At 51.3% G+C, this 495817-nt stretch overlaps 4 protein-coding genes across 11 annotated transcripts; 3 read left to right on the top strand and 1 right to left on the bottom strand.

Moving 5' to 3' along the window:
* Window positions 1-25887: 25887 nt before the first annotated feature.
* On the top strand, window positions 25888-334971 carry CACNA1B (calcium voltage-gated channel subunit alpha1 B). Its single transcript, XM_054220395.1, has 49 exons — window positions 25888-26147; window positions 28364-28469; window positions 35114-35253; window positions 133393-133484; window positions 135547-135699; window positions 139911-140098; window positions 164145-164248; window positions 178683-178798; window positions 188428-188484; window positions 189221-189295; window positions 191265-191354; window positions 195192-195401; window positions 205446-205558; window positions 208959-209071; window positions 213090-213221; window positions 214143-214215; window positions 220133-220250; window positions 228130-228197; window positions 233628-233734; window positions 251363-252184; window positions 253409-253623; window positions 256217-256337; window positions 260530-260659; window positions 262629-262688; window positions 263219-263325; window positions 272260-272356; window positions 274364-274524; window positions 275680-275817; window positions 276726-276927; window positions 278500-278664; window positions 279824-279934; window positions 280130-280213; window positions 284837-284842; window positions 290287-290403; window positions 294213-294278; window positions 295536-295627; window positions 297425-297575; window positions 301525-301652; window positions 306380-306476; window positions 318948-319056; window positions 321017-321124; window positions 322559-322671; window positions 323603-323730; window positions 324835-324961; window positions 325563-325673; window positions 327473-327508; window positions 330674-330881; window positions 331046-331257; window positions 334260-334971. Exons 1-49 carry the CDS (start codon window positions 25888-25890, stop codon window positions 334794-334796), a joined length of 7074 nt encoding a protein of 2357 aa, XP_054076370.1. The 3' UTR covers window positions 334797-334971.
* Window positions 334972-343723: 8752 nt separating this feature from the next.
* Window positions 343724-447990, top strand: LOC128917557 (collagen alpha-1(I) chain-like). 6 transcript variants are annotated; one of them, XM_054220839.1, is made up of 69 exons: window positions 343724-343859; window positions 384636-384783; window positions 385558-385716; window positions 386265-386460; window positions 388234-388377; window positions 390120-390161; window positions 405471-405732; window positions 405837-406231; window positions 410924-410968; window positions 411849-411968; window positions 416276-416314; window positions 416442-416495; window positions 417281-417334; window positions 420552-420659; window positions 421491-421544; window positions 422919-422972; window positions 423105-423149; window positions 423404-423457; window positions 424231-424275; window positions 424867-424920; window positions 425007-425051; window positions 425826-425879; window positions 426341-426385; window positions 426633-426686; window positions 427476-427520; window positions 428383-428436; window positions 428901-429008; window positions 430734-430787; window positions 431103-431156; window positions 431364-431408; window positions 432038-432091; window positions 432408-432452; window positions 433179-433232; window positions 433943-433996; window positions 434212-434265; window positions 434506-434559; window positions 435177-435230; window positions 435418-435462; window positions 435754-435798; window positions 436169-436276; window positions 436562-436615; window positions 436901-436954; window positions 437173-437226; window positions 437532-437639; window positions 438049-438102; window positions 438391-438498; window positions 438805-438858; window positions 438984-439037; window positions 439257-439310; window positions 439716-439769; window positions 440505-440612; window positions 440815-440868; window positions 441033-441086; window positions 441335-441388; window positions 441862-441915; window positions 442111-442164; window positions 442466-442519; window positions 443227-443280; window positions 444411-444464; window positions 444546-444599; window positions 444762-444815; window positions 444937-444954; window positions 445127-445180; window positions 445375-445437; window positions 445752-445917; window positions 446236-446342; window positions 446613-446693; window positions 446980-447168; window positions 447585-447990. In XM_054220839.1, the coding sequence occupies exons 1-69, from the start codon at window positions 343766-343768 to the stop codon at window positions 447732-447734; spliced, it is 5415 nt and encodes a 1804-aa protein (XP_054076814.1). In that variant the 5' UTR covers window positions 343724-343765; the 3' UTR covers window positions 447735-447990. The 6 variants fall into 6 exon arrangements, with proteins under 6 accessions (XP_054076814.1, XP_054076816.1, XP_054076817.1 ...); XM_054220845.1 differs by lacking the exon at window positions 343724-343859 and adding an exon at window positions 355014-355061; XM_054220841.1 differs by lacking the exon at window positions 390120-390161.
* A 3561-nt stretch (window positions 447991-451551) lies between these two features.
* On the top strand, window positions 451552-457441 carry SLC31A2 (solute carrier family 31 member 2). Of its 3 annotated transcripts, XM_054220847.1 has the most exons (5): window positions 451574-451653; window positions 453969-454244; window positions 454578-454644; window positions 455369-455537; window positions 456369-457439. In XM_054220847.1, the coding sequence occupies exons 2-5, from the start codon at window positions 454104-454106 to the stop codon at window positions 456538-456540; spliced, it is 549 nt and encodes a 182-aa protein (XP_054076822.1). In that variant the 5' UTR covers window positions 451574-451653; window positions 453969-454103; the 3' UTR covers window positions 456541-457439. The 3 variants fall into 3 exon arrangements, with proteins under 3 accessions (XP_054076824.1, XP_054076822.1, XP_054076823.1); XM_054220849.1 differs by lacking the exon at window positions 453969-454244 and having other exon boundaries at window positions 451552-451653; window positions 456369-457435; XM_054220848.1 differs by lacking the exon at window positions 451574-451653 and having other exon boundaries at window positions 451670-454244; window positions 456372-457441.
* Window positions 457442-458277: 836 nt separating this feature from the next.
* Window positions 458278-493204, bottom strand: NIBAN2 (niban apoptosis regulator 2). Its single transcript, XM_054220846.1, has 14 exons — window positions 492982-493204; window positions 475262-475392; window positions 471769-471897; window positions 471545-471650; window positions 470395-470562; window positions 465240-465355; window positions 465050-465154; window positions 463589-463751; window positions 462969-463156; window positions 462612-462767; window positions 461944-462060; window positions 461364-461471; window positions 461130-461241; window positions 458278-459718 (listed from the first exon to the last, which is right to left on the bottom strand). The coding sequence occupies exons 1-14, from the start codon at window positions 493034-493036 to the stop codon at window positions 458688-458690; spliced, it is 2685 nt and encodes an 894-aa protein (XP_054076821.1). The 5' UTR covers window positions 493037-493204; the 3' UTR covers window positions 458278-458687.
* Window positions 493205-495817: the final 2613 nt, after the last annotated feature.

Below are 495817 nucleotides of genomic sequence, written 5' to 3'. Positions count from 1 at the left end.
CCCCTTTCCTGTAGGCCCCCTTCAGAAACTGGAAAGATACTGGCACACTTGCTGCCGTCCTCCTCCCTCTGGGCACTTTTGTTGCTGGTGGAGAAGGTGAGATCTCCCAAACCACCCACGTCTGGCAGCTTGAGGTCAATAAAACACCGTGTCTGTAGGTTGGTTGCGTTGGATGAGAAACGATGGGGTTTTGCCGCTGGAATTGTGAGGGGCGCAGTCAGGAACAGCCAGAGCTGTCGGGGAAAGCGAGCGGGGCCCTTGAAGAGACCCACGTGCCCTCTCACGTCGAGACCATTTAACTACGGGCTAATGCTAATTATAATAATACTTTCCAATATTGTATAATTAAGCATTATAATGAAAATAATATGCTTTAATTGAAGGTGAGAAGTGGAAAACCCCCAGAGAAATCTAATCTCTGAACATAACTTTCCTGGAACTGGTCCTTTTCCTGGGGCTGAGGGTGGGAAACACCCGCGGTTCCGGCAGTGTGGGGGGTCACGGGATGCTGGTCCTGGGTGCGGAGGGGATTTGCTCCCGGGGGAGATGGGCAGAGGTTGAACATCACCGGCTCGCACAGAGTCACAGGTAACCCCCAGCTTTTGCTTTTCTGTGCAAATAAATGAAAATTAAATCTACATATTTAATGCCTCACCACATTTCCACAGGTGAGGATGAGCCGCAGAAGGGCTGTCTGTTTGAACAGGAATTTTTCACTCTGAGGGTGGTGTGAGAGATGCAAAGAAACCGTCAATCCTTCATTTGCCTTTTCCTGGGGATTTTGGCACTCGGTGTGCGACGCTTTGGGACATCCCCATGGTTGCGCAGCCATCCCGGGGAGCGGGACCAGGGGCTGGATGCTGGATTTGGGTGCGGAGCTCAGGTGGGGCATCTTCTACACCCCACAGCATCCCACCCTCATCCACATGGCTGGGAGGAGGGTAATGGGGCAAAAAAGCTGATTTTACAGAGCTGGAGGAGATGCCACTCTCTTTCCATGCATGGGATATCCCTGCTCCCCTCCTTCTTCCCACTGGATCCCCCCCAGTGAATGTTGGGGACGCCCCAGGCCAAGGTGGGGGTGCACTGTGGGTCTGGACCGAGCTGTGTCCTGTGCCCAGCGCTGGCTCTGCGGGAGAGGGTGCGACGGCCCTTTTTGGGGTGCTGCACCGCGCTCACAGCTCGGGGCGCGGGGGGGGGGGGTTGTGCTAATGCACTGCAGCAGCGGGGCTGGGTGATTCGGGGTCCCTTGTCGGGGGGCCGGGCTGTGGCACTGAGCCAGGCTCCATCCTTCAACCCCTCCCGAGAGGCATCAGCCCCCTATAGCTATAAGGAAGCATCGCACAGGGGCCGATCGCCTGCTCTGGGGCCAGGGGGGTGACACGTGGATGGATCAAAACCAGCCGCACGGGGGGGGGGATGTCACAGCATTTCCCTGAGTCAACCCTCCGTCACTGAGAGGTCGTGGAGCTGCTGAGCTCGTCTCTCCAGGGGGTGCCGGGCAGGGGGGTGTGTGTTAGAAAGGCACCCGAAGGCGGTGGCCATCACCCTGCAGCTGAACTTGCCCAGCAAAGCCATAGAATGACCCTGAAATACCGGAGCTGACCCGGCTGCTGCTCTCTATAGACTCCATCTCTCCCTCCGTCCCGCAGCGCTGACCTCCCTCACCGAGGAAACGCCAGCGAGGGCGACGGTTATCCCACAGCCTGGGAGCGGCAGGTAAGAGTTATAAAAGGTCTATAAACGTACGATTTCACCCCATGTCTCATTTCTGAGCCTTTGCCAGGGCAGGAAGAAATATTAGTTTATCTCACTGATAGCACAGAATGCTCCTTCGTCTGCCGAAAGAGCTCCCTTATCACCCTTTTAATTTCCTTTCCAGTGTTACGGGGCAGGATGAAAAGCCACGGGCGCTGGCGCTGCCGGCAGGGAAGGGCCTTGATATCCCGGCTGTCGGCTACGGGAGCCTCGCGTCAGGCTGAGGGTCAGGTTTAAAGCCTGCAGACGGGATGGGGGCGATGAAGCAGGCGAGGAGAGAAGTGTTGATGCCGGCGGAAGGTCGGGATCAGCCCCCCCCCAACCCTTCCCCAGGCAACAGCACTAATGGAGTAAATGCCCAGAAAAAGAAAATATTACTTAACGCCGTCTGCGAGCGGAGGTGCCGTGCTGCCGTTTTAATTGGGAGGGGGAGGTTGACCAAGCTCAGCCTCACACCTGAGTTTTCCTGCTCGACTCAGCTTTTTAATTTCTGTTTAACAGCCGCGAGAGTCGTTACAGAGGCCTCGGCACCTCCCGGCTGCACTGAGCCTCTGCCGGGGCTGCCGTGTTGCTGGCGGTGCCGGGCGGGAGGCTCGGGGGGCCGAGGTCTTACTGGAGGGACCTGCATGCCCGGGGAGGTGTCAGCGCCCGTCAGTCCAGCTGGGGCCAGGAGAAGCTGCAGCCACCGAACGGCACGGCTCCGGCAGCAGCTCCGGCGTGGGATGTGGCTCATCCCGGCCAGCCCCGGCTGCCCAGGGCTCCATACCCAGCCTGGCGAGAGCCGCTTCCCCTGGAGCTCGGGCAGAGCCCAACCCTCGCGTCACCTCTGCTCTCACGGCAGCGCCAAAGGGACCTCAACAGCCCTTGCAACAAGGAAATGCCCCCGTGCCTGGAAATTTTGTATCTCATAGAATCGCCTAGGTTGGAAGGGACCTTTCAGATCATCGAGTCCAACCATCAACCCAACACTGCCAAAACCACCACTGAACCACGTCCCTCAGCACCACATCTGCCCAGCTTTTAAATACCTCCAGGATTCCCTGGGCAGCCGGTTCCAAAGCTTGCTAACCCTTTCAGTGAAGAAATTTTTCCTAATGTCCATCCCAAACCTCCCCTGGTGCAACTTGAAGGTCGTTTCCTCTTGTCCCATCGCCTGTTCCTTGGGAGCAGAGACTGACCCCCCCTGGCTACCCCCTCCTTTCAGGGGGTTGTAGAGAGCGAGAAGGTCTCCCCTCAGCCTCCTCTTCTCCAGGCTGAACACCCCCAGCTCCCTCAGCCGCTCCTCACCAGACTTGTGCTCTAAATTTTGTATTTATAATGAATAAATGCCCCCCTGCCAGCCCCTCTGGGGTGGGTGGGGAAGTGGAAGGAAGGAAACTCGGGCAACGAGAGAGTCCCGACCACGTTACGCCCTGATCAGCATGTGCAGAGGTGGCCAGAACAGCTGGGGTTTGTCAAGCAGCTCCTCACCATCCTTTCTCTTGGAGGCCTGAAGGGTTTACAGGTACCTAAGGTGAAGGTCCTGGTCCTTGTCCCCTCCTTAGACCTGCTGGGACCAGGGGGTTTATACCCAGGACTGCCAATGCTCTCATTAAAGCCATCACAGCCTCGTGTTTGGCTGGATTAAATTCGTCATTACAGCAAACCTCCCCAGCTGACCTGGTAGGAGCAAGGCATCGGCACAGTAAGCCAAGACGTTGTTTAAATACTTGGAGCTCTGCTATCTAACAAGAATGACAAGAGATTACATTAGGAAAAGGGCCGGCTATTTTAAGAGGGATCCATTTGCCAACTTCCCTGGCTGCAGAAGTCTTTAACGGTGCTGCAGGAATAGAAAGCATTGGACACACATGGATCCTACGCGCCCAGCGAACTGCTGAGGGGGGGTTTGCAAAAGGCATAAAAAGCCCAGGCAGAGCATTTTGTGCTGAGTTAATTTTATGGGGGTGGCTGGGGAGCAGGACAGGGACAGGCACCTGGGGGGACACCAGAGGAACCATAGCTGCATTTTGCATTTGGGATGCTCTTCCCTTCCCCAGGGAAAGGGGGAGAAGGGTAAGTGTTACCAGCTGACCCTCTTTAAAGGCAAAGTAATTCCCATCCCACCCTGCCGGGGATGCTTTAAAACATCAGTGCTGGGGAGCTGTGTGCTGGTGCTTGGGCTCTGCTGGGGTTGGTGGGGTGCTCTGTAGCTGAATAAGCAGGACTAGAGGTAAGATGAGGATTTGTGGTGTTGAGAAGGTAGAAAATCTCAAGATGTTTGGGCCAGAAGTTCTCTCTGCTTGGGTGTAGCTTACTGCATTGTGCTCATCCCTTGAGAGCCCAGGAAGGTGGGTGTCTGGAGGCCACTGTGTTGAGGGTGTGAAGCACCTGGTTATTGGTAGCTTCCCCATCCTCTGGAGGAGCCTCCATCTGTGTTTTCAGAGTGAGTTTGGTTTAAATAGTGATATATTTGTCTGTGACTTGTAATGAGCTTAAAAAAAAATAATCAGCAATCCTTGTTTGAAAAGCAGAGCAACACGCAAGAAATCATTGAGGGTTTCTTTTCCTTCTTTCAGAAAGTGTAGCAGCAATGAAAGAGCGGTGATGGGCAAATAATAAAAGCCTTCTGTGTGGCTCACTCATACCAGGTAAAGTACAAAGCCCCACTGATGCAGGGCTCAGGGTGGGCAGAAAATATTCCACCTGAGCAGCAGCAATTAGTGCACTTGGCTTTGTCTTTGTTGTGCTCTGTAAATATAATTCCAAACAGCAGATAAGCTTCACCCAGACATAATATGACGAATATCCTTTTCTTCTGCCTCTGCTGGGAGGAGAACTTCTCTCTAGTTGTGCAGCTGTTGGTGGAAAATAGCTGGAATATGTTGCTTGGGAATTTGTGAACAGCAAATGTGGTCTGCAACATTAGCAAAAATAACTGTATGAACGAGTAAAAAAGGATTGGGGAGAACATCCTCAACTATATCATGAACATTCCTTTGATGCAGACTTGAGTTGGAAGAAGTTGAGGAACTCTTGTGGCAAGAAAGTGTTTTGTTGAGGATGGTGCGTGTTTTCCCTCCTGCTCCAGCAGGGAGCTGCTTTTCTGCCTGTGGCGCAAATCTCCCGGAGCAGCCGCAGCTCCTCTGGGTCGAGTTCGGTACCCGAGGGGAAGCTGCAGCTGCGGAGCTTGGGGTGGAGAAAGAGCAGGAGCTGATGACTCGGGGGATGGATACGTGATGCTCAGCATCCGCACCCAGTGCGGGGACTGGAGTCGGGAAATGCCGAGCTGCTGGTTGTTAAATGGGAGGCAAAAATGGGTTCAGGTGGGTCTGTGTCGATGTGCTTTGTGCCTAAGCTATCCCTGCATTTCATTTGGGTGTAAGTCCCCTTCTTGAACTCAAATGTGGCTAAATTGCTCAGCTGTGAGACCCCAATGTGCCCTGCTCCGCCCCAGGATTGGTTGTGTTTGGTGGTGGATGAGCAATCGATCCCCTGCCTTGCCTCTTGCTCACCCTGTATCAAGCCTTTGTGTGTCTTGGGGAGGTGGCGCGTTTTAACTAGATCCTCCTACCCATCCCTCTATACATTCCTCTGTCATTCCTCTGCCTTCTCAGCAGCTGGAAGATATCCCTTTGCCTCAGTTTCCCCATCAGTAAAATGAGAACAGAACCTCCCAGTGGATTGGGTGGTCCTTTGTGCTCCGGACTTGCCTCCAGGTATTTGAAAACCTCACCCCAAGTCATTAACAGCTAATGAGGGTGCTGCTGTGCTGGGTCCTGTGTGTGCCTGTGGGAGGAAACCCTCCTGCTCTCATATGAAGACTGATAGAAAGCCAGGGATTTGGATCCGAACTCGTGAAGACATTGGGGGAGACAAAAAGAGTGTGGTATAATATTGTTTTTTAAGAGGACAAAGCTTCTTCTGGAAAACATACTCAATTGTTTCGGCAGATATATATTTTTAGGGTTTTTTTGGTGGTGAAAGTACTATTGCAAACTTCATTAGCGCACTGCGAAGAAGGGAAAAGAAAACCACATGACCTGGAAACTTTCCATCCTTGTCTCTCCGTGCAGTGTATCTGCTGGTAAAGGTGGTGGCAAACCCCCAGGCCGGGTGTGCTCTGGATTCAGTGCTCTGGCTGCCGAATGGATGTGGCTCTGGGATAATTAGCAGCCTCCCATGCTGCTGTGCTGGGCACCTCCCAGGACACAGAAACCTCCCAGTACGGCTCTCCAGCTCTCCCATAACAGGAGACCCAGGGTCTGCAACGACAGACAAACCATCTCCCCAAATACAGCCACCTCCTCTTTGGAGCATAACACTTTAAATGGTTTCTCTGCGCAGGGGTTCAGCTGTATGCAGACTCCTGCATCTCACTTCCTACGAGGGTTGTGTTTCTGTGTGTCTGGAAGGTGACGGTCCCTGTGCTGGGAGCTGCTTGCTGGCGTGGCAGCTCTGTTTCCTAGAAAAGCACTTGCCGGACCCTCTGCTGTTGCCTGAAGGCTGATCGTTGCCTCTGCGTTTGCCCTGACTGTGTGTGGAAACCTCCCCTGTGGGTGAAATCACACATTGGTTTTGGACGGTGCCCTGGACCTCGAGGTCTACTGGCCTGCGCAAAATCAGTTTTCCTCCAATTATTTGCAATGTCTCCATAATCCTTCATAAGCTACATGCAGGAAAAAAGAAGGGCTGCATGGCGCTGTTCAGTGAGGGTTTCCCTGCGCTTCCAGCATGGGATGGGAGATGCAGCTCCTGGTGCTGAGCCATCCTTGGACCCGTGCTGCACTGCCTGGCTGATCCCGGAGTCATCGCTGCCCCATGGACTCTGCAGTGCCCGGCTCCTGCTGATAGCGGGCAGAGGATGGGGACAGAAAAGGGGTCCCTGGGAGCTGCTGCCTCCCCAAGCTGCGGGGGCGGCCGTCAGCCAGACCTGAAATGTTACATTTCTCTAGAACAACAGTTTTGCTGCATATTGGATTCTGTTAAAGGAATTCAATTTAGAAAACATTATGCCAGGGAGAGGAGGAGAAGGGCAAAACATTATGGCTAAATAATTTCAATTAACTATTCCAGACCTTTCTTGCTAATGCAGTTGAAATAAGTGCTGCCTGGTCTACAGATCTGCAGAACCAAGAGCTTCTCGCAGCATCAGCGAATGTAGCTTCGCCGATGTCTATGATGACTCCTTCCAGCTGAGGGTGGGCCTAAGGACATGCTGTTTTGATGTTATTGAGCCTTAATTTTTGAAGGAAAACAGAGAAAGAAAAGTCTGGACAGTGAAATAGAGCCCAGATCCCTCTTATGCAGCCAGACCTTGCTGCCACTTAACTTGGCACGTAGTACAATTTTCAAGCTAATTCTTAAATCAGTGTAAACACCCAAGTTTGTCCTAGAGCTAGGCGAATTATCTAACTCAATTCTGCTTTGGAAAAACAAGCCAGATCCAAATGCGAAGCTTTACCAGAAGCCTTTGGCCATCAACCATGCTTTTGAAAGCCAGCAGGTATTCATGCTAGAGAAAGTTAAATTCACTGTTCAGGTGATTGACTGTTCTTCATTGACCTTTTAAGTAATTGCCCTTGGTATTAAGACACCAGGCAGTGTCAGGCTGCTTTCCTTACCCAGCTGCACTCCAGGCCAATTCCCAGATTTGGATGACAGAAATATTTACTCACAGTTGTGAGTGCTAGAAATTCCTGGGACTTCAGTTCAAAATCAAAGGGAGCTCAAAGGTATGGAGGTTGGGGAGTGCAGTAAAGCCCTGACAAACCTATCTGGGCTTCATCCTCACCTTATCTCTGCCAGCTCTAAATTCTGCAGGGAACGTCATCCCTGAGCTTCCCAGCCAACTCTCATTCCTTTAGTCCCCTTCTTTGACATCCTAAAAAAATGACAATGAAGAGTTGAAAACTGCTTCCCCCCCCCAAATGTTTTCATGCCTCCCTGATTCACTTGTCTAAATATGTCGTCCATCTAGTTGCTTTCCTTTCTGGTGTGAAGTCTTAATTTGGTTGTGAATTCTGTGGGGCAAAGACCATGTGGCTGTATAAGTTCGTGACCTGGGTGGTTACTGATCAAGTGACCTCAGAGGGTGCAGTATAAAATCTCAGACCTTTCAGTACTTTTCTTCTCTAGCATTGTGGAAAGCACTGGCTTTCTGCTTGCTCTCCTCCATCTGTTGTCTTCCTACTCTTCTCCATATTTTCATTCTCTAACCTGGTATTTGTCTCGCACCTCTCACGGGTGGGGCTTTCTCCTGTATCTGCTTGGGGGGGGGGGGGGAGGCGGGGGGAACAAAAAAAGCTTTGATTTTCCTCTTAGCAGGAAAAGCAGCTCCTGCACAGGGTGCCCTGACCTTGTGCTGCTCAGACCCTGCTGGGGCTCAGTGTTTAAGGACAAACTGTTGTTACTGTTTTACCAAAAAAAAAAAAAAATCAACATGTGGCACTAGATCTAGGGATTTTTTCTTTTCTGGCCCGTCTACCTCCTGTCACCTACCCCACGCTAGATGTGTGAGGCTACCTGGAAGATGGGTTTCTTTATGGGCTGTGCGGAGGTTTTTCTTCTTCTCTTTCAAAAGAAGCAGAACTCTTGATGATGGTTCGTGCATCTTCACTCTGCTGCAGAGACGCAGGCCTGGAAGCTGTCACGGAGGCCCTTTCGTGAGCATTTTAAAGCAAAAAATGAAACTGGTGCCTGAAGAGTAGATAGGACTAATGAAGCTGTTTTATCTTTTCCATTTGTATGTACACAGGGTAGGGGTAAGGGGAATCCTATGGTGTAGCAAACACATGTAGGGCAAAGCAGTTAATAGGATGAAAATGAAATCAATATCCAGGACTTAATTAAGAAGCTGGTTTTATTCACAACCTGGGAGAAAGGCCCCCACATCAGAAATGCCAAACACTTCCTGGATTGCAGTCTCGCGCAGGCTGTGTCCTGCAGGTCACTGACAACCCAGCAGCATTATTAAATGTTATTTTCAACTGTGTCTTCAGTAGATAACAAGAGAGGAACACAATGAGGGAAGAAACAAGGATGCTGTCAAATGCATCTGCATCTAAGTGTGGCCAGCAGGGTGAGGGAGGTGATTCTCCCCCTTTACTCCACTCTCGTGAGGCCCCACCAGGAGCACTGTGTCCAGCTCTGGAGTCCTCAGCATAAGAATGGACCTGTTGGAGCGGGTCCAGAGGAGGCCATAAAGATGCTGGGAGGGCTGGAGCCCCTCTGCTGTGAGGACAGGCTGAGAGAGCTGGGGGGGTTCAGCCTGGAGAAGAGAAGGCTTCAGGGAGACCTTAGAGCCCCTTCCAGTCCCTAAAGGGGCTCCAGGAAAGCTGGGGAGGGACTCTGGATCAGGGAGGGGAGCCATGGGATGAGGGGGAATGGTTTTAAAATCAAAGAGAGGAGATTTAGATGAGATCTCAGGCAGAAATTCTTGGCTGTGAGGGTGGTGAGCCCCTGGCCCAGGTTGCCCAGAGAAGCTGTGGCTGCCCCATCCCTGGAGGGGTTCAAGGCCAGGTTGGACGGGGCTTGGAGCAACCTGGGCTGGTGGGAGGTGTCCCTGCCCGGGGCAGGGAGTGGCACTGGATGGGCGTTAAGGTCCATTCCAACCCAAACCATTCTATGATTTTAATGGTCCTCCAGCTTTGGGAGCTGCTGCCCAGAGTTACACAGGTGTTTGGGGTTGGTCTGTGCAGCCCCCAAACCCTTCTGTGTGTGTTTCTGCAGGCTTCGTGCAGGAAGAAGATCCACTTCTGAGCGAGGAGAGGGTTTATAGGGCTCCAAGGTGAGACAAGGAGGGAACGCCAAGAGTGCATAACACTTCTTTTGGAAAGTATTGAGCTCTTTAGCTTTTATGCCACTTGCAAAGCAAAATGAGCCTGATGTGTTTACTTCTCAGTGAAGTGAAAAATGCATCCGTTCCCAAGAACTAATCCTTTATTAAACTGCCTGAAATAGGAACAGTAAAGACCTCAGTAAACAGAAATATTTGAAACGGTGAACCGGGTTGATCAGTTCTTGCGTGTTATCAAATGTTTTAGGACTAAAGCAAGTGACCGATTTCTGATTAAAATATTGAATTTTTGTCCCGGTTGTGTCTAAAACAAATGAGGTGCTTGGAAAGGTCAGAAAATGGATGGTTGAAGACCATGCCTGGCAGCGCAAGCACAGCGCTGGACCTCATGTTTGCAGGCTGACTTGGCAGAGGAGGCTGATGGAGCTGGGGCTGAACTGAAGAGAAGAGCAGAGCTGTACGGAACTACCCTGCAGGCCCGTTCCTCCATCCTGGCAGCAACACCCTCAAAGTGGGCAAAATAGTCATCCTCCTTTCAGATTTTCTCTTCCCAGATAGTGTAAATCGGTCGCAGCTGTCGCTGGCGGAGTGATTAACTTCACTTGCAAGAGAGAAGTAGGGAAATATTTATTAATCTAAACCAGTCATTTAACAAAGTCAGTAGTGAATGTGACAGTGTTTCATGAGATTTGATGGAAAGGTACACTTGGTTATTTACTGCATAGAGGCCAGGGTCAGACAAGCTCTCGGGGAGACCCTCCTGTTGAGTCAGAAAGGACCCCCTGGCTTTCTAAACTCCTTCTCAGAGAGGAGTCTGGCTGCGGCTGGATCCAATCCTAGTCCCAGACTTGGGTAACAGCTTACGTCTAAAGGATTATATATGCACGATTGATCCTTTATATCACTTAGCTAAGATTTCGAAGTTTAGCATGCTATTAGTCACTGAGAATCTGTTGCGGCAAGAAATCTCTCAGCCTCGAGGAGAAGAACCTTAAGGGAGCGTCCCCACTCAAGGGGAGATCCTGTCGTGCAGCCCGCTGCCGTGCAGGAGAGCTCAAAGGGCTCTTGGGCTGTCCACTGTTTATGGAGTAAGAGAATTGACCTATAGACATATTCATGTGGGAACAAAACATCTAGGTCCCCACTCCAGACAGGGTTTTGCCTGTGGGGCCAGCCATCTCCCCAAAGTCCAGGTGCAACTCATAACAACTCCTGCTGATGGCCATGGCTTGAGCAGGAGCCGGGGGGGGTGGGGAGGGGGAGGAAAGGGGAGAGCACACTGCCACAACAGTGAGGCTTGATGATTTAGATGTGATTCGTTTTGCTTGTAACTTTTCCCTCATTCGTGCCCTCTACTGCTGTTAGAACCTCAGCACAAAGCCAGTCTTTTATTAACACGCCGCCTGGCTCTCCTTGCTTTTGAGAGCTTTTTCTACAAGGTGTACTGGTTTTCCGTGTGTTTTTTAGATAGAAGTATCAACCTGTGTGGATATGGCTATGGCTACCTGCTCAAGTGATGTGGTCTACTCTTCCTCCCCAGAAATGGCTGGTGGGCCTGTCCCTGCTCTGTTCAGGATGGTGGTTCGATGGTGCTCATCTGGGTGGTTGTCCCCTCCACCCCGCTGCCCATGATAACTGTTTAGAGCAGATAGTGGTCCTGACAACTTTGTGAGCACAAGGATGTACCATTACTTTGTTCCCACTTAGCTCAGGCTACAAAAACAGCTGGTGATGCTTTTGGGGGTGCCTTGGAGCCACTGCCACAACCTTGCTGCCCATATAGGAGGTACCATCAACCTTGCTCAGCTCAAATACCCGATGAGCCAAGTCCTGCTCCCACAGCAGCTCCTGTTGCTCTTAACTCTGTCCTTATTGCTCAAAAATAAAAAGATCTCTGTCTACTCAACACCAAGCCCTTCTGGTCATTGGCTGACTTGTGGTCCTGGTGATGTCAGTCTTTAGACCTTGGGGGGGGTTGCTCTGTAGTAGCTTCAAGTGAATAATGCCATGGAAAGGCAGAGTGGAAATGGTTCTGGGAGCTGGGCTGACCACCCTGCTTGCCGGCATTAGTGCACGTTTCTATTCCACCCCAGTGCTGATCCCTCTAATTTTCACGTTCCAGGAGACAATGTCAAGCGGATACTGAATGCCCCATTCACTGGCAGAGAAACGTGTCCCTCCCCTGACTGCTTGCGAGCCGTAATTACTATATTTAACTTGTAGAGATGCCAGTATTTAAAAAGCTGGCTGTACATTTGTACTTTGCCAAGTAGTAACTTGAATAGCGAACGCCATCATTTGACAGGAACATGGGGACTTGCCGCTTCCTTGGGAGGGTGGGGGGACAGACCATCACACTGCTGTGCTCATGGAGGAGAACTGACCCAAGGAGAGGAGCACTCCTGGCTGCAACTGGTCTAAAGGTCCCAGACGACTGGTTAGTTAACTGGGGAAGCGTCTGATCTGATGATCATACAGGCTTCTTAGATGTTAAAGAGATCATCTAACAGCTGCTCGTGAAAGGCAGACTGCTCCTGCTGGATGGCCTTGCCTCTAGCCAGCCTGCCTTCCTCAGCTGGGCCCTGAGTCCCAGTTGTCCCTGAGTTTTGTGGGTTTCTTTCTCCGTGAAAGGTCCCAGCCTGCAGCAGACTGAGGCAGGGTAACTTCCAAGGAGAGCAAGACTGGGGTTTGGATGGTTTTTTTTCTTTGCTTCAGATCGATTCTCTGTTCTTTTAAGAACGTAAGCAATTTCTGTGATCCCAGAAAACCAAACAGTGGCACAGGAATGTTTTCTTGCTAGCAATAATGCAACCCTGGGTTTGAATCAAATTTTTTAAAATACATGTGAATCCCCTCTGGATTCCCACAGGTTTTCTTAATGACATTACTTTTTGTCTTGCAAAAAACTTTCCCTGCAGTCAGGGGGGAAAAAAGAGACTTGGATCTCTGCTTTAGTCTAAGTGGTGAGCTCCTGGGGAAGGAAGCACCCAGCAGCCCCGTTTGAGGGGCTGTTGTCACCTCGGGGTGCCGTGTTGGGTGTTTGGTAATGGGGCATCACCTTCTGGACTGCCCCAGCCTGGAAATAGCAGACATGTCTCCTGTGGAGGTTGGATGGGGCCCATCGCTGCATCTTTGATGTCACTGTCCCCTTTGGGAACTACGGTAACACCAGCAGACGTGTCCCACCAGGCTTTCAGCTCCTCTGGGAGAGGAAAACCACTTTGCAGTAATCCTGACTTCATCAGGAATCGGGTGCTTATTGGCGAGGTGCTTATGAGAATCCCACGGGGCTATAAACACTTTCTGAAATTTTGCTTTAAAATAATTTTTTAAAATGGAAATGCTTTAGAGCTGTTTATGGTGTGCTTGTTTTCCAGAAGCTGGCAGTAGGTTTAGTGCTTGTGCAGAGTTGCCAGGTACCTCCAGGGCCCCTCTTCTGAGCACTGGACACCACTTTCTGCCAAAACTCAGACAAGAAGATGGGCCTCCTGGTCCTAAATCTGCTTTGCTTTGCTTTATTTGTTATTTTTAACCCCAGTTCTTGCCAGTTCTTGTGATGTGAAAATGTTAGCTGCAGTTTCTTCCTCTAATGTCCCACTTTCTGGCATTGCTGGGGCTCTTCTGCAGCACAACCCACCGAAAACCTTGCTCAGATTTGCTACATTTTGGTGGTTTCCCTCATTTATGGTTCAGCCCGTGCAGTTCAGGCACACGCAGCTGTATACAGCAAGGGTTTGAAATACGAACTCTTCAGCCATCTGACTTCACTTGCGATAAATGCTTGGTAGTGGCATGTGCTCTGTTTGCTGATTAAAAATTATTTTCTCAGTAATAGAAGCTCTCAGTAGCTCCTCTAATGTGAGGAGGAATAATTAAGACGTCTTGGTAATGCAAATAAATAATGCCTTTGGAGAGTCCTGAGTGCATCATAAATCATCAGAGTTGTGTTCCTGAGATGCCACCTCCTTGTGTCCTGATGCTGGGTGATTACAGCAGGGTTTTAGCGTGTGGTGTACACCGATCACCCGCTGGTCCCTAATGCCACCTGTAATGTCACTGCCTGAAGAGTCTAGCGGTGCTATGGTGTCCCCGATGTCTGGCTGTGACCTGTTATTGTTTTATGTAACCCCTTTATGACCGGAATGAAGCATCTCGGGATTTTTGGCTGTCTCCTGCAAATAGCCCCACCATGGAGAAAAATGCTGCCATCCCTTCATCTGTACTGAGGTGGAAGCATGCACGACCTGGCCTGACAGAACCCAGTGCTATGCTATAAATGTGTACGTACATATTTATATTTATGTATGCTTATATATATATATATATATCCATGTATATAGAAATATTTGTGGTGGTGGTGTTAGAGCTTTGGGAGCACATACTGAGCTTCTGGGCACCTACCAGGTATAAGGGAAGAGGAAAGTGCCTAAGAAAGAGATTCCCAAAGGGCAACCGGGAGAAATATCATGGGGAAAGGTGTGACTTTTCCACTAACTACCCAAAGGGACACAGCTGTTGGATTCTGAACTGTTTCTATTGTGCTTATTTCTCAAGTCGAAGCTTGCACGCTCTCTGCTTGAGGTTGGTCTTCTCAGAAGACTTTCTGGCTCGGAGGAGGTGGTGGCGCCTCTGTTATGCAGTGTCCCAGTGATGGGAGCATCAGGAGCTTCAATTGGGGTGCAGCCCATTAGAAGGGAAGTGCCTGACCCATGATAAATGTGAGCATGTGGGTTATTCGCTTGGCATTGCAAGAGCTTTGGTAGTTTCAGGCATGACCAGAGGTGGGTGTTTAGAGATGAAGGAAAGTTTTCTGGTGGAAATTTGGAGCTTTAAAGACTTAAGGTGCCCCCAAGTCCAGGGAGCAGCTGGGCAGGGGGTTTGCAGGTTTTGGTGGAGATGGTCACCTCTGCAACAGCAAAGGGCCGAGTAAGTGGCTTTACACATATGCATTTCTGAAAGCTGCTCCACAAAGAGCTAGACTCTTTCCTTAAAAAATTTTAGAAATGACTAATTGTGCACATGACGTCCCAGTTACCTACAATAGGTTCCAGTGCTGGAAACCAGCACATGGACAAAAGTACTTCCTTCATCCCTGCGAGAGTGAGAAATAAGTTCCGGTCCGAACGAAATAGGCTCAGGCAGAATCCTCTGTGAAGCACATTTTTATTCACGTTCTTGCAAGAGCGGGTGACCTAGCAAGTAGGCACACTTCCAGTTCTTGAAACACACCTTTTTATTCCCTAATCCCAGCCGAATTTTTCCCTCCCCTGTTTCCCATTGGTTGGGTACTCCAGGGTTCACAGTCTGTCCGAGGCGCCTAAAATTCTTCCCGCGTGTCCTGCCTCTGTTTACTTCTCTTTATGCTACACCTAAAGGGATTATCTGACTAGTTTATTTCTTTCCTTTTTGGTAAAAGATTGCTCAATGTCATTAGCCCTGGTTAAATGTTTGACTGCCCTTCTAGACACTAGTCCAGTAGGAATCAGTTTGTCCTTTTGTCTGTGTGATAAGAGATGTTCTACAAGCCTTTGCTGGAGCCTCTTTCTCTTAGTCGTTCCCTTATCATGTCACCTCTGATGGAAACGGCTTTTCTCCTCTGCAAAAGCAATACCTGCCTTTCTCACACAAGTGACTGACTGGACCCATCATGGGGCAAAGTCGCTGCTCTCCTCTTTTGAGAGGAAACCTCTCTCGTGCAGAGCAGGGTGACTTTGCTTTGGGAGGCTCAGCTGTAAGCTTTTCTGAATGAACGCTAGCAGCTTCCCTTGGCTGAGACAGACTGGCTTGTTTAGTCTGGCCCGCTTGTGGAGTCTGGCATATGAGTATGGAAAGGAGCTGCAGGAGTGGCTCTGTGCTATGGGGTCATCCGTCTGTCATGCAGACCAACTTCTCACATTGCCCGACCCCAGGGAAGCGGGAGAAAGGTTTCCCAGGTTGCGGTGGGGTACCTGGACCCCTCTGCAGGGATGAGAGCCCTGGCGGGGGTCCAGCTTCCCTGAGACCGGCATCACGGGAGGAAGAGCTTGTGGTGGGCGGTGGGTGCTCTGCTCCTGCCTGCTCCCAGAGCTTGTGGGAATCAGCAAGGAGTGGCCGAGTATCTGTATAATTATCTGAAGCAGCCACTTGTGCCCGTGCTGAGGATGGAGAAGCTGTACAGCATGGCACTGGCGGCTGCTTAAAATCCAGTGCCAGCCCTGAGGCCGTGTCTTGTGCTCCCGATGGAGCCATAAGCAGAGCTCTCTGCAGAGATGCTCCAGATGCCTCGATGAGCCGATGTCCCTGGGTTGGGCAGATGGTTGTAAACTTCCCCCAGCAAATTTCCGTGCAAATCATTAGTCTTTCAAAGTGTTGTATAAACCACTAACCTGCTTAATTTGTCAGGCCACCCTCCTGAGTGCCAGGAGTTGATAAGCATGGGGAGAGCCAAAGGCAGAGGTGACGATACCGGACTGCAGAGGTGCAGGAAGCCCGTGGGTGTGGGTCGGTGGTACCCACAGCTCCGTCTGGGATGTGATGCCGGGTGAGAGGAGTTCCAGTTCTGTCCGTGCTGGAACAGAGGGCGCTGGAGCCCGAGAAAAATCCCGAGGCTGCAGCGAGCGGCTCCCGCATCCCTCGGCTCCCGCTGCCACCCACGCAAGGGCCAAGCGACCCGGCGGGAAGGGGAACCCAGGCGGTGCTGGCTTGGTCACTGCTGCCCCACGGCTGCGGGGCGACTTTGGCAGGATCAATCTGCTCGTTGAGGTTTGTGGTGGTGATGGGCAATGTTCCCCCTCGCAAAGGCTGGCTGTCACGGGTGATACCTGTCTCGGCAGCGCGGGGCCGGGCAGGGGAAGAAGCTGAGGCTGGAGGTGAATGGTTTTCCTCCCAGGCAGCTTCCCACCTTCTTCCCAGCAGCTCTGGGCAGCCTGAGGAGGCCAGACCCTGGCTGGGGTTTCTGTCCCTTGGCCACCAGCTCAGGTGCAGCGTGTGCTCCAGTCCCTCCGTGGGGGCTCTTGCCCCATAGGGTTTACAGCCTCCCTTCCTTGGCATCCTCAATTGGCTCGAGCAGCCGGTACTTCTTGTCAAAGGGAGAAGCACCTTAAAATGCTGGTGATCACCCGCTTTTGTATTCCGGATTGACAGCAGTTTGCACCCTCTTAAACCCCTCTGTGCTGTCTCTATTACCTGAAGAAAATCTTCAGATTGCTTATTTACCTCTTTAGTGCAGTCATCTTGGTCCAATGACTGGTTTTCCCCTGTTCTGTTGCCCTGGGGGTTGATTTTTCAGGCTTTACCACACTTCTGTTTGGCTGCACACTGTCATGTTCTCCTTCCCCCCCACTCCTTCATGGGGGCTCTGACCTCTTCATACTCCCCCATCTGCAGCAAGTGGAAGCGTAGCCCCTTGTGTGTGCCTTGGCTGCTGCTGCTCCTGGCAAGGACATGGGATCACAGAATGGTTCGGATTGGAAGGGACCTTAAAGATCATCTAGTTCCAACCACCCTGCCCTGGGCAGGGACACCTCCCACTAGAGCAGGCTGCTCAAAGCCCCGTCCAGCCTGGCCTTGAAATGGGTCTTTCCAGGTGTCCCCCGCTGCCATGGTCCACGGTCACCGTGCCTGGGACTGCAGTCATGGGAGATGGGGCTCGGAGGCTGTGCTGCCTGTAGGCCTGTGGCAAGGAGGAAGCTGTAGCCCTCTTAGCTCAGCGCTTCTCAAGCCAACGCTGTAGCAGCCCTCTCCTTCCCGTTTAGCAGGTCCCCGTGGGTTTTGCTTGGTCCCGTCTGTAGGTGTGACAGGTCTCCTGGGCAATGAGCTAATGTCTGGAGTGGTTTTTGCTGGCTCAACCTAAATGTTCTCCCACCGGTGAGGGAAAGCAACCCCCCCACTTCATTTCGTGTTTGTGCGATGGGGATAAGTGATATGCTTAAAGGATTAACTCCTCCTTTTCCTCAGCCTCTCTTCACTTTACCATGTAGGCCAACAGAGAGAGTGTGATAGAGATTGCTGTATCATGCGTGTGACCACAAGAGATTAATTAAACAGTAAGCCCTAATTACTGAGGCTAAGGCTGACCGACTTACTGTGCCTTGTAAAAAAGCTGAATACTTAATTTACACTAGAATGTGGACATAACTTTCACCATTAGCTGAATAAACAATGAGCACCCAAGCTAAACGGATTGGTTGCCTGATAGGTGTACCATTATAAATGGAGCTATCTCCTGGCGCAGGCTTTGGCTCCCCTCTGCCTTGGCTCAGGCTGGCAAACAGATACAAAAGAGCATTTTTTTTGTAAGGGGAACTGCTTTACAATTCACCAACCTGCCTTAAGCCTGGGGGATTCCCTGCCTCTCAATATTATTCAGCTTTCAGGCTGCTTATCAAAGTCGTCGTGATTTGCATTTCACTGCAGGTTGGAAGAAAAAAAAGGGGGAAGATATTGAAAGGCATAAAAGAAAACAAAACCCCAACTCCCAGGGCAAGGCAGTGGAAGTGGGGCATCTAGCTCCTATTTCTGCCTTTCAATATCTTCCTTAATGACAATAATAGATTCTGAGAAGTTAAAGTTAATCTGTAGCTCCAGAGCTTTTTATTGTGTTTCTCCCCTTCTGTGTGCATTAACCTTTCAGATCTTAGAAGGCTGTGGAGTGTGCGTTGCTTTTTTTTAATTCCTATTATTCTTGCTTGCTGCGTGGTTCTTGATCTGGTCCTGGAGAGAGTAACGGCACATCCACCCATTAACTGTAGCTCATTGAGCACCTCACCAGACCTTCAGCCTTTCTCTTAAATTTATGTATTAGGTGGGTTGGAGGTCCCGAGTGGGTTCGAAGCTTTGCTGAGGTGAGCACTCTGCCGGAGGAAAGAGCATCCCAGGACTATGGAGTTAATAACCGAAACAGGGAAAAGCTAAGCAAAGGATGTCTTGATGCCTCTTTCAGGATGGGGGAAATAGAGTGATTTAAAGGCCTTCGTTGTGCCCACGTACCAAAGATTAAGAGTGCTCATGGAAAAGCCTTGGTGGCCCCCACGGCTCCTGGCCCTTGGGTCAGCACTTTGCCAGCAGACAATAAGGCTTGCTGCGTGTTGGCCAAAATACCTCCTGCATCTGCAGGGCTTTGGGAAGGGGGAGAAGTTATCGCTGCACTGGCTTTGCCTCTGCCTGCGTATGTCATGTGTGGCTGAATATATAGCTGCAATCTAAGTCAGTCAAAATGAGTTAAATGCCCATTTCTTTAGACAGCTTCTGTCCACTTTTTTTGTATGCTTTGCCTCTTATTTTGTGTGCTGTTTGAGCTGAAGACCCTCTACAGGAAACTAAACCTTGTTTTCTCTCATCTGACCACACGTCACTAAAACCTATTACTTTTCCTGTGTTAAAAGGACTAAAACCATCTTGAAACTGGGAAGACTTGGGACATGCTGGTGAAAGGGCTCAAACATACTTTTAGGAATATTTCCCTGCAATAGTGTTCTGCAAGAGGAAGTGATGTGTGAGTGCCACTAACCTGGTTCTAGCTTTGTCAGGATTTCCTAAGTCTGTATCAAAGGTTGAAGGGGAGCGCTCATTTATTGCAGCTGCAGCACTTTAGATGCTGTCTTTACTCCATACCGCTTCTCTGCTCCATAGTGATGCCTTCTGGGAGACAAGCTTGCCCAGACAGCTGTTTCCAGCTGTTCCAGAGGAAAGGCTCTTTTTTTTGTAGTGCATGAAAATACTGTTTACCTGACCTCCCTCAGACCTACTGCATAAGCAAGTACCTAATTAATGATGTTGCATGCACAAGTGCCAAATTTTTGCAAATATTGAGTGCAGAAACACCCACTGAAGCTGCAGGTATCCAGAAATCAAACCATCATCTTCCCTTAGTTTTAGAATATGAACTGTCACAGCAACAGCCAGCCTACAACTGAGGAAGAAGAGGGCTTTGCAGTGTGTTATACTCACCGTGTAATGCTGTTTTTCAGTCCCCAAGTTCTTCAAAACCTTAGAGGACCTTGGAAATCTGGGCCCTTCTACACCTTGTCATTGGGCATCTCAACCCAGGACTTGGCTACTGTAAACAAGGACCCATTTCCCTGTATGTTCGTTTCTCTGTATTTTCTCTCTTTATGCCTCAGTAGCTTCTCTTGCCCATCACTGAGAAGATGACGAGCCCTTGCTCCTCAATCAATCTGCATTCAATAATAAAGCTGAAAATAATCCAGGCAAAGTGTGATTCCTTTTGCGGTGTGATTTGACATGCACCTGACGCGCTGGGAGCTTTGCATAATACACAGCAGACGTCTGCGGGGGACAAGTACAGACACTGCTGGCTTTACGGGGAAGGGAACCTGGGAGCGGGCTGTCTTCAACTTGCGTTAACCTTTGGGCAAGTGACTGATGAAATTTCCGAACTTTTCTGACTTTCCTTTGCTAACTCGTCTAGCTCCTGATCTGGACCAGAAGAGTCCTGGTGCTCTGTCAGTTCTTATGGTGCTTCTCACTCCTGGATTTTAAGAGTGATGCTCTCTCAGGGCTAAGCCTATACTTCACTTCAGTTTGTCTAAAGTCAGATTTGAAAAGGTGTTTTGACATCTAGATGTTGAGAAGCATCTAGGTAGAATTTTAGAAGAGCCTAAGCAGAGGATAGACCTGAATCTTAATGAGGGAATCTTAATGAGGATTAGATGTCTAATTGTTTTTGCACCACAGACAGAGATGTACTGGAAGACAGGGTAAGATTCACCAAATTCCCCTTTCTGATGATGAAGTCCTCAGTGGAATAGAGGTCCACAGCACTGGAAGAGAAGGCGTGAGCTTGTTGCGTTTCCTCCCTGGCTGGTCGGTTTTGGAGAGCGGTGGTGTAGGAATGATCTTGGAAATACCAAGGAGAGTAAAAGCGTGAAGCCTGATGTAAAAATAGCTAGCACTTTTTATCCATCATCTCATTGCCGTTCCCCCGCCATGAGCACTGGGGGCGTGCAGGCGGGTGGCTTTTCCACAGGGCAAACACTGCTATGGTGTTGCTGGGGCTTGGATACGGTACAGTAACGCTGTAAGTGGGACACTGGGTGCCAGGCAGAAGGTTTCTTGTCTGTCTTCAACAGACGGACAGCCTTGCTTCATTGTGTCCTGTGATTTTGTAGTTATCTACAGCTGTGCATTTTCTAGTGTGTTGTAATATTAGACTTTGGTCCTGCTTGTCGAAGTACCTTCTGAGCTGACTGCCTGGTTATTTAGCTATGTGGGACATGAAGCAAAGATGCCAGCAGCCTTAATTCAGCTAACTTCTTCCACCATCAAGGAATGGCTGCTGGGTTTCATGTCACGGGCCATCTACAAGGGAATGATGTTCAACAGAATGAGTGCAACCGCTCCTGGGCTTCGCTCAAGGTGGAGAGGTGATGTGGAGAAGATGCTGAGCTGGGACTCGTGGTGCCTGATTTCCCTTCCTGACCTGCTCTGTGGGTGTGAGCGCCGTGCCTCAGTTTCCCTTTCCTCCAGTTTGACTGTTTAGACTAAGCTCTTGTAAATGGTAAGCTTGATCTGCTCTCCCGGGCTGGGGCAGCTGTGTGGTGCTGTGAGTTTGGGATGGCGCTAGCTTGGAGGTTTGTGCACCCCTTCGTGCGGAGCCGGAATTGCTGTGTCAGGCAGATACAACCCAGGGGCTTTGCCGTCAATAGTCCCAGCCCAACCGATGAACTCTTGGGGGCAGGGTCTCTCTTACTCTGCATTTGCCCGGCAGCTAATGGTAATTGGCCCCAGCAGCTCTGGGTACTGTTCGTATTGCAGACGATACCACAACCATGACACGGAGCTGGATCTTTATGGGGCCTCTCTTTCCCTTTGTTCACTCTGCAATCCTTTTTTTCATGATAAAAGGATAACACAGCACCTCTCTCACTGCCCTCCCCTTGCTGTCTTTTGCGTAACGCCATTCTGCGTCGTCTGGCAGACCGGAGCCTCCGTCTTTAACAATTTTCTCTACCTGCATCGCAGCAGGGTTTTCCTCTCGCACAGCTGGTGCAAAATGCACACCTGCAGATGAGGAGGAGCAGAAATCACTGGCCAGGAACACCTCAGGGAGCTGCTGTTCTTGGCCTGGAGCTGTGGACCTTCCTGTGGGCTGGAAGGTGATGTGCAGTCTGTGGTGTTTGTTTATTTTTTTAAAGGATATATGCGCTCTGTTTGGCAATAGTCTGGGTTCAGAGCTTCAAAACGTCCGGGATTGAAATGGCTGTCTGTTCCTCAACCTTGCACATTTTGAGGGGCAAATAACAGCTCGCTGAGCCCCGAGGTCACCTGGACGCAAGGTGTGCCAGGAAACCTTGGCCTTCCCTCTGAGCCACTCAAAGTGTAGGCCAGGACCCCGGGGAGTCACAGCGTGGTGGGTGTCCCTGCCTCTCTTACAGGAAGAAATCTTTTACTTTCCTGCTGCTGTTTCTGCAAATGTCTCCCTCCTGACCTGCTTGGTGGGGAATGACAGCCCAAGGGGATGTTGGGGTCGTGGCCTTAATTTTTAACCACTGTCCCTTATATAGGACATGTGTGCTCATGTCTCTGGAGCAGAGCAAGCTGGAAGTCCATTTCCATGTGGTGCAACAAGAAACCCTCCCAGAGGTGGCTCCAGACTGTCCCAAGAGTCCCCGTGAGCTGTTTTGCCAGGGTGAATAAATTAGTGCTCCTCGTGCTTGTCATGATCCGAGTGTCCCGGCCATCTGACATGCAAAGACCTGCACAATTGTACTATTTTTGTACCCATTTTACCCACGGCAGGGGGGTTGGAACTAGGTGATCTTTAAGGTCCCTTCCAACTCGAACCATTCTATGATTCTATCATTTTCTCTGCCCCGTCTCAGCGGGGCAAGCTTCGCCTTTCCAGACGGAAGTGCTGCTCCGTTAAGCCCGGTCACCCGCCTCGGGCTCGGTGCTTGGGCTGGAAGGTGAAAGTCCGGGGAAATGCTGGGTGTCCTGGCAGAGCTGCAGGAGGAGGAGGAGGAAGGCTCCTTGCTGAAGGCAGGGACAGGCAGTGCTGGAGAGCAGCGTGATTCGCTCACCTCTTGTCTTTGGGGCTTACGAGGAGGAGTTAACTCATGACCGAATCCATTTTTAGAATTTGCCATGAAATGCTCTTTGCCCTCCTGTAGTGGTAGATTATAGATGTCTGACCTGTTTCAGTGCTCTGAATTTTTTTTTTTACTTTCTCTTAACTCCCCTGCTCTTTTCATAATCTTAAAAAGCCCAACTAAATCCTGATGCTTCCCCGCTCAAAGCTGAATAATCCTTGCAATTGCAATCTCTTTCTCGTGTTAAGGCTTTTGATGCTTAAGATCTGTGCGATCTTCCTTATGATTGGGGAAAAAAAACCACCCACAAACAAAAAAAGAAAAACCCTGAGCATGCAGATTGGGAAAAGGGCAAGCTGTGGTTTAATAGAACATCCCCACGACACGCTCACGTCCCTTTCTCGCTGTCACAAACACCCCCACCACCCCGGCTGCTGGCTTCACTGCAGTGCTGCGGTGGGGAGTCTGTTCCTGGGAGACAGGGCGGTTTGGTGGCTCTGGGAGGGGAGAAGGGGATGTGGGGGGGGTCAGAGTTTTACCTGATTCTCAATAGCATCTGATGCAAGAGACAGCAATTTCCTATCTTTCTTTTTTTTTTTTTTTTTTGACTTTTCAGAGCTGTTCCCCCCCATCTTGTTGTAAGCAGGGGAGGATGCAGACATGAAGATTTGTGGAAATCAATGCATTTCGCTTTTCCAGATGCTGATTTCCAGCAGAAGAGGTGGGGGGCTACTGAAAATGGCATTTCCCCTTCTAGTGGCTACTGGTCAAAAGAACCAGATTTTTCCACTGAAAAACATAAAACCCCAGAATGTATTAGATTTAGTGACCAGCAGCAGAGAAGTGAAAAAAAATTTAGATGACTAAATAAATCAGCTGGGGGGAATGTGCTGTTCAGATGAAAAGATAAATTCATTATAGAAAAATTGCAGTGAGGATGAAAATTAAAATGTTTTTAGGGGAAACTGTAAAGAGAAAAGAGCATTCTCCTGCCCTGTTCAGCCTGTGGGCTGTGAGCTCCCTGCACCCTCCTCCTCCCTCCAAAAAATAAAGAAACTGCTTCCCTAATGCCCCAGTTGTGTGGATCATCTCGGCAGTGGTGGGGGGAAGGCTCATAGGAGGAAACATTCTCATTTTTGTCTCTGCCCAGGGTCTGCCTGGGTGTAACAGGGATCCTGAGGCAGCGGGGGCTGGAGCAACCTGGTGGCAGCCGAAGTGTGAGATCTTTCCCAAAGACTTCAGCTTCCTTCTCCAAGCAAAGGTTTTTCCCAATTAAACCAGCATTTGATTTAATCTGCAAATTATCCAAGACTGGGGTTGGGGCAAAGTCCTCTTTTCTCTACCAGCTGCCCTCATGGCCTCCCAGCTTGTGCATGGGAGGGCAGCCTACAGGAATGGAGCTTCTCGCTGACCTTGTCCCCAAGGCTTGCGGAAACGGAGTGACTCTGGCGGGGTGCTTGGGTTGCTGTGTCTGACCCCCCAGGAGCAGGACGTGATGAACATTCCTCCCTTGCTCCTTCAGTTCGTGCTGCTGCTGGCTCACCTCGGCAGCCAGTGCTGCCTCCAAGGGTATCTTCTGGCTGTGCTGCAGTGTGAGAAAGCCCTTCGGATACCAAAGCCCTATATGTAAGAAGCTTGATTTTTCCAGAGAGTCACCCTTTGGATATCATCAGCCCTTGTTTGTGCCATTTGTGGATGTTGCCAGCCCTTTTGCCGTCTCCTGAAGCCAGCAGGTGTTGTTGCTACAGGCTTGCCTAGTTGGTGGGTTGGTTTTGAACTGAGACAGCTTGGATGACTAAGGCAAAAAGCACATTAGCAGCAGAGTCCAGGGTTTCCTTACTGTGGGGGAAGTGAAAATGTCCCCCTGTTGACAGCCCTGACTTCTCTGGATGGTGCCTTCTAAAAGTTAATAGTTTGAATCCCGGATTTAGCCTAAATGCAAAAGCGTATCCTCACCAGCCACTGCAGTGACTGTTGACGCGAGGCGCTCCAGGAGCAAGGAGGAGTTAGCTTTCTGACTTGTGGTGGATGGGAGCAACAGAGGGTGTTGGAATAAACAGGATTAAAGGATTTCGTCCATAAATACGGGATTAAAGGTATCCAGTGCTCTGCAGGAGTCATTCAAACCAAGGAGAAACAAAGCAAGTTGTCCAGAAGGGCGCAGCTCCCTGTTTCAAGCCAGCCTGTGCTCGCACAGCCCTGCACGGCCTTATCCCTGTGTGCTGATGAGGGGGGTTACATCCCACCCCCCCCCCCATCTGTCCCTGCCACGGCGGTGCCCACTGGCCCCATGGTCCCAGGGGCTGGATTTGAAATGAGCACCCCCATTGCTCCTCACCCCCAGGCCCCCTCCTTGCACCCCCATTACCTCCTGTCCATTGCCCCCAGCCTTCACGCTGCGCCCCCCCCCCGCCTTCCCCGGGGCTCCTGGTGGCGCAGCTGGGGCTGACCCAGCGCTGCCCCGGACCCCCCCTCCCCTCCTCTCCCCTCCTCTCCCCTCTCGCCACGGCTGCGGGCACCCATGGGTGCAGCAGCTGGGCAGCGCACATCTGGACAGCGCACATCTGGGCGGCGGCGCGCAGGCGCGGGGGCCTCCTCCCCTGTTCCCCCCGCAACGCTCCCCAGACGGCGGCACCCCCCGGCCGGGGTTTTGCGCGCCCGCGGAGCCCCGCGCGGGGGGGGGAGGGGCTCGGTCCCTCCTTCCCCGCGGCCCCGGGGAGTGGCCGCGTCTCCGCCGTATTTATGGGGGTGGGCGGCGGCGGCCGGGCCGGGCCGGCTCCATCCTCCCCTCCCTCCATCCCTGCCCGCCTCCCGGTGCCGGTGACTGGAGCGGGCGGAGCCGCGGCGGCCCATTGGCTCCGGGCATCACATGCGGCGGGGCCGGGCCGGAGCCGGGCTGGGCTGGGCACGGCGGAGTCTCCCGCGGCGGGCACGGCAGCAGCGCAGCCCCTTCCCAGCCCAGCGCCCCGCCGGTCACCGCGGAAGGGACCGCGCCCGCCGGCCACCCCTTACCCCGCAGCCCCGGCCATGAGGTCGGGCCGGACAGACGGCACCTGTGCGGGGAGGTGAGCGGAGCCCCGGAGCCTTCCTCCTACCCCCCGGGCAGCCACAGCGGCGGGGAAGAGGAGGGGGTGGAGGACGGGAAAGGCGCTTTTTTTTTTTTTTATTTTTATTTTTTTAAATATATCTCTATATTTTGCTGCGATCAATCCCGATCCCGCAATTGAAGCCCCCGGAGGGAGAAGTGCTGCGCGCTGTGATGCGTCTTCCTCTCGCCTCGGCTGCCAGTTTGGATTGTAGCGCCCGGCTCCGTGCACTGAGAGAATGGCTCGGTTTGGGGATGATCTGCCAACCCGCTATGGAGGTGGAGGGCCGGCCGGGGCTGGAAGAGGGAGCAGCCGGCAAGGTGGCCCCCAAGCCGGCCAAAGGATGTATAAGCAGTCGATGGCTCAGAGGGCCAGGACTATGGCTCTCTACAACCCCATCCCTGTCAAACAGAACTGCTTCACAGTCAACAGATCCCTCTTCATCTTCAGTGAAGATAATGTTATACGGAAATATGCCAAGAGAATAACAGAATGGCCATATCCTTTCGGGGAGGGTGTGTGGGCACGGTGGGGAAGGTGGGGAGGGGGAGAGGGAGACTGGGGGAAAGAGACGCCCCATGTCAGCTAAGGATGAGTGGCTGGTGCTAACGTAGAAGTGCGTGTGTGATCCAGTGTGTGCAATGGGTGTGTGTGACATGGAGCTGTGTGTCCGACATAATGTATGGCCGTGTAGCTGGGTATCATAGGAAATTGCTTCTGTGTGAACAGTGTAGTGTGCTTTCGACTATGCTGGGGTGCGTGTAAGACATACATGCATTTCAGTGTGTGTTTAGGTGTGACATATACATTTACATAGATTTACATTTCCTACAATTTAAGATAAATGCAAAGCATTCTGTGAGATTCATGCTAATGAATCCTGATTCTTATTTCCATCTTAGAGCCTTTCAACTCTTCTTTCTCACTCTGAATAGAAGGAACGTGGGATAAAAATGGTGACACCTTAGCATTAAAGCTGCAGTGATAGTAGAGATATTGATAGCCAGGGTACGTTGTGAATCCCATTAATACAATCATTGCAGCTAGGTTTTTAGTACATCACCTCCTAAACACATTAGAATCAATATGAATCTTGTCACTTTGATTAGGTGCATAGCCTAAGCTTAGTCTGTACTAAAAAAAATTTAAAAATAAAAAAGAAAAGCTTTGTGGCGGAGCGAGGCATTAAGTCAGGAGAAGGCTCATCTGCTGTGTTGTGAAAGGGGCAGATGCTTTCTGTCTCAGCACCAGCTCCCAGGCCAAGTGAGCTGCAGAGATCTTCCTCAGAAGGGGGCTTTGCTTGTAATGATGCACACAGTGGGGTTGTAAGCCATGAGAAAAGGGAAGCAGACTATTTGAGGTTACCAGGGAGTAGATACAGTGTGTGAGTGCGTGCGCGTGTTTGTGTGCAGGAGTGCATTACACTGGTGATCTCAAGGGAGCTGGTTGTTTTCTTTTCATTTGATATCACACACCTATTAGTCCTCAGCTAACAGCAGCAAGGCCTCCTTCCATCCTCCTAGCAACACTTTCCATTGCTATAGAGGCCAGCTCCCATTCAGGCTTCCCCAGTCTTCATTTCCTTGAGGGGGGCTAACAGGAAAAAAAATACACCAGTAGAGTGCATGTACTTCCCTTTCCCCCTGAATGCGCATGCATATTCATTTTTCTGTCCATATTATAAATTCACAGGGGTTGCTGTACTTCCTCATCCATTTCTCCTGCATTCAAGTCGGAATAAACAAGCTCCGAAGCTGGGCTGGCAGGCAGAGCATCGTGTTCCCTGCCAGGCCAGACGCAGTCTAGCCCTCGCCTGTCTCTGGGGCGACTCGTCTGCGTCGTTTCTCGGGAAGTGTGGAGCGGGGACCCACAGCGCTGCGGCTGCCGCGAAGCCGCCGGCCGCTCCCCACGGCGGGGCAGCACGCTGTCCCTGGTGCTGAACGGGAGCTGCCCGCGGTGCTGAACGGGAGCTGCCCGCGGTGCTGAACGGGAGCTGCCCGCGGTGCTGAACGGGAGCTGCCCGCGGTGCTGAGCGGAGCCGTCCGCGGTGCTGAGCGGAGCTCCCCGCGGTGCTGAGCGGAGCGCGGCTCCGCCCTGGGCTCGGCAGGGTTCGGGACTGGAGACGAGGGCGAAAGACAAGGGGGCACCTAGAATCGGGTTTGCCTCCTTTCCCGTGAGATCGCTTCCATCCTACATCCCGACAGGGCACTGATGGTTTGATTCTCACCAGGAGCGGGCATTGCGATCTAGCAGTAATTCATGTTTTGGACCTGCATAGACACTCTAAATTGAACTTTTCTAGCCCATCGCTTATTTACACTATGCGCTCAAGTTAAATGACAGGGAATTTCTGAAGAAGAATTCAGCAGATGGCATTCAGTTATTTTGGGGCAGTTTAGCTTATCAATCTTTTTAAAAATAATAATTATTAATAGCTTTTTGTTTCCTTTGGACCTTTTGCTTTCTTGTTCCCAAATTCCTTGAGCAGCTCAGATTCCATGTAAGTCACCAACTTTCTCAAAGAAGAGAACAAATTTCCTACTTTTCTTCCAAAGATACCCCAGGAAGAACTGAGGAAGTCAAGGAGACTAAATGTCTTCAGAAAAGATGAGAGATCATAGAATGCTCAACTAATGTAACCATTTAGGTAGAAATGGGATTTGGATGAGGTTCTCCTTGTGTTGTCTGTGTCTTCTTTAACTTCTGGTCCCCACTCCATTTGAATACATGATTTTAGCTACAATCATAGCCAATTGTATTGTGCTGGCTCTGGAACAACATTTGCCGGATGGAGACAAGACACCAATGTCAGAGAGATTGGTGAGTTGTATTAATTTATTTACATTTTTTTGGTTTTGGTCTAATACAAAAATCAGTCAGCCCCCCAGTCTTGTGAGTGCTTGTATATATTTTAAAGATCCACATGTAAACAAACAGGCATTGACCTGACAATCAGAAAAAATAACTCAGTGACAACAAGTATAACTCTGACCTCCCAATCCCATCTTCACAAGAATGCTTCATCACTCTAGCCAGCCCTGCCCAATTGCAGACCTTACAGTATGATCACAAGAGCAGGAAACTTAGGTTGTCTATAAACCAAGACATGAAGGGACTGCCAAATGCTCAGAATTATCTGCAGAATCAAATTAACTTCTGTGATATTTTCCCAGGAAGTGATAGAACAGAGTAACCTTTTAGGTTCGTATGTCTTTCAGCTCTCTTCCCGCTACAGCATATATCAAGGACCCTACAAAGCAAACTTTGGGTTTAGATGATTACGCTTCCCTTCCAAAAAAAGAAATGAACTGGCAGAGGAAAATAGTTTACCTGCAGGCTTTATGGTAATGAGCGCAATTACCTTATTTCAAAAGAAAATAAAAGAATAGCTTCAAAATCTTTCTTCCATTTATCATCACTAGAGGAAAAATGGGTAATATTTGTTTTGATTTTTCTCCTGCTGTTAATGATCTGGAACATCTTTCATGCCAAAATGCATTAACCCTGATGCATGTTCAAAGGATGAATAAATATAGATCCATATGTGTTTTACCTGTAGATATTAAATTATGCAAAAAAAAAATAATAAAATATTAGTCTTGCTGCCAGAAGCTAGAGCCTATGAAAGCGGGTCGCAAGTTGCAAGGTTGGTCCATACCAGTGGGCAACTCCCTCAAGCTCATTCTTCAGAAACAGGGAAAAAGTGTATAAAGTGACAGATCTAGAGACAGCCTCCGGGTCAGCTAGTTGATACTGTCTGTTTGGAAATGTATCCACTGATGCTGGCTGCCCACCTACATTGTGTTTGCTTAGTCTCTTTCTGTTTAAATTATTTGTGCTTAAGAAGAGATGAGGAAAAAATTAAGAACCTGCATGTGTGTTGATGTTTCTGCCATGAAACATGTCTTTGTATGTTTTGGGATGAGCTAGCAAGGCACGCCTGGGTTTGTGAGCAAAGCACAGATTTGGACCAAGCATAATGATTGAGCTGGGGAAATGTCCTCCATAGTTAGGAACATATGGACTAGTGTCAGGGAAAAGGTAGTTTTGTGGATGTTCTGGCTCAGTAACCCTTTGGTGATAGGTTATTTTAAGCAGCAGTAGGTATGGTTAGTATGTTGTTTCTATGTTCCTCTGTAACCCTAGATTTGTAAGGGGATCCTAGAGGCTTTTTATTGGTCATTTCCCCCATTGTATTAACTCCATTTTACAGCACCCAGTACCGCACACACACCTTCGGTTCCTGCCCAAGTCATTCCAAAGGGGGGCACTGGCATTACCACCGAGTAGTGTAAGATATTGGAATGAGTTAAATGCACAGTCTCCACCTTGTTGGCTCTGCTTTGGTGGTGAAGGAAGAATTAACCCCTGATATTTGTCCCAAACACCATTGTGCAGCGTTGTCTTCATTCCAGATTTCTGAAGCCATTTTAACCACAGCACATTTGTAACTCTGAAGTATAACGGGGTTTATCGTAGAATGACACTGAGAAACTTTACAAGTTGTGAAATATTTTCTATTTTCCACATATGCTGGAAAGATAAAGCATTGTGAATAAGAAAAATTGTCTTCTGATTTTCGAAGTGAAACCTCTTTAAAACGCTTCTGACGCTCCCACAAACTGTTAGTTGTTTCATTGAAAATGTTACAAATCCATGCTAAATCAGAGTGGGCGAACACTCCCATACATTTACAGGTTTGCTGAGCCAAATTATAAGTCCATGTAGAACAGCAGGTGCTTTATTGCTGTCTTTGGCAAGAATGGAATTGGCCTTTTTTGGTTAATGATTTATGGAAATACCTTTCCTTCTCCTGCGTTCGTTAAAATCTCCAAATTGGAGTGTGAGGGCTCATCACTGAAGAGTTAGTCAGATCTTAAGGATATGAGATGCACATCACAAGCCTTTTGTGACTGGGAGATGTAGGCAGAGTCGTTGAAGGAAAAGCAAAGCTGCCCAGATACTTTGCACCACAGATACAAAGAGAAAAATCTTAAGATTGCCTGTTTGTTAAAGCTGAGAAAAGGAGGAGTCCATACAAACATTTTCATGATTTTTGTCTTCTAATCAAAATTTTCTTCTACGTATCTCCCCAGAGACCCAAGATAGGAACCTGCAGTGCAATCTCACTTGGCTCTTTTCTGTGCTCATGTTACTTGCTGAGCTGGGTTAATTAAGCACATGGGAAGAGCAAGTGATGTCTCAGTATATGCAATATTTGAAGAATTGGAATGGCTGCGTTATGAGTAATCTTTGTCTGTCGATTTTCTGTATTTATTTTGTAGCACAGAAAAGCATTACGTGGCTCTAGGATGGAAATTTTGGTCAAAACCAGGACTCTGAAAAAACACCAGTCTGGTGGTCAAAGCATTTAGTGGTGAACTGGAGCATTGGCTTCAAGTCCTTGCTCTTCAGACAACTGAAATAAGCTCGTTCTTCCACTAGCAGCATAATGACTTATCCCCTAGGCTCTTGTCTGCTCTGAGCTGGGAATTTTGTATGCTTTGGATGCTGGAAGTGTTTACTTCACATCAGTAATTATCCATTGGAACAGAGATGCTACAAACTTGCTATTGTCCATCTCAGCTGAGTGCCTTAGCCAATAGGTTGTAGAGTCAGTCTCTCTCCATCCCAATAAATATTGCATTGTTCGTACACACTGGAGTGCTGCCAACTGAAAAGATGCTGAGGGAGTTGTACTGAGTGGCCCAGAGCCTGGTGGTGAGAGCTCCAAATGTGGGAATGTGAGCTTCACATCCGAGCCCCGAATGGCCTTGCAGGTGGATGCCTTGCTCACGATGCTCTTGGCTGTCCAGGCTGAGGCACACTCATGCTTTCCCTGTCTCCTTCCTAATTTCTCAGTTTTTCATGAGAAGCTTCAGTAGGCCATAGATTTGTCCCAGCCTGACGGAGATCAGAGCTTGCAGGACAGGAAACCTATTTTCTGCCCTGCTCTGGGGCATGCCCTGTTTGAAGACACCAGTGGGTTTATAGGATGTTCAGCTGCATGCCACTGGAGGGCTCTGAGTGTTTGGTTCCCCTGGGTGTTTTTGATGTGAGGACAGAATATAACTTTTCTCAGATATTCAGCATGACAGCTCTTGCACTTTACTAATGGATTTGATTCTTTATACTATCCACAGGCACTTTGTGCAGTCATATGTGAGCTGTTCATATTAACCTTTGCATGAACAAAGCCTTACCCACCCAAACCTATCAAGGCTTTCACAACCAGAGGCCAAGGAAAGACACTAGGACACGGACTAGGAATAGTAATGACTTTCCAGACTCAGAACTTGTTTCTGATCTGAAACATATTGATCAAATGTGTGTTTGGCCTAGTCTCAAGCTTTGCTGTGTCCACAGCAAACAACCTGCTGGCACAGCTCTGGCTGCTGCCCAAATTCTCCGCCTTCCTTCCAAGCACGCACACTGATACTCATTATCACCTGCTTTCCCACTCTTGAACCCAAGCAGCAACACAGCCTCCCATCTGAAGTGGGGTGCAGGATGTCCCGGCAGTAGGATTTCTGAGCCGACAGCAGTGCCGTTTCAGTGCTGCGCAGGGCGTGTCACCCATGTCCTTGCCCTCCAGCTCCTTCCATCACGCACAGTCACGCGAATCCTTTTTTTCAGCAGCAGGCACCACTACCTAATGGGGCATAAATTTTATTTTTCATCCTGTTGTTAGTGTCCTGATTCTTAGGCTAAATTAAGTTAAATTTAGACAGGCTTTAGGAAAGACCCTCTTTCTATCCCCTCTTATTTCCCCAGCTACTCATGGCCAATCCTACAGATGACAGTTTTGCTTTGTCATAAATACCTAAGCCCATCTGTGAGCCTTCCTGCTTCCCTAGAAGCTGACAAGAACTTCTTTGACCCACTTCCTAAGAGCTCCGTGTAGTCCTAGCTTTGGGAAGAGCATATTGTCAAACCCTTGGGTACCTGAAGCCTGGCTCTTTAAAGCAGGGAGCTGTAATCGCAAGGCACCTGACCTAGATTGAGCAAACGACTGGAAACAGAGTAGATATAAGGCTTCCAGGAAGTGAGGGAGCAATGAGGGGGGGGGGGGGGGGGGGTGTATGTGGGTAAAGGTTTTGGGGGTGGGGTTTTTTTTTTGGTGGTGTGTTGGAAGAGCTATTTTTAAAGGTATGCTAGTAGTCATAGGATGGAAATATAGGATAGGCTAGGAGGCCTTTGCTTGCAAAGATTTTATATACTTGTTGGACTAGAAGGCGTTGTGGGTTGAAGAGCAGGCAGACAAGGCTGTTAGAGTGCTCCTGTGTGCATAAGGGAAAGCAGAGCAGCAGTAACACAACTTCTCCTGAAATCGCATGTGATGTTTTCTGACCCTCTCTTCCTTCTTTCCTGTTTTCTGTACTGGGTTGGATGTACTGCACTGGGATGCCTTTAGCACTTGCTGTGGAGAAACTGCTGGAAGACTATTACTGTAGGATTCTGTTGAAGGTCATAAAAAGTCTGATGGCCTGGCCTTGTTCCTGTTTCTCTGCGGGTAAATAGCACTGCGATGGGTAGCTGGAGCTTCTCCGTCTGTCAGCGATAGCCTCGATCCTCTGAGCAGTGTCAGTGAGGTCCTGTGGAGGGGCAGAGGGCTTGGAAGTGCTGCCGTTTGTGGAAACAGATCCCTGTCTGGAGAAGAAGCCAGTTTGGGGTTGTTTTGTTTCTTTTTTTTCCCCACCCTCCCTTTCATTTCAGCCAAAGGCTACACTGGGACCTCAGCAGTCACCTGCTCTGTTTGGCTGTCTGGCCAGTCAGTACGTGCGTGTGATCTGCAGGTGATGGGTTGTCTTGCCTGGCCATATGGGAATGGGAGGTGGAGCTGCTGGGGCTGTGAGGTTAGGAAAGGTGGAGGGGAGCAGAGCTGACGCAGGGCGAAAGATGAAGTACGTGGAGGAGCTGGGGTCACTGAGGTCCGTAGGGATACGGCTCGTAGGATTGTAGGTAACAAAACTTTAATTCGGGCACGGGTGGAAAAGCCTGTCCAGAAGCAGCTATTTCCAATAGCTTGGAGGTATCTTCAGTGATTAGTGCTTTGTGGTTGACTTGCTGAGTTGGGTATGCATTGTAAGCCTCTTTGGGAGGTGTATGCTATCATATTGGCCTTCTAGGTGTGACAAACCTGGCTTTCTGTAACAGGCAATATGCCTAAAGCATGGGTCTGTGTGACAGTGCTGGGTCAGAGTCAAGCAAGAGTTATCAAGCTTATAAAATAAATTCTTGTATCAAAACTGCTTCTTTCTTGGTTCTGTGGCCACAAGACTTGACATTCATGTTCTTTCTGTAGAAGAGAACCAAAATCACCTTTTGTCATTAGTATAATTGCAAAATGTAAACAACTGTGCATCAAACAGTAGCTCAACTCTTTGGCTCCTTATAGTCAGAAATGCCAAAGCCACTGGAACAAAGATTTCTAATCTCTTAATTTGGAACTTTGCTTGCTTTTGGGTAGGGCTGCTTTGCTTCTATTGACTTCAGCTGAAATCAGGGATCTGAGGCACATTTGGAAATTGGTTACAGGTGCCAAAGTTAATTAACATGTTCTTGAAACTGCTGCCCCTTGCTTTCACCTCTTGCTTTGTTCCCATTTCTTGCCTGCATCTACCTTCCAAATGTGACTGCTTCCATTTGGTGTTTAATTTGTGTTGAAACTCTTACGGATAAGGTATAATACTGAGCGATCTGGTGCCATAGATGGAAAAAATGGTTTAGTGAAACTGTGGAGACTAAGCTTGATGTTTTTTTCTCTCTAGTGAGCTAGGACACGAAGCTGTGATCCCATGGTAAGCTCTAGTCTGTACCAGTGACCTGAGACAAACCTTACTGGTTCTGCTGTTAACAGGAGGGAATGGGGATTTCTCCCTGGATCAGATGAAAGGAAAGCAGTGAAAGGAAAACAAATGAGACTGCAGCTGTGGAAATTGAGAAAATGGAGGAGAAAGAGTGAAGGAAGAACTGATGGAATAAATGATAAATAAATAATTTCCTGCCAGTGTTTGCAAGCTCACTGTGCTGACTGTTACTCCCTAAGATATCCTCTTGTTTCAGTTTCCTGGATGAATTGCAAAGCACGTGGGTTTTTTTTTTTCAGTGTCAATAACTACAGAACTATGTGATCTCAAGTTTAAATATACCCTTAGAGCACAATTTCAGTAACAAAATTCCCTCTGGAATATTGAGTAAAGGTGGAAAGTGTGGGGTGAAATGATCAGAATGAAGTCAAATAGAATTTCCAACGTGAAAAAAACAAATTTACCTTTAGAGAGACAATAATGAAATTCTTCTCTGTGCTTAGTTCCAGTAAACTTAAACCTTTTGGCTTCAACTCTGGTCAGAGAGCTGAAGAGGGCATGACGTTGGTGCATGTAGTTGTTTATAGGACTCTTGCTATCAGCGCAGAAGCGTAGGTATCGCCTTGACACCTTTGATTTTTTATTCTTTTCCAGGATGACACTGAGCCGTACTTTATTGGAATATTTTGTTTTGAAGCTGGTATAAAAATCATCGCTCTGGGGTTTGTTTTTCATAAAGGCTCTTACCTCCGAAACGGTTGGAATGTGATGGATTTTGTCGTGGTCCTCACAGGGTAAGTGACCTCCTCTTGCCCTAGATTTAAGGGGGACTCTTGCTTTGATTTGTGTTGGTTTTTTAACTGGGGGTTGGGGTGGGAGTGATTTTAGTGAAGTAGTACTAAAAAACTGTATTTCTGACCTTACTGTCTTTAAATTATGGCTATTGTGCTGAATGAGTGACTTTCAAAGCGTTCTTTGAACCAACTAAGAGGAGGTTTGGAGGATATTTATTTGTATATACGGTGGCATGTGTCTTATCCAGACACTTACTGACATTTCTCAGACTTTGCAGGTTCTAATTGCCACTAGGTACTTGAACCTGATTTAAATCAGTCTTCTGACATTACAGGATGACTTTAAAAGTCAACATAGAGTGAGCTAACAAATCAAACGCATCCCATTTTCAAGCTACTACAAGTCTGAGGTCAGTGAAATTTCTGCAGGAATGAATTTGGTCTGCTTAGAAAATATCTTTTCCAAAAATAATTCAAAGAGGGTGCCTGTCTTCTAAAGGATGGAGCTGAAAATGTTACCTGTGTATTTTGTACCCTGGTTTGAAATGATATTGCTAATTTCTTTCTTGGAAATGCTTACAATATTTTTATGTTATGCATTGCAACAGTTACTATTACCTATTTATATAAATGTAGTGTAATGCTAGAGGATAATAAAAACACAAACATTAAGTAACACTTATGGTCTGCAAATTGTGCTTTAAAGCTCCAAAGGAAACGTTCCAAAGGTCTGTGTGAGGTCCTGATCTTGCAGCCTTCATCTTGGAAGGATTTCAGTTACTTTTTCCCCCAGAAGATTGCAGTCTGGCTCTTGTTATTAATATGCACTCATTTCACACACCTTCTCTGCGACTGTGTGTGATGAACATATATATTTTTTGGTCTGGTTAGTGGCGTAAAGCTGTTAGGAAAATGCTTGCATACATATACAAATGTATTCATTAGATACATTATCACTGTAATTCTATTTGCATTCAGCGTGGCGTGTGATATAGCAATTGAGAGGCCAAAGGGAATTCTTTATGCATTGAGAGGAAGAAAATAAATATGCAGGGCTTGATTCTCCTGCTGCTGGGGCTGGGTATTTAATCAATAGAAACTTCAGTGGAGCCACAAGGAGAATCAGATTTACATACTTGGAAGCATAGGGGGTACCAGGATGAAAAGAGAACTAGCACAGATGCTACAATTATTCACCCCGATGGTATGTTCTGATTCCTAGTTAACACTATGCCCTTTTGTGTGTTTAAAAAAAAAAAAATTAAAATAAAATCAAGGCCATGATTCTGGAAAGGACTTTGGCATGTGGCTTAATTTATCCTTCAGCAAAGCATTCAAGTACACGTTTGAATTCAGCTGACTCCACTGCTTCTGTACTTAAAGTTAAGGCTATATGTAAAAGCTTTCCTGAATTACAGCCATATTGTTATTTGTTTAGGCATGTTTTTGATTTGTTTTTTTTCATAAACACAGGCCAAGAATCAAAATAGATATTTTTTTTTTAAACTGCCTAGCTGTGATGGAGACATGCAAAGTTTTGCAACAGTAGCTGAAGCCTCGCGTGTGCGTGCCGTGCTTGTGGAATCGCAACCGACTGTGCGATGCTATAGGCGTGACACCGGCATCTTACTGGTGCCGGTTTTATTGTGAGCGCTGTTTGCAGCGCTGTTTGATCTCGGAGCATAATTGCGGAATATTGGCTTGATTAGACAGCTGTAATAAGGAACCCTGTTGCCATCTGCAAACACGCGTATTCTTTTGAAGTACAATCCTGTTAACGTCAAAGCTGCTGGTTTCCAATGGTGATACTAGCTGGGCTGTATTGAAATTGTCTTGTACATGGACTTCCCACCAGGCAGGCAATGCAGGGAAGGCAAAGTGTAAACTGCTCGACATTAAGTCCAAGAGTCATCTCCACTGAGGAAATCCGCAGACCTCTAATCCTGTCCTTCCAGGGCTGGATTTAGCAAGGCGCTTGAGCTCGTGCCAAATTTTGGTGTCTGTGGGGCGGGGGGGGTGGGGCGCGGAAGGGAGCTACTGAAAATAAAAGGGTTACTGGTGTGCTTGGTTAGATAAATGCTTTCCTGAATCCGGGGCTGTATTTCCAAACCCAGTAATGAGGTGGAGGCACATGTAGTAGAGAAATAACGCTGAAAGATCTGCAGCTTCACACAGGGGACTGAATTAGTGTTTTCTCTGTAGCCTGGTGTGTTTTGCTCTGAATTTCCTACATCCTTATTATGTTCTTAGCTCACTCCTGTGTTGCCATGGGTCTGTGCTAGAAAGCAGGAGCTCCTCTTCCTTGGGTTTCCCTCACTGGCCCAAAACCCTTTCATCTGGCCATTGCCTGCCCGAGCTGGGCTAAAGGGGAGATTCTGAGCAAGGCTGTTTATTGGAGACAAACAACATCTTGGCATTTCTGCGCTAAGATTTTAAAGGCAGGTTGCTGAGGAAGAACATTTACTGCTGACAAACCCGGTTGTTTCTCCAGGGAGGGGCTGTGAGGTGGCGACACGAGTGGGACCTTAATTTTCTTTTCTGTGGAAGGTAGTCTCAGATCCGCGTGTTTCAAAAAACGATCAAGGAGGTTCTGTAATTTATTAGAGAATAATAAAAAAGGACAGTGCTGAAGTCATACTTAATGTGTTCTTATAAATATAGATAGGTAGGGACACCAGTTTTTGAAATATCATTTTACTACTCTATCAAAAGCTTGCCTTTGCCATATGTGCAAGATTTCTACTTGAAAATGTTACTTCATGTTTCCCAGGCGGTGATCAGCGTTCAGTTCCTGAGCTCAGTTTCACATTGATCTTCAATATTATAGAGGGATTTTGATTTATCTTTTTTTTTCCTCTGTAAGCATGAAAGATCATGAAAACGCATTTCATGATACCTCATGCAGAGCTGTACACCTGCTAATCCTGTTGAGTGCAGTTTTATTAAGGTAAATGGTGAATGTCGGAAAATCTGATCTCATTTTCAGCTTTTAGCTAAAACCCATAAAAGCAAAGAGCAGCTTTGCTCTCGTTAGCTGTTTCCATAGGAAGAAGGCCAGCCAGTGTCTGGGTGTGTTTTGGAGGAGGCTGTGGGGGAAGGCTCTGCATTTATTGAACTTACCCTTATGTAAATATTACAATGATCAGGCGGTAACCCTTTCCACCTGTTTTTTTCCAACCTCCCTTTTGGCTACTCAGTGCCTGAACACCGGCATTATTGATAAATATGGTGGGTTTTTTTTATTTACCTGCAGTGATGGACATTTTGTTTGTCAAAGTAGAACTTGTTAATCAGAAAATAAATTAGGGCTGTGTTATATGTAGGCAGGATCAATATCCTATTGAGCTGAACTGGAGTCTAACAGATAGTGGCCCAAAAGGGCTTGGTTTGTTTTTCCAGAAAAAGCTCCCTTGGTTTCTTTCCACAGCAACGCTGTGGCGCCTTTTTCCCATTTACTTTCAAGGAAGCATGCTGATTTGCTGTTAATAAAGGCCTGGGAAAAGAATAGATTGCTTCTGGAAAGATTTTTGTTTCCTTTGTCATTTTTTTTAGTTATTTCTTGTAAACTCCTCCAGTTGTAGATGAGTATCGAGGAAAGCTGCCCTGCTGTGATATGCCTGTTGCTATTGTGGAGAGACACGTATATTTTATAGCTCCTGCTCATTTTATTTTCACATTTTTATGGGATTGCATTCGCTCCAGTGATGACATCACCCATTAGCAGCTCTAAATCACACAAAAATGTAATTTCTCAGCTGGCCTGGGACTATGTGATCTTAATGCACTTTTCCCAAGGTAGGAGCAAAGGGACTGTTTATTCTGTTGCTTCAACCTGTCTTGGAGTGGAAACCTCAGAAATCCACAGTTGTCTTGGGAACAGAGTCCTTCCTGCATCCAAACCCCTCCGATGGCTGTGGATGGAGGTAAGAGCCTGGATTCAGGGCCTTGAGGGTTCAGACCTGTTCCTGTTGGAGTTCACAGGAAGATTTCTCCTGGTGTCCTGGGCTTTGGATACAATAGCATCTAAACTCTAAACTACAAGCATCCTCTCTAGCTGGAGCTGGTGCAACGGGGTGGCTGCTAAGGGGAAGAATGCAGGACAAGGCATGGATAAAATGAATCTTATTTTCTTGATTCCCAAAATCCATGTTTTTGTCTCAAAAATCCCTAGACATCTGAGTCTGATGGGTTTTAAACTGTGTCATCCAAGAGGACTGTACTCCTTGGTTGTGTTTTTGAGCCTGTTTATACTTTTGCCTTCATTATATTCTGGGTAATGGGTCTCATGCTTTAATTACTACAAGAAAAAGTGCTGCTTATCCCTTTTTTTTTTCATCACTAGCTACCTGAGATTTCCATTGTTGCCTTCTAGATTTTATATAGTAAGATCTGGAGAATATGAATACCTTTTTCTGCATGCCTTATGGTTTTATGAGCCCCCAGCATTTCCCTGGTCTCCCTTGACCTGAGGGCTTGTCTGTGCACCGCTGAGCTGTGCTGTCGCTCTGGTCCTTTCTTAGTTCTACCATATCCCCTGGGAGGCAGTGCCCACAACCGCGTGCAGTGTTTGTCCAACACCCAGAGTTGCTGAAGGCTGGTATAAATAAATGGAGCACTTGAAAGGATCATGCTCCGTCTTTTATGAGCAGAGTTAATTTATTTATTTTTTTTTTTGGCTTTCAATCAGCCTGGGTTGAACACTCTCGAAGAGTCCTGGTAGCTTCTTGAGCCAGTTGGATCAGCTGCCTGGGTCTCTGGGTGGGACTGGCAGAGACAGCGTGTGCCAGGCCTGGAGCTGCCAAATGATGTGCACAAAGTCTCTGTGCTGTTACTGATGTCTCAGGCTGTCGGGAACAAATTACAAAAGCTAGAATTATTTTGATTGTCTGGATGACTGAGAAATGTGCTCCGAGCTCCTGGTGGTGCTAATAATCTTGAAGGTAACTCATTTAGTAGCATAATAAAGACCTGTTCATCCTTGATGTTAGCTTTGCTGGTTACCAGGATCATCTTAGTATGTGGGCAGTCTGAGATGCTATTCCTGGTGCAGTGTATGAGGAACAGCGGCAGCCTTGGTTGCAGCGATGACTGTCAAAGGGGGGAGGCATAAGAACCATCGAGCCTGGTCTGCGCAGCAGGCTATGGACCTCTGATGCATATTCAAGGTGGACGTACCTCCTAGAGAGCGTGGGGTGTAACGTGACCATGAAATATTTGAGAATTGAATGTCTACTTGAGGGCTGGGATCCTTAAAGCTAAAGCCGTCATATATACACAGATGCCTGTAGTCTGTAGCATTTTTTCCTCTGTATGCATGTTCCTGGGCATTCAAAAGCCCTTAGACTGGATGTCTGAATTTCAGGGTCTGATGTGGCTGGCTCTTGTGTACTCCCCAAAACACCTCAATCTTCCCACCCACAAATAACTATAGAATATCATAATTTGAAAACCAAAATTAAATAGAACTCCTTAGATGCTTCCAGCATCATTGCTGGAATGCTCAGTGCTTTGTTTATAAGCTTTAGATCCAGACACCTAGGGAATAAAGGGGCTAGGAGCAGGGAAATATGGATTTATCTCTGCTTTTCCGACATGGAACTCTTGGCAAAGCTGAGCAGTGACAGGAGTTGGGAAAATGGGTACTTTAAGAGGGACAAGCTTCATCTTGATGAGTTATCACTAGGAAAGCAAGTAAGCCTCTTTGCTTGGTTATACAGTATGGGTGGTGACGGACTAAGGCTGATTGCTATTAGCACTGTGCATGAGTCATGCTAAGAGCAAAGCCTCTATAGATTTTAATGGAGCTGATCCTTGTTTTCAATTTCTTTTATGCTCCAATGATGGATGGATACTTGCTGGATCAGAAAAGCTAAGGGTACCTTCTGAAATCAGATTAAAAAAAAAAAAAAAAAGGACAAGGCAAAGGGAATTTACATGTTTTCCTGAATGCAAGGTGTTAACGAGAGTTAACTGGCTGGAGTGTGGGGGCCGTAATGGAGGAAGGCAAGTAACCAAATTTGTTTTGTTGAGGCAGAGAAAAATGAGTGGTTAGTAATTGGAAAGGAAGAGAGTGTGTGAGGTCTCAGTTTGAACAGTCTAAAATAGTTTGAAATTCTTCTATTTTCTGTCCCTTGGCCCTCTGGATTCTTGGGGAGCTGAAGAAACAGTTTCCTTCAAAGGAGAAGGTGCTGGACAGGGAGGAAGGATTTCTGGGCTCTAAACCCATGTTGGAAAAAGTCCCTATTTCCTTTTATGAACAGTTACAGCCAGTTTTGCCCAGTGGGGCAGCGGGTTCCTTGAGACTGGAGCATCCTTTCCCTCTGGGCTTGTTTCACCTAGCAAAAGGGGTCCAGGCCATGCTGAGTCTGGTGGAGCGTTAATTAGGGCTTGTGTCTTTTTTTTGTTACTTATAGTGGCTTTTGTGCATTGATTTTTGGTGGGGGTGGGTAGAGGCAGGTTGAGTTAAGCAGGTGGGTGTGTAATTGTGTGGCTGGCTGCTAAATTAGAAGGAGACTTTCCTGAGCAGAGGAGGACTCAGGGCTGTGCTTAGAGGAAGGCTGCAGATGGTCACAGATCCTAAAGACCTGCAGGTGGGGACGGCCCTTCCCTGGCAGAAGTTATCCTTGAAGCATGGCTCTGCTCTGGTTGTGGCAAACCAAATGTTTCGGGTCAGAGTGCTTCTCAAGGGCAAATAGATAATGAGATTGACGTTTTTCTTTCATACTTTATTAGAAGCGACTGCAAGATATTGAATACCTGGTAGGTGGACCGATAAATGATGGTACCGCACAACAAGAAGCCGGAAAGTTGAGGCACAGACAGATAGCTTTTCTCCAGAGAGAGAGTAAACAAAAGCATTTCTTCAGATTTCCATCTTCTGCTGCTTTCCACGTTTCATGCCTGTTTGTGCTCCTTTGAAGCTTTTTGCTCACAAAGAGGGGAGTGTCAGACACCGTCTGAGGGCGCTGACATCTCCCTGGCCCGCGGGGCCTGAAGGTGGGCAGCTGTAAAGTAAAAGTGGCTATCCCAAGCGAAAGGGAGGTATGCTTGCTCATCACAGCCAGGGCTTTATCAATGCCAGGCAGGATCAGGAGTGCAGAGTCCAGAGTTTTTTAGCTTTTTATGGCTTTTGAAGGGAGGCTGGTGGTAGGAAAATATTACCTCTTGTGAGGGGGCCAGCTGTACGATGCAAAGGCAACTGGGGAGACTGTGGGTGGGAAGAGGACTCTGGACCTCATGATCTGCTCCTAATGTCTGATCCTGCCCTAGCAATCAAGTGGGGGGGGCATCTGCTTGACTGCTTGCTCCTCTCTGTAGGTGGGAAGCATTGCATACCTAGCTGCTGTTATAGCTGGGTATGAATACTAGGAGTTCAAAACCAAAACAGCAAGTAAAAATGCAGCTATGAAGTGTTCTAATGTTCATTTACTTAATGCTTCCTGGTTTAAAAACAACAAACAAAAACCACCCCCCCCGAACACCCAAGTCCTCTGTGCGGTGTTGAGTGCTGTCGCATGATTAGATGAGGAGGAGTGCACAGGATTTCTCAGGTTCCTGTTTCTCAAAATGCTGCTTTTGCTCCTGTGTCCCAGTTCCCAAGTGGCTGGCTTTTGATGACAAACTGCCTTCTCATCTGAGATGTTAAGAACCTGGCTGTGATTGTCGAAAAGAATGAGGATTTAGAAAATCAGCCTAGTTTTAATTGTAATCTAATCTCGAGTGCCAGGAGCAGCAGTGTCACTTTTGCACATGCATCCTTGGATCCAAAATTCACCCCCAAGGCTTCGGGTGCTAGGGAACCACTGCCTTCCTCAGGGCTTTCGGAAAACATCCAGGAAACTTAGTGGAGGTGGAAAATTCGTTTTCCGTGTTGTTCTTGGTGAATGACAAGGTGTGTGGGACTTTCTGGCCAGGGCAAGGCTTCAGTACTGGAAGGTGGAACCAGGAGCATGAGTGGTTCCAGGTCTCTGTATAGGTAACCCAAGCTCTAGGTCTCTTTGACACCAAAGCTAGGCTCTTTGCTAAACTTCAGCTATCTTGGATCTTCTCTGTGCCGAAGGAACTGACTGAATCGGGATGGAGGGAAGGGATCCTCTGAGAATGAGTTCACTAATACCAGTGGCTGCAGGATGAACGGGGCAGAATGTCCCCTGCATGAACTTCTGGTGGCATGGGAAGGCTGCTTTTGGGCTATGGGGAAGTCTGGCAGCTTAGCTTGAGAAAGAAGTCCCGCTTCCTACATGCAGCACATGTCAAACATGTAGTGTGCGCTAGAGGGTTTGGAAAGTTGCCTGATCCTCACAGAGGAGCATGGCCACTAAACAGTGCTCTTCAAATACGTATGAGAATTCTTTCCTTCCTGTCACGGTCAGATTTGCTAAATCAATGGTTGACACTAAATATAAGGCTTTGTGTCTCCTCCCTCCTCCATTTTCCTGTATGCTGGTGGACAGGAAAATCGCCTTTCATTGGTTTTTGATTAAGAAATGAACTTGTTTGTTCAATGATCTCAAGGTAGAATATTGAGGAAACAGGTCATTTTTTTTTCTGGTGGATATTCTTATCCTGGCAGTGCTGGAGAGGATGTCTTGGTTTCAAGAGCTGGCTACAGGGGAGTGTGTGTGTAGGTGGTTCTCGTGATCAGCTGTAGACTTTTAAAAGCATCCCTCTGGAGCAAGGAGTTCAGGCCACTCCTGAGTTAAACCCCAGGTTTTAGCCAATAATGGGTTTAGCTGTTGCCTCAGTTCAAGGCAGTTCATGTTGGGCTGTGTAAGGTTTAAGCGGGGAAAATATGAGAAGTAGAGATTGGAGTGGTGCTGTGCTTCACTGGGAATAGATTGTGCTTGGGGCTCTCAAATGAGAATAGGGCTGCTCCCAGCACGTCACACCTATGCCATAAATCTGTTTGCAGATGCTGTGCGGGTTGTTCCTTATGGATTTTTCTGGAGAGAGGCTAAAGTTGACTGTTTCCGCTCGCCTCATTAAGTTTGTAAAAATTCCCTGGAAGGGTCTGCAAAACAGGAAGCACCCGGTGTAGGACTAAGGGTTTAGGAGCACGTTGATGGTCCATGGGGTGACGTCGAGGTAAAGAAATGAAGGACAGAAATGAGCTGCTTGGAGAAGGCTAAGACTTTCAGCTACAGAATGTCCCTGTGCTGAAGAGCTCTCAAACTAAACTGATAATCAGAAATACTTAGTCGGATGTAACTTGGTTCTGGTTCAAAGAGGACTTTAAAGAACTTAAATTGCTTATTTTCTGTTTAAAAAAAAAAAAAGGAAGACCGAAAGATTGAACTGTCTTTTGGCTTAGTTCCCCATCTGGAACGTCCTGAACCAAAATCCTTGAATAAAGTTTGGGCATGGGAGTTTAGGAAGAAGGCTGTGAAAATGATTAAGGCGTTGGAGAAATGTCCCTTTACAGAGAAATGAAAAGGCTGAGAGAGTTAAAATTAAGAGGAAAGTCTCATAAGGGTGAGATAGATAGGGAAACATGATTTCCTCTCTTTTTTTCTTTATCTATTTTGGTAGGATTCAAAAAGCATCAGTAAAGAAATTGAAGTTTTAGAACTTCTTTAGTAATGGAAATGTAATTAACTCATGGAACTCATCACAAGAATTTGCTTCAGCTGAAATGGTCTGGTTTGGGTCTTGAGACCAAAGGAGCCTAGAGATCATCTACAGATTCACCAGAGAGGAAATGGATTTTTGAAGGAGGATGATTAGGCCCTTTTCCTGGTGCTCCCTGAAATAAGTTAGGTGGAAATGTGAACTGGCTGTTTCATAATTGTCCTTTTCTTTATCTTGTAATTTCTTCTGAATCATGCTGGAGACATGACTCCAGAGCGGCAATCCAGTCTGTTACATCATGACCTGTGAAATACAGCAGTATATGTCAAGGCTAAACTTTGTCTTTTTATACATGAAACAATATCAATAGGAGTAGTGGTATTCCATCACTTAGTGTCTGATTTAAAGATCAAACGTCGTCTTGCAAGCTGTGCTACAGCTTAGAGAGAAACTTCAATACTCCAGTGCTGTGCTAAGTGTGCCCTCAAAACCTGCGAGCCGAAGCTTCAGGGAAAGATCTGGGTTTGAAAATTGTCACTCATTTAAAGGGAATCCAAGGTGGTTTCTAATAATGTAGATGCCGCTTGGATAAAGGTCTTCTGCTTTTGTAGAGGAGTGAGGTCTGGCACCATGAGGCCAGGTGCTGCGGAAGTGCTGCTGCTTTCTTTCCATGGTGGAACATTGCCTTGACCTTGCTTTGGGAGCAGAAGGCTCTCCTCGGCTGTGGTCTCCAACCTTTGCAGGGTTTGGAACATGGAAGAAGATTCTGGCAGGCGACATTTTCTTGTCAGAGAGTGGCCCTGTCCTGAATGAGGCTTCAGTCAGACCTGAAAACATGTCCAGCTGCCTGGTAGTCAGGCATCAAATCTCTCCTGCTGAGTAGGAGTATTAACAAACTTCCCTCCCAGTGCCAAAGACAAATCTCTGCTGCTTTTCTGGCCTCCAGTGTTGGGTGAAGGGTGGTAGCCAAAAGCTGTGTAAAGCAGCAGTGAGCTATTTCTGCACTGTGAAGAAATGTGCAGTGTTGGCTGGTGCATTTGATGGTAGATGGGTAGCATCTCTCTTGATGGTCATCAGAAATAGGTCTGGGGAAAATACACAATGAAAGCCCCAAGTCTTGGCTTGATAATGACATGTACCATTGTATCCTGGCTATTGTGGCCATAGGACAAAGATTGAAGTCCAGCAAACTCCTTAAATGTCTCTTTAATCCCATTCTTTTCAAAAACTCATAACCATGTTCTCCAAGTAAGTGATGCTGTATCAATCCAAAAACATTTGTCTGATAACACCTATATCCTCATCATTGACCTATGCAGGTTATATCTATCCCGAGAAACATGTGCTGAAGCAAAATAATTTACCTTCCTTGTCTTCTGATGCCAAATCCCAGCTGTGTTTACCTGCTTCCTGGGCAGAAGCACTACAAATTCCTGAAGTTCTGTGATCAGACTTATCTCCAAGCCTGGACTGAGTGGGTGAATTCTGAGCTTGTCGCACAGTTTAAATTTCTTTTTCTATAGTAATGAATAAAATATTTAAGTTACTTACGTACAATGTAAGAGGATTTGGAAATACTAAACATGGCTACCAGTCGTGGAAAAGATAAGACCACTTCATGATTCACTAAGTCTATTATTAAAAGAACACTGAACTTTTTTTTCCCCTCCCAAGTTACAACATTAAAGCTAATTATAACAAGTATAAAATTATGGTAACCCCTGACTTTCACAAGAGGTGAAAAGGACAAAGGAAGCTCAGCATGATCCAATTTCCTTGTTTTAATTGGAAGGCATGAAAGAATGTGAGACTATAGCAGCAGACGATGCTGTGACTGAGACAGATCCAGGATAATACAGTTTCAGTTCCCTTGCCTGGCAGAGTGAGTGATGGAGTGGGATTTTGGATGTCCTGTTTTTCTCTTCTGCCCATGTTATTGACTAATAAAGGATTTTAGGCCATTGCTTTTCTCTTTTTTTTTTGGTCCACATTTCTACCTCTCTAGAAATCAAGATAATACCCGAATTTGTAATGTACTAGTGAAAAGAATGGTTGACAGTATTGAAAAGAAGTGAGGTTTAAAATGTCTCAAAAGAAGTAAAAATAAGTCTTTAAAAATGTTGAAATCAAGTGAGGAGAATTTGAATCAGAAGTAAAATAGATGGTAACAGCATAATCTTCTAGAAATGCAGATGCTCACTCACAGTGAGTGGGAGAATCTTACATGGAGCTCAGCGTTCGTGTACCACGGGGAATGTGTTAAAACGATGGCGTGCCACACAGGGGAAATTGCAAATGTGGGTGTCTGTCAGATTTTAACCTGAGGAAAGATTGGACCTTTGGGGGAGGTGACATGCTTTGAGTCAAAATGTCCAGAAGTATTGTCACTGATTTGCTAGAGAATAAAAAAAAAGGAGTGGCTCCTCTTCTGCCGGAGCAGAAGTGACTGCATAGAGGAAGAGGAATGTCATCCATGGCAAAGTCAGTCTTCAGGGTGACATCTTGGCTTTAAATTGCTTGGACCACGGGTAGATTTTGAAAAGATATGGCTCATGGTGCATAAAGGAAGTGAACAAAAGTGAGAAGTTGGAAGTTCTTGCCTGGTCCTCTTTCCATAGGAGAAGGACAGAGACTATAAAGGTTTACTGCAGCACAAGCCCTCACGGGAAAGCAGCACGGCTGAAACCATCGGCTATAACCACTTGCCAGGCTCAGCTGTTTGGGTTTCAAAGGCCTGATCTGAGAAATCAGGCAATGGCTGCTTGGCATGAAGGAGCCCAGAGACCAAAAGCAAGCAGGACGTGTATTTTATTCTTCTTCTTTTCAAAACCTGGAAGACCTCCAGCTCATCACATGATACTTCTGCTTCTGATCCCTCTGGGGCTGGCCTCTGGTCTTGCTTGTGTGGGAAGGATGAGAAAACCTTCCCTTGTATTTACAAACCTCTGCTCTCTAACAGTGGTGGGATCAATGCCATGTGGGGTGCAATATGGGGAATTAGCGTCCCTTTTCCCCAGGTCACTGGATACTTCCTTGCCCATTAGCAGGAATGGTGTAGCCCCCTGCATCTTTGGAAACCTTTGTTCCTAGGGAGGAAAGTTTAGGTGAGGCTCGATTTCAGTCTAATAGCCTGTTAAAATCTTCACATCGTTTCTTTGAGAATGCCATTAAAAATCAATTACATTAATGGGGCTCAGTTGGAGATGTTCTGAAATATGGATAGGATCAAGAAAAGTGACTTTGCAAAACGGCCCTTGGTGCTGCAGACATTTGCTCTGCTGGATCTTCCTGGTCATACGCATGGACCAAACCTGATATTTTATTTTTCAGCTCTGCAGAAGCCAACCTAGCTGTTCAAGAACAAGTGGTAAATGTCAAATACCATGGTGTAAACCCATTGCCAGTAGGGTTAGGAGAAGGTAATTCTCTTGTCTTATTATAGATGATGCGCCAACTATATAGTTGAGGTTCTTGCCTAAAATTATCCCAGCATCACTATCAGCTCTTGGACCTCCTTCAGGTCTTGATCATCCAACTCCAACTGTACAGCAGCTGTCTGGTACTCCTTACTGCTCATGTTGCAGTGCATCCAGGAGCTTACCATGTCATCATGTGGCAAATGGTCCATGTTATCTCTCTAGTCCCAAATAGAAGGCCTATCTGTTGGCTGGGAACCAGCTTGGGTGAATGGAGATCAGCTTTACTGCATGATGGCCAGCCCAGGCTGGGTCGCTTGGCCCCATCTGGGAAATAGCGGCACTGCCCAAGTGCCTAAAGGTGTTGAGAGGATGAAAGTGTTGGAACATCTTTAATAATCATATCCTCTAGTAAGGGAGGCTGCCAGATATGTAATGCTGTCCCCATCCTTCCTGCACTGAACAACTGCCTTCACCTCTAATTCCCAGTTTACAATTCATCATCCTCTCAAATCTCATTTTATGCACAACTGTGAGCTACTGTTTTTCACATGGAAAACATGTGAAACATAGGTTATGTGCCTATTCCTCCTCTTAAAAAGCCTGTCTTTTTTTACTGGCCAGGTGATCTTTTTGTTTAAAAACTGAAAACAACAACTCAGAGGTTTGTGAACAAGATCTTTCAGACATCAAAAGACGGTATCCAACCCAGCCTGCTGCTCCAGAGATAGGAGACGATTGAGAGAAACAACCTTCTGTCCACGGCTAGGTTATTAAAAGCACTGTAACGCAGTTTGTGAAAAAGGATCCCTATCCATGGAAAGACAGCGATAGAGCGAGGCTTGATGTCCTTGCAGGAGTGGCGCAGGCAGCGCGTATGCCGTGGGAAGGTGAACCACATGGGCACCTTGTTGTGAGGCTGATCAGGACCTTGTATAACGGAGCGACAGAGAGGACAACCTCAACTGCCTCTTCCATGGGGTGTGAGTTAACGGGTGCCCACCCTGTGCTCAGGGCTGTGCTGGTGGGGTCAGGGAGCCATTTGTTTCACCATGCAGCTTGTTTCTGGCAATGGTGGTATTGCTTTGGCCCTGCTGCTCGTGTAGGAAGCACAGTTGAAGCTGGGATTGCAGTGAACCTGGTGAGGAAAGCTCTTTACCTGGAACGTCACGGCACTAGGATGGATGGATTGAGGCAGGGCTGGGAAGGAGTCTGCAGTAGCCACAGTGACTTGGGGTGAAGAAAGCGCAGGAGGTGGACAGAACATCTTCACCAGGACAGAGACAAGGCCTTTGGGTACGTCCCTGCTGGGCATTTTCCATACTATTTTGAGACTCCTGACTCTTTTTGCAGGGATGTTTGTAGGAAGGGAGATCAGTGAAATCCAGATGCCTCATGCCAGCGTTTCCAAGTGGTGTGTGGGCAGCTCAGCTGCAGGCAAGTGGTCTGATAGTCCCATGGTGTTTGCAGCCAAGTGTTGGGCAGTGTGTGGGTGTCTGTGTGAGGTGCAGGGAAAGCCTACAAGTCTTGAGTACTGCGTCTCGTCCATAAGAGATTTCTAGCTGCTACTGAGTTCTTATCTTTACCAGGTACCATGGGTCGTACTTACATCTGCTTTCCTCTTTAGGAATAAGGGACTTGAGCAAAACCAAAACAACAAATGAAATCTTTAAAACACTGGCAGAAATGGGGTGAGGACGTGCACAGTTGCTCTGTGTGCCTTGATTGAAGGACTTACAAGGTGTAGCTAAAAAGAGCTGTCTGTTGCCTTAGCTAAAGCATTGACGTAGGGTGGCAGGTGGAAAAGTGCTGATCTGGTACCCTTCAACAGAGCTGCATCCTGTGCAAGGGCTTCAGTCGGTGTGTTATCACCCTTAATGTCTCAGGGATGAAATCTAAAACTGCATGTGAGCTCCTGGGGCTCTGTCCCCTCCCTCGGCACCGCTGCCTGCCACCTCGAGCAGCCTGCGGATCAGCCGGGGCTCGGCGTACTTAAGATGCCGCAGACCCTGGGAAGGTGACTTGGTGGAAACGACTAGCAAAATGCTCGGGCTTTGCTTTGCAGCTTGAGGCTGGCTAACTGCAGCGTGCCTTTCGAGAGACACGAAGGAGTGTTGTTGAAGCTGGGGCGTTAGGTAGCTGGCTCCTGCAGCGCGTGGAGCTGAGCTGCAGTCTGTGCCGGATGCAGATCCTCTTCCCTTATGCTTTGATTAAAGCAAACTCAGCAGTGCAAAACCCACCTCTTGCCACTTCCCACCTCATCCGGCCCCAAGGCTGGTTCGGGCGCGTGTGCGAGGAGGATCACTAAATCCATGAGCTTAATATGAGAGTAACCTTGTAGCAGAGAGATGGAAAGGGCGTTGCTGGAGACGAGCCCCGGCCAGCCTTACAGTGCAGGGTTCTTGGAAATAAGCTGTGTTTCAGGCAAATATCTGGGAGCCGGGGACTTTTTTTAGCCTGTCTCTTGCTGTTCATTTTCTCCCTGGCACTGGGGCCGCAATTCCAGGAACCCTGGATATACTTGAGAGAGCCTCTCAAACATGGATAAAAGTAATTAAACCTCTCAGCTTTCTCCTTTTTACACTCATTGTAGTTCTTCAAACGTAGATTTAAGATGGGGACAAAGTGTACAAGCAGAGATCTGACATCCTGTTCCAGCATCAAGCAGGGGAATGAAAGGATGAAGAGACTATTCAGAGGGTTCCAGCACCGCTCCTGAAGCAAGGAGACACGGTTGTTTGCCGCCAGGTGCGGCCTTTCTTACTGTTCCCCTCTTCCCCCCTCCATAATTAAGCAGTTAAATTTAGCTGTCTGATAGGTATGGAAATGTATGTGGCGCGACCACTTTAGTTGTGCAAATAACTGTTATTTTGGCTTGCTTGTAGCGCTGACAAATCAAGGAAATTGTTTCATGCTATGCACAAGCACTGAAAGAACCGAGTTTCAGATGAAAAGCAGATTAAAAAGGCAAGACAATTGGGTAAAATGAGGAGTAACATTTTTGTCTAATCTGGATTAAGAAAATTTTTTGAGCTCTTAATGGTCTCAATAACTTCCATTTTATTTGTGAAATGAAAATGTAACATCCTTCCAAGTAGAAAAGACCAAACTCTATAAAGGTTTCAATTTAACAATGTTGACATACAAAATGTTCTCCATGTTCCCTTCCTTCAAGGAAATGTTTTGGCAAACTTAGCATGAGTTTCTAAAGTGTTGTGGTTGACCTAAATCTATGGGGGGTGGGGTGAGGGGAGGAATTTCTCTTATGCTGCTGCAATACTCAGTTCCTGGGCAGATGGGTCCAGCAGACAGAGCATCCTTAAAGATTCAGCCTTTTGCTGAAATGTCTTCTGCGTTAATGAGTCTTCCTGATTGCTCCGTGCTTGCTGGCATGGAGCGATGGCCCAGCCCGCAGAAGCTGAACTTCAACCTGCTACAGTTAATTTTAGGGTTGCACACCAGTGTTGTGGTCCTTGGAATTGTTTTGATCTCCTGAGGGTCTCCATCTCCCAAGAAGCTGGGCTGCCCCAAGCCACCCTCCTGAGCCCATCTCTGATGGAAAGCCGTTGCTTGTGCTCATCAGCGGAGGGGCGCAAGATGCCCGCAATGGAGCGCATGCATTGGGTGAGCGTCAGCCTGGGCTCCCAGTGAGATGGTGCACGCCGGGCTGCTGGGGCACAGATGGTGTCCTCACTCTGTCGAATATTAACTTGCGTCTCTATGGCACACCTGCCCCTGGAGCCTTTTACAACCCGTGCATGCAGCATGCACATGACGAGTGGCATCGCAGCTCTGTTTGCTCTCGGTGCTTTGCTCTTGTGGGGTACAGGACAGTGGGGAGGAGGGTTTCTGGTCTGCGTTGTCCCAGCTGCAACTATGTCATGGCAGGAGAGGAGATGGCCTTCCTGGGAGCACAGAAGTGCTCGATGGGGATGCTCCTAGGAGCAAGGACATCCCACCAGGCACCTGGTCTACCTCCAGACTGACTTGTCCTGTCGCAAAGCAGACTCAATGCCCCAAAATAATTTTCTGCTCAGTGAGCAATTAGTCAGAAATGGGGAAATGTTGGAATGAACCCTGGCTGGCAGCGTGTCTGTACCGAGCTCATCTTTGATCGCCCCCATGCTTCTCCGCTGGGCTCCAGCTTTGTTTGAGGCTGCAGGAGGGACTGTGCTAATCTCATTTGCCATCTTTATTGTTCGCTGCACAGCCCTGGGCCTTATTTACAGCTCACCATTCAAACGTGGGCTGAAGATGGGAATCTTCATTTCCTTCTAGGCCTTTTTTTATGAACCTCACTGCTATAGTACGAGTGCTTCACACAAACATTAATTCACTTTCACAACACCCCTGTGAGACAGACTTTGATGTTTCTTATTTTACAGTGGAAAGGGAGGTATAGGAATATGAAAGACAAAAGTAACCATTAATTTTCACTTAATACTTTCAAAGCATGTTTTTGGGAACAGTGGTAGGCTCGTTTCTCCTGTACGTGCTAGTTCCCTGTTGAGTTTCAGGGCACCAGTCCAAAATGAAAGATTTTTAGGGCTTCTCTTAACATCACTGGAGTTTTCTTACGGTCCTCCTTGATTTAGGAAAGGGCTCTGCCACTTCATCGGTTCTGAAGAACGCTCAGACACCTAGAAAACTCCACCTTAAAAGTAGAAAACTAGAAACAATAAAAAGAGGTGGGAGTGTTTGGCTTTAAGTCTGTTGGTAACTTCATGTACTTCTCATCTCATGATGCGTAAACGCACACAGGAAGGAAAAAAATCACGTAGGTGACGGTGGTAAAGAACGTCTTAGTGGACGTTTTAGCTTAAAGATGACAGTTTATGCAACTTGTACTGAATGCTCATCTGAAACCTTCTACCACTCATCCCATCAGTTAGCCCTCTTTGCCATCTGTTAGTGAAAAGTGATTTTTTAAAGTTGTTGGTGATATAGCTGTAGTGTGAAGGAAAAAAACTTAGTGGTATTATTTCTTTACTTGGTATATATGTACTTTAGGAGAAAAATGTCCAAGAATAATTGAGATGAATCAGTTTTCTATATGTGGATTGTTTGAATATTTAACATCTGAGATCTTGTGAAGCAAAAGGGGCAAGGAACAAACGCTGTTTATTTTTAGGACTGGAAAGTGGATGAAGCTGCTGGCCTAGATCGTGTACTCCTTCCAGGAGGAGCAAGGGAGAAAACAATCAGAAGCAGAGTGTGTCTTTGTGTGGCGGGGAGCATTTCTCATATTTATTTTAGCTGACAAACCCAGTTTGTGTTCATGTTAAATTGTTTCATTGCGGGGGGGAGGAAGTAAGAAAGGATTCACGTGGAAACTTTGAATAAAATATCTTCCCTCTTTTTGATACTGGTTTCATTTCAGTTGTCCGAATTGAAAGTTGTGTGAACTACTTGTATTTACAAAAAACTCCGACAAACAAATAAAGTAAGGGAAGATCTTATCTCTCACCACCTCTTCCCCCATCCAAGCCTTCCTCAGGGGTTGTGAGCTGCCTGGTGAAAAGGCCCCCCCAGAGCCCCATTTGGCCCAGAGCAGTTGTAGGTGGGATCGTGCCCTGGGACTCAAAGGCCACTATGGGCCTTTTTGTTTCAAGGGGCCAAACCTGGGTACGTTGCATGGCATAACACAGGGGAGTTGCTTGGTGTACCCACCTGGGAGAGGGGATGGGGCGGGCTGGCATTGCCACATCCCTGCTGATGTTCCCTGCTGTCTGCAAACCTGCACCGAGAGATGCTGATCTTCATTGGTGTTATTGCAGTGTTTTGGGGCCCACAGCCCCGCCGGTGCCAGGTGTTGTACAGACCAGATGGTCTGATGAGACAACAGCTCTGCAAGGTCGATTGTAACCCTCAACTGGTTAAGCACATTAGTGGTTGTAGTTGCTGCCTTAAAAGTTTACCCTTTTGACCAATTGGCAACAAGAAAAGGGGGGGATTCATCTGGGAATCGAGTGGCTCAGAAAATGAACCCATCCTGCCATTGCCCTCTGCTCTGCGTTCTTTTGGGGAAACAAGGCTAAACTGTTCAAAGACTAAACGTGTCATACCTGTTTCCCTTGGTAGTGGCTGCTTCCTTGCTTTCCCAGCTGTCAAATGTAAATATCTTGGGAGTTTTATGGGCACTTTCCCTTCTCCTCCCCTCCCCTGTGCCATTCCTGGCACTTCGCGCTTGGTTACAGTGAAAGATGCAATTTCGCTACTGACCTGCTCACAGAAATTCAACTGTTTGTCAGATGGGTTATAAATAGTCTCCAAATTAAGCCATAGTTACAGGTCAGGAAGAAGTCTGTGCTTTCTCTGCAGTTCTTACTGGGAGATATTGCTGTTACTTTAAAATTAAAAATAAGAGCAAGATATACTGAAAAGATGGAAATAAGCGGGGAGAAAAATTGCCTTTCATCTGAGACTGGAAAAGTTCTACCCAAAAGAAGAATATTTCTGGAAATGACAACTCAATGGAAACGTAGTTCTCTAGTGCATTCACTGTTAAGTGAACATTATTTATATTGGAGGAAAGAAACACAATGTGGCATAAGTTATTTGGCTGCATGCTTTAAAAAAAAACAACAACCAAAAACCAAAAAGAAAATCCGTGAGCAGACATTCATAGTTTGCAAGTGGGGAGACTGGGATACAGATGAGATAAAGGATGAAGACTCCAGACTATTGCTCTTGTAATTTGCATTTTGTTGGTATGTATAACGTTAAATTGCGATTATATTTGTTTCCAGCAGAAGCGCTTAGCAAGCATAGGAAAAACTGTCGGAAACATTAAACATATATTCAAACTAGTTTTCTTGGAATGAAACAATTAGGAGTAAATAGCTGCTCTTTTCTTGCTGGGGTGGGATCGTGTTCTTCATGTTGTTTTAATAGCAAGTCTAATGCTGTTTTGGAGACCTTTTTTGGAGAGGCAACACATTCTTAGCCATGTGATCCTGCAAACTGCAGTTGTTTTATGCTAATGTTTGGATGCTTCTTGGTCCAAAGGGGGCGATGAAACCCCAGCTGACTTGGGCTGGTTTGTGTGATTGACAGGTGATTTCAATTCTGGTGCAAATCCAAGCAGAAGCTTTATTCTTCCTTCCCTTTACTTGCCCTTCTAAAGGCATTAAAACGGTTTGTGTCCTACAGTTGTGTGGTGGTGTTGTTCCTGCAGAGTGGGTTCTGCATATGCCTTGCTGGGACCTACAGGTCCAAGGATTTTGGTGTGTCAGGTTCTGCATGAAGATGAGAGAGTGATGGGAAGGTGAGGGAGCTCTCAGTGATCCTCCTCTTCCCCAGCTCAAAAATGTTCTTGTGTACACAAGAAGCTTTTCAACATGTTAAAACTAGATGTTAAGCTAGAGTGGGACAGGTTTAGGCTAGACATGGCTAGAAGTACTTTAAGGATGGTGAGACACTGGCCCAGGTTGCCCAGAGAGGGGTTGGAGGCCCCATCCCTGGAGACATTCAAGGCCAGGCTGGATGAGGCTCTGAGCAACCTGATCTAGTTGAAGGTGTCCCTGCTGACTGCAGGGGGGTTGGACTAGATGGCCTTTAGAGGTCCCTTCCAACCCAACACATTCTATGGTTCTATGTTCATCCTTACTGCAGTCTCTTGTGATGGTACGCTGGATGAGACCCCTTCCAACCTGCTGCATAGCTGATTTTTTGCAGGTGAGTTGCACACATCTTTGGAAAGGGCCTTTCCTTTTGTCAGTGGGAAAGGCAGAGGCTTTGCGTTCAGGATTTAGCGGTTTGCTGTAGGTGGTCGGTCCTTAACACTGTTATTGCTAGCTTCGGTGGGTGTCAATCAGTCCCAAAATCTTTTGACCGTGTTGCACTATGGAATTCCCAGCTTGGGACTGGCTTGGTTGGTGCAGTTGCTGTCAGAGGTCCCACTGGTTTCTCATGGGTCCGCAGACGGTTCAAGGGGGTGACGATAGAAGGCTGTCACATTTGTACAGCGCAAAGAGATGGGTCCTCCCGTCCCAGGGCTGGTTGTGCTCACCTTGTCCTTCCCCATTGTCGCAGACTGATGCGCAGAGATGGGGGCGCAGCTGTGCTGTTTGTACACCCCGTGGGCAGGAGGTGGGAAGACACAACATTGCTGGTGGGGACCTGCCAGCTGCTGCCTGCAGGGCAGCCAGCAAAGATGGTTGGGTCTGCAGGGCTCCCGTTACCCTGCCGAATTATCCCCTCAGCAATAGAGTCAGATTGACAGCTAAAATATTTTTTTTTTTCCTCTTTGTAATGACTTTTTTACTCAAAATTTATGGATCTCTTTATGCTCATAAAACATAGAAAGTATATTCTCTGTCCTAGTCCAGCATCACTTGCGTAAATTTGAATCCATCACTTTGAAATGATATCATTGCAAACGGGGTGCGGGATGAACAATGAAATATCTCGAACCCTAGGAACTTCAAACTAATGTCCTTTACCGCAGAGTAATTACTGTCCCATAAACTAATCCTTTGTACCTCTGAATAAAGCTTTCCAGGCCCTTATGCCACAAAGTCCTTCAAACTGTCCCTTTCAAGCTGGTCTGAACCAAAAATATACATAGACTTCAGGTCCTGATAATTTTTCAGCCCTTTTAATTGGTTTTGTAGAGCTGTTTGAGGCTGGGAGTGTGGCTGGAGCACTTCTCTGGATGACTTTGTCCTGGACGCCAGCATCATTTGCAATCACCCTGTTGCTTTTTAGGTCTTCCAGACAGCATGCCAATTTTGCAGCTCGTTCTTGACCCTTTTGGAGCAAATAACAAATTGTTGCAGTCATCTTTTGTTGCAGATATGTTCTACCCTGCTCTGGTGGCTGTGAATAGATGCTTCTAGGAAAATCTCATGATGGGATTTTTGCTGATGAAAGGAGAGGAAAAACTCCAACTCCAGGTATAGACTAACATATCTCATGTCCTTCTGTGTGTCAGGTTTGCTTCTGGTTCTCATTGCCCGCGGCATAATGAAGGCGAATCTGGCCCCAGTTATTTCGTGCACAGCTCAAAGAAACAACTGGTGTCACTGAGCGTCTGGAAATTTCAATCTGCTCTCTTCCAGGAAAGTCTTTTCTCCCACTTCACCAGTGCTTTATGATTGATCTTGCTGAATTCTAAAATTGCTCTCTTGGTTATAGATGAGGGACTGACTCTGGTGTCTGAAAGGAGCCTTAGCAACATGAATGTATCTCCACAATTTTTAGGATGATTACTCTGTCTTACAGGCTAACAATCAGATTTTCCCCTATTTCTTCTTTTGTGGTTTGCGCTGTTAGGTTTTCAATTTGTCAATTTTTATGTTATTGTTCTATCTATTCTGTAGAAATCTGAACCCTGGGATTGCTCTTTTTGCACCTTCTTATCATTTGAAACAAAGATCACAAGGACAAAGCCATGCAGACAAGTTCTCTCTGTCCCACCCCAGAGCCTCTAAGGATGTGAAAGGTCGGGCAATGGAGAGCCCTGAACCTGTTTGTGGCCTAATGAATCTGTTCCACAATTACCTCATTTTGTAATCACTAGTGGGTGCCAGAAGCTTCAGGAAAAATCAACCCCAACCTGAATGACCATCAGTCTGTGTCATTAAACAGAGACTGACCCAATCAACCAGAGCTATTTAAAAATTTAAATATAATCTCTTGGGTGTCTGTCTCTGCGTGAATCTCTAGAGGCTGCAGATCTGTCTTGGGTCTTCTAAGAGAACTTTTCAAAAAAGATTTAACTTCTCTCTCTCATACTTAGGATCACAAGCGAGATGGCCCTGATGATCTAAGTAAATGAATGTGCTGCTGTTGGGCCATTTCATCTTCATAAGGGCCATTTAGCACTCTTCTATTTTTTTTCCGCTGGTGCAAAGGAGCTCTTCAAAGTAAGGGTCAAGGAACTTGATGCAGACAATTGATGCCATCCTCCGAGCTGTCCTTGCCAGCCGCCCAGCTTTAAATATCTCAGATGACACTGTGAAAGACTCCCCGCAGGGCTGTGAGAAACCAGAATGAATGAGTATCCTTGGATTAAATGATGATTAAGTGGCTGACGAAACGGGATGAATGAGGTGCTGCAAGGCAAGAACTCCTCCATTATAACAGCTGACCTCGGGCCAAATTTCCTCTGCTTCCCCCCATCTGTAAAAATGGAATTCTATTGCATCATGAGCTAAGGTTGAAGTTAGTGCCTTACAAACCAGCTTGCTCTGGAGGGCAGAAATCACCTTTTTGTTCATAGCACCTACCTCAATATTTCTGCACTACTAATGGTCTTTAGTAGAAACTTTCATATAACGGGCTAAGAACCGAGGTGGGTTTTTCCCTAGACTGAAATCCTTTGTGTGAGCCATGTACCAGCTCAAAATGGCTCCACAAAGATGTCCCCTGAGCAGGTTTTCATGAGGCCTGATGGAGACGGTCATGCTTCCAGCTTCTGTGCATCTTTCGTCAAAGAGCTTGTAGCAGCTGGCAAGCAGACAATTATCGAATATCTCATGAAAGATGAGAGAGAAACATAACTATTACCCGTCTTCTAGGAGAGGAAATGAAGGAGGGAGGTAGTAGAATAGTAATAAAGCAACAGAGAACAAAAATGCAGTCGCCTTGATGTTTGATTTAGGCAGCTGCCTGCTTTTTTAAGACCAGGAAGGGGAGCTGGTACAGAGCACGCTAAATTCCTCCTCCTCTAGAGCTCGGTGTGAAGTTCATTGCAGATCTTCCTAGAGCAGATATAAAAGTGAGGCCCCAACCCAGCAAGGTCACTAAGCCCACATGGTGCTTCTAGCTGAACTGGTTTTTTTTTAGTCCTAGCATCCTGGCAATGACACATCTTAGCATCTGCCTCCGTAAGCCTTCCTTGCACCTTTAATTATGTGGTTTCTTCTTAGCTTCCTGGCCAGATCTTCGGAGCACCATTGTACATTGGGAAATAGCTCCCTGCCATCCACCCCAGCGGTTACATCCGTGTGCTATGGAAAGTGAGTGTTACAGGTTGTAAAACAGCCTGGGTTCATCAGCAAGCACGAACACGGGCTATGCAGAGAATGGATTGAGAGCAGCCCTGAGGAGAAGGACTTGGGGGTGTTGCTGGATAAGAAGCTCGACAGGAGCTGGCAACTTGCACTTGTGGCCCAGAAAGCCAACCGCAGCCTGGGCTGCATCTCCAGCAACGTGGCCAGCAGGGCGAGGGAGGGGATTCTGCCCCTCTGCCCCGCTCTGGGGAGACCCCCCTGCAGTGCTGCCTCCAGCTCTGGGGCCATCAACATACATGGGACCCCATGGGGACCCCAACAGGTCCATGTCCAAACGGACATGGGCCTGTTGGAGCGGGTCCAGAGGAGGCCCACAAAGACGATTAGAGGGCTGGAGGCCCTCTGCTGTGAGGACAGGCTGAGAGAGCTGGGGGGGTTCAGCCTGGAGAAGAGAAGGCTCCAGGGAAACCTTAAAGCCCCTTCCAGTCCCTAAAGGGGCTCCAGGAAAGCTGGGGAGGGACTCTGGATCAGGGAGGGAAACCATAGGACGAGGGGGAATGGTTTCAATCTGGAAGAGGGGAGATTTAGATTGGATATCAGGAAGAAATTCTTCACTGTGAGGGTGGTGAGGCACTGGAACAGGTTGCCCAGAGAAACTGTTGAGGGCACATCCCTGGAGGGGTTCAAGGCCAGGTTGGACGGGGCTTGGAGCAACCTGTTCTGGTGGGAGGTGTCCCTGCCCAGGGCAGGGGGTTGGAACCAGATGATCTTTAAGGTCCCTTCCAACTGTAACCATTCTATGATTCTATGAGTTTGCTAAGAGAGGTGCTGTACATGTTTAGGATCATGGTTGTAAAGTCCTTGGTGTCCTACCTGCACAGTTTGGTTTTACAGAAAACCAATTACTATTTGAATGATGAGAAAAACGACCCATTGCAGGCTGGATGAAGGATCCCTGGCTCTTATAAAAGCTCAGTGCTGTCACTGGGAGATACTTGTTATGTAAATCTGGAAATCTGACAGATGAAGTAAAGAAGTGGAAATTTGTTTTCTGATAGGAAAACTACTTTAATTCTTTACAGTCCTTGTGTATGTGAACAATAGTGTTATCTGGGGGTCTCAAGCACAGCAGGAAGCATCTCTGCTATTTCCTGAATAAGCTTGCTGGCCCTCTTCCAGCTTTTAAAAAGTCATGGGGAAGGCAAAAAAAGGCATACTTAGCATGGGTGTATGACATTGGCAAATACCAATGGTGGTCTTTGTATCAGTGTTGGAGATTTTATGTTTGCCTTCCTGGAAGTGACGGTTTCTTCCACAATCAGTTGATTCACTTATTCCTTCTGGATGATGCTATTTTCTTGAGCCTTGAATGCACTCCTCGTCAGGCGGAAATACCAGATGTGACTCTGGTCTTGTTCCCTGGGGCAAGTCATTGCCATCAACAGAATCTTGTCACCCACCTGGATGAGCGGAGCGTCACAGAGAGCCTTCTTTTCCTGTAGTCCAAGTTATTTTGGTTAGTTTGGGCCAAATATTTAATGATCCTTTTCCTCAGAGGAAGTCAGAGATCTCTCTGAGATTGCTCTAAATGAACTCTACAAGGTTCTTCACCCAGATTTCAGTCTGTGAGCAGTTTTCCTCACAGCCTAGGTGGTACTTTCTGCCTCTTTGCACAGACAAGATGTCTGACAAACCCTCAGAAAAATCTTAGTGAGTCGAAGGGGAAAATGTTGGCCTGAAGTAACACAAGGGCATGGCAACTTGGTGTGTGGGACAGGGGAAGGCAGATGGAGGTGCTCGGGGCTTGGTCTGAAGGGCTCAAGATGGTTGGGACCAACACGTTTTCCTCAATGCCGTGGAGGCTGGTGGAAAGCTCTGCAGTGTGGTTCATCCAGACAGGCTGGAAGGGATGGAAACTGGATATCAGAATTGCTTTTGATGTCAGATAGGTTATTCAGGTGGTCCTGGTGGCTGGAGGTGACACAACTGAAAAATAACAGGACGACTTCTTATGGGCAGCGTTACTGTCCTTTCACGTGTTCACAGTTCTGGATAAAAGTGGGTGGGAAAGGCTGTCTGCTGAGCTTTCTCAGCTAAATATCTTGTAAAAGCAGGGACTGCCAGGAGAAAGACGATACCGTCTTTGCCGTCTTCAGGAAAATGTGGTAGGAAAAGGGCTGGTTTTGCAAGCAATGATGTTTCATAGGATTGGATGCTTGGTGAGTTTGGCAAAAGGTTGTTATAAGGCTGTTGGCCACCGGGACCCTTAACTAGGAAAGGCAGCATGAAGTCTCTTAGCTGTGGTTTAACCATGCTTCAGGGGCTGGGGCACACAAGGTCTCCTTCATTTTCTCCTTCTCATTTTCTAAATTGTGGTTTTTGATGTGTTTGTAAGAGCTGTTTTAAATTTATTTCAGCACAAGCATCGTTCTCCCATTGTGCTGAACAAGGGGCTCTCCAGAAGGCCAAAGAGATGGATAAGAGCATGCATAGGGAAAGAAGCAATACCATAAGGGAGGAAGACATGAGATTTCTTTTTTAATTTGTTAATACATATGTTGAAAGATGGAAGTTTCAACCCAAAAATGGGGAAGGAAGAAAATTTAAATTCCTTCATTTTGGAATGGCCCCTAATTATATTGCTTTTATGTATCTGAAATTATACTCTTCGACTTTATGCTTTGAAATAGCACTGGTCTAAACTGTAAATAAAAATTAATTAAATGACTCATACATCATAAATCTATTACTTTCTGGTCAAACTAAATATTTGGTTGACCTAACATAGTTTCTCCTGGATACTTTTCCCTAGGAAGGCACATTGTCTTGCATACCTTTTTCTTAAGTTTTCATTTGGATCATCAAACTGAAAAGTTCCCTTATCTAACTCCAGGTAGCAATAATTATTTTTTTTTTCTGCTGTTTCTACACCAAGAAATCTATTTTTCCCCCCCAGGGAAGTGTCTGGAATCAGGATTTTCCATTGCTAGTCTCTTGTGAAATGCATTCTTCTTGAATCAGAAGCGACCTGCCTGCTGGCATGGGAAGTACTTAAACCTGCCAGGGAAACAGAACAAAGTAAATACAGGAGAATAAGGAAACTAAGATAATGTTTCTGACAGCACTGAGCCCTGAAAAGAGTATTCTATAGAAAGAAGGGGTCTAGCATGCAGTGCCAAAGAAGATGCTTTATTCTGTTTATCTGGACTGTTTTGATACCTCTGTTGAGGAAGCATGTTGATAGGAAGAATATTCTGTTACACAAAGCAGCATCCTGTCTCTGGTCTTCTGTAGTCTGTGATGCCAGAAGAAATACGCGGAAGAAAATCGATTCCTCAGTGTAGCATTTAGGCATTGCTGGTGGCGGGTCTTGGCTGTTAAATTCAGTTTAAAACATCTGAAGGGTCTACTGAAACAGTTCAGACCTCAGAAAGAAACAAAAAAGAAATGCTGAAAGGTTAAGAATCTCCTACCGGCATTTTCCTGGAAAACATGGAGCGTTACAGCTGCTGTTTTACAGCAAAGAGAAGGTTGAACAGTCTTCAAACACCGGCAATCAGAAAAGGCTGCAGTCAAGTAGAAGACGGACCCAGGCAAGAGTCAGGAAGATGCATCTCTAAGCAAAGTTCCCTGGAGATGAAAGCAGAGGTGCCTCTTGCTCCAGAGGCACCAAAGCCTTTTATTTTCTCTGTTTCCCTTGGGAAAATGTTTTAAAAAACCCTGCACTGATTATTTCAAGCCTGAGAGGTTTAGAAGAAGGGCAGTTTGTATCGTTAGACCTCCCTGTTCCTCCTAGGATAGATGAATTGCTGAAGAGGCGTTTGAAGATTTCATTCCATTTTGGTTTTCCCTCATTGTCTTCAGCCTCTGCATTGATGGGGAGGGCACGGAGGGGCCCCCAGTTTTCTCTGGATTTCAACGAAGCCATAAGAAAGCAGCCTGCTCTTCATTTTATTTTTCACGAAATGCTTTGAAGGTTTAATGCTTTTTGTGACAGGCTGCGTGCTCGTGAAATGGGGCTCTGGTGAGCAAGGAGAGGAATGAGCTTTGAGGCAAAAAACCACTCAATAACCACCCCCTCTCTCGAACCAAGGATTCACGTGTCCCCTCTGCCTCTCCCTGAGAGGGAAAAGGAGCTGAAGCTGAGTGAAAAATGATCACACAGTTTTCAAAACAAATTCCTGGATCGAGTGTGTCGCCTGCCAATCACCGCCCCGAACGCGCCGTATGCTTGTCTCCTTTTGTCTGGTCTTTTTTCAGATCCGAGCTGTGTGCGGTGACGGGATTGTCTTACAGCCTGTTTGTACACTTGTCTATAAAACGATTTGCCCGGGATGGCCCTGGTCCAGTTGTAGGCCAGTCCTGGAAGTCCTCAGGCAGGAGAGGAGGAGCTGGGCTGTCCGTCCTTTTCCAAATACTTCTCTACCTGGGGTTTCTTCTGCCCTCAAGTTTGTGGTCATATATATATATATATATATATATATTTTTACATAAATTTTTCTTTTGTTTTGAGCTGGGAGGTTTGATACATTCATACCCTTATTTCTCAGGATCTCTTATCCCCTGTTGCTCGTCCCACCGGTTTCACCTCTCAGCTCAGGGAAGACCGGGGTAGGTATTATCTGACTTAGGAGGAGGAACCTAAAATCTTGTTGAGAATTTTTTTCCAGTCTTTTTTTTCCCAGGGTTTAGTCAGCTGTATACCCCATTTGGGACCAAGCGCTTCTCTCATTTCACATTAGATCTTCCAAAGAGGAGCCATTTCTAGAGCTGTTAAGGTGGCAAAGTACGTTTTTATATATATATATACATGTATCTATATGTGTACATACAATACCACTCCCCCTGCCCATACAGATATCTTTGACCTGAAGCGCTTTCTTCCAGTGTTCCTATATTCAAAGCATCTGAAAAGAAGTGCTTTTAATTTAAGTGAATTTCTTGTTACAGCTTTCCAACAGAAGCGGGGCTCAGTCACAGATAATCTTAGCTTGCAATCATCGTGTCCAAAATATTTTAATTTAAAAAATTATTACGTACCATTTCATTTTATTAACCTATTTATCTACATTTGTAAAGAGCCCACAGATGATCCAGGGCTGCATTATACTAGGCCCTATACAAATATGAATTGGATCTGAAACCAATTAGAGGCTCAATTTCAACATGTAGGTTGGTCATTAATCTCTGGTTTGCCAGACAATATAGCTGGTTTCTCCAGCACAATAGCTACACGGCTATATTTTGGGAATGGGATTCAGAAGAAATTAAGCTTCCATGTAAGGCTGTAATTGTTGCATCTCCGCTAGCAGGAAACACTATCAGCATCTGGTTTAGCACTGCTGTATAATGTATTTGTTAATGGTCCAGAAAAGTGGGTTGTGAAGATGCAAGGGTCAACGTCTCATGTAATTAGTGAGATTAGCCAAGACTGAAGGATTTCAGGAGGCGGGGATCAAGCTAGCAGGATGGGCAGGATGATAGCAGGTGGAAGTCAATGCTGACAGCACCAAAAGACGGTTTACGCCACGGAAGGGATAATTTGAGCTGCTGGTACGATGTATGAACCGCACCCTAAACTAATGGTAGCTGTGGGGAGGAGGGGGTAAGGCAGATCTGGGTGACGTGTTGGAGATCGAGTGGAAAATCTGGCATGGCGATAGCGAAAATAGTGATAAACATATTAGGATTACAGCAGGATAAAAAAAGCGTGTCATAATATCAACGAAAGACCCTTTCCTGAGCTGCTCTCTGATCCTTGCATCTAATAAAGTGTATGGAGTAGAAATAGAAGTTGTCAAGATGACAAACAGTGGAACTAAAGCGATATTAATGAAAAGTCTAGGGTCATTTAATGTAAAGAGATGACTAAATGGGGACATGAGAGATGTAAAATATAAGAAATGACAGGCCAGTGAATCAGCGGCTCCTTTTCTTATGAAGCACAAGTAGAAATTGCATGTAACTATTGAAAATAGTAATAATAAAAAAACACATGCAAGGAACCATGATGTTTGTACTTTTTACGGAGGATACAAGCTGGGGAGCTTGGTCTCTAGATATTATCAAGGCTGAGGGCCTGTGTACGTGACATCTCAAGACAGTTCTTCATTGCCGGTGCTGTGTTATAGACTTGGTGTTGTGGTTGTGTTTCATGGCACCTGCAAGCCTGGAAGTGAGGGAAGGAGGCGAGTGAGAAACACTCTGGGGTTCCCTGTCTTTTCTCCAAAGCATTTGGTTCTGGGCTGCAGTCGAAGACGGATTCTCAGTGGTACCGCTTCTCTCCAGAAAAGGCCTTGTTGTGTACTAGATTTCTCCAGGCTGCGCGTGGATTTAAATTTGTGCTGTAGGTAGAAGGTTCAGGGGCTCCGTGATCTGCCAGATCATTCCCTTCCTCCTCGCTTGAAACGTGCAGAGGAAAAGGGCTCTGTCCCTGCTCTGTAGCCATGGTGGGTGCGTGCGTGGCAGAGGTGTGCAGGACCAGGCAGCGCGGCACAACGGCAGCATCTCGGGGGACGTTGTGTCGCAGAGGGGTGGTGGGCGGCTGGGGAGGAAGCCTGCCTGAGGCTAAATATAAAGCCCAGGGGGCGGGTGGGGGATCTCCCCACAGGCACACATCTGCTCTCGGGCTGGCGCTGCTCCAGGCATCCTTCTCGCCTACCCCACCTCGGTCCGAAGTGGTTGGTCTCTCTGGTTGCTGTCACGTTGAAATTAGCTGGGGAGAGACACCTCACCCATTTCCTCGCCTAGTTTCTATGGTGATATTCCACTCAACTGTTTTCAGCAGGTCTGAGTTTATTTCCCTGCAGATAAGGCAGCCTATGCTAATATACCGCAGCCTGGGCGCTATATCTTGGCAACAAGCCGAAGGTTCGTACCACTGAAATTAAATGGCCCGAGGTAGAACGTATTTCACGCTGGCTTTGGCAAAGGCTGGCATTGTCTCGTAAAATAATATTTTGATTGTTTATTGCCGCTGTTTGACACCCTAAGCTGGAAGGCTGGGAAGCACATGGAAATGTGCATTCTCATGTTCTTCTTCTGTGCTCCCTGGTGCAGAATGCTCAGGGACCTCCAGCTCTGGCTTGGTGAAGGCTGAAATACAGTGCAGGATGTAGGAGGAAAGATGTGTGAGAGAAGGGTGTTGGAAGCAGTGGGAAAAGGGCTGTTCTAGGGATGTTCAGGCTGGTTAGATCTGCATAGACTCCAGGTGAGTAATTCACACCCTTTCCCTCTGTGAAGGAGCTGCTGCAGTTCTCATCCCCACTCCACCTAGAAGGTCTTTGCGTTTTTCCTCCACCTGCATTTTTCTCCAACGTGTCCCAAATATTTTGGCAAGGGAAGGTAATGAATATCTCTCCATGCCCAAGGGGTACGATGGGGATCACTCTCTTGGGGCTGGTGTGGTCCCATCTTAGCTGTTTGCTGAACACTTTCCCTTATGTTGGCTGACAGGGCTGCAGCTCATCCATCCCTGTAGAAACTAGAAACTGTCAATCATTGAGGTCCCCGAGGACCCTGTCCTTCACTCGCACCCCAGAGAAGAAGGCTCGGTCCCACTGCTTGGTGCACCAAGTATTGCAGAGGGTTGTGCAGCAGCTTAGCTTTGGCTGTGGTGCTATTTGGGAACGGAGATGTTCTCTTTAGCCTTCTCCAAAGAAAATATGGTTCCAAACTTGCCTTTGCACCAGCTCTGTTGCTGTGACAGGACTAGACTCTCCCTTTCGCTGTGTGAAGTGGTTTGTTCCTGCCAGACAACACGACATGTTTACTGAGGCTCACCTGCCTGGGTCGCTCCGGCACGTTTGCTGCAGAAGGCAGGCAAATAGACTTGGGGAGAAAATGGAAACCCTCAACCCAGCAAGCCAGACTGTGGCCTTTGAAAGGACCTGAAAAGTACAGACAATTATTTGAATGATTTAATATAATTTCCTGCAGGTGGGTAACCTGGGGGGAAGAGGAAGGCTGGGAATATTGTAGCGGAGCTCATGGCAGAGTGATGCTGATGATCACGGTTTTGCCCTGAGCAGGAATACTCCTGCCCAGCAGGAAAAAGAGGACAGGCTGTCCCAAATGTTGTGGCTGTGCCCTGGGGCCCAGGGACATTGCAGTGCCTCGTGGAGCTGGCAGTGCAGCTGAGACCTTGTAAAGTGATAATATCTTGAGGGCCACCTTGTTTTGCCCTGGTGATCATGGGACTGTCAGCTGACGTCTTTCTCATTACCACTTCTTCACCTCCGTGCCCCCAGGCTAAAGCCTGCCTCAAAGGCTGCCATCTTGAGAAGTGTCTTGGAGTCTCGGTAATGCTGACTCTTCCCCACGGTTGCTGTGTGAGCAGGCAAGAAAGCAGGTCTGTTGTGGGCTCAGACGGCATCTGTGCCTTCGCAGGAAATGTGGTGGCACCATCAAGTCTCCTGCGATGTGACGCAGGTAGTTGGCTGCTTCCCTGATACACTTCACACCTCTCAGAAGTATGACTGATCTCACCAGTGGCATTTTAACATACCCACCACCAAAGCTCGGGGCTGACGTTTCCAGCAAATTCTCTTCCTTTTCAAAGGGCCGCGGTTTAGAGGAGACCTGTGAAAACAAATGAAGAATTCACTTCGGAAGGTGCAAATTTAAGCTCATCCCAGGCTCCCCCTGGAGATGCTGCCCACCTCCCACAGCTGAGGTGACTGAGAGTGGAGCAGCATCAAAGCATGGGCTCAGCTCCCACCACCTGTGATCAACCCTCAGCTCCTCGGCCAGCCTTGGCAGCCAGGGACCCTGTCTGTGGAAGGGAGGTGTTAATCCCGCCCCGGGGTTGGAAAAGGGATTTGGGGAAAATTACTGCTGTTTCTGATGGGCTCAGAGCCCACAGGCAATGAATGTCGTAGAAAAACCACAGCACACCTTACAGAAGCGCTTGGTCCCAGGCCGGCACCCTGAATGTCCTGGCTCCGTAGGGAGTACAGGCGTGGTCTCCTTCCTCTAGGTTTTTAAGAACAAAATGTTTTCTTGGGCCCAAATAGAGGATATTGATGTAGTGGGTAGGATTGGACAGTTCTGGAAACCTTCTATATTTACTCCAAGGCTCCAGGACACTTATGGATGCAGAGCACTGTCCAACTCCATGTTTTATAAGGAAAGTTTAGCACGGTTATAGTTATAGCCACGAGGCAACTACAGGCAACTGACCTGTGTTGCAGCTAATTGTGCTGCTTTGGTTTATTTTTGTCCATCTCAGACTAACAGCTTGTATGTCTGACAGAAGCTTGTTTTTTCTTTTCCCCTTCCAGTGAAGGATTATTAATAGATGAGGCATCAACAAAGAAAAGACCATTTGAGAAATAAGATGGGACACTTGCTCTACAGTGGAAAAAAACAACAGCACACACCCACATGAAACATTCTTTTCTTTTTAAAGAACATTGACAAGGAAGCCCTCTTTCCTTCGGGAGGCATTCATATTCCCCAGAGTTCATGATTCAGCCAGCATTTCTGCCCTCTTCAAATAGATTAAAATCCAAAGGACTTTTTTTTTCCCCTACCGTGCTTGAATGATTTTAACTTAGGTCAGATGCTGACTTGCAAAAGGCTGGGCTTGAGCATCATCTCCTTTTATCGCTCCTATCTGAGACTTCATGGTCTCTCTTCAGGCTTTAAATAAAATGGGACTGAACGTAATAAAATCAGGGCAAAATGTTATTACCTGAAGGGAGCAGGAAGAAATTGTTTTTCTCTTGTGAATACCAGTGTGGGTTGATGGTGCTTCTTTCTGACGAGCAGTTACGGGCTACCACTGGAAATGGACTTCATGGGCCAGAGCTCTTTGCTTGTGACATGCTGATGGCTTATTTCTTGGGGCTTGGAAAGTGGATTCTGAGAAGCAAAGGAACTTTATCTTCAGGCTTCAGGAGACTTTTGGATTCAGAGATGAAGTAGGACTTCACAGCAGAGTAATACAGAGGAGCTAAAAGTGTTTGCAGAGAAGGAACGTGCTGCCTCTGTTCAGGCACTGAGCCGTTCCCAGGGTGCCACCACCCATGGGATGCTGCTACCCTGGCCCCACTTTCTGTTTGGCCTCCCGTGAAACCCAAGTGAGATACTTGTCCTGAAAACTTGGCCTCTGTGGTGCCAAGACACATTTTCTCTCAGCTGACTCCAAATGCAGAAATGGTTTCAGAGAAGAATTTATTTTGTCAATGCAGAACCTGCCCCATTTCCCCGGGGATCCCGGTGAAAGATCTCCTTTGTTAGGTAAATGGGAGAGTATTGGGAGCACTGATGGAAAAAATGAAATATCCCTGAGTTTAGCAGGAGAGGTTTTATTTGGAAGCCTTGAGCCACCTTCAGCCTGGCTACCAGGTGGGCGGTAGCCTGGAGCTGATCTTTGCCAGGTGGCTCAAGCCCTAATTGTAATCCTGGGACCAGGTGAGTGAGGGGAAGGTTTAAAAAGGCAGAGGATGAGCAGCCTCTCCGCTGGTGCCAAAGGGAGAGGTCGCTGCTGGCTGAGGCTTGTGTGCAGAAGGCAGCTGAGCTGGGTGCTGGCATCACCTGTGGGGCTGAAGAGGTGCTTGCTCCTGAATTCCTCCTGTCTCTGAAAAAAGGGTAACAGCACATGTCTGGTCTAGGTCTTTGTCTGTTGTGTCTCTTGAGAATGCAGGTTTCTTGGGGCTCAGTATGTGTCTTACACAAGTAAAACTCGATGTTTGTATGAGGTACGGTGGGGCGTTGACCAAGATGAGTTTGCTAGGGCTGTTGTGGTGTTTTGTGATGTGTGGCTGGAAGGTGGCTGGTTTCTGAACCTCAGGCTGCTGTTCCCATGCTGTAGCATCGCTTCGATTGAAACTGCCTGTTATTTTCCCATAGTGACACAGATATGACCATTCATTTGACAGATAAAGCATAAGAAGCCCCTTTGGGAAGAGAACAAAGGCTCTGCCATTGTCCTTAATGGTGAGCCATGAAAGCTGCATGTTACGTGATGTAGGGCAGACAGCAGAAGTGCGAGGCCTGCCTGCCAAAGGTGGCTGAGTTTGAGACTTCACTGTTAAAGACCTTGTCTCCTGGGTTAAACTATGTATTTCCACATAGAACCAGAGTTTCACTTGAACCAGGCCTCAAGTCCTCCGTAATTTGGGAATGCATGTTGGAGAAGGGGGAGCGGTCTCAGATCCACGTCTGGGACTTCTTGATTTACACAATAGCTGCATGCGTAATTGCAACTTAGTCATCTAGGGTCATCCAGTCCTAGTTTTCCCAATTGTCCTGTTTGGTGCACGTGAAAAGGAAGTGGCCGTATGAGCAGCACATTGATATGTCCCAGGACCTTCTGGTGTGATGGGCTGTATTTCTTCTCTGTCCTGTTGGCTATAGATAATCGGTAGCTCAGGTACCATTAAAATTTAAAAAATCCTCTAAGAAAGGGATATAAAAAGCCTGCGTTATAGTTCTGGAACTGATATCTGAGTTTCACAGAAAACAAGAAACATAATGTCTCCGAGTTATATGTCTGAAATGCGGATATCTGCTGAGACTCCAACCGCCTTCCCAGAAGTACAGGCACCAAAACTAATAACCTGCTGGCTATATGAGGACCTGTACAAACAAGAAGGGCACGTAACGGTGGCTGTGGGATTCATAACTTTGCAAACTGTGTTTTTTCTTGAAGTAAAATCCTTAATCTTATTAACAGTTTTATTTACAAAGTACCTTCTTGGAGAGGCTTAAGGTGTTGCACAAGCTATAAAAATGCACTAATAAAGAAAATAGCCTAATAAAAAAAGTATAGAAATGAAAAAGAAGTACTAAAAAGGCACTATCCTGAAGATAGCAGCTGTTGCAAGTCATATATTGATGTCAAAATTGTCCCTTCTTCTGCTGTAAAGATTAATATTTTGCCACTGGGAGCTCAGATGCCACAATGACAGGACCAGGGTAAGGTTTTGAGTGGAGCAGGAGAGATGGAAAGAGTGAAGTCAAAGCAAAGGAAGCCTTGTCGTCTTTGTAAAGTGAGGGATGTCACCTGCTGTGTCAGCCTGGACCAGAACAGTGTCCTGTGCCCCTGAAGTGAATCGGTTCCCAGGGGGGCTCGGCGCAGTTATTCGTTATGTACCTGCCGTTCTCCCCTGGGCTGTCTGGGGCCAATGAAGTGAGCACAATAACTGGTCTTTAGCCTGAAGCATTAATGAACAGAGCACAGTGCTGTAACCCCCGTGCTTATGTGTGCACGCCAAAGCTCTGCCCAGAGAACGCAAAGGTGTCCTCTTGGTATTTGTCTTGAACCAGGGATCTTGTGGCTTTGCACTTACTTAGAGGTAGAAAATCTGTGCCGTCCACTCATGTGTTCCTAACCGTCCCCATCCTGCAAAGTTTCTGGTCCAAGGATTTCCAGAGCTGCGGTTCCTGAGCACTGGTGCTCTCCCGGGTTGTGATAAAGGCTGTCTTGTCCTTGGTGTGCGTTCAGTAACGTGCGATGGCAGGGATGTGTGGGGTCTGCAAGCTGTGCTGGGGGTGTAAAAGGTTAGAGACAGGGGAGATGTGCAAAAAGTGCCTTATCCGGTTCCCTCTGCTGAGCCCAGAGGCAGCCTCGACTATTGCACGACACTGGTGGCACAGCAAATTGTGCCTTTTGTAAAAAAAGTGGGTTTTTTAATTGGTGGCAATTGCTATGTGATTTCTCAGAAAGAGGAGCAAAACATACCCCCGCTTCCATCCCCACCTCCGTTTTCAGCCCCCAGTTTATTCTGCCTGGTCTATTTTTGACTTCCCAGAGTTACTGGGAGAACAGGATTAGCAACTGATCATTTATGCTGATTTTCTAAGTGCTGAAATGTCTTTCATTAGAACTGTCATTCAAGAAAAAATGTTAAATTGTGCGTTCAGTTTCATCGCGTGCTGCAACTACGGATGCAACTTATATCCACGTCTCCGCGATGGAGAAATGTGGATGCTGCTGGTTGGGATATTGCCTTGTCTTGAAAGGAAGAGAGGGGCCAGTAGAAGCAGCTGGAGGGGGTAGTCGGTCCAAGCTGTGCCTGATTACATCCCTCCATGGTCCCTGAAAGCTGTTGCCTGCTAGAATTAGTTGCATGGAGCGGGAGCTGTGTGTTGGAGCGGTGCTGTGCATGATCCCTGCTTTTGTGCAGCCACAGGTGAAGATGCTCTCAGGGCCTGAAGAAAGCAAGGGCTTGTTTATCAGCAGTGTTGACATGAAGAGTCTACTTTTACCTTGGTGGAGGCTGTGGAAAATACTTCCCAGTGTCTGATTTAGAGACATTTACGGTCTGAAGGTGGGGGTGTGCCTCTCTCCAGGATGGAGGTGGCGTGGAAACGTGCCAGCCCAGTAAAAGCTTTCAGCAGGGCTCCCCGGAGGCGATGCAGCAATGCTCTCCCGGTGCTGGGGATGGGAGGTTGAGAAGGGATCTGGCCTCCAGCTCATCCCGCTTGTTAACTCCTCCGTGCCAGGCCAGGCATCCCGATCCTTCTCCCTGGCACTTGGGGGTTTTTCTGGAGGTGTTTCCCACTGCTCGGCTCCGGAGCTGCACACAGCTTTGCTGACATCCCACCAGGCGCTCAGCCGGCTCACCCTGCCCTTCCAGGCTTCAACAAGGGCGCTGGGGTTGTACACGGCAAATAATTGGGCCTGGCCTGTGATCACCTACTTCATTCCCTTTGTAACCGCAGGCAGCATCTGCAGTGTTGAAAGGCTGCTGCAATTACCCACCTTGCCACCCATTGCTTCTCTCCGCAAGCTCCATTTTGATCCACGCTACTCCTGGCAACTTGTAGCATTACCTACCCGTGCTTTGATGTTCCGAGACTGAAGTATGTCGGCGGCACCATAAAAATTGCATGTAATTATCCTTGGTCTGGGTCTGTGGGAGCAAGGAAACATCAATATTGATGTGTGACAGCATTTATGTTTTATGTGCGAGCATATATCTCCTCTCCTTCATATTCAGCAGGAGTTTTTGATTGCTGCTTGTGTGCTGCGCCATTAGAGCTGCTCTCGTGCTGTTGCCTTTCCCCCTGGGGCTGGGGACTTGATGCTGCGGTGGCCTCTGGAGCTCATTCCGGCGGATGGAGCCCAGCCCTGGGGTCTGGCAGCGGCTGCGCAGCCGGGAGAGGGGTGACAGCTTCCCAAAGTGTCTCTGCACCGGGTTTCTTGTCTGTCTGTACTTCTGTACCACCGCTGACATCGATGAATAATTCAGGCTGAAAGATGGAAGAGGGAGGATGAGCGCTCTCGTGGCTGGGAGAAGGGAGGTGGTGGGAAGAGAGGAGCGGTCGCAATCCTGCAAAGGCCAAAGACCGGGCAAGGGAGGGAGTCAGGCAGCAGTGTGGGTGTTGGTGGGGACATATCCACCGGTGCAGAAACAAAGGAGAGGGCAGTATTATCTGCAGAGGGAACTCAGTGCCCTCTCCTCAGCCGGAGGATGCAGGGGAGATGCTATAGGGGAAGGGGCGGATGGTGCAGAGAGGGGCTGGTCGTGCTCCGCAGTGTTTGCGGACACTCCACCCCACATGGGAGAAAATCCTCAGCGACTCTGGTTCTCCCTGGCTTGCCCTTCAATCACAGCCAGGACCAGGCATTTCCCATCTCACTTTCCCTTCTGCACCCAACCGGCAGCTCCTGCTCTGTCCTTTCTTTCCAGTGTTGGTTGTGTTTGGACCACGTTGCTTGACAGGCAGCTGGACATCAGTGGGAATTTGCACCCTGAATGCCTTCAAATGTCTGTCCCCCAAGAGGAGCGTGCTGGGGAAACCCTCCCAGGGCAGGGTGGGATGGGGGACCACAGGGTAGTTTGTGCAGAAGAGGCAGCAGTGGGGCTAGTGGGCAAAATGCTGCAGCCCTGATGGACCACACGTGCTGGGATGGCCAGAGGAAGCACCCCTGGCCTGGGCTGTGCAGGGTGGGTTTCGAAAGGGACCTTCCTATGTCCAGTTGTGATTCGCTCTGAAGCAGAGCGAACAACAGGGAACTCCACCTGAACATAAGGGAAAACTTCTTTGGGTGTGACAGAGCCCTGGCACAGGCTGCCCAGAGAGGTGGTGGAGTCTCCATCTCTGGAGACATTCCAACCCTGCCTGGACGCGTTCCTGTGCCACCTGCTCTGGATGACCCTGCTCTGGCCGGGGGTTGGACTGGGTGATCTCCAGAGGTCCCTTCAACCCCGACCATTCTGTGATTCTGGGAGCCTGGAATAAGGCTGGATGAGCCATTTGAGAGGGTTAAATAATGAAGAGCCACACAACAGAGGGAATCTGTGGGGCAGTGGCATCTTCCCCTTTGGGACAGAGTATGTGTGTGTAGGGTAGGAAGCATCAGGGACAGTGGGATCTGCCTGTCTTCTCACAGTAGCATTCTTGTAGCACTGCAGCCTCAGTAATACCAAAGTAGGTGAACCTTCAAGGCTTCCAAACCTTTTGCAGCTTTAATGAACCTGGATCTTGGCTTGAGAGCAGCCCTGAGGAGAAGGACTTGGGGGTGCTGGTGGACAAGAAGCTCAACATGAGCAGGCAATGTGCACTTGCAGCCCAGAAAGCCAACTGTATCCTGGACTGCATCAAAAGAAGCATGGCCAGCAGGGTGAGGGAGGTGATTCTCCCACTCTGCTCTGCTCTGGTGAGACCCCACCTGGAGTACTGCATTCAGCTCTGGAGTCCTCACCACAAGAAGGACATGGACCTGTTGGAACAGGTCCAGCGGAGGGCCAAGAAGATGATCTGAGGGCTGGAGCACATCTGCTATGAGGACAGGCTGAAAGAGTTGGGGTTGTTCAGCCTGGAGAAGAGAAGGCTCCAAGGAGACCTTATAGCGGCCTTCCAGTACGTTAAAAGGGCCTACAGGAAGGATGGGGAGGGCCTCTGGATCAGGGAGTGTAATGATAGGACATGGGGCAACGGTTTCAAACTCAAAGAGGGTGGATTTAGATTGGATATCAGGAAGAAATTCTTTGCTGTGAGGGTGGTGAGCCCCTGGCCCAGGTTGCCCAGGGAGGTTGTGGCTGCCCCATCCCTGGAGGTGTTGAAGGCCAGGCTGGATGAGGCTTTGAGCAGCCTGGTCTGGTGGGAGGTGTCCCTGCCCAGGGCGGGGGGTTGGAACTAGATGATCTTTAAGGTCCCTTCCAACCCAAACCATTTTGTGGTCTTGAATCTTGTGTACCGGGGTCTTGTTGACATCCCTCCTGCACGCAGAAAACAATCTGGTGTTTCTGAATGGGGCAAGGCTGGTAGGAGAGAGTGGCAAATTGATGGTGCCACAGGACACGAGACATGGACAGACAGAGGCTCTGATGGCTGTGGAGTGGTCCTCTGGTGCGTGAGGCTCTGGACTGGCATTTCGTGATGCCTTAGGACAATGAAAGTATTTAAGCCATGCTGTGCATGGCTATATACCCGTGCAGAGGTCACGCTTACACCATGCTTCTGGCCCCCTGGGTGTCTATCCTGGTGATTAAAGATTTGCTGTAGTCTTCAGGGAGCTGTGCCCGTTCCGCACGGCCGTACCCGGGAAGAGCGTCTGGCCCGTTGAGCACGCTCCACGCACAGCATTTCACCGGCTTCTTCCTACTGCAGCTCATTATTCCTATTCTCAACTCTCAGAGGGGTGATTTCATGAGAAATGCCACCGCTTTGGTATTTGTAACTGTGAATGGTGTCTCCCAGGGGAAGCTGCCATTTTGCTAATACCGCATCAAAATGGATTTTCTTCCCAGATATGAAGTAAACCACAGAAACAGCAAAAAAACCCAAACAAACCAGAAAAAGACTCCCTCCTAGTCACTATGAAATTTATACTTCTCTGTACGTTGAGGAGGGAAATGACATTTCCTATGCTTTTTTTTTTTTTTTTTCTTTTTTTCCCTCCTGTGGTCACTTTTAAAATGTCCTTTGCTTGAGATGGCTGTATGAGTTTGGCCCTTTTAGTAAATACAGCGCAGTGTCTCTTTAGCTAAAGCGGATGTGGTCACGGTACATCATCAGGTTGTCAGTGTTGGCTCCTCTTTATTTTTAAAGTTTTCCTAATTACAATCGAGACACCCAGAAACGTTTTTTTTTCGCAGCTTGCTCCCCTTTGTTGAAATTAGTTGCTTTGATGACGACGAGCTGTTACGCTTCAAAGTGAGGTTGGGTTCTTGTAAGTAATGCTGTAAATTGGGTACCACAGGGGCTGCTCGCGTCGAGTGAGAGCTGAGGATAGAGATTCTACCCTTAAATTAAACAGTAGTTCAGCTTCCCTGGACAATGCTGACAGCTTTCCTGGAGTATGTTTGTTCGCCATGACGTTTCCAAGAAAAATCAAGTAATTCACAATTATTTTGAAAATGTAAGATTTTTGATGCTGGACTTCTGCGGGTTGAGTGTCCCCCGTTATCTTGTGGCAGGCGGATGGAGACTTAGGTAGCTGATCTCAAGAGCTTTTCTCTGCTGTCCCTGGTTTGGTGGGTTTATTCCTCTACTCATAAATCTAATCTGATTGCAAACAGACTGACACCGAATAAGTATTGTTTTTGTTTTTAAAAAAAGCCTTTCTTCCCTAAAGTGCATAGTTTTAAAGAAGATTATGCTTGATATTTGTCTGGGTTGTTTAAACCCCTGAAGAAATAACTTTTTGCTTTCAAAAAAAGAGACAGCTACCAACGGCTTTTATTTCCAACATATTGTAACCTACTTCTCCGCGCAGTTAAAAGCAGTCTCTGTTGCAAGGCTCTCGCTGAAACCATGACCTAGGGCCGAGATTAAACAACCGTTTTGCAGGTTTGTCCCTGTGTTGGCATATTTGATGTATTGCTGATCCAATTAAGTTTTCACACAGTGGTTGTATTATTACTGCAGGACTTCTTTGTTTATTAACCTTTTTAGTGAGAAATTCCTTCCATAACCCTCAACAGATTGGACATATGTTACTCTCGCACAATAGAGAAGGAGGAGGGTCAGAAGGAGGTGAAGGACCTGCGGTTCTGCTGGAGGAGAGAACCATGGCTCTACCAGGGCTCAGGTTAGGGGATTCAGCAGTCTGCAGGCTCACAGCGGCTGTTACAAAATTAAATATTCCGGATGGTAATATAAATATCTTTTATCCATCTCTCCTTCCGTTAAAGCTTTCCACATTAGGGGGTTTGCAGCCTTGAAACATCCATGTTTTCGTGGCAATATATTTTGCTCTCCATCTTGTCGCTGTTGGCATTTCAGCCCAATTATGTTTGTTCTCTATCACTGCAGACTAATAAGTCACTTAAGACCTGCGATGTTTCTGCTCCTTGACTGGCTTGTGTCTGATATGTTGGAGAAACTGCTACGGGAGGGCACCTTGTGTCCCAGGGACAAGCCGGTAGGTGTTGCCTGTGCGTGCACCACATCCCAGTTGAAGCAACAGGGGTTTGTATTCCCCTGGGCGGAATTGGAAGGGTTGCAAGACAAGGGCCGGAGGTGGGTGGTGTGTTTCTCATTGCAGGAACTGCGTGCTGGCTTACAGAGCCAGGAAATTGATTTTGACTTGCTGTTCTCTGTTCCGTGTCATTCATCAGGTATGTGTGCTTAATAACACATCTGATTTACTTCTCTCTGGAGCCTGTACCTAGAACCTCTGGCTGTTGATGCACAGACGCCCATGACTCAGGCTGCAGAGCCAGCAGCGATTCCGTGGAGGGGAAAATCTCCCAAGTGTCTGTGCCTTTTCCAGCTCCACGGGGGAAGAAATTTCCCCACGGCATCTGTGTGCGCTCACCGTCCCTTGCTGTATTACCAGGACTTTGGCTACGAGAGTTTGCAGAATCACTGTGTTTGTGTGTTCTTTTAATATCCATAATGGGTTTAGTTTCCTGCCACTGTTTTTCCCGTGCAAATTCTGGCAGAGGAAGAAGTAAACCTGTTGTAAGATACTAGTGAAGCAAGCCTTCCTCTGCAGGTGCCACAGAAACAGCAACAGGAAGGGACTTTGGGTAACGCGAGCTCCTCTTCATCGTAATTCACTGTGCACCAAGTAGCAATACCCCAATTTGTACCAAGATCTTTGTACCAAGTCCAAAGCACATGCTTGACTCCATCCCCAATCAGCGAAACACTAGTAACATACTTAAACCAGCGGGATTTATTCCTGTGGTTAAATGCATGCTTGCAGGCTTCCTTGGATTGGGGCCTGCACAAAGAGTAACAGGAAAAATGAAAGATGCAGATTGCTTTCCATAACTTTAAACAAAACCCAGACTTATTTCCTCTCGGTTTTGTCCGGTAGCCAAAGTTTTCCGGACCTTTTTCTTTGTTCTAGTGCATCTACCCTTGCAACAGCCCAGACTCTCTGCAGCTGATTTCCCAGCTTCGATGTTTACTGCCCTGCAACAACCCCTATAGGAATCCTTTAAGCAGCAGCCTGACTCTTGGCAAATTCTGAAGCGGGGGTGGAGGATATTTGACTCGCCAGGTGCTCTCTCTGACAAGGAACAAAAGTAAATAGCTTCTTTAGGCTTCACTCTAGTGTTTGTTCTGCTTTGACTGCTTTCTTTTTGAAATGGCACCTGTAGTGTCTATGGAATCCTTTGAGAGCAAACTGAGGTTGCTGAAAGAAGAAAAATGTTGGAAGGGACTGGAAAAGAACGAGTCTGGCTCCCAAACTCAACACGCAGTTCTGTTAGATCATTTAAAGAGAGTTATCTTTCCTCTAGTGACCCCTAAAAATATGGATTATTAGTTCCAACATACCAAGTACACTGTTCATCCGTTTGGGAAGCTGGGCAAGAGGGAAAATGCTTCAAACACCTTGGGCATTCTTGGCAATTCAACAGTCTTAACGGCAGACACGTAGCAGATCCCGTTTCCTTCCCTTTGGCTGTTCATCACCAGTAGCTTTCCTCTAACATCCCGATCCTACGGGCCGTGCCACAACACGGGCAGCTACAGGCGCACAGTGAACCCCACGAAGGTTTGGGGGGAGTTTTGTGCCTCTTAAGGACCTACAGTTCTCCCAGTGCTGCCCTATTTTTTTTTTTTTTTAATGCCTTAGATATTTTTAGATCTTGAGCGACAAATATAGTTAATGCATTCAGCACTGACGTCAAACCCAGAGCCAGTGGGTAGCTGGAATAGCTAACATTTTATTTAATCATCTTGGTAAGCAATTTTTTTCCCCCCTTCCTTTCTTAGAGAAAGAGGACCTAGAAAGGCAGTTTGAGCTGGGCCAGACTGTGAGTAAAGGGAAGGTTTGTTTTGGTCTCCAAGAGGAACCTCACTCTCTACTTTGTTGGCCTTCAGGCAATAATTTCAGTTGGAAAAGTGAGACTGAGATGCTGTCCTTTGGATCTGGCATCATCAAAACATTGTTCTTGATAGCTGCTTAGATATGTTTGTCCCTTTTTGTGCCTAGGCCGCAGAGGATGTGAATTACGGAGTAATTTCAGAGCTCTTGTGTTTTGCTCTGAAAGTCTCTAGTTTAGACCCAGATGTGTTGGTTGCTGGTCTTTTAGCCATACATCCCTGCCCGATGCAGCCAGTGCTGGATTAAGCCATAAGTTTTCCATGGGGCTGATGGAGCTGTGACTTCTCCCATGACGTGAAGCACATGGAGAGCTAGCGTGGGAACTGATCCAAGGTATATCTGAGCAAGAATTAGACAACATCCACAGGCACCAAAAGTAGCCGAGGCTGGCCCCAACCATGGTTATGCCACGGATCTCCTGATGTTGTGGTCCTCAGCATCCACCATGCTAAATGATTGAATGGTAAGAAAGTGTTTAAAAGGGCTTTTATTGCTTAGATTTTGGTATGAGATAAACACGTTTGAAATGTTGGTCAGAGGAAAGGGAAGGATGGGGATGGGCAGGGCCATGGGGCTGAGAGCCCAGAGCAGAGCGAGGCTTCACGGCGGCTGCATGTGTGGGCCTGCGCGCCCCAAGGAGATGGGTAACCTCTGGGGTGGCTTCTCCCCACTGCCCCAGGGCAATAACCACAGACCCACCTCTTATGTCCTTAATGAAGGTAAGACCCATGGAGGGAAGGGAAATTCCTGCCTCCGCAACCACTCCAGCAGGGCTGGGGATGGGAGAGGCCGGCCCTGTGCAGGAAGAGGGTTCAGCTCCTGGCACTCCCCAGAGGTGGTAACAGCAAAGAGGAGGGTTTTGGGGAAGGCAGGTCCTGCCTGCTGTCACCCCCAGGGCACAGGCAGTGCTGCCCGCTGAGGGGGCTTTGCTCTTGCCTCACGCTTCTGTGCATCGGTGTGTCCAGCCCTGACAAAAAGCACTAGGAGGGGAAACGTGGGTGCTGTCTCTCTGGGGGATAATGAATTTAATGGTGCTCAGACCCTGGGTCAGAGTCTGGTTATTATTACTATCCTGGTTTTTTTTACAGCTAATAGTGCCATGTTTGAGTCCAATGTCTGCATGACGTACAGCAGTGGTGAGAGAAAATCAAAACTCTCAGCTGCTAGGCAGCTCCAGCTCTGGTTCATTTTTCATATGTAAAGTATTTGATTTACTTGAGAGCTGGCCTCAGAGCTCGGCTCCGTGGGCTGACACTGAGGACTTGGTTGTTCCTGTGTTAAGCACCCAGGCTCTGTGGCTGACCTTTGCCTCCTTCTGGAACGTATGTTCTCCTAAAGAGATGTGGAAAAAATATTTTGGGGTATTGTTATTTTATCTGTATGCGAAAGTTCTGGCTGAAGTAGCATTGCTGATAAAAGAGGTTGAGTGACAGGAATTAAAGACCTCCAGTCATACAACTCCAGTGAGCGTACAAGCACTGGCCTGCTTAACGATGGGAAATTTTGTGTACATCTCTCTTTAATAAGTTTTGCCATGTTCGACATTCTCTTGGAAGGATGCTTTTGGAGGAGCAGCATACTTGGTTCAACTCTTCCGCGGGCTGGGTGGAAGCAGCAGCAACCTGTGTTTTGGCACTTGGCACCACGGTCGCCGTGGTCAAGTGCTTGCTTTCTCTTTTCAAACACATCCACCCAGGAAAGGGGAACATGAGCCTTCCTTTGTAGGCAGTTGGAGGATTGAGCAGCTGTGATTGCAGGGTGCAGCGTGCTCAGAAAGGGCCAAATCACAAGTTAAATCCCATCAGCACTCAACGGTAAGCTAAAGTAAGGTACGCAAGCATCTTAATACTGTGAGTTAAAACTTGGAGATAATGCAGAAGAGATATGTTTCTACAGGTAGCTTTAGAGCTGTTTAATTGTTCCCCTTAAAGCAGTCTGGGGACTTGCTAAAGCTATGGCTGTGCTGAGCGTATACGCCCATAAGTAAGGTTCTTATACGTCATGTAATACCATGACATAACCGTGTCTGCAGAGCACTGAGGTGATATCCATGGGACCCCTTTGCTCTTACCATCCAGCCAGATGGTGAGAAAAAACTCTCAGGTGGCTCCAGGCGTTGGTTTGGGCTTGGTTAGTCCTGGTCCCCTGTGGTCCCCTGCTTCCCTGGTCAGCCTTCGCTGTGGCCCTGCCACAGTCGTGCGCTGTGAGCCAGCTCGTTATTCTGCTTGGTGACCTGAGGTTGTTTTACCGTATGTGGCAGAGAAGCAGAGCTCTTCCGTACTTCTGGGGCACCCGCAGGCTAAACGCGGGGCTGAGGAGCATCCACGCGTCCTCCTGGGAGATGGACCATGTTTCCCCGCTCCCTCTGCTTTACTGCCGCAGGGCAAAGCTGCGACTTGCCGCGCACAGCCACCGCCACGGTGGAGTCCACAAGGCTCTCTTTATTATTTAAGGATGTTGGCAAAAGCGACTCCAGGGCCCCTTGGAAGCAGGTTCTGCCTGTCCCTGAGACTGTTTTCCCTTCTGTGAGCCTTCCAGCACGCCCTTCCCCTCCCTCTGCCAGCAGCTCCTGTTATTTCAGCTCTTCCTCTGGGCTCATTCTCCAGGTAACAATGTTCTTTCTCTGCAACAGTAAAACCAAACATTTTTCTTAACAGACAGGCCTCTGTGCTATTATGTGATTTTTTTTTTTTTTTTTTTTTGGCGTTGTAAATGAACGTTGCTGCAATCTGTATTAGAGAAGGTTTTTTGGGGGACTTGTGAGAATTAAAGGATTGGGATCTGAGCACTGTTATATAGGGTATGTTGATCCAGAGATGAGCCAGTCTTGTGATTTATGTGCAGCTCAGACAAGATTTGGACCCTGACTGGCATTGATTCAGCCACAGAGCAATGACTTTCTACCCTAAATTGATTCCTATGAAGGGTTCTGCTGGGATTCCTCTTTTCTCTTTGCCTTCTGAGCACGCCATGTAGGTGATCTCAGCTGAAGCCTGCCAAATATTTTAATTTTGCCCTACTCTAGCTGTTGCAAAGCTCAGCACGTTCCGTACTGAAGCCAAGGTCAGCATCTACCTGCACCAACTTTCTTCGGCTCACCTTAGATCTCAAACGCTTGAGGAAGTATTTTGAGTGTTGTGTTTTTGTCTGGGATCTTACAAACAGAGTTTATAGTGCTGCAAAGTCTCTCCAGGGTTGGGACGCCTGTAGGTGCCACTGTAGTATAAATGCAACTATTTCCCTCTTCTCTAGGAAAAGGAATTGGGCTTGTTCCTAGTTTTTCTGCTCTGCTGTGGGGCTGCATGGCCATAGCAGAACAGCCAGACTGATTCTGGTGGCTCAGACCTACGCAGCACGGCTTAACGTCTTCAGCAAAGTGCTCTACATGGTAATTAAGTTGCATATGCGGCTCTGTAAGCAAGCCATGAAGTCAATACCTCCAGTTCCTCTGCAGACACCCCCTGCCACGGTATTTATAGCATACCTGCTAGTGGGTGGTGTGACTCTTTTTTGTATTTCTTTTTTTTTTTTTTTTTTTTTTTTTTTTTTAATTTTCATTCATGAAGGATGAGGCTGCACCGCCCACTCAGGAGCGCTGCTGTCATCCTGTGCTGCTGCAAGCATCAAAGCTCAAATCCCCGCGCAGAGGTGCCCGCTCTCTGCTGGGAGCTGGTCAAGCTGATGAGATTTTCTGCAGGGCCCGGACAGAATCCCGCCGCCCCACGTCGCCTAGGGCCTCGTGGGACTGTGGCTCTCGTACGGGTGCAGAGACGCTTTTGGCTTTGTTAGTCAGCCCTGGCTGGCTTTCCTCTGCGCTTGACACCCTCTCCTCTCTCCCTCTGGAGCTTTCCTTCTCCCCTGGTGTTGTCAGATGAATCCCAGCCCCCTTAGTACAACCTGGCCTGGGCAGACTGAGATTTTTGTACCTTGAGTTGATTGTTCAAAGGCTTTTACTCCCCTTTCTCTTCTGAAAATAAAGTCTGCTTTACCAAGTTCCAAGTTTTACACCCAGAATCCCTTCTTAAGTTTTTTTTGACATTACTCCACCCCTTCAGCAGCTTCCCCAGCAGCTCCAGCACCCACCCCTGCTCGCCCGCGGTCTCCCTTGCTGGCGTGTTCATCGCCCCCTTCTCCTTGACAGCTTCTCTCCTGTTCCTGATGGACCCTGATGCCTGCCTTGGTGCTTCAGGCCTACGCCACCTTCTTGCTTTTTCTTCCATGCTATGGCCTTCCTGGGGAAAAAAAACCCACTTCCCTTTGCTTAAGAAAAATAGTCTGCGTAAGACCTAACTCCTCGCTTTGCTTGAGAGCCTTCCACCATCTTTCTGAACCACACATGGGAAGGGAGCTGGGATAGCTGCGGCTTTGGGGCTCTTTGCCGTGCAGCTCGGGTGCCTTTTGGGTCCGGTGAGCATGGAAAAGGGATGCAACAGAGAAACTGCATCACCCGAAGGGAGTGCAGCGCTGCGGCTTTCTCAGCGCAAGGTGCCAGACTTGGAGGCCAGCGTCTGCCCACGGGGCAGGGGCCCGCACGCCTCTCTACCGGCAGACCTCAGAGGACCCCATCCCGCTCGTGCCTGGCGTCCGCCCAGCTTTCTCCTGGCAGGTGGTGGGTCTGAGACACATGGATACCTGCCCGCCGGGACCTGGATCAAACCCACTCGCTTCACGCAAGCCACCAACCAGCCGTCAGATGGTGGTTCTGCATCCCTGCTGCTCTGGGCTGGACTCGGACCAGCAGCTTGCGGGCTGGGCAAATGCCTGCCCCTGAGCCACTGGGGACGTGCAGGTGGACACGTGCTGGGACTGCTGCACGCGGACCCGCACAGCACGGAAGCATCAAGGTGATATTTTTGGCCTTGCCCTTTCTTTAGGGATAGGGAATGTCAATACAATAAAACTCACTTAAATGCCTAATGTGAGACTAAACATCCTCGGAGGACAGAGTCATTCCGTAGGCTTTTTAGAGAGCTGCCGAGTGCACTGGAGGCCTCTGAGTGCAGTTCAGAAGAACAGATGAAATTTTTTGGAAGCATATGACCCCAATGAGCAGACTGCTTTGAAGGAGTAAACTTCTAGACGCGTATAGCAATAAGCCTTTAAATAAGGCAACCCAGGGATCAGTCTCTTTACTTTTGCTTGTGTGACTGCACATACCATTTCCCCCCCCTTCCCCCCCCACCCAGAATCTAATAAAAGAAAACATTTTGAAGAAATTAAGTCAATTTAAACAGTGTGTTGGAGAGAGAGCTCTTCCTACAGTTCCCCAGTCCGTCTCCATCTCTGCCAGGAGAAAGCTGAATGAAAATTATAGTGAGATGAAGTGAGACCCAGGCTGGTGTCCTGCTCAAGGTGGCTTCTAGGGCTGCTCCCCAAGTCGGGGTGCAGGTGGTACCTGTTTCTGAGCACTGTGACAGGGGATGGGGATTGCTCCGACTTGGTGACAAGCTGTCCTCCTCCTGGGCACCTTCTGTGGTCCTGTTCCCATTTCAGGACGAGCACTTTCTTTTGCGTGGGTGAATTTCTTTACCTGCATCCTCTGAGCACAAGGAATGAGAGTGGTAAAAGGACACAAGGGACCAAGGTAGAGCTGCAGCAAGAGGGTTGAAGGGAAACTGTGAATGAGCAATTCGAAAGCCAAGGTCCTTCTGGAAGATGTTTGGGTTTGGGCAAAGGATTTCAGGAATTGAGGACAAATTGCCCCAGACACGAAGGAGAGCTTCAGCCATAGCAAGTGGTTTTATGTGGACTTGTGGCACTCACCAGGTCAAGGCAGCTGCTTTCAACCTCTTTTAGTTCCTGCTCCCCAGACAGGAGATGCAGGCTCCTGAATTTCCAGTATACCAGACTTTCTTTTTCATCTCTTGTAGCCCCCTTTAGAAATAAATGAGACCTTTTTCCTGGGAGGTGTATGGACCGCGTGCTGCAGGCAAGGGGACAGTGCGTGGGAAGGGTGGGACACTGGTGGCAGCGCTGTGCTGGAAACACAAAGACCTTCAGACTTCAGTGATGTTCCCAACCTCCCTGTCTCTGGGACATCTGGAGGGAAAGGTCCGTGTGTCACGAAAGCAGATTGAGCAAGATTTGGCTCCTCCAGCGCTCTGCTGAGCCAGATGAGTGAGTCTGCTGATATATGGACAACGTGGGCTTTTTCTTTCCTTGTCCACATGTTTCTGCATCTCATCAACCAAACTCGAAGTGCTGCCAGCAGCTTTCTACAAGAGAACGTGGGTTTTCTGTCTGATTAGTGGCATCTTTCTGGGTCCCACTGACTGCAGCCAAAGAGGGTTTGTTCTCTTAAAATATTTTCAGGTTATGCCCAGCAGTTTAAACTCATAGTTTGTGCCTGTTCCTGTCACTTGAGGAGTCATTATACTGTAGTTGAAAGGAAAGGAAAATGTTACAGCGTCAGATGGGTAGCGCTTTGCACCGGGGCAGTGACGAATTGAGCTAGCCATGGGTTGTGTTTGATCTGGCACTCGCCGCCACGTGATCCTGGCTGGTTTTCAGCCTAGCACGTATTTGGTTTGCCATATTGTGCTGCAGTAAGTGACAGCTCGGAGCGAGACATGGACTGGTTCCCAGTCCAGACCCTGCCTGAGCCATGAGGTTCAGCTGGCTGGGTGCTGCAGCTCGGCCTGGTTGCAAGGGGAAGGTAGGGATGGAAAAGCAAACCTGTGCCAGCCCCGTTCCCCTCCTCCAGAGCTCAAGAGGGGCAGCCATCGTTAGGGGTTGCTCCTATGGCACTGCTGAGAGGGCAAGTGATTTTCCCTGGTCCAGAGGTGCAGAGGAGGAGGGAGGAGATGGGCAGGCGCAGGAGAGGTCCTGAGACAGGAGAGCCCTGAGCTGGCACCGCGGGCAGGGGGTGAAGCTGCTGCGCCCTGCGCTCGGAGGTCTGAATTGGATAATAGGACCCCAAATCTCTGCAGCGTGGGCATTGGTACTCAGCACCTGTCTGCCCACTGGTTGCAGCATCACCAGCTTTTACGGCTGCGCTCAAACTTTATGTACTTTTCCCTTCCCGTCGTTTGGTTTGGACATGAGGTTTTCTTTGGTTTTCTTTCCCTTTATACAAGTGTCTCGTCTCTCTCAGTGCTCTTGGCCGCAGGGTAGAGTTTAAAGCAGGACTGTACTGGCCTAAAATGTAGAAAAAGAATAATTTTGGAAGTCTTTTGGAAAACTCTCTGGCTTCCTCAGCCTGTCTCCAGCCTTGTGAGCGGGGCTGAGTGCTGAGATGTGAGCCCGTGGCAATGTCAGCGGGGTTACGAGCACAGACCCTGGCCGCGGAATTTCATTTCTAGTTTGATGTCTTAAACGTAAGCTGTGAATTTCTGCCTGGAAGTGGCAGGCTGTCCTCCTGTATCAATACCGTTCCAATCTGGCATTGCAAATCCCATGCTATAAAAACATGATTAGGAGAAAGACAATAAACAGAGCAGCCATCATTGATGCCACATAATGCATTGTGTCCTTACAATATAAATTTTTCCATTTCCTTTTCTAATTTCTAGTAATTGAGCTCAATGAGCCTGCTTGGAGCTGATTTCTCGATACAGTTTTCTTTCCATCTATTTCTGATTTCTGGCCTCACTCCAGCTGCTTGCTTGATGGGGCATTTTATTTAACTTCTTAATTTGCTGTTAGAGTTGTCAACACCACGGGGCCCCCTTGCTGCTTTGCTTTGCTTAAGTAGAGTGGATGTATTTCTTAGATTAGTTAACCACTTGGTCGCTGCTAATATAATAAACCTTGCAGGTGTTATTAGAAGACACCTGCTGTGTTGGTGGCAGGTGGGTTTGAGCAGGCAAAGGGGGATGTCCCAGGTACGCTCAGGTAAGGAACAAGCCACGGACGGGGAGGTGAATTTACCGGACTCCTCCTCACGTGCCCTTCGATTCTAGTGATGTCCTCGTACAACTCGCAGCTGCCCAGCAACAGTCTCAAAGGACCAGCTGCAGATGCGGCCGTTGTCTCTTTCCCCATCCACATACAGGTAATTGCATTTGAAAGGAATATTATGGGCTGGCGAGCTACCCGCTTTAAGCACAGATCGCTCCCATCGCGTGTCTGAAGGGGTCAAAAATCTCACCCTTTGCAAGTCCGTACAGTTTTGTTGAGTGCTGCAGAACAGGGTTGACCTACAGCTGCCTCGGTGCTGGCGCGCTGCCTTTGCCGTTATCTTTCATGCTGGTTTTTGTTGATGCAACAGAAAGCATTTCCATCTCCTCTTTATCCAAGTAACAGACGTGATCAAATCAGGGTCGTGATGAGGCAAACTGAAAACATGAGGCATAAAACAGAAGCACAAACGCTTTTCCTTCATGATTTCCTTCTTCCCCTCGGTGGCTCAGGGTTTTATGGCTTTATAGGAGAACTTTCCCCAGCATGTTTTCCGTGCGTTAGCCATTTGCATTTTGCAGGGCTTGGTTATGCAGGCGAAAAGTAGCTGTTTTGCAGGTGTCCTGATACATTTTCACTTTTCCAGAAGATCTTTTTGACACAGCGTGTTCTCCTAAGCACTGCCACACTATTGCTAGTTGAAATGTCCCAGCTGGTCTGTGTTTACTGCTGCCTGGATGTAAAAAATCGGTCCTAGAATGTGTGATCCCCTATGGGGCTGATTTGGTTTTTTTTTTTTTTTTTTTTTTAAGCTTTCATATCGGTCCTTTGGTCGTGTGGTTGGCTCTTGACACTGGGAGCATGCTGGTGCCTGGTGGCTGTATAAGACATCTTGTTCCATTGCTCACTGGGGAATCATCATTGAGAAAATAAAGCACATGTTTGTAGCCTGTTACTCAAACGCTGATCTGCTGCTTTGGCTGAATCATCACCCCCATGCACATAATCACTGTTTATTGTTTACCTTGCTTCTGAATTAATCAGCAAGTTGCTTTAGAGAGGAGAAAGGAAGAAGCAGTTGTTTAACCTTGCTTATGGCAAAATCTCTTTGGATTCCTCGTTACTGCAGAATCACTTCTGCATCTTGGGCAAAATGACGTCCTTTACATTTCATACATGGGGCTCGTAGTCTAGCACACAGTTGTGACTATTGCTGCACTGGAGAATGGCTAATTATGCTTGTTTTTTGTGTTACGCAGTGAGTAGGAATTAGAAAAAAAGAAGCGTGAGCTCATTGCGTTGTGTGATATACTAAGGAATGGGAAAGAATAACAATCCCTGCCATCCTTGTCTAGGTGTTGGGTGGAGAAAACAGATGACCAAGGGAGATGTGGTTGCACCGTGGGTCGAGTTTCGCAGGAGAATGTAAAGCTAATGATACAAGTTGCTGATACAAATTAGGCACTCTCTGCCAATGCCATCAATAGCACGGTTCCTTTTGCATCAAAGACAAAACCTGCAATTACTTTCTGTTTATTAGCCAAAAGAGGATTTTGTTGCTGTTGTATTTTTCCCTTGCACGCAGACATCTGCAGAAGATATACATCAGCCCACTTGTAGCTTGAATAGACGAGGATTTTGAGCTTGATGGTGATGGAAAAAAAACAACAATGGTTAATAGTTTCTAGCTTTAATTCTCTGCTGGGTGCTTGTATTGGCAAAGGCTGTCCACCCTTGGAGGCAAGTGGGTGGTGATTTGCATGGAAAGGAAGAGAGAAGATGAAGTTGGGATGCAAAGTAGAAAAAGAAATTGCTGTTAATTGGAGAAAAGCCTGGATTCGTCCCAGCTAACTTTACTTGAATGAGGTACCTGCATTAGAAGATTAGACATCAGAAAGAAACGTCTCCAATTCCACTATGTGGAACTGCCCCAGGGACATCCCTGCGCATTGGGGAGAGAGAAATAGGAGTGTGCGTGGGCGGCTGTGTGCTACTGGGTCATTCTGCTCTGATTTGTCTTTGTTCAAACCCCTTCCCCCAGTCCTTCAAGTGGGGCAGAGAAACTGGATGTGACACTAGAGGGAGACAGCTGGGTGAGATGGAGATCATGATACTAAATTAATTAATGGTTGAAAACAGCCTTGGCTCGTTGAGGTGGATTTTGCCGCTTGCAATCCAGCCAGTGAGTCTCCAGCCGTACGCAGGGAGTTGCAGACTTGGAGGGTTGGGGCTTCGACTACCATCCTTATGCTTCTCCAGCCTGGTTTCCGAAATCTGAGGAGATTGCAGTGTGAAGCTCTGTGGCAGCATGCCAGAGAGCACGTGAGACGAGTGCATAGTCACATTTTTTTATGCAGAGCACATAAACCAGTTTTTACAGCCTGAGGTAAAACTTTAATAGTTGTTTGATGGTAAATTTCCATGTCAGCTGCTCAGGAATTTGGTTTCAGGGCCGAGCCAGGAGAAGCATATTGCAGCAGGGGGATTCCTGGTTATGTGAGAGCCACAAATGTGACCCGGGAAGGCAGAGATCCAAGAGAAGAATGCAAAGTTTGAATGGTAACAGTTGCCTCATTCCAAGATGCAAATGAAACACCAAATGTTCAAGTTCAAGCTGGGGTGGCAGCTTCCCCCCTCTCCCCTCCCCCCCCCACTCTTGAAGGATCTGGCCACCCCCAGACTGGGTCTGATGTAGTTTCTTTCTTGAACATATTGAAGGCAGAATTCATCATCTTGGTAACTTTTTCCATATGGCTGTTATTCCTCCTGGAAATAGTTCTGTGTTTGGCTTCCTGTTCCCTGGTCCTCCTTTCCCATGTCTGATATTTCCTTTTTTTTTTTTTTTTGCCTTCTTGAGTGTGGTTGTGGGTCCTTTGCAATTCAATAACTTGAAAATGAGCTTGTGTGGAACCTGGGATGGAAGATTCTGATGGAGCAGTTAGGTATGCGCAGTGCTGCTGTCGTAGCACGCACGTCTCTAGCCCACTTGTTCTCTCAGATGTGCTCGCTCATCCACATGGTTACCAGCACCGGACTCAGTCATCCCAGCTTGCATGCACACACTCCTTCGTGTCCTTTGCCAAGTCCTCAGCTCCACCTCGGTGTCAAAAAGCAGGATCATTAAATCCCAATAATTTTCCTGCCTCTCTACAGTCTTTATATGAGCGTACCTTCATATGGATGCACATTGTCACAGCTCAGCTACTGAAAGGGAAAGAGGTTAGTGGGACTCTGCTTCTCCAAGAGCTAATAAAATCAAATCAGCAGTCTGCTTTGTGCTCCTTTATTAGAGCGGTGCTTCTGGCTTTGATTGCTGGGCCTAGGCAGGGAGTTTTGATTCAGAGTCCCGATTCTTTGCAGTGAATCCTGATTGGGGTCTTACAGGAGTAACTCAAGCAGCCAAAGGAGGGGAGGATGTGTTGACAATGGTGCTTTCACGGCCATCTCCATTCTGCGTGATTCTCGGTGACTAGCACCTGATGCTGAAGTAGACTTGATCTTTGCTGGAACATCCTTGAGGTGCTCTATTGCTGGTGAAAATTCTACATGAGAGCCAAGGACTTACTCTCCCAGAGAACTGCTCAGGGCCAAAAGCTTTGGGCTCTGTTCAGTCTGCAGGATTGCAAAATGACGTTTAGCAGCGTAAGTTGGTTGCCCATGGAAAGAGCTGATGCTAACTCTGGAGAGAAAGGAACAGAATATAGGCTGCCTTCCCACGCTCTGCTCTGCCCGACACCTGTATCTTAAATTATGTTCATCTCGAAGGGAAGAGGAAGAGGGCTTGCTAAGCAGACTGAGAATATCCATCTGAAAGCTCTGACGCTCATTTGATTTGCGCTGTCATGCTCATCAGCATCCACTTCTCCAGTAGTGCCAGGCAGTGGTAGCACCCTGTTGGTGCCAAATACTGACTTCATTGGGACGTCTGGCATATCACAGGTCAAGCTCTGAATGTCCAGATGGCAGCAAATTGCCCATTAGGTAAATAATTGGGTTTTCTGGAAGGGAACAGGACCTGTGGCTGGCTTGTGTTCCCAAGAGACACTGCTTAGTAACCTTAGATGTCGGTCCTGGAGTTGATGGCCTTTGGGGAACATAGAGTCCTTCTGGCTCTCCTGGATGTTGGATAAACATGGCACCCTCTGTGCATATGCAACCCGTTGCAGAAAAGGCACTAATGTATATTTTTTTTCTCTACTGGGCAACATTAGATGGGGCATGGAGACCAAGGAAAGCTTTGCTTTTGGAGTTGAAGCTCTTCTGAGCTCCTGGCTGGTGGAGCCCTGAGGTTCATAGGGGTTGTTATGGGTAGCAGGAACACGAGAGAATATAGTGTACGATGCTGAGCTCATTAGCACCACCTAGCAAATGGTAGTGAATAAAGTCCCTGAGAGCAGGCTGGAAGCAATTTAACGTAGTTTAAAGCCCCTGAAATGAGGAGGGAAGAACCACAAAGTGAGTTGTCTTGGCCAGAAGCCGGTTTATATGGTTGATCCCAGACAGGGGAGACTGAGAAACAGCCCAATTATTGGCACAGGCTTACTGGCAAATGCTCTCCTCCAAACCGCCCAGGCATGTGCTGCCAGCGGACGCGCTAGGACAGAGCTGGTGTGCAGAAACCACTTGTCTGGCCTGGAAAAACTGGGTTTGGTGGGTCTCTAGAGGGATCCTCTCTTTTATCATCTAAAAGGAATAAATGCATTTAGAGCTTTGGGGAAACTGTCATGTCCTCACCCAAAGTTCTCTAAAAGAACAAAGAATAAATGGTTTATTTGGTTTATTTTGGGTTTTTTCTTTTTTTTTTTTTTTTTTTTTTGCCTTGCGTTCTTGGCAGTCTGTCCCCGCTGTAACCATGAGATAACCAGACTCTCTCCCCGTAGCTGCGACCATAGTGCAGCCCATGTTTGTGCGTGGACATTTACTGCCTTCCCAGCTGAGATGGGAAACGCTTGGGAAGCCTAGAGAAGGGTAAGGGGATGGAGGGATGGAGGAAGCCTTTCCTGGGCTGTTCCAGCTGACATGTGCCCAGCTTTCCCGGATGGAAGGGGCAGGTACCTTCCCTTCTACCCAAGGTGTGTTTAATCCACGGGAGGATGACACTGGTGCAGTGGCAATCTGGATATTTCTTGTCAGAGCAACTCAGGGCGCTGCTGAGAAGGCACCTGCATTGCCAGTATCTTACAGACAATGTACTTGGCATTACCCTTGATATTCAGCATTGTTCTATTAATTTTTCATATTAAAAGCTATTGCCTTTGTGTAGGAAGGAGGAGGAGTAAGGACAGACACCGATACTGCTGCTTTGCCATGTCCCACCTCCCAAGAGAGGGTCATTTCTCTCCAGACATGGAGGAGGACAGCTTTGTTTCCTACAGAATAGCTGCTCATAGTACGCGGTAGCTACATGGCAAATATATGCAAGTGCTAAGTGAACAATGCTACATGCTTTTAAATTTTCCTTTACTGGAATGTCTTGCAGCCTTGCAAGAATCTCCCTGGAGGTTGGACGAGCGCTAGTGCTAATCCCCGTCTGTGCGGACGGGGAAATGGAGGCACGCACTGGCTAAGTGCCTCCAAGAGCCTGTGCGTGGAGCCCCTTGCTGTAAATCTCTGACCTGCTATCAGATTTCCTTCATTCCTCCTCTCCGCCCTGAAGTCAATAGTGAATTTTGCACTCTGGGAGATGGTAAATAACAGCTGGCTGTCACTTGGTGTCGTCCCCATGGGAGGACTGATGCCTTATTGTGTTGCTGTGATGCAGGCTGATACAAAAAGAAGCAATGAACTGTCAAATATTAAAATTTGACTCTTCTCTTGGTGTACAGATGTGTTTGCAGACTAGGGTCCTCGTTTTCTTTTCAGTCTTTACCTGGTATGTTAGAGTGTTCCCCAACTCTACTAGTACTCTTATTAGGAGCTTTTGTTTTGGGACACGTGCGGCTCTCACCCAGTTCTTGTTAGCCAGACAAAGGTAATATTTCAGGAACCTGCTAAGATCCCACGTTCCTCCATGAAGTGTCAGTCTCAGCCATCTGTACCCCTTCCCACACCCAGAGCTGATGCTCTTGCTTTTGTTTTCTTTGCATCTCCCACCCGAAGGCCGGAGCAAAAGCAGCCGGGCTCCAGCAGGTCTCCTGCAGTGGACCCACGCTTTTGTGCGTGAACGATTCCCAGGTGTCTCCTACAATGCCTACGTCAACCATTTCTTGGCCTTCAGCAAGGACTAAAAGCTAGTTTCACTGTCTCTAGTAACCATTGAAAGATTAGTTTAATGAAGAATAACGAAGAGTACGTGTTAATTGCTGGTTCCGTTGCAGCTGGGGTCAGTCCCTCGGTGTTTGGGTTATTTGTGTTTGATCCGGCCGTTCCCTTGGCTGCAGCATCTCTTTCTCCACTGCTGCATCAGACCGGCAGACGGCAGGGGCTCTCCCACGGAGCCGTCTGATGTTTCTCTCCTCTCTTCGTGTGCCCATAGTGAGCAGCAGCATTGCACATTTCCCCCTTTAATTAGGCTAATTATGTGTAGGAGGCATCAGGGCTGTTTGTTCAGGTGGAGGGTCTGGAAGCAGAGCCCAAAGGACCAGAGAAGGGATGTTTTGATGTTGCAGGATGCGATGCTGTGCCAGAGCGACCCACACCGGCATGGCATGACCCCTGTGTGACTACACCGGTGTGACACCCTCCAGGGACAACGGTCTGGGCATCACCAGCGGGGACCATCCTGCCCTGGCTGAGATGCCCCTGCTCCCAGCAAAGTGTCGGCATTTTTGGTTCAGGCAAAGGGTTGTGCTCACGTGCTGATGGTGGTTTTGGCTCTAGAGCTACGCTGGATATTGTGGCATGGTGTGGCATTGTGTGGGGAAGCGTTGTTCAGCCCCAGCAAGCATGGCTGGCCTCTTCCTTCTTGGCACCCCACGCCACAGGACGCACCGTGGTGATGTTGGAGAAATTTAGCTGGAGCCACGTCTAGGAGGTGAATGTTAAGGTGTCTCTGCAGGTGTTATGAGCCATGCTGGAGAAGGCTGACTCCTTGCAGATCCGTCCAGTAGCTGCTTGATGCAACTGCGAACCCTGCTCTGCTTGTGCTGAAGGTCAAGGTTAACAACAAGCTCCTGAGTGATGTGCCTTGATTGTTATGATTATTGCAGGATGAACTCTTGTGGTATTTGGATTTGGAGTATTAAGCAGTTTCTCAAAGGTTAATATTAAGCGAGGGTGATAAATAAGTAACGAGGCACACTGGTGGGGTGATGAGAGATGTCCGGGAAATGCCTGGGTCCCGGTGAATTATCCTGAGGAAGCATTATACCCTGTTGTGCTTAGCAAGCCCAGCCCTAACAACTGCTCTGTGCGTTAAGTGCCCCTGTCTCTGTGGGAGTTGACTCTGGCTGGTAATTTATCCCATTGAGATTTAGACATTTTTCTCCGGCGACTTTATTTCCTTGTGCTGGGCAAGGTGGCAGATGCTGCGGAAAGACAGACCATTCTCGTTTCTCTGCTCAGCACCAGCTTACTCTCATGGCCCTTCAGTTCGATCCCATCCCCATTTGCTCCCGTGGCAAGCTCCCGAGGGCAGGGCTGATGGATGCAAGGAAGGGCTTGGTGTTTATTGATGTATGCTGGACACAGTTTTGGGATTTGCTTATAAAAACACAGATTTTTTTTTTTTTTTTTTTTTCAGTCTTGAAGGCTTCCACTAGCATGAAATTTATAAGAGTTTGTTGTTAAATGTGTCCTCCTTGTACCGATTGACTGTGAATGGGGAGCAGGCTGGGTTCCTGAGGCTTATCCCTACCGCTACCTGTGACCCTGTCCTAAAAGACCAGGATTAAATTCCCATTGATGGCTCCCTTAGTTACCCTTATTGTTAATAGCTGAGGTAGGAGACACGCAAGGAGTTCTTTAAAAGGCTAAATTTGCTCTGGAAAGATAAGGAGAAGAAAGATGAGGATTAGGCAACTTGGCTGCATCATGGTGATTACTTGATGCCTACCTCACGTGCAATGTCGTGTCTTGTACCCAAAGTGTCTGTTTTGGTCCCAAACGGCCACACGCCACCTTGAAGGCCAAAATCCTGCTTGCAGCAGCCCCTGCTCTGCTCGCTGGCTGTCAGCCAGGAGGTGGTCCCATCCTGTCCCCGAGCAGCCCCGCAGTGAACCAGCCAGTGGGATTTAGGCCAGAGACCAGAATCTGTTGCCATTCCCTTCAATATAGAAGATTTCAAATAATCCCATTTTCTGCCTTCTTTTGCTTGCACTTCCGCATGCTTCCCAGCTGAGGGATTTAGGGAAAGCTGGGGCTCCCAGTTCCCTGCACTGTGTTGCTTTTCCGAGCCCGGTTTATGGCAGCAGAGAAGAGGGATGCTTTGTATTGTGCTTTGGTCTTTCTCGCCGTTGTCCCCACAGTGCAGCGTGGTGCCTGCAGTGGGGGATCGGCTCCGCCGCCCCCACGCCGGATGGGGGCTCCTGCCCTGCATGGGACATCTCCCTGTGCTGCTGGTGACCACCCACACGTGGCGCTGGTCCAGGGGACCAGCCTGGCTCTGGAGCACTTGCATAACATGCCGAGCATCTCAGTGGGCTCTGCTGAGCCGCAATAGGGCTAAAATGCTGCCTCTCATCTATAAATAGAGTGAGTAGGCCAGTTTGCCTTGAGACAAGAATCTTCCCTCCCCCGAGAGCATCCTAAACTTTTATGCCTGATGGAGCTGGAAGTGCTAAAGAAACTAATTCCTCCCTATTAATTGTCCCCCGGTCTCTCCTCTCCCTTTGTTTGGGGTTTTTAACCTCGCCTGTAGTTTGAGTGCTCCTGTCCCAGCCAATGCTGTCCAGGTGAGGATGAGGATGCTGTGTGGAGGGATGCCTTGATGGTGGATATTGGAGGATCTTCCACAGACGGTTTCCTAGGATAGGGAAAAATTTGAGGCTTCACTTGAAGAATGCTTTTCCAGAGGTAGCTGTGGGCAATTTCCTTCTGATAAAGGCAAACAAGGTGAAGGGCAGGCGATTGAAGGACTCAGACTGGTTTGGAGAACTGCTAGAAGCAATTCCAAAATGAATTCGAGCTGTATGTGCTGCCAGGTGCAAATCCCACAGGACCAGCACGGTGCTGCAAGGGAAAGCTGCGCTCCGCTCGTCCGTCTGTGATGTCCCTCACCGTCCTCGTCTCTTTGTGTATGAGGTTTGGCACATCTGGCCCCATCGAGCAGGGCTGAGCGATGGCACGGTCTCTGTCACAGCCTCTGCTCCCCACTGCCCGTCCCTCCTTGTCCCCAGCCCCGCTCAGCCGCCGTCCGCCCCCCCCCCTCGGCCACCCTGCCAGGCTGCCACCTTCTGTGTTATTTGTCATCTGAGGGTCACGCCAGCAGCCATAACCTCTCTGCATTGCCCATTGTTGAAACCAAAACTGAGATGAACCTTAAAAAAAGTTCCCGTAAATTCTCTTGATTTTGTGTTCCGAGTTCAATCCTTTTTTTTTTTTTTTCTTTTTTCTTTTTTACTGCCCTCTTAATCCGGCCCCTGAGAACTTGGTGGAAATTTGGAGTTATGCCCCCCCTTACCAGCTTGAAAATATTTCTCTATTAAAGGCTCCAAGTTGCTGGTGAAATACAGATTCATTTTCATTCATTCCTGCTGCAAGGGATAAACGAAGTATGCTGAGGAGCTAATTATTTTGGGATGTTTTAGAGCGTTTCTGCAGCCAGGTGTTCTGGTTCTTATTTCTTACTTGGCCCCAACTCTGCCTCCTGCCAGCTTCTCCCACCAGTGCTCCGCTCTCATGGACGAGGGGAAATGGTTTGGATTATGAAAGCGATGCTGGCAGGGTTTCCTGGGTAATGTGGAGTCGGTGGCTCAGGTAACATTTACTTAGTCCTTGCGTCCTCCACCTGGAGCAGCACGTCTGCCCTGGCCCTCCTCCGCCTTTCTGATAATCGTGGCTCTCTGGCTATGTCCTCAAATTTCCTTCGTCTTTAGCAAATGCATCTTTTTAGGAATTTCTAAATGGATTTTCAGGAGGAGGAGGAGGCCTTTGCAGAGGCAGTGCTGTCTGTAGCTCGGTCTATCCAGCAGATCGGGTCTTGCTGATCTCATACTGAAGAGAGAAATGACTCAGAATAAAGAATAAACCCCCTGTTTTCCCCAGGTGCCAAAAGACAAGGGGCTGATATAAAAAATATTGTGTGTGTGTAAGATTATATATATATACAAACACACATGAACATGTAAAATCTGAGAAACTTTAAACGTGCCTCTTGGACGTAGAAACAAATTTTGGAGTCTTGTTCCTCTCTTGTCTCTTTGTCACTTGTCTGTGGCCCTGCGAAGGTGAGGTTGGAGGCAGAGATTTCCCTCTCCCATGGCCGCGGGAGGACAGGGGTGAGTGTACTCCTCATCACAGCTCCAGGAGGACATTCTCTCCAGAGTCGGCTGCTGGACAAAAGGGAGGAAGGTCCAGGCAAAGGTGGTGGCAACCACTGCCCGTTCCTTCACGCATGGACATAGGATGCGTCGTGCATTCACCATTCCTGCCTTGGAGGTGGACATTGAGGAAGGCCCCTTTGGCGCCGTGTCTAAACCAGAAAAGCTTGTGTGGTCCCTGTTGGGGCACGAAACCCGGCTAGGAGTGGGCGGGTCATTGAAGGCTGGGACATGGTGGTGGGGCTGAACAGCCCCGGTGGGGATGGGGCAGGCCAGCTGTGGCTGTGCATGTCCAGCCCAGTCTCTCCTCCAGGTGCCTTATGAACGCTCCCAGTAGCACCATGAGTGAAGGTCGAGCTGAAACACCCATGGGCTCCTTTCAGAGAGACAGGTGCTGTGCAGGCAGCTGGGGACGTGCCGGGCATCTTCTAGGTGTGCTCAGGAGGCAGCGGGGTGTGATGGCTGCCATCCCCGACCCCACCTGGGGGGCGCTTGGGGAACAGTTTGGGTCAGTTGTAATTGTAAATAAAGCTCCAGTCAAGGAAAATGGTTGTTCCTATTTTTTTTTTTTTTCTTATAAAGTGCGTCAACAAGTGGTTCTGTATTTGTTTAACTTGTCGTGCCTCTTTCTTGCGTTCATCCTCATTTCTTGTCTGTCTGCTAACAGGGCCTGGTTGTCCTTTAGGAGTTATTGCTTTTATTTTGCAGCATGGCGGTTGGTGTCCTCCAGACAAAGTATTTTAGGGATTAGAGGGTACGTGTATTTATTTCGTGCTTCTTTCTCTCTGGCTTACTGACTTTAACACCTTTGAATCCCACTGAAACATGTTTCTTGCCCTGAGATTTGGAATTGATTCTGCTTCCTCCTCTTTTGGTGGCTTTCTTCACCAACTCATAAATTTTGCCAATAAATCCATGGGCGGCAGCTTTGTCGTTGTCAGCTGAAAACAGGTTTAAAAAAAAATCTCTGCGTAAGGAGCCAGATCATCCTTAGCTTTGATTCTGATATCCCAAGCCCTGAAATTATGTCTTTCTGGTGTGGGGAGGAAAAAAAAGAAGTGACAAGATTGGTTTGCTGCTAGTTTTGCTCTGTCATCCCAAGGTGGATCTGCAGCAGTTACCAGAAAAATCCTCCGGAGATTGAGATGAATCATTTACCAGTTCGGGCAGGCGCTGGTAGAAGCCTGCGTAGTCGGGGGATGCCGCGCAGCAGGGGCGTGCTGTCTTGAGTCTCCTCGATAATAAGAACCTGTGGCTTCCTTTTGTGCCACTCCACAGCCAGAGCCGCAGTTGCACGGCGCTCAGCGGACAAACGATCCGAATAAACAACTACCTGTATTTAGGCTGCACTAGCCGCATTCTTTCATTTCCTCTAAAAAACAGATTGAAATTTATGAGCCTGGTCCAAGTGCACGGTGGGACAATGGGCATCATTCGGGTTGAGTTTGTATGAAATCCACTCTAAAGAGCCTGGAAAACCACGGGAATTCAGGATATTCTGATGTAACTCATTTTCTGCTAAGTCTCTGCTGAAGACTGCAGTGGACCTTGGAGGGTTATTGTTCCTGCTATTAGTCGGGCCGGGCTCTGCTGTTCTTCTGGGGTGTGTGGTGTCTTTCCCCGTGGCCAGGAGAAAGCCAGGGGATGCTTTGCTTTGACTGCTCATCACCTGGGGTCCCCACAGCAGTGTGGGTCACCCGCCTCTGCTGGGTCTCTGAACCAGGGCCAGCCTGGTCACTGCAAGTCACTGAGATGGGTTTGAGATCACGGACCTGCAGGAGAAGACCTCGAGTTCATGCTAACCATGAGAGATGCCCTGGGCATTTGCCGGAGGGTTTTGCCATGGCAATATTGCTGTAAGAGAAGAATTAGGCAGCGCCTTGGGGGGAGCAGAGAGACCGAGGAACCTCAAATGGGACGGTTATCTGCAGCTCGAGCCCTAATTTAATGTGGTTGCTTTCCCTGCTTTCCAGCAGAACATCTGACCCCTTTGCAGCAGGGCGATTTCCTCCTCTCCCCTTGTTTCATCCCAGACGTTTCTGCTTTCTCTCATTTCATCACCTTCATCCCAGATAAAGCCTCCAAAGGTACTTGCTGTTTCCCGCTCCCGATCTCGGTGACCGATCTCGCTGACAGACCCACCTGGGTGGGAGTAGCTTTGGGTGGCAGCAGGACGTATTTTCTGCTGGGGTCTTGCTGCGGATGGAGAAGTAACAAGAGGAATGAGGGACTGTAACACGCACTTGGGAACAGCAGAGGGAGCTTGGAGATGGGTGCAGGATCCAGGCTGGGGGATTTTGATCTTTGTCTGGTTTGAAAGCTCCAGCTGGAGCCGGTGAGATCCCCCATTCCCGGACAGCTTCACCCAGGCTCTCCAGTTGTTATATGCTGCATTAGCCTTTATCTCCTTATTATTCTGGGAAGCCTTTGCACTTGATCTCCTTCAGTACCTCTCTGGTAAACCCTTGAGCACAAACTCAACTCCGAGCATGTGCTTAAGCGCTCAGGGGAGCAGGGCTCCTCTCCCAAGTCCCTCCTGGGGAGGAGAGTGAGCCCCGGGGGACACAAGTGGATGTGGCTGGGAGTGAATGAGGCACTCCGAGTGGGCAAAAATACAGGGAAAGGAGCCAGATGTCTCTGGGCTCCTTCTCCCAGGTGTCCAGTGGCTTTGTTACATGTCCCTGGGCAAGGGAATTAATGTCTCTCCGGATTGTCTACCCCTTTGGGAGACAGGAACAGACACCGATCTGCTGGCAGTGATGCCAAGCGCTGGTGAAACCCCAACCCTGTGCTCGGGTCGGCAGCTGGGGGACACGCGGGTATGACCCCGAGCCCTGGCAGCGCCCGCTTGCTCCTCTCCATCCAGCCCACGCTAACAGTAGATTATCCTGATTTATTTTTCATGATAAAAGTTTGTTGGTGGTTGGTGGAAACAGACCCTACACCAGAGTGTTTTGTGTGTCAGACAAGGGAAATGATGTATCAGAGGAATGGCTCGGTGCCATGCTGAGGCTGATAAAAAGCTTTCTTTTCAAAGAGCTACCCTATATTGTTCCCGGCTCCTGTGTTTTGGGAGTTCGTTTGTTGTTTTTCCCTTTGTTAATCACTACTGATAGTTCTCAGTCTAATGATTTTTGGTTGGGTGCTTTTTCACTTTAGGATAAAGGCTCAAAAATACCCCAACCCCTAATCAACCTGTAAAGCTGCTGGGATAAGCGAGGTCCAAAGGGCGACGGCGCTTATGTGTGTTAGTGCGTGCACAAGGGAAACACCAGTGCTGAGCAATCTGAATGGCAAAGCCCTCAAAAGCTGGCTGGGTTTATTGTATGGATAACATAGGTGCCGTCTGCTTCCCTGGAGCCGTGCTAAGTCGGGTCTTACTCACGCCGTCGCCCGCATTACTGTGGAATTCGCACTCAGCACTGGTGAACAAAGGCGGGAGCGGGTTTAGCGGGGTGGTGCTTACATTGCCCAGATTATAAACTGCTTATGGTGCTCGGCATGCGAGTCCCCGCGGTGGCGAGCCTCTGAGGAGTGGAGAGATCCATCCCCGGCTCTGCCCGGGGCACGGCTCCATGGGATTTACTGGCTGCAGAGCCTGGCTCTACGGCATGAGCTTATTGGGATGGTGGTGGATGTGTTTATTCTGTACGAAAGGGCGAGCTGCTGAGGCTGCATGCGTGCGGCGCGTTGCTTTGTGCGGTGTTGCAGACGTGGTTTTGCTGATCAGGGCGGGTTGGCATGAGAAATTACTGCCCTCAGCTGCAGGTTCCCATTCCCCTTTAGGAAGTAACATTAGGAAAAATCATAGGAAAATGCACCACGTCTTTAAGGGGGAATAGAGGGAGGTGAAATAAGGTCACCCCAACCCAGATCCAGAGTTTGCTCCTGGCTGGCTCCAGGCAAAGCAGGGCAGGATGGCTCCGTTCTGTCTCAACAGCAGTTTGAGCTGAGCTGCATTAAAAGCCGCGTCCCCGAGGTGGGATGATTGTCCTTAAGCAGAACTAGAGTTTCCTACCTTGTCCCAGTGGGATCCACAAGAACGTGCCTCTTCTGGGGTGAGGAGGTGGTGGCTCTGTGGCACCTGGTCGAGATACGGGTGCTCCTTGTCTCCTCTGCTCTTGAAGCCCCTGGCTCCATCCTTCTTATCGGTCATTCCACGGCCACTTTTAAAATATAGTGCTAGAAAAAATTCAGTGCAGACTTCACCACTCCCGTCTATCTCCGAAAGCCAGAGAGCAGGCGGGATGCAGGGCGAGCGGCGGGGTTTGGACCTGGTGGCGTGTCCTCTGCATTCAGCTTTTGAACCTGGAGCGTGGGTAATGAACAGGGTTATTGGAAGGGTAGCTTGGATCCCCCCTCTGTCTTAACACTACATGAAGAACAGGCGTATAACAAGATCAGGCTGGTGTTTTTTGAGTGCAGCTGAGACTGATTTCATGTGCTGAAGGCACCAGCATTCAAAATAAATGCTTTTAATGTCTGAAAAATGGAAATGAAACAAGTGCCTTCAGAGTACCGAGGGAACAAGGCAAAGGCGACGGTGAATGAAATAAACTGTGTGATGACAGGAGTGAGGGGGAAAAATGAAAAACAGGGAAAAGAACAGAGAAGACAGCGCAGGTGTGAGAAATAATCCCCAGCCTGATTCCACGACGGATTTGGTTCCTGGCTTGCCTTGAAACCAGTAGGAGTGAGATACATAAATAGTGTTGTGACTCCGGTCCTCGCTGCTACAGTCCATGGGGACAGGTCACACTCTGCATCCCCAGCTGGGTCTGCTGGAGATGGAAGGATTTTGCCAGTGGATTTCCAATTTTCTTGGAACAGGATCTACCCATGATTTGTAGCCAATAACTTTAAAAAACCCCAACAACTAACCAACCCAAAACCCCACAAAATGGCAGAACTCCCAAATGAGAAAGTGTCTCTGTAAAAGAAGATATCCTCAGGGTCCCCCGTTCTCACTGAGAGGTTCGACTGCGGTTGATATAATTTTAAGAATTACAACAAGAATTACAAATATTCTATAGCAACAGTTCATCCTATTTAACCCTCTTAGGCAAAAGGTACTTGTATCAGTTCCAAGTCAGGGCAGGACCTGGAGTTTCTGCCATGCAAAAGTATTTGAAATGTGAATCCTCCGGTACAACTAAAATAGTTTGTTGAGGAGTAGATCAAAATATTTTTATTTTGGTTTTAGAATTTATTTTTTTGGCGTGAATCTTAATAAAAAGAAAGTAGATGTGGTTTCAAAATAAGAACAAACATGTGCAACCCTGTGATAAGACAGATTGTGACTGTTTTCCTAAATTAAGTTTTTATGGGTTTGACCCATTCTAGCAGGAAATTTTGATATGATCAAATTGTAATTTTCTGTCAGAAAACTGTTCTTCCCGAAAATTTGCAGCCAGTTCTAACCAATATTTTACTTTCTTGTACCCTGGGCATCCTTGGAAATGGATGTCCTGGTGCAGCTCATTGTAATGTTTTTCCTACTCTTTGGGACATAATTTAACCGAATTGCACCTGGAGACAGAGGGAGCTTTATAACCCCCCTCCTGCCTCCCAGCCGCCTCCTCCGCAGCCTCCCAGCTCAGCAGAATTCTCCTCTCTTGCATGAAGCTGCGGGAGGAGCGGAGCTGCTGCTCTCCAGCCTTCCTCTTGTCCCTGCCACTGCTCCCAGCCTGGGCTCGAACCTTTTAATGGACCCCTCTTGGTACCCCGCAGAGCCCCTGGAGCAGCCTGGGGCCACGGTGCTGCGTGTGGTCGGTGGGTTTCCGGGCTGGGTGCTGCCGGTCCTGGTGTCGGCAGCACCTGGCAATGGGAGGAAAGGGGAGCCAAAGGCTTGCGGGGGGCCGGCAAGGCATTCTCCAGCATCTCTCTGCAAGGGGAAGCACTGAAGAGCCGGAGCTTTGCTAAAGAGGAGAGGATTCACGTGGGAGCCAGGCTTGGGTCTTTGCACGTGGAAGTAGTTGGAGGAGTCAGTGGGAACTTTTGTGCTCACTAAATTCCCTTCCTGTCTTTGATCCTTAATTCCAGTGAGGGTTTTTGGATGCTTGTCTGGCAGCGTGAACACTCTGGCCCAGATACAGGCATCTGGAGTCCAGCTCTGCCTCTGCCCCGTGGTGCTGGGAACCCAGCTGGGACGTCCCAGGAGGTGACACACAGGGAGAGGGGTTACGCTGGCTGCCTGCCTGCCTCCATCCCCGGCTGGCGGTGCTGGGAGAGGGACTGGTGCAAGCCCCAGGGCACGTAGGCAGGGACAGGGAGGCTGTGCATCTCTGCTAGCAGCAGACCTTAAAGCCATTTCAGTCCCCAGCTCCTTCTGCCAGGAACAAAGTCGCCTGCGCATGTCGGGACGTCGAGCGATGCAGGAGGTCTCAGAGGGATGGTGTGCGATAAGCCCCAGGTGATGGCTGGCACCGCGCGGTGCGGTGGGGCTGCCGGAGTTTGGGGGGGAGCATCTCTGTGGGGTGGTGATGGGGTGCAGGGTGACCTGGAAAGGGGATGAGGTTTGAGTAACTCTTATTTAACATCTATTGTTCTGCCTGAAATACAAAGCCTGAGCCTGGCGACCTCCCGAGCTAAAAGCAGGAATTCCCAGGGCTGGAGCTGAGCTGTGGGGGCTGTTTGAGGAGCGGGGGGAGGCAGGTGTTTTAGAGGTGTAGTGTCCTGTTAGACCAAATGATAGAGCTGCAAAAAAACATGATTTCTTTTTTTTTCTTTTAATATTTTTTATTTTGGCAATTATCTGATGGCGAATGAATTCCTGGAAGCTGGTCTGCTCTCCCTGAGGGCCTAACAGGACCCATTACCTCTCCCACCAGCCCTGCTGCTCCTACCTGTCGTCTGTCAGGAATTCAAGAGTTTTTCTGTAACGTGAAAAATACCAGAATTTGCCATTTTAAACTGTGGCCTTAACAGGCTGCTGGCCCCTGGCCCAGGCACCGGGGGGAGTTATCAAACACACCCCAGGGAGTTGGGGATGTACTGCAGAGAACTGAAGTGCCGACGGGCGCCAGTGGCCTTGCCCAGAGCAGCACCGTCTGTGCAGCGGGACATGCCGCTGGTCGTGTGACGGCACGGTCGTCACCTCGCACAGGCAGAGCCTCCAACAGGCGTGAAACCTCTGGGCTGTGGCTTTCACAGGGCACGTCAGTCCAAAGGCAGCACTCCCGACCTGCACATGCTCACCCAGCAGCAGCTAAGGTGGAAAGAGGCATCAGCGCTGTGCCGATGCTCATCTCATTGCCCTTTGACAAGTGATCCCAGTGCAGCTGGGCACCAGTGTGCAACTGGGCAGCTATCGGAGTGATACACTTGTATGTCGCAGTGAGCCTCTGCAGGGTGCACCTTCCAGCTACCTCCAGGGTTGACGCTGGTGGGAGGAATGATGGAGCAGAACGACCTTTCCCCATACTGGGACCAGCTGGGAGATTAGGAGTAGTTTCTGATTTGGGGCAACCAGCATGGACAGCTGAAGGTTTTGTGTCTTGGAGCAACAAAATAAGAACACCTTGTCCTGTTTTAAGACTCTTCTTGACCTGATCTGGCTTGGTGTTTAATTAAAACGGTATGTCTGGTAAACAGGAGTATAAGTGTCCGGCTGTAGGGGCGAAAGTGTAACCGCTCGCTTTGATCATCTCCCTGATGGTTTAAGGGTATTTATGTCAAGAGGAAGAGCTCCAGGTGAAGAGGCACAGCTTCTGCCCAAGAGGTTCTTGCAGCATCGTGCTCAGAGCTTTTGGATTCAGGAGAGCAAACTTAATATCTAAGTTCTGCTCGATTTTAGGACAGGAATCGAAAGCAGTGTTGCATTTTTAATGAGTACTCTGATCATCAGGCTGCCGGGCATTTTGAATCCCTTCTGGTGGCGCAGGTCTTCTGTTCCACAGAAACGACATAAGCAGCTGTTGAGGCAGGGAGTGGGGGGATCCCTCAGTGGGTGCTGGGGGCACCCACGCCGACGTTGGCCATCTGTCATCTTCTTCTTGCTCAGCATGGGTTCATCTGCATGAGGCAGCTTCAGGGGGAGGCATTGAGAACCACCCAGCCCTGCTCTCCTGTCCAAAGACCAAATTTTGACAGAAATGAGCCCAGATCTGCTCGGGACGGGACACATGGCCTCCCGTACCCTGAGCAAGCATGACAACCCTGAGATCTTGGGGCAAGGGGTAGCATTAGTTCTCCATCCTTCTCTGGTGTTGTTCTGAATTTCGTCCCCCTTTTCCCAATGCCACCTTTTCCCCAGTACCAAAATATCTCACCTGAGAGTCAGCAAACACAACCTGAACCTAATTGGGAGGTAATCAAGGAGGTATTCCTCTGCACAAAGGTGCTCCAAAAAACCATCCCCCAAATCTGCTGAAGACTTGTTTTATACACGTGTTCCCTATTTAAACATTAGCTGCTGGTGAACTGCAGCCACACAACAGGTGAGAGCAAGTGAGGAAGCTGGGATGAGGTGTGGCCAGTAACTCCTAAAACATCTCTGAGCTTTTGCAGCTCCCCTCAGAAGAGTGGACCCACCAGGACAGACTTGCTGCCTGTGTGGGGCAAGCCCTGGCTTTTGGGTGAGACAGAGAGGCACGTTGGCAGCTCTGGCTAAGGAGCACCTGGTGGAGCAGGGAGCGATTTTTGCAGACTTGTCCCATCACTTTGGCCATGAGGAAGCTCTACCACCTTAGGTAAGACCAGCTGCTAATCCAGATGGCAGCGAGGACACCTTCCTTGGGGTGTCTGTCACCTTGGGGCCCCTGCCACCGCAGTACAGCCCACCCGGCTGTGAAGGTCTGGGCACGGGCTGGCATGGGGTGGACTGAGTGGTCCAGGGGCTTTCAGGCATCCCTCTGAGCCTGGTGTCTAGAGCTTGGTCTAGTATTTTCCATTTCTGTTGGACAATTTGAGAAAAATAAGCTCCAGCATGTTTGGTGGACCCTAGGTACCTTTCTCATTGTTTTTTTTTGTTTTCACAAGATGTGAAAATAAGACGTGTTGCTCCATTTTACTGTTTATGTGTGTATATATATATGTATTTTAAAGCTCGTTTATGCTGACATATGGAGAACTACTGAAGTTAAAACACCATTTTGAACCACCTGATTTAGCAAACACCAAAAGGAAATGTTTGATTACTCCTTCAGCGCTTCAATTTTTCGTGGCTGAGGCTATTTACTGTATTCCGCCCCAATTAGCCAGCGCTTTTGGTTTCACTCCACGTGCATTTTCCTTTGATAAAGTATTTTCCAGAAGGAGTTTGCTCAGCTCTCTTCCATTCTGAGTGCTGAAAATGAGAACGAAAGCAATATTTCTCATCCTCGGAGGGTGTTGAATGGGAAACTCATGTCATTTAGGATGCGCACCAGGGCTTTTGTGAGGGAAACCGCGGGTGTGGATCGAAGCGGCTGCAACGTATTGTGTACAGATTTTTATTTTCCTCTAGTGATAGTTTGCAGACAAGTTAGGAATTTGCACGTGTGTGTGTGTGCCGGTAAACATATTTTTGTGTGTGCCCCAAATGGCTGTTTGTCTGAAGGAGACCTGTCTGGGGGTCTGGATGTCAGTAGCTGACTCTTAATTTTCCCTTGGGCGGCTGTAGAAGATGAGTTTCTCCTGTCGTTAATATTGAGGCTAAACCGTACCAAGTTAGCTTATGCGTATTTAAATTTTTATTAGGGTAATTACTGTAAGATAATTGAGAATCTTGCTCTGGTTTGACCTGTATCAATTAATTTGTTTTTCCCCCTCAGCCTAAGAGGATGGTGCTCTCCACCATCTGAGGTATAGCATTTAAAAATACATTTTCCGCTCCTCCTGATGCGCTGCTGTGATTTAGACGGAAGGAGAGGCCCTCCCTCTTTATGGATGGCTTTAATTGAAATCCACTTACCACACAAATGCTACAAATCTCCAAAGATGCTATCAGTTGATAGCCTCTGAGCCGATTTTATATATGTGGGTTTTTTTTTTTTTTTTTTTTTTGTTGGTGCAAGGTAGAAAACTGTGTGTTAAGCCATTACCTGTCTCTGGGACAGGCGGGTTTTGCCCTTGGCAGGGATGTCGCTGCGCTTCAGGCAGCCAGACCCGCTCTCCCGTCTGAACATTCAGCAGAAATATTCCTGTGTCGCCTTGATTAGCCGTGCTAAAAGGATTAATTTGCGCTTGTGGGTGCTCGCCCACGGCTGAGGCAGGTGTAGACAATTTTGGCATCTTCCTCGTTCCTCTCAGTGCCACCTCACCCATTGCAGTGGGTACCGACATGGGTCCCCATGGCATCGCCCAGCGTCGCCGGGGCGGTTTCTGGCAGCAGGGAGGGTGCTGGGGAGGGTGCTCGTGCTTCTGCCTCCCTAAGAGTGTCCAGGACGCGTCCCCCAGCCGTGCTGGGGGGTGTGCAGCAGCCCCTTCCCCTTGCGCTCCCTAATTCCCTTCCTCGGTCCCTGGGCTTTTTTGCGAGTTGGCCCCCGGCCCCGGATGCTGCACGTGAAGCCGGCTGCTGCTGAAACGTATTGGTTTGCTCAGGGGTAACGAATTACAGAGCGATTGCAGTAATGCTGTGCTGGCTCGCAAGCCCAGGAGCTGGAGTTCTTATTAGCCCTGTTATGTATGTGTGGGCTAAGCGCGTGTGTCTGCCGCTTGTTCTCCTCCACACCTCTTGAAGATGAAAAAGCTCTCTTCGATCACCGCGGCCGTGTGCCAACCTGCTGTTTGGGGAAGCGAGGGGAAACGTGTGATGTGCGGGGTTTGAGGGCATGTCTTGAAAGCTTTTATCCCACTGGGTTACGCGTTGCTTTTGCAAGAGGATTTGGAGGGGCGGAGTGTCGGGATGGGATCCCTGGGATGCTGGGCTGTGCCTGGGGATGATGCAGTTCTCTCATGGGTGCAGTGGGAAGGACAGCACGCCCTGGAGATTAGAAGGGAGAGAAGAGAGTTATATGTTCAAGGGTTTCTCCCAGACAAAGCAGGGGAATGGCATCTGTGGGGCAATCTTAGAAATGCTTGTGGTCTCCTAGAGGAGATGGCAATACCAGCCCACCTCACCTCAGATTGCTTCATGCTTCTTCCCAACTTCTGTCTGATGAATGGGCCTTGGGCATCACCTTTCCATGCTTAGAAGCCTTCTCGGTGGTGGCGAGGAGGGAGCCGCTGCTGGGGGGCAGGCTTGGGGGGGAGCAGCTCGGTGCCTGGTGGTGAGCAGGTCCCTGCCAAGCCCAGAGCCCTTTTGCTCTGTGTCGCTTGGAAGTGAAATATGAAGAGGCATCAGCTGCTTCTCATTAGATGTCGTTAATATCTAGAGCTGGAAGCTTTGGAGCAAAGGAAAACTGCTCAAACCTGGGTAATATAATTCATAAGGGGCATTGGTACTTAATGTCTGGAGAGGGGAGATCAGCACATGGCTCCTCATGGAAATCCATAGGCCGTGGAGGTAACCTCATTCGGTGGAAGACCCTCTGTGTTGCTCCTCTTTGCTGGGTAAAACAGCTAGCACTGCCCTTCTGCTCTGTAAATTATTGCTATTTCATACTACTATAGATGCATTTCAGACTTTGCCAATCCGTTGCCCGAGTCCAGGCGAGGTGGCCAGCTTGGTTTGCCAAGGAAGAGGAGCTGCTTTCCACGATGCTTCAACCCACCCATCCTGGGTGCTCCTCATCTCGATGAGTGGCCATCAGGGGACGTCTGTAGAGGGAGCCTAAAGAATTAGCTTGGATTTTGTGAGCTTTGAGGATCTTTTAAGGCTGGCTGAAATGAATCCTGTGTACAGGGAGTGACAGTCCCTGCCTGGAGGAGACCCGGTGCGGAGGGATGTGTTTGAGCTCGGGTTGGTTCTTGTGCCGGCGATGTGTTGTATTGGCTGCACAGCACCATCAGCCTGCTCTGCACCATCGCCTTGCCCCAGGGGCTCCTTCAGGCCTGAAAGGATGGAGCTTTGCAGCTCAGTAGCCCACATTCACCAGTTCAGCAGCTCCCCCGATGGTTTGTGTTGTCCCTCTGTCCCACTGCCACTGTTTCATGGAGCAAAATCCCGTCTGGCACCACAGGCTACAGGCAGGGACCTTTTCATGGTCTTACAGCCTTTGTATGTCTGGGGCTTTTAACATCTCTGGTAGCACAAATATTGTCATCTTTCTGGATCCATCCTAGAGGGCAAAGGAGATCCCTTGGGACCATGGTGGGTCATTGCAGAGCTGATCTCTCTGGTTCACCAGACTTGCTGGGGAGGGGGTGGCCTGTCCCTGGGATGCTGGCCTGGCCTGGCAAATGGCAATACATGTTGCCCAGGGATGGCACAGCTCTCCTACACAGCTGTCTTGTACTGCCTTCGGGATATTTGGAGGTTTATGCTCTATTTAGTTATTAATATTTTATTGTCACCAACTAGACTCTGGTTATAAGAGGCCAGTCTCACTGATAAATGGATGTTAGGGTCAGCTTATTTATCCCAACCTGAGAGCGTGTGATGTCAGAGTACTGCAGAAATTGCAGTTTATGATTTCAGAATTAGAAGACAGATTGGAGATACCTGATGCGGAGCAAGCTGGAAGTAGACAGGTGTGTGGAAAGGAAGGCTTATAGTTCCACGGGCAGCGCCTGTAGATGCTGAGTGTAGGCAGGCTGCTGATAACAGAATCACAGAACGGCGGGGGTTGGCAGGGATCTCTGGAGATCACCCAGTCCCACCCCCGGCCAGAGCAGGGTCACCCAGAGCAGGTGGCACAGGAACGCGTCCAGGCAGGGTTGGAATGTCTCCAGAGACGGAGACTCCACCACCTCTCTGGGCAGCCTGTGCCAGGGCTCTGCCACCCTCACAGCAAAGAAGTTCCTCCTCATGTTTAGGTGGAACTTCCCATGCTCAAGTTTGTGCCCGTTACCCCTTGTCCTGAACATCTCACAATCCTGCTGATGCGGCTGTGTGTTTTTTGTATGACTTTTAAGAGGGGTTGGGAGAAAATGCGGTACGTAGTGTTGGGCTGGAGATGTGCAATGCGTGTGTGCGCACAGTCTGAAGGCAGCGGGGAAGGTGTGGAAAAATTGAGTGCTGGTGGGTGGGAAGGGTGGGCTTATAAGCTGAGGGAATGAGGCAGCAGGTTGTCCCGTGTTGGAGGGGTAAAAGGCTTCACGTCAACCAAAAGAGAAATCCCTTGGGACAGGTCTCTTGGTCCATGTGCTGCCTGCAGCCTTTGCTCCCTGCGCTCGCGGTTCTCCTGCCGGACAGGAGTGTGAAACCAGCAGTTTGGAGCCCCAGCGCCCTTTCCTCCTCCAAGGCTCCCCAGGAGCAGCACAACCTTGCAGACGTGGCTGCTCTTCGGTGACTTTTGTTTTTTGGCAGACGGAGAAGAGAAGGACAGGGTAAAGCTCTAATTATAAAGCTGCCTTGCCAGACATTTCATGCTCCTAATTGCTGACACAGGCTAGTTTGGGATGTTTTTCTCCTTCCTTTCCTGTTTAAATAAATAAGTAAAAGCAGGTTAAAGGATGCTCATGTTTCAGAGCAAGCTGTGTGACAGATGAGAGGGGAGATTTCCACAAGTGCGTGGGCCTGAGCTTTTCACGGCTGCGCTGGAAACCACGGCGTGAGGGCGGTAGGGATTTATTGACGGGCAAGGGTGGCACCAGGCAGCTTGGATTTCGGAGGTGCAATTTGACTTCATCTTCCCAGCCCAGGGAGGAGATGAAAGCCTACGGACGAGTCAATTATCTGGGCTGCAGGCGAACGCGGGCTGAGCCGTGGAGGAGGATTTGCTGACCTTGCACCCTACCGAGAGGCTGGATATTGCGACGGAAGACGATCCGTCATTGAGGTGGGGAGCATGGAAAAGTGCTGCTGTGGCTCGACCTGGCTGGAGGGGAGCATCTCCCGGGGCCGGCGATGGGAGAGGAGAGCCTGTCCCAGGAGAGATGGTGCAGTGAGTGGCTGCCACCTGTTTGCTCTTCCAAATTTGCTTGTTGTGTGGTTGCGGTGGAGATGCTGACACTGGCTGTGCTGCAGGGAGACACCGACTCCCCTGTGGCTTTTGCCTGGGTATCGAGCTTGGGGGATACAGATTCTCAGAGAAGTAATTTAATATATGCATTTTTAACTTGATGAATTCTCATCAGCTCCATAGCCCTGGGCCTTTCAAGTGTTTGGCTCTGGCTCTGGTGCCAGTGCAGCGCTCGATGAGATTGTGCCTGCGAAATGGTGGTGCCAGGGTCAGGCAGCTGCAGGCGAGCCCGGGGGCTCTGCGGTGCCCAGACGAGAAGCAGATAAACAAGGCGGTTCTGCGATTCCCGTGCTACTGCCAGTGCCCCCCTGGAAACGATGAGTGGGACAGATCTCTCGGACAATAGAGAGGTATTTCTGTAAGGACATGGGGCTGTAAACCGCTGCATTTGAAGGCAGAGGGGAGCAGTGAGGGGCAGGTGGAAGGAACATCATGTGGGGGTGATGAACAGTGGGGTTGGTGATGAACAGAACGGTGGGGGTTGGCAGGGCCCTCTGGAGATCACCCAGTCCCACCCCCGGCCAGAGCAGGGTCACCCAGAGCAGGTGGCACAGGAACGCATCCAGGCGGGGTTGGAATGTCTCCAGAGATGGAGACTCCCCCACCTCTCTGGGCAGCCTGTGCCAGGGCTCTGCCACCCTCACAGCAAAGAAGTTCCTCCTCATGTTGAGGTGGAGCTTCCCATGCTCAAGTTTGTGCCCGTTGCCCCTTGTCCTGTCCCTGGGCACCACTGAGAAGAGCCTGGCCCCATCCTCCTGACACCCCCCCTTTCAGTATTTATAAGCGTTGATAAGATCCCCCCTCAGTCATCTTTTTTTCCAGACTGAAGAGACCCAAGTCCCTCAGCCTTTCTTCATCAGAGAGGTGTTCCAGTCCCCTCAGCATCTTGGTAGCCCTTTGCTGTCCCCTCTCCAGCAGTTCCCCATGTCCTTCTTGAACCTTCTTGAACTCCAACATCGCGTTGGATTGCACAGCTGATTTCATCTGCCTTTACTTCTTCCTCTCTGCTTCATCCAGACTCATCCAGCTGCACCCAGCAGCTACCTGGGGAGAGCTGTTTACAGGCTGAATGTTTTAAACCTAATAAAGCACTATCTCCAGCCAAATCCCCTCCCCCAGTGGTCCCATCTCTACGCGTAGCTGGTGGCAGGCTCCTTCCCAGGCAGATTCTAGAAGGAGCTGGCTGGCTTTTGGGAAGCGCATCCTGCAAAGCTGTGAAAGGCCGTTGCTGGAGCCCTGCGCTGTCAGGAGATGCTGCTGGAAGGGCAGGTGTGGGATGCGGCAGGCTCTGGCTTCCCGCTGCGTCCTCCCACGCTGCAATCATCCTCCGTCCCTCTGTCCCGCGCCGGGGATGCGGCTTCAAACCTGCCGCTTTCACACAATCGTTCATCAGGGAGCAGAAACTCCCCCAAATGTCCCCTCGCTGCCTCGGATGTCCTCCGGAGGATCATCGGGGGGGATGTTACAAGCAGTTTGGGATGGGTGCTGTGTCCTTGAAGGAGGGGGGGGATTGGTGCCGAGCACAGAAAAAGCTCTGATGCTGTGTGAGGACCCTGCGTGTGGCTGTGAAGATGCACGGACACAGCAGTTGAGATGCTGAGACATGTAATGGCACGAGGGAAAAATTAAACCCCGTGCAGCTGGGTGGGTCACGAGTGCTGTTGAGTGGGAAGAGACAGGGAAAGGTCATCTGCCCAGCAGAGCACTGGTGGAGGTTTAGACAATGTCCGTGCCGGTTCTTCTGTGGTATCTAGAGATGTTGGGTGCTGGATTGTTTTTTTCTGAGGGCTGGGACCAAAGTCCTGGGGTAGTTTAGTTCCATCTTAAAACGGAAAGCACTGGAAGTGAGGAGCAGTGGCCCGCAGACATCAAACTTTCAGTCCTAGCGAAGTTAGTGCAAATTTTGATGTTGAAGAAACTCAGCTGAAATGTGTTTTGATTTTGGCTTTTTACGATACCTTTCCGAATCATGAGAGCATTGTTTACCATTAAGGGACAAAACATCCTCTTCTGTAATGGCATGAGACAAACAGCGTGAGCTGCTGGGCTGGGTGGGAACTGATCCTTCCGGCAGCTTCTGCAAAGTGCTGTCCTACCTCTTAATTTGGGAAGATAGAAGAAACTCTATACTATAGAGGACATCATATGGTCAGTTTTGCATTGGTAAAAGACAGTAATTTTTCAAAATGTTCCCAAAAAGATTGTAATTAGTACAATTAAGTGTCTCGAATGATAATTTTATTCCACTCGGTAATAGTACAAAGCACAAAAAAAAAACCCCACTCCATGAAACAATGCACCCAGCACATGTAAGCTGACATCTCTGTGTTGTGATCTGTACGTTGTGTGCTTGTTTAACATTATATTTAGCTCATTCGATTCTGGATAACTTCTTGTCTGCTGGAGAAGAGCCCTCGTGTTGCTTCCGCGCTTAGAAACGTGAGTGAGGATGGCTCATGGGCCAAAAGCAGTTTTGGTCCAACTTCGCACAGAGACACCATTTGGGTGGAGTTGAATGTGAGTGAGGGCTGGGGGTAGCCGTGGTCTTGCACTGAAGTCCTCCTCCCACTCTGTGCCTCAGTTTCCATTTGTAACCTGCCTTCTACAGCCAGCAACAGGGCGAGCTGCTTTGGTGATGGTGGGATGGCAGTCTCCTCACTGCATTCATCAGTGGGCTCAAAAAGTGAGAACGTCTTGTCGTTTTAATGTCCCTTTAAGCCTTCCTGAGGGTTTAGAAACAGTCTGAAAGAGCAAGATCCATAGAATCACAGAACAGTTAGAGTTGGAAGGGACCTTAAAGCCCACCCGGTGCCACCCCCTGCCCTGGGCAGGGACACCTCCCACCAGCCCAGGTTGCTCCAAGCCCCGTCCAACCTGGCCTTGAACCCCTCCAGGGATGGGGCAGCCACAGCTTCTCTGGGCAACCTGGGCCAGGGGCTCACCACCCTCACAGCAAAGAATTTCTTCCTCGCATCTCATCTAAACCTCCCCTCTTTGAGTTTGAAGCTGTTCCCCCTCATCCTATCACTCCAGTTCCCGATCAAGACTCAAGAAGTCTCATTCCAGAGAGCAGGTGCCTTGAGGCAAATGTGTACTTGAGACCATAGTGCCGTGCTTTGGGGTGCTCCTGTCTACAGCTGGGAGCCTGAGGGTGTCCCTGGGACCAGCTCTGCATCAGGGCACGGGCCCTGTCAGCAGCCAGCAGCTCCGATGTGCTCCCGGCTCGGAGCTCCCCTGCTCCTTTCTCTTCTTCCCCAGCCTTCCCCGCTGTCTCTCACGCGCTGAACAGACAATTAGCTTTTACATTTTTGTGGTGGCTGGCCCCATCGCTGCAAACATTAGCTGGAAACTTCATTACAGAAAGAAAGCACAAAGTCAGATGGAAGAGGAGATAATTACCTTTCTAATATAATTATGGCTGGGCTGGTGAGCCTTTTATCTCAATCCGTGTACTTCTGGTGGTAATACAATAATGGGCAAGGATTAAAATTTACTAGGTTATAACTCGCCTATGGTAGCCAGAGCCGTTTTCTCCCCAAGGTGGGGAGGAGTTTGTTAGAGGAGATTTCAGGTTAAATGTTTTGGGAAGGGGATGATTTTGAAAAAGGAAGGATCTGGGGGCGGCGGGGGGCGGGGAGAAACCCTCCGAGCTGTTTAAGCAGCTTGGAAGGAGATGCACCATCCTGTGTGTCAGCCTGAGTTTGGAGATAGCCCCGTCCACGGCCATGGTGCCATGGTTTGATGTGAATCGGGCTCTGGATCTGGAGCACAGAGACGGTCCAGTCTGATCGATGTGTGCCGTAAGCAATTCCCTCGTCAAGGCTGTTGTGTGTCCCTGTCTGTCGGAGCTGGGCTTTGAGCCATCCCTTCTGCCACTGCCAGAGCTGCGGAGAGGGGAATGGCAGGTCCCCGCTGGGCTGGGGAGAGGAGCCTGGGCAGGAGGCGAGCCCCGCGTTGGAGCAGCAAAGCGGAATGATGGAATGTGTTGGGTTGGAAGGGACCTCCAAAGGTCATCTATTCCAACCGCCCTGCAGTAAGCAGGGATGTCTTTAACTAGATCAGAAGGCAGGGCTCCCTGTCCCCCTCCCCAGCCAAGTGACAGCACCCGCTTTAGTGTTTAGGAAATAGCCTGGGGTTACCGGTTTGGGTCTCAGCCTGTCTTTATGGGGCTGTGCCAGGCTCAGGCTTCACTGCGTCTTCATTTCCCAGCTGGTGGGACCAAGGGAATCTGTTTTCTGAGCCCTCTGACAGAAATGCTTTTCCATCACCATCCTCCTCAGGCTGTGGAAAGACAAACCTGTCTCCCTGGCACCTGGGCACTGTGCTCTCCTCCCCACCCTGCTGCCATCCTCTATGGGATGCCTGGCAGGGACTGGTGTCAGCCTCCTGCTTCCCACCCTCGGCTGATCCCACAGGAAGGGCTGATCCGTAGAAGACAGCTCCTCAGTCCTCTCCTGCCAGGAAAGCCCTGTCGCTGTTTCACTCCGAGCACCAGTGGCACTCTCGCTGGCCGTCCCTCCACCCTGCTCTCCCCGGTGGAGCGTGGGGAAGGGAAGAGTGGGTCTGGACAGCCGATCAAATTACAAAACACTGAAAAGGTCAGAGTGGTACAGTTTGCTGTTATCTTTCACAGAACACAAGAGGCATTAAAATTCTGCTGTCTCATTCATGTAACGAGGGAGAAAATTGTAACAAGAGAGGAAAATGAAAAGGGGGAAAAAACCCAAAACTTCCGTCCCTCGGTTGGGTCAGGGAAATGGAAATGGTGTAAGTTTAACTTCTGCACTTATCCAGCCCCTGGCAGTCACAGCTGTGTCTGTGCGTGCAGGTCCAGCCTCTCCTTTCTGTGTAGAGGAGTTAAAATCTTGCTTCAGGGATGGTCATCAGTGTAATGAATTCGGTGGCCTCAGCTTTCCCACTTTGAGTTCACCACCTTGGCCTTTGGTAGAGCTTGGTGCTCAGAATCGGGGAGGTGTTGGGGAGGGGGAGGTGAGTTTGACATGACTGAAGCTGGAATAACACGAGGTGAGGATGAGCTGCTGGCTCAGGCAGAGGTGCTGAGGGCTGGGACAGCAGTGGCCAGGCTACGCGTGCATCAGCGTCGCTTCCAAAAGGGGCGATGGGGCTGCATGAAGCGTGGTGGGACAGCATTGATGTTCGTTAACTGGGTGACCTGCTGCCATGAAACAATTGCAGTGGAAGGGGTGACCGAACCATGTTTGACTTGGGCTTTACAAGAGCTGCAGAAGATGTGATCAAACTTGTCTGTCTTTACACCCACATTCAAATAACAATGAAAAAGTTATCACCAGTAGCAAGAAGATCTACTCAAGCAGAGCTCTCCTTTCTAAAGCAAGATGCATAAATGGAAGGTGCCTTGTTCCTCAGAGCTGCCTGCTGATTTCATCCAAGCAGCTCCATTGCTGATTTTTGGGAACTTCCAGGCTAAAATTCTCCTTTCTTTTGAAGAAGAGCGGGGCCTAAGACAAATGCCAAATCCTGGCTCTACCCCAGCCTGTAAATTTTGTCATCTGTAAAACCCAGATGCAAACTTTATCACTCCAGCTCCATCCTGGGCTCTTGGCAAAGCTGTGCAATTGATGTTGCTTGGCATCCTCCAGCCTCCCTCTCTGCTTTTCTCCCCCTCCCACAACCCGACTTGTCCTCACTTGCTGGAAGCTTTGCTGGAGGTCTGTGTCCTGCATGGCCCCAAGACCTGTCCTCCAGAAGGAGGACGCATCTTACCAAGCTTGTTCCTGCTGAAGTGGTTCTTGCATCCCCCCAGCATTGCATTCACTACCCACCTCCTCCTTGACCCGATGGTGCAAACCCCACTTTGAAACTCTTTCTTAGCAACCCGTATTTGTGTTTGATTGAGTTTTCTTGCCATCGCGTTCATGCCATGTCAGGCTGCTGGGGAATAGGATAACAAAAGAAAAGGGTGGACATAAATCCATTGCTTCTCCATGAATTGCAAGGAAATGAAGGAGTTTCCTTGCCTCCTAAGAATGTGGTCTCCTGAAGATTGCTGTGACATGCAGGGCGCTCGTGTAAATATCAAAGTGCAATCGGTCACCTCAGCCATCAGCAGTTGAAGAAGTGAGTGGGTTTCCCTGAGAAACGGGGCTGGGAATGGTGGCTGTGCGCGAGCACTGGTGGCTTGTGGGGGGGACCTGGTACCCCCAGCTGCCCATGTGGCCCTGAAGGCAAAACGAATGTGGGGGAGATGCAGCCAAACAACTGCCTCCACCTCAAATGCTCAGGTCCCACACCGCATGCCGATGGGCAGGAGGCATCAAGTGACTCGGGCGAGAGCTGTCTCCCTCTGGGTTTGAAGGATGGCTGCCCAGAAATCCAGATTTTTTTCCCCAATGAGAAACAGTGGAGGAAAAAATCCTCATTCCAAAAGTTTGTGTTTCAAAAGGTAGAGTTTGCCCCGGGAGGCTTCAACCTGATTTTAGGTGAAAGCGCCTGCTTTCAGCCAGCTTTACAATATCATTGCAGTTAAAACCAACCAAATAAAAATAAAATCTGAAGTCATACTTGAAGTCAAAACGAAACTAAAATGTTTTGTTATTTCCCACTGGAAAACTGAAATAGATGTTTCCCTGAAAACAAACATTTTTTTGGTTGGAAAAAGGCAATCTTCAGCACAAAAGCCTTCTTTGCTGAGTGCTTTTTCTAAGAACTAGCAATACCTCCTGATTTGCTTGAGTTATTGCCATTAAGATGCCAACTATTTGCATTTTGCCGGGGCTGCTTTTATTGCAGGAGTTACACAATGCAGCGTTTTGCGCTTTCTTCTGCTGGTGCTCTTAATTGAAGTAGTGCTTAGAGCCCTGAGACGCGCTGGTAATGCCCAGGTGCCGGGTGCCGCAGAGCGGTTGGCAGCGCCTGGCCTGAGCTACGGACCAGCCCAATGAAGCTGGGAAAAGCAGAATGGGAGCAGGAAGAAAGCAGAGCAACTTGAAGACCCCAAAACAAGTTGGGGCACTGATGGAAGAAGGACTTTAGGTGGTTCTCACCACTGGTGTCTCCCCAGACCCTCGTGCCATGGGTGCGTTTCATCCCCAGCCCTCTGTCAGCATCCCGCTACCCCGCCTTGAGGTTTGATGTGGGAATTACCACAAGAAGTCCTTCCCTCTGTGCTGTGGAAGATGGGCTGGGTGATGGTGAGGATGGCAGGGAGGGGGACAAAGCAGGGGCCCAGCCCCCCCCCTCCAGTGCCACCCAGCAGCAGCCCATGCCTGGAGCTGGAGCTGCCACGTACACATCTGGAGCTGCCTCCTCCCGCCGTTTCCAGGGCTACCGGAGGAAGGAATCGCTCACGATAGCAAACCGGAGGGAAGGCGATGACTAAGCAAATGTCAGAAACGCTTACTCTGGAAACCACGCTGCACCTTCCCTGCTCGGAGCTTAACGCTGTCTAGACGATGGTCTGCTCTGTGCAAACTCTCAATTAATGTAATGCCCGTAGACTGGAAAAGTGCTCAGAGGTCCTTCCCTGCCGTGGCGCCGGTGGGTGCAGCCCCACAGCTGCTGTTGTGGGGCTTTTTTTTCTGCTTAGAGAGCAGCGAGTTGGGTGATTTGATGGGGTGGGGTGTCACGGCCAGGAGAGGAACTGAATGGGCAGAGATTAGAGCTGGGTACCACGAGCCCCCTGAGATTTAAACCCAGTCAAATGTTGAGGCATCTCCTTCCTAAAAATCACAGCTCAAGCAAGAAAGGTGCATTATAAAGAGAAAACAGCAGCACGGAGTGAAACAGTCACTTGTCTTGCTCACTCGATGATTAAACTCAAGTCGGATCGAAGTTGCTCTTGCTGCTCCTTGGTGAACCTGACTCATGCGTTTTGGACAACAGAAACTGCCAGCGTTCTGTTTTGGTTTTTTACTTATTTTATTTTATTTTTTTCTCTGCTTGTGCTTTTCTCCGTTGGCTGTAGAGGTAAGCCTGAGGTGATTTAGCTCCTAACGAAACACTTAACTCTCATGCCGAAAAGCTAGGAGGGATTTCTGGACCATTTCACAGCAATAGACTGCATCAACAGAAAGCATCAGATGCTGTTGGCCTACATCCCAAAGTCCTCGGCGCTGTGTTCTCCTGCGCTGCCTTGTCAGAAAGCTGCTGTGGACCACAGGATGCTTCTCACCTCTCCTGCAGCTGTCTAAGAAATTCCCCGCGGATCTCTCTCTCCTGCCCCATAGTTCAGGATGGTCTTCATATCACGGGGAAAACTTGCTGCCGCAAATCACGGGGCCAATGAACATCCAGTTGTCTCTGCTGGATGCTGCTGTCTGCTTGTATTTCGGATGGCTGCAGCGTGAGAACAAACTCACCCGCTTGGTCAACAGAGTGAAATGAAGCTCCGAAATCCACGACTGATGCAAGCGCAGCCTCCCCTGGAAAACCGCAACGTCCATCTCCGCTCCGCCAGCTTGTAACTGCCTGATGGGCCCAAAGGGACTGCTCTGGAAATTTGGAAAACACAAATATTTGCTGCTGTGCTGGGACCTGGTATGTCAGGTTTCAGCCCAGAGCATATATTTTTTAATGGCTGGATTATACAGCCCAGAAACATTGAGCTTATGATGAAAATGCTGCCAGACTTTTATCTGCAGCAATTCCAGCGTTCTTAACAGCCCAGTGGAGAGCGAAAGCCTCTGTTATCTGAACTGCCAATTAATTTAAGCACATTCCCCTGTCCTGTTATAAAGATGTCACTTCTCTGCACCGGTGGCATTGCTCTGAGGTCTCTGCTCAGTGGGACCTGGCTGCTCTGCCTGCTGGCGTTGCTGCCTCGTAGGCGTTTGTGTGCTCGTGTTGGTTTTGGGCAGGGGATTATCAGGCTGCGGTGGGTGAAAAGAGGTGGGCAAAGTGGGGAACGAGTGGGCTACTGCAGCGTGGGGTGGAGGAGGAGGAAAGCAGGATGGGCAAACCAGCGCTCAGAGAGAGCACGATCATTGTGTGGGCTTGTTTTGTATTGGCATTGATGGTGATCCATGCCGTCATTAAATGTTGCCTTCTGCGCACACAGAAGCTTTGCTGTGTTCTCGGAACATCTTAATTCCAGCCCAGTGTGTACCTGGCTGCAGCTAGTTAATTAGATTTCATAGGCAACAAGTCGTTGTTTCTCCAGTTCTTTTTATCCGAGGCCCTTGGTGGTTTTTGACCGTGTGGAGTAGCTGAGCACAACTGCTCTCTTGCAGACCCTTTTGGTCATGTCCTATGGAGAGTAGCTTCAGTCAAACATCTTCCTCTTACTGCACATCTGCCAGCCTGCTCCTGCGTGCTCCTGTACGCTGCAGCCTGGTCCCCATTTCCCCAGCTTTGCCAGTGAGGAGCCGGCTCCGTTTGGCTCAAGCAGGGCAAGACCGAGGTTTGAAAAGCAAACCAAAAACTTGTTTGAACCGTTGGATCGGTACGGGGTCCCTTTGAGTGGGGATGATCAGGTGAGTAACCCCCCCGGCAAATTTGGGTGATGGCACCTCGTGTGCTGTGGTTCTAGCAGCTGAGGGCAGCCAGAAGAGACTTTCTAATTAGGCGGTAAAGTTTTTGGGAAGCATCCTCTGGCATGGTCATCCTCAGCAGGGCTTGGGCACGGGCAAAGCACTGGCGTGGTGTAGTTGTGGAAAGGTATCGTGCCATGCTTGCACCGAGCTGGGCAGAAACAGGCCTTGGAGGCTGCTGCGCCGCAAAGAGCGTTCACCTGGGGCTGCTCGGAGCCTTGTCGCTGCACAGCTCGAGCTTTATCTATACAAGACACCGAAAAGAGAAGTTTTATCTGTCACGTTCATGAAATACTGTTCCCCAAGCACAAAGCAAAGGAGCTGATATGGCTAAATTATCCTTAAAAACAGAAGGGGGGAAGTTACGATTTCTGTTTTCAGTATGGAAGGAATAAATTCCGACTTTCTCGTGTCCGCAGCCCAGCTTGCAACAGGTTTAAAGCACGGTACAGATGGCTATGCAATTATTGCCAACATCTACTCATTATATTAGATAAGGCCCTGGGTTTATTTAGCAGAAGCAGATGGAGGGAATACACAATATTTTAGATGTCTTGGCAAACTGTGTTTTCCTTAGAACAACATTGCATGTTTGCTGTGATAGTTCTGGCCAAAAAAAAAAAAAATAATTGGAAGAAAGAGGGAGAATGATATCTTTTGGGAGTGACAATGAGCTATGCATTAAAGAAGAGATATTATATTGCAAGTCTTATGATATCTGCTGCCTTATATTAATCCTTGTGACAAGGGGAGAGTCAGCTTTTATTTGAAGTGTGTATTTTTTGTGGCACACAGACTAAAGCTTGAAAACACGACCCCAACTGCCTACGAAAGCTGAGGAATCACGAGACAAATAGAGTGCCCTAATATTACTATTTTTTTTCAAATGGTCTCATGACTTTTAACCCAGCCTTGTTGATTTGGGGGCTGCCTATTTATTTGCAGAGTGTGACCGCTGGCAATACTGCATCTCTGAGCAAGGGGCACCTGCTGGAGGGTGGAAAATGCTCGGGGCTTGGGTCCTTTGAGGCAGTAGATTTGGACAGGAGGTGTATGAGGAACTTCTGCACCTCTCTGCTTGCTCAGAGGATTCACAGGCAAGACCTCCCTCAGCGACCAGTGACCTTGGTGACAAAGGGTCCCATGACTATCTGTGACATGGGTGGGGACCAGTTCCCTGGCGAGCCTCCAAAGAGAAGAAACCCAGCTTTGTGCCTGCTTGTAGAGGTATCTGAGACCTTTCCAGCCTTTGCCCTTCTCCAAACTCTGGGCTACCAGAGAATTTCTTGTGGGGACACTTGCCAGAGACAGACAGGGTGCAATTTTCCTGTCTAGTTGAACTTAAGTCCAACAGCATCCAGCTTGATTCCAACTCCTGTCTGGGAAGACACAGGACGGCGGATGTAGGTGAGGGAGTCAGTACTGCCTCTAAGTGTGTAACGTGATGGTGTAGCATGGTAGTTACTTGGAGCCCGTGGCCCTGAGAAGCAGTCAGAGCCATCCAACGTGCACCTGGGGAACAACAACAAATCCAGTTTCTGCCTCCGTCTCTCTGGAGTTCAATATTGGCCCCCCTCCATGGCTTAGGTAGTCAGCTGAGAACTGAATGCTCAATGTATCACCTGCTTGCGATGGTCTTAAGCTGGAAGCCACGGGCATGGACCAAAACCAGGTCATTAAATTAGCTGGCCCTAGGCATGCAGATTGGAGGAGGCGGCGTTTCCTGGGCAGAAGACCTTCCCAGCTGATAGAGCAGGCGGAGGATTGAAGGTCTTCCCTTGCACAGAGGGACTGTGGCTGTTCCCTCTGCTCACGGTAAGGTAGCATCAAAGGAGTTTTGGGTGCTCGTACACACACTAACCACGTCTGATGCTTCTTTGGTTATACCACCTGGATGGTCTCCCTCCGCAGTATGCAAGTGGCAGCGTGACCTGAGTGCAGTCCTCGGACGTAGCGTGACTCCCCATGTGCTTGTGTTGGGAGGGTGAGCACAATGAGAGTGCAGGCAGGAGGAGAGGTGTAATGACATTGTGACAGCGGCAGAGACCTGTTGTTTGTCAATATTTTGCTATAGCGTGGGGGGAAAAAAAAAGAAGGAATGCTTGAAATGCTGGTAAAGCTCTTTAGCTAAGATGGCTCAGTTCAGTTCGTGTGATGTTTTTGGGTCTCTAATTGGTCTAGTGCACAAGTACATCCTGGTGTGGATGATGCTGATGATCCTTTCTTGCCAGTTCTCATCCATCTGGCCGTGCCAGTGAGGCTTAGCTGGCCGAGTGCTGGGGAGCGGACACAGAAAGCGCGCAAATGCAGCCGCAGGAATTAACTAACAGTCCACTCTCCACCTTCCCGTTTATATTACGTGAATGTTCTTGGCTATCATTTTGCGTGATGTGTGTATCTTTGCTCATTGTCTGCCTCATCCCTAGATTGTTCCAGCATTCAGTGAAGGTGGAGTGGATGGACCCAGAGGAAAGCCATCCATCCCTCCAAGCACTCTCTCTAGAAGCTAGTGCGTGGTTCAGCTGGTGGCTCAGTGGAAAAGAAAAGCCTGCAGTGCAGAAAGGCCCAGGAGACAGTAACCTAACAAGAGGTCTCCTTTCCATGTGCCCAGCAGTGACAGATATTAAACATTGGAATAGGCTGCCCAGGGAGGTGGTGGATTCACCATCCCTGGAGGTGTTTAAAGAAAGGGTAGGTGGGGCACTTAGGGACATGGTTTAGAAGTGGCTTTTGTCAGGGTAGGTTAAAGGTTGGACTTGATGATCTTAACGGTCCCTTCCAACCTCAGTGATTCTATGATTCTATATTTTTCCTTCTCCTTCACACCAGCCCCTCATTGGTGGCTGCTCCCCGTCCCTCTCCTCCAGCTCCAGCAGCACCGGTTCAGCGCCCTGGGAGGGAAGGCTGCGCTCTGCTTCGAACCCCTTTGTTTTGCTTTTTAAAACGATAGCGTAATTTGATAGCGATGCCGTTTCCTGCTCAACTTGTGAACAACTACTTCTGGGGACGGGCCAAATGCAGAGGGCGATGTGGTTCTGGTTGCAAATAACACAGATTTGGTCACCGCTCCCGGGGCAGCCTGGCAAGGAGGCTCTCGTTTGGTGGGTACTATAAGGAAGAAGGGTTGAGACGTGCTTTTAGTGACTCAGATGTCTTGCCTCCTGCAGTGCCCGTGTTGCCCTGCTAGCCCACCTGGCAGAGAAATACAGCCCCCATCCACCTACCAGCCGTCCTGAGCCCTTTGCCCGGTTTCGAACTGCCAGCTCGGAGAGAGCAGCGGAGTCAACCTCCTCCCGGCTTTCCAGCAGAGACAGGAAAAGTAGCATCTAGTTTGGGTGACATTTTTTCATGCACGCAGGATTTGGGGGTTTGTATTTTTCAGGAAAATGGCAGCTTTAAATCAAGTAACAGAATATTTGCAGGCTTGACGTGAATTGCTTTTGCGAGAAAGGAAAACGCGTTAAAAGTCAGAATACTTCATTTTAGGATTCGACAAATGAAGCAAACAATCCCAAATGAGATTTTGTTGCTCTCTCCTTTTCCCCCTTCCCTTACGAAGTGAAAATACTTGGAACATTTTGTTGACCCTGATGTTCCCCTCTCCAAGAATCTTGTTTGCTACTGGCCTAGATCCCTCCATAGCTTGCCCGTACCCCAGAGACCGTGGGGTGGGCTGTGTGACACCAGATGTCTCCAGGAAAGTGCTCTGGGCTCCCAGCTCCTGCTCCCCATATCCTCTGATGCCAGCAACAAAATTCTGGGATGTCACAAAATTCCTTTCCAAGGGCAGAAAGCAGCCGTCTCTCCTTTGTAATGTTAATGTAGCAAGACTCAAGGTATGACCTACTTGCCAGCCACAATGAAGTTCAGGATGGTTTTAACTCCTCTGCGCTTGGTTTTCCCAGCGCGAGCTCGCTAAAATGTTTTGGATGCGTGCATTTTCCTGCCAGCTGTCACGGCTTATTGCGAACGAGCCTCCTTTTTTCCTCTGTGGCTGGGTGTGTTCGTGTCTCTCCCGCTTAGGAGCAACAAGGACCTATTTGAGCTTCATAACCAATATCCTCCTTCATCCTGGGCAGAAGCCGAGCCCTCGGCACCCTGCGAAACCTCATTTGTTCCGTATGCGTGTTGCATGCCTCTCGGTTGCCGTGTGTCTCGCTGGGGCGGAGGAGTCTCTGCCTACAGATGTTCCTCTCCCTGTCTTCTCTCTGGAGCCTGGCTCGGGAATTGCAGTCAGAAAAGTAGGTTGCAGGTGGTTTGGGGGGAGGATTCTGCTCTCATTTTGCTTTGTCTCCTCCCAGGACTCCAGAGCGTTTCTGCCACGCGAAGAGGAGGTGAGAGTTTGCGTTCACGTCCGGGTGGCTCTCTGTATGCTGAAGGCTGGTGGAAAATTTAGCGCTGGCTACAAAAGGCTCAGAAACGCGCCTGTTTGGTGTGAGGCCAAGCAATGAATTTGCTCTCTGTGCCTCTGAAACACAGCAACCCCCTACTGTTGAATATTCTCATTTCCTCGCTGTATTTTGTGCTCTGTTCCCTTCATGTTATAGCTAAAGAGAGATTTATCCTTCACCACAGCGAGCTGGTTTTCATGAGTACGGTCAGTTTTGGGACCAGCGTGTTTATATGAGGAAGGGGGTCAACCTGAGTTGCTCTGAATAAGGTGGTGTCAAGGAAAGGATTGTGACCCGGTATATTGGGTTGTAGATGTGCTTTGAAGGGAAAAAGTAGGCTTAGATGCAATATGCAAGTATGTACTTGGATGTTTCGATTTGGTGTTGGTGAGCCAAAGGAGAGGCAGAGAGCTGGCAAGCTGGGCCCTTTCGCGTGGGCTGGACTGGACAGCTGGTGGGGAAGTCACCAGCGTGGAGCCATGGAGCCAACAGATGAACCCGGTAATGCCATAAATTAAACGGTGCAATTAGCACGCCAGATCTACTTATCGGCTCAGCCCTGGTGTCGACTGCGTGTCTTTGGTAGTCAAGATAAAGCTCACACAGCATGAAATCAAACTGAGTGAAACGGGGCGTCTTTCCAAGTGCTCCCTTGCATGTAAATTTGTGTCGTGGCTGGAGAAGGAGGGAGCAGCGGGACTGACAACCGCGTCGCTGCCGTCCAAGTGACAGCCAGGCTCGCTGCTCCGGACAAGCTGACTGCCCACATCTGAGGGGCTGGCTTATGGACACCCCTTGGCTGGTCGCCTCTGTTGACCTGCCCTCAAGTCCCGGGCAAGAGAATCAGCCAGACCATGCCACCAGCATATGACTGAGCAACGTTTTCAGCGTGCGCTCTGCTGTTAAGAAGGTGGAAAATACCCATTTTGATTTGCACTGCAGCTGAGGTGCCTTCTCACCCACTACTAGCATCACCATATCCTTTTGCAGCTTTTTTTAATGCGTACAACTGGTGTGATTTCTTGTTGTGAGTCTTGTCCATTGGCTTCATCTGCTGCCAAGACTTTGTAGCTGTTCCTGGTTGGTGCATACAAGGAAAAGGGGGCAAGTGATGCCGTGTTGCCACAAGCTACCAGAGACCATGGCTCCTCCTTCTCCATAGTGCTGTCTGTTTGCTGTTGATGCTCTGGTAGTCCTTGGAGGTCGGTGCCATGGGGACCTGATGTTCCTTGTTGCAACGCTTCCAATAAACTCCGTTTCTTGTTCCCCCTCTCTAATCCATCATAACTTGCCTTCCTCCACCTGCTGCCTGAGGGACTCCACCAGAGCTCACCTTGGACCTTGTATCCTCCTGCACCCAGGAGTGTGGGGCACAGCCCTCCTGGGCAGCAGCTTCCCTGGTAGGAACCTCTGTCTGGGCGGCCACCTCCACGCATGCCAGGCTCTCCTGGCTAGGTCCATGGTTCCTGGCCGCTGCGTGGGGTAGACGCTGGAGAAGATGACGTTTCCAAATAAAGACCATTAATTCAAAGGCTGGGAGGTGCGTGGCGAGGCTGGTGGCTGTCCTGCGCTGGTTGGTGCTCTGCTGGTGTTCCTGATCCTGGAAAGTCTCGCCAGCTCCAGCCAGAAGCGTGCTGTGTGCTGGTTTGGGGTTAAAATGCTTCAGTCATTCAGGAAAGCAGCAGGCAGAGCAGCCTCCTATGGCAAATCGTTTCAGAGGGGAAAAAAAAGAAAAAGGGAAATATATATTTTAGTAAATTTTTAATGTTCTGCATATGCTTTTGAAGGGAAAACACCAGTTAAAAAGCCCAACTGCTTAAGATTAATTTTATGGGCCTTTTTTGAGGGAAATGAATCTTTTCTGTAAGAACCTCTCGATTAATTTTATGGGCCTTTTTTTGCGGGAAATGAATCTTTTCCATAGAACCTCTTATTTCAAAATAATTATTTCTTTCCACTTAATTTTTACTGTAAAATTCCCAAGTGTTCCCACAGTGGCGTGCGACCGGGAGGACCTTGCAAGTTCTCCCCTGGGGTCCCCAGCTACCGCGAGCATGGTAACAGCGATCCTCATGGTGGTGACAACTTCTGTGGGGTTCAGGGACCCTCTGCACCACCCCCCCCGGGCAGCGGAGGAGGAGTCGGGAAGGAGTGGGTAAGCAAGGGACGCAGGTAGCGCGGAGGTGATGGTCAGCCCACGGACCACCTGTAGATGGGGGAAGCATCTTTAAACTAGTCAGCCAAAAATGATGAAGATATTTATTTATTTTTCCCATTGGTTTTCATTTCCTGGGGGTCACCGGGGCTTGTTAAATATCGGTAGCCTGTACTCAAAGTCGGGGTCTAGGAACGGGGGTGATTTATTAGAGTGTGCTCCTCCAGCTGTCAGAGATTTGGGGGTCAATGCTGCCAAGGTGCCTGCATTAGAGGGGGTTGGATTGGTGGGTAAGAAGCGGTGGTTTCTTTCTTTGCATCAAACAGCTGCTGTACTGCTGGCTAGTTTCATCTTTTTTTTTTTTTGAGGGAAGCTGTCTGGTGGATATTTAGCCTCTCCTAATCCCATTGGAGTGATTGACTTGGTTCTTAGGAATGGGAGCTTGGGATAAAGTCTCTGAAAAAATAGCTGCCTCCACTTACTTTCTAGGACTGGAGTTTGTAATAAATAGAAAGGTTGCATTAAAAGCGCCTACAATTTGTGTGATTCCTCCTCTAGCAGCACCTGCCCTGGCACCAGCGTTGTCCTGTAGCAAGATCCCCTTGGGAAGCGTTAAACGTTCTCGGTAATTAATCTTGCTGCTTTTGCTGTAGCTGTATGTTATCTGCACGCAAGAAGGCCACTGACCTGTTGGAAAGGGTCCAGCGGAGGCTCAGAGGGCTGGAGCCCTCTGCTGCGAGGACAGGCTGGGAGAGCTGGGGGGGTTCAGCCTGGAGAAGAGAAGGCTCCGGGGAGACCTTATAGCAGCCCCTTCCAGTCCCTGAAGGGGGCCTACAGGAAGGATGGAGAGGGACTCTGGATCAGGAGTTGTAATGACAGGATGAGGGGGAATGGCCTCAAACTGGAAGAGGGTGGATTTAGATTGGATATCAGGAAGAAATTCTTGGCTGTGAGGGCGGTGAGCCCCTGGCCCAGGTTGCCCAGAGAAGCTGTGGCTGCCCCATCCCTGGAGGGGTTCAAGGCCAGGTTGGACGGGGCTTGGAGCAACCTGGGCTGGTGGGAGGTGTCCCTGCCCGGGGCAGGGGGTGGCACTGGATGAACTTTAAGGTCCCTTCCAACCTAAACCATTCTTTGATTCTCTGTGTGATTCTGTGAAGCTGCTGGACCGTCAGCCGCTTCCAGTTCTCCCCTGTGTGTCCAGTGCCGCCTCCGGTGCGATGTACAGAGAGGGACAGCAGGAGGCTGGGAAGAAAACGCTCTCCATCCCCTGCAGATGTGTGCGCTGAAGAAGGAGCCTGGCCGGCTGCTCTCTGCTGTGCTGGACCCGTGCTGTGGTTGCTCCTGTAAGCAGAGATGCGTACGGAATCCTCCGTATCTGTGATCATCCTTTTGCTTGGGGTGTCTCCTGCCTTTCTGTTCCTCCTCCTCTTCCTGCTTTAGGGCAGATGCAAAGCAACTCGGTCGCCTGCTCCCTGAGAGATCTTTATTGGGAAAAGCTGAAATAAATCCACTAAAAGGCCATTAGAAGAGAGGACAAGGTGGGGATGATGCTGAGGAGCAGGGTTGGCTTTTCCCTGCTCCAATCCGCAGGAATTAGAGCTCTGGGGCAAAGCTTGGAGGAGTTTCAAGGCGTTTTCTTTGGTCAGGGCTTCAGTGAGGAGATTTGTTATCGGGTGGCTCTGAAAAGTGCAGCACTGTAGGACAGCCTGTGCCTTGCTGAACCAGCACACAGAAATCCCGAGCTCTGAGGTACTTTAAGAAACAGATTGCTAATTATTTATGTTAGCATAACACCCAGGAAAGGAGCTTTCCCTTCTTTCTTTGCTTTCCGTTATACTGAACGGAATAAGCCGCTTTTATAATTTACCCCAGGCTTTGCTTCTCAAGCGTTTATCGCAAATTTGGCCTCTGTCTCTGGGAGCGGGTGTCAGTCAGAGGTTTTTTGGTGGGGGTGGTGACACAGAAAGCGGCATTTACCTGAGTTATGGGGAAAAGCGAGGAAGTCGTGCGGCGGTGCCGAGCACTGCAGGGCTCAGGATGGGTGCCCAGACCCACAGCGGCAGAGGAGCAGGGAAGGTTTGGTGCTTCCGTGCGAGGAACTCCTCACGGAGGAACTTATTTTCTTCCGCTTCAACACCTGAAGCGCTATCAGAGACAACATTCTAAGCCTGTCAAATCCCAGCGGTTCTGCACGATCTGTTAAGACGCAACAAGGGCTGCAGATGAAGATGTTTATTCTTCTTTGTGAGGTTATCTCCTAAAATCTTCTCTTTTGCTATTTTTTAACGTCTCGCAGATGATTTCCTCTTCCGGCACCGGCTCGCCCGTCACCTCTGCTTTGTTCCCTGCTGTTTGCTGTGCAGCCGGGGACACTTCGGCAGGATTGTCGGGATGGGCTTGTCAGCCGGCTCCTTTCACCTCTCTATTTCTCTTATTTTTTAATGATAATTTCTGACTTGTTCTGGCCTAACTCACAGTGGCTTCTGGGAGCTTTCAGCTGGAGCTGGGGTAAAAAAGTAAAACAGAAAGGTGGCACATAGGAAAATGCCACAACGTTAATTATTGCCCCTCACTGGGGCATTTTTCCCTGCATTATCTGTGAGCAGTTTAGAGGTATGAGCTGCTGAGCAGCTGTGAATTTGTTTTAGTTTTGTAGGGAGAAAATGCACCATCCCTGCCCTGGCACAGCTCTTTGCTGGGCTCCAGCTTTCTCTTCCCTTTCTCTGGGCACCAGATTTCTGCCAGCCAGTCCTTCGGAGCAGCGAGACCCCACGTCCCAGGGCTCCTAGGATGGACACTGGTCCCGTAACGCTTCTAAAAGCCCCAGGACCTTCTTTCACCCGGTGCCGCAGTTTGGACAGCCTGCCCGGGGCCGCAGGTTGTGAGCACATGGCATGCGAAGGCTGCAGCAGCCCGTGCTCCCTGCTTTGGTAAGGAAACGCGTTGGATGCCCACCTGGGTTTTCTCACCAACTGCCTCATTTACCTGCAAGGCTCAAACGTGGGTTTCTTTTTAGACCTAGAGTTACCACCTCATGCCCACCGGTCTTCTGTTTCTTCCACTAAAAGTGGCTTTGCTTAGGATGCAGCTGTATATTTTTTTTTTTTTTTTTTTTTACTCTCTAGGTAAAACCTGGCTGAGGTTGTAGGGGTTTTCAAGAGCAGCTGATTCACGGGCAGGTGTAGCAGCGACAGCTCAGCCGTACGGGCATGGATGGTCCGCATGGATAGACTGGTGTTTGATAGGATCCACTCCAGCCATGGGAGGCGGCGGGCTGTCGGGTGCCCCGTGCAGGTTAGCTAGGGGATCACAGCACTGGGGAGGCGGGAATTAATGAAGGATTTAGGGGTTTTGACGGGGGCAAGATTGCCGTAGTTTGAGCAGACTGTTTTTAGCATCAAGCCTATTCAGAAGACAGGGCTGGAATAAAGACCTCCAGCCACTGGAACATTTACTGGCACTGTGGGACTAATTGATGGTGTCCCCCATTCACTCCTGTTTTCTCTTTGAATTTAGAAACAAAATGATGAGCGTGTGGAGCACGGCTCCTCTCAGCTTGTACCATGAACCAGGGCTCTGCCTGATGACAGCACAAATCCATCTTAGCTCGCTGGAGACTAATTGTGTCGTTAGTAGCAACATCCAAGGTGGATGTTTAAGATTATCTTTTGACTTGAAGTGTGTGCTCTCCCTAGACTGCAGAGTTTTATAAGTGAGCAATTAAGTTGGGAGGATGGAGGGAAGGGAGAAGAGGAACGAAATCATTGGCACGGGCGCAGAAGATTAAATTAGAAGTCTCTGCATGCAATGGTTCTTGGTTTAAATTGTCTCCTGTTGCTTATGCATCGATAGAGCTGATGTAATGTAAATTTTCTGGTCGTGAAAGCGCAGGAACAGGTGTCCTATAGAATAGATACTCTGCTCCTCGGGTCCTGGCTTGCTGCTGCCTCTCTTGCCATCCAACATCTCAGCATGCTTTTTTCCTGATCTCCAGCACCTCCTGCTGATGGAGTCTGGCCCTTTCCGCACAGCGATGCTGATCCTGCTCTTCCCTGGCCCGTGCTTGGCGGCTCTGCTAAGTCAGTCAGTAAGTCAAGGACAAGGTTTTTATCTGAGCGTGGCTGTGCTGTCAGTGCTCCCTACACGGCCACGTCCCGCGCTGCTGAGTTTGCCAGACGTCCCGCGTAATCCATGTTACGTAGAACTCTATGTCTCGTTTTGAAAAACTCTGCTTTTTCTTGGAATTTTTTTTTTTTTTTATGGTAGCTGGCCACTTTGCTGAATGCTCAGCAGCCTGTTAGCAGGTACGGAGAAAAAGGGCCCAGGTGAATCACGGGTGCGCACTGCGGGTGCTCTGCACCTCCTGGAGCATCTCTGTGCTCAGGCATGGGACACTCGCAGTGTCTGGGTGCTTAATCCCCAGGGCACCGCCTGGGGTTCACTGCCCAAGTCTGGCAGCTTCCTTCCAGCTCGGGCACCTCTGGAATTCCGCTTTTCAGGCAGGTTTGCAGGTCCCTCTTGGGGAAGGGTTGGTGAAATGCCGGGTTATGGTCACGGTTGGGTCCCCAAGGGCAGCGCTTTCAGCGGTTGTGGTTAATGAAGTGGTGGCACCTTGTACAAGTGGTACCAGGTGGCTGTGGACTTGCAGACCCCATTGGTGGGCCGGTTGCTCAGCCGCCACCACCTTGGTAGAACCGTTTGGGGACAAACCTGGCAAAAACTGATGGCAATTGCTTATCGTCACTTTAAATGGTGCAGTCGACGGGGAGCTGATGAGAGGGTTTTTGCTCAGAACTAACTGTGTGGTTGGCTTGTGGTAGGGGAGCCCTGTCTCAAATCAAGAATATTTTTGTGGAGGCATCATAGGAAGTGCTGCAGTAATTAATGGACGCCGTTTTGCCATGCTCTCTGCGGGGTAGCGTGCCTTGCAGGGCCTTCGCTTAAGGAGATTGCATCCTCGCGGCTGGTGGACGCTGTGACAATATTTCTTCCCTGGCTGTGCCCTAAAACAGCGAAGCCATTTCATTTTCTGTGCAGAGCACTTAGATTTTTAAGAATCATTCCGGTTTGGGGGCTGTATTTCTTATCAGAGTTACTGCCGCGTATCAGAGGAAATACTTGCACCCCGCTCTCTGGATATTCTCCTCAAATAAGATGCTCTGGACAAAAATTAATTCTGCACACGCGGAGTAAACTGTATAACTAGAAACTGCTTCAGATATTAGGGAACACCAGACATCAGGACTTGAGGGGCTTCTGAATTTATTGCAGAGAAAACCTCTGGCAGGTAATTTCTAGCCTAACTCATCTCCTAAAAATTAGCGTATGCTTTCCTATACATATAGGGTGCTGCTCTTTGCCGGCCAGAGCCGGTCCTGATCGCTTTGTTCAAATGCCCTCATAAGCAGCCAGATATCGCACCTTTTCTTATAGTCCAAGCAAGGCTCAGCAGCTCTGGAGGACTGTGTGAACTGATGATTTTCAGTGGACACCATTTGCAATGTGATCGCAGGTATAAAATTCAAAGCAGCTGGGACGTTTGCTGGTTTTATGCAACATTTACCCGTGCTTTGGAAAAAGGAATTTGCATTTAATCTCTTTTGTTTTTGTTTTTTTTTTCTTTCCCCCCCCCCACCCCTCTCTCCCCTTTTCCAATTAGGATTCTGGCAACTGCTGGGACTGATTTTGACCTGCGGACCCTGCGAGCCGTCCGGGTGTTACGACCCCTGAAGCTTGTGTCTGGAATCCCAAGTGAGTGTCGTGATAATGTCATCTTCACAGCTGAAGGTGCTCTATCGCTTTTGGGGAGTTACGTGCTGTCCCGAGCAGTGTTTTTTTTTTTTTTTCCTCTACTTCTTTGCAGTCTGTGGCTCTTGCCCTTACTAGGTTCTATTCTTTGTCATCCCGTTTTGTGTACAGTGCTCTGCTTTCAGCACTGCGCTCCCAAATTTGCAGGTGAGCAGCAGGGAATCGTCCTAGGACTCCTTTGCCTTTGGGGTTGAATTAATTCTCTGGGGTGTGAAGACCCGAAACTCTAATTTTGCAGCTTCCAGGCCTCCAGCCCTGAGCCTGGATCTTCTGACAGGTTTTACCAGCTGAGCGTCTTGCACTGGGGATTTTACCCCTTTAATAATGGGGCGGGGGGAGAAACAAGAAAGGGAAAGAGCAGATAGAACTTGGTCTTACCTACTCAATGGGCAACTTGATATATTTTACATGCTAGTGTGAAGGGTCTGAATGCTCCAGTGAGGAGCGGCCTTGTGCCTTGCTGGTGCCCTGAAAGCATCAAAGTCCCCACACCGTTCCTTACTGCCTTTTTATTTGTTGCAGTTCGCCAGCTCCTCTGCCTGCTAGCGGGGGATCTCTCTCAGGAGTGTATTTCATTTCTGAGTGTGGAATAGAGAGACTTTTTTTTTTTTTTTCCCCTCCAGCAAGAGCCCGGTGCAAGGGAACTGCTGCTCCGGGGGATGCTCTGCTCTTCCCTGCACGAGCCCCTCGGCAGCCAGGCAGATCCCGCTCCTCCGGGGTGGCATCAGCTCCCCCACCTCCCCGGCTGCTTCCGGACCGAAACGTTGGTGCTGCAGAAATCCAGCAAAGGTTTCTGCTTTGTAACAACATCAAAATTCCCTGCAATCGGCATCCTTTTGTGGGCAGGGCTTGAATCTGAATTCCCATGCAGGAGAGGCCCTTGGCTGGGCTTGGGAAAGGTGTCGTTTATTAACAGGATCTCTGAGAAGGAGATGCTGCTGGCTGTCTTGTCTTGGACTTCTTGCCTGTGCCAGGCAATGTGATGTGGTAGTGACAGTCTAAGTGTGTCAGAGAAGTAAGGTGGCCCCTCAGGGGTGTCCCCGTCCTGGTGCGGGAGCCAGGAGGACGCGGCTTTTTTTTTTTTTTTTGATGTGTCCTGAACCAGCACAATATTTTCCCACAGCCTGTTATTTGCTCTCGTGTTCTTAGCGATGCTGTGAAAGCTGTGTGCTGTGGTGGATTTTTGTTTTTTTTTTTTTCCTGTAGTGAATGTACAACCTTGAGGTGCATTCGTACACAGCATGGCATGTGCGTTTCTTCTACGCTCTCAGTATTTTTCCCGTCCGACAGATCTTCATGCCTTTATTTTTTCTGCATGCACTTGTATTGACCTCAGCAGTGCTGTACAAGGTGACAAGACAATGAAGATCCTTCATTCGCCATACCTTAGGGCAGGCCACCAAGGTGGCTTTCAGCTGCTGCTTATCGCTGAAGTTTTTTTTGTTATGTGCGTCCGTATGACGTTATCTGACACCTCCATCTCTCCAGCCTCTCTCGCCTTATCTCCCCTGGTTTTAATTGAAAACGAGTTTTAGTGCCAGTGAACAAAACTATGGATGGATAGCTCTGGAGACAGGGTTTTGTTTCTCCAGGGGCGGGATGTGATAGGCACGGCAGCATCCCGGCTGTTCCCCGTGTCATGGAGGGAGAGGCAACTCCGGGCTCCCTGGGATGGGGGGTACCACGGCAGTGCCCAGCTCTGCTGCTGCAGGGTCTGCCTTTGGGAAAAGTCTTTTTTTTGTATCTCTAAAGCTTAAGAGACCTTTGAATCTGTGATCTGAAGAAAAGGGGTTGGAAAAAGATAGCTCTCTTGATTGTCTCTCTCGCGTCTCGAGTGCATTATGGCTGGAGCAACTTTTTTATGGCACCCTGGGAAAAGCAGCTTTGCTTGGTGTTGCCAACCCTAAACTTCCCCGTAGGCAGCCCCTCTGTCCTACCTTGCCCCTACCCCCAAGCCCTGGTTTTCCTTCCCTCACTGATTACGTGTTTTTCCTTGTCCCCACAGGCTTGCAGGTTGTCCTCAAGTCCATCATGAAGGCGATGGTGCCCTTACTTCAGATTGGGCTGCTCCTCTTCTTCGCCATCGTGATGTTTGCCATCATCGGGCTGGAGTTTTACATGGGGAAGTTTCATAAAACCTGCTTCTCTAATGAGACGGGTGAGCTTCCAGCTTCGCTTCCCTCCCAGCGTATCCTCATGATGCTTCTAGTCCCCTCCGTCTCATCGGGATGCTTTCTGTCCTGCTCTTCTGTTGCTTTTCCTTTTCCCTGTCTACATTTATTGCATTTTCTCCCTCTTTACCCACCTACGTTAAGAGTTAACAAGACTTTTGTGTTCACCCTACACGCACAGGGACAGATTCTCCTCTCTGTTACACCACCACCGTGTCCGTGATGCTCTGGGTCTACACAAGAGTGAGAGGAAGGTGCTTGGGGATTCCTCTCATGGGACAATTTTTTCATAGTAGAAACGAGGAACCAAATTCCTGTTGTTCCAGATTGTTGAAGGGTGGATTGTTGTGGTGGTGTGGTTTTTTTTTTTTTTGTTGTTATTTTCCTGATTTATTGGTCTCTGTTTACATTTTTGTTGGGTTTAGTTCTATGAACAGCTGCTGAACGTTGAGTTTCCTTGCAAGGTTTCTGGGGCAAGTTGTCTGCGGATGAGAAAAGTTTGGTGTGAAATAGTAAGATTGGAAAGACTGGGAGTAACCGTAAAATAATAATAATTAAAAAAAAGGATAACAGATAGAAGGCGAGGAGCCCTTTGATGGAGAAATGATAAAAAAGTCCTTCAAACAGAGAAGGGGAAGGGACGTTGGGCACCGCAGGGTAGGTGATGTGTCTGCCTGTGAATGAGCGATAAACCGCAGAAGATGGAGGTGGGGAGGAGTGATGTCCAGAGACCCTCGGCCGGCACCACCTGCCACGTCAAAGCCAGCTGCTTGTCCACAGCTCAGAACTTGTTCCAATTTAAAAAAAAAAAAAAAAACCAAACCATTTTTTTCCACGTAATTTTTTAATATCCCTTTATAGCAGTGCTAATATGTGTTGGTTATCTGGGCTACCCACAGACGAAAATGTGGTTCTTGTCTCCAAAAGACTGCAATTTAAGGTACAATTTGACCATCTCTAAAACACAGTCGTGTATTTTCAGTGATTATCGCTAATAGATCTTAATATTGATTTATTTATATGCATTCAAATGGTAATAAAACAACATCCCTGCCAAATGTCTGGGCATCCTTCACAGCGCTTTCTAACAACAACACGGAAACAGTTGAATATATTCAGTTTACACAGAGCTTTGCAAAAGCAGGCTGAGATTATTTTGTTGCTTATGTTCCTGCGTAACCTTAGAAAAAACATAACACAAGTTGTAAAGGAGAGCCAGGTGGTGTGGCTTGTGAGCAAACCACGACGATTCCGGGAAGAAATGAATTTTTGGACTGGATTTGTAGGAGAGGGAAATGTTTTTTGCAGGGGGCCGCGTGTTCCTGCCGAGCAGAGCAGGTCCCAGCCCCTGCAGGGTCTCTGGGGCTGCTGCAGCAATTACGGAGGAATAATAACAATGGTGACAATGTAGGTGTGTAGGAAGCAGAAGCGTTCTCGGTGAGATGGCAGGGAGAAAGCAATTATGAGCAGGTTTGCATTTTCTAGGAGGGTTTTCAGGTCTGTTAAATTATACAGCCAAGGTGGGTGATTTTTTGCATCCTTCATCCGCAGGCAGCAGCTGCGTCCGAGCTCTGAGGCTCCGTCGTTAATGGTCCAACTTTAGCCAGTGGGATAAAAACAAGAGCGACTTTTTTTTTCTTTTTTCCCCTTCCCCCAGAAACTAGTTAACATAAAAGGGAAAATTAAAACCCAAAGGTGTTTGTGTTGTCTGCAGACAACTCTCTGACATCAGTGATGCCCGCGATCTCCCTCTGCCAGGCTTGGGGACAGAGAACAGATTTTTGTCATGCGTAATGTCGTGCCTAAGTGACCCTTGCTTGCTGGGTGGCTCCCAGCTAGGAATTGGGAGTGCAGCCCAATAACTGTTGTGCATGTCACGTATCTCCGCATCCCAGCACCTGGCATCTCGGTGGGAGGACGTGGAGTGGCCGGGCTCAGCTCTCCCCGAATCCGCTCGCCGGGCGGTGTGGGAAGGTGCCGGGATTTACAGGCACCGGCCCCTTGCTTTTCTCAAGGGCTGCCGAAGCTGGTTGTGGGATGAATTATGGGGATCGATTCCACCTGCTGGGCGGGAAATGGCGCAGTGGTGTTTCTGGAAAGGCGGAGAGCGGTGAGGTTTCCTGGCGCTGCGGTCCCTTGCGAGCGGAGCAGCAGAGCATCCCGCAAAGCCATCAGCCCAGCCTTTTAAACCCTAAGTGCTCATCAGCTCCAAAGAGGTGCATTAACCAGGCCAGGCTGATACCGCGGGCTCCAAAGGCTGGCTCGAGTGTGGAAATGTGAACCTCGTTAAAGAGATGCCTCTGTCAGAGGGCAGCAAATGGAAGGAGGCGTTGCTCGTGCTTGTTTCTGTTCCAAATCCCCAAAGTGAGCAAACTCCTGGGATTTTTCCTGGAATCAGGAGCCACAGGAGAAGTGCTGGCTGCAGCTTTAGTGCATCATGGAGGGAACTGAGTAGAGGTGTCAACGGCAAATGTTGTTACAGCCCTGCTAATCCAATAGCCCTGGGTAGGTCAGTAATAAACTGCAATGAAGAGGGAAGCTGGGGACCAAATTATGGCAGAAGGGTTGTTTAAGGCCTTTGCCACTCAGCCTGTTCTAAGCTAGTGGAAATGTTTCTCTATTTTAATGAAAAATGGGTAAAAATTAATGGCAGCCCATGTTCCAGTGGATGCCTGACTTGTTTTCCTCTCCCTGCATCCTCCTTGCTGTGCTGTTCTGCTGACACAGGACCATTTTTCAACAGCTGCCCCAGCCCAAGTGCCCTGAAGATGCTCCAGGAGAGGAGGGCATCACATTTGTTTCCCATTTCTCCTTGAGAAACTCCCCTTTTCTCTGTCTTTCCCCAGCCATGGGAGTAGGGGCGGGTTCTGGTCTCTTTTTAAAAAAGGAAAAACCAACCCAACCCTTCATAGTTGATGCGCATTGCGTTTTTAAGAGCATTACCTGGCAACAAAAGGTTGAACAGAGACAAAACTGGATGCTCTTTTAAGGCGCACTCACCGATGGTCTGCGAGAGCCAGATTTGGTATTTTCTTTTTTGCAGCCTTGTCTCACTAAGCCCTTGTGAAAGCCTGTGGTGACCCATATGGGAGCTGGAGAGAGATGCCCTGCGTTAAGATGATGAGTCAACAGGAAAACACGTCACACACACACACACACACATGTATATATATCCTGGAGCCACAGTGACAATCTTGTTTTCCTCCTGCAGGCTTTGCTCTGTGGAATGATTATTCCTAATTATTGTTAGTGCTGATGTTGTTTTCCCCTAGTGAATTTGATTTTGTGCAGTTTGCTGCTCCATTACCATAACGTGTCACTTTAATATTTCCCGAATTGCATCTCTGTGTAAATAGGAATATTACTTAGTATATTTATTTACTTTGAAAACCCAGCACTTTAGTTTTCCAAACTGCTGCTTGCAACATCACTGGGGGGCTGCAATGCTTCACACTTCACAGCTGACCCTGGAGGACACTGGCCACCCTTCTGGCCATCCCTTGTGATCCTTAAAGATGACAGACTCATCCGCCCTTGCCTTCTCTGGGTCTGAAATGAATCTCAGCAGAGAAAGCAGACAAGCTGACAGCTGGATGCTGTCCCTGCCACGTGTACCTGCGCTTCACAGCGTTGTCCTGGGGGGCCAGGAATACGAAGCTTACGGAGGGGCTGGAGCTCATAGTTCACCTCGCAGGCTGCTGTGGTGGTACTGCCTTGGGACAAAGCCAGGGGCTCCTCATGCAGCTGTGGTCTAACATCTGTACCTGCACGATTTTGGGGCTACCCGCAAGAAGCTCTTGCTTAAGCCACTTTTGCTTTAATGTTATAGTGCCAATATTTATCAACTAGCTAAAAGGTATGAGGGTGTATCGTTGGCTTACAGTGCTTGAAGTAGGCATCATCCCCACTGTGCTTCTGGTGGCATTTCTTGTGTATGACATGGCTGAACACTGGGGCAAACTATAAATTATGGGCACTTCGGGGATGGCTCTGCTCCATCCTGCCACTAAGCTGTCTCTTGTAACGTAGCAGTATATAAACGATTGCGTGGTCACAATGTCTTTTCCATGCCCATAGTGGCACCAGGAAGCCTGAAATGGACATTACATTGATGCAGTGGCGCAAGGAGGATGCAGCAGCACCAGCTGCTTGACTGGCTTCTGCTGGTAACTTTTCTCCCTGCTGTTCTTCTCTGCAGGTGATGAGGTGGGAGATTTTCCTTGCGGAGAGGAGCCTCCTGCCAGGCAGTGCGAGAGCGGGACCACCTGCAGGGAGTACTGGCAAGGGCCCAACTACGGCATCACCAACTTTGACAATATCCTCTTTGCTGTGCTCACCGTCTTCCAGTGCATCACCATGGAGGGATGGACAGACATCCTCTACAATGTGAGTCCGCTGGTGGGGCTGTAGGACTCCTGGGGTGCCGTTACACGTCATGTTAGGTTGGAAAAGGTGGTTCTGGAAAAAAAAGTAACTTAGTTTGTGCACTTCTCCCCTATTGATTATCACCTCACTCTGCTTTATAGGAGGTTCCTATTTTCTTGAGGGTTGTTCTGTGGGTCCTGTAAGAATCTTTGAACTACTATGGTGGCCTGTGGTGGTTTGAGGCTGCAGACTTGGTTGCCTGCAACACGCTGTCTTGTGTCAGTGGAGTGTTGCCACGTGTAAGAATTGGTGTGTGTCGCTCCAAGATGCTGGTGTGCTCTGCTGTAGCATGGGTGGGTGAGAAGGAGCATGTTCTCACGACGTCTCATAGAAAATCTGTTACCAAATTGCACACTATAGGGTAGCAAAATCAGTGACTTGTTAATATTTCGTACCTTGAGGTTTCATACCTCTTTTGACTTGTTCTAACCTTCATGATCAAATTTGTAAGCTATATCGATGAACAGCATCTGCTGGATGTTCGCACAGAGACCCAGCACTAGCTTTGGCAACTCGAATTCAGTTTTATGAAGCCTTATAAAGTCACCTTCACGCCTGGTGTGACTCTGGCTGCAGAGAAGATACACTGCACCAGGCTGAATTTCCTCGCCCTAGGGTCTGCGCTGGCTGTGCCTCCTGCCAGCCGGGACCACGACTGTCACAGCCCCTCAAGGTCAAAACCTCTTGGTCAGTTTTACTATTTCCAGTCTTACAAAGAGTAGGGCAGACTCACCCAATTAGCAACAACAGAACACTCCGCTGTCTTTCAGGCACTGTGATGCTCTTGTTTTGCGTCTGTAATTTATACCTACCCTTTTGAGGTGTCCTGCCTTGAGCGGCAACCACCTAACCCTTATCACAGGCTGGGAATAGAGCCCTTCGGCTGGTTTCCAGCATCTGTATCGTATTTCCTCGCAAAATGTGACGGCTGCTCTTCAGGAGCTGTAAGGGACCTGTGGATCTGTCACAGACCTGTTGTCCCCAGCTTTGTGGTTTGCTTGGGTCTTCACGCATTGCTGCAGTGGGTGTGAAGTGCTATGGTTTGGGTCTGGAGGATGGCCCGGCTGTTTCGTACTACCGTTTTCTATGGTAGTGAAGGACTCTATCAAGCACAGGGGCAGGAAGGAGAAAACCAATGTATGGCTACGCTGGCTGCTTCTTTCTGTGGACTGTAGAAGGAAGGAGAATCTGAGAGCCGTGCATAGGTGATCTGAGTTACCCCACACTGTCCTAGCCAGAAGTGCCAGAGTGGAAAAATAATTAAGTTAGGCATTAATAATGCCTCCAGACCATTTCACTGGCCAGTTGGACTACAAAGTATTCAGTCTGCTTCATTATAGGCTCTAGACCCACGCTGGGCTCTTTTGCTGAACTCTTGAGCAAAGGGCTGTGAGGGCTTCTGTAGCAACAGGAAAGTATTATTAATATTATCCACAGTAAATTGCAAGGTACAATTCTGCTGTGTTTGAAACCAATATATCTGATTTATTACCTTCTCCATTCATTGCTCCGTTCCTCCATTTCTACCCAGTCTCTGCCACTTAGAGCGATCTCTAGAAGGGCCCATTTCCCCACTGCATGCCCTCCCCTTGCCCTGAAACTGCAGCACACCACCCCTTTCTCCCATTCTCATTCAGCAATCCCGCTCCTTCCTTCTAGTGCCAACTGTTGTAAGAAAAGCCCATTAGCATCCTGGATGGAATTGATTAATCAATACGTGGTGTATTAGATCATCTTCTCCCAAACCGCCTTTTGTACCACTTGCAAAAAACAGAGCTTACTATCGGGGTATTGATTTTGGGGGTTGCTTTCAAAAACTATTATAGTATCATTTTAGATACCCATTAATCTAATTGGAAACAGATGCCTGGATGAGATGCAGTTGAGTATTTGTCGTTTAATGTCAAGCCTTGTCCGAGAGCCCAGCTTCGGCTTTAACGCTTGGTGGGTTCGTGTCTCTGACAGGTGTGAGGCCCCGTGGACGATCTGCTTGTTGGGTGGAGGGCGAGTGGCGCGTGTCATGCCATAGGACCACTCAGCAGATGGTGTTAGTGTCACTAGTGCCAGCAGCCACCTCTCCCCGTCTCCCTTGGGCCTGCCCTGCGTGCTGTGTCCCCCCCTCCTTGTGCGGCTCTGCTGGCTGAGGAGCTGGCTGTGCTTTTGCAGGTTAGCGGCTGAGAAAAGATGTGGGTGGAGAAGACCCACTCGGTGCAGCCCTTAACTTTTTCACAGCTTCAGTCATCTGCTGTTTGCTGGCCGCTTGGCGTTCCTCTTGGTTTCTTCTGTGCCTACTCTAAATTCATCAATTTTTAAAGCAAAACAAAAGCCCAAACCACGCGGCAGCAGTGCCTGAAAAGCCAGCATGGTGGGGGCTTGTGGATGCAGTTGTCAGAGTGCGCAGGGATAACAACGCAACCAGTCTGTCCATCCAGCACCAGTCAGTTCAGCAACTGCGCGTTAATGCTGCCTGAATCGGCTGGATCCCTACTGGACCCATACGGGGTTGATATGGGAAGAAGCTGGAAGACGTTACCTCTTGCATCAGAACTTGAATGGTGGGGTAAGTGGGCATGTGTCAGGGTCCTCCTCCTTGGTTTGTGGAGGATGGGAAGTAAGCCAGCATGTTTAGGCTCAGACAACGGGTGAGTGTCAGAGGTTATCACTTGCTCAGGGAGCTTTGATTCACAATTTGGGTTCTCCACTGATGACGAGAATGGTTTTGGCCAGGAAAACTTTGCTGCAATGGTGGGGCTACTTTCCCTGCCAGGCCCAGCCTCTGGTCTCCTCAAGGAAACCAGCATTCCCCTGGTGCAGGATATTCCTCAGAGCTGAGCTGAGAACCTACTTTCAATGTTTTGCTTACTTAAGATTTGCAGAAGGCTATGGGATCACAAGAGGCAAGACGCTGCCTATGTAAGCTGTGATTACACGTTAGTAAGAAAACAGGCTACTAGGACTTTTTCTTCCACGAACTAACTAGAAAGCGGGGAAGGCCACTGTTCCTCAGGCTTGGCAGAGCCCTTCCTTCCTTGGCAGAGGATGGGGCCAGGCTCTTTTCAGCGGTGTGCAGTGTCAGGTAACGGGCACAAACTTGAGCATAGGAAGTTCCACCTCAACATGAGGAGGAACTTCTTTACTGTGAGGGTGGCAGAGCCCTGGCACAGGCTGCCCAGAGAGGTGGGGGAGTCTCTGTCTCTGGAGACATTCCAACCCCGCCTGGACGCGTTCCTGTGCCACCTGCTCTGGGTGACCCTACTCTGGCCAGGGGTTGGACTGGGTGATCTCCAGAGGTCCCTGCCAACCCCACGATTCTGCGATTCACTCCTCCTTTTGTGTGCCACCGCCAGATGTTGGGTTTGGGGGGGCAGGTTTGTTGCCTTGCTCTGCAAACCCTCTCCCTTCCTGCTGTTAGAGCAGACACCCCACACACGGTCCATTCTTAGGGCTGAAATCCCTTTGATGCCAGACAGTCTAGGACCGAGACCCATTAGGGGGAAGTTGAGGTTAGGGACTGCTTCCTTAATGGGCCATTCATTTCTTTCTGGAAAATGGTGACTGATTGATTGCCCTGCATCAACAGGGCTTTGTTAGTGCTCCCTCCTGCTACTACATTTGTTGCAGGGTGTTCAGAAGAGCTAGGTTTTTAAGTTTGCCGTGGTGATGGCTGGGGTCAGTCGCAGAGTGAGACCTGCTTTACCGTTAATTTAACCAAGAGAGAGAGTTTACCCCTTCCTGAAAGCGGCTTCGAGCTTGAAAAGCTGGTCTGTGGTGGCACCAGGCAAGGTGAAGAGTTTGATGTAAAGTGATGCTCGGGAAAGAAGGAGCTTAGTTTTGAGTTGGATGGTTTGGCTCAGGTCTTTCCAAAGCAAGAGGTTTGCTGTGAGGGTTTATTCAGTCGTTTCCAAAGGCTTGAGGTGACGTTATATGTGGTCCAGATGCAGCCATCCTACAGGTTTGGAGAAAAATAGCATCGAAGGCTAGGCTTTGCAGCAAGTAATCTACCTTGCAGACATTCACTCCTCCTCTTGTGATAAATTGAGGAATCAGGAGGGCAGGGAGAATGCAAGTTCACGAATCTCAGCCCAATTTTTCCTTGCTGATCCACTGTTTATACTTTCCCAGAGTTTCATTGCAATTAGGGCCAATGAAAGCTTTCTAGCAAGACTTTATCTGGAAGGTGATTTATGCTGGAAGCAAAAAAGACTGAATCATCAATCGGATGAAATGCTTTAAGAATTAGCTGGGGGAAAAAACCCCTCCTTCCTGAATCAGCAGCACAATAGCATTAGAGCAATTGCTCCAAACAAGCACTTCTGTGAGCTGCAGATCTCTCAGCTGTGGCCTGTTTCTACTCAAAAAGGTCCCATGAGCAACAGGTGATTTAGGCAAGTTGCTGCATCTTGAGAGCAGGGAAGAAACTTTTCTCCAGCAAATGGAGTGTGCTTGCCTCCTGCTAATTCAAGGCTTCAACGTGATCTGGGAATGCATTAAAATAGAGTAACTAAACTCTTTTCCTCAGTGTGGGAGGACTCAGTGTCAGTGTCTGGTGTTGTGAAGAGTTTTTCAGTCTAATCCAGTGCAGGTAGATCAGAAGTCCCTGAAGTATGGGCAGAGCATCTTCTAGACCATGAAATCAGGGAAAAAGCTACCTAGAGCACCAGCTCATTGTGGGCTGCTCAAGTACAACGTGCCCTAGGGTAACAAACCTGATTTCTTTTTCTGCAACTGGGACTAGTTTAGTCCCAGGCTGGTCCAGTGGCAGTTGTGCCTCTCAGCAACGTAAACCAGCCCCTGCACAGGGCTGATGCATCCATCCTGCGTCCTGGTTTGGTGGCGCTGACCCGGGCTCTGCTCTGGGTGCTCTTGCTCAGGGCAGGCACCTTCTGCGGTAAGTTGTGGTCCCCTGGAGCATCACACTGGGGTTGGGGGCGATGTGAGGCAGCGAGGGTTGCTGCCTCCACTCTGCTTCTACCCGAGGGAGCCGCTACTGAGGTAAGAGGTAACTAGTGATCAGTGTATCTCTTGGGACCATTATGGGAATTTATTCATTAGCTCCCATAAAGTGTTTTAATATGCTAAGCATTACCACGCTGCAATTGTTATAAGCATAGCTGTCTGACAACAACCTGTGGCTGCTGGAGCTTGAGGATGTTAGCATTGCTGAGGGAGGAGAACATTCCCAGTGGTGGCCTCCAAGCTCTTGGCAAACTAAGGTGCAGAGTCTGGGTAAAGAAAATTGAGGCTGAGTGTTGTTGGGTCCAAAAATAGCGGTGGGAGGAAATAATGCAGATAATCAGCAAGGGAAACTGTGGTGTCCTGGGATCTGAGTCCTCATCTTCCTCCAGATCTAGTTTTCAAGTTTAAACAATGGTATTTCAGATCATCTTGTTTACATGCTTAGTGTTTGTGAATGACAGTGATTCATCTATTGCATATTGCTAATATAGGCTGTTTGGAGGTGTAGAACTCTTTAAAGAGATAATAGTAAAACTCCTGTTTTCCTTTTCTGTAGTAGTAATTCTGAGTTTTTCCCATGCAAGAACCTTACTGTCCATCATGAAATACTCTCCTGCCTTTGTTTCTGATTCCCTTGGGAAGCTCACCGTGTTTTCCAAAGTGAGAAAAGCCTAAAATTCTTGTCCCTGCCCATGAATTGCCCAATTAAAACAATTCTTTTACTATGCTGAGTAGAAGCATTCATTACAGAGCCTGCAACCAGAGAAGAGACACACTGGTAACCTTCAATGAGATAGCTTGGGTAGACCAAGCACGTTAGCTGTGGTTAGCTTGGAGCACGATGCTTTCCATTGTATACCGGGTAGATTAGGAAGGGTTTTGAGCTCCTTGCTGCAGTCATTACACAGCCAGCACCGGTCAAGCCAGTTGGTCTGTACCCATCTGTGAGGTGTAGTCATGCCTTTGCAGTGGAGGTACATGATGAGCTTCCAAGGAGTTGAGGAGAGTGGTTTGTGGTTCCAGTTCTCCCACAAAAAATCATGGGTCAAACACGATTCATCTGAAGTTGGCAGAAGTCTTGATGTTGACTTTCAAAGAGCTGGATTTTCACCTTTTATCTTCTCTCTACAGGAGTTCAAAGCTACATGGTGGAATTTGCTTTGCAAAACAGGGACTCCTTGCAGGAAAGGAGAAATGTCAAAGTGTACACTCACTGTCTTTTGATCTTAATGGCAAGAGATTTTTCATGTTCCTTCTATTTTCTACTGACAAATATTAGTGTCCGGTGGGTATTTCAAGACTGTGGACTGGGCCTAACCTAATATGCTTGTAAGTAGGAATGAACAGTTCAAATAAAATGTAAGTCTACCCTAAATTGGATCCCAACTAGAACTTTACCCTCAGTGAATTTAGAATAGCTTATGATTCACTTGGTATTTTTCATTCCTCTTTGTGTCTTTGTATTTCTTGATTCCTATAAAGATAAAGAAATGGAAGATTGGGAGGTAATTGTTGTTCCATTTCCAGCCCAACCCAGAGATGGTTTTGTTGGTGGGATGGTGGATGTGTTTGAGCTTGTAGGGGCTGAAGAGAATCTGTTGGATCTAGTTGTTCGGAGACCTCACATTTGCCTTTCTGGGGGCATTTATCTATAAAGATCGAATCGTTGACACTCGGTCTTCATCTGTCACAACTGTGAGTTGAGGAATCAAAGGTGATGTTCCTCAGGAGGAGTTTGAATGGGACTAGCGCTGTCTGCCTCGACCATGAGATGGTTTCCTGTGCAAAACCCTCCAGGAAGGTGGAGGAAAGGTGCAGGTGAATGTGCAACAGAAAGCAGACGGGAAACAAATAACATAAAGCAGCATCCCCTCGTCTCGGAGACTTGGATTAAGGTTCTTCTCGGCACTCTGCCTGCTTGTGAGATTCCTCCTGGGCTCAAGAGCCCCCACACTTTCAAACACATCTTAAACCTGCAAGTTAAGGCTTAAAGGTGACTTAAGTGGCTTTTTGCTGGCCCTTTGGTTATGATGGTGGTTGCCGGTGAGGTTGTGCACTTGGCTTTCCTGATGCGTGACTGTCACGCGTACTTTGGTGCAGCAGTAAATGCAACAGCAACGCCCGTGGGACTCTGTGAAGGTGGCTTTGAAATTGTTCTTCTCTCCTAATATACCTAATGCGCTGTTGTCCGCTGTCTCTTAGAAGCGACCTGAAGCCAGCCCGCTAAAGCGCAAATCCGTAACTGCTGGATACTGAGACGGAGGAGGATAAATGGGGTTTTGTTTGCAGTGATATTTGTGTGTCCTGGGGCTGGCAGCCTGCAGTGTTAGTGGCTTGGGGGGGTTTCTGATGGGTTCGGTCTCCTCTGATTACTCTTTGTGTGTGTATCAGCTCTCCTTGCTCTGAACTAACATATTGAGGAACAAAACTGTTTAGCCAGCAAAAGCCTGAGCAGGCAGGAAAAGGGGGAAAAAATTGGCTGAAGCGCTTTCCTTACATTATGTTAACAGGAAGAATTAGCGCAAGGAAAGGTTTTGTTTTGCCACTCTGAGTCACGCAACACATTTCTGATCTGGTTTCTTTCTTTTTACACTGCGTTCTCTGTCGCGTCTGGGGGGCGAGCAGTGCCCCAGGTGAATGTGGGATGTCTCCCAGGGCTGGCCCAGCAACACAGAGCAGGGGACTGATGCCACGCTTGGCATTAACAGCATGAAAACAAGGGTTCTCTGCTTTCACTTAGCCTTTCTGATGTGTCGCATGAGCCGAAATGCTCTCTGGGAACACAGCCAGTGGCCAGGGTCTCAAGATCTACCTGGGTCTTCAAAGAGGTGGACGTAGCCCTGTTGGAAATCTAATAATGCAGCACACTGTGGGAAGGGAGGAGCAAACAGAGGGGAAAAAACCCCTCGCAGTGATAAAGCAAGCAATGCTTAGAGGTGTGGGAAGAAATGTGCCACCACCGTCTTTGTCAGTAGCAAAGAGCCTGTTCTGACTTCTCAGCCTTTTAGAGCATCTCGGAGCCAAGAGTACACAGCATCTGCCTAACAGCTGGGTTACACGGATAGTGTAAAATTTCCCGTTACCCCGCCATGGGGAGAGATTGCCCTCGGGACCAGCTGTTTGTCAGTGCTGAACTGTCGCTGTGCGTTTGCTCTTGGAAATGCCCTGAGTGCAGAGGGAGATGCCTGGACCAGGCTCTCGTTACAGAGCCAGCACTGTGTGTGTAACGCGATGGGGACGGGAGCCCAGCCTCCTGTGCTGCCCTAAGGTTCTGCATGGATTGAATCGTGCTCTCGTTCTCCCTGCAGTCTCATAAAGCAGAGAAAACACCCTAATGTTGTTAGTGTTAAATTGCACTCGCTATTGAGTTAGGATGACTTTAATCTGCTAATAAGAATCAGCCGTCTTATACGTGCACACCAAGGTGATAGATAACTCCCAGCTTCTCGCTGCTGCCGTGGGGCGAGCGTTGATTTGTTGTGTTTTGGTATCACCAATCACCTATGGGAAAGTTGGGCAGCGACTGGGAGCAGGCAGCCGAGAGCCTGGCCGTAGCCTTGAGTTGCAGGATCATAGAATGGTTTGGGTTGGAAGGGACCATCCATCTGGAAAGCCCGACCGTCTGACCCTGTGCCCACGTGGACATTCTCTCTGAGGCTAAAAGGATTGGGGCATTTCAGTCCTGATTCAGCAAATTACCCGGTTCAGAAAAGCACTTGAGCACGTGTGTAAAGCCGAGCAAGAGTTTAAGTGTCTCGCTGAATCTTCTGCATTTCATTTAATGTCTCAGTGAAGGAATATTCAAAATGACTGCGGGGCGGCCACCTCCAGGTGTAATAGGAGACATTTAAGACATGCAGCAGGAGTGACATACATCCTACAAACTTAAAGAGCCGGTTCAACAGGGCAATTGCTCTCTGAAAAGAACTGAAAACCTCTCTAAACAGCAGCTTAATCATCAGTGCTTGCCAAGAAGGGAAAACTCCAGCTGAAGAAATTCGCTTGCAGCTTGACAGCATTATAGTACCGAGGGTACAAGCAGCTCTCTTACACGCCCAACAATTGCTTTGCTACCCAGGATGAAAAAGGCAGCTGCCTGCTTTCAGAAGTGTGCCACTCTGCTTATGCCATGACTGCTACAGCTGCGGTTGGAGTGGAGGAGAATAACAGAACGCTTCTAAGAAAACCAAAAGCAAAGACTTTATTTGCTCTTGTAGTTCCTACGGCAACTCAAAATACCTGCGGCTAGGCTCTCCTGCGGAAGAGGCTGGAAGAGGCTGGCTGTGCGTGGGCTCTGGAAGAAAGTCTTCGCTCTTTAATCTACAGACCGCGTGCCCTGGGGTACGGGAGGGGAACAAAGGCAGGAGACTGTAGCGGGTACGATATGGGTGTATTGGGGCGTTGTGTCCGGGTGACTCGGCAGTGGGAAGAGCGGGATGCTCGGTGTGCGGGTGCCAGGCAGCTCAGGGGTGCTGGGCTTGGGGAACTCTGCAGATGGGTGGTATAAAGGCTGATTTCTGTATTGCGTTCGGGGTAGAGAGGCAGGGAACAGTCTGCTGGGATGGAGGTCCTCTATGGTCAATCTGTTGGTGTGTGGTACATGAGGGTGCTACAACAAGGTGCGAGTTGAAGCTGCCCTTTGGCAGAGGGTGCCATCGTTCTCCTTTGCCTGCCTTCAGGGTCAGCACTTGTGACATTCAAGCCTCCCTCCTTCTTTTTATAGAATTATAGAATGGTTTGTGTTGGAAGGAACCTTAAAAGACCATCTAGTCCAACACCCCTGCCATGGGTGGGGACATCTTCAGTGGGACCAGGTTGCTCAGAGCCCCATCCAATGTGACCGTGAATGTTTCCGGGGATGGGGCAACTACAGTCTCTCCGGGCAACCTGTTGTTTTTTCTTCAACAGATAAAGTTCCTAGCGCTACAGAAACTGTCAAATAGGAAATTTTTAATCCAGATGTTGTTTTACCATCAACATATTCATATTCTTGTGTTCCCTGTGCCAAAATCCAGCAAATCCTATGCGAATCCCTCGCAGGGGGGAAAATTGCCCAGTGACTGTGGAAAGCGAGCTAACTCTAGATCAAAGCCACGTTGCCTAGTGTCCAGACTGAAAAGTCATGCAAGAGTGAGAGAGTCCATCTGCATGGGCTTGTAGCCGTGTAAGAGCTCAGGATGTACAGCCCGAGCAGCGGGAGAACTTGCACTGGCTGTTATGGTGGCAGCACCAGTTGTCATTAAAAAGATGCAGTTGTGGATGAAAAATATTCACTTTCTGAGCAGAGAAGCAGGTTAAATTTGGAGCAGTTATCCCGTGCGGAGCTTGGAATGCCGTAGCGATGCGGGTACCGGCCCTGGGCTCACTGGCCGGAGGATCAGCTCCTCGCAGGGCCAGGGAGGAATTACAGACAGAGAGAATTACGGGGAAATCTTCCAGTAGTGGAGAGCAGCGGTTCCACAGCCCCTCCGTGTGCCATCGAAGGGAACCGAGGGGAAAAAATGGATAGTTCCCGTCTTTTTGACCAGGTTTTCCTAAACAGGGCAGGTGTAATTTGAAGCCTGTGAAACTGTGATTTTACTAGCAGTTAAGTCACCTACTCATTAACCCAAAAAAAAAAATCTGCGTATTTTACAGCTAGTTTGTTTATTAGCACGGGCCGTGGCAAAGCCTTTTGTTGTTTGGCGGTGTCCCCCTTCGTGAAGGCTCTTGGAATACAGAGAAGAGCAGCTCTGGGCCACCTCATTGTTTTCTGCAGACTTAATGAATTTACACTATAGTAAATATTTTCACACTCAAATTTGGAATTTCACAGATAGCTTTCATTCAAATTTGGAACAATTTGGCAAGGCTTGTGCTTAAGAAAATTTTTTTTTCCTTTTCTTTTTCCTGTAGCAGAAAGTCCTTTTCTAATTAAAATTTCTTAATAAAACCTTATGAAACACCTTTAGATGGAGCTGAGAGGATCTTGACCAGCTGTTTTTTGTTTTGTTTTGTTTTGTCTGGAACAAGGAAATGGTAGTGGCAAAAGGACTTTTGGACTCCTGTTCTGAGAAGTAGGCTTTGCATTGACAAATAGCTGTTAGACTTGGGGGTTTTGCCGTGCTCTGAAGTTTGTGTGACGGAGTTCTCAGCTCCAACTAGTTCTGTGAGCGTTAGGATATTTTCTGCTTATAATTGACTAGGGGAGAAGCTATGCTGCTGGAGGTAGTCTCATTAGAAGACAAAATGAGAAGGTGGCTTAACCTGAATAGATCGATACTCTGCACAATCTCAATCCTCTGTGGAAGAACGCGTGCTTCCGATAGCCTATTGTTATAATTTTATGCAGTGGAATCCAGACTTTAATTCATTTAATCAGTTTTCTGCTATTGAAAATTTCTTGGGAAGCTTCCACCTGCAATGTTTAGAGGGGAAAATCAGCGTTTGAGGTTTACGTGTTTTATTCTTTCAGGAAGAATCTAGATCTGGAGTTAAGATGATGAGGAAGCCTGAGCGTTATTCTTAGGACTGTCATTATCTACAGTGATTTTGGGCATTGATCCACAACTTGCTGTGTTCAAAGTCAGAAAATGATCGAGTATTGGATTGTTTTGGTGTTCTGGGAATCGGTCCATGTGACTGGCTCTGTCTTGCTGACTTAGGGACTGCAGGCCACAGGGGCTGCTGAGTTGGGAGGAAAAGTATATTCTGCGTCTACTCACTAGAACAACAAAACCTCTATTTTTGGTCTGAATGCATCCTCATCCTTATGTAAATATTGTAAATAACTGTGAGCAACCAAATTGAACATGTGTGTCTAAGTAAGCGTGTATATTCCTCCCTCCTTACAACTTTAGGAGTACATTTGGGGACAGCTTTTGCTCTTCAGTGAAAGATGGCAGATACCTGAAGCCTTGCTGGTTGGCTTTGCAGTATAAGAAAAAACATCAAGAGAGCACTGAATTTATTCTAAGTGTAACTTGACTTAAACATGAGTCTCCTCAAGCAATGAATGATGTGTAAAGCACCCTTGCTTTCCAAGAATTTCAAACTTGAAAGCAGTGCCTGTTTTTCAACGAGCCACATTCCTCAAACAACCCAACTCCAAGAGCCTCTGGTAACCCTGTGTGGGCACTTGGCAGTGTTCTCTCCGCCTCCTCGGAAAGCGGGTTGCGTGCTCAGAGCAAGAAACTTGAAGATAACTACGTGAGGCACCTGTGCTGCTGGTTTGAATTGTAGAACTTCTTGGGAGTTTTGCGGGATGAATTGCCTGCCCCTTTAGCATCTTCGTTTGAGTCACCTTTAGGTGAAGCTATTGGAACGACTTGGTGTTACTGGCTGTTTGGCTTTGAGATTTATGAGGCTTATCGAATGCAGGTGGGGAAGGTTTGTTATTTCTTAGACATTGCTTTTGAGTGTTGAGATAAATGGGTCTGGCTCGGTGCGGATGGCCCCGAGACACTGCTGGGTGGCCTGTGGGCCGAGCGCTGTGGTCATCAGCAAGGCAATGCCTCAGTCCCCTGTCACAGCTGAAGACTACTAGCCAAACAAAAGGTCTTTGGGTTGCAAGTAGCCCGTGAGTTGCTTCTGGGTGCCTCTGGTTACAGCTTTGGTTTTTCTGGGCTCTGTTCATCATTGTGCCAGTAACTTGCTGTGTGACCTTGCAGAAGGTGCTGGCATATGTAAAATGCATCTTCCAGACAGCATCGGTGCCACAACTGCCCAGTGGGGTTCCCAGGGCGGCTGGTAGAGTGTTTGCTGGGGTGATGCTTTCTCCTGAGCACCTCCACCATAGCTCTGACCTTCCTTATCATGAACGTGCATTACCTCTTTCCAACAGCAACTGCCTAGACTGAGTTTACATTCATAATTAAAGTCCACAGCTCTTTAAAAATAAAAGATTACAAAAAAAAAAAGATTAAAAAAAAAATAAAATAGGTAGAGTCCCTTGGCCAGCCTGTAATTTTTGACAATGGAAGAGCTTTCACAGTGCCAGGCAGGCACGCTCATGAATAAAGCAGCTGAGTGAGTCCACACTAGCAGGGGAAAGAATGAATTTTTTATCAAGAAATCCTGTTAGCATATTTACGTATTGATTTATTGGTGCCATAAGCCTTCAGATCAAGGCATAAAACATCGGCGGTTTTGCTTTTTCAATCTCCCCAGCTCTGTAAGGCTGGAGAAGAGGAGAAACAAAGGGGAGGGATTTAGCTTCTATTTCAACTTGTCTGAATTAACGTTATTGCTGCATGCGACAGCTATAGTTAAAACATGTTCGTACACGGCTAGCGGTATTGTAGCAAAATTAACATGCTGCCAGCTAGTAGGATTTTACTGAAAGTCTTCTGGTATTTGGGTTGATTTTATGCATTTGTGTGGTATTCTCTGAAAGCCTGGCTCCTGGATTTACGTGTTCGAGAGAATTATAGCTCCTTTCCTCTCTTTTTTGGTACTTTCTAACTCTTGTTATTGGAAAGAAAAGCTAAATATTAAAATACCAAAAAAACAAAGGGCTAATTATCTATGTGTATGTATTTATTTTTCCTTTTTTAACCATCGCTCTCCTCTGCTTGAGGCTTCCACCTGGATTTCTTCCCCCTTAGAAACTGATGGGAGCTTTGCCCTCTCATTTGATGATGCGGATATACCTCTTGAGCTGCCTTTCCCTCTGTTTTCACTGCCTGCTGAGCGAAAGGGATTTCTCATCCTGGAACAGCGGATGAACATCTTTCTGGTTTGCAAATGGGCGTAGATGTGCTTCACCTTATGCTTAGGGTACCTGTACGTCCGCTGGGGCAGCGTAAGGCACAGGTATCACGCTTATTGCCCGAGTATGGTGTGTTTGACTTTCAGACGTGCTGTGGTGGTTGTTCTGGGGCCTCCAGGTGCCAGGGCAGCCCCGCAGGGTGCAGGGACCAGGAAATGGAGAGGTGTGACTCTGGAGACGGACTCACCACGGCCACGTCAGAGCAGAGGACAACCAGCCCTACGGAGACGCAGCAAGATCCGAGTTGTCTCTGCAGAGCCCTGGCTTTGTCTGGAAAGCAGTGGTTTCTCTGGCGGAACACTGGGCAGGGCTCGCTGCGAGCTGTGCTGCTGCACGGCGTGGATGGGCACCGCTGCCTGGCGTGAAGGCAGGGGCAGGCAGCGCTGCTACCGCCTTCCTTGCTTTAGGGATCTTTAGAGGGGGGGGAAAAAAGGACTTTTCCCAATTATTCTTGCTGGTGTGATGATAATGCCAGTGACAGTAAGACAATGGCTTCTGAGAATATGAAGTGATACGTTCATGCAGACTAACCTATCCTTTCGGCATGATTTTCTGAAATCAAAGCATCCCCTCTTGCTTCTGCTCGGGTAGGGGTTGCTGCCCCATTGAACTGTACCGTGGCTGCTGCCTTCTGCGTTCTCCTGCCCTGGGCGGGTTCTTGTGCAGCTTCCACCAACAGCACCAAAGGGATGCTTTAATCTTAGCACCCCAAACTTGTTACCGATTCGACTGGGCTCTTGGTTCGAGGGGTTAAGAGCTGATGCCAGGCCTGGTGTCTCACCCCTTATCCGTACCTGGTGCTGCGAAGGCTTTCAAAGCCTGCGGGAGAGGCTGGTTGTGTGTGGTCTCAGGCCAGGAGCGTTTTGCTTTTTGTGAAATACTCCGGAGTTTGATGCCAGCAGTGAACAGCTCTGTGTTCCGCTCCTCCAAACAGCAAGTGGCCGTGGGGCTGGGTGCAAGCACCTTCCCTTTTGGAGGCAGAAGGATTGTCTCTGTTTCAAAACAGCATCAATTTTAGTGTCATAAGACTCAAAGGATTTTCATCTATTTTTCATGTGATGCCCGCTTGGGAACCGGGTGTTATGGATGGATCTGAGGCGTAGCCAGGGGATTTTAACAAGGTGGATTGTTATTACAGCAGCGGCCTAACCTCTAGCCTGAAGGTAAAAAGGAAGAGTCGAATAACTCAGATCTTCTGTGAAGAGAGAGGATCTTCTTGTAAACACTGAGTTTTGAGAGTAAATGTGGTAGGAGTTTAGAGCATCTCCTCCCAGAGAGGTCAGTTTGAGCAGGCACTGTGGTCAGGACTTGATTGCCTTTGGCCAAGGTCTCATGCAAAAAGGAATGCAGAAGCCATGGGCTCTCTGAATGTTTTTCTTACAGCTGCTGGTCCTTACGACAGGTACCCCATCTCAGAGGATCCCCAGAAAACACATCCTCTGCCATAAAACCCTTCCTAGTGTCCAAAACCCACTTGGCACCTAGCAAAAAGGCACAGGAGGCACAAACGTAGTGTGCTTTAGGAGGAGATCCTTCAATCTCGGGTTGTTAGCTGGACTTCAGATGGACCTTAGGGCTTCCTGAGATCCTCTCCATCCCAGGCTCCACGTGGAACCCTTCCGCTAAAGAGTTTTCCTCAACGCACGTGTGAGCAGACAAAACCACAAGATGCAGTGTTTAGCTTGACAGCAAATTTCCATGCAGGTTGCTGGACTGGGGGCTCTTCCATTTCACCCCCTCTACCTACAACGGCACCTGCTCCGAATGACCTGAAAACCCCCCGATCCCAAATGGAAGGATGCCCAAGGGTGGGCGTCTCAACCCCAATCCAACCCTGTCTCGCTGTACGCGGCACGTGCAGGAGTGTGATTTGAGCCGACCGCTAATTTCATTAACCCGACCGCTTTAGTTTTACCCTTCACACAAACGAGCACACCAGGCAGGCGCTCTGCCATCTCCCTCCCGTGGGTGGTACAACCCCTGAGCATCAATCGGAAACGCACCTCTCTGCCAATTTAATTTAGCTCGGAAGGGTCAATCGGCAGCACTCCCCCACCCCCGGCTGTCGTGTCCCTGCAGAGCTCAACACCAGCTGCTCTCTGCAAATGGACTGTAACATCTGAAAGTCAGTAACCAAAGTTATTGGACTGACTTTGTGCCAAGATTGTATTTAAACTGGAACTGGGGGTGGAAAAAAAAAACCACACCAGGCTATTTTGCAGATTCTGGTACTTTGTATAAGGCTGCACATTGGGTAAGGACTTGGGAGGTGGGATTTCTCTTGCTGGTCTGCTGGGAAATGTGGAAGCAGCTCTCCTTTCACCTGACTGTCACCCAATTCCACCTTCTGTAAAGCTGGGGATAGCAATAGGGACCTCCTCAGTGCGGGGTTTGGTGGTGTTCCTGGGTGAAAAGGGTATACAAGGCTTAAAAGATGAAACCCTTTAAAAAAAAATTTTTTTTTCTTCTATTTTCAGATAATTCAAAGAGATGGGGTGGGGGGGTGGGTAAGTAGGACAAAAAGGAGAAAAATTATTATTTCCAAAAAGTAATAAACTATAATATCTTTTTGGTAACTGAATAAATGGAATAGAGAAAAAAAATATTTCACAGCTCTACTGAATGAGATGTTAAGGCATGACTTTCTCAGGGAGGTGAGGAGGGTGCTGGGCTCCTCCTCAGCTCTTCCCAGAATGTTATTGGTGGGTGACCAAGGCCCCTTCATTACCTCCTACATCCCTGGACTGACTTCTGAAGGCTGCAATACTTTAAGAAGTTTATGCAAATCCCTCCAGACCCTTTTTGTGGTCATCTAAGCCTGAAACACAATAAAGCTAGTCAAAGTCCTGTTAGATTTTAGGCTTCAGATTATCTTTTTAGGGGTGAAGCCAAGAGTCTCGTGCTCTAGTCTGACAAATACACTGGCCAAGAGTCCACCAGGTTGGATTTTGGGGCCAGAGGTATTTTCTCCAGGGCTTTCGGCAGGATGGGGTTAGACTTCCCGGCAGGGATTTTGCTTACAAACACAGGGCAAATAATAATATTTCTTAATTAGAAAAGGCAGAGCTTACGCTTGACCACAGCTATGCATTCAGGGGCTTCGGATATGAGTTAGATTTGGACTTGAACCTATTAAGTTCATATGAAGCCAGTACATCCCATTCTCCACCTGTAAAAGCTCAGAAAACTTCTCACTTCCTAGAAGTGAAGATGGACCCGTTGGGGTGTTATGGTAACCTGGACTACGTAGCATCCCAGAGAAGCGACTGGTTTAACTGTCATTTGAGCCTGTGACTATTTTGTGAACAGAGTAGGTCATCATGGATTCCACGAATTGAACTCAGAACGGCTTTTCTCAGTAAATTTGGGTTTTCTGCCCTTACGCCCTCTTGCGCAAGGTCAGTCTGTCTCTGACGAAGAGCTCAGCGGGAACTACTTGGTGCCTAGAGAAAATGTGCTGGGTAAGACAGGGCTCCATGTGCTTATTGTACGTTCTTTTGGTTGGTTTTATTTTTGGTTTTGTTCCTGGTAATTTTTGTGTTCACCTAATCCTAAGAATAGGAACAGATAGAAATAAATCAACCATAAATAGCGTCGTTAATTAACAGAATTAGCGAGGAGAGAATTGTGAAAAATCAGATGAAGGGTAAATAGAGTTCATCTCTTGAAGACAGCTGTGAGTTTTCCTCAATGCAAAAGCACTTATCCAAGGGAAGATTACGCTTTAATTGCCCCAAATAAGTCGGGCTCTGCCATTGATTAGATTAAAGTGAGTAAACTGTAGGTGTACTATACATTTTGATTAAAAAACGTAGTAAAGCACTAATGGTCTGTTGTGTTTCAGCTTTGGCTGTATCTGTTAAATTAGATCCTTTCTTTATTGAACCCCGCTTTGGAAACATTTCCAAAGGATTATGTGTTAGCTCATTAATTGCTTGTTTTTCACATTAATGGACAATGTGCTGAGCAAAGGGATGGCAGAATTTCTTCCTTGGAGATCCGGGGCAATCGCCTCAGGGTTACTACTCCGGTCCAAAGCGGCTGAAATAAGCAATTTGTGTAAGCAGCAGAATGGCTCTTTGTTCAGAGACAGAGACTGTTTTGTTGTTTTGCTGGTAAAAAAGTGGAGTAGCTCGGAGTCTAAATGGGTTTGTAACGGGTTGAGAGCCCCAAGCAGTGCTGTTGCACAGCCAGGGAACCCTCGCTGGAGACCTGCTGGCAGGACCAGCCTGGATCTCGTCCTGTTATTTGGTGCCCAGGTCGGCACTGGTATGTGGTGGGGTGGTCTGTGACTTTACAGTTCTGTAGATGCTGCCCTTGAGGTCTCATCTGAAGCTCCAAAGTCAGCAGATGAACACCCTCAAAGGCATTTTGGCTGCCTTGAGGTGCTGGCAGAGGAGCTCTAGTGTAGGCTTAAATCTTGGAGAGGTGCCTGCCACCCATAGCGGTAGCAGAAGGGAATTCATCCCTGAGCCATGAAGTTTGGAGAGCGTCTCCTCAGCTCCAGCTGTGAGCAGGAGTGAGTTTGCATGATGGTGACTGCACCCACGGAGCTGCAGGTAGAGAAGTGGATCTGCCGTGAAGGGTCAGTGTCCCCTGGGTGGGCGGTGCCCGGCACTGACATCCCACCCTCTGCAGCAGCTTCCTGAGTGCAAGTTAAAGTCATCAGGAAGGCTGTATATTTTATATTATTTATAGGCTTACCGTAAAGCAGTGTGTTCATGCGGGGGTCTGTGGCGATAGAGTTGAGCTAGTGTAGCCTTGCGTGTGGGCATCCCCGAGCGCTCTCCTCCTCCCACTACAGGCCTGCAAGTGGAGACAGTGATGATTTTGGGAGAAGGGCAAAGAGAATGATGGTGTTTTGATCAGAAACCCAGAAATGAGGAGCTGAAATGTGAGATTTTTTTTTTGTTTTTTTTTTGTTTGTTTGTTTGTTTTTTGTTTTTTTTTTGTTTTTGTTTTTTTTTGTTTAAGTCCATGGCAGGACAACAGTCTTCAATCAGGGCATTCAGTCCCTGCCATGCGCTGCCCGGCACTTCCTTATGGCAAAGGTTTTTGTTGTCCTGCCACTTTTGTGTTGCCCGGGAGGATTTAATCAGGTTCAGCAGTGTTTAATAAGTTATTTGAATAAGTTATTTAAACATGTGCTCTCACTGCCTGGCTCGTTTGCTCCTTGGCACACACTGAATGGGGTCGTGGGCAGCGCAGAGCGGTGGCAGGTCATCGTCTTGCACCAGCCGGGAGGAGCTGTCGGCTCCGGGTTGCAGATCCATCAAACTCACCCTCGGGCATGGCCCGACTGGCTGCTGGTTGGTGGCACACATACCTGGGTACATGGGAATCCCCTAATCCTTTTGCCGCATGAAATACTGATTTAGGTTGTGTTGCAGAAGCCGGAGGAGAGTGGGAGGTTGTGGGCAGCTGTGCTGTCAGCTTAGAGAAAAGCAGGGGGACAGGATTTTGGGGATTATTCGGTGTTTGACTTGCTCTAATTCGCAGTTTGTAATTCTCCTGAAACCTCAGAAACCTCCAGCCCTCGAGCAGAAGCAGGCCCTTGCCTGTTCGCAAGGCTGTGTGTAAACCAAATTTCACGTAATTGTGTGTTTGTTATTTTGGAATTGCAAACCATGATCGAGCAACCCTGGTAGAACCTGCCCAGCCTTTCCTTCCTTGGGGGCGGCTAGGTCTTTTTGCTGCAGGGGCGAAAAATAGTTTTCCCAATGACTCCCCGTTGCTGACGGGAGCCTCGCTGGCAAGGAAGTGCTGCGGAGTCTTTACATGCTCCTTCCCCTACCAAAACGCACTCCTGCTGCCTTTGATCAGCCCCATTTGAAGTCGGCGGTGTGTGGAATTTGGCTGCGGGGCTCCCCTGTGATGCCCCAGTCGCGGGGAGCACCGGGCTGGATGTAGGCAGCATCCCCAGAAAGCTGCCAGGACGGGGATGGGTTGGGAGAAGGATGTGGGAGCAGGCAGGGCTTGGTTGACCATTTCATGGTGATGGGATGGGGTTGGCTGGAGCAGAGCTGCTTCTGGTCTTGTAAGAAGCCCCAGCAGCAGGAGAACCTCGCCTGAGGGCAGCCCGGCACAAGGGAACACAGGCCATGGCCAGGGCGGCAGAGAGAAAGATGAAAGGTAAGATAAAAGCGTTTCTGGTCTCTGCAGGACATTGCAAGCAGCAGTTGACTGCTTTCAGGTCAATTGTTTCAAAACATATCTTTAAATCAATTAATAATTAGGTGCAGCTGCCATCTTGTTAACATAAGGAAACAGTGGCCTAACAGCTCTGCGTGTCTGAGACACAAAAGCGAGCATTAACACCGGCCGTTCTCTGGTGTTGGGCAAGTCACGTAAGGCTTGGTTGTGGGAGGGCGTACCTTGTGCTTTGCTGGGCTGCACTCCGTCCTCTGGCTGGGTTGGGAGCTCAGGGCATTAATGTCCCTGCACGACAAGAGCCTTTTAGCTTCTGCATTTGATATCGATGATAGGGGACTGGAACACCTCTCTGATGGAGAAAGGCTGAGGGATTTGGGGCTCTTCAGTCTGGAAAAAAGACGACTGAGGGGGGATCTTATCAACGCTGATAAATACTGAAAGGGGGGGTGTCAGGAGGATGGGGCCAGGCTCTTTTCAGTGGTGCCCGGGGACAGAACAAGGGGTAACGGGCACAAACTTGAGCATGGGAAGTTCCACCTCAACATGAGGAGGAACTTCTTTGCTGTGAGGGTGGCAGAGCCCTGGCACAGGCTGCCCAGAGAGGTGGGGGAGTCTCCGTCTCTGGAGACATTCCAACCCCGCCTGGACGCGTTCCTGTGCCACCTGCTCTGGGTGACCCTGCTCTGGCCGGGGGTGGGACTGGGTGATCTCCAGAGGGCCCTGCCAACCCCCACCGTTCTGTGATAGTACTCACCCACCATTCTCTGTAGAGAGATGGCTGAGCTGTCACAGCTCGGGGATCCAGGCAATGTGTTCGGTGCTGCATGAAAAGGAGGAGACAGCCACCCCTCCCTTCCTTAAAGCCAGCTGTGCAGAGAGCCAACCTTTCTGGATGCCAAAAGCCAACCTTTCTGTGACCTGGGTGCTCCTGCTGAGCAGTGGCATCAGCCTCCGGGGTAGGTGATGGTGCAGGGTCACGTGGAAGAGGCTAGAAGGATGCTGTTGGGGATTTAGGTTAGACTTTTGGCAAAGAAAAAAAAATAAAGAGAGAAAGGAGGCACCAGCTGTGAACGGGCAGAGTGGATGCACCTTGATACAAGTGCCAGAGCCGGGGGTGGAAGCAGCTTGGAGCCAAGCAGAGGTTGGGCAGAGGGGGCTGTGTTGGCCAGGCTTGTTGGGAAGAGCATTCCAGGGGCTGGAGAGTTCATATGGGCGGTAGGTGCCTGAGGTGCCGTGCTCTGGGTCTCCACTGCTACCCCAAAAGTGTCCGTTAGGCTTCCCGTGCCTCAGTTTCCCCCTGTGAAGCACCTTTCCTGTGGGAGTGCTGTCAAATTTAAGGGCCGTGAGCTGTTTGATGCAGCAGCCAGGGAGCCCTCCCGTAAGCCTGTACTGTATTTGGATGTAGTTCTACCACACCGTGACAAGTATTTCATTCCTCCTTCCTCACTGTCGGATTAGACCTGCGGTCAGGATCCAGTAGCGCTGACAGTCAGCCAGGCATTACACCAGTGAAATGTTTTAGCTGGAACATAAAAATTGATTTGATCTCTTGGCTCATCCTGATTAATGAGCGAGCCTGGAGCTGGGCCACAGCCCGAGCCCCGGTGGCTCTGCAGGTGGATGGCTGTCTCCTCTGCCCAGCACAGCCAGAGGTGCCGGCGGGACCCTGGGGGCTTTCTCTGGAGGAGAGAAGTCCAGTTTTCCTGGCAGCAAACAGGTTGGATTCATTAAAGTATCTCACCATGGCGGAGCCGGTGCCATAAACGGTGATTGGGTTCAAGCGTGCTTGGGAGCACTGGGAAAGACGCTGCGTGTCCGCGAAGGCTCTGCTTTCTCGGGAGAGGTTTTCTGTTGACCTGGTGTTTTGCCCTCTAGTTTGTCCTGGATCCCTGTGTGCGAGGCAGAGCGAACAGAGCCAGTCCCTACCCTTCATCAGGTAGTCTAGCAAATACTCAGAGGAGGGCGGTTAATTAGTCGTATTTCAGCACGTTTCATTTTTAAGGGCTTTGATCGTGGCATGGAATTGTGGATCTGTCGCCAAGTTTGGGCTTCAAATGAATAAATAAATGATAAATGATCGTTTGGCAGCAATGAACCTACTGCACTCTCTTTGCATGTTTATGTGGTTTCCCTTCTCCCATCTGGTCCCTTCCTCCAGCCCTTCCCCGCGGGCTGGCTCTCCAGCCCCCCTCGCCTGGCCGACAGCCGACCCCAGCCTTGCTGGATGGGGGATGCTCTTGCTCCAACCAGAGTCGCGGGAGCTGCCACCTCGGTCCACAAAACACCAATTGAAGAACAACCTCTAAATAAAAACCCATGGGTTTTGCCCTGTAATCCCGTTGAGCAGGCTGGGGCTGTACCAGGCGCTTTCCCCGTGCGATGGGGAAGAAACGCTGAGGACGAGTGTCCTTCTTTCTTCCGAACCCATCTATAGCGGCGCGGTGCAGGACAATCAGGGAAAGGAAAGAACTAAAAGCAGGGAGGAACGGGAAGACAAAACAGTGAACGAAGCCGTGGTGCTGCTGGGGTGGGATGGCAGGTATTGCAAAAGGCATTAAAAAATTATAACGAGAGATTGGGCTGCACAGAGTTTTCCCCGTCTTTCTGCTCTCATTTTACCGTCCTGTTTTCTCTTCGAATTCATTAGTCTGTCACGCGCCGGTTTTGCCTTTAGCAGGGGGTGGTTTGTGGCGAGGTTAGTTAGTCCCTGCTCCCCTCGGGTGAGTCACTGATCAGCCGACACAGATATTTCTGAAGACGTTCGTTATTTGGAGAAGCGCTTGTCATGTGTTTGATCCGGAGTGTGTTCCGGGAGGAAGAATCTGTGCAGATATGCACTGTATTAAAAAACGTCTCAGAAGGTATTTATTTGCATCAGCACTGTAAGTGCTATCACCTGTAAGAAATGCTTATGGCATCGGTCACCCACATTGGTTCTGATTGTTTATCGGGTGACTTCTACTCGTGCAGGGACAATTCCGAGGTGGCACCAAGCACCCGCCTGGCTGAAGCGTTAACCCATGCATTTAAAGCCCTTCTTTCTTCTGTAAAGCCCTCTGCAAGCAAAATTAACGCTTGCAAACATGATTGGGAACAGTGACCAAAAAGCACCACAGATAATAAGTAGAAGGCACCGATATCAGTTAGAATTAATGCATTTTGTGCGAGTTGGTGTTTGAGAGTGCTCCTCTGGGGTCCCTGCCAGCCTCTGCGGTTGGGCGGGCAGGTGATCCCTGTGTTTGTGTTATTCTTTACCCTCTGCAGGAAGAGGAGGAGGAGGAGGATGTCTTTGGGTCTTGTCTTTTTGTTTCCCCTCCTTTACACCCAGCATCAGATGCTCAAACTGCTGCGTTCTTCGCTTGCAAGAGAAGGATTTGCATTTTTCTCGGCACTCGGCTTCAGTAAATGGCCGTGTGGCATTTTAGAATCACAGAATTTTACTTTTCAGCAGTTCCTTAAAGAGCTCCCTTGTGGTTGATGAGTGCAGAAACTTTGTCATAAACTAAACCACCCTCCCCTCCCCTTCCTCCAGACCGCTGCTTACTCAGGGAGCCTCAGACAGGGTTTTGATGCCAGAAGCCCAAAATGCTGAGTAAGCAGGAGTGGAATTGCAGCCGCGCTTGAAGATGCCTGGTTCTCTTGCAGGCTCCTTGTCTTCTCCTGCTCCTTGTGGATATGTGGATTCTGGGCACGGTGCCACGCTCTGCCTTAATTGCAACACAGGTTAACGGAAGGCTGTGGGTTCCCTCCCGTTGCTGGGTGTCTCGAGTCGGATCTAAATACCACGCCGACGCTCAGCACATGGGAGGTCAGAGTTGAGGTGGGGAGGGTGTAGAAAGCCTGTATGGAGGTAGGTCACCTAAAAACGTGTTTTGACCCTGCAGTAGGGTCAGCCCGGAGCTGTGGAGTTAGGTGAATCTTCTCACTGGAGCTGATGATGGAGCGTTGGGTGAGCAGTGGGACAGTCGGTTTGGTTCATCAGTTGTTTTGCTGCTATTTGAACTGGTGAATGTAAGAGAACTAACCAGTGGTGGACAGCCCGATGGATATCTGAGGGGAATCTCCCCTGCCCTCTGCCCTGTATTTGTTTCTGAGGCTGATTAATATTTGTTTTTTTTTTTTTCTCTCTCCCTTTCTTTTTGTTTCCAGACAAATGACGCTGCAGGAAATACCTGGAACTGGCTTTACTTCATCCCTCTCATCATCATTGGCTCTTTCTTCATGCTCAACTTGGTGCTGGGCGTCTTATCAGGGTAAGACACAAATGACTGACTTGTCTGTCTCCACCTGCATGCAAAAAGGGAAGATGTGTTGGTTTTGGCACTGTGAGAGGACGTAGCTGAAAAAGAGAAGATGGGGTGATGCATCACAATTAGACCAAATGCAGATGGAGGCCCCATCCCTGGAGACATTCAAGGCCAGGCTGGATGAGGCTCTGAGCAACCTGATCTAGTTCAAGATGTCCCTTCCAACCCAACACATTCTGTGATTCTGTGATCACACCGTACATTGTCCCCCTTCACACATTTCCTACCCCATCCTTTCCTTGCAGTGGGGTGTTTGTGTGAGACTACAGAGCCACAGGATGGGAGATAGGCTGGCGAAAAATCATTAATTGAGATGATTCTGAATCCAGACCCGAGAGTTAAGTGAGCGCCCTGTAATTATACTGACTTGGGTCTGTGCAGACAACGCTTACTCCTGCGTCCTCATGAAAACCCATGAGGAACCCACTGATGCCAGTATAAATACTCTATTGCTGGAGCTGGACATCAAAGTGCCTTTGGTCTAACTGTGCAGCATGGAGAAATGTGATGCTCAAACAAAAGGCAATTAAAAGATCTCAGGTGGCTGGTTTTGTGGTGATTTCTTGTTTGTGGGTTGGTTTTGTTTTTAAATCTCCAGCTGCTTAAGCCAGTGTCTGGATTTTGGGGACACACTGGCCTCTTGATGTTCAAACCCCAGGGTTCAGCCAAGGATTCGGCGTTTGTTGCATATGAGTTTTGGGTTTGGGCCATTGTAGAGATGAAGCTGCCAATTTGAAGCCTCTCTGGAACCTCCCCAGCGTCTGTGGAAATTCGATCTGGAATTAACAACCTGACTCATCTTAATGGTTCGTGAGCGCTTAGACTTTGGCACCTCATTTTGCACACAGTTCCTTCTTGGCCCATCCAGGTGATCCAGATTATATAGGGCTGTCAGGATCTAGATTTTTTTTCTGGCTCTTGGCAGCATGGGAAGAGAGAAAAGAGTTAATGTTGCTGAGTGGTAGAAGCGCTTTGGTGCTGCACCTTTGCTCTTTCTCCTTAAGTTACTAGAGAAAGAAGAATGTTTTCCAAAGAACAGATTCATGCTCGCTTTTATTATTTTGTTAAGGGTCCTCGTCCTCAGAGCAGATGCTGCAGGCAGGAGCAGTTTTGTTTGAGGACTGGGATATGTGCTGCTGCAAGAGGGGGTCATGGAGAAGGCCCCGTCATGCACTTTGCTGTTCCTTCAGTCCAGGAATAATGGTCATGATCAATAACCGATCAAAGCCATTCATCAGACAGCCTGTTGTATCGGAGGCTTTGTGAAGGAGAGCTTCGTGACTGCACTTGTCTGACGTATGATTTAAAGCGAGCACCGGGGCCAGGGCTGAGCGTGCGGTTCATTAGGCAGTTCGTCTCCCTCGTCCCACAGCGGGGTCAGCCCATGTTGGCCGCAATGATACTGGTGATTTAAAACAAAACTCAGAAGCCTGCAGGCTCCTGCTCCTTTGTGCTGGATTCAAATGTGTTTGGTGACCGAAAGATAGAGACGTCTGGCTGGCTCTCCTGAAAGCCTCTTGTTGCTTGGGGCAAAATATGAATATTATATAAATGTGTATCTTCTATAAAAAAAAAATAAATATGCAGCTCTGTGCATCAGGTTTCCCTTTGTTAGTGGTAAGGATGATAATGTCATCTTCACAGAGGGAAGCTTTTAAATTCTATTTTGCATAGTGGTTTGACGTCTTTGACTGGAATAATTCCTGGGGAGAGGCTGAAGAAAACAAACATCCTAGCATAGGTGTTGACCGTGCTGCTCAGCAGGCTGCTGGTGGGATCACAGCCATTGAGCAACGCGGGAAACTGGGTACATCTGAATGGGCTGGTGATGAGAAGGCACCAGAAAGATGGAAAGGCCCTCTGAAGGCAGAGACTGTTGCCGTTATATCCTCTCGCCAAAATCCCTACACAGCACTGTACAAAAAAAGAGAAATTTCTGCTGGAGGTGGTTATTTGCACGGCTGTCTGCATGGAGAAGGGGTTGTTGGGAAATGCACGTTGACTTCCATAGGGTACAGTTTCACCCAAGGACATTATGCCATCCACATCCCAGGGACAGTGTCAGCCAGTGGCTCCTGCAGCGGAGACTCTTGGCAATATCCCACGTTCCTGTTTCGATAAAACAAAGTTGATTTAGGATTAGAGGTTCTGCGAATAGCCCATGAACGGGGTTAACTCAGCAATTGCTCACCTGCTGCTTATTTTCATGATCTGCGCACCTCATAGCCTTTAGTATTACCCTGGCTGTATCCTGGGAGCGATGCAGCGCTCCCCTCGCCTCCTCCGCGCATTACGGAGAGGGAACGGCGGGATGGAAAGAAGGGATGTTATGCCCCCAGGAAACAACCGGAAAGCCGAGGTTAGGTCACTGGTTACCTCAGCTTGCGTGCAATCTTCATTACTGTCCTCTTTCACAAAACCCCTGTTGGTAGCGTTGTATTTTCTTTTTCAACACTTTGCCAGGTGCACCATCAGCGTTAGGGGGTTAAAACTTCAGCGTGTGCCTTAGGAAACCACAGAAAAACTTTTACCCGAGTATTTTTCATTGCTGTTAGTTTTGAGCTGTTTCCTCTCACGTATTTGGGTCCCTCAGTGGGCAATAAGAAAGCTACAAATTTCTGAAGTAGGTATGGAGACGCTATCGCAGATTACAGCAGTATAAATAAGCTGAAATGACAACAAGTTATTGAGCTTCCTACTGACGCTAGATTATACAGAGTTTTGTCATAACTCTTAATGGGATTTTCTGCTTTTCTGTAGTTTTTTGTGAACCCATGTCAACGCTGGGCAGACACCTAATACGAGTGGGTTTATCTGTTTGAGCTGTGTGCGTAGATTTAGCCGGTTACTGCCCTGAGTCTCATCTGCTCGCAAAAGGTGGGAGCGTTTGCATTGCAAATGATACAGAAGAGACGATACCTGGTTTAAAATAAAGAGCAAACAACTTTTCCTCTCTGCCGGTTCTTCTGAAATTATAATAAAAGCAAAGGCAGGGAAGTGACAGGGAGATGAGGAAATCTGTAAGGGTTGGTAAAAACTTGGTTATAAAAATAACCCACAATCTCGAGTCTGAGTTGACGTGACAGAAACCTCTGAGTACCTGGCTAAAGATGTAATTAAAAGCGTGTTGACGCTGTAATTCAGATTAAAGGAGACCCTGCCTGCTGTACAGCGTGTCCTCCTCGCGCGTGCTGATCAGAGCGCTGCCAGTGCTCTTGTAATTGGTTCATATTTAAATGCCCTCCCCAAACGGCGTGCTCTGCCTTCCGTTCCGTCCCCCTCCGTTGATGAAGCCCCGGGGCCCAGACTGCCAGCGGCGCTCGGCCCCGCTTCTGCCGCCGAATATCCGGATGTTCCCCCGTGATCCCAGGACGTGGGGTGTGGAGTTATTGCAAACGTCCTATTTCTGCCGGCGCAGTAGGGGTGTTGGGCTCTCCCGTGTCTTTGCGAGAGAGGCGTGTTGCAGGGGACGCTGTGCCATACCCACTCACCGCAGTGCTAACGGTGGGTCTCTGACTGGGGAAACTGGTAGCAGCCCCTCCTTGGCCAGGTTGCACGTCACAAGCAAAGACAGACTGTGCTGTTTTCTAGCTGTGAATTTGATAGGATTTAGAGTTTTTCTGGAGTGCTGTGGTGGTCATAGGTACACAAGCGAACCGCAATTGAAAGGGCTCCTAAAGTCCACGATGTGCCTTTGCTTGTTTATGGACAATACAGGGGTTGCTTGTTTACAGAAGATACGGGGCTCTCCAGCAGGGACACAGCATCCCGGTTGCTGCGGAGTACTGGTAACGCAGGTTTGTGTCCCTTGTTGGGGATTTTCCTCTCCTCACTATGGATTCCCCCACTTTCTGTTTTCCCTCTCCGGTGCTTAATCTGTCTGCGAGCTGATAAAACTCCACAGCCCCGCAGAAACCAGTAGAGCAGAAAACCACAGATTATTTTCTTCTGGAGGAGCTTTTATGGAGTGCTATAGCTGATTCAAGAGACGATCAGGACTGTATAGGGCCGGGAGAACAGAAGCAGGAGGAGAGATTTCTCTCCCCTTTGATAGCATTGAGACATTTGGTGGCCTCCTTTGCTTCTGCATGTGAGCTGTAGAGGTTTGCTCGCTTGACCAAGATTAAAAGGAGATTAGATACCTGGTTGAAGTTCTACTGAACCATCCATCCACCCACCCAAAGGATGAACCAGGTTTTGCTCATACTAGAGAGCTGCCCTTGACTTTATTTCTCTGTTTGAACCATGAAAAGCCATTCTAGCCACGCTAACTTTGTTCCAGAAGGCTGGGGCGCCTTGGTTCCCTGAAATTGGGGTTGGGTTTTGTAAGGTTTCCAGTGCAGAGTGGCACAACAGCAGTAGTGAAAATGTTGAGGAATTTGTATCCGATAATGTATTTCTCTTGAAACCTCTTTTCGCTTTGACTGCGGTGGGTGGTTTCTCTTATTAGGTTATTTGTGATCTCTTTGTGACTTAGCTAGCAATAAAGGCACACGTCGCAGGGAATACAACCTTTCTGTAGAAAAAGAGATTGCCTGCCTTTGGTGGCACCGTGCGAATGTTCTGGTTCCGAGTCATGCCCAGGTGGGTTGCCCCCAGATGCCTCTCAGTTTTCCCTAAATGCAGGGTTGTTTGCTGCTGGGGATGTTATGGGATCTGGCTTCAGTTCTGAGCAGAAAATACCCTATGATGATACTGATTTTTTTTTTTTTTTTTTTTTTAATTGAACTCTGCACATGGTTCTCCAGTTTACAGCGAGGAAGGAAAAAATCCCCCCCGTTGCGTTGAGAAGTCCTGACCAGCCCTCATTCTTTTCCTGCCTTTGTACTGTTTTCTTGCTGGCAGGATGCAGCCCTCTGCCATCCTGCTCTGGCACCTGTGGCCACCAAGAGACGGGCACCCGTTTCCATATACACCCCAGCTTCCCGGAGTTACCCATCTCCATATACACCTTCCCGGTGTTCCATCCCTTCGCGCTGGTTTCCAATGCTGTTTTTCTCATCCTTCTGCTGTTCCCCTTCCAGCCCTCGGCCTCCTCTCAGCCCAGCTCGCAGCTTTCTTCCCCGGGCTGGTGGGATTATGGAGTTTTCTTCTGCTGGGACATTGAGTTGGGTATTAATTTTGCCTGGTAATGAGCTGGATGATTCCGTAGAATACATTTGTGACTGTTTTGATGCTTTGGATTACACAATGCAAAGAGGATAAACGTTATCCTGGGATGCTGCGAGGAAGATGATTTAACTTATTTCAAGGCTAAGTGGTTTTTGGCATCACTTCCCGCGGCGGTGGGGAGCAGTGAGGGCGGCGAGACGGCAGGAGTGCCGGCCAGAGAGGGCAGCGCACTGTGAATGATGCATTTGAATTCTGAGGGGTTGCGTCTCTCGAGCGTGAAAAATGCTGCTTGTCGCGTCCTCAAATATTTATGGTATTTCCAGACCAGCCAGTAAAGAGTAATGATCTTTTCCTGAGGTTTACTCATCTGGCCACGGTTGCCAAGTGTGGAGAGGCGCCGCGGTGGCCAGTTTGCATCTGCCCTGCTTAAACGTGACCGTAACGTGGTCCAGACCCGCTCTGTCCTGAGATGCGCGACACCTGCCTCTCCTTACATGAGACCGCCTGGTGTAAGAGCTGCAGGGGGGACATTTTGAACGGATGCAGCATCTTTGTGACAGCAGGAGCCTGGCAAGGGATGCAGCCACAGACCGTGCTGGCACCGCGCAGGGGAGCGAGGGTCAGGGTAAAAAGCGCTTTAATTCTTCACCGCTGCACCCTGTTTTGAGCAGCCTGTAACGCGGGGTGATGCTCTCTGGGCAGAGCCCATTAAACGCTCTCCCTGTCATGAACTCCGGTCTCCCAGGGGACATTTGTTTCCGTTTCTGACTGTTGTACCTTGGGTCACTGAGGCTTTTGTGCTGTTCGAGCAGCTCCCTGGGAGGAAGCACGGTGCCATCCAGACCTCCTTGAACCGGCTGTCTCGATGACTTGCTCTGCTGAGTTTCATGACATGTTTTCCCATTCCGAGGATTTTTGCCAGATTGAGATCATAAAACTTCAGCCTGCAAGACGTGCAGAGGCTGGAGAAGAATCAGGCTGATTAATTTGTCATAATGGCAAAGCGTTCTTCTGTCCTCCTTCTCCCTCATTACAGAGACAATCATTCATTTTCCCTGCAAATTTGTTCCAAGTTCACTGTTACCTGCTGTGATCTGACTTTGGCTGGTGTTAATTATTTGCAGCAGAAGAGCTGCATCATGAAAAGAGATGAGATTCTGCTTGCTTTCTCATTGTGTTTAGTCTTTCCCCAGCCTGTGCTTAAAAAGGAGGGGAAAGACGGGGGAAAAAAAAATATGTATTTTCTTTCCTGTTGTTTCTTGCTCATCACCCTTTTTAACAAAGGCATCACTGCAAACAAGGAATGTGGGAGAAGCCCGTGTGTTTCTCGCAGAAGGGGTCAGGGAGCAATGACTTTCCACGTGAGCTTCGTCTCACCAAGATAAACCTCCTATTGAATGTGGGTCCTTTGTTCCTTTTGTGTTTTTGGCTGGTACAGGGGAGACGGACTACCTTTATTTGCTGTGCTGTTAAGCTGCTAATGGAAATTAAAGCCTGTAATAGAGGGATGATACATAGAGACCTAAATTTTAATTTCCCGGGGCCTCCACTTTGACTTTGGGGTAAAGACTTGATGAAGAGAGCCAGAGGTTCATCCAGCGACTGCAGTAGGCTGATGCTATGAGATAAATGGTGCCTTTTATTTCCTTTTTCTCCCTTTGTTGTTGCCTCCTTTGAGCCAGGTTTGCCCAGCTGTGGCACTCGCGGCATTTCGGATCGGATTAGGCGGAATCAAAGTGAAGTCGGCACAAGCTGAATGTAAAGACAAAAGGAAGGAAGACACATTGAAGGCTTCACCTCTGCGCTGTTCCTCTTTTTCTTTCTAGAAATACAAGTTGTATCCCATATCTGGCTTGCATTTGAAGCATCTTCCTGCTATGTTCCGTGATAAAAGTGACTGTGAAGCCTGGCTTGGTGCTGAGAGACCAATCTCTCAGTGATACTTTCATCCTTTATCAGCTGGTTGAGGAGAGCTATTTTTTTCTCCCCTCTTTAGAGCGATGAGAAGGGAGCCGAAGCAGCTCCGGCTGTGCAGGATTTATAGAGCTGGTCCTTCCTCCGAAGCAGTGGGTATTAGGGTGGGTTAAGCAGCTCAGCCGGCTGGGTCTCTATGTTCGGGCTCAGTCTGGGAGAGATGGACGTGCCTCCTCAGACCATGCCCGTTGTGGTCTTGGCTCCTGTAAGCTCACCTGTAGCTCCAGGTGAGATGGAAACGTACACAACCGTGAATCTTTGGGATTCTGTGCGGCTGATAGGACAACCTGGGGTGGATGAAGAACCACAGAGCTTTCTCATCTTCAGCGCTAAGAAATCTCAGTCCTCCTCTGGGCTTTCCTTGTTTAATAACAAGGTTCAGAACTCTCAGCAAGCCCAACCAGAAAAACAATATCTTAGAAGGTACCAGATGTCACTAGAGTAAAGAAATTCTTACGGATGGTTTTCCAGGTAAATCCGTTGCTTGGTTTCGTCTCGTTCCAGCACTTGCCAGTGCCATCTCTCTGTGCCCCCAGGATGTGCTTTATTTCACCTCCCTCAGGGTTTCTTCGTGCTCAAGAGAAGTGCATTTCCATCCTTTTTCTTCATATTCCAGGTGGGCTTTCCCAGCAATATGCTTTGCCTGTGTTCAGTAGTGACGTGGGCCCGATTTTTAGAAGTATTTAAAACCAGGTACCAATACTTTGCAGGCATTTCTATTCACATTTTCAAATCAGTAAGTCAGGGGCAAGGAATTATTTTTAGGTTTGCCTGCAGGTATCTCTGAACGTGAGGATCTTGCCTGTGAATGAGAGCAGCCATACCTTGGCTCATCCTGAAGTCTTCCTGGGGCTTACTGTGGTAAAGATACCTGATGCGACAGTGAAGAAACCGGTGTCCTTGCTGACCTCCTCTCATTGTGTTTGCAATTTGCCGGTGCAAGTTGAGCCACGTCCTCTTGCGTCTGCATCCTCCCAGCTACGGACCATGGCGCCTCGTGTCCCAGCAGCTGGAAATTGCCCTGCTTGTCTATTTGCTCCTGGATTTATTTATTTTCATATTTTTCTTTCCTAAGCCAAATTTGATCCTGCTCTCCGCCTGTATTTCTAACTCGCCAGCATCCAGCCAGGATAGTGCGCTGAAGGGAATTGATGTTCTCTCTGCTTTCCCCCGTCCCTTCCCCTCGCATCCTGTGTGCTGCCCTGAATAATTCAGCCCCTGCTGTGCCTGCTTTTCCTCCTCTCCTGGAGGAGCCTTTGCGAGAGACACCAAAGGTTGGTGTCTTTGAGGTGGCTGGCCTGCAGGGTGTCATCCCCGCAGGACTGCCCTTCTCCTGCTGCTGCCTCCCTGGCAGCCCCTTTCAGGCTCTCGGTGCTGTGTTGTGGGCTGAGGTGGGTCCTTTAATCTCTTAAGAGAGTTCAAAGAATCACTGGTGCTGCCAGTGGTGACGGTTCCCTAGTGACGGTGCACCCTGCTGAAGCAAAACGCTTCAGGAATCGAGGGGAGATGGTGTCTGCTGCCCCTGCTCAGATCCCGAGCATCGCCGTTGTGCTTCAGATACTCCCCCTTCCTCTCTGGTGTCCTGCCTCCCACCCCCTGCGCTGGCGCAAGTCACTGCAGCACCCACAGGAGGGTGAGGATGCTCAGCAGGTCCCCAGGCCCTTTCTTGCATCTGCATCCAGGGCACCGAGCATCTGCTTTTCTCTCTTTCCACTCTCTGTCTTGCTCACTCTCCACGGACACACTCTCCTTCTGCCGTCACTGCCTTTGTCTCTCAAAGGACAGGTTTGCAGAATGTGGAAGAAATGTTTAGCGCAGCCGAGGCTTTGTCTCCTTAGTTGTATAAACAGCTACAGTCACAAAGGTGTCAGGCTTTTTTTGTTGCATCCAGCAGAGGCTTCCCCTTATAAAGGATTCGCTGTTCTCCAGGAAGACAAAAGACAGAGATACGAACCTGCAGAACAAATTTGTTGCCTGGAGCAGGAATCTGCTTTTCTATAAACTTGTGGATGCCGATGCAGTTGGTGCATGAAATGTTAGGAGTATTAACCGGATCAGACCCTGGTGAAGCTTTAAAGGACCCTTCCAACCCAACACGTTCTATGATTCTATGAAGCAAGCCACGAGGGTCTTGGCAGGACCATGAGTACGAGGTAGTGAACTCAATCACATGAGTCCTGGAGGACCCGTAGAATGGCAGGAGCACAAGGAGGGTTGGCTCATCAGGAGTCTGCCTACTACGTTGTTGTTACTGGCTTCGGACAAGGTGGCGAACCGCAGCATCAGAAACAGACACCTGAGAGGGAAAGGAAAAATTAACTGAAGGCTCTTTCTCTATTCTCTTCCTGCAGTTGATTAATCAAAATAAATGGTAAGAGATGGACTTCCACCCTTAAAATGCAATTCAGTGTTTCTGTTTGCGTGTGGATGCGCCCAGGAGGCTTGGAGATGTGGGAAGTTACCCTCGGGCACTCTGGAGCGTCTCGTACAGCCCCTGAGCAAGTGGTTGCAGCTGGCCAACAGCCCAGGAGTCTTGATTTTATTGAAAAATATAGACAATATTGCATTCATCTTATCTCTTTTATCTTCCAGCCTGTTCCTATGTCTTGGGTCCTACAAGTGCATATTCTTATATGTGGGGTCCCTTTGCAGCCTCTTACGGAAATTCCGACCTCAGCGTTGCTCTTGCCGAAGGCTTGCTGAGAGTTAGCTGGAGAATTGGCACCAAGTTTCTTTTGAGGTTCCTTCCTTGCTGATCGGAAAAGGGGTGGACTGAAACTGAGAGGAATTTTTAAGGCTTCACCTTGGCAGCCCCGGGGTTGCACTACACTCGTGATTGCGTACCACTCTTTGGGCACATGTTTCCCACAGTGATGCTCCTCCAGCTTGCACGTCAGGCAGCCAGAGGAGTTGCTGTTTTCCATCTTCTGCCTCCGCCCTGTCCCTCCCTGCTCCGGCGTGATGTGGGCTGCTGAACAGGCTGCTGACAAGTATCAAGTCTGTTCTTGGGCACTGCTCCACGTTCAAGCAACAAAGCTTACAAATTCAGCCTTCTGTCTTGGCCCATTTTGTCTCTCCACCTGGAGAATGCATTTTGGCTTGTGAGTAACCCAGTCAAACATCTGCAGGCCTGGCTGGTTTCTTGGCCAGCAGCTCACCCACTCGAATTACCTGAATTATCTGGCTCCGCTCCATTCCTGAGGGCTGCGTTTCTCCAGGCAGGGCTCCGTCCCTAGATGTCACGTGCCATCCCGGCCCAGCTTTGCTCATTCCTTTGACTTACTTGGACTGGAGATGAAGTCAACCCTAAAACTATTTGGGTTTTGGTTTTGTTTTTTTTTTTAGACTTAAAATTCTAAATGTTCTTTGCAGGTGCTTTCTGTGAATCCTTGGTGGAGTCCTGAGTTCTGTGCTTCTTTCTGCTCAGTGCTTTAGATTTAGCAAACGAAGGTTGTTCTCCCATTTTAAGATCTGAGATTTCATGAGCTCACGTGTAGCTCAGTGATATTGTTCTGAATGAGGAGCTAATTACCTGCGCGTTGTTATCATGAGCACTATTAGTGGTAGCGATGACAGTGATGCTATATCATCTCTCTCTGCCTCTTCCCTGCGAGTGGGAAGCATTTCTGTCTGCTTTCGAAGCGGAAAACCTGAATTGCAGAGGTTTAATGGTGCGATCAGTCCTGCAGCCGGTCTGCTGTCACTGGCCGTGGGGGTGTGCCGTGAAACCCAAGACCAGGAGGTGCATTACATGATGCTCCATCTCAGCTCTCTGCTGTCATATGGGAAAGTTAATCAGAGACTCAGGGGATGAAGGTTGTGCAGTTGTGTGTTTTTTTTTTTTTTTTTTTTTTTTTTCCTTTTTGGTTGCTGTGACAGTATTTTTAATTTAAGACCAGCATGGATAAAGTACTTGTAAGAATTTCATTGGTTTATAATCTTTTACTGACCCTGGCGGTTACTCGTGAGTTGACCTTGTCTCTCTTGTGGCTGGGGGGGCTCTTGAATTTCCCTGAAGTGGCTATTCCAGTGCATATTTACACTGAGATTTATTTTACTCTTCTACCCACGGAGGTGATAAGCAACAATCATCCATTTTCCTCGTGACTTTAAGCACCGACCACTCTAGAGAAGAAAAATGTGACACATTGAGCTTGCCTGGACAGCGTGTGGTTTCCATGATGAATGCCCTTCCTTTGATTTCTGTTTGTTCCTGCTGTCTCTGTGGAATCCGTTATTCACAACTGTCATGTTGTAACTAAAATGCACTGTAGTCATCTACCCAGGCAGAGCTCGGCTTCCTCCGAAGCGACGTCTCCTGTTGCTGAGCTGCACGTAGGAGTAGTGACCTTTCGGCTTTCCTCCTCCTAACGCCTCCCCAGCCAGTGCTGAGAGATGGACGCTCTGGGGGGACGCCTAGGGCGCATGGCGGCTGATGAGAGCCAAGGATGAGAATGGGTGACCATCGTTCAACATTCCTCATTCTAGAATTGGCCAAACTGTGGAGAACCAGCTGGGAAGAAATTCCTGGAGGTAAAGTTGGGCAAGAGGCAGCGTATTTCCTGCTCAGGTTTCCTTTCTGGTGATTTGGGAGATTTTGGCATGTCAGTGGCATAAATTGCAATTATGCTGAATAAAAGAGGAAACTTACTGCTCCCAAACCTTCCCCTGGGACTTTTTGTGTTTTCATTTAGAACTGGCAGGAAAACTTCAGCTGAAATATTTTTAGATGAAACGCGGCCTTTTGATGGAAGTTTTCCCCTTTTCTTTGAATATGTTCTGAACTCTTTTTGAAAAGCTCTCAAACAGAAATTCTGGGAGTTTTCCAGTTGCTGCAAATGGGGAATATTTCAGTTCCTGAATGGTGATGAACGTAGTGGGAGAGAGACGCATGTGTGCTTTTATTAATACATTTCATACAGAAAAAGGCGGTCTTTTGACAAGTTCCAGCTTCATCAAACCTCTCCTGTCTCTTGGAGGTAGGAGAAGGAGCAAGTGATGCATTCCTCCGCCAGGAAGACCGTATGTCGAGACACTCCAGTCTTCAACCTGGACTATTTTGCTACAGCTCTGTAGCCCTCAGAAGACATTGCATGAGCTGAGACCCAAGGTATTGTCTTCTCCTGAAAGTGATCTTCCCAGCTTCTGTGGCACAGCCAGATCTGCCGCCTCCAGAGGACAGGAGGAGGAAAGTGGCTTTAACCTCAGCAACGTTCCTTAAGGCTGTCCTGCCAAAAGTGTGCAGAAACTACTGAAGGTTTTACAACTTAGTAAAGTTTTTCCCTCATTTTCCTACACGTTTAAAGCTGGGATTAAAGAAGGGTCAAGTCCTCCTTTTTACTTTCCTTAGGCCAGACAGGAGCTGGCAGAAGATGAAAGGCTTTGCAAGGAAAGCTCTCCCTTGCCTCTCCTGAGGGGCGAGGGAGCGGTGCCACGGCTCATGTGCCATCCCTGCTGCCCGCTGGGGTCCTTCATGGGACTCTCCGCTGCGTGTTGCCTCCTGCTCCCATCCGGCACAGCTCAGCTCTGGGAAATTTGTGGTGACACGAGCCTGGAACGCTGGAAGCGTGGCCCCCTCCGCTTCTGGCAGTTTATAAATGCGGGTTGTCACCTTGGGCTGTCTGATCTCATTCCTCCCCCTCCAGAGAGAAATCAAAACTGAGAGGAGGTCCCTGGCCCCGACCAGCAGGCACTGAACCAGAAATGAGAACATTAAAAAGGAAGCGGAAGGAAATCGGCCATCCAGCTGACACGTGCAGGATCCCGACTCACCCGGCGGACACGTGCTGAATGCCAAAGAGGAGCTGTCGCTTCAGAGCCATGTTTCGGCTTCCTCCGTTTCAAGGACGGGGTCATGGGCTGTGCTGTCAGGTGGGGGACAGGAGAAGGGGAGGCAGGAGACCGGGATGCACTGACGAAGTCAAGATAACGGCTCAGCTGATGGCAGCTCTCACATCGGTGGCTGGTACCGGCGTGCGTCGCAGTGCTGAGCCAAGTTCTCCCTGCAGTCCCTTCTCCGCAGGTCAGACAGTCCTGCCAAATGAAGCAAAAGCATCAGCTTTGAAGGGTAAAGTGTAAACTGTGAATTTAAAGCTGCCTCTGGCACTTGCAGCTCCTTTTCCCCCCCATTCTCCCACCTTCTTCCCTTCTCCCACTCCTCGCTGGCTTCTGAGGAGCACGTGAGGGTAATGAACGGGTGATTGGGTGAGATCTTAGCGAAGAATAATGGTTAAGGTTTGGAACAATTAACAGTGAACTGAAGATTTCAAGGATACAGCAGAGCTAAGATGTCAAATGAACGAGCTACTGGTGTACACGAGGGACAAAAGCCCAATTCCTCATTTAACCGTATAGATGAAGCCATTGTGGGAGTCACTCCAGGGTGTGCTCGGAGGGAGGGGTTGCAGAGGATGGTTCAGAGCCCCGTAAATGGCAGATGAGCACGTACATCTCCAGGTGGGCCATCAGAAGCTTCCCAATGGTGACAAGAATTAGCCTGGGGAAAGCCCTGGTGTGGGTGTCTTGGTGGTGGTGGCTGCCCTGCTGTCTCGGCATCATTTTAAACTGGGCAGTAGGATGTACTTGGACAAGATTTTTGCGGTGGTTGGATGAATCTTCCTTTCTGACTCCCCTGTACAATCCTGTTCTAGAGATTTGATGTCAAAATACTTGCTTTCCATGTGATTGTAGCAAATAGCAGGATCATTGTTACTCTCAACTCTGAGCATCTGGACTATTTCACCTTAACCCCAGAGTATCCGTCCACTTGTAGGTCTCGTTTGTCTTGTGTTTGTCAGTCAGCTTCAGCCTGGGAAAACTCAGAGAAAGGCTAACGGGGAAAGTAGATATCTTCCCAGGCAGAGAGGGTGCTGGTGTGTCTGTGACATATTACTGTACTTCTAGAGGAAATTCTGCTGCGGGGTGAGTGGTGTGGAGGGATGGAGGACAATTTTTAGTGTTGGGGTTAATCACTTGTACTACGTGACTGGGGAGGTATATGTGGTTGTGCATCAGGATCTTTTTGTAATGGATACGGTGCGACCCCAGAGCAAAAGAAGTGTGTGTGCGGTGCCGTTTGCAGTCCCCTTTCAGGACGAGAGAGGCAGAGAAACAACTGAGCTACAATTGAAGTAGTAGTTTGTTGGAGAACAACGCGCAGCATACTGTGGTTTCCACTCTACTGCTGTCATCGACTTCGCAGGCTTCATGAATACAATCTGAAAGACGAAAGAAGGGCTGCATATTATCCCTGACCGCTTGTGACATGTTCTTTCCCATTCTTCTCTCTCCACAGTGAATTTGCCAAAGAACGAGAAAGGGTAGAAAATCGTCGAGCTTTTCTCAAGCTCCGTAGACAGCAGCAAATCGAACGGGAACTAAATGGATACTTGGAGTGGATCTTCAAAGCAGGTAAGGCAAGAGATCTCCTGATTCTCAATGTGTTTTGTGGCAAGTAGAGTCCGGTGATGAGAGGACAAGGGTCCCAGAACCAGTCCTCGGTGTTGCTGGACATGGAGGTGACCCAAGACTAGCGAGTGCCCGGCCAGCACTTGCTGGTTTTGTTGGGCTTGTTTCTGAGCACTCGCACTGAAGTTATTGAAAAGATTTCGGTTTGGTTAAGCAAAAACAAAGGACCTGGGCCAGCTTCCTTTATTGCTGAGATCAAAGCAATTGTCTTAATACAGTATAATGTAAAAAGTGATCGAGTGCCCAAAGCCTCCAAAGGGGGGAACTGTTCCCCTATATGAGTCATTTATATTTTAGTTACTTTCCACCACAGCTCTTTTATAAGCCTCTCTCGCTACGATGGTAAAATATGCTGGAGTGTCATTTTTATGAGCTACAGAGATCCCTTTCATGAAACTCACCCTGGCACGGCACATATTAACATTGTTTTATAACTATTATAACTGAATATTGCACTTTATTGCAAGCCGTGAGCAACTTTAACAAGGACCCAAATGCACTAATTTAACAAAACATACTGTGCTTTTCTTTTCCCTTTTATTGGGCAGGAAAGATTACCAATAACCTTTCTGCGTTACAGAGTAGCTGACATATATATTGACATAACCACAGTGCAATTCACTCACGTAGTGGCGAGAAAACTTCTGGGGCTCATTTGCTTCCTCGCTTGCTTTTCTGAGAAGCCGAAACATCTGAGTAAGGTGAAAATGCCTTCTGAAATAATGACGGGGAGAAAAAGCAGCAGTAGTTTCTCAAATAGATTTTTCAGGTGCCTTTCTAGGCAGGTCAGCTTCATCCTTGCCCTTTAGAATTGGGGAAACTGAGGTCCGATATCGTGCAGTGACTCGCCTGATGTCAGCTGATAGACTGGTGGCAGAACCGGCACCCTCTGGGTGCTCCCAAACCGTGGCCTGGCACCTGTCATTGTTCCTTGTTTTGAAATCCATCCTGATGCTAGATGTGCTCAAATGTGCTTGTGCACACAAGTGATTGTACGGTGACAGCAACTCATGGCAGCGTTACATGTGCATAGTCTGCGTATATGCCGGCGACCAGCGCATCCCGGTGCCGTTCTGTGTATCGGTGTCTCTTTTTCTGGATTTATGGCTCCTGTTTTACGTGCCTAACCCAGGTGCCAGTGTTTGGAAGAGCATTTTCACCTGTCTCCCATGGCTTTGCTTCCTCTCTCTCCTCCGGAGCGCTCCGTCAACCTGCGTGCCCCGGGAGCGGGGCTCTGCCCTGGCAGCACTGGGGGTGCTGCGGTCCCTGGGGCCAGGCGTGAGCTCTGACAAACCTGGCCAGAGAGGAAAAAGGCTGAAGCATTGAAATGTAAAATCAGAAGAAGTAGCAGAGGTTTATACGGTGCCTTGAACCCATTAGTTCCCGTCGAGCTGTACAGAGTGACAATTGAGCGCCAGTTTTGTTGACAGACTTTTATTCCCTGTGACTGTTCGACAGCGACTGCCCTCAATGAGGTAACCACACTTGAGTCTGTGGCTCTGTAGGATGCAAAAAAAGAACCATTTGCTTTCCTTCCCATTTAAAATTTGTCTTCCCATTTGTTTACAGCTTTTGTGCTACCTCAAATTCAAATTAATTAATGGTTTACCCATGGCGTGTGCCGTGGCCCTAGTGCCATCTTGCTTTTAAGGCTCTTGTCATTCCTTGCTCTCTAAATCCTGGTTTCCCCATCAGTAAAAGAAAGATGAGAATTCTCTTGCAGGGCCGTGGGTTGCTTCACTTCGTTTTGGTGACTGTTCTGCCAAGAAGAGCTACGCAGAGGCCATTAGCTGGACTTGCCATGAAAGCTGAGGGGGAGAAGTTATAAAACATACAGCCAGTCTCTGCCCCAGCTTTGCATCCCTCTGGGAATGGCTGGCTGTTCTATTTCTGTGTTGCCAGTGCTGAATAAATGCCACATGAGTACAGAGTGAAACTGCTGTAAAATGCCCATCTTTTTATTTTGACTAATAACACAAGATCCAGAAGGTTTTCTAGAACAGGGAAGTCTGTGCAAAACAGCTGAATCGGGGAGTAATGAAAATATTCTGTAAAGGCATTGTTGAAAATACAATAGGAATATAAAAAAAGATTCCTAGTACAGCTGAATAATAACGATAATTAAAATCAACTTTGCAGTGTTAGTAAATCTTGGAATACAAAAGGGAGCGTGAAGGCTGACCAAAACAGAGAATCGAGTGTTGAGAATTCAGGCACTGAAATTTGGGATTGCACCATCGATGGGGATTTCCCGTTTCTGTTCTAGAGGCCAGGAATTCAGCTATGAAATGATCACGAATTTCCAAACTAGATAATCAACCTTCCTTGTCCAGGACGGTGTGTGGGACGGTGGCCAAAGCAAACTGCTTGGGTGGGGGCAGGAAAACGGCCAGGGAAGGATGGTCGCAGCCAGTCCAGCCTGTACAGGAATGCCCTGCAGCAGCCCCAGGCAGCGGGATGGAATCAGTGTTTGCATAAAAGAAAGAGCAAAAGCTCTTGGTATTCTGCTCTAATGTAACTCTGGAGGATTTCTTATCATTCATGCGAATATCTAGTTGGTTTTAAATCGTTCTAGCATTCTTGACCTCATCGAATCTTGTGGCAAGGAGTTCCACGTGTTAACAGTTGGTTTGACTTTCAAAAACAAACCAACCCACCAAACAGTATGTTCTGTCCTCGATTTTTAAATATTGTTCCCTTTCTGCAGCGAGAGGAAGAGCTCTGGAGTGCACTTTGTATTTCTTTTTATTACCTTTCTTTCTCTGATCTCTGTCTACCTTGTTTCATCTAATATTTTTTCTGCTCTAAAGGATGCAGAACCAATCTGCTCCATTCAGACTGGACGTTAGGAAGAAGTTCTTCACCATGAGGGTGGTGAGACTCTAGAACAGGTTGCCCAGAGAGGAGGTGGAAACCCCGTCCCTGGAAGTTTTTAAGGCCAGGCTGGACGGGGCTCTGAGCAACCTGGGCTGGTGGGAGGTGTCCCTGCCCAGGGCAGGGGGGTTGGAACTAGATGATCTTTAAGGTCCCTTCCAACCCTAACAATTCTATGATTCCATGATTCTATCCCTTCTCTTCCCATGGAAGGCTCTCCAGGCTTCTAATATTTATAGTATCCTCCCTGAGCGTTTTGTTTGCTCTTTTTTTCTCATTTATTTTTGAGGCAAGGTAGGATGAGTGGAAAGCTGCATTCCAGCGATTCATGAAGTGGCATCTTAATACTTAATCTGGTTTTGCTCTGTAATGTTTTACATGTTCTGAGTAGTTGCGGGAGCTGGAAAGGAGGTTTCCTTGTTTCTTGGTAATGCTCAAGTTTTTACCTCGAGGGCTGTAATGGGTTTTAGGACCAAGGAAAGTATTTGAGTGACTAAAATCACTCCTTCATCTGTACACTACCTCCCGTTTGTCAACAACGATTTTAATTTAACATTGTGCTCATCATTTATTGACCACTCTTGAGTGTCTTTCGTGTTTCTCGCAGCCTTCTCTATTTGTAGTCTGAATGATGTTATATTATCTCTTGCTGTACATATTGCATTGAAAAGGTAGTGCAGATGAAGTTTGGGGATTGTTTACTATCAACCCTTTCTTATGCTGAAATTGTGGACTGTTTAGTCCTTTGGAAGAAAACGGATCTTTGTTTTCTACCCCTTAAGTGCTGCCTGACTCGAGCATTTTCCAGACCTGGTCTAACGACTTTTCTTACATTTGTGTTGTAAGAATGAAAAGTCTTTAATAGCCTGGCTCTTGAGTAACTGATTCTTACAGTTTTCTTTTTTTTTTTTTTTTTTCTGGTGGTACTTTTAATTTTTTTTTTTCCCAGTGGTAAAATAAGAGGATAAAAAGGATGAAAATATTATTAAAAAGTGCTTGTGAAGTTTTTCAAGGAGGTACCTTGGCACAGCTGAAAGATTTTGGTGCCAGCTCACTATTGATAAATCACCAGAAGTGCAGCTGTGGTTGAAACTGAAGCAAACGTAGGTCAGGCTGGTTTAAATGGGGATTGTTTAATATAGTCAGCAGCATATCTACTTGAGGGATCTATAGCAAGGTGTTTAAACAGTGACAGCCTTAATGTGCAAATACTTGTGTGAGTTATGCTTAATACAGGAAGCCTTAATCAATGAAGTGCTTAACAAACGCAGCCTTAACAAAGGGTTGGGGAATGAAAGAGAAAATTACAACACCGATAATGTGCTGAAGTGCTGAATTGAGACATGCATGACTTGAAAGAACAAAAAAAAAATCAACCCACGGTCTGACCAATTTCCTTAGAATTTAAATTGACTTTCTTCGCTTAGGATTATACGGAGGCCAGGCAGGAAGTCTCTAGCTTTCTGTATTTCTCAGGTGCGTGTTGAAGAATGAATACACAAGGGGCAGTCAGGAGGGTTTAAATATTTCAAATGAGAAAACAGGTGACTCCATGTAAAATTCCTTTATCATGAGGCCAAGGCTAAGCACGGAAAATTGTAACTCAGTAGAGTCTTTTTGAGGACGTCAAGAAGAAATGTGCCGCCCTAAATCACTTATAAATCTGTAAGTGTCTTCAAATCTGTAACATTTTCAGTCTTATAAAACCGAAGTGTGAGTTTCAGGCCGGAAGCAATGATCAAATCCTATCATTTCTTGCATCTCTCGTAAGTTAGGCCAAAAATTCATACGGTGATTGCCATGTCAAGCTCATAAACATTGGTTCTTTGCATGTTTTAAAAGTGAATTGTATGGATCGGTCGGAAACAGACCTGTAATCTTCAATTTAATCTTGAAGAGTAAAGTCAACTGTGTTTTTTAATAAATTATTTAGAGGGACCAACCCTTCCCACCACTAGAAGTTGGCTGAAGTAGGTGTACAAAGCAGCGCTCCGCATTGTGTTGCTCCTCTAGGCACGAGACAACAGTTCTCTTCCCCAAATGCCTCTTCTTCACTTCAACCAACATCAAATAAAGTCTCGTTGGTGAGGAGCAAACCCCGTTTCGTTCCACCCACTGCGTGCTGGGACAGGCTCTGCTCTTTGTTTCATGTCTTCGTAGGGCTCCGTGCAAAGGCAGCAGCACGTCAATTTGAAATTGTGCCTTTCAGAGGAATTAAAACGTGGTGAAGCCAAGCAAAAGTAATCCATGCAAATGATTTTGCCGCTGCTGCTTTCTCCGTTAAACTCCTCAAAACTGTAGCAACTATTAGGCTGTCATGCTGCATTTCCAACGGGGAGTGGAGAACTAGAAGTTTTCTGTGCAGAGTAAAGCGCTTATAAGCCCACAAATATTCTTTTGAAGATGTTTCTCTTATCTTACAAGGACATGCATCATTTCGAAAACACTTTGCCCAGAGACTGGAAGTCTTTCAGTTCAGAGCTAATCACGTTGCATGTCTTTTGCATTTTAATTCTTTCCAAGACCATCTCTTTCACACAGCACTGATTCTGAGTGTTTTTTTTCTCCTGGAGTAAGCAGGCTTTGGCTTTAACCTCTCTCTTCTGGCTCACTGTAACTTGAATACCATTCCTTGACATGACGAAGCTTTGTGAACCTCGGGTTTCAGCTTTCTGTAGAAGAAAAAGAGCAACGAGCCCCTTGATACAGCTGGGAAAAGACACCTACCTCAATGAAAAAGGGCAGCAATGTGTGTGTGATGGCAAGGGAAGATAATTACCAGAAAGACAAATTAGAGTCCCCTGTGAGAGTGTGACGGCTTCTTCTAAGGGATGCGTTTTTTTTCACTTTTTCTATTTAGCAAGTCTGAAGCTTCAGCAGTTAGATTCAGTTATTTTTTCCTTTTTTTTTTTTTCTAACTTCTGTCGCCTGTTGAACGTGAGTTATTTCCCGTAATCCGCTCTTCTTTTGAGCCCGCAGTGTCCTAGCTCCCCATGCCAAAGAGAAAGAGAAGGGCTACCATGTTTCACTGTTTTGTTGAGCTTGCCAGTTCCTCAGTATAAGGTTTGCCTTTATTTCCAGTCCTGTAACGTGCTCTGTGTTGTCAGTGCTTAATGACCAGCAATTAACCTTACTGCGGAGGCACCTCTCACTCAGATATCCCAGCGAAGCACCCGTGCTTTTGTTTGGAGGCCAGAAGTCGCCGATCTGATACTGTCTCTTTGTTGAATATTTCTTCTAATGTAGAAGCACTGTTGTTTTGGGGGGGGGTTTCAGGTGCCCTCATTTTCTTGTTCCCGTCTTTGTGTTACGGTGATGACTAAAGGCAATGCAACTTCTGATCCCCTGCTTATGGTTAAAAAAAAAAAATAAATCCTAGCAATGACGACTTGCCTGCTGAGCTGTTTTTTTTAGCAGGCGTTAAAACCCTTGTAAAGCCTCACTAGGTTAGATGAGATCCTTTGGCTTCCCAGAGGATACAAGACAGACGGGAGTGACTGTCAAGGGAGAGAAGTGTGGAGCAATGGTGGAGGAGAGTTAGGCTTGAGGGAATTGCACAGGTGAAACCCGGGTTTTGTGTATTTTTTTTAAGGGAACAGTGAAACTGAGCCCTGGTGGGGGATGTCTATGGGTGGAGATATGTCTGGGCATCAACTCAGAGCCCTGAATTTGGGGCAAAGGCTCAGCTGGTTTGCAGAGTTGTCTAAAAAGAACCTGTGCTTTGCAGGCGAAGATACGTTGATAACAAATCGTCACGCCCAACAAATTCTGCCGTCCCGCTGGCGTTTATCACTCTGGTTTCTGAAACCTCAGCGTGGCTAAATCTCACATCGGTCTGGCTGTGGGGACGCAGGTGGCACTGAAAAATCAGATGGCATCTGTACCCCGTTGCAAATCACCGTGATTATGTATTCATACAGTTCACCAGCCCCAGAGGTGATCTGAGGACTCGGGACTGTTCTTTCCCTGCTGCCCAAAGGACAGTGGAGAGTCATGACAAATAATTACAGGAACATGAAAAATAAGAGGCCACTCAGGGACAGGGGTAAAGAAGAATTTCTTTTCCTGCTCAAAGATCTTCGACAGGAACTGGTATAATGATTTTTCTCCTGCACTGATACAAACCGAGTACAGAACTGACCCTCCAGCTAAGTGAATAGGTCCTTTCTTTCCTGGAGTGTTTTAATTTTTTTTAACAAGATATGTTTGAAACCAACAGCCCGCAGAGCACTGACCGGTAAGTGTGCTGGGTCTGGCTGAGGTCTCCCTTCTGCAGCCACAGCTCTCCTGCGTCGCGCTTATCTGGGTGTAGCCCCTGAAGAACATCTGATTGTCTTCTGACCCTTGGCAGATCATTACTTTCCTTGCTCACCACCTGCATGGCAATGTGTCTGCTCCCTGCAGTAGCTTGTATTAAGTCTAATTACCAAATGCTGTCTAAAAGTCAGCTTCTCTTTCTGGGAGTGGCAGAAGAGCTCCTCTGGGATGGGTTTGCCCTCCTCTGCTTGCCCCTTGTCGCAAGACCTGAACATATACTCCACTCCAAATGGTTTTAATTTTCCCTGCAATTTGCGAGCGTGTAGCATAGGGAACAAAAGCCATGTCTGCGTTGTGCAGAGGAGCACGAAATGGAGAGCCCCAAAGTACTGATGGCTGAACAAATTCCCAGATCCAAAGCAGTGCCGGCACATCCGCGGGGCGCTATTGACGCTGCTGGTACTGGGGGCCAGACTCGTGTTTACACGTAGTCCCACTCAGCCATGTCAGTATATCACGTTCAGACATGACAGAAGGCTTTTGAAATCATACTTCATCAGCAATGTAGGCTTTAAAAGAACCTATAGGAAAATGTCTGCTGTACGAGCATCTGGAGTTCCCGCTCCTGCCAGCGCAGGTTTGCTTCGTGTTCCACGTTTGCAGGCCCTTTGTCCAGCTGCCTTTGGGAAGACGTCTCTGTATCTAAACCATCCCCTCTACGTGTTTTAGGCCAGCCATGTTCATTATTAATTGCTGTTTAACTCCTAACATCTTTTTAACCCCAAAACACCAGTACAGCTTTTCCCAAGACAAGACTTTGGGAGAACCTTTTGGTATTTGAGAGATCTCTCTCTTGAACTATCAAAAAAAGCCCATTTCAGTTTTCTGACCTGTTTTAAGGAGCCTTGGAGAACTCCTGAGTTGTATTAGCTTGTGGGTTTTTGGAAGAATTTCATGCATTTTAAAGTTTTTAGCTCGCCTGATGTTTTTTAACCCTCTCTGAGCACCGTTGCCCTCTTCCATGTCCCTGGTGCACTAGTTTGCATTTTCTTATTTTGTTCTCCTCCGCTTGGGTTTCCAGTCTTCCTCAGTCCTCAATGTTAATTTTCAGCCTTCTCAGTTTGTTGTCTCATTAATGTATCATTCACTCTCCCAAATGATTAATAAAGAGATTATATACGGCTCGTCTGGTAGTGCCGATCCCTCTAGGATTCTTCCAGACAGCTTTCAGCTACTCACTTTGATGTTTGGCCTTTGGTTTGTTTGTATTTTTTTTTTTTTTTTTTAATTCTTTTAGTTAGCCTTCCATCTAGGCTTAAATGGACTTTAAAGCAAAATTTTGTGGGAAACACGGTGTCAGATGATTTAGTAAGATCCCACATTACATCTATGCCAAACACGTGAAAGAACTTGTCATTTACAATAATACAAGGAAGTGTGCAGTTTACCAGCTGCCAACTCGATATTTTGTTTGCTTTAGATTGTCCTTTAGAAGAAAATCCTTCCATAATTTTACAACAATCTTTGCAATCTGTGGTTCAGACCGTATGAACTGTATGGTTTCGGGTATTGGCGCAGCGTGGCGTGTACTGCAAATTGACTTGGGTGGTGACATTTGCATTGTGGAACCTCAGGAAATTTGGTTGTCTTTCACGCAAATAAAAATGAGTCAGTTTGGGGGGTTGGTTTCTTCAGTGTTTTCTGAATTCTTTTACCGTAGGAAAATACAAATTTGTGTTGTGGAGACGAGTTATACGGCAACGGAAAACCAACAGTGGTGGTCTTGTATGTATTGCACAACCTGAGCAGTGCCAGCCAGGACTCCCCCGAGGCTGCTTTGCTGTGGATTTTATTTGGACAAAGATTTGATCTAATGGCTATTTGGTGGTATTCTGTCCCCTACGATGTGGCACGGCTGACACGCAGCAGCCAGCCCTGTGTGTCTTACCCTGTGCTGTGAGACAGAGATTCATTTTCCCTGGGCCGGAGTCCTGGTCTTATTGATGGAGACAGAGGAGCAGCAATGGGTGTAGAGCACCTTTCACTCCTCAGTGTCTCCAAAGAGGCTGGCCGTGAGGGACCATCCTCTGGCTAGTGGAGCCCTGTGGTCTTGCTTGGGTCTGAAGGAAGGTTCTTGCTCTCCAGATAGCTGGGTAAAGAAACTGGAGTAGGTGGCTCAGTGTGAAGAGGAAAATCATGGAGGAAGTGCTACAGTCTTCCAGCGACTTGTCTGGCCTCCTCCCTTTGTGCAAGAGGGTCAGAGGGGCAAGAAACACGGCTCCCCGAGCCATCCCTTCTCCACAGGCTTGGTGTAACTGGGTGATACAATGGGGTAAGGTTGGTGGCAGCTGGCACACATGCCTGCTGCATCCAGCTCAGCTGGTTGTAGAGCTGGGATGTGATAAATCTGAGGTTGAACCTTGCTGTTTTTCCTTTTACAGAGGAGGTCATGCTGGCAGAAGAAGACAAGAACGCAGAAGAGAAATCTCCTCTGGACGGTAGGTCTTTTTGCTGTGCAGCTTTTGTCCTGTGATACGTGAGAGGTTCACCTGCTGTACGCTGACATGACTTTCCATTGTCGCCAGGAGGGTGTGAGGAACATGCTCTTGCATGCACTTGGCATAAGTCGGGCTAAAGAGTCCCTTTTCCCATAGCGGGTCTTTTTGAGGTTGCAGGTGGATGATGAGCAGTTATGTGACACACCGCTCTGGGATGGGGATCTGCCCTTGGGGTCGGTCGGTCCCTACGCTGCCTGTTGGGACCGCAGCGTGGCAGGGGACACTCATCAGCCTCTGCCGAGCGTGGCTGGCTGTGTCTACGCGCAGGTTGTGGCGGGGGTAGGCTGCAGAGCGGATGCCAGAAGAGAAATGCATTGACCGAGAGAAGGCAGGGCTCTAAACTGAGGTTTCCAACTGGATTTGACAAAGAGACTAAGACCCCTGTTACTTGTAAGCAGTAAGACATAACAGGGTGTGGTGATCCTATCTTCCGACGTGTGACCCTAGCGTTGCAGGACGGCTGGAGGTACCGAGCTTCAGATGCAGCGAGGCTCCGGGGACTGCTCTCCCTGTGCCTCCAGACCCATGAGCTCTTAGGATGCGACAGCCAGTCAAAGTTCAGTTAAAAGATTCTTCCCTCTCCCTTTTCTGACCATCTTTCGTCCTCCCATGTCTCCTCCTTTCCCCTCCCCTCCCTTTCCTTCCTCTTTTTTTTTCTCCTCCCATTCACTGTCAGGGAGGGCCGCCTCGGAAGGGCCGATTCAACAAGGCACGGCACCGGCAGAGACTAGCAGCGGCAGCAGCTACAACAGTGAGTGGATTGCAAATCACCAGGGGCTTAGGCGGCACAGCGGGGCAGGGCTTCTCCCCCCCAGCCCCACCTGCCCAGGTCACCGGAGATGTTTCCCAGCTGGTTTTTGCACCTTGTGCCGAGCCACATGGCTCCTTCGGGCGTCAAGTGCCCGGCCACTGGTCCGCCTTGGCCAACTCGGTGACCTGCGCTCGGGGAGGACTCGGGGATGAAGAGCTGGGGCTGCAGAAGGTCAGGGCTGAGGTGTGCTTGGCAAATCTTTGTGTTGGGTGCGTGGGGGTGTGTGTGTGCGCGCTGGGGAAGTTTGTCCGGCACGTGGGTGCAGCCAGGGCTTGTTAGTCTGGAGCTGGAATGAGTGTCTGGAAGAGTAGTCTGAAAAGTTGAGTGGTGTAAGCGAACTAGAGGCGGGTACAGGCCATGGAGTAAAGACCCCAGTATACTAAGGCTCCTTCTTTACTGGTAAGCTAAAGGAGCCTGGCAATGCTCCCAGCCTTGAAGCCAACTGGTATGGAGCAGCCCACATCTATGCTGGTAAATTATCTTAGTCTCCAAAACAGAGGGACGTTGCATCCAAGGTGCCTGTAGAGACGGCATAACCTAATTGCTAAACACATGCAGGAGTTATTTGGGGGAGAAGATAAAGAAGGGGCTCAATTCATGCCAGGGAGCGTTGTAAAACTTCACTCCCGGGGCTGGTCATGTTCCAGTGCTGGGGATGGCCCTGGGCGTGCTGGAGTGTACTGGGATGGATGCAGCCTGAAGGACCCAAAAGCTGGTATTGCTGGGACTGAGGAATTCAGCCTACTGCTGGGTGGGGAAGAAAAGAGCAAAAGCGGTTATTTGCCAAAAATTGGATCCAGATCACAGGTTCAGAGCACCCTCTCCTCTTCGAGCCTCTCCGAACCTGGGCGATGCTCTGGGTTTTTCCTTGAAGCGACAAAAGCACTAACGCTTGCCTTAGCTGCGGAGGAAGAAGCGCATCCGTTTCTCTGGCAAGGCAGGGAAATTTGCGTAGCGTGAGGGGATTTTTCTGGTAGGAACCTACCCCCAGGGCAGTCGCGGCAGAGTGAGTGGGTTTGCTGTGTGTGCCAGCTGAACAGTATGTATCACCACACCGTGGGGTGTCTTACTGCTGATCGAAAATGGTGCTTAGTTTACTGTCTGTCTTGAAGCTGTGACAAAACTGTTATCAACGTATTTTTTTCTGCTAGTTCTCAAGGTTTTTGCAGGTAGGTGGTCATGGGACCAGGGTCCGCGCTGCTCCTGCGTTACCCCTCGTGCACTGGGTGAACGGTGCAGACCTCGCCGAGCCTTAGGCTGCAGTTCTCTTTCCCTGTCGAGTAAAACGGGGTAGCCGTCTTTGCCCTCCCTGCAAAAGATGCTGTTCGGACCAAGCGTGTTTTCAAAGAATTCATGCCATCCCCAGAAGGGAAGGAATCGTACAGTGGGTGCTATTAAGAGTGTATTTGCTGATTTGTGGCAGTTGCCTTCGACATAGTGTTGCTGCTCCTTAAGGCATGGTGTATCTGAGCACCGTAAATGCTGACTTCTTAATGGTGTGCACTGTAAACAGCATTAATGTCTTTAATGGATAGAAGCAGTCATCTCAACCCACTGGGGCTCAGAAAGATGCAGTGACCCTGCCCAGCCTTTCTGCTGTGCTTAAAAGGTCCGGCAGCTGCCGTGACTCCCCCAACCCTCCCGCATCGGCTGGGGCGAAGGGGAAGCGTGCAGACCTGTCCCTGGCAAACCTTCAAGGGCTGGAAGGCTAAATAAATAAACGACCCTGGCATCAAAGCACGCAAAACCCTGCAGGGTTGTAGGTTGTCTGATTTACTCCGGCTTACCCTTGTGTGAGGGCTTCAAGCTGGCGTTGGGATGTAAAAGCTGGCCCTGGAGAGTGAAGGGAGGGGGAGAGAGAACCCACTCTGAATGCTCACGGGCCATTTTCTCTTTAATTTGCACACAGTGTTGAAAAGAGCCGCAATAAAGAAGAGCAAAAACGACCTGATTCATGCTGAAGAAGGTGAGGACCATTTCACAGACATTTGCTCCGTTGGTGAGTACTGGCTTCGCATTGCCCGAGGTTTAGATCTCCACCTAAACGTGTTCATGTCGTGCTTCCTCCGAGCGGCTCCTTTGCCTCCGAGAGCCGCCGTTTCAAGGAGGAGAATTGTCACTGCTCCTGCAGCAGCAGCACTCGACTTGCCAAAGCAAATGGCTTTGCGGCTTCCCCCCGTCCCCCGCGCTGCTCAGCCATTGCATGCCGCACCCCTTAAAAGAGCCCTGCCGAAAAGCCTGGAGAATCCATGCTGTGCTGGCCATGCCGTGATTCTGCTTGGAACATGCTCATTTATGCTAATGAAGCCCAAATAACATCAAATGATGCTGCTGAGGCTCATCTGTTGTAGGGAGGAGAGGAGGTGGACACTTAGTCACATCTGCCACTAACGCGCAGTCTATAGTTTTGCCGCCTTTGCCGGGTGAATGCTTACTGGGAAATGCTGGGCAGTGGCCCGAATTCTCTCATTCTTGCCTTAGAAGAAGGTGTTAAAGCAGTTCTCCGTGTTTTTAAAGCCAGATATGGAGACACACGCCCGTGTGCACGCAGTGACCCACACGCCTCCAATGCAGAGCGTGGCACTTCACAGCGTAGCATCGATGGTGCCAATTTGGTGTCGTCAGCTCTGGAGAATAAGCTGCTGCCGGGCTGCAGAGATACTAATTGTTCTGTCGTTAACGGAGAGCTAATTCCCTCCTGAGATGATGGCAGGTGGAGAGGCAGGAGGCGGGTCTGGGGTTTGCACCCAGTCTAAGGGCAGCTCTTTGGACACCAGCAGAAAGACCTTTCAGCCGTGGGCTTTTCCTTGCCGTCTGGGGAGACATCTTCCTGATCGCTTTGGAGTTAGCTTATTCCTGGCCCTGCTGTTCCAGCCTGTGTTTTGTTTTGCTGCTGAAGCAGCAGATGTTCTCATTATCTTCCAAAGAAATGTCTTGGCACCCCAGTTACCACAAAGCAGCAAATCCTGGATGCGTAAGAGTAGCAGCACAAACAGTACATTTGAGAGTACATGTCCATGTACGCTTGCAAGCATGAGTGCCTCAAATGCTCTTTGGAAATTCGGCATTAACATTTTAAGAGGTTACAGCTGCTGCTGGATTCTGTTCCCACCCCCCTACCCCACCCCCCCTTTAAATGAAGACCCGGTTGCAGGGAATGAATGTTGCTCGGCATGTTACTGACACCCTCACCCCCTGTTGAACCGCCACGATCCCCCAGGCTGAGCAGGCTGCAGGGTTTGTGGCTAAAAACTGCCGACACTTTGGAGAGGTTTGTTGCTGAAAGAGGACAAAAATGCAGCGGCCGTGTGCATTTTTGTTTCGTTTTATTCTGGGCAGCTCGGATCCCTGCATGGATAACAAGGAATGGTAATTTTTTGGAACATTTGTTCACGGTTGCAATAATTATGAGGTCTTTGCGTTCACATCCAAGTCCCTCCAGGCTCTGGGCACCCATGCCACGCAAACAGATCTTTGAGTTCAGCTTTTCAGGTGGCAACGGATGACGGAGCATCTGGACTCACGGGTAATCTGATGCAGAGCTGGGAACTGTCTCGGGAGCATATGGCAGGGAAAATAACAGCAGTGCTTTCCACCTTCTGCGAGTGGTTCACCCACTTGGGAGAAGTGTTTTTGATTTTGATTCCCGGAACAAGGCAGGAAAGAAGAAATGGATATGGCAGATCCTTCTGCAGGCTCCTGAAAAGGCTGAAACGCTGCATAACATAAACAATAAGATCATATGGGCAATTATGCATAAAGAATATGTTTTTGAGAAAAGGTTTTTTTGGATGGATTCCTAGGATGTCTTGCTGATGGGAGCATAAGGACTGTGGAAGAACTAACAATGTAATCACTGAGTGCAACGGGAAGATGCGGACCAGAGTGGTAGAGACTTTGACAGGTCTCTTGCTGGCCGTTGACTGCATGCGTTGCACTTTAATTCAAGCGCAAGTACCTCGATGAGAGTTATAATTGCATTACAAAGCTCTGTAGTGGTAAACACTTCCCAGTGTGTTCTCTGGAGTTGTTCTTAACTTTTATTCTTTTCTTTCCTCTGAGCTCTCAGCCTTTCTTCCCGCACTAATAAGCGTGCAGCACAAGATGGTGCTGGCTGCTTCTGGCGTCCCACCCTCCCCACTGTACCAGGCGCAGGACGCTGTCTGGACTGCCAGACAGAGGAGTCTGGAGAAGTGGGTGTCTTCTCCGTTTAGATCAGTTTCAATACCGCTGCTTTGCTTTTCTGGGAGATCGGTAGAGAGGGGGCGAAAGGGCAGCCAGGCTATTCCCATGCAAATCTGAGAGTGCAGACTGACTTGAGAGGTCTTAACCTGCCAAACAGTATTATGACGCGGTGCAGCCTATATCTTAACCTGTAGTTCATTTTGTTGCCTTAAAGCAATAGATGGGCGCTATGATTTATTAGTTTGGGTTTTTTTTGTTTTTTTTTTTTTTTTTAAACTGCCAAGGGGAGGATTATCAAACTAACAGAATTGGCACACTGAGCTTTTCCGCAAGGAGCTTGTTCAAAGCCTGGCCAGGGCCGGCTCTGTGTTTGGCGTGTTGGTGGACGGCCAGAAATGTGAAATGAAGCCGAGAGTTTGCCTTTCTATGGGGGAGACGGCGCAGCACGCTCTTGTGTCGCTGTGAGGCTTGGAGAACCCGTTGCTGTCACATCTGGATGCTTCAGCCTTTCTATGGGGTGCTGTGTTTGCTGTTATTGCAGGATGGAACGGGGCGAGATTCCCACCCCTTCCAAGTGCTGAAACGTGAGCGAGCACACTCAAAAATTTGGCTGCCGCGGCCAGAACACTATGTTCATGTAACTCAGCCGTCCCCAACGCCAGCCCGTGCGAGTCACCTGCTCTCACGGTGCTCGGTCCAAGACAGGACGGAGTGTGTCCCGGTCAGCCCTACCCACTGGGAGGCTCCGTCCCGCCATGGGGAAGGGCAATAACATGTTTCCTTGCTGCAAACCACCTTGAAACAAGGCTCGCTAGCCGTTTCCGAGGGGTGCCAGCACAGCGTGAAACAGGTAGTGGACAGCCTGCGGCGATCACGATTTGCCCTGCTTGCAACGGCAACGGATGCGCGTGTCGATGACTAACGTGTGCTGATTTCTCCTGCCTCAGCACTGGCCGGAGGTGGCCTTTTCATCTGTTTGAGCGGTGCCTGCTACCGCAGGGGGAGAGCTTCCATTAGAAATCGCTTCTTCCGTCAGCTTCCTGTTGGTAAAACATTTGACTCTCTTCCAGGGTTTCAGACCAGAGTCGTAACGTAGCTGATACAGGCAGAATTGATACAAACGAGTAGCTGTGCCCAAAATATGGTGCACGGAGGCAGATTGAGCCCTCTGCTGTAGAAATACGTGAAGTTGGAGAGTAAAATAAGGAGACTTGTGAGGGCTGGGTCTTTGCCTGGTCCTTGGAGCAGGGGAAATGGGAACCAGCTTTCCCGTTGCCAGCTCCCAGAGGATGTGCTCCACACCACGGGCAGAAATACCACTGCGCCCGGTACTTTCTGTCCCTCCGGTCAACTGGGAACCCAAAAGTTATGAATTAAACTGGGACAATCAAGATTGTTTCAAAGGGTTGGAAGCCCAGTTCCTTTAGGTGGTGGAGCTGGCCATTCATTCATGATGTTTTAAAATCCCAGCCTTCATCTCTCACGATGTCATTGCAAGCAAGATGCTCTTGCTCAGCCCATAGTCAGCGTGCCCAGCTTTCTGCTCAGCTGCGTTTATGGTGCTTGGGAAGAGGGTCTGTGTGCCCAGGAACATCCTCCGGCCTTTCTCCTGCTGGGATATGTTGTGTGGTGACTCTTCTTTCTGTCCCAGGGTCTCCTTTTGCCCGTGCCAGTTTGAAGAGTGGGAAGAACGAGAGCTCGTCTTACTTCAGGAGGAAAGAGAAAATGTTCCGGTTCTTCATTCGGCGCATGGTGAAGGCTCAGAGCTTCTACTGGATCGTCCTCTGCGTGGTGGCCCTCAACACGCTCTGCGTCGCAATGGTGCACTACGACCAGCCGGAGAAGCTCACCACTGCGCTGTGTGAGTACCGGGGACTCCACCTGTCCTCTAACGAGGTCTTTCATTTTTAATTACTCTTGAGCACTGCTGTCACATCCACATGAAGCCTGGTTTTCGGCTTCCTATGCCTCCCTCAGAGGAGGGTCAGGAGTGCATTAATGTGCTATTCTGGTAACTCAAAAGTAATTGAATCTTACAAATCAGAAAAAATCCACCAGGACATGATAGAGGTTTGAGATGGGAATGTTATCCTAAACATTACCTGAAACTTCACATTCAACCGCATTCAAGTCTCGTAACGTGTCAGGAGGACTTGTTCAGTGGTAGACTATATGAAAGGAAGGGGAATGGCTCTGCGTTTGGGGAAAGGCAGGTCTCTGTCTAATCAGCATCTGCCCAGAGAACTGCCGAATTCACGCCACTTTGCAGCATGAATTTCTGTTGTGCACGTACTTAAAGCTCTGCCAGCTCCTGGGATAGCAGCACGTGCAATGGCCGATGTTACCCGGGAGATAAAAACGCCTCTCTGTGCTTATAGAATCATACACTAATTCACTGCAGTTGTAGCAATTATTGTCATATTCTTTAAAAGCTTGCAACTCTACAGAAGGTCTTTTTTGATAATCATCCCTTCCTTACTAATGGTTGTGTGATTAGATGGGATGGATGTCAGGATGCTCTTCTGTGAAAATACAGTGACAGAAATAACACCGTACAGAAGATTATACTATATTTGTGCGAGAGCTTTTATTTTAGCTTGGTTCCTGTGGTCACCTATCAGTTTAGGCTCCAGATAGTCTATAAGTGCTTTTGTAGTATGATTTTTATTATTTACTTTTTTTTAAAATTGCATATTGTTTAGTCTTATGATGAATAATAAATGGAGGCAGCTTTCTGCAATCAGAGCCTTTACGCATCACGGTGTTACGCTGAGGTTGCAGACTTGCTCACAAAGCCTGTTTTAAAAAAGAAATGTGGAAGGTGAGGGACGGAGCTTTTTTGTTTGTTTTAATGAAGGTTATAGGCTACGACTCCTAGAGCTGGAAAACTCGTAGCAATTGGGAAGAGAAGAATATGGGGACCCTGGAAGTGGGACAACGCAGTTTTTCCTTCTGAAGGGAAGGCATGGAGAGTTTGTTTCTGGAAGACAGAGCCCTCGCATTGGCCTCTTCTCACTCCCGGGAGCGAATCTTCTGTTCAGCCCTTGATATTCGGATGTGGCTAGTGCAGAATTTGTTAAGTCAAACTTCTGAAGCAAGTGAACGAAAGACTAGGGGAAAAAAAACCCAAATCTTTCAAACAGTCTAACTTAATAATTTTGGCTCAGATCATTAAAGATACTTATCTACTTAATTTTCCCCGATTTCTACATAAATTACACACTTAAATATTTCTAGCCCCAGATCCTCAGGTCTTACCTGATTATAAGGAAGCAAACTTTTGAAGTGTTTTTTTTTTTTTTTTTTAATATAGACTTAAAAGGTCAAGAATACTAGGTGCTCTCACTTCAAAAACCTCCCTATTAATGTTTGCTGAAATATTTAGTGCTGCCAGGTAACTGGGGATATAATGAGAGATGTGTAAGTAGGATAGAAAATTCTTTCAACTCTGCATTTGGTGTTTTGGTTGAATTCTTTTTGCAAGGTTTATACTGAAAAGAGAGACAGACTACACAGAGAAGTCAGTCTTGCTTATTCATTTCCTAAATTTAACAGAGGAAATAATAAGCTAGACTGGCAGAGTAATTAGAAGTTTGAGGTTTAGGATTTCCTCCTGAATTAGGACTAAATGTCTTGAAAAAAACCCAAAATTCTAACTCAAAAAAGGAAGGCTTCAGATTTACAGACTCTGTTTCAGGAGTGCCTTGTGCAGTAACTTTTCTAAGAGAACATGAAGAAATCCGTGAGCCAGCAACTTCTACCTAATGTTCATAAGAGAGCTGGAAGGGATGTTTCTGTGGATTAGAGTTAAAGGTACCCCTCCAGGTGTGAATGTAACTGGGACAGAGGCCACGAATTATGCTCCCAACCTACCTCAGTTGAGGACAAAAAGTAGGGAAGGTTGAGATTGTGTTGTGCCTGGGGTCAGGGATTGGGGTGGATCCTTCTTTCAGGAGCTCTGCATGTGTCCGTAACACCCAGTATTGTGAATTAATTTCAGAAACACGTGGGTAACATACTTCAACTTTTGGGGCTAGGATACCACCTAGCCAAGGACGAGTGACCCCATTGACTTATTTTTAGTGGAAGAGTCAGAAAAACATTGAAGAACCATGTGTTCTTGGGAGCTAAATCCTCAGCATCCTCCCAGCCGTAGGTGCTTTCCTTTGTCTTGTCTGCCCTTTATATGTCTTTGCATTATTGCACTGCTATTTACTTGCAAGACTTCAGTGTCCTTTGTCAATAAGGAAACACTTGGACCAGTGTTTCACAAATTAATCCCTTGGATTCACTAAAAGAAATCCTAGTGGTTGCAGATAAACACTGCTAGAACCAACGCTGTAATTGGTGAGGGGCAACACAGAGGTGGGTCACAGAATTAAAACAGAATATCTGAGGATTCCCAGGTTTTGCGGATGTAAATGCAGAAGAATTGGGGCTTTAAACAGAGTGGTACAAGATTAGCCGCTATGACATAGAGAATAAAAGCCAGCGATGCAGAATGAACGGTCGTCACGGAAATTCAAAGATACTCTAGATAATTTTCTCTTGGTTTTTTTCTTGTTTGTTTTTTTTTTTCCCAAAGATAGTTTTCTCTAAGACAAGAAGCAGAGGTGCCATGGGTTCATTCTGGGGAGGATTGTCTCTGGTCCACCTTACGGCATAGCGCAATGCAAACTAGGAAGAAACCTATTTTAACGTAATTTTAGAACAAAAAGATTCTGAGGATAGTCCACTGAAAAGGCTTACAAGTTCAACCTCTTAAATTACTTCCAAACACTCCCAACTTTTCAGGATGGTGAGCTGTAGTATTGCATTCACGCCCGTCTGCATTGGTAATGACCTTTAGGCTTCTGCTCACTTTTTTGGGGGATGGTACAGTTTTTATAGCATAATCCTTCCTACTAATCTAAAGTGTAACATTGAATGCAGGGAATGTTCTCTCCCCCTCTACTCCACTCTGGTGAGACCTCCCCTGCAGTGCTGCATCCGGCTGTGGAGTCCTCAGCACAAGAAGGACATGGACCTGTTGGAGAGGGTCCAGAGGAGGCCATGAAGATGATCAGAGGGCTGGAGCCCCTCTGCTGTGAGGACAGGCTGAGAGAGCTGGAGGTGTTCAGCCTGGAGAAGAGAAGGCTCCGGGGAGACCTTATAGTGGCCTTCCAGTCCCTAAAGGGGCCTACAAGAAAGTTGGAGAGGGACTTTTTACAAGGGCATGTAGTGATAGGACAAGGGGTGACGGCTTCAAACTGGAAGAAGGGAGCTTTAGATTAGATTTCACGCAGAAATTGTTCACTGTGAGGGCAGTGAGCCCCTGGCCCAGGTTGCCCAGAGAAGCTGTGGCTGCCCCATCCCTGGAGGGGTTCAAGGCCAGGTTGGATGGGGCTTGGAGCAACCTGGGCTGGTGGGAGGTGTCCCTGCCCAGGGCAGGGGTGTTGGAACTAGATGGTCTTTAAGGTCCCTTCCAACCCAAACCATTCTATGAATATTTTACACCTTAAAGTATGTGGGACTTTGCATGGACTAACTGGTTATTTTGTTATTGCAATCATAGTAAGATTGGACTTGGACCTTCTCACTCCTGCGGGCGCTAACCCTCAGCCAGCCTGGTTAATGCTGCAGGTACAAGTTTGGGAGTGAGCCCAGCTGTGGTTTAGCCCCAAGGAGGGCACCTTGAAAGCCCTCTTCTGCCCCAGATTTGTGCACAAATACATTGGATACAGGCAGAACAAGATACCACAAAACCAGGTGATTTTAAACAGCTCCTGGAAGTACTCGAGAAAAATCCTTTAACTGGAAGAGTGACAGAGTTTAAAAATGGCTTTAAAGTTAATCCCTGGTGAGGGAACGACGCTACAGAGGAGCAGGAATTGGCTGGTCTGATGCAGAGCAAGAGAGAAGTAGCCAATTCTAATTAAGTTGTTTCATGGAAGGTGCTTGGAAATGAACTGATGAGGAGTTTTGTGGACCGTAGCAGCGGGAGAGAGTGCGGTGAAGTCGAGGAGGATCCACTAAACCCTGAAACTCTACCCAGGCACCCTTTAATTCAATTATACCTGTCCCTCTGGGGAAAACTTTAATTATATTACAAATTAATTTTACTTAAAGAACAGTTGGTAAAAGCCTACGGGTCTGCATTGATTTATTTTTCCCTTGGTCTTTTTCTTTTAACTTTTCTGTTCTTGAATTGTTCTGATTAGCCTTCTCTGCTTGATATTCCGTATTTCTGCCACTGCTTTGGAAAAGGAACTGCAGGAGCTTTAGAAAGGGGCTTGGGATTTCTTTAGTCTTATTGAAAGGGTTGACGAGAAACTTTTTTGAATTCTTGGGGTAAGCTGAATAACCGAACATACTTTATGCCCCTGTAATTATCCCCGAATTAGATCAGAGATTCTCCTTCTCTGTATGGAAAGGACTCCGCTGCCAAATTGCAATCGGAGTTTTCTCATACTGCACATGGACACATGGCATGTTTTGCTCACTGAAGCATGGACCTTCCATTAAAAAAAGTTGCAGTTCCCTATAAAAGTACGTATTTCATGCAGCTGCCCCCGATTGTCACGTGTTTGTGTTAATTTCCACCGGTGCCAGTATTCTCAGAAAGCGACTTCTCTCAGAAGGCGGCTCTGGAGGCAAATCTAGCCTAGAAGAGCATCCCTGAGATCTAGCAGTGGCAGAGATGTATCTTCAACCGGCAGCAACAAACCAACAACATCCATAATGTGGGCACACGGTGGAGGTGCAGCGTTAAGGGATTTTCAGTCAGGACTTCACCTTTTTAAAACGCATGCTGTAGCTTGAGCAGAAGTTGCAAGTCTGAAGTCAAACAGCTGAAGGGATTCGCATGTTCTGTGCTGTGCAGGAGGCCAGCAGAGGTGGTGCTGGTGGTGGTGGCTTCCTCTGGCTAAAGCTGTGGAAGAAGGCTGGAACCAGAGATCCCTGGCCTCCGCAAGGTGGGCTTTGGGGACCATGGTGAGGAGGTTTTAGGGCTGGATCACTAAGGTTTCACTTGGGAGCGCTCTCATCAGGCTTCCCTTCCTCTATGGCTGCCCTTCATGAAGCAGCGCTCTCCATGTTTCTCCAGCTAACGCTACAGTGATCCTTAACTTGCTCCTAAATTTATACCTGTCTAAAAACAAGATCCAGAATGTCTCTTTTCTGATAAATACAATCTTTGAAAACAGTATTTTAGCCATTATGGCCCAAGAACATCTTCCCTGTGTGCCGTGCAACGCTGAACCATGTGTTTGGTGCAACTAGGCCTTTTTTGACGATGATGTGTTTGCCTTTGAAGTGGATAGCCAGCTCCCCCTGGATATAAATATGCAGCCTTCGCAATTGCGAGGAAAAGGCTTTCTGAAGAGAGCATATTTATTTACGTCTGCTGAACATTTCACGTCTGCTTTGTCAAAGAGGAAGAAGTTGTGCTTCGCCGAGGTTCTCCTCCTGGTTGGTTTAATGCGCGAGGAGGACAAGGAGAGGAAACCAAAATGTCAGACTCGTCACTGGCTCCTAATGACATCGGACTTGGAGACGGGGCAGAAATGGAATTAATGCGTGGGTGATTGACAGAAAAGAGCCGCTAACTATCTAATTCGAACGTATGGGGCAAAAAGATGCTGGCACAGACTTTGCCAACAGCACAAATTTGAAATTAAATAAAAGCATTTGTATCAAACTTTTTTTTTTCCTGAAATCACATTACAAAATGCTTCTGCTTAAAGCAGATTAAATTACATGTGGGTTCTGAATACCAGAAGGTCCAAACAAAGAAATTGCATTTTCAATTATATGGGCAGGGCCATGTCAGGAGAAATCGTGTTTCTGATCCGTCCTCTGGAGAAGCCAATTCATTTTGATTCAATTCCTTCTGCCCAAGGAGTTCACCGGGTCCGTATTTTCCTCGCCTCCATCCCTTGTCCTCACAGTACTATGATTTGTAGCGTCTGGTACCTGTTGAAATATAGCTGTTGCTGCCTGTTTTGAACTCTGATCTAGATGGAAGTCATCAGCTATGAAAGGACAAGTTGTGCGGTTCTTTCAAGAGCAGCAGGAGGAGGTTGTTTCTTTGATGTTACGAGTTTCTAACATTTCCTCTGGTGGTTTTTGGTTTTTTGTTTGTTTGTTTGTTTTTTTTAATTAAATGTTTCTTCATTCTGTTTTACTTCGAGAGGGCATTTTCTAACTCTCTTTCTCCTATGATATTCCAGTTTTGCATGTGTGCTTGCAGGATCTGTCAGTCTGATGTTGGAACACTGTGCTTGTTGATACCTGGGTTTTGTTCATACTTCTGCTGGACGGGTGACCGCACTTTAATCCTGGTTTCTTTCCTCCTTTTTCTTCTTTTGAAATGATGGTAACTGTCTTGGCAGAGAGCACTGAGATCTGTTGGTGAAAATTGCAGTAAAATACTCTTACCTAGTATTTTTGTTATTCTGTGAAAGAATACGGGTGTACGTGAAATGTAACTTGTGAAGGTGAGTCTGGTGGATAGAGAAGATGAGAATCTCCCTGCCGGAGCGGGATATGAAGCAGGTGGAGGTTGTGCAACGTTTTCTGACCCACAGCTCCTCCCTAGGATTTGAAGCTTTGCCTGCTAACTAAGCAAGGCCAGCAGTTTCAAAGCATTGGTTTGCTATCAATCCTTGTGATAGGGAGACTTCGCATTGAAGTCATGGAATCACAGAGTGGTTTGGGTTGAGGGGACCTTAAGGATCATCTTATTCCAACCCCCTTGCCATGGGCAGGGATGCCCTTAAAAGCCATCAGGCTTGCTGAGCTCTGCTGAGCGTGGAACTGCGGATGGGAGTGAGAACTTCCCAGCAAGGGAGAGACCCTTGTCCGCACGAGCCCTGGTGCGAGCTTTCCCTCTGGGCCAATGACTGAAATCGGCGACAGCAGCAGCACAAATTCTTCCACGCCCAGAGAAGATGCACGTGCTTTACTGGGGGAGTTTTGCCTTCTGGTTCTTACCGTTTCCAAAGTACGTCAGGGTGCAGAATGGAGGTTCAGGATCCCGCTTGGAAGTTAATTTAAGTTTCTGATTTGCGGGGCCAGCTCTTAATAATTAAGGATTTTAAAATTCTTACTACTTCACAATTGCGATCTTTTTGATTATATGCGTGGAAATTCAATACCACTGAACACGTGATTTTTAAAAATTCTGTATTTTTATATTATTGGACTTGTCAGCCATCTCATTTTATGCCTGACGTTGGTTCACCTCGTCCCTTTCCCTCTGCACTCGTACATTCAGACGGATTCCCAGTGTAATGTGGATAACTCCCTACGCCGGGATCCCTTGTGTTGGAAACAGCTGTTTGCTCACTGAGCTGTTGTGTCTGATGTCTGAAAGGAGAGAAAAGTTGTAGTATGGTGCAGGTGTGAACATTCTCCTAGCAGGTTCCAAGGGAGACGGAGGTGTGCTGCTCCTTCAGGTGACCATGCCTTCCCCCGGGCGCTGAGATCCAGCAGGTGAGATCCTCTTGGTAGGAAAAAGGCTGAGAAGTCCGCAGACCTCATACTTTGTCATCTTATTCCTCATCTGCGAACACTTTGTCCTTGATAGTCTCCTTTAATGATATTGCTCCTCTTTTCAGGGAGAGTAGGTTACATGGTATAATTAATACCCTCCTGGTATTTCCTCTCCTATTGCAAATGTTGGCAGAAGTGTCCTTGTAGGCTCCTCACTGAAGTGTTAATAAAACCTTTCTCATTTAGTTAATGCCTCCTGGATTTCAGTTAACTTTATGCCTATGATATTTCATGACTGTCTTTCATTTAAAATTTAAAACCCTTTTTTTTTTTTTGATAATTGAAGCTGTATTTTTCAAGCCATTTCAACAGACAAGCAGCAACGCGAGGTGGACACGGGCCAACCGCCCTCCCTCGACATGAAGGTGCGAGGTGATGGAGCGAAAGCCACGCGGTTTGAAAAGGATCCTTGGTCACAGAATCACAGACTGGTGGGGGTTGGCAGGGACCTCGGGAGATCATCCAGCCCAACCCCCGGCCAGAGCAGGGTCGGCCAGAGCAGGTGGCACAGGAACGCGTCCAGGCGGGGTTGGAATGTCTCCAGAGACGGAGACTCCCCCACCTCTCTGGGCAGCCTGTGCCAGGGCTCTGCCACCCTCACAGCAAAGAAGTTCCTCCTCATGTTTAGGTGGAACTTCCCATGGTCAAGTTTGTGCCCGTTACCCCTTGTCCTGTCCCCGGGCACCACTGAAAAGAGTCTGGTCCCATCCTCCTGATCCCTCCTGGGACCTCCTGGTCCCTCCTCTCTCTTTCCCCACCCTCCCTAGCCGAAGCCACACCTTACAGGAGGTATACCTGGGATTCAGGATCTTCTAGCTGAAATTTTTCCTCGTTGCAACTTGTATCTGTTGTCCCTTGTCTGTCTGTGTGCTCCTTTGAGAAAAATTTGGCACCATCTTGCCTTTATCGTTCCTGGAATTGTAAAACTGAAATTACAGAAGATGACTTTCCTGTAGCATCTGTGCTGCTACGGCATCCGAGAACCTTCTGTACTGCGCGAAGCAATGTGATTAATCTCCACCTTTTGAAGTTTGATTCTTTTCCTCATCTTTTCTCTAGAGGGAGAGATTTGCCTTATGCTATTTTGTTTGTTTTGGTAGCATAGAGGGTTTTTTGCTCTTTTTGTGTTCGTTTTTAACATCCCATCGTTTCTGCTGCCTATTGGCCTCCAGATCTCAACTTGCATGACTTACAATGCCCAAAGGCAATGTTTTCTGTAGCTTCAAGTCCTAAAAACTTGATCTGGAAATTGAAATCTCCAGCTATGTTCTTTCTGCCCTTTGTTTCATCATAGGTGATAAATTTTCCCATCAAAAGCTTCACAGCCTATTTCATAGAATCATAGAATCATTTAGGTTGGAAAAGACCCTTGGGATCATCGAGTCCAACCATCAACCCCACTCTACAAAGTTCTCCCCTACACCATATCCCCTAACACCACATCTAAACGACTCTGAAACACATTCAGGGATGGTGACTCCACCACCTCCCTGGGCAGCCTATTCCAGTGTCCGACCACTCTTGCTTTGAGGAATTTTTTCCTACTGTCCAGCCTAAACCTACCCTGCTGCAGCTTGAACCCATTCCCTCTTGTTCTATCGTTAATTACCTGTGAGAAGAGACCAGCACCAACCTCTCTACAGTGTCCTTTCAAGTAGTTGTAGAGAGCGATGAGGTCTCCCCTCAGCCTCCTCTTCCTCCAACTAAACAGTCCCAGCTCCTTCAGTCGCTCCTCATCAGATTTATTCTCCAGGCCCTTCACCAGCTTCGTTGCCCTTTTCTTTTGCCTGTGATATGTGAAGCAGAAGGATCTTTCGTAATTATACGGTGGTAGAGGCATAATAAAAATAAATGTGGCGATGTGCTAACAGTAGACACAACACCTCTGAATATGAGCTCTCGGAGGCAGCAGTTCTGTTGGCTATGAAGGTATTTTTATCATGAGAGGATGTTACAAAAGTTTACACCCCGCTCCCAAAAATGCTCGTCTCGTGTAGGTACAGGAGCCCCAAACAGACATTTGAAAAACACTACCTCTGCAATTACATTAGACCTTTAGAAATATTAGATCCAGAGCTTGCTTTTGAAATTCCTTTACAAAGACAATGAGAATATTATTTAACGCTCATACCAACCTTCCCACGGTACACATGAAAGATTGCCTTCGCAGTTCTTGAAGGCTGAATACAGCTCATGTGCATATAGAAATAATTATGGGAAACTGTCCTCAGGGTCTTGTTTGCCATCGCAAAGGGGTTTTCTTCTGACAGGAGGCAGTCTGTGTTGTGAAAAATTAGCATTGTTCCCCACATGAAGAGATCTGCCTACCAAGGTCTTGTGGGCTAATTTAATCTCTTTTTCCCGTTTCCAGATTTCGCGGAGTTTGTTTTTCTGGGTCTGTTCCTCACTGAGATGTCTTTGAAGATGTACGGGCTGGGGCCAAGAAACTACTTCCACTCTTCATTCAACTGCTTTGACTTTGGGGTGAGTGGGGTTCAGCCGTGGGGACGGAGCGTGTGGCTCTCCCCTTACTCCGTGGGGCTGGGCGTTTTGAGGGTGAGTATGGGGAGCCACGGGAAACGGTGCTGTAATGGTGTGTGCCTTCTGCGGGGAGCAGCCATTGTATAAATTAGCTGCAGTGAAACACATTAAGCTTCCCCTAGTTATCATCCTTTTCGAAGAACTGTGACAGCTGGGGATTTCATTTCCTCGGCATGTTCGCGGCCTCAGCACCAATAAACGCTCTGATTGCTGAGAGATTCTCTCTCCCATTTAAATGAGGTGATCGAAAGGAAAAAAATCCCACAGATCTTACTGCTCCTCTCCCCTAACGTCCATTTAATGGCCTTTACCTCAAGATACATAGGCAGCGCTTTTCAGACGTGGACGCCCAGAGTAGAAGCCTAAACACACAATTAGATGAGAGAAAGGCAATAACCCACATCCTTTTATTGCAGAAGTACAGGCTCCCCCCTTCGTGCTAAAACTATAGCTTTGAAGTGTGAATAGTGGGGCCGGTTTTGACTCTGTCTAACAAAGAACATTGCATGTAGATGTTAATTTATTCATTAAAAGCTATGAGGCTGTAATCAGCCCTCACAGAGGTTAATTCTGCTTCTCTTATCTTTAGCGTGGGCTGAGCACCGCGTCCCAGAGCGGGAATCAGTCTGTAAAGTTTCTTTAATGTGAAGCTTACGACACAGCCGCGGGCAAGGGGAAAACAGTTCAGGTCATCGTACGAGTCACCCAGCCCTTCTCTCCAAGATTTAGTCTGTGTTTCTAGTCTTTATCTGCCAACATGCTGGGAGTGATTCTTCTCCCCCAAGGAGCAAAATTCCCTGCTTCAGCTGTGCTCCTGCCAGGGAGGAGGAGGTATTCCTGCCTTCCGTAAGTGACCCCTCCTAAATCCAAGGCTACAGGTAGAGCCAACTTCTCCTCTTTGGCAGTATCAGCAGGAAAGCTCAGAGCTAACAGACTTTGAGATTAAACCATCCAGCCCCAGAATCACCTGTGTCCAGCAGACCCTGGTGTTGCATCGAGGTGCACCAAGTGTGAGGGTCTCCTCTCTGGGGTGTCCCTTGGTGGTGGCTCAGGGCACTGAAAGGCCCTTGTGCCGCTCTTCCTGCCCCATAGCCCAAAGGGTAACGCACAGACTCTGTCAGGAGAGGAAACCAGAACACACATCACGCAGATAACATCGGATAACTCATGTCTGCACACTCAGAGCTGATGCCTAACGCGAGGGGCAGAGAGGGTCCCCTCAGCTGAAGGCAGCCAACCCACGGCAAAGTTTAACTGCAGGACTGAAAGGTGTCCTGCGAAGGCTGGGATGAAGAGGGTGCCCACAGAACACAAGGGGCTGACACCCAGCTTTCATTAAGTTGTTTTTTTTTTTTTTTCATTAAGCATGCCCGAAGAGCCCAACTTCTGTAAGCTGAGTAGAAGACATTTGGTGGCCAAGCACTATCGCCTCGTTAGTCTTTTAAGGGTATCGTTGCCTTGTTAATGTTGTCTAGTGACAGTCACTAGATCGATGTCCTTCACCAATGGGTTAGGTAGGCTCCGAGCTGCAGCCAGCTTGCCTCCATGCTGGCTGCCACTTTCCCTGGATCCTTGTGTCCAGGATGCTCCTTCATCAGGTACAAACTCTTATTCTTGTGGGTCATGGACAGGTGATTTAGGAGCTTGTGCAAAGCAAGAGATAAATCTACCAGGTCTCTCTGCCTTGTGTCATGCTGTGGTGAGTGCAGCGCTGGCAATAAGCTTTGCTGAGTGTTTCCCAGGAGGTAAAGCTGTTGGTCTGTTTTTAATTCTTTCTCCTTTAGAGAATCCATAGGGATCCTACTTCTATGTATGTTTCTTCCTCCTCACCCACCTTCCAGCCCCCAGAATTAATTTAGCTACTTCACCCTCACTGGAACATCACACAGATCTGTAGTCGGTTTAGTTTGACAAACCATCAAGATGAAACCGTTCAAATGCAAAAAGCGAAACAACAAATCAGGGCGACATCAGTCTTGGGAGAAACGGTCCAGTGGGGTCTCATGTGAAACAAGCTCCCAGGAGGCCATGTGGAGATGCCAGGAAAATTAATTATCAGTGTAACATGTAGAGGGTCTAAGGAAAGGTTTTTGCTGATCCACGAGGGATTTGCAAGAGTGACAGACTGTGGGAGAGAAGTTTAAGTTCCTTCTTTTTCTGATGGGAGAAACTGGTTGAGCAACTGTTGTGTAACTCCCTTTCCCACTACGTTTTCTTGAAGCTGGGGGTACAGCATCTCTTGTAGAGTGGCTACAAGGAATGCTGTAGTTTTCAAAAGACGTCCAGGTTTCGGTTTATGAGAGGGGTTTCCAAGCTGAGCCTCCCAGCGCTGCTCAGGTACTCGGAGGCAGCGCTGCCAGCCCTGGCTTCCCGTTAACACTCTTCTCACAACACCAACCAGCTGCTCACTGGGCTCCGGTGAGAATGTGTTTATGGTGTGCTTCGCGCAACTGGGGACCACGGTCCGTGGGAGCTCTGAAATGCTGGGTTAATGCAAGGAATGACAGCCATTGGCAGCGAGATGCCTGTCTCCTCTCATTAACCGTGCGGTAACATGTGTGTGGGTATAATTGCCCTTTCCAATTGTGCTTAACCTGTTACTACGTTCTCCTTTTTGTAATAAAGGGTTTCAGAGAAGGTTGCTTTATGGCTTGAGGTTAATTCTCTGCCAACCTGAAAAAAAAACCCAACCGAACAGACAAAACAAAACTTAAAAAAACACCTGGATTTGGGACGCTTTTTTCAATAACCTGAGGCTGAGAGCCTGGCGGACGACTGGATGCTCATGCGAGAGGCTTTGCAGGATCTCTTAATAGCTGCTATACCTTCATCGCTCTCCTAAAGTTTCTCCGTTGCCAGAAGCTTCTGGGAGATCTTGCCCAGAGCGAAATCCTCGCTGTTCTGCGGTACTGTGGGTGCTTCTGATGGGAAGGGGAGGATGGGGCTGCGTCCCCCCCACTGTCTCTGCAGCTTGTACAGACCAGCTCCATGGGGTGGGAAGATGAAGTGTTGGAGTGTGCAGTTGAGCCAGTGTGGGTTTTTTTGTTTTTTTTTTTAAAAAAAGCATACTGTCCTTCAAAAATGTTATTTTAAGGTAGTTTGCTTGCTAGAGAAGAAAGCAACAAGTTCTGCCTGTGATCTCCTGTGCGTCTCTCCCGCTTCTAGGTACTACCCTTTTTTTTACAAGTTGGAATGAGTTTTTTGAGTGCTGATGGCTGAAGCCTTCATAAGAAAACCAGCACAGCCCAAGCTCTGATTCTCCTTCTGTCCTCAGCCTCTCTAGGAGCACCACAAAGAACTAAGTGGCAGTTTTGCCTGATGTTAAAATGGCCTTTTCTTGCAGGTCATCGTGGGAAGTATATTTGAAGTTATTTGGGCTGCAGTGAAACCGGGTACCTCGTTCGGCATCAGCGTGTTGAGAGCGCTTCGCCTGCTGAGGATTTTCAAAGTAACCAAGTAAGTCCAGCTCCCTTTCCGCTCACATTAGGACTCTTAGCACCATACGAAATGTGTATCACCAGCCCCGCAGCAAGTAGCAGTGCTTTCCAGACTTGTAAAAACAATAAAAGTTTTAAAAAAAACACCCTAAAACAACCTCCAAACCTGTCTGTAGCTGGCACACAGGTCGTGCCTGTCCTAACGTCCTGTGTCTGCACTGGGCCTGAAGTGGGGGGCAGGAGTGGAAGGGAACTGGGGATGCAGAATTGCCCTTTCATTGGTTGGGTGATTGGGTTTCTGAAAGTTTTGAGTTTAGGGAGTCCCTGAGCCCATATTTGCATCCACAAGGACTTTTAACAGCCCTTTCCCCAGCCTCACGTACAGGTTTTTCTACCCTTGGGCAGAGGGCTCCACAGTGTAGTGATGGGCTGCGTGAGAGCATCTTTTCTTTGCTTTTAACCAAAATCTCATGAAGTGATCCCTTACTTCTTGTTGGCAAGAGGAAAAAGTTTCCTATTTACTTTCTAAGCCCCATCAACTGCCCGCTGTCCTTATCTACTGCTGATCTTTCAATAGTTCCTGAAGTATTTAGGAACTGGAAAGCTGAGCTACCCTGGTTATTGCTAAATACTAAATCCTGGTGCCAGAACCACTGTGTTGACACAAATATGAAGTGCGTCGCTGCTGCCTGCGCCGGGTCCGGTCTGGGAATGTCTGAGGTTTTCCGCCTTGAAGCTGTGAAGTTGAATTTTCACTAGGGTTGGGTTGCCAGGGCTTTTTCATGCTCCTGCATTGCGTTAATGTGTGCTGGCATTAGCAAACAGCTACTGTGCAACTTGTAAATCCATCTAGAGCCATTTCTGCAGGGTTTCAAAATTGTGGCGTGGAAATCGATGACATATTTAGGTGCTCCTGCTGTTGTTTTCCACCTTTTTTTTTTTTTTTTTTAAACACCATTTTACACCATTATCTCCTCAGTTCTCCCCTCTTTCCATCACTCTCTTGCTTGTTCTTGGCTTGAAGTAACGAAAGCACCTACCTCAAAAAAAACCACCAAACCCACAACCCAACAACATCAAACAGATAAAGCACAGGTTATCACATTTGAGCAAAACAGTCATTTGAAGTCACCGGGTACTTTCGCAGCTATTTGAACGCACGGTTTTTGTCAGATCTGTAGGGTTTGGTGATCTGTATCTGCTGATCCTTCTCTAGATACAAGATCCGTGTGTGCTACTGTGTCGTCTGTTGCAGGACAAAGGGGTTGGAAACGTTAAGTTCTCTAAATGTCTGGCAAAATAAGTGGGCGCCTGCCCCAGAAATGTCACTCTAGTCTACCTTTGCAGTATTCTTATTTATGGGAAACTCCATTTGTAGCAGGGATTTGTAGCAAATTCATAGCAATTATTTGTCAGCAGGTAATTTTATCCAGAGCTGAGATGTAGTGTATCTGAATATGTGTTGTACTTAAAAATTTTGGATATTTTTGCAAGTGAAAATGATCTTTTTGTGAGTTTTGACTCTTCCGGAGTTTAGCCAGTGTAATAAAGAGCTGAAGCCTGAGATTTAACTTAACAAAGCCTATCATGGAGCAAGTGCTCTCCCCCTTCTCGTGACAGTGAGCGAAACTTTTACCCCACTGAGGCTGAAGTTCCCTTGACCTAATTATGTGGATTTTTCACCTGACATGACCGAAATGCGTTTTTTGCGTTACCAGAAGCCGGGGGTCCCCCCCTTCAAGCTCACTTGGGGGCATCTCAGTGGTGTGGGTCCACAGCACCCCGCTGCCTGAGCTGCACAGCTCGGTGTAACTCATGGAGAGCGACCGAAGTGATGGCACCAGGCACGGATTGCTACCCATCTGCTCTCATTACAGTCTTTACCGGAAAAACATCAGCGCTTTTCTTTTTCTTTCCCTTTTTCCTAGCAATTTTTCTCTGAAACTCCCTGCCCTGATTTTTTTGTTGTTTTGCCTCCGTGTTTAACGGAAGCCAGTTGCAGTCCTCCTGCTTTGAATAATCGATGGCATTAGACTTTTTGATTCCTATGTCCCAAGTCAGTGTGACTGAATTGCTCTGCTGCCTGCAATAGTTAAAAAAACTAAATTACAGCCTGCCTGAAAGGCCACAGCAGGATGCGCTATGAGAGGGTGCAGCCAAAGAGGGGCTGAAATCCAGTGAGGGGGACAAGGAGAAAACAGCTCCCCGTGTTTTCCTCTTTGTCATGACAGCACTGAATGGGGACTGGCATCTCTGGAAACGCAGCTCCTCATTATATCCTGGGGCTCTCTATTCAGGCAGGGTTTGGGGCTGAGGTATTCCAGGACAAGACAGAGCAGCCTCTGCATGTATTTTGTGTCCGGTTGTGTTAGCGGTGAAGTGCAAACCCCGTGCTCATGGCAGATTTTGCCTGAAGCCGTTGTGCCAAGCAGAAGAGAGCTGTGTGATCAGGAAACCCTTCCTCCTCCTCCTCGGGGAGCAGCTCAGCCCCATGTGCTTAGGGGCTAAGCCAAAAGTTTAGTTGCAACTTTTTCAATTGAAGGTATTCTCCCGAGAGACCAAAGTTTCCCCTGAAACCTCCGTCACTGTATTATGGACTCAACTTTTCTTGGAATGGGTGCAATGGGGGTGCAAGATCCTGCTTCTGGGCTGGACGTGCCTGCCTCAGAGTGGTTCAGTCCTCTCAGCGACACCTGGGGGAAGGAAGAGGAGGAAAATGAAAAGAAAGAGAAGACAAAGGATGGCTTTCTGCTCTTCTGACTCAAGCTCTGAGCTTCTCTCGCCATCAGACAAATCCCTGGGCTTCCTTCTGCTGGATACCCGCATCTGCACGGCAGGAAGGAGCTCAGCGCACGGGGCTGCCCCCAAAGCTGGGCAGGATGGTAGAGCAGGCTGCTGCCGAGAGCGACCTCTGGATGGCAGCTCCCAGTGCCAGGCGGTGGAAACGAGAGAAGTCACTGGAGAAAAAGAGAGAAAAAATTCCCCCCGTGCTCTCAGACTCAAAACTTTTAACAGAGGACACGTAAAATGGCTCTAAATCGTTCGTTTCCAACTGCCTGCTCCAGCCCTGTTGTCTGTGCGAAAGGAGATTGTCCAAGAGCTCCTCTGCTTAACAGCTCTTTCTGCATTTTCGGATTCATTAGTTTTCCTAATATAAATGTTCCCCGCCTGTTCTCAGCAGGGCATTAAAGCCCGGAAAGAGAGCGGTTCCTGGGCAGGCTCCCCGGCACGCCGTCACTCAGTGTGCCTGCCACCAGCGTGGCGGGACCCGACTCAGGGGACGGGGGTGGTAAAAGCAAACTAACTTCAGTATTTGGCCAGATGCGACTTGGATGTGTCAGTCAGGATCCGGGCTGAGCCATACCCTCTTGCCGTGTTGGAGTTAATGTCCCGGATTTGTTTTCATCCTCTGAGGTTATTGCTCAGTCCGGAATGCTGAAAGCGTCTGGCTGAATTGCCCCACGCTGAAGGCGTCGCTGTGCTTGAATGTGTGTGTTAAACATCTACGGAAATGGTTAAACACGTGGGAGTTTAAGTCCACTTGTGGATACTGGCATTGGATAAGCTGGCAGGACACACGGCAAAGACGTCCTGGTGGAAATGAGATGTTTATTCCTGATTCATGTCTTAGGAAGGGAGGGGCTCGTTGTCCCCATGTTCAGTCTCACCTTGGCGACATCGATACATCCCTGGTTTTGGCACCCCTGCTGACTGCCATGCCAGATGAGGAGATGCAGAAAGGTCGAAATCTATACCAGGAACGGGGTTACTGAGAAACTAAACTGAACCCTTTCGCTGCAGACGACTTGCTCTGCATGGGTACACGTGCACCGCGGTGACCGGCTCTGCCCTTGCCCTGCTACCTGAGATTTTGCTGCTCGAGGAGCTGTATTTTCCAACCATAGAGGGGACCTTAAAGATGCTGATATTCCTTGCCATTCTTTTCCTTTTTTATAATAAGAAATTAGATTTAGTTCCTCACCGAAGGCTCTCCTCCCCCTGATGTTGTCTCTTGGCTGCTCTGATCTCCAACGCAGGTACTGGAACTCCCTGAGGAACCTGGTGGTCTCCTTGCTGAACTCCATGAAGTCCATCATCAGTTTGCTCTTCCTGCTTTTCCTGTTCATCGTGGTGTTTGCTTTGCTGGGGATGCAGCTCTTTGGAGGACAGTAAGTCTAATTAATTGTTGGCCTTGGTAATCTGAAAGCAATCACCTGGAATACGGAAAGGAGGGAGAGGGGCTGCAGGGCCTGAATGATTCACATCGTGGATGCAGATGTTGGTCTTTTGGGGCTGCTGAGAAGCGGTGTCTGCTTTCTAGGAAAATAGTTCCTGTTCTGGTGTTTTACCTGGAGCTAAATTTTTTCTAGTTGCCCCAATTCAAAGCTCTTATGTCATTCCATGGTCCCCACGTACACCCAGACCTCTGAAATAGGACTGGGGGAGGCAACGCTTTTTCTACTGTTAGGGGAAAGGCAAATTCTTTCCCTGGTAGCCACCTTGACAATATTCACTTGGAATATAATTCTGCTGGAAAACATAGTTGTGTTGAATCTGATTTTTCTCATTAGAAATGCCAGTTGTGATGAATTTTGCAGCAAGAAATATCACAATATTACCATTTAAACTCTAGCGTAAGTTTTAAAATGAAATAATGTGGTTTGGTTGGGTTTTTTTGTTTTGTTTTTTTTTTTTTTCTTTTTCAATCAATAACTATTTTGTCTTTAAAATACTAAAATTGAACGATCTACTAAGAGGGCAATTTCAATTTTGACTTTTAAGCTTGAGGACAAAAACTTCTCGGAATGGCTTGTTCCACCAACCGGTTTGAGATTTTGATTGTTCCTTTTAATTGTGGGTGAAAATTGAATTTCCAAGCGTCAGAATTTTCTCCAGGAATAAAATTGAGTTTCTGCTAATAGTTCTGCTAAGTGTCTTCTCAGAGACGCCCACCGTTCCCCCCCCACTGCCGTTGCCTGGGGTGTTATTGCCAGGTGGAACAAATGCTGCTCCCTGCCTGGGGTTACAGAGACTGCGTGAGAGCTACTGCTCCCTTCCTGCTCTTGTTTTCCTTTCTTACTTCTCTCTAGGTTCAATTTCCAAGATGAAACACCAACCACGAATTTCGATACCTTCCCTGCCGCCATCCTCACGGTATTCCAGGTAAAACCACACCTTGTCCTGGATGAGCATTAGAAAATAAATTCCTGGGCATCTCTTTCTGCTTGTGTGGGGGGGAAAGAGGTCCCCAAAAATCTGTGTAATTTTGGAAAGAGGAAATTTTTCTTTCTCATGTGTTTTGCCACACTGACCAATCAATACATCATTAAAAATCAATGCTATGGGATTCAAGAAAACTAGAACAAATGATTTTCTTTTTTTTTTCCTAGGAAAGAAAATATTGATAAAATAGACATTTCTGTGGCGAGCTTAAAGTCTGTGTGTGCCCGGGCTCTTGGCGTCTTCTGCAGCCTCTGCCCGGGGTCACACACTGCAATGGCAGCACTCGCGTGTGCCCCGCTGCATAAATCCTCCTGTCTGCAACCCCAGTTGGCGAGTGGTTGACCTGTTTCACTTTCTTCTGTGGTTGCCGTAATTTAATGAGGAGAGAGGCCTGAGCTAGCTCCGGGCAGTAAGGAGATAATGTAGCATTTCGCACGGTAATAGCTCCAGATAAGATAATGCTGGATAAGAATTACAGTCAACAGGGGAGCGCAGAAGCAGGCATCAGCCTTGGGCAAGTTCGTGTGATGGTGGGGGAGAAGTCCCAGTTCTGGCAGACGCGATGCTCAGATTTAAGAGTCTCATTTTGCAGCTGTTCTCTGCGTGCCTTCTTTTAAAACACTCATTTCAGGTGTTTGGGTAGAGCTGGGGATGCTGTACCCTGCTCCGCGTGCGGGTGACGCTCACAGGTCCGTGAGACTGTCCCGCATTTATAGCCTTGTCCTACACAAAGTCTTGATGTGGGCTCCAGCTGAGATTTGACCCTGAATCCAAACTTCTGTAGATCTCAGCAAGGCTTGGCTTATGTATTTCAGTGTCGTGTCCCAAAAAGGGTGAAAAATAATAATAATAATAAGAAGAAAAAAGAGTTGATGGCCATTTTGGGATTAAAACAGAAAAAGAGTCTAAAAGAAAAGTGTGAGTTACCTTGTAACTACACTGGGAGTGTAATGATAGGACATGGGGTAACGGTTTCAAGCTGAAAGAGGGGAGATTTAGATGAGATCTGAGGAAGAAATTCTTTGCTGTGAGGGTGGTGAGCCCCTGGCCCAGGTTGCCCAGAGAAGCTGTGTCTGCCCCATCCCTGGAGGGGTTCAAGGCCAGGTTGGACGGGGCTTGGAGCAACCTGGGCTGGTGGGAGGTCCCTGCCCGGGGCAGGGGGTGGCACTGAGTGATCTTTAAGGTCCCTTCCAACCCAAACCATTCTGTGACTCTATGAAAGTGTGTCCTGTGACCTCTACATAAGCAGCTTCATATGGGTATTGCTTCTCTCCAGATGGGAAGCGGCTTCGGTAGTACTTACCTGGCAGGATATTGCAAATCAGGGTAGATTAATATTTGCATAGTATTTTAGTACTCATCAAAAAAAAGGCTTAAAGGAAGATAAAGGCATTGCCACAGAGCTGGAACTGAACCCGAGTCAGGCTCCGAATGTGAGCACGTGGAAATTTTGATGTTATTTTGCTTTGCGATGGGCAGTGGCTGTCTCTTGAGAATACTGAGCTGAAATATTTCCTTTCTGTTCCTGAGACAAACACCCCTGTAACGGAGCGGCTGTGGGATGAAGGAAAACACTGCTGGCTTTATGACATTTGTCTAGAACCTCAGAGCTACAAATTAAAACCAGCACAAACCATCAGCACCGAATTAACTCGGTGCAGCCTTGTAAAGGCAGTTCGATAACTTCTGCTCCCGGTCCACCCCCGCTCCTCCCCCGAACTGCAAATACCGTGTCACTGTATCTTCAATATGGGCTTTGGGTTCTCTTCTACCCTCATCTTCCATAAGCTCGGGCAAGCCAGCACGTTGGTTTGGCTGCCGCTCTGATGAGCGGAGCAGCATCGTTCAGGGAATGCATTCCATGTGTTGAACAAATATAATAAAGCCAGATACACCCCATCCATCCCTAACCCCTCTGGAGATTCTTTGTTTGAGAAACAGTCTTAAAGTCTTCCGCTGCTTGCCTTTAGCCCATTTTATTTCAGCAGACCTGGCTGGGTCACTGTCCTCTGCCATGCGGCTCCCAGGATGTGTTTTGTCTGGCTGAGCTCAGCGTTGGGCGCAAGTGAGCCCCGCTCTCCCTAAATGCCCTGTGAAGAGCATCACGCATTTTTCTCCAGCTCCTGGCCCCCAAGAAAGTCTTTGTGAGCCAAATGTCAAGCCATATATATACAAAATACAAACACAAACTCTCTCTCTCTATTTTTTTTCATATATATAAAGATATTTCATATATATATACATATGAAAAAAATATTTTATTTTCATAGATATGTATCTATATACACATGAAAAATAACTAGTTGCGTTCTCCCTATTCCAGCTGGAAATGTGTACAGCACCCATAAGCCTATAAAGCAGAAAGGCCTGTCTTAGCTATACGTGCTCTGCTCCCCGAGAGCTGCTATGTACATAAGTACACGCTGCCAAGAAGCAGAGCACGGGCGACCACTGGAGGAGATGAGGGGTCACGGTGGCAGGACGGGACCAAAGCTCAGCTCTGCTGCTGGGTCCCTGCTGAGGCTTGGGGTCCATTTTGATGTCGGGTTGATGTCCCAGTGGTCTGGCTGTTTGGGGTTGGTTGGGTTGGTTGGGGTCGGGTTGATGTCCCAGTGGTCTGGCTGTTTGGGGTTGGTTGGGTTGGTTGGGGTCAGGTTGATGTCCCAGTGGTCTGGCTGTTTGGGGTTGGTTGGGTTGGTTGGGGTCAGGTTGATGTCCCAGTGCTCTGGCTGGTTTGGGTTGGCTGGGGGCAGGTTGATGTCCCAGTGGTCTGGCTGTTTGGGGTTGGTTGGGGTCAGGTTGATGTCCCAGTGCCCTGGCTGTTTGGGGTTGGTCGGGTTGGTTGGGGTCGGGTTGATGTCCCAGTGCTCTGGCTGTTTGGGGTTGGCTGGGGTCGGGTTGATGGCCCAGTGCCCTGGCTGCCCTCGCTGACCTGCCTGCGAGATATGACACTGAGCTGATGTGACTTGGCATTTACTGAGGCCCTCCTTCGGGCAAGCGTCTCGCTTTCAGGACAGCCCTTTGGAACGGTGCAGTGCTGTTCCTGCGCAGCTGAGCGTCTCCCACCATTAATGTGCTCATTAGGCCATTAAGGTTTCATAACAGCTCCTGGCAGCTGTTTTTATTCCATCATCTGATGGCTCTTCATCATGAAGTATTAAATGCTGAGGTGCCCCGAACAAAACGGTCATTTAGGGCAGCCAAAAGCAGTTTTGGGCCCCGGGAAAAACAAAATGCTTGATCTTCACCTTACTCCAAAGTCTTCGTTGCTTGCGCTCCTCCCTCCACAATGCCGTCCTTAGTTCTTGTAGCATCCCTAAACAGAGACTTTATAGAGCAGAAAGACTTTTTACTGCGTGTGCTCTGCTCCTTGAGGGCCTCTACCTAATTGCTGAAGTAATTCTTCCAGCTGATGGGTGACCGTGCAGACAGTGGGAAGGACATGGGGTCAAGGTGTCTGTCCTCCTGCCAGGGCCTCAGAGAGCATCCTCAGCCCTGCCCAGGCGGGCTGCTTAGTTCAGACTATTTGTCTCGCTGTAAAAGTTCCATAAAACTTCTTTTTTTTTTGTTCCTTTAAGTTTTTGTTCCACTTACAACATAATCCAGTTGGATTTTCGAACCCACGCCCCGACCTGCTGGGCTTGTTTACGTGCAGCCTGTAATCTGTGATACCTGCTACTCTTGGTCTTCTGCAGGGCATTGAAGCGTTCCCACTGGTTTCCCTTTCCATGGAATGTTTGTGTGAACAGAAACCACTTGGTGGTTATTCCCAGAAAGCAGGAACAACTGTGAATCCATGGCAATGATGTGAATGCAAGTTTGGGAGGAGTGCTTTGCATAATTGAGTGCCAGAGTGGAAAGCCCAGGGCCCTGGTTCATATGGCCTGGTGTGAATCCGCTGTAACTCCAGCGGTGTGGGTTAGGCTTGGGCTCTGAATTCCGGACTCGGAATTATTTGAGACCAGATTCTGCATTTAGGAAACAAGTTTGTGCATGCTCTCTATGTCCTTGTGTGTCTATACGTGCCTTTAGCCTACTGCTGTCATCAGCACCGACCCTGCAGCAAGACGTTTTCTCTCTATCAGCAGCTGATGACTAGTCTGGAATTCGCAATCATTTTGAGCCCACTCTATGCACATGGGACTTGATTACTACAACACGCATCATGCTTTAGGCTTTTTTGGCTTTTTCCTTCTATTAAACACAAAGACAGCTTCCTATTTAAGGAATTTGGGCTTCACATCCCAGTGGGCATGTTTTAATGTATTAAAAGTAACCATCGTTCGACTCTGCCGTGGCAGGCGGACGAAGTTCTGATCTGCCCAAAACGCTGCTGTGTTACGCTCGCTGGTGAAGAACAGGAACGGCAGGTAATTCAGACTGGTACAAAATTAGCCTCTAGGATGACAAAGCTTATTTGAGTCTTTGGTGTTTTCACTTCTTATGATGAGTTTTTCTATTTTTCATGTGCTTGCTAATTAGCCCTAGGTCAGCACGCAGAGCCCGCAGCCAGGACGGCTCTGCAGAGCCAGGCTGGGGTCGTGCTTACCTCTCTACGAGGATGCAGGAGAAACAGAGTCCCCTTCGAGCTGCTCTCGTCTGTCCTCACTCATACGCCTTTGGTTATTGCTGCTCCTTAGGGCTTTTTTTGTGGTTTGTGGCCATCTGGGTGGCTGAGGATCCTTCTGGCCTTGGCAAGCCCGAAACCTGGAGAAGAACCAGTTGTCGTTCCTCAAGGTACTGGAGCATCTCTTTGCTGAGGAAAGGCTGAGAGCCCTGGGGCTGTTCAGCCTGGAGAAGAGCAGACCGAGAGGGGATCTCATCAATGCTCAGCAATAGCTAAAGGGCGGGTGGCAGGAGGATGGGGCCAGGCTCTTTTCAGTGGTGCCCAGGGACAGGACAAGGGGTAACGGGCACAAATTGGGACACGGGAAGTTCCGCCTCAACATGAGGAGGAACTTCTTTGCTGTGAGGGTGGCAGAGCCCTGGCACAGGCTGCCCAGAGAGGTGGGGGAGTCTCCGTCTCTGGAGACATTCCAAACCCGCCTGGACGCGTTCCTGTGCCCCCTGCTCTGGGTGACCCTGCTCTGGCCGGGGGTGGGACTGGGTTATCTCCAGAGGTCCCTGCCAGCCCCAGCCAGTCTGTGATTCTGTGGTGCAGCTCCTTGGGAAACCTTGCAGTGGTGGTGCTGGCATCTGGAGAAACATTCACGCGTGCCCTAGCTGCAGCAAAGCTGTCTGCAACCCCCAGGAAGAGAGGAATAGTGGAAGGGGGTTGCAGGAGTTTCTCCTCCTGTTACGCAGTCCCCCGCTGTGAGCCGTGTGTGTGGGGTGGGGGGACGCTGAGCAGACCCTTTCTGTAGGAAGTGAAAGAAAGGAGTTGACTCTGACAGAGGTCGCACTTGGGGCACTGGTTGGAGTTGTCTGGGGTGGGACATGCCATGGGTGAAGCTGTTGAAACCTGGTGTCTCTGCGTGACTTAAAAAATGGAGAGGGAAGGGAAATTTTGATGGGGGTGAAGTGTTGAAACGTGGATTTTCCTGCCTCTGCCTGCACAAGAGCTGGCGGTCAGAGGTGGGCAGCAGGCACGCAAGCAAGAAAGGGCAGGAATGGGGCAATGGCCCTCCCTCGTCAGTGGTCCTCCCTCCTCCTCAGCCCGTGCCAGAGGAGGGAGCTGCATCCAGCCTGGGGTGAGACCATCCAGGGCCGGGGGGTTGGTGTCCAACGCTGCGATCTGCCACGCTGACGTGCTCATCCATGTTCCCCCCAGAGACCAGCCTCCCTCCCCCAGACCTCACCGACCTTGTCTTACCTTTGAGTCACCCTCTCTTCTTCTCTCTTGAATTTCGCTGTGCAGATCCTGACGGGGGAAGACTGGAATGCGGTGATGTACCACGGGATAGAGTCGCAGGGCGGCGTCCGCTCGGGGATGTTCTCCTCCATTTACTTCATCGTCCTGACGCTGTTTGGTAACTGTATCCTTACGCATTGCCTTGTGTTAGTGGCACAGCGTCCCACGCACCCTTCCTGGGGTGCTAGAAATTTGTTTAAAGCTTTGTTTAAATTCTTACACCCTCACTTACAGTTTTTAAACTCAAATTATTGATATAACTTTACTCCTTACAGCACCTGGGGTACGAGGCGCAGGTAAGTTGTCCATGTTGGTGTCACTTTTCTGATGGCAATGTGACCATAGTCTTCATTCATTTTAATTTTCATGTTTTACCTTAAGAATGTCCTATTATGAGTTAATTTATGTTGTGGGAAAAAACATTGAAGTCAAGACAGAGCAGGACCTCTGTACCTTCAATGTCTTCACAGGTAGTTTGTGTCAGGTCAGGGGAAGGGGGAGTTGAAATTGGTTTGGTGCATGGATCGGGCTCCGGTCTCTTGGTGCCTTTGTCTTAACCAGCTGTTCCAAATGCTTGAAATCGTCTTGTCTCCACATGCTGCTTAAAACTTAAGTCCATGTCGTGGGTTTAGATCTCTGGGAGTATTCAGTCATGTTGCAAGACTGGATGCGTGAAGTCTCTGAAGATGTTCTGCTCTCCTTAGTCGTGAAAATCTCTTGAGAGCAACGGGAAACTGGGAGCTTGTGTCCCCCCAGCGTGTCCCGGGGTGTCTGCTGGGCAACCAGCAGCACTCTGATGTGTGTTATGTCCCCAGAGAGCTCTGAGGAGGCAAGAACATAGCAGGCATGTGGAGATGGGATTTGGAAAGGGAGGCTGTATTTTCTACAGAAATGAGCAAAGAGCTTCTCCGATCTCGCGGCTGGGTGTGATTAGGAGAGCCAGCAGAGCGCAGTAGTTGTGATGTCCCCGCTTCCCCATGGAGGCTACCGACGGGCTGAAGTTGCGTGGCATTGCCCACGTTAATCAGGTACGAAAAACGGTTGGTGCGAGATGTTTGCTGGCCGCAGCAACAAGCTGTGGGGAGTCAAACGCAGCATCCTGAAAAACAGCAACTTAAAAAGTGTCGCACATACGAGGCAGGTTTGTTTGTTCTGTAAAAGAGGGATAATAACGCTGAGCGTTGCCGCTCTTCTTGAGAGCTCTCTGGGGGCTTTCCCAGCAGTGTGAACCTTCTTGTTGGTTATGGTCCCAGTGTTTGTCTTTTCCTTGGAGTCCCGTTTGGGCTGGCAGCGTTGGCTGGGTACCTAGGAGAAAGGGAAGGCACGTGGGGGGCAATACTTGTGCTAAAGATGTAGAGTTGGTGTTACATGGTGGTCAAGATGACAAGAGATGAAACGCCAGCGCCCATGGAGCGTGTGGCAGGGCTCCGTCTCTCTGCTCTGCCTGAAATCTCCCCATTAGCACGAGGAACCGAGACGGGGAACAGCGGAGCAGACAGAGTGCGCGCTCTGCTTGTCACGCAAGGGCGTCTCTGTGGGATTTATCCCGTTAACGGGCGTTGTCAGAGCCAGAGCAGCCGCGATGCCGGGGCTGGCTCGGCAGCTCTGCTCAGACACCCCCCTCGTGGCGGGCAGCGTGCCCCCTCCCAGAAACACACAGCTTTGGAAAACTGGGTCAATGGAGAGCTGGGAGGGAGGGAGTTCTCTAAATCCTCAGGGCTTGGCTTTTGAAAATGAGATTAAGCTATAATCAGGCTTGACAGCAGAGCTGAGAGAGAGACTTTTAACCTTAGAGCAGCTAAGATACAGCATTTTTTAGGAACAGGATATAAATTCCCGTCTTGCATCTTTAATTCAGAGGGAGCTTCTCCCTCGTCCTTTAGTTTTCATTAAAAGGGAAAGCGCAGGGGATGGTGAAGAGGAGGGAATAAGGACCTGGTTCACCTATTGCCACTGCCATCAATTCGGTATTTGCCTCTGCTTGCCCTGGCCGAGCGGTGACTCGAAACCTTACCCACACTCTCTCCAGTTGATGTTGAGTCCTGGCAGAGAGCAGCTCTCTGGCTTTCCCTTCCCTGGCCTGCTCCCGAGGAGATCCAGGAGGTGGCTTTCCTGGCTGCTGACCTGGGTCCATCCCCAGTGCCTCTCTCGTCCCTTTGCCCGCGGTGGCATGCTGGTGACACATCTTCAGCGTACCCGAGCGCTCCCCGGGGCACCCTCTGGGCATTTAGCGAGGAGGATATGTCAGGTGTGATTCCTTAACTCTCCATGAGTCCTGCGGATGGGGATGAGCTTGCTGCAGGCGAGTTTCTGTGAGCACAAAGTACAGAGAGAAGGGAGAGCTGGCTGACAGAGAGTAACAAAACTCATAAACCCTTTTAAAGTGTCCTAGAAGACTCTTTCACCAGCTTCTAGTGATCAGAGTTATAAACCTGAGGGAAATCTCCTAATTTCTATGGAGATTTACATCCCTGTTGGAGAACAAAATCTGACAAATCTGGCCCAGATTGTCTCTCAAAAACTTAGTCTGAGAACATCAGCTGCTTTCACGGAGAGCTTATTAGAGCCTTATGGCATCATAGAATGGTTAGAGTTGGAAGGGACCTTAAAGCCCACCCAGTGCCACCCCCTGCCCTGGGCAGGGACACCTCCCACCAGCCCAGGTTGCTCCAAGCCCCGTCCAACCTGGCCTTGAACCCCTCCAGGGATGGGGCAGCCACAGCTTCTCTGGGCAACCTGGGCCAGGGGCTCACCGCCCTCACAGCCAAGAATTTCTTCCTCAGATCTCATCTAAATCTCCCCTCTTATTTTTTTCCTCTCTGACCTTCTGAATCACCCACAGTCCTGTTTGCCTTTAAGCAGCGTGGGCAGGAGGGGAGAGCTGAGGCTGGGGTGTGTGGTGGAGGAGGAGGGGTTAAATCATTTCCTTGCCTGTTTTCCATGGGAATTGCACTGATATTTCAAACGGTGTTTCAGTGGGGTCAGTGCTACCCCTGCTTTTCCCCAGCTACGGTTTCGATGCTGGGAGCAAGCGGCAGGCAGCCATTTATCTCTGAGGGAGAGCCGAACTGTCTGACTTACCAGGGACTTAAGTTATCATTAACTGTCAAAACATAACCAGGAACGTCTGGAAATAAATTTAAGTTTACCAGAAAAGACCAGTCCTGCGTTTTTTGCGGTAAGTAAGATAGTCATTAATGTCAATGATGCTGCAGTGCCCCGGAGATGTTAAGGACAGGAGAGCGCCCAGGGTGCGGGACGTGTCTGAGCCTGGGCTTCACCTGCCCAAGGAGACCCCACAGCCCCCCAGACACCACGGGGACACCCTATAGAGAGTGGTCCAAGTTGTCCATTAGCTTAATTATAGATTAGATTAATGCGAACTGTCTTTTCTGCTCTAACTTGGGTCTTCACAAAGATGTCCTCTCTCTCCCTTACAGAATTCCCTCCAAAAGGCTTTAAAAATGTATTTTTTTAATGCAAGTGGCTTTATGGCAAGTGTGGATTTGCTACCAGCCCCCCCCCCCCACATCCACCACGGCTGAATTTCTTGAGTGGGACTTCTCATTTTTATTTTCTTATGCTTCTGCCACTGGAATCAGTCCAAGCCCTTGTGGATGCTCATCAGCAAAAGGCACTTTGGTTCCTCTGCCGGGAGGGGGTTTATTTTCACTTTTTGAACATTGGCATCGGGTGAGTCCATTTCTAAGAGTTTAGGCAGACGGGATCCGATCTTGTCAGAGAATTGGCATGGGCGATTTTGGGTCAGCTTGCAAAACCCGCTCTTTTTCAACATGAGGGACCCCTTTCTTCTCCCAGAGCTGCTCGGGGCATTGCGATCGTTCTTTTTCATGAAGAAGAAAGGCGGGCGGGTGCCGGCTTCCCCTGCTTCCCACTGCAGCTCAGTTGTTTCTTTGCATCCATTTACTCTGGGCATGTTTAGCTTGGAGAAGAGGAGGCTGAGGGGAGACCTCATTGCCCTCTACGACTCCCTGAAAGGAGGGTGTAGAGAGGTGGGTGTTGGCCTCTTCTCCCAGGTGAATAAGGACAGGACCAGAGGAAATGGTCTGAAGCTGCGGCAGGGGAGGTTTAGGTTAGATATGAGGAAGAATTACTTTACTGAAAGAGTGGTCGGGCACTGGAACAGCCTGCCCAGGGAGGGGGTTGAGTCACCATCCCTAGAGGTGTTTAAGAAACGTCTAGATGTGGCACTTCAGGGCATGCTCTGGTGACAGCGATTGTAGGGGGTTTTTTTTTGGTGTGTGTATGCTTGGACACGATGATCTCAAAGGTCCTTTCCAACCATGAAGGTTCTATGATTCTATGATACTTTTTCAAGGGACTATTGCAAGGAAAAGATCCAGAAACTGTTTTTGTAAGTCGGAAGTCTCTCGCGTTACGTTCCCAGTTCCAGAGAGTCTGTGTGGAGCCAGACCTCTGCGTCTGAAATGGTTTAATGAAAGTAGTATGATTAGAGTGACAGCAGGATTTGGCCCATTTTCTAGGAAATTACACCATGTCTGTATTCATTGTTATCCAGTTAATTGATAAATTGATGCATCTGTTGAGGGGGGAGGAAAAGAAAAGGGAAAAAACCCCATGAAAAACAGCAGAGGAGCCTGAAATGAAAAGCAGTGAATGCCTGGAGGGTGCTGCCCTCGCCCTTGCCCGGAGCAGGAGAGCTGTACTGGGCACCAGCCGCTGGCCCAGCTGGCCAGCGAGGTCCCCGCGTCCGCCCAGGGTGCACAGCCTGCACCGAGGCTGGCATTCGGGGGATATTTGGGAAACCCCAAGCTCTGCAGAAAGGGCTGAGGGACCTTTTTTTTTGGGGGGGGGGGGCAGAAACACCCAAGTCTGCCAGACTGCATCACTTGGAGACGCATCAAACCAGCCTGATCTGTTTAAAAAAAAAAAAATATAAAAAAATTAATTATATTTCCAGCGGTTGATTATGTTACATGAGACGTTTTCAGCGTCTGTGTGTAGGAGGCAGGGGTAGGAAGAGAGTTTTATTACTGAGACATACGTTCCCAGAGCAGGGAGGCTTGGAAGCATTTCCAATGTGTTGGAAGCATCCCAGAGGAAGAAACCCCAGCGGTGCCACGGGCAGCGGTGCCCCTGCCACTCCCTGCCCGCACCCCCTGCCTCCCTGCCTGCACCTCCTGCCTTCAAGCAAGAGCCCCCTCTTGCCAACCCTCAGTTAAAAGGAAATGGGGAAATTAGCATCTTTGCAAATGAAGAGCTGATTGAGCTCTGACTCCAGCGTGGGAGGGAGGCGATCATTTCGGCATCATCTTAACCTTTTTCTTGTTCTTTGTCTGCCGGGCTCACTGGGTGCTCCCACCCCGTGCTCCTCGCTGGCCTGCTGGAGAGGAAAGAAACAGCAAGTGATGGGCATCGTATGTCAAACCTCTGTCTGTCCCAGAGGAATCATCTTCACATGACAAAACCCTCCATCCCGCGTTACATGAAATGGAGAAAGTCTGATGGATGACCTGGCCTTTGCCTGGAGAAACCCCAGGGCTGTGTGTCCCATCCGTCAGGATGCAGATGCATCCTAAGAGATTAAATCCAGCTCCTGCTTTCCGCTGCCACAAGCAGCGGCTCCAGTTTTGATAGGCGTTCAGGCTCTGGAGACACTCGTCTTAATGGGAATTACAGACATGAACGTCTGGTTCTGAAGCCTTGGCTGAATTATGCTTGGTAAAAGCTCTTGAGAGGGAAAGCAAAGAGGCTTTGAGCTGCTTGTTTGGGCCAACTTTGGTCCCTGGCTGCCCTGGGAAGTCTCCTGGTGCCATGCCAACATGGGGCAGTGGCTCTGCAGCCAGGCTGGCCAGAGCCCGTGGGAGCAGGAGGATTGCTGGGCACGCTCCTGTTCGGCAGAGACGACTGCAGCCGGTGAATCAGCCTTGCACCCCTCCTGGCTCCTCTGTTTATAGAGACACCTGAGATGTCTCCTTCTGGCATCCTTCTGAGAAATGGAAAGCAATCAGAGGGGCACAGAGAGGCCACGGATTCCCAAAATCTCGGTGCAGGTTCGCCAGCACCCTGGGGGCTGACACCTCACCTCTCCTCCCCTCACTGGAGCGATTGCCCCCAGCATGTCGCCCTTGTCCCTCGGTCCTGCCTTCGCTGCAGCATTGCTTTGGGCAGTGCTTCCAACTCCCAGGCCAAACCAGGGACATTCATCCAGCAGAAAATAACTGGATTAGTTTCTTGAAACTGCTACAGGCATTTCACTCAGCTTATGGGGAACCTGCAGCTGGTCCCAGGCTCTATACCATAGAATGGTTAGAGTTGGAAGGGACCTTAGAGATCATTTGGTTCCACTCCCCTGCCCTGGGCAGGGACACCTCCCACCAGCCCAGGTTGCTCCAAGCCCCGTCCAACCTGGCCTTGAACCCCTCCAGGGATGGGGCAGCCACAGCTTCTCTGGGCAACCTGGGCCAGGGGCTCACCACCCTCAGAGCAAAGAATTTCTTCCTCAGATCTCATCTAAATCTACCCTTTTTCAGTTTGAAACCATCCGCCCTCATCGTGTCATTACACTCCCTGATCCGGAGTCCCTCCCCAGCTTTTGTGGAGCCCCTTTAGGGACTGGAAGGGGCTCGAAGGTCTCCCCGGAGCCTTCTCTTCTCCAGGCTGAACCCCCCCAGCTCTCTCAGCCTGTCCTCACAGCAAAGGGGCTCCAGCCCTCCCAGCATCTCCGGGGCCTCCTCTGGCCCCGCTCCAACAGCTCCGTGTCCTTCTTGCACTGGGGGCTCCAGAGCTCGATGCAGTTTTCGGCTCTGTCAGGGCCAGTGTAATACAAAGGCAGTAGCAGCACATTGCTGTTAAACCCTTTGTGAATCTCCAGAGGGTAAATACTCATGAGAGCAACTTCTCTCTCATGTACGTTCATATTTAGAGGAGCAACTGTAGCTTTACGCAGCGATGAAGTGAGTGACGCTCCTGTCCCCAGGTAGTGTGCAAGAGCAAAATGCATTTTCTTCCTTGAGAGTAGCTGAGACTTGGTTTTGCTTTGCTTGCTCTCCTTTCATACGCAAAGGTATCTGATTTACAATTGTTTTGGGGCTGTTTTGCAGACGCGTAGCTGGAATAACAACAATGAAATATATGAAGGGCCAAGTAATAGCTGGAATCATTAAGTGGAAAAATGAAAATAAAATATGAATAGATAATTACGGGGAAATGTTATGTCTCCGTGACATAATTCAGTGCTCTGCAGAGACCCAGGCTGGCGTGGGCACTGGTGGTTGTTTAGCTGGGCTAGATGCAATTTGGCCTGGACTAACAGCCCGTTTCCCGGCAGATCTCATTAGCTCGGGCTGGGCGTCCTGCTAACGGGCTCTGCTGTCGCGGGGCTCTGTGTGGGGCTGCGGCGTTCGGGACAGAGGATGTCCGCGGCGGTCTAATGGACATAGCGACTTCGGTGTGATAAGTCATGATAGTTTCCTCCCACCAGTATGTAACGCAGCAGTGACCTAAGATTAACGTCTTCGTGGTATCCAATGCCCTTGTATATATTATGCAAATGTTGGCTTTAAAATGACTGATTTCCAGGAGTTGTAGCGGTTGCCCTTTTAAACAAGAGGGGAAAAAAATGAAAGCAAAATCCTCTGTGTGTGCGTATGGGCAGGAGTGTAGGTGTGGATTTTCTGGACTGAAAACCCAGGGCCCTCTGTGTCTGCAGGACCACCACGTGGTCCCGTGCTGGTTGCACCCAGAGCGTTGTAAAGCCCATCTGCTCAGCCCGCGTGTGGGTCCTCAGCAGGGAGGTGTGCCGGGGAAGGGAGAAATGGGTGTCCAGCCCCTGTTGCATGGCAGAGCTGGCTCCCAGCAGAAGTGGGAGGTAGAAATGAAGACAAAGCAGCGATGCAAGGGGTCAACCCATAATATACCGATGATTTGTAAGTGGGGGAAGAGGGGTGGTGGCAGCAGGAGGGCAACAGTTTACTGTATGGGCTATGTGAAGATTTTTTTCCTTAGCTGCTCCCCAAAAGATACGCTCCTGAACGTCTTCTTGGCTATCGCTGTTGACAATCTGGCCAATGCCCAAGAGCTGACCAAGGTACGTACGAGATTTCTGTTTCTTCAAACTTAGACCCCAGCTGATGGATGTAAAGCACAAGTTACTGACCCTCCCAGACACCCCGCGGTTTCCTCTAGAGCCCCCTCACGCGGTATCTCTCGTTACCAGTTTGCATTGCAGGGAGGGACCCAGAGGTTTATTCTTGTTCAGGTTTGTTTAATTTCAGGCTTGTTCCAGGGAGACGTGTCATGTTCTTTAGTCCCATTTTATCAGGGAGCGGGCAGTGGGCATTGCTCATCTCGCCACTGCGCGGAGGTGCAGAGGCATTCGCAGCATTTGCCGTTTTCAAGAGCAGAGGCGAAGCAATTAACGGGTTTTGGCTGACTTGAAGCTTCGAGATGGAGAAAAGCAGGTGTTGTATTGCTGCTTTTGCTGTCTCGCACTGATGTTTCGTACCTTTGCTGAGTTTCGGGATGAATCAAAGAATTAACGGTCTCCAATCAACTCCCTGGAAAACAACTCCAGGCCGTTGTGAATACTTAGTGAAGATGTTATAATCTTCCTGCCTCTTACCAGGTGCAAGAGAAGTTGGAGGCACCAGCCCAAGCGCAGGCAGAAAGCCAGGTCCTGGCAAGAGAGGGAAATGGCACCGATGTGACTTTACCGTATGCGCAGATTTATACTGGAGCGTTCCCCATGGAGAAAAACTTCCAGCCTCAGTGTTGCGCAGGGAGGATTGCAAGTGCTGCAGTTCGTATTTGTGTGATTACACACTCTTGATTTCTCATTGTAGCACACTCGGTTGTATTTATGAGGCAACGTTAGCTTTTGTTTGCCCATTTCTAGCTTGTTCTCACCCGGTGGATAAAGCCACGCACGGCCCATCGCTGTGCTGTTGCCGCCGCCGCCAGTCACGGTGACCTGCTAGTGGCAAAAGAAGCACCGTGTGGCCACCTTAGCAGTTGTATTTTACAAGCTTTAGCTTATATGCTCCTTACAGGGCAAGAGGGTCACTAGCCACGTGCTTACGCAGCAGCACGCGAGGATGTTTTCTCTTTTAGAGTTTGAAGAAAGGTGCAGTAATTCATGGATGCACGACACAACTCCATAGTTCAGGGACACAGAGATTTCTAGGAGTTTCCTACCTCACTCCAGCTGCCGAAGACCAAAGCAGCCACCCGTTCCCAGTTAAAATCCGTGTCTTTGTTTCAGCTGAGGTTGTTTTTCCCAGCTCCCCTTTGCTGGGGAGCTGCGTGACTGGCTTCAACTTCCAGGTTTCCTGACAGCCGATACCCAGCACAGACGCTACAAGAAGGCTGGTGGCTCTCAGGTGTATAATAAATGTTTCTGTGTCTCCGAGACCATGTTCTGCATCCTTCCTCTCTTATTGTGCAGCTCAGGGCTCTGTTTCATGGCTCTCGGTTGTCTTTTTTCTTTTTTTTCGGGGAAGTTTTTCCCTTGTATCAGCTCAGCTGTTTCTGTTCTTTCTGAAGCCCATCAAAACCTCCAGCCTGGGGGCTTCCCTCCTCCCAGCCTGATTTACGGGCATCCCTTGCACATGCTGAGAGAGAGAGGATCAAGCCCAGCATAATTCTTGGATAATGAAGCTCATCCTACTTCTTTCTTAATCCTTTTAGTGCTTTCTTGTGAATATTTTAGCAGCTGGCTGAGATGGTTAGAAACCTGCCTTTGTTGGTGTTTATAAAGTATAATTAAATATTGATGGATTCAGCAGCATTGCCAAATCGTAAAGCTTCTTGAGAAACTCTTTTTTTTGCTTTAGTTTTATTTATGATCCTCCCCCCAAATCACTACGGCTTTCAAAAGAAGAGGGAAAAAGATAAAAGTAATTCAATTATCCAGCATACCTGGAGAATGAGGGATTTATTGCTAAGTAAATATGATCATGCAAAACCCAAAATGGCCCGGAGATATAATTAAGTTACTCAGGAGTCAGTTGATCTCAGGAGACTTCCTTGACATTTACGCTGGAAAACGAATGGAGATCAGTGCTACGTATAACGGGGGAAAACAGTAAGCAGTTTGCAACTGCCTCTGTTTTGAAAAGACAAAAAGCTTTCCAGCTGCCCTTCAGGACTGAAACATCTCAACCAGCATCTCCACTTCTGGACGCTAATTTGGACATCTTTTATCATGGCATTTGAACATTTCTTGGTAGCCTTAGCTGGGCCTTGTGACCTGTAACAGAAGTTATGAGAACTGTAACTATATTTAACTGAAGCTCGATCATCCGATGTCTGTTACAAAACTCGCCAGTATGTTGGAATGACTCATTTTTGGTGGAGGAAAAAAAAAAAAGACTCGCCTTTTTTGCTTTGAATATACAAAGAATCTGTTCTCCAGCCTTTGCCTCTCTCTCCCCAGGTCTCTCTCCTCTTCCTGGGCTGGCTTTCCCTTACCGCTGACTTAAACTCTGCCAACTTCATGATTAGTGATTTCTCAGAAGTGTCCTGGATCTCTTTGGGTTGCCCACCTTCTATGGCAGGGTTGTTTTTTTTTTCCTGTTCATTTATTCGAAGTGGAATCTAAAATTGCCCCCAATATTTGCTTTTAAAATCTTCTCTCCGCGGACCATCCCCTAATGTCTCCGGTGCCATGCAGCAGTTCGTTCTTCATCCTCGTTAAATTGGCATGTAACACCCCCGTAAGTGACCCTTTGTTATCCTAAAGCACAAAGTGTGTTCTCTGATCTCTCTGCGCTGCCAGCAACCCCTGGGAAAGGTGGGATAGGAGTAATGTGTGAATTTTACATAGGAATATATAAAAACATACTTAAAAAAAGTCGAGAAATCCCCAGAAATAAGGGACTGAAATGAGCGGCAAAAACCAAAGTCGAACAGCCGTGAAGACCCCTCCTCCTTCCCAACAGGGAGGGCTTTAGTTGGGTGAACTTAATAAAGAACAGCCAGCGTTAGCTGTGCCCGTCCTTATGGGCAGCACCAAAGGTGGGTTTTACCATGTGATAAACTGTGTGGTTTAAACGAAGATTTGGAATTTTTCCTGAAATATGGGCTAATCTGTCTTCAAGGTTTATGTAATATTTTAGATCCTGGAGAACTTGTTTGTCCAACATAGATGTACTTAGCTCTTTTAATCCTCGCTCAGAACCCAGTTTTCAAACTTTTTAATTGCTTTCCCTGCTTTTTCTAGATTTTCTTCAACTTGCCTACGGCTTTCTGGTACAGCCTTTCAAGGTTAAAGCATTTCTTGCTATTCTCAGCCTGGATTTCAGTTTGGCAACTGGCATTTTGGTTGAGATCGAGAAATACGATTGAAAGAAAAAGGGGAGGAACTCTAGAAAAACAGAAAGGAAACCTAAAAAGAGAGACGTCATTATCGGCAGGGCCTTTACATGCACTTGTCCCAATATAATGATGGTGTCTGGGCTGTTGGTGGGAGGCGGGAGGGAGGAAGGCAGGGAGGGATGGATGGATGTCACCATCGCAGCTCAGAGCTGGTTTCTTCGAGCAGAAGACGATGAGCCTGTGCCCCAGTGAGACCTGGCAGTGCAGGGATCAGGCAAAAAATTAATTAATTTTTTAAAAAAATTAATTTTTTTGTAATGATCTGCAATCTCTGGGTGGAATGAGCTGCAGAGATATGATTAAGCAGTCATCCGCTCAAGAGCGAGCGTGTTCTGAGTTAGGGATGGCTGCCTTCATAACGACAATGGCTCTTTTCTGCTGTTACTTTGAGATATCGAATCCGGCAGAATTACTGATGCTCCAGAGAGAATGTAGTTGAAGCTACAAATTTTAGAGAGATGGTAAAAACTGCACCTGGTGCTTTAGGTGCACAGAAAGGAAAATCAAGAGCCTTTGAATGTGTGTGATTTTAACCTTGCTAGAGAGAGTCCTCAAGAGAAGAAACACCTTGACGATAGCTGCAGAATGAAAGGAAAACCTTAAAAGCCTTCTTATTTGGGGGCCTTACTCCTCAAAAGATCCATGTTCTGCAGATATCCTTGATTCACAACAAGCTTCCAAACCATTGATGAGTTTACTGGAAGTTCGCAGTTGAGAAATATTGACTTCGTATCATCTTTCAGCGGGGCTTTCTTTTTTTCCACGGCCTGTCTCAGGTTCTTCATTCGCTACGGTGAAGAATTTACTTCTTATAGATTTGCTAATATTTGGAAAGGAAAAAAAATAATCAATGGAAACTTTAATGGTAGCAATTTTTTTTTTTATTAATTTTACGTCATTTCCTTTTTCCGTCTAAAGGAGAAAAGGAAAACAGTTCCGCAATGATTTCAGCTTAAACAAATAACAGCAAAGTCAGAGCAAGGAACTCTTTATGCATATGGTATTCGGGATGGATAAATCTGTATGACTTCCTATTTCCAAGTTAGATGTCTTACTGTCCCCTCTTATTATTTTAAGCATAACCGTTTCACAGCATTGCTGTCGAAGAGCAGAGGTAGACCTGTGCCATTTCATAAGGTTTGACAGAGGAGCCTGTGACTGCTCTCAGCCTGACTTGTGGTTGTTCCCTCAGGACGTGTGATGCCGACGTTGCCATCAGAGGGTCCATGTTTATCCTGCCAGGATTTTACTGTCTAAATTGACTGGCTAGAAAGCTCAAAGGACGTTTAACCTAGATGACCACTGAAAATGAACCGGGCTGTTTCTTTACCTTTTGCCCTCATCTCATTGCTGAAGATCCTCTAGTTCGAAGTTGAGCAGTAGTTCTCTTGTCATTACACCAAGGAGGAGGAAATAAATCACGGTTATGCTCTGCGGGAACCTGCAACGCCAACAGAAGTTAAAAATCCACGCGATCTGGGGGGTATGCAGAAAGCATGAACGTAACCGTCTTTCTGATCTCTGTTTGACACCGCTTTAAGAGGGCTCCTCCTTTCTCTTTTCACCCTGTATGTCCGCGGTGATTCAACTTGAAGAAGTGGAAATATCTGGGGTATAACTGATGCGAGCAGGACCAGTCAAATCCAGTGTTGCTTATTGGACTTGTTTCAGAAAAGCCACACTGGGAAGAAGTCATGAAGGATTTAGGAGTCTGTGTCATGCATTTAAGTAGGATGTAGGGTTTAGAGTGTGTTTACACATGCAGGTCTGACCTCTGGGCTCGTTTCCCCCCAGAAATGTCACACTTATGGTCAGGTCTCTCCCTGCCCTGCTGTAATCTCCTACCTGAATGCTAAGTGATAAGAGGAGACCCAAGAGAGGTAAGAAAACTTTGCAAGGGAGACGGAATTGTGGTAAAAATGCACTAAGCACTTGACCAAGCCTTGCATTTCTCATCCTGACCAGCTGTTGTTGGCACCAAGACCCTACCCGCGAGTCCTTGCAAGGGCTTGTGAAATTCTGCCTTACTTCAATGAGTTTCCACTGTTCTCGCAGCACGGTGGTGACAGTCGCGTATGACTCATGCTCTGGCTATTGCCGTTACATGATGCATGCTCTGATTTCTCTTGATTTTCTGCACCAGGATGAGGAGGAGATGGAGGAAGCCACCAATCAAAAGCTCGCTCTGCAAAAGGCCAAGGAAGTGGCCGAAGTCAGCCCCATGTCGGCAGCTAACATTTCTATAGCCGCGTAAGCATTATTTTATTATTTGGGAACTTCATAATTTGGTCTCTGTTTCTCAGTGTCGATATATGTCTGTTCAAGTGGAGCATCCCATAGTACTCTGTGAGACCTTTGATACCATCTCTGTTGCTGACAGGGCTTTAGGTTGACCGAATACTTCAGCGCTGATCCGTGAATTTAATTAAGTATTTCTTTTAGTTTGTTTTCCTTTGTAGTGCCTCATCTTTTGCCTTGCTGTAAATAACTGTGCTTTAGGATTTTTTTAAGCTGTCCTAGGATAGATTTCACCAGGTGAAGTGTTAACATTTCACTTTGGATTTTTAACTACGAGAGGTATGGGTGCACTTAATGTATTAACTATTCTTCTTCGAGAATTGAAATGTAAAGGCACCCTCCTAAATATCAGGCTGAGAAACACGCTTGGATGCTCTTTCTTTGCTCTTTGAAAGAGTGCTGGGTTGAATAAAATCATGTCTGTGAACAGTCACTGGTTTGTAGCTGGAAACATCAAATTTGCGTTTTCAGATGCGGGCTTTTCTGCACGGATGTGGACATACGCACAGATTCCGCGATACCAGAATCCTTAAAAAACGTTGCCTTGGGGCCCACCTTGTCATGAGTGCTGATCTAAACTGAAGGGAAAAAAGCATATGTAGGTGAAAATACCTGTCCAGATGTTGTTGAGGTCAATGCAGGGCTCTGCCTGCGTGAGATTATGGGCCCGTGCTCGAGAGCTGCCTACCCTGCATGGATTTACTGAAAAATGTGTTCTTCGTAAAGCTCCCTTTAACTCTTCTGGAATTTTAACATCAGGACCACCAGCATCAAAAAAACTTCGGTCGTGCGTTTTACCGAGAGCTGCTGATGTTTCCCAGACCCCTTTTTCAGGGGAGGCTTCCAAAGTCTGGAGCAGCTCGAGCATAGAAACAGAAATTTCCTGTTCAGTTTTATTGCAAAGTACCTGAAATGCAGCAGGTTCTCTGGTCCCTCAGCGTAAATCTCTTGATCCTTGTTCCTGGGAGTTTAATCCACTTCCTCAAAGACAATAGGCCAAACGGAGCCAGTTCACTACATGTTAAGGAAAAGAATATTATTAATTTGACTATTTTATTCTTCTTAACATTTTATTTTGCCATTACTGCTTTAATCAGCTCCCGTTTATGCTAGGTCTGTTTGTTCATTTTAAATATAATCCTTTTCTTACAAAGATTTTCTGTCCAGCCTTGAAAAGAAGACAAATGAGAATATTTACTCTTGTTCTTTGAATTTCTTGGTACCGTTATTTTAAAATGCAAGATAACGATGCTTATTGTCTTCTTTTTAAATCAAAAGCACAGCGCATGTGAAGATTTCTTAGAAATCTGAAAAAAAAAAAAGCCACTTTAATGGAGCTAAGATTTCACACCAAGTCGTTAGTTGCTTAAAATAACCTTATTCCATGATTTTTCACCAGGCTTCCACCTGGTTTTCAATACCACAGGGCCAGTTTTGTGACCACAATTGGAAGTGACTACAAAGTTGTGGATTTCTGCTTATTTTGCCTCAAATTGTTATCTGCCCGGATCCCTCCCTGTGACGTTTGTACAGGCAGGTAATTAGGCTTACAAACGAGTGCGTTACAACGTGCAGTCGATCGCTTCCACATCTACTAAGCACGGAGCATCCTGCGGGCTGTGTGGGAGCCATCATCTGACAACCCTCGTGTGACTTCTCGTTATCTCTGCTTTAGTGCCAGCGAGGTGCCTAAAAGGCCACTCACAAAGCTCCTCGGGCTTTAGTTTGGAAAAAAAAAAAAAAAAATGCATTAAGGGCCAATAGGTTGCTGACCGAATGGATAATGACGTAGAGGAGAAGGCAAGGGAGAAGTTGGGTGTTTTGTGAGACAGAAATAGGCATCTGGATGGATTGCTGGCTCACGATCCGAAAGATATTTAACAAATGCATGCCAAAGCAATTTATTTAATATGCAAATACACCCATAGTGAGCTTCAAAGGGGCTTAGCAGCTGCAGCTTTCAGGTTTGCAGCGCGTATCCCTTAGATATCTCTATCCAATACAGGGGGGCTGATGACGGACCCGTGGCTGACAGCCAAATGTACCCCCGCTACTTCGTTTCTTATGCTCTTAAGCCACACGGTGATCCTGAAGATGGAGCAGATGCCGTTGACGACAAGACTTGCCAGATGAAGCCTCTGATGCGACTCAGAGCTGGACATGCCAAGAATGAAATAGGGCTGGGCATGCTTGGAAACGGGACTTTTGGTGTATGGAAATATCGCGGCAAAAAGCAAATGCCAGTAGAGCTTGGGTACCCCCACCTGGGTGGTGAGCAAGGGCTGGGAAAAAACTGGGACTGAGCTACCAAGGGCCTGCTGCAAAGGGGGCTCTACCCTATCAGTTTATAGTTTTACTTTCTCCTAAAGAATAATTTTTTAGTTTTATAATTTGATTCCTTTCACGATCTATGAAAATGGATTTCTTATAACAACAGGCATCTATAGCACAGGTCAATGCTTTGAAAACGTCAGCCTTTCTCTACCTGCATCCATCCAAACAGGTCTCTCAGGTGTTAGCAGAGGGCACCATGACTTGTATTTCCTTGGTCGTGACGTTCATGTTCCCGGTGTGCTTGTCCACCTCCCGCAGAGGTGATAACGCCGTCCTGGGGCTGCGGCTGGTGAAAAGTCACATCGGTTGTTCTGCTGCTTGACCAGCGAGGTGCTGTGCTGGCTGTTTTGCTCCTTTCCCTTGTCAGTCCTACCTCAAGGACTGCGAGCGTGTCCCTTCCCCGCAGCCTCCTTCCAGGCCGTTGCATCCTCTGCAGCGTTGACTCTGCTCTTCCACCTCCGGCATTTTTCCTCTGCAAATACAGCGTGCGCTGGTGGTTTGTACGCTCCTGCAGTTGATCTGCACTGGTTGATCTGCACTGGTTTCTCTGCTCTCCTCTGCCATTCAAGCCACTCTTCATAACTCAGCTCCAGGAAACATTCAATTTATTGCATCGGTTGCAAAATGTCGTTTCCTAGGCATAAGAATCTGGTTGTTATTTAACGTGTCAGCCTGCTTGGAGAGTCCGAAGGCGTGCCTTCACCTTTCCACATGCAATAGGCTGCTGCATGAGCCACAAATTGCTTTGTGGTTGATAGATGGTGAAGCGCTACGGTGTCATGGGGAGCTGTTTTAATAATATACTCATTATTGCAGTGGCATTGAGATATCATCTATCTTGCAACTGACTCGGAGCACTTTATGACGGTATTCTACCTGCCCTTGGTTTGTAGCTCCTACTTCATCCGTCTCCCAAGATTTCGATGGTTTGTCTTCTGTTCCACCAAAGGGACATAACGCGAGCAGCTTTGTCTGACGGCAGTTTGCTTTTTTCACCTGGTGAACTCTATCCTGAACGGGGCCTTTTTGTTTTGTGGTTTTTCAGGATTGAAAGCTAGGATGGTGCATTGGTTTTGTCATTGTTGCAATGTTTGGTTTAAAACAAGAGTATTTTGTTTAACGTGTGTTATTGCTTTTTAATTTGAGCCCATTGTTTCATTCTTATTTTTTGTGATTTTTTTTTTTTGTTTTTGTTTTCTGTTTAGCATTTTCCTTGCTTTGTTGTTTCTGGAGGTGAGTTTCTGGGTTTGTTCAGTTTGCCCAGCATTGTCTTTAAGACCCTCTGTTTCGTACAACATTTAAACCACTCAGCCTCTTCAACTGAGCGACTGTACTGACCGACGGGTCTTTAGATCAAACCATTGGTGCAGTTTCCTCAGTGGCCAGAATGGAGGAGGGGGGGGAAAGGGGGCATTTTTGCAGGCGTTGGACGTGCAAAGCACCTTGCAATGCCACTATAAAGGTGCCAGTGAAGGGAGAGCCCTCCGGCTCGTTTCCGTGGGTCACGACAAGACCCCAAGGCAAACACGGGTTTATTTTCTGTATTTGCCTCAACCGAAGCCTGAACTCCCCGCATTTGGGTTCCTCCTCCACCTTTTCTATTCCAGCCAGAGATGCACCAATGGCACGTACAAAAGGGGCTGCCATAAGCACACCCAGCCCAGCGTGGGCCAGCAGACCAGCCGGAGAGGACACGGGCTGGGGCTCACCTGGCACCCAGAGCCCGTGCATTTTCCAATGGCCTCTCTTCACTTTTTCTTGGGAAAAGCCTTAAAATAGCAACCGCAACAGAAAGCAAAGGCTAAATTTGCTAGGTAGTTCTGCTGAAGTCATGCTGAGTGAAACTTTTTGCATTTTGTTATTTAATGATTTTTTTTTTTTTTAAATTCCCTGTGGGTGATGGTTTACGGTTGTAGCCAGACCCAAGGAATTTATTTTAGCGTAGGTATAGGGTGGATGTTCTGGATGGGAGAAGAACTTCCCAGGTGCAGTGAATGCAACTTTGTTGACAGTGGCAGAGACAGTTCATGCAATGTGGGCACCAGGCCTAAACATAGGCTAGGGAATCGCCCACTACCATTTTTCCGAGTTACGCGTGCTTCCCAGGACAATCTTCCAACCCCTCAAGCCCCCTCCTCTCTCCAGGCTCTGACTGGTTTCTGCTGGTCTCTCACATGGTTGTTCAAAGCAGTTGGCATTTTAATTGCACGCCCACAGGTGGATACTGCCTGTTAGTATGAGCAAGTTGACTACTCATTAGAAAAGCGCCAAGAGCAAATACGGGTGGCCCGTCATTTCACAGTGACTTCTCGGAGTTGTCTGTCCCTTTTGTACAGGTCTGGGGATGAAGAGGGGGGAGTTGCTCTGTTTCTCCAGGACATTTTCCATCTCAGAGGTTCCATATTTTCCTTTTGTCTTGGGAATTCTGTGGTCTATTTCCAAATTCCTGTTGGGCTCTCGGTACCCAACAAGACCCAGCAAGAAGTGTGCCTGAACACCCAGCCCATAAACCGTCCCTTGCTGGGTGATGCGTAGACTAGAGGAGGTGTTCTTCTCTTGCTGGCTTGTGATTTCTTCCCTTTCTTTTTTCCCCTGAAGTGTGTTGATGTGTGAGGTACTGTGACTCCTCCCGTTAGCTTACCTTTTTGCCCTTGCTGTTGGTGTAACGGTGACTCAGCTACACCTAAAGACACTCTCTTGTGCTCTGTCCCTTGCGGATGGTAAGTAGCATCGAGCAAAGCTCAAGCACTTCTGTCATTTTGATTTGGAAAAGGAGGCTGTCTTTGCTTCATGGCTTTACACCCTGCAGTTCCAGCACAAAGTTAGTCAAATTTCTGGTTTCGACCAAGCGGACTCCAGCAATGGGAGCAGAGGAGCGAACCTGGAGTGCTGCAGGACTTGCATAACGTTGGCTGGCCAGGTTACAAGGACACTTGGCAGGAGCAGAGCGTGGCCTCCGTTCCCGCACTGCACCAAAGGAGGCAGGGATAAACGCAAAGGTTCATTCAAGTCTCCTGCCGAGGGATGCTGAGATCTGCTTTCAGCAATTTAAAGCAAAATTTCCACAGGTGTATTGGGTGGCAAGGTTTCTCTCCCCGGTCCTGCTGAGGAGGGGAGTGATAGAGCGACTTTGGGTGGGTACCTGGTGTCCAGCGGGGTCAACCCACCGCAAGAGGTATTGCACAATGGTGGGGCTGACTTCCAGGTAAATTAGGGCAGCCCGGTACATTCTCCTCCATCGCGAGTTTTCCACCTCTTTTGCCCAAGAAATTTCTTACCTACGCTTGAGACGTTTACTTTGAGGGCTTGTTCTCTGCAGGTTTTAGCCGCCGTCCCGGGGGTTCGGCATCCAGCCAAAAGAGTAAAAGGGTCCCCAGCTTGAGCAACCTGGAAACAATCATCTTTGGCGAGCAAGCAGGGCACGCCAACCCCACTTTGACTCCTGCTCCCATTTTGTTTGGCGTGGTACAAATGTAGAAATAGTTTAGCGAAATACTTTACCTGACTGTTCAGCAGATTATTTGCTCCAAGCGAAACTTTTATGATGCCTTTCATAATTTCTCTTATATTCACTCCAGGTTTTTTGACTTCTGGATTGTTGCGTTAGATACTTTACCTGGCCCAACATTTCTGTGCAGGATAATGCATTAATTTTAAGTAAACGTATATTTAAAACTCTACGTATATGCTATCCAAAGAACATTAGATTTTAACTGGACCTTCCGGTTTGCTAGTATTGATTGTTAACAGATTAAAACTCTCATGGAAGCAGGAGAAAAAATGCTGCAACTGAAAAGGCAAATTCGGGAGGTGAAGGGATTTTATTTTCAGTCTTGGGGAGGAATCTTAGGGTGACGTAGATTTAGAAAAGTTACTGTTTATAACTATGAAAAAATGAACGCCAAGATCTATCAAGATATTTAGAATCCTGTTTTCCTGTAGATTCCCTGCCAAAGGAAGAATAAACTCCTTTTCTGTGTAATTCGGTGAATTCTGTATTTAGAACCCCCCGCGTACAATGGTATTCATACAAACACTGGATGGAGGAGAATCTACAAAATTGCTTGTGGAGTGAAACAAGCTCCTTTCAATAACGTGTAATCCCCCGCCTCAGCTGCAGCGGATGTATGGTGCTCAGAGGTGGCGAGCCGGATTCGGGCAGTCTGAGCTCAGGCACATCCCCGTGCCTCTCGGAGGAGAGAGGTAGGTGCCTCTGAAGAGCAGATCCAAGGCAGGGAGGGAGGAGAAGCAGCCTGGCACCAGCTGCTGGGCCTCAGGTGGATTTTGGTTCTCTGGACGTGGCCCAAGGTCCTCCCTCCAGCTCACGCTCTTCTCCGTGCTGAGGCTTCTTCCTCGTGTCACGGGGCCAGAGTGGGAATTAGCATCCTGCTCCCACTTGGAACTAATTATTTGCAGCACAGCTGTAAAAGCAATCACCACCTGTTTCTACAAAGACCTCTACCCTGAGGTCCTAAAGATGACTTCTGCGGAGGACTTTCATTGTGTGAGTATAGCATATGGAGGCATAAAGTCCTTGATATCATCGTGTGGCTTTTGGTTCACCTTTTAATTTTTTTCCCTTTTGGTTCCGTTTTTGATTCTTTGGTTGTTTCCCTGTTAACTAGAAGGTGGTGTGTCTGTAGCTTTCACACTTTCTGAAGCTTGCCTGGTCTCCTACCGAGATGCACGCTGCAGTCTGCATTCACTAGGACACCGCCTGTATGAGTCTCCTCCCGATGTCTTTTATGGTTTCTCTTCTCTTCTTTTTTTTTTTCTTTTCTCACTTTTTGTTTTCTTTGTTTGTTTTGTTTTTGCATGTGCAGTTTTGTAAAGCAAACTCGAGGTACTGTATCTCGCAGCTCGTCAGTCTCCAGCGTAAATTCACCGTGAGTTGCTCTCTGTTACGATATTCAGTAAATGGATTTATGATATATATCTCTATATTTACAAACCTCCCTCTTTCCCCTTCCCCTGATGCCTTCGCTCCCCCCTTGTTTTTTCCAAAAATCATTCCCATCATTGTGGAAAGCCTCCAGACCAACATACGGTGGAAGGACTGGAAGGTGTGCGACATTGCCATATAATGCTTGTGATTTGATCGTGAGCAACTCTGTTGTGTTTCGTACATTGACTGTGATTTTTTTTTCTCCCCTTCCTTCATTTTTTCCTCATCCCCTTAATTATTTTCCATTTTCCCTTCCTCAACTATTTTCCCTCTCCTTCCCTCTGCCCTCATTTGATGGTTCGTCTTGTTCTTACTTGTATTTTTGTTCTCTGTGTTTATTATGCGCTGGGCTGATGGCTTTGATGTTCCACCAGTGTTTGCACTTATGGTTCAATAGGAGAATGGGGGCCCACCATGAGTGCGCTCTTTAACGAAAGCTGGAGGAGGACTTTAAAAGAAAGTTCTGCAAATGGGGCCCAAGTGAGACCAAATTGGAAAACTCTGCATAAATATCCTTGGGAAACTTATACTCATGAGAGCACTGGTCATGCCTGTACTCTCTAGCCTTCTCGAGCTGGAGCTTAAATCTACAGATATGGCAAAAATAAGGCACTCGGCAAGCTCCTGTGTACTCGTGATTGAGCGAACACAGTGGTAGACCTTCCATTCACTCCACGCACTTCCTAACAAACCGATCTTGCTGGCTTTGCTGTGAATCACGGGTGCGCTTTGACACCGATGCAGGTTTGTAGAAAATACCATTGTTCCCTGACAACTAATACAACAAAACTCGTCATCAGCTTCTCATCAACCCATCCTAGTGTCTTTGCTTTGGGTTATACTTTTACCATTTGACGTTGTCTTTCTTCTTTAATGCTTTTGGAGCGACAAGTAAGTGCAATTCAAACACGCATGGGTTTGTCCTTACGGGCGCCATAGCAGGTACTAAAGGCACGGCGAAGCAAAGGAGGTTTTCCATCAGTTTCCTGACATCTTCGTTGTTCCCTGTTTTTTGGTGGGTCCTTGTCCATTGGTGGATCTTAGGTGTGTTTGTATCAAAAATACATTGCTATGATGTGTGGGTTTAGCTTCTGTGACCAAGACTGACCAGCAAAAGTAGGTGTGATGTGTCTGTGCTAAGGTCGGAGATCTCATGGGGTTGGGACAGTGAAAATTAGGGGGGAGTAGATTAGACCGAGGCAGCTTCTGGCTCGTTTCTTCCAATGGATTTCCTGGCAGAAAGGTGTGGAGAGAGGTCTGCTGCCCTTTGGGTCTCTCACCCCTGGCAGGAGAGAGGGGTGGTTAAAGGTGGTGATGGAGGAGAGGTGCTGCCGAGCTCCTTCCCTCCCAACACTTGAATTCGCTCCCCTAGAAGTCGCACCAAACCAGTTTGAGGCAATGTTTGCACAATTAGGAATAAAGCCTTGAAAGACTGAAGAATTTGGCCTCTTTTTCCAAACTTCCAGAGGCAGAGCTGCCTTTTAAAAGGATGAAATCGAACTGTAGGTATTAAAATCCCCTTGGAAGGAGGATTTGCCCACATTCGGAGGCGTTTGCCATCGAGGTCTGCCGCTGACTCCCCGCCAGCGATACAGACGGTATAATAGAGGCTTCTTTTGCTGCTATGACTCACATCTGTGCTCCAAACAGAACAAATTTTTACTGCAAAAAGCTGTGACTGAGGATTCTCATCCTTTTTAACATTTCTATGCACCGTCTGGGCAGTAATTTGTAATTTCCTATGCAAACCAGGGCCATTATTGGCGTATGAGCTGAGTGTGCATTTTCTTCCCTGTGGGTATCTAAAGAGCATTTCTCCGCAAAACCCCCTTGTTTTGATTAAATAAACGCCTGGACCCCGTGGCAGCGTGCAGTACATAAAAGTGCCAGCCATCACAGGGCACCAGTAGAGCCCCCCTGAAGCGCGAAGACATCTGAAGGGCTTATTTACTCAGTCTAAATGTCATGGTTAGAAATGCGGGTTTTATTTGAAATTCAAAAAGATAAACTGGAAGAACTCCTCCTAGGGACGTGCAGGTGCGGTGGAGTCCCGTTCCCTGGGTGAATGTTAGTCGAGGTTCAGGATGCCTTTCTATCGCTCCGCTTCCCCCCGCTGTGAGTGCTATTGCTGTAATTATACCGAATAGATAAGTGCTCTCATTTTTGTGCGCATAGGAAAGTTGAACAGGAATCTACTAATCTAAAAGAGCTTTTTAAAGGTGGGGGGGGAAAAAAAAATATAAAAAAAAAATCCCTGTTCCTTTTTCTCCCTTAGGTTTCTCAAACAGCATAAAATAACGTGGGCCTTTATCATCAGTAGCAACCGGGATCTGCAAAACCGCGGTCGTTTGTTCTGAAAGAACAGAACTTATTCGAAAGTATTTTGACATGCAGAGAGCGGGTTTTTCCCCCCCATACGCTTTCTTTGATTATTTTTCTATAAAAAAAATAAGTATTCCAAATTGGTAAGAAACTAAGGGCAAAGTACTGGAGCTAGTTTCTTAAAAATAAATTAAAAAATTAATTTTTTAAAAAAAAAAAATTAAGGTAATTTTCTTATGCCAATTCCAGGCCTTTGTGCTATAACAAATTCATGAAACAAGCAGTGCAAGCAGGACGAAATCCATTTTTAATTCACTGAGGAGAGGTAATTAAATACAGATATGCTCTATTTCTTTAAGTAGATCAGCATTTATCTAAAATACATACTGAAACTGGCAACTAATTTATATGTACATAGGCGATGACACACAGCTAAGTGAATAATTATGGTGTTTTTTTCCAATGGTATGTATTTAAGAGTTCTGGGGATCTTGAATTTTTTTAGGAATACTTCTTACGCTGCCTTGGCTGATGAAATCCAGACCAGTGCATCCCGTAACTTGAGGTTCTCATTGTGTTGCTATTGTTTATTGTTTATTTCTAATAGGATCCAGAGGTGTCAGTCATTGCTTGGACATGAAAAATGGCATGTTCTTAAGGCATTTTCTAGAACGGTAAATAAATCAAAAGCCAGTGTTCCACAAGTTGGGGATTTTTTTTTTTTACCAGCAGTGCTGAACACCTGCACCTGCCACAGGTATTTTAATTTTTCATTTTTTTTTTTCTAGAACAAAACTTGTTCCTTTTTGAGCGCCTCTTTCGCTCCCACCCCACCCATCACAGCACGTCTCTGCTGCCTCCACCCAGCCGTCGACAAGCTGATAGCGTACAGAGGGAAATGAGAAAGCTTAAATATCTTCTGCCGGGATGAATTTGTCGTTTGCCATCCAAGAACCCAAATTGTTCTTGATCTCTATCACTTGCTTTTGTATCTTCACTGTCTGGGTCATCTGCTTTATTTCCATCCTCAAAGCGCACAGAGGGGGCTGGGACTTCATTCCCTGATGGGTTTGGTCTTGGTTTTTATCAAAAGCCTGGAGCTGACGGTGGGACTTTGGCCACTGCTGAGCCTGGGCTGGGCCATTGCGGTGTAATTGCCAGAATGTCTCCTGGAGAGCGTGGCACGAACCCTTCAGAGGAAAAAAAGAATTTAAAGCAAATGAAATTTGACTGGATTTTAGGAGAACTTAACGGTTCCACGTATTTAACCTCAGTGGGGTTTTTGTTAAGTCAGGCCATAGCGATGCGACTTTTAATTTCCTTTTTTTTGTTGTTGTTTTACTTTTAACTCTCTCACCCTGTTATTTGTTAGTGAGGATGCGATTACTTGATCACAATTCACAACAGAAATAGCAGAGAAATCTTGAGGTCTGCAAAGGGGTTTTACGACAGCAGTTTAACTTGGGACAGAGTAAATATTTTCTGTCATTTTCTTAAGATCAGAATGTGCATAAAGCTAAGCCTTGTATTTATACTTCTGGGATTAGCGTGTGATGTACTTTTATTGAAAACAGTTAGAAAATTCTTCTTCTTAGAGCAATAGGGAGCAGCACGTGCAGGATGGTGAGTTATGGATGAGCGAAATCATTGTGTTATTACAAAACAACTCAAACTGAAAGCGATGAAACTTTGGCTACGTTAACACGGGGAGGCTTTGGCTGAACTTTGCGCCGCTTCCGAGCTGTACAAAACCAAGTGACGCAGCTGTCCCCAAACTCTTCGCAGCAGCACGTAATGATTCCTGCTGCTCTTCGGTGGCCATGGACACCTCAAGGGAGTGGTAGTGAAGGGCTGGAACTTTCCCAACTTTTGTTCTGATACACACCTTGGGCATGTTCTGGCTCTACGCCGGCCAAGGTGTGCATGCCCATGCGCTCAGCGGCTCCCGAAAGACCTGCCGTGGTGCTGAGCCCTGGCGCCTCTGGCATCTCAGCTGCTTCTTATCCTGCTGGGACCAAGTACCTGTGGCCAGCACGTTCTGTATCCACGGTTCTCCACATTGTCTAAAAGAGCAAGTAAAGGGAGTGGAAGTTCAATCTGAGGATGATGCGATTCAGGGCCACAAAGATGCACCGAGGGCTGGAGCCCCTCTGCTGTGAGGACAGGCTGAGAGAGCTGGGGGGGTTCAGCCTGGAGAAGAGAAGGCTCCGGGGAGACCTTAGAGCCCCTTCCAGTCCCTAAAGGGGCTCCAGGAAAGCTGGGGAGGGACTCTGGATCAGGGAGGGGAGCGATAGAACCAGGGGGAACGGCTCTAAACTGAAAGAGGGGAGATTTAGATGAGATCTCGGGAAGAAATTCTTTGCTGTGAGGGCGATGAGCCCCTGGCCCAGGTTGCCCAGAGAAGCTGTGGCTGCCCCATGCCTGGAGGGGTTCAAGGCCAGGTTGGACGGGGCTTGGAGCAACCTGTTCTGGTGGGAGGTGTCCCTGCCCAGGGCAGGGGGTGGCACTGAGTGGGCTTTAAGGTCCCTTCCAACCCGAGCCATTCTGTGATTCTATGATATTGAAAACAATAAAAATATTGCATTTAGTGAACTTTCTTGATCTAAGAAGTTGGCATCTGTGATAGTTTGAAAGGCTTTTCCAATTTCAGTAGCAAGCCTCTGGACACAAGGATGTGATGGAAGGGCCGGTATTATATTAGGCTTTGACCACATTCAAAATTTAGAATTTCTGGCTCATAGACACTAGGAGAAATAATATGAAAGAAAACATTTTCATTCTGAGAAACTGAAATAACAAAAATTCTGATATATAAAAGCAAAATCAAATTCAAGCATAATATTGGAGCGGACCGGGCAGCGTTTTCCATGGCTGTCCTCGGTGGTGGCGTTTGTGATGCCGCTGCCCCGGCTCGGTGGGAGAGCACAGCGCGTCTCCCGAGAGAGCTCGGGCGGGAGATGTAGCTCATAAAGAGGAAAAGGTGCTAAAGCAGCCAAGCAGCAACTCCCGGGGTCAGCGGCAAAGCAAATTTAATCACTCGTGGTGAGTTCATCTGAAAGAAAAATTGTCTCATCAAATCAAAAAGCGCTAAAACCCCCTGCTTTGTGCATGCCTACCCCAAACTAGAATGCTGCACTGTGTTTTCCAAGTGGAAAATTGAAACATGGAAAGAGCTTCTCCAAGTTTATGAACAGAAAATCCAATTTTAGTGGAAAGGTTTTTTTTTTTTTGCATTGCATTTTCGGTTGCAACTGTATTTTAACAAGAAATTCCCTTTCATCTGTAATCGGAATGTATTCTTTCATACCCACAATCTAATACGTAGGTATTTTTAACATCAAATTATTATGTTCATAGTCAGCTTTCACTATTTACTGAAGCAAAATTTTAAGGATTGCATTTATGTAGCTGATTAAAGCAGCAGTTTTGCGAAGCAAAGTGCCATTAACTAAAGCAGTGTTTTAAAAGGTTACGACAACAAAATCTTTAATCATTAAGGAATACCCTAAGATTAGAATATCACTAAAAATACACTTTCCTTTCTTGAGCAGTCTAAACACTGACGGGTTGCAGTTTGTATTTATACCAATATTAGTCACTGGTTCATTAATATGAATTTCATTTGATTCTTTATGAATTTTATGGTTTTCTTTCTAGCCACAGGCAGGAGTTGTTTGAACGCGGGCTTCTTAATCCAAGCAAAACCAGTGGAGCTACTCAGAGAAACATTATTAACAGTAACATATAGTACATTTCCAGCCCAGAGGACCTGAAAACTGAGTATGTTGCCAGTACCCTTCAAAGAGTTCGAAACATTCTGTAGACAGAAAATAGGGATGGGAAGTAATTGTAAAGAAAGTGGATTAACGTTAATCTTTGCACTATGTCTGTAAATCAGAGGTGATAAATGGAATTTTATTAATGGGTTCAGAAGGATTTTAAGAAGCGAGCAGCGAACAGGCTTTCAGATAAGAAGCTGGCTTCATAAATAGGTGGTTTTCTCTTGTGGAAAGAAATATTTGTTATCACAAAGGCTCTTTTTTTTTTTTTTTTTTTTTTTTTTTTTTAATCCATTTGGACAAGTCATGCTAAGCCGTGGCTGGTACCGTAGATGGTTTGTCTCTGCCCCAGTTCACGCAGCACTCGGTCATTAATGGGACCAAACACCGGGGGAAGCAGAGGAAACGCTTTCGTCCCCTCTGGGTTTTTCCATCTCTTCTGCAATCCTTTGCTGGGCGCGCAGGCACCGTTGTCCTCGTAGGCGGGCAGTTGGAATGCAACGGTGTTTTGTTTTAAGGTGACATTCCTTCGGTGCCATAAATAAGTTCCAAATCTCTCCTCTGCGTGGAAGCAGAGCAGAGCAACAGGAGAGGAGAAGCTGTCACGTACGGCCACGTCCAGTTGCTGTGGGAACTTGTAGCAAGCGAGAGTCGGATAAATGCAACTGGACAAGCAGACGACACATCCCCTCCCGTTGCTGCCGCTTTGGCTCTGAAAAAACCCTAAATGCCGTCCCCAGAGGGACCAACCTGCTCAGTTGCTTTACTTCCATCTCCTCCGGCAGACTTTACGCCGCACTGTCACTTGCTCCTGATGTTCTCGACTGGTTGGAATAACGGTTAATGAGCTTGCCAGGCAGGCGTCGCGTTTTCCTGATTGCGTTTTCACTGCAATTTGTTTCCTGCTTATTTTGTTGTTGTTGGCGTGCGTTTTCATGCAGAAAGAAGGAAGGCTGCAGTCATTACTTCTGAACCTCCCGCTCCTTGCCTTGTTGGGGACCCAAGCCAGCGGGTGGCTGTGTGTTGTAGTCGTTTGGCAGTCGCCTCCCCTGCTTGTGTCAACGTTAAGGACGCATCTCATTTCTAGACGCTGAGAAATTCGAGTCTGTGACTTCAGTGTCTGTTTTAAGGAAGGGATTTCAGCAAAATAGGCTTGGTTAATATGTGCATTGCTTGGTTTCCGCAGGTTCTCAGTGGTGGATGTACCTGGCAGCACCTTTCATTTAGCCATGAGTCACGTACAGTGGAAGCTTTAGCACCTCAGAGAGAATTTAAAGGCTGATTTGTGATCTGGGTGTAAAGGAAGCCCAACTAAAAAAAGCCTCCCGAAGTGATGCATCCTGTGTCGGAGCTCGCAGGTCCCTAGTGCCTCCTCTGCGCTGTGTGATGAATTCCAGCCCTGCATCCTCAACCTTCTTCCTCACCACATCTGCTCTGATTTGGGAGATTTTCTTTATATCTTGGCTTTGATGGGCTCAGAGCAGGTGCTGGTGGAGAGGCTGTGTCCATGAAAGTTGCCTGATGATTTATGGTGTGTTTTGCTCTCTGCAGGGAGGCCGGAGCTTTGCGTCCCACCCCTGCCTGGTGCCTGTCCCCTGGAAATGGAGAGCAGGATGGAGCACGGGGTGTAGGCAGTCATGCTCTTCTCTGCGCTCTTGGTTCATAGACACATTGAAGGCTTCAGTCCGCATAAGGGCAGTTTCCCAACTCTAACTCATCGTTACTAGTTGTCACTTTGGTGTTGACAGCTCGCTCTGGCTGTTCAAAGCACAAACCACAAGCCAGTCCCTGCCCCGAGGACTTTGATTGCGAAGTGAGAAATGTCCCCTAAGAACAAATGCGTGTGGTGGCAGCACGTGGGAGGCTCAGAGGTGCACACAAGCAGCCCTAAGCTGTCTCGTTTCCCTGGGCCTGTGTGCTGAAGGGGAGGTTCGTTTTTGTAGCCCTGCTCGGTTTAACGGAGCCAGAACCGCAGGGCTGCAGAGCGCGGCACCCCGTCCATCCCGGAGGACGCGCAGGACATCGCGGGACACCCATCCTGGGCAGCTCTGTCACTCTGTGCCCGTCTCTACCCACCGTGGAGAGCTGCAAACACAGAGCACGTGGCTTCCCATGGGAAATCCTTGTAGATTTCCCAGGTTGGCAGGTCTGGGCACTCAGAGGAGGCTTTGCATGTTGCCCGTTGATTCCGTCTAAAACCAAATAAATCTGCTGCTGAGTGATAGCACTGCAATCTTCCGTAATGCTGAACCAAAGAGAAATGGCAAGCTATTGCCCGCTGCGATGAGCCTGTTCATCCTTACGCCAGGGGTCATTAGGAGAACTTGGGGGGTGCTCTGCCCTAACGAGGAGCCTGCGCTCCCTTTGATGAACCTGATCTAGTTCAAGATGTCCCTGCTTTTACTGCAGGGGGGTGGGACTAGGTGGCCTTTAAAGGTCCCTTCCGACCCAACACATTCTATGACTCTACGTGGGACTTTTGGTGAGCGGGGCTCTAAGCTACGTCCCCCGGTACCTTCTGGTATCGTTTACATTGAGAACCGGGATTTTTGTCACCCGTTCTTTTGCTGCGGTGTAAACGAGGCGCTCAGCTGGTGGAAAATTGGTCCAGAATGTCCCTCTCGGGAACAGAGCGGGGTAGATTTTTAGTTGTGCTGATTAGCTGTGCTCAGTCAGATTTCCGGATTAAATCAGATCCCTTCTCATCCGCCTGGGTGCCCTCATCCCATCTGCAGCAAGACTTTAAATAAGCGGTGGGGTTTTTTTTGCCTCTTTAGCAGAGCCAGGCGGCAGCACCCTCCCTGAAGAACCCCCCACAGAGCTCCAAGACGCAAAGCCTTTTCGACAGCTCCCACCGTGTTACATGCGCCCCTCTGAACGCCGCCTCCCCCAGGGTCCGCGCGCGTGTGACAGACCCTGACAGTCCCGATCAGCGCGTACACACGCAAACGCCGCTTTCTTCTATTGTCAGGGCAGCTGGGAAAGCGCGTAAGGAAAATGCGTCTGCCTCCCGTATGGGCTGTGTGCGAAGCGCTGGAGGTCGGTGAGCCCCAAGCGGCTCCTCGGGCTGCGGAGGTCAGACTAACATCTGGGAAACGGAGATGTCTGAGCAGGCTGGTGGAAGGAAAAGGATTTTCCTCTCTTTGTTAGAAAAAGTTTCATTTAAGGAATAAAATGGGTGCTGACCCTCCGCCAGGCTAAATCCAGAACTCCACCCTGGAAGCCAGTGGGTTCACTTTGATTTTACGCAGAAGCAGAATTTGACTTGCAATCTTCAGGAAGAAAGAAAAAAAAAAAGCCTTCTTTTCTTGCTTTGGGTGGGTAGGTGACACGTTTGTGTGTGGTGGTCAGAAACCAAGCGCTGTGCCGAAAAATGAAAGCATTAAGGCAATGCCAGTGGAGGTGTCCTCATCACAACAGATGACAGAGACAGAAAAGAGCAGGTTTCTCCAGGGAATAAAGGTGCTGTCGACACATCCGCATCTCCGTGTGACTCTCCCAGTCCCTGGGGCCTTTTCACGGTACACAAAACAATTTTCCTTTCTTACTTGCACTTTCCTAGACTCCGGTGATGCTTGGGCTGGATGGTCCGTCCTCACCTCGGAAGGATGGCGTGGGTTGAGAGCAACGGCTCTCCTGTGCCATTAGCCAACGGGCCAGTGCAGCCTGAGAAGTGACCCCTGTGGCTGGCTGGAAGGGGCAGGGGCTTGTGGTGCCAAGGCTCAGATCCACAGGGACACATTTAATTTCCCCTCGCTCCTCCTGTCAATCTAACATCTCTAACTTGACACTAATTTGCTTATCCAGACATTTCCAGGTGGGGAGAAGGGTGCTGCTAATTTTTGGGAAGCCTTGTAGACTGTTTGAAAGCTCAGGCTGTGCTCTATGATTTTTGTGCGCAAAGACTTTAACCCTTCAGACTACCCGAGGCTTTCAAGGGGGATGGCCACATTTTCCGGAGGGCCTGTTTCATCATGTCTAACGCGTGCGGGAGCAAACTAACACTGATGATCCTGCTGGCTTTCCCCGCTCATGTTCTCTCCGCCAGCCATTCTCTCTCCATTCCTATAATTTCTTTGGCTCAACCCTCTAATCCCCCGTCTCAGCTGAAAATTTCTTCTAATTTTTTTGTTTAATTGCTTTTTTGGGGGAATTGGTGCAAAGTTGGGTACTAACTTTTCCCCTTCTTCCCCTCCTTAGCAAGCAGCAGAACTCCTCCAAATCCAAGTCCGTTTGGGAGCAGAGGACCAGCCAGATCCGGATGCACAATTTCCGAGCCAGCTGCGAAGCGCTGTACAACGAGCTGGATCCGGAGGAGCGGGTGCGATACGCGACCACCCTGCACATCAGGCCAGACATGAAGACTCACCTGGATCGGCCGCTGGTGGTAGAGCCGAGGAGTGAAGGGAGGAACAACATCAACAAGCTGAGCCCTGTGGACGTGCAGGAGGTGGAGCAGACCAAAGTCAGCTCCACCGATGGCGCAGAAGCTCCGCGGAAGCACCACCGGCATCGGGATAAGGACAAATTGGGAGAGCAAGAGAAGGGGGACTTGACCAAGGATGAGAACGGGGAATCTGGTGCCAACAACAAGGAGGAGCGGCACAGGCAGCACAGGAGCCGCAGCAAGGAGGTGGAAGCGGGGAGCAAGGAAGGGAAAAGCGATCGCAACAGGGGCCAGGAAGGGGGAAAGAGGCACCATCGCCGAGGGTCGGTGGAAGAAGGCGCTGAGAAGGAGCACCGTAGGCATCGGACTCACCGGCACTCTGCTGAACGGCAAGGCAAGGAAGGCAACGGGACAATCAACGGGGCCAGGAGCGAGCGGCGTTCCCGACACCGGGGAGGGTCGAGGTCTGGGAACAGGGAAGGAGAGCCGGGATCCAAGGGCGAGAACGGAGAAGAGCCTCACAGACGCCACAGGTTCAGGAACAGGGCGCTGTCGACATACGACTCGGTGGAGAAGGAGAACGGGGAGAAGGAGGGGGAGGCTGGCGAGAAGGAGCACCGGAATCATCAGCCCAAGTAAGTGAGCGCTGCGGGGCCAGACGCGTCCCCAGGACAGCTCAAAAGAGACCCGAGACCCCAAAAACCTTTTAGGAAATGACTTATTCCCCTCCCCATGGCGTTCCCTGCTGCTCTTCTTGCACCCACACCATCTACCACTGTAACCTGCAGGTCCATTTTGCTTAAATCATTAATGGCAGAGGCTCCCAAAGGTGACTTTCGTCCATGCTGGCCCATAGAATAGCTCAGGTTTAAGGAAGGGGAGTATCCTTGGTGTAAATACCAAGAGACCCTCTAGGACATAAGGAGGAACAGCAAATTTCACAGCCTCTGAGGGGCACGTTTTGAAATGGTATCCAGTCTCGCTTATAGCCCTTTGGTTTTCTTTTTTTTTCGTGGTGAGCCTGTCAGCTGCATCACCAGTTGTTGCAGCACGTGGCTTCTTCCATTAAGAACAATGATGTACCCCATTTGGCTGAATTCTTATGTAAGTCAAGTGAGAAAAATAGTACTCGTGAAGCATTTAGAGTAGTTAATAAAGAAGGATGGACTGCCTTTGCAGCTTTATTAGTCTGATGGAAACAAAATTTCACTGGGATTCTTTGGAATAGAGTTCATGTCACCGTGGAGAGCTGTGAGTGGCACTGAGATAATAATTTTCCTGTCTATATTATCTTCCTTTCAGATGGATTTCACAACACTTTGCATACAGTTTAGTCTGATCATGTGCACAACCTCACTTTCCTCCTCACTGAAATAGAGCCACTGCCGCAGAGGAACACAGACGCTATTTAGTCGCTTAGAGTGACATTACAGAGTGGTTTAGGACTGGAAAAGAGAATCGCCACATTTAAATAATCCCTCAGGAGACCATTAAGCAGCAGAATGTCAGACTTCATTCAGAAACCAGCTGATGCTGGAAAGCTAATGTCACTGTTCCATGCAAGTGCCGTGTGGTCCTTGCTGATGAACCTCAGTTCCGAGTCGCATTAAACTGAATAAAGTGACGTTTGGTGGCACAGTTCCTCTTAATGTTGTGCCTGGATGTTGGTTCAGAAGGTCTCAGAGGAAGAGGTCACATATTGTGCTATCAGTAAGTTGTCCCGCAGCCTGTGACTTTTCTGCAAGGAATTTCCATGAAGAAAAGTCTATGAAACCCAGCAAGAGGTGCAGCATCAGGGCACAGATGTTCTTTACGTCCTTCCTGGGCCACATTTAATAAAATCTGCTTTTCTACCTTAGGGAGAGCCAGTGTGAGATTGAAGCGAGCGGAAGCGTGAGCGTCCCCGTGCACACCCTCCCCAGCACCTACCTGCAGAAAGTACCGGAGCAGCCAGAAGATGCTGACAACCAGAAGAACGTGACGCGGATGATTCAACCCCCTCTGGACAAAACCACCACTGTGAACATCCCTGTCACTATCACTGCCCCGCCGGGGGAGACCACCGTCATACCAAGTGAGTGCCCTTGTCCCCCTGCTGTTTGTCATGAAATTGCCAGAAAAGAGGTAACTTTCTAAGGAGCTAGCAGCACGCGCTGGGCGATGGGTGCTCTTCTGGCCACCAGCATCCTGGCAATAGAAGGAGAGGGAGAGCTTGTTGTTGATACAGGCTCTAGAATTCAGGCAGCCTGCAGGAACCCCCAGGGTGAGGGTCAGCTGGTGGCTCTGGAAAACGCCAGGTGAGATTCCCTGGAGATGGCTCACCAGAGGACATCCATCCACGTATCTTTACATAAAGGAAAGATGCAAAAAGCAAGAAAAACAACAAAATGTAGTAACCGAGAGCTGTGCGGCAAAATAAGCAACTTCTGCAGCAAACCAGTCAAGACCTTGTTGTGAGCACAGGAGTGGGTCCTCTGCTTGATCATCTTCCTCTGCTGCCATGCTGCAAGCTGCCACTCCAGCAGTGTTCTGCTACGGTTCCTCTGGTGTCCCAGGGCCCTGACTGGCCACAGGTCCCTCAGCAGAGGACAGGGGAGGCAGTGGCATTGCATTCAAGCCCATAGATAGAATTCACGCCTCTTGGCTTAGTTAGTTGACCCCGCTGTGGAGCAGCAGGTCTTTCATGGCTGCACAGCAGTCACAGCCTCCATGGTGTGACCCCGCTCCTTCGGGTTCCTGCACGCTGTGGAATTTCGGAGCTTCTTGCAACCCTCCACATCTCCGTTTCAGTAGATCTCTCCCAGCTTGTCCTTTTCTGGAGCTCTGTCCCTTGGGTGTGTCAACACAGATTGACACCATTCTGTGGATGACCCCAAGACCGTTGTGCCCACGGTCTGCTCTGCAGCCACCAGCCTCTTCTGCCCAGTTTGTGGCACAGCCCAGAGAAGTCTGGGGACCTGCAGGGGGGGGATGACAAGGAGAGGTGCAGTGTGAAATCCAAGAGGTCCACGTTAGGTCACAGGCTGTCAGGACTCTGCTTTCCAAGAGGCACAGACAAAGCCAGCAGTGGCTCCACCTGCTTCTTTCAGTGTTGTCAGCCACGCAAGACTTGTCTTTTTTTCTTTTTCCCCCTTTCTTTTTCTTAAATGGTAATTTTACTATATTGCAATACCGAATTCCCATCAATCACAATTTATCAGCCTCTCTCTTTCCTGGCCATTTCCCGTGTATCTGGCTTGAGATACGTTAAAGAGTTTATTGAACATGTCACTCACACAAAATGAAAGGTCATTTTGCTGCAAAAATAAAATAAAAAGTAATAAAAAACCTGCACCTAACGCTTTATAAGTGGGTGGGGGTTTTTTGATTCTAGGGCCTGTGAATTAATAGACAAGTGTATATATCTGTATAAGAAGAGAATTTGCAGTGTAAAATGTTTTCCAGTTCATATATTGGAAATTATCTTAAGCAAATTATCATGTAAACCCCCTGCAAGTAAACTTATGATGGAAATTAGAGAATGTATTTCTAACCTTGGGGAGTGAAGTTCAGAACAATCTTCGAAAAGGGGGTGATGTAAGTTAAAAACCTGGTGTGAGATGGAGCTCGACACCTTTCTGCCTGGGGAGCTCTGCCAAAGCTGGGGTGCAGTATGCAGGCAAAGGGCTGGGAAATCCAGGGAGCCCCTTCCACAGAATCATAGAATGGCAGGGTTGGCAGGGCCCTCTGGAGATCACCCAGTCCAACCCCCGGCCAGAGCAGGGTCACCCAGAGCAGGTGGCACAGGAACGCGTCCAGGCGGGTTTGGAATGTCTCCAGAGATGGAGACTCCACCTCTCTGGGCAGCCTGTGCCAGGGCTCTGCCACCCTCACAGCAAAGAAGTTCCTCCTCATGTTGAGGTGGAACTTCCCATGCTCAAGTTTGTGCCCGTTGCCCCTTGTCCTGTCCCCAGGCACCACTGAGAAGAGCCTGGCCCCATCCTCCTGACACCCCCCCTTTCAGTATTTATCAGCGTTGATAAGATCCCCCTCAGTCGTCTTTTTTCCAGACTGAAGAGCCCCAAATCCCTCAGCCTTTCTTCATCAGAGAGGTGTTCCAGTCCCCTCAGCATCTTCCAAGTCCCTGTCCCCATGCTGGGAAATTCAGCAGTCTTAGCCCCAAAACTATTAAAGCTTATCTATGAATTTGCTCTTTTACACATTCCAAAGACAATCCTGGTACCGATCTATGGGAAAATATAGAGAATTATGCGTTTGGTTAGACTTACCGTCTGTCTTTACATGAATCCCTAGTGAATCCTCTCTCCCTAACGATCTATGGTAGTTTGGAATGGGATTTCCATGCTCAGTTTGGCAGCTCTTGTATAAATAAGCGTAAGGTTTCTTTGTTTGTCTGCACTGGGCATCTTCATTTCCTGGCCGTTTCTGATACATTGCTCGTCAGTGCAGCAGTTAAGGAGTATAATTGCCGTGTATATCATACTGTAGTAAATAGCAGCGATAATAATCAAATGATTGTTCATCACATTTAATCAACATATTCAAAGGCTGTTTGCTATCCCAGCTGCATTGTTTGCATATCCAGCTGTTGCAGGCAGCCTGCTGGGGGAAGACTGCAGATACATTTTTAACTCTCTCTTTTCTCTTTCCTTAAATTCACATTTCAGTGAACAATGTTGAATTCGAAAGTAAAACTGAGGAGAAGAAAGACGTCGATGACTTGACGAAAAACGGGCCGAAACCAATCTTGCCTTACAGTTCCATGTTCATCCTAAGTCCTACAAATCCGTAAGTCCTCTGACGATGTATTACTGCTTGCGGGTCGCAGGTACTCCAAGCATGGGTATTCAAAGCAGCGTCATCAGCTTGATCTTCATCTCTACCAGTCAAACTCATCAGGAAATTAAATAAAAGTTTATGTAGGCTGCGGACCAGATGCTGCCTTTCAGCTGGACTTTCCTGGGGGAACAAATTGCCAGGATAGGAAAAAAACAAGGTGCTTTAGGTAGACCCTCTCTAACTGCCCTGGTGGTGGTCAGGTCAGTTGTAGATCACTGGTGGTGGGAGGATGGACGATCCCTGGGAGAAGGCATTATCTATCAGGAGAAGCAGGTTGGGTTTGATGTCAGCAAATTCTTGCAGGGTCCTCAGCTGGAATTCATGCTTTTTCCATACTAGTACCCTCGCATCACTGTAAACTTCGAACATCTGGGAAAACGCGAATATTTTTCATGTGCCGAGGCTGAGAGTACAGTTTGTGGGATCTGTTGGGATTGCAGCATTTCTTCCACTTCAGGCGTCTTGGCCTCATGGGGAACTTTGTACTCAAAGCCTGTAGATACTGAATGTGTCGCTCTGAAGGGCTGCAGGACCAGACAAGAGCAGCAGGGGTTGTAATAATTGTAGCATGAAGGCCTGTGAGTCATTTTAAGCAGTAACTTAAGGCAAAGGAGGGCGTTCGCAACTTCTGCCAACCCAGAGATCTGCTAGGAGCAGACGCGATAGCTTCTCTCTGGCTCAGGTAGACTTGCTGCAGATCCCAGATGTTGCTCTCCGAGGTTGTACTCATGCTCGGATACCTAAGGTGGACTCAGGCCCTTCCTTTGGCAACTCCATTTGGTGGAAGAATGAGTGCTGCTACACCTCCTGCTACTCAGGATGGTGAGATCCTGGCTCCTGTGCAGTCAATGGAACAAAACGGGCTGCTCCGTGTACTCATCTTTGACATCAGAGATGCGGCTGTGGTGGAATCCATGGCACCCCAGATGGTGGGCAGGCTGAATACTCTCTTTAACCACAAGTGCCAGCGGTGTTGTTCAGGCTATGGCCCTCCATGCCTCAAGGTGGTACAGCTGTGAGCCCAGAAGGAATCCATCACTGGGAGAAGATAGAGACGCTCTCTCAATGCCAGCTGGTAGAGAGGGAGAATAACCCCAAACTACGGCTAATCTAATCTCATCTCCGAAGGAAACAAACTGAAGACTCAATACGTGCCTCTTCTATCTCCAACCCACAAGAGAGACACTTGTGTTGCCCCTTTGCCTTCTCCAGCCGCCTGCCGGGCAGACCTCAGGGTGCTTTAGGGTAACTGAGAGGAAAGCCCTGAAAGTTTTCCCTTTTCAGAACGCTGTGGTAGCATTGTGCTATTTCAAATAAGGGAACGTGTCCTTTGAATTCATGACAAAGGCAGCGAAGGGGAGGGGAGGGGAGGGCATTAGATGAGGTGCTGTTGTGGTTTTGGCCAAATCGTCCAATGGCCGGCAACAGATGCTCCCCCGCAGCCTCTTGTACACGGAAAGGAGGAGGAGAGATAAAGAGATTTACGAGTTCAGAAGAAACTAAACTACTTTAATAAAATAATAATAATAAAATAAAAAGGAAAATAATGAAATAGATACAGTATGTACAAAACCGTATTAAGCTCCCAGGATGGCGTCACCGGCAGGCACTGGGGAAGCCCCAGGCTGGACTCAGCGATGGGTGGGAACCGGGTTCCAGAGTTGGAGTCAGGAACCCACGGATCGGGATCAAAGGCAGATGAACAGACAGGGTCCTCCTCGGACGTCAGCCTTTGAAGAAAAGAGAGTTGACCCTTTGATCCCTCAGCTTTTATACTGAGCGTGAGGCAGATGGGATGGAATACACCCGTTGGTCAATTTTGGGTCACCTGTCCTGTCCGCTCCTCCCCGCGGGTGGGACCCCTCTGCGCTTTTCTGCTTCTGACCCTCCAACAGGGCAAATAACGAAATGAGCTGACCTTGGCAGTTATAACAGCAAGTATAAGCAAGAGCATTTCTGCGTACCATTCCTTGGCACAAACTGTCTTATCACTCCGAACGAACCATTTTAGACACAACATGCTGTTAATTTCAGAGAGTTAGAAGAGGCCTAGCTAAGAAATAAAATTAGTGAACAGAAAGTTGGTTTTGTTTTACCTCAAACCAGAACAGGTGCACTCATAGTGGGATTATACTTCCTGGGCCAAACCTGAATTACGGAGCTTGGCCCCTGTTTGGTTGGCTAAGGAAACAGTATTTCCCTAATATTTGGTAGCTCAAGTCTTTTTGTTGTGGAGTGACCCCCCAAAATGAGTGTGAGCTGTAAAATGCTAAAGGCAGCGGTGCAGAAGGGGAAGCCAGATGGTCCCAAGCCCAAAAGGGTCTGAGCTGAGGAGAGGACCGGGCAGAGGGCAAGCAGCAAGACTTCTTTATTTCACACGTCCGCTGTCTTTTCCCACCTCATCCTACTGTTGTGACCTTCTGAGCCTCATAGTCCAGGATTTAGTGTGTTGTTTTAGGCATCTTGCAGTTTTCTGCAGCACACCCCCCACACACACACACCGTCCCCCAAAAGCTGTGCTAAAAGACTATTAAAAAAACAAAGTTCACTGGGAAAGAGGCATTGTAACACAGGGCCCAGGGGAAATAGCAAGATGAAGACCAAACTCTAGGAATGTCAGCGGCTTGTTTTTCTTCCCCTGGGCAAGATGCAGGCCCAGCTGGATCCCCCCAGGTGTTTTGGCTGGTGCTAACTTCTCAGGAGAAGTCTTTCAGCTTCTTGGGCTATGAAGGTTTTCACCACATCTATTGCTACCTCCCTCCCTTCCCAGCCCCGCCGGGGATGGGTGACCCGGGTCCTACCGGTGGGCAAAAGAGTTCTGGGAAGCAGAAATGAAAGGTATTTCCAAGTGCCACCCACCTTCTCAAAACAGGCGTGCATTTAAAATGATTTCCCAAACACCGCTGGCAGTTTACAAACGCTCCCGCATCTCACTGCTGGTCGTGAATGGTGAAGATCCAAAAACAGGGACTTGTTAGTTCATTGATGAATTGAGTTTGATGCATGAGTTCGTTACAGTTACAAATGTTGTTGAAAATGTTGCCTTTCACCGCTATGGATTCATAGAGCACATGGATGATAATCCTCTTCTGTCGGATTGATAACCGGAGTTAAGGGATCCACAAAAGCACTTTTCTTCAGGTTGTTTAGATTCAAATCTGTTTCCTCGCTGTTTGTGGCTCTATTGCGTTCTGAATCGATTAGCAACCCAGAGAAAATGAATATATAAGTGGATGTGAAAAATAAATTTTAACTCTAACTGTCCTGATATTTGCTTAGAGGAAATGTGAGGTAGTAAGTGAATTACGTTCTCAGATAACGAGGTTCTTGGCAAGTTGCACACATAATTTGATTCAATGGCAGAACCAAAGTCCTTTATTCAGCTGACAAATATGGGGCAAGTATAGAGTTCTCTGTGCAGTTAAGTATTTGTGAATTGTGGTCAGGGAGAGTTATTAGCTGAAATTTGTGAATGGGTCTACATTACTTAGAAATTGAAGCATTTGTCGCTTTTCTTGGACACAGTTTGTGAAGAAAAACGTTAGGTTAAGGTAATCAAATATATTACTGTAAAGTATTTGTGCAGCTTATAAAGCACAGCTTAGAATAAAGTGCAGGCAGAGGTACCTGGCAAGAGAGAGACTCCTAGAAGTAAAGCTCATACCTACGAAGCCAGTTTCAGCTAAGAGTCTCACAGTGCATAGCAAATATCTCAATCTTAAAGGGACTAGTTGATATTAAAAGGATTTCAAAACTAATTTTGAACTCGTAGGACTTTAGCCTGTGAGTTCAAAGTGAAAAAGATTGGTACACCAACATAATTGTTAGAATTGAGTCTGAATGCTTGAAAGCTCTCAGTGCCCTTTTGATAGATGGTTAGATAAATGGATGGGTAGATGTTGTTGCTTTGCAGAGGGCGTAGAGACCGGTGCAGATGTTAAATACCCGTCTTTAACTCTCACCACAGATCTGTTGCAAACTGGAGTTTAAAACCTTTGATCCTAGCGTTTATTTTCTTACCACTATTGTATTAGGAATCCTAAAGGTGATACTCCTGATGGACGTTGGCCTTCTGCCAGTCTTCTGCCACTTGACTTCCAGCACCCGCAATAGCCCTCCTGTGTGCTTATGTTGTTTGCAGGATTCGCCGCCTCTTCCACTACATCGTCAACCTGCGCTATTTCGAGATGGTCATCCTCATAGTGATAGCCCTCAGCAGCATCGCCCTGGCTGCAGAAGACCCTGTCCAAGCCGAGTCACCGAGGAATGATGTGAGTACCAACCAACATGGCCAGAATAAAGCTGTCCTGCTTCTCCCGGCAGTGATGCACATGGCATATCTGTTCCCATCTCCCAGAGATAAGGCGGTGCACTGGCAAGTGCAAAATGGGAGCTTTCTTTAATAACATGCTCAAACTAGCTTGTTCTACTATGAAAACGCTCACAATTCCTGTCCCTTTCTGCTGCTTCAACCACCTTTGAGTTTGAGAACTTGGAAATCACTGGTTGTTTGGCTGGTGTGACTTACGTGGAAGAAGCCTGCAAAGCCTATGCACCATTCAGCAATGGGAAGAGCTTCCCCAGTCACAAGCCAGGGCTGAAATTGTCCTAAAATCCCCTGCTCCTGCTAAAGCAGAGCCTGAGGAAATAAAACCAGATATGGCTTTCTAGCATGGTAGCAATCTGCTAGAATTAGTAGAAAATCTGCTCATCCGTGGGTGTCAAACCAAAGTAGAAGACTTCATGGATGGGCGCTGTTAGGAGCAGAAGTGGAGTGTGCCACCTTCCGCGCAGGAACGTGCAGCCCAGGCGCGTTCGTCAAGCAGCCAGCTGGGTGTCTTTATTCGAGCACATTCACATGAGGACACCGGCACCGGGCTGGTTACAGGTACACGGACAACTGGGAGCCTACAGAACTGGGGATTAAGTATAGAAATTGCAAGGTGCAGTTGCCTAATTTTGGACTTTTCAGCGTAGATAGTTGCAGTGTGTGGATGTAGTGTGATATTTATATTGACAACATCCATCCACTGCGTATAATCGTATGAATCCGACTGCGAATAGGTGCATGCCATCCACAGAATTACGTTAAAATTTAGGAGGTATCTATAGATATTTGAGTGGACTGGTATTGCGCTTACCAGGATGTGTGCCGTGGAGTCCGTGTTCATCCAGCCCTTAAACAGATTAAGGAATTGAATTGCTTCAGAGCACAGTTGGCAAACCAGGTCAGAGCAGGAATTGCCTGGCCTGGCCTCCTGCTTCTGAATCTGGTCAGTATTAGCTTTTTCCAGAAGAGGATCCACGAATCCCTGTATCTGCAATGAGCTGAAGTAACTACCAGCAATCTATTTTCCTCATCCTTAATAACCATGGAATCAGTTTTTCAAAAAGGACTTCATCACTCTCTTACTTTCCCAAGGTCTTTAATAATACTGTCACCAGCTCCAGCAGAGGAGAAACCCAGGCTGCTACACAGATGCTGGCAAATAAGCTCTTTAGGAAAGGGTATTTAAATAATTCGATTTGAAATAGCTATTTTGCTTTATTAAACCTGCCATACGTGCAGGTGCACTGAAGCAACCCATGGGCCTGCATACTGCAGTGTGGCAAGGACCGGAAAAAATGTTGCTGTTTAAATCAGATGATTCAAGTTTGTGCCTAAACTATTTGAAAACCTCCCATCAGATGATATTTCCCTGTTGTAGCAAATAGACCGTTGCTAGAATAGACTTTTTGCTCATGCGCAGATTATTTCACAGAATCCCAGAACGGTGGGGGTTGGCAGGGACCTCTGGAGATCACCCAGTCCCACCCCCGGCCAGAGCAGGGTCACCCAGAGCAGGTGGCACAGGAACGCGTCCAGGCGGGGTTGGAATGTCTCCAGAGACGGAGACTCCCCCACCTCTCTGGGCAGCCTGTGCCAGGGCTCTGCCACCCTCACAGCAAAGAAGTTCCTCCTCATGTTGAGGTGGAACTTCCCATGCTCAAGTTTGTGCCCGTTGCCCCTTGTCCTGTCCCTGGGCACCACTGAAAAGAGCCTGGCCCCATCCTCCTGACACCCCCCCTTTCAGTATTTATCAGCGTTGATAAGATCCCCCTTAGTCGTCTTTTTTCCAGACTGAAGAGACCCAAGTCCCTCAGCCTTTCTTCATCAGAGAGGTGTTCCAGTCCCCTCAGCATCTTCATAGCCCTTCACTGGACGGTCTTCCCTAATACTCATTTCTCTTTCCCATTTAGGCTCTGAAATACTTGGATTATATATTTACGGGTGTCTTTACGTTTGAGATGGTGATCAAGGTAAGAATTTTTCCAAGCAGAATGGTTCACCTCCCCGTTCAGATTTCCATCATCTACTTCTGGGAAGCTGGAGGGAGGGTGGAGCAGGACGCCTGGACCGATGGTGATGGGAAGCCTTAGCTCGGGAACAGCACTTGGAAGTAGACAGTGCCCAACAAATGCCTTTCTGTATCAGCTCACCTGGTTTCTTTAATCTCACGTTTTGTGGAGGAAAATAAGAATATCTTTAGTAGCTGTGGTTGTGTAAGAGTGCGTGTCTGTGCAAAGAATCCTATGTAGCAGTTGGTACTTTTGGCTTTCGTGCTTTTGGTTATGGATTATTGGCTTCAACTTTGGTTTTGACGGAGCTGTCTGTGCCTATTAGAGATGGGCAGCTTGACTGAGCATCTAGACGTTACCCTGCTGCTGTGAAGCCCCAAAGAAGAGTTTGTGAAGGGTCATTTGATCAAGGACCTTGCTCCATACCTTGGTAGTCTTGATTTGGTACTTGGTTTATTAAAACTCTTTCTTTTGCTGTGTTTCCTCTGAAGATGATTGACTTGGGGCTGTTACTCCACCCTGGCTCCTACTTCCGTGACCTGTGGAATATCCTGGACTTCATTGTGGTCAGTGGGGCCTTGGTGGCATTTGCCTTCTCGTAAGTACATTTTCCTTAACGTCCCAATTTCTAGGAAATAAGTTGCAGAGGAGGCAGGACGCTGGCACAGAGCTAGTTGAAGCGTAAAGTTTGTGGCTCCATTTCTTGGCAAAATGTTCAGTTTCTGCCCTTTATCATCCCGTAGCTGGGGAAAAGAAAAACAACAACAAAACAACAAACCCCTAAATGTGTGTTGTAGAATATCTTGAAAATTCTCCCGGCTTTAGGGTGAGTCCATTCACTGTTCATTCAAACATTAAGCCAAGATTTTTGTGACCGTTTGGCCAACTTCTTTTCAAGGACACGTTATAACAGTTTGTGGCAGTCCAGTGTCTTCAGGCAATTGTTTTAAAAATTGTTCTTACTGTGAAAAAGTAGTTAATGAAATCAGCTGATAGCTCGGTGAACTCTTTACGAAACATTATTTCTAGAGTCAGGGGTATTTCTGGTTCATATACCCTTGCTATTTCTCTCTCTTCCTCCTCCCTCATTCAGGGTACTTGCCTTTCCAGAGAGTTTTACTTCTGAGGCTAATTACTCCCTCCCTCAATCACAGCTCTCTATTTGTGACATTAAATAATGTTCCATGTACTTATTTAATGTCATGGAGTATTCTGAGCAACAGGCACAGAGGAATTGCTTTTTGAGAGCGAAGATCAGCTTTTGGTTTGAGCATTTTTTCTCAGAAGAGACCAGAGGAAGAGCAATGCAGGTTCTTCAGAATTTGGGGAGCTCAGGGTTGGACGGTGGAAAGAAATTTTCCACTTGTAGTTCTGGACCATGGAATAATTGTATTGCAAATATTTTCCTGAGACATTCTAGGAGGTGACCTGGAAACAGGCTACAGGATTTGGCCAGATTAATCTTCTGCTAAATTAGCCTTGAGTAATTACAGTGAACGTTTAGCAGCCCATGCCCAAACTCCACTCACCTGTTTGTTGACACGGTGATTAGAGGAGGCGATGAAATTAGCACTGTTTTACTTGCTAATGAGAAAAGGCATTCACCTTTGTCAAGGAACTGCGGAAGCGTGTCTTGTCTATTTTAGACTGGCAGTAATTTTTGGGCAGACAGCCACCGCCATTGCTCCTCTGACGTGCTCTGCTGATGAAAAATACTGCCGCGTCCCTCACAGTGTAAAAAGTTAGTGGCACCTTTCTGGCAAGGTTGGCCTGGCGTATTTCAAAGGAGTTTTTCATCTTCTGAGGTGCCAAAATTCCTTTCGCATCAGGGCTGAGAGATGCATATTTCAGATCTTCTATTCTTCATGGCAAATGCTGGATAAAAACTACCGAAGCTAATTTGACCATGGGGTGGTTCAACAGAAGGAGGTGGGATTGGCACTCTTGAGTTGAGGAGTGACACTTCTCTTTTTCCCTTTTTTCTGAATAGGTTGTATTAAACATGGAATGGGGAAATGCACCTTGAGATATACATGCAAATTCTTTAATCCTCTATTTTTTTTGTCAGCTGTGACCAGAGCCTTCCTGTAAATGATTAGATGATCCAGCCACACCGTTTGCTGTCTTTCAGTGGAAGTGACAGTGGCAATTTTTTGAGGCTTTCTGTGCCCAGTCCTACACTGAAGAATTGTTTTGACCTTGGAGCAAGTCATGCTTTTCCCTTTTTTTCAAAGGGACGCTGCCCTCCTCTTTAAAGACGATGTCATTATTCCTTAGGAATTTGCTTTTCAGAGGACGGGAGTGCTCTGCCGTAAGCAAGGTTGTCAGCTGGTCTGGGGAGTGTCTTACCTAAAATTCGGCAACCAAAACCAGGGTGCTTTTTAAGCTTGACTAGGCTTGTGTGTGGCTTAGTTTCCCTGCATATATATATATATATGTATGTTAGCATCACGTCTTTCAGAACTGGATGTGGTCAGACTGAGTTAAGCAAAAACTTACTGGAAAAAAAGTTTAGCAAGTTAACGGAGCTCCTCTGAATTGAAGAGCGGTATAGAAGTACAATAACATTAATCACAAGTATAAGTTGGCAAAACAATATTACCCAAGTCCGTGGTTCACCGAGAATTTCTCTTTTCCGTTAAGAATTCAAACTTTCAAGGCAGACTGGGAAAAAGGGACATTTTGTGAGCCCTTCAGAGCTAATCCCTGTGCTGCGAGAACAAACATTGGGGTTTGCCTTTAAAACATCTTCTCTTTGAGCAAGATTTTCTTTCAAACCCGTTATGGATTAAAATGAATAATTTTTAATCCTTCTGAGCCTCTTTGTGCTCAGGTTTTCTATTGCTCACGTCGGGCCATGAATATCTAACAGCACCTCATCGGCCTCCCAATAAATGACTTGCACATCCCCTGACTGTGCTTCAGAACAGCCTGCCCCAAGCTGCTTCTATTTTACATGCTCTTCGAGTAAGTATTGAGCAGGGATTTACAGAAAGCGAATGCATAAAACCTGCCTGCCGATACACTGCCTCCCACGTGAGAGCCAAACCTGTTCCTGAGACTTGGGAAAATTTGAATTTCTTCCGTGATTTTCATCGTGACGGCCACCTCTGCCACTTGTCCATGTGGCAGCTGGCAGCGGGAGCGCTGACGGCCGATTTGGAGCATACTTGCAGTATCTCTGGTCTAATCTGAGAGCAGGAAATCCAGTTCCCGCTAGTCCAGTTACGAATAGTAACACGTCTCGGACTGTTCAGCTGGAAATTGGGTAGATAGTCATGTCCTCAGCTCAACTGAGTCGTTGAGTTAGACCAGACGGACGCAGCGAGCCTGCTGAATTTTGATAATTCTGAAAAACGAGCTTTTGGAGAATAAACTGGGTGAACTTCATTGTTTTGGATTTTTTTAGTGGGCTTTTTCTAGCAAACACTGCAGTCCTGTCACTCATCATCAGTGTCACTGTAAAAATGTATTTAATGTGGCTGTTCGCAGTTTGTGTTTGCAAGAATGCACAAACGCCATGCAGCGGGTGGGATTTAATTCTCCTGTACGTTCTTGCCCTCGTTGGTGTCCAGGAAAGCAACCTTTTGCTGAATGGACACATCACTGAAAACCTAGGAAAAACAGAGCTCCCTGAAACGCTTCCATCCGGAATATTGCAACAGCCTATGTTTGTTTAGGCATACGAGATGGTATCAGTCATTGCTGCAAGGTTCATAAAATCCATCTCAGCCTCTCAAACCAGCTATCAGTCTACCTTCTGCCTGTAGCTCTTTAGAAGCTATTCTGTGCTCGACTGTAGTTCAAAAAAATTAATTTTTTTTTTTAAAGCAAGGCCCCCAGTGAGACGCTAGAAACATTAATAATACTGATGATGACGATAATAAAATAATGCCTTCCGCTTAGCAATGTATTTCAAAGAGAAATCCCTCTCTTTTTCTAGAGATAAACATGCCACAAGCACACAGACAGGTTTTAGCCTTTAGGGAAATAGAAGTAGAGGAGCTTAAAGCCAGCCGGTAAATTTGTCATCAGAATTTACCAGCCCCAGGTGCAAAAATCTCTTCATTCAGTAGAAATAGCTGATGAATAGCAGCAGAGAGAGATTGCATCTTTACATTTTCAACAACAGAAAGGTGGCTGGGACGGGCAGAATTTCACGCTACTCTCTGAAAAAGCAAAGAGCGTTGGCCAGACAACGGAGAGGTTTATTACCTCCCGAAGCGTGGGGAGGGTGAAGGTATATTTGCCCTGTCGGCTCGTCAGGCTGATGCGCCGTGGGGGGATGTGTGGGTCTACGCTGTAGAGCAAATCTGTTGCTTCCCTGCTGGTTTGTTTTTACGAACATTGCGTTGGTGGGTGTGGGACCGGGGATGGGATTATCTGCCAGCGCGTATCTCTATGGGCATGGGGTGCACTGTATAGCCTTATGTTTCTGTTTGTCATTGACTCTGCTCTTTCTTTGTCTTCTCCTTGCTGGAATCTCTCTCTAGGAGTTTCATGGGGTAATACGTTATTCCTGTCTCTTGCTGCGCTGTTATGCCTGTCAAACGTGTGTACACACACTTGCCACTGTGGAAACGAACCATGTTACACCCATTGCATCGACTCCTTTGTCCCTTTATTACTCATTATTCAGTGAAACCTATTTTCCCTTAACAAACCTCATTCATCCTAATTTTCTTTAAGCAGAGGGTAGAAGCAGACTAGAAAGCCACGTAGACCGGAGAGCCTTGACCAGAGAGTCAGAAGCAATAATAAGCAGATATATTTGTACCAAAAAGAATTGAAGGGATGACTTAGTGGGTGCATCGTTAATGTGTGAGTTGCAATTCATGAAAATCTTAATAACTAGGTTTAAAGAAGGAATTTTATTCTCGTTCAGAGGATTGCACCTCTAAATTGCATTAGCAGTGCTGGAAGCTTCAGGACTAATTTTGTGCAGTTGGGGCAATGCGACATTGGTGAAAAGTCTTTGACACCCAAACAGAGCATGTTTTGAGAGGTTGGCAGGGGCAATTTGTAAAGAAGGAGGTAGCAAAAGTTGCATTTAACCATCTACGGGGCAGATGGGGAGGGATTCTTTATCAGGGAGTGGAGTGATAGAACGAGGGGTGACGGTTTTAAACTGGAAGAGGGGAGATTTAGATGAGATATCAGAAGGAAATTGTTTGCTGTGAGGGTGGTGAGCCCCTGGCCCAGGTTGCCCAGAGAAGCTGTGGCTGCCCCATCCCTGGAGGGGTCCAAGGCCAGGTTGGACGGGGCTTGGAGCAACCTGTTCTGGTGGGAGGTGTCCCTGCCCAGGGCAGGGGGTGGCACTGGGTGGGCTTTAAGGTCCCTTCCAACCTGAAGCATTCAGTGATGATCTTCAAGGCGGTGGCGGTTTTGTCATCGTCACGGTTCTATGTCGGTGACAGCGGGGGAGACAGAGCTGCATCATCTCACGCTGCAACTGTGAGCAGGGCAGGAGCTCAGGTGGGCTCCTCCACAGCAGATAACCCTGGAATGCGATGAAAAGGAAGCAAAGAAAGGTCTTTGGTGTTGTCCAGGAAATTGGGCACTTCTCTCTTTCTTCTGTCTAGGAAACCACATCATTTAGGCCCTGGAAGAGGGTGGCTTTGTGCTTGGGCAGAGTTGTGTGACCTCATTTACTCTTCGGTGGAGGAATTCACTTTCTGCCTCGGGGATTTCAGGCAATTGCAGAAGGCAGCGATTCCACCCTACTCTGAATATTTGATGGCATGACTCTAAGAGGCCCACGTTACGTGAAATCAGAGCTGCTGGCAGGAGCAACAGACACAAGAAGCTTCCATTTTAAAGAACTATTAATTTTTTAAAGGATCTTTTATTTATTAAAGGCAAAAAGGCCAAGTAAAGCTCTTTTAAAATATTTTTAATGTTTTAAATAAATGAGCAGCACACTGCCCCAGAAAAAACAGAACTGGCCTCATGCAACCACAGTTGACCTAATGCAATTTTTTCCTTCGTGATGTTCTTTATTTTTTTTCTTTTAAAGTCATTGGACTTCTGTTGGCTGTCTGTCTTTATCCTGCTTGATCTTCTGTAGCCCTTCTGAATTTTGTAGCTGTCATTCTGCAGTCACCTAAGATCTTGTCCTTCCGTAGCAATTTATTTTTGTTGTGAGAAATGTTCCGGTCAAATGTGTGCTTGTGTACACCTTTGGACTGAACCCTACTTCCATCCAGAGCTTTTATTTTGTGTGACGTCTAGCTGTGTATGAGAGTGGTGTAAAAACCAATATTGGCAGAAGGAGTTCTTAAAACCACCAAAAACAACCCTTAAGGTTTTATTTGACAGGCTGAAATAGTTGCAGACCCACTTAACTAAAATGTAATTTGCATCACTCTAGTTCAGAGTACCAGTCCGTTGAAAAAGCTTTCTCCTATGGCAGGAACCTTGCTGTGACAAGAAATAAGTGTGATTTTTCAGGATTCTCTATATGACTTAGATCATAAATCCCATTAACATTTAATTGGCTCACGCTCTTTATTTGCTTAGGTGCCTGAAAGGGAAAAAAAAGAAGAAAAATTAAATCAACCTTTCTTAGTGTCCTTCATTCAGGCAGAAGGAATTTTGTAGGGCTGGAGCTGGCTGCCCTTCACCTCCAAGCTCTCGGTGCAGTCATCCGCACGCCTGCCCATGCGAGGGAAAAACAGCTCCTTCTCTCATAGTCCCAGGAGGAAGGATTTGTTCTGCCCCACCTATTCACTAGTCCCCAGTAGGTCTGTTTAACCTTCCTAGAAGTATTAAGTCCACAGAGGTTGTCACTTCAGGCTTGGAGCCAGCCCTGAGACCTGAGCGAGCTCCTTCAGAGCAGAGAAATGTCTCTGTTCTCGCCTTGACTTTCCCTTCCAGGAGGCCTTACTAGTACAGTTGCTGTTCGGTGCAAATGCACGGCAGCAGTAAACAGGTGTTTACGTCTCCTGGAATCAGCAGCACTGGAAGACGCCTCACAGAAATATTCGGTGGTTCTGCTTGAACCCCGGTGAGGACTGTTGGGGTTTATTTGTTCAGTTGGTACCTGCCAGTGGCTGCTCTGCTAAGCTGGGCTGTGTGTCTTAATCTGCAAACCAGAAACGTGGCCACAAATGATCAAGAATTGGGTATAGTTCTGGACCGGGGTATCCCACCTCTTTTCTTTTTTTCTCTTCTGCCCCAACCACATGTCCCTTAACCCTCTCACCTTCACTCTTCTCTCACCTCTACCTTCCTCACCTCCTGCCTCTTCACCCTGTCTGCCCTGGCTTCCTCATCTATGGCCAGGCAACATGGAGCAACCCAACGATTTGCTTGGTCTTGCAGAGGGGAGAGGGTGGAGGGAGCCGCGGGGGCAGCCAAGGTGATGGGCATGTGCTGGGTGGCCATCAGCCATGGGGCCAGGCTGGCTGGCCAAGCCAGGTGGTATCTCCTCCCCAGTAACCTATTTCCCCTTCTCCTTCCCTCCTGCCACTGACTGTCCTCCTTGAGAGGCCGAACAAAGTGCTTTGTGGCCAGGGCGTCGCTGAGGATCAGACAAAGCTGCCTGGGGAGTAGGGGAGCTCCAGTTTGGAGCTCAGCTGGAGGCTATGGTGACAAGGAGACAGCTGCAGTGACCGTGGCAGGATCGTTGCTTGCTGGGAGTTGGTGACTTGAAAGCAAGTATGCAAAGCCAAACACGGGCCAGATCTTCAGTTAGGCTAAAACCTGAAGAGAAAGCCCGTAAAGGCTGTGTTGGCAATGTCTGCTTCATCTCGACCAGATTGAAGGGTCTCTAATGAGAATCAAAAATTATTTCTTTGAAATATGTAATAGTTAGATTGTGGCATTAAATCAGTCCTGTAAGTCCATGAGTATTAGCTCAATCACCTGGATTTACAGCCGTGCCAACAGTCAGGATCCATCTGCGGCTGATTAAAACATCCCCAAAGCAGCCCTGAAAGACGAGACAGGGAAAGACCAGGTAACTCGCCATCCTGCTCCCCCCTCTCCTCCATTTCGGTTAAATCATGTGCAAAGGCAACTTGTGTTCAACCTATAAGTCATCGGGATACAACCCACGGCCCTCCAGAAATTCCTTGTGTCTGACTGTTTATTGCATTTCAGGACAACCGCAGAGACTGGGAATTGGAGAAAGAGACCAGAGATGAGACAGGAGTGTGTGTTTCTAGGTTGCGGATTCCAGTCTGGTGTTAGTATTGAGCAGTACAGCATTAGGATTGAGTTGTTAGTCTTTTAGAAGTGGATAGATTTCACAAAGGCACCTTCCAGAGCCGAGCAAGGTCAGGCAGCCACGAAACCGGGTGGTTTCCTCCGCTCTCAGTGCTTGTCCCTTAGCAGAGTGCCAACGGGGGGGGAGGCTTTGCAGTCCCCTACCCGCATGTATCTCTTGTGTGTCTCTTGGGTTCCTTATGTTCCTATTGCTTTCCTGTTGGAGAAAAGAAATGTTTAGCAAACTGGAAGAGCATAGAATAGGTATCTCAGCATCCGTTCAACGTGTTATTCATTCACACCTGTGTTACCTCAATACAGTCTCAGACCCAAACCCGTAGTCATCAACAAAACTCTGTTGAAGGTTTTCATCCCATTTTTCACTTCATATGAAACGAAGGGGAATGCCATTGTTTTGCTGTTGGGTTGGAAGGAGATGTCACTGTGTCTTTTTTATGTATTTTGGAAGTGCACGAGGAAAGGAACTCTGTCCTTCCCCTAAAAACCTCTTAATGGTAACAAGAGGAACGGTCTCAAGTCTTGCACTCAGTTTTAACAAAAAGTAAAAACAAAATGTGACTTACAGCACCTGCATGCCTGAGTGGGAAGTTGCCCTAGCACTGTTCCAGGCATGTAATATGCCGTCATATTACATGTTCCTGCATGGGTTTGGTAGCATGTCTTCCAAGAGAGACTTGAGGATGAGGGTACGGGCATGGAGTAGCTCTGGTCCCCGGGAGAGCTCCATCTGTCACCATGAAGGCTCCAGTTCCCTCTGGCCACTGCTTGTCTAGACACAACGTCCCTGCCAGAGAAGTGCAAGAAGCACACAAAGAAACATGCTCCTGTCTCACCCAGGTGCGTGGGAGGGAGGAGACCCAAGTGTGACTTTCTCACTTCTCCTGCCTGGGGCTGGGATGGATATACTGAGCCTCCTCTCCTGGGGGCTGCTGCCCTGGCTTTGACTGTTGCCCTGGTGGGGAGTTGGGGCAGGAAGGTCACCAGTCCCTGGGTGATGCTCGGTGAGTAGTTGGGAAGTGAGCGAAGGCTGGAGAGCACGTATGGCTGAACGCTGCAAGGACCACGTCCTGCCCGCAGCCTTCCTCCTGTGCGGTGATTAACGCGTCTCAAGTGGGTGTTCTTCTCCATCCGCACTCCATCTGCATCCATGGTGAGGATGGCACCCAAAACCTGTAAAAAATCCCCAACAAACCCAAACCACTTCCACAACCAAAACCACACTGGGTACCTATAGACATTTTGATTAGTGACCTGAGGACCAAACAATTCCCTCTGTTGTTCTTGTGCCTTTTATCCCTTGCAGAGGAACCAAAGGCAAGGACATCAACACAATCAAGTCACTGCGAGTTCTCCGGGTCCTAAGACCGCTGAAGACCATTAAACGGCTCCCAAAACTAAAGGTTAGAGAATAACCACCAATCTTTCCTTCTCTGGAGGTTTGCAGCTGATCTGGGTGGAAGCTGATGGACTAAACTTGAGCCAAGTTATTTCTGTTCCTTTTATTTTGTTGCAATTAATCTCTTTGCCAGATTTATAAAAATAGCTGTGCAGATGTTTAGCAAATGTCAAACACTTGTTTCTTTTGCAAACATTGTGTGCAATATTATGAACGATTGTGAAGCCAAATTAAACCCAAACTTCTAAAAAAAGACAAGAAAAAAAATGCAAATAAATTAAATTACAGTTCGTAAGTGTGATGATCTTAGAAATGATGTCGGAGAAAATAGGTTTTGGAGTATTTGACTTTCCCTAGAGAACTTCACATGAATATTGCAAGGTTTTCCACGGTCTGTCTAAAGAGAAATGTCATTGCTGTATGAGGACTTTTAATCTGTTCATCTTTTCTATTAAAGAATATATAGAGCAGGGTTTTATAGCAGTACCCTTTCATCTCTAGAATACTAAGTTACAAAGTAAAAGAAATGTAATGGCCTGTGGTGACTTATTCAACACCATTTCACGAACGCTTTGAGATACAGCCAGCCCCTGGAAGCAGAGAATGGAAGGAGTTACGAAATTTAATAATTTCTGAGTTTTGGGAACTCTTGAATAACTATTGTAGGTCTTCACGCGGCATCACTGCTTGCAGGCTCTTCTCTGTGAGAGACGGGGGAAAAAAGCGATGGGTGCTTTTGCAAGGGTGAAACTATGTCTGGTAATTCCTATTTTCACATAGCGGCACGTAGAAATCAGGGTCAGCTGTTACATAGATTTGCTTTTGTCCTTACCCACAATTCACGCTCAAATAATTTTGATTTTTATGCCTTTTTATGCATACTAAATTTACCTCAAAAGATAAGGAAGAATAACGCTGAACAATGTAGAAAATGGTCTTTATTTGTTTAGAGATTTGAAATGTACGGCTCTTAGGTCATAAAACAGTCAACAGTAGCTCAGTCCTACAGCAGGATGCCGAACGCTTGCTTTTTATTGAATGTCTTCCTTATTTTCAAGCCATTTTACAGAGTAATTTTACCACTTCTAAAGAAGTATTCAGAAAGCTTAATGTGAAGCAGAACACATATTCATATGGTTTGTCTTCAGAATTCTTTCAATTTTATTTTTTTTTTTTTCCTGGATATGGTCTTGCATGCAACAATCAGCGAGATTAATGGAGCGATTAGAGATATTTCCAGTGTTTTAATTCAGGATTTCTGGGTTGCGTCAGGAGTGTAATTTTGTGCCTTATTCGCTTCCATTCACAGAAAAAGGAACAGCATTGTACAAACCGCGCGCTTGGGCAGCGACTGCTCAATTTCTATTATTATGACAAACTTCTCAGACTAAAATTAAACTGCAAATTACTTGTAACAGTGAATCAGTGACTAATAATCAAATAATAAATGTATTTGAGAAGTTCTTTGCAGAGAGTTCTGGAGTGACATATGCTGCCTAGATTAGTCACGCTTGGTTTTGATAGACAGTTCATTAGAAAAATATTATTCGAAGCATTTAGTTGTTTTGTATCTGGTGTATTTTCCTTATTATTCAAACAGTTCAAATAACGGTCAATGAGTAACACATTGGATGAGTTTTTACCTATCCACTGGGAATAAATTAAACACGAGTACGTTTTTCATGTCATAATTGGCCATAGAAATATTTGCTTAGGACTAATATTTATCTCAACGAGCTGTGATTGTCTTTCTAAATTTTACGGGCAGCACCAGACAATTCAGCAGCACAGCCCAACTCGCCAAGAAAGCGGGAGATGCTGGAAGGCGGCATTATTTCTCACAGCTGGAGCATGACTCTTGGTCAAACACTTGGTGTGCAAGTCCATGAAACCAGCCATGGGTTGTAGGTTGGGTAATTACTCCCAAGTGTAATTAGATGCTAGATGCCAAGACATTCGATGCGCTTTTCTTTCCTTTCAGCCCTTTAACTTTGTTCTTCCCCGTCCCCAGGCTGTCTTTGACTGCGTGGTGAATTCCCTGAAGAACGTTCTCAATATCCTCATAGTCTACATGCTCTTCATGTTCATTTTTGCCGTCATTGCTGTGCAGCTCTTCAAAGGCAGATTCTTCTACTGCACCGATGAGTCGAAGGAGCTGGAGAAGGACTGCAGGTACGGCGGGGGGCAGGGGCTGGGGCCGGGGGGAACCCGACTTCCCTCTGGCAGCAGCAGCTCCCTTGACTGTCCCAAAGCTCCACCCGTTGGGTATCTGCTGAGCTTGATGAGTCTCCTGTAAGTAAGAGCAATGCTTCAGCACAATTACCCTAGAGGTGAACTTTCCCTTTTGTTGTTTTAATAGCAGCGTCCTTCCTTGCTCTCATCTAGCGAACGCTTACCCAAATATTTAATGCCATAGGGGAGCAGACTCCTCTTCCCGGGGAGGGCTAGGTGGGATTTTAAGGTAAAGGGTTTTTGAAGGGATGGCCTGACTGCTTTTTTTACCTGCTGCCTCGATTCTTACAGCTCATATGAATTAGAAAAACATAATGAATAATTAATCAGAAGTGAGTCGCTAGGAAGTTAAAGAGCTCCTAATTAGCTAGAAAAAGGGTCAGTGTTTGAATACCTTAAAAGCTCTGTCGTGATTTGTCCTGTGCAGCAGACTGTCAAGGTGCTTTACTCAACGCCGCGTTCATCTCCCTCACTCGCCTTTTTTTCTTGGCACCCAAAGCGCATCCTCAGGCCCGTCCATGTCCGCCCACGCTACCCCTCTCCTGCCACCTCGCAAACACAGGACATGTCCCCGCGGGGGACCGTGTGCCTGCAGCCGCCACGGAGGCTGTCGCCGCAGTTCTTCCTTGCAATAAAGCAGCTATATTACCGAAAGAAACGTGAAACTGTAGAAAAACGTAGGTTGGAGGGGAACTCTCCAGATGGCAGGTGCCTCAGCCCCTCAAAGCAGAACCCAGTTAGGTCCAACTCTGAAGTGGGAACCAGAGACTTCTCCCCACCAAACGGCACAGGTTTCTGTGGGGTCAGAAAATTTGGGGGCCAGCACGCTGTTAATTGATGGCTTTGCTTAATGGATGAATGTCTTGATTACAATTTCTTTCATTTCTGCACCTCAGGTGCAGTTCCTGTGGCTCAAAATGTCTCCAAAACTGGCCTTTATTTCTGTTACAAACCTAGGGCCTGTCTCTTTATTTGTCTTTAATACATCGCACAGTCGGACTCTGCTACTGGGGCTTTTCGATGCCTCCCAGTCAGTCACGCGAAATGGCTGATTTGGTTTAATTCTCTCATTTGGTCTAAAACTGTTTTTCCCAGGGGTCAGTACCTCGATTATGAAAAAAATGAGGTGGAGGCGCAGCCCAGGGAATGGAAAAAATACGAGTTTCACTACGACAATGTGCTCTGGGCTCTGCTCACGCTCTTCACCGTCTCCACGGGCGAAGGGTGGCCAACGTGAGTACCCGGGACCGGCAGGGTCAGTGATCGTCTCGGAGGTAATGGCAGCTTTCCACAGCTCTGCGGGACGCGTAAATGGCAGGTGACCTATGAAATAAGAATAGTCTTTTATCAACGAAGCTTTTACTTTCCCTTGAGTGATTATTGGGTGAATCAGCAGGCAGGGCCCTGCATTTTTCTTGCCGTTCTCCTGCGCTTGCACAGGGATGCTTAGGCTGTTTTCATTACTTAATAGCTTTCGTGCTCCAGTCTTTTGGACTTGCACGCCTTTCTCAGGAGTAAAAATGATAATGGGAACGTAAGAAAATGAGGGGGGAAAAGTATTGTGACCTATGCTGAAAGTATGCTGGGTATGACAGTCCCAAAATTATATTTACTGTTCAGAATATGACTTTATTTTGGCGCAGTTTCCTGCTGGGACACGTGGAGTGCAATTCACGGTCAGGGTTTCTCCATGGCAGGCCTTCCCCATCCTCCACGTTCAGCTATTTCGTAAAATAAAGAATAAACCATACAGCATCAGTCTCCCTTCTCCAGTCCCTCACTGTGTTCCCCTACTTGGAGATCATCTACACCTTTCCTTTCCCACCCTTACTTCACCCCCGTTGACCAGAGAAGAGAAGCCAGATCTAACTGTATCCTCTCCCCTTGGCCAGGGGGATAAGTGGATCTGTACGTAGCAAATCTCCACCATTCTGCAGAATGGTGAAAACGGCGAAGGTTTTCCCTAAAAAATATCCTCAAGGAAAACTTCTTCCCAGCCATAGAGGTTGGGAGCGAGTTTGACCTGAGCATACGTGGAAAACCCTCTGCATGAGTGAAGGCCGGCGAGTGACTATCGGGGTGTCGTTGGTGCTTCACGCTGATTTCATTGACTTTTCTCCTCTCTTTGCGCTTGATTGCAGTGTGCTGAAGCACTCAGTGGATGCTACCTACGAGGAACAGGGTCCCAGCCCTGGCTACCGAATGGAAATGTCTATCTTTTACGTGGTGTATTTTGTTGTCTTCCCTTTTTTCTTTGTGAACATCTTTGTGGCGTTAATCATCATCACCTTCCAAGAGCAAGGAGATAAAGTGATGTCAGAGTGCAGCCTCGAGAAAAACGAGGTACCCGCATCTTCTGAATCTGGAGTTAGCAGCTGGGGGCTCAGAGCACCTCGGTACCGGTGGAAGCCCCCTCCTTGTTCCTCCTGTGCTGTGGGGGACTTTAGGGCAGTCGCTACCTGAGGGTGTGTGGTGTAGAGACCAAACAAATTACGGGTTGTTTCAGCTTCTGCATACAAACACAGCCAGGGAGAGCCCTTGAACGCTGCACATTAGTAAGCACTGTCACACGTCCCCGTGGACCTCACCTCCGCTTCCAAGTGAATATAGACTTGCGTGTTAGCTCAAGCATGCAGGTGTGGACGGAGCCAGAAATCTTTGGCCTTTTAGAGGCCCGTCATCAGAAATCAAACTGAGCTACACTTGCTCCAGCTCCCCAGAGGAACGCTCCTCTCACCAGGACACTTTTGTGCCTGGCTGAGGTGACGTCCTCCTGACGGCAGCCGAAAGTAGACGCCTCGGGAAGAGTGTAAGACCAGGGCAAGCACATATGAAGCTTTTCTTTAATGCCTTGCCAAATACCATCATTTTCAGTTCAGGAACCTCCTGAGCTGAAGGTGTCTTTTCTTTAGTTAGCGGCATCTCTGTATCTTTCTTCCATGAATGTATCCAGTTTCCTCCTGAGCCCATGCAGATTTTTAGCATCCACAACACCCTTCATCTGGCGTCCCACAGCCTCAGTGACCTGTTGTGAAAAGAACCATCTCTTTTCGTTTATTTTGAAACTGGAACCTGATTTTTGATGAAAAGAGATGACTTCTTAATCAATTATTAATTAGCGCATTGTTTGTCGATATGAACAAAAAGTCCAAAATAAAGCAGAATATTTAGAGATGCTTTACCCACACTGTTTTTCAACTGAGCAGAAAACATTTTTGCACTAGTTTAAGACTTTAAATTCTTATCTAAGTCCAAGGTGAGAAAATGCTCCAGAATCAAAAATCCTTGTGGGTAGAAATAAATTTTGGATGCGGTTTTAAACTCGTAGTAATGTGAACAGAAATAGCCAACTGAGAGGGTCTTTGAGAGTTCACCCAGTAATATTTGTTGGATAATTTATTGGTGGGGTTCAGCTCACGTTGTATGAAATGTTATTAGCTGGGCAGGTTTTGCTGTGTGTGAGAACGTACCTGGGTTTCACAATACTTTTTTGTTAAAACACGGGTAACATCTTTACCAATCCTCCGGTTTCTACAATCACGTATCAGGAGGAATTGGCAGAGTGTTTCCTGAAGGGAGCCTGGGGCTTTATAACTCCCTTCCCCTACGCGGGAAGGGATCGGGACCTAGCAGGAGCGGGGCTGGGACGGAAGGCTGTCTCTTAGGATTGCAGGGGGGCAGAGGAGCGTCGTGAGGTTTAATATTTCAGCGAGTGTCCAAAAGCGATTGTAATTTGGGGGTCCTGTGCTGCATTTTACAGGCGTAGTCGGTACTCGCATCGTGTGTGAGAAACATGTAGAAATACCGTCCTCCACTAAATGTGCCGCTTGCTCTCCCAACAATATTATGAGTGATAAAGACTGCCAGCCTTTTTTTTTTTTTTGTATTCTTTTCATCCCGTTTTTTGTTTTGTAGAGGGCCTGCATAGACTTCGCCATAAGTGCCAAGCCACTGACCCGCTACATGCCTCAGAACAAGCAATCTTTTCAGTACAAGATGTGGAAATTTGTGGTGTCCCCTCCCTTTGAGTATTTTATCATGGTCATGATTGCACTCAATACCATTGTCCTAATGATGAAGGTTAGTGGGCTGTTACTGAATCTTTTGGGGCAATTTTGGGCTGGTGAATGCGGTGTTTGCTGGAGAGGCTTTGTGCTCTCAACCGGAGAGCTGGGGGGGTGATCAGCAGGAGCAATCGCCAACTCCTCATCTGCCTGCTGTTGGGTTTAGAGGCCTTGTGGGATTCCTTCGGTCCCCAAAGGGAGGTGGTTTAGGTGTGATGAGATACTGTGAATGTGATTCCTCCGCACAGTGTTGATTTGGCTGGTAGCCCCTTCAGCGTGTGGCCAGTGGGATGGGAACTGGGCTCTGCAGGTCTGGAGCTGCTGGCTCAGCCTGGGCTTCCTCCTGCAGAGCAGGGTCACTTTTTGGGGATGCTCGATATCCAGCCATCCCAGGGAAATTACTCAAATAAGTAATGTAGCGATAGGACGAGGGGCAATGGTTTAAACTAGAGCAGGGCAGGGTTAGATTAGCCATGAGGAAGAAGTTCTTTACACTGAGGGTGGTGAGACACTGGCCCAGGTTGCCCAGAGAGGTGGTGGAGGCCCCATCCCTGGAGACATTCAAGGCCAGGCTGGATGAGGCTCCGAACAACCTGATCTAGTTGAAGATGTCCCTGTTGACTGCAGGGGGGTTGGACTAGATGGCCTTTAAAGGTCCCTTCCAACCCAACACATTCTGTGATTCTATGAAATTTGCAGCAGCGCCAAGCTTCTGGGACATGATCCGCGGTGCCCAAGAGGAAGAGCTGCAGATGGCTGGACACTGTGGATGATCTCCCCTCTTATCCCTTGCCTAGCTTAGAGTATCTTCACAGTCAAGGGGTCACCATATTCTTAGGGTCTGCTGGAACGAAACACAGTTCTGCCCTTGTGCTCTGGTTTTGAGAATGCCCTTCCTCCCTCTTGGTCCATGCTCTGCTTGCCGGGAGATGTACACCAGCAACAGCCTCCCCGTCCTGGGTGTATCGCCAGCTACCCCATTGAGATAGCATGTAGACAATGGCGTGCTTCTGGGGCGGCATGAATAACTGTATTGTAACCCCAAGTCTTGCTTAAAGGGAGCACAAAACCTGGCACTAAAATGAGCAAGAGTCTTGTAGTCAGGGAAGTCAACTGGGAAGGTTTTATTCTGTGAGTGATCTTCCAGTAACAGCCTTTCTTCCATCCTGGTTTAGTTCTATGATGCTCCAGAAGCGTATGAAGAAATGTTGAAATGCCTGAATATTGTGTTTACGTCCATGTTTTCAATGGAATGTGTGCTGAAGATCATTGCCTTTGGTGTGCTGGTACGTGCCTTCCTCCTTTACTTCCAACTGTTTCGTCCCTACGTGAAATGTTTGTATTTCATGACGCGCATTTAAAAACAAACAAAACAACAAAAAAAAAAAGCCTGTGTTGCAAAAAAAAAAAAAAAGGCAAAAAAAAAAAGAAATAATAACCCTTGGATCCCTCTACCCCCTCCTTGTGTTTTCATTTGGCAGAATTATTTCCGAGATGCCTGGAATGTCTTTGATTTTGTAACAGTGTTGGGAAGTATTACTGATATTTTAGTAACAGAGATTGCGGTAAGTACAGATTGCTCAATTTGCTTCATTTACCAACAAAGCTGTACCCTGTCAAGACATTGCACCTTCTCCCTACCAGCCTTATTCCCTAGAGCTGCCCCTGGGACCTGGGGGTGTGATGGTGTCCCGGGGTGACGTGGCAGCCCGTTCCCAGTAGCTCTGCTCTTTCCACGGAGAGGAGCGCAGCTGTCTGCCCCAAAGACTTTCACACAAAAAGAAAAAAAGCTGTGACGGGAATGACGGCGCTAGCGCCTCTGCCAGAAAACGATCTCTCTTTCTCGTTCAGCAAACAGCTCTTAACCCCCAGCCGGTTTTGCCTATTAATGGAAAAATCCTGTTGAATTTAATAGAGGGGAAAAAATCAAAAGGATTCTGGTGAAGACTGGTGGTTTATAGCGTGAGGTGCTTCGCGGGGCACACGCACACGTCTGTCCCTTGGGGTTCCTGCCCAGCCCTGGTCACGGGCAGAGTGAAGGCGACAAGAGGAGTGGGAAGGGGAGAGGTGATGGGAACAGAGCAACAGCCAGAAACTCCTCATCCGGCGCAGTCTGGATTGGGGGAACGTGGTGCTTTTCTGGTGCGTGCACAAAAGCTTTGCCGGGCAATTATTAAAACAAACAAACAATCAGTTTAACAATGACTGCTCTCTCCCTGCTAATGAGTCCCGTAGATTACAAGAAGCGTACAAGCTTGCCACTAAATTCTAGAGGATTTTTCCATAAGGGCAGCAAATGACTGACTCAAACCTTGACAGCCTGATATTATCCAATTTGCAAATTGCTCCTCTCCTCTCCCAATGCATGTTTTAGCTGATGATGCTGTATCTGTACGTGATGAATTTGAACTTGACCATAATTTTTTTTTTTCTCAGTCCCTGGGATTTGCTTATAGATCTGGTTTGTGTGTGCTAAGAACTATGCTCCCCAGACTTCTTTACAGGACATTCAGCTGGTGGTGAAGACCATGTTACTGTTTCTAACAAAATACATTATTACCTTACCTCCTTGGTACAAAAAAAGCACACAAACCCCCAAAGTTTTACTCCCCACACAAATGGTGTTCATTTAACAGTTGGTGAATTCTGTTTTATAAACTTTGGATTACCTTTTGTTTTCAGCGCATGGTTTACAGCCAGGGTAAAGTCACTCAGATCAAACACATGGTCTGATTCACTTCTCTGAGTGCTCAGGAGATGTATTGCACCATGGGCAGGTACTGGGTGCTTTCCTCTGCTCCCTCTCCCGTGGGACAGGCTTTCTTGTCAGGATTGGGGCGCCCAAACCTTTCCCTTGGTTGGAAAATTCATGAAAACCTTTGCAAGTCGGCCCCAAACTTCTCTTCCACCCTTCCTTTGGCCACTTTTACTGGGAGGAAGCAGCACAGCCAACTCCCACATGGTAAGGGAGCCTGTCGTCCCTCCAAGATTGGTATCTTCTCCTTCAAGAAGGTGTCTCCTTCAACACCAAGCCCACAGGCCTCTTATGAAAATCCCCCTCTGTACAGCTATTTTTCAGGCTGAGAGCAGCCGTCAGCGTTGCCCATTCCCTGCTCGGCAGGTAGGGGTCCCTGCTTGGTTAGAAGACCATTGCCTCCCCCAGGGGTGGCCCAGCCTCTGCGAGGGTGTCTGGCACCTGGGGGAGTGGGTAGGGACCGGTCAGGTTGGGCTGCGATACATCACTGAATGTAAGGCAAAGCCACAGCACGTCTGGGGCTGTATATGCATGTCCCCAGGTTTTTGGAAGCAACAGCTGGCCCTCGGCACTATCAGGGGTAGGAAGGTTAGTGTGTGGGCAGAGGTTCCCCAGCCCTTTCCTGGTCTTTGGGCTGGAGAGTAAATGTGCTCCCAAATACCCCCGTGTGGGTCGCAGGCATCGGGGTGCTGGGAGGGACGACATCACCCTTCCACTCTGCAGCAATTTCTCTGGTTTCCAGCATCGATTTGGGGATGCCTTTGAAGAGTCGACTGAATTAGCTCTAAGAGCAGTCAGTAAACTCCACTAGGGTTAAGCTCCCAAGTGCCTGTACAGCTTTCCCTTATCCTCCCAGGTGGTAATGGAGAGGCTTTTGTTTTAGGAGTAACAAGAATCCCTTAAGTCAAACCTTAGAGAGGACTTTCTAACATAGTTCAACAGCTTCCCCTGGCAGCATGTCCAACACAAAGCTGCTCACAAACATGTCTTCAATACAAAAAGCCATATGTCCCCCAGTGCCACTCCAGCCCCTGACCTCTCGGTCCTCTCTCTCAGTCCATAGACCTATTTGAGCTCTGCTCTCTTCCCCTTCTGCAGCATTTCTGCATAGCCACCATGTCTCCTTTCCGCGTGCAGAGAGCGCCCAGAGGTTTCCCCCAACCTTCTTGCTAGACTTGTTTTCCAAAACTCCTTTCATACGACTCCTCTCCGATCTCTCTCCAGCCCGTGGCCACCATCACACTCATCCCCATGAAGGTTCCCCGCAGCCACCGGTGTACACGTCCCTAGGCCACACGCATCCATCTCTTGGCCTCAGATGGGAATAATGGGCTTGAGAGTTCAAAGGCACCATGCCCAGCTTGCGGAAGAGGCCTTAGGAGCTTAGTTTGCTTAAAAGGTGACATTGATGCACGAGTGGCTGTTAATTACACAAGTGGGAGTTTGCAACGGTGCCCCAAAGATTACATTTATAGCAGAATTGTTAATGGCAGCAAATAACGGCAGCTTTCAGGATGTCTTTCACGGAGCAGTTCATTTGCTTCATCCAGTGGCACGTGGTGGAGGTGGCCTTGTACCAGGACCTCCACTGCCCCCCCGAACCTTCCTCTCCTGACAGTCCTGCAGACAGGCTGTGGCCTGTAGGGTGGAAAACCAGCAGAAGGATCCAGCGCTCTGCTCCGGTCCTGGTTTGTTGGTTCCATGATAGCTTGCAACCTGTGTTATTCTGACAGTGCCCGAGGGGAAACCCAAAGCGTGCCAAGGCTGCCTGGGAAACACCAGGGCTGTTTCGCTGCCTGGAAAGTGGCATGGTGCGTGTACAACCCGGAAGAGTTACACTTTGGACTGTCTTTGTAATATGGAACCTGCTATCTTGTTCAACTGGAGTCACACCTTAAGTCACTTTAAATACTTCTGGAATTTAGAGCCAATTAAAGAAGAAAAATGTAGAAAAGGGCTGAAAGCCCCGCTGCAGCGCCAGCGAGCGTGCTGTTTGCAGAGAGCAGGGACCAAGCCGGGGACCGGTGGGTGCCTCGCTCGCAGAGCACAGATCAGCCCTACGGCCTGGAGTCTTTAATCCCGCTGCCTCTGCCCAACCATTTTCCACCCTTTACTTTTCCAGGCAGGGGAGAGTAGTAGCTAAGAACCGGGATGAACATCTGCTCCACACAAAACTCCACGGGTAGTGCTTAACCCCACTTCACCACCGACCAGGGGCGCAGCAGCCCTCGGCACCCTCTAACGGAGCTGAGAATCACCCGGGAGGAGAGCAGGTCTTTGCTCATCACTGTGTCCCCAGCGGAGGACGCTCTCTTCTCCAGCTGCCTTCCTCGGCTCCAGGCTCTCCTCGGCTGATGGGCAGCCGTGGGGCCGGTTGGGTGGCAGCCCCCGTTAGTCCTTCCCCGGGTGTTCAACCCGTTTGGTCGGGAGAGTTTCTGGGGCTGAGAAGCCCAGGGGACAGCCACAACTTCAGCTCGGCTGTCAGCCTCCATCTGTCCCCGTAACCGCCGCTCGCGAAGCTCTCCGGCTCCTTGCAGAGAGGGGATGCTTTCTGGGCATGACTTTGAGAGCAGGCTCGCAAACAGTTGCAGGAGCACCGCTTTTCTCCTGTCTTCCAGCTATAAGTGTTCTCCAAGGTAAATAAACCTGCTCTCCTGGGTGGTCTCATCTCGAGAGACCAGGCTTCCACCAGCCGTGCTGCATCGGTACTTTTAACGCCCTGAAAAGTAAAGATAAAAGGAAAAGAAATGTGTTGATTAATTGGTTTATTTTAATTTTGTAGTCACGTCATATGTAATTTACTTTGTGAATGCAGTGGAAAATATATATATACACACACATATTTTTTTTATTTCCTTAGGCAAAAACACGTATGTCAGTTTTTTCACCCTCCCAGTAATGGGAGCAAAAGAGTCCGAAAGGCGGCGTTAAGGAGAAGGTGTCCTTGCGGGCACGGCTGGCCTCAGGAGGCCAAATGGGTGTTTGGCAAACTGACATCTATTTCTCTGCCTGGAAATATAAAAAACCATACCGAGAAGTGTTTGTGAATTGTCTCCCGATTTGCATTGCAAAACGAAATGCAAATAACTACTGCACTGTCTGTGTTACCTTTAGGATCTCAGAATCTGTTTTGGTTTGAAGCATTTTTTCTTTATATAATTACCATGAAATAACACCCCCAAAAGCCCAACAGTTTTTTTCCAGTGAAATTTTCAGAGTTTCCTTTTTTGCTTGTCCTGATTACTCATTTTCTCTTTTGTTTCCTGTTTTGTTCTTTATTTTCCTTATCTACCTGCTGAATCACGCCATCCAATCAACATACAATGCGAAAACCATGTCTCCGTCTGTATGTTGTGCACCTGCTGCTCAAAAAAAAAAAAAATAATTTGTAAATAATCTTGCAAATATCCATCCATGAAAACATCACATATAGGACACGGTTGGTTTCATTGAATTTAAACAATTATTTAAATTCTCTGCTTTTATTTTCTCTCGTTTTTCTTTGGTTTAATTCGTTTTGATGAGATTTCCGATTGCACTGGTGAAAAAGCCTCACTGCAGCGTGCCCCAAAACTGGCTTCTGTTCTGCATCTTCTTCCCCTTGGCTAATTGGTGACGTGAGGCAAATGCAGTTACCAATAGCCCGTTCTCCGCTGTTTGTTACACCTGCCAATGATAAAGGGGAGACTGACACTTGCTTTATTTTGGTGGAAAATTGGATGAGAATAGGAGGGAAGGATGCTTCTGGATGACCCGGAGTAGAGGAGATTTGGCTGGCTGGGAAAACCCTTCCTTTTGTAAGCGGAGGTACCAAATTCGGTTCTCAAAAATCCGGTTTTGTCGTCTTTTACGACGAGGTGCGGCGAGCTTTCTGCAAAGGGAAGCAGTACGTTTAAGAGGATTGCCTTACAGGTATTTTAAGCCCGTGGTTTATGCTGTATTGTAAGGCAAAAAAAATTATTGAAGTTATTACTGACTTGCTTCCCTCAAATCCAAAGAGAAGTCATAGGAAAGAGTGATTTTTCTTCAACTTTGAAAACCCTTTGTGGTACTGGATATGAAGGCATTTTGCCACCACAGTGGACACAGGATGCAAAAGCAAAGTTCTCAAGTAAAATGCATAAACCGTGTTACGAACAGGGCTGAAAAGTACAGGGAACCCGATCCCACTGGGAATTTAGTGCCTGATTCCCAAGATGCCTTTAGAAATACGAGCCTCTGTCTTTGAAAATCATAAATTAAGCAGAAGAGGATGAGTAAGGAAAAATACAACTGGAAAAATACAATCTAAAAAATAGAGATATATTCTTCCATTCTTAATTATCTTGGCTATGGTTAATAACGCGAACGCGACCATAAGCTTATCAAAAATACTTGCTTGGCCACCTGACAACAGCTCTTAGGTCTGTGTTAACATCTGGACTTTCTGTTGCACAGTTGCTGTTAAGAAACAAATCAGAGTGAATCGACACGACAGACTGCAAATAAGCTCCAGTGCAGGATCACAGGAGGGAATTTCCTGCTGGGAAACAATGAAGAAGAAAATCACAATGTAGAAGTTGAAAGTTTGCATAGTGCCATCTGAGAGGGGAATCCTCTGCATGTGCTGCGGTGGCTGGAAGCATCGCAGATGTGTGGGAGCCACGAGGGCACCTTTGGGCAGTTCCCCCCTGGCCCAGGCAGGGGAGAGAAGTGTTCTGGCATCAGCTGTGCATGTGAAAATATACTGGAAAAACCAGCTTAGCTCTGTTGGGCCAAATTTTCGCCTTTTGCTGTCCACATTGCAGGTTAAAGATTTGAATTCTTACCCTGCAGTTTGTTCGGATCGCAGTCTCTACAGTCAGATGTGCAGGTCCAGGCTCCTTCCATCACTTGACATCCAAGTTAGATCTTGGGAGCACCAAGTTGCCCTCCGGAGCTGTCTTCCTCCTCCTGCTGCAGATGGTGGGAACCTACAGTGACTCCAGCAGAAGCACCAGAGTCGAAAGGTTGTGTGGAACAAGGAGAGACCTGAGCATCACACCGCTTATAAAATCCTTTTCCAGTGTTCCTGGCTCGGGATGAAAGGACACGACATGATATGCCTGTGATGGCGGAGTCTCCAAGACACAGGCAAGTGTGGCAAAAATCTGCAGCCTCTTAAAATCAGCAAGGGTTTCGCCCAAGCTTCAAAGGAAGCCAAGACCCTGCGCAAGACTCAGTAGCTCTTCTTCAGTACGGGCAGTGCCACGGACATTTCAATGGGAACACAACCATTTCCTCTACATTCCTTAGCAGAACAGGTTAATTCTTGTTGATGCCAGGTGAAGAACAGCCAAAGCTTCCAGAGTGATCCCATCCTTGGCTTGGTCTGACCCTTCTTCCCTCAGCTCTTTTCAGCTTTGGGTGAGCCCTTCATTTTAAGGACAGAAATCTGAAGTTTCAAGTTGAGGGGGGGTGTTATGTTCCGCAACTGGGCCGCAGGAAGAAGCGGGGATGAGCAGCCCAACTTCTGCCGAGTTTATCACTTTGTGGCAGCGTAACGTAGCCCCCTTCCCTGAATCCTGCAGAGCACGTCCAGCCATGACACGAAAAACCTCATATTCCCATTGCAGGTTTAAAAACCCAAATCACTAAATCTACCGAGCTGGTGGAGGTCATTCTGCATCCCTGTGGAGAGTGAGCACAGCTCCTGCGTCGGGGAGGAAACCGCTTTGATGCTGAAGATGCTGGAGGGAAAGATCTGGGCAGCAATGGCCATACAACCTATTCTTCATGGTTTTTCTGCTTTTCAGTATGGAAAACACCCTAAGAAAGGGTGAAAGAACAGCCTGCTCATGGCAGGACAGCAATCAAGACCAGTTCTTTACCCGTGACGTCTGTTCTCCCTGTTTCCCACCCGCGTTGCAGTTTGCTCTGGGGATGCATCGCCCAGCTGAGCTCCTGCCCCGGGACACGGTGGCTTTGCCCCGGGACCTGCCGGGTGCCTGGGGGCCTTCACTACCAGAGCCCCCTTTCTTAGGAAAATAGCGATAGGCCAGGGGGAAAGGGTTTTCCAACATAATTTGCTAGTCCTCAGGTGGATTATAAAACCATAAAGCTATGGTGCCTCTTGGGAGCACCGGTCAGGCTTCAGCGTCTGTGCAACAGAAAAGCAACCAAAAACCCAGAAAGACAGACCTTGATAACGCAGAAGATGATCGTGTGTGTGTCACGTGTTGCAGAGGCAGCTAAGTGGGAGGAAAATTGATGCAAAACGCTGTTATACACAAGAAATATCGCAATGTGGAGTTTCCCCTTTAACTGCATGCGATTCTAATACCTGCCTGGACAGTTGAGGTGTCGAAGGACGGGTTTTCTACGCGGTGTGCCGAGGGTTACACATGCGGAGCCCTTCCATCCATCACGAGCGTGTGTAATTTTGCCTCCCTACGAACAGCGCAGAGAACGGTCCTTCGAACGGTCTGCGAGTGTCGGTGGCGGTGGATTTTCCTGGGTTGCGAGCGATTCCCGGTGGAGCCGAGGCTTTCGCTGCGCTGTAGGAAATGGCAGTGGCCGAGTCAACCAGGGAGGGCTTGGGGCTGGAGAAAGAAAAAGAAAAAAAAAAAAAAAAAAGAAGGCTTTGGACTGTTTGTATCCCCAAATCCCAGGGAGTGGGGGGGTTATAGACGTAACTGCACGGTTTTGAGCCCCTTGTTTCGTATCACAAGTGTACAGACTGTCCTGTACAGACTGTCCGGTACAAAACCTCACGTCGCCCAGGGGTAGCCTGTGCCAAGCGTGACCTTGCAGCCAGCCTAGACCGAAAAAGATGTTAAAGCATCGTGTCAGCTCTGATCATGAAATTATAGCAACGTTCTCGTGGCTAAGCTGCAGCAAGGTGGGAAGAGGGAGGTGAGGCAGGTTCGTGCGCAGGGGGGTGGATCCCGCAGACGCTGCCTGTGCACGTGCTCCTTGGAGGAGCGTCGGGCTTGTGCACGGGAGGGATCTGGCCTCAGCATTGCTCTGAAGGTAATAATTTGGCAGACTTGCCGGCCTGATGCCCCAGCGCCACGAACGTTACGCATAAGGTCTCATCCAGTTCCCGCTGGTGGGGAAACTTTCCGTGATTAAAACGGGCTCTGGGTTAAACCTTTATTAAGGTTCAACCTCTTAGGTGAAACCTAAATTTTTAAACCTTCCACCTGGGAATGAGTCACTAAGGAGCAGAGCGCTGACGGCACCCGGTTATCCGGCCACGGTCCGGCTCTGCCCCCCTCCCCGGGTCCTGTCCGGCCCTTCCTGGCTAAGGTGAGTTCAGCCTGGATTTTGTGAAGGGAACCAAACCGGTGAGAAAAATAAACCAGAAGCTGATGCTGAGAGACAAGCGTTGAATTTTGAGTGCTTGTTTTGCTGACCTTGAACAACCCAGGGGAATCCGTGCTTGTGTTTTGCCTGCCGGAGCTGCTTTCTGTTGCTGATTTGAATGAGCTCAGTGTTGTCTGCTCTTTCATTGAACATACCTGTGCTTTTCTCTTTTCTCTTTATTTGAGGACTGAGTCTGATATACGGTCTGTGCCTAACTCTGAGCTGCTTGCCTTTTTAACATGAGAGAAACCGAGTGCATGCCTGAGACTGATTTCTTGAACTCTTTGATGGGATTGGTGGAATGCGATGCTGATGGCCCCAAAACTGAGCTGGCATTTAAAAAAAAAAAAAAAAAAAAAAAAAAGAATAGATCCAACAAGCCCCTCAAATTCAGCATGAGCTCTGTAGCCAAATGAGCAAGAAACGTGGGTCAGTTTGATGTGACTGGGCGTCTTCTGGTAAAACAGTAATACAAGGGAAAGACTATTTTTGCTCATCTTTACCAAAAAGAGCTCCTTACGATTACATTTTCCACTCCGCTCTTTGGTAGTCTGAAGTGGGATGCTTTCTCTCTTTAGCGAACTCAGTCAAATAAGCGGCTGTGAACAGAGATTCACAAATAAGTGAATTGGAATCAGTGCGGAAAGGGGGGATATATTTCATCTCCTTAAAACAGGAGGGCAAGAGGGATCTGGCTTTTGCATGTTTTGTTTTGGAAAGAACCCTCTCTAGATTAGCTCATTGGGGCAAGAAACTTCTTTTCCCTGAAGAAAAGAAAAAAAAAAAAATGGGGTGCGGGGTGGGGAGAATCATACAAACCAAACAGAAATCAGAATCTGTCTCCAGCAGTTCTTTGATCCACCTGCGAAGGCGCATTTAATAATAATTAAAAAAATCAGCAGGTTCCTAAGGCACCCTCCTGCTGTTGAACGCTCAACCTCCCCGATTGATCTGCTGCCATTGATCCGTCTTCCAAGCAGTCTTGCTGGTGCCATTTCTCCTTGACGAGCCTGTCCAGTCACACGTTATATAAACGTTTAAAACCTCCAGGTTAGAAAACGTCCTCATTCTTTCAAGGATGTTTTAATCTTCACTGGACAATGCCTTTCTTTGTTACGGTAGAGGCTGTATACGCAGTCCCTTGCAACTGTCTTGGCTTAAGTTCAATTCATTGTAGAAAGCGAGCTGACCAAGACTTCAAAACAACCTCATTCTTTACAGAATGATAATATGGCACTGTAACCTCTCCCCGAGTCCTTAGGGGGAGAAAAATCTGCCTTACTCAAAGAAAACAAGACCTCCATGGACAGCGTGAAAGGGCCTTTTCCTTTTCTATCATTGACCCAGTAGCAGAGGGGAGGGCTCTTGTGGAGAGGGATTTTCTCATACTTGCTGCATGTGGAGTGATCTGCACTGACGAATGTTTCTTTTGGAAGGTTTTCTGGTGGCCGATTTGCTGCTTAGATCGTGAAGCTGGTAATTTTAATTTCTTTTTTGCGGGCTGTGGTTTCTAATCGCGTTAATTTCTGAAGGACACAAAACCTTTACTTTCCGCAGGACAACTTCATCAACCTCAGCTTCCTGCGGCTCTTCAGGGCAGCGAGACTTATCAAGCTCCTTCGCCAGGGTTACACTATCCGCATCTTGCTCTGGACGTTTGTGCAGTCTTTTAAGGTGAGTGTTGGGCAGGTGGGAGGCAGGGAAGAGACGCGGGGAGATGGGAACCTTTGGCACGTCCGTAGCATCGGCTGTTGAGTATCGAAGAGCTTCCCCTTGCCAAGGGAACGGCCTCTCTGCGCCTCTGCAAAGCAATCACAGGAATATTAATTCTGCGGAAACACTAACCGATCTGCGCGGAAGGCTGTAGGTGCTGAGCATTTTGGAAGATGAGTCTGAAAGCGGGACGGCCACTGACGCAGACTTGCAGCCGGCGCGCAAAGCTCAAGTTGCCCTTGAAAACTACAGCAAAATCCCTGTGGCAAAATCTTGAGACTCGGGTATTAGCATAAGGAAATGGTCGTCTGACTAATCAGTGCCTTAATGCCTGTTATTTGCTTGCAGCGAGTGCAAGGTTAAATTGCTTTCACCAGGTTTCAATCTTGGTAGAATCTGATAGAAGCAAACCCCAAAACATTGCGTTTTGGTAACATCAACTGTGAAGCTGTATAACACAGGGCTGTGTTTTTATGATGTGGAAGATTACAAAAATGATTTTTTTTTTGTTCTAAAGTCGAGATAGTTGCTTGCCCTGGTTTCCTTTCCCCTGCCCTTCCCTCCCGGCAAGCCTCAGCACGTCGTGGCAGTCGTGGCAGCTGGTACATTGTGGCGCGGGGGCAACCGGCTGGATATGGCACTTTCAAACTGGGTGACCCTCAAACAGCTGCCTTACAGCAGCTTAGTTCTCAGCCGCCACTTAGGGTTGACATAGTTGTTTTCCAGATGTAAAGAAAAGCCCACATGCCCCAAAGCTGGTTATATTTTAACAGCTCTCAGCTGGTTTGCAGCCCGTTTCCACAGCTGCTTGTGTTTTGACTCTGGCTATGGGGCAGGCTGACCTTGAGCAGCGCAGAGAGATCTTTTAATCTGAAATCAGGCTTTCGTAGCCTGACTGAGCTCTAGCACACTAGCACTTATTGACTGTGCAGCTGCAGGGTGCAGACCCCCAGCCCCATCACACTCTCCGAGAAAGCACTTAGAATCATAGAATCATAGAATTGCCTAGGTTGGAAGGGACCTTTGAGATCATCGAGTCCAACCATCAACCCAACACTGCCAAAACCACCACTGAACCACGTCCCTCAGCACCATGTCTGTCCCGCTTTTAAATCTTCCAGGGAGGGTGACTCCACCACTGCCCTGGGCAGCCTGTTCCAATGCTTGCTAACCCTTTCAGTGAAGAAATTTTTCCTAATATCTATCGTAAACCTCCCCTGGTGAAGCTTGAGGCCGTTTCCTCTTGTCCTATTGCCTGTTCCTTGGGAGAAGAGACCGACCCCCCCCTGTCTCCAGGGGGTTGTAGAGAGCGAGAAGGTCTCCCCTCAGCCTCCTCTTCTCCAGGCTGAACACCCCCAGCTCCCTCAGCCGCTCCTCACAAGGCTTGTGCTCCAGACCCCCCACCAGCTCCGTTGCCCTTCTCTGGACGTGCTCCAGCCCCTGAATGTCTTTCTTGGAGTGAGGGGCCCAAAACTGGACACAGCACTCGAGGTGGGGCCTCACCCGTGCCCAGTACAGGAGGACGGTCACTTCCCTAGTCCTACTCACCTCACTGTTCCTGGCACAGGCCAGGATGCTGTTGGCCTTCTTGGCCACCTGCGCATACTGCTGGCTCATATTCAGCCCACAGTCGACCAACACCCCCAGGTCCTTTTCTGCCAGGCAGCTCTCCAGCCACTCGCCCCCAGGCTTGGAACGCTGCATGGGGTTGGTGTGACCCAAGTGCAGGACCCGGCACTTGGCCTTGTTGAACCTCACACGCTAGACCTCCCTGGCTCCAGACAGGACTTTCAGAGAAATATAAGTAGAGAGGTGATGTGGGAAAGCAAAGCACAATTGAGCTCAGGGAGCGGCTGAAGATGGATCTGTTCATGGCTCACAGCCAGCAAACTTCTTTTTGTGTTCACTGGCATGGTGACACCTCCGAGCAATGCCTGTGGACGTGGCGGGTGGCTCGGCAAGCCTGGGGACCATACCTCTGGCTCTGCACAGGGTCTCTCCACCTTCTGGGCCGAGCTCCAAGGTCTGCAGGTGATAGCTTACGTGCTGGGTGCTGACACAAGCTCAGGGGAGCTTGTCTGTGGGTCGGTGCAATGGCCGGGTGTTTTGCAGGGTACTTTCTGGAAGGTGTTATGATGGCAACTGGTATTTAATGACGCAGAGTGCGGTGGGATGGAGAGCAACCGGTTTCTTTTGCTTAAGCTGCGCTTTCAAATATATCATCCTGTCTGAGTCAAAACGATGCAGAGAGGTTATTTTAGGTGATAAAACTGTGGGGAGGAGCGTGCTCTCTCCAGAAATGGAAAAGACTTTTTAAGAGAAGAAAGGTGTTTCTCTCCTGCGGTTGGAGAGACGCCAGGTGGCTCTGCCCACGCCAGGCTGGGAAACCTGGCCAGCCCCGTGCTGGCTGCGAGAGAACCGAGTTGGAGAACTGGTTTCAGCAGAGCATGAGCATGGCTATTGCTCTGCACCAGAGCTGGTCGAGAGGGAAGTTTCTATTAGACCTTTTAGACTATAGAGGCAAAACCTTTTTGGAAGGTGGAGATGGGATCATAGCGATTGCTTCTTTCTACAAGTGACCTGGAGAAGAACTGCAGGCGTCCGTGCTGGTACTCCATGGCCAGGGCTGGGAGTGAGGGTTTAATTACATGGTACGTCCCTTTGGGAGACACCAGACAGGCAGCTGGTCTCATGGTCACCTTCTGTGTTATGCTTTCACCCAACCATCAAGCAGCTAATGGAGAGGGACGGTGACCTGGGAAGGTTGCAGTGCCTTAGATTTCCTAGGCCGTGTTTTCCTTGAGGGTGGACAGAGGTGGTGTAATTCATGAGGAGCCCTGCAGCCAGGAGAGCCTCTACCAGAGGCTGACGTGGGGACTGCAGGTGTTCCCTCTCAGGAGAGTGTCCCTGGACTGTGTAGTCTTGCCGGGATCTTGGGAGAGGGGCTCAGTCAAGACCCTTTTCAGTATAATCCCGACCTTTTCAAGAGCGTGTGTGCAGGGTGCATCCCCTGAAGCGGAGCCGGGACGGTTCCGGGGCTCTGTGGGAGCTGCTTGACCACCTTTCCCCCATCCCTGAGCTCCTTGTCCCTTGTGCAAAGGTGTTCAGCAGAAACCACATCAGCCCTTTGGCCCGCGTTTGCTGCTGGGCTCTCCTGCCCCGAGCATCACACAGTCTAGCTCTAGGGCCAGATTTCTCATTTTTTTCAGCTATTACTAATTAAGAGGCATTAATTACCCATTTGCTTAGCCTGAGTAGCTATTACTCTCAGCTTGGGTGACATAATTACATTGTAGCCTTCACTGATTTTTTTTGCTAAAACTCAGAATCTCTTTGTCCTCCTGGGATTGCAGTCTGTGCCTGTTTCAGAGAAGGAACTTGTTTCTTGGATGTATAATTTTTTTTTTCCCCTCACACTAAATTTACAGCAAGGTCATTAAAAATTAACATTCGTACAATTATGCATAGAAAGCGCCAGTGCCTGCCAGTAGCTCCAGTGCTTGCTGCGGAGCTTCTTATTGTGTTTCCCCTGCTTATCTGCTTGCGAGGATGCGTAGAGAGCCCTTGGAAAGCCCAGACTGGTTTGTGATCGATGAATACCTGGCTCCAGGGGTTTGTCTCCTAAAGGCTGCCAGAATTGTTGGTATTCTCTTCCCAGTTCCTTCATCTGAAGGACAAATGCCACCAAACACAGTGCTGCCCAGGAATTAAATGCTACCGGCTGATGTATACATATGCTGTCATTAATATCGCCTTCTCCTTTTCCACAGGCCTTGCCTTATGTGTGTCTCCTCATTGCAATGCTCTTCTTCATCTATGCCATTATCGGCATGCAGGTAAAATTTTAGCTTTAATACTGACCGTAGCCTGGTTTGGTCCCACTGGTTCAGGGTGCAAATGGGTTATTGCCTGCGCAGCAGGATCAACACCTGAGTTAGGATGAGGCCAAAGTCCAGTGTCAGGTAAATTACAAGTGCAAAAAAAGGCCACTTTTTGTGCCCCTATTGCCAGGTCTTGAGTTGAATGTGGCCCTGAGTGTACAGATATTTAATAAATGGTAGAATCACAAGAATGGTTCGGGTTGGAAGGGACCTTGAAGATTATCTAGTTCCAACCCCCCTGCCCTGGGCAGGGACATCTCCCACCAGCCCAGGTTGCTCCAAGCCCCGTCCAACCTGGCCTTAAAAACTTCCAGGGATGGGGCAGCCACAGCTTCTCTGGGCAACCTGGGCCAGGGGCTCACTGCCCTCACAGCAAACAATTTCTTCCTGAGATCTAATCCCAGAGAGGAGGTGGAGGCCCCATCCCTGGAGACATTCAAGGCCAGGCTGGATGAGGCTCTGAGCAACCTGATCTAGTTCAAGATGTCCCTGTTCACTGCAGGGGGGTTGGGCTAGATGGCCTTTAGAGGTCCCTTCCAACCCTACATATTCTATGATTCTATAAATCTCCCCTCTTTCAGTTTAAAACCGTTCCCCCTCGTCCCATGGCTCCCCTCCCTGATCCAGAGTCCCTCCCCAGCTTTCCTGGAGCCCCTTTAGGGACTGGAAGGGGCTCTAAGGTCTCCCCGGAGCCTTCTCTTCTCCAGGCTGAACCCCCCTCAGCCCTCTCAGCCTGTCCCCATAGGGACATATTTCTGGGGGTACAAAGGAGAGCGTGTACAAAGGCAGCCAAACCGGCGGGGGGTGAGGAGGCTGCAGCACACATCTGGGGGTGGCAGTGGGCGGCACTGGCTCCCACGGGCAGGACACGTCCCTTCCTCTGGCTATGGCACGCCAGGAGCCTGAGAGCAGGGAGCAGCTCGGGCGCTGCACCTTTCAGCGAAGAAATGAGACAGTTTTCATGGCCTGGGATGGAGCTGAACTGCTGGAAAGGGTCTGTGTGGAGACAGAGCCTATTAAACTGATTTTTTTTTTCCCCGTTTGATCTCCACAGCACATTTTTATCTCCCTCTTTAGCACAGAAGTTATTCTAGCTTTTGAGACCCCTTGAACCAGGACAAAAATCTTTTCCTGCCTTTTCTCCCTGCCTTTACCGACAACGTCCACGCGAGGTAGCGTTTGGCCTGAAATCGCTTCTGTTTTCTGTGGCAGGTATTTGGAAACATTGCACTGAATGATGAAACCTCCATTAATCGGCACAATAACTTCCGTACCTTCCTCCAAGCCCTGATGCTTCTGTTCAGGTAAGCAGAGCAGAAAATACCAGAAGAATTGCGCGCGAGCAACAAGTAAATCCTTGTTTTCCCACGTGCCGGTTTAGCTGCTGAGACTTCGGCATCCTCTAAGGAAGGTATTTGGAGTAAAGCCTCCGTTCCTGAACCCTCCTCCTCGGCGTTAAGGGTTTGGCCTGGCACATCTCCGAATACGACAGGTCTGATTGAACACACAAAGCGACACCCAGTGCTGTGACACCCTGATCGATGTGGTTCCTGTCATGAAGCTTACTATTTTTTTTATTTTTCTTTTTAAAGTGCGAATTCCTTTAATCCGTCATTTTTGCGTTTGCCCACAAGTTAACACTTCATACGTCAACGCCACCTCTGCTTCAGAGGGAGAGCGTTCCCATCTGGGTTCATTCTGCCTGCAAAGGAAACATTTTCAAATTAAAAAAAAAAAAATAATCAATGAAATGGCAGATTTTCAGTCTCAGAGCTGGCAAAAATGAAGTGCAGGCCCTGCTCTGAATGGGGGCAGCTTTGGGGAAGATGTCACTTCTCCGGCCGTGCGGGGTGGGGACACGGCGGGTAGTATCTGCTCCGGCCCCACAAGCTCGGGGCTGCGGGTTATGTGGCGCTTGTAACTGGATATCCTGCCTGGGATTCGGGTCGCATGGTTTCTGGGAAGCCAGACGGAAATGAAATTAGCCTTCTCTTAGCTCAGAATAACCACTCGACTCAAAACTCGGAATTTTAATAAAACCGGGTAATTATTCAGTCTCGTGCCCAGACCTCTTGGGACAGAGCGGGCAGAGGCAGCAGGACGGTGATGGGGGAGCCGGGTTCTGCTCCAGGGAACGGGGCTTCAGGACTCAATATGGTGGTGGGGGAAATGTGCCGTATAATTCAGAGTAGCCTGGATTTTACATGGAGTACCAAGTTTTCTCGAAGGCCAGGAGGAAAACTTGCGAGCCGGCTCCGTGTACAAATTTGCCGGGCTGAGAACAGCCCTGCAGCAGGATGGGCTGTTCGTGGCGCTGGGGGGGGGATGCCCCTAAAAGCACCTCTGAGTGTGATGCAGAGATTACGGGGGAAAAACCTGAGGTCATGTAGAAAGTCGGAGTAAGGAACATGGGGGACCCCCCAGTTTCCAACCCTTGCGTGCACACGGTGGTTTATTTTTAGGATAGACCCTCTGGGACTGCAAAATTTTGCCTTTTGGTTATTTTTCTCCTTATAATAGTGGTAGAAGTCAGGGTTTGTTTTGAGTACGCCTACCCATTACTTGAGTTCTCACAGCCAAAATGAGGGGGAGGAGGGAAATGATGAAGAAAACCCAGGAGACTGTCATGAAAACTGGACCCGAGTCACTGTGACCACCCGGACCCTCCTGGTATTTCTGTATCTACCTGATAAAGGATAGAAGAGATTCGAGTGGAGAAGCCTGGCTTTGTTTCCTATCGTCTCTGCTGGGTTCGCAGCCAGCGCTAGGACGGCAACATTAGCCGCTTTAAAAGGAAACAATCTGAACTCTGCTTCCCTACTTTGCACTTAACATGTTCAAATCAATCCGGTGTTATTCTCCCTAAAACCAACAAAGCTTGGCCCACCTGAGCCTGCTTGGGGTCTTTTACCCCCGGTGATGGATGATGTTCTTTCTCCTTTCTTTCGCATGTCAGCGCTTTAGATTCCTCATGTAAATATAGTCTCTCCACATGAACGCTACCTTCACCCTAACTAATTTAGTTAATTGGGCGCAGTAACACCGTGAGGGGGATGCCCTCCCGGTCTGGCCGAGCTCACCCTCTGCTCTCCCGCCCGCAGGAGCGCCACGGGGGAAGCCTGGCACGAGATCATGCTGTCGTGCCTCAGCAACAGAGCCTGCGACCCGCTCTCCGGCCTCACCAAAAACGAATGCGGCAGCGATTTTGCCTATTTCTACTTCGTCTCCTTCATCTTCCTGTGCTCCTTCCTGGTAAGTCGGTCCCAATCTCCTCCCAAAGTGGAGGCGCCGGTGTCGTTCCCCTCCTCAGCCCTTCCCTCCACACCCCCTGGCTTCCTCCTTCTCCCTAATTATGATTTATACAACATTACAAGACAGCTTCACTAAAACCCATTTATTATCCTGGTGATAAAATCCCTTAAATCCCCAAAGAGATCATTTAGTCATTAGTTTAAAGGCAAGGGTTGTATCTTTCTTCTCACGGGGTGGGGAGGGGGGTGTCTGATATTTGGAATTAAGCATTAATCTGTTTTGTCTTGATTTGTAACATGGTCCTTTGAAGACGGGGGCTGGGGAGGGCAGGGTGAGAATGGCCAAGAAAACATTGGTTCGGAAGCGCTGGCGGCTGGGAGGAGCATCGCAATGATTTGATGCCTCGTCTTTTGGTTTGTTTGTCAAATAAAAGCAACGATCATTTGCTTCTGGCGCCAGGAAAGTTTTAGACAGGAAAGTGCAAAGAGCTGTTGTACTTGATCCGTGCCCGTGGCCATCATACGGGGCCGGGTCTAAGTTTTAATAGGTGCCAGTGTGTTTCTGATGGCTCGCGTGCATAAAAAGCTCTCTGCTCTTGGGGCTTGGTTCGCTTTCCTGCACCACTGGGACAGAGGGATGGAAAACCAGGGACAGGGACCCAATTAAACTTCAAGCAGGAAGAGATGAAAGTCACAACTCTGAAATGTACTGAAAAGCAACGTGTCAAGCCCACATTCATTTCCATGGGTTTGCTTTAAAATGCGAGATTTGATGCTTTGTGCAGCTAGTCCCCGCTATCATCAGAAACCTTTAACCAGGAGAGAGAGGTGCACGTGGCAGTTTGATGCTGGGTATAGACAGACCAGCTTCAGTGGCCTCTACTGAGATCCTGTGTCCGACTGCTGTCACCCCTTTGACATCCCGTGGTTTATTTCTCCTGCATATATTAAAAAATGTGGAGCCCTGAAAGCTTATACAAAGTTAATGCTCCGTTTACCGATTCCTTCAGCACTCTGTATTTTAAAGCCAAATTTTTTTCCTCGCACAAATCCCTAACCCAACATCAGATGTTCTCATTGTTATTTTAAAGCATGTTATTGTTCCTAAAGCTTTTTTCTTTTTAAAAAAGCCCAAACAACACCCCCCTAGGCTCACCCTCCCTGGCTCATGTCAGCCGTCCCGCTTGAAATGTAGGAGGGGAATTGGAGGCTGGAGTGCATTTGTGCTAAATACGGCTTTGCCTGAGCTTCGCCCCTGAGCCAGCACTCCTGGAAAATCCTGGAAATTCCCATGAAACCGCACCCTGGGCTTGCTGGCAGAGGGAGGGGAGAGCCCTCTTGGAGAGCAAAGGCAGGGAGGGCAGGCTCTAAAAATAGGCAGGGGAAAGCCAAGCTGCTGGGCTGCTACGGGCCAGGGCTGTAACTCATTCCTTAAAATGCGTCCAAGCACTTTGTTGCAATGAGACATGTGGTTCCCCGCAAGCGATTAACGCGTTACAGAGCCCCAGCCTTGCCAGGAGGGCACACTTCTATGGTTTGTTCGATGTTGTTACACCATGGATTGGAGGGGAACTGGATGACGTGTTTGTTTTGAAATGTTGTTTCTGGCTCTTTGCGGATGTCCAGCCTGACATAGTTTTCCTCCTGTAATTTACGCTGTTGAAAAATATAAATTGAAATTTAAAAACAAGGGGACTTTAGAAACAGCTGTACGCAAGCAAGGGAAAACTGTACTGAGCCATGGCTGGAGCTGGGAGAAAAGGATAGGGACCGGGGATCACGTTGGCCGACTCTCAAAAGTTGTGCTGTCTCTTGATGCTCTGGGGGTTCTGTGTTAGGCGTGGGGTACCTGCAGCACGTGAGTGAGCCCTGCTGGTGTGGTTGTAGTGCTTCCAGGCATTGAGCAGCTTTGAGAAGCTGGGTTGGACATCCCTGTCCAGTACTGGTCTAGTGGGAGGTGTCCCTGCCCATGGCGGGGGGTTGGAACTAGATGATCTTTAAGGTCCCTTCCAACCCAAACCATTGTCCCTGTGCATGGCATGAATTCAGGCACGTTGCTGCAGAGGCAGAAGCCTCGTGAGCAGCTGAGGCGCTGGCAGGGCTGGTGTGCCTTCAGCTGTGTGCTCTACAGCTTGGCCTGGAGAAGACCTTTGGGTAGTGTAAGACTCCCTGGTGCCCCAATGCATTGATATGTTGGGGGCTGAGTTCTGCTCCCCACTTTCTGTTGGGGTGAGTTCATAAAAAATAGATGGACTGGGAAGTCCGTGATTAGCTTTGGTGGTGATATGGTGATTTGTTGTGGGCTGTGCTTGTCTCTGCTGGTGGATCCTGTGCCCCAGCAAGAGCCAAAACCCCTTCCTCCATCCACACAGGAATACGAACTGTTTAAAACTGCACAAACCCTAAACTCTGCTGCCTGGTTTTCTTTTAATGACAGGCAGACCAGCCGGGGAAGTCCATATTCAGTTTAATTCTACTCATCCCCACGCGGGAGCTCACAGGCTGCTTGGCTGCTGTCCTTGCTCAGCGGGGTGCAGAGGAGCAGCGCCCGCGGCAGCAGCTCAGCCCCCTCCAAAAAGACACAACGAAGGTAGAAAGGGGCCTTGTGCCAGTCAGGTCTTTATCTGGCACAGGAGCATCCATTCCGCCTGCCCTCCTGCTCTTCCATTCTGCTGGTGCACCTTGATCTTTTCCCATTGAAATCCTGGGGACTCTTCTGTTGGCTTTAATAAGAGGAGAATCTTTATATGCCAGAAGCGTTTGCCGGGCTCAGTGTTAGACAGTGGCCATTAGGGACAGGAGCCTTTTGTGTGTCCTGCCCCTCGTCTTTCTGGGGATCTTTGAAGGTTTGAATTGTTCCGAGTCTAAAATAGGGCATTCAGGCTGAAGAATGGTTTTTCCTTCAGCTGTTCTTGTCTTGATGTGCCGTGATATGAAAGTGCTGGAAGAGTTCACATCACCCGGCCGGTGAAGCAGCGGCTGGGGCCCGTGTGCTGGTCTGTGCTGGAGCAGAAAGGGCAAGGGAGAGGCGCTGAGCCCCTGTCGGGCTCTGGCATGGGTCATGCTGTAGGGCGTCACCAGTGGTGGGCACGTGGCCAAAGTGTCTGTTGTCAAAAGCCACGGCAAACCTGCCGCATACGGCAGAGCTGGCAGTGGCTTGCAGGGGAGGACGGGGTGGCAACAGAGTCCCCAGGGACCCAGGGCTGTTTGTCGCGGTTATTCTCTGGGGTGCGGCTGCTTCTTGTCGAAACCACATGCCCTGCTAAGGGAATCGTACCCCTCCCTTCCCCTCCCCTCCCCTCCCCTCCCCTTCCCTTCTCTCTTCCCTTCCCTTCCCTTCCCTTCCCTTCCCTTCCCTTCCCTTCCCTTCCCTTCCCTTCCCTTCCCTTCCCTTCCCTTCCCTTCCCTCTTCCCTTCCCTTCCCTTCCCTTCCCTTCCCTCTTCCCTTCCCTTCCCTCTTCCCTTCCCTCTTCCCTTCCCTTCCCTCTTCCCTTCCCTCTTCCCTTCCCTCTTCCCTTCCCTTCCCTCTTCCCTTCCCTCTTCCCTTCCCTTCCCTCTTCCCTTCCCTCTTCCCTTCCCTCTTCCCTTCCCTTCCCTCTTCCCTTCCCTTCCCTTCCCTTCTCTTCCCTTCCCTCTTCCCTTCCCTCTTCCCTTCCCTCTTCCTTTCCCTTCCCTCTTCCCTTCCCTCTTCCCTTCCCTCTTCCCTTCCCTCTTCCCTTCCCTCTTCCTTTCCCTTCCCTCTTCCCTTCCCTCTTCCCTTCCCTCTTCCCTTCCCTCTTCCCTTCCCTTCCCTTCCCTTCCCTCTTCCCTTCCCTCTTCCCTTCCCTCTTCCCTTCCCTCTTCCCTTCCCTCTTCCCTTCCCTTCCCTTCCCTTCCCTTCGAACAAGCCATATTTTTCCCTTCTGGCACCTTCTCCTCTCCCTAACTGCATTATTGCTTCCTCTCTGCAGATGTTAAACCTGTTTGTGGCTGTGATTATGGACAATTTTGAATACCTGACCAGAGACTCCTCCATCCTTGGGCCCCATCATTTGGATGAGTTTGTTCGTGTCTGGGCTGAATACGACCCAGCTGCCTGGTATGTACGCTGGTATATGTGGAGAAAAGGATATACGTTGTGTATAAATATCACACCTCTACACCCAAACAGCCTGTTTTAATGTGAAGAAAATTACTCCGAAGCGTGAGGTAACATTGGTGGTAAATGCTCCAACTCCAATTCACCGTGCACTGGAGATGAACAGGTCTGATGTCATTACAAGGGCATTTCCTTCAAATCAACACGAGAGAGACATAAACCAATAAATTGAGAACGCAAAACGTGCCCTCCTCCCCCCCCCCACACACCCCCCGCCAAAAATTAATAGGGTAAATTCAAATGATCTTGGCTAAATGGCCAAGTAGAACAGCTGTTTGGCATTTCCAAATGGAGCTTTGATTGCCTTTGGCTTCTGCCTCCCAGTTTGGAGATAAAAATACGCTGAGTCTTTTGCCATTCGTTGGCAGCGCTTCAGGCACCTCGAGAGTTAACTAGGCCGCGTCTGCGCCATGTTCCTCTCCTAGCTGAGAAGCACCTCGGTGGGTTCGCAAATCCTGTGCAGAGACATGAGGCCACGCACACACACACACAAAAAAATAAAATTCAAGTTGTCAAGGTGCTCTTTTTCCCTAAAAGGAGCTGATGTGCCCCACGGCAGCGTCGGAGTCAAGTGCTACAGGCTCAGGCTCCACCATTTGCTTTCACCCGCCTGTGAGGCAGCAGGGAGTGACGTCATGTTTCTCAGCGTAAGGGTGGTTTGCTGAAAAAAAACGTGTTTTTTACCCAGACGTATCTCATCATTTTTGATCTTGGAAGCCTCCTTCTAATGGCATCAAATTGCAGAAGGGAATTTTGTTCTCTTAAATAACACTTTAGCTTTTGGGCTTGTGGTTGAAACGTAAGACGCGCGAAATAATAAGAAAGTGCAATAAGCCTAACTTTGGAAGGATTTCAGTTCTCAGTGAGCCTCTGATAAAAATGTTCCTGAAATACGAGCGTGTTAAAGGAGGAAACGGTTTTCTCGCAGCCAGACGGTGAGGTGCTTGGTTTTACGGTTTTATCTCTTTGTTTTTCTTACTCGAAGACATTTCCAGGGCGAGCTGCACACCTGGGCTTAAGCACCACGGCAGCGGAGCCGAGGCACTGTGCTGTGACAGACCCGAGAGCCGCTGCCGAGTCGTTTTAAGGAATTTTTTAAAAATGAGGGACCAGTGACCGCTTCTAGAGCAACACTGACTTGAACACGCTGCTTTTCTCCATTGCCCAGAGAACGCTACCGCGCAACAGCCCTGGCAACAGTGTTATTTTCATTTCGAGATGCTCTGAGATGCAGTAATTTCCTTGGTAATTCTGCAGCTTGGGAAGTTGCTTGCTGGGAGACTTTTTTTTTTTTTTTTTTTAATTTAAAGCCCTACTACTTTTGTATCCATTTTCCTCCCCGTGAGTTACTCTGCAATGAATCTCCTCTGTCTTTGCAATGAAGCTGCCTCCAGCTCCTCCAGCCTTTTCACTCTGGTTTTTTTTGTTTCCCTTCAGTAGAGACAGATGCAGAAAGTGTTTGTATAATCAGCACTTCCAACTCCCTGCCAGGATGCAATTAAACCGCTTTAAAATCCCAAGTTAAATTGATTTAGGCTAACTTTAAATGGAAACCTATCCCAAAATGACTGCATTTCTCTGAACTGTGTGTGATTTTAACTAGCTCGAAGCCATCCGTACTACGAGCCTGCGTATATGCGGCACACATACCAGCAGCTTCTAATCTCCGAGCAGATTTCCATTACCACGTGCTCTGAAACACAGACAAGTCCTTTGTGGGTATTTGGCAGGCAGTAAATAGCTTTTTGGTTTTTTTTTTCCTTTCCCTTTTTCAAATCCCACCCTATCTCTTCCCACTCGAAAATCTCAATGAGACTGAAAACTGGGGAGTGCCCCTTCTCTCCTTAAAAAATAGCCTTGGCTCTGATTAGCGTCCGTGGGAGGAGTAACACACCTGCGAGGGAAAAAATTAGTATTGATGTGGCTTTTTTAATGTTTATGTGTTCAGGAACTTTCCGCCCATAAGTGGCACGAGCATTAAGTTTACAGAAAGATTTGCTCGTTCTATTAACTCTGAGCCGCAGAGGTTACATTTTGTGAGTCACTCAGGGGCCAAACCTTTTCACTTCTAGAGCTGTTAATACAGAATATGTCATATATTAAGATCCTAATTTTGGTTCTCTAACCCCATTCCCGCTTCGCTCTGGTGTGAAGCTATTGCTGTTGGCAGCGGGACCGGGGGCAGAAGCGCGAATCAAAGGACAGCCAAGACGTGATGCTCCAGGCTTGATCCTAAAACATGTGCATGTTCGGGATTTTCCATGTGCGAATAGTTCCACTGAAATCACTTGTTTTTGTAAGTGGGACTAACATTTCCGCAATTTGAAAATAATCTGAAATCCGTCCACAGTTTAGGGCCAGGACACATCTTTTGATCATTTGGGCTGAACTTCTGTGAAGCGCTGGACGTGGTGTTTTGGAGATTAATAACTTGTCTTTTCGGGTACGGCTCCCAGCAGTACAGCCTGGGTTGATCTGAAGACACAGGGCTTTAGAGGACCCATTTTTTATTGATCTGTTTGGTCCACTAGTTGGTCAAACCCATTGAAAGACAAGGTTGATCCAGTTTTTGTTTTCCACGTCAGCCATCTCCTTTTTAGCATTTCAGCTCCCAGTATAGACCTGTAGGGGAATGGTAAATAACCACCGTAGCATAATTTGCAAGAAAGAAGACTCCCAGGCAGTGTTATCTTATGCTTAGATGCAGGTGAGCTGGTTCCTACTTCCATCTGTCACTAATTGATCACCTCTCTCAAGGTTTATTCTTTGATTATCCCAAGCAAAAGGGAATTACAGTGTTTGTCCACTTTCCGTGGCTTAAGACCCTCGGTGAAAGATGCTGCAAGGGTAAAACGTACAAGTGTCGTTATACTTTTGTTATAGAGATAATGTTTTAAACAGAGGCTTAACGTGTGTGTGTGTATTTACGTACCTATTTCCAATACCACCTTTGTTTTTCTTACAAAATCCAACTTCCTGTAAACTTTTCTGGGGGAAAAACATTCCAAAGGAAGTAAAAAAATGCAGCTAGCAGCTGTTGTTGTAGGTGTGCACCACGCTTAGTAGGGGTAAGTATGGGGAAACCGTTGGATTCAGGGGTGGGAGAAGCCTCGGGCGCACAGAAAAAGAGAGAGCGAGAGAAATGGGGTGCACCCAGCGGTTTGCTCCAGGGCTGGGAGTTCAGCAGGAAAGGAGTGAAACCCCTGAACTTAAGGATGAACTGGGAATGAAAAGAAAATTGGTTTTCTATGCGCTTTTAGTTGTTCAAGATACATAAAGTGAGCGCTTTCTCTCTCTTATACTCCCCTTCCCAGTGCCTACCCCTTAAAGATACTGGAAATGGTGGTCTCCCCATCCCATTCCCAGTAGTTGCTCCCAGGAAAGGAGGGAGATGCTACTGGCAGCACCTTCAGTGGTCGGGAGGAGCCACAGGTGCTCCTAAGGGAGAGCTTTTTCTTGGCTCAAGGGAAGCTGATAAAATAAACAAAACTCAAATAGATCTAAACAAGGAGGGAAAGAACCTCTGCTTGCCAGAATTTTTTGGAATTTGCTGACATGACCCTCCAAGGCAATGGTTTTCCAGCCTTCCATGAACTCTTAGAGAGCTCATACACATTTTCTACACGCTGATTTTACAAAACCATTCTAAAATTTCGGTAAACTTCTTGACTCACTTAAACCAATACACTTTTTATAACCACAATTAGGCCTGCAGCCAAGACTTGCACAGTTCCATTTGATCTGTTTCTAAATTAATAGTTTTGAGTTGGTTGTGAAGGTTTTTGAATAGACCTTCATTTTTCACGTCCAAAAAAGCGGTAATATTGAAGGAGATATTCCAAAATATCCCAGCCTTCTTTATATAACATACCAAAATAAACATAGTGAAGCCAAATCATCTCGGTTTTATTTGGAGGTCATTTTGAAGTTCAGTACAGCTCTTTTTACACATGATTTGGTTACTTAGAAAAGATTAAGGAATCTAATCCTGCTGTTAAATTAGCTGAAAATATTGTTGGGAGTTAATGAGACTGACCATAAAGCTACCTCGAGGCGTCTGATTTCACCTACTGGTAACGAAGGCTGGATTTTCCCAGTGCCGATGGCCAAGAGACGGCTCTGGAGATGGCAGTTTCTGGACTTCCAGCCAAATGGCTTATTGCCCATGAAGCAGAGTACAGCCCTGCTGGGGTTACGTAGGTGGTAGCAGTGGAAGGTAAAGGGTCCCAAGCTCTTTTGAACCAGCTAATTTCAATCCCAGTAATAATCCATTAAAGAAGCTATTTGTGCGCTGCGGGCTCTGGTTTTGCCGGGCTGCTGCAACGCCGGGGCGGTGGGTAGGGGCCGTCCGTGGGCAGATGCATGGGCAGAGGGGAGTAAAATATTAGTGATAAAGGTAACATAATGCAATGTCTGGAAGGCCCTGCACGTGGTACTGAGGGCTTCACAGAAGCAAACCCAAGGACGTAACTTTTGTGGGGCAGCTGGAAGTTCTCTCCCTCTCTCTCGGTCTGTGTTAATGTACCTCCTTCACTGCAAGCCCCGTTGCCGTCAGACTAACCTTGCTTTGCAGCGCGTTTTGCCCTTCCAACTTCTCCCGTTTGCCTGGGGAAAAAACTGATTCCTCTCAGATTTCGCTGTCATAACATCTGATGTTTTCTTTCCAGTTGCCGGATTCATTATAAGGATATGTACAATTTGTTACGTGTAATTGCTCCACCCCTGGGCTTAGGAAAGAAGTGCCCTCATAGGGTGGCATACAAGGTTTGGAACTTCAGAGACTCCCTCCAGCATTTTCAGTTCTGGTTTTTGTTTCTTTTTACCCCCCTTCCCCCCCCCCCCGCCAAGTGCAAATGCAAACAGTACAGAAAAGGAACTGTAACGTAACTAACCCCTTGCCTGAAAAAAGGAATGATTGAGTGACTGCCTCCTTTTTCCTCCATGCATCTCCTCCCTGTCTACTCCCACACCCCAGCTGGCTGGAGATAGGCAGCTTTATGAGACAGTGAACCCTCCAGCTTCCATCCCGCCGGGTCTGGGTGGGAAGGGTTGGGGAAAAGCAGCACAGCATCTCAGCGCTTTCCCTCTATGGATGCGCCCCGGGGAGAAATGTCATCCCAAGAGTTCTAGGGAGCAGCGAGGCCATTTCGCTTGGGCTTCACAGCATTGTCGCTCCAGTTGAATGACCAGCGTTTGAACCCTTCCCTTTCCTCAGCTGAAAAGACATTTGATCTAGGCCCCGCTTAACTGGGGGGCAGGGTGGGATGGGGGGAGATGAAGGGCAGAACTTCTCTCAGTGCAACCTCAGCAGCCAGAGATTGCTTTGGGAGCAAATATAGGTCTCTGAGATGTCCACCATAGGACACCCAGTGAAACCTCCTGCTATGCTTGGGAGCCGGGGTGAGGAATTAAGGAGAGGTCTTGCCAAGAAATGAGGGCAAGAGGACACTGGACTTCAGTGGGGTCCCAGTTATAGGCAAGGATTTTCTTGCTGCTGGTGCATGGAGAGCAGAAGGTGAAGGAGAGAAGTGGGAGCAGCCAGCGTGGAGCTTGCTTCTCTCTTTCACTCCAGCCCAGGTGTTTTCCACACCTGATTAGGGATTACGAGTTAATGAGCATTGCGGAGAGGCATGAGACCCTGTACCTCCAGCCAGAGCAGGGGCAGGAGAGAGAAGCTGGGGGAAGCCGTTGGCTGTAATTACAATTAGTGTCTCTCAGCAGCCTTTAAATTAGCTCTGGGCTATAAAAGCTGGGTGGTATTTTAACTGCATGGGTTACCAAGGACAGGAATAGATGGGTTTGGCTTGGTAAATTCTCTCTTCCACCCACTCCTGCATCAATGCTTCAGGAACAGGAACGGAGACCCGTGTCAGGGCGGTGGGCTGGGGAGCGGCTGCTGGCTTCTGGAGTCGTCCTGCTTGGGAAAGGGGTTTCATATGGAGCTTAGGTCTTGATAGATAGTGGAGATGATAATACCATTGTGCTTTTCCAGGGGTTAAACATTAATTAATAACATGCTGCAATATCCTTAGACCTTCTCAGATGCCAGGCAGCACAGATTTGCAATAAGCAGGCAGCTCGCTGGGAAAACAAAATGAGATTGCCATAGTCATGCTCCCGGTTTCAGTAGTCAGAAAAAGGCGACACAGGAGAGTTCCTTGCTGTTTCTGCATCCCTTGTTTTCCAGGGCAGGGTTTTATTTACCACCAACATGCGCCGAAGGTAGATGCCATCAGTAATGGGCTGGCCTAGGGGCCTTTTCCCAAATCTCTGCAATTCCCAGTTCCCTCTAACAGGCAGGACAGCCAGCTGTCCTCAGTGTCAGAGACAAGCAGTTGACGCTGGGTTGAGAAAAGAGGGGCCCCATCAAATGCAAGGGCAAAACAGGCCCCTTTTCCACCACCTTCCTGCAAATTGAGTGCTGGGCCCTGGTTTTGTCAAAGCCGAATTTGGGCTGGAGGAGAGACCCAGGCTGGCTGAGGTTTTGCAGAGTCGCACCCTTGGCTTGGAGTCAGAGCAGTCGCAGTCTGTCCCCCCCCAGCAGACACACCGGGACCGGCTTTTTGCTTCTCTCTTAACCCACAGGCCAACCTGAAAACCAAACTCTGTTCACGGAAGGAAGGCTGAACATTTTCTCTAAGCCCTGGCTCTCCCTGTCCCATAACTCTGCCTACCAGCGCTCCCCGGCATGGTGAATCCAGCCTCTTGATTGACTGGTTTGGGGGGGTGAGAAGGGGAAGCATCCCTCCACCCCCGCAAAGAGCCACCCCAACCCGTGCCCTCCCCGCACCCTCTCCACCCCGAGCGGAGACATCAATCATTCCCCGCGGGGACTGCGGCCGCCGGCCGTCCCTGCAGCGAGGAGGAGACGTTGGGCGCTGAAACACAGCAACAGAAGCGGAGAAACCTTTCGATTTACCCACCTCTTTATTTTGGTTTTGTTTTCCTGAGAAATCTGATTAACCGGATCTCTGTTTTCTTGTCTGCTTTCCCTTTTCTCTCCTCCTTTTCATTTGCTCCATTGTGTTGCCTTTTTGCCCCATCCCCCCTCCTTTCCCACCCTCGCCCCCCCCCAACCTTCCCCAACCTGGTCTGGTTTGATTTCTGTGTCCTCCTGCTTTTGCCTCCCTCCCTTTGACTCCAAGCGGGCGCATCAGTTACACAGACATGTATGAGATGCTGAGACACATGTCCCCACCTCTAGGCCTTGGAAAGAAATGCCCTGCTCGAGTTGCCTATAAGGTAGACCAACCCCCCTTAGAAACTCCTGCCAAACCACCAGCTTTTTTGTGCCGTGGCTGAAGCGGGTGCCGGTTTTCTGTGACATTGGTGTTGTTCTCCTGGACTTTTCTGGTGCTTTCTCCAAGCAGACTGGATTTTGGATCTTCTGCCTTTTTTTTTTTTTAAAATTTTTTTTTTTATTTTGTAATCTTTTTCTGGTCTTTGAAACTATGGCACATCAGTTTGTCTTTCTAACTATGTCTCCGCTTTCTCTATCAGTGTTTCTCTCTCTCCTCTCTCATTCTGCTTCCATTTAGGCTAATTTGGGGAGGGAGGGTGCTAATGAGCAAATTACCCCATCAGTAGGATCCCCATTTATCTTCCTAGAGCTCTTTGACTATCCATTCTCACTAGCCCTTCAGTAGTACACTGTTTTTTCCCCTTCTTAATTAGATTGGAGTAATTAGAGTAGGCAGTACTGTAGGAGTTAGCAAGCTATTAAACACAGGCAACACCAGAAGGGCTCCTTAAATACCCTCGTGAAAGAAATTATTTTAACAGCAAACGTTTAAGACGGTAAGATGAAGAAATCACTCGAACTTATTGTTTATTCTGAAAAACTTTTAAATTGAGACACACACACACAAAAAATACATTCTGTCCCCCATGCTGCTAGCTGCTGCCTTTCAGACGCTGCCTGGATGAAGGCAGTGGAACTTGGGTAGAGACAGAGTCGAAATTAGGAAGCAGACCCCAATTCCTCCAGGGAAAGCCACTCTGCTCTCCCGACAGCTCGTGGGACGCTTAGAAATTTGCATTTTGACCCCCCCGGTTTTTGGAGGGAGAGTTTTGCCGTCAGCGTTGAGCATTGGTGTAATTGAGCATCTGTCAAACCCAACAGGGGTTGGTTGTTTTTTTTTTGCTGTTGACCTCATTTCAGCCACCACCAGGCCTAATTACTGCCCCCCGCTGTGCTTGGTGCAATGGATCCAGATCGCAACATCCCCTCCCGTAGCGCCTGTTTTTTCGCTGGGGCCGTATCAAAGCAAGATCTTGCAAAGAGACTCGAGCTAAACCCAAACCTGGGCTTGCCTTTATGTTGGGCAATTAGCGGCAAGAAGAGGTTCAGGTACGGCTTTCTACAACGTCCTGCCTCAGCATGTTAGGATTTAAAAGAAAAAGGAAAGAAAACATAAAGCTAGCCAGTTAGATGTCTTTTCTCTATTCCTTTTGATTTGTTTTTGGCCACTTTGGTAGCTGCTTTAAAAGAGCATCTCTATTACGAGCAATTCATACCCACCACACCGTAACTAAGCTCCGGGAACCCAGCTATGTCAAAATGCCAGGTCTCAGCTACATCAGATGAGTGGGTAGATAAACATCTCTATGGAGGTACCAATTACACCCAGAAACCCAATGCTTTTAAAGCACTCAATGTCTCCTTGTAGCACCTGTGAGTTTCCATTGACTTCAAACGGAGCTGTGTCCTGCTGAAAGCCTGGCAGTGGGTGTTTGCAGCTGGGCAACCAGCTCTGCTCCGTGGGCACACGTGCATGCTAGAAGCATAAAGTTGTCCCTTCCCCCCCCCCCCAAATCTTGTACATTTAAAGAAGGAAGAAAATAAAAGGGGATAAAAAAGAGATTATGCGTTAAAATAGGCGTTTTAAACCAGCCTTTTGGCATCTCTGTGCTTGCGCTCAACTCTTGCGACAGAGGCACTGCAGATGGGCCTTCCCTTCTCTGTCTTTTCCCCGCGAGTTAGCTGGTATCTTGTTTTATTTGCCTTTACAGAACAAATCGACAGCACTTAGGTACATAGGAATAGCTTCTCTTTTAAATACAGACTCCTGATTTTTTTTTTAAAGTTGTCTTTATTTTTTACCCTTCTACGAAGAAACCCCTAAAAGGTGTCTGTGTGTGACTGAACCATAAGTAGAGATGGGTTCAAGTCAAAATGCCCCAACCTAGAGTGAACACCAGATTTCTCTGAGTTTGGAGGTGACCAGGTTTATTTTGCATGTTATCAAAGAGCCCCGAACTACAGAAATAAGGATTTAAGACCAGATCTGAGTTTTTCCCAGGGCGTAAGGCTGCAGCTTGGGCTGACCCCAGTCCCAACTATGGCTGCTGACAAAACTCAGCCATCACGGGGAGGCAGCACCGCGTTTTGCTCCCTCCCTCCCTCCGCCACGTCTCCGTGCAGCGCTAGGAGCAGCACGGCCATGGAGACAGGTTGGTGCTGAGCACCTTCCCCCAGACAACAGCTGCGTGTGGGTCTCAGCATCCCCCTGCCCTACACGTGCCAGGTGTCCCCCCAACCAGTGTCATTCCTGCCGTCCCCCCGCTGTCAATGGAAGCCTCGGGGAGGCCGGTGCAGCCCACCCAGCCTCGCACGCCTCCGTGCAGAGCCAGCCTGAAGGGGGACAACGGCCCCCTCGTCCCGCAGCCGTAGCTCAGTCAGTGCCGACAGCAGCCGGGGCTTTGTCTCTGCACTATTTCTGCTCTCTCCCTTTGAACCAAAAGATGTTTTAAAAACCTTACCGTTCTGTCCGGCAAAAGCTCTTTTGCCCCACACATCCACCCTTTTTCTTTCCATATATATATATATATATATTTTCCCAGTCCTCTCTATTTGCAACCGTTTTGTGTGTTTTCCTCCTGTCTTTGTCTGTGTTGCCTTCTCGGTGTGTGCACGCTGTCGTTTCGTTTGGATTCTTTTTCCCCTCTTTGCAGCCTCCTCGGCTGCTGTCCTTCCTCTCTGCTGTTTTCTGGTCCCCCTCTCTCAATGGTTCTCCTTGGTGGCCGTGACCAGCCTCTGCAGTTCCGTGCGCGTGGCTCGCTGCTTGCCCGGGGGGTGCATGCCTGGGATGCTCCGGCACCGGGAGAGCTCTATCCTGCACTGGGTAGGGGGGATGAGGAAAGGGTGAAGAAAATGAATTTTTAAATCTTTTCTACCCAGTCAGACGAAAAGAGGGAAGAAAACCACTTTGGCTTCACTCTGGTGTCTTGAGATTGGATCGCTGGTCCATTTTCAGATGAGGATGGTGTTTTTTCACTCTGCCTACAGTCTGTATCGAGACTTGGAGGCCCCTTAGATAGAATGAGCTTGTCCATAGCGAAGGGTCCTGGGGTTTTATATGTAATTCAGGAGTAGTAGTAAGGGCAGAGTGGCAGCCAGGTTTGCCGTCACCTGGAATCAGTCTGTCCTTTGCACCGCAGAGCTTTGTGTGCATCTTTAGAGAAAACGGGAGAAGGAAATAGGAAATGCCCACGATGCTGTTAAATCTCGGTCTGGCCCTACAATGCCACCAAGATGTCTTGCTGATATCTGCAAGAGCAGGGTTGGAGGAGGGTTTATTTCAGAGCCTGGGGGTGTGATTCTTAGGAACGGTGTGGTGCTAGGAGAGGCGATAACCCAAGGCTTTCCCCACTGCTCTTCAGAGTCATCTTTTGACCTCTTGGGGACAGGAGAAGGCAGCATCGCCAGCGGGCACATAGAATCATAGAATGTGTTGGGTTGGAAAAGATCTTTAAAGGCCATCTAGTCCAACCCCCTGCAGTGAGCAGGGACATCTTGAACTAGATCAGGTCGCTCAGAGCCTCATCCAGCCTGGCCATGAATGTCTCCAGGGATGGGGCCTCCACCACCTCTCTGGGCAACCTGGGCCAGTGTCTCACCACCCTCAGTGTAAAGAACTTCTCCCTCATGGCTAATCTAACCCTGCCCTGCTCTAGTTTAAACCATTGCCCCTCGTCCTATCGCTACATGCCCTTGCAAACAGCCCCCCCCAGCTTTCCTGTAGGCCCCCTTCAGGGACTGGAAGGGGCTCTAAGGTCTCCCCGGCGCCTTCTTTTCTCCAGGCTGAACCCCCCCAGCTCTCTCAGCCTGTCCTCACAGCAGAGGGGCTCCAGCCCACGGATCATCTTTGTGGCCCTCCTCTGGCCCCGCTCCAACAGGTCCATGTCCTTCTTGTGCTGAGGGCTCCAGAGCTGGACACAGTCTGTCCAAGTCTAGCTCCAGGAGAAGCCCAGCATGAGCTCTGCAGGGCGGCGCTGGGAGCTGGAGGAGGCTCTTGACTTGTTTTTGTGGTTCTGTGGGTGCTGTCAAGCACAGCTTTGCACACCCTATTTGAAGGGTGATTCATTGCAGGGATTTGGAGGGCTCTGACTGTCCCTTTAGCACCTCCTGACATGGCCAGGGCTCCTGGTTATGCGATGGCGGTTGATCTCGGAGCTGAGGTGACTCCCCATCTGCACCTCACCTTGCCCATCACCGCCACGTGGATTTTAACATCTAGATTAGGCCCCCTGAAGGCTAAATAAGGATTGGAGCGGTGCATTTGCTAGCTGCCCAGCCTCGCTACCTCTTCTGCATAGAGCTAGCACCATGCTTTGCTTTTGCTGGAGAAGGATTGCCCCTCGGGAGGTAGGGTGCCCACTCCATGCAGCAGGTCTGGTTGTCTGCCAGAGACACAGCCCACATTTTGGGACACAGACCTTGCTCCTCTGTTGGCCATGGGAAGGAGAAAGGGCACGGCCAGCCTCTCTGAAGTCAAGAGAAGAGTTAAATGAGAGTAGAATAATTACAACTAGGTCGGGGTGAATTATTCATAGCAAATAATTTATTCACCAAACTCAGCCTCGTTTCCCACAAGCGACGCTCCATTGTCCCGAATTTATTTGCGTTTGGGGATTATTCCCAGAGCAGCCCGTGTCCCAGAGGCTGCTCGGGAGCTGCTGATGGGGGGGGGCTCTTCATAATTCAAATCCGTGGGGGTGCCCGCTAGCTTCCTGCCGGTTGTAGCTCGGCGTGCTCCGCTGCCTGCTGACGCTTGGACAAACGTGTCAGTGAATAAGATTTACAGTGCAGATATTTCTGTTCCGTGCTCGCTTTCTGGGTCAGGCAGCAGGAGACCTCTGGCTCTCCTGAATTTCCAAACCCCCTTTTTCTAACACATTCCCTGCCCATTCGGACGCTGCCCCAGAAGTTTCCAAGCAGAAGATCTGCAGAAAGCACATGCTGAAAAGGCACAAATTCTGCCAACTCTGCTCGACACAAAGGTTTGGTTTCTCGTTAGCGGCGTCTTTGCTTACTTACAATTAAATCACTACTGGAAGCTGAGGGGTGTCTGCACCCCTCCCGGCCTCACAAGGAACCGGAGCGAAAAGTGTTGCCTCCCTAACCCCGGCTGTAATCGGTTACTACCTCGTTATCTGCACAGAGTTAATTAGGAGACTCTAGAGACGGTGTTGCAGCTCCTGCCTCTGGGGCCTTCTCCTGCAGAAACATTAACGAGCTCCCCTCGCTCGCTGGGGAGGGGGGGATGCCTCCGAAACCGCCTAATTAAAAACCGGAGCCGGGACTCCATCTGCTGCCGGCTGCTTTGCCTCAAAGCCTCTCGGAGGAAATTGGAGGCGAAGGGAGGAAGAGGAGCAGCACGGGGAGCAGGGAAGCCCTTTCCTGCCAGGTCTGGGCACCTGGGAGGGATTTTTACTTTTTCCCACCCCACCCCCCCCTACTCCCCACTTATTAATTCACCTGAACACCCCTTGTTTGTGGCTGGCAATTCCCAGGGCGCCCCAAATGATGGAAGCTTTTTTACTAGTGCGGGGAAGCATCGCGTCCCCTGCCATCTGCATCAGCAGGCGCGTGCACGTTTTCCTTCTGGGGTCTAGAAAGATGGAAAATTATCCAAATCAGATTTTTTTTTTTTTCTTTCTAAATCAGATTTTTACGTCGTATTCTAAAGCGTGAGGAACTGGTAAGCTGTGGCCTTGAAGTGCAACTTCAGCCAGAAAAAACAGCAAAAATGCGGGGAAATGTTAATTTTACTTTAAACTGTGTACAGGCTAAACAACTGGTTCAGGTTGTTTAACCATGTTGCTGCCCGCACGGTATGAAAAACATTGAGGTTTTGGTTTTTTTTTTCTCTTCTAACCTGGTTAGGGATGAAAATCAAAAGTTCTTGATTAATTTTTCAAAGAGCGATTTTGAGTCAATCAGCATATTTGACTTTGAGCTATTTTACCAATTTCAGTTGGATTCCAGTTCCTTTTAAATGGGTCCTATAGAAACGTAAATGAATTAAAATATAGGTAAAATTAGAAAGATGCTTTTAATTGATTGAATTTTGTTGCTCTGCACATGTTGGTAGGAAATATTTTTACGTTCAAGATGTTTCATAATATTGGAGGGGAAAGGAAGATTTCTTTTTGTTTGCAGTTTCAGTCTTTCGGTTGCTTTTCTGGCTTTTTAGGAAAATTTTTAGGAAAACGCCCCAGACGACGTGGAGGGAAGTTGAGGGTCCTGGGGTGGCCGTGCCAGTATCTGGAGCCGGTATCTGGCTGACTCCTCGGCTCCCCGGGATGCCAGCGGGGACGCGGTGTGAGCGTGTCTCACCAACCTGCCTTGTCCCTTGCCTGCCCCACGCGGTGTGGTGGCAAAGCTATTTTGAATCAAAGATGAATCAATTCCCTCCTCCCAACTGCTTCATCTTCAGCAGGGGGTCTCACAGAAATGTAGTATATCTGTTTAAGTAATATATTTTCTCAAGTCAGGGGCTTCCAAGAAAGTAATTCTCACGGATGTCGGAGGGATCTAGGGTGGCTTGTAGCTGAGACCTGTTGGGCTTAGTTGCAGCAGGTTATAAGGTGCTTCTGTCCCCTTTTGTGGCCTTTTTTGGCTGAGAAATGAGCAGCTGCTCAGCCCTGGTGGGCGCAACTTGCAGCCCATTTGCAGTGTCAGTGCTCCTCAAACTGGCTGCCGACAACCTGCCCCAGGGAAGGACCAACAACCTGCCCCAGGGAAGGACGGGGAGATACATCCCAGTTTGCCACCCCATAGAGAGGAGAAAGGGAGACCTAAAGGTGGCTGGGTTGACCTGTTTGACCAGTTTGCATACTGGGGTGGAAAAAAATGCTGTAGGCCAGGCAGCGCTGAGGGTAGTGTGGGGAGGAGGGAAGGGACGTGGTCTGGGGAGGGACTCTTCCAGGTGGCCGTTCACAGCTCTCCTGCTCAGCGCTTGCATGTGAGTTTTGCTCAGCCGACCTTCCTGCAAGTGTGCAATTGTAATGTGCGTTCTCTTGGACAAATCTCCTTTTAAATCCTTTGTCCACGACTAAAATCTAGAAGGAAAGCCCTTCACGCAGCATTGCTGCGTATAGCTGAGATGTGGCCTGTGTTCTGCATCCATTCCCTTTGAGAATTTGTTCAGTTGGGGGCACCTGGGATGTCTCAGTTCCAAAATAGGGTTTTTTTTTTGGTGCTAGTTTTTGTGAGGATAGAGCTCTCCTGGGAGGAATTATTTCTCATCTGCTTGTTCTTCACTCCCATGCATCTTCTTTCTCTCTCCATCCCTTAACTCCCTCTCCCACCAAACTGGGATTCAGTGGGACTCTGTAAATGGTAACTGTGGGCTCACGTGGTTATAGTAATTTTGTTGTGACTTTTTGTGTGCTGAGAGCAGAAGTCTGAATTAAAATCCTGTTTCATTGGACGCAGGAGAACTGAAAAAATTGTTGTGGCGTTGCCAGCATTTGATACTGTCATTGAATTATAGAGAGAGGAGAGTCTTGGCTTTGATTCCCCTATCTCTGAGGCTTGTCAGACATGGAAGATAAGATAACCTCTGGGCATGCTTTAGGAAAGCTCTTTGAGACTACAATGGTTTGCCTCAGACTTTAGGAGACAGGGTAGGTTGTTACATGAGTCTCTTGTCCCGAAGACATGCAATAAGATAAATAAGGAGGTCTCGGCTCCTCTGGACGTCAGCTCACTTCAGAAGCAGACGTTTTGCACTGGACCGGTGCCCCGTGCCCTCCATCAGCACATGCATACCTTTCCCCTGGAGGGAATGTTTTCTCCTTGGCTGGCAGAAAGTACCAGGGATGGAGTCTGTCCTCTCTCAGGGCACTAGAACACCTAAGGCAGCTCCGTTCATGCCTCTGGGAAACTCCGTGTTGGAGATTTCTCTGAGCAGGGAGGCTCAGCCGGTGCTGGGAAAGGGATCCAAGTCTTCATACAGCAGTCTTGGCTTGGTTTTGGGTAGAGCGTAGGAGTAGGAGACAGGGCTCGCACTGAGCTCTCTCCCCCTCACCTTGCCGGAGACCCCAGGCAGGTCCCTGCTCTCAGCTACACCACGTTTCCCTTCGCCACCAAAAAACTGCCCGTGAGCCGCCGTTCTTCTACCATGGCATTTCCCTGGGTCAACGAGGACAGTGGCACCCCTGAGCCACTGCAATGGGGCATCTGAAGCGGGGATTGCACCAGCAAAGCTGCATCGCTTGAAAAATACTCACGGCCCTTGATGCTGCGTAGTGTTTCAGCGCGCAGAGCCAAAGCGGGACCCGGCCCCATCTCTGCACTCTCAGCCGCGGCAATTTACTGCTCCGGAGGGTCTGCAGCCCGCTGCTGACGGCGCTTAAATTTCTTTAGCAGCGTGTTGGGCTGTTGTTAAACAAAGAGAAGGCTTCTGTACAGCGATAGGGATCAAAATAACAGCCTAAGCCGCTTTCAGATGTGGATGAAATTCCCTCCCGAGCGAGGGGCCCAGGCCAAGCCAAGACTGGGTTTTCCAGGCTGCTGCCAGGCTCTGCCCAGACGGATTAATGCCCGGCCACTTCCTCGGGTTGCGTGTGCCCTCGGAGAGCGGAAACACGGGGCTTGTCTGATATGGCAGCGGCCAAGGAAGTTTCTAAACAGCTTGTGAAAGCCGAGGCGCTGAGTGAGAAATCATTAGGTTGAGGAAGGAGAAGAAATCCATCCTTTAAATGCATTGCTAAGGTTATCAGCAAGGCTTGGGCAGAGCTTCTCCCCGTCTGCATTTACATGCTCTGCTGCCAGCGGTGTTCAGGGAGCCCCAGCTTTCCAAAGCACTCTTGGGTGCTTCACTGCTTGCAAGAATGAAGAATTTGGCCCATCAGAGGTGGTCCTGGCTGGTGATGGGGAAGGAGTTGCTACCGGGTCTGAAGGTCTTGGAAGATACTGATCCTGAGGGACTATTGCGCGTTTGGACTGAAAGAACGTAGTTGGGGGAAGTTGCAGTCCTGCTCATGTCAATCCAGCCTCTCCCGCTATGGGTAAGGTCCGGATGGAGCCGTGTAGCTCTTTGACTGGAAGGAAAGGGGGAGACCTTCAGAGCTCCTGGGATACCCACAGGGAAAGGAGGTAAGAGACAGAACCCAAGTGTCTCCAATAAAAAGGATATTGCTCACCTTTGCCTGTTAGCAGCTGGACCCAAACTGCCCCAGAGTCCTTGAGCCCCACCTCAGGGCTCACCAGCCTTATTTTCTGGAGTGCTTCAGGCTGTGTACAAAGCACATCATCACGGGACCGCTCCAGAGGCTGCGGAGCTCCTGTACAAAGTACTCGCGTGCCTCCTGTTGTCATTGCCACCAAAAGTGCCTTCCTCACATCCCACTCACTGGCAAGGCCACCTGCACAGCTGGAAGAGGCCCAGTCACTTTCTGGATGGAGCCGCATCTTCAGATGGTGGATGTAAATCGTCTTACTCCATCCAATGGTGCCAGGACCTGTTTGTTGCTGTTGCCCCTGTTGTAGAACCAGAATGCAGGTGAGGATAACTGATGTAGGGATGGATGGTGGAGGTGGCTTTGTGGTTTATATCTCCTGAGCATGCTGCTTTGGCAGGGGTGACGGGCACCAGCCATGTGCCTGGAGGCTGCAGACATAGTTGGAGACTGTCAGGAGTAGGGTACTGGGCTCTGAAATGGGATGAGAGCATCCAAACTGACTTTTTGGGAAGAATTCTCTTCCAAGGATTGCAGTACAAATGCTGGCAAATCAACTGTTTAACCGTCAAAGCCACCGTTACAGCTCAGACCTGCTCCTGAAAGGGAGTTGACGTCTATACGGAGAAGATGGGTTTTAGCTCGGCGCACAAAAGGTGAACACACGTTTGTAAGGTGGCTATTTCTAAGGGCTCGCAGGGGGGAGGGAGGGGAGGGGGGAGGAATCCCGACCTGCGCTCACAGCCACTGCCTTTCTCTCTCCAGCGCCTGGTGCGGATGAACATGCCGATCTCACCCGAAGATTTAACCGTCCACTTCACGTCCACGCTGATGGCCTTGATCCGCACCGCCCTAGAAATCAAACTCGCCTCAGGTGAGGGGGAGGTGATGTCTGACAGCACGTGTGGGCTCAAACCCCAACTTCTCTGTTGGCTTAGTGTCCTCTTGAAACCACCGAAATCCTGCCCCAGGTGGAAATCCCATTTTCCTATTGCCTGCATGCCCTCTGCCAGCACCTGAGGACAAGGGGCCCTCAAGGACAGGCAACAGAGAGGGGTCCTGAGCATCACTCTGCCTTTGGGGTGGCCGCATCCCAGCATCCCTGCCGATGGGATGTGGAGAGCTCTGGCCATCCCAGTCGGGAGCTCTCAGAGAAGCCCTGTGCGTGCTCGTTGCTGTAGGACAGAAATGAGAGTTTCCATATTTCTTTTCCAAACTCTTCCAGCACGAGGCAAAACCAGCCCTTCCTCTCCAATCACTTTCTGCTGGCAGCAAGGCAGTGACTCCAAGTGCCACGAACCGCATTCCACCTTGAGATAAAACTTAATTATTTAAGTGTTTAATCAGGCATTTGCTTGACTTTCCAATTAAACATTGCGATGCAATAAAATACACTGGCCTTTTCTCTGGGTCGTTACACTATTTAATCAGGCTGGCTGGGGTCAGAATCCAGGCAAGACTGGCCAAAGCTCTTTTATACCTAATTTAAAAGCTAATAGGAGGTAACAATGCTCTTACGAGCAAAGGGCAGGGCAGGGTTAGGATGTTGTGCTTTTCCTAAGCTGTTTTAGGCCGACCATTTAACCTATCCGTATTAATTACCTCCCTCATATGTTGGTTAAACTTTGTCTTTGAGGCTTTGAGTAAGCACTGCTGGAAGAAGACAACCTTTTGCGCTCACTGGGACTCCCCTGGGGAGTGACACTGAGTATCGGACACTCATTTCGAAGGATGAATTTAGGACTGCCCGGGATTTTTAAGGGCCAGCCCCTTATTTTAGTAATAACCTATAGATAAGGACGCTGGGAGTTTGTATCATTTTAGGCTTCTGGTTTCCTCTCAGCGATGGTAATTCTGACCATTCGATTTTCAACTGCAAATGGCTCCCCCTGCCCTTTTCTTTGGCCCCACACTGGGAGGGAACCAGAGAAGAGCTCAACTGATAGCGCTGGATTCTTTCAAAGGTTTATATCTGCCTGTGGGTTGTGAGGTTTTGACCTGTTTTGTTGTTATGTGCTTCGTTTGAATAGGTTTTGTGTGCTACATTTAATTGAGCCTTTGGTGGGACTAACAGGCCTTTAATAAACCCTCCCTAATGAGTTTCCGTGTGGGAATTCAAACCACCATGTAGCAGAGTACCCGGAGCCTCCCCCCATTACTTTTCTCTTAGAAAAATAATCTTTGTCATTCAGATGAACTACTTAATTGCCTACTGTGCGGTGCATTCATTTGGGAGCTGGCCTGTTGGCTTACATGTACTTTAATCACTTTCCCCTTGTGTATTAAGACCTCGCTTTGGCCATTTGAATAATGCCGCTGTGTTCAGCTCTTTCTGTTTTACCCTGAGATATAGCTGCTGATACAGAACAGCGCGCTTATGTCTCATTGCCAAAGGCTTTGGGAAGAGTTGGTGATGGAGAGGGTTTATAATCAATCGTGGCGTTGCTCGCAGGCCAGGACCTCAGGCCAGGTCCTTGGCATCACACGTTGGAGATGCCGTTTCTTCCTGTTGACATTGTCCAGCATCCCAAAACCCAGGCACCCGCGGTTAGGTAGAATGAGCCTGAGCTGAAGTTGAAGCCCCAAGTAACAGCAGAGGGTCAGGGGGTTGAAGCGATGATGGTCCTCGTGGTTCACGCCCTTTAGTCATGGAGGAGGTCACCGATTCCCTTTGCAACATCTGCCATGGCTGGCGCGGGCTTGCCGTTTGCAAGAAATGAGAGCGGGGGAAATGCCTTCTCCTGGGCTTGCTGTGCAAGTGGTGGTATGTGCTGACAGGACAACGGGTTTCACTCCTCGTCGTGTGACTCCTTCTCTCCCCTTCCTTTCCACAGGGGGTGTTAAACAGCACCAGTGCGATGCTGAGTTGAGAAAGGAGATCTCGCTGGTTTGGCCCAATCTGTCCCAGAAGACTCTGGATCTGCTGGTGCCTCCTCACAAACGTAAGTGGTTTGTCAGCAAGCACCCAACCCATCCTAGCCACCTAAGAAGCCCTGAGTGTGTTCCTCCCTCCTTGCCTGCTCTGTCCCTAACCCTGTCCTAGGTGCACGGTCATTTAGAGGATGCAGCCAAGGAACCAAGTGCAGTTCCTGCCCCATCCCTGGAGGTGTTCAAGGCCAGGTTGGACAGGGCTTGGAGCAACCTGTTCTAGCAGGAGGTGTCCCTGCTGGAACTGGATGGGCTTTAAGGTCCTTTCCAACCCAAACCATTCTGTGATTCTATGATTCAGCTTGTTGGTATCCTCTGCGTAGGGTTTCCAGCCCGCACCTCCATGCCATGGTCACAAAAGGAGGGGGGAAGCTGAGGTCACATCTAGCCATGTATTTCATTATGCTACAGTAGATTTCCTGTACTTAGGAAAAAACACAAACCCAACCCAGTGCCAAGATGGGACCAATGCCCTGTGTGGCCTCTTCCAGAGCTTTTCCATAGCTTTGTCTGCCTCCAGCCTGTGCCGTACAGGACGGGAGAGCAATTTCTACCACCTGGGCTCCAGAAAACCAGAAGAAAATTAAAGTTTGCTGAGAACTTCAGAATCAGAAGAGAGGTATTCTGGGGCTAAAGGCCTTTGTGTTACTTGATGATGTCCTGGGCAAATGTGCTGAGAAAATGGAAAGTTTCCTATTATCTTGATTGGCCCAAACAAGGGCTCTGGATTCCTGATTAATGAGAAACAGTGCAGAGCAATAAAGGCATTGTTAATTAAAAAAAACTGAGGGAGCTGAGGAGGTGCAAATCAGTGGGTAGTGACTGCTTAAGTCTTTTCCTCCCCTCCTCTCGAGATGCCTATATATCTGCTGCTTTAACTCCTCGCTCTATGGTAAGTGCTCCATTGCCGTGCGGGGAAGGACTGGTAGCGTAACTGTGAGGGTGAAAAGAGACATCTGGAAAAATGAAATTCTCTTTAAATGTATATTAGCCCATTATGCCCCGGTTGACTGTAATTCAAAGAAATAGGAATAAGGGTTCTTTGTTGATAAAAAGCTGGCCATGGATCTGGTATTAATTTAGCAATTCTTCTGTCGGCAATGCTTACAATGCCACAGAGCTTTCCTGCCTGTTTTTTTTCTACATGGTCTCTGTGAATGTTTGCCACAGAGAGCTAGAGACAGGGGCCATCCTCCTCAGATGTGAAAGGCAGCAACAAGCAAAGACCTGAAGAAACTGGTTTGTAACATTTTGTTGGTCTTTTTTTCTTTCCTCCACTTTTCTGTGTCTGTTTTGCCTCGTTATTCTAATGTCGCCTCTTCTTTCTCCTTGTTTTTCACACCCATTTGTTGTTATTTCTTGTGCTCTTTGACTTATTCTTCTCTTCTCCTGATCCTTTCCCGTTCCTCGCCTGGACATCTCTGCTGCGTTTCACCGTCCTCTGACAGCTGATGAGATGACCGTGGGGAAGGTCTACGCAGCGCTGATGATATTTGACTTCTACAAGCAGAATAAGAACAGCAGGGAACAGGTCCACCAGCCGCCCGGGGGGCTGTGCCAGGTACTCAGCCCAAAGGTGCCATCGGTCCTCCCTCTTGGGCAGGCTTTTCTCCAGCGTTGGGGAGCTCTCGCCAGAGTCACTGGCGCGTTTCGTCCACAAAGTCTGGATGCTTCTCTAGGCAGGATTTGAAAATGCTGTCTCAAAAATGGAAACCGCTCCTGAAAGTCTCTGTCTCTCAAAGAAAATTAAAACAAACAAAAAAAGTTTCAGTTGCCTTTTCCAGTAGGTCTGGAAAGGTCTTTTCCGAAAAACTCCAAGTGACATCTGGCAGTCTGTTTTCCTTTTTGGCAGTCCTGTTTTCAGAAGTGGCCTAGGGGCTGGGAGACACAAAAAGATTTCTTTGGGCCACCAAAGAATTCTTGAAAGCCAATGATAGTTTGGCTATAGAATGTTTAAGTTGCTTTTGGAAATGGGGATTATTCAAAATCATTTTGGCTCCAATAGAGTTGAAGATTCTTACAATTTCTTGAAAATATTTCCACACAGCTGCCTTGGGATTGAAACCCCAATGGTTTCCGATAGGACATGTACCCATGGATTTCAGGATGGTCACCCAGCTGGCCTCCAGCATGACTGATTTGTCTGTCTCACAGACGGGGGGCTACAGCAAACCTCGTGTCACAACGAGCCACCAAGGAGCACAAGCCCCTTTGGTCACATCAGTGTAGGAAACCCCTGCTGCGCTCTGGTGACCGGGGGAATATTTTGTCAGAGGGAAGGGGGATTGCAGCACAACTTTGGCTTGCAGAAAGCCGAGGGCAGCAAGTGTCCTTCAGCGCCTCTTACAGCTGTGGGAAGGCTGGGGTGTGCTTTCTGCTGGGCTGGTCTCTCAGGGTGACAAAGTGGGCTTTTTATTAACTAGGAAAAGCACTGCAGCCCATCCTCTCCGTACACAGCTCTGTCTCTGACAACCTCTCCTTCTGCTTCGCAGCCCGGACCGGTGTCACTCTTCCACCCCCTGAAGGCCACTTTGGAGCAAACCCAGCCCGCAGCGTTCAACAACGCAAAGGCGTTCCTTCGCCAGAAAAGCTCAGCCTCGCTCAACAACGGCGGCGCATTGTGAGTATCCTGTCACCTCCCCGCCAAAGCTGCAAGGCGGAGAAGGGGCACGCTGGGTGTATGCATCAACCCCAAAAACTGCTGTTGGGTTGCTCTGGTGGTGGGGCAGCTGGTGACACCAAGACCAACAGCCTCTTCGCGCCATGGCTGGGACAATTTCCCACCGATGGCTACCAAAAATGCCTCCATGGGGCTCTGCTTCCCACTGCTGCCTCGGGTGCAGTTCTCCAGACCTTCAGGTTTTCTTAGTGGTCTCCTCTGAATCTTAATTGGAGAGCCTTCCATTGTGGCTAGTTGTAAGTGTGAGTTTGCTTACAGAAATTTGGGATCGCTGCAAACCAATTAAACAAACACCAACCCACCAACCACCGCTGCAGTGAGTTCTTGGGAGTCAAAAAGTCCTTGGGAACAAAGTCATCCCTCAAGCTCATGGCACTTGGTAACAGCAAGGGTTCCGTGAGACTTTCCAGGACAGAATCTGGCTCTTTCTCTTTGGGCAAAATAATACCTCCACAGAGAGCTTACTAAACAGTTATAGTAACAGTGATCCCTAATCAATTCTCTATTTCCTGCTTTTCTTCAGATGACTTTCCTCTGGGTCACAAGGACTATGGATTTTTAGTGATAGACACCCGAAGTTTAAATGTCCCAAATAAGCCCGATGGGGAAACCAACGTCAGACTCAACAGGGAAACCCAGGGCCACCTGTATCACTGTGTGTCAGTGAATGTACTTCTGCGTGGCCACAGATGTGTTTGACCAATGTCTAACTGGTCTTGCATACGTAATTTGCCTGAAGTCCAAAATTCTTCATTCTTCTTCGTCAGAACTTAAGCTGCAGAAGTTGCTTTCCTTAGTTACTGAAAAATAATGTGATGGCGGGTTTGATTTCGTTGTTGCTCATGGGATCTTCAGGCTGGGTAGGGAGCGGCCCTGGCAAAACCCAGGGGACTTTATAGCTTCACCAGCAGCTGTGCCCGTCCTGCAACTCGTTTCACAAGCGAGAACTCAAAGGGTGTCTGAGTGGTCTACCTTCGTCACAATAAGGGCAGCAAAATCTCTTTGCAAAAGAGTTAATCTTTTTTCCCCTTTTTCTTCTGACAGGCCAGCACCAGAGGGTGGGATCAAAGAGTCCAGTTCTTGGGGGACTCAACGCACCCAGGATGTGTTTTATGAAACCAGGACACCAGCTTTTGAACGAGGCCACTCAGAAGAAATCCCCATCGAACGGGTGAGCAAACAGGGTGAAGATGTGAAGAGCGGGTGAGATGAAGTAGACTTTAGAAATGCAGCACATTTTTACAAAGTTTAGAAAATGTTTAGAAAAAACAGGTGAAGACAGGGTGAAGTGCAGCAGACAGTAGATCTGTCCCTTGAGACAAGCAGTGTTCTGGCTCTTACAATCCCTAGTTTGCTTAAACATTATGAAGAAAATCCAAATCTGGTAGCTTCTACAGTCTGACAGCTGTACACGTGGACGTGCTTTTCATGGAATTATGTGTCTGCTGTGATAGGTTACTCAAGGTTACCTCTTCCTAGTTGTCCCATTGTCCCAATCCCGTTGTCATCAGTGAAAAAACTCAGATGAGGGGTTTCACGGGTCACAGCTGGGGCTCATTGCCATGGCTGGTGGAAGAGCTTGGCCCACTGTTGTCGTTGTTGAAGACAGCACTGTAGATAGAGTAGCCTCGGCACTCCACAGCTCTTAGCCTAGTTCCCATACTAGCATCTCTTCATAATTAAATCAAATTTAGCAGAAGCACGTTCAGATGATGGCTTCAAAGCTTGATGTTCATGTCCTTGCTACTGAAACCGTTTCTTGTTTTGATCAGGTGGTAGAAATGAGAGAAATCAGCCCCACGCTTGCCAACGGAGAGCACCAACCAGGCCTGGAGAGCCAGGGGCGGGCGGCTTCCATGCCACGGCTGGCCGCCGAAACTCAGGTGAGCGAGGGAGGCTTTACTGGCGGTGGAAGGCTGAGAGTGGGTCAAGAACTCAGCATCTTCTCTCTGCTTGCCGTGTTGTTGGAAGCTTCTTGGGAATATTTGTTTTAAAAGATGTTTGCTGAACCTGGGGACAGGTAACCAGCCTTTGTGCTTGGATGGCAAGTGTTCACGTCCTCGATTTTACTCATCCCTGGTTGCAGCAAGAAGCAACCCGGAGAAATCCTTCTGTCTGGGGAGCTAACTGATGGCTACCTACCCAAGGGTGTCTGTTTTGATTAACTGGGGACAATACTGTTTGCCAGCCTGGATTCCTGGAAGGCATATGTTTCCCGCTGGCAGTTGTGCCATCTATCCAGACAGACTGTCAAGGCACGCTCCTGCGCCCGAGCCATAAAGAGAGCTGGAGACGTGCTGGGATTCTCTTTGATCAATGTAGTAGGTACAAAAAATAGGAAGGACCCTGTGCCCGAAAGGCTGCGTTGAGACACTAAGAATTCTCACTGGTTTTTTTTTTTTTTTTTCCTCTTCACGCAGTATTTAGCATATAGTATATTGTGAATTTGGTCAGTAAAATGTTGAGGATTTCCCTTGTTTAACTTCTTGTAAAGAAATCTCATCACTAGAGTTGACTTTTACAGCCACTTGCGGATGCTAATTAGTGCGTAGGGTGTCGTGGTTTTCACAGATCATTTCTGGGCGTTTCACATGTTCGTTGCTGGCTTCTTGTCCCGGGTGCTCTCCAGCCACCGTCCTGCCTCCTGTGTGTCAGAACGTCCTACCGCTCATGGTCGTGTCTCTCATTCAAAGCGCCTGATTCACGCGGTCAGGGATCAGCAGCCCGCGGTTGTGGGCTGTTTCCATCGCTCTCCACAGGAAGCAGAACGTAAAAAATACACTGCACCCGAAAACTAAAAGCCTGCATGTTGCACGCACAGCAACAGCTCCAACAGATTTAATCTCTTTGCTAACGTGCTCAGGCTGGCACAAGCTACACTTCATCGGCTCGCAAATTTCCCAGCCGACTTCAGAAACAGCAGGGTTTGTATGAGAGCTGGGATTCTCTGCGTTATCGGGAACGCTACTCAACGTGCCTAATAAAAGCAACAGACCCCGAAGCAAACCCGTTCTCCCTCCCTTCCCCCTTCCCAGAACAAAGTTGTCCTTTATTCTAAGCCACGAGCAGCATCTTTCCTTCCAAGGCAACGCAGGCAGCGGCAGCACCGGCAGCAGGAGCCTTTCCTTGGGCAACTCCTCTCCATTGCTGCGGGGTGTTTGCAGGAGCGGGTGTCTCCGGTGCCCCCGGGCACAGCTGCCCCGCGTCAAAGCTCCCTCATCTCCTTGTGAATCAGGCCCGTAGTATCTGAGCAGATCTAACCTCATTTAATAACACAATGTTTGGGTGGTTGTAGCTTCAGCTGAATAACTGATCTACTTTCTGTGTGTGTCTCCCCCCTCCACCTTCCCTCTCACGTGCTGCTTCCGCTCCCCCCAAACTTTGAGTTCTTTACAACTCTTATTTACAATGTGTTCTGTTTCTGGATGTCTCCCTTTCTCTTTGCCCGTCATTCCCCTCTCTTTTTATGTTCCGCATTATTTTTTTTTTTTTTTTTTCAAATATCTTCCTGCGCTTTCAATCTCACCTCCTGCCTCCCTCCCTCTTTGCTGCCCTCCTCCCCCATCACCTCCCCTCCCCTGTCGTCATCGTGTCTGCTGCACATCTGCCGTGATGTCTGACAATGGCTGTACTGTGGGGCTGCTTCAAATAATGTCTCTCATCTTGTCCGAATTGTTTGCAGAGGAGCAAAGCACGGTCACCTGGGAGTTACCTAGCAGTATGTAGTTTTGCACTAAGTTGTATCCTATTAAATTCCTGTTAAGAAATAATTAACCTTCCTTAACCCTTTACTTTTTTTTTCCCCTCCTCTTTTGGAGTCCAATGTTGCACCGACGCGGCCGCTTATCTCTTTCCACTTTGCTGCAGTTCCCTCGATCCACAATTGCACGCCGCACGCTGTAATAGCAGGGGTTTTTTTGTTTGTTTGTTTTGCTTATTTATTTGTTTTTGTATGCCTTGTTGCACAGGAATTTAGGGAGTGAAAACAGTCGGTTTGGTAACGAAAAAGCAATTAGTGACTCTCTGCAGGGTTATGGTATATCTAGAGGCTTGCGGGGAGTGTGTGCATGCCCCGTGAACGTAACGAGAGCATTGTCGGGATTTATGGAAAGGGTATTCATTGCTTTGCCACTTCCCATTAGTGTCAGCGGGGACTTCTGTCCCTGGAATAAGCACAGAATCAGGTCTGAAGCCCAAAGAGAAATGTTCATTTCTTATCGATTTGGCTGGCTTTTTGTTGGGAAATCTGTGTAGCCTTCTTCCCGGCAGCTCCTTGGTGGATTTTGGAAATCTGGATAAGTGTTTTCAGCAGGAAGTATTTTCACTTTTCTTTTGCCCATCAGACCATCCAGTTTACAGGCCTCTCTGCCTTCCTCCATCTTCAGTCTCAACCCTAAGCAAGGAGGACAAACACAAAGCTCTTCGATATAATTTCTTGCCCACGCAACCGGGGCCACAAGAGGAGACAAAGGCAGCCCAGCACGGTCCTGCCGACGGCGCTGGTGCAGCCCCCGGGGATGTGCTGTGCTCCCCCCAGCAGTGTCTTCCTCCTGCCTCTGAGAAACCTCCCAGCTCCACTGGGAAGCACCAAAATTTGGGGAACTGCCTGTAAAAGAGAGCACCAAACAGAAATTCAGCCCAGACTGCACCTTTGCACGCAAGATAACCCGCCCGCGCCAGCCCGCGGGGAGGGAGAGCCGTTCTTTCCACTCAAAATAACGAGCAGAGCTGCGAAACCACTGTCTTTGCTTTGTGTAAATATCACGGGGCAACAGAGACCTGAGATTCGGGATAAGCAAACAAAATAGCACAGGCGGTAAAAATAATACAGGGCTCTTCGGAAAGGTTACAGTGAACAAAGTAAATGTTCTGCGAGAACTGTCGTTGGAGGCAGATATTGGATCGTGAATTCAAACAAGCAGCGGAGCTGAGGGACCGGAGGACATCCTGAGCTCCTTCCCCATCAGGCTGGACCACCGTGTTCCGAGGTCTTTCCTCTGCCACGCAGCTTTGACGCAGTGGTAGACACAGGGAAGCCTCCAGGGGATGGATGAAGCCCTGTCTCCACCACAGCTGGAGGCCAGCAGGGTGAAAGAGAATCACAGAATCACAGAATGGTAGGGTTGGAAGGGACCTCTGGAGATCACCCAGTCCCACCCCCGGCCAGAGCAGGGTCACCCAGAGCAGGTGGCACAGGAACGCGTGCAGGCGGGGTTGGAATGTCTCCAGAGATGGAGACTCCACCACCTCTCTGGGCAGCCTGTGCCAGGGCTCTGCCACCCTCGCAGCAAAGAAGTTCCTCCTCATGTTTAGGTGGAACTTCCTATGCTCAAGTTGCAGTGTAACCAGCTACTGTATAGGAAGGACACGTGGGAATTGTCCTCATTTTCTGAGCGTTATACCTGGGGACTGGGCAGTAGGGAAGGGAAAGGCTGTGAGAATAACTGTCCTGTAGTCCACTTGTCTTGGTTTCTGTAGACCGTCTTTGTAAGGTTTTGAACCTCAAGGGAAGGGAGCAGAGTCTGGAGGTGCCTCTGGCACTGGGACTGGGCCCAGCAATGCCCGTGGGAGGCTGCGTTACTGTGCTCAGTGTCCAGGTGTTTGGCCACAAATGATTTGAAAACAGCAATAGCAAACACAAGTAGTCATCTTTGGAGGTGTCCTACTAGAATTGCAGGACATACGTGCTATCCTGCTTGTCCCAGCCATAAGGGCTTCAAGGAGCGATGATGGGACAAGAGAGGTTTGACGGGAGTCTTCTTCAATTGCAAGGAGACAGAAGTAATTTCTCAGTGGCTTGGCCTGTACCTTGCCCACTTATTCCCAATTTTTCTCCCTCTTCCTTAGGGAAGTGATCATCCCCCTGTACTCGGCACTGGTGAGGCCTCACCTTGAGTACTGTGTTCAGTTTTGGGCCCCTCACTCCAAGGAGGACATTGAGGTGTTGGAGCGTGTCCAGAGAAGGGCTACAAAGCTGGTGAGGGGTCTGGAGGACAAACCTTACGAAGAACGACTGAGGGAGCTGGGGTTGTTTAACCTGGAGAAGAGGAGGCTGAGGGGAGACCTTATCACCCTCTACAACTACCTGAAAGGAGGTTGTAGAGAGATGGGGGCTGACCTCTTCTCCCTGGTGACAAGTGATAGGACGAGGGGAAACGGGTTCAAGTTACGTCAGGGGAGGTTTAGATTAGATATTAGGAAACATTTCTTCACTGAAAGGGTTATTAAACATTGGAATAGGCTGCCCAGGGAGGTGGTGGATTCACCATCCCTGGAGGTGTTTAAAAAAAGGGTAGATGGGGCACTTAGGGACATGGTTTAGAAGTGGCTCTTGTCAGGGTAGGCTAAAGGTTGGACTCGATGATCTTAAAGGTCCCTTCCAACCTCAACAATTCTATGATTCTCTCCATGTGATGCCCAGCAACGCTTTCATGCTTTCCTCTTCGGAGTTGCTTCGGGATGACCCCATGCCCTGAAGCAGCTTTGGGTGAAACTAGTCTTGGAGAATTATCTTTGTGAGGCGCTTGGCTCCTGTGCTGCCCTGTGTCCCTGCTAACCTACCGCTGACTCCCGTGAGCGCTGTGTTTGGTGTGAAGTGCTGCATCTCGCTCCGCGCCCGTGGTACCTGTGGATTGGCACTCTGCTAAAAGCAAAGCCCATTTCAGCAAATGGAGATCACGTTTGCTCCTCAAATTGAGCACCCAACCTACCATTCCACAAGTCCTTCTGCCCATTCCAGTTTTACCCAGTTAACCATTTTTCTCCTTCCCGTCCTTCCCCCTTTCTCTTACTGTATAACCCTCCCCATGCTGGGAACCAAGCAGCTGAGGACGGTGCAGCGCCTGCCCTCACCCTTCTCCATGTCCCTCCGTCTGCCTTGCAGCCCATCCCGGACACCAGCCCCATGAAACGCTCCGTCTCCACGCTGACCCCGCAGCGCCCTCACCCCATGCACCTCTACGAATACTCCTTGGAGCGCATGCCGCCGGAGCAAGGGCATCACCACCATCACCACCGCTGCCACCGGCGGAAAGAGAAGAAGCAGAAGTCCTTGGACAGGTCCCCGCATCAGCTGGCCGATGGAGAAGCTGGTAAGTGCCTTACAAACAAGGATTTGTCCCTTGTCCTCCTCCCTTCAGGATGCACAGCATCATCTGATGTGATTTGGGGTCCTGTCTGCATCGAATGACCTCCCTGCCCCAAACTTGGGAGTTCCTTTCATGTTGGTGACCCCCAACCAATGTTATTCTTTCAGTGGCCCAGTCTGGTGAGTCTTCTTCCAAGGACAAGAAGCAGGAACGCGGCCGGTCCCAAGAGAGGAAGCAGCACTCTTCCTCCTCCTCCGAAAAGCAGCGCTTTTACTCCTGCGACCGCTACGGCAGCCGGGACCGTTCTCAGCCCAAGTCTGCCGATCAGAGCAGGCCCACCTCACCCAACGGAGGGCCGGAGCAAGGTCCACACAGACAGGTGAGGAGATGCAGGGTGGGAAAAGAGCCCCTAAGGTCTTCCAGGGATGTATGCACCTTTTCTATGCTTCGCTTAAAATAAAGGAGACTGAATGGGGAAGGAAGGCCAGGCAGTAGGAGATCACAGAATGGTTCGGGTTGGAAGGGACCTTAAAGCTCATCCGGTGCCACCCCCTGCCCTGGGCAGGGACACCTTCCACCAGCCCAGGTTGCTCCAAGCCCCGTCCAACCTGGCCTTGAACCCCTCCAGGGATGGATAAAGCCATTGAGGTCCTGCGTTTGCTTCACATGCAAAATAGGGATGGAAATGTCACTTGGTGACCCATTAGTAGCCACCTAGAGAGTGAATGACTCCAGACATCTCGAAGAGACCCCACTGCCAAGGACACTCTCGCTTATGGTTCCACCAGGGCTTGTGAGAGACCTGAGAACTGACAGCTGTTGATGCTGGTGGAGAAAGCGTATCTGAGCCAAGGCAGACTGGTAGCATGGAGTGGGACTTGGGCAACTGAGCTGAACCGTTCCCCTGCTTGTGTTGATCCAGCACCTACTGCTGCCCCGGGCACAAACATTTGGTGGTTGCCAAAAAAGTCCTTACCATGGCAGTACAAGCCAACCTAACCCAGTATGGGGGACTCCAGACAGCCAGAGTTAGAGCCCAGGGGAAGGATTTAAATGACGAGGCTTCGGAGTGTCCCACTAGGTGCAAAATGAAGCAGTTTTTGGTCTCCTTACCCTGGCCCGTGCCTTTCTGCGTCCCCGCGTGGTCCTTAGCAGCATCCAGGCTGCAGCAGCAGAGGCCGTGAGCTGCACTGAGTGCTCAGGGGCTGCTGGGGACACCCAGGGCACGGGACAGGCTTTGCACTGTCCTCCTCAGCTGGGACCGGACGGGACATCACTTTAAGGGCTGATGCTGCGTGTGGCCATAGAAAGAGCAGCCCAACAGGTCTCCTCCCTCTTTCGTTGCTGCGGTCCCCGACTGGCCTGCGTCTGGTTTTTCAGATGAGTTTGTCTTTCCATTTCTTGATTTCTCCCTCTGCTTGGAGAGGCAGGAACATGGCGCTAATTTTTAACATGGTGTCTCTCCTTTCTTGCACGCTCAGCTTACTAGAACTTCAAATATCACATATGTTTTAATTTAAAAAAAAAAACCAAAAACAACAAACAAAAAAAAACGCAAACCTTCCCATAGTTATCAGACCATCAGCGTTAGGGCATCAGCTGCCCTGTATAAACCTGTTTCCCCAGTTCCCCTCACGTCCGTATTGTCCCCCCGCGTCCCGTGTGGGTTTAGTAAGGCAGGGCACAGAAAGCCTGTTGTATTTTCTCCACTCGCGCGTTGTCTGCTCCGAGTGGAGCTGCTAATACATCCCCTGGGAGTTCTGAAAAAAAAAAACCAAAAAACCAAAAAACAAAACGGATTAAAATAAATAGCCAAAGCAGCATATCGCTTCTGTCCCGATGAGCTGAAGCCCCTTGTCTTAATAAGGTGTCTGCGAGAAGCTCCATCAGTCTGTTTCCTGCACGATTTTGGCTCGATAAGGAGGTGCTTGTTGTTAATTCTCAAGTATTTTCTTTGTTAGTCGGTCCCTCTCCTTGGGAGACGCAGCTCTTCCCAGGAGCCCTGAATATACCAAAAAGGAGACGCGGGTACCTTCAACCTGGGCAGCTTCACCCTGCTGACAAGGTGGCTCCGTCCCAGCTAGAGCCAAGCCAAAAATCAGGACAGGTTCGGTTCGGGGAAAAAAAAAAAAAAAAAAAAAAAAAGTCCTTTGGAGTTGGTTTGGGTTTATTTTTTTTTTTTTTTAATGCAAAAAGAAGAGACGAGAAAACCAAGCCACGAATGTTTTGTTGTGGGTCAACTCACAATGCGTTGTTTGACACCCCCCCACAAAGAAATGTGGTGCATCTTCTGTGGGTTACCTCAGTTTCCTTTTCAGTGCAGGTGAATTGTTAAATATAAATCCCATTTCGCGATGAATGTGGGAAAAACATTTTTATTGATTTATTTATTTAAACGAGATGAAACTTCTTGGAATTTCAAAATGCTCCCTGTCTCTCTGGAACTTGAAGGATTTGTAAAATGCACTCGCGGGGCTTTTCGTGTACCGCCCTGGGAGAACGTAAACAGAAATGCCAAAACAAGGGCTCGTTCCTTTCGCTTATGGCATTTTTTTTTTAACTTACTGTAGTTTAGCTCACTCCCACGTGTCACTATTAGTAACCCCGGCAGCTGCCAGGCTCTTCTACCACTGAAAAACCAGATGCGCAATATTACAGAGGAGAAGGCGGCGAACACATTTTTAAGGACTTGATAGTTAAAGGCCGTCCAAAAAACTTTTCCTTGTTGTTTTTTTCAGAAAGCGCCTATTTAATCAAAATACATTTCAGTCCTAAAACTCCCAGAGACCGGTCTGCCCCCAAAATCCTCCTTCCCCATCACCCAGTTCTGACCACAGAAAACGATCCCCAAACATCAGCCTTCGCAGCCGGCGGGGGCGGGGGGGGGGAAGTTGTGCAAAAATCCTCCCTTAAAGCAGAGTGCGCTGTTTTGCAAAACTGTATTTGCCAAAAAAACAAAAAACAAAAAAACAAAAACCACAACACACCATAGTTTTTTGCGCTGCTCCCGCCTAGTTTCAGGTAAGGCGCATGTCCAGCCTGTGTATGACGCGGGTGCCTTCCCCCCCGGACAGTGTCCCCTTCTGTTGGAGCCGTCTGCCAGTTTGCGTCCTACCGATGCTCTGATCCTTTCTGTTCTTATTTACCGCTCGCAGAACTTTAGTTCTCCGGCCCTTTACATCTCGTGTTGACTGATTTCTCGAGAACCTCCTTCCCCTGACTGTGCTTGTCTAAACTCTCTCTTTTTTGCTTTTCTTTCCTCTTGTGACTTGTCTCTCCCTCCTGTTGCTTCTCCTTCTGTTTTACACCTGCCTGCCTTTGTGTTCGTCTGGTGTTTCCCTTTTTTATTTTTTGATTTGCTTTGTTCCAATTTTTATGTAGGGCAGTGGTTCAGTTAATGGGAGCCCCTTGCTGTCGACATCTGGTGCTAGTACCCCATGCCGGGGTCGGAGGCAGCTCCCACAGACTCCCCTGACCCCACGTCCCAGCATCACTTACAAGACCGCTAACTCCTCGCCCGTGCACTTCACCAGTTTCCAAACCGGCCTCCCCACTTTCTCCCCGGGACGCCTGAGCCGCGGCTTGTCCGAGCACAACGCGCTGCTGCGCGGGGACCAGCAGCCGCCCCCGCCGGCGGTGGCCCGCATCGGCTCCGACCCCTACCTGGGCCACCGCGAGGACGCCGACAGCCCCTACCGCACCGTGCCGGAGGACACCCTCACCTTCGAGGAGGCGGTGGCCACCAACTCGGGACGGTCCTCAAGGACTTCTTACGTCTCCTCCTTGACCTCCCAGTCTCACCAAATCCGCAGGGTGCCCAACGGCTACCACTACACGCTGGGGCTCAACACGGGCCCCGGGACTGGCACCAGAGGACGGAGTTACTACCACGAAGCCGACGAGGACGACTGGTGCTAGCGGCGTGGCGAAACCCTTCAAGGTGTGCGCGTTTAAAATCGATGAGTTTTATCATCTGGAAGGCTGTGCGCTCCCACGCGAGAACTGCTCTGCCCCCGGGGCCGGAGACACTCCTGCAGCCTCTCTCTTCTCTTTTTCTTTATTTTTTTTCTTTCTTTTTGGTTTTTGTTTTTTGGTTTGGTTTTTGTTTTTTTTTTTGCACTAGACAAATGGAGGAAGAAGGCTCCCTCCTCAGGGGAAGGGTGGGGGAGGGAGCGCATCTCTCTCCCCCTCTCGCCCGCCTCCCCACTGCCTTGTCTGGTTCAAAGACACGCAGCAGATGCCAAATCCGCGACACGCGCGAGAAGCCGAGAGAAGAGTGGTCCTCAAACCTCCCACGGCGGAAAAAGCAGACTGTCGATCCTTTTCGAGATTGGCGCAGGTTTTCTTGGGCTTTTTCTTAATTAATTTATTATTATTGTTATTATTATTACTCTTTCCCCCGGTCAGGGTGGGAGTCGGGGTTTGCAAACGGACACAATCCGGGAACAAAGATTGCACCCGCGTTTTATCTCGTTTGACCGCTAAGAAGGAAGAGATCTACCCAAGAAACTGGGAGAGGAGAGACGCAGACTGGAACAAAGGACGGTCCATTGGGACTTGATGTTCAGCCACAGCAATCCTTGGCGGCGGAGCAAGCGCCACCCCTCGGAGCCGGGACTCTGCCCTGCCACCGCTGCCCTGTGGATCTCTTTGATTTTACTCACCGCGTCGGGTCCTTCACACTGACACACGACAAAGCCACAAGCGAGCTACTTTGTAAGGACTGTTTCCTTGCTGCTGAGACTTTTCTTTCCGTCCCTTCTCTCCTGTCGACCGCAACACGCCCTCACTGTTTTGTCTTGTTTACAATATAAGCTTGATTTAGCAAAAAAAAAAAACAACTTAAAAAAAAAAAAATCCAGAAAAAAAAAAAAAAAGAGGAAAAAGTGTAGGCGTGAGAAGAAGAAATGTTATTGGTTTTATATCAAGCTATTAGATAGAACTTTAACTTTTCATTGTGTGCATTTTTGTAAATTGTACAGTAAAAAAAAAAAAAAAAAAGAAAAAAAAATACTCTTTATGTAGAGAATTAGTCCAATTGTCATTCCAGGTCCCACCGTTTCTACCGAATGCTCCAGTTGTTCACTACTAAGTGCCTAACCTTTGAAATCTTTCACAGCGACGATGCAACCTCTTGCTGCGATGGCCGGGGCGAGCGCGGGGAGGGCAGGAGGGGAGGGAGGGCAGGGCCAGGGGGGAGCCGCTCGTCCCGCCGCAGGGTCCGTGCTGCACCCACCGCCCCGCCTCGCGTTACCGGGCAGCGTATTCCAGGACCAGGTTGGAAGCTTACAGTGGGGAAGGCAAACACGCTTTGGGGTCGGTTCGGGTTTCGTTGGCCTTTATTTGGTTTTTTTTATTTATTTATTTTTTCAAAATATGCTTTTGCCGGTGGGAGGGGAGTGACGGCAGCAAACGAAACCGGCCTTTTCTCGTTGACCGGTGGTGAGGTCCCGCGGGAGAGACGCGGGCGGGAAAGTACAGCATCGGCAGAGATGCTCCTGCAGGAGAAGCAGCGCCTTTCACTCGGCGTGTCGGGTCGCAGTTGGGCCGCGGCGAGAGCTCTGGTCCCGTGCCGCCGGCGCACGACTGGTGTTGAGGGGCAGTTGGAGAGGGGTCTTGGTTTTATTGCCTGCTAAGAAAAGGTTTAAAAAGAAAAAAAAAAAAAAAAAAGAAAAATAAGCAAAACCTCTAACTCTGATTCTCAGGGATGAGATTTGTGTGTTCTTGCAACGACTCCTATGTTGGACGGTTTCCTTCTCACGTGCCCCTGTGGGTTTCTGCACGTTGAGCCTGGGAAAGGGGCGCAGGCGACGTGCTGGTGGGGAGGGAGCGCAGGAAAAGCCTGGGCCGGGCCCTGCGTCCCTGGGTCTGATGACGCTCCTTCGGGGCACGGGGTGGCCAGAGGACGCGTAGGACACTGACAAAAGGCTGATGGAGGGAGGGTGGGAGGTGCCAGCCGAGCGCATCACTGAAAATGCTGGTAGAAAGGAGAAGAGTGTTGGACAGATGAATTTTTTTAGAGGATCTATCAAGCTCCAGAGCTGTGAACCTTCTCCAGGCGATGGCTTAGGACGGGTAGAGATCCCGCCGGCCCCTGGTGATCCGTTTTGTCGCCGGGGTATCGGACGCTACCAAAACGCTCAGGAGGTCTCTCGTGCTCTCAGCAAAAGCCTTTCAGCTCCAGGCGGGGAGCGGGCTGCTGTAGGGTGGTTCTTCACATCTCCTGTAGCTCTTCTGTTGAGGAAATTCAACCTGTTTTCGTTTCCTTCTGTGCTTTCTGGGTTGGGTTTTTTTGGGTTTTTTTTTTTGTGATGTGTTACGAAATAATAACCTCCGGCCAATCTCATCCCTGGGTTCCGCTAAAGGCTGACTCCTGTCTCTATCTCTGTCTCTGTACCTATGTGCACTTTGAATAAAGGAGGTGCCAGAGGTCCGCGCTGGGTACGGGCCGTGCTTTGCAAACGGAGGGCTATGCAACAAGATGACACGTTCGGAAACACATCCGAACCCCCCCCACCCGACCCCCCCCCCGCCTCCTGCCGCGAGTCAGACAGACCTTCATCCATTCTGTAGCTTTATCTGCTGGATTTCCCTGTTTCAGGCTTCAGCATGATTGTGACCAAATGTTTTATACATTTTATTTCCTTTTTTTTTTTTTTCCTTATATGAAGGCACAAACACTTTATTTGAAATTTTAAAGACGACGTGACTATTTTACTCCAGGAAGTAAAGGAGAGGCGGGGGGGAAAGCAGTCTCTCTGACAGTGCATGCAAACATTGTACCCACACCGGCGAGCTAAAGAGATGTCTTTCTGTAGCTGAATCATTTTCGCCTTCCCCACCCCCCCGGCCCCACCTCACTCCGCTTTTCCCCTTCCTCTCCCGTTTTCTCCCCGCGGCCCCACGGGAAAACACCCCCGGGATGCGCGCAGCCAAGGGGTGGCCTTGGGGCACCCCGATCCTTGGGCAGACGGCGGAGAAGACGCTCACGTTGTCTAACCCTCCGCTCGCCTCGTAGGGGACGGGGACGGCGACAGACGAGCCTGACCCGCAATTGTCCATACCCCCCCCCTCCTCCCCCTCCCTTTTATTTCCAGCCTCTCCGCTCTCTTTCCTCTCTCTCCAACGCGTACATGATATTCCCAAGAATCCTCATAGTGAGTTGCCAAACTTGAATTGCACCGATCAGTTTTTCTGCATCCAGAACCAGTCTCGTAGTGGCTGTACTTTGAATAAGTAATGTTTGCATGTAAAATATATACATATATACATATATATAAAAAGTATGTGCATGGAAAATGTTTATCTTCGTACTTTTTTGATACAATGTATTCATCAGTTGTTAATTTTTAATTATATTTGATATAAATTCCGGGGGGGGGGGGGGGGGAGGGGGGGAGGCGGGATTTGTTGCAAAACTTTATATTTAAAAAAAAAACGGTGTTAAAAATTATAAAATTTCCAACCATGCAACACAAGCGGAACTTTACCCAAAAAAAAAAAAAAAAAAACAAAAAGGTGGGGGGGAGGTGGGGGGGAGGAGAAGAAAAAAAAAAGGTTCTGTGATTGCCTAATTTGCTGCCTGAGTAATATTTATCAGTCAAACTTTGAATTCTGCAGTTGTTTCTACAATTACATTTTGTATGAAGCAAAGTCCTTGAATTAAAATAAAAAACTTAGCAAAAAAAAAAACCACAAAAAAAACCACAAACAAAAAACCAAACCTTACAAATTCCAAGACGGTGTGTGCAGTGTGCCTAGTGACCGGGAGACACCCCCCCCACCCCGCCACCCCAAGAGCATCCTCCCGCCTGGCTCGGAGAGACCTGCGGGAGGCAACTTGGCTTGGCCACCGCGTTGAGCGATAGCCCCCTGAGCTCCGGTGGGAAACCGGGTTTCGTTGAGCCCAAATTGGGATGCCGTAAGAAATTGGCCGATTCTGTGTCTGTTTTCGTCGAGGTTTCGCAGATGCTCGGGCTGAGCAGGGAGCTGGTTGCAAATTTGCCTTTGTAGGGTGGATCCAGTGCGGAGATTACAGTTCCTGGAGTCCAACAGGCAGCAAAATCGCGTCATTTGAGGGTTACAGAGAACCCCAGCAGTGCTTGATGCCTTCCAGGTTTTTAACAGAGGGATGTTTTCTTGCTGATGTGCAAAAACGTTGGCTGGGCGGCTCCGTTTGGAATGAACCCGTGTTAAAGCTTGAACCCACCGCCAAGTGTCCTTGGCCCTCGGGTAGGCATGGACGTGGAAATCGGTAGCACGTGGGGTTGGATTGGTGTCAGGAGTCTGCCACGTGCCCAGGGCAGGCTGCGGCACTTGTAGAAATAAAATTATTAATAATAATATGACTTGCCGAGGGCACCTTGAAGTTCCTACTCCCAAGGCTGGCACTGAGCAGAAGAAAAACCCAAGGTCTGTTGGTAGACGAGGGAGGAACTTTTCGTTTCTTTGGATAACTGGAGAACCGCCTGCCTTCCCTCCCAGGGGGAGAAATCCCCTGCTTGAATCGCCTTTAGCAGGGGGTGTTGTTGTGACACTTCGGACGATGCCAAGGACTCTCCAAAAAATTGAGAGAAATGATTAGCGCGTGGAGAGCACTGCAGAAGGGAGGGCCATCGCATTTTTGCATTTTTTGGGTACTGTTCAAAGCACAAGGTCTATTTTAGTATTCAACTCTTCTTCTTCTCTCTCGTTGCATCTTTTTTCTGCGATGAGACCGCCCAAGGTCCCACCTGAGATTCGGGTGTCGTGTGAAATGCCGTACGCGCAAGGAAAAGGTCTTTTCCCTCCTGAGCACCAGTTCAGGCCGTAGCATGGGAAGAAAATGGTTTTGCTTGAGGTCACGTAGCAAGTTATTAGCAAAATGTGGAGCAGAATAACTTCTCCTGGCTTGCAGTCTGGGCAGGGTTTGGGTTTCTTGGGTGAGGCAACAGTGGAGCACGGGGGAGAAGAGTAGCATTCTTATTCAATTTTTAAGATATCCCGAACGAACGGGAGGAATGGAGATTTCTGAATGTGTCTGAGCGGTGTACAAGGGGAGGTTTGAAAACTAGTGCGAGATTTGCAAATCAATGCAAATCAGAGACGCCGGTGGCATCGGCTCCACCACAACCACCCGGGGAGCTGCAACCTGCTTGGAGGACCTGGGGCCGAGCAAGCTCTCCCCTCCAGACGAGTGTCGCAGAGCCGCTCCAAAACCAGCGTACAATCCCAGAGGCCTTCTCAAATCCTAAAAGCCTTTTGGGGGCTTTCTGCCCCCTTTTTTTTTTTTTTGTTTTCTTCTTTATTTTTTCTTTCTTTCTCCTTACTTCAGTTGTATTCCTTTGGGCCGTGAGACCACCCACCCAACAGCTTCTCCAGGGAGCACCTGAGTCCTGGCGCGAAGGAGGTGGCAGAGGAGGGATCCCCACCACCGGACTCAAAGCACCTCCCGTGTCCAAGACCTGGGAGCTGAAACACCCGATTTTTCTTCGCTTTTGAGTTGAGCGGAACTCCACAAAATGGCTCTTTTTGTACCTTGTCCCCAGCGCCGCCGGGTTCTCACGGCCGGTTTTTCATGCAAAGCTGCTGTTTGCAGGAGGTCTCCTCCCCGCAGAGACCGCGACGTTTTTGCTCCTTCTATCTCCACTCCCAGCCCGGTGGATGAAATCTGGGCTTCGGCTCAGCATTTCCCAGGACAGCACCCCCGCGCCTCCTTTTACCGTTAGGGGGTAGCATTTTCAGGCTTTTTCTATTTTCTAGGGAAACAAAAAAAAATGGGAAAAAAGGCCGATTCATCTCCCCTTGCCACCCTTTGAGGGTCATTCCCTGAAGTCTTTGTCCTAGGATGCGGAAAACTCGGGGTGAAACGCTGAATACACCCGAGTTCGAGCGGTTCAGGTAATTTGGCCTTTTATATTCCCCGGAGCGTGAAACCCCAGCATCATCCGGCTCATTCCCTGTTCCAGCCACGTTTGCAGATGGTGCCCGTCCTGCGCACCCTCCAAGGCAATGAATCGCTCGTCCCAGTGGAGTTCAACCCCCTCGATCAGCCCTGAGTCGATCTCCTGAGGCTTTCAGGGCGGTGGAAAGCACCGCCTTCGGAAAGCGCCCGATCGGAATAACGAGCCTCAACGCCGCACTGTCCCTCAGCACGCGGCAAAACATTCTGCAAAATATTTCGCTGGGTTTCCAGCTTCATTTGATGAAAAAAAGGAAACCGAGACACCTCCAGGGGACCAAATTGCGCAGGGTCACCCAGGGAGCGAACGCAGAAGGGAGGACAAGGTTCTCCTGAGCTTCCGCAGGTTACTCTCTGCCTCCTTCGTGCCTCCGTGTTTTGAATCACTGATATTTTATTATTTTTTTTTACATCCACAGGCTCCTAGTAGGGTGCTGGTGGGGTGGCACTGGGAATCTGGCACCTCACTAGCGGGTGCGTTGGTTCGTCGGCGGGAATTCAAAGCGCAGGAGCAATAAGAAAACCAACGAAAGGTTGCGGGGGCGGGGGGGTGACTTGCGGCCGTAGCTGAGAGGAGCTCTGGGCAGTGCTGGGAGAAGGGGGGGGGGCTCCGATAAGGCTGCGCAAATATTCGCGGGGGGTGAACTCCCGAGGCGGGGGAGTCAGCGGGAAGGAGCTGCTGAGGCTGTTTGGGAAGGGGGGGTCGGAGCAAAGCGGCTCGAACTGATGGAAACACCAGCATCCAGCCCCTTCGCCCGCAGAGGAAGCCTGGGACGTGCTGGTGGAGCAGAGCTGTGTTCCTTCAAAGAAAAGAGTATCAATAACCGTAATTTATTCATTTTATCCTCATCTCCACTTGCTGTCGTTGCTCTGAAACAGAATATCCCAGCGTTGGCTTTGTCTCTGTCTGTGTTTATTATGTCTCTGTTTCTGGCTGCCTTTTCTCTGCCCAGTAAGTCACAAACAGAGGAGGAGGAGGAGGAGGAGGAGGAAAAGGCATGGTCCTTGTCCAGCTACTCCTGCACAAAAGTCTGAAATACCCCCAGGGGTATAAAACCCCATTTTCTTGCAGGAGGCTGAGGAGGGGAGTGGATGTGGTTGCGTTACGGGATTCGGCAAAATGGTAGCACGTTTGAAAAGATGACGCTGAGCTGAGCCGACAGCACTGTGGCAGAATAAATGCCTTTTACAAGGTGTTTTCCCCTTCTCACGGAGTGGAGAGTGTTTAAACGACCTGGTTCTGTGGGTAATCCACGTAAAAAACCCTCCCCCTGGGGTGGGAGGGTGGTATGTGAAGGGAGCGGAGGTCTCGGCACTGCGAGGCGGTTGCACGTCCCACCACAGGGACCGGCTGCAGGACAGAGCCAGGAGATGCGATGGGAGACGTGCTGCTGCTGGGACAGAAGGTCACAGCCGTGGAAATCAATGGGATTCAGCTACACCTGAGCAAGGAAAGCCAAACCCGCGTCACATGCTCTTGACAAATAAAGTCCCCTACGCGGCAAAGCAAACGACTCCTTGAGTGTCTCCGACCTTCATTTCCTTGGCAAGCTGAGTCAGTGCCTGGCAGGGGAAGGGCCTGGAAATGGGCAGAGGGGGGTGAGAACAGCACCTTCGGCACCCAGCTGGGCTCACGTATCAAGCAGCAATCGGGATCTGGAGAGAGGAGCTTACAGAAGTCCCATTTCCCACCACAGCCGTGGTGCGGTGTTCGTCTGAGCAGCCAGGTGACACCACCGGGCGCTTGAGCTTCTCCTGGCAAGGGACACCCACCTGGATGCAGGCGGGTCTGGCTGCCCCTCGCTGAAGGTTCCCGTATTTTGGGGGGGGTCTCTGGGTGACCGCTGCAGAGAAAATACTGGCAACAGACTGGGAGTGAGCCTGCTGCTTCTGTGGGCCTGAGCCAAAACCCCCCAAAGGGCTTCTGCGAGCTCCCAGGGCTTTGTCACACGAGGCAGAGCGGTGCTGGGAAGCGTGCAGCCACGGCGGCAGGGTCTGTGCTGCTGGTGACAGCAGGGAGTTTGGCGCGTAGCACGGAGCGGGGTCTGCCGTGGGGCAGTGCTCGTGCAGGGCACCGCGCGGACGTGGGGCTCTCTGGGGTGGTGACCGGGGAAACTGGCTTTTGGGGTGTCTGTCTGCGAACACCTTCCGCTGCCACGCTGCTGTGAGCGGTGTGAGGGCTGGGCAGGACTGAGCCGGGTGAGATTTAACCCACAGAATGCCGAGAAGGGGGTGAACTGGCCCAGACTCTGGCTAAGGAGGGGGGGGTTGAGCCCAGAGGCCCAGCACAGCTTTCCCAGGGGCGTTGGGGTCCCTCGCTCACCCCAAAACGCCCCAGCAGGAGGCTGCTACGTCCCATCACCCTGTGGGAGCAGGATCAGGGACACCCCCCCCGGGGGAAGCAGCATGCCGGGGGGGGCAAAGCACCCCAAAAATCACTTGCAGCAAGTTATTTGGGGGGGTGTGTGGGGGTGTCTCCTTTACCTATGGAGGCCAAACCAGCAGATGCGAGGGGGGGGTCACTAACCCCTGCAGCACCCAGTTGAGGTACAAGTGTGTGTTACCCCATACAGCTCAGCACACACCGGGGTGGGGGGGGGGGGGAGTCCCCCCTCCAAGCCCTGCAGCGCTGGGGAGCGTTAGAAGTGGGTATGATTTTTTTTTTTTTTTTGGCGGGGGGGGGATTAACCCCCGCCCCACTGTCAGGAATGCGTGCTCCCCCTTTAGAGGTGGGTGCGGGGATGGGGGCAGAGGGAAGAGGGTGCCCCCCCAACTCCCCAAACCCCGCAGGGTGCGGGGGGTCCCCGCAGCGCCGGGCGGGCCGGGGCGGGGCGGAGCGGGGCGGGGGCGGGGGCGGCGGGGCCGTGCCTGCCCCGGCGGCGGCGGCGGCGGCGGCTGCGGCGGCGGGGCCGGGCCGGGATGCGGCGGGGCCGGCACCGGGCGCAGGATGCGCTGCGGGGCGCTGGCGCTGCTCTGCGCCCTCCTGCCCCTCTGCCCGGCGGGGCTGGACCCCCCCGAGCCGGGATCCGGGCTGCACGCAGGTAAGGGCGGCGGGACGGGGAGGGGGGAGGCTGGGAGCGTCCCCGGGGAGAAGGAATGTGGGGGTCCCCACACTAAACCTCCCCCCCCGGCCCCCGCGGGAGGTCGGCTGGGCATCGCGGCGCCCCCGCCCCCCCCCCCCACTCTCCGCCGCCCCCGGGCCGGGATGATGCTCGGCGCGGCGGTCCCCGCTAGGATGCAGTGTTAGCCCAGGGCTGCAGCCCCCGCAGCGGGGAAAGCGGCTCGGAGCTCCCCCCCCGGTGCCCGCCAGCGGCCGGAGTTCGGCTGGGATGCGGCGGTGGGTGCCGCTGTGTTGGGGGGAACCCCCGGCACCCCGGCCGTGGGGCAGCCCCTCCTTGCTTGGGGGGGGGCGGGCAGAAAAGCTTCCCCCACTGCGAATGGCACCCGCCGTGGGAGCGGTGGGTGGGGTTGGGGGGCTGGCAGGGAAGGTCTCGCTTTGGGGGGGCTCGGTGGCAGGGCCACCGCTGGGGCAGGGCACGGTGTCCCTCTCCCCGCAGGAGCAGAGCAGCCGGACTGGTCGGGGTTCGTGCGTGGCTTCTCTGATGTGTAATATAACACAGCTGGAGCTCTTCTGGTGTCCGGGGCACTTCCACGTGTCTCCATGGCCCTCCTCTTTCCCCTCCGCAGCTGGTCGCCAAGTCCTGAAACTTCTCACAAAACTTTTGGGAACGCCGAGTCCCGTCCCTCCCTGTGGCAGGAGCCCTTGGATGGCTACCAGCCGGGACGGACACAGCGGGGTCCAGGCCCCTCGCCCTCTACGACCCGTTTGCATCACGAAAACTCCACGCAAGCCGTTTCCAAAGTTCGGTGTGTGGGGCTGGGACTTTTCACTGGGAAGTGATGGGCTGTGCAGGGGACGGCGGATACTTTAATAGAGTGACTGTAAAAGAGGGATGTTTATTTTGAAGGAAGCACTGACCCTTTCCAAGCCATCCGTCGCTGCATTTGCGTTGTGCTAACAATCACGGGTCCCAGCCAGAGGCGGTGACCCCACGCTCCTGTTCACTGCGCAAACCCCTGCCCAAAACCACGCGTGTTTGGATGAGGTTAGAGTACGGCTTCAATACACCCACATCGGTGGGAATGTGGTTCTTGAGAAGGAAACCACTGATTTATCTCAGCGGAGCTTAACTCCACTTGAACCTTGGCTGGCAAACAAGGCTGGGGCGATGCAGTTCACGGCCTGGGAAAATGAGCAGGGAATTGCATCCCAGGGGCTGGAACTAGAGTGAAATCCGGGTGGGAATAAGGCGCAGGGGGGGTTGAGGTTGAAATGAGGAACTCAGGAGGCGGTAACTCCATTGAGGGTATTGGGCTGCGTGTGCGGGAAGGGAAAGGACAGGGAAGGGAGTGCCGGTTGCCTGTAGCAGCATTAGGAAGCTTCATACTCATGTGTTTTTATTTCCTGTGGGTCCCGGGACAGCCCTGAGGAGGATTTCACTGATCATCATCCAGGTGTTTGGTTTTATCCTCTGATCACTGCTGCCCAGGTTGCTAAAGGTCGCCAGCTTGGCCAGGTTTTCAGAAGCACTGAAATATTGCAGATTCTGCCAGAGAAGGGGGCACGGACCTCCAAATGCATGGGTTTCTCAGGCTTTGGTATAAAACCGAGACAGTTCTTTGGTCTTGAGGCTCTTATTCTCCAGCCAGTCCCTACTGATGGTGCCTCGGAGGAAGGCCTGTGTAGCCCAGCTCCAATAAATGTCCCCAAGGAAAGGGACAGGGGGTGAGGAGAAGCTGGCTGCAGAGCTTGGCTGCTCTTCTTGACCTTGGAGCTGGGCTCGGCATTGCAAGCTGGAGCAGTGACCCGTGGCACTCCTGCAGACTCTGGGTGCTTCGTACGGCAAGCCCAAGTCAAGCGGGGAATAATTGAAGCGGGGAGCGAGTGCCAGAAGAGAGCAGGTAATGGCGTTGGGACAAGATGATCTTTAAGGTCCTTTCCAACCTGAACCATTCTGCGATTCTGTGACTTGAGCCGGGAGTTGGTCTTCAAAGCTGGTGGGACCTTGTTGAGGTTGCGCGTTCCCGCTGCTGAATACAGCAGCAGAGGAGAGGGCACGGCGTGTGGCAGCTGTGGCACCTTAGGGCTAGAAGGAAATTAGGATCCATTTCTTAGGTGGATCCATTAGGAAATTGGGATCCGCTTTTGCTTCTTTAGTCACTGCAGCTCAGTCGGGATTAGATGATTTGTTGATGCCTCCTGGACCTCTGCTTGGGTTGGGGAAGCAAACAGTTGGTATTTCTGCAGCATCCCTGTCATGGGGGTGGCACCGTCCCCTCTCCTGTGTCTGGTTGGAAGGGTGGTTTGTGTGGCTCGTGCTTGGGAGAGGCCGGTTTCTACGTTCATAAGCCCCAGCTGGGGCTTTGGGTTGTAAAAGCAGGAGGTGACTCCACCTGGGAGGGAAACCTGGCTGGTGCCGTTGGTTGTGTTTGTAGCTGTTCCCCAAAGGATCCTCGCTGATGATCTCAGGAGGGCCGAGGGTGCCAGAAATGGGTGGGAATTGACTCCAGCCTGCTGGGAATGGGGACGCCTGGTGTCCTGTCCCCCACGGGAGCTGCCACCTCGGAGCACGCCCATACTCTTTAAAGTTAGCAGTGTTTGCACTGAATCAAGGCCGTCCCTTGAGCCCTAATCCATGCATTGCCCGGAGCGGCAAGCCGGCCTGGAAATGGTGGAGAAATTGATTTTTAGGGGAGCGTTATACGGCAGCGGGTGGGAGCTGATCTCCCTGTGCCCGCTGCTGCTGCAAAGCCCTGGGTGCCTCCTTCCCAAGGCTGAATTATTGAATTTGCACCTAAATCGGTGGTTTGAGCCGTAAGGATTCCTGAGTGAGACCCCTCGTGGCGCTGTGGGTCGGTGGCGGTGGGGGGAAAGGTGGCACTGGCAGCGTTTCTCTGAGGTCGGGGTGCTGCGGGGTTGCGCGAGCCCCGGTTGCTGCTGAGCATCCCCATCGTCACGTCCCCGGTGCCCAGATGTGTTGGCCCCAGTGGGCACAACACGGGTGTCTCCAGGGCTTTGCTGAGCTCCCCCCACCGTTCGGGGGATGCTCTGGTTGAGGAGCCGGGGGAAAGTGGGAAAACTCCGTGGTGTAGCGGGAACTTGGTGGCTCCAGGGCTCCTGGGAGCTGGTTTTTTTCCCCGTTAAGTGCAATAACCATACTTGTGACCTGGCCCTGCGAAACACAAAACTCCCCAAACCAACCCAGAAAAATCCCGTCTGGGAACGTGACCCAAAAAAATGAATGCGCGCGAATGATTTCCCATTAATTAAAGCTTAGAGTCGCCCAATTAAAATCTGCTTAATTAAGGGATGAGTGGCATCGGAAAATGCAACGCTTGGCTCCTGCAGATGGTATTTCTTGCTCGAGGGCTGGTGAAAGTAGACTTTGAGTAAATTATCCTCCTGGAGGTCTGGTACTCCGAAATGTCGAATACGTCGTTTTTCAGCAAAGGCTCCTCAGATCTGGCGTCTTACGCTGCCGTGTGCTCATGATTAGGCTGTGTGTGGGGACTTGGTGAATGAAACGTTTAACCTAATGTAAATATGCAAAATCAGACATAAATTGCGGTGCGTTGGTGCTGTTTGTGTGTGCACGGTAGCATATGTTTTATATGATATAGATCACATCCGTGCGTGTGTGTGTGTATATAAAGCTTACAAAATGATGGTCATCTTAACTAGTTTGTAGGTCAGATTGCTTAAAAATACACAAATACCAGTTTTGGACTCTTGGCGTCATCTCCGTTTGACCCTCCAGTGCATGATCATTCCTATGGAGTCCTCAATTAGGCCATTATATGTCGGGGTGGGTTTTTCCCCCCCGCCCCCCTCACGAGACCCTAAATTGTGCATTTAAAGTGGCGTAAATCCAGGGTCGCTGCCTCTATCCCCATCACAGAGAGCATCTGTGCAGCCTTCCCCTGGGGCTGTTCGCCCTTGTGAAGGCAGAGAACGAGCGATTAAACGCCGGGGGCTCGCAGGAGTTCCCAGAGCCCCCAGACAGAGCCCACCAGTATCTTTTTTTTTTTTTTTTTTTTACAATGCAGCTTTTATCTCGGAGGTCCTTCGTGCGCTCCTCTTAGCCGAGGTTGTCTTTGCCCGAGGATGGCGGCGGGGGGAGCCAGCCCGGGTCTGTTGGGCTTTGTGCCCGTTCGAAGGGGGCTGGAAGGATGGATGTGGGGTTGCCCACAGGGCTCTGCTGCTTCCCAAGGGTGGGGAGGTGGCCAGCTGGGGTGGGGGTCGGTCTTCTCTGTTCCCCGCAATTCTTTTTGCACCAGAACCTGGCGAATTTGGTGCAGTGATTTTGGCCAGGAGCGCATCCGTTTTCCTACGTGATTGTGAAGGATCTCCCATCGTGGCCTGAAGACTTGGAGCGATGGCAAAGCTGACCCGTTCCCGGGTGGGCTGCAGTGAGCCATTGCCCTCACAGCTCAAAAACACCCCCCTTATCTAAAGCCTGAGTTTCCCGAGCATAGTTTCCAGCTGAAAGAGCCCTTTTCCACCCTGCAATCCGCTGGTTCCTTTATTCGGGAATTGGGAGGAGGTGGGTAGAGGCAGGAGCACTTGCTGCTTTCCCTTGGACAAACGCACGTGGCACAAATGCCATCGCTTGCTTTTGATAGATGACTTCTGGTTGCTCGGTCGTATCCCCGTTTTCACCCAGCTCAGTGCGGTCGGGTACCGGCTGCTTGGGGAACCCCAGCCGGGATGTGGCCCCGCTTTCCTCTGCCGTGTCTGGAAGAGAAAGCGCCGACCTGGGACACGACGCTGCATTTCGGGATGTGGCGTGGGCTGGATATTTTCACACTGCTCCCCTTAAATGCTGCCATCCCACCCGCCTCCGCTTTCTTCCCGAGGTGATGGCAGACACGCGGTGCTGGTGGCAAAGCCGTAAGGGATGCAGGGACAGTGGGATGCAGGGACAGTGGGATGCGTGGGATGCGCAGAGCTGGTACCATCCTGCGGCTGCTGCATCCACGTATCTGCCGCGACGATGCTTTTCGCTGTGGTGTTTTAACTTCGCCGAACTTGAGCTGTTCGGATTGAGAAGCCTTTCTGTTATATGTCTGTCTGGTGCCGATTTATTTGAAAAATTTCAGGCAAAACTGTCCAGCGGTTCCCAGGATCCCGGTCTTCAGCGTATATTTGTATTCCCGCAAGCTGGAGCACAGACTTGAAGCTTGGCAGCAGCCCCGTGAGAAATCCTTCCAGATTAGACCAAGTTATAAAATCTTAAACCTTTCCGCGAGCAGTGGGCCGTACGGAGCCTCATTTCCTAAAAACTCTCTCTCCCTCTTGAATTTTTTTTTTTATTAAGTGCCTGCTCTCTGGGTGCCAGCAGGTCTGGATCCTGCCCTGGCCTGGCTCCGGCAGCCCATGTCCCCACGCGTGTCACCGCGCAGAGCAGAAAAGGACCGCGGTGCTCCTTCTTGCCGTGTACCAGGGACGCTAGCGCTGCTTGCCCCTCTGGTTTTTTGCGTGCAATAGGTGGAAATCGTTAGATTTGAATTCTAGTGTGCTGGAGAAAGGTTTCAAAGGTGAAAAAGTGCTGTTCCTTGGGGGGAAGATTTTTTTTTTTCTAGAGAAGAAGGGTAATGGATCGCCTGCGTGCTGCGGGTTTACGATCATATAAACTTACCAGGGAGTTGAACTAGATAATAGCGTATCGTGCCCGTGGAAAAATAAACAGTTTGAACTGGGCTGTGCGCTGTTAATGCCTAAACCGCTGCCTGCCCTCGTGGGAATATTGCACGGAAGCCTCGCTGCTCTCCCGGGCAAAGCCTGGTGCCCGCGCACAGCTCCAGCTGCCAGCGCTCAAACCCAAGCTAAATTTTTGGTTTGCCTCCAGCGAGACAGAGGGGTCCTGGCGGGGAGAGGACAGGGCTGGGGGTGAGAAGCAGCTCCGGGTGGCCGTCCCCACCCCTGGCCTCAGGGCTGGCTCCCAAAAGTCTCCTCATTCCTCGCAGGGGGAGCCGCCATCTGCTCCTGGTTGAGGTCCCGGCTGCGCCGCGGGGGCTGACGTAACGTCCTTCCCCCCCGCCCCGGCTGAGAACCAGAGCTCTTTGTGTGTGTTCAGTATGTGCTATATATATATATATCTCCATAACATTCGTCTTGGCTCTCACAAGCCTTGTAGTCCCCCTGCCTTGTAGTGGGGCTGGTGCCTGTGCGGGCGAGGGATGCTGGCTGCGGTACCACCATCACCACCTGCGAATGGCTCCGGCTCAGCATCCCGGGAGAGGAGCCCACGCCCCGGCTCACTGCGGCGTTACGGCATCGCTCCTTCCTCCGGGGTTTGGTTTTCTTTGAGGCTTGTTTGGGAAGGGAAGCTCGGGAGCCCCTTTGGAGAGGTGCTGGATATCGGTGGCTCGTGGGGGCTTTTGGGTGGTGGGGGCTCAGTCCTCGTGGTCCTGGGTGGGTGTAGGCTCGGGGCTTCACAAAGCATGAGGAAGGAGCCGTCCTCCGCAGGGATGCTCTGGCATCTGGGAGGGTCTGCAGGGAAAGGGTCTGTCCCTGCTCCTGCCTGTCAACCGTGGCGGCGTTTTGGGGGACAGATGTGAGCGCAGAAACCTCATTTCCTTCATCTAAGAAGAGAGCGGAATGCTGTTCACCCCGACCTACCATTGCATAGCAAGATTTTTTTTTTTAATTTTATTTTTTTTTTTTTTAATGCTTTGCTCCCTATTTTTAAACAAAGCAGGCTGGCGGGGCTGGGTCTGTCCCCGTCCTTCACGGTGAGCGTGGTTGAGCTGAGCGAGAGGCCGAGCATCCTCGCCGCTGTGCCGGTGGGCGAGACCCGGTGCTGCCGGGGGCTCTGCTTCGCTGGGGGCAGCCAGTGACGTTGGCGGAGGGAAGAGCTTCCTGATTGTCAGCTGGTGGCAAAGGGACTCCTTGTCCCTGTTGTTCCTTCCCTGAGCAAAGGCTTCATTCAACCTGCAGCCCCTGGGAGCGAGCGCAGTCGGCTGAAAAGCTTTGCTCTCTTGTGGCCATCAATTAAGAGAAAAACCTCTCTAAGATTTAAGCATCCTCCTCCCCTGCTTTTCCCACTCCAAGAACTCAAGAGAGCAGCCCAGTGACAAAAATCAGCTTCTGTTTAGGGCACGTCAACCTTGACAGCGCGTCTCTGTCCCACAACGATGGCAATTAGTGCAGCACTAATTACCCACGTGGAACCTTGCCTGGCTCCCCCAGCCCTGCCGGCAGTGTAATTCCCGCGGGGTTAAAGGCCACCTCAGGTCACGTCGCGCTGATCCCGGTGCCGCTGGGGACAAGGGTGCCCCGGACGCAGCAGCAGGAGCACCAGCATCTGTTTCATTGGATTTGCCGCCGTGGTTTCACAGCTGGGTCGCAGCAGCAGGAGCAGCAGGATTGGCTGTGATAAGGGGGATTTCTCTCCCCTAATTTCCTTTCCCTCTCATCCCTGCCCGTGGTGCCTGCTGGGGGGGAGGGACAACGTTTCTGGGAGGGGACAAGGTGATGAGGCCACAAAGATGATCAAAGGGCTGGAGCCCTTCTGCTGTGGGGACAGGCTGAGAGAGCTGGGGGGGTTCAGCCTGGAGAAGAGAAGGCTCCGGGGAGACCTTAGAGCCCCTTCCAGTCCCTAAAGGGGGCCTACAAGAAAGCTGGGGGGGGGCTGTTGGCAAGGGCATGTAGTGACAGGACGAGGGGCAATGGTTTAAACTAGAGCAGGGCAGGTTTAGATTAGCCATGAGGAAGAAGTTCTTTACACTGAGGGTGGTGAGACACTGGCCCAGGTTGCCCAGAGAGGGGGTGGAGGCCCCATCCCTGGAGACATTCAAGGCCAGGCTGGATGAGGCTCTGAGCAACCTGATCTAGTTGAAGATGTCCCTGCTGACTGCAGGGGGTTGGACTAGATGGCCTTTAGAGGTCCCTTCCAACCCAACACATTCTATGATTCTATGACAAGGAGACCTGAGGTGACATGATGGCTCTCCAGGGGCAAAGTTGCCCCCAGTCCTGCCCCATTCCTGCTCCCTCCCAGCACCCCCGTTGCGGGGTCCCCCCCAGGATGCTGGGGGGTGCAGATGGAGCATGGCTAGTGCCGCTCCTCCTCGGGTGGCTGCAGTGCATTGCCACCCAGGCTGCTCAGCAGCCTGACACCCCTGCATCAAATCATAGCACAACTCGGGTTGGAAAGGACCTCAAAAGATCATCTGGTCCCACCTTTTGTGGGGAAGGGAGCCCGGCTGAGATTGTCCAGCACCCTTGTCCAGTTGCATCCTGAAAACCTCCAGCGTTGAGGACTCCACCACATCCCTGGGGAGGTTGTTCCAGTGACTGATTGCTCTCGCTGTAGAAAAATTCTGTCTTGTATGAAGATGAAACCCATCCTGATGTAACTTGTACCTGTTGCCCCTCGTCTTCTCCACGTGACTCCTTCGTGAAGTGAGAGCCTCCATCCTCTTTGTAGCTGCCCTTTAAGTACTGGGATACTGTGATGAGGTCCCTACTCCAGGGAGGATGGACCTAACTCCTTTGTTCGTTCCTCACTGGATGGGTTCTCCAGCCCACCGATGACCTTCAAAGCGCCTCTTTATTTTCTGCCTCCCCTCTCATCCACTGCTTGGTGACCGGGGCTGGATGATGTTCTCCACCATTGACCTGCTGAGGCCATCACTCTCTTGCAAGCCCTAAAATTTGGCTGGGTTACTCCTCTAAAGCTCAAGGGAGCTGCAATGGGGAACTCTTGCTGTGGGATTTCTGGTTGGGGAGCTGCTTGTGGAGTCCCCCCGCTCCTGCCCTCCCTTCCATGGGGGTCTGCTCCTGGGAGGAGAAAGAAATGGTGTGGTTAATTAATGAGGTTTCAGCCGGAGCTGGTCTGCTTGGGGTTTTGGGGGGGTTTCCAAGGCCGGAGCTGTGCAGAGCTGTGCTGTGGTGGAGAAGTTGTTCTGGCTTGTTCCGAATTACCATGGGCATCATGTAATGCACCAAAATCGCTCTTCCCACAGGTGTCCCGCTCGATGCTTGCGGGTTGTCAAGTCTTTTGGTCAGCGTTGCCAGTCCAAAACATTTGAAGAGTTTGTCAAGGGACCCGATATTTGTTTCCCTAGTCTCGAGACGCAGATACGCGCTTCTGTGCTTATTTCCACAGGAAGCAGGTTCATAAAACCTCTTTTCAGAGCAGCAGCAGAGCAGTTTCTGCCTAATTCCCGTGACTCCCAGAACGGGGGCTCAGGGAAAGCTCCAGCACGGTGCCAGCATTCACCAGGTGGTGCACACCAGCTCGCTTGAGCTGCTCTGACTTGATTGAACAACCCAGCGCATTAAAGACTTTGCCAAGCAGTTAATTTGCAGGAGGCTTTCTCAGAAGCTTAACACCGGCATTAGCGCAAACACCCCTCCGCTAACGCTGCATCGTCCTTCCCGCAGCAGGTCCATCCTTGGATGTTTCTCCTCCAGGTCCCTCTCAGCATCCGCAATGAGGAGCTGAAGGTGATTCCCCCTTCTTAGACACATACGATTTTATTTCTAGGCTTACTGAGCTCTGTCTCCTTTATTTTTACTGTTGTGTTGTTTTTTTGTTTTTTTAAGAGAAAGAAGGTGCGAACCCTGCAGATTGGCAGCTCCCCAGGCAGAGGGAGGCAGCTGGGGTTTTCTAGAGGCGCGATGCCCTTTGGGATGTGGGATGTACCTGGAAAGATGCTCGCACTGGGCTGCAGCTGGAGAACGCCTCTGCTGATGCGAGCGTGCGCGGCGTCCCCCATGGCAGCGCAGCCTGCGAGGGCGTCGCTGCTCTTTTCCTGACACTGTCAAGTTCTTTGTAAATTAGTTCGTTATTTGAAAGACGGGAGTGATTAGTAAACCAACTGGCAGAGAACGGAGATGCGCTGGGAAGGGAATCTAGCCCCAAACATCAGAACTGGCTGGAAACATTTTCCCCCAATGTCTTTCCGGTGTGTTTTCAACACAAAAACGCACTTTCTGCAGTTGAGATGCTGAGATTTTTCTACATAAAATTTTCCCTTAGAAAAATATGTAGCTTTTCCGTTGACAAAACAGAAATAGAATATTCCACTGCAGGCCGGTTCAGCCCCAGTAAAGCCAGTCCCAGCTTGGGGAGGTCACAGTACAGCCCAGGTGACATGAAATCTCCTCTCCTGGGGGGCTGCCTTGCCCCGCTCTGCTTCTCCCTCCTTATCCGGGTCGAGCAGGGTGGAGAGCGGGTCCATTAATCCCAGGATTAATCACCCGCAAGGCGATGAAGGTCAATACTGAGCTCCCTCCAAATGAAATATGATGGTCCATTTCCACAGATCTCATTCGGATTGTTTCACTTGGGAAGAATGTCAGAATTTCTTCTTTTTTTTTTTTTTTTTTTCTTTTTTCTAATCCAAAATACCTCAGTGAAATGCCTGGCTATTTTAAAACATTTTTTTTTTTTTTTTTTTTTCCTTCCCCGTTTTCTTTGCCAGCAGGTTTTTTTCTGCTCTGAGACACGATGGATGGGGCAGGGGTATGTCAGTGTCTGATCACGACGGGGCACCGCGGCAAGCGGGGGGAAATGCTGGTGTCTGCCCTGGGCTGGGATTTCTCATGTTTGACGGAGTTTGTTGAGCGCTGGGATCTCGCGCCAGGCTGGGGAGGGCTGAGCCCCAGGTACCCCAAAGGGTGAGCTTTGAAATATTCCTCCAGCGACTCACGTAAGGTGCTTTGCGTATTTCTCCGGCCAGTCTTGTAGGGTGGCAAAGAGCTGACGTGCAGGTTTTGGTGCTGGCGATGAGTTGGGGGGCAACGGTACCACCTGGAAAGGAAAGGCCAAACCTCCTGTAACTCGGCAAACTCCCAGCTTCTGGCACCGCTTTGGGGGGAGTCAACATGGGCTGCTTTTCCCAGAGGTTGGGCGTTTGCCATTCAATGGCACGGTGACCTTCCTGCCACCGAAAAAAATGCGGGTCAGAGATGCCGCAGGCGAGAGCAGAGCGGTGGGGTGAGGCCGAAGCACGTTCCCACGGGGTGTGAGCCCATCCCCAGGCTGGTGTGAATCTTTGCGTGTGCGTGGAACCTCTTTTTTTTTTTTTTTCCTTGCTCTAAGGAGTCCCAGAATCTGCATTCACGTTCAGTTGAGAGCTCCGCTCGGCGGTGGGGGACCCAGCCCTGGGGACGGGACCTGCTGCTGCAACACCTGGTGCTCCTGGTGGTGTTTAACGGCTCCAGATGGCAGGTGTGCAGGGTTCCCCCCCCCCCCCCCCCCCCCCCCCCCCTGCCCCTAAACCCTCTGGGGGGAAATTATAGGGGTTGGGCAGAGGTCAAACAGATTTAGCCCAGGGAAAACAGTTGATTTTTGTTACTTTCACCAGAGTGCAAATGAAGGTCAATTTTTTTTTTTTTTTTAATTTTTGGTCTTTTAAAATCATTCAAATTGCAGTTTCTTTTTTTTCTTAAATAAAAAAAAAAACCCACAACAAAACAAACAAACAAAAAAAAACAAACCAGAAAGGTAATTAACTTTTATTTATTGAAAGCTGACTACCCTCCCGACTAGCACTATGCAGAGAGATGCTTCCCCACTTGCAGAAGATGGCTGTGTTCTAAGTTGATATGTTGAGATAAAACATAAAATATTTCCATGGGTGCTTGGAGAAATAGGAGAAGCAGGTAGGTGATATATCGCAGCCACATCCTAGAGCACTTCAGAGCCCCAGACTCCTCCATGACAGACCCAGGGATAATCCCTCCTGCTGCTGTGGAGGGAGGATGCAGCTGATGCTCATCGCAGCAGCCAGACCCAACCGCTCAGAGCTGGCAAGGAAAGCCAGGAGAGCATGGCGGGGGGATGATTTAGGGCAGAGAAGGGCACAGAATCTTTCACGCCAGCTCATCTGGATGGTTTTGATGGGAGAAGCTGGTCATAGAATGGTTTAGGTTGGGAGGGATCTTTAAGACCGTCCCATTCCACCCCCTGCCCTGGGCAGGGACACCTCCCACCAGCCCAGGTTGCTCCAAGCCCCGTCCAACCTGGCCTTGAACCCCTCCAGGGATGGGGCAGCCACAGCTTCTCTGGGCAACCTGTTCCCGTCCCTCACCACCCTCAGAGCAGTCCAGTATCCCTACCTTTTTTTTTGGGTGGGGGAAGGTCTGGTTGCTAGATGCCCGGTGCCCCGACATGGAGAGCACCTGGGAGCAGAGAGCAGGTCGCCGGGGACGAGGTAAGGACTGAGCAGGTACCAAGAGCTCGCTGATGCAGAGGCTCCACACACGTGTGTGCAATGACTAACTCTATAATGGGAGATTGGTGGAAAATGAAACCTCCGTAGCCTTTGAAGCCAGGACCGAACGGGGAAGCGGTGGGGTGGGGTGGCCGTGACGTGCAGCAGGGCTGGGGCTCCCCGATTTTGTGCCCTGGCCCTGCTGCTGTTTCCCTGCCCGTGGGTTCCATGGGTAAAGCAGGGCGTGATGCTGGACCGATGCGTGCCTTTTCCCTTCCTCTAATGACATCTCTTTGCAAGACAAAATGCAGCCAGGCAGTAGATTATGTTCCATTAACTTTCTCTTTTCTTTTTTTTTCTTTTTTTTTTCCCCAAACCTGCTAGACATGATGCTTGATGAGCTGTTATTCTGCCAGCCTGCCGTCTTTTGTGCTTATCCGTTCCCTCTCTCCCTACCCCTGTGGGTGCCGATGTTTAGGCCGCTGCCGTGTCAGCAGAGCGCTCTGGCTTGTGACGGAGGAACGCGGGAGCCGGTGGGTGCCGTGGTTTAGGCAGTGGGTTCGCTTGGAGCGGATCCCACCAGCTGGGGAAAAACGCCCTGCTGCAGTGCAAGAGCTGAGGACGACAGGACTTGTCCCAGAAAGATGTAAATAAGATGTAAATTGGAAGAGATATTTGAAGTAACCCCAGGCAAGAAGATCATAGAGCCGTAGGGCGAGGAGAATTTATTGGGGTATTCTCCACGTGGTCACCACCACGCAGGACCCAAACCCGATGTGTTTTGGGGTATTTCTATGTCTCTGTACGAACGATGAAGTGTGTGTATATTTAGTGTTGAGTATGAGTCCATGCCACAGGTTCTGAGTGGAAGAGGTAAATTTTATTATTACTTTTTCCGCTTTCCTGCTGCTGAGCCTTTGTTTCTAAGCCGCGTTTTCAACGGCAGCTTCCAGGGGGAGTGGGAAATGCTTGATTAAAGAGGCGGGTTAAGCGAGCTGCCACCCAACGAGGGCATCTGCCACACGGGAGCGAAACCTTTAGTTTAACGGAGTTGCATTATTAATACTTTTCTGAAGTCCTTGAATGGATCAATTAAACAGCTGGGTTTTGCCTGTGGAAATGCTGGTCTTTGTTTTGGCAGGCGGGGATGTACCGGGGCTGAGTGAGATGTTCTGTAATGAGAGCTATTAAAAGGTCGTTAGCGATGCAGAGGGGTTTTGAAGCTGGATCTCGGCAAGCTTTGCGTGAGCAGATTTTTAGCAACTCCTGTGCTCTTTTTTTTTTTTAATTTCTTTTTTTTTTTTTTTCCCCTCTTACTGAGGTATTTTGCTGGTTTTAACTTTGAGGGTGGCAAACTGAAAGGTTTGGGTGAGAGAGGACCGAGTCTCCATCGTGCCAATGGTCCTCCTCGCCCTGGCCAGTGACTCGAGGACGCGGGGCCGAAAGTGAGCTGCAAAGAAAGAGGGAGAAAGAGAGAAAACCAGTGGCTGCGCAGGCTGTCCCTAGAGGTTGAGTGACTCCAAGAACAGCTTTCTTCCAGGGCAGGGCGGGCAGGGAAGGGACTTTCATTCCTGGCAGCACGTGGTTTGTTTTAATTTCAGAAATCCCGTGTTTCTGCCTTGCAGCCTCAGAGCAAACCTGGGCAACCCAGCCCGGGGCTCCCTACCTCAACCTAAATGAGAAATTGCACCATTTGTTCCCGTTTCATGTTAATAACCGTGAGGTTTCGCACTCATTTGGGAGGAGAGAAGGGCCCGAGTTCCTCACAGGGGAGTGTTGGAGCAAGACGTCAGCCTGGGGCAGATTGCAGGTCCTGAGCTGAGCACCCCCCCGCCATGCTCCACAGGCAGCAAAAAAAGGCAGTGGGAAATTACCCCCAGCCTTTCTGCTGATGTGCTCCCTTGAGGATGGATGCGTTGCAGGGACAAAAGCCAGGGCAGGTCACAGCTGCCTCAGACCCGCTCCCGGGGCTGGCGCTGAGGAGGACAGTGCTCCATCCCCCTTGCCCGTGGGAAATGCATGAGGGTGAGCGTGTGGTTAATCCCCCCCCAAGCCACAGTTCACATCCAGGTGCTTTCTGGTTGCTGTACGGTTTACACCAGCCCTTGGCATCACATCCCTCGGGGCTGTGGTCGGCTTCGATGGCTGTAAGTCGGATGCCGTCCTTCAAGGCCAGGTTGGATGGGGCTTGGAGCAACCTGGTCTAGTGGGAGGTGTCCCGGCCCAGGGGCCCAGGGTAGGGACCGGATGATCTTTAAGGTCCCTTCCAACCCAAACTGCGTGTCCAGCAGGAGCAGGGAAGTGATGGTGCCTCTGTACTCGGCACTGGTGAGGCCTCACCTCGAGCGCTGTGTCCAGTTCTGGGCCCTGCTGTGCAAGAGGGACATTGAGGTGCTGGAGCGTGTCCAGAGGAGAGCTACCAGGCTGGTGAGGGGTCTGGAGACCAGGGCATATGAGGAGAGGCTGAGGGAGCTGGGCATGTTTAGCTTGGAGAAGAGGAGGCTGAGGGGAGACCTCATTGCCCTCTACAACTCCCTGAAAGGAGGGTGTAGAGAGGTGGGTGTTGGCCTCTTCTCCCAGGTGAATAAGGACAGGACCAGAGGAAATGGTCTGAAGCTGCGGCAGGGGAGGTTTAGGTTAGATATGAGGAAGAATTACTTTACTGAAAGAGTGGTCGGGCACTGGAACAGCCTGCCCAGGGAGGGGGTTGAGTCACCATCCCTAGAGGTGTTTAAGAAACGTCTAGATGTGGCACTTCAGGGCATGCTCTGGTGACAGCGATTGTGGGGGGTTTTTTTTGGTGTGTGTATGCTTGGACACGATGATCTCAAAGGTCCTTTCCAACCACGAAGATTCTATGATTCTCTGATTCTCTGGTTGCCTGCTGGTTCAGCCGTTGCTCCTGCTCCCTCGGGCTGGCTCGAACCCGGATGAAAGGTGGGGGCTCCCAAGCTGGCTGCCCACCCCCGACCTGCTCCCAGCCCTGGGAGAGCCGCTTGCCCCGGCGCGCTGAGGAGGAACCAAAGCGACGCCCAGCTCCCTGTGCGCCTCCGGCTGCGGGAAGCAAAAGTCGCCCTGCTGGGACCAGGCAGGTCTGGCAAACCCACCTCCATGCTTTAAAGGCGGAGGTCCACGATGGCTCCCTCCTTTGCAGGGTAAGCCTTTCAGCTGCTAAACTCGCTTTGAGCAAAAAATTCTTCTGGTGGGACTTTCTAAGGAGGAGATCAGGCGCCTGCCCAGCGTAAGCAGTTTTCTGAATACTTATTCAAGGGTTCATTTTCTAATGCCTCGCTCATGCTTTTCCTCTCCAAATGAGTGGACTTTTGGGAATCCTGTACCTTCTGCAGTAAAAGTGCTGTTAATTTTCTTCTGCAGCTCTGCTGGTTTTAATTGTAACCTCCCACGTTAGCTGTAACAACCCATATGTTCATTGTATATATTCTTTAATTTGCTGCTGGCCTACCTCAAGGTTGGGTTGTGGTAGAGTTTCAGTTGCTGGGAGGACTTCAAATCCAGATGAGATGTTTTTCCCGAAGGGAAAGATATTTTTCCAAATTCAGACATGGGTGTTGATCTCAAAGCAGGGACTAACCTGGAGATCTCCTTGGGCATATTCTTTGTAGGACACAGGATCACAGGGCATGCTCTAGTGGCAGAGACTGTAGGTTGTTTGTTTGTGGGGGGTTTTTTGGGGGGATTTTTTGGGGGTGTTTTTTGGTTTTTTTTTTTGGTGTGTGTATGGTTGGACTCAATGATCTCAAAGGTCCTTTCCAAACATGAAGATTCTATGATTCTATGGTTTCGGGGTTTTTTTCTGGCTTGAAAATGCATGAATAGGAGCGGATGCCATGCTCAGTGATCAGTCTTGTACCATTTGATTGATGTTGATCGAGCAAAAGTGACCCAAAATTAAATGAAAACAGCAAAAATGCTGTGCCTCAGTTTATCCCAGGCACACTTGCTTTAGAAGGCAGCGCTTAGAAGTCATATACTTTTGTTCTTGTGATTTAATGATTTTGATATTATATTTTTCTCTCTTAAATATACAAGGCAGCTGTGGTTCTGAGTGGGCAGGGTGTGACTGTGCCCCAGAAGAACTACTGGTGTCACCGGGGCAGTTGCTTGCTGCCCTCTGGAAGAGCCGGGCTGGTGAGAAATCAACTTTTATGGCTGTTGAGATATTGCGAGTCTGTTTAACATCACATGCAGTGGCAGGAGGTGTAGGGGAGGTGCATCACCCACATCCAGGAGCGGGAGATTGTTATAGCATAATTCACCTTGGAAGAGACTTCTGGAGCTCGTGGAGTGCAGCCCCTGCTCGAAGCAGGTCCATCTAGATCCGAGCCACCAAAAGGGCCACCTGGAGATGACCGCTGCTGGGAGACACGAGTGGCGTTTCCAAAACTGCTCCTTTGTGTCTGGGCTGTTATTTCTGATATGTGCGGTCTGGTTTAGTTTAGCTTGGTCTTGAGCCTTGGAAAGAAGTGTCTGGGCTTACGTCAGACTGCAGCTTTCTCCTTTCAAGTACAAGGAGCCAACTGATACTCCAACGGGCAAAGGGGAAGGGGAGACAGGGCTGACGCACTCCAGGAGGCCCCAGGGTATGGAGGGAGCTCCAAGCCTTGCCGATACGGGAATTGCAACTTCCAAAGCAGCATTTAATTCCCACAAAGAAGGGAAGGAGGAGAGGGGGAACATCAGTAGCTGGAAGCTGATCCCAAACCAGGCGGTTGCAGCTCTGTCGGAGGCATTAAAGAACTGCAGGAAGGAGCATCCCGGTCTGTCCCAGCATGTTGTGCTGCTCTGTCTCCTCCCCAGCCCTTCATTTCAGCCGAAGGGACTCCCATGCCTTGCAGCTTCCTGCCTCTCCTGAGCCAAACATGTGCAAACGTGACCGTGAATCCCACCCTGGATGGTTTTTATACACACAGGCTGGTATTTCCTCCCGGCTCCCTCTCCCCCTGCACGGCCCCTTCACAAAGAATGGAGTCAGGCATCGCTTGTGACCTTGACCTCTGAACCTCTCCTCCCCTCCTCCCAAAATGTGAAGCATCTGGCAGGCATGTGCTGCCTGGCTGCTTGGTGGGGCTGGTGGAGCTGCAGGGATCTCACACAGGCTGTGGCTTGTCTCTGGGCTCCCTTGGCCCGCTCGCCCATCTGGGACGTGTTTGCTCTCCATCCCCGGCCTGGTGCCTGCTCCTGGTGTGGTGGCTGGTGGTGGGGACACCCTCCCTCTAGAAGTGATCCCCAAGAAGAGGGATGGCTTGTCCATCCCCCTTCATTTCACGTTGCTCAGGAAAAGCTTCCTCCAGTGAAAGGGTCTGGTGGCTGCATCGAAGTTATCAAGGGTTTGACCATCACAGGGCAAGGAGTGATCCAAAATGACTCCAGCCTGTGAAGACCAAGCCAGATCTCCTCTTGGTTCCTGTGTACTCCTGGCTCCCAAAAGGCTCAACGGGAGCTTGTTTTAGGGGACATTTTGAAGAGGGAACCAGCTAGTTCTGGTTAATCCCTTCCTGATGCCTCCAGCAGCCGTGATGTTGTGTTGTCTGAGCTTCAGACCAACACAAAGATACCCAGATGTCTCGTCCCCTGACCATGGCATGGTCCTCTCCTGACAGTGTAGGGGGAAGGGGGAGAGAGATTCTTCCTCTTCCATGGGTGGTTCTGGGGTGTTGGGGATGATTCATCCATCCATGGAACCAGGAGGTCCATGAGATGCTTCCCACGGCCAGTGCTGGCCCAGAGGCAGCTGGGAGCTGAGGTATCCCTGCGCTTTGTAGCATGGAAGTGGTGAGGCAGCGGCGGTGCTTCAGGCAGGTAGAGGTTGGATCATAATCTCAGCAATCGCTGTGAGCTGGGGGGTCTCCCCCAGGCTGTTCCTCACCCAGGACCACTCTCTGGAGGTATCTCTTCAGGGGAAGGCGATGTATTTCTCTCTAGGATGGTTCACTGCAGATGTGAGTTGTCACATCTTGCATCTGTGGGGCCAACCTGTGGGTGCATTTGCTGCTGTCAGAGAGAAGGTCTTGGGGCTGGGCAGGAGCAAGCAGAGGCCAGTAGGGGCTCTGCTGTGGGGCTGGTCAGACCAACCTGGTCATAGTATTGTGGGGAGATGGAAGCTGTCATCAGGGCTGGGGTGTGGGAGATGGGCAACGGCTTCATCCTGGGGGCAGAGACGGACCGGATGGTTTTCTGGATGGGATAACAAACTCTTGGCTTAAAAAAAATAACATGAAGTTTGAAAAGAATAAGTAAAAAATCACCTCTGAACCTTTGCATTCAACTTTTCATGCTTGAACCATTAGCAGTCAGGTTTTCCAAGCTTTTCTCTATAGCTGTGAGGCTCCGGAAGGTTAATTAAAGAGAGGTTCAGAGCTGTTCAGTAGCCCAGCAGTTGGAGCATTAAGTCTTTGTCTGCGTCAGCAAGTTGTGTGCTCTACCAAGAGCAGATCCGCAGAGCAGCAGGTCCAAGGCCCCCGTGTCCACTCTAGACGGGCTCTGTGCTTTTTACCTTGGCCTGGGCTTGGATTCTCAGTCCACGGGATACTCTCCATGTGGGAGAACATTAAATGTCCTCCACAGCACTTCTTCTGGCTTAGACATCAGAAAAGCGTCGTTTGTGCGGTCCAAGACTGCTCTGCAGTGTACGCTAAAGCACAGTAAGTGGGGAGGGTTGGGGCGTTCACCCTGAAATGCCTTCCTGATCCTAATTAAAATAACTTGTGCGTTGTCTTTTATCATTTGCTGTGTTTATTTCCCCCCTTCAGAAACAGTCTGCAGAAGCACGTTGTGAACACGTCTCTGCTGCAGCTCAGTAGAGTATGGACTAACGTTGTCCCAGGGGAGCCCTTTTCAGCCGTCCCCTCTGAAGGAGATAGGAAGCGTGGAGGTCCTCGCTGCACTCTCGTGTCTTTAAAGAGGTGCAAGGATGGCAGAGCTAATTTTCAAGCAACTTCTCATTATTGGCGTTAAGATTTGCTCCCGACCTGTGAATCTTAAATGACAGAGAGGCCCCGGGGCTCCCTCCCGCCTGCGAGGGTGACTCACGGTGCGGTGGCAGACGTGCTCTGGCTTGTAGGAGTGCTCTGTGCTTTGTGGAGCACACGTGCAGCACACAGAACCACAGAATGGTGGGGGTTGGAAGGGACCTCTGGAGATCACCCAGTCCCACCTCCGGCCAGAGCAGGGTCACCCAGAGCAGGTGGCACAGGAACGCATCCAGGCGGGGTTGGAATGTCTCCAGAGACGGAGACTCCCCCACCTCTCTGGGCAGCCTGTGCCAGGGCTCTGCCACCCTCACAGCAAAGAAGTTCCTCCTCATGTTGAGGTGGAACTTCCCATGGTCACGTTTGTGCCCGTTACCCCTTGTCCTGTCCCCGGGCACCACTGAAAAGAGCCTGGCCCCATCCTCCTGACACCCCCCCTTTCAGTATTTATAAGCGTTGATAAGATCCCCCTCAGTCGTCTTTTTTCCAGACTGAAAACACCCAAGTCCCTCAGCCTTTCTTCATCAGAGAGGTGCTCCACTCCCCTCAGCATCTTGGCGCCCACACGCACGTCTCCCTGGGCAGGGGGGTGACTCCTTGGCTCGAGCCTGGCTGCGGCATCGCGGTACCCTCCTGGCCAGTGCTGGCCATGCAGAGCCCCATCCCAGCTCCCCGGGGCTCTCCCCACCCGGTGAGATGTGAGAAAACAAACCTTGCTCTTTTTCACAGCACACGGTTGCCTTTTCCCTACTTTAAGCTCCCTGAATGTGTTTTTATTTCATTTTTATATTCCTTTCAGGCTTTTGCTGGGATTCCCACAGGGCCTGGGCAAGGCGGGTAGGGGATGCTGATTGGAAACAGAATAGGACTGGAAATAACCGAGATAAATGGCCTGATAAAACAGCCAGAGCCTGGCTGATGTGCAAAACCAGCGTGGGACTGTCCTCGCCCCTTCCTCCCTGCTTGGAGAGGGCTTGAGCCAACCAGGAACCAGCCCACTCCTATTAATTGCTCCTCTTTTTAAAATTTATTTTATTTTATTTATTCTTTCTCTCTCTTTCTTAATGCCAGTGCACAAACGTTGCTGCAGAAAGCAGAGCTTAATGCAGCTCAAGCCCTGGCTCGTAAGCAGCCTGAAGAAGGCCCCTCTATTTGGTGGAGTTGTGCAAGGTGAGGTCTTGGTCTATCAAGTCCCTGAAAGGAGGGTGTAGAGAGGTGGGGGTCGGTCTCTTCTCCCAAGCAACAGGCGATAGGACATGAGGAGATGGCCTCAAGTTGCACCAGGGGAAGTTTGGGATGGATATTAGGAAAAATTTCTTCATCGAAAGGATTATCAAGCATTGGAACAGGCTGCCCAGGGAAGTGGTGGAATTGCCATCCCTGGAGGTATTTAAGCCGGGCAGACGTGGTGCTGAGGGACATGGTTCAGTGGTGGTTTGGGCAGCGTTATGTTGATGGATGGACTTGATGATCTTAAAGGTCCCTTCCAACCTAGATGATTTTAAGATTACTGCTGCTTTACACCCCTGCCTGCGTAGGAGAGTTGACTGCCAAGAAGAAAGGGATGGGCATTAAGGTTTTCCACAGCATAAAGGGATTCGTGTTGCTCTGCTTGGATAAATGAGTGGATTTTTCTTGTCTCAAACCTGAAAGTGGGTTAGGCGTGTAGGAGAGTAGCTGTCTTTTTTGAAGCCTGTAACATCAACAGTTGTCACATCAAAGACAGCACAAGGGCTGCTGGCTCAAAGCGCGCTGCAATAATCAGGAGATTACTGACGGCTGCTGTTGCGTTTGAAGCGATGCCCTGGATTTGTCGCCTTTGTAGCTCCTTCTGCAGTCGAGCCCAGCAAAGCTTCATCTGTAGCTCCTCAAGGACCCCCACACCCCAGGGCTCCTCTTTAGCCTGACAGTTTGCTGCCGAACGCCATGACGTGGGGGGTCCCTAGACCTCGACCAGGTGATGGCTCCTTCCCCGTGCCCTTCCTCTGTGCTTTGCTGTTGAAAAGTAACCGCCCGTTGCTCCATCTCCGGGAGGGTTCAGCATCCCCAGAGCTGCCCAGTGCTGGCCAGTCCCTTCTCCAGTGACAGCCCAGCTCTTGCAGGTGCTGACTGCGTTTCACCGTGCAGCCGTAGCTGTGTCCAGGCCGTCTCGCCGTACCTTAAGGCAGCGATGACGGGAGGGCAGGGCAGGCTCTTGAAACGTAGGAATCCAATATTTTAGGGAGGAGAGGTGTTTGACGCTGGTTGTCCCACACCTTAAGGCGGTGTCCTGGTCCCTGGGCTGTGGCAGGGTGGGAACGTCTCCGTTGACTTTGTAGGCGGGTGATTTGTCACTACGTTTTTCATATTTTATAGTGAAGGAATACAATTACGGATTTAGGGCTGAGCTGATTCCTTAAAGTATTCATTTTGCTGGAGGTTTGCTGGGAAAGGTGCAGCAGTTCAAGGCCAATTCCACTTTTTTACATTATTTTTTTTCTTTGCTTCGCTTCCAAACTGGAGGAAAAAAAAAAATAAATAAAAGGAGAGTCACTTCTTCATGTGTTCCTGCTGCAAAGGCGGGAAGGGCCGCTGCGAGCCCAGCGTGAGAGCCTGCCGCAGCCACCTCTAGGACATTTCATCTGATGACTTGAAAGCAAACGCGCCCCGCTTGGTTTGGAGGAGCCCCGCGAGAGCTGTGCTCACCACAATCTGCACGCTGCTCGGTGAATAAATCTAGCAGGTATTGCTGGAGTTAGACAGGAAAGTAACGCTCTCTGCCCTTAGGAAATGCAGGTGTGGAGAGGAAGAGCAGCCACCCCGCGGTGTCTGTGCTGTACCGGCCTCGGAGGAGTATTTGTTGTACCTTTGTAGAGTTGCTCCTTATTAGGGAGAGTTTGGGGAGAGCCTAGAGGAGCTGAGCCGAGCTGTGGCAGGGGCTTGTCCACGTCTAAGGAGCTCGCCAGTGAGATGTGCGGAGAGTTTTTTTGGAAGATTTAGGTCCGGGGGGGGATCCCAGTTTCTTAAATCCGTTCCTCCCTTGGGACCGTGCTCTCTGCAAAGGCTGTTGTCAGATGCTTTGGCTGCTCGTGCCTGTCCTGGATGCCTGTTCTGGGGAGACCTGGGCTTCCTCAGCACACGCCTGGGGAGAAGAAGTGGTGGAGCCCGGGGTTAGGAACCAGGGGTTGGCCTTTCCTGAGTCAGCCGCGGGTGCTGGACATTGCCCTGACCCTCCCAGCCCAGGAGCCGTGGGAAGGCGGAGGCGTTTGCCTGTCCCACAGGGATGCTCTTGTGCGGGTGTCCTGCCACTCCAGCTCCTCCACACGGTGCCTTGATAGATGTGCCGGGGTAGATGGGTCCAGCAGACTGCCCCTGACCAGCCCCGTTCCAGCAATAAACCTTTTCCCTCCCACCCTGCTCCCGGTTTTCCCGCAGAGGCTGGTCCATATTGGGTAAGACGTTGAGTTTCGCTGCTGCTAGCTCCGGCGTCTGGGCATCTCTTCAGCAGCGTGCAAAGCCCAGACCCTTTGGGGGGGGCCACTGCCGGGAACCATGTCAACCCCCCCAGGTCTGCAATGTTGCTGGCGGTACAATGCAAGACCAGGGGGCAACGATTGCTTTTCGCAAGCTGGGAACGTTTTAACCTCTCGCGAAGAGAAACCTTGAAATCTTCCACCAGCAGGATTGCTCCCCTTGTGATAACTGCATGCAGCATACGGCTTAAAAAAATAATTCCTGGCAATTTTTGGAGCAGCATGTGTTATGTCGTTTTAGTTTAGCGAACCTTTCTTTTTCAGCCTGGGAAGTTAGCTCACGGGTCTAGCTTTTCTTCTTCTTAATCATTAGACAGATGTGGCAGGGCGGTGTAAAAGGCTCACTTCTGTGAAGCTGGCGAGATACCAGGGTGGGTTATGGGTAAAGCTCTTACTAGAGGGGTTCTGGTGTCTTCCAACCTGGGGGTGTCTATAAAGACGGTGGTTTGAGTGATCCTCCTGACCGCTCCAGAGTACGCTGTACTGGAGGTGATGTGCGAGCGAGGTGGAATAGAGATGCGGCAAGTGTTTGCCACAGAGGTCGTCAGGCACGGCGCTGAGACACTAAAACAGAAGATAACGTCTACACGGAGGAAAAATATACTTGGAGATGTTCTTCAGGTTGGCTGCTTCAAGGTAAAGGAAGAGTGAAGCTGAGGGAGGGTGGCCTTGGGCATCTGCTTTGGTGGTCCTCGATGGACTTGGAGGAGCCTGAAGCTGAGCTGGCCGTAGAGAGGTGTCTCTCGGTGACCCGATACGTGTGGTGAGAAGGGGGGTGGTGGAGCAGGGCTTGTGAAACGGGGTCTAGTTGGGTGAATAATTTCAAATCAGGAAGCGGGAGTGAAATTCAAAGCCATTAAACAGTTTTCCTTTGTTTTGCAAAGAAAGGTTTTGAGGTTTTTGTTGTTGGTGGTTTGGTTTTGGTTTGCTTTTTGGGAATATCTCAGTGACATCTCAGTGTTTTAAAAACAAAATTTCACTTTCAGCTTCAAAACAGCTCTCTCTGTTTCAGTTAAGTGAAGTTAACTTGCACTGAATAAAAGAAAATAAGAAAGAGGTAACATCCACAGACAAAGATGAAACCCTTCATTTCTAGGCTGACTCAAAATGACTCATTTTCCTTTTTTTTTTTTTTTTTTTTCTTAGATATTGTGAAAGTTTTCCGGTTTGACACCGATTTCCACCACCCCCCCCCGCCCCCAGCAATTTCGTTTAACCCTGAGACCTCCCCCACATCCCCCATCCAGCGTTTTCTCACTGTCGTCTGTTCAGAGAAGTGCCGCGTCTCTCACGAATGCGCTTTCCCCCACTTAAAGGCAGCGGGAGGAATGAAAAGCGCGTTTATTCATTTTTTGCAAGGCAGATACAGCCCTGCTGTTCAAACGCGACTTGTCGACTCTGTGTCTGGGGCTCTCCCAAAATCCGCGCTGTTGCCTGAGATGGGCTGTGCAGAGGCAGCAGAGCAGCATGGGTGAGCGCGTGTGACCTCTGCCTTTCTCAGCTTTATTTGGGATGAATAATAAAGGCTTGAAAACTGGTTTTTGGTGGGAGGAAAGAGATTTTCCTCTGGGTTCTTCTGCCCTGGAGGTTTTTAAAAGGCGAGTAGACATCGTGCTTAGAGAAATGGGTTAGTGATGGCTTTTGTCAGAGTTAGGTTGATGGTTGGACTAGATCTGAAAGGTCCCTTCCAACCTGGGCGATTCTGTGATTCGCTGATTCTATAAAAAAACCTCTGTCTTTTTCTCCCTGGGAAATTCTCTAGGTTAGAAGAGAAAAGGAGAGAAAGGAAAACTTAGTTTGAGCTGGGAAGTGATTATGACTGGGTAGGATGCTCCTGCGCAGCTTTAGAAGGGTACGGGAGTGGGCACAAACTAGCCTTTGGGCAGGATGCTTTTTACAGGGATTTTGAACCTCAGGGAGAAAACAGGGGTGGAGATTTCCACATCCCTGGAGGTGCTCAAGGCCGGGTTGGACAGGGCTTTGACCTGGTCTAGTGGGAGGTGTCCCTGCCCATGGCAGGGGGGTTGGAACTAGAAGATCTTTAAGTTCCCTTCCAACCCTAATAATTCTGCGATCCAGCAACGGGCTTTTCTATAAAGGCTGGTCGTAGTAGAGGTTGACTCATGCCCATATGCTGAGGACGGGGACCTCATCCATAACTGAAGTTGCAGGAGGCTTCTTCAGTCCCCATGGAGCATCTGTGCCCACCCTCGCCCAAGCTTGATGCCTGCAGAGCCCCCTCTGCCCGGGACCCGGCCACGGCAAGCTGGGGCTCAGCCTGGGGACACGGGGGAGTGGCGGTGGGTGAAGGTCTGCCGAGGGAGCGCTGAGGGGGTCAGCCCCTCCTGGGGGGTGGTAAAGCCGTGCCTCCAGCACAGTTTGGGGGTTTGATAGCTTTTCTCTGCACATGGAGGAAATCCTGGTTTAAGTTTATTATAACCCGGAGCTTTCTGAGCTGCGGTTCAAGCATTATGGGCTGGACCCGACTCATGAGGCTTTGGTGAAATGAGACTTTACAAGAAGAGGGCATCTTTTTGCTTTAGGGGGGGGGTGTCTCAGGGTCCCTGGCCCCAATGCCTGGGAAAGCAGCAGCTCGTGGCATCGAGCAGGTTTGCCATGAAACTCGAAAGCTCGTAGGTACCCACAGACACTTCGGACGTAAAAGCGCCAGTGGAGGGGGAGAGGTGGGAGGCGAGCAGGTCTGCAAAACGCCGAGCATAAAGCCCTCGGAGGAGCATTCAGCAGTTGAGTAAAGGTTGAAACCGCAACAATTCAATAGTTTGTGCAGGAAAATTGGCAGTCGCGAGCGCGGAATGAATCACAAACGCGCACATGTTTTGCCCGAGGTGAAAATCACAGCGCTTTTGGGCTGCGAAATGTCAGCTTGTTAGGCTGGGAAACACTCATTGGTGATTTTTCTTCTTTATTCTTGTGAGCTGTGTTGAAGGGAGCATGAGGGGAAGGTCGGGGCTGCTGCTCCTGCTCAGCTCTGCCCCGGGCTGGGCTGTTGTTGGTGCATGAGGCTCTTGTGCTTCTTTCTCTCTCTTATTCCTCCTCCGTTTCTGCAGATCCCCCGGGACAGACGGTGCGTGGTAGCTACGTACAACCTCCAGAACACTGTTCCCGATCAAATGAATTTTAACACCAGGTCAGAGCCTGAGCACTGACCCTTGCGACAGCACGTCTAAAAGTGAAGGATGCAGAAATAGATCCCTGCCAAGCGCCGTGCCTGCCTGCGGTGGGAAACCTTCCCTTTAATTAAGTGCACTGGTACTAATTTGGGTTCGGACATTAGTCATCAGCTGAGTAACAGGAGCTCGTAGAGGCGCTTGCAAGGTTCAATGGCAAAGCTGGGCTCAGGCAGGTCCAGGTCCCACAGCTGCTCATGGGAGCAGCGTCCGTCTGTCACCTCTCCCTCAGCTTGGGACCCGTCCTGCTTTGCAGGGACTGCCAGCATCTCCAAAGTGATTCATTGCACAGAACCACAGAACAGTGGGGGTTGGCAGGGACCTCTGGAGATCACCCAGTCCCACCTCCGGCCAGAGCAGGGTCACCCAGAGCAGGTGGCACAGGAACGCGTCCAGGCGGGTTTGGAATGTCTCCAGAGACGGAGACTCCCCCACCTCTCTGGGCAGCCTGTGCCAGGGCTCTGCCACCCTCGCAGCAAAGAAGTTCCTCCTCAGGTTTAGGTGGAACTTCTCATGGTCAAGTTTGTGCCCGTTACCCCTTGTCCTGTTGCCGGGCACCACTGAGAAGAGCCTGGCCCCATCCTCCTGACACCCCCCCTTTCAGTATTTATCAGCGTTGATAAGATCCCCCCTCAGTCGTCTTTTTTCCAGACTGAAGAACCCCAAATCCCTCAGCCTTTCTCCATCAGAGAGGTGTTCCAGTCCCCTCAGCATCTTGGTAGCCCTTTGCTGTCCCCTCTCCACCAGTTCCCCATGTCCTTCTTGAACGGGGGAGCCCAGAACTGGACCCAATGCTCCAGATGCGGCCTCCCCAGGGCAGAGTAGAGCCTTTTGGCTAAGATCAAGTGTAGTAATTGCAGCATGAAGTGGCTGTATTTTAGCCAAGGTAAACCATGTGCTGACCTGTAGCTATTCTTTTCAAGGGGAAAATTGGCCTTGCTGAATGCAGGCATGGCTAGGAAGGCTTTTCCCCGAGTTAGGATGGGTTTGGATGGAGGTAAGAGGTTTGCCAGACACTTGTGCAACAGAGACTCTCCCCAAGCTTTTGAGAAAAAACAGACAGGAGTTGCGTTTGCCAGCAGTCGGGACCTCGAGTCTCCACCAGGCTCCTCTGGAGCATCCCTGGTCCCGTCGCTGCCAGGCGGGCGGCTGGAGGAGCCTGGCAGGCGGCAGACCGTGCCCGGGAGCCCGAACGTGGCTGGGGCCCTGGCTCTCTGCCCGCCGTGCTTGGCACAGCACGGGAGCATCTCCCTGCCAGCCTTGTGCCCGGCCCCGTGTCCCCTGTCTGTCCCCTGGCTTTTGCCCTCAAACTCTCTTCCCTGAATGCCAGCTTCTTTCCAAAGCCCACAGCGTTGGTGTGTATCCAGCTTCGTGGATGCAACAGTCATGTATGCTCTCTGCTTCCAGGACCGTTCAGTACTCCGGGGTGGTGGTTTCCAGGTTTTCTCTGCAGACTGACGTGCTGGAAACACAGCGTTAATGGTGAAAGCAGCCGTCCTCCTCCTGCCCCGTGAGGGGTTTCTGGCTGGGGGACCATCTACCATCACAAGCGCTGCAGCCTTGTGCTCGCCGCAAAGACGTTTGTTGCCAAGTCTCTGCAGTTTTTCACCCCTGAATCCGTGAATTCGTACAAGTCAAAACAGGTTTGAGTGTGAGTTTGTCAGCTCCATGGCAAGGAGCATTACGAGGGCATGTAGTGATAGGACGAGGGGGAACAGTTTCAAACTGAAGGAGGGGAGATTTAGACGAGATATCAGGAAGAAATTGTTTGCTGTGAGGGCGGTGAGCCCCTGGCCCAGGTTGCCCAGAGAAGCTGTGGCTGCCCCATCCCTGGAGACATTCAAGGCCAGGTTGGACGGGGCTTGGAGCAACCTGGGCTGGTGGGAGGTGTCCCTGCCCAGGGCAGGGGGTGGCACTGGGTGATCTTTAAGGTCCCTTCCAACCCGAACCATTCTGCGTGTCTGTATTCCTTTGATGGGTCTGGAGGGCCATCCGCAGCCACTGCCCGGGACTGCACGGCACGAGGCCAAGGGCATGGCAAATTCTGGGTGGGATCTTTGTCCCCCCTCCAGCTCCTCTTGCAGGGAAGCGAGAGCAAGGTATGTCCTAGGCGAGCAAGGTGGGACTGGCCTGAGCCAGGCTTTTCCAGTTGCATTATATGCTTTCTCCCTGAGTGAAGTCATCGGTTCTTATCAAGCTTGGACAATTAAGCTATCTGACCCCCTCGCCTTCCCCCAGCCTATTAGTCTTCTGGGCCACTGCAGGGAGGTTGATAAAACACTTTTGTCATGAAGACACTGAGACCCAGCAGAGGAAGAGGGTTGTGGCTGTCGGGGCTTGATGTTAGGAGCGGAGCAGGCAGCTCTGCGGAGGACCCACGAGCACGCGAAAGGTGAAAGCTTTGGGAAGACACTTCCTGGGCATCGCTGCTCGCATGGAGGTTGTCTGCCTCCATGTCTCTGACGAAGACTCCTGCCCCTCGGGTCTGCCGGCAGCAGAGTTTGAGAGGGGAGAATCAGCCGGGTTAGGGAAAACTCGCTCTGATTTTTCTGTCTGCAGTGAAGAAAATAGCAGTCAGTTTGGTCAGTGCGAGGACTGAATTGTAGGGCTGCTGGGGTTAAAAGCTGCAGCGTTTTTTGCTTTAGGTGGGGTGTAGGTGATCCCTGCTTGGCACACGAGGCCTCGAGGGAGCAGGGAGGATGGGCAGAGGAGAAGACAGGCAAGAGCTTATAAATACTGAAAGGGGGGGGTGGCAGGAGGATGGGGCCAGGCTCTTCTCAGTGGTGCCCGGGGACAGGACAAGGGGCAACGGGCACAAAGTTGAGCGTGGGAAGTTCCACCTAAACATGAGGAGCAACTTGGGGCAGTGTGGCTGGAGAGCTGCCTGGCGGAAAAGGACCTGGGGATTTCTAACTGACAAGCGGCTGAACATGAGCCAGCAGTGTGCCCAGGTGGCCAAGAAAGCCAATGGCATCCTGGCTTGTATTAGAAATAGTGTGACCAGCAGAAGGAGGGAGGTGATTGTCCCCCCGTACTCAGCACTGGTGAGGCCACACCTGGAGTATTGTGTCCAGTTCTGGGCACCTCAATACAAGAAAGATATCGAGGTGCTGGAGCAAGGGCAGAGGAGGGCAACGAAGCTGGTGAAGGGCCTGGAGAATAAATCTGATGAGGAGCGACTGAAGGAGCTGGGACTGTTTAGTTGGAGGAAGAGGAGGCTGAGGGGAGACCTCATCACTCTCTACAACTACTTGAAAGGACACTGTAGAGAGGTTGGTGCTGGTCTCTTCTCACAGGTAATTAGCGATAGAACAAGAGGGAATGGCTTCAAGGTGCAACAGGGTAGGTTTAGGCTGGACATTAGGAAGAAATTCTTCACGGAAAGAGTGGTCGGACACTGGAATAGGCTGCCCAGGGAGGTGGTGGAGTCACCATCCCTGAATGTGTTTCAGAGACGTTTAGATGTGGTGTTAGGGGATATGGTGTAGGGGAGAACTTTGTAGAGTGGGGTTGATGGTTGGACTCGATGATCCCAAGGGTCTTTTCCAACCTAAATGATTCTATGATTCTATGAACTTCTTTACCCTGAGGGTGGCAGAGCCCTGGCACAGGCTGCCCAGAGAGGTGGGGGAGTCTCTGTCTCTGGAGACATTCCAAACCCGCCTGGACGCGTTCCTGTGCCACCTGCTCTGGGTGACCCTGCTCTGGCTGGGGGTGGGACTGGGTGATCCCCAGAGGTCCCTGCCAACCCCCACCGTTCTGGGATTCTGTGAGCTCCGTGGCAAGCTAATTCTCCGATCCTTCCCTTTGGCTAGGATATGCACAGCTACAACCTACTTATCTCAACACACGTATCCTCACGGTGCTTCCCAACATTATCTCTGCTTCATTTCTCCACCTGTACAAAATTGATCTACACGATCAATTTTCCCATGATCGTGTAGAAATGGAAACGAGAACCTGGCAACACGCTGAATCATCGGGGTGAGCCGCTACAGAGGTAGATTCGCTTGAGCAGAGCAGGTTAGGAAGCAGCATTCGTTTGGATGCTTACGGAAATATATTGTGTTGAGTTGTCGTTTTTCCCGGGGATCCCAGGTCAACAAGAACGCGTGTCTATAGCCCTGCTCTGTCATGGATGGGGTGCAGATGCTCATCGGTGTGGTCCGAGGCTCTTTTTTGTGCCAGATGGGCAGATTTGCTGTTTCTCCCTCCAGTTGCGACCACCACCAGAATTGAAGCTGCGCTTGCGGGTGCCGTCGGCCGAGCCGAAGGGGCCACTCCGTGGTTGAACATAAGCTCCCCTGGGTCTGAAAGCGCAAAAGGACCTTTCGCCGCTTTCCTGCTGCTACTTCCCCACGGGTTTTTTTGATACTTTGATTACAACTTGGAAAACAGCAGTCGCAGAGATGCGGAGCCAACGGGCGCTTTTTCGCGGTGTGACAGATGGCTGCTGGCGCACGATCAGACCCTTTCTGGTTGCCTTTCACCAGTGGCTAACATCTGGGCGTATCGCCTTAGATCTGTCCCGCCTTGCACATCGCCAGCGCTATCAGGTTTAAGCTTCATTTTTTTGGCCTTGGATGACGTACCGTTCAAAATCTCTTTCGGACTAAAGCAAATGAACTAGTGGAAGGAGCAGGAGCAGGGGAGTTTGGAGGAAGGGTTTGGTTTTGGGGCACACCAAGCCCTTATTTGCTGAAAGGAGAGGAATTCCCAGGATGGGCTCCCTGGACATATTTATTTTTATTTTTCTCAGGCTGTAATCTCTCCCAGATGTGTTCGTCTGCAGCAGAAGATAATACTAACCCGACCATTTCCCCTGTTACTCAAGACACTTTCAACGTTGTTGAAATAATAGCCCGAGCTGAACCTCTGCCAGACGTTAAAATAACTCGTCTAAGACAATGGGGGATTAAGCTGGAGAAATATTTGTGAAGATCAACTTGTAATGGAGAAGAAGGGGACCGAGGTATTTCAAAAGTGAATGTTTCCCATCAAACTGCCGTTCATTCTAAAACTCTGGCATTGCATTTCCTTTTGTAAGAAATCTTTCTGCCTCACTCCCCTCCACCTCTTGGTCTCAGTTTTGTAGCTTCTGGTGTATGTTTTGCTGATCCCCCCTGCCGTTTGGTGAAGGAAGGGGAGTTAGGAGCTAAACCAAACCCTTCCACCTCCTGCCCTTCCGACCGCTGCTTGGAGAGCGTCGCCTGCAAAGGGGCTGCTTGTGTGCTGTGCCGTGCCACTGCCACCTTTCTTGCCCCCACAACGTGTGCCTGAGATTTCAAAAATGCATCCCGTTCTGCTTCAGGAGGAGTTCGAGACTTCGCGAAACATCGTCAAAGCGCAAAAGGGAGAGAAAGCAAGCGGTGCGTGCCCAGGGATCTCTTGGGCAGCCCAGCCAGCCGAGCAGAAGAACCCTCCAGTGCTCCCCAGGACAGGAGAGACCTGAGCTGGAGTCTCTGCCGACGGCCGCTAACACGGACACTGCCTTCGGCTCGGCAAACCCTGACGCTGCAGGGGGCTAGGAGGGAGCAGCAGGAACGACTCACTCTGTTCCTGCCTCTTCCTCTCCTCTCCTGCAAACATCTCCTGTTGGAGCCAGGGATGGGGGCTGGAGGGACTTGTTGTCCTGACCTTGAGGTCTGTCAAATCCAGACAAGCCTTGGCCGTGGGAGCTTGGAGCCGGGGGTGGGTGGGTGGGTGTGTGTTCACACCAAGGTGCGTGTGCTCTCCATCAGCACGAGAGGATGCTGAAAATCAGGGGTACAAACTCTGGCTGTGCCGTGGGCTGTCCCTGCTCGGAGCCGGCCGTCCCACCCGGAGGATGTTTGTCACAACCATTGCTTTTCTCCGGTGGCTTTGTGCGTATTTACGTGTGTGTCTTCCAAGCTTATAAAGCAAAACAACGGAGGAGGGAGGCTCTTGGAAAGCTGGTGCTGGAAACAGGCCCCTGGAGTGTGATAGTTTGCAGAATTTGCTATTAATTTGCTTTGACAATGGAGCAACAAAAAGAAGCTTGTTTACCAGTGACAGCGAGGGCCAATGTTTTTGGGACTTGTCCCCACTCAGTGTCACACAAGTTTTACTAGGATGTTTTTCAGTTGTTTTTAAATTAATCCCACAGAATCCTCTGTACAGGCATCGTAGACCAATTCAAACCTGGTTTATGCTGATTCACTGTAAGTCAGTAATTAGGTTTAATTGCTGTGAGGGCAGACTTGAACAGGCTGAAGAGTGACTGTGCAGGGATTCGCATAGGTTTAAATGAAATCCATTTTAAAGTACCCCTCTAGCTAAACCTGTTAAGCCCTGAATATAGATAAAATGGCAGTTCCACAGTATTTGGCTTGAGTTAAGCGAGGGTTTGAGCTCAACCCAATAATATTTGCTGTCAGCGCTCCAGGAGGGGACAGGACATGCATCCACAGAGCAGAGAAAGGAGGAACTGGGGAGGATACGTGGAGAACAGGGGACAGGGGATGCAGCAGGGTGTGCGTGTGGCCCGGGGGGTGAGGGGTGAAGTGGAGCACCCCAGAGCATTTCCCTAGAGACCAGGAGCTTTGGGTGGAGGGTAACTCTCTCGGTTGCTCAGGAAGGAGGTGGTTGAGGAGCTCTGCGGGATCTCTCAGTACGTGTCTTGGGAAGGTTAGAAGTGGCTTCTTTTTTGTGTTCTTATTAAAAAAAACCAAAAAACAAAAAAAAACCCAAAAAAAACCCCAAAACAACCAAAACTGAACCAACCCAAATGAGGTCACCAAATCCTGCAGAGCAGCTAGCCGTTGTGTGCTTTCCTCCCAGCCCTTCCCAGCGCCTCCTTCAAAAGGGTCTTCGGACTCTTGTTTCTCAGCCGTCGGGATACTGATTTGCTCCATGTTTGCGAAGCCTTTCCCTGGCCCCACGAGGGCAGGAAACAGACTCTTTCAGTTAATGGGATGAGATTTTCACACCATCTCACGGTTTGGGCAGTTGGGATTTGCAGAGAGAAGACCCAATGAGGATGGTGAAGCTGAAGGCTGGAATGCCCGCCAAGCCCTCTTCCCTGCTTCTGTGGCCGCTCTGGTTTCATCGTCCCTGATGTGGGTTGAGCAACTCAAACTCTTTGCTTTCCTGCTCCCATTGCTCTTCTCCCGAAAGCTCATTCGCAGGTTCTCTTCTTTTTCTGCCACTTGGCCGACTTGTTCTTGTCACCAGCGTATCCTTATTCGGGGTCATCCTCAACTTCCAGCAGCCCTTCCTCCTCCCCAGGCTTTGTCCCCAAAAGCCCCATCCCCATCCCGGCGGAGCCCCCCGTGCTGGGCCCGTACAAAGGAGCGGCAGCACGCCCGCAGATCTGCGTAATGAGCTTGAAAAGAAGCCTGTGCTACGATTTTTCCTGTCTAAACAATGTGTACGGCTAGCTCTTTCTTCTGAAAAGGTTTCGCTTCCCTGAAATTTTCTGTCCTCTCTGTGGGTGGGTGGTTGCATTCACTCTCCCACTAATAGGTACAACGTTCTCCGTGAGAAATGTGCTTTTTTCTTTTTTCTTCCTGCTTTGGCTCCGTTCCCTTCAACTTGCAGCCACTGAGTCAAAACCAAATTATCTCTGCTCTCCGGAGCAGGGAGGCGAAGGTTGAAATCCCGTTGTATACCCCTCTGAATGCGGGTCCGCCAGTGCAAGCTGTGTGCGCTTCGGCTTAAACCTCGTCTCGTGTGGCTTGTGGTGTTGCACTTGAAAAGAAATGATTAGGTGACAAGGGAAATGGGAACAGTAGGGAACAAATGTGGCGCAGGAGGTGACACGGATGGCTGCCACGGACATTATTTACATTACAAGCAATGCTAGGATAGAAAGAGAAGCAGGAAGAGCTGCTGGAGGGTTGATGTCCTGCAAACACAACACTACTGAGATGTCCTCGACCTTGTCTGCCCAATGTACAGAGTCGTCAGGCAAGTCCAAACAAATATGAAGCTGCCTTCTTGGGTCCTTTCAGGGACAACCTCCAAGCCCAAGAACGTCTTCCAAGAGGCAAAGGGTGGAGGAATGTGAGCTGTCAAGAGGGGACTGGAGGAGCATCTGTTTTTTGGGAGGGCTGTCTTGTTTTGAACGTTTGGCTGTGACCATGCCTGTGCTAATGTGGTGGTGTCAGTGGCGTGGGGTGCCAGGAAACCCTTGCCCCAGCATAAAATCCTCTTTTTCCATCGCTTAATGCAGAGAGCCTTTATTATAAAATTCTAGCTGTGATGTACAAGCCTCTCTAATTCAGGGTTTGAAGAGCATGGCCTGTGATCCTGAGCAGACTTCTGGCAGGACATTTTCATAAGGCATTCAGAAATTAGAAGGAGAAAAGACCCGTTAGGTCATATGCTCCGTTGCCCAGCCAGCAAGCACCAGGGCTGTCCTCTGGGGTTGTCCAGCCCTGTTATTTCAGGTCCCAACCAGTGGTGCCGTGTCCAGGGGAAGTGATTCAGTCTGACAGACCCTGTTAGAAGCTCTCCCAGGGCTCCAATTATGTTTTATGTTGTTTAATATCATTCCTTTTTCCCCTCCTTTGGGGAGAATGTAAAGCTGAGTATAAGCTTCACATGTGTGTACAAGCCAGAGGAAAGCACTGATGGTCGCTTTTCTGTACCTGCAACCTGGGGTGCGCCCCCAGGGAACACCTTCCTCTGGGATGCAGTCCCAGGGATGGGATGGGATGGGATGGGGTGGGGTGGTGGAGGACCACTGCTGAACCCTATCTGGTGCCTGAGAGCACTAATGAGCTCTAATGGGCCTTAATGGCCCTGACCAGCCTCACCTGGGACCCACACCCTCCTCCCAGGAGCCCTATTTAAGCTCAGCCCTGTGTCCTTAGCCCCCTCTCGAGCTGTGGTGTAGGGTGGCTATGGCTGCCTTTAGCTTTGCCTCCTGGATGGACTATGGACCTATACTGGATAGAGCTTGTTTCTTGGTAGGACCCGTTGTGTGTTTGTCTCCTGTCTCTGTCTCTTGGATGGGCTTTGCACCCACACCGTAGCCTTTTTTGCAGACCAGCTTCTGCCCACCTCTCCCTTTGCCCTTGACTGTGCTCCACGGGGGACCCTGGACCTGGCTCATGGCTGGCCCCGCCTGGGGCTGCCTGCGGACCCTGTCACCAGTGGTGGCTCTGCCTGTTGTGCTGTCCACCCTTGGGACTGTGTGGCAAGGCACAGCAAGGCACTGCCCACACGAGGGTCTCCCGGCTCGCCAGCCCTTGGGGAGCAGCGGGCCCTCGGTGCTCCCTGCCACCTTCCCTCTCCCCTGCCCAGCCTGGTGGGTGCCCGCACACCAGCTGCGTTCCCAACTGGCCTTGCAGGGGAACCAAAATCCCTCTCTGCAAGGTTCCCTGGCTGCCTGCCCTCCTTCTCGAAGGATGGGTTTACCTTTGGAGTTGTCCTCTGGGTCCCCAGGGCATTGTCCGTCTTTCCTGTTTCTCCTCTTGTTCCTTGGGAATTTAACATGTGGCCAAAAGACTGATGAGGGCAGGAAAACCCTATATTGAAAATATGGAGCTTATGCAGGTACGTTGACAATGTCCCCAACACCAAACGGTGCAGGGGTATATGCACCTCTGCCTTCATTTCTCCTTTATCTTGCAAGTGGGGTGCTTTTTGCGTGCTTAATATTTGAGCTGGAATTTGTTTATAACTTCTCAGAGTGGTGGGGTAAAGTCTTTAATCCCTCTTTCGGTGTGTTTTTCTAAGCGACTTCATTTTGAAAAAGAGATGCATAATTTTGGGAGGATTTACTGTTTAACGTTTTTACAAAGGAAACAAACAAGAAGTCATCGTTCTTTTAAATAAGCATCTCTTAAAGTGCACCAGTGTGCTCAGACCAAGGCAGCGGAGGTAACGACGTTCCAGGGCACACTGCGGATAATCGGAGAATGCATCTTCTCTTGCTGAGCTTTGCAAGGCTCTGCTGGTTTCTTCCTCTAGCCGGAGCTTAGGATTGCTGGGACATCTGCCCTGAGGCACCAGGTCAGTCTGGCTGTTTCGCTTGGTACGGTTTCTAGACTCTTGGAGGCAGAGACCTCCTGACGCAACACCAAGCACCGCAAGGGGTTCATGGGGCGTGATCCAATGGCTCCACGTTGTATTTCTAATAGCTCTTTACAGGTGTCCCCCTTCCCACTGCCTGCTGTGCTCCCCGTCCTCGGAACATTTCTCCCAAAATGAAGCCACAAAGATGATCAAAGGGCTGGAGCACCTCTCCTATGAAGACAGGCTGAGAGAGTTGGGGTTGTTCAGCCTGGAGAAGAGAAGGCTCCGGGGAGACTTTCGAGCCCCTTCCAGTCCCTGAAGGGGGCCTACAGGAAAGCTGGGGGGGGGCTGTTGGCAAGGGCATGTAGCAATAGGACGAGGGGCAATGGTTTAAACTAGAGCAGGGCAGGGTTAGATTAGCCATGAGGAAGAAGTTCTTTACACTGAGGGTGGTGAGACACTGGCCCAGGTTGCCCAGAGAGGTGGTGGAGGCCCCATCCCTGGAGACATTCATGGCCAGGCTGGATGAGGCTCTGAGCGACCTGATCTAGTTGAAGATGTCCCTGCTGACTGCAGGGGGGTTGGACTAGATGGCCTTTAGAGGTCCCTTCCCACCCAACACATGCTATGGTTCTATGATTCTAAACATGCCCGGCACCCTGATGACTGTGGGTTAACTTAACTTCAGCCTGGGGTTGACTTCAGCTTGGGATGCCGCGTTCTTGGCTCTGGCTCCCCTGGCCAGTGCTTGTCCTTGCTGAGGTTGGCCCGTGTACAAGTCTCCCTGGCACTGGGCTGCCTGGGAAGATTCCTGCGCTGCTTTGGGAGCCCGGAGGCAAGCTGAACTTGGCAGCAGCCGCTGAACTCCAGGAATCTCCTTTCCAGAGTAGAAAGAGCCATTCCGCAGGCTTTTGGTTTGAGGTTGACTAGCAGAGGGGTTGGGGTGGTATCTGAATGTGCCCCGTGGGCAGTCTTGCCTGGCTCCTCTGCAGATGGGCAAGGAAGAACCCAAGTCTAGAGCCCAGTGCAAACGGAGCAGGACCGGGAGCACAGCCTGGTGCGAGCCCTGCCTCTGCGGGGCGCCTCTGGGGCGGAGGTAGTGAAGGTGCTGGTGGTGAAGGTCGCTCAGCGGCGGTAGAAAGAGCGTTTGTCAGCAGAGCTGCTCACTGGTGGCCGCTGGAACGAGCCGAGTGCGAAGCGAGGCAGTGGGGTGAGTGCTTGTGGGAATAAGGTGCCTGAGCCCTAGGAAAGCTGAAAGCTCATGAGGAAACACGATTTTTTTGTAAAGGGAAAAAGTATTACTGTATCAGACGTACAGTCTGTCCCATCCCTGACTCCGGCTGCTGTGCTGGCTGCACTCACAGCATCCTCAGCATCCACCTGCCTGGGATTAATCAGCTCCCGGAAGGGCTGTGACCCACGTCTCCGGTAGCTGGTGACTCAGATCCTGCGGCTGAGAATTGCTTCCACAGGTAATCCGTGTCCTTGAGAAGCAGCGTGTCTGCTCCCGGAGGTTAAGGCAAAGAGAGAAAATAAAACCTGCTTTGAAATGGAAAGTAAATCCGTGACGTTGGTGTAACACCCAGAACCCCAGCGGTGTCAGGATGGAGCGCTGACCCTCGCTTGATCCTGGGGAGATGTTGCAAGGCAAAGCTTTGGTGTCGGGGCTGGTTGAGCGCTAACTCCAGTGCCATAAACAGCCTCGCCGTGCATCAGCTCCTGCCCCAGGATGAGCGCGCGGTGCCGTGAGCCGCAGCTACTGCAGCGAAGACGCTCTTCGAAGTGTCTGTGGTCGCTCGATCCCCCCTGATGCTCCGCTGGCTCCTGCAGCCTGGGTTTCTGCTGCGGGCGTTTCTGAGGCCCTGCTGGCTTATCCCAAGAAACTAGCCAGATGCGGCTAAAATAAATACGCGGAAAGCTGCTTTTGGAGAACAGGGAGAGGGAAGAAGAAGCAGTGCATGTGGAGGAGCTGCGGTCTGGGGCTGGTGAAGCGGGAGAAGGGCATCTGCTTTCCAGCTTCCCCAGCTCCGCGTGAGGGCTGGTGTCGGAGAGGCACATCATTCATTTCAACATTTCTCTCTTGGCTTACGGGGGAAGTCGGGGCGGGGGGGAAGAGAGGGGTGTTTGCAGTGGCTGATCTGCCCCCAGGGTATGACCGTGCAGCTGATGGCCAGGGTTCAAGTTTCAAATCTCTCCAAGGTTTGAAATGACCTGTTGTCATTCGGGTGTCCTTGCTTGTCCCCAGTAGAGGTTTGGCATCATCCTCTGCCCACGTCGTGAAGGGCCTGGGGGGGTGGCTGTGGCTCCCAGTGTGTGTGTGTGTGTGCAGGCGTGTAGAGAGGTGTTCCTAGGGATGGGAACATGATTAAATCCTTCCCGGGGAGTTCAGGCTCCGACTGCTGTCACGGGAGGTGCTGCAGCGGTGCACAGCTCCTCTGTCAGAGCCGGGGACCGGCTGGTCCCTCCCTGGTGGGTGCCATGTGTGCTGGCGCTCCACGCTGCAGACACCCGCTCCCCGGGCTCTCATGGGTTGTGCTTCCTACCTGTCCCCTCGCCTGGGACTTAGGAGATCTCATTAATTTCTTCATTCTGAATTCTGTTTTGGTTTTTTGGTTTTGGTTTGTTTTTTTTTTTTTTTTTTTTAATGCCAAATTCTTCCCTTGAGGGGTTGGCGAGGGATCCAGAGGCACAGGCCAGCCCCGGCTGTTCAAACCTGCTGGGGTAGCCCTGCCCCTGGGATCGCTCTCCAGCTGCCCCCAGTTCTCAGGCCACCGGAGAGGAGCCTCTGCTACTTTCTTTAGGAAAGCACCAAGCACGCGCTTAACTTAAACCCTGGATGCACGTATTGTCAAGGACCATGGTTTTAACTTTCAGCAGATGCCCAAGTTGTGTGTTAAGGCCATACCCTGCCCAGGAAAACTTCCATGTGAGCTTGTTATTTCTAGTACAAAGTTCCCGGCTTCACCTTCTCTAGGAAGGTCCTTCACCGGAGAGAATCCATGAATTCACTCTTGTCTGCCTGTAATCACCAGCAAAGCTGGTGGGTGATGGGGGCTGCAGCCCCTGGAGATGAAGCGCACAGGCCTTGGCACATCCTTTGGTGTCAGCAGCTGGGAAACCGCCTCCCAAAACTGCTTGGGAATGAGAAGGGACAAACATTCCTGTTATTTCCCGCCCCCCCCTGCCATCAGCTGCACTTGTTCTCAGATTAATTCCCCACGCTGGGCATGCACACCAATCGCAACACTGACAAACTCCGGACCGTCTCGGGGTTTATGACTGTTCAGGGCTCCGAGGGGCTCAGCCCTGCACCCTCTCTGGCTTGGTACCATTTTTGCAATGTTCCTGCTGCCAAAGGCTGTTGCACACTCGTGTTGCTGAGCTGAGAGTTGCCTGGGAACATGTCAATGCTGTGACCATGCTGGGAGCTGGGGAAATACCAGTTGAAGTCCCAAGTCACCACAGATGGCCGTGTCTCCTGCAGGACCCTATTCCCTCCCCTCCTTCCCAGGACGGGGCTCTTTCCCTTGCAAAATCTTCTGAGGAGAAGGTGGCAGGACTGCTACATTAGCATCTGGACTGGATCAAAGCAGCTTTCTGCTCAATTGACTTGTTATTTTCCAGAGCAGCAGCTCTCTATGGTGTGTATATCTCCTGTCAGGCTGCAGCATGCCCGAGGCTGTTCATCTGCCCTCAAATAAATCTCGCACCTCATCGACAGTGGGAATTAGAGTGAGTGCAGAGGCTGGATGCCTCCCAAGTGATGGCAGATGCTCATGCAGATGGTACTGGCAGGATTCCCGTTGACAAGTCGTCAAGAGGGATTGTCCAGGTCCTCCCAGTAAAGGGGCTGTGGGTCCGGAGTCATCCAGACCCCTCCTGCAAGGCTGGACCCATGGGGTGCTGCCCTGGGTCCGTCCCTCATCCCCATCCCTTGCAGGTGGCAGGGTTATTGCCGCGCTGCCCAGCGGCATAAAGGGATGACAAGAAAGGAGGGACCTGGTTGTAGATGTCTCAGAGGTAGAAACGGCGTGTGTGGGTAGAGCCAGATGTCTGCCATTTTTTTTTTTTTTTTGTTGTTAACGGAGGGGAACAAGAAACCTTGTGGTTTCAAACAAATTTTTGTTCAGGTATTTCTGTAGTTCATTTAATTGAAGAGTTTATTTACAGTTCTTTAGTTACAGAATGAACTTGGAAAGGGAATGTGTCTGTTCACCGAGGGAGTTAAAAGCTCCTCGTGAGACTGAAGTGATGGTGCCAAATAGCCCAGCCCAGGGGCTCTCGCCCGATTCAAACCATGTTGCATGTTCACATGAAAACGGGCCTTTCGCCTGCTGGGAAAGGGGTATTGCACGACGCATGGCTCCCGGTGGAGCTCCTGAACCCTGCCTTGGGCAAAGGGCAGTGTCCCCGTGGTCTGGTCAGGACACCCGCCTCAGTGAGGGACATGGTAACTTCAACTCATTCCTTGGTCCAATTCTTTATTGAAATTGGGCAAACTTCAACAAGGAAGCTTGGGAAAGGACCGAGCAGGATTTTCTGTGCCCAGGTGATCCAGGACTTGTGTTTTACGACATTTGTGTCCCAGGATCTGCTTTACAGTCCTGAGGATCCCAACCATATGGTCATAAAGGTACCACTGCTGCTGGGGTAGGAATGGCCCTTTGTGTCTTTGGGACACTGGCCTCGAAACACATATTCTGTTTCAAAAATATCAGCTGGCTGCTTCTGAGGTTATCTGGGTGTTTGTTTTGGTCCAAGTTTACTGAATTTGTGAATTATTTTAATTTCCCCATATGGCATTGTCTTCTTCCTGGGGGTTTTGTCTGTTGTCTAATAGGAAGAACAAAGAGAGCAGAGCCCTGTAGTGAAGGTATCTCAGCTACTGAGCATCTCTTTCTCCTCCCCCAATGCAGATGAAGTGAACTTGCTGGACAAAATTACTTCGCACGCGCAGGACCTCAGCAATATTTCCTTTGGCTATGACGAAGCCAACTGCAGCGTCCTGGAGATCGGGCAGTACGCCACCCTCAACATCCCCACGAGGGAGGCGTTTGGGGACAGGTAGGTGGCCTTCAGGGGGATGGGGTTGGGGTGGTGGTGCTCAGAGTCACCTCACGCATGCTTGTTGGTTTGAGGGATTACTTTAAGACCCCGTTCCATAACGACGTGAAGACAAAACACATGCACTGTGCTCTTATGAGCTCAGTGCTTCTTCCCTTTCTTCCATCGTTCTTGGTTGTGTGCAGGGAAGACACATTGCCACAGTGTTTGACGATTTCCAGGAATGTGTTTTCTTGGTGTTCCCATCAGGAAGACCTCTCTGCTCCAGCACATAACTGGAGAGAGCAGGAGAGACACCACAGCCGTATCCCTTAGCATTGCTTGATGCCCAGGCACTGGGCGGTGCAGGCATAGACCAGGTTGGACCTTTGCTGTACTTGATATGGGGCTGTAGCTTGCTGTGGACAAGGACACTGGACATGGTGAGAGAAGGCAGCATTGAAGAGCTCCTTGTAACAGGGTTAACGTCCAGTCTCAGCAGTGGGCAGGGCAGGAGCCCCATGGAAAATCACGTACGGCCACATAAGCACGTGCTGAGATTACACCCGAGAGGGATGCGTTAAGGTTATATGGGCAATGCTGATTTTGGCCTGGCTGCTGCTTTTGAGTACCTGACCTTATCACCTGGATGACTGTCTGCTCTTGGCTTTTTATTTTTAGTTCTCACTGAGTTCATTTGTGCTGTGACTTGGGGTTTTTTTTTTGTCCTAAGAGGGCAGTTCATGGTCCTACAGCAGCTGCTGCAGAATGCCATGGGTCACTTCTTTCTGCTAGGTTTGCAGATGAGCTGAGTGTGCTGATGAAGCTCAGGTACTCGCTGAAGGAGGACACCAGTCTAGTGACCATCCTTAGCCATCGGAGCCACGTGATCTTCCAGATCAGGATTAACCCATACGCCTTGGTCTTTGTCACCACGAGGAGGAGACACTATGAGTAAGTTCCAGCTCGGGTGATTTTTTTTTTTTTGCCTTTTCATGCTTCCTTTTCTACTCCCAAGGACAGAGTTAAGGTTTCCCACTATGGGCTTTGAGCAGTGCTGCTCTGACCCAACCTCAGCTGAATCAAGGTCATGTCCCATCACCTGGGTGATGGTCCCTCAGATTTGCTGGTGTGACCACATGGGTAGTCACTGCCTAACTCCATGATGCAGATCTGGAAAACAAAGCAAAGAACAAAAAGGTTCAAATACCTGGGGATATATCAAGTGGGGAGAGACACAAATACCAATAACTTCCCAGACACGTCAACTGGTTGTAGACATGCCCAAATCCATTGGCTAGAAATAGCATTCCCATGCTGGAAGAGAAGTGATGGTCCTTGCTTGTGACAATAAGGTAGACTTAATTTCTCTAGTGCTGTCCTTTGCATCTGCACTAAGGATGGAGACACGAGGGTCCCTGGGAGCTGGTAAGGGTGAAGGTGTAGGTGTAGGACCTATGTTTCATGTTGTGCCTCTTCCCTTCCCGTTCCGGGGCACGCAGGTTCCCAGTTTCCTTTCTCGGCGATGGGCGCTGGCACCAAGTTGCTCTCAGCATCTCCCTGGAGAGGCTGGAGTTGCACGTGGACTGTCGGCTGGTGGACAGAGTGAGCTGGTCCAATTATTTCGGGATGGGAGTGAACACCGAGGGGCTGATCATCATCGGAGGCCTGATCGAATCCTTCGAGATCCCCTTTAAGGTGAGAGCTGGGCAAGGCTGGCAGGGCTTTATTTGAGGACATGGTGGGCTCTAGCTGCACAAAGTGAGGTTGCAACTCCCTCTGAAGGAATCCATTGCCTTCTCTTCCTACAACACACTATTTATTTTCACAGTTGGGGAGGGTGAGCTTTGCAAAGGCTTTGAATTGTGCAAAGTGCTTGCTTTTGGGTAAAGGCAACACAAGTGCCAGCAGTCAGGTCAGCAGTAGAGACCTCTAGGTTACAGGCTGACTCTTGTTGACCATGACTTGTACCATCTACAGAAGTCATCTGTGCAGGCAGCCTGCAAAGCATTTGGTTTGGGGAGCTTGTCCCGTGCACATGGTGAAGATAGAGTCCCTGCTCTGAGGACTTTATAAGCAAAGGATTCCCAGTGGATGAAAGTAGATGGCCTTGTTAAAATGCCTGATAAATTCCAAGGCTATCAGGCTTTGTGTTGAAACATATCTGATGGTCAACCTCAGACAGAAACTGAGGGCATCAAACAGATCTAGCTCTTGCAGAAAAAGTCCAAGTGGCGTTTCTGAGACCAACCCCTGGTTTGTGTCGTCAATCTGAAGCTCTTCTCCATTTCTGGCAACCTGATCTAGTGGGAGGTGTCCCTGCCCATGGCAGGGGGGTTGGAACTAGATGATTTTTAAGGTCCCTTCCAACCTGAACCATTCTATGATTGGGGTAGCGCTCTCCTTGTCCCTGGTTCATAGTGGGCTGCCCAGCTGCACCCCCAGCCTGGGGAGGAAGATTTCATTTAGTGAAGAGGCCAACTGGCAGCTCGGACACACTCCCCTCTCTGCATTTGCTGCTGACGGGAGGTAGCAGAGGAGCACTGGGTGGATGGAGCTGGTTCAGACATTCCCTCTAGGTAGTTGTCATGAAAAAAAGCTGCTCGAGCATCAGTGATGCCATGTTGCTAACTAATTATTTCAGTCTTCATGAGTTAATGAAGGAAATGAGAAGGCAGCCTAGTAAGGCAGGGAAGGGAAAGGCAGTAAGGGGAGCCCTTCTTAAATCAATTTTGATTCTGACAAAATTGAATTTTGTCAGACAAGCCCAGAATCTTGGAGGTCGACATTTTGCCTTCTGCAGACAAACAGGCAACTCTGTAGATCTGCCTCCCTCCTCTCTCTGGTGGTCTGTGCTGAGAGTCCAATACCGTGCTTCGTTCTTTCCTTCTTTGTAAATCCTCTCCTGTACGGAATATTTTCCCTTGGGTCTCCCTCCTCGTGCGCCCTTGTTTTCAGCAGAGCCTTTTGCAGTAGGAGAGCGGCTCCCTGCCGCTGCCCAGCACCCAGCCGAGCAGTCCTCGCCGGGAGCTGTAGGGAGCTGGGTGTGTGGCGAGGTGACGGTGGAGTCACAAGCCTTTGCCACCTGCAGGCACACAGTTGTCAGCCCCTCGAGGGGTCCCGTTTGGTACTGGCCCTGCACCAGGGTACTGCTGGGGCTGGGCTCGGGGAGGATGCTCTCCTGGAGGTGACTAGCAAGGGCCTGATCCTGCAGTGTGCTTAGCACTTCATGAATCCTTACTGTTGTCTAACACTAGAATAGCTTGCGCGTCGCTGGCTTTTTGTTCCCAGGATCTTTGCATCCAGCTCTTGAAGATGGGGAGTAAATGTTGGTTGCCTAAACCATCCTGTAAAGAAGTCCCTGGCTATGAAAGGCTGGAGACACCATCACCCTCACCCTCCCAGATCTTTCCCTCTCCTCTGGAGGAAGCACGTGGGTAAACTATGGTTTCTGTGTCTCTTCTTCCCCAGGGTGCTCTACAGCAACTGACCTTTGTGATGGGAGACCCAGCGGCCGCCGGCGAGCACTGCCGCAGCTACAACTCGACATGCACACGCTCCTTCAACCTCAACCGCTTCGGTTTCCCGTGGCAGCTTTCACCAGCCTGGCCAGAGGTGTGGCTGAGGGCAGCTGGAAAAATCTGGGGGTTGCTGGCCCAAGGTCCTCTCTGCTGTAACACGATTCAAATGAAAGGACCAACCCAGGGCGTTGATGCGTCCTTGGAAGTTCTTGGGTCTCCAGTTTGAGTTGAGACGCAAGGAGGTGATGGTGGCCAGCACATGGGGTGGTGGTTCTTTCACCAGCCAAACCCTCCCTTCAAATCATAGATGGGTTTGGTGCAAAGGGAGAATGAGTTAAAGGGGAAGTTTCTGAGCCAAAGAAAGCCTGGGTGTGTGCATGTATGTGCTCATGTGTTTAACACAGGAAAGGTTTGAGTAGCTGGTGAGTAATGCTGCAGCTGGAGCTTTGCTTTTGGGAGGGGGTGAATTGTACATCACTCTGAAACTCTTGCTTGCTCCCAGCACGGCTGCTGCATCGCACCCTTTGGTGCATCGTCCTTTCAAAGGTGGTCTCCTTTGTTTTGCCAGTATTGCTGGGAAATGGAAGTTTTGTGGATTTTACTTTTATGACAGTGTTCAAGAAATATTTCTATGCCAAAAGGCCCAGATCGCATAGTAAATCCTCAAAGACGTGAAGAACCCAGGCTTTTCTTGGGAGCTGGAGCTGGCCCAGGGAGAAACCTCATCTCTCTAGGCCAGGTATCTAGAAGGACTCTGTAGCAGTCTGGAGAAGGCTTGCCGAAGAGGCAGGTGCCTGATGTCAGCGTTTGCTGTGAACCTCCCATGCGTAATACCCTTTTCTGATGGTCTAGTGAGGAGCTGGGAGAGGGGAACTGGGTGTGGGATGGGGCATCTGCCCTGTCTGGGTCCTGCCCAAAGTGTCCTTCCTGCAGGATCCCGGTACCAGCACACCCAGGGAGCGGTGACGCCGTGACACCCAGCTGCTGCTGCTGCCTCTCCCTGCGCCCGGAGCAGCCCTGCACTAATTGCCCCATTCCCCGGGGGGGGGGCGGCGTCGGTTTCTGTATTTATTATTTTAAGAGGAGGATTTTCGGAATCATAAAGGATTAAGTAGGAGCTGGCTTTGCCAGGGAGGAAACGCGGAGAAGGCCGAGTCCGCGATGCAGAGCAGGTCACGCTGGTTGTCTGCCCGCTCTGAGGGAGATCGGTGCGTCCGAGTTCCCAGCAGGCGTAAGCCATGGTCATCCCCACCACGGTACCTGGCATTTCTCAAGTTGACAGCCCTTAAGTAATGGCTGTAGCTCCAAGATAATTTGGACTCGCTCCCTAGAGCTAAGAAGTAAGGATGAGCCTCTGATTTAAAATCTAAAAGATGCGTCCTCTAAGCCTACAAGGTGATGGGCTCCTCTTAACCTGCTCTTAATATCTGCATTATCCCGTGCTCTGTAGGCCTGGAGCGCTCACCGGAATGGCTCCAGTGGCTTACCCAGCAGGGAGAAGGTTTTATTTTAAACACCAGTAAGTTGACTGCAAGTGGTAATCCATGGAATAATTCTGCCCCACATCGCACCAGTTCCCATCCCTTGCTGGCCCTCCTCAGGACTGATTAGCTTCAAAACCAAAAGAAACTGCAAAAACAACCCGAAGACTTGAGAGGTTTAATCAAAAGTTATTCCCCCATGTCGCTATGAACGGCTGGGTCCCAGTGTGTGCTCCCTGGATGCTTCCATGCCATGGGAAGCATTCAATCCTGGAGCCAACAATAAGCACGCGCTTCAGTCCGTGCAGGTCCTTGGGCAGTGATACTTTTCCTCTTTCTCTCTCCAACTCTCCAGGTACCAAAAGAAACCAATGAAATCCAGGACTCGTCTGCTCAGGTATGACCCCCCCTGCCTTGCTGCAGGAGGTCTGTGCAGGGAACACCCATCCCCGGGTCCCTCTGGTATGTCGCACCACCAGAATGTCTCCTGGGGAAACGAGTTGCTCTAAGGAGCAATCAGGTAAAAGGCCAAAATACCAAGGCAAGGCTACTAGTTATTATTTTCTTTATTGCAGTGTCTCTCTTTAATGGTTTGAATGTAACTTGACATGTCCCAGAGGTGATGGAGGCCAAGGAGAGTTTAGGTGACCTCCTTGTGCGTTTGCGTTGAGGCCAAGTGGGGTGGTTTGATGAAGGCGGTAATGAGATGGATCAGGCCAGCGTGTGCACAGGCGTGTTTGTGGATCTGCCGGTGAGCCCGGCTGCAGCTGGGTTTGCTCCGAGGGAAGGAAAGGGTGAGGTTAGCGGAGTGACAGACCTCTGCATGGTACAGGAAAGAGCAGGAGGCTGGATGACTGCTGCTTCTGCCCACACGTGGGACGTGATATCTGCCTGGGGAGGACTTGCTGCTCACCATCGTTGAGGAGGTGGAAATCATAGAATGGTTCGGGTTGGAAGGGACCTTAAAGATCATCTAGTTCCAACCTCTCAGCCCTGTGCAGGGACACCTCCCACTAGACCAGGTTGCTCAAAGCCTCGTCCGACCTGGCCTTGAAGGTCTGGAAGAGCTGAAGCTCTGCAGTGGGAGGAGGTGGTTGTGATTCTGGGGGCTACAGAACATCACTCTTCCTTGGCATGGCTCCCCGGGGAAGTCCGGCAGTGGGAGAAGGGTGGCTGCTCCCAAGTCCTGCTGGTGCTCATGGGGCCGGGGGCTGTCTCTCCCTCGCTGGAGCTGCTCTCACCCAGCCGGAGCTTTGGAGCTTGTCTCCAGCTCCTTGGCATGTATCAGGGAGATGAGGGACCGCTCCGAGCAAGGCGAGCTGCAAGTCCTTTATGTTTCTGTGTTATTTGGGATTTCTGGCCAAGGTTTGTTGCTTGAGTTCATGCAAACAGACATCCTGAGGGGGAAACCTGCCAGCAAATGTAAATTCAGATACTTTTTTTTTTTTTTTGGTGTGTGACTGAGCAGTGCGGACTCCTTTCTGTACTCCCCGCACCCTCCCAGGCTTTGCTGTTAACCATTTGGGGATAGTCTCTGCTCTCACACCCGGCTTAAACCCATCTGGCTACCCCTTGCTGACTCCTTGGTGCAAACCATGCTTCGCGTATGGCCAAGTGGCCTTTTGCAGCTGGGTTTGTCCCGTCTGCCCCAGGGTTTCATCGGGGCTCAATGGCAGCAGCAGGCTCGCGTACTGCCGGTGTGCCCGGGGGGGTGATTACGGGTTGGGTTTGTCACAATGATGATAATGAGCTGAGATGGCAAAATCGCTCCTCCCGAGCACGTCTGAAAGTTGGTCCCTACCTCTTCGCAATTAGTCCTCGAGTCCTGATGGGATCCCGTTTGGGACGTGCTCTCCCATCCGACGCTCATTCGCCAGCCGGCTTCGCTGGCAGCGGTTCTCCCAGCCGCTGGTGTGGACTGGTGAGATGTTGCCGTAATAAGGAAAGTGGGGAAATTCATAGGTCTGCAGGGGAAGACTAACAATATTCTGGATTTGGGACAAGTTTATTTTTTCGAGCGCTTAATCAGGACCAGAGACGCCTCGGGATCTTTGACGTTTGGATTTATTAAAAGAAAAAAATGCGCTACTAACGCGTTACGGTTTGAAAATAATGAGGAGCAGATCAGCTGCGCTGCAGGGACGATCCAAAGCTCTACTTTGTAGTTACACTTTCCGTGCCTTTGTTCATTGAGATGTAAATTAGTGAAGTGGTGAATTCCTTAATTGCCAATTAGAGCTAAATAATTAATGGAGGGCTAGGGTGCGACGGTGGAGGAAGATGTAAGTGGATGAAGGCAGTAGATTAGTCGGTTGTTACTGGCAGCCTAAATTGTACCTGAATTGCAGTGAACTTCTTTTGCGGTTTGGGGGTTTTTTGAGGGGTAGATTGTAATTTCTGAGTAATCTTTGAGACCTGGATGGTACTGAGCCACTTCTCCTTCCTTTTGTCTTCTCTTTGTCTGCCTGTACTGACCATGAGCAAGTGTGCGGAGTTGATTACTAAACCGAATGGCTTTTTCCAAAGCAATTTAACCTGGGACCCTAAAGCCATTCAAGCAAGAGTCAAAGAAAGCTTTAGTCCCACTGATCTCCAAAGAGACCAGATTTCACAGGTTTAATTGTCTGGACAGTTCAAGCTACTTCTGAGATTTCTTCTTGGTATAAAAGTGCTGTGAAAACTCTCTGAAAACGCTCGATGTGTTCATGGCGTGTCTGTTCTTTCGTGCTCAGATTAGTTATCGAACAAAACCGGTGTTGCAGTGACTTTTTCTGTCTCATTCAATCCTAAAACTGCTGCTAGCTCCCTAAATAGTAGCCGCTCAGGAGTAGTCCCACACTGTGCGTAACAAATGCAGCGTTCTAGCAGCGGGGATGGCTTGGCCGTGCTCTTTGGGCTTCATAACTAAAACCAGCCCCAAGGTAGGTCTCTCGCAAGCATCTGAGCACTTCTGCAAGGATTTAAAGTTTTTGGCCTGGACTCTGCTGTTAGAGCTTGGCGAGAGTCTTACTTTGCAGCATGGCATCTTTCCAGTTAGCGGGTGGCCCGATTCCACGGCGATGGGCTGGGAGGGATCCCCGAGCAGACTTCAGGCCATCTTCCAGCCGGAAAGGGAAATTGTGGGGTGAGGCTGGTGTCGCTCTTCTGGCTTTACGGCATGTGTCACTCAGCTCCTTGTAAGTAATTCTTCACAAACGCTTCCAGGGAGCAGGAGGCCAAAGGAAGCAAAGAGTGTGTCGGGCAAGTTCTTGACTCCGCTCCAAATTCTGTACGTGCTTGAGCAGGGGAAGGTGCTCCCGTGGGGTACCATCCATGAGCATGTTTTGCTGCTGGGTCGGGCAATGCTTGGTGGCAGCAGAGAACACGGAGCAAAATGAGCTTAGACATTATTATGACCTGGATGGCAAAAAAAAAAGGTTTTAATTTTTTTTTTATGAGGTTTTGTTGTTTGTCACAGTGTCTGAGTTTCAACTGAAATTTTGTTGTTGTTGTTGAGGTTTTTAAATATTCAGTACGCAGAATTACTTTATAGGGCTTTGTTGCTAGTTTTTGATCGTACCAAGAACCATCGCGGCTGAATAAAGCAAATCACTATGTGGTGCTCTTGAGGATTAGAGATCATTTATATGGAGAGGAGAGGGGGAAACAATATTTTGTGTGTGTCAAAGGAAATGCCGGCTCTACTTAAACGAGGAGGAAGGTCCATCTTAAAGATAACTTTTGACAGCAGTTAACGGAGAATTTTTGTTAGCATCTCTGCCTCATGTCACGGTACTACCAGAGCATCCTCCCTTTAAAATCAGAGCAGTCTGAAGCCTGCGTAACTCAGGAGACGCCCGTACTCGGGATGTCAGTCTTCAAAATAGCTGTCACAAATCGGTTGCGCTTGGTCCATCCCGTCTAATAGGGACAAGTCCCCATGGTGGAACTGCCACTCCTCCGCCCCACTGGTTGCCTTGGCCTTCGGGGCTGTCGGGTCCTTGGATAACCTGGACTAATCCCAATTGTCCCTGTGGGTTTGTAGCGAAGGCTGGTGGGGGAAGTGTGCTCGAGCCCAGCAATGTCTCCGTGGCTCTCGGGAGTTATCTTGAGATGGGTGTTCTCGTTCCTGACAGCTCTGGTATCTCAGCCATCTGAAGATCTCTGAAACTGGCTTTTCAGGTAGGATAAGGTGTCTATGGGTAATTTATTGCACCTCAAATCCACTGTGTGATAAATGGAGTGAAAAGTGTGTGTTGATCTGAACCACAGTGGTTTTTAACCACCACCCCATATCAAAGAAATAAAGTGCTGTTCCATCTACCCAAGCCATGAGGCATCCTCTAGCGAGAATTACAGCTACTCTTCAACCATTTATCATCTGACCTTCTGCCTGGGTTCAGTTTTTGTGCCCTTGCTGACTTTTATGGCTTGCTGTACGCCAGCAGTACTGCAGCGAGGGCTTGGCTTGGTCGGCCCGAGCATCTTCGTGGGACTTTGTGCTTCCCACCAATGTCCCCTGTCCTGCTGCAGGTCCATGGCCGTGTGCTTGGGGCAGCCGCTTCTCCTGCGTGCAACCACCAGCAAGGCTGCTCTCTGCCTGAGGGTCACTTAGAAATGGGTTTTGCTTTTGCTCTGCAAAGGGCTGGTGGAGGAGAGGCACTTGTGCTCTTTGAGAATGCAGCAGGGGGCACGGGGAGTCCCTCCGAGTCTTTCCAGTCTGAATTTGGCCCCTGGGTGTTTGGGTTGCTCCAGTTTCTGACTGCTGGGATACGATACCGAGGAGCCCTGAACATCTCCCTGTAGAAACAGGGCACTTGCGAGGCATCTCACATGGGCCTCCAAAACCAACTTATCTTTTTTTATGATTTAGGCTTACAACAGATTGACTTCCCAAATCCAGCACCCGGGAGCCATATATGAAACTTGTGAGCAAATATTGCTGCCTTGGGTTACACCAGCCAGTGACGTTGGGGGATCACTGGGTTGAGCAGATGTCTCCTGCACGCCAGACCCTGCACTTCTGGCCCGGAGCACCTGGAGAAGGACAGGGTGATGCCTGCAGAGGGCTGCAGCCCTCTGAACTCCTCTCCGAGGAAGCAAGGGCCGGTGCGGAGCGGAGGGAGGCTGTGCTGAGCACCAGGAGGGGGTTTCTCATCCCCAGACTCCTGCTGTGGATGCTGCAGATCCAATGGTATAGTTATGTCTGACCTGATCTGCTGCTGACCACAGCCCACAGGACCTCCTGGCAATTATTCCTCCTTTAAATCAGTGCAGCTTGCTTAGCAAGGACTCCGGCCTTGATTTTCAATTTTCCCATAACCGAGCCTCTTGCAGGGGCTTGATGCTAGAATGTGCTGGGGAAAAAAAAAAAATAGTTTAAAATTGCCTTTCTCTGATCTTGAGCTTGTAAATCATATTGTACCTTTTGCCTGTTGAGTAGAAGAGGCTTCTATTAACAAAAACGTGTTTTTTGAGAGAAGACACTAAGCTTTGAAATACTTTTTACCCAGCTTGACCTAGCTGAAAACTAGGGCAGCGCGTTACCCTGGTTGTCTGGGCTCCTGTAGCCAGATACGTTCTGAGCTGGGTTTTAACCTGGTTCCCATTGAGGAAGTCAGCTGAGTTTTTTGGACCATGGCATCGAGCCGCGCTAACTGAAAAGCCCTACAGAAGTCTAGGATCATTACATCAACACTGTTATCTTTGTCAACAAAACACTCTTAATCTCCTCAGGCAAGATACCAAGTTAGTTACACAGCAACTCTTTTCAAAACCATGGCATTAATTACATTATCTGTGGTTTCTTTATTAATGAGCCCCATATCGGTTGCTCTGTTATTTCGCTTGGGCTTGGCTTGAGGGACGAGGTCTGTAATTACTCAAGGCCTCCTGTTTGCCTGGTGGTTTTTTGTTGGTGTGGTGTTTTTTGGGGGTTGTTTTTGTTTGGGTTTTTTTTTTTTTTTTGCATATTGGCACAACATAAAGCCTTTTCCCAGTCCCCTGGAGCTTCCCCAGCTTTCCGAGCCAAATGGAGAAATCAGGGCTCATGTTGAGGAGAGCCTGCGATTTTAACACTTTTTAGTTTGAATTATTGGGACGGGGGTGGAGAAACCCCTCCTCTTTGTCACTTCTGGAATGGAAAGTACTCCGTTGTCATCTGGTTGTGTCATCTGGCTTTTCCCAAACGTTGACAGAAATGTGGCTTCTCTGGCTCCGTCTTCCCACCCCGTTCAGTCCCTTCCACGTGGCGGGGTCCGCGATGGGGACCCCGGGCTGCAGCGAGGGATGGCCGGGGCAGAGACTTCTCCTGTCTTTATCTTCCTTGTCCAAGTCCATCTTCTACAAATCGTAGACTCTGCATTGCTTATCACAGGCTGATTCCTTTTTTTTTTTTTTCCTTAAGTTTTACCATCCTTAATGGCTGCTTTCAATTTGTGCTCGTTCCCCACTTCCCATATCTAATTTCTGGGGGTTTTAAGCCTTCTGCCTCGACTCTCATGTTTTTGCACAACTGTTTAAAGCAGTTCCCAATCTGTCCTTCTCAGCTGGTTCTTCTCTAAGTTGGGCTATTTAAAGGAGCGAGCATGTACGCTATTGATTTTGGCTTTTGGTTCTGTTTACACAGAACCACTATAATTCAGTCGTGATTACTTGTGCCTCGGAGACCAGTAACTTTTAGCTGAGACCCGTTTCCCCTGAGCTCACCAGATGAGAGTTGCCAGTGTAGACCTTTCCCATGCCAGACGTTGAAGTTGAATTACAAAAACCCCCCCAAAAAACCAAAAAAAACCCTGCTCGTCTGCAATGTGTAGGAATTCCACTCCGCGTTAGTGCAGGCTGCCAGGGCTGGAGCCCGGCTTCCCGCTGGGATAGAGCATCCCCTGCCTGGTGGGTGTCCTGTGGGTTCGTTCTGCGCTGCCTTCACCTACCGAGTACCCGAATGCTTCGGCTTTCGCCCCTGCGGTGCCTCACGGCTGCTTCTTAATAAGATCTCGGCATCTGGTAGAAATAACACTTAAAACCGGTATTTTAGGGACGTGGGGACAGAGCTCAGACTGTAAGCCATGGCTTCCCACCGGACTCTTCCTCACCCGGTGCCGTCTGCCAGCCGTGCCCGGATATCTTGTCCGCGGGTGACTTCCCTTTGAAGAACTGGCTTTTAAATCCTTGGCTTTGCAGAGTTGTTTTCACGAGGTGGGGTCTCCAGCGTCTCTTTAAGCCAGGCCTCCCTTCCTCTTCTACCTGTCAAATGATTTCGGGCCTCACGAGCTTCATCCTCCAGCCCCCGTCGCGCCCCGTGGGGCAGAGAGGCGCTGATGTCTTTAATTTTCCCCTTCAAGACGTACAGAATGAGGCACCAAAGTCTCTTACAGGCGGCCATAGCCTTAACTTTTCACTACTGTGGTTTCACTTGTTGCAAAATGTGTTTTCAGGGAGTTAGCACTTTGGATCAAAACTGGCAAAATTGGTTGGAGGGAGAAATACAGGTCGTGTTGGAAAGCTGGAGGACTTGGATTGTTATTTTAATTTTTTTTTTTCACCATTAAGACTGTATTTCAAGACTGTGTTTTTAATCAGAAAAACCCCCCAAAGCAATAAAAATGTAACATCGAAACCACACTACTTTGCAATTTAATTTTTGGAAGGAAAAAAAAAAAAAACCCACAAGTTTTTGGTTTGAACTCGTAAAGAAGTGGCCGGGGTTTCTATCCCCCTGCAGGGACTGTTGCACAGAGAAGAAATATTCACCTTGCTCCCCCCGAGGGAGCTGCTGTCCTGGGGCGACGGTCACCCAGGGGGGTAGGTATCTCTGCTGACTTTTGTCCCCCTCTTGGGAGCTTGTCTGGGGCACGTAAATGAGGATTGAGGTTCTCTCCAAAGGGGCTCCTCAGGCTTTGCAGGAGACCTTGGTAGCACTGTCCCAGCACTGTGGCTGGGCAGGGAGGACCGTGGTGATGCTGACGAGCACCTGCATGGGTGCAGGCTCCAGGCCTCGAGCAGAACCCCCTTCCAGCTCGGTGAGCCTGGGGCGATGAGGCGGGTGCCGTCAGGGCAGGTTTGGTTGCATCAGGGACCCGGTTTTATCGTGTCTTCAGGCAAGCTTTTGCAAGCACATGGCAGCATCTCTGGGGGGACAGCATGAGGATGTCTGCTACTGGTGGTGTGCGGTGGGGTGAAGGGAAGGTGTTTAGAAACCTTCCCCTCTGGTTTTTCTGAGCGGAGCAATGCCTCCGCTGAGTTAATGGATTCCGTGGGACTCTTGCAGCCTCTTTGCCTGGGACTGCAAGGTACATCAAGGCATCAGGTGGCTTCTCTTTTTTTTTTAGCAGTTTAACAGCAAAATTAAAACAAAGCTTCCTGTGTAACAGCCCATTGATTTTTAAGAGCTTTCTCGCTGCAGGCATTCCCATGGCAGCCCATGGAAACGCAAGCCCAGTCTCCATGGCAGCAGCCAGTGCTGCAGATGAGAAAATGTCACGAAAAACCTGCTGGCACCCCCGGGCCGGCGGACCCTGGGGACTAGGGCAGGCCACTGCTCACCCCCGAGATGCTCCGTGTGTGGTTAAACACCTGGATATTCTACCTTGGTGCTCGGTTTGGAGACGGGTGCGTGCGGCTGGCTCCGCGTGTGACGTGTGACGACTTCTGCGTGTGAGCGGGGAATGTGAATCATCCAGCAAGGTTTTTTCCCTTGAACTTGTCCGTCCTTGTCCTTTGTGAAACTGGTGAATCCCCGCAGCGGCAAAGCCTTGAGCTGCTCCTGCCCTCTGCGCCTTCCCCCAGCGCCCTGGGCCGGGCCACGCTGTTGATCTAGTGCCCAGATCCTCCCTTTTATGGCTCTGTTGAGCGCTTTTATTTCCTTGACTTACAGTTAATTATTAACAAAGACCTTGGCTAGAAGGAAGCTCTAGGCGAGAGCAGGGCCATCGTGAAGCCTGCAGGTTTACTGCAACCCCAGGTCTTGGTGGGCAACCGTGTGGCTGGAGCTGCTTGCCCAGCGTTGGGGTTTAGGTTGGGAGATGGTGATGATGTCCATGGTCTCCAAGATGGAGCTTGGAAGTGAAAGGCCCCTGTTTTCCCCAAAAAGATGGCAGTGCCTAATTAATTAAAAGGAGGAAATGCCTGTTGTGGAGTTTCCTGCATCTCTGGGTGGCTCAGGTGCCGCGGGAGATGGGAGCCTGTGGCAGATCCTGGTAGCCGGGTCACAGCAGCCTGAGGCAGGGCTCGGCACTGCTTTTTTTTTCCATCTCAAATGAAATATTTTCACTTTCAGATTGAAAAAACCCTTTCTTATCTGTTCATGAATGAAAAGTTTGGTTACAAAATAAAAAAAAAAAAAAAAAAAAGACTTTTTCTTTGGGGGTGGCTGAAGAGGTCCTCCGCACCCCCTCTACAAAATAGCACTAGAAGTAGCAAACCACAGAGCTAACCAGGAACGAGTAGACTTTTAAAACTATTTTAATTGGAACTTACAAACAGGCCAAGTCCCTGCCCCCACCAGCTCTCGTTTCTGGTTGGATTCGCGATGTGCCAAACCCAAAATTGAATTGCGCAGCTGGGATTGCAGAGGGTTTAATTACCGTGCGTGGCTGCAAGAAGAGGCTCGTGGAGGAGCAGCTAACACCTGGTCCTCACCTCCACACCTCCTTTGTGCCAGGAGGAGGATGGGGAGGGAAATAAACTGCCTCTGCCTCCCCCCCCCCACACCCCGAGATGAGTTTTCAGCCCCTTTCGCCCTTCGGATGCTCTTCTCCAGCCTCCCAGCTGTTGGAGCTGGAGGTTTACAAATAATGCGAAATATATTTGCTGGGCAGATGTTGGAGCGTGCGGTATGGAGCTGCCGCCAGTTTTGCCGTGGTTTGCTAACAAATTATGCAGGCTGCGGACCGCATTGTTCAGGGAGGAAAGTGAGCTAGTGGCTGCTAATTATAGTGCATTAAGAGGAGCAATTAGCATCTCAGACTGCCCAGAAACTCCTCCTGGGCGAGCCACAGGAGCCGGGTGCTGGGAAGGTGGACAGCAGTGGTGTCTACAGCCAAGCGTGGGGTTTGTGGGTCCGTCGAGTGGAGCTGAGGGCACCTCAACCGTGGGTCCGCAGAGTCTCCAAGTCTGCCCTGTCCTCCGCACGTCCCTCCCCGAGGTGGACGTGGGTCTCTGGCGTGGTTTCTCCTTGCCTGGGGGTGGGCAAGGAACGGGCCCCGCTGGGCTGAGGAGGGTGAACCAGGTGCCTGCGGGTCCCTTCGGTTCCCCTTTGGCTCCTCTCGCATCCTCTGTGGGACGGTGACCTTGCGGGGAACGTGGCTGCTCCTAATTAACAGCTGCACCGTTTTTAAGATGCACAAATGATGGAGTTGAGTTTTAGCCAGAACGCTTTTTCTGCAGCTCTCTATTTGATTTCTCGCCCGAAAGGACTTTGTAAAATACTATTTAATGGTATTAGTTTAAAAAAAAAAGAAAAAGTGCTGTTGTAGAGTGTGTGTGTGAGACTGCTGCCAGCTCGCAGTCGCCCGGCTTGAACAGAAACAGGGCCACAAACCAAGTTAGTTAAAGCTAGTGACGGGGGGGCTCTTAACTGGGTCTGAAATATGGCTTATACGTTACATTGACGGAGCCTCTGAAGGGTTTTACCCTCGTGTAATTGAATCCATTGATTCTGATCTATTTGATAGACTAATTTAATTCCGGGCGCTGCTGGTCTCTGCATCGGCTGGGCGATGCGTGGCTGTGCAGGGGCTGGCCTGGATGAATGGCGTCTGCTTTTAATACACATTTTCGTTCATCCCTTAGGGCTCCTTCTCCCTGCCAGTGGGTAGTGCTGTGCAGCGAGGAAAAAGAAATGACAATGCTGTGGGCGAAGGGGCTACGAAGTGGGGATAGAAGGAGAAAGCCCCTGGTAGCGAGGGCAGGTTTCTGCCTTTCCTCAGTTCTACTTTCACAGCCCTGTTTTGCCTTGGACCCGAGCGGAAGGAGAGGGGAATCATGTACCTGATAACGTGTGTGATGGGAAAGCAGCAAAGGCTCCTGCCTTGTCCTCCTGAGAGCCCCAACTGCCGTAGGCGACCTCAAAGCTGACCTTGCAGCCCGTAAAGCTGATGCCTGATGGCTCCCCACGTGCCACATGGCTTCAAACCCCGTGCCAGCAACTTCAGTTGGGGTTAGAAAAACATGCCCGAGGGGTTGACGAGCTGATGTCTGCGGTTTCCTTGAGATTTGGATCTTACATCCATGAGGAAGGCTGTAAGGTTAGAGGAGAATGTGGCTGGCAGGGCTGTGCTGGTTCCCTCTCCGGGCTGCGTGGATGCTGTCGCAGGGGAGGGGATGCTCTTTCCTTGGTTATTTTCTAATATTTGTGAACAGCTTGAGCTACGCCACGGAACCTTCTGCTGGAAAGGTGCTGCATTCCGGATGGAGTTTCTGATTAGCTGGTGTAAGGGCGGCAGTGACAGGGCTTGTCCTGCCCTTGGGTCCTGTTCCTAGTGATGCCCCACTGAGCTCCGTGCTCTGTGGGCTGCAGGGAGGTCAGTGCAGCTCCTTCATCTTCCCCAAAACTACTCTACCACCACCAAAAAAGAAAAAAATCAGTGCAGTTCTAATGTAGTGTAGAGCGTGTCCGCATGGTGAGCTTTGCCCAGCTTGCAGGTCCTTCCTTGGGCTGACCGCCACCAGCAGCTTCCCGGGCTCCCGTGGCACTGAGGACACAGGCTGGCCCCCAAGGACACTTGGGCAAGAAGAGGGACGTGCCAGCTGGCCACACTCGAGAGCTTGCCATAATTCTGCAGGTCCAGCCTGCCCGTGCCGCGGATGAGCAGTGCTGGCTGCTTCCCTGCTCTCACCATTTGAAGCCTGATTTCCTTCCGCCTCGAAGGCAGCAAAACCGCTGTGATTTAATTGGCAGCATGTTTTAATTTGTTCCAAACTCTGCAGGCTCGTTCGTCGTACATTAGCGTTTCTCCCGATGAAAACAGCTTCGTTGCAGCCCGTCCCCTTCAGGTGCTTCGCTCCGATGACTTTGCGCGGAGCTTTCGCCGCTTGCTTTCCTCAGTCGCCCTGAATTGTACCCAGACCCTGGGTACTGTTTAGGAAACGCAGTCTTCGTCGTCCCTTGCTCTCCAGGGCTGCGATGGTGACGAGCTCTCCTGGAAACCAAACCGTGGGCTGGGTAGTGCCCGAGGGAAAATCTGAGAGCATCTAAGTGCTAAAGCCAGCTCAAGGGAGGTGGCAGGAGATGAATTCGGGTGGTCTTTTCCTCTTCTAAATCACTTCTCCCTTCTCTCCTGTTTTTACCCTTCAGTTGCATCCAGGGGTTTTTCCAGTCTGCAAGGCAGGGCCTATGGGTCCTCGTTAGAGGTCTCTGGGGAAAGAGGGGCTGGCTGCTCACCTCTGGTCTTTGCTTTCCCACTTGCCATCTCTGTTCCCTTTGCTTTTTGTCCTCTCTGCCTCCTCCTGACCTTTCTCAACCCTTCCTCCTTGCTGCCAGTTTGCCACTTGCCTCCTTAACACCTGCCGTCGGCACCATTCTTTAAAAATATGGCTATCGGTGCTATTTGGGGCATAAAAATCCTGCTGATAGAGGAATGCTGGTCCTTTGGCTGGGGGCGTAGCGCTGGCCAGAGGAGCAGAGTAACACGGACACATCGACACTGCCATTGCCTCTCCCTTTGAGGGGTCAAGTCTCTGTCTGCAAGAGGGGTGAAAAATTTGTGTGAAGGACTGAGGAAGTGGGAATATCCCTACTTTTCCAAAAACCTCTATACACAGAGGCTCAGAAAAATACTCTCTTTTTGGGGGTGAGTAGTATGGCTTCAAGGGGAGTTGGGGGTGGTTGGCCCCAAGCCCCCCTTGGTTGCAGGGATTGGAGACCAACAGGGGTCAGGTAGCACAAGACCTAGATGTGACGCAGGGTGGGTTCCTCTGGTACCTACATGCAGTCTTAGAGACATCCCTCGTGTATTTTCTTACCCCAACAGTAGAGGAACTAATGAAAGTGGGTGCACTGTGGGCCTGGCCATCCTCCTCCTGTGGGTGTGAGGGTGGAGATGCTCGGTGGAGGTGTCCGGTTGTGTCCATGGCTGGTATCAGCGGTGGGTTTTGGCACTGCTCATTTTTCAGGAGGATGCTGATTTGCCCTGGTTAGAACTTCTTGTGGGGAAGGAATCTTTTTGAGGTAGATTTTAGAAGGGAAAAAAAGGTGGTCGAAATACTTCATTTTCATATTTAGAAAAAGCCCCACTCTTTTTTCTGCTTTGAGATGGGTTTTAGCTTACAAAATCACTTGTGCACGAAAGCTTGAAATCGAAGTAAATTATAACGGATTATATTTAATAAAGACAGGACACCCCCAGAAAAAGTTTCCATGATCCAGGAGCAAAGAATTTCCACTGTTTTTAAAAACAACTCTTCAAACTTGACATTTGAAAATAAATGAAAATTTTCACTTTTCCTTCCCACCCGGGATGGGAAGACTTTGGAAATCTCCAGTCCGATGGTGTGGCATCCAGCAGCAGAGCAAAGGCTTCAGCAACTCCTGCTGCCTTTGGAGCTCCTTCACCTCTCGGGGCCCTCCAGAAGTGGGGCTTGGCCACAATACCATTGGGTTCTTACCTGCAAAATCACTGGTTCTGGCAGTGAAATTGTTCTTTTTTCTACTTGCTGTTCATGCAAATCCACCTTGGTGCTCCCAAGCAAACATTCATCTTGGGTCCGTGGTGCAGAGCAGAATCAAAGCCAAGAAATGGGTTCAATCAGCAGAAGATAGGATGGGAAGGACGATGAGAAGGATGCTCCATGGCCCCTTGTACCTCTCTGCTCGCCTTCTGCAGCCCCGCAAGGCAAGCGTGGGCCTGCATCTCCCTCTAGTGACTTCTTGTAGGCTGTGTCTTCGTCAGCTGCATGGCAACAACCCCAAAGAGCCACCAGCCAGGGCTGAGGTCCCACCAGCTCTTCTCAGTGCCATGCGCCTGGTTGTCCGTGCCCCGTGGAACTCAGTGGGAGCACGGAGCAGGCTCCGAGGCGGGGGTGGTGGGCAAGTGGGGCTGATGGAGATGCTGCCAGCTGTTCCAGGAGAGGTGAAGGTCCTTCACACCCACCAACCAACCCAACACTGGGTCTGTGCGCGCGTGGCTCAGTGTGCAAGCCCAGTCTGAGACGCTGACACGGGTGCTGGATGTAAAACTGGCATGCATTTTGAATGCAGGTAACTCTCTGAAGGTTAACTCCTTTTTCACATTCAGCGCTTTTGCCTTGAGTGTAGATATTTCTATCGACGTTGCAGTTTTCCCCCATCCATGGGTGGTACCTGGGCTCCGCTGGTGGTTGTAGGGCTGAAAGAGCCATTGCGACCTGCACTGTCCTGTAGGGACCATTCAAGGTGGCTGCTGAATACAGAGTAAGTCCCTTGCCAGCCACTTGCCTTAAATTATTTTGCCGCAAGCATCCAGGAGACACCACTTGGGCTTGTGTCTGCCTTCCCTTCCCAACCCTTGGAGATTTGCCAGGTTTGCAGCTGCTTGGCTGGGGAGGAGATGTGTGGTGGGGGCTGCAAGATCCTGCACCATTCCCCTGGTAGACCACTGGGAGCCTCCAAATATGCCTAAGCAGCAAAATCAAAGGCCAAAGGGGCAGACCGATCCCTGGTGTAACTCTATCACAGAATCATAGGGTTGGCAGGGACCTCTGGAGATCACCCAGTCCCACCCCCGGCCAGAGCAGGGTCACCCAGAGCAGGTGGCACAGGAACGCGTCCAGGCGGGGTTGGAATGTCTCCAGAGACGGAGACTCCCCCACCTCTCTGGGCAGCCTGTGCCAGGGCTCTGCCACCCTCACAGCAAAGAAGTTCCTCCTCATGTTGAGGTGGAATTTCCCATGTTCCAGTTTGTGCCCGTTGCCCCTTGTTCTGTCCCCGGGCACCACTGAGAAGAGCCTGGCCCCATCCTCCTGACACCCCCCCTTTCAGTATTTATCAGCGTTGATAAGATCCCCCCTCAGCCATCTTTTTTCCAGGCTGAAGAGACCCAAGTCCCTCAGCCTTTCTCCATCAGAGAGGTGTTCCAGTCCCCTCAGCATCTTGGTGGCCCTTTGCTGTCCCCTCTCCAGCAGTTCCCTGTCCTTCTTGAACTGGGGAGCCCAGAACTGGACCCAGTGCTCCAGCTGTGGCCTCCCCAGGGCAGAGCAGAGGGGGAGGATGACCTCCCTCCTCCTGCTGGCCACACTCTTCTTGATGCCCCCCAGGATGCCATTGGCCTTCTTGGCCACAAGGGCCCATTGCTGGCTCATGGTTATCCCATTGTCCACCAGGACTCCCAGGTCTCTTTCCACAGAGCTGCTCTCCAGCATTTGCTTTAATTGTTTTAGTAATTGCTTTCAAGTTTGGATTTCTGTCATTAAGCTTTGGGCTCTTCTCTTGATGCCCCTCCAGCATAGAAAATGGTGTGTGGGATCATTGCAGCGGGACTGTGAGAAGGAGGTTCGTGTTAGCGTGGCCCACGCCGACATCTGGCTGGTGTCCTTTGTGGAGGGCGAGTTTTGTTTCGTAGGTGGCTGAACTGAGCTGCCCGTTGCTGAGGGGCTGCCCTGGATCTCAGGGGGTCCCACCTGGGGCTGCCTTGTCCCCCGCAGCAGCAGTCGTGCATGTGGGAAATTAAGAAGCACAAGTGTGTTGCGCAGAGAAAGGGAAAAAAAACCCTGAAAATTCCAATTTTTATTCTTTTTCCTTCTTCCTTTCCAGGACTCCAGACTCACCAGTTCAGATTTGACCCTGGGGCCGCCTTGGACGTGGGAGGATGCCCAGGAGACCCTCAACCCCCAGCCTGATGGGAGCACCCTGAATTCACTCTCTGCTACCGAGATGTCGTCGGCTGAGGAAGAGGAGGGCAGCCTTTCTATTGAGGATGAAGGCTTTGAGCTGTTGAACTCCACCTACAATAAAATCACAGGCCCCGGCAGGCCAGGGTTTGGCTGGAGAAGCCCATGGGTCCCTGGTAGCTCCGGTGAGTACATAGTCATTGTTTCCTCCATAGTCATGGTTTCCTCCATTTCTCCTGCTCACCATCGCGATGCCTGCTGATACCTGATGGTGCATTTATCCACCCAGGTCCCTCCATCAAAACACAGCGAGCAGCCAAGAAGGAGCGTGCCTCTGACCCCCGGGAGGAGAACGTCACCACGGAGAAGCTGACGGGTGATGCGGGCACCCGGCGGCAGCTCTCGCCTGGCAAACCCGGCGATGCCATCACTGACCTGGACGCACCTGCCATCTTCGCCAAGGTCTCCCCATCAGGACATCAGGCAGCCATCCCCAAAGGTCCCCTGGGGACGGAGTCAGCGGTGGATGTCCCAGACCATCCGCTGGTAGCACCCAGCCCTGCTGTCCCAGGGCTTGGGGACAACATTGCCCACCCGGAGCACCCCATCTCGCCGGTGGCACATGTGCAGCAGGGTCGTGCGAAGCCGGGACCACCGGGGCTGCCGGGACCACCAGGGCTGCCGGTGAGTGGCGGAGGCGATGGCTGCGGGAGGGGAGGGACGGGAGCAGGTGGTGGGCACAGGCCAGCAGCTCCCTAAGGAAAACTGGGCAGGGAAACCTTCTCCGTGCAGGCAGCGTGGGGCCGGGCACCAGCCTGGCCCTGCAAGAAGGTTTGTTGATGTCTCTGGAGAAACCTGACTGGCAACTGGAGCGGAGAAGATGATTCCTTTCTTTGTCCCCCCCCTGCCCCGGAGATGGTCTCAAGTCATTTAACCACATTGTCGGCTTTCATTTCCCCCTGGTCCTTCCCAGAGGCCGGCTGAGGGGCTCGGAGCAGGGCTGAGGCGTCTCCTCCAGCCCCTGTCCCCGCAGCAAACCCCAGGCGTCAGCCCGTGGTCCCCACTGGCATCACTCTCCTTCGCTTCTCTATAGCTGCGGCCTCCCAAAATTTGTGGGGGTTCAAAGCAGAGCATTGAATTTGTCATGAAAGAAGTTGCCGTTATTTTTCAGATTATTCATCCACCGTAGCGGAAGAAAAAAAGGAAATTTAAAAAAATGGTAAACTTAGAGTAGATAAATCTTTAGAGCAGTCATCAGTCTTCATTGAGAAGAAGCTCAAAAATGTTTTTACATATTTTCCCACGTTTGTTTCTTCTGCCAAAATGTTTTCCCTAATTTAGTTACATTTTCTTAACAATTCCTCTAGAAAATTGCATTTCATTCACCCAGTGCCACTGCCAGAAGTGACCACAGGGACCTTCTCCCCCTGGCCTGGGCAGCCACCCTCACGAAAGCCGCCTGGGATGCCCTGAGCTCGGGGCTGCCCCGGGGGGTTCATCTGGATGCCGCAGGGCAGGTCTCCACACCCAGCTGGTTTTACAGCTGTGTTTGAGGGACCTGGCACTAAATTCGTCATTGATGAGCCAGGCTTCGTAGGATAACGGTTAAATTTAGGACCCCTAGCTTCCCCCTTGAGCCATCTCCTTGCTATTGCCTGCAAAAAGAGAAGAAAACGGCAAAAAGGAACAGATGCTGAAGGATGAAAAAATCCCGGGAGTGGAGGAAACGTCACGGCATTTGACAGCCGTGCTGTCAGGCGGCAGGAGGGGAGGCAGCACGAGGAGGGGACCCAGCTGGGAGGGAATTGCTTTCTCCCCCTGTAGAAAGCACTGAGATGGGTTTTGAGATGGGTCCTGAGCATCCTGGGTGGAAACACAGGTACAGGCAGCTCCATCCCGCCGTTAGGAGTTTGGGTTTGAGATGCTGGTTAGAGCTATTATTATTTTAGCTAAAATTCTGTGCCGAGCCTGCCAATGTTTCCTGATGTTTTGTTACCGCTCCCCAGGGCTGAGGGCAGGCGGGCTCTGCCCTTGCTGCTGGTCCCCAAAGGTCTTCCTGCCGCCAGGGTTCTCCGTCCCACCAAGCCCCATCCTGAGCTGGGGGGGTTCTGGGCAAGTAGAGCGTGTTTTGGGGGTGCTGCCCAGGCTGGTACCCTGAATTCACGCCCACGCACCTCGCTGCTGCCCATGGCCCATGCTCCTGGTGATGCCACCAGAGGTGGGATGGATGTTTCAAGCGTTTAAATGTGTCCTATGGAAGGGAAACCAAAGAACTGGTGCCCTTGCCTTGGAAAACTTCATTAAAAGGAATTTGGTTTTTTTTTCTTTGGGAATGGGACTTTGCCTTACCTCTGGTTTTGGCGGTGATGATGGGCGCTGGGCTTCTGTCACCATGTTACTGCATCACCTCGGGCAGCCTTGCAACTGGGTCCTGGGCACAAGGCAGGGTGGGTGTCTGCGGGTGACATCTCTTGTGTTATTATCAGAGGAAAGGTTTGGAAATAATGGAGTTTTAGCATCAGCCTTTTCCCTTGTGGGGTTTTTATCCTCTTTCACTGGCAGTGTCGATCAGGGAGATCAGTGGGGCACAGACCTCCAGCCCTGCCCCACCGTGTGATGGGTCCCCTCCCTCGGTGCGGGTTCGTGTACGTCTGGTTTGCCACCCTCGGAGATTTTTATGCCTTCGCAAAAACACTTTGAGTAGCTGTTCCCGTGGGAAATGCGGATGGAGGTTTATCGATCATCCTGCCAAGTCCTGATCGCGCCCTAATGCTGTGCAGGGCATTTATGGGCTGTAGACCCCGCAGACCACGTGCCCTCAGTTCCCATCCCAGTCATCCTCCACTGTAAAGGCGCTGGAGATCAGCGGAGAAAAAAGCCAGGAAGTTGCGAGAAGTGGAAAGTGTTTCTTACTTTAAAAGCTGCTGATTTTTATGATCTGGCTAATCCACCTTGCAGGGATTGCATTGTGTTGCCAGTATTCAAAAGCTCCTTGGCTTTCACGGAGAGTGTTTCACGGGGGTTCCCAGCTGTCGGTGCGTCCCCACGGGCTTTTCTTTTTCTTTTCGGGTTTCTGTTACTCAGACTTAGCACTGGCTGGTGAGGAGCAGAGAGGCGGTTTCCATTCGTAGGCTTAAATCGAATCCTCCTGGAGGCATCTGGTGTCAGGGACGGTGTGAACTTGGGCGACGAGATGTGGCGTTAAGGGATATGGTGTAAGGGAGAACTTTGTAGAGTGGAGTTGATGGTTGGACTCGATGATCCCAAGGGTCTTTTCCAACCTAAATGATTCTATGATTCTATGACGACGGGCAAATGCAAAACCTTCTCTGTGCTTTCCCCCCGGGAGCAACCACCCAGTTGCCCAGCACCCGGGACTGGGGCAGCAGGAGGGAGGGATGGTGCTGCCTGCGGTTCGCGGGGCAGAACACCGGCTGCCTTCCAGATGAGATCTCTGGGATTGATTTTCATTTTTCTCTCCTGAAATGTTACAGCCCTTGGGTTCGTTGTTCCTGGTGCTCGCAATTGTTCTTTTTGGTTTGCACAAAATAGCATCAGCTTGGGAGAGAAACAGATGCTGGCAAATTTCAGGGGGTGCTGTTGTGCCCATGGCTTGGTCCTGTCCCTCCACCGTGTGCTAGGACTGCACGTGTTGGCTTTGCAACCTTGGTGTTCATGCCAGCGCCTGGGGAGGAGCAGGAGGAGGAACGGCTCTTTGGCCATCTCAGAAAGGACCCTGGTGTCTTTAAATGTCCTCAGTGGAGCACCGTGACCCACCGGTGGCCACGTTGGAGAAAGGGTTCGTTGGGCACCCCCCAACTGGTGGCATATCTCAGCTGTGGACCTTGGGCAGTGGGTGTCCATGCAGGAGATAAGCTAGAGGCTGCGGCCAGAAGTGACCGGACCCCATAGCTCTTTTGAGGGGGATCATGGGGAGCCAGGACTTATTGAAGGATCTCATTTATATCTGCACCCAGGGTGGAGAGGATGAGTCTGTCCCCAGTGGGCCCGTGGTGCTCACAGTAAAATCCCAGTGACTCCAAACTGGGTGCCTTCCTGCAGAACTGGTCTCTCGGCAGCGCACATCCAGCTCCTTAAAGAGGGGGTGCTGGGCAGATAAATAGAGGGGCGCTGGGAGGGGTCCCTGCCCCTTCTGGTGCATGTTTTCATATTGGGTAGAGTGGGCAGGAATTGCTTTATTTTACCACCTTCAGCACTGGTGGACTCGGCAGCGTTGGGTTTGGTCTTAAGAAAGATCTTAAAGTTCTTAAGATCTTTTCCAACCTAAATGATTCTATGATTTTAATACCCGAGGTTCGAAAATCAGGGCAGAGTTGCCAGCATCGCTGCCGGTGCCTGTCGTCACGAACGCGTGCCATACGCGAACAGAGCTTGGGGGGCACGGCTCCCAGGGAGGGGGCACAGAGCCCCAGAGCCCCATGGGCTTCAGATCTGGGCACTTTTGGTGGCCAAAGTCCCTTTGGTGATGCATCCCTCCATGTCAAAGCTGCTTCTGGACACGCAGCTTGGCCTTTTTACCCATCCCACGGGCACAAGGCAGCGAGGTCGGGGCTGCCCCGGTGGCTGCAGGGATGCAGCCGTGCCCGTGCTGGGCGGGGGGATGATTCCGTGTGTGTTCCCAGACTTGCTGCTGGGCTCCGACAAAGGCTGTTTGCAAGCTCGGAACAAAACCGGGGGCTGTAATTGAAGCTACGGGAGCCACAGCTCTGCGGCAGCCGCTGTGCCACAGCCCGGCGTGTTCTCAGTCTCTGCTGCCATCCTCCAGGTAGATTTGTTTCCTCGAGAAAAGCCAGGATCTCCCATCTGACTTTATTTCTCTCCGGACAGATGCTTCGGTAAGCCCTGAAGTGGGGTCACCGCTTGGCCAAAACGTGCACTTTTGACTAGAGATGGGCTAGATCAGGTCTCGCACAAGTGAGAAGCCGCAGATGTTTGCGTCCTCGTCCAAACTACTGTTGGAGCGTGTGGCCGCGATCCAGCTTTCCGGGATTTTTTCCTAACGCGCGGCCTTTCCTCTCCAGGTGTCAGGAAACGTGCTCCTGCTCCCTGGCCATATGGTCCGGGGCGTTCCTGTGATGGATGGATGCTGCAGGATTACACTGGCCAAGCAGAGCTGCTTTTTTCTGATGCCAGGGCAGGAGAGTGGGAAGGGAACTGCATAAAACACCGCTCCTCGGGGTGTTTCTTTGAGACTTGGTGCCCCTGGTTTGGTCTGAATCAGCCGTTTCAGTCCCTGCTTCCCAGGGGCCGGGATGGCCCCGGCCATGGCACTGGTCACCCCGCCACCATGGGATCTCCTCTGATTGCGGGGTGTCCCCTTTCGGGGTGACACAGCTCTCCTCCTTTGCCTTTCAGGGCTGTCCTGGGAGACGTGGACTGGTGGGACCCAAAGGAGACAAAGTGAGTATCCAGGAAAATGCGGGAAGGGATGGGATGGGATGTAGGGTCTGGGGCAAATACCACAGATGTTTTGGGTTGGTTTGGGTGTTTTTCATCAAGAGGGCAGCGTGAGCTTCCGAAGCTGCAGGCCGGTGGCCCTTTATGTGTGTCTGGAAGCAGAAAGAACTATTTTTACTGGGTATTTTAAGCCCAGGCTCAAGACGGAGCTGATGGCCTGGACGAGCTGCTCTCTTCCCTCTGAGCCACTTCACGGCTCTGCAAAGGCAGCAGAGCAGGAGGATGAAGCAGCTTTTGCTGAGGTCACCCGGAGGAGGGATGCTGGCGTGTCCCAAAGTCCAGCCCCGAGGTACATCCACCAAATCACCTTGGAGGGACACCTGCCCTCCAGCGCCGCATTGGTGAGACCCACGGCTGCCCTCCGGCTCCAGGAGCCCGGCGTGGAGCCACCTGCACGGCACAGCTGGGTCTCCTGCTGCAGCCAGCGTTGCCCAGCGCACTGACAGAGGCTTGGAGGTGCTCTGGGTTAAGGGTGGTGCCTCAGTTTCCCCATCAGTAAAACAGCGAGTGTGCTCCCAGCCACCTTTGCACGGCAGTTTCCATCCTTCCCAAGCTGCAGAGGGGCAAACGCATTGCCCCAGGAGTCCTGGCGCTTCTGTCTGCATCAGCTCCGATACCTGTGGCATTTAGATGGGTCTGGGCACAGTCACGTCTGTATGAAGCTCATTGCTTTTGCTTTCCCTGTTCTCAGGGTTATTTAGGTCTTAAAAGCTGGTTTGAACCCAGGAATGTGCCCAGACCCAGAGGCTGACCTGAGTCAGAGCCTCCTGTGTTGACTGTTAAACCCCGGCTGGTTTTAAGGAGCTGCCCTTGTCTCCCTTAGGGGTACCCTGGAGCCATGGGGCGGACGGGACCCCCGGGTGACCCGGGCCCTGTGGGCATCCCCGGTGTCCCCACCATCGTCCTCTGGAGGAACTCCAGGGAGGATTGGCAGATGTTCACGGTGAGTCACGGCCACGGTGAGGTGGGCAGGTGGGGGCAGAGGGAGGATGCCAAGGAGGGAGATCCCCGTGGTCCACACACATCCACAGCCTCCCAAGGGTGGTTCGTGCCCTCCCCCTGTAGGACAGGAGCCAAAGAAGGTCCAAGCCGTGCAGAAAGCAGCCCTTCTGCTGTGTTGCTCTTTGCTTTCCTCCTGTTTTCCACCGCGTCCCCGTTGCCTGCCATGCCCCAGCTTGTGGCTTTGGCTTGCAGGGTTTGTGCCCATCGGGCTCCTTGCCGGGACGAGATATTTTCTCACCTGAGCCCTGCTGCTGTGGGGAGCACGGGAGCGGGGACGGGACCTGCGGGCAGGCAGCAGTGCTTCAAGGCAGGAGTGCTTCAGCTGTTGCGTAGCTGGCTGCAAAACCCCATGTACCATGGGAAGCATCACTGCAACCACCCGGGGCTTCATCCAGGCTCCCCGACTCATGACGGCACAGCGACTGCTGCGATTAAGCTTAATTTCAAGCTCCCTCTCGAGCCTTGCCTGAGCCAGGCAGGGCAGTGGCTGAAGGCTTCTAACTGCTTTAGGTACTTCACCAACCCGGGGCTGGAGGTCCCTGGAGCAGGGATGCTCTCTGGCTGGGCTCAGTGCTCTGGTTCTCTAAAAGCTTTAATGACCTTGGGCAGGACATTTGACTTACCTTCAACTCCTCCGCTTGTGAAGAGGGGTAATGGCACCCTCTGCGCCAGGGCAAGCGCCTTTAATGCTGGCAAGACAATACAGCAGCGCAAGACACCCCAAGGAGGGACCGTGCTGGCCAGATGTGTGAGGTGGAGAGCGGCTCTGTACTGCTGTGGCTCTCAGCTTGGATTGACCGACCAGAAGTCCTTGGCCAGACGCCGCAGTTTTGTGTTGGATTGGATCAAAGCAGCTGCGGAAGATAAATACCTGCCTTGGAGGAGATCAGATTCCTCCTGGGAAGCGCAGGAGAGCTGATCATTGGGAAATACCTTGGTTGACCTGGAGGACCTCCATGTTCTCCTGTCCTCCTGCTGCTCTAGAGCGGGTGCTGTGCTGTTATCAATGCTCCCAAGACCCATCGCAGGCACGCGGCGCCTGACCAGAGTAAACGGGGACAGGGGAGAGCAAGCTGGAAGTGTTGGCTGGAAGAAGCCTGCAGAGCCAGAGAGCATCTCCATGGCTGCACCGGGGCAATGGCCTTCCTCACGGGGTGTTTGGGGTAGACATCTGCATAACCAACTCCTGTTGTCCGGGCACGGTTACAGCACTTTGCAGGGCTGCTGACGCTCTTTGCCCTGCACGTTGAGTCAGAATTGCATTCTTTTTTTCCTGCCTGCATTTGGAGAGGGACCTCAGGCTCTGTTCTTCTGCAGGCAGAGGCGTTCGTGCCTGCGGATGTTGCCGTAGAGCGTGATTTCTTTGGCGTACCCCCGCCTTCGGTGCTTAGGGGTTGGGAATGCTGGAGGGAGCAGACGGTCTCGTCTGCGTTTGGGAAGCCGAAGCTGGAGGGCTCCCGGGGATTTTGCGTGCTGGCACTTGGCCTGGTGCTTTTGGCCAAGTGCCGATCTGGAGGGGAAGGCAGTGTCTGGCAAGGGCGACGGGGGCCACCCGAAAGCCTCGCTGGGCTATTGTGTCTGTGGCCGTATGACCCCGGCAACTGCTGGCGGCGGCGGCGTTTTCGCTCGGCAGCAGGAAACGGGAGCGCAAAGCCGCGGGCTGGGTTTGGCTAATCTTTGTTGAGATAGCGCAGGGGTGAGGAGCCGAGTGCTGGCTGCTGTGACGGGGCCGGGGGGGGCTGTCTGCTTCTGCGGCCCCCCACAACTTGCTGGGGTAGGGGGAGAGATGGAGACAGGCTGTGGCTTGGGACAGTGCTGCTCTTGTGAACCGAGTGCTTGTGATTTGGGGGCGGCAGCGGGGGCATCCCGGGCTGCTGGGGTTTGGTGTTGGCTCAGCCTTTGGAATCGCAAGTCAGAGGAGCCCCCTCTCAGGCCGGGGGATGTAGTGCAGCGTGACGGACCAGGAGAGCAGGGGACATCGGTGACTATCCCAGCGCAGTTACGGCTGTTGGGATGCTCAATAGTCTCTCCAGCTCCTTCCCGGTGAAACAAGCCTTTGCTGTTCAAGGGAATTGAGCAAAACCAACTTAAGGCCACTGGGATTCTCCCCCAGGTCCCTCTCCTGCATTTTTGTTCACGGCACGTTGACAGACGTTGGGTTTGCCAAGAAATTGTCTGGGTGTAACTCGAGGGGCAGGGAGTCTTGCTGTCTAGTTCGGGCAGCGTTGACTCCGGTAGCGGTGGAGTCCCAGAAGCTGGGGAAGGAGGAAAGAGAACGGGACCTTCCGCAGGGAAATGGGGGCTGGTAACCTTAGAGCAAAAGAAAATATTGCTCCATGCGAAAAGGAAGCAACCTTTAGGGATTGCCTGCTACTCAAAGGTCGGCGGATAACACAGGTCTGTGACTGCGTGGCTTCGTGGCTGTGGGGTGGGCTGGGGATGGTGGTCACCGGGTGGGCTGGGGATGGTGGTCACAGCGGGGGCTGGGGAGATGACCAAGCCCACGCTGCAGGGCGAAACCTGCTCCCTGTCGGCATGGGTTTCACTGCCCTGCTCTCTCAGGCTGGAGTTTTGCAGGAGACCGATCCCTACGGCGGTTGCTCCCCATCCTTCATCCCCTCCCCTGTACCCGTCACACCGCTCCCCGCCGACCGGAGCTGCAGTGAGCAAAGCCCCGACTATTTCCTGCTGAAATTGCAGAAGGCAATTAATTTCTCTTCTCCCTCCTTGGCATCTGGTGCTCTGAAATAAGAGTTCACGTCTCCTGTGGGATTTTTTTTTTTTACCCCCTTTTTAAAAGATTGGATTTTTTTTTTTTTTTGAAGCCTAATGAAATAATATCCTGTCCCAAGTGAACCTGAGTTCACTGATTCCTGAGACAAGGCATTGGCCGTGCTCCAACCCCCCCAAAAAAAGATTTTGTGAGTAGTTTTTGAGGGAAATGAGAACTGGCTGGACAAGAGGACCGTGGCCTGGCAAGGACTGCACCCGTTCACTCACAGTAATCAATTCGGGATCAACTTGAAAGGAACCGAGATGCCTGGTGCGGTGCTAGAGCTGGTTAAATGCATCCATCCATCATCTGCCCTCGAGAGCCCTGCTTATTATTAGAAATATTTCCATATGTTGAAAGGTCTGTGTTTATTTTCGTTAATGAGCTCCTTGGCTTTTTTCCCTTCTTTCTCCTCTGGTATCAGAGGATGGATCTTCGGAGAGGAGCAGGGGGACAGGAGGGGGTTTCCCTGCGCCCCTGAGGCTGAAGCTGGGGAGCACATGGGAATCCTGCACCTCCAGCTGCTGGGGATTGGGGTGAGGAACAAGGCGGGGGGCTTTTCTCAGCCTTTGATGCAAGCCAGGACTTGGAGGAGCTGCCTGGACCATATGTCTGGCCTCGCCGTGGGGAGGAGGAGGAGGAGGAGGAGGAAAGGTGGGTTTTGCCTCCTGAGTGCCTGTGGTTTGTGCTGCTGGGAGAGCAGGAGGACGGCTGGTCGGTGGAGATAAGCATCATTTTGTTTCCTGGTCATCTCCCAAAACTTGGAGAAACCTGGCTGGGAAGTGTGCAGAGAGGAGGCTGCGCTGGGAGCTTTTAGGACCTTTGCGCTGGCTTTGAAATACAGTGGGATTAGCTGTGGCTACGATGGGATTAGCTCACCCTGTGGCTTTTGGGTGGGTTTTGTACCTCTTTGTGGTCATCTGGTCTTCTAAAAAATTGGGGGTGCATGAAAGATTTGGCTGCCAGGAGCAGCGAGGAGAAAACCTGCCGGAGACGACTGCCCGGGAATCTCCCATGTGGGGCTTCAGACGGGGCTGGTCGGGATGAGGTTTCCCACCTGGGACAAACTGCAGTGTCAAAACAGCTGGTTTTAGTCCAACCTGGGCTAAATATGACGGTACCTGCACTCACCAACAACACGTTTCCCACCTCTCCACATGCAAAACATTCCTGGTGTCCCAAGGCTGCTGGGGTGTCCATCGGGGAGCTGAGTTTTGTCAAGCTCCAGCAGTGGGGTCTCCGTCTTCATGTGCTAATGAGGCCAGCAGGTCCTTGTCTCCTACACGTTGTCCTCAGATTAAGCCTTGTCCTGTGACTTGCATAAACATAGTATTAAAAAAAAAAATTAATTAGGGGACTGGTTCATTGCTGTGTCTTCCCAAGCGACAGGAAAAAGAGTTTGAAGCCAGCAGAAAGGGATTTAGGGTGGGTGGTTTTTTTTAACATTTTGCTTTTCCCCCTTCTTCTCGTTTCAGCAATCATCGTTTTACCAGCTTCTCCATGCAGGCTGGCCGGTGAGTCTCGCTATTAAGCAACTTTCTGTGGATCAGTTGTTCCTCGGCTTGGTCAGCTGGGTTTTCCTCTCTCCAGGCACTTCATCAGTGAAATTTGTTTTACTTTTGCTTTTTTTTTTTAATCCAGAGAAAACCTGGCGCCCCCGGGCCCCCAGGACATCCAGGGAAGGCAGGAGCACCTGTAAGTAAGAAAACCCCCGGTGTCCTTTCCGTGGTGGGGTGCTGCTGGTCCCGCTGCCACCCTGGGGCAGGGTCGATGTCCCCTGTCACTTGCAAATTTCTGGGCTGCCCTGAAAAGTATCTGCTGCCTGGTGGCTTCTGGCGCGCTGTAATTACGGGTCTTGGGATTGGGTTTCAAAGAAGCCTAATGGGTTGCTTGTCTGCTTCCCACCGAAACCCGGGTGATGTTTGATCTGTCACTCCCTGGGTTTCGCTGGCAGAGGCAGCCCCTGCCCCTCTGTCCCTGCCAGCTGGGTGGCACTGGCTTTTCTTGCCCAGGGCATCTGGTTCCTGCCCCTGCGTTTGGACAGGGACCATGCGGAGCCCTCCCAGAGGCACAAAAACAAGCCAGAGAAGAAGGGCCGATGCGGTACCTGTGGGGAGCCAGCCCCATGCTGGCGGGTCTGCAGCCCCATGCCCACGCAGCCCCCGGGATTGCCGGGTGATGCTTCCCCTCCGGCTGACCTCTGCCGACAGAGGTCAGGAGAAATGAAGGGAAAACTCCCCATCCCAACCTCCCGTAGGGCACCAAAGCCAACGGGGAACCGCATCTGTTGCCACCTCCACCCCGAAGGCGGGTGGGGAGTGGGGTGTCCGAGGGATGCGAATCATCCCATCCTGCCCTTCCCGAGGCCACCTCTGGGCATTGCTCGTTGTCCCCCCATCACGGCCTCCACCGGGATGCTCTCAGCACAGGGTGGGACTGGGGGACACACGTTTGTTGACTCGATCCCGGTTTGTGTGCAGGGACCCTGCGGGGAGCCGGGGGAGCCGGGGCAGAAAGGCCAGCGGGGGTACACGGTGAGTGGGGGTGCTGGCGGGGACGCCTGGCTGCCGGGGGGTGAGGGGCTTGGCTGCGGGGAAAGCTCAGTTTGGAGAGCTTGAGTGTCCTGGGGACCCTCGGAGACCCTGCCCCTCTTGGGTCAAACCCTGGAGCGCTGGGTGAGGGAGAACAGTAACAGTCGGGTTTGCTGCCGGTTCGGGAACTGCGCAAGGAAATGTGTGCCTGGTTTGAAGGGTCACAGAATCACAGAATGGTTTGGGTTGGAAGGGACCGTAAAGAGCATCTCGTTCCAACCCCCCTGCCCTGGGCAGGGACACCTCCCACCAGCCCAGGTTGCTCCAAGCCCCATCCAACCTGGCCTTGAACCCCTCCAGGGCTGGGGCAGCCACAGCTTCTCTGGGCAACCTGGGCCAGGGGCTCACCGCCCTCACAGCAAAGAATTTCTTCCTGATATCCAATCTAAATCTCCCCTCCTTCAGTTTGAAGCCATCACCCCTTGTCCTATCACTACATGCCCTTGTAAAAAGTCCCTCCTCATGTTTCTTGTAGGCCCCCTTCAGGTACTGGGGTGGTGGGAGGTGATGCCCTGGTCCCTTCTCTGGGGACCTTGCTGTGGCTGGCAGGGCAGCAAGCTCATTCCCCTGACCACATCCATGCTGCAGCTTCTCTCACCCTGTTTTGCAGTGCCCTGCTCCGGCAGTCTCATGGGCTCAACACGGTCCCTTTGGGTGCTGGACTCTGCCATGTGTCACCCAATGGCCTCCCAGGCGGGTGGACACAAGCTGGCGCGATTGTCCCAAAAGTGTTCTGTCCTTTTGTCACCTTCTGGACACAACCCACCTCCATTCCCATGGCTCTGGCTGAAGGGACGTGTGAGCTCTGCCTGTGCTCCGTCATGGGACCTGCCACCTCCCCCGGCACTGAGCGAGCACAGCTGCCTGTGGGGCTTGGATGCCCCACGGGTAAAAGGAAAGGAGAGCAGAAGTCCCTGTCTCCCAGCATCACCGGAGCTTTCCACCTGCTCTCCCACCCATGCTCACTGGTACCCAGCCCTCGTGGGAAGAGCTGTTGCATCCCAAATCTTGTCCCTCTCAACGGATGTGACGTGCAGGTGTCCCCCAGCACCCTCCTGCCTCTTGCTCATTTGTCCTGGTTGCTGCTGGGCTGCTCCAAAGGGACAGCAGCGCCCACCCCTGCTTCTCCTCACCTCCCTGCTCACCCATCTACTGGAGCAATCATCTTCCTTCAGCCCTCCCGTGATTCCCATCCTGTCTGGCATCTCCCCAACAACCTTACCCATGGTGCCGTCATCCCCTTGGCTCCCTTCAGAAATGACCTTCTTTCCTCCTGCCAGCTTTCTTTGCCACCACGTCTTCCCCTCCAAAACTGGGGTGGCTTTTCCTCTGGCTTGAGAAGAGGAGCCAAGGACAGACTGGGCTCACAGGGATCGATGCTGAAGGAGGACTTGGACAGGCAGTTGAGCAGGATCCCGGCTGGTTCCTGGCAGCTGTGTTGAATCTTTGAGTCCCAAAAGCTCATGGCAAAAGTCAGAGTTGATATCTTGGGCAAGAAGCGCAGCTACGCCGACAGGCACTGTGTGTCTGCTCTCCGTCACACGTCCTGCTGCCAGCTGTCCTGTCACCCCCGGCCCCACTCCCTTGCAGCAGGGATGCACCTCCAGCATAGCGTTTTACCAGCTGCCAACATCTGGAAGGCATCACCGACTCTGTTAAGCTGGTTGAGTGTAAACACTGGGATCTGTTGGCTTAGCTTAATCAAAAGGTGCCAAAGTTATTCTCTGTCTTCACATAAACAGGATCTGCGAGGGGCGTCAGCAGTGAGGCGAGGGGGTTAGCACGGAAAAGGAAAGGAGCAAATTTTTTCCACCCATCACAGTCCGTCTGCAAGGCCGATGTCTTGGGTTTGGGGGGCTGTGTCACGGCTGCAGCCCTGTCCCCAGCCCCCTGCTCTCCTGCTCTTTCTTCGGTATCTGCCAGAAGCTTTGCACAGCAGGGAAAACAGGGAAACCCAACAGGGAAACCCAACTCAACTTTGGACTCAGATCTTGACCAGAGTCCACCACTCTGAGGTGGTTGTGGTTAAGGTTCACGTTTCTCCTAGACATTGGCCCGAGAGGTCTTTGATGCCCATTCGGGATCCACCAGGTCTCCGCTCCCTACTTAGGCGAGGCTGGTCAATGGCAGCAGGGGTGAGGAAGAGGAGGAGGGATTTTGTCGATCTGCTTCAGCCCTTGAGCACACGGTTGGGTTGGGTTTGGCCATGGCGTGGTTTGCATTGGGCCCATCCGCTCGGGCTCGCCCGCCGCAGAGCACAGCCAGAGGCGCATCACGGCCCAGGTCTCTCTCTTGAAAAATCAGAAATAACAGATATTGCCCGAAGCTGGGACTGGAAGTGGAATGGGGCACAAATGCTGGGGTTTGGGCTGGGTGCCCCCAGCATACATGGGCGCTCCCGATCACAGGGGACGTGTGGGGCTGGCTGTGCGATGCTGAAGCCCTTGGAGGAGGGAGCTGGAAAAGCAAACCTCCCCAAAACAAGCTTTTATATTTTCACAACCAGATTCTTCACCTGAGAAATCACTGAGGTAACTGCGTCTTTAACAAGCTCCGACTTTACAGACTAAAACAAGTTTTTGGACTCGACCAAATGTTCCAAAGTTTTGGAGAAATCCAAACAATCAAAGTGATCTGAAGGGAAACATCTTCTCTTTGTTCCAGACTGCTCTTTATCCTGCCTTAGTTCGGAATTGCCAGTGAGATAAGGGGTGAACAAAAAGCTGCCCCTAAGCTTTAGCTGGTGGTGCCCGGTCCAGAGGATCTGCTCAGGCTTTTGCGTGTGGGAAAGCATCAGAAATGGCTTTGAGAGTAAGCCCCAGAGCCAAGAAGCGGACGCAGAGGGCTTTCGCTTGACCTTCTCCTAATGCATCACTTCTTCCCTGCCGTCCACTTCATTTCTTGCTGTACGGCCCCTGGTTGAGACCCTCCCACAGTTTCTCTCGGAGAGCCTGGGCAGAGCCACACACCCAACGCTTGCAGCGCCTGGATGCATGAAGCTTCTCCCCTCGCCAGCCCTCCCCGTCTCCTTGTGAGGCACTTGGTGCTTAGCAGATGTTGCTGCAAAAGCAGGAGACAGGCAGAGCTCGGTAGTTAATGTATTGGTTTCATAATCATGTGGATTTTTTAATTTTCCATGCTTGGCTTTTTTTCTCCCCAGGGTGAACCGGGGCTCCAGGGCTTGCCGGGACGTGTGGGTTACCCCGGTTCAGATGGCTTCCCTGGCCTGGATGGCAAACCTGGGCCATGGGGGCTGCCGGGAGAGCAGGTGAGCCGTGGGCAAGTAGGGCCATGGCATGGCCAGTGTCGGGTGGGCAACCTGCAGCCCCAAGCCCCAGGCAGGAGGCAAGGGGCTCCTAATGCTCCTGCTTTTAATGTTTGGTTGCCTCCTTTAACTAAAATATTCCTCGTAAGCCTACAAACCCCAGCGTCATAGAATCATAGAATGGTTCGGGTTGGAAGGGACCTTAAAGATCAACTTGTTCCACCCCCCTGCCCTGGGCAGGGACATCTCCCACCAGACCAGGTTGCTCAAAGCCCCATCCAGTCCTGGATTAATGCCTCAAGGTTCATGTTTCCCCCCCAAAAAGGCTGTAAAACATCACATGTGTGCGTTACGGTGCAGCTGGGGTAACCCAAGCGCTGCAGCTCCTGCACTGGGGTGGGCATGAGCACGAGGGCTGGGCTGCTCTTCTGCATCTGAACCTCCTGGTTGCTTCTACAGGACAAAATAACTGGGGGGGGGGGGGGGCGGGGAAGAAAGAAATGAGAGCATTTATGGGCTGCCTGGATGGTGCTGAAGCTGTGAAGCTGGTCACTTGGTGGTGTGACGGTCCCTGCCCTCTTCCATACCCCTGGCAGCAATCCCTGGGGAATACGAGCATCACACCTGGGCTGGGGGTTTTCTCAGGGGCTTTTGGAGGATGGTGTTGGGGACTGCGGGCTCTGAGGCTCCCAGTAGCCCCCTGGGATGGCCCTGGGCAGGAGGCAGCAGCTGGTGGCACGGTGGGGAGGTGGGAGCGGGGCTGGAGCTGGGCACGGGTGGGAGGCACTGGGCAGCCCCTCAGCGCCCGCTCTGCTCCTTCCTCCCTCTCCCCAGGGACTGCAGGGCTTCCAGGGGGACCGGGGGCTGGCTGGCGAGAAGGGAGAAGAGGTAAGCTGACTCTCTCTTGCTGTGGGGACAACTCGGTGCCAGCGGTCAGCTCGGTGCTGTGGGCACGACTCGGTGCCAGCCCCAGTCCCAGCATATATACCCCCACTACCCACATCGCCCCCCCAGCCTGTGAGCACACACGTGCCAGCCTGGTGTTGTATTAGCGTGGGATGCCCCGTAGCCACCCTCGTACCATGGGGGATGTGGCTGGTGGCCACCTTCACCTCTGTGCCCGCTCAGCCTCTGGCCGCGCGAGTGCCCTGAGCCCCGAGGTGCCCCAGCCCGGGGGTGTCGGGGCTGCTAATGCATGTCCTGCAGCTCCTCACCAGGCTGTTCCAGGGGTTAGTCAGCTGGGATATAAAATGTCCATAACAAAACAAACACTAGTGGTTTCTGTCACGTCCTTCCCACCCAGTCTTTTTAAGCCAAAATGCTTAGACCTCCCCAAGAGATTTGGCGCTGAGCTCCTTCAAGGTCTGATCAAACTGGGGTGTCTAAAACCCAATTTCTTCTTTCGGAAACAACAGTCCCACGTGGTTTATCATATATCTTTTCTGGCCTGTACTTTGTAGCCTCTTGCCTGTGAGCATCACCCTAGCACCCAGATGGAGAATCATAGAATCACAGAATGGTTTGGGTTGGAAGGGACCTTAAAGATTATCTAGTTCCAACCCTCCTGCCCTGGGCAGGGACACCTCCCACCAGCCCAGGTTGCTCCAAGCCCCGTCCAACCTGGCCTTGAACCCCTCCAGGGATGGGGCAGCCACAGCTTCTCTGGGCAACCTGGGCCAGGGGCTCACCGCCCTCACAGCAAACAATTTCTTCCTCAGATCTCATCTAAATCTCCCCTCTTTCAGTTTAAAACCATTCCCCCTCGTCCTATCATTACACTCCCTGATAAAGATAGAATCTCTTGCCCTCGGGCTTGCCCTCTCGGCAGCCATGGACACATGAAGCTTTGCACGGCTCGCAGGAGCCCAAAAAGCTTTTCTTTTTCTTCTCTGCTGCCACCATGTGCAGCTCAGGGCACCGGGACATCTCCCAGGCACAGGCCATGGGCATAGCCCTGCCAACCGCTGCAGAGAGCCCCGTCTCAGCCCTGCGGGCGCTGGGACACCTCTGTGTCACCGTTGTGCATGGCGCGGTGTAAGCCCAGCTTGGGACACAGGAGTGGAGTAGCCACAGCAGGGTGGCTGTCCCCTGTGCTGGGGACAAGCAGACGGGTTGTTTCTTCTGGGGCTGCCTCATGTAGCACAAGCTTGAGGGGTCCCCATCCCCCTGCGTGGCACCCACAGCCCTCTGGGGCACCGGAGCCACTTTTTAGCTCCTGATGGTCCAGCTGGGGCTCACACGTCCTTGTTGTTCCCATTTCAGGGTTTCTTGGGTGACCCTGGACCAGTTGGGGAGAAAGGAGAGAAGGGAGCAAAGGTGAGGGTGGCTGTCCTTGATCTTCATAGCCCTACCTGGGTCGGGCAGGAGGCTGCTCCCTCCCTGCCGTGGCCCCCTTCGGCCCCAGGTCACCCTGCACTCCATCGCTCAGGCTGCTTTTGGCTTTTCCAGGGGGTGAAGGGTGAAAATGGCCTGCCAGGTCCTGCTGGACTTCACGTGAGTTAACGGGGAAGCCCGGGGTGTCTTGTCATTGCTCCTTCCCTCCATCCCCTTTCCCGGGCTGACTCCTTTGCTTGTCTGCGATGGTCCCAGCTCCATCCCTGGCTCCAGCCCACGTTCTCCTGCTTTTGGGCAAAGCCCTTGAGGACTCTGTGTTCTCTCCCTGACCCTCCTGTGAGGGATGGGCCAAAGGCAGCTGCTGCCTCTGGGTGGGCACCTTGCTGACGCCCTAATCCCAGCTTCTCTCCCAGGGGATGCCGGGTCTGAAGGGTGCGACAGGCTTCCAGGGCCCCATGGGGCTGGAGGTGAGTGGTTCTGTTTTCTCTGTGTCACCAGCTCTCCCCGAGGAGGCTCATTCCCCTTCTGCTCCCCACTGGAAAGATGGGTCTGAGGAGGGAGGGCTTGGGCTTTGCAGGTCACCACCACCACTTTGTGGTTCGCTCTTACAAAATCCTTATTCTTTTTTTTTCCTGAAAGCTGGCCCTAAACTATATCTTCGTGGTCCTTTTGCATTTTTGCATCTGTGTCTTTGTCCTGGAAGTGGCTCTTATTAACGGGGAAATTGCCCTGGAGCAACCAGGCATGTCGTCCCTCCGAATGTCAGGGGCAGGAGCCTCCCCTCGCCTCCAACGTCTCCTGCATGGACATGTGCATCCCAGCTCGTTCTCCTGGCTGGCGATGAAGAGAAATGAGCCTTTGCAGAGCACATTGCATTGCAGTTTATTTTAGGTGACCACCTTCAGCTGAGATGAATCCCGGGCTGACAGCACCTGGCTTTTTCCATGCTGCTCTCGGCATGCCAAGAGCTGAACTGCTGCCATGTGTCTGGGAAGCATCTCAGCCAGGGAAGGGTTTGCAGAGGATTTAAAAGGAAAATTGAAGTGGTTTTGTGGGTAAATGGAAGCACCTTCCAGTATGAAGTGGGAAAGCTAGGGACTGGCCAGGTCGCTCTTTGAAGGGACATCAAGTAGCTGATGCCTGGTGCAAAGAAAAGTGGGAATGTGGGAGGTGAAGACTAAAAGGAGAGAATCAAAGCAAAATAGGCTAGAAAAATGTCCTCCTTTCTCGCCTGCTCCAGGGAGAAGGTGGCTCAGTGGGTCCCCCGGGCCCTGCCGGCCCCATGGTAAGTCACAGCTTTTCAGTTCAAAAAGCGGCTGAAACGCAGGTGGTGGCTGGGCTGGGGGAGCTGCTGCCGTCTGGTGAGCAGCGAGAGCGGGGCCAGACCACCATGGGCAGGCTGGGACATAGAATCATGGAATGGTTTGGGTTGGAAGGGACCTTAAAGATCACCCAGTGCCACCCCCTGCCCTGGGCAGGGACACCTCCCACCAGCCCAGGTTGCTCCAAGCCCCGTCCAACCTGGCCTTGAACCCCTCCAGGGATGGGGCAGCCACAGCTTCTCTGGGCAACCTGGGCCAGCGGCTCACCACACTCAGAGTGAAATGATGCCACGATGTCCTGCCCAGCTTCATCCCTTGTGCCGATTTACACCTGAAAAGGATGTATCTGCTTAAAACACAACCTCGTGGTAGTGGGGGAAAAAATTGCGAAAGGGGAAATGGTGTTAAAACTCACACACACCAGTAAAGCCCCCCCAGCATCCCCACTAGCCCGGGGCTGCCTGTTCTGCCATGGGAGGTGGCTGGGGGTCCCATCCCGTCTCCTCCTGCATGGGGCACCTTGCCGTGGGGCTGAGCACACTCTCGCGCTGCAGGGAGAGCCGGGCCAGCCGGGATCCGTTGGATGCCAAGGTGTCAACGGCTCTCAGGTGGGTCTGCCCCGGTTCCCCTCCTCTGCTATTTGAGATTTTCCGGCCCCTGTGCTCATCCCGTCCCTTCCCTGCTCTCTCCCCAGGGAGAAATGGGTCCTCCTGGCTTGCCCGGTCCCCGGGGCCCCAAGGTACGTGGGTACACGCCTGCCCCGAGCAATGGGCGAACCTTGCGGTGATGGGGTGCCTTGGGAGAGCTGGTGGGGGTCCTGGGATGGGAGGGTGTCCCAAGGGTCACCCAGCCCAGAGGGGTCTCCTCCAGCTGCGATCTCAATCCACCCCAAAATCTGCAAAGGGGCAGAGACGGGGGTGGGAATCCTTTCTGTACTCCTTCAGCGGTGGGGGGATCCCACAGAATTGTAGGGTTGGAAGGGGGCTCTGGAGAGGTCCAACCCCCGGCCAGAGCAGGGTCACCCAGAGCAGGTGGCACAGGAACGCGTCCAGGCGGGGTTGGAATGTCTCCAGAGACGGAGACTCCCCCACCTCTCTGGGCAGCCTGTGCCAGGGCTCTGCCACCCTCACAGCAAAGAAGTTCCTCCTCATGTTGAGGTGGAGCTTCCCATGTTCCAGTTTGTGCCCGTTACCCCTTGTCCTGTCCCGGGCACCACTGAACAGAGCCTGGCCCCATCCTCCTGACACCCCCCCTTTCAGTATTTATCAGCGTTGATAAGATCCCCCCTCAGTCGTCTTTTTTCCAGACTGAAGAGACCCAAATCCCTCAGCCTTTCTCCATCAGAGAGGTGTTCCAGTCCCCTCAGCATCTTGGTAGCCCTTTGCTGTCCCCTCGCCCTGGAGCTCCCCAGCAGCGCGGTGTTTCCCGGCAGAGGTTTTGCACCACGGGCTCTGCACGGTGAATGCAGGGGTTTGACTCTAACAGCAGCCCCTCGTCCCCCGTTGCTTCACAGGGACCGCAGGGCTTGCAGGGGAGACGCGGCCCCCCCGGCCTCAGGGGCACGCAGGTAAGCGCGTGCTGGCTTGGATCCCACCGTGTCTCCGAGGTGTGGGTGGCCCTCACCCACCCATGTGGTGGCTGAGCGAGGAAGGAGCTGCTGGGACTTGTTCCGCCCTTTGCAAATGGGCATGATGTGATAGAACTATAGAATGTGTTGGGTTGGAAGGGATCTTTAAAGGTTATCTAGTCCAACCCCCCTGCCGTGAGCAGGGACATGTCCTTGACCGTGTGGGTCTTTATGACCACCCAGGAGTGGGTGGGTGGGAAGAGCTGTGTCCCCTGGGCAGGACTTCATGCAGGGGGGGCCAAGGGAAGGGTGAGCTGGTGGGGACACGGTCCCTAGGGTATGATAGGCAGCTCCTGGGGGGCTGGGCAGGGTTCCTATGGGCTGGGGTCTCATCCGCAGAGCAGGACAGCGAGCAGCATCTCTCTTCTCCCAAACCTCTCGCTGCCTTTGCTTTTCCCCAGGGTCCAGCTGGGATGGAGGGATGCATTGGTCCCAAAGGAGACACCGTAAGAGCTTCTCTCTGGCTGGCTTTGACCTCGGTGGGGATGAAGTCCGGGCTTGAGGGCTTCCCCTGGAGGGACGGGTGGGGTGAGGTGTCCCTGCCCCAGCTTTTGGGGGGGAGCGAGGACAGCAATTGCAGTAGACTTCACAACGGAAGCCTGGAGGTCCCCAGCAACCCCGGGGAGGGGACACAGTGGGTCCGGGCGCGCTCTGCTCAGCGTGGCAGGGGCTCATCCTACACCCCTCTTGCAGGGCGCAGATGGGGCCCCCGGGCTGAGGGGACAGCTGGGACAGGAGGGCCCTGGGGTAAGTCCATGGGAGCGGGTGGCTGGGTGAGGGATGCCCTTGTCCTTCCCCCTCATAGCTCCCCAAAGCACCATGGAGGAATGCCCTGCTCCCCTCTGCCACCCCCAGCCCCCCACGGTGTTTGTGGCACAAGGGCTGCTGGGGATGATGGCCGTGTCCCTGTGGTCACCCTCCTCATCTCCAAACTCCAAAGGTCCTCTGATTCTGCTGCTTGCAGGGACCTTGTTGTTTTTTTATTTTTATTTTTATTTTTTCCTATGGATTTTTCCAGCAGAGATGCCCCAACCCCGGCCCTCCCTATCCCTTCCTTGGTGCGCGATGAGGCGCACCCCTTGTCCCGAGGGGTTGGGGTACTGAGCTGCCCTTTCCAAAGGGTAAGGAGGCCGGGACAGCCTGGCTTTCCTCCTGCCCGACCCATGGCGTCCCGGCCGAGCACAGCCCTCGGTGCGTTTGCTTCTCAGGCGCTGAAACCCCAACGGGCAGGGCTGAAAACCAGTGCTTGCGAGAGGGACGCGGGGTGGGATGCGGGTGGTGCGTTTTGGAGGCTAACAAGGACCTCGGCCTCATGGTGGGGGCTGCTGGGTGGGTGGGGGCAGCCTGGGGAGGGCTTATGCCTCCCCTGGCCCCTGTTGGGGAGCAGGTCCCACCGTGGCAAGCAGCAGCTCTGCAGAGCTAAACTGGCGTCACCCATTTATCAGCATCTTTCCGTCCCTGTAGGGTTGTGAGCCTTCCTTTTTTTTTTTTTTTTTTTTTTTTTAATTAACTTGCATTTTGTGTCTCTCTCTGAAGGGGTTTATTGGCCTGCCAGGCTCAAAAGGCACCCAAGGAGAGCAGGTGAGTGATGGCACCCATGCCGTGCCTGGCTCGGGATGCAGGAGAGCCGCGTTAGAGCGTCCCCGAGCACCAGCTTCGTGTTCTTTGCCTGTGCTTGGCCTTGACGTTTGAATAGGTGGCAAATGCTGTCGTTTGGAAAGGCAGAGCTCCACTTGGATGTGCCTTGCTATAATAAGAGGAGCTTTCAGACACGACAGTGTCTCCTAAGACGTCGTCTGCTCCGGGGAGGCGGCAAGGGGAGTGGGAGTGCTTTAGCCTGTGTTAAGAGAGGCAGTAATGAGGACAAGATGCTCGTCATCATTGTGCTGCTATCACCATAGATTCATAGAATGGCAGGGTTGGTAGGGACCTCTGGAGATCACCCAGTCCCACCCCCGGCCAGAGCAGGGTCACCCAGAGCAGGGGGCACAGGAACGCGTCCAGGCGGGGTTGGAATGTCTCCGGAGACGGAGACTCCCCCACCTCTCTGGGCAGCCTGTGCCAGGGCTCTGCCACCCTCACAGCAAAGAAGTTCCTCCTCGTGTTTAGGTGGAGCTGGGATGCACCATGGTGCAGCTGGGATGCCACCACCGGCTGCGGGTGTCCTACCTGCTGGGGGAACTGGGATTGGGATTGGCACAGGGTGCTGGGGGCACTAAGGGTTTGGTGGTGAATGAACCCAGAAGCTCTGGAACCCCCCAGCCATGAGGAGCAGATCAAGCACGGACCTGCTTCCAAAGGCCCATCGGGAGCAAAGCCCTGGTCTAAATTGGGCAAAATTAAGTTTCCTTGATGCCAAAATCAGATTGCAGCATGCTTCGGTTGCAAGGAGTGGCATAACATGGTTTCCTGAGTGTGTCCTCCCCGTATGCTGCTCTCGCAGGGCTGTCGAGGTCCAGCTGGAGCCAAGGGAGACCTGGGAGCCAAAGGAGAGAAGGTACCACGAACCCAGGCTTGCTGGTGGGAATTCCTCAAGCTGCTTCCTCTTTTGTTCTTTAAATGTGCTATTTTCCAGCCAACAAGGGGCTGGTGTGGATGTCTGGGGACGCAGGGGGCTGTGAGAGCAGGGCAGCTCCGGGTGGGCTGGATCCCACCACTCTGCCACCCCTGATCCATCCTTCCCTGCTCCATCTTCCTTTGGCTGTTTAAAAATGTTAAATTGCCCCGTTGTTGGTACCCTAGGGATGCTTGAGGAGGAGGGTCGTGGGGTGTTCACCCGGAGTGGCCTCATGCCAAAGGCTGGAGGTGCAGAGAGCCGGGGCAGCAAGCGCCGGGCTCTCCGAGGGATTCGTGCCTGCGGGTGGGGGATCCGCAGGCACGGGCTGTCCCTCCTGGTTGCGGCTCGTGCGAGATGGGGGTCTGCAAACCCTGCTGTGACACGCTCCATCTTTTTCCTCCCAGGGTCCATATGGAGCGCAAGGAGCTAAAGGGCCCCCAGGGGTTCGGGGCCAGGTCGGCTTACAGGGCTTTCCCGGCCCCCGAGGAGCGGCGGGACCTCAGGGACCAGATGTAAGTGCGGGGGCTGGTCCGGGGTGTCGCCTGGTGGGACATGCGTGTGTCCAGTGTCATGTTGTGAGGTGGGTAGGGAGGGGACAGCCCTGAGGGATGCAGGCATCATGGGCAGGGCTGCCTTGCCCCCCAACCCTGCCCGGGGTGAGGACTCCTGCCCGCTCCCAAGCCCGAGTGATGGGCGACAGGCAATGGACGACGTGCCTTGATGCCTCCCCAAGAGCCACACGTGGCAGTGCCACTGGCGTGGACACCGCAGCTTTGCAGGACCCCGCTCTGTCCCACTGCCTAATCCCAGCTCCCTTCCAGCATCCTGACCATCTCCGCCACCCTGCGCTGCCTCTTCCTCCTCCCGTGGGCTGAAGGCACTGGGGTGTCCCCAGCCCAAAGCCCAGCTGGCAGCAGTACTGGTATTTCCAGGCTGGTTGGGGCGGTGGGAGCTGGTGCGGGCTCAGGGAGCCCTCTAACGGCATCTCCCTCTGTGCCGCTCGGCCATGGGGAGCTTTGCTCAAAGCCCCCATCCTCGGGGTCGCAGGTGCCCCCAGCGCCGCAGCGCTTTGCACCAGCAGAGCTCTGACCCGGCTGCTCCAGACCCCTCCGGCTGTGCCCCCATCAGAGCTGGGGGGTTCAGCGATGGGAGGAGGGGGCAGCTTTAGGCAGGGGATTTCCAGCCCTCCCCAGCTGCCTCTGCCCGAGCAGCTTTGCCGGGTTCCTGCCAAGTCCCTGCTCCAGGTCAGCAGGTATTTTGAGAGCACAGGGCTCAGAGATGGCTCTCTGGGACTGATGCTCATCTCTGACTCCTGCCGGGCTCTCTGCCTCCTGGAGCCTGTGCCATTGCCCAGCTCCGCTTCTCACCAGCTATACTGCCCAGCCCTGACCGCCCCCCCAGCTCCCAGAGCCGAGCACAGCAGCGCCCGAGGGGCCACAAACACAAGCCATAATTGTTAGAATCCTTTTCCCTGCAGCGTGTGCCCCCAGTGAGCTGTCAGGATGGACGAACCCAGCCGCAGATCAATATTTCTACCTGGGAACTGAAGCCATGGCTGGCTGCTTATCTCTAGTGGTTTCCAGCTTGCCAGGGGAAGGTGGTGGGGGGGGGGTTATATTTTCCCACCCGCCTTTCTGGTCTGCGGCATCCTCCTGCTTGTGATGCCCTCCCCCTCAGAGGGTTTTCGGGATGCCTGCCTGGTTCTGCTCTCACATGGGCTCTTCAGGGTGAGAACCGAATCCTCCCACCTCCCCGAGAGACGGAGGTGCAGCAGGACTCCGCTCGCTGCCAGGCGGTGCCTTTTCCACCCCGCCAAGCAGCGCTGCCCTCCCACGGCACCGGGCTGGAGCCAGTGTCCGGGCTCTGCCAGCCCTGCCGGGGCTGTAACCGAGCCGGCAGGAGCCTTGGCACATCAGTCCTTTGAATTGCATTTAATTTCATCAGCAGGAAACGAAAATATTCAACTGTGCTGTTTTGGGCCAACACCGAACCCATTGAGCTTTTTTTTTTCTTTTTTCTAGCCGGTTTTATAATCCTGCGGGACGGGGGAAGTCCCCATCCCCAGCTTGAAGCTGGGCTGGTGCCCCGGGTCACGTTGCCATTTAATTAGTGTCACCTCCAGCCATGCTGCCTGTTTCTCCCCGGCACAGAGCAGGGGGAGGGTGGCTGCCGTGGCTGGGGGAGCGGGCAGAGGATCAGGGGCTGCCTTTGCCACCTCCTCTCCTCTCTCCTGGCAGGGAGAAGAAGGCCAGATCGGCCCGGTGGGGCTGAACAGCAGCGAGGGACCGAAGGTGAGCTCCGGCGATTGCCGCTGTGTCCCCTGGTTCCCCATGGGCTGCCCTCATCCTTGCGCAGAGGGGCAGGGATGTGACCACCCCGTCCGCGACCTCCAGAGTGGGTCCCGGCACCCAGGGGACAGCATCGCGATGCTCCCCAGGGAGGGTCCCCAGCCTCTGGTCCCCTCCTTGTATCACTGCACCCACTACGGCCATGTGCTGACCTGCCAACGCGGCGGCAGCTGGATGAGTCCCCTCGGTGATCACGAGGCTGCGGGAGACCTGCAGCGTTGCCCAAAATGACTGTGTTTCCTTCCATACAAATTGTAGGGATGCCGAGGACCTGATGGCCCGAAGGGAAGCCCAGGACCACGGGGAGCCCGGGTAACTAATGGGATGCTGGTACTTGTAGATGAATCTTGGAGCATCTTTGGTCATGGGAGATTGAAACAACCCTGGAGACCTCTCGCCAGGGGGCTCGGGATGTTCTGGGGCTGAGCCACGGCATCTTCAAGCACCAGCTTTGCCTCCAAATGTGCAGCTTTATTGCTGGCAGAATGATGCTGCTTCTCAACGCTTGCTGTTTTCCAGGGCCGTGTGGGTCAGCGAGGGCTGGTTGGAGTCCCTGGGCTGCCCGTAAGTAGATGACCCACGTCCCCAGGCTGGCACGTGGTGCCGTCACCACTGGAACAGGGAGGCCAGATCTCAGGGAGCAGCATCCCGGGATGTGGCTGGATTGTGGGGTCAGGGTCTGCTTGGGAATTCGCACAGGATAAGCCAGGGATGAGCAGCTCAGGCATTTGCCCATTGCTTATCACATTTTGACAAACCACCTGCCCAGCACCACCACTTCCCTCTTACCCTGAGCATAAAAAATTCGGGAAATAACTTGTTAAGAAAATCCTATTATTCAGAGACGTGTTTGGCGAAGAAGCCAGGAATAAATAGCTGGGGCAAGAGGGGGGGAAAAATCACAGTCGAGGTGTTCACGGTGGGAACGGGTTTCCTCCCACGCTCACGTTGTTTCCCAGCGATCGCATCCAAAGGTGGGATGGAGCAAGGAGGAGCTGCAGGAGCAGCGCGGGGATGAGCCGTGTGCTAACAAACCCAGGGCTCCACACGGAGCAGACAAGCAGCCTGGGGACCGTGATGCTCCCAATTTGCCACCTTTTAATACCAGAGGGAGGCTCCGGGGCTGGATGAGCCCTTGGTGGGGACACCCTGCCGTGGGGCTCTCCTTTCCTAAAATGAGACTCTCCTTCCAGGGCTTGCGGGGTGTCCTGGGAGTGGAAGGTGCAGAAGGAAAGCCTGGTACACAGGTTCCCATCCTACGCTCTGTACTTGACTGTGGGCGAGGGCTGGGGTGGTGGGTTGCATCAAGATGGGGAGCTGAGCCCAACGGGAGGGGACTTCCTAACCCAACCCATGGGCAACCCAACCCAACCCATGGCCATGTGGGCCTAGATGTTGACACCATGTTGGACCTCGCTGCCATGTGCAGAGCCAGGCTGTCCCCAGGGGTGTCCCCGCATGGCGGGGAGGGGGAGGTGATCCCATGTGCATGAGCTGGCACGGTGGGACTGGGAGAGCTGCCTCTGCCTCCCCATCCTCATCATTGCCTGCCTTGTCCTGCAGGGTTCCCCAGGGACCATGGGCAGCCCAGGCAGGAGGGGACAACTGGTGAGTAGAGCTGCATGGCTGTCTGATTTCTGTCCTTCCTCCCCTCTGCTGGGCTCTCTCCCCTTGGCGATGTGCCTCAAAAGCATGTCCATGGGATGGGGTGTGGGTGCTGGGTGGCCCTGATGGAGTGAGGCTAGCTGGAGGGTGCTCCTCTGGATGCGGCTGCAGGCAGGGACCTTCTCAGCATCATGCTGAAGGGAATAAAGGAGAGAGAAAGGGGCGGCATATTTAGGAAACAGCTATTGCAAAATGATTTCTCATCCCTGGCACTGCTGTCCAAAACAGGCCCATCAGCAAGACCTGGGCTGGTGGCAAGTCTTCCCTTCTGCAGGATTTCTAATATTTATCTTTGCTCTGAAATGCAAAAGAAAAAAAAAAAAAAAAAAGGGCAAAAAAAACCCCTGGCGCTTCCCCCAACACAAACCATGAAAAACGCTCTGCTCTGGGTCAAAGAGAAGCACCTCTGAGTTTGCTGTTAGCTGCTGAGACGCGTGGGCGTTGTGCGCGTGTGCACACACAGCTTCAGCAAGGAGAAAGCCAAGAGCTGGTTTGAAGTGGGGAGCACCCGCGCTGCCTTCGACAGGCTGCGCCGTCCACCTGCGCCTGGCCCCCAGCGCTGGGCTCTGCTTTGGCTTGGTCTCAGACCATGTACCACCAGGGGAGACCTTCTCTATACCTCCTACTTCTGCTCCGCCTCCATCGCTCACCTTCTGCCCTTTCTTCCAGGGTTTTGCCGGCTTGGAGGGGGACCGCGGGCACGCAGGACCTCCGGGATCGATAGTAAGGCAAAAAACCTTCCTTCTGCGTGACCTCTGTGTTTTCTTAGTCAGCCAAGCAGCGTGGGTGGGAAGTCAGCAAGGTGTCCAGCAAGGACTGGTCCCACTGGCAGGGGATCAGGGCATCTGTAGGACCGATTTTTTTCTTGTTAAAAGGCATAAAACAGCCTGAGTGGCAGAAAGAGTTGGCGTTAGGGAAGAGCAAAATAATTTCCCCAGGGAATCAGCCTGCCCGAGGGACTTTGCAGCTTCCCTGAGCCTAGTGGGGTCTCCATGGGGGACTGCAGTCCATGGAAAACCTTCCCACCTGGGTGGCTGAATAGCAGCGTGGTCCTGGGAGGGGATCACAGCATCTGCTCCGTCCCAGGTAGAAATGGGTGGCACAGGTTCAGGGAAGACAGTCCCATGTCTTTGCCCACCGGGATGGTGACCCAGAGCAGCTCCTGCAACTGGAAGAGCTCCTCCCTGAGAGCCTGCTCTCAGCTGGGCTTGGTGACTACCCCAAGAGCGAGTGTTGTCACCCTCCCTGGTGACAGCCCTGCTAGAGAGCCAGCCGTGGGGCCACCAGGATGGGCCACAGTGGCAGAGTCTGTCCCCGACAAACCCAGTTTGGACACATGACGCTCGTCCATGAGCACAGAGGCAGCAGTGGCGGTTCGGTGGGTCTTGTCTCATCACAGCCTTTTGACTGTCACCACCTCCCTGTTTCCAAAGGGCTCTCTGGGAAAACCTGGACCTGATGGAGACCCAGGTTCCCCCGGCCCAAAGGTGAGAGCTGGGGCTTGGGGGGGCTGTGAGTGTGCTGGTGGGGGGAGAGGGGCTGGTTGTAGCAGTGATGGTGGTGAACAGCCCTGAGAGGCTCTTGGCTGCCATGGGGAGACGTGGGGGGATCTTGTGGGTTCAGACATGGACACTAAGGACGGGAAGATGCCGACCGCATCCCAGGAGTGGAGGTCTGTTAATACCCACGTCTCACCTGGCAGGGGCTGCCTGGGAAGCCTGGATCCGAGGGGCCACAAGGACCTGTTGGCACCTATGTAAGTGACAGACCTGGCCGCGGAGGGGGCTCGGTGCCGCCTGCGGGCAACGGCCAGGATGGGGGGGGTTTGCTGGGACAGCTGCCCCCAGCCAGGGACTCACCATCCTGCCAGGGCTCCTGCTGTGCCCGGGGTCCTGCCTTTCCCCAGGCGAGAGCAGAGCCTCAGCAGCCACTTTCTCCCAAACCCCTGGAGATGCCAGGCGGCCCCGGCTGCCTCCTAATGCCCTGCTCTCCATAGGGCTACCCGGGACCTGCCGGCGACCGCGGGAGGCCGGGGCGCAGGGGAGACAAGGTAGGGCTGGGAAATCCAGCGCTGCAGTCAGGGGATGCGCTGGGGTGGGAGTCCAGGCTTTGGAAACTTTTTTGGGTTGAGCTGTTGATCCCAATGGATGGGTTTAGGTGGTGACGGTCATCAGCCGTGCCATGGAGGTTGCAGGGGCAGCAGGAGGAGGACAGCTGGAGCTGGCTCCCACACCAGCATCATGAGATGCTGAACCAGTGTCATAAGATCATAGAATCACGGAATGGTTTGGGTTGGAAGAGACCTTAAAGCCCACCCAGTGCCACCCCCTGCCCTGGGCAGGGACACCTCCCACCAGCCCAGGTTGCTCCAAGCCCCGTCCAACCTGGCCTTGAACCCCTCCAGGGATGGGGCAGCCACAGCTTCTCTGGGCAACCTGGGCCAGGGGCTCACCACCCTCACAGCAAACAATTTCTTCCCGATATCCAATCTAAATCTCCCGTCTTTCACTTTGACACCATTCCCCCTCGTCCTGTCATTACACTCCTTGATAAAGAATCCCTCCTCATCTTCCTTTAGGCTTACCAGGCTCCTGAGTTTTTCTTTCCTTAAGAGACCACTGCATTAAAACATATGGCAGAAAGGAAATTTTTCTTGCTTCCCAACAGGGAGAAATGGGAACCCAAGGCCCACCGGGATTTCCAGGAAAAGCCGGTCCCAAGGTGAGTGCTGTTTGCTGCTGCCCTGGGCAGCCCCAGCCCCCCTGGAGAAGCACTGAGCCAGTTGCCTTTGCTGGGCTGGGTATGGGAATATGGGAAATCTTTGCCGCTGGCATCAAGGAGCTAAACTGGGGAGAGGGGAGCAGTTGGGGCTGCAATGTGGAGCTGTGATGGGTCTCTCCTCCCTCAGGCCCTGCCAGGTCCCCCTGGTCCACGAGGCGCTCCCGGCTCCCAGGTAGGGCTCTCCGCGTTCCCTGTGTGCCTGGCTTGCTCCGCTCCCTCTGCCACTGTCCCCTGCGGATGTACAATGCCCTGCGATATATACCGTGTGCTACTATAGCATTAACAGCGTGGATCCCAGACCCCTGATCCCGCTTCTTGCTGGCTGGGCTTTGTCCCAATGCTCCATGGACACCATTGAGGTGGCCCAGGCACACAGGGATAGTCCGAGCGAAGTCTCGCCCTGCTCGGGGTCCCCTGCGCCTGCTGGCCGTCACCACGCTGCTGAGCATCCTTCTTGTTTCAGGGCAGAGCAGGAGACCCGGGTCCTCGAGGGCTTCCAGGGCTGCCTGTAAGTGGGAGACCTGCAGCCGGCAGAGATGCTCTGTAGGCTGACGTTGGGTGATGGCTGATGCTGGGTGATGGGATGAAATAGACGTGCCCACACTGGAGGCAGCTTCATCTCTGGGCTGGCCGTGGGGCGGAGAATGACCCAAACCCTGCATGGGTAGCTGGGTGGTGACACGTCGGGTACGGGGGCAGCAGTGCCCTCCTGCACCCGCAGTGATGAGGCACTGGTACCCACCAGTGCAGGTGGCACTTCGCAGACCCCGTGGTGGCCCAACTGCTTCAGGCACGGGGCTCCCGCTGGCATTGCGCTCCCTGGAGCTGTACCCCGTGCTGTGTTTCGGGGTGTCTAAAGTGGCCTTTTGGCCTTGCAGGGTGTTCCTGGCGTGCGGGGGCTGGATGGCATCCCAGGAAAGCCTGGCTCGACAGGAGAAACAGGGGCTCCCGGAGCGGCTGGTGCTGCTGGCCCGCCTGGGTACCCGGTGAGTGCAGATATGTGGCTCCTTCTATCAATGCCCATCACAACCTCCTGCCTCAGCTGGTAGGGCAGGGTGCAAGATTTTGCTGGTGTAATGCTTTTAGGGAGCTCCCAAAAGCACCTGCAGGAAGGGAAGGAAAAGGGAAGGTGGTGCAAGGGGCTTGAGAAGCTGCGTGTGGTTTCTCTGCCTGGGGGGACGTGGTGTGCTGGGGCTTCCCAGCTCAGGAGCTGCAAAGGCCTCCTGAGTTAGTGCCATGCCTTGCTGCTGGTATGGACTGTTTGTTTTCAGGGCCGAGAAGGTCCAAATGGACCTGAAGGGCCTTCGGGGATGAGAGGAGAGAAGGTAAGGACAGAGAAGGTGAGTCTCGAGCTGCCCAGGCAGGCAGAGCCTTGGGCTCACTCTGCTTGCCCAAAGGGGTGTTTTTCCTCCCCTGGGAGCTAGGTGCAAGCATTCCTCCCAGTTTGGCCACTGGCTTTGCCCAGTGGGATGGATTTACATGTCTGGTGTGCGGTGGGAGAAGAGCCTTGTAAAGCCCTCCTGTGGGGGCCGGGGCAGCGGGGTGTGCAGAGGACCTGCGTGGAGGACCACCGCGGCGGGCTGTCCTGATGTCCGGGTGTCCTCTGGCAGGGTGATGTGGGAGATCCCGGGGAAGTCGGCGTCAGCGGGCTGGATGGAGAGCAGGTATGTCAACCGGGGCACCCTCTCCTTCCCTCGGCTCCAGCCTGCCTCTCCCTGCGCGCCTTCTCCAGGGATGGGAGAGGAAGGGAGGACATTGCTGGTCCTCAACTAAACCAGAAAGTTAAAGCTGTGTCTGCGTTGGCTCAGCCAAAGGCTTTGTGCAATGCTGGGTAAAGGAGCTGTGCTAGGGATCCCAGGGATCCTGTGTGTTTCCTCCCCAGGGACCGCCGGGACCACCGGGAGCAGAGGGTCAGCCGGGACCCAAAGGCGAGCAGGTCAGTTCCCGCTGGGTGCTGGGGGTGATACCGCTGGTGGCACTGGGTTTGCCTGGTCCCGCTGCTGCAGGGGCAGGGAGGTGCCTAAATCCACGTAGGGCTGTTTGAAATCCACCCCCAGCGTGCTCATGCCTGGGGGTTTATGATGCTGGGCATGGTACGGGGGGTCCAGGTCCCCTCAAAGCTTGGGTACATGGTACAAGGGAAACTGGGGCCGCTGGATGGTGAGAAACGATGGAGAGCAGAGCCAGGGTCAGCTGGAAAACTCAGCCAAGAATAATCCTGGTTGTCTTTGCCCTGTCCAGGGAGAGGCGGGAACCTGCGGAGCTCCCGGCATCAGAGGGGACCCCGGGGATCCTGGGGACGACGGGCCAGAAGGGCCACCGGGGAGGCGCGGGGAGGAAGGGAAGGAGGTATGTGTGCTGGCTGACACCGCGGTGTCCTCTGCCAGGGGATGGGGACGAGATGGGGACGGGAAAGGTCTGCCACCCGGTGTGCTGGCTCCGGACAACTGCCCGTGCTATGGCTTTGCCGCAGACAGGCTGAGGTGCCCCCGTGGAAGGAGGGGGGGATGCTCTGGGCGTCCCCTTGCTGGGCGAGGTGCTGCTTGGCCTCGCTCACTTTTGGGCTAGCATGGGTGACAGCAGGGGGTGACCTCCTGCTGCAGGCGAAGCTGCGGGGCCATCTCTTACCCAGCACCAAAATCCCAGCCAGAGGAGGCTGGAGAAGCCCATGAAAGACAGAGCTCGGCTTTTAACCCAACCTGGGATGGGGACGGGGCGCAGCCACTGCGTCTGATGCTGATATTTCCCCTCCGGACAGGGTGATGCTGGTGATGCTGGAGACCCAGGGGAGCCAGGACCACAGGGGCAGAAGGTGAGGAGTGTCTCTAACTCTGTCCCTCCTTGCAGCGCCTCAGGGACACCCGTAGCCTGCTCAGCCTCTTCTACCCTATTTGCCATGGTGGGCTGTCCCCGTGGCTGAGGACCACTGGAGATGCAGGGACAGACCTGGCCTCAGCACCTCTCCTGAGCGCCCTAGGGTGAACTGCTGTCTGCGGCACCCACTGAGAGGGTGGAACACGTCCTCTGCGTGCAGAAGCTCATTTAATCGCTATTCCTTTTTCTTCTTTGTGGTGACAACTCTGTCTCCATCCCTGAGCAGGGTGACGCTGGTCCCAGGGGCCTTCCCGGAGCGCCTGGCCCGGGAGCTGCTACGGGGGAACTTGGAGAAAAAGGCCATAAAGGAGAGAAGGGGCAAGAAGGTTTGCTGGCAAGTACAGAGAGGGCCTGCCTCAGCCCGTTGGGCTCCCAGCATCGGGTGCTGGGTGCCGAGGAGGGGGGCTCACCCCCAGTGGGAAACCTTGGGCTCCAGGAGCCGCAGAAAATACTAGGAATTGGCAAGTCTCCATTAATTAGGGAGTTTTGTGTCTCATGGGCACGACTCCAAAATTGGGTCTTGTTGGCACAAAAGGACGGTTTGGACTTGCCAGGTTAATGCTGCCCCTGGCCACCCTCCAGCCTCCTGCCCCCCAGCCGGGCTGGCACCCTGCTGAGCACGTCTCCCTCTGTGTCCCAGGGCCAGGTCGGTGTCACTGGAGCTGTGGGACCTGCCGGAGCCAGAGGATGGTTTGTAAGTCAGCTCGTGTCCCTCCTCCCCTTTTGGCTGATCACGGACCTGGTGGGGGGACATGGCTGTGACTGGGAGCACTGGGCAGGGTTGAATCAATGGGGCTCCTTTGCTTGTGCCCCAAACAGGGTGGGACGGGTCTCCGAGGTCCTCCTGGGCTTGACGGTCCCGAGGGAGCAAAGGTATGGCGGGGTGATGGCTCCAACCCTTCATCTCTGGGCGAAATGCCCTTTTCTGGTCTTTTCCCAAGCTTTGCTTTCTGGCTGATGGGGGACGTGGTGGGGCTGGCTGTGGTGGAGCAGCTGGGTTGGACCTGGGCAGGCTGGTGACCTGGGGGACGTGCCATGGGACGATCCCTGCCTTGTTGTCCGGGGACAGAGCTATTTCCCCTTGCTTCCTAGGGAGATCCAGGGCCACGAGGCATGGATGGATCTGCTGGTGCTGCAGGATTAGAGGTACTGATGCCTGGGATCTTGTAGAGCCGTCAGCTGCCAAAGGCTTCCCCAGTTCCAAATATAAACCAAAGCCCAAAGGATTTATTGCCCCTTAACTGCCCCAGCCAGGGGGCTCAGGGGTGAGGAAGGGGTTTTTAATGCCTCACATCTTGGCACTGACTCCCGGGAGGTAATTCCGTGCTCCCACACCAAAAATCAGGCCATTTCAGTCCGGTATCCAGGGATGCTTTGTGGAAGACCCCTTCCTGCTATCGCATCGTGTTCACTCCCACACGGTGCCTGGGCACGTGCCTTGGCCAGTCGAACATGGTATGAGGGAGAGGATGCTTAAAATACCTGCAGAGGGCCAGAGTGCGAAGGACATGGTGGTGACGGGCTTATTCTAAATCCCCAACATCACCGCAGGGACTCGCTGGAGATGATGGACTCAAGGGAGATGGTGGCAAGCCCGGCCCGGCGGTGAGTACCGACTCTGCCCCTGCAAAACTTGCCTGGGAAAGAGGTTTGGTGGCATCTTGTGACAGAGCAGCAGAGCCTGGGGGCTGTGTGTCACCCGGGGGGTGGCCACAAAGCGAGCTCTGCCAGGCCGAGTGCCGGGCTGTGTCTCACGGGTCCTGCCCTGCAATGGCTTTGGAACCGGGTCATCGTTTCCTTGGTTTCCCTACAGCCAAAGCTCCGTAAGGGCATTTTAACACAGCTATTAAAAAGCGTGCAATTAACGCTCGGCCGTGGGAGTCTGCCTGAAGCAGGTCCAGGGCATTTGGCTTCTCCCATTCTGCTTTCGCAGACCGGATCCGCGGGTGTCCCTGAGGTCAGAGGGCTCAGGAACCACCCTGTGCTCAGGAGCACTTGTGCTGCCCTGAGATGCATCTGATGGTCGTGGCCCTGACATGCCCGGAGCCACAGATGCGTTATTGGTGCCCTGCACTCGCCTGCAGGAGAAATCCCATTTGCATCCCAGTTTTCCCGTGGTGCAGAGCCGCTCTGCCCAGGCAAGACTTGTCCTTAACTGGGGTGATTGCCTTTGCTGGGAGAGGGCGGGATGCGGAATAAACTCCGGGCGGATTAGCAAAGCAGACAGCGAGAGCCATCGCTCGGTGTCGTTGAAGCCCCTCAAGGGGCGGCTGCTCGGATCCTGCTCCAGATGGAGCTGGGCTGGGACGTAACCGGTGTCCCCATCCCTGTGCACCGCAGGGCGCAGCAGGTGCCCGGGGACCAGCGGGCATCCCCGGGCTCCGGGGTTTCACCGGGCACAAAGGAGCCAGAGGAACCGTGGGCACCAAGGGAGAACCGGGCCGGCAGGTAACTCCTCTCTGTGCCACAGGGACAGGCAGGGGACATCCCCACAGGGTGTCCCTCCCCGGCACAGCTCTGGCACGGGGAGGGGAACAACCCCAGCCCAGACGCTGGGCCACGGCAGCCGGCTCTGTACTCGCCCTCCTGCCTTCCCCCAAATAACCCGGAGCTGATGCCAGCCTCGCATTTTGTCCCCAAATGAACTCAGGGTCTTCTCGGGCCACCGGGCGAAGCTGGACCCACGGGCCCGAGCGGCACTGAGGTGAGTGGGCTCCTCTGCTGCCCCACTTCTCTGCCTCCGGCTTTGCTCGCAGCCCGGGTCTGTGCCACTCCGACAGCCTGCCCGGGATTTGGGTGGATAACGCCGGAGCTTTTTCTTTTTTTTTTTTTTTTTGGAGTTGTGTTGATTTTTGTTTTCCTTCCTAGGGCCTGGCGGGTGCGAAAGGGGAGCCAGGCAAGCTGGGAAAACCGGGGCAAACGGTGAGGAGTGGGATGGAGCCATACTGGTTCTCCCTGGCACAGGCGGTGGGATGCTGGGATCTCCCGGCTGCAGCATCTCCTGCTCCCGCTGAAACACCCCAACCTGCTCCAGAGAGGGGCAAAAATCTCCCATGGAGATGTCAGCTTAGAGCATCCTCCTGTGCACGCCGTGGAGAGAGCGGGGAGGGAGGGCACGTCCCTGGCGCAGCATCCTTACGGAGGGGTTTCCTTCTCCTTTGGGATTTTAGGGGTCTCCGGGACAAGCCGGTCCTAGAGGGCGGAAAGGTCGCAAAGGAGAAAAGGTACCTCCAAAATCCTCTTCTGCGGACGGCATCCAAGGGGGACCAGCCATCAGCCATGGGGTGGCCATGCCTGAGCTGCTCAACCCCGTTGTGGTCCATGGAGAGAAACCAGGGGGAATCGCCCCCAGGGGGCCCATTTCTCCCCGCTGTGAAGGCAACCAGGCATCGGTGCCTGGCAACCACAGAGCCCTTGGGCTGCCTTGGCTGGTTTTTGGGTGAGGGGCTGACAAGTTTCCCCAGCTCACCCCCCCAGGGCTGCCTCCATCCTGGCTCAGGTGCCCCTGGGGGGGACAGGGGACATCCCCTTCACTGGTCAGCTCTGCACCATGGCCTTGGTGTGTCCAACCCCGGGGTCCCACAGCGCCTGGGGTGAGCTCTGTCCCCATCTCCACGCAGGCAGCAGCCCCTTTTCCCCAGTCCGGGATGTGGCCAGGCTGCTGGTGACCCCCATCTCCCGTCTCTTCTTCCCCCAGGGCGATGTGGGGCACAAAGGGGAAGAAGGGATCCCCGGAGAAGCTGGCAGACGGGTAAGGGGCACCATTGTCCCCATGGAGGGAGGCATGGGGCTGATGCTTGGAGCCTGTGGAGGTCTTTCAGAGGGGACCCAGTTTGCTGGGGGCTCAGCATCCCTTTGGGGGGGCAGCGAGGGGGATTTAGGGTGTCCAGCTGAGTGCCTTTAACAGGCTGGAATTGCTCACGAGTCTTTAATCTGTTGTTCCCAGGGCAAGCGAGGCAAGGCGGGCCACCGGCCCCCGAGAGGTCCCCGAGGACCCAAGGTAGGTGGCCTTCCCCCAGCGGGGCGAGAGATGCTTTGGCACCCTGGCGGCTCAGGGGTGCTCCCCAGCCGGGGGGTGCTCCCACCTGCCCGAGCCCCCGGCTTAGAAAAGGATGGGTCAATAGAGGGACATGGCGCAGCTGGAGAGCTCTGTGTGCCCAGTCCCTTCCAGCCCAAGGCGGGGGATCCCCCGCGCCCCCAGCCCCCGGGGGCTGCTCTGCCTGCGGGAGGCACCAGGGCATCACTCCCTTGCTCTCAGCCGCACTGCTGTGCCCACAGGCTCTCTCGCTTTTGCGTTTCAGGGCTACCCAGGTGACGAGGGGCTGGAAGGACCCCAGGGCCCCCAGGGACCCTACGTGAGTATTAGCTTGGAGGTTTTTGGGGTGCCGGCTGCTCCCCGTTTGGCCCTGCGGGTACCACGGTGCAACCCAGCTCTGCGGGCAAGCGAAGCAGAGACCCACTTAAAACCAGTGACGTTTCCAGGTGGTTCATCCATCTCATCTTGCCTTCTCCTCCCAAACCGGCATCCAGCAGCGTGTGTGCAGTCAGGCAAATCACATAATCTCCAATACGTTGTTCTAGAGGCCAAATGCTCCCCTTCCAGTTCAGTGGCTGGTGCCCTAGCATTCGTGGAGGACTTGCGCCCACCTTCCCCGAGCGCTGCCACGGCTGGAGGGACTGGCTGCACTGCAGCAGCCAGCATTGCTCAAAAAACCTGCTCAAATTATTATTATTTTTTTTTTTAATTACCAGAAATCGTTTTTTCTCTATTTAAAGTAAAAATCCCCGCTTTGGAAACTTCACAAAAGAAAAGCCGGGATGTTCTATAGCCAGCCAAGGGACCTGACCTGCATTTTTACTGGGGTTTGCTGAGGGATCCGCCCAAAAGCAAAAATCAAAGATTTGATGAGAAATGACTCAAAGTTTCCAAAACTGCCTGAAATTCTCGGCGTCCTGGTGGCAACCTCAGCTGTGGCGAGGTCCCTTCGTGCCAGGGGGGGTGACGGCAGCAGGTCAGCCGTGGGGTGATGCCGCAGGTGATGCAGCATCGTTTCTCTTCTAGGGCATCCCGGGGCTGAAGGGCATGAAAGGAGACCCTGGACCCAAAGGACACAAGGTAGGTGACATGTACCGGGCACTTGAGCCCCGGGCGCAGTGGGGACTCCAGGCACAAGCTAGCATTGATTGAGTTTGCTGTATGCCATCACTTAGTCCCCTCTTCTTCCCCCTGATCGCTGCAGCGTCCTTCTTTGGGGGTTGACCACCACGTCCCCAAGTGCTGGGAGATGGGACCTTTAGACTTTCTCCCAAACCAGGTCCTTTTCCAGCCTCTCCGTCCTCCTGGGGTTACAAGCAGCAGGGTGTCCATTCTTTTAATCCCCTGCTCTCAGCATCGATGCTGACGCCGCACGGGCACGGACCTCCCGTGTGCCGTTACCGATGAGCTGATGGATCCAACCTTGGCCCGAGAAGCCAAGCGCATCCTCACGGTCCCATCTGTCAGCCGCAAGGCTGTAAATAAAAGTGACAAACAGTCCCTGGCGGCGGGTAGTTGCTCACAGCCTTCAGGAAAATGAAAGCCTGGGAATAAATAAAGCTTGAAATTTATTGCGAGCTAAATGAGCACTGGCAAAAGCCAAAGTCCAGGGCGTTGAGCAAGGCCAGAGCCTGGGAGAGCGGGCGGAGGGAAGGCTGCGGGCAGCTGCTGCGCTGGCCTTTTCCCCTGCTCCACCAGATTTCAGCAAGAGAAAATGTCTTTATTTTCTCCGAGTGTTTCCTAGGAACTTCCCAGGGTGTGCTCTTGAATGTTATTTTAGGCTGGGATAAAATACTTTGGGTTTTGCCTTGGCAGCTGAGCAGGGGAGGCAGATGCCCCACCACGCCGCCTCCTTCCCCAGCAATATGGGTACAGAGAATTCCACCAAATCAAAAGGATGGTTTGGGTGGGTGGGTTGGTTGGTTTTGGGGTTTTTTTTCAGAAATTTTGCAGCCAGCCGTAAGTGGGAATTTCCCATTTCCAGCTGCTTGCTGGAGGCCAGGAGACCTTTGGCCTGGGAAAATGTCCCCAGGCAGCTATCTCCTGCCAGGGTCAGTGAAACCTCTGCTGCCTACCCCTGATGGAGTGACTAGAGCAGGGTTCCCAATGCCCACCCTCCGGGACAGAGCCCCCTGCCCGGGTGGGTGTCCCAGGGGGGCTGGTTTCTACCTTCCTCTTTGGCACCAAAGCTCTCCCTGACTCTCTCCTAGGGCGAGAAGGGCAGCGTGGGCGACCTGGGCCAGCAAGGGGATGATGGCTTCAAGGTGCGTGAAGGGTTTTGCTCTTTCTCCTCCCTCCCCTTGGGCCCTTGTCACTCTGTGTTGACACCCTGACCCATCTCCTAGGGCAAGCCGGGACCCCACGGTGTCCCTGGGAGGACAGGACCCAAGGGACAGGAGGTAAGGGCAGGGTAAAGGGGGACGGCAGGAACCGAGGTGATTATTTGGGATGAATTCCTCATTTTTCTGTGCAAAATCCACCTGCGGATGGGGCTGGGGTATAGGATGTAGCGCTGGGGGATGCCCCATGCAGTGCCCTGACCTCCTCTGGTGTCTTTGCAGGGTGACACCGGTCCCCCCGGCCCGCGGGGACACCCTGGCATCCCTGGGACACCGGTGAGTCCCTTTCCCTCCCGGCAGGTTTGGGATTCACTCTTGGTCCCGTGGGGGTTACGCTGGGATGGGGCTTCAATCCCGGCCTCCTCCCTCTGAGCTGGGTTTTGTCCTTCTCTTCCAGGGTTTGTCTGGACCCAAAGTAAGTAGGGGGAAGCACCAGGAGCCGGGCTCAGCCCTGCCGTGGGGCACGTCCCCTCCTGCTCCCTTCCTGGGGTGCAGGGTGGCCCCACGGGGCACCCTTGGGTGCCGCTCGGCACAGCAGCATCTCATCACCTTGCTTTTCTTCCCTCCTCCACCTCATCCTTTGCCAGGGGCTAAAAGGCTTCCCGGGGCTGCCGGGACCCAGGGGCACACCAGGACTGCCGGTAAGTGGAGCAGCTAATGTCCCTCATGCCAAAATTTCCCAAATCCTCCCCCACATTTGGCAGCGAGGTCCCACCATGCCACGCCATGGGGACGGCCGGCTGCTGGCACCTTTGGAGGAGCTGCAAGCGTAGCGGGGGGGGGGCGGGGGTTGTGGGCAGTACCCAGCATCACCGGCATTGTCATTGTCACCCAGGGTCTCGCCGGCCCCCCTGGTCCCCGTGGGCCCGCGCTGATGCTGTCCCGGGAGGAGCTGCGGGTGAGTGCAATGGAGAAGCGATGCTGCGCGGGGATGAGGGGTTTCCATCCCCGATTCGGTGGGTGCCACCCCAGGGGAAGGGCTGACAGCGATGCTGTCCCATGTCCCCCTCCTCCTGAGGTCCTCTGTGCACAACCTCCTTGCGCAAAGAGCAAGCAGATACGGTTAATCCCTCTCCCGCCACGCTTGCCCTTGTCCTTCCATCCCTTCCCTGACCACCTGATGATGCTCCGGGCTAATACCACCTTGGTTATATCCCCCCGTTTTGTTTTGGTTTTTTGTTTTTTTTTTTTTTTGTATTTTTTCTCTTTTAGCACCTAATTTATCCCTCCAACCACCTGAATTACACCGCGGTCTGGACTCTGCTGGACACCCTGAGCCAGGAGCTGCAAGCCCTCATCCAGCATCCCAACGGCACCAAAACCAACCCAGCGGCCACCTGCAAGGAGCTGCTGCTGGCTCATCCCAACCTTCCTGACGGTACTAGGATGCACATAGGGTCCCCCTGTGTTGGACGCGGATCCGGACAGCCCTCCCAGCGCCGTTCCGGCGCTGGGAGGGCTGTCCGGATCCGCGTCCAACATGGGGGGACAGGCAGCTCTTTGCCATTAAGGGATTCGGGGGATGAGCTCAGCTGGGGATCCCCCGAGCAACGGGATGGCAGCCAGGCTGCATCCCAGGAGAATGGAGGTGGCAGCCAGGGATGCGCCACGGGCTGAGCTGGGTTGGCATCGCGTGGCATCCTCCCCCCCGGCCAAAAAACAGGTGCCAAGAGCCTCCCCTCTGCCCTCCTTCCAGGGCAATACTACATCGACCCCAATCAAGGCAGCCCCCAGGACGCGTTGGTGGCCTTCTGCAACTTCACGGCGGGGGGCGAGACCTGCATAGCCCCCGTCCGCAACCAGGTATGGGGTGGCTTTCATGGGGTGGCTTCAGCCCCGCGTTCCCCCTCGGGGTGGGTGAGGACGGGGGTTGGTGTGGCTGGAGAAGGGGACAGTGTGGCAACTCCCTTGCCATGGTGACCACTGTTGGAGCAGTTTGGGGTGAGGATCTTGGTCACGGTGTGGGACCAGGCTGCGGGGACAGGTCACACCAGGCATGCGTTGGTATAGCTGCTCCTGGTGGCACCAGTGTCACCCGCTGGGACAGCGTGACATGGTCCCTGCTCCCCACAGGTCCCCATCAAAGCTTGGCTGAGCGCCTACACCTCCGAGGACACCTTCGAGTGGTTCAGTGCCCTGCCTGGGGGCTTCCTGGTGAGTGCCCATCCAGGACAGCCGAGGGGACACAAAGTCCATCTCATGGCATCGGGGTGGGGCGGGGTGTGTGTGTGTCTCCTAGTGCTTGTCCCACCACGGTGGGGCGATGCCTGGGCACAGGGTTGCCCTGGCTGTGCACGGCGGGACGCGACACCTCCTTCTGCAAGAAAATCCAAAACCAGCGCTTTAGCAGAGGGCTGAACCCTGCCCAGTTTGGGGATAGCACGCCCCCCCCACAAGCAGCCCCCAGTGACTTGGTTTTTCTCTCTCCTTGCCCCTGCAGCTGGAGTACGGGGGGGCCAGCCCGGTGCAGCTGCGCTTCCTGCGCCTGCACAGCCGCCTGGCCACCCAGAAGGTCTCCTACTCCTGCAGACCGGCCCCCGAGCAGGGCCAGCCCCAGCCGGAGAAGGAAATCCACTTCCTTGCCGACTCCCGGGAGCAGAGCTATGCAGCCAGCCTGCACGGCTGCGTGGTAAGCCCTGACCCTGGCCGGAGTCTCTTCTCTGCCTGGAAGAGGCCCCCCCCCGCCCCCAACCCCGACATTTGCAGAGCCCCTCGGGATGTGATGCACCCCCAGGGTTTGGGTAGACCTGGGGGACGAGGCTTCACGTGGTGCGACGGGGATGGAGAGCATCCTTTCCCCGGGTCCAAGGAGCTGCCCTGGTCTTGGGGAGCGGGATGGGGCAGGGGACAGGGTGGGCTCCGGGGGACACGAGGGAGGCCACCTCTCTGGAGAAGCCACGCAGGGCCAGAGACCTGTGGGGCTGTTGGGTGCATGAAGGAGACACCGGAGCGGCGAAGGGGAGAGGGGGTGCTCTGAGAGGGCCTTTCGGGCCCCGTGGCCGAGGGTTTCGGTGCCGCTCAGCTGCCCCCGGTGGCTCATTTCAGCTGGACAACGAGTCCTCCATCACCGACACCATCTTCCAGTTTGCCACCGAGGAGCTCTCCCTGCTGCCCCTGCGGGACCTGGCCGTCTTCCACAACGGCGACACCTCCCACCAGTTTGGTTTCACAGTCGGACCAGTTTGCTTCAGCTGAAACCGGTGACACCCAAACCGAGCTGGCCGCTTCCTCCCCCACCCGAGAACTGTCCCCTTGGGGACGTGGGGGGAGGCTGGGGGGTGGCACGGGGCTGCCACCCGCTCCCCGGAGCTGCCAGTCCCCTCTTTGAGACACGTGTTTGTAGCTGCATTACGCCACGGACTACACTTCCTTCTGGAGTAGAAGAATATTGTTTACAAAAGTCATTTCTCTATAAATTATATATATTATATGTGTATATATATATGAGAAGGTGCCCATTTGACGGCTGATTGGGGGAGGCTCGTGTGATTATAACCACTGGGAACTGCCTGCTAAAGGAAAAAAAAAAAACAACAACAAAAAACCCAAGGAAAAATACTGCCAGCTTGGGAGAAGGGGAATGAAAGGGGCTTTTCTTTGCCTCGGCCAAGTGCCCAAATGGTTGGAGCCTCATCCCCCCCGAGAACCGGGCTGAGGAGTGGCCCTGGAGATCCCTGGCCAGGCTCTCCGCCGGGCGAAGCCACCGCAGGCTCCTGCCCTCAGCTGCTGCCAGCTCCAGCCAGGCGTCAGGCAGCGAAAAGGGGTGAAGAATGCAGAATCCCCCCAAGTCCTGTCCCTGTTTTGGGTCTGCGCCTCACGCGGGGGTCAGAAGGTGTGGAGCCGGGTGCTAGAGCAAGACCATGCTCCAAGGCAGCGTCGCCCTGGTCAGGCAGGGGCAGGAATTTAAGCTGTTTGGCTCCCGTGCTGCCGCGCTGTTACTTATCGCTTTATTTTCGTGGTTCCCAGCAGTGTTTCCCTCGCCTCTAACCGTCCCTCTGTCCTGGGCTGTTTGTCCCCAGGTGGGCAGGGGGGAGTCCCGAGGGCAGAGGGCTTTACCTGGAGCACCCCAGCCACAGCTGCATTACCAGCACCCCTAAAAACCCCCAAATCTGGGCTGGCTTTGTGCTGCACCCCTGGTTTTCTCGGCACCCTGCGCTGCTCGGGTTCTCAGCCTTGCTGGCCTTGCCCTGCAGCCCGTGTGCCCAGGGGCCAGTGCCAGGCTGGCTACCAGTGCCCACGCCAGCGGAGCGGTGCAGCGGTCGGACCCTGCTCCGGGGAGGGGGGCGAGGAGAGCAGCGGGTGAAGCTTTCTGGGGAGGGCACAGTCCCTGGGGAGCGGTGTCAGCAATGCCAAATTGTCTGTGCAAGCCGCGGGGCTCTCTGCTATCCCAATCCCTGGGGTAGCGTCTTTTCCTGGGGTGCGGTGGCCGTGTCCCTGCAGCGTCCCCTGTGTGTCACCAGCTGTCCTGGCCCCGGGGGAGGGCACGGGGCAGCGCTTCAGCCAACAGCCACTTCCAGGCGGGGGCCGAGTGCCTTGAAAAGGGTTTTTCCGCTCTGGCATTTAATTCCTATTTGCTGCAATAGGGTGTCATGTGGGGCACCCCTCTGTGAAATCACCCCCGGCTCTGCCCTGCGAGGGCGTGATGCCGGTCCTGGGCCTTTCCTGCCCCTGGAGCTGCCCGCACCCCTGTGAGAACCCCCCACCCCCCTGGCAATGTCCCCTTGCCTGCAGCCAGGGTGGGGACAAGGGAAGGATAGGGAGGGGCCCTTTATCAGGGAGTGTAATGATAGGACATGGGGTAATGGCTTCAAACTGAAAGAGGGGAGGTTTAGATGAGATCTCAGGAAGAAATTCTTTGCTGTGAGGGTGGTGAGCCCCTGGCCCAGGTTGCCCAGAGAAGCTGTGGCTGCCCCATCCCTGGAGGGGTTCAAGGCCAGGTTGGACGGGGCTTGGAGCAACCTGGGCTGGTGGGAGGTGTCCCTGCCCAGGGCAGGGGGTGGCACTGGATGATCTTTAAGGTCCCTTCCAACCCGAACCATTCTGTGGTTTAGCAGCCTTCCAGTATCTGAAAGGGGCCTACAAGAAAGGTGGGGAGGGACTTTTTACAAGGACATGTAGTGACAGGATGAGGGGTGATGGCTTCAAACTGGAAGAGGGGAGATTTAGATGAGATCTCAGGAAGAAACTTGGCACTCTGAGTGTGGTGAGCCGCTGGCCCAGGTTGCCCAGAGAAGCTGTGGCTGCCCCATCCCTGGAGGGGTTCAAGGCCAGGTTGGACGGGGCTTGGAGCAACCTGGGCTGGTGGGAGGTGTCCCTGCCCAGGGCAGGGGGTGGCACTGGGTGGGCTTTAAGGTCCCTTCCAACCTGACGCATTCCATGATTCTATCACCACGGGTGCAGCCGAAACCCCAGTGCCGGACATGCAGAGACTTCCCCTCGTCTCAGGGGGGTGAAAGGGGAAGAGGAGCCATTTGCAGTGGGGCTGGCCAGGAGGAGGGGGGTTGCTGCAGCACGGGCAGAGGGGGCCGGCAGCGCCCAGGGTCTGGCACAGCCCCCAGGGGCCGGTGGGGAAGACAGTATGCAGCAGATTGCAAAGGGAAAATTAAATTCCAACTCAAGGCACACGTTAGATCCTGGGGAGAAAACCAGAGCAGAATGTCATGTACCAGCAAACTATTTTTTTTTATTATTTTTTTTTTTTGCAAATTGCTCATTTTAGCAGCATTTTCCGCTGTGTTTTTGCGGAGAAGGAAAGTGGCACGCACAGTCCATGCCTCACCTCACCCGCTGGCCACACTGGCCACAACCCAGAGGAGCTGCAGCTGCCAAAAAAAACGAGTGTCCATTTTTGATGGAAACTTTTGAGGAAGGAGTTTAAAGAGAAGTAGCAACATTGGGTGGGTTTATTGAATATTTCTTCTCAATTCAAGCAGCAAACAAACCCTGAATAACTCCAGTTCCACCTCTCTGGCCATAAGGAAAAATACACTCATTACCACAGAATGGTTTGGGTTGGATGGGACATTAAAGATCAAAGGAAGGGAGACCAGAGAAAGACCAGAGAATACCAAATACGATCTTTCGCCTGCAGCCCTGTATTGCCTTCCCAAGCAGGGAGTTACACATAAATCTGCTGGCAGGCACTGGGTGCCTTTGTGGGCATCAGCGCCCGTTTGCACTTGGGGAAACTGAGGCAGGGGGAGCTCCAGCACTCCATCCTCCTGCTGGTGTAACAGAGGTGGCCAGCGTGTGCCAGCAAGGACTGAGTCAAGTTCCCCTTCGGTCTGTCCTGCCTCTTTCCGGGAAAGGCTGAGGAAAAAAAAAAAATCTTCTGTATTTTGCAGCTGCAAGGCAGCTGAGGTTGCAAACACTTGGTGATACCCGGCTCTCCTGCCTCCGTGGGGAAAACCGGCAGAAAACGCTGAGTGGATGCTTTGAGGGGCCTTGTGATGGGACCGTGCCCTTTGTGGGGAGGGCGTTAGGGATGGGGTGAAGGGCAAGCAAAGCCCCCAAGGAGGTCAGGCCCCCTCTTTCCGCAGGGATCACAGAATGGTTCGGGTTGGAAGGGACCTTAAAAATCACCCAGTGCCACCCCCTGCCCTGGGCAGGGACACCTCCCACCAGCCCAGGTTGCTCCAAGCCCCGTCCAACCTGGCCTTGAACCCCTCCAGGGATGGGGCAGCCACAGCTTCTCTGGGCAACCTGGGCCAGGGGCTCACCGCCCTCACAGCAAAGAATTTCTTCCCGAGATCTCATCTAAATCTCCCCTCTTTCAGTTTAAAACCGTTCCCCCTCGTCCCATGGCTCCCCTCCCTGCTCCAGAGTCCCTCCCCAGCTTTCCTGGAGCCCCTTGAGGGACTGGAAGGGGCTCGAAGGTCTCCCCGGGGATGCCGACCGCCCCCACCGCGGGGCTGACGGGGGAAGCGGTGCCGGGGCGGGGGTCACACGGGTGCCGGCCCCGCCGCACTACAGCTCCCGGGGAGCCCCGCGCCCGCGTCACCCGCCGCGACGGGGCGGGACGGGGCGGGCGACAGCGGGACGGGCTGAGCGGGGACGGGCTGCGCTGCACCGGGACGGGCTGCTCCGGGACGGGCTCCGCGCTGCCGCCATGCAGGTGAGCCCAGCCCAGCCTCGCCGAGGGGGAGGGTCCCGGACAAAAAGGGGGCCGGTGGAGACGGGGGTGCGCCCCGGGTACGGCCCCGCTGCCGTAAATCACCCCGGAACCACCCCCCCCCACCACCGCCTCCCTGCGGATAAGCCCCGTTTAAAGGCTGCGGCATCGCCATTCACCCTCCGGGCACCGCTAGCTCCGGCCGCGGCTTCGCCCCGGCACTCGTTTACCCCCGGTTCCCCTTTACCCCCGGCTCCGCTGTCGCCCCGGGTGCCGTTTCTGCGGGGTGGGCTCTCTCTCTGTCCGTCCGTCTGCTCCTCGCACCCCTCTGCCACCGCGTCCCCACCCCGAAGGCTCTCCCGTCCCCCGCTGTCCCGTCACCCGCTCCCCATCGCCCGTGGGGGGGCTGCCGTGGGTGCAGCCTTACACCGGGCACTCGCAACGGGAGCTCGGATCACGGCCCGGGCCTTAAACCATCACCTGGGGCGGGTTGGCTTCGTGCTCTGAGCTCAGACATGTTTAAGGCTACCACATCCCCCCCCAGTTTGCTGGCATAAGCCCCCCACAGCAGCATCCCTGCGAAGTCCAGAGGGTGGCTCACACCGGCTCCAAGGAGCATCCCAGTGTGGGGACACCTCCCCGGGACACTGCGTCCCCAGCGTGGGGCTGCAGCTCGGGCTGGCTGGGACGGATGCCTGCTTGCCATGGTGTTTTGCCTCCCAGGGGTCAGTGCGATGCAGAATGACAGGCTCGTCCCGACGCGCGGGGACAGGTGTCCCGGTTGGACCGGAGCAGCAGGTTGGGATGTACAGGGCAGCCTGACACTGCTCTGCACAAGCACCACTGGTTTCTCACTTGATGGCAAAGAGTAACCCCCAAACTGCAGCGGATACAGCCACAAAACGCACATCATAGAATCACAATGGTTTGGGTTGGAAGGGACCTTAAAGTTCATCCCGTTCCACCCCCTGCCCTGGGCAGGGACACCTCCCACCAGAACAGGTTGCTCCAAGCCCCGTCCAACCTGGCCTCGAACCCCTCCAGGGATGGGGCAGCCACAGCTTCTCTGGCCAACCTGGGCCAGGGGCTCACCACCCACAGAGTGAAAAATTTCTTCCTCAGATCCAGTCTAAATCTCCCTTCATTCAGTTTAAAACCCTTCCCCTTCATCCTAAATAGAAAAAAACTGGTTAGAGTTGGAAAGGACCTTTAAAGGCCATCTAGTCCAACCCCCCCTGCCATGAGTGGGGACACCAGGTTGCTCAGAGCCCCGTCCACCTGCATGTGAATACTTCCAGGGATGGGGCATCTCCCACTTTCTCTGGGCAACCTGGGCCAGGGTCTCACCACCGTCAGCGTGTAAAAAAAAACTCTCACGCGTGTTGCGCGTATGAGCAGAGGCAGTGGAGGATGTTTTTCAGCGGCTTTATTTGCATGAGTGATTACCTGCGAGGTGCAGAGGAGGAGCTGGGCGCAGCCTTGCCCGGGCGCCTGCTGAATCACCGCCGCGTGGGCAGGTGGGTGAGGACAGGAGGACAGGACCGCATCCTTCCCACCGGCATCCCTGGGGGCCCGTCGCATCGCCCCGGCAGCGAAATTCCCCCCTTGCAAAGAGCGTGGAGATTTTTAGGACTCGCCCTCTTGCCACACGGGGTCTCACCCAGCAAGATGCCGTCTCCGGAGAAATCATGCTATGGCATCGCTATAGGAGAGGGGCCACTGGCCCAAGGAGCATCGTTTTGGCCTTATTGTCACTCTGCGTGCCCAAAGACACGTGGCTTCACCCCAGGTTGGGAGACCTGGTGCAGCGAGGGGATCTTCACCCTGTCCCTAAAAGAGTTACCTCCTCCTTACACAGCGCTACAGACTTGTGGGTGAAGCCTGCAAAGGGGAAATAACTTCCTTTAAAGGCTAATTATCGTTAATCTGTTGCCAAAGGAGGCTTGAAAGCATGAGCCAATTACACTTGCTAATATGCGCTGGGTAACAAGTGGCCGAAGGGTGTAATCAGAGCCCGGCGGCAGCGTGGATGGTATTTCTGGCCAAGGCCAGTCCCCTCGCCCGCATCTGCCGGTGTCACTAACAGCAGGGACACGCGGCCAAAGCCAGGTCAGTGCGGCAGAGGAGAGGGCACCAGCCCCGCAAACGCTACCTAAAGAGAAAAAAAAAACACACCTAAATACATATTTTTCTTTGTGGTAAAACGAGCGAGACTTGGCAGCTGTGGTGTCGGCTCTGTAGGTGGGTTCGTTACACAAGAGCCATACTTGCTCCTCCTGTTTCGGCGAGATAAAGGAGGAGGTTCGATGCCTCTGTAGGTGCCGGCAGCCCCAGGACGGACAGACGGACAGTGTTTGGACTGATGCTCCTCTGCCAGGGAGCCATCCCTGGACCTGGCACCCTGCGTCACGCAGTGGCACGTGTGGCACTGGGTGCCTCGGTGTGTCCCGGCGATGCAGGAGACACCCCTGGGAGGCAGGAGAAAGCGGAGGGTGGCTGGGCTCTGGCCACTTCAGGCTGTGGACGGCATCCACCAGCCTCCATCTGTCTCCCATGGACCTTCCCCACTCCAATCCAGGCTAATGAAGTCCCGGGTTTGTCTCTCTTTATCACAGGGATAAACTCTGGCTTTTTCTCGCCAGCCCAGACATGCACAGGAGCTGCTGCTGGAGGTGAACATTGTCCCGTAGAAGTCACGGGAGGAGCTCAGGCCGGTCAGCGTGACTGTGATTTTTCAGTGCAAGTTTCTCTTCCCGTTTCAGAAATCGGGGGGTGGGGTGGTGTGGAAAATAATTGCATCATTTGGTAAAAGCCCAGCTGAGCGTCGTCACTTGGGGCTCGGCCCTTTGGGGTGGGGGTGTGCGTGGACCCGCTGAAGATGTGGGTGCCCCTTCCCCCCGCTGCCCTTTCCTTGGCTTCTCTTCCAGATGTCCTTCTACTTCTCGGACACGGTGGTGCTGCTCTTTGACTTTTGGAGCGTCCACACCCCCACAGGTAGGCTGCCAGCCCCCGCCTGGCCCTGAGACACCCCTCCTGCCGGCCGGCCGTCCATCCGCCACCGGCTGTGCCCTCCTCCCGGGTAAAAAGGATGCGGGGCAGAGAAACCCCCACGTTTCTGGCAGGAGCGATGGGCTGGGAGGGGGGAGAGCAGGGCCCCCACCCAGCATTGATGGGGGCGGGTCGATGCTCCATTATAGCCCAGAGGGCACTGCCCGATTTTTGCCAACCCTTTCCTACTCCGCTGAGCAGTTCCGTGCCCTGGAAATGCCCCGGGCAGGGGTCGATCCTCCCAAGCCAAGAGCCGCGGGCAGGGAGGTGCGGGAAGCATCCTCTCCCCAGGCCTGCCACCCCCACCCCCCCGCAGCGTCACTCAGTGATGGCTCAGCTTCCCATTTTCTTTTACGCTTTTTTTTTTTTTTAAATTATTGCCCCAGCATCATGTTTTAAGCCCTACATTTTTGTGGAGGTGATGCAAAGAGGCTTTTTTTTTTTCTTTGCTTTTTTTTTTTTTCCCCCCAGAGCAACCCCCTCCAAAAAATACTCCCGATGGATTTAGAGGGGATATTGGGCTAAATATACCATTTCCCAGCACTTCACAAACCTGCTGCCTTCCCCCTCCTTTCCCTCCACCTTATCCCGTGGCTATGCCCAAGCCCTTCATACTGGGACCTGCCGACCCCCCCCACCTCCCCCCCACATGTGTGTGTTTCTCCTGCAGGGATGGCACTCTCCGTGCTGGTGATCCTGCTGCTGTCCGTGCTTTACGAAGCCGTGAAGATGGGCAAGGCCGTGCTGCTGCGGCAGGCGCTGCTGGCTCTGCCCCGCAGCATCAGCCAGGAGTCGCTGCTGGAGCCCAAGGAGGGGGACACCGGCCCCACTCAGGGCAGGTACCGCAGGATCCCCCACTCTGCACCCAGCCGGGGGGGGCTCAGGGGCGGGTGGGTGATCCCTGGGCCAGCATAGGAGGGGAGAAAGGCTGTGAAGAGGCAGCCCTGGAGTAACAGGCTTCCAGGACAGGGGTATGTTGCAGCCTGGGGAGGTGGCCCCAGGGGCATCCCAGCCCCTCCAGGTACTTCGGGAGATGTCCAGAGTGGTTTTATCACAGAATCATAGAATCATGGAATGGTTTGGGTTGGAAGGGACCTTAAAGATCATCTAGGTCCAACCCCCCTGCCCTGGGCAGGGACATCTCCCACCAGCCCAGGTTGCTCCAAGCCCCGTCCAACCTGGCCTTGAACCCCTCCAGGGATGGGGCAGCCACAGCTTCTCTGGGCAACCTGGGCCAGGGGCTCACCACCCTCACAGCAAAGAATTTCCTCCTAATATCTCATCTAAGTCTCCCCTTTACCAGTTTGAAGCCATTCCTCCTTGTCCTGTGGCTCCCCTCCCTGCTCCAGAGTCCCTCCCCGGCTTTCCTGGAGCCCCTTTAGGGACTGGAAGGGGCTCGAAGGTCTCCCCGGAGCCTTCTCTTCTCCAGGCTGAACCCCCCCCAGCTCTCTCAGCCTGTCCTCACAGCAGAGGGGCTCCAGCCCTCTGGATAATAATATCCTCCCCATTCCATTGGAGCAGGATTTCCCCCTGCGCCGCCGTTTGCAGCCCCCATCCATCTCCCCGCTCCCCAAACCCATCTCTGGCCGCTCCAGGATGCTGATGGTGGTGGTGGGAGATGCCGGCTGCCCCAGCCCCTCGCTGATGAGGGGGTGTCCCATCTTCTTCAGTAGGTGGTTTCGGTACCACGTCGGCCAGACACTGTTCCACGTGGTGCAGGTGGTGCTGGGCTACATGGTGATGCTGGCCGTCATGTCCTACAACGCCTGGATCTTCCTGGGGGCCATCGCCGGCTCCACGCTGGGCTATTTCGTGGTGTACCCCCTGCTCGGTCGGGGCTAGATCCACCCCCCCGCCCCGCCTAGTCCCCCCGGGATGGTGGGTGATGTGCTCCACGCCTCCTGCTACCTTGTGTGGAATAGCTGCTGTGACTTCTGCTGGGTCTGTCCTTGTCCCCGTGCTGTGTGGGACGCAGCACCCCAGGGACATGCTGCGGGGACCCTCAGTGCTGGGGGAGGCGCTGGGAGCCCCATGGCCAGCACCCTGCCACGCGTCCACGCTCCTCGGCGGGTGGCTGTCCCCCGGCTCTCAGGGAGCTTTGGCCGGGTGATGACAGTGGGGGGGTGCTGGGCATTTCCTTCCCCCCCCACAGACACTTTTCGGGGGGGTGGGTTCATCCTGGCTGGAATGGGAATGGTCCAGTGTGCAGGGAAGGGGACGTGCTGGGGACAGGCACCCGGAGCTGCTCTGCACCAAGCCCCTCTTCACACAGTGCCTTTTGGGAGTAATGGGGGGGGGGGGGGTGGTGAGTGGGTCCTGCTGCCCCCCCCGCCCCCCCCCCTCCTCCTGCACAGTGCTTCAGGGATTGGGTGGGAGCACCCCCCACGCCGTCGGGGTGGCCGTGCCGAGGGGAAGCTGCTGCTGCGGGTGCCTCTTGCTGCTTCCTCGGGACACCCCTTTTAATAAAAATCATCTCGGGCGGTCGAGTCCTGGCTCGTGTTGCCGCTGGGTGGCCCCGGGATGTGACACCCCCCCGCCCCTGCACCCCCAGTCACAGTGGGAGGGGGGAGCCCCAGCCCCAGCCCTACCCCTCCAGTGCAGCCCCAGCTGGGGGGGGGTGGGGGGTGGTTCAGGAATAAGGACAGCCGCCTCTGGCTTTAAATAAAGCTTTTCCATTTTATTAATTATTATAAGCATATTTTTAAACATTTGTATAACTTTCTTAATAAAATATCCTGGAAGAGACAGGTTTTAAGTTCCCAACGCAAGGCACTTTGGGGGGCGGCGGGGGGGACGGGACCTCCCCGACTGGGTTAGGCTGGGCACCCCCCCCCCCCCGCCTCCTTTCAGAGGCAGAAACAGCGGCACCTAAAATACAGGCGGGTGTCGGGGTGCTGGTCCCTGCTCCGTGCACCCACACACGTGTCTCGCACTCAGGAGTGCTGCCAACCGCCCCCCCCGCCCCCGCCCCAGCTCAGGGGCTTTGAGCATCTCTTGGTGGTGGTGGGGGCGGCCTGCACCATTCCCGTCCCCCTCCCCATGGCTGAGAAGGCACCAGCTCTTTGCTCGGCTGTCACCGCAGGTGACAAAACCTGCGAAAGCTGAGAGCTGGAGAACTCACGGTGCTGGGGGGGGTGGGTAGGGGGCAAGAGTTGGGACCCCCCCCCTCCCACGCACGGCGAGCCGGAGCCAGCCCAGTCCTGCCGGGCAGAGCTGGAGACATTGTGTGAGCGCCCCGCTAAGTTTTTACTCTGAATTTAAATAGACCCTGGGGTGAGGGTGAGTGCCGGGTGCCGGGAGCCCAGCCTGGATGCCAGGAGCCCACTCTGGGTGCCGTGACCCCACCCTGGGTGCCAGGAGCCCAGCCTGCCCCAGCTCTTGCCCCGCTGGCAGCGGTTCAAGCCACCCAGCGTTGCTGTATCCCGGCCATGCCCTGGCTGCCATCACGTTTTTCCATCATTCCCCCGTGGTCCCCGCTCCCACTGGCACTCCCGGAGCCGGCTGGGTGGGATGGTGGTAGGCAGGCTCCCAGGACACTCCCTGCCCCCCCCCCCACCCCCGGCCATCCCCTCCCAGGGGACAACCCCGGGGGCAGCCAGGAGCACCCCGCACACCCGTCCACAGCAGGACTAGTGCCCCCCCCTGCCCCGGCAGCCCCAGGCACTTGTGCTGGGGGGGGGCAGACAAAGCATCTCTTCAGTAGAAAAGAAGAAAATAAGGCAGAAGAAGGACAGAGCAGAGTGCAGGGGGTGTCCCGTGCCGGGCCAGGGGCCTCCCCCAGTCCGACCCAGTAGGACCACTTAGCTGTGGCCAGCCTCACGCAGCGGCGGGGACCGCCCCCCCAGCTAGGCAATAAGGTCTCGGTGTCTCCCATCCCCTCCCTCTCCCGCGGCACCGCTCTCCATCCCCGGCAGTGCAGCGGGTCCTATTCCCCCTACCCCAACCCCCAGTGTCACCGGGGCCAGTCCATGGTGGGGGGGGGCCCGAGGCTAGAACTCAGTCTGCACCCCCTCACCGCTCTCTGTCGTGCTCGTGGGCTGCAGGGGGCTGCACCGGCCACCCGGGGAGGTCACCTCCTCGCCTGTCTCCTTGTCATTGGGCTGGTGGCAAGCCATCCCGGCGGACGGTGATGAGGTCTCGGCTCCGGGTGCAGGTGATGCTGCTGGTGTGGCATGGGGCACCGCGGCCTCTGATGGGACATCGGCTCTGGGTTTGGGTGATGGCGGTGCGGTGTGTTGCATGCTGGCCCTTGATGGGACATCGGCTCTGGGCATGGGTGATGGTGGCACGGGTGATGCCGGTGTGGCATATTGCACCCCAGCCCCTGATGGGACATCGGCTCCGGGGACAGGTGATGCTGGTATGGGTGATGCTGGTGTGGCATGTTGCACCCCAGCCCCTGATGAGACCTCAGCGCCAGGGACAGGTGATGCTGGTGCGGCATTTTGCACGCCAGTCCCTGCTGGGACTTCAGCTCCAGGTGCAGGCGATGCCGTTGCAGCGCGGTGCACCCCGTCTCCCTCGCTGGCCAGACCCTGGGTGGGAACATCACCTGGGACAGACCCTGCCACCACCGCCACCTCTTCGGTGGCACCGCTCTCCCGCGTGGCGTCGGTCCCGTTCGTCAGCCGCTCCTCCGCCTCCACGCCATCCCCGAGGCTCTCCTTGGCCAGCGCCTCCTGGATCTCCTGCACCCCATCTGGGGAGCTCGGTGGTGCCGCAGGGTCCGGTTCCTCCGGCTCCTTCGGCTCCCGTGGCTCCGGGGAGCCGGGCTGCAGCAGCTCCTCGGCTCCCACCTCGTAGGACAGGACCCCCTCGTCGTCTTGGATCACCGACACCACTTGCTTGGCCCTGCGGCGCTTGTCGGCGGCCGACTCGGCCTCGGGCTGCCCGCTGTACTCCTCGCCCCAGTCGATGGGGATGCCCTCGCCCAGCAGGTGCAGGTTGGGATCGCTGTTGTGCAGGACCATGCTGTCGCGGTACAGGTTGTGCTTCCGCTGCACGGCTGCCTCCTTCACAGCTGGGGACACCAGGAGAGAGATGTCAGATGGGCTGAGGGCACCGGGCAGCACCCGCCAGGCTCCGCCACCTCTCCCAGCCCACCCCCTTGGGTGCAGGGTGCAGGGAGAAGGGTCCGGACCCGGGCAGAGGGTTCAGCATCCCACCCACCGCTCAGCTCTGCCAGCGGGAAGGTGCTCTTGGTACAGCCCCCAGCACCCGTCATGGGGTCACCCCTCCTCACACAGCCCCCAGGACTCCGCGTGGGGTCACCCCCTCCTCATACAGACCCCAGCACCCTGCATGGGGTCACTCCTGTCCTCCTACAGTTCCCAGCACCCTGCATGGGGTCACCCCTTCCTTGTACAGCCCCCAGCACCCTGCATGGGGTCACCCCCTCCTCATACAGACCCCAGCACCCTGCATGGGGTCACTCCTGTCCTCCTACAGTCCCCAGCACCCTGCATGGGGTCACCCCCTCCTCGTACAGCCCCCAACACCCTGCATGGGGTCACCCCCTCCTCATACAGACCCCAGCACCCTGCATGGGGTCACTCCCTCCTCCTACAGTCCCCAGCACCCTGCATGGGGTCACCCCCTCCTCGTACAGCCCCCAACACCCTGCATGGGGTCACCCGCCCCCCCTACAGTCCCCATCACCCAGCATACGTCACCCCCTCCTCATATAGCCCCAGCATAGGGTCACCCCCTCCTTATACAACCCCCTGCAGAGGGCCACCCCCTCCTCCTACAGCCCCCAGCACCTTGCAAGGGGTCATTCCTGTCCTCCTGTGGTCCCCAGCACCCTGCTTGGGATTACCCCCTCCTCCCACAGTCCCCAACACCCTGTATGGTGTCACCCCATCCTCATATAACCCCCAGCACCCTGCATGGGGTCATCCCTCCTTGTACCACCCCCTGCACAGGGTCACCCTCCTCCTCATACAGCCCCCAACACCTTGCAAGGGGTCACTCCTGTCCTCCTACAGCCCCAGCACCCTGCATGGGGTCACCCCCGCCTCATACAGCCCCCAGCACCCTGCATGGGGCCACCCCCTCCTCCTACAGCCCCCGGCACCTTGCATGGGGTCATTCCTGTCCTCCTATGGTCCCCAGCACCCTGGATGGGGTCACCCCCTCCTCATACAGCCCCCAACACCCTGCTTGAGATCACCCCCTCCTCCTACACTCCCCAACACCCTGCATGGTGCCAGCTCCTCCTCATACAGCCCCCAGCACAGGATCACCCCCTTCTTGTACAACCCCCTGCGTGGGGTCACCCCTCCTCGTACAGCCCCCAGCACCCATCACGGGCCCTCCAGGTGCCGCTCATCTTACTCCACCAGCACCCACCACCCACCCCCGGGTGCTGGAGCCCCCTCCCCCCACCCCGGGCTCAGCGCTGAGCGGATCCAGGCTCCCTGGCTCCCTACCTTGCATGATGTCTTTCATCACCGACTGTAACACGACCTCCTCGTAAGTGTTCTCCACCAGGATGTAGCTGGCAAAGTCCTCGAAGATCAGCTCCTGAAACTTGGCGAGTTCCTGCCGCGGGGGAGAAGCCGCTCAGCCGGGGGGGACGGGAGGGAAGGAGGGAGGGATGCTCCAGCCCCTCCATGGGGGACGTGGTCCTTCCCACCCCCCCAACCCAAACGTTACCCTCTTACCCCCTTGCAGGTCGGCGCCAGCTTTTTCAGCAGGAAGGGGATGGTGATCTGCAGCAGGGCCTCCCTGAAGAACTTCTTCCGCACGGTGCTGCTGTCGTAGTCGTATTTCTGCAGGGCCAGGGAGAGGGCAGCCCCACGTCAAGGAGGGCTGTGGGCTGGCAGCCCCCCCCCGCCCATGGGCACAACCCCTGCCATTTGCCACCCCCCCAACCCATTTGCACGGGCACGAGCAGGTTCCTCTGCCCCTGGCACCCTTCTCTCCAGCCAGTTCCCGGGGTGTCTGAGCCTGGGTAGGAGCCAACTCTTCCACCTCTGCCTGCAAGAAGGGGTTTTGGACCAGCCTGAACCCCAAGTGGCTTTGACAGCGATGGACGTGGTCAGATCTGGCTCCTCCAGGTGGTTCCCCACTCACCTGTCCCACATCCCAGCAAAACGCATGAAAATCTCAATATAAGGATGTATTTCCCCAGAAGACTTTTATTAAAATCGGAAAGGTCACTCCTGTCCTCTTCCCCAGGACCCTGGCCCTTGGAGTAAGGCCACCGAAGGCCACCAAAGTCCCTGATCTGCCGCCCCTCACCTTGAGAACCCTCTCGAGGATGCGCTGGATGGACTTGCACAAGTCTTCTTTGCCCTGCAGCTTCCCCAGCTCCTGGTGGAGCAGCGTCTCGAACGTGTACACGGCGTCGTCCATTTGCTGTGAGCAGAGGCAGATGGTCAGGGGGACACAAAGGGACCCACCGTGGGGGTGGGCAGGGGGCTCTTTTGGGGCACTGCCACACCAAGATGAGCCTTCACACTGGCAAGGTCCCCAGCATCCCAGCGTGGCATCCACAGGCTCCACGCTGGGGACTGAAGGTGCTGGAGGAGGAGGATGCCCAAAACTGGTTTCACCTTCCCCCTTCTACACCCTGCTCCAGGTTTGGCTCGATCAGACCCCAAAATTGGCCTACCAAGCCTTGCTCAGTGGCAAAGGGGCAGCCGTGCCGTGACGCCCAAGCCTGGGTGCTGAGTCCATGTTGGAAGGGTGCCCCACGCTGCTGCCCACCCGTGGTCTCCCTCCCTGCTCAGGCTCCAGACCAAAGGAGATGGCCAGATCCACCACACACCCTTTGCTGGGTGCCATGAAGGTCCCTGAGACAGGACAGATGGCCCAGCTAAATCCCCGCGTGGGCTGGACCAGCCTGAGCTCCCTGCTCTGCTCCCACTTCCTAGGGGGACACAGGAGGACCCCGGTCCCTGTCCCACCTGTCTCATGTGGATCTGGGCCCTCTGCTTGAAGACGGAGGTGCTGGAGACATCAAACCGCTGCTGAAGGCCCTCCAATTTCAGCTGGTCCATCTTCTCATAACACGACTGCATCTTGACGGGGTGGAAGGCCAGGTGGGAAAGCTTCTCCATGTACTGGGGATAAAGCCAAGCTCAGCAGGGCAGGACAGCCTCTCCGCACACTTGGGGCTGGGACATGCCACCCCACACAGGCTTCATCCCCACATATTTTCTCAGCCTGGGGTCCCCCAGTGCTGTCCCCACTGAGGATGGCAGCAGAACTGGCCCTGCCACCCCCAAGCCTACCAGCCAGCAAGGAGCATCACCAGGTCTCACCTCCACCAGCTTCTCCAGGCCACCTTCGTTGACGATGTTCATGTTCATGTCAGTCACCTCCTTGAAGAACACCTCCCGCACCTCAGCAAAGCCCTGGCTGGTGGGGGTCATGAGGGCTTCCAGGATGGAGGAGATGTAGGGCTGGACGTGGTTACGGACGCAGATCTCCGCTTTGGGGAGGACGAAAGCTGGGCAGAGAACGGAGTTAAGCATGGTGAGGCTCCTCCTCTGCCCTTCCAGCTCTGCAAATCAGGTCCTAAACCCACCCTAGGGAGGGGGACCTGCCCCTCTCCCCAAGCCCCTCCAGGAGAGGTCTCCCAGACTTGCAAGACAACACAATAGGTTCTTGCAGGGGGCCCTTCATCTGTATTGAACCCCTTCCTGCCCCACTGCCTTGCTTTGTTGGGGGTGTCACTGCCCACCTTGTCCCCCACCTCCTGGGACAACGCCAATGAGAACGTGCACCCTGGCCACTGTGGCTGCTGGCATCTCCCCGAGGGTTCCAGGCCATGCTGGCAGGAGCCGTGCTGCACCCCAGGGACAACCACGTTGTGGTGGTGCCATGACAAGAGCCGGTCATGCACACAGCCACGCACACCCATGTCCCCGCAGAGCCATACCTCGGATCTTGCTGGCCAAGTGCTCCTTTGAAGTGATGATCTGGTCCATGTCCGTGCGGATGGTGCTTTCCATCTGGGGCCGCTCCTGTTCACACTTGGCCACCACTGCATCGTACTGGGCCTTGGTCTGCTCATAGACCATCCTATAGACGGCATCTGAGATCTGGCAAACGAGAGAAGGGATGGCCAGCTGCCCCCCACACCTCCTGCTGCCGCCCCAACCACTGCCTCCAGCACCAGATGCCTGCAGGACCCGCCAAGCCTTCACCCATGTCCTGACCAGACTCCTCCTCGCAGCCTGGCAGTAGGTTTTCCACACCAGGGCCCCCCTAGTTGGGTGAGATGAAGCTCTCACGGTGCAGAACCTGCTTTGAAGCAGTGCCGGAGGGGCGCAGAGTCGAGCACTGCCTCCGCCAGCCAACCTGCCCCAGGCAGGTCTAGGGATGCTGGTGGCCCAGGGATGCTGGTGGCCCAGGGATGCTGGCAGTCTGGGGATTCTGGGTGGCCCGGGGATGCTGTTGGTCCAGGGATACTGGCGGTCTGGAGATGCTGCAGGTCTGGGGATGCTGGTGGCCCGGGGATGCTGGTGGTCTGGGGATGCTGGTTGTCTGGGATGCTGGTGGCCCAGGGATGCTGGTGGCCCGGGGTTGCTGGTGGTCTGGGAATTCTGGGTGGCCCAGGGATGCTGGTGGTCTGGGGATGCTGGTGGCCCAGGAGAGCCCCTGACCCCGTTTGAAAGCTGTGCCCTGCCCCGCTCAGCCAGCCCTGAGCTCTCAGGAGCCAAGTCCATGAGCGGGATGGAGCTGCTCGCTGAGGCTTCACACTCACTTTGCAGCCAAACGCTGTGATTTCGGGGCCAGCGGGAGGCAAAGACATCCCCCCCCCCTCGCCTCTTTCAGGCTTCCCAACTTTACAGCTAAGACCGCAGCTACCGAAAAAGAAGCGTTTGTGTGTTTTTAGGCTGCTCCAGTGGCATGTTACGAGCTTGGTGGTAATTATCAATCAGCTTTTAAGGTTTTAAACAGGCAGTTTTGAAGAGCCCTCGCTCTTTCGCAAGGGTTCGGGCTGGATTTAGCCTGTGCTGCTCTAAAAATGGCTCTCTAAATATAGCCAGGACGGGCTTCGCTCCGGGGCTGGGCTTCCTCCTGTTTGCTTCCCTGGCCCCAGGGAGGCGGCAGCGAAGGCAGGGACGGGCAGGGCTGCAGGCAGGGACAGGCAGGGCTGCTCGCAGGGGCACAACAAGGACCTTTAAAAAGCCACAGTGGAGAATAAGGACGGCTTCTTTGGCGGGGGCCGGGAGAGGGGACGGTACTGGCTGTGACCAGCACGAAAGCCGGAGGCCACGGAGCCCGGCAAGGAAGGGAGGTGGCAGCACGGTCCCCAAAACAGAGGCAGTGCAGGCAGGGGGAGGACAGGCGATGATGCCCCCCACTAAAACCCCCGGCAGCCCCAGCCCCATACCTGGATCCAGGTCCGCTGGCGCTCCTGAGCCTTGCCCTTCAGGCGGGGGCCGATGGTGGTCCTCAGCTCGGGGAGCAGCTCCTCCATCACCAGGTTGCTCAGGACCTGCGAAGGCGGGAGGCTCTGGGGACCCTGCTCAGCCTGGACCCCCGTCCCCCCCCAGCCCCAGGCGGGGGACACAGGTCCTCACCTGGGTTTCATTGCCACAGAGCATGTCCCAGGTGCCGTACTGCTCCTTGGACTGGCGGTACATGCGGATGGCGTCCGTGAAGGCTGGAGCCTCCACTTTGGAATCCTCGGAGATCCCTGGGGAGGGGATGGGGGGGAACCAGTGAGCAGCCTGGCACGGGGAGCGAGGGACAGCTTGCAGCACCTCAGCCCGTCTTAGCAGGGGGTCCCTCGCATCCCCCACATCCTCGGACCCACACAAGGAGACCAGGGGTGTCACCGGCACTGGGGGGAATCCCATCCTCTAACTGGGGACCCCTGCCTCTAACTGGGCAGAGGGGCAGCAGTCTCCCAGACACCCCAGTGGCTGGGGGGCTCCCACCCTGTCCACAGATTGACCCCCTCCCAGAGTCGGACAAAGGGCAGGGAAGGACCTAGGAGCAGGGGCTCAGTGGGATGGGGGGGCTCAGTGACCCCAGATGGGGACCCGGGGACTTAGTGAGCAGGAGCGGAGTGGGGTGGGCAGCAAGCCCTGATGGTGCATGGGGTCTCGGGGGCTCGGGGAGCCCCTACGGCATGGCAGGAGCAGGGGCTCAGCAGGATGGGGGGCTCAGCAAACCCTGAAGACACATCAGAAGCAGGGGTGTAGCAGGATGGGGGGGGTTCAGCAAGCCCCGCATGGTGCACAGGGACCCAGGGGCTCAGTGAGCCCCAAAAGCACAGCAGCAGCAGGGGCTCAGTGGGATGGGGGGGGGGTGCTCAGCAAGCCTTGATGGTGGCACAGGGACCTGCAGAAGCTCAGCAGGATGGGATGGGGGGGCTCAGTGACCCCCGATGCTCCTTGGGGCCCGGCGAGCCCACCAGCACTGCAGGATGGGGCAGCCAGGGGAGCTGGAGGAAGGGGGGGGGTAGTGGAGGAAGGGGGGGCCCTGCAGGGCATGGCGCAGCTTGGGAGGATGAGGAAAGCGTCTGAGAGACATCGGAGCTGAGTCGGGGCCGTCCCCACGGGAGGCACACCGGGCTCCGGCTGGTTGCGCTGTCCCCAGGATGTCGTTGCAGCTCGAGGGGCCACCAGCAGGACGGGGGGCTCGGACATCACCCCCACAGCACCCATCAGGAGGAGGGGCAGGGTGCTGGGAGCCCAGGAGGAGGAGATGGGGGCAGTGGACAGGCGGGACAGCCCAGGAGCCTGCTGGCACTTCCCACACATGTCCCTTCCTTGTCCCAGCCTCTCCAGCCGGAGAGAAACACTCCTGGGAGTGAACACCCCCCGGCACCCCGACTCCCTCCCTTATGCCAGGACCTCCGGCAGGCGGGAGGTGGGATGGGACCGAGCCCAGGGTGGCTGGTGGTGGCCATGCCCTGTGGCGAAGGGTCCCCAGGCAGAGCCACCCTGCTCTGGAAAGCATCCCCGCGGCGGTGACAGCGCAGGGTGACAGCAGGTCCCTGCAAGTCCTGGGGAGACGCAGCCGGGGGCGGTTTCTGCCTTCCCAGGAGGGACAGCCCAGGGTAAGTGAGCGGATCTTTTCCAACGCACGCGGATTTTTCTAAGATGATTACATTGAACTCCGAGCCTAAGCAGCTTTTCCTAAGGGGCAGCTTAATATACAGGGGGAAAAAAAAAAAAAAAACGAAAAACCGCTGAGAAAGTGAAGTCTGCGCCTTTCTCAGTGCTCGGCGGGAGCGGGAGCCAGAGCGGGGCTGAGCTTTCAGGGGCCGGAGCTTCTCCATCCGCGGCTTCTTGCAGCTCAGCATCATCTCCTGGGTGGGACAGCCTGGTCCAGGATCCAGCCCCCCCCCGGCCCCGACCAGAGTTGCTTCGGCCAAACCTCATCCTCCAAACCACACAGAGAGTGGGGCGGGATTCATCATAGAATCATGGAACGGTTTGGGTTGGAAGGGACCTTAGAGATCATCTAGTTCCAACCCCCCTGCCCTGGGCAGGGACACCTCCCACCAGCCCAGGTTGCTCCAAGCCCCGTCCAACCTGGCCTTGAACCCCTCCAGGGATGGGGCAGCCACAGCTTCTCTGGGCAACCTGGGCCAGGGGCTCACCGCCCTCACAGCAAAGAATTTCTTCCTCAGATCTCATCTAAATCTCCCCTCTTTCAGTTTAAAACCGTTCCTCCTCATCCCATCACTCCCCTCCCTGATCCAGAGTCCCTCCCCAGCTTTCCTGGAGCCCCTTTAGGGACTGGAAGGGGCTCCAAGGTCTCCCCGGAGCCTTCTCTTCTCCAGGCTGAACGCCCCCAGCTCTCTCAACCTGTCCTCACAGCAGAGGGGCTCCAGCCCTCCCAGCATCTCCAGGGCCTCCTCTGGACCCACTCCGACAGCTCCGTGTCCTTCTTGTGCTGAGGACTCCAGAGCTGGACGCAGTACTGTAGATGGTGTCTCACCGCCCCACCAGGGTCACTCGTCCCTGGCCGAGCCCCGCTGGGTCAGTGGGGTCCATCCACAGGGAACCCATCCCCATCCCCATCCCCTTGCCCAGGGACAAGCAGACAGGTCTGGTCGCAGGAAGCCACAATGTCACTTCACAGGGCAAATTTAATGAGTTCGCTTCATTAATATGTGGCTAATTAAGCACTGATCTCAGCTCGCCTTGTCAGGGATGGGAAGCAACTGCCCAACCGCGAACCCTACGCTGGAAAGGCTCCCGGGGTGATGGTGCACCACGGGATGGGAGCAACCGACACCAAAAAGCGATGCTACGACTCGCCTTTTTCAAAATCCCCCCCACTCACAGCACGGGATAATCTCCTCTCGCTGGGCGCTGAAAAAGAAACGTGAGTTTCAAGCCACTTTTTGCCCAAAACACAGCTGGACGACCCGCAACCAGGGGCAAAAGCCAGCGGGGCGGGCATTGCTCCAGCCCTGCGTGCCACCACACAGGGCAAGGGACATTCTCGGGGTACCCAGGCTCCTGTGAAACCAGGCTGGACACATCCTGGGTGAGGAACGATGTCCCCAGTCCTTACAGAAGAGGTGGTGTTACCAAAATGCAGTCTTAAAAGGGGAGGTGAAAATTCCCACACTAATCACAAGCGGAGGCCGAAACGGAGCCTCCAATTTAAGGGGGGAAAAAAAAAATAAAAATTTAAATTGCTCGACAACGTAACAAAAGAGCTTTCATGGAATTTGAAACAGTATCTCAGAGCAGTGAGGGGCAGAAATGGCACTCGGGAGGGAAAAAACATCTCAGAGAGAAATCCAGGCTGTAGAAATGCAGAAAGCCCCCCAGCGCGGAGCCCTCCCCAGGCCACTGCCCTCCCCTGCACAGAGTTTTTCCATCAGCCGCTGAGGAGGAGGAGGAGGAGGAGGAGGAGGAGAGGATTTAACGGCACAGCCCTGGCTGGCAGCGGGGATGGCGGAGGGGCTCCCATCTCCCCTCTCTCCTGCAGCAGCACCCAGCAGCCAGGAGGGGAAATTAAAGATAAAGAACTTAATAAATTGTTTTTTTCTTAGTACGAGAGGTTGATTCCTCTTTTATTTAGGAGCTGGTTTTGCTCGCAGTGCCCCGGCTTTGTAGGTCCAGCCTGCAAGCATCGGGGTCCTGGGGTGCTGACCTGCGCCCAGCAAGGATGCTGCAGCAGCATCCCGGGGGGGTGAGAGGCTTGGGGAGGGGGGGGGGTCACTGCACCCAGCCCCCCCCAGAGGAGCCCAGGCCCTGGGTAGGCTCTGGGGACAGGTCGAGGAGGTGATTCTGCTCCTCTACTCTGCTCTGGTGAGACCCCATCTGCAGTACTGCGTCCAGCTCTGGAGTCCTCAGCACAGGAAGGACACGGAGCTGTCGGAGTGGGTCCAGAGGAGGCCCCGGAGGTGCTGGGAGGGCTGGAGCCCCTCTGCTGTGAGGACAGGCTGAGAGAGCTGGGGGGGTTCAGCCTGGAGAAGAGAAGGCTCCGGGGAGACCTTCCAGCCCCTTCCAGTCCCTAAAGGGGCTCCAGGAAAGCTGGGGAGGGACTCTGAATGAGGGAGGGGAGCCATGGGACGAGGGGGAATGGATTTAAACTGAAAGAGGGGAGATTTAGATGAGATCTCAGGAAGAAATTCTTTGCTGTGAGGGTGGTGAGCCCCTGGCCCAGGTTGCCCAGAGAAGCTGTGGCTGCCCCATCCCTGGAGGGGTTCAAGGCCAGGTTGGACGGGGCTTGGAGCAACCTGGGCTGGTGGAGGTGTCCCTGCCCAGGGCAGGGGGTGGCACTGGGTGGGCTTTAAGGTCCCTTCCAACCCAAACCATTCTGTGATTCTATGATTCTATGACACACTCATCCCGACGAGCTCGGCCACCCCCAGCTCAGCAGCAGCGCATGGATGTGTTTTGCAGCCAGGAGAACCCAAAGGAAGGGCAAGAGCAAAGCCTTCAGAAGATTTAATCTAACATGGGGGACAGAAACCCCCACTGAAACCAGATCCAACCCCATTACTCCGCTCCCTAGACAGCAGCTCTGGCAAAATCAGGGCTACACAGAGCTCCCACGAGTGAAGTAAGTACTTAAAAAACAGGCAGCATCGCTCTTCGCCCAGTAAAAGAACCGATTTTGAGCAGGTTTCAGCGCTGGCACCTCCTTCCCCAGGAAACTTCTCACCACCCAAGGCACCGCCGGGAGCTGGGTCTCAGCCCAGGATCATGCAGGCCACAGCCAAGCAGGAAAATCGTGTTTTCCTGCCCAAGTATCGCTGATGTGGGAGGCAGGTCCTGCCTCCGCCCCGGCCCCCGCAGCCCCGCAGCCCCCGCTGCCCTCGCTCGCCGAGCCTGGGAGGGGCCGGTGGGAGGGGGACAGTGGGGCTTGGGAGTCTTGGTGACCTTAATTACTGAATATTTTCTACCTCCGAGTGGAAAACGGGCATCAGGGTGTCTCTTGAGCCGGGGTCCGTGCTGGCTCCTGCAAATGCTGCCTGCCCTGGTCTAGGCACCGCGTTCCTCACGGGCAGCGGGATGAAGCCGGGCACAGGGATGCACCGGGCGGCCGGATCCCTCCCACTCCCCACCCCCCTTCAGGGAGAGGATGAGATGCTCAACAATTCCCAGCCAAATCCTCCTCTTGGTCCCCAAATCATCCCCTTTGGCCCAAAACCCAACCCAACCACCGCAGGCTCCCCAACACCCCCTCCGGAGCAGGAGGACGATGCTCTCCCCATCCCGGAGCCCCGGTATCCGCCCCCCCCGCAGCATCCCTCACCGTTGTTGCAGTGCCGTACGCAGTCCTGGAAAACCGCCCGCCACTTCTCCTGCTCCTTGCCCGTCATCACACAGAAGTAATAGTGCCGGGCGTAGGGGTGCCAGAGGATGAGGGGGAAATCCGTGGGGCACTTCAGGATGGGGGAGTGCCCCGATTTGGGTGTCACGCCTGCGGAGGGGGGAAGGATGCTTTGAGGAGGGGATGGGGCAGGATAGGGATGGGGATGCTGCGGGGTCAGGGGTGTCGCATCTCCCACAGCATTCGGGGCTGGGGGTGCAGGAGGGGCACGTGAGACCCCCTCAGCTCCTCCCCAGCACCTTTGCTGTGCGTCCTACCGAAAACACGGGGCAAAAAAAGTGCAAAAGAGCCCTTCTTCTTCCAAAACGGAAATCAGAAGTAAAAATTGGAAAAAAAAAAAATGAAATGGCATTACTCCCAGTGTGAAACCCTCCCCAGAGCTGCTGGCCCGACCCTGCTGCCATTGTGCCCGTGCCCTGAACCAGCAAAGGGCTCGCTGCCCTACTTGAGCTGTTTCAGCAGCTCCTGCCCCACTCCCTGGGGCTGCCCTGACCTCCCAGGACTGGAGGACGGTGAGCAGGGTGATGGTTGGTCCTCCTGGGGGTCTGGATGGAGGAGTGGGAGCTGCTGCCTTCGCCTAAGGGTCCCCTGGAAAGGGAGGTGGCAGCAGCTCGGGGCAGCTCTCACGGAGCCGCAGACACATTTTCCTCCCTTCCCCGGTAGCTGTGGCAGGACCCAAGTGGCAGATACCACACACTGCATCCTACACCCCACGGCGGGAATGGGGCTGTTCTCCTTCCCTACAGCCCACATCCCAAAACTACCCCTTCCTGAAGGTCCCCGCGGATGCCCACACTCCAAAACCATCCCTTCCAGAAGGTCCCCAGGGATGCCCACACCCCAAAACACCCCTTCCCAAAGGTCCACAAGGATGGCCACATCCCAAAACCATCCCTTCCCAAAAGTCCACACAGATGCCCACACCCCAAACCCATCCCTTCCTGAGGTTCCCCAGGGATGCCCAGACCCCAAAACCACCCCTTCCCAAAGGTCCCCAGGGATGCCCGGCAGCATTGGGGTGCCGGGGACCCCAAGCACCCCTCCTCGCCCCGCGGCCACCAGGACCACTCACCAGGCAGGCTGCTGTTCACCAGCTCCAGGTACTGGTCCACAGAGGTGAGGACCTTGTAGCCAGCGCTGTTGATTAGCACACGAGGCGGCAGCTCCCGCTCATAGGCCTGAGCAGAAAAAGATGGTCATGGATGATGGGGAGCATGGCCATGCCACCGCAGCGATGGCGAGTCCCCCTTTGAAGCTGTGCCCACCAGAGATGGGCGAAAGGGTGTTGCCCCTCACCAGTTTGTTCTCGTAGAGGACCAAGCCGTAGTTGTGCGGGACCACGCAGAAGCGGTTCCTCCACTTCTTGTTCTCCTCGATGTACTGGAAGAGGTTGCCCGAGTAGATGACATGGTCCTCCAATGGGACCTGTGGGGAGGAGACACACAGTGGGTGACATGGGGTGAGCAGAGAGGGGGGCAGCTGGGTACCCCTCCATCCCATGGCCGCAGCCTGGCACAGGATGCTCAGCAAGGTCCGTTCTTGGTGGTTTGGGTGGGGTTTTCATTGCTAGGGCTATGCTGAGGGTCTCCAAGTTCACCACTGGATTATCTCCTCTAGCATTGCAGATGTTGGTGCCTGAATAGGTGCATCTGGGTGACAGCCTTGAGCAGTACCACATGCAGCACAGCCCTAGAAAACCTCAGAGGGGCTGCTCTTATGGCAGCAAAGTCACACGAGATGGTGTTCATCACGGTCACATCTCTGTCCCTGGCATCTCCTTCCAGGGAGACGTGCCAAGATCAGCTGAGCGACTCCAGCTCACTTGGCTGAGCGGTGGGTTGGTGCAGAGCACTCCAGTAGCTCTTCCCAAACTCAACTACTGCGATTCCCCAGCTTGGGGCAGGTGGGACCACGCGGGGTACTGCCCGGTAGTGACCATCAACTAGAAGATCCTGCCAGGGTGCAGGTCACAGGCAAGCTGCAGATGGCAAGAACCTCTGCATGGTCTCCAGGTGGGACGTGGAAGAGGAAAAGCAAGAAGCCACCCCATAGAGCTCAGCACCAGACAACACTTGCATGCTCTGGACTTCATGGAGGACCAGCGACAGGGACAGGCTGAGGACATCCCGCATCCCCGAGCCCCCCCCGGGGCCGAGCAGTCCCTCGCCAGCTCTCCCGCGCCTTTTGGCCCACCCGCCGGCAGCTTTTACGCCATCCCAAACACAGCCTGGCTGAGTGAGCCAAGAATTTGTCCCAAGAATTTTTATGATCCCAGGAACATAAACAAGAGCCGAGAGCTCTCGTGAGGGCGGGAGCGTGCGGCAGCCGCCTCTCCCATCGTGGCCACCCACCATCCACCACGGTGGCCGTCAGGAGGGACCAGCCAGGGCTTGGGTCCCACCTTGCACTCAGCACCGGGACCTTTTCCTCTCCTCTCCCTGCTCTGTCCATCTCCTGGTTCACAGGAACCCCATTGCCTTCCCCAAGCCCCCCCACCACTCCCTGACCCCAAGAGCCCTTCCCACAGGGAGGTGTGAGAGCAGCTTGGCTCAGCACCCAGGCTGACAGCACCTCGCTGCTCCTTGCTGCTTCCCAAAGCCCTTGGAAGGGGGAGAAGAACTGTTGGGGGACAGCAGGAGGGATGAGAGCCCAAACCTCAAGGCCACCAGCAGGGATGGGGACAGAAAGGACTGGGAGTCCCCATCAGGGTCTCATCCAAGGAGAATCAGCCCTTACAAACTGGCTTCGAAATGGCTGCCCAAAGCAAATGAAGCCCCAGAAACTGGCTGCTAACGAGATGACATCCAGGCTGAGCTCTGACACGGGCGCGGGGGACCCTCGGCCAGGGAACGGCTGCTCACGGCCACCAGCATCCTGGGATCCCCGGCGCAGCCGTCCCCTGCTCGCCGAAGGGAGGCACCGAGGCGGCACCACCCAACCCCGGCAAATATCTGGGACAGGCAGGAATGTGCCAAATTGCTGGGCTGGGCAGGGAGGGGGCCGGGGGAGTGCGGGGCGGCGGGGCCATGTCGCCTGCATCCCTGCCGCGGGGCGATGGGGAGCGAGATCGGGGTCTGGGTACGGCGGCTCTGGGGCTGTTATGAGAAGAGAGGATGCTCGGGGACAGGTTTTCAGGGCCACGAGGGACCAAGGTGACGTGTGCTGTCCCCACTGCTGGCTGGGGACGCCTGGGCTGCTGGAGAGACCAAAGGCAGAAACATTTACTCCTCCTGCTCATCGCTGCTGCTTCTCGCTGGCATTTCAGGTGACCGAGCCGCACTTCGGACCCCCGCCCAGCTGTGTCCCCCTCCACCCAGGAGGGTCACCAGCCCCCCGTATTGTCTGGGAGCACCGCGTTCCCACGGAGACGGCCCCAAAAAAAGGGTACAAAATAAATAAAATGTAAAAAAAAAAAACCAAACAACCCAAACACCGGATGGCAGCTAGCCCTGCCCAAGGACAGGGAGAACGTTACCCGCCAGCTGCTTGACTTTTTGGGCGTATTTGAGGGGCGCAAAGCCCAGCTGCAGGAGATGCTCTGCCCGGCTCCTCGCGGACACGCAGGTCCCCGTGGTGTCTGGAGCCCCAGTACGTCCCAGTGGCACTGCTGGGACCCTGGGCAGAGGATGGGCAGCAGACGGGACATCGCGCGAGAGGAATGTCCTATTTATATACTGGTGTTTTAGAAGATTTGCACGGCGTCCCTGACCTCCCTGCCGTCCCTCAGACATTCCTGGGCTGCTTGCTGGAGCTTTCTAATGAAGCAACCAACCTTGGGAGGGAGGTACCTCCCCCGGGCAGGGGGCGGGCGTGAAGCAACTGGAAAATTGCAAGGCACCCAAGGGACACCTTGCTGGGAACCCAGCTCCTGCCCAGGAACCTCCACACCTTTATTTTTCTCAACACACCCTGCACCCAGGCACCTTTCAGAGGAGATGGGGCATGTCCGGGTGCCTGGGTAAGGTGTCACCTACGTGGGTTGGCCAGGGAGACAACCACTGTGAGCACCTAGGGCTCCAGTCTTATCTCATGGGTGCAGTTTCTAGATTCCTTAAAAGAAACACCCCTTTAAGCCCCAGAAAAAAGCAGAAGCCCGTCCCCACGTGCAATCACATCTCCTCCAGCTTTCAAGGAGCACTCCTAGGACGGAAGCTCCCCCAGGAGGGACCCCAAACCCTGTCTGATGGTGAGAAGCCCTGGGTGGGGTGCATTTGCCTTTGGAGATGGGAGGGGAGGGCAGGATCCATCCCCAGGTGCCGGAGACGCAGCAAACAACACCCACCGGGGCGATGGTTGGATCCTTTTGCCAGGCAGGAGAAAGGCAGCTGCTGGAGATCAGACCTGGAGCCACCTCCTCTTCCCCCGCGGGGTCAGGGATGCCTGCCGGGGGGTTGCTACCCCTCCCCGGGTATTTGCCCGGGCTGGAGCATCGCTTGCACGCAGAGAGGGAGGACAACAGGCCGGCATGCCCCGCCTGGGGCTTCCCTGGGCACCAGGGGGTCCCTGGAGCTCCTGTCATCCCTGTCACCAAGCACACTCATCCAGGGGGGCCGCAGCCCAAAGCCAGCCTTGTCCCTGCTTGCTGGGTGCGAGCTGGGAAAGAAAATCATCCCAAGGAGCCCCATGTGCCTCACGGACAGTGCACGACGCCACGGGGATGGGCTGGACCAGTGGCACAGGGGCTACATCCCACCCCGGCAGGGTGGGACGGGGAGAGGGGACGTGCCCGGAGCTTTTGGGAGGACACGGGGATGGAGATGGAGCTCCTCACGCGGAGCCGGGCTCTTACCTTGCGATGGAGCAGCTGAGCCTGCGGCCCTCCATTGCCTTCGATCTCGTAGCGGACGCTGTTGAAGAGCGCCACGCCGTACTGCTCCTTGTAGCACCGGCAGAACTCCCCCAGCACCTTCCCCGTCTTCTCTGCCAGAGGGGAGCAGAGCCACGTCAGGCGGGGTCTCCTTGCTGCAGACCTCCCCCCCCCGGCCCCCGGCACCCCGCTGGGACACCTCCCCAACCCACCCAACACCTCCCACCGCCCGCCACCCGCTGGAACAGGCTTCGGTGCGGGGGCCACGGCCGAGCCCGCTGCCCTCTGCCCTCCCCAACCCAGCCCAGCGACCGATTTTGGGTCAGCATCATCTTTTTTTGGCCTTTCACATTAATGCCATGGATTCCTCTCCCCGGCAGGAAATTCCTGACATTAAGCCGATTCCGGCCATGCTGACGGCTTCCCCCAGCCCCACTCTGAACGTTTCAGCCGGCTGAGACTGGGGGCCAACACTCCCCCCCCGCTCCCCCCCCCCAGCATCACTCACAGCCCCCCCGATGCCCCTGTGCCATCCCACGGAGGCGCTGGGTGGCTCCAGGCTCTGCAGCCGGCCATGCTCGGGGCCATGCATGCAGCAGGGAGACTAGAAGGGGAAAAGACAGCCCGGCCCCCACCACACTCCCCATGTCACCCTGTGCCAGGCAGAGACACCCCCCCCCCCCCCGCCCCGGACCCCTGCCTCCAGACCGGGGTGAGCCCGAGGTGCTGGGAGAGCCCCCGCTGCTGGGCACCCCCCCTGCACCCCACACCTGAGGAGGTCCCGCTCCATCCCGCAGGCAGCCCCCCCACCCCTCGATGCATGGTGGGGGGCATTGCAAACCCACCCCCCAGCAGCAGGGATGGTGCTTTCCCAGCCACGGGGTGGCAGCCATGGGAACCCTTTGCTCCTCCTGGGACATCAGCCGGGGAGTGGGGTCATCCCCCCATCGCCCCCATCACCATCACCCCTGCCCCACGCAGCACCCTGCCCCACACGCATCCTGAGCCCCCCTGACCCACACAGCACCCTGCCCCACATGTATCCTGAGCCCCCTGCCCCACACAGCACCCTGCCCCACATGTACCCAGCTCCACATGGCACCCAGCTCCATGTGGCACCCTGCCCCATGTACACCCTGCCCCACGCAGCAAATCCTGCCCCACGCAGCACCCGGACCCACATGGCACCCTCCCTACGGACACCCTGCCCCACGCAGCACCCTGCCCTCTCCCCACCCCAGCTCCAGACCCCACGGGGGGCTCCTCCACCAAACCCCCCCCCACCATCACAAAGCATCACAGATCCATGGAGACAACCTCCCCGGAGCTGCCTTTGGCACACGGGACCTCAACTTTGAATTTCGCTCTCAACTTTGCCCCAGAGCCTGTGAAAAGGAAAGAATTTGAGTGGCCTCCAACTATTTCCGAGGGCTCGGGCTCTGCCAGAGGGAGGAACGATGGCTGGCTCTGCATCCCCAGTGCCGGAGCCAGCGCGATGCCGGGGGCACGAACCCAGACACAACAGCCCCTCGCGCCAGCCCCAGCGCAGCTCGGCGGGAGCCCAAATCCCCAGCAGCAGCAGCCGCCCCGCAGCCAAGCCGACGTGAAGCAGCCGCTTGCTCCGGGGTGCTGCAAATCCCCGTGGGATGAGCAGCTCCGGAGGAAAATGCCGCCCCAGGAAGGCGGCTGGGGGCAGATAAACCCGTCCCTGAGGAGATGCTGGCACTGCCAGCCCCGCGCCGGGAGCAAACCCCCCCGCGGGGCCAATGTCGCGCCGGGCCGGGGCTAAAAATGCCTTTTAAATTTAAGCAAGTTTTTTTTTTTTTTTTCACTTCGGCAAAGAACGAGACGCCTGCACGTCCCAGCAGAGGAATTCCTCACCCCCCCCCCGATTTTTTTGGCATTTTCTCCTGGAAAAGAGAAGAGCTCGCGGTCCCCCCGCGCCTCTGTTGCAGCTCCCGTCTACCCGACTGCATGGTTTTGGCCGGGGTTCCGGGCAGCGACGCCGACGGCTGAGATTTAAAAGGACATTTTGAGGTTTCATTTCCTTTCAGTTCATGGGAAAAAAGGAGAGAAAAAAAAAAAAAAAAAAAAAAAAAAAGCCCCCGGTTCTCCAGGGCAGGCGAGACGGCTTAGTCACTCATTCTTCCCTGATTAACGGCGGGGCCAATTAGGAGGTTTTAAGTAAATGGAAAAGCAAAAGTCGATTGCTCGCGGACACCGAAACAAAAGATTTGCAGCCAAATATCCAAGGTGACTAAATCTCCCCCGGCTCAGCAAGCCCCTCCGGGGTGCAGAGGGGATGCTGGGGGGGCCACTGACGCTCCCACCCCCCAGCCACCACGCTCAGCAGCGAGAGGGGCAGGGACCCAAGGCGGGGGGGACAGAAGGAGGTGGCCAGCGGCGTGGTGAGGAGGTGACACAAGGTGACACCGGATTTGGCAAGACCTAGAGCGCTAGCGGTGGTACAGCCAGGCTCTGCCTGAGAGCAGACGATGGGCAGCACACGCTGATGATGCCCGTGGGTGTCCCGACCCCCCCCCCACGCCTGTGCCACCCTAAGAGGGGGCCATGTGTCCCCCATGGGAACCAGCTAAGCCACCCACTGGCTCCTTCACACAGCTGAGCAAAACCTCCCAGCAGCGCTGGGGGGTACTGAGAGCATCCTCCCCCCGCCAGTGGCATAACCGAGGACACCCATGAGTGACCGTCCCTCTATGAGCCACTTCGGCTGCGTGTCCAGCCAAGAGCTGGAGGGGCTTGGGGACAGACGGCCGTCCCAGGGAGATGTGTCCCCTGTCACCTCCCAGCCCCTCGCCTGAGCTCCCCCCTGGTCGTGGTGGGGCGAGGGAGGGATGGGGACGGTCCCACCAGCCACTGCCCCGTCCTGGGCTGGGGCTCAGACACCCACGGCAGAGCGCTTTGGCAAGCTGGGTGCACAGGCAGGGACCTCGCAGGGTGGTGCCGGGTGTCCCCCACCGCCTACAGACAGTGTTTTCCCAAGCCCCGTGTTTGCTCCGGCACCGCTGAGCTCCTGGCACCCGCTCCCTCCCGCTGCGCTGGGTGCCACCGCCCTGGTCCCTGTCACTCCCAGCCGTGTGGTCCCCGAGCAGCCAGGATTGCTGGGATGGTGCAGGCTCCGGCACATCCCTCTGGTTCCTGGCAATGGCAGGGAGAAGCCACCAGCTTTGTGGCCGCAGCGGGATGCCGATGGCACCCACCAGTGCCTGGCTCAGCCGGAGCCCCAGCGCCGGCACCTCTGATCGCAGACATTATCTGTTCCTCAGCCTCCGCGTTCCCCTCCTGCCCTCCCCAGCGTGACTAAGCCGCACGTGGCGGCTGCAGGCAGAGATAAAGGGGTTCTGCAGCACGGGGAAGGCAGAGAAAAAGCTCCGGGCATCCCAGCCGCCGGGCAAACCCCCGAGGCCAGGCTGGATGGGATGCGGGGAGCAAGGAGGAGAGTTCAGGATGCCCGGTGGGCACCTCGCAGGGTCTGGCTACGCTACATCATCTGCCAGGTCCCCAGGGACCCACACAACCCACCCACCCAGCCATCACCACCACCGCGGGCACGGCAGGGTAAGCGGCTCCGGGGAGGACACCCTGGTCGACGGATGGAACAGGCAACACAGGTTTGTCCTAGTCCCAGGTGACGCCCCAGGACCGTGGAGCCCGAGGCTCGTCTGGGTGAAACCGGCCGGGAGAGGCGGCCCTGGCTCCTGCCCACCCCCCCGACCGGTTGTGCCACCACAGTCGTCACCCAGCCCAGAGCGGTGCCAGCACAACGGCACGGGCCGGTTGGGAAGGCAACAGCCCCGCAGCAGCCGGTGGCCCCGGCAATGCAGGCTGCACCCCAAAGGCACGTGGAGCCCTCACGTACGGAGAGGTCACGGCCCGGCCAGAGCAGCCCCGGTCCAGTTTTAGTCACTTTGAACCAGGGCAGGAGGTGGATCTCGCCCTCGGAAGGACTCCAGAAGCTGCCCAAGCTGGTCCAGCAGCCTGGACTGGCTGCGTCCTGCCCGTGGAAGCATCTCCAGCACCAGCAGCAGCCCCGCACATGCACATCCCAAGGCAGGAGCCAGCTCTCATCCTGCCCTCCCATACGACCCAGGCCAGCCCCAGCTTTGCCACCTCTCAGAGCAAAACCAAGGGGAAAAAACAAGCCACGAGCTCCAGGTCTAGCCCAGAGACCTTATCTTCTGGAGAACAGCATGGACAGCTTGACCGTACCCTTCCCTCCAGCTGCCTGTATTTGCTGCCTGTGGTTCTTTTCACCGTGGTGGGGAGACCAGGGCTCCACCCTGGCAGCCCCCGGCCTGCAGCGAGCCCTGCCGAGCACGAGTGCGTGGCCAGAGCTCCCTTTCCTCATTACGCTCGAAATCATGTGAAAATGAGAGTGATGCTTTAAATAGCCCAGGCCGCGGCCGGCAGCGTCAGCAGATCTGGCAGCGGGGAGGTCGGATCCTGCCCAGGTTTTGCTGTGAAGTTTGCTGGGCCCCCCCCGCCCCGACCCGAGAGCGGTGCCTTTCCAACTCCCCGTCCTCTGGACGCATCCATGACCGACGGAGGTTTCCGCAAGATTTGGGCTGCCGCGACACCACCGCAGGTCCCAGGTGGGACAGAGCCCGGCAGGGACTGGGACGTGGCTCAGCCCGGGTGGCTCCGTGGGGCTGGGGACCCCCTCAGCCTCCCCCGGGGAGCTGCACGCTGCCAGGCAGCCTCCGTCGGGGATGCTCGGCAACGCTGCTCTTCCCACGAGCGTGTCCCCCCCGGCGCCCCCTCAAAGATACCCGATAAGCTGAGGTTGGGGATGTCCCTTCCCCTTTCCCGATGTGCCAGGACCTGGGGTGGGCAGCAAAGGGTTAAAGCTGAAGGGACAAAGGTAGAGGAGGGTGCGATGATCCTCTGCACCCAAAACAGCCTCCACCCCTCTGCCCCCGCCAGAAGCCCGACCAAGGTCCTGGCAGCCTTGCCCCTGGGGACACACAGCTGCGTCCTGCTTCCCGGCTCCCCCCCCCGGGCATGGCCACTGTGCCCTGGGCCCCCCCCCCCCCCCGGCGACAGGGAGCGGGTCCCCGTGCCCTGAGCGGGGTGGCATCGCCCCCAGGCACGCACGGCCAGCGGGGAGCACCCTGGTGGCACGGGGCGGTGCAGGGACAGCGGGCACTGGGTGCTCTGCGGCCGAGCTGCTCGTGACCTGGGCAGCGCGGGTATCCACGCACACGCGTGCACGCACACACGAACACACCGGCGCACAAACACACACCCCCACGCACAAACACGCACACACATACGCACAACCATGCACACACACGTGCGCGCACACGTGCACACACACACATGCACATACACATGCGCAACCATGCACACGTGTGCAAACACACATGTACACACACACACACGCACACACACACAGACACACACACACAAATATGCGCACACACGCACACACATGCATAAACATCTACACACACGTGTGCAAACATACACACAAATGCACACACATGCACATATACATGCACAACCATGCACACACATGTGCGCGCATACATGCACACATACACACATGCACACACACATGCAAACCCACACACAAATATGCACAAACACGCATAAACATACACACACGTATGTGCAAACATGCACACAAATGCACACACATATGCACACACATGCACAACCATGCACGCGCATGTGCACACACACACGCACAAACATACACACATGCACACACATGCACAAACATACACACACGTGCAAACATGCACACAAATGTGCACACACACACATAAACATACACACATGCACAAACATGCACACACGCACAAACACATGCACACACACGCATAAACACACACACAAACATGCACACATATGTGCAAACATACACACACACATGCACATATACATGCACAACCATGCACACACATACACACATGCACACACACACACGCAAACCCACACACAAATATGCACACACGCGCATAAGCATACACACACGTATGTGCAAACATGCACGCACACATGCACAAACATGCACACATGCACACACATGTGCATAAACATACACACGTATGCACAAACATGGACACAAACGCACACACACGTGCACACACATGCACATATACACGCACAACCATGCACACACATGTGCGCGCACACTCGCACACATACACACATGCACAAACATACACACACGCGCAACCATGCACACAAATGTGCACACACACATAAACATACACACACGTGCACAAACATGCGCACACACACGTGCACAAACACATGCACACACGCGCACAAACACACACGCGCACAAACACACACATGTACACGCGTGCACACACGTGTGCAAACATGCACACAAATGCACACATACATGCACAACCACATGCACACACATGCACAACCACACACACGTGCGCGCGCACACGCACGCACAAAGATGCACAAACATACGTACCCGTGCACAAACACGCACACGAACGTGCACACACACATACGCACAGACATGCACACACATGCCCACACCCCCCCATGTGTACACACACACACACACACACACACACACACACACAGACCCCCAGGGAGGCCGGAGTCACCGTCTGACAAATCCCAGCGGGAACAGCCACCCGCAGCCCCCCCGCAGCCCCCAGCCCGCTTTGCAAGCCCAAAGCCCCACGTCCCTCGCCCCGCACCCCCCCTGCAGGGCCCATGTCACCCCTCTGGCGCTGCTTACACATATCCGGGGGGCGGGGGGGGGAATGTGTGGGTGCCTTTGAAACCCCAGCCTTCCCAAGGAGCGTGTCCCCCCCCCCACCCCCCACCCCGGGTCGCTGCAGCCGAGATGAGTGGGAGCAGGAGCAGCCGCTGGGAGCCTTGTGGGATGCCGCAGGGATGCCTCACCGGCGGCAGGGAATTTTCCCCCTTGTAGGGAAAAAAAAATAAGGGAAAAAAAAAAAAAAGGGCGGGGGGGGGACAAAAAAGTTCATTGAGGCAGAACCCCCCCGCGCTGGTGACGAAACCTCGCCTGGCTCATGTCCCCGGCCCCCTCGCCTGGCTCATGTCCCCAGCCCCCGCGGGACAGCCTGACTCAGCGGGGCCGCGGGAAAGCCCCAGCCTCCACGCTGGCTCCCCGTGTCCCCTCACAGGCTCCCCGTGTCCCCTCGCTGCCGGCTCCGCGAGGGGGTGATGGCACAGGGGTGTCCCTGCGGAGCAACAGCGGGGCAGACACCCCGGGGGGACGATGCCACCGTGTCCCTCTGCCGGGTGCCCGCAACCCCGGTGAAGGTCCCTCTGCCATGGTGGCGATGGCCCGTGCCATGGTGGCAATGGCCCATAGGACATCCCGCTGGCAGGGGACCTGCGAGCGGCGTGTGCTGGCACGGCCAGACTTGCCCAGGCTGCCGGGGAAGGAGTTAATCACTAATTTAGCCGGTAAATGATTAGCGAGCGGGGCTGGGTTGCTGGGGGGAGCGCAGGCTCCCAGCAGCGGGTGGCACTGACAGGGACATCCACTGGCTGCCACACAGTGCCACCAGCCCGGCCACCCCACACCTCAGGGAGGCAAGAATAAACAGGAGGTGATGGCCACCCAGATAAAGGCAGCAAAACCAAAAGGGCCCCTCCTCGCCCGGCCACCAACAGGGGTGCCAGTGCCAGGTGGTGGGGCACTGCTCATGGGGACAGCCCCACGGCATCCCCGGCTGTCCCCAGCGTGCCGGGGAGCGGCCACCTGGCCGGCCGTTGCCATGCCCAGCGTGCAAGGGGGATAGCGGAGGCACCGGCAGGAGGGGAGCCAGGGAGGACGGGCAGCACCGCGCTTGTCACCCAAGTCACCCAAGCACCAACTTTCCCTCGCCGACCCGCCGCCGCCACCCTGCCCCTGGCGTCCTTGTCTCGGGCTGCTCTGGCTCTTCCCAGGAGGACAACGAGGGTGGCTCTTCCAGCAAGGGAAAGCGGGGACAAAGCCACCGCAGGGAGGTTTGATACCGCTGGCTGGGCGAAGAGTGCTCGGGTCATCCCTCGCAGGGCTCTGAACGCGCCTGGCGGGGGCCGGGGGGGGTCGCTTGCTGCGTGCACCAAATCCTGCCATGATGTGTCTGGGCATCCTCCGCCGGGGGTGCACAGCACCACGCACGGTGAGGAAGGGGGGCACCCATGGGTGGGGTGCACAGCACGACAAAGGAGGGATGCACAGCATGCCATGGACGCTTTGCCCAGCACACCGGGGATGGGGTGCCCAGCACACCGGGGATGGGGCGCTGAGCCAGACCTCAAACCCGCAGCCCCCTACGAGCCCTGAGCACCCCCTGCGGGTGCTGAGCTGGGTAACGGCCCACGGACACAGGCTGTGTGTCCCCCATCTCCCCCTCCCCGGGTGGCTGCTGTGTCACCCTCCCTGCCCGCCGGCTCGTCCCACCGCAGCGCGGGGCACGGCTCAGCGCAGGCTCGTCTCGGTGAGATTTTCGGAAAGGCAGCGTCAGAGGAGACGGGATGGCTGCGGGCAGGCTGAGCATCAGCAACGCAGTGACAACCGGGAGAAGGGACGGTGCAAGAGGTGCCACCGCCGACGGAGCACCGGGAAGAGCAGAGAGCCCCCGCATCTCCCTGCGGGGAGCCGGGCCAGCATCCCACAGCACCGAGGGACGCACCCGAAGGGTTAAGCCCCAGCCGGAGGTTTAGGGCTTCGGGAATTTGAGTGTGAGTTCATTTCCAGCCAGAAACACAAACTCCTTCACATGGGCCTGACTCAGCCCCACTGAGCATCCCCTGAGCATCCCTCCCGGGAGGGGGTTTCCAGGGCGATGCCGGGGCTGGGGGGGGTCAGGCATCAGCTCCCCACCCAAGGGGACACAGTGGCAGAAAAGGGGACGACGGAGGGTTTGTTCTTGATAACAGCAAAAACCTGAACCAGTAGCGCTTTGTATTTCCCCCTCTCATACAAACTGGGAGAGACTGGAACGGGGGAAAACAAACTGGGGGGAGAGAGCAAAGACGAGGGACGGTTTCCCCCCTGCATCCAAACGCAGCCTCCACACAAACCCACCCAAAACCAGTCCAGGGCATTTCTACCGCAGGACGCTACCGGGATTTAGAGTGAGTTTCTCTGGAACAAACCGAGCGCGGAGGCTGCTCCCAGCCCTTTGGACACCCCGCTGCTGCCTGCGCCAGGGCAGAGCCCAGCACCGGGGCAGCCGGCAGCACCGGGATCGCTGCCTGGCTCCGGCACTGCTCCAAAATCCGTCGGGGGGAATATTTTCAGCTACAAATCAGCTCAGAGGCACGGTCTGGGCGGAAAGGGGATGCATCCTGCCGGCCCCTGGGTGCCGGGGATGAGGCGAGCGTGACTCAGGCGGTGGCGGGGAAGGGCGGGCAGGACGGGGGCTGAGCGGCAGGAAGGGATGAGGCAGCGGAGCCTCGGAGGAGAAACCAGATGGGCCCAGGCCTGAACCGGTTCATCCTCTCTCGCCCTGCCTTTGCCTCTGCCCCCGGATGAGTCAGAAGTGCCAGCTCGGGGCTGGGGCACCCGTCGGGGACACGGCGCTTCTGCTTCGCCGCCTGCAAGGTGCACCCTCCGCCAGCACCCTGCGGCACCCCCTCCGTCCCGACGGCTGGCAGCATCCCCCGGGATGTCCCTGGGGATGCTCCCGGGGGGGTTCCTGTCCCCACCCTGGCAGCACCCCTCAGTCTCCCAGCACCGCGCCCAGCCGCGGCGGTTGCACAACGCCTCTCCCCTCCCAGCCCAGAGCAAACAAACCTGCCGGAGCTGAGCCGTGCCCGGCGCGGCCGCAGGAAGATCTAAAAGCAGACCACGAAATCCACGGGGCCCGAAAACCAAGCAGCGCATTCAGCAGCGGCTCCTCAGCCCAGGAATAGCCGAAAAACCCCGGCGGTGCTCTCGACCGAGCTTCGGATACCCTTCACCCCTCCCGCTCCCCATTCCCAACCACGAAGCCGGGCTCAGCCCTCAGCATCAGTCCTGTTCCCGCAGCTCGGGGCTGTATCCAGCCCAGCGGACGAGGGATTAGCGTCCGGCTACGTGCCGGACGGTGTTTTCCCGCAGCGTGGATGCCGGTCTCCCGCTGTCCCTGGGAACAAGGCTGCTGCGGGGCTGCGTGCGAGGAATGTGCATGTGAATAACAAACAGTGTTTGGGGCCTTGGAACGGCTCTGGAGAAGCTGGTTGGGGCTGGACTGAGCCCAGCGCGAGATGTCTGCCCTGAACTTCGCTGCCCAAGCAGCCTCCAAGGGATGGGGCAGGAGGAGATCCCCCCCCGGCCCACCCGACCCTGCCCGATCCAGGCAAGACCCCCCCTGCCCCATCCCTTCCCCTCTGAGCAGCCTTGCCATAAGGGGTGATGCCCCAAAGCCACGGGGCGCAGGTGTCCACACAGACACCCCAGCTGGGCTAACTGCCCCAGGCCCAACACGCCACCTGCCCCGTGGGCACAGGGACCAGGTTCGAGCCCACCAGAAGCGGTGATTGCACTCGTAGGACAGCCAGGATATGTCCCACGGGCAGGGAGGTGGATGTGGGGAGAGGAATCATCCTTGTGGAGCAGCTCAGCTCAAGCTCCGCAAGGATGCTTTGGGGTACCATCCCCAAAACCCACTCACTGCCCTCATCCTGGCTGCAGTCACATCGCCCCACGTGTCTCCAGGGTCCCACCGGTGCCTGGCCAGGCTGGAAAAGAGCTGCCAAGCCTTTTGGTGCTCACCCCACGGGTGGGCGCTGCCCCGCAGCAGGGTGGGCCCCAGCATCACCCCTCCCCAGATAAGGTCCTGCTCAGCCACCACCACCGGCCCGGCAGCATTGCATCCGTGCCGGCATGGCGCAACCCCCACCGCGCCTGAGTCAACGCCGGGGCGCTGGCAGTGCCGCTGTGGGGCGGTGCAGGGGCAGCAGCATCCTCTGGGCACCCACGCAGGGACCCACAGCACCCGGGAGCTGCAGGACTCGGGGGGTCCCCAAGGCAAAGGGGTCAGATCAAACTTGGGCGTCTCTGGGTCTCTCCTGCTCCAGGGACAGCAGGGGGTGAGTGGTCCTTACTCCGGGATGTCCCAGTAGATGCTTCTGTGCTCGGCAGGGGACAAGCAGCCGTCCTCCTCGTGCCCCCCTGTGCCCAGCCCCAGGGAGAGGAGCTGAACCTGGCACGCTCTCCCTGCACCGAACGAAACCCAATCCAGCACCACGGGAGGAGACCAAACAAAGACTTTTATGTACATCCAAAAAAAAAAACCAAAAGAAAAACCCAAAAAAAACCACAACCCAACACAAAAACCAGGAGGTATTTGAACAAAACAGCCCTGAGCCTGTTCTGGGCTCTGCCGCGGGGGGGTTCCTGTGCCCGGCTCCTCTGCGAGGCTGGGGCAGGACAGAGGGTCTCCACCTGCCCCGTGGTGACCGTCCCACACCATGTCCCCCATGCCTGCTCCCTCCTCCCCATGGAGGGCGATGCCGAGGGAGGCCACGGGCTCAGTGTCTCCCATGACCGAGGACACTCCAGAAGCACCACAGCCCCTGATGAACCATGGAGAACCTGGGCTGGTGGGTACCTGCCCTGCGGGGCCAGCAGCCATCGCCGGGCAGCACGGAGCATCATCAGCACCTTCCTCGCTGCGGGAGGGGGGGCAGCAGCCAGCCGAGTAACGCGGCTCCTAGGCAGGGGATGTTCCCAAAGCAGGGACGCTCCCAGTGTGGGGACATTCCCAAGAAAAGACTCTGTCCTGGTCTCAGGTGATGCCCCTGCATGTCTTGGGATCAGAGGAAGGGGCTGAGGATGCTTCCCATGGCTGAGCCACCGCTGCTTTGGGTGCTGGGAGCCGGCAGCCTGGCTCTCCTGCCCCCCACGCGGCAGCACTGAGGTCACCCCAGCTTTGGGGCACGTCCCTTCATGCAGGGAAGTCCCCCAAGGGGCATCACGCCTAGCGCTGAGCAGAGCTGCAGAGGGATGGAGCCAGGACAAGTGTCCCGTGCCCCAGCAGTCCCCAGCGTCGCAGGAGGGGAGCGAGGTCCTGCCCCAGGTCCCCTGCCGGCCCCAGGGCAGAGTGTCCCATCCATCCCCCTGCACGGGGACGTCCCATTCTGGGGACTCCCATAGAGGAGGGGTCCGAGCTCCCCCCGAGCGGGGCTGGGAGCCCAGCTGTGGGCAGGGGCTGCTGGGGAAGGGCAGGAGGGCACGGAGAAAGGCACCGCGCTCTATCAGCCGGAGTCGGGACCTGCGCCCGACGTCGCTTGCCCTTTCCCTTTGAAAAGGGGGAAAAGGTGGAGTTTTACTCCTTCCTCCCCCTCTGGTCCAGGATGCCGGGAGGAAATCTGCGTGCAAGGAGCAGCTCCACTCGGCCCCTTCCTCCCCTCCCGGCCCCCCTGGCACCGGGCTCTCCGTAGAGCCGGCGTGGGCACATCCAGGCACGAGGCAAGGCTCAGGGGGTGGCAGGGGCTGGGGAGGGGGCACAGGGGCTGCTTGGGGGTCTCTGGACCAGGCTCCGGGGGCTGCAGCACAAGGGTGTGGTGACACCTTCTGCCAACTGGGTGGTGGGACCAGACCTGGGTCCTGCAGGGCCAAAGCGGGTGCTGAGCCTCGTGCTCTCCCGCCTCCAAACCTCTCCCCGGCACGCTCCTGTGGATAAGCATCCCTGGATGCCTCCAGCCCTTCTGCCAGCTGCAAAGCTCCGAGACGCACGGAGCCCAGGGTGCTGGTGGCGTGGGAGGCAAGAGCCCCACGCTGCGAGCAGACAGCTTTCCAGCTTCCCCACATCCACCCGCTCCTTGGGAGCAGGTGGTGAAATAAAGCCTGGTGGCAGGATGCTGGAAGAATGATGGAAATGGGATGGGTGGGTTCGACGTCGCTCCTTGCCCATGGGCTGGGACCAGGCTGCAGGGTCTGTCCGTGGGACCCACCACCCGCGGACCAGGGCCGTCTGCATGCTGAACCCCCTCTTTTGGGGGGTCCTTTGGTGACTGTCCCCATGCCCACGTGGCACCTTTGCTGTTCCCAGCGCCGTGGCTGGGGCAGAGCTGTGGGTGGGAGCCAGCGGCTTGTTGCAACCTGCTGCGGGGCTCAGGCAGAGGGACGGGAGGCCATGGGTCCCCGGGAGGGTGGGATAGAGCTGACAGGGGGTGTGCCAAGAGGTGCCGAGCCTCCCCGGGCTCAGAGCCAGCCTCAGCAGGGATCTGGGGGCAGGAGGGAGGCAAAGGCTTGGGAAATCCCAGCTCTTGGCTGTGCTTCCCTTGCTGGGTCGCTGCAATGGGGTTAGGAGTGTCTGATGGGGGGAGGTCCCGGTCTGTGGGGTGCTTTTCTCTCCCTGGGCTGACCCGAGGACCCAAGGAGAGCTCTCGGCTGCCATGTCAGCTCTGCTCCTCCTGTCCCCAGCCCTCCTGCTCCCAGGCAGAGCAGGGATGCCCTCCACACGTGCCCCAGCTTGCTGAGGCAAGGCCTTTGGCCAAGTCCTTGCTGGGGGAGGCAGGGAAAACCCCCCAGGAGGGAAGGCAGGCTCTGCGCCGGGGCTGGGAGGGCTCCCACCTCCTGCGCACGTGGGAAGGCCACCAGCGCAAGGGGCCCCCGCAGCCAGCGATGTCCCCTGCCCCGACACGCTGGCTCCGAGCGAGCCCCGTGCCCCGACACGACGGCTGCAGGTAAAGCCCCAGCTTGCCAGAACCAGCCCTTCCCCGCTGGCAGGGAGCCCTGACATGCCAGGGGAGTTATTTATTTCACGATGAAAGAAGATACACACTTCATTACGGGAAACCACTCCACATCTCCGGCACATTGCAGCACCGATCCCTCCGAGTCTCCCTGCATCGGTTCCCCGCCCCTGGGGCAGGGTGAGGGTATCAGCCCCCAGACTGAGCTCGGAGCCCATCACCAGCAGCCACCGCCTCCCACGCTGGCTGGGGCTGATCTGCGGCCACGGCTAGGAAATGAGTGTCACGCTTAAGGAAGCCATGGCAAACCTCTTCCCACTGCCGGCAACCTCCCACCAACGTCGCAGCCAGGCGCCTTTTGGCGTTTGTTGGGCACCTCCGGAGCTGAGCCCGCAGCCCGTCCCGTTGGCACCCAGCCTCCCAGCAGGAGAAGGATGCTCCTCGGCGGCACCGGGGAGACGCAGACACCGCTGCCCGACAAGGCTCGTTGGAGCGGAAAGGCCATGGATCCCACACCAGGGGTGAGGCTCGGCGTCACCTCTGCCACCGTTGCGTGGGCTGGTGTCTATAGGAAGTCCCATCCCAAATTAACAGCTGGTTTACTCTGCAATTAACGAGCTGGTGACTCCCTGGAGATGCCAGAACAAGGTGTGAGTTCCCAGGGACCCTCCCTGCGCTGCCGCCCACCTCCTCATCCCTCTGGCCATGGAGGCACCTGGCAGCTCCTGCTGCATCCCTGGGCTCTCCCACCCGCCGGGTGCCCAGGACCACTAGCCCCACAGGACAGAGCCACCCAGCTCCTGCCAGCCACCAGCCACCTTGCCCCCCTGGAGAAGGGGTCCATGGGGCTGGGACGCACTAGGGAAGGAGTTATTTCGGCACGAGGGAAGAGCTTCATCCAGCCCCTTGCTGAGGGCACCTATTGTCCTGGACAGGAGGGGACACTGTGCAAAAACCCAAGGCTCCCAGTGACATCTTGGCTTTCCCAGGAGCCCTGGCAGGACACCCCATGCCTGCCACCCTCGTGTCCCCAGGCGATGGTGCCCATGCTGGGAATCCTGGCACAAGGAGGGGGAACCAGTCCCTGTTCCAACCCACGGAGCAGTTCGGGAGCAACTCCCAGCCCACACTTGGGAGGAAGAGGAGGAGGAGGGAAGCCGAAGGGTGTTGACAAACAAACTGGGTGACTCAGGCCAGGATGATGTCTGAAGCAGGGCGGCAGAAGGAAGCACTTTCCGGTCGTGGAGACCCTGGAGAAAGGGATGCAGGAGCTGCAGCCAGCAACTGCCTGAGAACCACCCTGGAGCAGATCACGCCCCCTGGGCTGCCCTGCCAGCCCCGCGCCGTGGGGCACCCCTAGTGCCGGCAGGAATGCTGCCGAGGCGGCAGGAGAGCGGTCCGGCCCCACCGGTGGGAGGAAAGACCCCGGTGCTGAGCCACCAACACACAAGTCACGCGTGTGTGGCTCGTGACCTCCGGGAGACGTTGGCATCAGCCCCACCGCAGCCACCGCCATGTGGGCTGGCACAGGGCATGGGACCTTCGCAGCGCGGCTTTGATGGCAGAGGTCTTGATGCGAAGGGGACCACGCTGTGCACGGCATGGGAAGGCTTTTTGCCAGCTCCCTCCTGCCTTTAGCCCACCTGCAAGCGCTCAGAGGTCCGTGCTGGGGCATGGAGCAGGGCAGAAGGATCTGGACAGGCTCTCACCGTATCCCCACGGCCCCAGGGCTTGCTGCGTGCCCAGCCGGCACGGCTCTGCTGGTGTAAGGGGGCTGCATCCATGGGGAGCATTGCCAAGCCCAGAATGCAGCAGGGATGGGAGCTATCAGGGGTCACATCAGCCTGGGCATCTCCTGCAAACTCCCCAAAGTTGGAAGGATGACTGGGAAGAGCTGCTTGGAGAGGGGATGGATCCCTCCCCGGGCGCCAGCAGGAGCGGCAGCAGTGGAGAACAGGCAGAGCTAGGCAGGAAAACCCGGAGTTTTCCCTGCCGCGTTGCTTTGCATGCCTGACAGCAAGTCGTGCCTTGCCTGTCGGGTTACGTACGGCCCCTCCCAGCTCTGGGGGCTCTTCACCCAGCGTGGAGCACGGGCGGAAAAGCGGAGAGGTGCTCAGTGAACCCAGCAGGCTCCGGGAAGGTGTCCCAGTATGGGTACGGGTCCCCCCTACTCACCCCGACCCTTCAGAGCTGCAGCATGGCACAGGACACGTACCAGCCCAACCTCCATAATCCTACTTCACAGGAATCCTATTTTCCCTATGAAAACTCATCTGCAGCCCCCGCTCCCCTCGAGCATGAGCTGAAACCCCCCTTCGTGTAACAGCTCGGCCCCTGCCAGGGTGCAACCGCCCAGCCTGGCCTTGCAAACAACTCATTTCTGCCCCCGCAGAGACAGATTCCTGCATAGAGAAACTCAGCCGGGCTTTTCCTTGTTATTCTTCAGGATTAAGATCACAGGGCTTGGACAGGGAGCGGCCTCCGTACGGAGAGCCAGTACATTAAAGGGAGATTGGGGGTGTGCTTTGGACCCCAACGCACGGCGGTGAGCAGCCGAGCGCAGCCCCGAGCCGGTGCAGCCCCGTGGGATGAACCGCATCGAGCTTTAAACTATGCAACGCGAAAACCCCACAGCGCGTTACAGGCTCTCCTTCAAAGCTCGCAAACCTGCTGGCATCCTGCTGAGCCGCATACCACGTAAGCATTCCTGCCAGCCGGCCGGGACGGCGGGGCCTGGCAAGGCAGATGGGCTCCACCATACGTATCCACCAGCCGTTGAGTCCCTGTGCCGGTACTGCGCTGCTCCATCACTGACAGACCACAGCGGCGGTTTCCCACCCCCAGAGCCCTTGGGGAAAAAGGACTTTAGAGCTTCTCCCGCAGCTTTATGGTGGAGATGGAGGCAAGATACAGCAGAGCCACCTCCAAAACCCCTGCGCTCCCCAAGCCCTTGAGCTCTCTGCAAGGCGCACAAGGTCCAGCACGAAGCCACGCTCTGCCGTGACACCCGACTAGGTGCGGCTTCGCGGGGGGGTTGCTTAACCCAGCGCAGAGGAGGGTTTTTCAGCCTGGGGAGCTGAAACCCAAGCCGGAGCACGAAAGGGCTCGGAGGTCAAATCCTGCCTGCTCGGCAGCCGCGGGGAGCGAAGCGCCCGCATCAGGAGTGACGCAAGGCGGCTCACGGAGGGGGGGGGACACAGCACTCCGACGGAGGGGTGACCCCACTTACGGGGGTCAAGCGTGTCACCGCAGGCACCAATTAGCAGCCCAGCCCCCCCGGCCATGGCTTTCGCACAAACCCGTGTCTGTACAGAGCCGTAATCCCACATCCAGCCATTCCCAGGCGGCACCGACCAGACATCCCGCGCCGGGCTCTCAATAACCACATTGTCACCCTGCCCCGTCCCACAGAGCTGGCGGGGGCACTGCTCTGTCCTGCCCGTGACGAGAGCAAGCCTGGAGCATCCATGGGGTACAAGCCAGTCCTTCCCCCACACACACCCCAGAGCCCTCGGGGGGGCTTCCCATGGGATCTCCCAGCCCTGCTAAGGGGGAGAAAGTTCATCTGCTGGCCCTGCCCCAGCAAAGCCCGTGTTGACAGTGGTTTCCCTGCGCAGGACCCGGCTTGCCAGCATCTCTCTGGAGCCCAGGTTCCCCCCCCCACCTCCCCCCCCGACACAGCCCGGGGAAGCCGAGAGCACGAACACGCTCCCCGGTCCCCGCAGCCAACACAAACACCCCCGGCACAACCCAGCCTTTCATTTGGGAGGCAGACAGGCACCTCGGGTGCCCCCCCCCCTCGCCCGCCCTCCCTCCCGCCCTCCCCGGGCTGTGCCCAGCCGTGGGGACAGGCAAAAACACAGGGAAACTGCAACGTGGTGCAAAGAAGAAAAAAAAAAAAGAAAAAAAAAGTTTAAAGTCTGGGAGAGAGGGGAAGAGCAGGAGGCGGGGGTGTCTCGGGAATATGGAGGGGAGGGGGGGTCCCCACCCAGGATGAGGGGAGGGATGGGGAGAGCCCGGGTGGGGTAAGGGCAGGGGGGAGCGCGCCGGGAGCTCACCCGCGATGTGCTGGCGGCGACCCTCGTCCAGGTGCGTGGAGACCACATCGCCCATGGCGAGCGGAGCCGGCCGGGGCGGGCGGCGGCAGGAGGAGCGGCGGCGGCGGGAGGAGGAGGAGGAGAAGGAGGAGGAGGAGGAGGAGGAGGTGGAGGAGGAGGAAGGCAGCGCCCGGGGCGGTCAGGCTGCTCGGCGCCCCATGGCAGCCCCGGCTCCCCGCCGGCCTCCCCCGGCCACTCCCCCCGCGCCGCCCCGCTCCAGCCCCGGCTCTGTGTGTGCGTGTGTGTGTCCCCTCCTTCCTCCTTGTAATTAGCTGCTCTAATTTGCTCGCTGGGGGATGGGGGAGGCTCAAGGAGAGAGGTTGTGCCGCCCCACCGGGGTTCCCCCCTCCCTCCGGACCCCCTCAGCCCGGTGTCGATCCCCCCGCCCTCCCCCCCCCTTCCCGGCGTGGCCGTGCCCCCCACCGCACATGCTGCGGGGGACCCACAGGGTGCGGGGGCACCGGGCGAACCAGCTCCGTCTTGGCACCGGCCTCCTCCGCTCCTGACATTGCTTCATGGGGCCATTGCGACACCCGCTCCTCCCCGTCCCACCTGCGCCCGCACGCCCGGGCCCCCCCCGCAGCCTTCAGCTTCACTCAATGCCCAGGTGGAGGGTGGCCGGGGGACAGTGGGGCAGAGTGGGGGGCAAGCGAGGGGACCCTCTCCCTCCCCACCCTCCGGGCAGCTCTCATCGTGCGGGAGAATGGGATGGAAAAATTCAAGTTGCCTTAAAACACCCTCCAGCCGCGGCTTTTGGACCAGGAGCTGTTTGGCCCTGGGTGGGGGAAGCCAGGAGGGGGCTGGCACCTCCCAAACCAACCAGCATAGTACATTAGAAGTGGGATACTGGAGGCTACACTCCAAGTGGGATACTGGAACCAGTAATGCTGCACCAATCCAGCAAAATCCCCTCGCACACACGCTGCCAGGGCTGAAAATTGCCCAGCCGCATCCATGGGGTGCTGGTGGGCGGTGGGTGAGCTCCCAGGCCCGGGGCTGCTGGACCGGAGAGGGAAGCAGCCGAGGCTGGGGAGCTGGAGGAAGCGGTGGAAAAGCTCCTCCTTCCTCCTCCTTCCTCCACTGTTGCTGCAGCTCCTCTCCCCAGAGCAACAGGCGGAAACAGCCCTCGCAGGATCCTCCGCGCTCTGCCTGGGCAGGATCCGGCGGGAGGAAAGGCCTGGCCTCCATCGTTCCCAGACCCCTGGGCACAGCGAGCAGCCGGGGTGTGACGAAGGCAGAGGAAGAGGAGGAGGAAGGCGGAGGACGTGGCGGCGTGGCTAGAAAGTTCAGGCTGTTCCCAGCTGTAGGGCGGCTCCGGGGGCTCACTGCCGAGGTGGATCCATGCTTTGGGATCGCTCCGATCCCCGGATGCTTCCAGACCGCTGGGAGCTTGGGCTGGAGCTGGGCAATGCTCGGCTCAACCATGGCCAGTTTTTTTGGCTGGGTCCAGTCCAGCCGGCGTGGAAACGTCTTGGAGGTTGTTCCATGGGTCTTTTCCTGGGCTGGACTGTTTACCCGGCGGCGGGAGGGAGGAGTGGAGGTGGCCAGCCCTGGAGGAAGGCATCCTGTTTATCCTGCCTGAAATAGCTCTTCTTGGCCGGCCACAGGCTGCCGGGCTGGGGAGGGGGACGGGAGGCTTCTCCCTGCCAGCTGCCACCAGCCCTGTCCCAAAATGGTACCCACCGCCCCACCGCCTGGCACTGACACCCGTGCCGGGATGCTGTCACCATGGGGCCAAGCATCCTCCTGGGAGGGGAGGGATGCGGGTGCTCCCACGCCAGGCTGGGATCTGCTGGATCCAAACACTCAGCACGAGGCATCATCCGGCATCCAGATGCCACCCTGCATCTGCCCCAGCACCCACAGGAGCCAGGGCAACTGGATCTGGGGTATCCCCTGGGCTGGGCTCAGCCCCCCAAGGATGCCCACCAGGCATCAGCCCTTTCCGTCTTAACACGTTCCTTACCCCTGCAAGTCATTTCTGCAAGTCATTTCGAAGGGAAAACAGTTTCAAAGCTGAAATATTTACCTTTTTCTCTTTGCAATGCTCTGTATGAAGGCTTTGCCCTCAGCAGTGGGCTTGTTTGCCGTTTGTTTGCCCGGCCAAAAAAATGCTGTTGAAATCAAGGGATTCTCGTGGGAAATTTAGCTTCAATGAAATCTCGTTTCCAACAGAAAATTGTTCCACTGGAGGCTTTTAAACACTTCCCCCAGCGCTGATCCCTGTGGAGTCTGGCTCTGAATTCATTTGAAAGTCTGCCTTAGTGGGGTGATGTATTTAAAAGGTGGGGAAAATGCATCCACCTCCCTCAAAACCAAAAAAAAAATGGTAATAACTTCATTATTAGAAATGAAGCTTCGTTCCTCTAAAAGAATCAATGTCTGGAATATGATTTAGGCAGCGCATACACTGTCCTGTTAAATAGACCAAGTGGTACAAACCCCTTATTTTTGAAAAATCAATCCACGTAAGCACTGGAGCACTACATACTAAGCCATTACCCGCCTCTTCTGCCCACTGACGTGTCGCTTAAATAGTAAAAAAAAAAAAAACCCAACCCTAATTAAAAGGCGAAAAATAGAGAGCGTTGATATGGTTGATCTGCAAACAGGAAGGTTGTATTTGTGGCACGCAGGAATAGCGCGTCGACGGAGGCTGGAGGCCGTAACGCAGACACAGAGGCTCTTTCTGGGGCTCGAGAAACCACCTGCAGATGAGCACGCCGTCCCGGCCCCGTTAGTCAGCACCCTGCGGTGACACAGCACCCAGCTGGTGCCACAGGCCGGCTGGCGGCAG

The sequence above is a fragment of the Rissa tridactyla genome, chromosome 14 (assembly GCF_028500815.1).
Source record: "Rissa tridactyla isolate bRisTri1 chromosome 14, bRisTri1.patW.cur.20221130, whole genome shotgun sequence".
NCBI lineage: Eukaryota > Metazoa > Chordata > Aves > Charadriiformes > Laridae > Rissa > Rissa tridactyla.
The sequence above is the reverse complement of the archived record's forward strand: the minus strand, read 5'-3'. Positions and strand labels throughout refer to the sequence as shown.

Bases quoted from the DNA above. Each gene is read 5' to 3' on its own strand.
- CACNA1B (XM_054220395.1), top strand. From the start codon at position 25,888: ATGGCTCGGTTTGGGGATGATCTGCCAACCCGCTATGGAGGTGGAGGG. The intron at 28,470-35,113 runs GTGAGTTGTATT...ATTCTTTTCCAG, and splicing joins CACCAATGTCAGAGAGATTG to GATGACACTGAGCCGTACTT. The intron at 188,485-189,220 runs GTAGGTCTTTTT...ATTCACTGTCAG, and splicing joins AGAGAAATCTCCTCTGGACG to GGAGGGCCGCCTCGGAAGGG.
- LOC128917557 (XM_054220839.1), top strand. From the start codon at position 343,766: ATGCGCTGCGGGGCGCTGGCGCTGCTCTGCGCCCTCCTGCCCCTCTGC. The intron at 424,921-425,006 runs GTGGGTCTGCCC...CTCTCTCCCCAG, and splicing joins AAGGTGTCAACGGCTCTCAG to GGAGAAATGGGTCCTCCTGG. The intron at 442,165-442,465 runs GTAGGTGGCCTT...TTTGCGTTTCAG, and splicing joins GAGGTCCCCGAGGACCCAAG to GGCTACCCAGGTGACGAGGG.
- NIBAN2 (XM_054220846.1), bottom strand. From the start codon at position 493,036: ATGGGCGATGTGGTCTCCACGCACCTGGACGAGGGTCGCCGCCAGCAC. The intron at 471,898-475,261 runs GTAAGAGCCCGG...TCCTCCCCACAG, and splicing joins CTCAGCTGCTCCATCGCAAG to GTCCCATTGGAGGACCATGT. The intron at 459,719-461,129 runs GTAGGGAGCCAG...TGGTGTCCCCAG, and splicing joins GATGAAAGACATCATGCAAG to CTGTGAAGGAGGCAGCCGTG.
- SLC31A2 (XM_054220847.1), top strand. From the start codon at position 454,104: ATGCAGGAGACACCCCTGGGAGGCAGGAGAAAGCGGAGGGTGGCTGGG. The intron at 454,245-454,577 runs GTTTGTCTCTCT...CTTCTCTTCCAG, and splicing joins CCAGGCTAATGAAGTCCCGG to ATGTCCTTCTACTTCTCGGA. The intron at 454,645-455,368 runs GTAGGCTGCCAG...TTTCTCCTGCAG, and splicing joins GAGCGTCCACACCCCCACAG to GGATGGCACTCTCCGTGCTG.